This window comes from Vulpes vulpes, chromosome 8 (assembly GCF_048418805.1).
Source record: "Vulpes vulpes isolate BD-2025 chromosome 8, VulVul3, whole genome shotgun sequence".
Classification (NCBI taxonomy): domain Eukaryota; kingdom Metazoa; phylum Chordata; class Mammalia; order Carnivora; family Canidae; genus Vulpes; species Vulpes vulpes.
Genome location: NC_132787.1, coordinates 71,981,604 through 72,550,561, shown reverse-complemented (window position 1 = coordinate 72,550,561; position 568,958 = coordinate 71,981,604). Strand labels below are relative to the sequence as shown.

Genomic DNA, 568,958 nt, shown 5'->3' with positions numbered 1-568,958 from the left:
AGCAGCAACAGAAGCAAAGAATGCATTTCAGCTCCTTAGGACCAAGAGCCCTCTTAACTACAAGCCTGTTGTTCTCCCCTGCTGGTCTGAGAGCTTCTGGGGTATATTCACTGTGTCCCCGGCTCCTAGAGGAGTGTGTATCTCTAGTGAGGGCATCATAAGCATCTCATGTATATGTGGAAAACCTACAAACGTTGTCTTGTCCACCCGCTACATCCTCAGCTTCTACAACAGAGTGTGGGACATGCAATAAACATTCACTGAGTGAGTGCATAAGTCACCCAAGCCTGTCTCCGAGCCCCTCCCCTCCAATCCCCCAAAGGAACAGAAGCTGTGGCCAAAAACTTGCAAGACATTTTATTCTCCTGCCAGGGGACGACACTGCAAGGAGCTAGCTGAGAGAAACTAGAGGGTCCGTCCTGGATTTAGGAAGGCAGGAGCTGGCTGTGCTTGCTGGAGACTCTGGGCTTCTCTCCAGGGTGCAGTAAGGTCCCAGCTCCTGGGACACCTGGAGTGGGGAGGAGAAACAGCTGTGGCAGTTGTGGGGTCCCTGCAAAAGTGCACTAGAGCCACCTGCCCCTGCTGATCACACCCAGAGTTACATCCTGGAACCCAGTCAGGAGCCTGAGGGGGTTTGGGGTTCTGGAGATGGAAATCAAAGGCTCCAATGACAGGAAGTGGTGGGGACCTCGCATTACGAGGTGACCCCAGATCTGCCAGCATCAAGTCCCAAAGCCTCAGTCAAGGCAAGACTGGCTGCCAGAGCCACTCAGGGGCCCTTCCCTGCCCCCGGTCCCGCCGCCCTGGCCTGATCTGTGGGCGCAGCCTGGGCAGCCCTGGAGGGAGAGGCTGCAGAGCCCTCCGTGCCAGCGGGGTTCCCCAGCCCAGCTCTCGGGCCCCGGGTGTCCTGGCCTAGGTGGTGCCTGGTTCCTGTTCCCAGGAACCGCTGCTGGGCTGGGGACAGGAGTCAGTTAGGGCTCTGTCGTCTATGCATAGCCCAGTCTGAGGCCACTTCCTTGGTGGTAACCTCCTTACGCATAATCATCTCACTCAAGCCTTACTCAAAGAAGAAATCAGGATTATTATCGCCTTCACAGGTAGGGATGCTCAAGTTCACAGGCGTGAAGCTCCTTGCTCAAGTGCATGCTGACCAGAGATGGAGCCCTGATGTCACCCAGGGTTGCCTGGGAGAAAACCCCAATCCCTTGGGGCGCCTGGCTGGCTCAGTGTGTCACCTGGGCCTCTGGCTCTAGGGTTGTGAGTTGAAACCGCACGATGGATGGAGAGATTGATTAATGTTTTTACTAAAAATTTTTAAAGCCCTGATTCTTCATGAGTATTTCGCAACCATTCATGTTACAGCCCACCTGCCCAGCTTCTCCAGACTTCCACACAGTGGGGGCAGGAACGTGTCACAACAAAGGCGCTAGGAGGGACATGTATGAGTTGCTTATGAACTTGTCTATGACAGATGTATTTCCATGTTTTTACACCATGTTGCATATAATTAGGGATGAGATCTGGACCTTCCAGGAAGGGGTCCCTGCTGTTACCTCTGTACTCACCTACTTGAGGTCTGCACAACCTGAAGGTCACACAGATATCCCTGGAGGGATCACTATTCAGGAAAAACTGGGCAACCCTACACAAAACTCTGGTGAGGATATCTTTGCAGATTTTTTCCACCGCTGGAATCGTTGAGCACACCGCTGTTGTAGTCTTCTCAATGGCTCCCTGAAGCAGCAACAGCACCATGCCAGGAGACAAGAATTAGCTGTGCTCTACCCCAACCACCCCCACAGATCCCAGCAGCTCCTGGCCCTGGGACCCTCTGACAGTGGGCATGCTGGGAGGAGGACCTGGTGCCAGGTGACCATGGAAGCAGAGGCTGGAGAGACCTGGATCGGCCCTCATGCCCAGTCCCAAGGCCCTGATCCGGGCCTGGCCAGGAGGGGCTCAGGAGACAAGGACAGTTGGCTCTGTCCTGTGTCAGTCCCTGGTGCATCATCACCCCAGGCACAAGGTCTTGTATGTGGAGCACAGTGCCCCCTGCTGCTCCCCCACAATCAGGTTCTTCCTACAGAGCCTCCTGGGTCCCAGGGCTGGCAGGGCTCAGGTTCAGGTGGGTGGGGAAGGTGAGGGGAGAGAGAGTTTTGAGCCATGGCACCTTCCATTTTGTAGTATCGTCTACTGCCATCACAGGGGAGAAGGCTACAGCTGAGTGCCCTGGGCTGAGGGTGGGCCCTGCAGCACCCAGAAGCTGAGCAGGGTCAGGGTACAGAGGAGAAGGAGGGAGGGAGGGTGAAAGGAGGTTTCCTGGGAGGAACACATCCACTTGTTCAGCACTTGCTCAGGACCAGATGGGGAACTCAGCTCATCCCACCCCTCAGCTCCTTCCAAAGGATTAAGGAAGTGGTTGGGGGATTAATATCTATCCCATTGCACAGAGAAGGAAACTGAGACTCAGAAAGCATTAGCACTTGGCCCAGCCATGCAGCTAGAGGTGACAGATCTGGGGTTCATCAACCCTGACCCAGATGCCCTTGGATCCAGCCTCATAGGCTCTCCCGTGGGCACATGCAGTACGACCACAGGGGAAAGGTTCCGACCTCTCCTGGCTACAAGTTTTCTTTGACAATGAAAGAGAAAACATCCTTACCTGCTCCCAGAGCATCCCAATTTCAAATGGTTCTTTGTAGTCCCTCCCCAGACACAGGAGGGGACCTCAGATACCCTGTTGAGAAGGTCTGACCCAAACAGGGATCAGCTTCTCCTCAGGGTCCTGCCCCCAGCCCCTACTATGACCCTGGATGGACGTTCAGATGGTTCCGCAAATCTGAAGATCACCTGAATCTGGGACGGTCCCACGCAAGTCCTCAGCCAAGTCATTATCATTCGACAAATCTCACATTGGTTGAACTGCGGGTCGCCCTGTCAGAAAAAGAAGATCCCCAAAGTGCTCTCTCAGAAACCCCTAGAATCCGGAGCAGAGATTCAGAAAGGAGCCTTTGCATCCTCCTAGGCCAGCAGGATGACAATGATCTTCCTGTCCTTTAGGGCCTAGGACCAGCTAGCTGACTAGCCCGAGCTCACCTTCTTGGTGGCTTAGCGGAGGGACGCACCCAGAACCCCTCGCCCACACCCACTGCACCTTCTATATTCCAACACCTGCCCCCCTTGTGTTCTCTGCTCAGACCCCAGAGGGGCCTCTCAGGGGAGGGCCCAGACAGACCAAGGTAGCCCCCCTGAGCCAGGCACAAGTGCACACAAGAGCAGCGTCTTTAGCCCACTGCTCTGTCCCCCTCCCCACCGAAAGACATGTGCAGCTATGGCCTGGTGCTCCCTGGATGCAGAAAACGAGGAGGGGCTCGGGAGGTGAGCAGGGAGCCAGCAAAGAACCTGGGCAGCCTCCTGGGCCAGTCTCCTGAAGAACTGCTCTTCCTGACAAATGTCGGCCGTGGACAGGTCATCATGGTCCTCAGCGATCAGACCAGAATAGGTCAGACCTGGGGAAGAAACAGCATCAGCATCTGTCCACACGTGGAAGAGGAGGGGAAGTCAGAACTCCTGGCTGCTGGGGAGCCCAGGAGGTGGCCAGAGCCCCGGACAGGGGTGGGGCTTGGAGAGGGACCCAGGAGGCCTGTCCTCACACTGCCCTGGGGCTGCCTTAACCCAGGCTCTGTGAAAAGACATGCTTTTAAGATCTTTCTGGAAACGGGAAGAGAAGATAGTATCTCTCCAACATTACCATCTGTACAAACCTTTCTGTCTACCAGAGCCTCTATCTCTATTCTCTCTCTCCCTCTCTCAAAACACACAAACACACACAGACAAACTCACACACACACAAACACGCGTGTAATTTTCAGTTGCACTAAAATGAAAAAAATCTCCTCCCTTCCCAAGCTTGTCTTTCTTTCCCTCTTGCCTTCCGCAAAGACTTCATATTAGGTGATCATTTCCAAATCACTCTCCAGAACTGTCCCTACCCACAGTTAAAGAGGAGCTGCCAGGATCACATGGGGAATGTCCTTACCTGGGGTGGCCAGGAGCACTGAGGCGAGGAGCAGGAGGGCCCAGGAGGTCATGGCAAGGCAGCTGCTGACACACCCTCACACCCCCTTTATGCAGGCGGGACACCTCGCATCTGACCTTGCCGGCTCCTGCTCCTCTTGTAGGCCACCTCCCCAGGTCCCTGGTTTACCACAAACACCACCAGTTTGTGGAGAAGTGGGGGGAGGAGAGGCTTCACACTATCTCTCTTCCCCTCCCCCCACACAGAGCTTTCCTAGCTGAGTGCAAGGTGGCTGGAGGGCACAGCTGCCATGATGCCCCCACCCTGCCCCAGATGTGGACATGGAAGAGACATCCTTGCACCTGAGAGCTCAGGGAGGCACCTAGGCCAGGAGCATCCCATCCTCCACCCCTTCCCCACCTCCCAGGGCTCTGTGCAGGTGTCCCTCCCCCAGCCATCCCCCTTTCCCTCCTCTCCCCCAGCCATTTCAGCCCAGTAGCTCTAGCAGACTCCACCAGATTTAAAGACAGGTGCTCGGGGCAGATGCTGACAGCCCCTCCCAGCCCTGCCTTCTCGGGTGGGGGACACCCAGCATGAGCTCAAGGACTCCCTGTGTCCCCAGCCCCTCACCAGCCTGCTGGCCAGCATCGTGGAGGCAGGCTCTTCCCTCAGAGCCACCCTCAACCCCGCCTGTCAGGGCCCTGGGCCACAGGGGGACACAGCCCATGGGAAGGAGGTGAGTTCTGGCCAGGGGTCTAGGCCCAGGTCCCGGGCCCCTGACTCCCCATCTGTGCACCACGGTTATGGCCCTTATCCGTAATAACCGCGGCGGTTGCCCACTTAACAGCCAGTATCAGATCAGTAAGAGACCATCATTTAGGGAAAGTCGGTCCCAGACATTGCGCAGAACATCCTCCTGCTACAGCATGTGCCCTCCTTACCTGACACCTATATTCAACTGGGCATCCCCTCATTTGTCTGGTGCCATCACCCACCTACTTCATGCCTCAGACCAGCACACTGGGTGCAGATAGCAGGGGACCTGACCTCTGCCACCAGGCTTGCAGGGCCACTGCGAGCACCAGAACGCGCCTCCTACCTCCTATTGGGTCTTTCCCCACCAGCTGCCGAGATGGCACAGCCACCCAGGCAGGACCAGCTGACAGGGTCCCCTCACACCCCCAGCCCCGCATCCCCCTCAGTGTGGCTCTGACGACTGCACCCCTTCTACCTCCCCGGGAATCCCATCATGGGCCTACAGCCTTGTTCTCTAAATCACTCTACTTTCTTGATCCTATTCAGAGCCCTGCTCTCCACTCAGCCTCTGCTGAGAAGGGAAGAGGGTGGGGTCCCAGGCAAGCAGGCCTCTGACAAGCTGGGGGCTCTAGAGCAAGGGGCACCGTCTCTTGGAGCTTCAGTTCTTTTTGTATCAAATGGATATAGTGTCTCCTGTTCATAGGGCTCCCATGTTACACGTCTTTGTGCATGTGCATGTGGAAGCTTTACAGCCTGTGCTGTACTGGCAGAGGGAGGCTGGTGTTAGGGCATCCTTCCCCAAGGTGGCTTCTGTGAGTGCTGCCCCTGTGGGAGGGTATCTGGTGCTGTGCCGGGGAGTGGAAAGTGAGATTTCTGTGCTCAGGAGGAAATGCCAGGCTCAGAAAGTGCCAAGGCCTCCTCCCCATGGGACTCCTTAGCACCCTCAACATGGTAATGTGTCTTACTCTATTTTAGCTTCAGAAACACAAAAATGAACATTATGACCGTTCTTACGGGGAAGATAACTTTTATATTATGGACAATTGTATGCCAATAAATTAGAGAACTTACATTGAAATGGACACATCCTTAGAAGGATACAAACTACTGAAACTGGATGAAAAGAATACAAAATTCAAATAGACCTACAATAAGGAAAGAGATGGATTTGTAATGCAAACTCTACCCACAAAGAAAAGCTCCAGGCCAGATATCTTCACAGATGAATTCTACCAAAAATTGAGCAAAGAATTAGTACCAGTTCTTCCCACACTCCTCCAAAAAGACATGCCCTATGTTAATACAAAAAAGAAAACTCAAAAACACAAAGACCAATATTTCCCAGGGTCCTGGATCCAGCCCCTCTTTGAACTCCACACTCAGGTGGGAGTCTGTTTGAAGAATCTCTCCCTCCCTCTCTGCCCCTTCTCAGCTTGTCTGCTCTTCAGTGCGCTCGTGCTCTCTCTCTCTCTCTCTCTCTCTCTCATGAATAAAGAAATAAATCTTTTAAAAATAAAGCATGGGCAGAAGATGTGCATAGACACTTTTCCAAGGAAGACATCCTTGGAAAGGATGAAAGAACACTCAACACCACTCCTATTCAGGGAGATACAAACCAAAACCACAAGGAGATATCACCTCACACCAGTCAGAATGGCTAAAATTAGCAACACAGGAACCCACAGGTGTTGGAGAGGATGCAGAGAAAGGGGAACCCTCTTGCAAACTAGGTGGGAATGAAAACTGGTGCAGTCACTCTGGAAAACACCATGGAGGTTCCTCAAAAGGTTAAAACTAGAACTTCCCTACAACCAGCAATTGCACTAGTAGGTGTTTACCCAAAGAACACGAAAACACAGATTGGAAGGGGTACATGCACCCCAATGTTCATAGCAGCATTATCAACAAATAGACAACCTATGGGAAGAGCCCAAATGTACATTGACAGATGAATGGATAAAGAAGATGTGGTATAGGGGCACCTGGGTGGCTACTGGTGGAGTGACCCCTTTGGTTCAGATCCTGGTCCTGGAGTCCTGAGATCAAAAGTCCCATTAGGCTCCCTGCAGGGAGCCTGATCCTCCCTCTGCTTGGTTTCCCTCTGCCTGTGTCTCTGCCTCCTTCTGGAGTCTCTTATGAACAAATAAATAAAATCTACTAAACAACAAAAAAAGGAAGATGTCATAGATATACACGATGTAATATTACTCACTCATTAAAAATCTGAGTAATTCACAACCATGTGGATGGAACTAGAGGGTATTATGCTAAGTGAAATAAGTCAGTCAGGGAAAGACAAATACCATATGATTTCAGTCGTATGTGAGATTTAAGAAACAAAGAGATGAACAGAAGGGGGAAGGAAGATAAAGGAGAAATGGATAAAAACGATAGAAAAAAAAAGAAATAAACCATAGGAGGCTATTACAAATAGAGATAAAAATGACAAGAGATAGAGGAAGGTGGGTGGGGGATGGGCTAGATGGGTGTTGTTATTAAAGAGGGCACTTGCTGTGATGAGCACTGGGTATTAAATGTAAGTGATGAATCACGGAATTCTACTCCTGAAACCAGCATTGCACTGGTTCTGGTAACTATCTAGAGCGTAGATAAAAATTTGGGGGAAAGGGTATCATTCCCTTTCCACTCATAAGAACATCTAAACATGTGGACCACTTTGGAGAAACTTTGCCCTCCTGCTAACTGTCTTCTACAATACCATATGTAAGAAGGTGTTCACTAAAGGAATCGACATTCTTCAGCAACTGGTGCTGGGAAAACTGGAGAACCCATACTAAAGATTGAAAGGAGACCATTACCTTCCACCATACATGAAAAGTCAATAGAACTGGATTAAACATTTACATGGAAGACCAAAAATTATAATATCATTAGACTAAAGCATTAGGGGAAGCCGCATGACATTGGACTTGGCAATGATTTCTTCGGTATGACTTCAAGAAATGCACCAAAATGCCCAAAACTTTCATCAAACGTAAGAATTTGAGGTTTCCAGTGACATAGTCAGAAGGGAAAGGCGATTTATGGAAGGGTAAAAATATTTACAAATCATTCCCTAATAATGGGTTAATACCCAGAACACACAAAGAACTGTTAAAACTCAACAACAAATTGCTCAAGTAATAAGTGACAAAGGACTTTGAATAGACGCTCTGCCTACAAGATATACAAATGACTAACAAGCATATGAAAAGATGCTCCTCATCAATAATTGTTAGGGAAATGCAAGGCAAAACCACAATGAGGTAGCACAGCTTTCCCTGTAACCTGGCTCTTATCAAAAAACAGAAAATTACAAGTGTTAGTGAAGATGTGGAGAAAGTGTGCACTGTTGTTGTAAAATCATGAAACCACTATGTAAAGCAATATGGGGGTTCCTCAAAATATTAAAGGTAAAACCACCACATGAGCCAGAAAACCCACTTAAGGTATTTATACAAAAGAATGAAGCAGGGTCATGAAAAGGTTTTCCGCGTCCATGTTCTTAGTAGCACTATCCACAATAGCCAGGAGGTGAAAGCCCCCAAATGTCCATGGACAGAGGAACGGATAAATAAAAGGTAACAGAAGTATATATATGTTATTAACCTTAAAAAGATAAAATCCTGGGGATCCCTGGGTGGCTCAGCGGTTTGGCACCTGCCTTAGGCCCAGAGCATGATCCTGGAGTCCCGGGATCGAGTCCCACATCGGGTTCCCTGCATGGAGCCTGCTTCACCCTCAGCCTTTGTCTCTCCTTCTCTCTCATGAATAAAAAAATAAAATATTTAAAAAAGAAAAAAGATAAAGCCCTGTTGAATGTCAGAACATGGATAGACTATGAGGGCATTAACCTGAGTGAAATTAGCCAAATACAAATAGGCAAATAGTGTATGATTTCACTTATCTGAGATGTCTAGGTAATCAAATTATTAGAAACATCAAATAGAATGTTGGTTCCCAGGCTATGGGTCATGGAAACGGAGAGGCGTGGCTTAACAATGAGTATGGAGCCTCAGCTCTGTGGATAAAAACTCCTAGATGTCTGCGTTACAAGAGTGAGAATATACTCAACACTGCTGCGTGGACATTTAAACATCATGAAAATTGTAAATTTTGTGTAATGTGTTTTTTACACTGTAAAGAATAGTGATCCCTGATAAAGGAGGTAGTTGGGCTCACGACTCAGCTACCCGAGCACTTTACCTTGATGTAAGCAACAGACCTTTCTGTGCAACACGAGTGTCTATCCATACTTCCTATCTCATCTCACAAAACACAATAAAGACATGTATTCATCCGATAACAATTAAATTGATAATTTTTTCTTCTTGTACAAACAGAGGGATGTAGGGTGCTAGACATCTTCATGTGATATTACTAGTATTTGGTAGATTGCCAGTTGCTTGAGGGAAGTGTCTTCCTTCAGCTGTTCCCTATCCTGACACCAGGATGTAACACAGAGCTGGGACTCTGTCCAGAGGCCTGTGAGAAGCGACTGGAAGGTGAGGACATGTGGCTTGTAGGTTGGAAAGAGCCCGGGGCTGCCCTGTACAGAAGGGACCTAGGAGCAAAGGCAGAAGGACGTCTGAAGACGCCCAAGGAGATGGTTGCAGAGCCTGGCCAGGGCTAAGCTGGTTTGCACTAGGATGAGGCTACTCCAAATTCCCAGGAGTGGGGGGTCATTATTCGCCCCGCAGCTGGGGTCAGGGAACTAGGAAGTGGCCAGGAGGGAGGGATGTCACATGACGCCAGCTGGAAGCCTGGGTTGCCCAAGTGGGTCACAGAGGAAAAGTTAGAGAACTGAGAAGGGCCTGGAGGAGAGAGGGTACCCCAGAGGAGTCTGTATTAGGACTCAAGTGCACGCATGCTCCTCCTGACAGGTGACCAGAGCTGGCTTGTGCCCTGCCCTTTACTAGCTGTTACCCCTAAGACTGAGGCCACCTTCTTCAGCTGCCACCTTTAGAAGTCCCTGCTAACCCTCCATCGTGCCCTGGACCCTTCTTCTCCCTCCCCAAGGCCTCCCCTGTGGCTGTTCCTCGGGTCTCTCCTACACTGTGGGCCTCGGACCTCTCCCGGGACCATTGTCATCCACGTGGACACACACCATACACACAGACCCCACCTCTACTCTCACATGGCCTGCAGCTATGCCCCACTTGGCTCCAACTGTTGACATGAACCCCCTCCTAAGGACATCCCCACCTGCTGACATCACACCCTTCAATCCCAGTGCACACGGCTGTTGTGCACTGAAACCATCTGACTAAGGTCCCCAAGGCCCAAAAGCACCCAAATCCAGGGACCGAATTTCCTCTGTCTTCTTCTTTCTTACTATCCCAGTGTCCCTGGACAAGCTCAGCCATTCCCTAAAGCCTGAAACATTTGTTTCTCTTGACTCCTTAGCCCCAAGTCTGTTTCCCCTGTGCCACTGGCTGCCTCTCCACAATCTCCTTGGTGCTTTGCTCCTCCTCCACCACCACCAGCCGCCACAGGTTGACTAGCCCCTCCTGTCCTCAGACAGGAATGTTCTCCTTCTGCACTGTCTCCCTGCCCTTCACACCCAGTTCAAGGACTTCAAATTGGGCTTGGCCCAGAAACCTCCTTCCCATCCACCGACCTGCATACGGAATAGACACAGTCTTAGGGTCAAAGCAGAACCCTTCCTCATTCTCTCCAAGTCCACCCATCTAAGTGTCTTTCCCCCTTAGTACATGTCACACCACCCATCCAGGTGCTAAAGCCAAATTACTACAAGTCTTTTCTCTTTATTTTTAAATCATGTCAGATTGAGGGAAAGGTGTAAGACTAGATCAAACAGCTCTCGTTCACCTTAACCAGATTCCCCCACTGGAAACATTTTACTACATGTATGTGCTGGGCTGTCTTGTCCTGATGTTTCTGAGTGTACATGTTACCATTCTTCTAACTCACTGGCAGTGCATTGCAGACGTGATGCCCCACGACCCCCTAATACTTTAGCTTGTGTTTCCTTACAAGAAGGACGCTGTCATTCATAGGGTGGCACTGCCATCCACATCAGGACGCTACCATTGGCACAATATTATCATCCCAGGCTGCAGTGAATTTCCCAGATTACACCAACCGTGTCTTTTGTAGTCTTGATACACGCCAGGCTCATGTGTTACAATTACATCAAGCATCTTCCTAGTTTTCTTTGAATCGGAATTGATGCTCCATCCCTTCTCCTCTTTCATGATCTTGGCATTTTGAAGAGTACAGACCAGCTGCTGTGTGGAAAGTCACTGTGGGTTTGTCTGATGTTCCTCAGGATTAGTGCATGGGCAGGGGAGGGGGCAGAAAACATTAATCACCTGTCTGCCATGTCTCCACTGTCACCCTCCCTAATGCCATTTAGTAAGTAATTCCCATCTAGTAAATCTTTGTGGAAATACAGTTTGCGACTTTGTCTACATTTATTATCTGGTATTTTGAGGTAACACTTGCCTTTTTCCCTTATTGATTATTATTATTTATATCTATATGGTTCATGGATTCTACGTTACACAATGAGTGACAACCTACTGTTGTCCTTACCCATTTTAATACTCCACTTGCCCCAGATTTCACCATTGAGAGTCTCCTTGAACTGCTGTTGGGTGAATCTTGGTGGATGCACCATTGCTTTTGGTGATGGCCAATATCACTCCCTCTCTAGTCACCATCCCTTTCCAGGTACCATGTCCATTCTCCATTGAGTGACTGAGAAGCAAAAACCCCGCTTCCGCACCAGGGGTGTGTCCTGACTTGGCTCATGCTATCCTGTCGCCCGTGCCCTTGGAACCGAGGGATGGATTCCAAATAGGTGCCTGGCCTACTCCAGTCAGTGTGAACAGAGATGTCTAATGGGGCTTCGGGAAAAGAAGCCTCCATTCTCCTCACTGGGAGCAGGTAAAACATAGAATCAACAAACACTCTCTTTCTGTCTGGATGACACAGTATAAAATGACAAGTGTGGACATGATGAGGCCATTGCTGCTGCCCAGATGGAAGCCAGCCTGAGATCAATCTCACTATACAGAGGTGGGAGGAATGTAGACAATAGCAGAGATAACAGGGCTGAAGCCTGGTGACACTACTCATTTCTGGATCATCCTGTGCCTGAAGCCAGCTATGGACGGCATAAGGATTTCATCCAATAAACTGCCTTATTCATTTAAGCCTGAAGGACCAAAGATTTCTATTGCTTCCCAAGCAAAACAATCCTAAATATTAAACTTCCCAAAGCAGCAACAGAAGCAAAGAATGCATTTCAGCTCCTTAGGGCCAAGAGCCCTCTTAACTACAAGCCTGTTGTTCTCCCCCGCTGGTCTGAGAGCTTCTGGGGTATATTCACTGTGTCCCCGGCTCCTAGAGGCGTGTGTATCGCTAGTGAGGGCATCATAAGCATCTCATGTATATGTGGAAAACCTGCAAACGTTGTCTTGTCCACCCGCTACATCCTCAGCTTCTAGAACAGAGTGTGGGACATGCAATAAACATTCACTGAGTGAGTGCATAAGTCACCCAAGCCTGTCTCCGAGCCCCTCCCCTCCAATCCCCCAAAGGAACAGAAGCTGTGGCCAAAAACTTGCAAGACATTTTATTCTCCTGCCAGGGGACGACACGGCAAGGAGCTAGCTGAGAGAAACTGGAGGGTCCGTCCTGGATTTAGGAAGGCAGGAGCTGGCGGTGCTTGCTGGAGACTCTGGGCTTCTCCCCAGGGTGCAGTAAGGTCCCAGCTCCTGGGACACCTGGAGTGGGGAGGAGAAACAGCTGTGACAGGTGTGGGGTCCCTGCAAAAGTGCACTAGAGCCACCTGCCCCTGCTGATCACACCCAGAGTTACATCCTGGAACCCAGTCAGGAGCCTGAGGGGGTTTGGGGTTCTGGAGATGGAAATCAAAGGCTCCAATGACAGGAAGTGGTAGGGACCTCGCATTACAAGGTGACCCCAGATCTGCCAGCATCAAGTCCCAAAGCCTCAGTCAAGGCAAGACTGGCTGCCAGAGCCACTCAGGAGCCCTTCCCTGCCCCCGATCCCGCCGCCCTGGCCTGATCTGTGGGCACAGCCTGGGCAGCCCTGGAGGGAGAGGCTGCAGAGCCCTCCGTGCCAGCGGGGTTCCCGAGCCCAGCTCTCGGGCCCCGGGTGTCCTGGGCTAGGTGGTGCCTGGTTCCTGTTCCCCAGGAACTGCTGCTGGGCTGGGGACGGGAGTCAGTCAGGACTCTGACGTCTATGATAACCCAGTCTGAGGCCACTTCCTTGGTGGTAACCTCCTTACGCATAATCATCTCACTCAAGCCTTACTCAAAGAAGAAATCAGGATTATTATCGCCTTCACAGGTAGGGATGCTCAAGTTCACAGGCGTGAAGCTCCTTGCTCAAGTGCATGCTGACCAGAGATGGAGCCCTGATGTCACCCAGGGTTGCCTGGGAGAAAACCCCAATCCCTTGGGGCACCTGGCTGACTCAGTGAGTCACCTGGGCCTCTGGCTCTAGGGTTGTGAGTTGAAACCGCACGATGGATGGAGAGATTAATTAATGTTTTTACTAAAAATTTTAAAAGCCCTGATTCTTCATGAGTATTTCGCAACCATTCTTGTTACAGCCCACCTGCCCAGCTTCTCCAGACTTCCACACAGTGGGGGGAGGAACGTGTCACAACAAAGGCGCTAAGAGGGACATATATGAGTTGCTTATGAACTTGTCTATGACAGATGTATTTCCATGTTTTTACACCATGTTGCATATAATTGGGGATGAGATCTGGACCCTCCAGGAAGGGGTCCCTGCTGTTACCTCTGTACTCACCTACTTGAGGTCTGCACAACCTGAAGGTCACACAGATATCCCTGGAGGGATTACTATTCAGGAAAAACTTGGCAACACTCCACAAAACTCTGGTGAGGATATCTTTGCAGATTTTTTCCACCGCTGGAATCGTTGAGCACACCGCTGTTGTAGTCTTCTCAATGGCTCCCTGAAGCAGCAACAGCACCATGCCAGGAGACAAGAATTAGCTGTGCTCTACCCCAACCACCCCCACAGATCCCAGCAGCTCCTGGCCCTGGGACCCTCTGACAGTGGGCATGCTGGGAGGAGGACCTGGTGCCAGGTGACCATGGAAGCAGAGGCTGGAGAGACCTGGATCGGCCCTCATGCCCAGTCCCAAGGCCCTGATCCGGGCCTGGCCAGGAGGGGCTCAGGAGACAAGGACAGTTGGCTCTGTCCTGTGTCAGTCCCTGGTGCATCATCACCCCAGGCACAAGGTCTTGTATGTGGAGCACAGTGCCCCCTGCTGCTCCCCCACAATCAGGTTCTTCCTACAGAGCCTCCTGGGTCCCAGGGCTGGCAGGGCTCAGGTTCAGGTGGGTGGGGAAGGTGAGGGGAGAGAGAGTTTTGAGCCATGGCACCTTCCATTTTGTAGTATCGTCTACTGCCATCACAGGGGAGAAGGCTACAGCTGAGTGCCCTGGGCTGAGGGTGGGCCCTGCAGCACCCAGAAGCTGAGCAGGGTCAGGGTACAGAGGAGAAGGAGGGAGGGAGGGTGAAAGGAGGTTTCCTGGGAGGAACACATCCACTTGTTCAGCACTTGCTCAGGACCAGATGGGGAACTCAGCTCATCCCACCCCTCAGCTCCTTCCAAAGGATTAAGGAAGTGGTTGGGGGATTAATATCTATCCCATTGCACAGAGAAGGAAACTGAGACTCAGAAAGCATTAGCACTTGGCCCAGCCATGCAGCTAGAGGTGACAGATCTGGGGTTCATCAACCCTGACCCAGATGCCCTTGGATCCAGCCTCATAGGCTCTCCCGTGGGCACATGCAGTACGACCACAGGGGAAAGGTTCCGACCTCTCCTGGCTACAAGTTTTCTTTGACAATGAAAGAGAAAACATCCTTACCTGCTCCCAGAGCATCCCAATTTCAAATGGTTCTTTGTAGTCCCTCCCCAGACACAGGAGGGGACCTCAGATACCCTGTTGAGAAGGTCTGACCCAAACAGGGATCAGCTTCTCCTCTGGGCCCTGCCCCCAGCCCCTACTATGACCCTGGATGGACGTTCAGATGGTTCCGCAAATCTGAAGATCACCTGAATCTGGGACGGTCCCACGCAAGTCCTCAGCCAAGTCATTATCATTCGACAAATCTCACATTGGTTGAACTGCGGGTCGCCCTGTCAGAAAAAGAAGATCCTCAAAGTGCTCTCTCAGAAACCCCTAGAATCCGGAGCAGAGATTCAGAAAGGAGCCCTTGCATCCTCCTAGGCCAGCAGGATGACCAATGATCTTCCTGTCCTTTAGGGCCTAGGACCAGCGAGCTGACTGGCCCGAGCTCACCTTCCTGGTGGGCTTGGCGGAGTGACGCACCCAGAACCCCTCGCCCACACCCACTGCACCTTCTCCATTCCAACACCTTCCCCCCATTGTGTTCTCTGCTCAGACCCTAGAGGGGCCTCTCAGGGGAGGGCCCAGACAGACCAAGGTAGCCCCCCTGAGCCAGGCACAAGTGCACACAAGAGCAGCGTCTTCAGCCCACTGCTCTGTCCCCCCTCCCCACCGAAAGACATGTGCAGCTATGGCCTGGTGCTCCCTGGATGCAGAAAACGAGGAGGAGCTCGGGAGGTGAGCAGGGAGCCAGCAAAGAACCTGGGCAGCCTCCTGGGCCAGTCTCCTGAAGAACTGCTCTTCCTGACAAATGTCGGCCGTGGACAGGTCATCATGGTCCTCAGCGATCAGACCAGAATAGGTCAGACCTGGGGAAGAAACAGCATCAGCATCTGTCCACACGTGGAAGAGGAGGGGAAGTCAGAACTCCTGGCTGCTGGGGAGCCCAGGAGGTGGCCAGAGCCGCGGACAGGGGTGGGGCTTGGAGAGGGACCCAGGAGGCCTGTCCTCACACTGCCCTGGGGCTGCCTTAACCCAGGCTCTGTGAAAAGACATGCTTTTAAGATCTTTCTGGAAACGGGAAGAGAAGATAGTATCTCTCCAACATTACCATCTGTACAAACCTTTCTGTCTACCAGAGCCTCTATCTCTATTCTCTCTCTCCCTCTCTCAAAACACACAAACACACACAGACAAACACACACACACACAAACACGCGTGTAATTTTCAGTTGCACTAAAATGAAAAAAATCTCCTCCCTTCCCAAGCTTGTCTTTCTTTCCCTCTTGACTTCCGCAAAGACTTCATATTAGGTGATCATTTCCAAATCACTCTCCAGAACTGTCCCTACCCTCAGCTAAAGAGGAGCTGCCAGGATCACATGGGGAATGTCCTTACCTGGGGTGGCCAGGAGCACTGAGGCGAGGAGCAGGAGGGCCCAGGAGGTCATGGCAAGGCAGCTGCTGAGACACCCTCACACCCCCTTTATGCAGGCGGGACACCTCGCATCTGACCTTGCCGGCTCCTGCTCCTCTTGTAGGCCACCTCCCCAGGTCCCTGGTTTACCACAAACACCACCAGTTTGTGGAGAAGTGGGGGGAGGAGAGGCTTCACACTATCTCTCTTCCCCTCCCCCCACACAGAGCTTTCCTAGCTGAGTGCAAGGTGGCTGGAGGGCACAGCTGCCATGATGCCCCCACCCTGCCCCAGATGTGGACATGGAAGAGACATCCTTGCACCTGAGAGCTCGGGGAGGCACCTAGGCCATGAGCATCCCATCCCCCACCCCATCCCCCACCCTCCAGGGGTCTGTGCAGGTGTCCCTCCCCCAGCCATCCCCATTTCCCTTCCCCCCCCCCAGCCATTTCAGCCCAGTAGCTCTAGCAGACTCCACCAGATTTAAAGACAGGTGCTCGGGGCAGATGCTGACAGCCCCTCCCAGCCCTGCCTTCTCGGGTGGGGGACACCCAGCATGAGCTCAAGGACTCCCTGTGTCCCCAGCCCCTCACCAGCCTGCTGGCCAGCATCGTGAAGGCAGGCTCTTCCCTCAGAGCCACCCTCAACCCCGCCTGTCAGGGCCCTGGGCCACAGGGAGACACAGCCCATGGGAAGGAGGTGAGTCTTGGCCAGGGGTCTAGGCCCAGCTCCCGGGCCCCTGACTCCCCATCTGTGCACCAACGTCCCGGCCCTTATCCGTAATAACCGTGGCGGCTGCCCACTTAACAGCCAGTATCAGATAAGTAAGAGACCATCGTTTAGGGTAAGTCGGTCCCAGACATTGCGCAGAACATCCTCCTGCTACAGCACGTGCCCTCCTTACCTGACACCCACATTCAACTGGACATCCCCTCATTTGTCTGGTGCCTTCAGTCACCTCCTTCATGCCTCAGACCAGGACACTGGGTGCAGATAGCAGGGGAAGTGACCTCTGCCACCAGGCTTGCGGGGGTACTGCGGGCACCAGAGCGCACCTCCCACCTCCTATTGGGTCTTTTCCCCCCAGCTGCTGAGATGGCACAGCCACCCAGGCAGGACCAGCTGACAGTGTCCCTTAACACCCCCAGCCCTGCATCCTCCTCAGTGTGTCTCTGAGGACTGCACCCCCTGCCACCTGCCTGCGAATCCCATCGTGGGCCTACAGCCTTGTTCTCTAAATCACTCTACTTTCCTGAGCCTATTCAGAGCCCTGCTCTCCACTCAGCTTCTGCTGAGAAGGAAAGAGGGTGGGGTCTCAAGTAAGCAGGCCTCTGACAATCTGGGAGCCCTATAGCAATGGTATCTGTTCTTGAAACTTCATTTCCTTTTCTATCAAATGGATATAGTGTCTCCTTTGCATAGGGCTCCCATGTGGCATGTCTTTGTACATGAAGAGCCCATTAGCTTGTGCTGTGCTAGCAGAGGGAAGCTGCTGGCTGGGATAGCCAAGGTGGCTTCTGTGACTGCTGCTCCTGTGGGAGGGTAACTTGGCTGTGCCAGGGTGAGTGGAGGGAGCAGGTTATGTGCTCAGGAGGAAATGCCAGGCTCAGCAAGTGCCACAGGCCTCCTCCCCATGGGACTCCTCAGCACCCTCAACATGGTAACATATCTTATCCTATTATAAGCTTCAGAAACACAAAAATGAACATTATGACCATTCTTTTGGGGAATATAACTCTTTTATTACGGATAATTGTATGCCAATAAATTAAAGAATTTACATTGAAATGGACACATCCCTAGAAGGATACAAACTACTGAAACAGAAGGAAAAGAATGCAAAATTCAAAAGGACCTATAATAAGAAAAGAGATGGAGTTGTTGTTGTTGTTGTTTTTTGTTGTTGTTGTTGTTGTTTTTAAGATTTTATTTATTTAATTATTTATTTATTTATTTATTTATTTATTTATTTATTTATTCATGAGAGACACACACAGAGAGAGAGAGAGAGAGGCAGAGATACAGGCAAAAGGAGAAGCAGGCTCCATGCAGGGAGCCTGACGTGGGACTTGTACCCGGGTCTCCAGGATCATGCCCTGGGCTAAAGGTGGCACTAAACCGCTGAGCCACCAAGGCTGCCCAAGAGATGGATTTGTAATGAAAACTCTACCCACAAAGAAAAGCTCCAGGCCAGATATCTTCACAGATGAATTCTACCAAAAATTGTGCAAAGAATTAGTACCAGTTCTTCCCACACTCCTCCAAAAAGACATGCCCTATGTTAATACAAAAAAGAAAACTCAAAAACACAAAGACCAATATTTCCCAGGGTCCTGGATCCAGCCCCTCTTTGAACTCCACACTCAGGTGGGAGTCTGTTTGAAGAATCTCTCCCTCCCTCTCTGCCCCTTCCCAGCTTGTTTGCTCTTCAGTGCGCTCGAGCTCTCTCTCCCTCTCTCTCTCTCTCTCTCTCTCTCTCTCTCTCATGAATAAAGAAATAAATCTTTTAAAAATAAAGCATGGGCAGAAGATGTGCATAGACACTTTTCCAAGGAAGACATCCTTGGAAAGGATGAAAGAACACTCAACACCACTCCTATTCAGGGAGATACAAACCAAAACCACAAGGAGATATCACCTCACACCAGTCAGAATGGCTAAAATTAGCAACACAGGAACCCACAGGTGTTGGAGAGGATGCAGAGAAAGGGGAACCCTCTTGCAAACTAGGTGGGAATGAAAACTGGTGCAGTCACTCTGGAAAACACCATGGAGGTTCCTCAAAAGGTTAAAACTAGAACTTCCCTACAACCAGCAATTGCACTAGTAGGTGTTTACCCAAAGAACACGAAAACACAGATTGGAAGGGGTACATGCACCCCAATGTTCATAGCAGCATTATCAACAAATAGACAACCTATGGGAAGAGCCCAAATGTACATTGAGAGATGAATGGGTAAAGAAGATGTGGTATAGGGGCACCTGGGTGGCTACTGGTGGAGTGACCCCTTTGGTTCAGATCCTGGTCCTGGAGTCCTGAGATCAAAAGTCCCATTAGGCTCCCTGCAGGGAGCCTGATTCTCCCTCTGCCTATGTCTCTGCCTCAGTCTGTGTGTCTCTCATGAACAAATGAAAAAAATCTACTAAACAAAAAAAAAAAAAAAAAAGGAAGATGTGATAGATACACACGATGGAATATTACTCAGTCATTAAAAGACTGAGTAATTCACAACCATGTGGATGGAGCTAGAGGGTATTATGCTAAGTGAAATAAGTCAGTCAGGGAAAGACAAATACCATATGATTTCAGTCATATGTGAGATTTAAGAAACAAACAAATGAACAAAGGCCGGAAGAAGGAAGATAAAAGAGAAATGGAAACAAACTAAAGGAAAAAAAAAAGACACAAAACATAGGAGACTATTAAATGCAGATATCTCTATTTACCTCTATTAAATAGAGATAAAAATGACAAGAGATAGAGGAAGGTGGGTGGGGGATGGGCTAGATGGGTGTTGTGTATTAAAGAGGGCACTTGTTGTGATGAGCACTGGGTATTAAATGTAAGTGATGAATCACGGAATTCTACTCCTGAAACCAGCATTGCACTGGTTCTGGTAACTATCTAGAGCGTAGATAAAAATTTGAGGGAAAGGGTATCATTCCCTTTCCACTCATAAGAACATCTAAACATGTGGACCACTTTGGAGAAACTTTGCCCTCCTGCTAACTGTCTTCTACAATACCATATGTAAGAAGGTGTTCACTAAAGGAATCGACATTCTTCAGCAACTGATGCTGGGAAAACTGGAGAACCCATACTAAAGATTGAAAGGAGACCATTACCTTCCACCATACATGAAAAGTCAATAGAACTGGATTAAACATTTACATGGAAGACCATAAATTATAATATCATTAGACTAAAGCATTAGGGGAAGCCGCATGACATTGGACTTGGCAATGATTTCTTCGGTATGACTTCAAGAAATGCACCAAAATGCCCAAAACTTTCATCAAACGTAAGAATTTGAGGTTTCCAGTGACATAGTCAGAAGGGAAAGGCGATTTATGGAAGGGTAAAAATATTTACAAATCATTCCCTAATAATGGGTTAATACCCAGAACACACAAAGAACTGTTAAAACTCAACAACAAATTGCTCAAGTAATAAGTGACAAAGGACTTTGAATAGACGCTCTGCCTACAAGATATACAAATGACTAACAAGCATATGAAAAGATGCTCCTCATCAATAATTGTTAGGGAAATGCAAGGCAAAACCACAATGAGGTAGCACAGCTTTCCCTGTAACCTGGCTCTTATCAAAAAACAGAAAATTACAAGTGTTAGTGAAGATGTGGAGAAAGTGTGCACTGTTGTTGTAAAATCATGAAACCACTATGTAAAGCAATATGGGGGTTCCTCAAAATATTAAAGGTAAAACCACCACATGAGCCAGAAAACCCACTTAAGGTATTTATACAAAAGAATGAAGCAGGGTCATGAAAAGGTTTTCCGCGTCCATGTTCTTAGTAGCACTATCCACAATAGCCAGGAGGTGAAAGCCCCCAAATGTCCATGGACAGAGGAACGGATAAATAAAAGGTAACAGAAGTATATATATGTTATTAACCTTAAAAAGATAAAATCCTGGGGATCCCTGGGTGGCTCAGCGGTTTGGCACCTGCCTTAGGCCCAGAGCATGATCCTGGAGTCCCGGGATCGAGTCCCACATCGGGTTCCCTGCATGGAGCCTGCTTCACCCTCAGCCTTTGTCTCTCCTTCTCTCTCATGAATAAAAAAATAAAATATTTAAAAAAGAAAAAAGATAAAGCCCTGTTGAATGTCAGAACATGGATAGACTATGAGGGCATTAACCTGAGTGAAATTAGCCAAATACAAATAGGCAAATAGTGTATGATTTCACTTATCTGAGATGTCTAGGTAATCAAATTATTAGAAACATCAAATAGAATGTTGGTTCCCAGGCTATGGGTCATGGAAACGGAGAGGCGTGGCTTAACAATGAGTATGGAGCCTCAGCTCTGTGGATAAAAACTCCTAGATGTCTGCGTTACAAGAGTGAGAATATACTCAACACTGCTGCGTGGACATTTAAACATCATGAAAATTGTAAATTTTGTGTAATGTGTTTTTTACACTGTAAAGAATAGTGATCCCTGATAAAGGAGGTAGTTGGGCTAACGACTCAGTCACCCAAGCACTTTACCTTGATGAAAGCAGCAGACCTCTCTGTGCAACACAAGTGTCCACACATACTTCCTACCTCATCACCCAAAACACAATGAAGACATGTATTCATGCGATAACATTTAATAGAATTGATAAATTTTCCTTCTTGTACAAACAGAGGGGATTTAGGGTGCTAGACTTATTTCATGTGACATTACTAGTATTTGGTAGATTGCCAGTTGCTTGAGGGAAGTGTCTTCCTTCAGCTGTTCCCTATCCTGACACCAGGATGTAACACAGAGCTGGGACTCTGTCCAGAGGCCTGTGAGAAGCGACTGGAAGGTGAGGAGATGTGGCTTGTAGGTTGGAAAGAGCCCGGGGCTGCCCTGTACAGAAGGGACCTAGGAGCAAAGGCAGAAGGACGTCTGAAGACGCCCAAGGAGATGGTTGCAGAGCCTGGCCAGGGCTAGGCTGGTTTGCACTAGGATGAGGCTACTCCAAATTCCCAGGAGTGGGGGGTCATTATTCGCCCCGCAGCTGGGGTCAGGGAACTAGGAAGTGGCCAGGAAGGAGGGATGTCACATGACGCCAGCTGGAAGCCTGGGTTGCCCAGGTGGGTCACAGAGGAAAAGTTAGAGAACTGAGAAGGGCCTGGGGGAGAGAGGGTACCCCAGAGGAGTCTGTATTAGGACTCAAGTGCACGCATGCTCCTCCTGACAGGTGACCAGAGCTGGCTTGCGCCCTGCCCTTTACTAGCTGTTACCCCTAAGACTGAGGCCACCTTCTTCAGCTGCCACCTTTAGAAGTCCCTGCTAACCCTCCATCGTGCCCTGGACCCTTCCTCTCCCTCCACAAGGCCTCTCCTGTGGCTGTTCCTCGGGTCTCTCCTACACTGTGGGCCTCGGACCTCTCCCAGGATCAGTTTCATCCACGTGGACACACACCTTACACACAGACCCCACCTCTACTCTCACATGGCCTGCAGCTATGCCCCACTTGGCTCCAACTCTTGACACGAACCCCCTCCTAAGGACATCCCCACCTGCTGACATCACACCCTTCAATCCCAGTGCACACGGCTGTTGTGCACTGAAACCATCTGACTAAGGTCCCCAAGGCCCAAAAGCACCCAAATCCAGGGACCGAATTTCCTCTGTCTTCTTTCTTACTATCCCAGTGACCCTGGACACGCTCAGCCATTCCCTAAAACTTGAAACATTTGTTTCTCTTGACTCCTTAGCCCCAAGTCTGTTTCCCCTGTGCCACTGGCTGCCTCTCCACAATCTCCTTGGCGCTTTGCTCCTCCTCCACCACCACCAGCCGCCACAGGTTGACTAGCCCCTCCTGTCCTCAGACAGGAATGTTCTCCTTCTGCACTGTCTCCCTGCCCTTCACACCCAGTTCAAGGACTTCAAATTGGGCTTGGCCCAGAAACCTCCTCCCCATCCACCGACCTGCATATGGAATAGACACAGTCTTAGGGTCAAAGCAGAACCCTTCCTCATTCTCTCCAAGTCCACCCATCTAAGTGTCTTTCCCCGTTAGTACATGTCACACCACCCATCCAGGTGCTAAAGCCAAATTACTACAAGTCTTTTCTCTTTATTTTTAAATCATGTCAGATTGAGGGAAAGGTGTAAGACTAGAACAAACAGCTCTCGTTCACCTTAACCAGATTCCCCCACTGGAAACATTTTACTACATGTATGTGCTGTGCTGTCTTGTCCTGGTGTTTCTGAGTGTACATGTTACCATTCTTCTAACTCACTGGCAGTGCATTGCAGACGTGATGCCCCACGACCCCCTGATAATTCAGTGTGTGTTTCCTTACAAGAAGGACGCCGTCATTCATAGGGTGGCACTGCCATCCACATAAGGACGCTACCATTGGCACAATATTATCATCCCAGGCTGCAGTGAGTTTCCCAGATTACACCAACCGTGTCTTTTGTAGTCTTGATACACGCCAGGCTCATGTGTTACAATTACATCAAGCATCTTCCTAGTTTTCTTTGAATCGGAATTGATGCTCCATCCCATCTCCTCTTTCATGATCTTGGCATTTTGAAGAGTACAGACCAGCTGCTGTGTGGAAAGTCACTGTGGGTTTGTCTGATGTTCCTCAGGATTAGTGCAAGGTCAGGGGAGGGGGCAGAAAACATTAATCACCTGTCTGCCATGTCTCCACTGTCACCCTCCCTAATGCCATTTAGTAAGTAATTCCCATCTAGTAAATCTTTGTGGAAATACAGTTTGCAACTTTGTCTACATTTATTATCTGGTATTTTGAGGTAACACTTGCCTTTTTCCCTTATTAATTATTATTATTTATATCTATATGGTTCATGGATTCTACGTTACACAATGAGTGACAACCTACTGTTGTCCTTACCCATTTTAATACTCCACTTGCCCCAGATTTCACCATTGAGAGTCTCCTTGAACTGCTGTTGGGTGAATCTTGGTGGATGCACCATTGCTTTTGGTGATGGCCAATATTCACTCCCTCTCTAGTCACCATCCCTTTCCAGGTACCATATCCATTCTCCCCTGAGTGACTGAGGAGGATAAACCCCGCTTCCGCACCAGGGGTGTGTCCTGACTTGGCTCATGCTATCCTGTCGCCCGTGTCCTTGGAACCGAGGGATGGATTCCAAATAGGTACCTGGCCTACTCCAGTCAGTGCGAACAGAGATGTCTAATGGGGCTTCGGGAAAAGAAGCCTCCATTCTCCTCACTGGGAGCAGGTAAAACATAGAATCAACAAACACTCTCTTTCTGTCTGGATGACACAGTATAAAATGACAAGTGTGGACCTGATGAGGCCATTGCTGCTGCCCAGATGGAAGCTAGCCTGAGATCAATCTCACTATACAGAGGTGGGAGGAATGTAGACAATAGCAGAGATAACAGGGCTGAAGCCTGGTGACACTACTCATTTCTGGATCATCCTGTGCCTGAAGCCAGCTATGGACTGCATAAGGATTTCATCCAATAAACTGCATTATTCATTTCAGCCTGAAGGACCAAAGATTTCTATTGCTTCCCAAGCAAAACAATCCTAAATATTAAACTTCCCAAAGCAGCAACAGAAGCAAAGAATGCATTTCAGCTCCTTAGGGCCAAGAGCCCTCTTAACTACAAGCCTGTTGTTCTCCCCCGCTGGTCTGAGAGCTTCTGGGGTATATTCACTGTGTCCCCGGCTCCTAGAGGCGTGTGTATCTCTAGTGAGGGCATCATAAGCATCTCATGTATATGTGGAAAACCTGCAAACGTTGTCTTGTCCACCCGCTACATCCTCAGCTTCTAGAACAGAGTGTGGGACATGCAATAAACATTCACTGAGTGAGTGCATAAGTCACCCAAGCCTGTCTCCGAGCCCCTCCCCTCCAATCCCCCAAAGGAACAGAAGCTGTGGCCAAAAACTTGCAAGACATTTTATTCTCCTGCCAGGGGACGACACGGCAAGGAGCTAGCTGAGAGAAACTGGAGGGTCCGTCCTGGATTTAGGAAGGCAGGAGCTGGCGGTGCTTGCTGGAGACTCTGGGCTTCTCCCCAGGGTGCAGTAAGGTCCCAGCTCCTGGGACACCTGGAGTGGGGAGGAGAAACAGCTGTGACAGGTGTGGGGTCCCTGCAAAAGTGCACTAGAGCCACCTGCCCCTGCTGATCACACCCAGAGTTACATCCTGGAACCCAGTCAGGAGCCTGAGGGGGTTTGGGGTTCTGGAGATGGAAATCAAAGGCTCCAATGACAGGAAGTGGTAGGGACCTCGCATTACAAGGTGACCCCAGATCTGCCAGCATCAAGTCCCAAAGCCTCAGTCAAGGCAAGACTGGCTGCCAGAGCCACTCAGGAGCCCTTCCCTGCCCCCGATCCCGCCGCCCTGGCCTGATCTGTGGGCACAGCCTGGGCAGCCCTGGAGGGAGAGGCTGCAGAGCCCTCCGTGCCAGCGGGGTTCCTGAGCCCAGCTCTCGGGCCCCGGGTGTCCTGGGCCAGGTGGTGCCTGGTTCCTGTTCCCAGGAACCGCTGCTGGGCTGGGGACAGGAGTCAGTTAGGGCTCTGTCGTCTATGCATAGCCCAGTCTGAGGCCACTTCCTTGGTGGTAACCTCCTTACGCATAATCATCTCACTCAAGCCTTACTCAAAGAAGAAATCAGGATTATTATCGCCTTCACAGGTAGGGATGCTCAAGTTCACAGGCGTGAAGCTCCTTGCTCAAGTGCATGCTGACCAGAGATGGAGCCCTGATGTCACCCAGGGTTGCCTGGGAGAAAACCCCAATCCCTTGGGGCACCTGGCTGACTCAGTGAGTCACCTGGGCCTCTGGCTCTAGGGTTGTGAGTTGAAACCGCACGATGGATGGAGAGATTAATTAATGTTTTTACTAAAAATTTTAAAAGCCCTGATTCTTCATGAGTATTTCGCAACCATTCTTGTTACAGCCCACCTGCCCAGCTTCTCCAGACTTCCACACAGTGGGGGGAGGAACGTGTCACAACAAAGGCGCTAAGAGGGACATGTATGAGTTGCTTATGAACTTGTCTATGACAGATGTATTTCCATGTTTTTACACCATGTTGCATATAATTGGGGATGAGATCTGGACCCTCCAGGAAGGGGTCCCTGCTGTTACCTCTGTACTCACCTACTTGAGGTCTGCACAACCTGAAGGTCACACAGATATCCCTGGAGGGATTACTATTCAGGAAAAACTTGGCAACACTCCACAAAACTCTGGTGAGGATATCTTTGCAGATTTTTTCCACCGCTGGAATCGTTGAGCACACCGCTGTTGTAGTCTTCTCAATGGCTCCCTGAAGCAGCAACAGCACCATGACAGGAGACAAGAATTAGCTGTGCTCTACCCCAACCACCCCCACAGATCCCAGCAGCTCCTGGCCCTGGGACCCTCTGACAGTGGGCATGCTGGGAGGAGGACCTGGTGCCAGGTGACCATGGAAGCAGAGGCTGGAGAGACCTGGATCGGCCCTCATGCCCAGTCCCAAGGCCCTGATCCGGGCCTGGCCAGGAGGGGCTCAGGAGACAAGGACAGTTGGCTCTGTCCTGTGTCAGTCCCTGGTGCATCATCACCCCAGGCACAAGGTCTTGTATGTGGAGCACAGTGCCCCCTGCTGCTACCCCACAATCAGGTTCTTCCTACAGAGCCTCCTGGGTCCCAGGGCTGGCAGGGCTCAGGTTCAGGTGGGTGGGGAAGGTGAGGGGAGAGAGAGCTTTGAGCCATGGCACGTTCCATTTTGCAGTATCGTCTACTGCCATCACAGGGGAGAAGGCTACAGCTGAGTGCCCTGGGCTGAGGGTGGGCCCTGCAGTACCCAGAAGCTGAGCAGGGTCAGGGTACAGAGGAGAAGGAGGGAGGGAGGGTGAAAGGAGGCTTCCTGGGAGGAACACATCCACTTGTTCAGCACTTGCTCAGGACCAGATGGGGAACTCAGCTCATCCCACCCCTCAGCTCCTTCCAAAGGATTAAGGAAGTGGTTGGGGGATTAATATCTATCCCATTGCACAGAGAAGGAAACTGAGACTCAGAAAGCATTAGCACTTGGCCCAGCCATGCAGCTAGAGGTGACAGATCTGGGGTTCATCAACCCTGACCCAGATGCCCTTGGATCCAGCCTCATAGGCTCTCCCGTGGGCACATGCAGTACGACCACAGGGGAAAGGTTCCGACCTCTCCTGGCTAAAAGTTTTCTTTGACAATGAAAGAGAAAACATCCTTACCTGCTCCCAGAGCATCCCAATTTCAAATGGTTCTTTGTAGTCCCTCCCCAGACACAGGAGGGGACCTCAGATACCCTGTTGAGAAGGTCTGACCCAAACAGGAATCAGCTCCTCCTCAGGGTCCTGTCCCCAGCCCCTACTATGACCCTGGATGGACGTTCAGATGGTTCCGCAAATCTGAAGATCACCTGAATCTGGGACGGTCCCACGCAAGTCCTCAGCCAAGTCATTATCATTCGACAAATCTCACATTGGTTGAACTGCGGGTCGCCCTGTCAGAAAAAGAAGATCCCCAAAGTGCTCTCTCAGAAACCCCTAGAATCCGGAGCAGAGATTCAGAAAGGAGCCCTTGCATCCTCCTAGGCCAGCAGGATGACCAATGATCCTCCTGTCCTTTAGGGCCTAGGACCAGCTAGCTGACTGGCCCGAGCTCACCTTCCTGGTGGGCTTGGCGGAGTGACGCACCTAGAACCCCTCGCCCACACCCACTGCACCTTCTATATTCCAACACCTGCCCCCCTTGTGTTCTCTGCTCAGACCCCAGAGGGGCCTCTCAGGGGAGGGCCCAGACAGACCAAGGTAGCCCCCCTGAGCCAGGCACAAGTGCACACAAGAGCAGCGTCTTCAGCCCACTGCTCTGTCCCCCCTCCCCACCGAAAGACATGTGCAGCTATGGCCTGGTGCTCCCTGGATGCAGAAAACGAGGAGGAGCTCGGGAGGTGAGCAGGGAGCCAGCAAAGAACCTGGGCAGCCTCCTGGGCCAGTCTCCTGAAGAACTGCTCTTCCTGACAAATGTCGGCCGTGGACAGGTCATCATGGTCCTCAGCGATCAGACCAGAATAGGTCAGACCTGGGGAAGAAACAGCATCAGCATCTGTCCACACGTGGAAGAGGAGGGGAAGTCAGAACTCCTGGCTGCTGGGGAGCCCAGGAGGTGGCCAGAGCCGCGGACAGGGGTGGGGCTTGGAGAGGGACCCAGGAGGCCTGTCCTCACACTGCCCTGGGGCTGCCTTAACCCAGGCTCTGTGAAAAGACATGCTTTTAAGATCTTTCTGGAAACGGGAAGAGAAGATAGTATCTCTCCAACATTACCATCTGTACAAACCTTTCTGTCTACCAGAGCCTCTATCTCTATTCTCTCTCTCCCTCTCTCAAAACACACAAACACACACAGACAAACACACACACACACAAACACGCGTGTAATTTTCAGTTGCACTAAAATGAAAAAAATCTCCTCCCTTCCCAAGCTTGTCTTTCTTTCCCTCTTGCCTTCCGCAAAGACTTCATATTAGGTGATCATTTCCAAATCACTCTCCAGAACTGTCCCTACCCTCAGCTAAAGAGGAGCTGCCAGGATCACATGGGGAATGTCCTTACCTGGGGTGGCCAGGAGCACTGAGGCGAGGAGCAGGAGGGCCCAGGAAGTCATGGCAAGGCAGCTGCTGAGACACCCTCACACCCCCTTTATGCAGGCGGGACACCTCGAATCTGACCTTGCCGGCTCCTGCTCCTCTTGTAGGCCACCTCCCCAGGTCCCTGGTTTACCACAAACACCACCAGTTTGTGGAGAAGTGGGGGGAGGAGAGGCTTCACACTATCTCTCTTCCCCTCCCCCCACACAGAGCTTTCCTAGCTGAGTGCAAGGTGGCTGGAGGGCACAGCTGCCATGATGCCCCCACCCTGCCCCAGATGTGGACATGGAAGAGACATCCTTGCACCTGAGAGCTCAGGGAGGCACCTAGGCCAGGAGCATCCCATCCCCCACCCCATCCCCCACCCTCCAGGGGTCTGTGCAGGTGTCCCTCCCCCAGCCATCCCCATTTCCCTCCTCTCCCCCAGCCATTTCAGCCCAGTAGCTCTAGCAGACTCCACCAGATTTAAAGACAGGTGCTCGGGGCAGATGCTGACAGCCCCTCCCAGCCCTGCCTTCTCGGGTGGGGGACACCCAGCATGAGCTCAAGGACTCCCTGTGTCCCCAGCCCCTCACCAGCCTGCTGGCCAGCATCGTGGAGGCAGGCTCTTCCCTCAGAGCCACCCTCAACCCCGCCTGTCAGGGCCCTGGGCCACAGGGGGACACAGCCCATGGGAAGGAGGTGAGTCCTGGCCAGGGGTCTAGGCCCAGGTCCCGGGCCCCTGACTCCCCATCTGTGCACCACGGTTATGGCCCTTATCCGTAATAACCGTGGCGGTTGCCCACTTAACAGCCAGTATCAGATCAGTAAGAGACCATCATTTAGGGAAAGTCGGTCCCAGACATTGCGCAGAACATCCTCCTGCTACAGCATGTGCCCTCCTTACCTGACACCTATATTCAACTGGGCATCCCCTCATTTGTCTGGTGCCATCACCCACCTACTTCATGCCTCAGACCAGGACACTGGGTGCAGATAGCAGGGGACCTGACCTCTGCCACCAGGCTTGCAGGGCCACTGCGAGCACCAGAACGCGCCTCCTACCTCCTATTGGGTCTTTCCCCACCAGCTGCTGAGATGGCACAGCCACCCAGGCAGGACCAGCTGACAGGGTCCCCTCACACCCCAAGCCCCGCATCCCCCTCAGTGTGGCTCTGACGACTGCACCCCTTCTACCTCCCCGGGAATCCCATCATGGGCCTACAGCCTTGTTCTCTAAATCACTCTACTCTCCTGATCCTATTCAGAGCCCTGCTCTCCACTCAGCCTCTGCTGAGAAGGGAAGAGGGTGGGGTCCCAGGCAAGCAGGCCTCTGACAAGCTGGGGGCTCTAGAGCAAGGGGCACCGTCTCTTGGAGCTTCAGTTCTTTTTGTATCAAATGGATATAGTGTCTCCTGTTCATAGGGCTCCCATGTTACACGTCTTTGTGCATGTGCATGTGGAAGCTTTACAGCCTGTGCTGTACTGGCAGAGGGAGGCTGGTGTTAGGGCATCCTTCCCCAAGGTGGCTTCTGTGAGTGCTGCCCCTGTGGGAGGGTATCTGGTGCTGTGCCGGGGAGTGGAAAGTGAGATTTCTGTGCTCAGGAGGAAATGCCAGGCTCAGAAAGTGCCAAGGCCTCCTCCCCATGGGACTCCTTAGCACCCTCAACATGGTAATGTGTCTTACTCTATTTTAGCTTCAGAAACACAAAAATGAACATTATGACCGTTCTTACGGGGAAGATAACTTTTATATTATGGACAATTGTATGCCAATAAATTAGAGAACTTACATTGAAATGGACACATCCTTAGAAGGATACAAACTACTGAAACTGGATGAAAAGAATACAAAATTCAAATAGACCTACAATAAGGAAAGAGATGGATTTGTAATGCAAACTCTACCCACAAAGAAAAGCTCCAGGCCAGATATCTTCACAGATGAATTCTACCAAAAATTGAGCAAAGAATTAGTACCAGTTCTTCCCACACTCCTCCAAAAAGACATGCCCTATGTTAATACAAAAAAGAAAACTCAAAAACACAAAGACCAATATTTCCCAGGGTCCTGGATCCAGCCCCTCTTTGAACTCCACACTCAGGTGGGAGTCTGTTTGAAGAATCTCTCCCTCCCTCTCTGCCCCTTCTCAGCTTGTTTGCTCTTCAGTGCGCTCGTGCTCTCTCTCTCTCTCTCTCTCTCTCTCTCATGAATAAAGAAATAAATCTTTTAAAAATAAAGCATGGGCAGAAGATGTGCATAGACACTTTTCCAAGGAAGACATCCTTGGAAAGGATGAAAGAACACTCAACACCACTCCTATTCAGGGAGATACAAACCAAAACCACAAGGAGATATCACCTCACACCAGTCAGAATGGCTAAAATTAGCAACACAGGAACCCACAGGTGTTGGAGAGGATGCAGAGAAAGGGGAACCCTCTTGCAAACTAGGTGGGAATGAAAACTGGTGCAGTCACTCTGGAAAACACCATGGAGGTTCCTCAAAAGGTTAAAACTAGAACTTCCCTACAACCAGCAATTGCACTAGTAGGTGTTTACCCAAAGAACACGAAAACACAGATTGGAAGGGGTACATGCACCCCAATGTTCATAGCAGCATTATCAACAAATAGACAACCTATGGGAAGAGCCCAAATGTACATTGAGAGATGAATGGGTAAAGAAGATGTGGTATAGGGGCACCTGGGTGGCTACTGGTGGAGTGACCCCTTTGGTTCAGATCCTGGTCCTGGAGTCCTGAGATCAAAAGTCCCATTAGGCTCCCTGCAGGGAGCCTGATCCTCCCTCTGCTTGGTTTCCCTCTGCCTGTGTCTCTGCCTCCTTCTGGAGTCTCTTATGAACAAATAAATAAAATCTACTAAACAACAAAAAAAGGAAGATGTCATAGATATACACGATGTAATATTACTCACTCATTAAAAATCTGAGTAATTCACAACCATGTGGATGGAGCTAGAGGGTATTATGCTAAGTGAAATAAGTCAGTCAGGGAAAGACAAATACCATATGATTTCAGTCGTATGTGAGATTTAAGAAACAAAGAGATGAACAGAAGGGGGGAAGGAAGATAAAGGAGAAATGGATAAAAACGATAGAAAAAAAAAGAAATAAACCATAGGAGGCTATTACAAATAGAGATAAAAATGACAAGACATAGAGGAAGGTGGGTGGGGGATGGGCTAGATGGGTGTTGTGTATTAAAGAGGGCACTTGTTGTGATGAGCACTGGGTATTAAATGTAAGTGATGAATCACGGAATTCTACTCCTGAAACCAGCATTGCACTGGTTCTGGTAACTATCTAGAGCGTAGATAAAAATTTGGGGGAAAGGGTATCATTCCCTTTCCACTCATAAGAACATCTAAACATGTGGACCACTTTGGAGAAACTTTGCCCTCCTGCTAACTGTCTTCTACAATACCATATGTAAGAAGGTGTTCACTAAAGGAATCGACATTCTTCAGCAACTGGTGCTGGGAAAACTGGAGAACCCATACTAAAGATTGAAAGGAGACCATTACCTTCCACCATACATGAAAAGTCAATAGAACTGGATTAAACATTTACATGGAAGACCATAAATTATAATATCATTAGACTAAAGCATTAGGGGAAGCCGCATGACATTGGACTTGGCAATGATTTCTTCGGTATGACTTCAAGAAATGCACCAAAATGCCCAAAACTTTCATCAAACGTAAGAATTTGAGGTTTCCAGTGACATAGTCAGAAGGGAAAGGCGATTTATGGAAGGGTAAAAATATTTACAAATCATTCCCTAATAATGGGTTAATACCCAGAACACACAAAGAACTGTTAAAACTCAACAACAAATTGCTCAAGTAATAAGTGACAAAGGACTTTGAATAGACGCTCTGCCTACAAGATATACAAATGACTAACAAGCATATGAAAAGATGCTCCTCATCAATAATTGTTAGGGAAATGCAAGGCAAAACCACAATGAGGTAGCACAGCTTTCCCTGTAACCTGGCTCTTATCAAAAAACAGAAAATTACAAGTGTTAGTGAAGATGTGGAGAAAGTGTGCACTGTTGTTGTAAAATCATGAAACCACTATGTAAAGCAATATGGGGGTTCCTCAAAATATTAAAGGTAAAACCACCACATGAGCCAGAAAACCCACTTAAGGTATTTATACAAAAGATTGAAAGCAGGGTCATGAAAAGGTATTTGCACGTCCATGTTCATAGTAGCACTATCCACAATAGCCAGGAGGTGAAAGCCCCAAATATTCATGGACAGAAGAATGGATAAATAAAGGTAATGTAAGTATGTATATGCTGTTAACCTTAAAAAGACAAAATCCTGTTGAATGTCAGAACATGGATATGCTTTGAGGGCATTAAGCTGAGTGAAATAATCCAGTTACAAATGGGCAAATAGTGTATGATTTCACTTATATGAGATGTCTAGGTAGTCTAATTAATGGAAACATCAAATAGAATGTTGGTTCCCAGATATCGGGTCAAGGAAAAAGGAGAGTCACAGCTTAAAAACGAGTTTGGAGTCTCAGCTCTGTGAATAAAACACCTAGATGTCTGTGTCACAAGAGTGAGAATATATTCAACACTGCTGAGTGGACATTTAAAAATCGTTAAACTGTAAATTTGAGTTAGATGGGCTCACAACTCAGCTACCCGAGCACTTTACCTTGATGTAAGCAACAGACCTTTCTGTGCAACACGAGTGTCTATCCATACTTCCTATCTCATCTCACAAAACACAATAAAGACATGTATTCATCCGATAACAATTAAATTGATAATTTTTTCTTCTTGTACAAACAGAGGGATGTAGGGTGCTAGACATCTTCATGTGATATTACTAGTATTTGGTAGATTGCCAGTTGCTTGAGGGAAGTGTCTTCCTTCAGGTGTTCCCTATCCTGCCTCCAGGATGTAACAACACAGAGCTGGGACTCTGTCCAGAGGTCTGGAGGAAGCTACCGGAAGGTGAGGAGATGTGGTTTGTAGTTTGGAAAGAGCCCGGGGCTGCCCTGTACAGAAGGGACCTAGGAGCATAGGCAGAAGGACGTCTGAAGACGCCCAAGGGGATGGTTGCAGAGCTTGGCCAGGGCTAAGCTGGTTTGCACTAGGATGAGGCTACTCCAAATTCACAGGAGGGGGGGGGGGTCATTATTCGCCGCAGCTGGGGTCAGGGAACTAGGAAGTGGCCAGGAGGGAGGGATGTCACATGACGCCAGCTGGAAGCCTGGGTTGCCCAGGTGGGTCACAGAGGAAATGTTAGAGAACTGAGAAGGGCCTGGGGGAGAGAGGGTACCCCAGAGGAGTCTGTATTAGGACTCAAGTGCACGCATGCTCCTCCTGACAGGTGACCAGAGCTGGCTTGCGCCCTGCCCTTTACTAGCTGTTACCCCTAAGACTGAGGCCACCTTCTTCAGCTGTCACCTTTAGAAGTCCCTGCTAACCCTCCATCGTGCCCTGGACCCTTCCTCTCCCTCCCCAAGGCCTCCCCTGTGGCTGTTCCTCGGGTCTCTCCTACACTGTGGGTCTCGGACCTCTCCCGGGACCATTGTCATCCACGTGGACACACACCTTACACACAGACCCCACCTCTACTCTCACATGGCCTGCAGCTCTGCCCCACTTGGCTCCAACTCTTGACACGAACCCCCTCCTAAGGACATCCCCACCTGCTGACATCACACCCTTCAATCCCAGTGCACACGGCTGTTGTGCACTGAAACCATCTGACTAAGGTCCCCAAGGCCCAAAAGCACCCACATCCAGGGACCGAATTTCCTCTGTCTTCTTCTTTCTTACTATCCCAGGGTCCCTGGACAAGCTCAGCCATTCCCTAAAGCTTGAAACATTTGTTTCTCTTGACTCCTTAGCCCCAAGTCTGGTTTCCCCTGCGCCACTGGCTGCCTCTCCACAATCTCCTTGGTGCTTTGCTCCTCCTCCACCACCACCAGCCGCCACAGGTTGACTAGCCCCTCCTGTCCTCAGACAGGAATGTTCTCCTTCTGCACTGTCTCCCTGCCCTTCACACCCAGTTCAAGGACTTCAAATTGGGCTTTGCCAAGATACCACTCCCCATCCACCGACCGGCATGTGGAATAGACACAGTCTTAGGGTCAAAGCAGAACCCTTCCTCATTCTCTCCAAGTCCACCCATCTAAGTGTCTTTCCCCGTTAGTACATGTGACACCACCCATCCAGGTGCTAAAGCCAAATTACTACAAGTCTTTTCTCTTTATTTTTAAATCATGTCAGATTGAGGGAAAGCTTGTAAGACTAGATCAAACAGCTCTCGTTCACCTTAACCAGATTCCCCCACTGGAAACATTTTACTACATGTATGTGCTGTGCTGTCTTGTCCTGGTGTTTCTGAGTGTACATGTTACCATTCTTCTAACTCACTGGCAGTGCATTGCAGACGTGATGCCCCACGACCCCCTAATACTTTAGCTTGTGTTTCCTTACAAGTAGGACGCTGTCATTCATAGGGTGGCACTGCCATCCACATCAGGACGCTACCATTGGCACAATATTATCATCCCAGGCTGCAGTGAATTTCCCAGATTACATCAACCGTGTCTTTTGCAGTCTTGATACACGCCAGGCTCATGTGTTACAATTACATCAAGCATCTTCCTAGTTTTCTTTGAATCGGAATTGATGCTCCATCCCTTCTCTTTCATGATCTTGGCATTTTGAAGAGTACAGACCAGCTGCTGTGTGGAAAGTCACTGTGGGTTTGTCTGATGTTCCTCAGGATTAGTGCATGGGCAGGGGAGGGGGCAGAAAACATTAATCACCTGTCTGCCATGTCTCCACTGTCACCCTACCTAATGCCATTTAGTAAGTAATTCCCATCTAGTAAATCTTTGTGGAAATGCAGTTTGCGACTTTGTCTACATTTATTATCTGGTATTTTGAGGTAACACTTGCCTTTTTCCCTTATTAATTATTATTATTTATATCTATATGGTTCATGGATTCTACGTTACACAATGAGTGACAACCTACTGTTGTCCTTACCCATTTTAATACTCCACTTGCCCCAGATTTCACCATTGAGAGTCTCCTTGAACTGCTGTTGGGTGAATCTTGGTGGATGCATCATTGCTTTTGGTGATGGCCAATATTCACTCCCTCTCTAGTCACCATCCCTTTCCAGGTACCATGTCCATTCTCCCTTGAGTGACTGAGGAGCATAAACCCCGCTTCCGCACCAGGGGTGTGTCCTGACTTGGCTCATGCTATCCTGTCGCCCGTGCCCTTGGAACCGAGGGATGGATTCCAAATAGGTGCCTGGCCTACTCCAGTCAGTGCGAACAGAGATGTCTAATGGGGCTTCGGGAAAAGAAGCCTGCATTCTCCTCACTGGGAGCAGGTAAAACATAGAATCAACAAACACTCTCTTTCTGTCTGGATGACACAGTATAAAATGACAAGTGTGGACCTGATGAGGCCATTGCTGCTGCCCAGATGGAAGCTAGCCTGAGATCAATCTCACTATACAGAGGTGGGAGGAATGTAGACAATAGCAGAGATAACAGGGCTGAAGCCTGGTGACACTACTCATTTCTGGATCATCCTGTGCCTGAAGCCAGCTATGGACTGCATAAGGATTTCATCCAATAAACTGCCTTATTCATTTAAGCCTGAAGGACCAAAGATTTCTATTGCTTCCAAGGCAAAACAATCCTAAATATTAAACTTCCCAAAGCAGCAACAGAAGCAAAGAATGCATTTCAGCTCCTTAGGACCAAGAGCCCTCTTAACTACAAGCCTGTTGTTCTCCCCCGCTGGTCTGAGAGCTTCTGGGGTATATTCCCTGTGTCCCCGGCTCCTAGAGGAGTGTGTATCTCTAGTGAGGGCATCATAAGCATCTCATGTATATGTGGAAAACCTGCAAACGTTGTCTTGTCCACCCGCTACATCCTCAGCTTCTACAACAGAGTGTGGGACATGCAATAAACATTCACTGAGTGAGTGCATAAGTCACCCAAGCCTGTCTCCGAGCCCCTCCCCTCCAATCCCCCAAAGGAACAAACGCTGTGGCCAAAAACTTGCAAGACATTTTATTCTCCTGCCAGGGGACGACACGGCAAGGAGCTAGCTGAGAGAAACTGGAGGGTCCGTCCTGGATTTAGGAAGGCAGGAGCTGGCGGTGCTTGCTGGAGACTCTGGGCTTCTCCCCAGGGTGCAGTAAGGTCCCAGCTCCTGGGACACCTGGAGTGGGGAGGAGAAACAGCTGTGGCAGGTGTGGGGTCCCTGCAAATGTGCACTACAGCCACCTGCCCCTGCTGAACACACCCAGAGTTACATCCTGGAACCCAGTCAGGAGCCTGAGGGGGTTTGGGGTTCTGGAGATGGAAATCAAAGGCTCCAATGACAGGAAGTGGTGGGGACCTCGCATTACGAGGTGACCCCAGATCTGCCAGCATCAAGTCCCAAAGCCTCAGTCAAGGCAAGACTGGCTGCCAGAGCCACTCAGGGGCCCTTCCCTGCCCCGGGGTCCCACCACCCTGGCCTGATCTGTGGGCGCAGCCTGGGCAGCCCTGGAGGGAGAGGCTGCAGAGCCCTCCGTGCCAGAGGGGTTCCCGAGCCCAGCTCTCGGGCCCCGGGTGTCCTGGGCTAGGTGGTGCCTGGTTCCTGTTCCCAGGAACCTCTGCAGGGCTGGGTACAGGAGTCAGTTAGGGCTCTGTCGTCTATGCATAGCCCAGTCTGAGGCCACTTCCTTGGTGGTAACCGCCTTAAGCATAATCATCTCACTCAAGCCTTACTCAAAGAAGAAATCAGGATTATTATCGCCTTCACAGGTAAGGACGCTCAAGTTCACAGGCGTGAAGCTCCTTGCTCAAGTGCATGCTGACCAGAGATGGAGCCCTGATGTCACCCAGGGTTGCCTGGAGAGAACCCCAATCCCTTGGGGCACCTGGCTGGCTCAGTGAGTCACCTGGGCCTCTGGCTCTAGGGTTGTGAGTTGAAACCCCACGATGGATGGAGAGATTAATTAATTTTTTTACTAAAAATTTTAAAAGCCCTGATTCTTCATGAGTATTTCGCAACCATTCTTGTTACAGCCCACCTGCCCAGCTTCTCCAGACTTCCACACAGTGGGGGGAGGAACGTGTCACAACAAAGGCCCTAGGAGGGACATGTATGAGTTGCTTATGAACTTGTCTATGACAGATGTATTTCCATGTTTTTACACCATGTTGCATATAATTGGGGATGAGATCTGGACCCTCCAGGAAGGGGTCCCTGCTGTTACCTCTGTACTCACCTACTTGAGGTCTGCACAACCTGAAGGTCACACATATATCCCTGGAGGGATCACTATTCAGGAAAAACTTGGCAACACTCCACAAAACTCTGGTGAGGATATCTTTGCAGATTTTTTCCACCGCTGGAATCGTTGAGCACACCGCTGTTGTAGTCTTCTTAATGGCTCTCTGAAGCAGCAATAGCACCATGACAGGAGACAAGAATTAGCTGTGCTCTACCCCAACCACCCCCACAGATCCCAGCAGCTCCTGGCCCTGGGACCCTCTGACATTGGGCATGCTGGGAGGAGGACCTGGTGCCAGGTGACCATGGAAGCAGAGGCTGGAGAGACCTGGATCGGCCCTCATGCCCAGTCCCAAGGCCCTGATCCGGGCCTGGCCAGGAGGGGCTCAGGAGACAAGGACAGTTGGCTCTGTCCTGTGTCAGTCCCTGGTGCATCATCTCCCCAGGCACAAGGTCTTGTATGTGGAGCACAGTGCCCCCTGCTGCTACCCCACAATCAGGTTCTTCCTACAGAGCCTCCTGGGTCCCAGGGCTGGCAGGGCTCAGGTTCAGGTGGGTGGGGAAGGTTAGGGGAGAGAGAGCTTTGAGCCATGGCACGTTCCATTTTGTAGTATCGTCTACTGCCATCACAGGGGAGAAGGCTACAGCTGAGTGCCCTGGGCTGAGGGTGGGCCCTGCAGTACCCAGAAGCTGAGCAGGGTCAGGGTACAGAGGAGAAGGAGGGAGGGAGGGTGAAAGGAGGCTTCCTGGGAGGAACACATCCACTTGTTCAGCACTTGCTCAGGACCAGATGGGGAACTCAGCTCATCCCACCCCTCAGCTCCTTCCAAAGGATTAAGGAAGTGGTTGGGGGATTAATATCTATCCCATTGCACAGAGAAGGAAACTGAGACTCAGAAAGCATTAGCACTTGGCCCAGCCATGCAGCTAGAGGTGACAGATCTGGGGTTCATCAACCCTGACCCAGATGCCCTTGGATCCAGCCTCATAGGCTCTCCCGTGGGCACATGCAGTACCACCACAGGGGAAAGGTTCCGACCTCTCCTGGCTAAAAGTTTTCTCTGACAATGAAACAGAAAACATCCTTACCTGCTCCCAGAGCCTCCCAATTTCAAATGGTTCTTTGTAGTCCCTCCCCAGACACAGGAGGGGACCTCAGATACCCTGTTGAGAAGGTCTGACCCAAACAGGGATCAGCTTCTCCTCTGGGCCCTGCCCCCAGCCCCTACTATGACCCTGGATGGACGTTCAGATGGTTCCGCAAATCTGAAGATCACCTGAATCTGGGACGGTCTCACGCAAGTCCTCAGCCAAGTCATTATCATTCGACAAATCTCACATTGGTTGAACTGCGGGTCGCCCTGTCAGAAAAAGAAGATCCTCAAAGTGCTCTCTCAGAAACCCCTAGAATCCGGAGCAGAGATTCAGAAAGGAGCCCTTGCATCCTCCTAGGCCAGCAGGATGACCAATGATCTTCCTGTCCTTTAGGGCCTAGGACCAGCGAGCTGACTGGCCCGAGCTCACCTTCCTGGTGGGCTTGGCGGAGTGACGCACCCAGAACCCCTCGCCCACACCCACTGCACCTTCTCCATTCCAACACCTTCCCCCCCTTGTGTTCTCTGCTCAGACCCCAGAGGGGGCTCTCAGGGGAGGGCCCAGACAGACCAAGGTAGCCCCCCTGAGCCAGGCACAAGTGCACACAAGAGCAGCGTCTTCAGCCCACTGCTCTGTCCCCCCTCCCCACCGAAAGACATGTGCAGCTATGGCCTGGTGATCCGGGGATGCAGAAAATGAGGAGGGGCTCGGGAGGTGAGCAGGGAGCCAGCAAAGAACCTGGGCAGCCTCCTGGGCCAGTCTCCTGAAGAACTGCTCTTCCTGACAAATGTCGGCCGTGGACAGGTCATCATGGTCCTCAGCGATCAGACCAGAATAGGTCAGACCTGGGGAAGAAACAGCATCAGCATCTGTCCACACGTGGAAGAGGAGGGGAAGTCAGAACTCCTGGCTGCTGGGGAGCCCAGGAGGTGGCCAGAGCCCCGGACAGGGGTGGGGCTTGGAGAGGGACCCAGGAGGCCTGTCCTCACACTGCCCTGGGGCTGCCTTAACCCAGACTCTGTGAAAAGACATGCTTTTAAGATCTTTCTGGAAACGGGAAGAGAAGATAGTATCTCTCCAACATTACCATCTGTACAAACCTTTCTGTCTACCAGCGCCTCTATCTCTATTCTCTCTCTCCCTCTCTCAAAACACACAAACACACACAGACAAACACACACACACACAAACACGCGTGTAATTTTCAGTTGCACTAAAATGAAAAAAATCTCCTCCCCTCCCAAGCTTGTCTTTCTTTCCCTCTTGCCTTCCGCAAAGACTTCATATTAGGTGATCAAGTCCAAATCACTCTCCGAACTGTCCCTACCCTCAGCTAAAGAGGAGCTGCCAGGATCACATGGGGAATGTCCTTACCTGGGGTGGCCAGGAGCACTGAGGCGAGGAGCAGGAGGGCCCAGGAGGTCATGGCGAGGCAGCTGCTGAGACACCCTCACACCCCCTTTATGCAGGCGGGACACCTCGCATCTGACCTTGCCGGCTCCTGCTCCTCTTGTAGGCCACCTCCCCAGGTCCCTGGTTTACCACAAACACCACCAGTTTGTGGAGAAGTGGGGGGAGGAGAGGCTCCACACTATCTCTCTTCCCCTCCCCCCACACAGAGCTTTCCTAGCTGAGTGCAAGGTGGCTGGAGGGCACAGCAGCCATGATGCCCCCACCCTGCCCCGGATGTGGACATGGAAGAGACATCCTTGCACCTGAGAGCTCAGGGAGGCACCTAGGCCAGGAGCATCCCATCCCCCACCCCTTCCCCCACCTCCCAGGGCTCTGTGCAGGTGTCCCTCCCCCAGCCATCCCCATTTCCCTGCTCTCCCCCAGCCATTTCAGCCCAGTAGCTCTAGCAGACTCCACCAGATTTAAAGACAGGTGCTCGGGGCAGATGCTGACAGCCCCTCCCAGCCCTGCCTTCTCGGGTGGGGGACACCCAGCATGAGCTCAAGGACTCCCTGTGTCCCCAGCCCCTCACCAGCCTGCTGGCCAGCATCATGGAGGCAGGCTCTTCCCTCAGAGCCACCCTCAACCCCGCCTGTCAGGGCCCTGGGCCACAGGGAGACACAGCCCATGGGAAGGAGGTGAGTCCTGGCCAGGGGTCTAGGCCCAGCTCCCAGGCCCCTTACTCCCCATCTGTGCACCAACGTCCCGGCCCTTATCCGTAATAACCGTGGCGGCTGCCCACTTAACAGCCAGTATCAGATAAGTAAGAGACCATCGTTTAGGGTAAGTCGGTCCCAGACATTGTGCAGAACAATCTCCTGCTACAGCACGTGCCCTCCTTACCTGACACACACATTCAACTGGGCATCCCCTCATTTGTCTGGTGCCTTCACCCACCTACTTCATGCCTCAGACCAGGACACTGGGTGCAGATAGCAGGGGACCTGACCTCTGCCACCAGGCTTGCGGGGGACACTGCGAGCACCAGAACGCACCTCCCACCTCCTATTGGGTCTTTCCCCACCAGCTGCCGAGATGGCACAGCCACCCAGGCAGGACCAGCTGACAGGGTCCCCTCACACCCCCAGCCCCGCATCCCCCTCAGTGTGGCTCTGACGACTGCACCCCCTTCTACCTCCCCGGGAATCCCATCATGGGCCTACAGCCTTGTTCTCTAAATCACTCTACTTTCCTGAGCCTATTCAGAGCCCTGCTCTCCACTCAGCCTCTGCTGAGAAGGGAAGAGGGTGTGGTCCCAGGCAAGCAGGCCTCTGACAAGCTGGGGGCTCTAGAGCAAGGGGCACAGACTCTTGGAGCTCCAGTTCTTTTTTTTATCAAATGGATATAGTTTCTCCTGTTCATAGGGCTCCCATGTTACACGTCTTTGTGCATGTGCATGTGGAAGCTTTACAGCCTGTGCTGTGCTGCCAGAGGGAGGCTGGTGTTAGGGCATCCTTCCCCAAGGTGGCTTCTGTGAGTGCTGCTCCTCTGGGAGGGTAACTGGTGCTGTGCCGGGGAGTGGAAAGCGAGATTTCTGTGCTCAGGAGGAAATGCCAGGCTCAGAAAGTGCCAAGGCCTCCTCCCCATGGGACTCCTTAGCACCCTCAACATGGTAATGTGTCTTACTCTATTTTAGCTTCAGAAACACAAAAATGAACATTATGACCGTTCTTACGGGGAAGATAACTTTTATATTATGGACAATTGTATGCCAATAAATTAGAGAACTTACATTGAAATGGACACATCCTTAGAAGGATACAAACTACTGAAACTGGATGAAAAGAATACAAAATTCAAATAGACCTACAATAAGGAAAGAGATGGATTTGTAATGCAAACTCTACCCACAAAGAAAAGCTCCAGGCCAGATATCTTCACAGATGAATTCTACCAAAAATTGAGCAAAGAATTAGTACCAGTTCTTCCCACACTCCTCCAAAAAGACATGCCCTATGTTAATACAAAAAAGAAAACTCAAAAACACAAAGACCAATATTTCCCAGGGTCCTGGATCCAGCCCCTCTTTGAACTCCACACTCAGGTGGGAGTCTGTTTGAAGAATCTCTCCCTCCCTCTCTGCCCCTTCTCAGCTTGTCTGCTCTTCAGTGCGCTCGTGCTCTCTCTCTCTCTCTCTCTCTCTCATGAATAAAGAAATAAATCTTTTAAAAATAAAGCATGGGCAGAAGATGTGCATAGACACTTTTCCAAGGAAGACATCCTTGGAAAGGATGAAAGAACACTCAACACCACTCCTATTCAGGGAGATACAAACCAAAACCACAAGGAGATATCACCTCACACCAGTCAGAATGGCTAAAATTAGCAACACAGGAACCCACAGGTGTTGGAGAGGATGCAGAGAAAGGGGAACCCTCTTGCAAACTAGGTGGGAATGAAAACTGGTGCAGTCACTCTGGAAAACACCATGGAGGTTCCTCAAAAGGTTAAAACTAGAACTTCCCTACAACCAGCAATTGCACTAGTAGGTGTTTACCCAAAGAACACGAAAACACAGATTGGAAGGGGTACATGCACCCCAATGTTCATAGCAGCATTATCAACAAATAGACAACCTATGGGAAGAGCCCAAATGTACATTGACAGATGAATGGATAAAGAAGATGTGGTATAGGGGCACCTGGGTGGCTACTGGTGGAGTGACCCCTTTGGTTCAGATCCTGGTCCTGGAGTCCTGAGATCAAAAGTCCCATTAGGCTCCCTGCAGGGAGCCTGATCCTCCCTCTGCTTGGTTTCCCTCTGCCTGTGTCTCTGCCTCCTTCTGGAGTCTCTTATGAACAAATAAATAAAATCTACTAAACAACAAAAAAAGGAAGATGTCATAGATATACACGATGTAATATTACTCACTCATTAAAAATCTGAGTAATTCACAACCATGTGGATGGAACTAGAGGGTATTATGCTAAGTGAAATAAGTCAGTCAGGGAAAGACAAATACCATATGATTTCAGTCGTATGTGAGATTTAAGAAACAAAGAGATGAACAGAAGGGGGAAGGAAGATAAAGGAGAAATGGATAAAAACGATAGAAAAAAAAAGAAATAAACCATAGGAGGCTATTACAAATAGAGATAAAAATGACAAGAGATAGAGGAAGGTGGGTGGGGGATGGGCTAGATGGGTGTTGTTATTAAAGAGGGCACTTGCTGTGATGAGCACTGGGTATTAAATGTAAGTGATGAATCACGGAATTCTACTCCTGAAACCAGCATTGCACTGGTTCTGGTAACTATCTAGAGCGTAGATAAAAATTTGGGGGAAAGGGTATCATTCCCTTTCCACTCATAAGAACATCTAAACATGTGGACCACTTTGGAGAAACTTTGCCCTCCTGCTAACTGTCTTCTACAATACCATATGTAAGAAGGTGTTCACTAAAGGAATCGACATTCTTCAGCAACTGGTGCTGGGAAAACTGGAGAACCCATACTAAAGATTGAAAGGAGACCATTACCTTCCACCATACATGAAAAGTCAATAGAACTGGATTAAACATTTACATGGAAGACCATAAATTATAATATCATTAGACTAAAGCATTAGGGGAAGCCGCATGACATTGGACTTGGCAATGATTTCTTCGGTATGACTTCAAGAAATGCACCAAAATGCCCAAAACTTTCATCAAACGTAAGAATTTGAGGTTTCCAGTGACATAGTCAGAAGGGAAAGGCGATTTATGGAAGGGTAAAAATATTTACAAATCATTCCCTAATAATGGGTTAATACCCAGAACACACAAAGAACTGTTAAAACTCAACAACAAATTGCTCAAGTAATAAGTGACAAAGGACTTTGAATAGACGCTCTGCCTACAAGATATACAAATGACTAACAAGCATATGAAAAGATGCTCCTCATCAATAATTGTTAGGGAAATGCAAGGCAAAACCACAATGAGGTAGCACAGCTTTCCCTGTAACCTGGCTCTTATCAAAAAACAGAAAATTACAAGTGTTAGTGAAGATGTGGAGAAAGTGTGCACTGTTGTTGTAAAATCATGAAACCACTATGTAAAGCAATATGGGGGTTCCTCAAAATATTAAAGGTAAAACCACCACATGAGCCAGAAAACCCACTTAAGGTATTTATACAAAAGAATGAAGCAGGGTCATGAAAAGGTTTTCCGCCTCCATGTTCTTAGTAGCACTATCCACAATAGCCAGGAGGTGAAAGCCCCCAAATGTCCATGGACAGAGGAACGGATAAATAAAAGGTAACAGAAGTATATATATGTTATTAACCTTAAAAAGATAAAATCCTGGGGATCCCTGGGTGGCTCAGCGGTTTGGCACCTGCCTTAGGCCCAGAGCATGATCCTGGAGTCCCGGGATCGAGTCCCACATCGGGTTCCCTGCATGGAGCCTGCTTCACCCTCAGCCTTTGTCTCTCCTTCTCTCTCATGAATAAAAAAATAAAATATTTAAAAAAGAAAAAAGATAAAGCCCTGTTGAATGTCAGAACATGGATAGACTATGAGGGCATTAACCTGAGTGAAATTAGCCAAATACAAATAGGCAAATAGTGTATGATTTCACTTATCTGAGATGTCTAGGTAATCAAATTATTAGAAACATCAAATAGAATGTTGGTTCCCAGGCTATGGGTCATGGAAACGGAGAGGCGTGGCTTAACAATGAGTATGGAGCCTCAGCTCTGTGGATAAAAACTCCTAGATGTCTGCGTTACAAGAGTGAGAATATACTCAACACTGCTGCGTGGACATTTAAACATCATGAAAATTGTAAATTTTGTGTAATGTGTTTTTTACACTGTAAAGAATAGTGATCCCTGATAAAGGAGGTAGTTGGGCTAACGACTCAGTCACCCAAGCACTTTACCTTGATGAAAGCAGCAGACCTCTCTGTGCAACACAAGTGTCCACACATACTTCCTACCTCATCACCCAAAACACAATGAAGACATGTATTCATGCGATAACATTTAATAGAATTGATAAATTTTCCTTCTTGTACAAACAGAGGGGATTTAGGGTGCTAGACTTATTTCATGTGACATTACTAGTATTTGGTAGATTGCCAGTTGCTTGAGGGAAGTGTCTTCCTTCAGCTGTTCCCTATCCTGACACCAGGATGTAACACAGAGCTGGGACTCTGTCCAGAGGCCTGTGAGAAGCGACTGGAAGGTGAGGAGATGTGGCTTGTAGGTTGGAAAGAGCCCGGGGCTGCCCTGTACAGAAGGGACCTAGGAGCAAAGGCAGAAGGACGTCTGAAGACGCCCAAGGAGATGGTTGCAGAGCCTGGCCAGGGCTAGGCTGGTTTGCACTAGGATGAGGCTACTCCAAATTCCCAGGAGTGGGGGGTCATTATTCGCCCCGCAGCTGGGGTCAGGGAACTAGGAAGTGGCCAGGAAGGAGGGATGTCACATGACGCCAGCTGGAAGCCTGGGTTGCCCAGGTGGGTCACAGAGGAAAAGTTAGAGAACTGAGAAGGGCCTGGGGGAGAGAGGGTACCCCAGAGGAGTCTGTATTAGGACTCAAGTGCACGCATGCTCCTCCTGACAGGTGACCAGAGCTGGCTTGCGCCCTGCCCTTTACTAGCTGTTACCCCTAAGACTGAGGCCACCTTCTTCAGCTGCCACCTTTAGAAGTCCCTGCTAACCCTCCATCGTGCCCTGGACCCTTCCTCTCCCTCCACAAGGCCTCTCCTGTGGCTGTTCCTCGGGTCTCTCCTACACTGTGGGCCTCGGACCTCTCCCAGGATCAGTTTCATCCACGTGGACACACACCTTACACACAGACCCCACCTCTACTCTCACATGGCCTGCAGCTATGCCCCACTTGGCTCCAACTCTTGACACGAACCCCCTCCTAAGGACATCCCCACCTGCTGACATCACACCCTTCAATCCCAGTGCACACGGCTGTTGTGCACTGAAACCATCTGACTAAGGTCCCCAAGGCCCAAAAGCACCCAAATCCAGGGACCGAATTTCCTCTGTCTTCTTTCTTACTATCCCAGTGACCCTGGACACGCTCAGCCATTCCCTAAAACTTGAAACATTTGTTTCTCTTGACTCCTTAGCCCCAAGTCTGTTTCCCCTGTGCCACTGGCTGCCTCTCCACAATCTCCTTGGCGCTTTGCTCCTCCTCCACCACCACCAGCCGCCACAGGTTGACTAGCCCCTCCTGTCCTCAGACAGGAATGTTCTCCTTCTGCACTGTCTCCCTGCCCTTCACACCCAGTTCAAGGACTTCAAATTGGGCTTGGCCCAGAAACCTCCTCCCCATCCACCGACCTGCATATGGAATAGACACAGTCTTAGGGTCAAAGCAGAACCCTTCCTCATTCTCTCCAAGTCCACCCATCTAAGTGTCTTTCCCCGTTAGTACATGTCACACCACCCATCCAGGTGCTAAAGCCAAATTACTACAAGTCTTTTCTCTTTATTTTTAAATCATGTCAGATTGAGGGAAAGGTGTAAGACTAGAACAAACAGCTCTCGTTCACCTTAACCAGATTCCCCCACTGGAAACATTTTACTACATGTATGTGCTGTGCTGTCTTGTCCTGGTGTTTCTGAGTGTACATGTTACCATTCTTCTAACTCACTGGCAGTGCATTGCAGACGTGATGCCCCACGACCCCCTGATAATTCAGTGTGTGTTTCCTTACAAGAAGGACGCCGTCATTCATAGGGTGGCACTGCCATCCACATAAGGACGCTACCATTGGCACAATATTATCATCCCAGGCTGCAGTGAGTTTCCCAGATTACACCAACCGTGTCTTTTGTAGTCTTGATACACGCCAGGCTCATGTGTTACAATTACATCAAGCATCTTCCTAGTTTTCTTTGAATCGGAATTGATGCTCCATCCCATCTCCTCTTTCATGATCTTGGCATTTTGAAGAGTACAGACCAGCTGCTGTGTGGAAAGTCACTGTGGGTTTGTCTGATGTTCCTCAGGATTAGTGCAAGGTCAGGGGAGGGGGCAGAAAACATTAATCACCTGTCTGCCATGTCTCCACTGTCACCCTCCCTAATGCCATTTAGTAAGTAATTCCCATCTAGTAAATCTTTGTGGAAATACAGTTTGCAACTTTGTCTACATTTATTATCTGGTATTTTGAGGTAACACTTGCCTTTTTCCCTTATTAATTATTATTATTTATATCTATATGGTTCATGGATTCTACGTTACACAATGAGTGACAACCTACTGTTGTCCTTACCCATTTTAATACTCCACTTGCCCCAGATTTCACCATTGAGAGTCTCCTTGAACTGCTGTTGGGTGAATCTTGGTGGATGCACCATTGCTTTTGGTGATGGCCAATATTCACTCCCTCTCTAGTCACCATCCCTTTCCAGGTACCATATCCATTCTCCCCTGAGTGACTGAGGAGGATAAACCCCGCTTCCGCACCAGGGGTGTGTCCTGACTTGGCTCATGCTATCCTGTCGCCCGTGTCCTTGGAACCGAGGGATGGATTCCAAATAGGTACCTGGCCTACTCCAGTCAGTGCGAACAGAGATGTCTAATGGGGCTTCGGGAAAAGAAGCCTCCATTCTCCTCACTGGGAGCAGGTAAAACATAGAATCAACAAACACTCTCTTTCTGTCTGGATGACACAGTATAAAATGACAAGTGTGGACCTGATGAGGCCATTGCTGCTGCCCAGATGGAAGCTAGCCTGAGATCAATCTCACTATACAGAGGTGGGAGGAATGTAGACAATAGCAGAGATAACAGGGCTGAAGCCTGGTGACACTACTCATTTCTGGATCATCCTGTGCCTGAAGCCAGCTATGGACTGCATAAGGATTTCATCCAATAAACTGCATTATTCATTTCAGCCTGAAGGACCAAAGATTTCTATTGCTTCCCAAGCAAAACAATCCTAAATATTAAACTTCCCAAAGCAGCAACAGAAGCAAAGAATGCATTTCAGCTCCTTAGGGCCAAGAGCCCTCTTAACTACAAGCCTGTTGTTCTCCCCCGCTGGTCTGAGAGCTTCTGGGGTATATTCACTGTGTCCCCGGCTCCTAGAGGCGTGTGTATCTCTAGTGAGGGCATCATAAGCATCTCATGTATATGTGGAAAACCTGCAAACGTTGTCTTGTCCACCCGCTACATCCTCAGCTTCTAGAACAGAGTGTGGGACATGCAATAAACATTCACTGAGTGAGTGCATAAGTCACCCAAGCCTGTCTCCGAGCCCCTCCCCTCCAATCCCCCAAAGGAACAGAAGCTGTGGCCAAAAACTTGCAAGACATTTTATTCTCCTGCCAGGGGACGACACGGCAAGGAGCTAGCTGAGAGAAACTGGAGGGTCCGTCCTGGATTTAGGAAGGCAGGAGCTGGCGGTGCTTGCTGGAGACTCTGGGCTTCTCCCCAGGGTGCAGTAAGGTCCCAGCTCCTGGGACACCTGGAGTGGGGAGGAGAAACAGCTGTGACAGGTGTGGGGTCCCTGCAAAAGTGCACTAGAGCCACCTGCCCCTGCTGATCACACCCAGAGTTACATCCTGGAACCCAGTCAGGAGCCTGAGGGGGTTTGGGGTTCTGGAGATGGAAATCAAAGGCTCCAATGACAGGAAGTGGTAGGGACCTCGCATTACAAGGTGACCCCAGATCTGCCAGCATCAAGTCCCAAAGCCTCAGTCAAGGCAAGACTGGCTGCCAGAGCCACTCAGGAGCCCTTCCCTGCCCCCGATCCCGCCGCCCTGGCCTGATCTGTGGGCACAGCCTGGGCAGCCCTGGAGGGAGAGGCTGCAGAGCCCTCCGTGCCAGCGGGGTTCCTGAGCCCAGCTCTCGGGCCCCGGGTGTCCTGGGCCAGGTGGTGCCTGGTTCCTGTTCCCAGGAACCGCTGCTGGGCTGGGGACAGGAGTCAGTTAGGGCTCTGTCGTCTATGCATAGCCCAGTCTGAGGCCACTTCCTTGGTGGTAACCTCCTTACGCATAATCATCTCACTCAAGCCTTACTCAAAGAAGAAATCAGGATTATTATCGCCTTCACAGGTAGGGATGCTCAAGTTCACAGGCGTGAAGCTCCTTGCTCAAGTGCATGCTGACCAGAGATGGAGCCCTGATGTCACCCAGGGTTGCCTGGGAGAAAACCCCAATCCCTTGGGGCACCTGGCTGACTCAGTGAGTCACCTGGGCCTCTGGCTCTAGGGTTGTGAGTTGAAACCGCACGATGGATGGAGAGATTAATTAATGTTTTTACTAAAAATTTTAAAAGCCCTGATTCTTCATGAGTATTTCGCAACCATTCTTGTTACAGCCCACCTGCCCAGCTTCTCCAGACTTCCACACAGTGGGGGGAGGAACGTGTCACAACAAAGGCGCTAAGAGGGACATGTATGAGTTGCTTATGAACTTGTCTATGACAGATGTATTTCCATGTTTTTACACCATGTTGCATATAATTGGGGATGAGATCTGGACCCTCCAGGAAGGGGTCCCTGCTGTTACCTCTGTACTCACCTACTTGAGGTCTGCACAACCTGAAGGTCACACAGATATCCCTGGAGGGATTACTATTCAGGAAAAACTTGGCAACACTCCACAAAACTCTGGTGAGGATATCTTTGCAGATTTTTTCCACCGCTGGAATCGTTGAGCACACCGCTGTTGTAGTCTTCTCAATGGCTCCCTGAAGCAGCAACAGCACCATGCCAGGAGACAAGAATTAGCTGTGCTCTACCCCAACCACCCCCACAGATCCCAGCAGCTCCTGGCCCTGGGACCCTCTGACAGTGGGCATGCTGGGAGGAGGACCTGGTGCCAGGTGACCATGGAAGCAGAGGCTGGAGAGACCTGGATCGGCCCTCATGCCCAGTCCCAAGGCCCTGATCCGGGCCTGGCCAGGAGGGGCTCAGGAGACAAGGACAGTTGGCTCTGTCCTGTGTCAGTCCCTGGTGCATCATCACCCCAGGCACAAGGTCTTGTATGTGGAGCACAGTGCCCCCTGCTGCTCCCCCACAATCAGGTTCTTCCTACAGAGCCTCCTGGGTCCCAGGGCTGGCAGGGCTCAGGTTCAGGTGGGTGGGGAAGGTGAGGGGAGAGAGAGTTTTGAGCCATGGCACCTTCCATTTTGTAGTATCGTCTACTGCCATCACAGGGGAGAAGGCTACAGCTGAGTGCCCTGGGCTGAGGGTGGGCCCTGCAGCACCCAGAAGCTGAGCAGGGTCAGGGTACAGAGGAGAAGGAGGGAGGGAGGGTGAAAGGAGGTTTCCTGGGAGGAACACATCCACTTGTTCAGCACTTGCTCAGGACCAGATGGGGAACTCAGCTCATCCCACCCCTCAGCTCCTTCCAAAGGATTAAGGAAGTGGTTGGGGGATTAATATCTATCCCATTGCACAGAGAAGGAAACTGAGACTCAGAAAGCATTAGCACTTGGCCCAGCCATGCAGCTAGAGGTGACAGATCTGGGGTTCATCAACCCTGACCCAGATGCCCTTGGATCCAGCCTCATAGGCTCTCCCGTGGGCACATGCAGTACGACCACAGGGGAAAGGTTCCGACCTCTCCTGGCTACAAGTTTTCTTTGACAATGAAAGAGAAAACATCCTTACCTGCTCCCAGAGCATCCCAATTTCAAATGGTTCTTTGTAGTCCCTCCCCAGACACAGGAGGGGACCTCAGATACCCTGTTGAGAAGGTCTGACCCAAACAGGGATCAGCTTCTCCTCTGGGCCCTGCCCCCAGCCCCTACTATGACCCTGGATGGACGTTCAGATGGTTCCGCAAATCTGAAGATCACCTGAATCTGGGACGGTCCCACGCAAGTCCTCAGCCAAGTCATTATCATTCGACAAATCTCACATTGGTTGAACTGCGGGTCGCCCTGTCAGAAAAAGAAGATCCTCAAAGTGCTCTCTCAGAAACCCCTAGAATCCGGAGCAGAGATTCAGAAAGGAGCCCTTGCATCCTCCTAGGCCAGCAGGATGACCAATGATCTTCCTGTCCTTTAGGGCCTAGGACCAGCGAGCTGACTGGCCCGAGCTCACCTTCCTGGTGGGCTTGGCGGAGTGACGCACCCAGAACCCCTCGCCCACACCCACTGCACCTTCTCCATTCCAACACCTTCCCCCCATTGTGTTCTCTGCTCAGACCCTAGAGGGGCCTCTCAGGGGAGGGCCCAGACAGACCAAGGTAGCCCCCCTGAGCCAGGCACAAGTGCACACAAGAGCAGCGTCTTCAGCCCACTGCTCTGTCCCCCCTCCCCACCGAAAGACATGTGCAGCTATGGCCTGGTGCTCCCTGGATGCAGAAAACGAGGAGGAGCTCGGGAGGTGAGCAGGGAGCCAGCAAAGAACCTGGGCAGCCTCCTGGGCCAGTCTCCTGAAGAACTGCTCTTCCTGACAAATGTCGGCCGTGGACAGGTCATCATGGTCCTCAGCGATCAGACCAGAATAGGTCAGACCTGGGGAAGAAACAGCATCAGCATCTGTCCACACGTGGAAGAGGAGGGGAAGTCAGAACTCCTGGCTGCTGGGGAGCCCAGGAGGTGGCCAGAGCCCCGGACAGGGGTGGGGCTTGGAGAGGGACCCAGGAGGCCTGTCCTCACACTGCCCTGGGGCTGCCTTAACCCAGGCTCTGTGAAAAGACATGCTTTTAAGATCTTTCTGGAAACGGGAAGAGAAGATAGTATCTCTCCAACATTACCATCTGTACAAACCTTTCTGTCTACCAGAGCCTCTATCTCTATTCTCTCTCTCCCTCTCTCAAAACACACAAACACACACAGACAAACACACACACACACAAACACGCGTGTAATTTTCAGTTGCACTAAAATGAAAAAAATCTCCTCCCTTCCCAAGCTTGTCTTTCTTTCCCTCTTGCCTTCCGCAAAGACTTCATATTAGGTGATCATTTCCAAATCACTCTCCAGAACTGTCCCTACCCTCAGCTAAAGAGGAGCTGCCAGGATCACATGGGGAATGTCCTTACCTGGGGTGGCCAGGAGCACTGAGGCGAGGAGCAGGAGGGCCCAGGAGGTCATGGCAAGGCAGCTGCTGAGACACCCTCACACCCCCTTTATGCAGGCGGGACACCTCGCATCTGACCTTGCCGGCTCCTGCTCCTCTTGTAGGCCACCTCCCCAGGTCCCTGGTTTACCACAAACACCACCAGTTTGTGGAGAAGTGGGGGGAGGAGAGGCTTCACACTATCTCTCTTCCCCTCCCCCCACACAGAGCTTTCCTAGCTGAGTGCAAGGTGGCTGGAGGGCACAGCTGCCATGATGCCCCCACCCTGCCCCAGATGTGGACATGGAAGAGACATCCTTGCACCTGAGAGCTCGGGGAGGCACCTAGGCCATGAGCATCCCATCCCCCACCCCATCCCCCACCCTCCAGGGGTCTGTGCAGGTGTCCCTCCCCCAGCCATCCCCATTTCCCTTCCCCCCCCCCAGCCATTTCAGCCCAGTAGCTCTAGCAGACTCCACCAGATTTAAAGACAGGTGCTCGGGGCAGATGCTGACAGCCCCTCCCAGCCCTGCCTTCTCGGGTGGGGGACACCCAGCATGAGCTCAAGGACTCCCTGTGTCCCCAGCCCCTCACCAGCCTGCTGGCCAGCATCGTGAAGGCAGGCTCTTCCCTCAGAGCCACCCTCAACCCCGCCTGTCAGGGCCCTGGGCCACAGGGAGACACAGCCCATGGGAAGGAGGTGAGTCTTGGCCAGGGGTCTAGGCCCAGCTCCCGGGCCCCTGACTCCCCATCTGTGCACCAACGTCCCGGCCCTTATCCGTAATAACCGTGGCGGCTGCCCACTTAACAGCCAGTATCAGATAAGTAAGAGACCATCGTTTAGGGTAAGTCGGTCCCAGACATTGCGCAGAACATCCTCCTGCTACAGCACGTGCCCTCCTTACCTGACACCCACATTCAACTGGACATCCCCTCATTTGTCTGGTGCCTTCAGTCACCTCCTTCATGCCTCAGACCAGGACACTGGGTGCAGATAGCAGGGGAAGTGACCTCTGCCACCAGGCTTGCGGGGGTACTGCGGGCACCAGAGCGCACCTCCCACCTCCTATTGGGTCTTTTCCCCCCAGCTGCTGAGATGGCACAGCCACCCAGGCAGGACCAGCTGACAGTGTCCCTTAACACCCCCAGCCCTGCATCCTCCTCAGTGTGTCTCTGAGGACTGCACCCCCTGCCACCTGCCTGCGAATCCCATCGTGGGCCTACAGCCTTGTTCTCTAAATCACTCTACTTTCCTGAGCCTATTCAGAGCCCTGCTCTCCACTCAGCTTCTGCTGAGAAGGAAAGAGGGTGGGGTCTCAAGTAAGCAGGCCTCTGACAATCTGGGAGCCCTATAGCAATGGTATCTGTTCTTGAAACTTCATTTCCTTTTCTATCAAATGGATATAGTGTCTCCTTTGCATAGGGCTCCCATGTGGCATGTCTTTGTACATGAAGAGCCCATTAGCTTGTGCTGTGCTAGCAGAGGGAAGCTGCTGGCTGGGATAGCCAAGGTGGCTTCTGTGACTGCTGCTCCTGTGGGAGGGTAACTTGGCTGTGCCAGGGTGAGTGGAGGGAGCAGGTTATGTGCTCAGGAGGAAATGCCAGGCTCAGCAAGTGCCACAGGCCTCCTCCCCATGGGACTCCTCAGCACCCTCAACATGGTAACATATCTTATCCTATTATAAGCTTCAGAAACACAAAAATGAACATTATGACCATTCTTTTGGGGAATATAACTCTTTTATTACGGATAATTGTATGCCAATAAATTAAAGAATTTACATTGAAATGGACACATCCCTAGAAGGATACAAACTACTGAAACAGAAGGAAAAGAATGCAAAATTCAAAAGGACCTATAATAAGAAAAGAGATGGAAGTTGTTGTTGTTGTTGTTTTTTGTTGTTGTTGTTGTTGTTTTTAAGATTTTATTTATTTAATTATTTATTTATTTATTTATTTATTTATTTATTTATTTATTTATTCATGAGAGACACACAGAGAGAGAGAGAGAGAGAGGTAGAGACACAGGCAAAAGGAGAAGCAGGCTCCATGCAGGGAGCCTGACGTGGGACTTGTACCCGGGTCTCCAGGATCATGCCCTGGGCTAAAGGTGGCACTAAACCGCTGAGCCACCAAGGCTGCCCAAGAGATGGATTTGTAATGAAAACTCTACCCACAAAGAAAAGCTCCAGGCCAGATATCTTCACAGATGAATTCTACCAAAAATTGTGCAAAGAATTAGTACCAGTTCTTCCCACACTCCTCCAAAAAGACATGCCCTATGTTAATACAAAAAAGAAAACTCAAAAACACAAAGACCAATATTTCCCAGGGTCCTGGATCCAGCCCCTCTTTGAACTCCACACTCAGGTGGGAGTCTGTTTGAAGAATCTCTCCCTCCCTCTCTGCCCCTTCCCAGCTTGTTTGCTCTTCAGTGCGCTCGAGCTCTCTCTCCCTCTCTCTCTCTCTCTCTCTCTCTCTCTCTCTCATGAATAAAGAAATAAATCTTTTAAAAATAAAGCATGGGCAGAAGATGTGCATAGACACTTTTCCAAGGAAGACATCCTTGGAAAGGATGAAAGAACACTCAACACCACTCCTATTCAGGGAGATACAAACCAAAACCACAAGGAGATATCACCTCACACCAGTCAGAATGGCTAAAATTAGCAACACAGGAACCCACAGGTGTTGGAGAGGATGCAGAGAAAGGGGAACCCTCTTGCAAACTAGGTGGGAATGAAAACTGGTGCAGTCACTCTGGAAAACACCATGGAGGTTCCTCAAAAGGTTAAAACTAGAACTTCCCTACAACCAGCAATTGCACTAGTAGGTGTTTACCCAAAGAACACGAAAACACAGATTGGAAGGGGTACATGCACCCCAATGTTCATAGCAGCATTATCAACAAATAGACAACCTATGGGAAGAGCCCAAATGTACATTGACAGATGAATGGGTAAAGAAGATGTGGTATAGGGGCACCTGGGTGGCTACTGGTGGAGTGACCCCTTTGGTTCAGATCCTGGTCCTGGAGTCCTGAGATCAAAAGTCCCATTAGGCTCCCTGCAGGGAGCCTGATTCTCCCTCTGCCTATGTCTCTGCCTCAGTCTGTGTGTCTCTCATGAACAAATGAAAAAAATCTACTAAACAAAAAAAAAAAAAAAAAAGGAAGATGTGATAGATACACACGATGGAATATTACTCAGTCATTAAAAGACTGAGTAATTCACAACCATGTGGATGGAGCTAGAGGGTATTATGCTAAGTGAAATAAGTCAGTCAGGGAAAGACAAATACCATATGATTTCAGTCATATGTGAGATTTAAGAAACAAACAAATGAACAAAGGCCGGAAGAAGGAAGATAAAAGAGAAATGGAAACAAACTAAAGGAAAAAAAAAAGACACAAAACATAGGAGACTATTAAATGCAGATATCTCTATTTACCTCTATTAAATAGAGATAAAAATGACAAGAGATAGAGGAAGGTGGGTGGGGGATGGGCTAGATGGGTGTTGTGTATTAAAGAGGGCACTTGTTGTGATGAGCACTGGGTATTAAATGTAAGTGATGAATCACGGAATTCTACTCCTGAAACCAGCATTGCACTGGTTCTGGTAACTATCTAGAGCGTAGATAAAAATTTGAGGGAAAGGGTATCATTCCCTTTCCACTCATAAGAACATCTAAACATGTGGACCACTTTGGAGAAACTTTGCCCTCCTGCTAACTGTCTTCTACAATACCATATGTAAGAAGGTGTTCACTAAAGGAATCGACATTCTTCAGCAACTGGTGCTGGGAAAACTGGAGAACCCATACTAAAGATTGAAAGGAGACCATTACCTTCCACCATACATGAAAAGTCAATAGAACTGGATTAAACATTTACATGGAAGACCATAAATTATAATATCATTAGACTAAAGCATTAGGGGAAGCCGCATGACATTGGACTTGGCAATGATTTCTTCGGTATGACTTCAAGAAATGCACCAAAATGCCCAAAACTTTCATCAAACGTAAGAATTTGAGGTTTCCAGTGACATAGTCAGAAGGGAAAGGCGATTTATGGAAGGGTAAAAATATTTACAAATCATTCCCTAATAATGGGTTAATACCCAGAACACACAAAGAACTGTTAAAACTCAACAACAAATTGCTCAAGTAAAAAGTGACAAAGGACTTTGAATAGACGCTCTGCCTAGATATACAAATGACTAACAAGCATATGAAAAGATGCTCCTCATCAATAATTGTTAGGGAAATGCAAGGCAAAACCACAATGAGGTAGCACAGCTTTCCCTGTAACCTGACTCTTATCAAAAAACAGAAAATTACAAGTGTTAGTGAAGATGTGGAGAAAGTGTGCACTGTTGTTGTAAAATCATGAAACCACTATGTAAAGCAATATGGGGGTTCCTCAAAATATTAAAGGTAAAACCACCACATGAGCCAGAAAACCCACTTAAGGTATTTATACAAAAGAATGAAAGCAGGGTCATGAAAAGGTATTTGCACGTCCATGTTCATAGTAGCACTATCCACAATAGCCAGGAGGTGAAAGCCCCAAATATTCATGGACAGAAGAATGGATAAATAAAGGTAATGTAAGTATGTATATGCTGTTAACCTTAAAAAGACAAAATCCTGTTGAATGTCAGAACATGGATATGCTTTGAGGGCATTAAGCTGAGTGAAATAATCCAGTTACAAATGGGCAAATAGTGTATGATTTCACTTATATGAGATGTCTAGGTAGTCAAATTAATGGAAACATCAAATAGAATGCTGGTTCCCAGACTTCGGGTCAAGGAAAAAGGAGAGTCACAGCTTAAAAACGAGTATGGAGTCTCAGCTCTGTGAATAAAACACCTAGATGTCTGTGTCACAAGAGTGAGAATATATTCAACACTGCTGAGTGGACATTTAAAAATCGTTAAATTGTAAATTTGAGTTAGATGGGCTCACAACTCAGCTACCCGAGCACTTTACCTTGATGTAAGCAACAGACCTTTCTGTGCAACACGAGTGTCTATCCATACTTCCTATCTCATCTCACAAAACACAATAAAGACATGTATTCATCCAATAACACTTAATTAAATTGATAATTTTTTCTTCTTGTACAAACAGAGGGGATGTAGGGTGCTAGACATCTTCATGTGATATTACTAGTATTTGGTAGATTGCCAGTTGCTTGAGGGAAGTGTCTTCCTTCAGGTGTTCCCTATCCTGACACCAGGATGTAACAACACAGAGCTGGGACTCTGTCCAGAGGTCTGGAGGAAGCTACCGGAAGGTGAGGAGATGTGGTTTGTAGTTTGGAAAGAGCCCGGGGCTGCCCTGTACAGAAGGGACCTAGGAGCATAGGCAGAAGGACGTCTGAAGACGCCCAAGGGGATGGTTGCAGAGCTTGGCCAGGGCTAAGCTGGTTTGCACTAGGATGAGGCTACTCCAAATTCACAGGAGGGGGGGGGGGTCATTATTCGCCGCAGCTGGGGTCAGGGAACTAGGAAGTGGCCAGGAGGGAGGGATGTCACATGACGCCAGCTGGAAGCCTGGGTTGCCCAGGTGGGTCACAGAGGAAATGTTAGAGAACTGAGAAGGGCCTGGGGGAGAGAGGGTACCCCAGAGGAGTCTGTATTAGGACTCAAGTGCACGCATGCTCCTCCTGACAGGTGACCAGAGCTGGCTTGCGCCCTGCCCTTTACTAGCTGTTACCCCTAAGACTGAGGCCACCTTCTTCAGCTGTCACCTTTAGAAGTCCCTGCTAACCCTCCATCGTGCCCTGGACCCTTCCTCTCCCTCCCCAAGGCCTCCCCTGTGGCTGTTCCTCGGGTCTCTCCTACACTGTGGGTCTCGGACCTCTCCCGGGACCATTGTCATCCACGTGGACACACACCTTACACACAGACCCCACCTCTACTCTCACATGGCCTGCAGCTCTGCCCCACTTGGCTCCAACTCTTGACACGAACCCCCTCCTAAGGACATCCCCACCTGCTGACATCACACCCTTCAATCCCAGTGCACACGGCTGTTGTGCACTGAAACCATCTGACTAAGGTCCCCAAGGCCCAAAAGCACCCACATCCAGGGACCGAATTTCCTCTGTCTTCTTCTTTCTTACTATCCCAGGGTCCCTGGACAAGCTCAGCCATTCCCTAAAGCTTGAAACATTTGTTTCTCTTGACTCCTTAGCCCCAAGTCTGGTTTCCCCTGCGCCACTGGCTGCCTCTCCACAATCTCCTTGGTGCTTTGCTCCTCCTCCACCACCACCAGCCGCCACAGGTTGACTAGCCCCTCCTGTCCTCAGACAGGAATGTTCTCCTTCTGCACTGTCTCCCTGCCCTTCACACCCAGTTCAAGGACTTCAAATTGGGCTTTGCCAAGATACCACTCCCCATCCACCGACCTGCATATGGAATAGACACAGTCTTAGGGTCAAAGCAGAACCCTTCCTCATTCTCTCCAAGTCCACCCATCTAAGTGTCTTTCCCCGTTCGTACATGTCACACCACCCATCCAGGTGCTAAGGCCAAATTACCATAAGTCTTTTCTCTTTATTTTTGAATCATGTCAGATTTAGGGAAAGCTTGTAAGACTAGATCAAACAGCTCTCGTTCACCTTAACCAGATTCCCCCACTGGTAACATTTTATTACATGTATGTGCTGTGCTGTCTTGTCCTGGTGTTTCTGAGTGTACATGTTACCATTCTTCTAACTCACTGGCAGTGCATTGCAGACGTGATGCCCCACGACCCCCTAATACTTTCGTAAGTAAGGGAGCATGTGTTTCCTTACCCGAAGGACGCTGTCATTCTTAAGGTGGCACTGCCATACACATCAGGACACTGCCATTGGCACAACATTATCATCTCAGGCTGAAGAGAGAGTCCCAGATTACACCAACCATGTCCCTTGCAGTCTGGATACACACCAGCCTCATCTGTTACAATCACACCCAGTATCTGCTTAGTTTCCTTCTATCTGGAACAGATCCTTCATCTCTTCTTGTCTTTCATAATCTTGCATTTTGAAGAGTACCGACCAGCTCCTGTGCTGAAAGTCAATTTGCATTTCTCCGATGTTCCTCAGGATTTGTGTATTTGGGTCAGGAGGAGTAAAAAACACTCACCACCTATCTGCCAGGTCTCTCTACTGTCATCTTAACTAATCACATATTTTAGTAATTAATTCCAGCGTGGTATTTGTGGGAATATAGATTGCAATTGTGTCTACATTCATATTTGGCAATGCACAGTAATATAACACCTTCCCCTTTCCCTTATTTTCTTTTTAAAGTTTTATTTATTTATTCACAAGACACACAGAGAAAGAGGCAGATACATAGGCAGAGGGAGAAGCAGGCTCCATGCAGGGAGCCCGATGCCGGACTCGATCCCGGACTCCAGGATCATGCCCTGGACCAAAGGCAGATGCTCAACCGCTGAGCCACCCAGGTAACCCCCTTTCCCTTATTGATTTATTTATCTCTACATGATTCACAGATTCTACTTTACACAATAGATGAGAATCTACTACTGTCTTATCCATTTTAATACTCCACTTGCCCCAGATTTCACCACTGAGCATCTCTTTGAACTGTTTATTAGGTTGAATCCTGGTGGATGCACCAGTGCTCTTGGTGATGGCGAGCATGAATTCCCCTCTTTTCAGTAACAATCTCCTCCCAGATTTTCATGTCCACTCTTACCCAAGTGATTATAAGATATAAATTCGGCCTCAGCACGTGGGATGTGCTCTAAATGGCTCAGGCTAACCTGCGTATCTCATGCCCATAGAACAAAAGATTGATTGCAGTAGGGCACCTGCCTATTCAGGTCATAAAAACACAATTAATGTTTGATGAAGTTTCTTAGGAAAGAAGTTTCCATTCATCTTCAAGGGAGGTGATGGAAGAGAGGCCACCAAAGAACTCTCTTTCCCTCTAGATGACATAGTATAAAATGTCAAGAATGGGCCTGATGGGGCCATTGCTGCTGCCCAGATGGATGCCTGAAAAGGAAGCTAGCCGGAGATCAATCTCACTATACAGCTGTGGGAGGACCTGAGAGAATGGCAGAGAAACAGGACTGGAGCTCTGGTGACAGTACTCATTTCTGGATAATTCTGTGCCTGAAGCTATCTATGGACTGTTTAATGATTTCATCCAAAAAATTGCCTTATTCATTTAGGCCAGAATGACCTAAGATTTCTGTTGCTTCTAAGCAAAACAATCTTAAATAATACACTCCCCAAAATACCAACAGAAGCAAAAGATTGGTTTCTGCTCCTTAGGAACAAGAGCACTCTTTTTTTTTTTTTTAAGATTTATTTATTTATTTGAGACAGAGAGAGAGAGAGAGAGAGAGGCAGAGACAAAGACAGTGGGAGAAGCAGGCTCCATGCAGGGATCCCGATATGGGACTCGATCCTGGGTCTCCAGGATCAGGCTGTGGGCTGAAGGCAGCGCTAAACCACTGAGCCGCCCGGGCTGCCCAACCAAGAGCCCTCTTAACTACAACTCTGTTGTTCTTCCCCGCTGGTCTGAGCTCCTGGGGTATATTCACTGTGTACTCCCGGCTCTTAGAAGATTGTGTGTCTCTAGTGAGGGCTTCATAGGCATTTCATGACTTTATGTGGAAGAGCTGCTAATGTTGTCTTGTCCACTACATCCCCAGCTTCTACAAAAGAGTGTGGGACATACAATAAACACTCATTGAGTGAGTGCATAAGTCACCCAAGCCTGTCTCTGAGCCCCTCCACTCAAATCCCCCAAAAGGAACAGGAGCTGTGGCCAAAAGCTTGCAAGACATTTTATTCTCCTGCCAGGGGACAGCACTGCAGGGAGCTAGCTGAGAGAAACTGGAGGGTCCGTCCTGGATTTAGGAAGGCAGGAGCTGGCGGTGCCTGCTGGAGACTCTGTGCTTCTCCCCGGGGTGGAGTAAGGTCCCAGTTTCTTGGTCACCTGGAGTGGGGAAGAGAAACAGCTGTGGCAGGTGTGGGGTCCCTGCAAATGTGCACTAGAGCCACCTGCCCCTGCTGATCACACCCAGAGTTACATCCTGGAACCCAATCAGGAGCCTGAGGGAGTGTGGGGTTGGAAATGGAAACCACAGGCTTCAATGAGAAGAAATGGTGGGGACCACGCACTACAAGGTGACTCCAGATCTGCCAGCATCAAGTCCCAAAGCCTCAGTCAAGGCAAGACTGGCTGCCAGAGCCACTCAGGGGCCCTTCCTTGCCCCGGGTTCCGCCGCCCTGGCCTGTCTGTGGGCACAGTCTGGGCAGCCCTTGAGGGAGAGGCTGCAGAGCCCTCCCTGCCAGCAGGGTTCCCGAGCCCAGCTCTCTGGCCCTAGGTGTCCTGGGCTAGATGGTGCCTGGTTCCTGTTCCCAGGAACCGCTGCTGGGCTGGGGACGGGAGTCAGTCAGGGCTCTGACGTCTATGATAACCCAGTCTGAGGCCACTTCCTTGGTGGTAACCTCCTTACGCATAATCATCTCACTCAAGCGTTACTCAAAGAAGAAATCAGGATTATTATCGCCTTCACAGGTAGGGATGCTCAAGTTCACGGGCGTTAAGCTACTTGCTCAAGTGCATGCTGACCTGAGATGGAGCCCTGATGTCACCCCGGGTTGCCTGGGACATAAGCCCAGGCTCTTTGTGAGTATTTCTCAGCCATGTCTAGCTACAGCTCACCTGCCCAACTCCTGCTCAATTTCCACACAGTTGGGGAGGAATGTGTCTCGATAAGGGGACCTGGAGGGACAAGTATGAGGTATTGCTGACATCTCTATGACAGACAAATATCTCTGTTTTTTTTTTTTAACGATGTTGCACCTGCTTGTGGATATGACCTGCACACTCTAGGAATGACTCTCTGCTTCACCTCTGTACTCACCTGCCAAGGGGAGCATATGCTGAATATCACACAGATTCGCTTCGCAGGTTCAACATTCACAATGCAGTAGGTGATTTCCCCCAGAAATTTGCGGATGGTTTCTTTGCAATGATTTTCCACGAACGGAAACTTTGAGCATACCAGTGATGCAACTTTTTCAAAGGCTTTCTGCAAGAGCAACACCACCATAACCAGGGACAGGAATTAGCTGAGCTCTGCCCCGCACAGATCCCTGAAGCCCCCAGCTGCTCCTGGGCCCTGGGCCCCTCTGACTGTGGGCATGCTGGGAGGAGGCTCTGGTATCAGATGGCCATGGAAGCAGAGGCTGGAGAGACCGGGATCGGCCCTCATGCCCAGTCCCAAGGCCCTGATCCGGGCCTGGACAGGAGGGGCTCAGGAGACAAGGACAGTTGGCTCTGTCCTGTGTCAGTCCCTGGTGCATCATCACCCCAGGCCCACTGTCTTGTGTGTGGAGCACAGTGCCCCCTGCTGCTAGACCCACAGTCAAGTTCTGCCTACCGAGCCCCCTGGGTCCCAGGCCTGGTAGGGCTCAGGCTCAGGTGGGGTGGGGAAGGTTAGGAGACAGACCTTGGAGCCTTGGCACGTTCCATTTTGCAGTATCGTCTACTGCCATCACAGGGGAGAAGCCTACAGCTGAGTGCCCAGGGCTCAGGGTGGGCCCTGCAGCACCCAGAAGCTGAGCAGGGTCAGGGAACAGAGGACAGAGAGGGAGGGAGGGAGGGAGGGAAGGTGAAACGAGGCTTCCTGGGAGGAACACATCCACTTGTTCAGCACTTGCTCAGGGCCAGATGGGGAGCTCAGCTTGTCCCACCCCTCAGCTCCTTCAAAAGGCTTAAGGAAGTGGTTGGGGAATTGATATCCATCCCATTGCACAGAGAAGGAAACTGAGGCTCTGAAAGCATTAGCACTTGGCCCAGCCATGCACCTAGGAATTGGCAGATCTGAGGTTGGTCAGCTCTGACCCAGGTCTGCCTAGACCCAGCCTGGAAAGCTTTGCCTAGATATACCCAGTGAGGATAGAGCGATAGATTCCCACTTTCCAGGAACAATTTTCCTTCAACAATGTATTGGAAACCATGCACACTCTTCTTACTACTTATCTGTGTTCTCGGAGCACACAATTCAGGGAATTCTCAGAAGTCAATCCCCAGATAAACCAGGGCCCCACACATCCCCTGCTGAGAAGCTCTGGCCCAACAAGGGATCATTCCCTCCCCCAGCTCCCCAACCCCGTTGTGCCCCACTCTATTGACCAACCAGCAAGTTGTTCCCCAAACCATAAAGTCTCACCTGAATTAGGTTACCACGTAGGCAATTCTTCAGCCAGTTAACTATCAATTTACATAAATCGCATTGGTTGAACTGAGGGTCACCCTGTAGAAAAGGAAGAACCCCAAGGGTGATTGCTCAGAAACCCCAAGAGCACCTGAGAGACTCATGAAGGGACTCTTGGAGCCTCCTAGGACAACAGGATTATCTATGGACTTCCTATCCTTTAGGATTCAAGCAGGTTGGCTGGCATCTGCCCACCCTCCTGCTAGTCCCAGCGGGCTGATGCACCCCGGAACCTGCCCCATACTCACAGCACCTTACCCACCCCAGCACCTGCCACTCTTCTGGTCTATGGTCAGACCCCAGAGGAGCCTCTTAGAGTGGGAAAGGGGAGCTGCCACCCAGACCAAGGTACTCCCCTCCCTCAGCTAGATACAGGCCAGACACAAGCATCTTCAGCCCACAGCCCTGCCTTCCCTCCAGCTGATGGAGACGTGCAGCTCCCAGGGCAGAGAAAATGGGAAGGGGCTGTGGGAAGTAAACAGAGGGCCAACAGTGAACCTTGGCTGCCAACTGGGCCAGGACCTCGAAGAAGTGCTCTTCCTGACACATGTCAGCGGTGAATAGGTCCTCATGGTCCTCAGGAGTCAGACCAGAAAAGGTCAGACCTGGGGAAGAAACAGCATCAGCAGCCCTCCACAGGTGGAAGAGGATGGAAAGTCAGAACTCCTGGCTGGTGGGGAGCCCAGGAGGTGGCCAGAGCCCCGGACAGGCGTGGGGCTTGGTGAGGGGTCCAGGAGACCTGTCCTCACACTGCCCTGAGGCTGCCCTCACCCAGGCTCTGTGCAAAAGTCACACTCTCAATTTCTTTCTGGAAAGCAAGTGGAAAGGTTATACAGCACCACAACCATTCAAGCAACCCCTTCTCTCTCTCTCTGTCCCCCTATGTCTCTTTCTCACACAAATGCACACACGCACAGATTTGACCTAAAAAGAACCTTTTCTCAACTCCTCTCTTAGGTCTTTCCTGTCTCTTGTTTTCCCCTAGAGAATCAACACAGGGTCCAGCCCAACTCACTCTCCAAAACTGTCCCTGCCTTCAGCTAAGGTGGAGCTGCCAGGATCACGTGGGGAATGTCCTTACCTGGGGTGGCCAGGAGCACAAGGCAAGGAGCAGGAGGGCCCAGGAGGTCATGGCGAGGCAGCTGCTGACACACCCTCACACCCCCTTTATGCAGGCTGGACACCTCGCATCTGACCTTGCCAGCTCCTGCTCCTCCTGTAGGTCACCTCTCAGGTCCCTGGGTTTACCACAAACACCACCAGTTTGTGGAGAAGTGGGGGGAGGAGAGGCTCCACACTATCTCTCTTCCCCTCCCCCCACACAGAGCTTTCCTAGCTGAGTGCAAGGTGGCTGGAGGGCACAGCTGCCATGATGCCCCCACCCTGCCCGGATGTGGACATGGAAGAGCCATCCTTGCACCTGAGAGCTCAGGGAGGCACCTAGGCCACGAGCATCCCATCCCCCACCCCTTCCCCCACCTCCCAGGGCTCTGTGCAGGTGTCCCTCCCCCAACCATCCCCATTTCCCTGCTCTCCCCCAGCCATTTCAGCCCAGTAGCTCTAGCAGACTCCACCAGATTTAAAGACAGGTGTTCGGGGCAGATGCTGACAGCTCCTCCCAGCCCTGCCTTCTCGGGTGGGGGACACCCAGCAAGAGCTCAAGGATCCCTGTGTCCCCAGCCCCTCACCAGCCTGCTGGCCAGCATCATGGAGGCAGGCTCTTCCCTCAGAGCCACCTTCAGCCCCGCCTGTCAGGGCCCTGGGCCACAGGGAGACACAGCCCATGGGAAGGAGGTGAGTCCTGGCCAGGGGTCTAGGCCCAGCTCCCAGGCCCCTGACTCCCCATCTGTGCACCAGGGTCACGGCCCTCATCCGTAATAACCGTGGCGGCTGCCCACTTAACAGCCAGTATCAGATAAGTAAGAGACCATCGTTTAGGGTAAGTCGGTCCCAGACATTGCGCAGAACATCCTCCTGCTACAGCGCGTGCCCTCCTTACCTGACACCCACATTCAACTGGGCATCCCCTCATTTGTCTGGTGCCTTCACCCACCTCCTTCATGCTTCAGGCCAGGACACTGGGTACAGATAGCAGGGGACCTGACCTCTGCCACCAGGCCTGCAGGGGACACTGCGGGCACCAGAACGCACCTCCCACCTCCTATTGGGTCTTTCCCCACCAGCTGATGGCTGGTGGCACAGCCACCCAGGCAGGACCAGCTGACAGGGTCCCCTCACACCCCCAGCCCTGCATCCCCTTTAATGTGTCTCTGACGACTGCACCCCTGCCACCTGCCCGGGAACCCCATCGTGGGCTGACAGCCTTGTTCTCTAAATCACTCTACTTTCCTGAGGTTATTCAGAACCCTGCTCTCCACTTAGCCTCTGCTGAGAAGGGATGAGGGTGGGGTCCCAGGCAAGCCAGCCCTTGACAAGCTGGGGGCTCTAGAGCAAGGGTCACCGTCTCTTGGAGCCTCAGTTCCCTTTCTTTCAAATGGGTATAGTGTCTCCTGTTCATAGTGCTCCCATGTGACATGTCTTTGTGCATGTGGAAGCTTTACAGCCTGTGCTGTGCTGGCAGAGGGAGGCTGGTGTTAGGGCATCCTTCCCCAAGGTGGCTTCTGTGAGTGCTGCCCCTGTGGGAGGGTAACTGGTGCTATGCAAGGGAGTGGAAGGTTTGGGTTCTGTGCTCAGGAGGAAATACCAGGCTCAGAAGGTGCCACAGGCCTCCTCCCCATGGGACTCCTCAGCACCCTCAACACGGTAACATGTCTTACCCTATTATTAGCATCAGAAACGCAAAAATGAACATTATGACCATTCTTACAGGGAAGATAACTCTTATATTACGAACAATTGTATGCCAATAAATTAGAGAACTTACATTGAAATGGACACATCCCTAGAAGGATACAAACTGCTGAAACAGAATGAAAAGAGTGCAAAATTCAAAAGACCTATATATAATAAGTAAAGTAATAGAATTAGTAATGCCATGTATACCCAGGAAGAAGACCCTAGGCCCTGGGGTAGATAGATGAATCCTATCAAACATTAAAAAAAGAATTAATACTAATTCTTCTCAAACTCTTCCAAAATATAGAAGAGGTTGCCCTGATGTCAATACTAGAAAAATACAACAGGAAAATTACAACTGGGAAAAGTACAGACCAGTATTTCCTATGAATATAGATGCAATATTCCTCTACAAAACCCTAGCAAACTGGATCCAGTAACATATCAAAGAATTCTATACCATGACCAACTAGAATTTATCCAGTAATGCAAAGTGATTTAACACCTAAAACTCATTTATGTGATTCATTATAGCAATAGAATAAACAATATAAAGTGCATGATCCTCTCCATGAACACAGAAACATCACTTGATAAAACTCAACCTCCATCCACATTAAGACACTCACCAACTAGAAATGCAAGGAAGCCCTGCACTTAATAAATTGCATCTATATAATCCCCTAGCTGACTTCATACTTCATGATGAAAAACAAAATACTTTCTCCCAAAGGTCAGGAGCAAGACATGGATGTCTGCTCTCAGTACATCTATTTAGTGTTGCACTCATGACACTAACTATAAAATTAAGAAAGAATGGGCAGCTTGGGTGGCTCAGTGGTTTAGTGCCACCATCAACCTAAGGTGTGATCCTGGAGCCCCAGGATCGAGTCCCATGTCAGGCTCCCAGCATGGAGCCTGCTTCTCCCTCTGCCTGTGTCTCTCCCTCTTTTTCTCTCTGTGTCTCTCATGAATAAATAAATAAAATCTTTAAAAATAAAATAAATAAAATTAAGAAATAAAATGAAAAAAATCCATCTGTTAGAAAAGAGGATGTATGGTTATCTCTAGTTGCAGATGACATCTCCTGTACATAGAAATACTGAAAAATTCCACAAAATGAATCAACACTGAGATATGTCTAGACCTGCATTTTCAAGTGATTCAGACTGCCCAGCACAACTTTCATAGATTAAAATTAATTCATGGTAGTGTTAGGCCTCTAAGTGTATTTTATGTAAATTGATTAATCTGAGTTGGAGATTGTTCTTGTATAATTATTTTAAAATCTCTATAAAAGCATGCTAACAGGCTGCACTTAAAAAGTGTCATACCCTTTCCACTCCTAAGAACATCCAAACATGGGCAGCCCGAGTGGCTCAGCAGTTTAGTACTGCCTTCAACCCAGGGCCTGATCCTGGGGACCTGGAATCGAGTCCCATGTCGGGCTCCCTGCGTGGAGCCTGCTTCTCCCTCTGCCTGTGTCTCTGCCTCTCTCTTTCTCTCTGTATGTCTCTCATGAATGAATAAATAAAAATCTTTAATAAAAAAAAGAACATCCAAACATGTGGGCCACTTTTTAGAGACTTTGCCTTCACGCTAACCATCTTTTATAAGATTATATATGTAAGAAGGTACTCACTAAAGGAAATTAAGATTTTCAATACATGGTGCTCAGAAAACTGGAAAACCCATGGAAAAGAATGAACTTTTCACCACATACAAAATGTCATTAGAAATGCATTAAAGGGGGCAACCCGGGTGGCTCAGCAGTTTAGCGTTGCCTTCAGCCCAGGGTGTGATCCTGGAGACCCAGGATCAAGTCCCACGTTGGGCTCCCTGCACGGAGCCTGCTTCTCCCTCTGCCTGTGTCTCTGCCTCTCTCTCTCTCTCTCTCTCTCTCTCTATTGAGTAAATAAATAAATAAATCTTAAAAAAAAAGAAAGAAAAAGAAAAAAGAAAGAAAGAAAAGAAAAAGAGAAAGAAAGAAAGAAAGAAAGAAAGAAAGAAAGAAAGAAAGAAAGAAAGAAAGAAAGAAAGGCATTAAAGGGCAGCCTGGGTGGCTCAGCGGTTTAGCACCGCCTTCATCCCAGGGCGTGATCCTGGAGACCCAGGATCGAGTCCCATGTCAGGCTCCCTGCATGGAGCCTGCTTCTCCCTCTGCCTCTCTCTGCCTCTCTCTATCTCTCTCTCTCCCTCTCTCTCTTTCTCTGTGTCTCATGAATAAATAAATAAAATCTTTTTTTAAAAAAATCTTATTAAAAAAAGGAATGGACTAAACACTTAAGACTCAAGACTATAAAATTTCTAGAAGAAAACCCAAGGTGAAAGCTACATGACATTGAACTTGGCAATGGTTTCTTGGATATGATACTGAAAGCACAGCAAAATGGGCAAATACCATTTTATCAAACATAAAAACTTTGTGTGTCAAATGGCACAATTGACAAAGTAAAAGGGCGATTTATGGAATGAGAGCAAACATTTGCAAATCACATTTCTTATACTGGACTAACATCCAGAGTATACAAAGAACTGTTGAAACGCAACAACAAAACATCAAAACACTCAATTTTATACATTTCTTTTTTTTTTTAAGTAGACTCCTACCCAACATGAGGCTCATACTCATGACCCCAAGAAAAGAGACACATACTCTACCCACTAAGCCAGCCAAGTGCCCCTCAAATCACTCAATTTTGAAAAGGGCAAAAACACTTTGAATAGGCAGACTCCCCACAAGATATAGCAATAGCTAAGAAGTATATGAAATGATGCTCATCATCAATAATCATTAGGAAAATGCGAGGCAAAACCATAATGAGATAGCATCCCAAACCCAATAACCTGGCTCTTACCAAAAACCGAAAATTACAAGAGTTGCTGAAGATGTGCAGAAAGTATGCACTGTTGTTGTAAAATCGTAAAACCACTATGTAAAGTAATAAGTAAATAATAAATGATAAATAAATAATAAAACCACTTCTGGATATTTATTCACAAACTAAGAATCTCAAAGAGGTATTCACACACCCATCTTCATACCAGTACTATTCACAATAGCCAAGAGGTGAAAGCAACCTGAATGTCCATGGACAGATGATAGATAAATACAATGCAATATAAATAATTATGTGTGTGCTATTCAATCATAAAAAGATCAAATCCTGTCGAATGCCGGAACTTGTATGGACTTTGAGGACATTAAACTGAGTGAAATAAGCCAGTCACAAATAGGCAAATACTGTATGATTCCATTTCAATGAGTAGTCTAGAGATGTCAAATTAATGGAAACATCAAAAAGAATGGTGGTTTCCAGGCTTTGGGTCAAGGGAAAAAGAGAGTCATGGCTTAACAATGAGTATGGAGTCCCGGTACTGTAGGATAAAAACTCCTAGATGTCTGTGTCACAACAGTGAGAATATACTCAACACTGCTGAGTGGACATTTAAATATTATTAAAATTGTAAATTTTGTGTTGTGTATTTTTTACAATGTAAAGAATAGCGATCCCTGAAAAAGGAGTTAGTTGGTTTCACAACTCAATCACACAAGCACTTTTCCTTAATTAAGATAAGCAACAGACCTCTCTGTGCAACACAACTGTCTATGCATATTCCTATCTCGTCATGCAGAACACCATGAAGACATGCATTCATGCGATAACATTTAATAAAATTGATAATTTTTCCTTCTTGTACAAACAGAGGGGATTTAGGATGCTAGACTTATTTCATGTGACATTACTAGTATTTGGTAGATTGCCAGTTGCTTGAGGGAAGTGTCTTCCTTCAGGTGTTCCCTATCCTGATACCAGGATGTAACACAGAGCTGGGACTTTGTCCAGAGGCCTGTGAGAAGCCACTGGAAGGTGAGGAGATGTGGTTTGTAAGTTGGAAAGAGCCCGGGGCTGCCCTGTACAGAAGGGACCTAGGAGCAAAGGCAGAAGGACGTCTGAAGACGCCAAGGAGATGGTTGCAGAGCCTGGCCAGGGCTAAGCTGGTTTGCACTAGGATGAGGCTACTCCAAATTGCCAGGACGGAGGGGTCATCATTCGCTCCAGCTGGGGTCAGGGAACTAGGAAGTGGCCAGGAGGGAGGGATGTCACATGACATCAGCTGGAAGCCTGGGTTGCCCAGGTGGGTCACAGAGGAAATGTTAGAGAACTGAGAAGGTCCTGGGGGAGAGAGGGTACCTCAGAGGAGTCTGTATTAGGACTCAAGTGCACACATGCTCCTCCTGACAGGTGACCAGAGCTGGCTTGCGCCCTGCCCTTTACTAGCTGTTACCCCTAAGACTGAGGCCTCCTTCTTCTGCTGCCACCTTTAGAAGTCCCTGCTAACCCTCCATCGTGCCCTGGACCCTACCTCTCCCTCCCCAAGGCCTCCCCTGTGGCTGTTCCTCGGGTCTGTCCTACACTGTGGGCCTCGGACCTTTTCCGGGACCATTGTCATCCACGCGGACACACACCTTACACACAGACCTCATCTCACATGGCCTGCAGCTCTGCCCCACTGGCTCCAGTTCTTGACATGAACCCCCTCCTAAAGCCACCCCCGCCTGCCAACATCACACATATCAATCAATACGTGTTTTGTGGGAACGTATTTTGCAGCTATGTCTACTTATATAAGTTGGCATCTATACTAAAGTAATCCTTCTCCTTTTCCCTTATTTTATTATTTATTATTTAAATCTCTATGAATTCATGGATTCTAATTTAATCAGTGCGTTATAATCTGATATTGCCCTTATCTGTTTTGATACTCATATGGTTCCAGATTTCATCACTGGGAGTCTTGAATTGCTCTTATGATCAAGTTCAGACCAATGCACCATTGCTTTTTATGCTGGCCATGATGCCTTTCCCTGCCCCAGCAATTATCTCCACCCAGGTATTTGTGTCCATTCCCTCTCAAGTGATTAGGTAACAGAGTTGTGCCTGACTTGGCTCACACTAATCTATATATCCATTGCACTTGGAACCTATTGATTATTCCCATAGGGCAACTGGCCCATTAGACTAATGAGAACATTGGAGATATCTGATTGGGCTACAGGGAAAGAAGTTCCATTCTTTTCTAAGGGAGCTGCTGGAAGAGACGCTACCAAAGAATTATCTTTCTTTCTAGAAGACATAGCATAAAAAGTCAAGTTTGGATCTGATATAGTTATTGCTGCTACCCAGAAGGAATCAATCCCAGTATGCAGTTGTGAGAGGACTTGAGAAAATGGCAGAGAAACAGGACTGGAGCTCTAGTGACACCACAAATTTCTGGATCATTGTGTGCCTAATGGTATATATGGACTCCTTAATGATTTGAGCCAATAAATTGTCTTATTCACTAAAGCGAGAATGACCTTGTTGTTTCCAAGCAAAATAATCCTGTATAATACACTCCCCAAAGAACAGCAAAGGTTGCCGGCAGACAGAAGTGAGTATGGGTTTCTGTTTTTTAGGACAAAGAGCATTCTTACCTACAACCCTATTGTTCTTCCCCACTGATCTGAGAGCTTCTAGAGGTATATTTACTGTGTCCCCGGCTCTTAGGGAAGTGTGTATCTCTAGTGAGGGCTTCATAAGCATCTCATGACTATATATGGAGGAGCTGCTAGCAAAGTCTTGTTCACCACTACATCCCCAGCTTCTAGAACAGTGTGTGGGACATACAATAAACATTCATTGAGTGAGTGCATAAGTCACCCAAGCCTGTCTCCGAGCCCCTCCCCTCAAATCCAACAAAGGAACAGAAGCTCTGGCTAAAAGCTTGCATGATATTTTATCTCCTGCCAGGGGACAGCACTGCAAGGAGCTAGCTGAGAGAAACTGGAGGGTCCCTCCTGGATTTAGGAAGGCAGGAGCTGGCGGTGCCTGCTGGAGACTCTGTGCTTCTCCCCAGAGGTCACAGGGCTCAGAGGCTCAGACACCTGGAGTGGAGAAGAGCCAGCTGTGGCAGGTGTGGGGTCCCTGCAAATGTGCACTACAGCCACCTGCCCCTGCTGATCACACCCAGAGTTACATCCTGGAACCCAGTCAGGAGCCTGAGGGGGTTTGGGGTTCTGGAGATGGAAATCACAGGCTCCAATGACAGGAAGTTGTGGGGACCTCACATTACGAGGTGACCCCAGATCTGCCAGCATCAAGTCCCAAAGCCTCAGTCAAGGCAAGACTGGCTGCCAGAGCCACTCAGGGGCCCTTCTCTGCCCCGGGTCCCGAACCCTGGCCTGTCTGTGGGCACAGCCTGGGCAGCCCTGGAGGGAGAGGTTGCAGAGCTTCCCTGCCAGCGGGGTTCTGGAGCCCAGCTCTCGGGCCCCGGGTGTTCTGGGCTAGATGGTGCCTGGTTCCTGTTCCCGGGAACCGCTCTTGGGCTGGGGACAGGAGTCAGTCAGGGCTCTGACATCTATGCATAGCCCAGTCTGAGGCCACTTCCTTGGTGGTAACCTCCTTACGCATAATCATCTCACTCAAGCGTTACTCAAAGAAGAAATCAGGATTATTATCGCCTTCACAGGTAGGGACACTCAAGTTCACAGGTGTTAAGCTACTTGCTCAAGTGCATGCTGACCAGAGATGGAGCCCTGATGTCACCCAGGGTTGCCTGGGACATAAGCCCAGGCTCTTAGTGAGTATTTCTCAGCCATGTCTAGCTACAGCTCACCTGCCCAACTCCTGCTCAATTTCCCCACAGTTCGGGCAGGTATGTATCTCGATAAGGGAGCCTGGAGGGATAAGTATGAGCTGCTAATGACTTTCTCTATAACAGATGTATTTCCAAGTTGTTATACCATGTTGCACATGCTTGGGGACATGACCTGGGCCCTCCAGGAATGAGTCTCTGCTGTCACCTGTGTACTCACCTATATCAGGTCTGCACATCCCGAGTTTCACACAGATTGCCTGAGGGGATTTGTCATTCAGGATACGCAGGGTGATGTCACTAAGATATTTAGTGATTATTTTGTGGCATAAATGGGTCAACACAAATGTCTCCTCGCACAGGAGAGATGCAGCATGCTTAATGGCTTCCTGGAGGGGCAGAACCACAGAAAAACAGGAATCCGGTAAGTTCTGCCCTGCCCACACTCCTGAAGCCCCCAGCAGCTCCTGGCCATGGGCATGCTGGGAGGAGGCCCTGGATTGTGGGCATGCTGGGAGGAGGCCCTTGTGCCAGGTGGCCATGGAAGCAGACGCTGGAGAGACCGGGATGGGCCCTCATGCCCAGTCCCAAGGCCCTGATCCAGGCCTGGACAGGAGGGGCTCAGGAGACAAGGACAGTTATCTCTGTCCTGTGTCAGTCCCTGGTGCATCATCACCCCAGGCCCACTGTCTTGTGTGTGGAGCACAGTGCCCCCTGCTGCTAGACCCACAGTCAAGTTCTGCCTGCCGAGCCCCCTGGGTCCCAGGCCTGGCAAGGCTCAAGCTCAGGTGGGGTGGGGAAGGTTAGGAGAGAGAGTTTGGAGCCTTGGCACGTTCCATTTTGCAGTATCATCAACTGCCATCGCAGGGGAGAGGCTACAGCTGAGTGCCCAGGGCTGAGGGTGGGCCCTGCAGCACCCAGAAGCTGAGCAGCGTCAGGGAACAGAGGAGAGGGAGGGAGGGAGGGAAGGTGAAAGGAGGCTTCCTGGGAGGAACACATCCACTTGTTCAGCACTTGCTCAGGGCCAGGTGAGGAGCTCAGCACATCCCACCCCTCAGCTCCTTCAAAAAGATTAAGGAAGTGGTTGGGGGATTAATATCCATCCCATTGCACAGAGAAGGAAACTGAGGCTCAGAAAGCATTAGCACTTGGCCCAGCCATGCAGCTAGAAGTGACAGATCTGGGGTTGGTCAGCCCTGACCCAGGTCCCTCCTGGCCTCACAGAGCTTTCCCGTGGAAACGTGCGGTAGGGCTACCGGGGAGAGGGTCCTACCTTCTCAATGAATAAGTTTCCTTTAACAATGCGTTGGAAACCATGCACACTCTTCTTCATCATCCATGCTCCCAAAGCTTCAAGATTTCATGGGATCCTCTGAATTCCCTCCCCAGAGAGGGGAGTGGGGCCCACAGATCCCCTGCTGAGAAGCTCTGGCCCAACCAGGGATCAACCCCTCCCTCAGAGCTGCCCCCCCACCAAATCCCCACTCATGCCCTTGACCACCCTCAGATGGATCCCCAACCATAAGGCCTCACCTCTGTGATATACTCTCCCAGGTATTTCATCAGCAACCTGATTATAATCTTACAAGGTATACAGGTGAAGATCATCTGGTCATCCTGTCAGAAAATGATGCCCCCTGAGGTGATCTCTCAACACCCCCCATAACCCATGGCAGGGCCCCAAGAAGGGGCTCCTCAGTGCCGTTTAGGCCAGGAAGATCACCTATGATCTTTTGGTCCATTAGGGCCTGAACCCGCTGGCTGGCACCAGCCCACCATCCTGCTAGTCTTGGAGGGGCTGACACCCCAGAACCTGTCCCATACCCATAGCACTGTACCCACCCCAGCACCTGCCCCTCTACTGGTCTCTGGTCAGATGCAGAGGAGCCACCTGGTGGGAGGGAGCAGTCAGCCAAACCAAGGTACCCCCCCCCCTGCCTCCGGCAGGAGTATCCACAAAATCAGTATTTTGAACCCACACCCCTACCTCCCCTCCCACCAGCACAGGGGTGCTGCCCTGCCTAGTGCTCCTATGGAGGAGACACTGGCCCCGGGGGGGGGGGGGGGGGGGGTGAAAGGGGTTGCCGAGGGATGTGAGCAGGGAGCCAGCTGCCTACCTTGGATGCCTCCTGAGCCGGGACCTCAAAGAAGTGCTCTTCCTGACACATGTCAACCGTGGACAGATCATCATGGTCCTCAGGAGTCAGACCAGAAAAGGTCAGACCTGGGGAAGAAACAGCATCAGCATCTGTCCACAGATGGAAGAGGGGGGAAAGTCAGGACTCCTGGCTGCTGGGGAGCCCAGGAGGTTGCCAGAGCCCCAGACAGGGATGGGGCTTGGTGAGGAATGAAGACGGCCTGTCCTCACACTGCCCTGGGGCTGCCCTGATCTAGGCTCTGTGCAAAAGGCACGCTCTCAAGTTCTTTCTGGAAACAAAAAGAAAAGATTAGCCCCCCATCACCTGTGAACCTCTTTTCTGCTCGGATTTCTCTCTTCTGCTTGTCTTTGTTCTTTCTCTCTTTAAACACACACACATACACAGATTTGCAGACTGCTCTGAAAGGCTACTACCCTTTATCTACTTTCAAAGGATGTCTTCCTTTGTCTCTCACATTCTCCAAAGAATTCAAGTCAGGTGCCCAGGCAACCCACTCTCCAGAACTGTCCTTACCCTCAGCTAAGGAGGAGCTGCCAGGATCACGTGGGAAATGTCCTTACCTGGGGTGGCCAGGAGCACCGAGGCGAGGAGCAGGAGGGCCCAGGAGGTCATGGCGAGGCAGCTGCTCACACCCCCTTTATGCAGGCTGGACACCTCACATCTGACCTTGCCGGCTCCTGCTCCTCTTGTAGGCCACCTCCCAGGTCCCTGGGTTTACCATAAACACCATCAATTTGTAGAGAAATGGGGGGAGGAGAAGTTTCACACTACCTATCTTCTCCCTCCCCCACACACACTGCTAGAGCTTTGTGAGCTGATTGGCTGGGATAGGAGGGCAGTAGCTGCTATCAGCCTCCCTGCCTCACAGGATGTGGTGGTGGCTGTTCTGGAGCAGCCTTCCCCAGGCAGCTTGTAAGCACTGCTCTGATGCGAGGGTAACAGGTGCTGTGGAGGGGAGGGGGGGGTGGGGGGTTCCTGTCCTCAAGATTAAATCCCAGGCTAGGACGGTGCCACAAGCCTCCTCCGCATGGACTCCTCAGCACCCTTAACACACCAGCGTCTCCTCTGTAGCCCCCAATTTCTCACCCTTTCCTAACCTCATTGGTCACACAATTTTCTGGTTCAGGAGCTATTAGAGGGATTGAGAGACACTAGCTGACCTCGTCACTGGCTTGGGATGTGTGTGCATGAGGCCTGCTGGCCTGGCAGCCTGTGGAGCCTGAGGGACAGCTGACATGGAGACTTCTCACAGACACCCAGACACAGTCCCCTGCCCCAGACTGTCAGATGAGGTCCTCCTTATACTCACTTTCTTTCTACTCCAAGTGGGCAGAGTGGAGAGTGGACAAAGCAGCTCTCTCTTTGCTTTGCATCTCTCTGAAGATGCAAAACATCTTCTCATCTCCTATGTCCAACTCCACACCGCGGACTCACAAGCACCCACAACCCATCCTTCTGGTTCTTTCTTTGACTCCACTTGGATCCCCACTTCATGACCTATAGCTGGAGAGGCCCTTCTCTGCTCTATCATCAACAAATTGCGATTTAAATTTTTGGCCTATATTTATGAATAGCATAAGGATATTTCTAAATTGCTTTACTTACAAAAAGCAGAAGGACACAGATATAACGGCCCCCACCTGCCCGCCTCCCCCCAGTTCTCCACTATTCCATAGTCTCAATCCTCAGGAAAAACTGTTAAAACTTGCTTTTTTATCTTTCTGAACAAGCCTAGTATATATGCATTGCTCCACTCTTAGTTACAAAATGTAAAACATATTCAGGGATGTGCACAAAGCAAAATGGACAGCTCGGTTGCTGCCTCTGAATGAAGCACCCATGTCAACACAACCCAGGGTAAGAACCCTGCCAGCGCCCCAGAAGCCCACTTACCTCCCCTCTCCTCCCCAAAGATGACACTAGCCTGGCCTTAATGATACTCACCTCCTTACTTGTCTCTGTAGAAATCATCTGAGCACATGCTCTTAAACACTGTAGTCCCATTTGCTCTACTGTTACAATGTAAGTAAATGGAACTAGACATGCTACATTCTCTGTGTCTGGCTGACTGTGATTAGCATTAATGTGTGAGAGATTCATGCATGTTGTTGGGTGCAGGAGGCATTTGTTCCTTTCGTTTGTGGGGCAACTATGCCACTGTGTTAAGTTTCCTTAATTAATTGATTCTCCTACTGATGGAGGTTTTGAGCTGGTATCAGTTTTGACCGTCTGATGCACACTCATTATCTTTCTTTTTTACACCTTTATTAAGATATGGTTAAAGTACACTCACCTGCATGCATTGATAGTGTACAACCTTGACTATCAATGACACTATGGTATCAGTCAAGAAGGTGGACATGTTCATCACTTCCTTGTGTCCTTTTGATAAATGAATCGATACATGGTGGATGGATGGACAGATGATGGATGGATAGATAGATAAAGGGAAGGATTAATAGTGGGTAGATGGATGGATGAAGTTGGTGCAGAATGAAGAAGTGAAGGAAGGAGACCTGAATGATACATGGATTGCTTGGATGCATGGATGGATGGATGACTGGAAAGAGCTCCACATGATATAGCTTCCTCTCACTTTTTGGATGCACCTCCCTGGATACCTTCTAAACTACTTGTTACAGGTACACTTCATGCATCAACTGACCCCAGGGGCTCCTTCCAGTGCCAGGATAGCCTGCTGACGCTGGAACCTGACTGGTGGTTGAGAGCTGATGGGCATACCTGCTTTGTGTTTTGGATAGAAGCTCCTGAATGCAGCACTCTGGACAACTGAACAGATCAGATGGGGAGAACTGACTCACAAACCTCTCATTGATGTTCCCGATCAAAGCTGAGGTCAGACTCCTGACCACAAGGCTGCCACCACTTGAGTGATACCTCAGATAATGACACAGAGGAGAGATCAGAAGTTTCTCAAAGTCTTAGAAAACATCATCAGAACTACCCAAGACCAGTGTCTCAAGTTCCCAGGCCACAAGATGGGCCCAGCTTCACCAAGGCTTTTGTTCTCAGACGTTACTGTTTTTATTTCACATTCTCTCCCCGTATCTACCTTGTGCTTGATGCTCAGTGAAATAAGCCAAACACAAAACAATTACTATGTGACTCCACTCATAGGAGTCACGGAGGGTAGGTAAATCATAGAGATGGGATGTACAGTGGTAGTTGCCAGGGGCTGGGAGGTTAGGGAGTCATTGGTTTCTTTTTCCCTCTTTTTTTTTTCTTTTTTGATTAGAAGTTTTTATTTAAATTCTCCTTAGATAACATGTATGGGAAAATTGGTTTCAAGGGAGGTATTTGTTTTTGATGAATACAGACTTTATTTTGAAAGACCAACAAGTTCTGGAGATGAATGATCATGATGGTTACACAATAACGTGATTGGACTCAACACCACTGAACTGGACACTTAAGAATGGTTATGATGAGGGCAGCCCGGGGGGTGCTCAGCGGTTTAGCACCACCTTCAGCCCAGGGCATGATCCTGGAGACCCTGGATCAAGTCCCGCCTCCGGCTCCCTGCATCCCTGCATGGAGCTTGCTACTCCCTCTGCCTGTGTCTCTGTCTCTTTCTCTGTCTCTCTCTCTCTCTCTCTCATGAATAAATAAATAAAATCTTAAAAAAAAAAAAAAGAATGCTTATGATGGAAAACCTTCACAGGTACATTTTGCGATTCAGAAAGAATGGCTCACAATCCAGGGAGAAGAAAGACACCCACTCCTTCATGAGAGTAAAGGTCAAAAGGACATCTTTGAAGAGCTATTTTACACTGGCCTTTCAAAACTGTAAAATAGGGGCAGCCCCGGTGGCTCAGCAGTTTGTGCCGCCTTCAGCCCAAGGTGTGATCCTAGAGACCCGGGATCGAGTCGTCAGGCTTCCTGCATGGAGCCTGCTTCTCCCTCTGCCTGTGTCTCTGCCTCTCTCTCTCTCTTTCTCTCTCTCTCTCTCTCTGTCTCTCATGAATAAATAAAATCTTTTAAAAAACTGTAAAATAAACACAATAGACATCCTTTCAGTCAGTCTTAGACTGAACCTAGTTTTAAAAAGTCCTAACAAAAAAAAAAAAAAAGTCCTAACAAGCCCACAAACACAGATGTGAAGGGGATTCTTTGAAACATTGTTCCTCTTCCAAACACTTGAAAGTAATCCATCACTGGGGCAGTGAGTACACAGACTATGGTAGGTCACAAAATGAAACATTATGCAGACGGAGAAGAGTTAAAGCCCTGTTCTCTAACTCCGAAAAGAGCAACAGGCATAGGAGAGTCTCTGTTTTAGGAAAAGATGGCTCCCTATTTCATTAGTGTTCTATTGCCATCGACCAGATCACAAACTGGCTGGAAACAACACCCACTTAGGACCTCACAGTTCTAAGACCAGAAACCTGAGTGGGCAACAAGGCCCAGCCTGGACTCACCTCTGGAGGCAGAGAGGGACCTACTTCCAAGTTAGCAGAGCCTGCTCTGAATTTGGGGGCCCTGGGGCCTTCCCCATCTAACGTGCCCACTGCTCATGGATTTCCTGCAGGAACCCTGTCACATGGTTCTCAGGTTTCCTCCCACTATCTGCTCCCCTATCCATGTCACTGCCAAACTTTCAGGACTCTGACCCTCCCTGTTTTCACCCATCTGAAGGGAGAGATTCCACCTGTGGACAGCAGGTCAGTGTATCCCACCGCCCTGCCACACGCATGGGCTCGAGGATGGGCCTCCACCCCAGTTTGAACAATGAGATATGAGGTGTCTGCTGTGGCTTCAGGGAAGAAAGGCTCCCTCTGGCCATCAGCAGGGCTACCAGAGGAGCTCCCATCCTGCCTCGACAGAGCCGGGTGGAGCTGTGACATCTGGACTGGCTAACACAAGTCACTCCTATGGGGAGAGAGACACAGCTGCAGGAAAAAACCCTACAAAGCAGAGGACAGCAACTGAGAGAAGCCTGATCTTGGTGTCAGAATGGGAACCTATGCATCAAGCTTTGCCAACAACTACTTGATCTATTTCTGACTCTTTCTGGTATAAGTAGTCAGAACCAATTTTGCTCTTGTTTTTTTTTTTTTTCTTTTAATTTATGATAGTCACACAGAGAGAGAGAGAGAGAGAGGCAGAGACATACGCAGAGGGAGAAGCAGGCTCCATGCACCGGGACCCGACGTGGGATTCGATCCCGGGTCTCCAGGATCGCGCCCTGGGCCAAAGGCAGGCGCCAAACAGCTGCGCCACCCAGGGATCCCCTTGCTCTTGTTCTTTAAAAAAAAAGTAATACTAATCCTGATATACATATTTTTGCAAACAGAAATTCATTAATGAACACAAGGTAAGGGAAATGTTCCCCAAAGTCAAACTGTCTCTTGCTACTCTGACATCCTAGCCTCTCCCAACCGTGTTAGGGGGATATGTCTCTACTCTCTCCTTTCCTACCACTCGGCCTCAGTCCGGGGGGCAGGGCTGGGCCGAGGAGTGGCCAACACCTTGGGAGCTCAGGTCCCCACACCTCTCGTCGGGATTCTGAGGCTTTGTCAGAGGGTCAAGTCTGGCTGGCTGACTCCCTCATCCCTCAGGGAGAAGAGTCTCCCAGAGGCTCCCCAGACCTCTGCTCTGTTCATCCCAGGGCTACCATCCCAGGACAAGGGCAGGACAGAGTGTGTGTAGAACCCAGGAGGGTCATTCTGAGGCTCAAGCTGTGGCCCCCAAGCCAAAGTTCGTGCAACTGCGCCAGTGCTGAGACATGTCACTAAGGACAGATGTCCATGGGGGCAAGAGGACGGGAGATGGACTCCACCAGGGACAAACTGGGAGACCTCCTTTGAGGATATGGAATTTAATCTACATTGAAAGGATGGAAAGAATCCACTGACTTCCTTCTTCCCTTGCTTCCTCCCGACTCCCTTCTTCCCTGGCTTCTGCCTTTGGCTAAGATGATTTGGGCTGCACACAAGAAAATATCTGACTAGAAATTGTATAAGCAGTAAAAAGAGCCCGGAAGTGTAAATGGGCACCTCAGCCAGGTCAGGCTTCTGAACTGCTTCTCTGGGCTTCTCGTGTTTCTCCCTTCTTGGGACACAATGGCTACATCACATCCTTGCACGGGAATGTCCAAAAGGAGATAGGGACATCTGTCCCCATCGGTCTCCTAACCAGGAGGACACATTGCCGAGACATGCACCCACCCCTGCAGCCCCCAAGCAGGCTTCTGCTGGACCAGAACCTGAACACATACTTACTCCAAAGTAATTACTGGCAAAGGCCAATGGCGTGGCCTAACCTTGGAGCGTCCACAGAGCTGGCGCCTACACTCAGCTCTCCTAACACCTAGACTCTGTGCTCTTCTCAAAGGCCTCTTCCACCATCAGACCCTTGGTCACCAGAAACAACAACGCTGATGGCAGCATTGACCAGTAGGGTGCCTCCTTGTACGTGGCAGCTCTTAATTCAGATCTGCAAAGTATGGGCATAGGCTGCTGGTGTAGGGACGGAGAAACGGAACACGTTGTATATGGTGGGCAACTGGAGTGCTTTGGTAGAGCCCCTTACTCATTACCAAACTGAGGGACTTAAAACGAAAGAAATGGATTCCCTCTCCGGGCTGGAGGCTCAGAGGCCATCCATTACCCCACACTGAGGACCCCCATCCTGAAGTCACTACTGGGAAGGGGGCCTCAGGTGCCTCCTCCATCAAGCAGGAGCCAATAACCCCAGTGCTCTCCCTCTTGGGTCTCTGCAGGAGCCACTCCCTCCACCCACAGCACCTACCCAATCTCAGCCTTCAAAAACTGCCCAACTGCTAGACTCCCTGAAATCCCTGCCCAGCTGTCCTGTGCCCACCTCGCCCCCCAGATCCCCCCTCTCCCACCCGAACCCCCAGATCTCCACTCTTCCTGGGCAATGTCCCGCTCTGGAGGGTGGCAAGGCAACCTTCTGGTTGCTTGGTCTGTTTGTTTTTAATTTCATTTATGTGTTTTGAGAGACAGAACAAGTGGCAGAAAGGGCAAGGGAGAAGAACAAGCAGATTCCCTGCTGAGTGTGGAGAGACACTCAGGACTCCTTCCCAGGACCCAGAGACCATGACTTGAGTGGAACTCAGTTAGAGGCTTAACAGAATGAGCCACTCAGGCATGTGTGAAGCCACTTTCCTGCTGCGGGCAGGCAAGAACAGACTGGCCCCATGGGGACCGAGGCCAGCTGCGGACACGCTGCTAGGCAGGAAGCAGAGTGGAAAGAGCATGGGCAGGAGAGACTGTTCCGCAGAACTATCCACCTTCCACGCACCCGTAGGGGAGCCATCGCATCAACAAACTCAAGTTCACCAAGCTCCAGACCTTGGGAAGGCCAACAGTGTTTGCGTTGGTTGCTTGGGTGCTTGCTTGCTTGCTTGCTTGCTTGCTTGCTTGCTTGCTTGCTTGGTTTTTCCCAGAATAACTCTTTCTTCATTTACAGTGAGAAATAGATGTGCCAGCAGGTCAGGAGACAGATCTGTGCCGGCTCTCTCAATGTCCATGTCCCTTGAAAAGCCCAACTTTGCTCAGAGTTCGTGGTGACAGTTGTGTTTCAAGCGATGGGAACCAGAGACCCATCCGGGGACCACGAAGCTGAATTCTTCCTTTGCCTCCAGCGCCAGGGCTCTCTGGAATGGCTGGCTGGCTCTCTGGGTTTCTTTAGTTTATGCTCTTGGATGACACAGCTCAGCAGTGGGGAGAAGCCGACCCCTCTTCGAGGATTTGATGGGAGCCACAGAGCCGCTATCCAGGAAACCCCAGGAAACACACAGCTCTGTGTTGGCTGGGCTGGATGGAAGAGAATGCCCTGTGTCCTACTCCATTCCCCTTCCCCCGGGGACACGGGAACGCTACATCTGCCAGCCTGCCATGGGGGTCAGCAGAAACCTGGACCTGGTTCTGGACAGGTCCTCCCTCTCCAGCTGATGGCACAGATGAAGGACACCCCTCCCAGGATCAGCCCTCGAACCTCCCAGCAGGAACCTGGACCTGGTTCTGGACAGTGAGCTGATGGCACAGATGAAGGACACCCCTCCCGGGATCGGCCCTCGAACCTCCCTCCTATCTTCCAGGCGTCCTCTCTGTGCCCTGCTGGCCAGCGACAGAGGATCCAGGGCAGGGCTCCAGCCCTGGGGGATGGCAGGCAGGCAGAGGGAGGAGCCCAGGCCCCTGAGGGACCTTATGAACCCCAGCCTGTCTGCCCTGGGACAGGGCAACCCGTCTGCCCTGGGATGGGAGTGAGACATGTCTCATGGGAAGCCACGGGCCTCGAGGGATCTGTGTTACAGCTGTGAGGCTACCTTGACCAGTGTACCCAGGGGCCAGCCGTCCACAGACCCTGCTCTGCTGCTCCCTCACCGCTGTCTGTATCCAAACCAGGGGCATCCAGCCGGCTCAGTTGTTGCACACTTAGTAAACCTTTAGCACATTCCAGTTCCAGCTTCCTGATCGGACCCAGTCGCCCTGCTCCTAGGCTTTGCTCCCACATTGACACAGGCTCCCCTCATGGCAACTGACTTTCTCATACTGACAAGCTCTTGAGCCAACAGACTACACGAATCGCTGGGTGCCCTCCAGCATGTCACCAGACCAGCCTGTGTGCAGGGGCACTAACTCCCGCCCTGCCATCGCCATGAGTATCAGGGGAGCTTCCTGGAGCACAGATGCTGGCAGCCTCCACTCAGTCAGCAGATACACTGATCCCCAGGTGGTGACAAGGAGCTAAGGCTCTACTCCTTGCACAGTAGAGAAGTGTCTGCCCCTTGGTGAGTGTGAGCTTGTCCCCAGGTGTGCCCTGCCAGTGGGACCCCACCCTGCAGCCTCTACCCCTGCCAAGGACACATTCTTCCTCCTAAACCTCCAGCTGTGCTCCACCCTTACCCTGGATGGGGTGTTGAGGTGCCACAAGCAGCATGGCTGGTCTGGGCTACTCAGGAGCCACTCTGGAAATCGTGTCCCCACATTCTTGTCCCAGACTCTTGGGCACTTGTGGGGTTGGTTGGTTGGTTGGTTGGTTTCATGGAAAGGTTCCCCTGAGGAATGACAATCACGTGTCCATAGAATCAGAGGAGTTCTCTGGGGAAAGGGGAAGGAGAGGGTGGCAGGTAGGAGGTCCAGAAGTATCCCAGGATTGCCCCTCCAGGGCTTGCCCTGGGTCAAGAGCAGGGCAGGAAGCTCTTAAGTGCATTGCTCAAGAGTGGAGGAGGCTTAGGGGCTGGGGAGGCAGGGGAGGGGGCTCATTCTGGCTACCCTGAGCTGCCTTTCTTTCCACCCCCACAGCCCAGAGACATGGGGTCAGATGTGGACACTCCAAACCCCCCTGCTTACAGGCCGCCAGGAGACCATGCCCATGGACTGACAGCAGGAAGAGAGAGGCAGCAGGAACCAGGCAGCAGGCAGGAGATGGTGGGTGGGCTGGGAGAGCGTCACTGCTCAGAAGAGGTAGGAATCAAAGCACCTGGAGGGCTCTCCAGGACAAAGGCAAACACTGAGGTCCCTGGGCCTCCCATACACCTTGCCCCCACACATCCCTGGTCAGGTATAAGGGCCCCCACCCAAGCAAGGTATCCAAGCTGTGGAGGTGACATGGCCGAGTCACACCTGCTGCTGTGGCTGCTGCTGCTCCCCACACTGTGTGGCCTGGGTGCTGGTGAGTCTCCCCAGCCTCTCCTCACCTCCCTCTCACCTGGGTCCAGGTGTGGAGGAGACTTCCCGTCCATCTCCAGGTTTTCTGAGCTCTGGCTCTGAGCCAACAATTATCCCTACTTTGTACAATATCCTCATTTCAAGATGAGGAAGCTGAGGCGCAGAGAGGCTACTGGGCTTGTCCAAGGCCATTGAGAACATAGAAAACCTGAGTTTACCTGACAAAGTTATGCCACCTCTTATGAAAGGGATGGGAGGGGTAGAATTTCAAGTGTTTATTCAACTCACAAGATAAGCCAATGATTACCCATTCTATTGTATCATTACTCAGATTTGTGTTGGCAACAGTGCAGGGTCTAGTTCACTGCATCAGAGGAGGGAGGAAATGATTAGCTTGGTCCATTTCTTTGTTTTTCTGTCCCAAACCATTTCCCTCTGTATCAGAGCCTTCTGGTCTTGCTGTCCCTGAAGGACACGTGCTTCGCTTACTCACTGTGATGGACATTTACCCTAAGTTACAAGGTGTTAAAAAACAAAATTTAACCAAGTAAGTTTTAAAGATCTTAATTAGCTTTATTCAACAATTCATGAGTGACACAGCAGCAGCCCAGCTAGCATACAGTAAGGAGATCCGTAGTGATGTACAATATAAAAGACTTTTTATAGTTAGAAGGAGACAGCAGTAGCAAAGAGTGGATTGGTTTAGGCAAGGTCACATTCCTTTGGGAGATGGCAGAGGTCTGTGAGGCAGACGCCTTCTGTAGTGCTGACCAGCTAATGCCAGATTGACTGGTTGAAGTTTCCACTCCTGGGAGAGTTTGAAACTGGAATTAAGTTAGGTATTAAGTCTTGGTTTGGTGACGTGGGCCTGCTGTCTCTTTTTTAACAAATGGAACCCAAACCCCTAACCCTTGAAGAAAGGCAGGATTGTGTGGAGGTACAGACCTAATTGCCTAGGTTCAAATCTCGAATCTGTCAAGGCTATGGAACCTTCCACATGTCCTTTCATCTCTCCATGCTTCAACCTCCACATCGTAAAACTGGCTTCCAGGTCAATATGTGGGAAGCAACTAGAATTGGCATCCAAAATTAGAAAAGTAGTTACCCATATAACTAATCTGGACCTTGCCATGCATCAGGCCATTAAACACTAAGCAACCAACTGAAGCTGTATGGCCTGCCCTCTATGGTTTATCTGCATTTACACTTGTCAAAAGAAAACTTTCAAGGCAGTTTCACTCACATCTGGCACAACAGCGTAAGATGCTCTGTGGATTCAGCCTCAGAGAAACCAGTGAAAATTGTTTTTAAAACAACCACCCAAATTCTCTGGAATCTGACTAAGTGCATAGAGCAAATAGAGAAAGGTTTATTCAAGAAAATCTACTAAAACTCAGGAAGAACTACATGGAGTCTGTGGTATTTGAACCAGGACCCTCACGGACTCCCTCCCCTTGCAGCTCAGCATGATGGAAACTCCACTCTTGTCTGGTACAGACAAGAACTCAGGGTTCTCTCTTCTCCCAGATCCCAGCATAAGGTTATTTTCCTGGCAGAGACAAACTCAAAATCTTGCCATCTTGCCCCCAGCTACCTGTTGCTGAGTCGAAGTCCCTTGTGAGGGTAGCTAAGAGGTGGGAACTGTCTTCTCAGATCCTACTGGTGGGACAGATGCTCTGTTGCACATGGCAGGGCTGAGAATACGGGACCCACTTTCCTCTTGGATAGCTCATGGACAAGGAATTCCCACCAGGACAGGCAAGCTGAGGTGACCTGGGGCTGCTGCCTCCTGATCCACTGAGCATTCAGCTGCTGCAGTCGGGGCGTGACTCACTGAGAAGCAGCCCATCATTGTCATCATCCCCAACACCAGAGCTTTGGTCCTGGATTTCCCCCAGGAGGGAGAACAGGCCACAAAGAGAGGCCATCAACTCCCCTCTAAGGGAACTGACTTCATTTGCAACAGAATAGAGAGAGATGCAAGCTTCAGGGAGCTCTCAGAAATGGTGGATTTCTGGTGGAAGACATTTCTTAGTAGATTGACAGACCCATTGACAGACCCTCTGGGACAGACCCATAAGCCACACTGTAGATGGGCTTACTTGCTGGAGTGAAACAGGTAAAGACACAAGTGAATGGACTTCCCTGGGTTGGACAAAATCTCAAACACTGACCTCAGGCACTATCCCTACAAAGAAACTTGGATTTGATTGGATTCCACTGTAAAGCAATCTGTTCCCTGAGGAATTGCTGAAAACAATAGAGTAATCAGCCTTGAATTTGTGCAGCTTAACAACTGGGTGTTGTTAGAGAAAGAGACTGAGAGCCCTGCCCAAACATCTGTCAGCACAAAGGTGGCATCCTCAAGGCTGCTCCCCCTCCAGGTGTAACAGCAGAAGTATGGAGGTACTTTACTAGCATAATTCTGCAGCCACTAAACAACTAAACAAGCAAATAACAATAACAAGCCTGAGGTGAGGGTGGGTGGTTAACCACTAGTCAGATTTGCTAAAATATATTATCTAAAATACCCAATTTTCAACAACAACAAAATATAATACATAAAAGAATAGGAAAGAATGACCCCCACTAGGGGGCAAAACAAAACAAAACCCCAGAAACAGAAACAGAAACTGCTTGTGAAAACAACCAGATATCATCATATTTAACAAAGACTTCAAAGTAACCTTTGTAAGTATATTTAAAAAACTAGAGAAAACCATGATTAAGGAAAGGAAGGAAGGCATGATGAGTGTCACATCAAATAGAAATATTAATTAAGAGATAAAATGATTTACAAAATCAGTTGGAAATTCTGGACTTGAAAAAGACAGTAACTAAAATTAAAAATCAATAGTAAGGGATCCCTGGGTGGCGCAGCGGTTTGGCGCCTGCCTTTGGCCCAGGACGCGATCCTGGAGACCTGGGATCGAGTCCCGCATCGGGCTCCCGGTGCGTGGAGCCTGCTTCTTCCTCCGCCTGTGTCTCTGCCTCTCTCTCTCTCTGTGACTATCATAAATAAATAAAAATTTTAAAAAATTAAAAAAAAATCAATAGTAAATGTGAATAAGTGGAAGAAGGAATTAGCACACTCGATGATAGATCAATAGGAACTATGAAATCCAAAGAATGGAAAGTAATTAGAATGAAAAAAAAAAAAGTGAACAGAGCCTCAGAGAACAATGGGATCTCCTAAGTGCAACAGCTCATGCATAATAGAAGTACTAGTAGATGAGAGAGAAAGTAGCAGAAAAACATTTGAAGAAAAATGACTGAAAATTTTTCAAAATTTGTTGACAAACAATCCACACATCCAAGAAGCTCAGGAAACACAAAACAGGATACATACAAACAGATCCACAAATCCACATATCATATTCAAAATGCTGAATGCCAAAGACAAGGAGAAAATTATGAAAGCAGGAAGAGAAAAACAATTTCAAGAGAATCCAAATAATATTCACAGCTGACACCACATCATAAACAGTGGAGACCAGGTTACAGTGAAATGAAAACATCCAAAGGGATCACAGAAAACAACTGTCAACCAAAAGTTCTATAGCCAGTAAAGCTGTCTTACAAAAATGAAGGCAAAGTAAAGACATTCTCAGATAAACAAAAAACAGAGAATTGTTGCTAGCACACCCACCTTACAAGAAATACTAAAACATGTTCTTCGGGCTGAAAGCAAGTACACATTCACATGAAACAATAATGAGACAAGATAATTAAGTAATTATGAAAGATAGTTTAAATGCACATTTCCTCTCACCTCCTAACTGATTTAAAAAAAAATTGTTGGAGCTCCTGGGTGGTACAGTTGGTTAAGCATCCAACTGTTGCCTTTGGCTTAGGTCATGATATATATATAATATATATAATCACAAAAAGGGATAAAAATAGAAAATAGCTGCACAGGAGTAACATTTCTACATCTAGGGGATCCCCGGGTGGCTCAGCGGTTTAGTACCTGCCTTCGGCTCAGGGTGTGATCCTAGAGTCCCGGGATCGAGTCCCACATCAGGCTCCCTGCATGGAGCCTGCTTCTTCCTCTGCCTGTGTCTCTGCTTCTCTCTCTCTCTCTCTCTCTCTCTCTCTCTCTCTCTCTCCCTCTCTCTCTCTGTCTCTCATCAATAAATAAATAAAATCTTTAAAAAAATTTTTTCTACATCCCACTGGAGTTGAGGTCACATAAGTCTGAAGCTGTTTCTGATAAGGTAAGATATAAAGGCTAACACCTAGAACAACACTCAGAAAATAACTCAAAGAAACGAATAGTGAGAAAATCATTAAGGAAATTAAAAAGTTACATTGGGAAATACTTATCTGATGCAAAAAGAAAGCAGTAAAGGAGGGGTAGAAGGAAAACAACATGAGACATGTAGAAAACAAAAAGTAAAGTGACAGATGTAAATTCATCAATATCAATAGTAACATTAAATGTATTAAACAATCCAATTAAAGGCAAGGATGGTCAGAATAGATTAGGGAAAAGCAAAACAGGAACCAACTATATATAGAGGGAGATATATTTTAGATTTAAACAGAAGAATATAAAAAAATAAAAAATGAAAAAATAAACAGAAGAATAGGTTGGAAGTATGAAGATGGATAATGACACAACACACAAGCCTCAAGAAAGTGGGACTGTACCAATAAAAGACAAAATGGAACTGAAAAGAAGAATTTTACTAGAGATTTTTAAAAGGACATCTTCTAAGATAAAAGGGTCAATCCATCAGGAAGATACAGCAAGTGTAAACATAGATGCATCTAAACACAGAGCACCAATATACATGAAATGAAAGGTGACAGACAGAAGGGAGAAATAGAGGATTCAACAGTAATAGTCAAGGACTTCAATATCCAAGCTTCAATAATGGATAGAACAATGAGGCAAAAAAGACAATGAGGAAACAGAAGATCTGAACAACACCATAAACCAACTAGACTCAGCAGACATCTATAGAACACAATAACCACCAACAAGCAGAGTGGGTATTCTTCTTAACCACACATGGAACATTCTCCAGAACAGACTACAAGCCAGTCCATTAAAAACCTTTAATCAGTTTAAAATGATAGAAATTACACAAGGTATATTTTCCAAACAACAGAATAAAATTAAAAATCAAGGGCACCTGAATGGTGCAGTAGGTTAAGTATCTGACTCTTGATTTTGGCTCAGGTCATGGTCTTGGGGTTGTGAGATCAAGCCATGTTTCAGGCTCTACACAGAGTCTGCTTAGGATTCTCTCTCTCTCTCTCTGCCCCTCCTTCCTGCTCTCTCTCTCACTCTCGCTGTCTCTCACAAAGAAATAAAATCTTTAAAGAAATCAAGTGGAAAATTAGAAAGTACTTTGAAAGAATAAAAATAAAGACACAGGGGAGCTTGGGTGGCTCAGTCAGTTAAGCAGCTGCTCTGGTCATGATCCAGGGTCCTGGGATTGAGCCCCACATCGGGCTCCCTGCTCAATGAGCAGCCTACTTCTCCCTCTCCACTGCTTGTGCTCTCTCTCTCTCTCTCTCTCTCTCTCTCTCTCTGTTTCTCTCTCAAATAAGTAAAATCTCAAAAAAAAAAAAAAAGACACAACAGATGAAAACTAAGGGAAGCTCTAAAGCAGCACTGATGGGGAAATCCTGGAGTTTATATAATATAAAGGCCTATACTAAAACAGAAGATCTCAAAGCAGAAGGAAGGAAATAATAAAGATAGACTAGAAATGAATTAAACCAGGGATAGAGAAAAGAAGACCAATGAACCCCAACTCTGGTTCCTTGAAAAAAAAATCAGTGAAAGTGACCATTTTTGTTAAATTTGCTATAAAGAAGAGAGAGAAGACCCAAATAATTATGTTCAGAAATAAAAGAGGGATGTTATGCCTAGCCTTACAAAGAGAAAAATGATTATCCTATAAACAATTGTATGTCATTAAAGTAGACAACTTAAAATGGACACATCTCCATAAAGATACCATCCGCTGAAGCGCAGTGTTCAGCACTAGATTTTACAGCATCAAAATTAAATCACAACTCTCTGGGCTCAGACCTAGTTTGTGGCAACATGGCTAAACACATCAGGGAGGTCAGAATTGTTGGTAAACACAGGACCCCTGGTGATGCCTCCCTCAGCAAAATGGTAGAGAAGATTGAAATATGCCAACATACCAAGTATACTTGCTCATTCTGTGGCAAAACCAAGATGAAAAGATGAGCTGTGGGGGTCTGGCCTTATGGTTCCTGCATGAAAATGGGGATAACTGGGGATGCCTGACCCACAGTAACTTCTGCCGTCACAGTAACATTGGCCATCAGAAGACTGAAACACCAGTAGAAGCTCCACCATTTGAAACATCGCTAGCCTATAATAAACGGGTTAGTTTATGTAACAAAAACAAAACAAAACAAAATTAGGTCATAGCTGAAACTAGGTCTTTCATTGTATTTTATGTGAGTAAAGTTGACTAAGTTATTTGAAGACAGTTTTTGTGTAATTAACATAATATCTATATAAACAGAATGCTAAGAGCTCAGTCCTTTAAGCACCCGACTCTTGGATTCGGCTCAGGTCGTGATCTGAGGCTTGTGAGATGGAGACCCACTTCAGGCTCCGTGCTAGGTATGGAACCTGCTTAAGATTCTCTCTCTCCCTTCCCGCCTCCCCATCCCCCGACTCACATGTACACGCACTCTCTCTCTCTGTCTCTCTCAAAAGGACAAAAGAAACTCATGCTAACAGGCTGCACATCAATATTACAGTAGCCCTTCTACTCATATGAATGCCCAACTATGTGGATGAGTTTTGGGAAACTCTGCCTCCCTGCTAACCATCCTGCAAGACCATATGAAGAAAGTGTTCATAAAAGGGGATTTAAGCATCTTCACCAAATAGTGCTGGGAAAACTGGAGAGCCACATGGAGAAGAATAAAGGTAGACCCTTATTACCTTCCACCATATACTAAAAGTCACTAGAAGGGGATTAAAGGCCTAAGTGGAATACCCAAACCTACATAAACTATAAAGCTGCATGACAGTGGATTTGGCAATGATTTCTTGGATGGCACCAAAAAATGCAACAAAATGCAATAGAACAAGTGAGACTTCATCAACCTTAAGAACTTTTTTTCTATTAGATTTTATTTATTTATTCATGAGAGACACACAGGAAGAGAGGCAGAGACACAGGCAGTGGGAGAAGCAGGCTCTATGCAGGGAGCCCGATGTGGCACTAGATTCCAGGACTCCGGAATCACGCCTTGAGCCAAAGGCAGGCACTCAACCAATGAGCCACCCAAGATCCCAAATTTAAGAACTTTTTGCATCAAGCGATACAATTGACAAAACTGAAAAGGCAATTTGTACGATGGGAGAAAATGTTTGCAAATCATCTATCTGATAATGGACAAATATCCAGAATATATATTTTTTTTAATTTTTATTTTATTTATTTATGATAGGCACACAGTGAGAGAGATAGAGAGAGAGAGGCAGAGACATAGGCAGAGGGAGAAGCAGGCTCCATGCACCGGGAGCCCGACGTGGGATTCGATCCCCGGTCTCCAGGATCGCGCCCTGGGCCAAAGGCAGGCGCTAAACCGCTGCACCACCCAGGGATCCTCCAGAATATATTTTTTAAAACCACTATAACTTGGTAATAAAAAATCAAATAACTCAAATTTTTAAAAATATTTATTTATTCATGAGAAACAGAGAGAGAGAGAAAGAGAGAAAGAGAAGCAGCGATGTAGGCAGAGGGAGAAGCAGGCTCTTTGCAGGAGCCTGATGCGGGACTCAATCCCGGATCCCTGGATCACAACCTGAGTCGAAAGCAGCCACCCAACCGCAGAGCCACTTTTGGGTGTCCCCAAATAACTCAATTTTAAAATGGCCAAGGACTTGAATACACACTTCTCCAAAGAAATGTACAAATGGCTAACAAGCATATGAAGAGATGCTCAACATCAGTGATCATTAGAGAAATGCAAGGCAGAGCCACACTGAAAGATCACCCCATACCCATTACAATGGCTGTTAGCAAATAAACAGAAAATAGTAAGTGTTGGTGAGATTATGGAGGGGTGTGTAAAGTGCTGTAAAATCATAAAACCACCTGCAAAGCAGCAAGGTAGTCCCTCAAAAATTGAAAGTAGAACTACCAAATGATCCAGCAATCCCACTTCTAGGTATTCATCCAGAAGAACTGAGAGCAGGATCCCATATGTTTGCATTCCCATTCACGGCAACACTATTCGCAATAGTCCAGGGGTAAGCAATTAAATGTCCATAGACAAATGAATAAATAAATAAAATAGCACGCACGCACCCATCCAGCTTTACAAAGGAAATAAATCCTGTCAAATGCCAGAACATGGAGGAACTTTGAGGGCATTATGCTGAGTGAAGTAACCCAAATAGGCAAATACTGTTTCACTTCATTTATATGAGATGTCTAAGGTGGTCAAATTAACAGAAACATCGACTAGAATGGTGGTTTCCAGGCTTTGGAACAGGGGAAAGGAGAGTCACGGCTTAACAATGAGTATGGACTGTCAGGTCTGTAAAATAAAAAGTACTGAATGTCTGTGGCACAACAATGAGAATATACTCAACACTGCTGAGTAGACATTTAAACATCATTAACAGGGGCAGCCCAGGGGGCTCAGCGGTTTAGCACTGCCTTCAGCCCAGGGCATGATCCTGGAGACCCAGGATTGAGTCCCATGTCGGACTCCCTGCATGGAGCCTGCTTCTCTCTCTGCCTGTGCCTCTCTCTCTCTCTCTCTCTCTCTCTCTCTCTGCGTGTCTCTCATGAATAAATAAATAAAATCTTTTAAAAAAAAAAAAAGTAAAAATCATTAAGACTGTAAATTTTGTGTTGTGTGTTTTTTACAATGTAAAGAATAGCGATCCCTGATAAAGGAGGTAGTAGAGCTCACAACTCAATCACACAAGTGCTTTTCCTTGAGATAAGCAACAAACCTCTCTGTGCAACACAAGTGTCTACACATACTTCCTACCTCGTCATGCAGAACACCATGAAGACATGTATTCATGCAATAACATTTAATAAAATTGACAATTTTTGCTTATTGTACAGAGGGGATTTAGGGTGCTAGACATATTTCATGTGATATTACTAGCATTTGGTAGATTGGCAGTTGCTTGAGGGAAGTGTCTTCCTTCAGGTGTTCCCTATCCTGACACCAGGATGTAACAACACAGAGCTGGGACTCTGCCCAGAGGTCTGTGAAGTGCCACTGGAAGGTGAGGAGATGTGGTTTGTAGTTTGGAAAGAGCCCGGGGCTGCCCTGTACAGAAGGGACCTAGGAGCAAAGGACGTCTGAGACGCCCAAGGAGATGGTTGCAGAGCTGGTTTGCACTAGGATGAGGCTACTCCAAATTCACAGGAGGGGGGGGGGGTCATCATTCGCCCCAGCTGGGGTCAGGGAACTAGGAAGTGGCCAGGAGGGAGGGATGTCACATGACACCAGCTGGAAGCCTGGGTTGCCCAGGTGGGTCACAGAGGAAAAGTTAGTGAACTGAGAAGGGCCTGGGGGAGAGAGGGTACCCCAGAGGAGTCTGTATTAGGACTCAAGTGCACGCATGCTCCTCCTGACAGGTGACCAGAGCTGGCTTGCACCCTGCCCTTTACTAGCTATTACCCCTAAGACTGAGGCCACCTTCTTCTGCTGCCACCTTTAGAAGTCCCTGCTCACCCCCCATCATGCCCTGGACCCTTCCTCTCCCTCCCCAAGGCCTCCCCTGTGGTTGTTCCTCGGGTCTCTCCTACACTGTGGGCCTCGGACCTTTTCCAGGACCATTGTCATCCACGCAGACACACACCTTACACACAGACCCCACCTCTACTCTCACATGGCCTGCAGCTCTGCCCCACTTGGCTCCAACTCTTGACGTGAACCCCTTCATAGAACTGTCGATACCTGCTGACGTCACACGTATCAAATGAGTATATGTTCTGTGAGAAAATATCTTGCAGCTACGTCTACTTGTATGAGTGGCGTCTACAGTAGGTAACACTTTCTTTTCTCCGTTTTTTGACTATTAATTTGTTATTTAAATATCTGTGAATTCATGGATTTTAATTTACTCAATGGCTTATAATCTGATATTGCCTTACCTATTTTGATGCACTCAGCCCTTCTCAAATGGCTCCAGGTTTCATCACTGGGAGTCCTTGAACTACTTTTATGATTGAGCCTGGACAAAAGTCCCACTGCTCCTGTTGATGGCCACCATGCCTTTCCCTCTCCATGCAATGATCTCCAGTCAGGTATTCATGTCCATTCTCACTCATGTGGTTTGGAACTGCAACCCCTCCCTACTGGAGAGCTGCGTCCTGACTTGACTCATGCTGATCAGGGTAGCCCAAGCTGCTGGAACATACTGCTTGGTTCCACATGGCATCTGCTCCATTCTGCTAATGAGAACAAGGAGATATCTGATGGGGCTTCTAGGAAAGAAGTTTCCATCTTCTTCCAAAGGAGCCACTGGAACAGAGGATACCAAAGAACTCTCTTTTCCTCCTGATGACATAGTGCAAAATGTAAAGGGTCGACCTGATGCAGCCCCTGCTGCTTCCCAGAAAGAAGCTATCCTGAGAACAATCTCAGTATGCAGGGGTGGGAGGAATGGAGAGAAAGACAGAGATACAGGACTGAAGCTCTGGTGACACCACAAATTTCTGCAGTCTTCCATGCCTAATGCTCTCATTGGCCTGGTTACCTATTTGAGCCAATAAATTACCTTTTTAATTTAAACCAGAGTGAAGTTTCTGTAGCTAACAAAAGAATCCTAAATAACACACGACTTCAAAACTAGAAAAAAAAAATTGACTCCCTGCAGAGAGAAGCAGAGGCTGGGTTTCTGCTCCTAAGGACCAAGAGCCCTCTTATTTACAACCCTGTTGTTCTCCCCCACTGGTCTGGGAGCTTCTAGAGGTATATTCACTGTATCCCCAGGCTTTGATGGAGTGTGTGTCTCTAGTGAGGGCATCATAAGCATCTCATGTATATGTGGAAAACCTACAAACGTTGTCTTGTCCACCCACTACATCCTCAGCTTCTACAACAGAGTGTGGGACATGCAATAAATATTCATTGAGTGAGTGCATAAGTCACCCAAGCCTGTCTCTGAGCCCCTCCCCTCCAATACCCCAAAAGGAACAGAAGCTGTGGCCAAAAGCTTGCAAGACATTTTATTCTCCTGCCAGGGGACGACACTGCAGGGAGCTAGCTGAGAGAAACTGGAAGGTCCCTCCTGGATTTAGGAAGGCAGGAGCTGGCGGTGCCTGCTGGAGACTCTGTGCTTCTCCCCAGGGTGGAGTAAGGTCCCAGCTCCTTGGTCACCTGGAGTGGGGAGAAGAAACAGCTGTGGCAGGTGTGGGGTCCCTGCAAATGTGCACTAGAGCCACCTGCCCCTGCTGATCACACCCAGAGTTACATCCTGGAACCCAGTCAGGAGCCTGAGGGGGTTTGGAGTTCTGGAGATGGAAACCACAGGCTCCAATGACAGGAAGTGGTGGGGACCTCGCATTACGAGGTGACCCCAGATCTGCCAGCATCAAGTCCCAAAGCCTCAGTTAAGGCAAGACTGGCTGCCAGAGCCACTCAGGGGCCCTTCCCTGCCCCGGGGTCCCACCACCCTGGCCTGATCTGTGGGCGCAGCCTGGGCAGCCCTGGAGGGAGAGGCTGCAGAGCCCTCCCTGCCAGCGGGGTTCCCAAGCTCAGCTCTCGGGCCCCGGGTGTCCTGGGCTAGGTGGTGCCTGGTTCCTGTTCCCCAGGAACTGCTGCTGGGCTGGGGACGGGAGTCAGTCAGGACTCTGACGTCTATGATAACCCAGTCTGAGGCCACTTCCTTGGTGGTAACCTCCTTACGCATAATCATCTCACTCAAGCGTTACTCAAAGAAGAAATCAGGATTATTATCCCCTTCATAGGTAGGGACGCTCAACGTCACAGGTGTTAAGCTACTTGCTCAAGTGCATGCTGACCAGAGATGGAGCCCTGATGTCACCCAGGGTTGCCTGGAACATAAGCCCAGGCTCTTCGTGAGTATTTCTCAGCCATGTCAAGCTACAGCTCACCTGCCCAACTCCTGCTCAATTTCCACACAGTTGGGGCAGGAATGTGTCTCGTTAAGGGAGCCTGGAGGGATAAGTATGAGCTGCTAATGACTTTCTCTATAACAGATGTATTTCCAAGTTGTTATACCATGTTGCACATGCTTGGGGACATGACCTGGGCCCTCCAGGAATGAGTCTCTGCTGTCACCTCTGTACTCACCTATCTCACGTCTGCACATCCTGATTTTCACACAGATTTCCTGAGGGGATTTGTCATTCACGATACCCCGGGTGATGTCATTAAGATATTTATTAAATAATGTGTTGCATAACTCGGTGAACACACGCGTCTGGTGACACACCAGGGATGCAGCCTGCTTGATTGCTTCCTGGAGGGGCAGCACCACAGAAAGACAGGAATCCGGTAAGCTCTGCCCCACCCAGACCTCTGAAGCCCCCAGCTGCTCCTGGCCATGGGCACCATGGACTGTGCCACGCTGGAAGGAGGCCCTGGTGCCAGGTGGCCATGGAAGCAGAGGCTGGAGAGACCTGGATCGGCCCTCATGCCCAGTCCCAAACCCAGATCCAGGCCTGGCCAGGAGGGGCTCAGGAGACAAGGACAGTTGCCTCTGTCCTGTGTCAGTCCCTGGTGCATCATCACCCCAGGCCCACTGTCTTGTGTGTGGAGCACAGTGCCCCCTGCTGCTAGACCCACAGTCAAGTTCTGCCTACCGAGCCCCCTGGGTCCCAGGCCTGGCAGGGCTCAGGCTCAGGTGGGGTGGGAAGGTTAGGAGAGAGAGCTGGGAGCCTTGGCACATTCCATTTTGCAGTATCCTCTACTGCCATCGCAGGGGAGAGGCTACAGCTGAGTGCCCAGGGCTGAGGGTGGGCCCTGCAGCACCCAGAAGCTGAGCAGGGTCAGGGAACAAAGGAGAGGGAAGGAGGGAGGGAGGGAGGGAGGGAAGGTGAAACGAGGCTTCCTGGAAGGAACACATCCACTTGTTCAGCACTTGCTCAGGGCCAGGTGAGGAGCTCAGCACATCCCACCCCTCAGCTCCTTCAAAAAGATTAAGGAAGTGGTTGGGGGATTAATATCCATCCCATTGCACAGAGAAGGAAACTGAGGCTCAGAAAGCATTAGCACTTGGCCCACCCATGCAGCTAGAAGTGACAGATCTGGGGTTGGTCAGCCCTGACCCAGGTCCCTCCTGGCCTCACAGAGCTTTCCCGTGGAAATGTTTGGTGGGGCTACCGGGGAGAGGGTCCTACCTTCTCAAGGGATAAGTTTCCTTTAACAATGGGTTGGAAACCATGCACATGTCATTCTACATTCATGCTCCCTTTTCAGGAGATCCCCTGAAGTCCCTCCCCAGACACAGACCCACAGATCCCCTGCTGAGAAGCTCTGGCCCAACCAGAGATCAGCCCCTCCCTCAGAGCTGCCCCCCCCCCCAAATCCCTAGTCATGCCCTTGACCACATTCTGGTGGATCCCCAACCATAAGGCCTCACCTGTGAGATATCTTGTCCCAGGACTTTTCTCAGTATCTTGATTATAAACTTACAGGGCTTACAGGTCAAGATCATCTGGTCATCCTGTCAGAAAATGACACCCCCTGAGGTGATCTCTCAGCACCTTCAACAGCCCCTGGCAGGGCTCCAGGAAGGGGCTCCTCAGTGCCTCCTGGGCCAGGAGGATCACCTATGATCTTTCTGTCCTTTAGAGCCTGAAGCCAGCTGGCTGGCCCCAGCCCACCGTCCTGCAAGACTTAACGGGGCTGACACTGCAGAACCTGCCCCACACCCACAGCACCTTACCCACCCCAGCACCTGCTCCTCTACTGGACTCTGGTCAGATGCAGAGGAGCCACCTGGTGGGAAGGAGCAGCCAGCCAGACCAAGGTACCCCCCACCCAACCAAGGAAGGAGTATCCACAAAATCGGCATCTTCAGCCCACACTCCTACCTCCCCTCCCACCAGCACAGGGTGCTGCCCTGCCTAATGCTCCTAGGGAGGAGACACTGGCCCCAGGGGCAGAGGGGCAGGGAGGGGGGAGAGGTTGCTCAGGGAAATGAGCAGGGAACCAGCTGCTTACCTTGGATGCCTCATGGGCCAGGGCCTCAAAGAAGTGCTCTTCCTGATACATGTCAGTGGTGAATAAGTCATCATGGTCCTCAGGAGTCAGACCAGAAAAGGTCAGACCTGGGGAAGAAACAGCATCAGCATCTGTCCACAGGTGGAAGAGGAGGGAAAGTCAGGACTCCTGGCTGCTGGGGAGCCCAGAAGGTGGCCAGAGCCCCAGACAGGGGTGGGGCTTGGTGAGGAGTCCAGGAGGCCTGTCCTCACACTGCCCTGAGGCTTCCCTGACCCAGGCTCTGTGCAAAAGAGATGCTCTCAAGATCTTTCTGGAAACAAGGGGAAAGGTTATACACCAACACAACCATTCATGCAACCCCTTCTTTATCTCTGTCCCCCTATGTCTCTCTCTCTCTCTCTCTCTCTCTCTCTCTCTCTCTCACACACACACACACACACACACACACACACACACACACAAATTTGACCTTTTCTCAACTCCTCTCTGAGATCTTTCCCTTGTTTTACCCTAGAGATTCAACACAGGTGTCCAGCCGAATCCACTCTCCAAAACCGTCCCTACCCTCAGCTAAGGCGGAGTTGCCAGGATCACGTGGGGAATGTCCTTACCTGGGGTGGCCAGGAGCACTGAGGCGAGGAGCAGGAGGGCCCAGGAGGTCATGGCGAGGCAGCTGCTGACACACCGTCACACCCCCTTTATGCAGGCGGGACACCTCGCGTCTGACCTTGCCGGCTCCTGCTCCTCTTGTAGGCCACCTCCCAGGTCCCTGGGTTTACCACAAATGCCACTAGTTTGTGGAGAAGGGGGGGGAGGAGGAGAGGCTCCACACTATCTTCCACCTCCAACCACACACATGCTAGAGCTTTAGATCTGAGTGTGAGGTGGCTGGAGAGCACAGCTGCCATGATGCCCCCACCCTGCCCCGGATATGGTCATGGAAGAGCCATCCTTGCACCTGAGAGCTGAAGGAGGCACCTCGGCCATGAGCATCCTATCCCCCACCCCTTCCCCTACCTCCCAGGGGTCTGTGCAGGTGTCCCTCCCCCAGCCACCCCCATTTCCCTGCTCTCCCCCAGCCATTTCAGCCCAGTAGCTCTAGCAGACTCCACCAGATTTAGAGACAGGTGGGCTCGGGCTAGATGCTAACAGCTCCTCCCAGGCTGCCTTCTCGGGTGGGGGACACCCAGCATGAGCTCAAGGACTCCCTGTGTCCCCAGCCCCTCACCAGCCTGCTGGCCAGCATCGTGGAGGCAGGCTCTTCCCTCAGAGCCACCTTCAGCCCCGCCTGTCAGGGTCCTGGGCCACAGGGAGACACAACCCATGGGAAGGAGGTGAGTCCTGGCCAGGGGTCTAGGCCCAGCTCCCGGGCCCCTGACTCCCCATCTGTGCACCACGGTTATGGCCCTTATCCGTAATAACCGTGGCGGCTGCCCACTTAACAGCCAGTATCAGATAAGTAAGAGACCATCGTTTAGGGTAAGTCGGTCCCAGACATTGCGCAGAACATCCTCCTGCTATAGCGCGTGCCCTCCTTACCTGACACCCACATTCAACTGGGCATCCCCTCATTTGTCTGGTGCCTTCACCCACCTCCTTCATGCTTCAGGCCAGGACACTGGGTACAGATAGCAGGGGACCTGACCTCTGCCACCAGGCCTGCAGGGGACACTGCGGGCACCAGAACACACCTCCCACCTCCTATTGGGTCTTTCCCCACCAGCTGCTGAGATGGCACAGCCACCCAGGCAGGACCAGCTGACAGGGTCCCCTCACACCCCTAGTGTGGCTGCATCCCCCTCAGTGTGGCTCTGACGACTGCACCCCCTGCCACCCCGGGTATGTCATCATGGGCCAACAGCCTTGTTCTCTAAATCACTCTACATTCCTGAGCCTATTCAGAGCCCTGCTCTCCACTCAGCTTCTGCTGAGAAGAGAAGAGTGTGGGGTCCCAGGCAAGCAGGCTTCTGACAAGCTGGGGGCTCTAGAGCAGGGGTCTCTGTCTTGGCACCTGTGTGGCTCAGTGGTTGAGCATCTGCCTTTGGTTCAGGTCATGATCCTGGAGTCCTAGGATCAAGTTCTACATCAGACTCCCCACATGGAGCCTGCTTGTCCCTCTGCCTATGTCTCTGCCTTTCTCTCTGTGTCTCTCCTGAATAAATAAATACTTAAAAAAAAAAAAAAAGAAGTATTCTCCATCTCTTGGAGCCTCAGTTCTCTTATCTGTTAAATGAGTATAGTGTCATCTGTTCATAGGGCTCCCATGTGACACGACTTTGTGCATGAGGAAGCTTTACAGACTGTGCTGTGCTGGCAGAGGGAGGCTGGGGTCTGGGACAGCCTTCTGCAAGGTGGCTTCTGTGAGAGCTGATCCTGTGGGAGGGTAATAGGTGCAGAGTAGGAGAGTATGGCGTTTCCTGTCCTCAGGACAAAATCCCAGGCTAGGACGGTGCCACAGGCCTCCTCCACATGGACTCCTCAGCACCCTTAACACACCAGCGTCTCCTCTGTAGCCCCCAATTTCTCACCCTTTCCTAACCTCATTGGTCACAAAATTTTCAGGTTCAGGAGCTATTAGAGGGATTGAGAGACACTAGCTGACCTCGTCACTGGCTTGGGATGTGTGTGCATGAGGCCTGCTGGCCTGGCAGCCTGTGGAGCCTGAGGGGCAGCTGACATGGAGACTTCTCACAGACACCCAGACACAGTCCCCTGCCCCAGACCATCAGATGAGGTCCTCCTCATACTCTCTTTCTACTCTAAGGGGTCAGAGTGGAGAGCGGGCAAAGCAGCTTGGCTGCACCCCATGCTGGGTCAGCTGAGCCAAGGAAGTGGGGGCCCCTGACCTCTCCCCAACCCCAGGAGGTCTGATGCACCCACACACTTGCCACACACACACTCACATCACAGGCTTTACACACTCACAGTGACTCACTCTGCAAAGCACTAAGTCACAGACCACACACACACGTGCACACTCATTGACCCTAGACACACATACTCCCAAACACTTGCACACGTGCACAGATACCCGCATACCGTCTTTATTCCTGCCCTTTCTGGATGCCACCCACACCAGACTGAGGAGCATGGAATTTCAGCATTTTAAGTGCTTTTGTTTCCAATGTACTTTTTGTGAAAAATGTTTTAATCAGATAAAAGATACAAATACAACCACCTATCGGTTTATCAATCCGATATAATAAGCCTGTCGAAGATTTACAAGGATATCCACTTACACTTTTAAATGGATAGTTTTCAAAGTAAGTGTAATTTTATGTATAATTATATACCATAAAATACCTATTTTTAAACTACTTTTTTATCTCAACTAAATATCATGAATATCCTTCCATGTCAACCTATGTCGAGCTCCTTCATCACTACCACTGGTTGCTTAATGTTCTACTTTAGGGATGAGCTATAACTGGAGTCCTTTGATTCTGGGACTTCTATGTCCACATGAGGCTTTCCCTGGCACAGCGCATGCTGGGAAAAGCCCTCTGACGGCTCCTGCAGTAGCCTATGTGAGCAACAGAAATGCCTTCTTCAGATAGGGTGCCTCATGATGAAAGATGGCTGCTGTAGCTCCTCTAGGGCTCAGGGCCTCATCCCAGGTGGGAAAATGGAAAGAGTGAAGCAGGATGGGGTGGTACCTATTTAAGAAAAGCACATTTTCCCAGAAACCTTCAGCTTCCATCTCATGCATAAGCTTCAGTTGCTCCCCGCAGCCACCAAGGGCTATGAGGTAGAAAGCCTCTTGCTGGCCTTTTGTTGTCACTTTGAACAAAACTGGGCTTTTCAGGAAGGATGAGAAGGAATGGGAATCGGGCAGGCCACAGCGGTATGAGCTGCAGGAGGACTTCTTGCTGAAAGGCGTTTGGTAGGAGGACTTGATGGACTTTGTAGCTAATCGGACACAAGAAATAGAGGGGAGAGGAGGCCAAAGTTTTACAATATTTTGGGCCTGGGAGGCCAAGAGCCTGTTGTGAAGCAGGAACAGTAGGAAAAGGAGCTTGTCTGTGAAAAATTACGTTGAGGTGTTGCATTGGGTGCCACTATCTGTGGACCATTCCAGGGCAGGGTTGCCTGTCCTGAACCCGGGCTTGGCTGACTCCAAAGTCTGAGGTTTACCCCAACCTGCACTGTCGCTCCATCTACATGTGCAGAGTGGAGCTGTCACCCCTCCCCCAGCCAGCCCCAGCATTGCCTCTCCCTGCTCTCAGCAAGCCCCTGTGCTCTACCACGTGGAGAGACCTTGGTCTAATGTGTGAAGACCACATTAATGAAGAGGAAAATCCTCTGGAGGCTGACTCATATCTGCTTTATTGTGGGGATGTGGTAAGACCAGATATTCCAGTAAGTTCTTGCTTGGGGAGCTGAAGGGTTATACGATGAGGTTCCTGGAGTCAGTCACAGCCTCCACCCAGGTTTCTAAGGTCCCAGTGAAGAGTACCTGGGCAGGTCCTACCTTCTTCCTACTCGTAGAATCCCATGGATGGCGAGTCAAGCCCAGGCCCTCCAGGATTTCCTGTCTGAAGCCTACTGCTTTTTATATCTTGAAGAAGGTCTTGGCTTTCTCTAAGGCCATGAAGGAAATCTCTTGTTTTCTTCTAGTTTTATAGTTTTTAACTTTGATATTTAGGCCTATGATTCATCTCAAGTGAGCTAGGTTGAGGTTCCCTAGGTTCAGATCAGAAAAAAAGATTTTCCTTTTCCCACTGAATTGCTCTGGCACACTTTGAACTGGGGGGAGGAGGTGGGGGAGGAGGTACAGAAGCAAACACCAAATATTGGTGAGGATGTGCAGCAACCACTGCTTCTGACATTGTTGGTGGGAATATAAAATGGTCAATCACTTTGAAACTTGGAGTGATGGCTTTTCATAGAGTTAAGCCTTACTTGCCCTATGACACACCGATGCCATGTCTACATTTTTACCCGCACTAAATGAAAACATGTACATACAAAGGTTACACTAGAATGTTCATAGATATATGACCCAGAAATTACACTCCTAGATATATACTCAAAAGAATTGAAAACAGGGATTCAGACAGATATTTGCACATCAGTGTAGGAGCATCATTCGCAATAGCCAAGTGGAAATAATCCAGCTGTCCATCGACAGATTAATGGATAATGAAATGTGGTATATACATGCAATAAAATATTATTCAGCCATAAAAAGAAACAAAGTTCTGACGCATGCTACACATGGATGAAACTGGAAAGCATTATTCTAGGTGAAAAAAGCCAAACATAAAAAGATAAATACTGTGTTATGCCACTTACATGAAATATCTAGAATAGACAAATTCATAGGGACATAGGGACAGGAAGTAGATTAGCGTTACCAGGGGCTGCGGTAGGGGAAATGAGGGAGTTATTGTTTAATAACTACAGTTTCCATTTGGAGTGATGAAAATTTTTTTGCAAATAAATAGTGGTAATGGTCGTACTACATTTTAAATGTAATCATTGGCAATGAATTGTACGTTTACAATGGCTAAAATGGCAAATTTTGTTATACATATCTTACCACAAGAAAAAAATTCCATTAAAAGAGTATGTTCACAGAAACTTTTATAAAGCTAAAAATTATAAGTACCTCAAAGGCCCATCAACAAGGAAATAACTAAACAAATTAAGGTATAGCCATACTATATAATACTACAGGACAATAAAAAGAAATACATTACTGTCCTATGCAAAAAAACAGATGTATCTGAAACACTGAGCAAAAAGACTACATTCTGTATGACACCTTTTATTAGTATGAAGTTCTAGAACAGGCAAAATTCACCTGTGTTGTCAGCAGACAGAACAAGGGGAGGAGGCCAGTGGAGGGGGCAGGCATCTGGGAAGGGGCACAGGGTCGGGGTGGGGGTCACATGCCTAGGTGATGACAACGTTTGTGTCTTGTTCAGGCTGGGAATTGCCTGCGGGGTGCGCATCTAGCAAATCTCCTCCAACTCTACAGTGGCCGCTTTTGCATTGCCCTCTATGGACGACAGACCATGAGCTTATCTCACAAATCTCCAGTTATAAACAATTTCATGGCTCCTAATGAACGTGATCAAATATTTTCCAAATGGATTGTATCAGCTCACACCCCCACTCCAGTACCAGTTCCCTGCACTCTCACCAGCATTATCAGTCTTTATTTTGCAAATGCCAGGAAAGAAATGAGCAACCATTTTTAATTTTCACTTACAACTGCAAATTAAGTTCATTATTTTCCTATGTGTTCGTTCACTATTAAATTTATTTGGGAGGGGGATCCCTGGGTGGCGCAGTGGTTTAGCGCCTGCCTTTGGCTCAAGGCGCGATCCTGGAGATCCGGGATCGAATTCCACGTCGGGCTCCCAGTGCATGGAGCCTGCTTCTCCCTCTGCCTATGTCTCTGCCTCTCTCTCTCTCTCTCTCTCTGTGACTATCGTAAATAAATTTTAAAAAAAAATTTAAAAAAATTTATTTGGGAGGAAGTGTCTTCTTATGTCCTTTATCCTATATCTATCAGACTCTACTTTTTTTTTCCAATTTGTAGAAATTCTTTAAGGAATAAATATATTAATGGTATGATATATTAGTTTCAAATACCCTATGATCTCACTTACATGTGGAAGCTGAAAAAACAAAACCAATGAATAAACAAATGAAAGGCAGAATCAGATCTACAAATACAGGGAACAAACCTCACTGTTGCCATAGGGGAGCAATCCGGGGAGATGGGCAAAATGATTAAAGGGGAGTGGGAGGTCCAGGCTTCCAGGTATGGAATGAATAAGTCTCAGGAATAAAAGGCACAGCATAGGGAATGTGGTCAGTGGTGTTGTAATAGCGTTCTATGGTGACACTTGGCAGCTACATTTGTGGGGAGGAGCTTGGCATAACCTATAGACTTGTCAAATCACTATGCTGTACACCTGAAACTAACGTAACATAGTGTATCAACTAAACTTAAGAAAAGTAAATAAATAAATATATAAAACTGTACATTTCAGATATTTTATATACTCTTATAATTTATATACCAAAAGTACATATAAAGCATACTTTATAAACTAAATATATACTAACTACAAAGGTAAAACCCATGCCTTTGAAATTATGTCACTAACTAAATATCACTTGGTAATTCTCATTTTAAATTTTGTGGGAACTAAAAATTCATAGGAAAAAGTTGATGCCTTTATAGTTGCTTTTCTAAACATGAGCATAGCATGAACTTCTGTTCTTCCAAGTCATCTTTTGATCTCTCAAAAATGTTATGGGAAGAACTTTCAAGCACAGGAACCACACTCAAGCAGTATGAACTGCCCCCAGTGTCTCCCAGGCCAGGCCACAGAGCAGACTTGCCTTCCAAGGAAGGCCCAGCTGCTATAGAAAACCTACCCCATCCCGCACTGGGGGACCTACTGCTTTCGTCATGTGGCCTTTAGCTATAACAAAACAAAGCCAGGGAACCAGAAGAAAGATAATTACAGGCAGAAAAAAGGACGTAAAATTGGAAGATCGTGAGCAGAAAGACCCAGCAGAGAAAGCAGAGGATGGTTCCATTTGTCATCTGGAAATGCTACTTTGTTCCACTTACAGTTCATGATCTTGAGCAAATTGAAAAGCCTATATGAATAATAATTTGTGAATGATTTGATAAATTAGTTTTAACCTTAACACTGATCAAAACTTAAAACTACACTAGGAATCCATTGTAAAATTGGGAAAGAATGATGACTTGACACATACAAAAAATGAACTCAGCTGAAGGTTTCCGACCCTCTACACTTCATACTTTTTCAAAATGTGTTTGTGGGGCTATAATACTCTTTATTAAACTGTGTTTTCTTTTACAAACAAAATAATTCTAGGAAAAGTGTTAAGACCTGCCTGGGAACACTATATTACCATTGTTAATTTGAAATTAACACATCAGGGAAATGAGTTAACACCTAGCCATACTGATGTTTGTGCTACCCAAAAAACTACTCCATGCAAGCTTTATGTAATATGAGATTCACTGCTAATGTTACGAGGCAAACTTAAAGAAACATTTTTATCAAGAAAACAAAAACAAACACAAGAATTTTCCATGGCAGCTTACATCTAAAATATAAACGAGAGAAGAAAAGCAAAACCCAAAGACCTATAGGTGGCTACTGTGGTTAGACTCACTCACCCTTCATGTTTCCCTCCTCCGGCTAAAGAGCTTGAAAAGTTGCACTCACGCTTCCCAGCATTCATTGCAACCTGGGTCTGAGATGCACCCAGGGGGGGTTGGGAGGCTGGCCCCAGGACCACCTGTCTGTCCCCTTTTAACTGTTTCTCGGCTGGTAAGCAAAGTCCAGGAAATGTGAGGTTTGGGAGCAGGAGCCATGCCAGGGCCAAGAGACTTCTTAAGGTGGCTTTCCAATCCCTTCATGGCAGCTCTGGCTGTGTGTCCTTGAACTCCGAGCTTCAGGGACAACCGAAGAGACAACTATGTGGGCAAGTGCTTACTGCCCTGGGCTGTCCTTGAGGCCCAGGCAGTACCAGCTCCTCTAGCTGCCCTACTTACAGTTTTTCAGGACTTGCTTCCTTCTTTTAGATCCCTTCCTCTTGAAATCTTCAGGCTTTTTGGCACTGACTGACTGAGACAGCTTTCACGGTCCTGGTCTTCCTCCAGTAAAACAAGGAAGAAGTGGCAGGGAGTCTAATTCACTCTACCAAAAATGAGCATCTCTGTCCTTGCACTGTGCTCTGTGTATCTTTGGGGTACCTTTGGAGCCTGGCAGACACACACACACATGCACACACATTTGTGCTGTTAACCCCATGGTCAAAACCACCAGGGCTGTGGTCAGCAGGCTGTCGCTGTATCTCTGAGTAGATCAGTGTTCAAGGTGACTCAGATTGTCCTGGGAAGCCAAATGTCAGCCTTTCCCACCACTCCCTGTATCCAGCTGGCGTTGGGGCAATAATGCAGCCTCTCAGTGTCCTTCTAGAATTTCTCTCCATTTTAGTCCCAGGAGACCCTGAACCATAGAGCGTTGTCTCCTCTAAGGACCCCTTAGGCAGAAGGGAGAAGAAATGGGTAGGAAATATCAGAAAGGGAGACAGAACATGAAGACCCCTAACTCTGGGAAACGAACTAGGGGTGGTGGAAGGAGAGGAGGGCCGGGGGTGGGGTTGAATGGGTGACAGGCACTGAGGGGGGCCCTTGATGGGATGAGCACTGGGTGTTATTCTGTATGTTGGCAAATTGAACACCAATAAAAAATAAATTTATTATTTAAAGAAAAAGGACCCCTTAGGCAGTAGGGTGATAAACCACTTCCGTTGCCCACATCAGCCCATGGCTCTATTGCTTTTCTCTGGCTGCTGTAGCAATGACCATAAACAGAGAGGCTTAACACAACACCCGTTTAGTGCCTGGCAGTTCTGTAGGTCTCAGGTCTAGGTGGGCTCAACCTGTTCCTCTGCTCGGGGTCTCATAAGACCAAATCAACGTGGTGGCTGCTCACACTCTTTGGGAATAATCTACTTCCAAGGTCACTCAGGTTGTTGGCAGAACTCAGTTTCACGTGCCTGTAGGGCTGAGTTCCCCTAGACTTACTGGCTGTCAGCTGAGGGTCATTCTCAGCATCAAGAGGCTGCTAACATTCCTCGGCTCATGATCCCTCCAGCCTTAAAGCCAGCAAGAGTGGATCAATCTCTCCTTGCTTTGCATCCTCTGAAGATGCAAAGCATCTTCTCATCTCCTATGTCCAACTCCACACATGCGGACTCACAAGCACCCACAACCCATCCTTCTGGTTCTTTCTCCGACTCTCCTTGGATTCCCCACTTCATGACCTATAGCTGGAGAGGCCCTTCTCTGCTCTGTCATCAACAAATTGTGATTTAAATTTTTTACCTATATTTATGAATAGCATGAGGAAATTTTTGTTTTACTTGCAAAAAACACAAGAACACAAATATAACAGCCCCCACCTGCCTGCCTCCCCCCATTTCTCCACTATTCCAAGGTCTCAATCCTCGGGGGAAACTACTATTAAAACTTGCTTTTTTTATCTTTCCATACAAGCATAGTATATGTGCATTGCTCCACTCTTAATTACAAAATGTAAAACATATTCAGGGATGTGCACAAAACAAAATGCACAGCTCAGTTGCAGCCTCTGAATGAAGCAACCCAGGCTAAGAACCCTGCCAGCACCCCAGAAGCAGGAGTGGGACCTTGAGATACTGGTCTTGGGGGAGGTCTCTTACCTCCCCTCTCCTCCCCGAAGATGACACAAGCCTGGACTTAATGATACTCACCTTGTCTCTGTAGAAATCATCTGAGCACATGCTCTTAAACACTGTAGTACCATTTGCTCTACTGTTGCAATGTAAGTAAATGGAACTAGACATGCTACATTCTCTGTGTCTGGCTGACTGTGATTAGCATTAATGTGTGAGAGATTCATGCATGTTGTTGGGTGCAGGAGGCGTTTGTTCCTTTCGTGTTCCTGGGGTTGCCTGTGGGGCAACTATGCCACTGTGTTAAGTTTCCTTAATTAATTGATTCTCCTACTGACGGATGTTTTGAGCTGGTATCAGTTTTGACCGTCTGATGCACACTCATTATCTTTCTTTTTTTACACCTTTATTAAGATATGGTTAAAGTACACTCACCTGCATGCATTGTACATGCATGCATGTACAACCTTGACTATCAATGACACTACGGTATCAGTCAAGAAGGTGGACATGTTCATCACTTCCTTGTGTCCTTTTGATAAATGAATCGATACATGGTGGATGGATGGACAGATGATGGATGGATAGATAGATAAAGGGAAGGATTAATAGTGGGTAGATGGATGGATGAAGTTGGTGCAGAATGAAGAAGTGAAGGAAGGAGACCTGAATGATACATGGATTGCTTGGATGCATGGATGGATGGATGACTGGAAAGAGCTCCACATGATATAGCTTCCTCTCACTTTTTGGATGCACCTCCCTGGATACCTTCTAAACTACTTGTTACAGGTACACTTCATGCATCAACTGACCCCAGGGGCTCCTTCCAGTGCCAGGATAGCCTGCTGACGCTGGAACCTGACTGGTGGTTGAGAACTGATGGGCAAACCTGCTTTGTGTTTTGGATAGAAGCTCCTGAATGCAGCACTCTGGACAACTGAACAGATCAGATGGGGAGAACTGACTCACAAACCTCTCATTGATGTTCCCGATCAAAGCTGAGGTCAGACTCCTGACCACAAGGCTGCCACCACTTGAGTGATACCTCAGATAATGACACAGAGGAGAGATCAGAAGTTTCTCAAAGTCTTAGAAAACATCATCAGAACTACCCAAGACCAGTGTCTCATGTTCCCAGGCCACAAGACGGGCCCAGCTCCACCAAGGCTTTTGTTCTCAGACGTTACTGTTTTTATTTCACATTCTCTCCCCGTATCTACCTTGTGCTCGATGCTCAGTGAAATAAGCCAAACACAAAACAATTACTATGTGACTCCACTCATAGGAGTCACGGAGGGTAGGTAAATCATAGAGATGGGATGTACAGTGGTAGTTGCCAGGGGCTGGGAGGTAGGGAGTCATTGGTTTCTTTTTCCCTCTTTTTTTTTTTTTCTCTTTTGATTAGAAGTTTTTATTTAAATTCTACTTAGCTGGGATCCCTGGGTGGCGCAGCGGTTTGGCGCCTGCCTTTGGCCCAGGGCGCGATCCTGGAGACCCGGGATCGAATCCCACATCGGGCTCGCGGTGCATGGAGCCTGCTTCTCCCTCTGCCTATGTCTCTGCCTTGTGTCTGCCTCTCTCTCTCTCTGTATGACTATCATAAATAAATAATATTAAAAAAAAAGATTTAAAAAAAAAAAAAAAGATTAAATTCTACTTAGCTAACATGTATGGGAAAATTGGTTTCAAGGGAGGTATTTGTTTTTGATGAATACAGACTTTATTTTGAAAGACCAACAAATTCTGGAGCTGGATGGTCGTGATGGTTGCACATAATGTGATTGGACTCGACACCACTGAACTGGACACTTAAGAATGGTTGTGATGGCAAACCTTCTCAGTGCATTTTACAATTCAGAAAGAATGGCTCACAATTCCAGGGAGAAGAAAGACACCCTCTCCTTCATGAGACCAAAGGTCAACAGGACATTTTTGGAGATATTTTAAGTGTAAGTATGCTGGCCTTTCAAAACTGTAAAATATACACAATAGACATCCTTTCAGCCAGTCTTAGACTGAACCTAGCTTAATAAAAGACCCAGCAAGCCCACAAACACACATGTGAAGGGGATTCCTTGAGACGTTGTTCCTCATCCCAAACACTTGAAAGTAATCCATCACTGGGGCAATGAGTACAGACTATGGTAGTACATAAAATGAAACATTATGCAGACAGGGAAGAGTTAAAGTCCTGTTCTCTAACTCGAAAAAATGTTCGAGGTGAACTAAGTGGGGAGCAAGGTAAGAGCAGCAGGCATAGGACAGTCTCTTTTTAAGAAAAGATGGCTCCCTATTTCATTAGTGTTCGATGCCATCAACCAGATCACAAACTCAGTGGCTGGAAACAACACCCACTTAGGACCTCTCAGTTCTAGAGACCAGAAACCTGAGTGGGCCACAGGGCCAAACTGAGGGTGCAGCCCAGCCTGGACTCACCTCTGGAGGCTGAGAGGGATCCATTCCCAAGTTAACAGAGCCCTGCCTGAAATTGGGGCCCTAGGGAGGTTCACACTCTCACTTGCCCGCTGCTCATGGGTGTCCCCCAGGGAAACCAGTGTTTCCTTGATTCTCAGTGTTTCTTCCCTCTGTCTTCTCCCACTTCGAGGTATTGTGAAGATTTCAGGGCACTGACCCTCCCTCTTTTCAGCCATCTGAAGGGAGAGATTCCACCTGTGGACAGCCAGTCAGCCTATCCCACCGCCCTGCCCTGCCACACGCATGGGCTCGAGGATGGGCCTCCACCCCAGTTTGAACAATGAGATATGAGGTGTCTGCTGTGGCTTCAGGGAAGAAAGGCTCCCTCTGGCCATCAGCAGGGCTACCAGAGGAGCTCCCATCCTGCCTCGACAGAGCCGGGTGGAGCTGTGACATCTGGACTGGCTAACACAAGTCACTCCTATGGGGAGAGAGACACAGCTGCAGGAAAAAACCCTACAAAGCAGAGGACAGCAACTGAGAGAAGCCTGATCTTGGTGTCAGAATGGGAACCTATGCATCAAGCTTTGCCAACAACTACTTGATCTATTTCTGACTCTTTCTGGTATAAGTAGTCAGAACCAATTTTGCTCTTGTTCTTTAAAAAAAAAGTAATACTAATCCTGATATACATATTTTTGCAAACAGAAATTCATTAATGAACACAAGGTAAGGGAAATGTTCCCCAAAGTCAAACTGTCTCTTGCTACTCTGACATCCTAGCCTCTCCCAACCGTGTTAGGGGGATATGTCTCTACTCTCTCCTTTCCTACCACTCGGCCTCAGTCCGGGGGGCAGGGCTGGGCCGAGGAGTGGCCAACACCTTGGGAGCTCAGGTCCCCACACCTCTCGTCAGGATTCTGAGGCTTTGTCAGAGGGTCAAGTCTGGCTGGCTGACTCCCTCATCCCTCAGGGAGAAGAGTCTCCCAGAGGCTCCCCAGACCTCTGCTCTGTTCATCCCAGGGCTACCATCCCAGGACAAGGGCAGGACAGAGTGTGTGTGGAACCCAGGAGGGTCATTCTGAGGCTCAAGCTGTGGCCCCCAAGCCAAAGTTCGTGCAACTGCGCCAGTGCTGAGACATGTCACTAAGGACAGATGTCCATGGGGGCAAGAGGACGGGAGATAGACTCCACCAGGGACAAACTGGGAGACCTCCTTTGAGGATATGGAATTTAATCTACATTGAAAGGATGGAAAGAATCCACTGACTTCCTTCTTCCCTTGCTTCCTCCCGACTCCCTTCTTCCCTGGCTTCTGCCTTTGGCTAAGATGATTTGGGCTGCACACAAGAAAATATCTGACTAGAAATTGTATAAGCAGTAAAAAGAGCCCGGAAGTGTAAATGGGCACCTCAGCCAGGTCAGGCTTCTGAACTGCTTCTCTGGGCTTCTCGTGTTTCTCCCTTCTTGGGACACAATGGCTACATCACATCCTTGCACGGGAATGTCCAAAAGGAGATAGGGACATCTGTCCCCATCGGTCTCCTAACCAGGAGGACACATTGCCGAGACATGCACCCACCCCTGCAGCCCCCAAGCAGGCTTCTGCTGGACCAGAACCTGAACACATACTTACTCCAAAGTAATTACTGGCAAAGGCCAATGGCGTGGCCTAACCTTGGAGCGTCCACAGAGCTGGCGCCTACACTCAGCTCTCCTAACACCTAGACTCTGTGCTCTTCTCAAAGGCCTCTTCCACCATCAGACCCTTGGTCACCAGAAACAACAACGCTGATGGCAGCATTGACCAGTAGGGTGCCTCCTTGTACGTGGCAGCTCTTAATTCAGATCTGCAAAGTATGGGCATAGGCTGCTGGTGTAGGGACGGAGAAACGGAACACGTTGTATATGGTGGGCAACTGGAGTGCTTTGGTAGAGCCCCTTACTCATTACCAAACTGAGGGACTTAAAACGAAAGAAATGGATTCCCTCTCCGGGCTGGAGGCTCAGAGGCCATCCATTACCCCACACTGAGGACCCCCATCCTGAAGTCACTACTGGGAAGGGGGCCTCAGGTGCCTCCTCCATCAAGCAGGAGCCAATAACCCCAGTGCTCTCCCTCTTGGGTCTCTGCAGGAGCCACTCCCTCCACCCACAGCACCTACCCAATCTCAGCCTTCAAAAACTGCCCAACTGCTAGACTCCCTGAAATCCCTGCCCAGCTGTCCTGTGCCCACCTCGCCCCCCAGATCCCCCCTCTCCCACCCGAACCCCCAGATCTCCCCTCTTCCAGGGCAATGCCCCGCTCTGGTTACCGGTCTGTGCTCCCAAGGCACATGAAGTCCACCAGGGCAGTGAGCCCTGTGCTCCCACCTCCCAACTACTCACTGGTATTGGGTCAAATGAGTGCATGGGTGAGAGCTAAACTCCAAGCTTCCCTACACTCCCCACCCGCACCCAGGGGAAAAGAGCAGTGCCTGGAAGGGCTCCCATGAGGCCTCCCAAGTTGCCATTTGCCAGGCATTCCCTGGGTTTTACCGCCAAGCCCCACACTTCAGTGGAGAGTGTCAAGCCCAGAGCAGAGATTGGCTTGGTCATGGGCCTGGGGAGGGAGGGCAGTCTTAGGCCCTTGGGGAGCAGTCCCAGGAGGATGTCCAGAGACACAGCCCAGACCCAGAGGAGTGACTAGGAAGAGGGCTCTTCACCCACACCACTCCAAGGAGACCCCGGAGATCTCCACGCTGACCCCTGACAACACCCCTGACCCCTGTCCCAGCCCCCCAGTCCCCTCCACCCAGAATCTGCCAGTCTCTCTCCACAGTCACACAGACAAACAAGTTTGGCAACTCCACTGCAGTAAGAAATGAATCCATTTACAAAAGAAAGGAGAAAAAACTTTGCCCCACCCCACCTGGCTTCTTTATCCCTTCTCTCTCTCTCTCTCTCTCTCTCTCTCTGTCTCCTTCCGGCCCTCCATTCTTCAAAATTAAATATACACAAACACTATTTTTACAATTTGTAAGTACATCACTCAGTGGCCGGAGGTACACTGAGGACTTTCTGAAGAACTGTTTTGCACATACTGCTTTTCCAGCCAATGTGCCTCCTCCCCTTCCCACCAGTAATGCACTGGGGTGGGGGTGGGGGTGGGGGGCGTTCTCCACATCCCCACCAACACTTGGCTGTGACTGCTTTTTCCTAAGCCATCCTTGAGCCTGGGAAGAGTGGCTTTTTTGCTCCAGGCCACTGAGCTCAGGAGTCCAGCATCCTGTCGCATGCACCATGAATTGACCACTCTTCACACCTTTGCTTCTCTGCTGCCCCAGGAATGCAGCTCTGATCTCCCAATTCAAACTCCAGTTGTCTCCACCACGTCTGTGGATTGATTCACTTTGGGGTAGATGTCACCCTGGACCCAGGGGTCGAGTGAGGGGGTCCTGGGGCCTTCTAATGCCAGGAGGGTGGCAAGGCAACCTTCTGGTTGCTTGGTCTGTTTGTTTTTAATTTCATTTATGTGTTTTGAGAGACAGAACAAGTGGCAGAAAGGGCAAGGGAGAAGAACAAGCAGATTCCCTGCTGAGTGTGGAGAGACACTCAGGACTCCTTCCCAGGACCCAGAGACCATGACTTGAGTGGAACTCAGATAGAGGCTTAACAGAATGAGCCACTCAGGCATGTGTGAAGCCACTTTCCTGCTGCGGGCAGGCAAGAACAGACTGGCCCCATGGGGACCGAGGCCAGCTGCGGACACGCTGCTAGGCAGGAAGCATGAGTGGAAAGAGCATGGGCAGGAGAGACTGTTCCGCAGAACTATCCACCATCCACGCACCCGTAGGGGAGCCATCGCATCAACAAACTCAAGTTCACCAAGCTCCAGACCTTGGGAAGGCCAACAGTGTTTGCGTTGGTTGCTTGGGTGCTTGCTTGCTTGCTTGGTTGGGTGGTTGGTTGGTTGGTTTTTCCAGAATACCTCTTTCTTCATTTACAGTGAGAAATAGATGTGCCAGCAGGTCAGGAGACAGATCTGTGCCGGCTCTCTCAATGTCCATGTCCCTTGAAAAGCCCAACTTTGCTCAGAGTTCGTGGTGACAGTTGTGTTTGGAGCGATGGGAACCAGAGACCCATCCAGGGACCACGAGGCTGAATTCCTCCTTTGCCTCCAGCGCCAGGGCTCTCTGGGATGGCTGGCTGGCTCTCTGGGTTTCTTTATGCTCTTGGATGACACAGCTCAGCAGTGGGGAGAAGCCGACCCCTCTTCGAGGATTTGATGGGAGCCACAGAGCCGCTATCCAGGAAACCCCAGGAAACACACAGCTCTGTGTTGGCTGGGCTGGATGGAAGAGCATGCCCTGTGTCCTACTCCATTTCCCTTCCCCCGGGGACACGGGAACGCTACATCTGCCAGCCTGCCATGGGGGTCAGCAGGAACCTGGACCTGGTTCTGGACAGGTCCTCCCTCTCCAGCTGATGGCACAGATGAAGGACACCCCTCCTGGGATCAGCCATCGAACCTCCCAGCAGGAACCTGGACCTGGTTCTGGACAGTGAGCTGATGGCACAGATGAAGGACACCCCTCCCGGGATCGGCCCTCGAACCTCCCTCCTATCTTCCAGGCGTCCTCTCTGTGCCCTGCTGGCCAGCGACAGAGGATCCAGGGCAGGGCTCCAGCCCTGGGGGATGGCAGGCAGGCAGAGGGAGGAGCCCAGGCCCCTGAGGGACCTTATGAACCCCAGCCTGTCTGCCCTGGGACAGGGCAACCCGTCTGCCCTGGGATGGGAGTGAGACATGTCTCATGGGAAGCCACGGGCCTCGAGGGATCTGTGTTACAGCTGTGAGGCTACCTTGACCAGTGTACCCAGGGGCCAGCCGTCCACAGACCCTGCTCTGCTGCTCCCTCACCGCTGTCTGTATCCAAACCAGGGGCATCCAGCCGGCTCAGTTGTTGCACACTTAGTAAACCTTTAGCACATTCCAGTTCCAGCTTCCTGATCGGACCCAGTCGCCCTGCTCCTAGGCTTTGCTCCCACATTGACACAGGCTCCCCTCATGGCAACTGACTTTCTCATACTGACAAGCTCTTGAGCCAACAGACTACACGAATCGCTGGGTGCCCTCCAGCATGTCACCAGACCAGCCTGTGTGCAGGGGCACTAACTCCCGCCCTGCCATCGCCATGAGTATCAGGGGAGCTTCCTGGAGCACAGATGCTGGCAGCCTCCACTCAGTCAGCAGATACACTGATCCCCAGGTGGTGACAAGGAGCTAAGGCTCTACTCCTTGCACAGTAGAGAAGCGTCTGCCCCTGGGTGAGTGTGAGCTTGTCCCCAGGTGTGCCCTGCCAGTGGGACCCCACCCTGCAGCCTCTACCCCTGCCAAGGACACATTCTTCCTCCTAAACCTCCAGCTGTGCTCCACCCCTACCCTGGATGGGGTGTTGAGGTGCCACAAGCAGCATGGCTGGTCTGGGCTACTCAGGAGCCACTCTGGAAATCGTGTCCCCACATTCTTGTCCCAGACTCTTGGGCACTTGTGGGGTTGGTTGGTTTCATGGAAAGGTTCCTCTGAGGAATGACAATCACGTGTCCATAGAATCAGAAGAGTTCTCTGGGGAAAGGGGAAGGAGAGGGTGGCAGGTAGGAGGTCCAGCAGTATCCCGGGATTGCCCCTCCAGGGCTTGCCCTGGGTCAAGAGCAGGGCAGGAAGCTCTTAAGTGCATTGCTCAAGAGTGGAGGAGGCTTAGGGGCTGGGGAGGCAGGGGAGGGGGCTCATTCTGGCTACCCTGAGCTGCCTCTCTTTCCACCCCCCAGCCCAGAGACATGGGGTCAGATGTGGACACTCCAAAGCCCCCTGCTTACAGGCCGCCAGGAGACCATGCCCATGGACTGACAGCAGGAAGAGAGAGGCAGCAGGAACCAGGCAGCAGGCAGGAGATGGTGGGTGGGCTGGGAGAGCGTCACTGCTCAGAAGAGGTAGGAATCAAAGCCCCTGGAGGGCTCTCCAGGACAAAGGCAAACACTGAGGTCCCTGGGCCTCCCATACACCCTGCCCCCACACACCAGGTATAAGGTATAAGGGTCCCCACCCAAGCAAGGTATCCAGGCTGTGCAGGTGACATGGCCGAGTCACACCTGCTGCTGTGGCTGCTGCTGCTCCCCACACTGTGTGGCCTGGGTGCTGGTGAGTCTCCCCATCCTCTCCTCACCTCCCCCTCACCTGGGTCCAGGTGTGGAGGAGACTTCCCGTCCATCTCCAGGTTTCCTGGGCTCTGGCTCTGAGCCAACCATTATCCCTACTTTGTGCAATATCCTCATTTCAAGATGAGGAAGCTGAGGTTCAGAGAGACTACTGGGCTTGTCTAAGGCCACACAGCTCCCAGGCACTGGTGCATGTGGAACCCTGCTGCCTCTGACTCCCGCACGTTTAAGGGCAGGTGCTCCTCGTAAAATTAGAATTGGGGTTTGGGTGAAGTCAGAGTGCCAGGAGTGGCTAAAGTTCCAAGGATGCTCTGCCCCAAACTGCAGCTGACTGGAGTGCCCCATCCCTGGCTTGTGCCCGGGGCCCCGCATTCTGGTGCCAAAACCTGGAGCAAGCACTGCAGTGCAGAGCCCTGGGTCACTGCCTACAGGAAGTCTGGGGCAATGCAAGAGCTGTGAGTACCACCCGTGGGTGCACTGGGACTGAAGGTCTGGTATAGAGGGTGTTGGGCAATCCTGACGGAATAAGCCCCCTTTAGGGAATGCGATGTGATGGATGATAAGAAAGGATGGGATGGGATGGGATGGGATGGGATGGGATGGGATGGGATGGGTTGGGATGGGATGGGATGGGCTAGGATAAGATGACATGGATGGGATGGGGTGGGATGGAGGCAGTTGCCTGTGCCTTGGAGCACTCTATCAGCCTCACACACTAGAGCTGGGAGCACACCCCCCATCCCACTCAAGTGCCCCACCTTGGGGCCCCCTCCCCAGGATGACCTCTGCCAGGAATGTCAGGACATCGTCCGCATCCTCACCAAGATGACCAAGGAGGCCATCTTCCAGGTAATGCCCAGATAATGGATGAAGTTTGGGGGCCAGGAGGTGGGGGACAGAATAGGGCACAGAGGTTAGCCCCATAAAGAGACCATCTCCAGGCCAAGAGTGAGGCCTGGATTTGCCTGGAGACTCCAGGAACCTCCCAGCTAGAAGAGGATCCTGGGAATGAGCTCAGCAACACAGCCAGAGATGGTCTCTCCCAACGGGGAGGATCCTCCCTATAGCCTACTGCTTCACTCCTTGGCGTTCTCTGAACTCTGGTGTCCTGGGAGAGGGTGGCCAGTCTGTCTGGTGGTAGCCATGCATCCAGGGACTCAGGCGGGATAGACCTCAGAGAGGCCAGCCTGACTGTCCCTTCTACAACCTCATTGTCTCCTCACTGTCTCCTAGGACATGGTGCGGAAGTTCCTGGAGCATGAGTGTGACGTTCTCCCCTTGAAGCTGCTCACGCCCCAGTGCCATCACATGCTTGGCACCTACTTCCCAGTGGTGGTCGACTACTTCCAAAGCCAGATTGTGAGGGCCCAGCAACCTCGCCTCCAAGCTGCCTCCCTGCACAGCCCCCATGTCCACCCACACCAGAGTTACCCCCACACAGCCCGACACACACACACACACACACACACACACCCCTACCCGTGACCAGTCCAGGAAGCACAGTGGCCCACAGCCAGGTGCCCCACAGCCCTACCTGCTCAGCTATACAGAGACGGCCCACACATGGGCTTACAAAACACCCGCCACACACCCCCACACCCTTCATATCGCATACACTCATTCACATACTCATACCACACACTCAGTCTCATGAAGAACCTACACCATCCCACACTCACATACAAACACACTCTCATACCCATGCTTGCTCTCATCCATTCTCACAGACATACATGCCTGTGCTCATTCACACACATTCCCAGACACCTGCCCAAAGACCCCATGGGGCTCCACCTCTGCCTTTTGGCTGCCCCCACCCTACCCTCACCACAGAACCCCAAATCACAGCCCCCATCTAGCCTGTTGCCCCCCATTCCAGGCCCAGAGCCGGTGGCTTTAGGGCAAGCCTTTGAGCCAGGCTAGGCAGGAATGGGTTCCCTCCCACATCCTGACCACCCCCTCACCCTGCATTGTGCCCTAGAACCCAAAGATCATCTGTAAGCACCTGGGCCTGTGCAGGCCTGGGCTTCCAGAGCCAGAGCAAGAGTCAGAGCTGTCAGATCCGCTGCTGGACAAGCTGATCCTCCCTGAGCTGCCTGGAGCCCTTCAGGTGACTGGACCTCATACACAGGTGACAGAGGTCCCCTGCCCCACTAGCCCCTCATACCCAAGAGAGGTGGGACTCCAAGACAGCTCAGGCCACTGCCAAGACCCATAGGCACCTACCCCAGAAAGGGCAGACCCAGAAAGGGGATAAGAAGCTCTAAGCAGGGCCTAAGGCAGGAAGGGTAAAAGGGAAGAGGAGGCAGGAGAGGCAGAGCCTGGAGGATGCCTTCTCCCAGTGCTCAGCCTGGCCTCACCTAAGGGGTGATTCTCTCCCTCAGGATCTCTCTGAGCAGCAGTTGCCCATCCCCCTCCCGTACTGCTGGCTCTGCAGGACTCTGATCAAGCGGATCCAAGCTATGATTCCCAAGGTGAGACATCCAGGAATAATGGAGCTCAGCAGGGACTTCCACAGTTCCACCCTCCCCTCCCCTTCCTCAAACCTCTGTCAGGGGCCAACTGGCTGCCCAAAATAGGAAGGAAGCCATCTGTGCATTGCCCCCACACAAGGGACCCTGGAGCTCAGGCTCAGGCCCCATGGGTGCCAGGCCTAGAGTTTATTCAACCATCATAAAGTCCTCACTATTAAATGCCAGGCATTGTGCCAGGCTCAAAGAACAAAAATGAACAAGACTTGGGTCTTGTCCACCGGCAGCTCATCATCAGATGGCACAGAATCCCAGTTGTCTCTTTAGAAAAGGTGCTTTAGTTTGTCAAAAGGAGAATTTCTGCAGATAGATTCCCCACCCCTGCCTGCACCAAACTTGGGAGTCTTTCAGACCTGTAGTGACCATTGCCCCAGACTCCCCTGAGCCCAAGGCTGCCCTGCCTTGACATGGGATACAACGTGGGGAGGCCCTGCCCCATCAGCCCTTCCATCTGGGGAGGCCACCCAGCCTCTCAGATGCCACCCAGCCCCTTGCAGGCCACCCAGCACTGAGAGCTCACAGCAGCAATGTCCTCACTTTCTGGAGTTGGTATTGTGGGGGGAGAGGGTTTTTTCACTGATAAGTTCAGAGCAGAGAATTAAAACAGCCAGTAAGAGGGTTGAGCTGGTTGGTCAAGGAGAGTCTCTGGGGAGTGGGGATTCAGAGGATGACGCCCTGGTGGACAAAGGACCATGATCAAGATGGGGCATGGCAAGCCTAAGGAACGGAGAGCCAGAGTGGCCGCGGCAGGCTGGCCAGGGCAGAGCGGTCAGAGCAGGGGACCGAGGGGCAGACACTGCCTGGCCATACAGAAATGTCTAAGCCAAGTTAGGAAACACTGGCTTCTATTCATTTAAGATTTTGTTTGTTTGTTTGTTTGTTTGTTTGTTTGTTTGTTTGTTTATTTATTTATTTATTTGTTTATTTATTTATTTATTTGAAAGAGAGCAGAGCGAGAGAGAGCATGAGCAGGAGTGACAGAGGGAGAAGCAGACTCCCTGCTGAGGAGAGAGCCTGATGCAGGGGCTCGATCCCAGGACCCTGAGGTCATGACCTGAGCCAAAATCAAGAGTTGGACACTCAACCAACTGAGCCACCGGGGCACCCCAACAAGGGAGGCTTTTAATGACAGAAGCCATCTTAGCATGTTTATATGCCGATGAGACTGGCCAGCAGATGGGAGAAGCAGTGAGGTGGGGAGAGAGGATAATGCAGGGAAGAGTACTTGAGAGGGTGGCGGCAGGGTTCCAGTGCATGAGTAGGCAGGCGGGCCTTGGACAGAGCAGGGACCACTCCTCTGTCATTGAAGCGGGCAGGTGACGCTGAGTGTGGGTTCTGACACAAGCAGGTGCAAGCATTTGGGGGATGTACCCATTTAGAAGGTAATGTGCCCCAGAGACAGACAGTTCACCATGTCCTACTCCCACCTCCACCTTCCCAGCACTGGGGGACAGCGGGGCCACAAGCAGGACTGGAGCCAAGGCCAGCCTATGGCATGCAGGTGCTTTAGACGTGTGGGTTGGATGAGTGAGGGAGTGAGCAAGAGTGCTTGCCACCTCTGCCTCTGTCCTTGTCCTTTAGCTTGGAGGTTAAGTTTGGAATCAGGGTAGCCTGGGGAAACTTCTCACTTCCCTCAAAGGCTCCTGAAACCAGGGACATGTTGGCTCCAGGAGCCACAGATGAAAGCCAACCCACCTTCAGGGAAATGTGGCAAGCCCTAGGTCTGCAGGGAGAAGACACAGGTCTGGTTCCACCTCTGCCCCAGGCCACTATGTGGCCTCGGTGATGCTCACCTTTGTGGTCTGGCTATGCTCCTTTCGGCAATTCCAGAGCCTTCGGACTTAGAGTTGGGATGGCAGCCTGGCTCCTGCACTCACTTAGTGACTCTGGCCAGGCCCCTCGGACTCTCTGATGCCCAGTGTCCTCATCTCTAAACAGCATAATCATTCTCCCTCCCAGAAGGGAACAGGGCAAAACTACAAACGCCTGCCAGTGCCGGGCACACAGTAGATCTTGCCAGGGAAGGTCCCACTCTGCCCTCTCTCCATACCCCCATCCCCAGGGTGTGCTGGCTGTGGCTGTGGGCCAGGTGTGCCACGTCGTACCCCTGGTGGTGGGCGGCATCTGCCAGTGTCTGGCCGAGCGCTACACTGTCCTGCTGCTGGACGCGCTGCTGGGCCGCATGCTGCCCCAGCTGGTCTGCGGCCTCGTCCTCCGGTGCTCCCACGAGGACAGCGCTGGGCCAGGTGAGCCTCCCGCACCCACCCCCCTCCACTACCCGCTCTCATCTGCCCCTCCCCCTGGCCTTGCACTGCCCTCTCCCTCTCCTGTCCCCCTGCACTGCACCAGTTTGGACAGACAAGAACTGGATACCTCTGCGGGGGAAGTCTTGACAGTTTTCTCTCTATTCCTCACAGCTCTGGCGTCTCTGCCCAGTGAATGGTCACCCCAAGAGTCCAAGTGCCAGCTCTGCATGTTTGTAACCACCCAAGCAGGGAACCACAGTGAGCAGGCCACGCCACAGGCAATACGCCAGGCCTGCCTCAGCTCCTGGCTGGACAGACAGAAGGTGAACCTGGGCAGGCACATGGGGAACCTGGGACACTGGGCCTGCCCACGGTGGAGGGCGGAGCCCAGGAAAGTCTTCCAGGTCAGAGACACACAGAGTGGTCTGACCCCTTGCCCATGGGGAACTCAAACAGACAAGACACAAACCAAAAAACATGGAACAATAACACAGGGTGAAACCTGCTAAGGTCAGGGGTCACCTTTGGACAAGAGCACGGGCTCCAGAGGACCTTCAGGCCTCCCTCACAACCAAAAAATAAAGCCCAGTTATCTATGAGGACACGAATAACACCAGGCCCACTGGAACTAGGGAGCGCCTGGCCTTCTCTCCAGGGTCCCCATCCTGTCTTCGCCCCATCCCTCCTCTCAATGTCACTCCTGGGGACAAATCCATCCATGGACAGGGCTGGCTTGAAGGTCCTAGGGTCCCAGGACTCAGGGGCCCTACAGTGAATTCCCTCCACAAAGCCCTGAGGCAAGCCACTGATGTCCTGCCCAGGAGGCAGCTTTCTGCATGGTACTCCCCAGCTCAATGACGTTTAGGGCTCCCCGGTGACTGCCACATCAGGTTACCAAGGCCAGATGAGTTTAAGATTTCTAGAACTGAAATTTGAGGAGAATGAGAAGGTGGAGGCTAAGATTTGGCCCATGCACCTGAGTTCCAATACCCTCCATCTCTGTTGTCTCTGGCTTTCCCAACAGAAACCCTCCACTTCAGCCTCTGCCAGCTGATTCACAGCCAGAGCTGCTCCGTGGGGGCGAGGGCTGGACCTCCCCCCGGTCAGGAGGGGGTGCTGGGGAGGGGCCGGGGTGGGTAGGTGGCAGAGTCCTGCAGCGGCCAGTGCCACCTCACGTGGTCTTTCTCCTTCCTCAGTGCGAGCAGTTTGTGGAGCAGCACATGCCTCGGCTGCAGACCCTAGCATCCGGGGGCAGGGATGCCCACACCACCTGCCAGGTACTCTCGCCCCCATAGCAGTGCTAGGACTTTCCTCAGCTCCCCAAGCCCCCACCCTTTCTGGTGCATGATCATCAGAGGCCCTGCTCCTCTGGTCCAGGGCAACCCCAGAGGTGCAGGCCCAGGATGGCAAGGGTCCTCTGATTCTACTTAACATGGGTCAGGGAAAAGCCACAAAAGAATGATCAAGGAGACATAAAGGAAAGTAGGGGGCAGTTTTAAGGAGTGTGGTTTGATGCTCATTATGGAATGGGGCTTGTTCATTGAGCAGCATGTGCTGCAAAGTGGGTGTTCTGGAGTGAGCCTCCTGCCTCCTTGGGCTCTGAACCTAGAAGGCCCATAGCTCAGGAGTGCCTCAGGAGGTCTACAAGGTCACACCAAGAGTACCCATCAGGTGGCAGGTGAGGTGAAAGCAGCCCCTTCCAGCAGAAGCTTCCTGTCTGCCCTCTGAGCTGGGAATGGGGAACAGGGTGCGAGGCCTCAGGCCTTAATGCTGTCCTTATGGCAGGCCTTGGGGGCGTGTAGGACCACGTTCAGTCCTCTCCAGTGTATCCACATTCCTCACTTCTGACAAGGACTCAAAGCCATGCCAGGTGAGTCTAGGCTCCCAGTTGAGGGGAATAAGAGGTGGATGGGTCCTGCACCAACACCAACAGGGGGCCCTGTGTTCCCCAAGCAAGAAGAGGTCATCACTGCTGCTAGCTATCCCATCTTCCCCCATAGGCCACAACTCAAAGCTCCTGGGATCCTGACAGCACCATCTCAAGAATGGCCTCTCTCACTCCCTCTCCTCAGAATCCCGCCACCCCCCACCCCACCCCCACCCCTGTGCTAGGCCCAGCTCCCACCTCCCTTGCCCTGCCCCCAGCCTCAGGGGGATCTCAGCTGATCTTCAGGATTTGATGTACCCAGGCCAACCTGTCCTGAAGTTCGGGGGAGACCAGACTTTGCTGCACAATGATGCTGTCCCCTTGGAAGCCAGGAACCCCAACATCATCTGACTCCTTCTTCCTGAGACACATTTCTCTCTTCCTGGCTGTCATCGTCTAAGTCAGAAATAGTACCTTAGGATGGAGCAGTAGTCAGATGCAGCCTCTGTGACCAGCGGCCTCGGGGCAGGGAAACAACCCTGAGAGGAACAGACATAGCAATTGTGGGCCAGAAGAATCCCTGAAAGCAAACTTGGCCCACTTCACCATTTGCTCAGAGCCATCTCCTAACATGGTGGTCACATTCATCCTGTTCACTCATTTTTTTAAAATGTAGTGGGTACCTATGGAATGGCCACGTTTTAGGGGCAAGGTCTATTAACAGCTGTGAATAAAACAATGAACCCCGTGCCCCCCTGGAGCTCAGGCCCCAGGTCCAACTCTTCTACCTGAGTGGGGAAGCCCAGGCCTGCTCCTGAATCTCCCTAGAATTGCAAGCCCCTGTGGGAGGCAGTCAGGGGGGAAGTGTCCGCCCTCAGACCTATCCCACAGGGACCAAATTAACACTTTCCCTCTACCCTGATGACAGCTAGGGGAACCCAGGGGCTGGGGAGCTGCCCAGGAGACCAAGGCAGTCTCCTTTCCCCAGCTCCTAGGGCTTCCAGCACCAGAAGATCTGGGCCTTCCATCCCTGTTGAAACAGGAAAAGCAATGGATTGGCCCAGAAGGCCCGGGCTCTGGTTCCAACTCTGTCATCAACTGACCATGGGTCCCCAGCCAAGATAATGTTGCCCCCTCTCTGGCTCTCATTCTCCTCAGCAGCAAAGTGGGGATCAAATACGGTGGTTTCTGGGATTCTTGGCATCTTTCACATGACAAGTCTCCTCCTCAAGCTCCCTTGCCCTCTGCCCACACTGGGAAGAAGCCTTCACTCCCACGGTCACCTTTCCCACCTCCTTCAAGCTGATGGGCCACAAGCCCAGAGGTTGTAACCTCATTCCTGTTATTATTCTCACCCCTCCTATCTCTAACCACAGCCCAAACCAGAGCCACTTCCTTGTGAGGTGCAGCCAAGGCAGCACCCTCTGGAGGAGATCCGCAAAAGGGGACTTCCGGCCTGATAACTTCCGGCCAGAACTCACACCCAACTGGAGCCAGCCCAGCTCCCGTTAACCCCCCAGGGCTGGGTCTAGGGAACTAACTCATCAGCCACATGGCCATTCCCTGGCTTGACTCACTTTCATCTCCACGTGCATAAGACATTAGCTTTTACAGTTATTTTGCTAATACTTTCATAAAACTTAAATTCAGGAGAATAAAAAACGGGACCATGAAATACCGTAGAAGATAGATATATGAAGGCAAACTTTTCTTTAAAAAAATCAGGACATGCCTGACGTGTCAAGAACAGACACAGCAGGGCTCAAGCAGGGTCAGGAGATGATTGGACAAACTTTCACATCTGAAATGTTCTGCTGCGTATAAGCTATCACTTTAAGATGTAAAAAAGGGTTTTCTTTTTATCTTTTTATAAGGCGAGCTTCCAAGTTTTGGTCGAAATTCCATGTGATTCCATTTCTGCTATAGCTTATCTCTTCAAAATTCAGTTGGGGCACACACTAAAAATTAGTTCCTGTGTAATCCAATGCCTGTAACAATACTAATAAAAACCCATTGCTTCATAATAAAAGGAAAAAAGGCAATCATTTAAAATGTCCCTGAACTCATGGCTGGACCAGGCAGGAACATCACTCTCCTCCTTAGGAGAAAAGTAGGCACCCCCATTGCCTCTCCCTCTGATAACTGCTTCTGGCACAGCCCCTGCCTCTCACCCTCCCCTCTCCCAAAGAGCCCATTCACTGTGATGAGATGAGGTGGTTAGGGTACCAAAAAAATCAAAATATACAATGAAAACAACAACAACAAAATTAAATAAACCTTTAACTTTAAAGACTGCAGTGCCTGGAAATGTCCCTTTATTTACAAAAGAACTTTTGTTTACTATATGTCTTATTATGAAAGAAATACGTGTTTATTACAGAAAATTCAGAAACTGCAGATCAAAAAGAAGAGGAAATCACCCACAATCCTACCAATCTCAGGAGAGGACTAGAGCACACTTTGGCATTGAGCTACAGACATTTCCAATCCATTTCCCCACATCTCCACCATTCAAGCTCCAGGGGGATACTTTCTATACAACGTGCTCTTGCAGAAAGGATGTTGTACACAAATCCTTAGCCTCTGCATTTGAACATTTAAGTGGATTTTTGTAAATCTATAGCAGACTCTTGTCTTGGAAACCATTATTTCGGGATCCCTGGGTGGCGCAGCGGTTTGGCGCCTGCCTTTGGCCCAGGGCGCGATCCTGGAGACCCGGGATCGAATCCCACATCAGGCTCCCGGTGCATGGAGCCTGCTTCTCCCTCCGCCTGTGTCTCTGCCTCTCTCTCTCTCTCTGTGACTATCATAAATAAATAAAAAAAAAAAAAAAAGGAAACCATTATTTCAATTGTAAGATCAAAATCCCTGAGAGAAAAGTGTTTTAAATTTTTTAAAAACTTGGGGAGCCTTGGTGGCTTAGTGGTTGAGCATCTGTCTTTGGGGTTCATATTGGACTCCGCACGGGGAGCCTGCTTCTCCCTCTGCCTATGTCTCTGCCTCTCTCTGTGTTTCTCATGAATAAATAAATAAAACCCTTTTTTAAAAAATTTTTGTTTTCACTTGGCTGGGAAAATGACGAGACAGAGCCTGGGGTGAGGCAAGCATGGAGATGAGTTCCTGAGGATGGAAGAGAAGCTTTCATTCAACAGGAGTCAAGAAGGGACCAGCTGGTGTGACGAGAGAACTGCAGGAAGTGGCTATGGCTGACACTCAGGGGGTCCCTGAGACATGCCCAGCATGGTGGAAAGGAAAAGCCCCAGGAGGTGTGACGGCCTAAGAGCAGAGAGGACTTATTCTTCACTTTTCAGGGCATGAGGAGAATACAAGTCCCTTAGAGATGGCAGCATGACATCAGAAAGAGTGCAAAAAATAGCCTTAACAAGGGACTTAGCAGACAGGCCTGGGGACAGCCTCAGAGAGTGCCCCCTGCATGATGCAGAAGAGCAACCACACCCTCATGGCCCAAGAGGCCATCAGAATCAGCTCTGGACAAAACGATGGGCCTGTAAAAGCCCATGCCTGGGGACAAAGCACTGACAGATTTCATGGATCTTGAGAGAAGCAGAAGTCAGACATGATAGCCCATCCCGGCACAAGGAGATGGTACACCTGGAGGACCACGGAGAGCACAGTCACCAATACCTCTCCTCATGATGGGGCACTTTGTAAATTAATCCCAGAGAAAAAGGAAGTAGGATCCAGTTGTTAGTAACCCAAGGAGGGCTGAGTATGAAAAGAAGGGGCTGGGTACCTGGGTGGCTCAGTCAGTTGAGCAATCAACTCTTGGTTTCAGCTCAGGTCATGATCTCAAGGTCCTGAGATCAAGCCCCAAGTCAGGCTCCGTGCTGGGCAGGGAGCCTGCCTGGGATTCTCTCTCTCTCTCTTTCATAAATAAATAAAATGTTTTTTAAAAAATAAAAATAAAATGTTTTTGAAAAATAAATTAAAAATATAAACAAAAAAGGGCTCACTTTCAAATGGAAGAACTGTATTTGAGGGCTTAAGAGCCAAAATGAGTTCAATTATAAAACAATAGAGACAGTTATTTTCATGTCCCCCTGATTAATGACTGAGATTTAAAATTCACAACACAGGGAATCCCTGGGTGGCTCAGCGGTTTCATGCCTGGCTTTGGCCCAGGGCATGATCCTGGAGTCCTGGGATCGAGTCCCACATTGGGCTCCCTGCACAGAACCTGCTTCTCTCTTTCTCTGTCTTTCATGAATAAATAAATAAAAGCTTTTAAAAAATAAAAAAAATTTCACAACACAATCATTATAACATTTTTTTTAAAAGATTTATTTATTTATTCATTCAGAGAGAGAGACAGGCAGAGACACAGGCAGAGGGAGAAGCGGGCTCCACGCAGGGAGCCCGACATGGGACTCGATCCAGTGTCTCCAGGATCACGCCCTGGGCTGCAGGCAGCACTAAACCGCTGTGCCACTGGGGCTGCCCTTTTATAACATTTTATTACAGATAATTCTAAACTTTTTCTGCACATATACAAAAATAAATATAACAGGGGTTTTTCTTTACATTCTATTTATCTATTCAAAAGAGAGAGGGGCCAAGGGAGAGAGCAGGATCCCCTCTGAGCAGGGATCCTGATGGGGGTGCTCAATCCACGACCCTGGAATCATGACCTGAGCTGAAGGCAGATGCTTAACTGATTGAATCACCCAGGCGCCCTTAGATGTAACAGATTTATAAAAATGGAAAAATCCTATACATGCTGCTTTGTAAATTGAACAACTGCTTTGTTCATTTAAAAATAATCTTCCCGGGATCCCTGGGTGGCGCAGTGGTTTGGTGCCTGCCTTTGGCCCAGGGCACGATCCTGGGGACCCGGGATCGAATCCCGCGTCGGGCTCCCGGTGCATGGAGCCTGCTTCTCCCTCTGCCTGTGCCTGTGTCTCTGCCTCTCTCTCTCTGTGACTATCATAAAAAAATAAAATAAAATAAAATAAATAAAAATAATAAAAATAAAAATAATCTTCCCAAGGGTGCCTGGGTGGCTCAGCTGAGTGGCGGGCTATTGATTTCAATTCAGGTGGTGATCTCATGGGTTCTGGGATCAAGCCCCATCTCTCTGAACTCAGGGAGTCTGCTTCGGATTTCTTCTTTCCCTCTCCCTCTGCCCTTCACCCTGCTTTTCCTGCTTGCTGAAGGCAGATGCTTAACCAACTGAGCCACCCTGGCATCCTGAGGTATTATTTTTCTTACCAGTAAAAATACATTAGTTATATTCATTTCTTTACTGTCCTGTATATTGCAAAATTCATCGTCATATGTCTTTTACCTTTAGGTTGTGCTTTCCATGTATCTGTTTTTTCCTTTGTGATATCTGGCTAAAAAAAAAAAACATTAATTTCACTTCTTTTTCATGTGTGGGTCAGATCAGCCGAAGCTCAGTGCTCCAAAAGCAGAAGCATATACTGAGATCACAGCCATAGCGACACATGACCCCAGTTCAGACAGCAGTGGTGGAAGCAAGCCACATGTCACCCACAAAGGTCCTAAAGCTTCTGCACACATGACAGGCAGCTCTGAGCAATGTACCCAACCGTTCAGACAATAGTATCTATTGTCAACATCTTGAGCATGTTTAAAGAGACAAAATTGGGATGCCTTGGTGGCTCAGTCAGTTAAACATCTGTCTTCAGCTCAGGTCATGAACTAAGGGTCCTGGGATGGAGCCCCATGTCGGGCTCCCCTGCTTCTCCCACTCCCTCTGCCTCTCCCCTGCCCTTGCTAATGTTCTCTCTCTCAAATAAATAAAATCTTAAAAAGAAAAAAAAGGGCAGACAAAAATCATGTGTGCAAAAGGACACAGAGAACACAGAGTTAGCACTATATCATTTGCTCAATGAGCATTAGCAACTGACTCTTAAGTGCCAAGCATTTTCCTAAGGTTAGGACCAAAACAAACAGTTTCTATCTGCCCTTTTGAAACTTATAGTTGGGAAGACAAGCATTAATCATAGAATCACAGAGGGGAAAAAAAGAATACCTCAGGTGTGGTACATGCTATCACTCAGAGACACACATGGTACTGAGGTATGAGAGGTCAGAGGGGTGAAAGAAGAGCAAGTTAAAGGGGAGAGAGCATCCCTAGCAGAGGAAGCAGATAGCACAAAGGCCTGCATCTTGTGGCACATCCAAGCAATGGAACGAAGGACAGTGGGCCTGGGATTGAGGACCAGTAGAAACTTCCCAGAATGTGAGGCTGAGAAGCTAAGGGATTTCCATCTAAGCCAAGAATGAGGAGATCCCTGGGTGGCGCAGCGGTTTGGCGCCTGCCTTTGGCCCAGGGCGCGATCCTGGAGACCGGGATCGAATCCTACGTCGGGCTCCCGGTGCATGGAGCCTGCTTCTCCCTCTGCCTATGTCTCTGCCTCTCTCTCTCTGTGTGACTATCATAAATAAATAAAAATTTAAAAAAAAAGAGCCAAGAAAGTGTCTTTAGTGGGAGACTGGGGTGTGAGGGAGAAATAACTTGGTTAGGTGTGTATTTTAATGGATTGGTCTGGCCAAAGTGTGAATGGATTGGAGGAAAGAGTCAAGGGACAGGGAGAGGAGACCTGTCAGGAGACCACTAAACAGAAATCAGTAACAGCTTAGACTAGAATGACAGTGGCAGAGGGTCTGTGCAGAAATCACATGGATTCTGGAGAACTTCAGACTATCATAAACTCAATCAGATGGTGACTCCAACTGAAGCTGTTGTCCCAGATGTAATGTCTTTACTGATAATAACAGCAAGGCCCTGGTCCTTGGCATGCAGCTTTAGCTTCTTTTTCTCCAAACCAATTGATACAAATCACCAGAAATAGTTTGCTTTTATCTGGCAGGGCCAACAGCACACTGTCACACTGTTGCCTCACAATGACATCAACTCTCCTCTGCCATAATACCATTCACACATCTTGATCATCTTGACATTCCATTAAACATCACACTAGTCCTCTACACTGATGACATTATGATGATACTATCCAATGAGCAGGAAGTGACAAGTACTTTTTTTTTTAAGATGTTATTTATTTGAGAGAGAGGAGAGAGTGTGTGAGCAAAGGGAGGAGCAGGAGGAAGGACAGGAACAGGCAGACTTCCTGAAGACCATGGAGCCTGATGTGGGGTTCTACCCCAGGTCCCCAAGATCACAACCCAAGCCCAAAGGCCAGATAGTCAACCGACTGAGCCACCCAGGCACTCTGTCACAAGTACTTTAGATGTCTTAGTAAGACAAACAAGAGGGTAGAATTTAACCCTAAAACAATTCAGGAGCCTGCCACCTTAGAAGTTTCTGGGGGTCTACAGTGTAGTCTACAGTTATGTCAAGATATCTGTGAAAAACAAGCTACTGTACCTCATATCACCTACCACCCCACCACCACCACCACCACCACCACCACCCTACCATCTCCCCCACCTGCTTGGGCAGGTCCAAAGAAAAAAGGCACAACATACAATAGGCTTTTTTGGCTTTGGAGACAACATATACCACATTTGAGTGTGCTGCTTTAACCCAACTAGAGACAGCTATAGAGCTACTACTTTCAAAGGGAGGCAAGGACAAGAAGTTTCCATAGATGTTTAAGCAGCAGAATAGATTGCTCTTCCACTTGCACCTGATGATCCAGGATGGCCAAGATTTTGAAGTGTCCTTAGCAAATAGGAACACTGCATGGAACCTCTGGCAAGAACCAACAGGAGAATCACAGTGCAGAATTTCAGGATTCTGGAACAAGCCGACGCCCTCATCTTCTTTTTTTTTTTTTTTTTTTTTAATATTTATTTATTCAGAGAGAGAGAGAGAGAGAGAGGCAGAGGGAGAAGCAGGCTCCATGCAGGGAGCCCAACGTGGGACTCGATCCTGAGTCTCCAGGATCACACCCCTGGGCTGTAGGCGGCACTACACCGCTGTGCCACTGGGGCTGCCCTCATCTTCTGCAGATACCTATTCTTCTGAGAAATAGCTTCTGGTTGGCTAGTGGGCCATAGCAGACTGACCATCTAAACGTAAGCTATCCGGTGACTATGCAAACTGAATCTCCACTCATGAACCTGCTATTGTCTGACTCAACTAGCCATAAAGTTGGCCATGTGCGGCTGCAAGCTATCATTAAATGGGTAGTGTATTGGGCCAATCTCAGGTCTAAAAGGCACAATAAGTTACATGAGCAGGTGGCTCACATTCCTCGACACCAACTCCAGTTGTGTTGCTTCCTAGGGAGTTCCTTCAGACCAGTTGACCAAGAAGACAAAACTCAGGCTGAGTTATAGATATATTTGCATAAAATGCAGGTACACCCTGCAAGTGGACAGCTGTAGCACTTTATCCTCACTCAGAGTGACACTGAAGACAGTAGAAAAGGAAAATCCTCTAGTGGGCCTAACTGCAAACAGTTAGGCAATAGACAACAGTCTATTGGGTTGTTTACTGTATTTGGAGTGTGAGATGGCCAGAAGTACAGATTTCAACTAATTCATGGGCAGTTGCCAATGGTTTGGCTGGATGGTCAGGGATTCAGAATGAACAGGATTGTAAAACTAGTGAAAAGGAAGTCTGGGCACGAGATATAAGGAAAACTCTAGAACAGAATGGAATAGAATAGAATAGAATAGAATAGAATAGAATAGAATAGAATAGAATAGAAGAATAAATATAAATGTATATAATATGCTACACTATATCCTACATATATACTACATATATCATAGAAATAAAATATATATACTATGAAAATAATTATTTTGCATATGAATGCCCCCCAAAAGTCATCTGCTGCAGAGGCGACTCTTAATAAGGTTTACACAAATGACGTGACCTATGGAATGTCAGCCAGCAGCCTCTTTCTCCAGTGCTTACTCAATGAGCTCATGAGCCATGGTGGCAGCAATCGAGGCTATGCATGGGCTCCACAACCCAGGCTTTGCCATCTTGATCTGAGTAGAACTTCTGCCAAATATCTAATTTACTGACAGCAGGAATTAACAGTTAGTCCCCACTACTCCTTATGGGCAGCAGCCAGCTACCTGGTGCAGGCTGATTATATCTTCTATTACGGAGGCAGAGATCTGTCCTCAGAGGAATAGAAACACATTCTGGATATGCATTTGCCTTCCCTACCCATGTTTCTAGCAGCACCACCAACCGTGGATTCTCAGAATGCCTTATCAACTATCATGGCATTCCATGCCGCATTGCATCTGGTGAGGCAACACTTTTCACAGCAAAGGAAGTGCAGCAATGAGCTCATGCTCATAGATTTCACTGGTCTTAACACATACACCATCACCTGGAAGGAGCTAGTCTCACTAAAAGGTAGAAAGGCTTACTGAAAACTCAGTTACAGTACCAGTTGGTGCTCATTTTATAGGCTACAGTATGCTCTGAATCGGAGAACATTATATGTGCTTTCTCTCCTATTACAATACATGGGTCTAAAAAAACGAGTGGATATTGATGTGACTTTTATTACACTTAGTAACTTTGCAGAATTTTGACTTCTGTTCTAGCAACCTTAACCTTTGCTTGTTTAGAGGTCTTAGTTCCCAAGAGTGAAGGTTTCCACCCAGGAAACATGGTTCCACTCAATTAGACTACCACATGGACATTTTGGGCTCCTTATGCTACTAAATCAAGAGGGCGGGGGTGGGTGGGTAGTAGGGTATGGAGTGTCATCTACTTGACAGAGTAATGCTGATTATCAGCATTGAAATTGGGTCGCTGTTATAAATAAATGCAGGCAAGATGGACTATATCCAGTAGTAAAGGTTAATGGAAAACTATAGCAACACAAGGAGGGTGGGGAGTAGGATTAAGGAGTTAGGTCTTTAGGGATTGAAGATTTGGGTTACCCTACCAGGTATAGAACCGCAACTAGCTGAAGCTCTAACTAAGGGCAGACTAAACCCAGAAGGGGCAGCAGAAGAAGCACAGACATCAGTTGCAGCCTTTTGCCCTATCACAGAAATATGGATTGTATTCTCTACTTGCTTATTACATATAATGATAATTTGTGTATGTTTGTGCTTACACGGCCGCCCAGGAGATGGGCTGGGGGCTGCATCACCGCTCAAGGACCCCTCGGAGGGACCCCAGCCTCCCTGGGGGCAGTGTGGGCACTCTGGCTTCCTCTGGGCTGCTTGGGGTCTCACCAGCAGGAGTGCAGGCGGGCAGGCCAGTCATCCCAGCACCTCAGCCCCGAGCCCCGGGAGCCCCGGTCTACATGTGCTTTCACTCCCTCAGCCTGCAAGGGTCAGATTTGCCATCAAAACAACAACCTCTACTGTTTTCTTTTGTATTTTGATAAACACTGAAGAAGCTGGAACTGTTCAACTTTATCTTGGGGAAGTTCTCAGAACTGGTTTATTTGGTGTCGTGGAACCTCTTACTGCTTTCAATACACGATTAGTAATCAAAAAAAAAAAAAATGTTATGTTAAGCATTTTTCTCTCTCTTCTTCCTACTTTCACTTTATATAGAACTCGTTGGAAGTTCACTTTACAACTTAGTCTTTAGATGATAGAATATTCAGTGGGACTAAGTGGATTTGAGAAGTAATCAACACAGCCATCAGTGGATACAGGACTCTTGGGACATGTCATTTTGGGAAAGGTTGAAAAGGTGTTCACTTGTAAGAAGGGTAGCAAGCTTCTTGTTAGGCAGAAATACAGAGCTATTTTCTTTGTTGCTGTTGTACAGAATTCAAATAAATGTGCAGAAGAGTGTCTATGGAAGCTGAGTCATCAAGGGATGGTCTGTGCCTCACAACTCCACAAATTATCCTTTCCACCTGCTCTGGGAAAATGGATTTGGGTCCTTTAGATTTTTCTTTGCCAGCTGCCATGGAGGCTTTGTCCAAAGAGGGTGCTGGAGACACACTGCAGGAAGACAGGGCTTCTTCGCATCCAGTTCCCTGTGCTCACTTGAAGGAAACATGCAGCTTTCTCTGGCGCCAGGCTCCTACATGCCTCACAGATTCCCCGGTGCCTGGTTCCTGCAGAGCTTACAGATGCTCTGGGGGCTCCTCTCCTCCCCAGGCAGTTTGGAAGCAAAGATAACTCCCCATAAACAGCGTTTCCTGACACATTAGAGACCACGGATGGGTTTCAGGGGTCAGACTTTCAGCGAGGTCTGGATCTCAGCCTTAGACACCATCTCAGCCCTAGGGGTGATAGCTGTTCCTTACACCTGCTGTTCCTACAATTCTTTCGAGTTCTTTTATACCAGTCAATCCCTTGTGACTCCAATCCTGTTACAGTTAATAATTCTTGAAATTAAGTTTTCCCTGATCAAATTACTGTATGGTTTCTCTTTTAACTGGACCTGGACTAGGCTGGCACTAGCTTAGCCTAGACAATGGGAGGGGATTAAAGTATGGAGATTCAAGAGACACTTAAAATGTGAAATTGACAGGACTTGGTAATAGATTAGATGAGGGAAGTGGGGGTGGGGAAAGAAGGATTCTGGCATAAATTTCCAAATTATTAACAGGATGAAGGTGGAACCCTACACCTCTATAGAAACCACTGGAAAAGGGCCAAGTTTGAGAAGAAAATTCACAAGCTCAGTTTTGAACAATGTTGGGTTTGAACTGAGTTTAAGACACCCAAAATATATTAAATAGGCAGCTGGCTCTAAAGTTCAAGAACGTAGAGAAGTCTAGGATCCAGACAGAAGCCATCTCCCTCAAGGGGACAGGTGAAGCCATGGACATATTTTAAATGGCCCAAGGAGGAAGCACACTGAGGAGAGGGCCTAGCAGTCCTGAGGAATCTCAAGCTTTAACAGCTGGAGAGGAAGAGGGGTCAGCAAAGGACATACTGAAGCTGTCAAAGAGGTAAAGGAAAATAGGGATGCCCCAGGGACAGCACTGACTCCCAGAAGTAAGGGTGGCAGCCACAGACATGCAGGGCTCCTACCTTTAGGAGAACTTGCTGTGGTTGACTGGCTGCCACCAGCCACTATATCCAGATATCTCACATTTTCAGCTCTGCTACAGTGCTTGGGCTGAGGTCATACTTTCTCCAGGCCGGTCTTAATATCAAGGACTGAACTTGAAGAAAGCCATTTCTGTTTGACTCTTCTGACTGGCAACCTTTGCTCTGGGCTCCCTGCTGGCCGGGCTGAGACTTTCTCAGAACTGTGCTGTAGTCAGATGTCCCTCCTGCTTATCTTCCCTCCCTTTTCCCTCACAGAGTCCTGCACCTAAGGCTGAAATAGCCCATCTTCGCACTTCTAGTTAAGCACAGGAATGTATTGCTTTAGTCAGATATTTTGTTACCAATAGAGACAAAATACATCCCAAATGACACACCACCCACATGCTGACAATAGCCTAAGGGAAGGATATAAAACAAGAGGCTGTTTAAAAACAGGAAAACATTTAATCCATTCCAAAAAACACAGCAGGAAATGAAGAGAGCCACACCAAAAAATTTCTATGATGGCAGAAGAATATTACTGGATTCCTAGAATCCTGAGGCTGTGATGTGCAGAAGACATTATCTTGTCCTTTGGATATTTCCAGATGCCCAGAAAAAAATTACACACATATGTAAAAGAGTTCTGGCCTGCTAAAACTAGAGGGGAGCTAGATACGAAGGAGAAGGGGGCATCAGTCTATAATCAACGGATCAAAGAACAGCTGGGGGACAGTGCAGACCCATCCTAGGCAGGTGGGCCCCTCTGATGTCCTGGTGTGAACCCAAATCCACAAAACAGGCTGGCTCCAGGAATGTGCCAATCAGCCTATGTTCAGCTACAGCCTTGGTATTATTACATCTTCAGCCAAAGCCACTGGGAGCAAAGCCCTAAACTTCTCCTTCAAGCCCCCTGCTGGTTGGTTTCATCATTATCTCGCCTCTTCCAAATCTGTAAGAAATGAATACAACAGGCAGGTAGGAGCTGGCATTCAACCCACACACATTTATCAAATACCTCTTCCACCCTAGGCGAGGGACAGCCTGTCACTCCACATCCATATTTGCATGTCCTCCGAAACTAACTCAATCATCTTTCAGAAAATTCTCTTTTGCTTTTTATTTTTCTACCCATCCCCCTTCTCTTTACTTTCCATGCCAAACTCACTTTCTAAAAAAGAACTCATAGTTAAGCTTATTCTCATAGACAAAGTCACTAAAGAAAAAGCTATCTTGGGATGCCTGGTGGCTCAGCAGCTAAGTGTCTGCCTCTGGCTCAGGGCATGATCCCGGGATCGAGTTCCACATCGAGCTCCCTGCATGGAGCCTGCTTCTCCCTCTGCCTTTGTCTCTGACTCCCTCTCTCTGTGTCTCTCATGAATAAATAAACAAAATCTTTAAAAAAAAAAAAAAAAAAGGAGATTTTATTTAATCCATTAAGCAGATGTAAAACAGAACATTTTTAAGAGGTGCAGTCTCTTTGAAAAATGGATCAAACTTAAATTCAACATATTCAGAATGTCTGTAAACAAACTTATTGCATGACAAGACAAAACAAAGCAATAGCTTTTTCTTAGTCTCTGTCTTCCTTGTTTGCCAGGTACCAGACAGTTATAAAAAGTAGAGATACTCTGTTCCATGAGCTCTCGATAGAGAAGATATTAAAATAATAAGGTTGGTACTCTGGTAAAGACATGCAGAAAATGCTGTGGGGTCATAAAGAGTGCTAACTTGGCCTGGGATGCTGGGGAAAGCTTCAGAGTCAACTTTTAGCTAGGGTCCTGATAAGCCTAGACTCTTCCTCCTTGAAACCAGACCACATACCTCTGCAAAACTAACCTGGCCACACACATAACCTCCTCGCTCATCCACAAATCTCCCACGCTTCCCTGCCCTTCTCTTTTCTAACAATCATTCCTAGGTTCACAGGGCTATATAATCTGGCCTCCTCTTGCCAGATGCACTCCTCAGTGCATCCCAACAGGTACCCAGCCTAACCAAGGCTTTAACTCAATATCACTTCTTGCCTTCACTCATATCATTCCTCTCACTGGCCCCACACCCTATCTGTTCAGCACATAGCAAGTTCGTGGCCAACGCACCTGAATATAAGCCTCCGAGAGCGTGATCATCTGGGGAAGGATGTCAGTCACCTGCAAGTCTTGTAATTCATACCATTTGCCCGTCCCCTGCAAAAAGTATTAAGGGATAGGTTAGTCTCCTCCCTAAAACCAAAAGGTACAGAAGGAAAGGACTGCAGAAAAAAAGTGAGGAAAATCAGAATAGCCACTAGACCATCTCTCAGCAAGAATCATAATTAAGAGGGTGTATGACTTCTGCTTGGCATTATTCAATTTAAAGAGCTTTTGGAGTGCTGATCTTGGCAAACTCAACCCCTGCCGAGGATTCCTTGAAGTACAATGGAGTCTCCCAAGACTTTTAAGAAGAATTTAGGTAAGAGGTAGCCCTCTACTCCTCATCTAAGATAACTCCCTGCTGTTCAAAAATGACAGACTAGGGATGCCTGCATCTGCCTTCGGCTCCAGGCGTGATCCTGGGGTCCAGGGATTGAGTCCCACATCAGGCTCCCTGTGAGGAGCCTGCTTCTTTCTCCCTCTGCCTATGTCTCTACCTCTCTCTGTGTCTCTCATGAATAGATAATTGAAATCTTAAAAAAAAAAAAAAAAAAAAGACAGACTACACACACTGAGCAGGTGCAGTGTTAACTACTGGGAAAGCCTAAAAGTAGACATCCCCACACCCCATCCCAGAGAACACAGCAAGAGCCAAGAAAAGTGTCCTTCATGGACACAGTTCAAAATACTAACCTGTTTCCTTTGGTCCATAAAATCAGTGCTGCAAATACAGCAAACCTACCTTACTTCATGATGCCATACATAAGGGGGAAAAAGAGGCTTCTGGATTATGGCAGGGGCACTGCTGGACCTGCCTCATCCATCCAAACTTCAAAGAAATGCCAAAGACAGATACTACAGACTATAGATATTCCAGATAGTCCAATAGTTCAGAATACAGGAAACATAAGAAATGCTCAGGATCACATAATCAAGCCCCTATTCCTGTATTGAGAACTGGTTAAGAACCTGGTGAAACCAAGGGCGCCTGGGTGGCTCAATCAGTGAAGTGGCCAACTCTCGATTTTGGCTCAGGTCATGATCTCAGGGTCCTGGGATCAAGCCCCATATTAGGCTCCACACTCATCAGGGAGCCTGCTTGAGGATTCTCTCTCCTCCCTCTGCCCTACTCCTGCTCACACATGCACTCTCCCTCTTTCTCTCTCTATAAAATAAATAAATAAACCTTAAAGAAAAAAAAGTAAGTATCAGGGTTCAAATCCCAAATCTACCAACTTCAGGTAAATTACTCAAACTCTGAAGCTAGGTTTCTTTGGTTGATTTAAAAAAAAAAGAAAAGAAAAAAAAAGGTACTGGGGCCCCTGAGTGGCTCAATCAATTCAATGTCCAACTCTTGATTTGGCTCAGGTCATGATCTCGTCCTGAGATTAGGTCCTGCATCAGGCTCCCTCTGCAGGGAGTCTGCTTGAGATTCTTTCTCCCTCTCTCTCCATCCCTCCCCTGACTTGTGGTTTTCTCTCCCGCTCTCAATTTTTAAAAAAAGGAAAAAAAAAAAAAAAAGGTATTAATGCCTGTCTTAGAGGTTGTATTAAAGATATAAGTCAGGGGCCCCTGGGTGTCACAGTCAGTTAATTATCCGACTCTTGGTTTCCACTCAGTTCATGTTCTCCGAGCTATGCAATCCAGACACAATCCAGCCCCATATGGGGCTCTGCACTTAGCACAGAGCCTGCTTAAGATTCTCTCTGCACTCCTCTCCCTCTTAAATAATAAACACTCACACTTTTTAGCACACAGTAAAATCTTTGATAAACAGAGCTACTTATTTTCCCCCTATTCCCAGAAGGCTAATCAAACTAAAACAATCTATGCTAATCATCCATGTGATACCAAACATATCTTAAGTACATATTTCATCCATTTTTAGGTTGAGACAAATTCAAAACAGTTTTTTTAGCTGAAAGGAACCTTTAGACCAGTGCTTCATTAGACTGTAATTACATACCAGAGAGTCTTGTCAAAATGCAGATTCTGACTCCGTAGGTTTGCATGGGGCCTAAGATTCTGCATTTCTAGCCAGTTCTCATATGATGTCAGTGCTACTAGTTCAAGGATTCCACTTCAGAGGGTAAGGCTCTAGTCTAGGATAGTGGTGCTCAACCTTGGCTGCACAATGGAATCTCCTGGATAAATTTAACACCATGACACCTGGTTCCCACCTCCACATAATCTAATAGTATCTTAACTGACATTTCGAGCCAGATAATTCTTTGTTATGGGAGCTTCCTGTGCACTACAGCATATTTAGCAACAGCCCTGGTCTCTATTCCAGGTGAAAAAACAATTTGTTGTAATATAACTGGCTTTGAGTGTCCCAGGCATCAATCAGGATTTTAAAATCTCCCCAGGTGAGTCCAACATGCAGCCACAACTGAGACCCACTGCCTGGAACTAATCACTGACAGCTCTATTAGTTGCAGAATGCCAAGGCCAAGACAGGGCGAGGTGAAGAGAGCAGGCCACTGAAATGCCAAAGGAACAGCCACCATTTTTGCCACTCACGTGATGAAGCACGTGGATCCGGTAGGAGCCCTCCGAGGGCTTGCCGTCGTGTACAATGTTGGCAATGAGGTCATAGGTAGTATTCTTGTGCACTGCTTGTACTTCTTCAGACAAGTATTCTCTCAGATCCACATTTCTAGTGATGATGAAAATAAATCCAAGTATCAGACAAAGGCTATGGAGGTCAGGGAAACTGTCCATCCTAGAGAGCTACTGACCCCTACTTTAGGGCCCTGGATCTAGGTATACTTGCAGAACCATGAAATCCAGCTTGCTGGAAATTCACATACTTTGCCACAAAAATGAGTCAAACGAGCAAGATGGGCTCTACGGGGAAAGCACACTGTAAAAGCAGGCCTCGCCATCAAAACTGCACAGCCTCGTGTCATTCACATTAGAAATGGAATGAGGGCTCTGCTACTTCAGAGGTATGTAGGCATTTGAGCAGGTTGAGCCTAAAGCTCTTCTCAGATATGAAAAGGAGCGGCCCCATCTCCTCGGAGATGGTGAGGGTTAAGGGAGACCACAGGAGTAACACATCACCCCCCTGCTCTCTCTGGGAATCCCACAGGTGCAGTGTTCCGTTGACAGCCTCTGGCTAGGGAAGGCCTGACCACATGATTCTGCGAGTCACCACTGTAGAGAATCATCTGAACAATTCTACTAAGGCTAACCAGGCAAACCAGTAGCTTCAACACAAAAGGGGAATTTACTCAAGGTAAAGCAGAAATGTTGCCAAAACTAGGACTTAAAGAAGAAGCAAAATCCAAGGGGGCCATTTGCCCTCTTTTCTGCTTCTGACATCCGCGTTGTTCTTCTCCCTCCTTTGGCAGCCCGGCTTTCTCTTCTTTATGTATCCACCCTGGCTACTCCACAGCGTCCGAATTCCTCAGTTCTGGTTGCCAGAAGAAGCTGTCCCTTCAACTGGGACTTGGATATATCTATTTTATTTTGGGTATCTGAATATTCACTTTCAAGTATAGAGAAGCATTCTTGAGTCTGGAATAAAATCTCCTTTTGCGTTTTATTTGTTGGATTCTAACCATCAGTTGAAGCATAAATGTATACACCAGTTATTGCAGTCAATGTTATGATAATTGTCAACTGTGAAGATGGGACAAAGACAATTGTGAAGAACTTCCCTATAGTTCAACAGGGAAACTGTGACCAGTAACATAAATAAGAGAGACTATATCATATTCCTAATCTCTATAGAACTGGTGTGCTGCCTGATGACATACTACCACTCAAAATATGAAATCCAGTAACATCATAAGTGAAGGATTCATGGAAAATGCTAACAGTGGTCATGTCTGTGGTCACTTCCAGATGTGTATCTGCCTCTGAATTATAGACTGTGTATATATTACCTGCCCAAAAATTCAAAAATTTTTCTATGTAAACCATGTAGTAATAAACATGCAACTTTGTTCCAATAGCATTCTACATGTTAGTAACAGCTATCCTTTTCTATAGACTAATAGTGTACAGTGTAGATTGCAACATTTATTGTTGAAGATAATTTAGATATGAGTTGAAAGAAATCCATGAAAGCTCTAGAGAGCCAAATGCCTGCTGGCTGCAAAGAGCTATCTTCTAGTGCTAGCGATCCTCAGCTTTAAAAACAGCTGTCCTGGGCAGCTGTGGTGGCTCAGCGATTTAGCGCCGCCTTCAGCCCAGGGCATGATCCTAGAGACCCGGGATCAAGTCTGTGTTGGGCTCCCTGCATGGACCCTGCTTCTCCCTCTGCCTGTGTCTCTGCCTCTCTCTTTCTCTCTCTCTGTATCTCTCATGAATAAATAAAATCTTAAAAAAAAAACAAAAAAACATAAAAACAGCTGTCCAGACATGTCTGTCTTAAGAATCCTAGAGAATCTTCAGAAGTATAAATACTTCAGTTTTCATGACTGAATCAAAACTGTTAAGTGACAAGGGAATGAAAACATGTTAAATCATTTTGTTTTGGGATGCCTGGGTGGCTCAGTGGTTGAGCATCTACTTTCAGGGTCCTGGGATCAAGTCTCACATCCAGCTTCCCAGAGGAGGCCTACACCTCCCTCTGCCTATGTCTCCACCTCTCTGTGTTTCTCTCATGAATAAATAAATAAAATCTTTTTTAAAAAATCATTTTGTTTTAGAAAATAGCCAAAGGAGCCCACCACATTCCTCTCCTAATCAAAACAGCTCAATTCAGAGAACACCTAATTAGCTGGAAGTACAGCTTTAATCCTGTGCTCCAAAACCCTATCCCCAAACCAGCAGAGGGCACCTAATCATTGCAAGTCTGCTCAATCTCTGGTAAAAAGATGTGTTATGAATAAAACACAGGAGAAAAATTAGGTATGAAAAGAGACTTTTGCAAAAGTAGAGACTTTAGGGGCACCTGGGTGGCTCAGTTAGTTAAACGTCTGACTCTTGGTTTTGGCTCAGCTTATGATCTCATGGGTCATGAAACTGAGCCCCACATTTAGCTCTTCCCTCAGCATGGAGTCTGCTTGGGATTCTTTCCTCTTCCTCTCCCTTCCCCTCTGCCCTTCCTGCCACTTGCACGAGCTTGCTCTCTTGCTCTTTCTCGGTCTTGTGTGTGTGTACACTCTTTCTCTAAAATAAATAATTCTTTAAAAAGAGTGTAGGCTTTAGCTAATCTAGAACATTACATCAAAAGTAATTATAGTGCATAATGCATTTAAAGTGCAGATTTCCAGAATTAGTCTCTGAAAGGCTGACTAGGTAAGAATTTATCTTTTTCTTGGGTGCCTGCACCCAGGCACTTAACTAACTCAGTCAGTTAAGCGCCTGCCTTTGGCTCAGGTCATGATCCCAAGGTCCTGGGATGGAGCCCACATCAGGCTTCCTGCTCAGCGGGAAGTCTGTTTATCCCTCTCCTTCTGCCCCTCCCCTGTTCGTGCGCTCTCTCTCCAATAAATAAATAAAACCTAAAAGAAATAAAGGATTTAACTTTTTCTCAAATTCTCCAAAGTAAGCTTTCCAAGGACAAACTACTGAAGTCAGTTACCAAAAACCTAAATGCAGGGATCCCTGGGTGGCGCAGCGGTTTAGCGCCTGCCTTTGGCCCCCAGGGCGCGATCCTGGAGACCCGGGATCGAATCCCACATCAGGCTCCCAGTGCATGGAGCCTGCTTCTCCCTCTGCCTGTGTCTCTGCCTCTCTCTCTCTCTCTCTCTCTCTCTCTCTCTGTGTGTGACTACCATAAATAAAAAAAAATAAAAAAAATAAAAAAAAAAACAAAAACCTAAATGCAGCTGGTAGCCAAATAAACATAATCCAAGTGCAATGTAAAAGAAACCAACAGAGTAAGGACACTTCTGTGGTGACTGAGCAGGAACTATTATCAATACACAGTCGGCCTTCCTCTGGAACTGTCCTAGAGTCCAGAGCACTCCCTCCTACCAGGAACACACTGGTGACTGTGACAATTCACAAGAGTCCAGTTCTGAAAGAAAACCTCACTACATGGACTTACAGAGAAAGGTTCTCTACTGTCTCACTCAAGATAGCAGAGAGCTGGCTTCCATATCCAATTTCACTCTATCTGTCACACAGACAAGATGCTAGTGAAGAACATGACAAAGAGTGTGGTTTTGAAAAGCGAAGAGATTTTCCTGTAATACTAACTACAGAGGTTTTCTCTCCTCATCCCCGCAATTGTTCTCAGATTCCTGGTGATTGTGGAACTAGGAAAAATAAAACGTTATTTTTGGAAGGATTCCTAGGGTTCACCTAGTCCAAGCTCTCATTTTATCCATGTATGAATAACTCCAGTATATATGCAAATAACCTGCCCAAAGTCACACAGCTAGAATGGCACAGCACTGAAGCCTCTTCACTTTCAGGTACTACCGTCTTAAAAACACTACACAGAAGTAAGACCTAGGACCATTTTCAAAGGAGAAAATTGGCAGTCTTGGTGTAATTTAGGCAACTGAGAAACTGAGAGGGATGGAGAGAGAAAGAAAGGAAGGAAGGGATGAGTATTTATAAATCACAGCTCCCAAACTACTCTATGAAGGTTTGGGGGAAAAAAAAAACACAAAAAACAACCCTACTGAGCTAAACATCAAGTTAATCCTGTCATATATACACCCAAATCCTTTTTGACCAAAAACTACTTTAGGGCTCCATTCTTATCTTTTCTAAATGCCAGCAAAGAGACCCACACTTCCTCCTGCCAGTCCTACCACCAGGTTTCTCCATGTTCTCAAAGATATTTTGTTCAGAGTATGAAAAACCACGTCTCGGGATCCCTGGGTGGCGCAGCGGTTTGGCGCTTGCCTTTGGCCCAGGGCGCGATCCTGGAGATCCGGGATCGAATCCCACATCAGGCTCCCGGTGCATGGAGCCTGCTTCTCCCTCTGCCTGTGTCTCTGCCTCTCTCTTTCTCTCTCTCTGTGTGACTATCATAAATAAATAAAAATTAAAAAAAAAAAAAAAAAGATTTCGTTTTAAAAAAAAAAAAAAAAAAACCACGTCTCCTGAGAACTGGAAACCAACTATCTACCTCCAAAAGGATCTTGCAGGAACTTTCTGAGTTAGAAAGTACAGCAAAATGAAAGCATCTTGTACAACTCCTCCCAATTTGCATTAAAATACTCAAATGGGGGATCCCTGGGTGGCGCAGCGGTTTGGCGCCTGCCTTTGGCCCAGGGCGCGATCCTGGAGACCCAGGATTGAATCCCACATCGGGCTCCCGGTGCATGGAGCCTGCTTCTCCCTCTGCCTGTGTCTCTGCCTCTCTCTCGCTCTCTGTGTGACTATCATAAATAAATAAAAATTTAAAAAAAATAAAAAAAATAAAAAATAAATAAATAAAATAAAATAGTCAAATGGGCAGCCCGGGTGGCTCAGTGGTTTAGCGCCGCCTTTGGTCCAGGGCATGATCCTGGAGACCCGGGATCCAGTCCCATGTCGGGCTCCCTGCGTGAAGTCTGCTTCTCCCCCTGCCTCTGTCTCTGCCTCTCTCTCTCTCTCTCTCTCTCTCTCTCTCTCTCTCTGTGTCTCTCACGAATAAATAGATAAAATCTTTAATAATAATAATAATAATAATAATAATAAAATACTCATAAATGTTAGTAAAAAGACAACTGCATGATAAACTAAAAATAAGACCATACATCAAAATTTATCTTTCTTGCCACTAGGGAGAAATTAAATGCAATCTAGATTTTACCTTCTGGGGAAAAAATTAAGACAGAAGGACCCAAAGATGACAAGACAAATGTGGAACCATCACCACTATCCATGCCTACCTACAATATGCAAGAAGATGCAATGACCACCAAGATAGTCAGACTCCAACTGCCCGAGAGCATCTTCATGGCCAGGCAGCATCCTACCTGTCCTGCCCTACTTTCATCAACTATTTTTCCCTACATTGAAAGACTACACACTTCCCAGCAAGCAAGAGGACAAGAGGAGAAAAGGTGAAAGGAAGACCGCCTCGAGGTAAACATCTATCTTTGAAGTCCCTGAAATATTTGTATCTTTCCAACAAGAACCCTTAACTTACGCAGTGTCTGTAGGCTCTGTTCCCAGCAATCTCCAAGACAGTCCCAAATTAATGGTACAAAAATATGAAAAGAGATTCAGGCTCACTACCCCTAAGAGGAAGTGAAACAGAATACTCACGTAATAGGGAAGTTGACAATAGTTGGATTCTTCTCCACAAAGAAATTGTTTTTAGTGAATCTCTTAATACAAAAGATGAGATATGGAGGGAGCTTGGTGAGCTGGAAGCGCTTTAGAAAGTTTTCCTTGTAGGTCTTATATTCCTAGAAAGAGTAAGAGGGAAATTATCAAATCAGTGCTGGAATACTGGGCCAGGGAGTAAGTTTTGTTTTGGCTTGGCTTGTTAAAATCTTTTTTAAGATTTTATTTATTTATTTATGAGAAACAGAGAGAGAGAGAGAGGCAGAGACATAGGTAGTGGGAGAAGCAGGCTCCCTGAGGGGAACCTGATGCAGGACTCAATCCCAGGACCCTGAGATCACAACCAGACACTCAACCACTGAGCCACCCAGGTCCCCTTGTTTGATTTTTAAATATAATCCTACCTTGCGCTTAAGAATTCAGAAGACACCTGATTCCAGAAGCCACATAAAGGGTCTGGGACAGCAATGCAGCTAAGGTTGCCTAAAATACAACTGCGGGCCATGTTTACACCAGCACATGAGCATGCTGCTGAACTCCACCCATGGCAATGTGGGTGTGTGTTTTTACAATAAAAACAAAAATGTCAGATGAAAAACAAGATTTGTTAAAAGCTGCAGAATTAAAACGACAAAAGTCTCACTGAATTCAAAATAAAGAAGCACCTCCTGACCAGAGAGGCATACACCCACTGAACAAGTACTTTTGAAGCAGTGAGGGGCTGCTTATCATTGAGAGTATCCTAGCAGATCTAAGAACTAAAACCACAAAAGTCTTAGAAGAAAACATAAGGGTAAATTTTCCAGGCCTGGGATTTAACAATGGATTCTTACATATGAAACCAAAAGCACACACTTCAAAAGAACGCCTAGACAGAATTTCATCGAAACTTAAATCGCTATGCTTCAAACAATACTATCAAGAGGGTGAAGATGCACTCTACAAAAGAGGAGAAAATGTCTGCAAAATCAGATATTTGATAAAGGACTGGAATCCAGATGATATAAAGCATTACAACTCAATAATAAATAGATAACCCAATTAAAAAATATACAAAGGATCTAAAGAGACAGTTCTCCAAAGATGATACACAAAGGGCCTAGGACCACATGAAAAGACACTTAACAGCATTAGTCATCACGGAAATACAACTCAAAACCATAATGAGCTACCACTTCACACCTATTAGGTAGGATGTCTCTAACTCAGAAGATGAACAATAACAACTGTTAGATGAAGGTGAAGATGTAGACAAACTGGAACACTCCTACACTACTGACAGAAATACAACACAGTGTAGCCACTTCAGGAAATAGTCTGGCAGCTCCTCAAACGGCTAAACAAGTTACCAGAAAGCCTAACAATTTCGCTTAATTACCACCCAAGAGAAATGAAAACACGTTCACAGGACAACTTGTAGACTAATATTTATGGCAGCATTATTGACAGTAGCCGAAAGGTAGAAACAATCCCAAATGTCCATTGACTGCTGTATGGATAAACAAGATATGGTATATTCACACAATGAGATATTATTTGGCCACAAAAAGGAATGAAGTAGTGACACGTACTACAATATGGATGAACCTTGAAAGCATTACACTAAGTGAAAGAAGCAAATCATAGAAGACCACATATTATAGAATTCTACTTACAAGAAATGTCCAGAATAGGCAAATCCAGAGAGAGAAAGTAGATTAGAAGTTGCCTATGGGGGGCACCTGGATGGCTCTATTGTTAAGCATCTGCCTTTGACTCAGGTCATGATCCCGGGGTCCTGGGATGGAGCCCCACATCGCATTGGGCTCCCTGCTTAGTGGGAAGCCACCCTCCCCCTTTGCCTGCCACTTCCCCTGCTTATCTCTTTCTGTCAAATAAATTCTTAAAAATCTTGAAAAAGAAAATAAAAAGGCTGCCTATAGCTAGGGGAGAGGAGAAGGTTGAGATGGTAACTGAAGAGTGATGAAAACACAAATGATGAAAATGTTCTATAACTGTGGTGATAGCAAATCTGTGGATATAGTAAAAACCATTCAATTATAAACTTCATTTTTTTAAAGATTTTATTCATTTATTCACATGAGACAGAGGGAGAAGCAGGTTCCCTAAGGAAGAAGGAGCCCAACAAAGGGCTTGATCCTAGGACCTCGAGATCATGAGCTGAGCCAAAGGGTGACACTTGACCAACTGAGCCACCCAGGTGCCCTAAGTTATAAACCTTAAATGGGTTCACTGTATGGTATGTGAATTATATATATCTCAATAAAGCTGTGTGTTGTTTTTTTTTTAAATCAAGTTCCCTGTCACATGATGAGTAACCTGAGAACACTGGAGAAATAAGCTTTCCATCTCTGGTACACACACCATAGGCACACTTCTGACAAATTTTTGATCATCTACAGATATAAACACTACTGGAAAAAATATTTTTTTGTTGGTATCAAGTAACTTCTGTGTGGTTGAAATAACATACTGTGTTAAAAGCCAAAAAAAAAAAGAAAAATTAAAGTTTGGGTTTTTTTTTATTATTTTTTTAATTTACTCATTTGAGAGAGAGACAGAGCATGCGTGCCTGTGTGAGAACAGAGTGAGCGAGAGCACAAGCAGGAGCGGGGGAGGGGAAAAGGTCTGAGGGAGAAGCAGACTCCTCGCTAAGCAGAGAACCCAATGCAGAGCTTAATCCCAAGACCCCAAGATCATGACCTGAGCTGAAGGCAGACACTACACCAACTGAGCCACCCAGGTGCCCCAAAGGTTTTTAAGTAATCTCTACACCCAATGTGGGGCTTGAATTTACAACCCCAAGATCAAAAGTTACAGGGATCCCTGGGTGGCGCAGCGGTTTGGCGCCTGCCTTTGGCCCAGGGCGCGATCCTGGAGACCCGGGATCGAATCCCACATCGGGCTCCCGGTGCATGGAGCCTGCTTCTCCCTCTGCCTGTGTCTCTGCTTCTCTCTCTCTGTGTGTGTGACTATCATAAATAAATTAAAAAAAAAATTTAAAAAAAAAAAAAAAGTTACATGCTCCCCCGACTGAGCCAGTCAGGTGCCCCCCACCAAAAAAATTTTTTAATCAGGTAAATGCTAAGAGATTTCACTGTTATATCTAAATCTATGAACAAGTAGACCTCAAGAAGCATTCTTTTTAATTATCTCAGACTTGGGAAAGATTTAACACTTAAATGATATCATAGCCTCAAAGTTTTCTCAGGAGTTCCTGAGAAAATGGTGGGGCAGGGGACAGCAAACCACATTCATATAGCAAGGAATAATTTAGCTGTAACTACACATCATATTGTAATAGCACCATTAATCAATTTTATTAGTTTCAAAGTTTTGTCTGCGTAACTTTTTTTTTTTTAAACATTTTATTTATTTATTTATGAGAGACACAGAGACAGAGAGGCAGAGACAAGGCAGGCTCTATGCAGGGAGCCCAATGTGGGACTTGATCCTGGGACTCCACGATCACACCCTGGGCCAAAGGCAGGCGCTAAACTGCTGAGCCATCCAGGGATCCCCCTCTGCATAACTTATAAACGTGTATAATTTCATGCTTGCTTAAAAGCTATAGGTATAATGAGCTTATACCGAAGTTTATATTTATACTAACTAAAGTATTATTATAGTAAAAATCAATTTAAATCGATACTGAGGGTTCATGGGAATCTCAAAATTACTTAAGTTTGAACAAACAGTGATAACAGGGACCAAGAGTGGCATGGCTGAAAAAGTCAGATGAAAAATCTGAGTTTAGACTCCCAGTTCTGTCACTTAAAATCATGAAATAAAGAAATTGAGCTACACAAACCCTAAAGTGTCTCTTTCACCTCCCCAAAATGAAACGAGTCTAAAACACAGGTTAGACATCTTAGGTATCATTGTTACCAATCTGTGTGTGTGCGTGTATGTGAGAGACATGGGCAGCTGCCACTATACATGACATCAAGAGACTGTTTTGCTTACTAAACTTCCTAACAGTACCTGACAACGGACTTGGGCACTGGACAGAAACAGTGATGGAGGTCAGGGGAGGTGTGTTTTGGAGTTCTGGGGTGCCTGTCAAGCTCACAATTCAGCCTTTTCAAAGGAAGGCCCCTAGTCACAGGGTCCTTGAACAGAATGGACACCTGATTCAAACAGGCCTTTCAACTCCATCCAGGGAACCTGGAGCAGAGGCAGGGCCTTGGAGATAAGGTAATGGCAACCTGTACAAGGGACAATCAACAGACCGCCACTTCTGACAACACCTGCGCTCTCGTTTCATCCTTCCAAGTCCTGCTCAGTTCAAGTCTCCCTAAGATCCTAAAGAGATAGATGCCTTTCAATACAGTTTCTCTTTTAGTGAACTTTTTATGGGTATTTAATATCTGAAAACAAAAGAACCTTAGCTAATGAAAAGGCAGAAACAGTATGGAATGAGACATTAAGTTAAAAAAATTCTGGGACGCCTGGGTGGTTCAGTGGTTGAGCAACTGCCTTCGGCTCAGGGTGTGATCCCGGAGTTCTGGGATCAAGTCCCACATTGGGCTTCCTGCATGGAGCCTGCTTCTCCCTCTGCCTGTGTCTCTGCCCCTCTCTCTGTGTCTCTCATGAATAAATAAATAAAATCTTTAAAAAAAATTCTTCCAGTAAAGAACCAAAAGGATTAAATCTGTCTAGCATGAAAAAGGGAATGAAACCAAGAAACAGTTAATCCAATAGATAAGATACTTTTAACTTCATAAAAAGTAGTATCATAGAGGTGCCTAGCTGGTCCATCAGTTAAACATTCAACTCTTGATTTTGGCTCAGGTCATGATCTCAGGGCCCTGGGATCGATCCCTGCATTGCATCCGGTCTGCACCCAGCAGGAAGTCTACTTCAGGATTCTCTCTCCCTCTGCTCCTCCCCTCCCCTGCTCATGCACATGTGCGCATGCTCTCTCTCTCAAGTAAGTCAATCTTAAAAAAAAAAAAAAAAAGTAATGTGACAGAATAAGTTATTTCACTTTATTTATATTTTGGTTCTGTTTTTTTCCACTTTAATATTGACACTACATTTTTTAAAAGATGGGAGTTTTTCCTACTTTTCTGAGCGTCTACTGTCCTAAATATCCCCTTCTTTCTCCAACCTACCCAGAGGCAGATGGATTAAAGGAACATATGAGAAGTACAAGAAAGGGCACAGCAAATCAAGTTAAGAGTTGGGGTAATCCGCTAGAAACAGCATGGAGTCTGGGAGCCTCAATACAGATAATACGTTTTATGATAAATGCATTCCACACATATGGTGACCTCAAAGTATAAAAAGAAACTGGGGGCAGCCTGGGTGGCTCATTGGTTTAGCGCTGCCTTCAGCCCAGGGCCTGATCCTAGAGACCCGGGATCGTGTCCCACATCGGGCTCCAGCATGAAGCCTGCTTCTCCCTCTGCCTGTGTCTCTGCCTCTCTCTCTCTCTCTCTCTCTCTCATGAATAAATAAAAATAATTTTTAAAATGTTTAAAAAATAAAAAGAAACTGAAAAAATCAACCGAGAAAGGGGCATCAGCAGGCAGCTGTGCAAATGGGCTACCTTCTCAGTGATACCGTTGAACTTGGCCAGGATGTTGAAGAGCGGCACCTGAGGGATAATGAGCTGCTCCTTCTCATCCTTGTAGAGGGGAGCAGTAGGGAGATCGAGTGTCAGGTACATGAAGGTGGACTCCACCATTGTCTCCTGGTATTCATCATTATGCAGCAGCTGCTCTTTTTCTTCTGCTGGCTAGAAATGAAGGAGAAGATAAAGGAGGGAAGGAGAATGAGCAATAGAGACCATCACACGAAAAGAAAATGTTTTTGTTACGTTTACTTCCTTTTGTTTGTAAGTGAATGAAAAGGGTACCCAAGAGACTGCGCATTTCATGGGCAGCACCACCTGGTTAGGGTAATGCAAAAACTGATGGACTTCCATCTCCAAAGACATTTAACTTAAATATCGGACTTTTTAAAATATTTCCAAATGGTTTAGAAAGCTCATCTGACCTTTCTGAAAAACCACGCCAGCACCACCCAGTGGCTAACTTCCAAACTTAATGAACACACCGGTGTGACAGGAATCTAAGGAACTGTCTCTCGGGCAGGGTTGTATAGAACCTCATCCTGGGGCAACGGGCCTTGATAGCTAAGACTCTCTTTGTCAACCCTAAATCCTCTCAGGCAAGATAAATCAGGCCAAGAGTCAGGTTGAGGTTCAACTCACCAGATCAGGATGAGGAAGCTTTTTAGTGAAGATCCTCATAGACCCCTGGAAAACATCAGTCACAATAGCTGTACAAATGGAAATCAAAATGCAAATTCTGTCAGGTTGGAAAGCATTTCCAAAATATAGTCCTAACTTCTAAATTTATGAAATAAACCAGCATCTTCTAGCATAAGACCTAAAGCTCTCACTAAACACAGAAGTACCTATGTAACATATACCACCATAGTACCTTACATTATTTGTGCAAGTAATTATTTTATGTCTGTCTTCTCCACAAGATGCCCCTTGACCCTCCAGCACAGGGTCTGGCCCATAAGAGAAAAATTAAGTGTGTTTGAAATGAATGAATGATTTATAAGGCCTAGAGACTTATCACAAAAAAATTCATAAGCAAAATAAGATAGATCCAAAGAATTTCCCATAACCATACGCTGTATGCAAAGGAAGACAGGAGTCCACCTTGCGCTAGACATAAAAGAAATGCAGAGGGGATCCCTGGGTGGCTTAGCAGTTTAGCAACTGCCTTCGGCCCAGGGCATGGTCCTGGAGTCCTGGGATCGAGTCCCCCATCGGGTTCCCTGCGTGGAGCCTGCTTCTCCCTCTGCCTGTGTCTCTGACTCTCTCTCTCTCTCCTGAATAAATAAATAAAATCTAAATAAATGAATGAATGAATGAATGAATGAATGAAATGCAGACTAAGGGACAGGACAGAGAAGAGAACCAAAGCAATGAGAGAGAAAGAACAACAGGGTTCTAGAATCCTGATAGGACACAAGTTACAGAATTCATCAGAGGATGTGCACAGGCTGAAGACATCCAGCAGAGGTGGCACGGCAACCTAGTAGAAAGAACGCCAGCCCACAATTCCACATCAATATAAACATCAACACCAGCAGAACCGAAAAAAGGACAAGAAAAAAAATGCATTAGGTCTCCAAAATTATTCATCTAGCTCAGCAGTCTCTAAGCTAATGGTTAATTTTGGCATTCATGGAAACCGTCTAGTTGTAATGCCAACATGGATATTAAGGATAGAGGACTTGAAGACTGAGAATCTTTTTGGAAGACAGCCTCATTTCTCCAAGTACAGGCTCAGGGGGAGGAACTAGCTTTTACTCTGCTTTACCAATTTAGAAGCCACGCAAACACCTCAGTGAGCCCTCCTCACATTAACTCTTGCACTACCAGACTACCAGTTGACAAAATGCTGCCAGCCCCTCAGCAGAGAACTGGATCAGGATTTCTAGAGTGCAATTGTATCCATTTCCATGTATTAACTAAGCATGCCATCAGATAATAACCATATCCTAATTTTTTTTAAATGGAGAGGAGCCTGTTCAGGAATAAAGCTTAGTTCACGTGTACATAGACACTACCCTGACACAAAAAAATAAACAGTTAAGAAAAGGATAGGAAATTGCAAAGTGCCGTAAAAACAAGCAAACAGGGATCCCTGGGTGGCTCAGCATTGAGCGTCAGGGCATGATCCTGGGATCAAGTCCCGCATCAGGTTCCCTGCATGAAGACTGCTTCTCCCTCTGCCTATGTCTCTGCCTCTCTCTGTGTTTCTCGTGAATAAATGAATAAAATCTTAAAAAAAAAAGTAAACAGAAAAGAGCTCTTACAAAAGAAAATGACTTACTCTTCTTTTTCTTCTTTGTACCCCCCAGAGCTGAGTGCAGAGCATTCAGAAACCAGGACAGGAAGTCAACTCCATCCCCTGGAAAAGAAGGAAGGGTGGGACACGTCAAAGCTGGAAATTAGTATAACACAAACCATGCACTGGCTGGCATGATGTCACATTCCTGGTTTTCCTTTCCTTCTAGGCCTCACCATTCCTTCCCCTGGCTGCCTCTTCTATTTGGTCAGTAAATGCTGGCACTCCTCAAGGTCAAGCTCTTAGTCTTCCAGTCTTCACTCTCTCCTTGGGCTCTCTGACCCAACTAGTACCTTCGATTATCATCTCTACTTCAAACTTGTATCTCACCACCCACCAAAAGCCAGTATTAAATTTCCCCTCTAAATCACTCTTCAGCCTGTATCATGTTTTTAAAACTTAAGTCTGATGTCACATCTTGGCCTAAAGGCCTTCACTAACTCCCCACTGCTGTCAGGGTATAACCCAAGCTCCTCTTTGTGGCACCTAAACCGGATGATCTAGTCCCTCCCTCCCACCTCAGCTCTCACACTGTCCCTTGGACTCTAGGCACCTGGCTACTGGCAGCCTTCCATCTGTTCCGGGCATGTCCACGCTGTTGGAAGCATCCTCGCTACCTGGAATGCCCAGCCCTGACCTATCTCCACTGTGCCTAGAACTCAGCTAGCTCTTCCTCCACTCTGACCCTGGCCAACTTCCCAGGTGCCCAGCTGGGGCTCCTTGCTTCATGCCCCCTCCCAAAGCATACTTCACTTCATCTATCATAGCACTTACACCCTTGAGTCAGCTTTTTACACAACTATCTTCCCCACTAGAATAGGAGCTCCTGGAAGAAAAAAACTGTGCAGCTTATCCCTGTTGCTCTAAAACCTACTAGCAGCACGGAAGGATGGTGAATAAATAGACACGAGACGAGAGGATGCTGTATGAGATCCAAGTGCTAAGAGCTACAGAGTGTCCTCTCTACTCACATGGCAATAACTAGTTGTACTTAGGAGGGATGAAAAGAGTCAAAATAGGTCATTGGAGTATCTAGTCTGCAGAATGACAAAATGAGAAGCAAACATGGCAAGTGCTTCAGGGCTGGTGCCTTTCTCAAAGCCTCCTCATCTTCCCCTCAGCCATACAGTTTAGTTTACCAAATAAGACAGACTTTCTATCCAGATGAAGTCACAGGATTCTGAGCAGGGCAGACTGATGAAAGGAATGAGGAACCCAATCATGCTATCAACTAGAAGCACACCCAGTTATAACAAGGTTCACTTCAAGTGCAAGTAAGTTTGCTCATCAAACTGGTTTTGTTGCCCTTCCATTAGAAAAGATGAAGGACTCGTTCCTTACCTTGCTTGGTGATCTGAAAAGTCTTCTTGCTGCAAAGGACAACAGCTTGAAGCATCTCATGGGGAGAGACATGCGCCTTGAAATTTCGAGGGTTCCAGAGCTTTCTCATCAGCTCTCCAAAACGCTGGACCAACAAGAACATGATATCCCCCGGAGGACGCTTGATGTTCTTATAATTATCTTCTTCCAAGAAGTAGTTCCGTAGAGGAGGAACATTAGATAAAGCCTAGAAGTAGAACATTCCAATTAATCCAGAACCCCCATGCAGGGCCCTGCACACAACCCCGGAAACAAGCTCTTCTACTAGAATTGGGCCTGTGATGGCCCTCAAGAGGCAGAAGGAAATGCTCAGGTTTAAAGTTCATGTTATAGAAACAACTCTGTACTATTTCACATAAAGTCCAGTTCTGTAGACACTTAACTGACATAGACATAATGAAGAAGTTTTGTTACAATTTTAATTTTTTTTTAAGCAATGTCTATTCCCAAAATGGGGCTTGAACTCACAATCCCAAGTCAAGGGTCACATGCTCCACCAACTAAGCCAGCCAAGTGCCCCAAAGAAATTTAAAAAAAAAAAAAAAGGTATTTAAGTCCCTATTCACTGACTTTTTTTTTTTTAAGATTTTATTCTCAGATGCTTACTGGTTGAGCCACCCAGATGCCCCCACTGACCAGCTTTTTAAAATAATTTCCTTTATTTACTCTAATTAGGCCTGTGATTATCTTTGGATTCATAAGGAATTGAGAGCTAGAAATCTAAATACTCCATCTGGCTAGGGTACAGATTACTACCTGGAGGCCAAAGATCCCACATCTCTTCATTGTACATAAAAATAATATGGGGATACCCAGGTGGCTCAGTGGTTGAGCACCTGCCTTCAGCTCAGGACATGATCCTGGAGTCCCAGGATTGAGTCCCACACTGGGCTCCCCAGAGGGAGCCTGCTTCTCCCTCTGCCTATGTCTCTGCCTTTCTGTATCTCATGAATAAATAAAATCTTTTAAAAAAATAAAATAAAATGAAATAACATGTAAATTATCTTAAAATCCGGTGTTTTTCCCAAATGTGGTATTTACTGAGAGAGTGGTAATAAATATAAACAAAATGAAATAAAAATGAATTCTATAGAAACATGACATAAAATGAACATATACATAAAAGAGACTGATGCTGTTAGGATTGAAACGGTCGGGATCCCTGGGTGGCGCAGCGGTTTGGCGCCTGCCTTTGGCCCAGGGCGCGATACTGGAGACCCGGGATTGAGTCCCACGTCGGGCTCCTGGTGCATGGAGCCTGCTTCTCCCTCTGCCTATGTCTCTGCCTCTGTGTGTGTGTGTGTGTGACTATCATAAATAAATGAATAAACATTTAAAAAAAATAGGATTGAAATGGTCAAAAGATTTAGGAAAACAAAAATACATTTTACCTCATGAGGCACAACGATCAATACTAGCCATGTGGGTTCAGGAAGAAATACATGCTCACTAGTATGAGCTACAAAACTGGGAGGGAGACCACAGAAGAGACCTTAAATAGACACAGTCTCCCCACAGTCCCCTCCTAATTGGTTTGTGAATCCTTACCAGTACTGTGCTTACTATGGGCACAACTTTTTTGGCAAGGTAATTCATTTAGAAAGGAGGACAGGTTTCTGCTGGACACAATAAACCCAGGTGTCTTAGCGGAAGACAACTCAGGACAACTCCAGACACAGGGAGTACCGTAACAACAGACATGATCAGGAAAGCCCCTGCAAACTGAGCTCAGCTAAACAAGAACTTCATGCTTAGAGAATAATTACCAAAAAATGAGTTACTATCTAAAGGAAAGCAATCTGGATAAAGTTCATCCTAGTTCTCAGTTCTCCAAGCTCTGGAGGAAGCCTGCTCAGGGGCTTCAGCAACAATACAAAAAGTAAGTGTCAGAAACTATTCAGCCTCCAGCTGGAGTATTTCATCCATTCAATCCCATTCTAGCAGCAATAATATCACAAAGGGTTTGTTCATCTCATTTTATAAATAAAAACTTCCCATGGGAACTAAAACCCATCACAAAGCCAAGGTTAATGCCAGGCTTCAAATCCTTTGTTCATCTTGCAAGTCTTCACAAAGCCATGAAAGACCATAAGAGAAGCAAAGTCTCTCTCTACCTAAGAATTTGACCTTTCCAGGGTCTAAAGCATGACATCAGTCACACACACCAAAACTAACAAAAACTTCATAATTTTTTACCCAAATTCTTTATGCAAAAATACCATAAGCAAAGTTTAAAGGCCTAAGAACTGGAAGGAAATGTTTATAACATATACAATAGGATGCCTGGGTGTCTCGCCAGTTGAGCGTTTGTTTGCCTTCTGCTCAGGGCGTGATCTCAGAGTCCCGGGATCATGTCCCACATCGGGCTCTCTGCATGGAGCCTGCTTCTCCCTCTGCCTGTGTCTGTGTCTCTGCCTCTCTCTCTCTCTCTCTCTCTCTCTCTCTCTCGCTGTCTCTCATGAATAAACAAAATCTTTAAAAAAAAAAAAAAATATATATATATATATATATGCTACCAAAAAAGGCTAATATATATCTCTTAAAGCTCAGTGAAATAAACCACCAATAGAAAAATGAGTACAGGGATCCCTGGGTGGCGCAGCGGTTTGGCGCCTGCCTTTGGCCCAGGGCGCGATCCTGGAGACCCGGGATCGAATCCCACATCGGGCTCCCGGTGCATGGAGCCTGCTTCTCCCTCTGCCTGTGTCTCTGCCTCTCTCTCTCTGTGACTATCATAAATAAAAATTAAAAAAAAAAAAAAAAAAAAAGAACTTTAAAAAAAAAAAAAAAGAAAAATGAGTACATACATCCCAACATCACATTAAAAAATGAAAATAATCGGGATCCCTGGGTGGCGCAGCGGTTTGGCGCCTGCCTTTGGCCCAGGGCGCGATCCTGGAGACCCGGGATCGAATCCCATGTCAGGCTCCCGGTGCATGGAGCCTGCTTCTCCCTCTGCCTGTATCTCTGCCTCTCTCTCTCTCTCTGTGTGACTATCATAAATCAATAAAGATTAAAAAAAAAAAAATTAAAAAAAAAATGAAAATAATCAATTTTAGAAGCTAATGAGGAAAGGTACATTAAATGTATCAAAATGGGGAGTAAAGTGTGACAATGCAAGATGAATCCTCTTTTGTGTTGTTGATGGGTATGGGAATTGCTACAAACATCCTATAGCCCAGTCTCCCCACTGTCCCCTCCTAGGCCTTAAATACACTAACACAGAGGTGATGATTAAGCTTTAATTCATCCACAAAATGGATTAACATATAATTATTAAAGATGCTGCACAAGAATACGTACAAGCCTATTTCAGAGGTATCACAGGTTCAGTTTCAAACCATCACAATACATAATACTACAATAAAGAGAGTCAAATGAACTTTTGGGGTTTCCCAAGGCATCCTAAAGGTTATGTTTACACTACACTGTAATCTTTAAGTATGCAATAGCTTCTATCTATAAAAACAACATACAAAAAATTAAAACAACATATATACCTTAATTTAAAAATACTTTATTGCTAAAATATGCTAACCATCCGGGCACCTGGGTGGCTCAGTGGGTTAACCATCCTACTCTTGATTTTGGCTCAGGTCATGACCTTAGGATTGTGAGACTGAGCCCCATGTCAAGCTCCCCAAGGGGCATGGAGCCTGTTTAGGATTCTGTCTCTTCCCCACCCTCAGTCCCTCCTCTCACCCGACTCATGCTCACACTCTCTAACGAAAAAAATTGCTAACCATGACCTGAGCTTTCAGTGAGTCACTCTCTTTTTGCTGGTGGAAGGTCTTGCCTCCATGCTGATGGCTACTGACTGATCAGGTTGCTGAAGGCTAGGGTGACTGTGGCAGTTTATTAAAATAAGGTAACAACTGAATCTTCCTTTCATAAACAATTTCTCTATGGCATGTAATGCTGTTGGATGGCATCCTACCCACGGCACCACTTACAAAATTAGAGTCAATCCTTTACAACCTTGCTACTGCTTCATCAGCTAAGTTTATGTAATACTCCAAATCCTTTGTGGTCATTTCCACAATCCTCACAGCATCTTCACCAGTAGATTCCACCTCAAGAAACCACTTTCTTCACTCATTCGTAAGAAACAACTCCTCATTCACTAAAGTTTTATCATGAGATTGCAGTGATGCAAATATAATAAAAAACCTGAAGTACTGCAAGAATTCTCAAAATGTGAGAGTCAAGAAGCGAGCAAATGCTACTGGAAAATTGGTGTTGAAAGACTTCCTCCGGATGCTTGGGTGGCTCAGCAGCTGAGCGTCTGTCTGCCTTCAGCCCAGGGCATGATCCCAGAGTTCCTTGATCGAGTCCTGCATCAGGCTCCCTGCTTGGACCCTGCTTCTCCCTCTGCCTGTGTCTCTGCCTCTCTCTCTGGGTCTCTCATGAACAAATAAAATCTTTAAAAAAAAAAGATTTCCTCAACACAGGGTTGCCACAAACCTTCAATTTGTTTTTTTTGTTTTTTTTGTTTTTTTAATTTTTTTTAATTTTTATTTACTTATGATAGTCACACAGAGAGAGAGAGAGAGGCAGAGACACAGGCAGAGGGAGAAGCAGGCTCCATGCACCGGGAGCCCGACGTGGGATTCGATCCCGGGTCTCCAGGATCGCGCCCTGGGCCAAAGGCAGGCGCCAAACCGCTGCGCCACCCAGGGATCCCCAAACCTTCAATTTGTAAAAAGAACAACATCTGAGAGGTATAAAAAGCAAAGTGCAATAAAATGAAGTATCCCAGTAATGATTTCATAATATACCTTTTTCTTAAATTTTTCTTTATTTTAGAGAAAGAAAGAAAGAAAGAGTATGTGAAAGCACATGAGCAGGGGAAAGGACAGAGGAAGAGAGAATCTCAAGCACACTCAGCGCTGAGGAGGGAGCCTAAGGCAGGACTCACTCTCACAACCCTGAGATCATGATCTAAATCAAAATCAAGAATCAGATGCTCAAACAACTGAACCACCCAGATGCCTCTTTCAAAATTTGCTTTTAAACCAGTCCATAATGGACTACTAGAGAAAGGGAAGAATGAAGACTTCACTTTAAACTTTCTATATCTTCTACCCCCAAAAAGATATTTTTTTTTAAGTAATTTTGGTCAATTAAGCAAAATTATTAATTTTCTTGTGTTTATCAACATCTTCTAACCATCCTACAATGCATAATATTACTCAGTTTTTTAAAAAAAAAACTTTTTTTGAAGAATTTATTTATTTATTTGACAGAGAATAGGAGAGCACAAGCAGCGGGAGTGGCAGGCAGAGGGAAAGGGAGAAACAGGCTCCTCGCTCAGCAGGGAGACAGATGCAGGGCTCCATTCCAGGACCCAGGGATCATGACCTGAGCCAAAGGCAGATGTTTAACTTACTGAGCCACCCAGGCGCCTCTACATAAACAAACCTTAATTGCAAATAAGACAACTCTGGTTTTCTGCATTCCTCAGTTCAAGCCTTAAGCTTAAGAGCAGGATCAAGACATCAGACAACTAGCACAGGAACATCTGCACTATTTCACACACACACACACACACACACACACACACACACACACACACACCATCTTGCACATATGTTTCTTATTTGGTACTCCCAAGCCATACACACATTCTATCCTTCATTCCTTGAAAACTCCAGAGGCCACTGACTCCAGAGGCTAGAAGAGGCCTCACCATCTGGCAGCAGCCCTTTGAGCTGACACAGAAATGTTCTGTTTGATATAGAACACTCAAGTACAGGGGCGCCTCAGTGGCTCAGCTGGTTAAGCGTGGGCCTTCAGCTAAGGTCATAATCCCAGAGACCTGGGATCCAGTCTGGTGTTAGGCTCCCTGCTCAGCCGAAAGTCTCCTTCTCCCTCTGCCCCTCCCTTCTCCCACTCATTCTTTCCCTCTCTCTCTCTAATAAATAAATAAAATCTTAAAAAAAAAAAAAAAAAAAAAGAATAGTCACGTACAGTCCTCAGCAAGACTTGATGTCTTCAAGAACCAATGATCATAACAGAAGGGAGTCATTTCTTGGCTAAACTTCATGGTATTCCCAGGTTACCTCTCTCCCTCCCCCACTGTTCCCATCCTGATCCTACCTGAAGGACAGCGTTGGCGTAGTCGTTGGCCTTTATGTTATTCAGGCCCACAATACCTGGCAGGTAAGTAGTACCATCATATGCCCGGGAGAGTTTGGCTTGCTTGTCCAAGTTTGCAATCTGCTGCTTTGTGAAAGTGGGCTTCAAAACATACTGCAAAGCAAAAGAAAATTCCAAGCTGTTGCAGGACTGCTACAGAGTTCACAAGATATATCTGAAATAGCAATTTCTGCCAGAAACAAGAAACACTTTGGTTGTGAATGCCTCACCACACACCCAAAGGGCTCCCAACAATAGGTATAAAGGCTGAGGTAATATGGAACAGGCCCTCTCCACATTATTAATGTAGAAAGGGATCTCTGTGTTTAACCCAAAATCACTGAATCCTAGGTCTTTCCTCAAGCCCCAGGTCTGGCCAACTCCATGATAAATGACTGTCAGAAGCTGGAGGACACTCAAATTTCTGCAAGCAGCAGGAGGAGTCTCACATAGGACTTCACACAGAGCCAGTATAGGCCCAGCACAGAAGCAGGAATGCAAACCTGAGACCTCATGAATTCTCTGTGATTAGAGGGGCAGGAACAGAACCTTCCCCAGTCCCAGAGTTACAAGGGTCGTTATGTAAAGGGCTGAACAAAGGTCTTCTACTAACTCATTTTAAAACCTTGCATTTATTTGTTTCTCTTTCTCCAAGTATTAGAACTACTTTAACCTCGATTATTAATAGGCCTATAAAACTTATAAAAGCAGCATAGTTTCAAAACTCTGAACACCAAGCTTTCCTTAAAAATGAACAGAGCAGTCAACATGTGTATGTAAACACTTGCTTAAAAGGAAAATAATAATCAACAGTTCCAACATTAATCAAACCCAAGAAGACTTTCCATGCTCTCCACTTAAGTACAGTGACTCTTGGGGCACCTGGATGGCTCAGTGGTTGAGGGTCTGCCTTTGGCCCAGGTTGTGATCCCAGGGTCCTGGGATTGAATCCTGTATCAGGCTCCCTGCAGGGAACTTGCTTCTCCCTCTGCCTAGGTGTCTGGCCCTGTCTCTGTGTCTCTCATGAGTAAGTAAATCTTAAAAATCTTTAAAAAGGAAAAAAAAAAAAAAAAAAAAAAAAAATACAGGGACTCTTGGCACAGATCCACACCAGAGCCCACATATGGGATACACTGGCCATTCTGGCCGCATCATATCAAAAGTAGCCAGGATAAAAAAAAAATAAAAAAAAAATAAAAAAATAAAAAAAATAAAAAATAAATAAATAAAATAAAAAAATAAAAAAAAAAAAAAAAAAAAAAAAAAGTAGCCAGGAGCTGGTATGCAGCTTGATATCCACTGTCCTCCTACACCAGGCCCAATTCATATCCCTATTCCAAAGTGTGAAAGCTTAATATAGTTCACAAAGTAGCCATATTTCTTTAGTCCTAAAGTTAGAAAGTAGCCATATTTCTTTAGTCCTAAAGTTAGAAAGTAGCCATATTTCTTTAGTCCTAACTCTCAACATTAAATGCAGAAATAACAGCTAGGCTACAGATCAGACCACAATTATGAATCCTGACCTTCTTACTAGTCTCCCTGGTTCCTCCCAAAGAAAAAGAAGCCTCTCCAAGCCCAAGGGATTGAGATTCTTCCCTAACCTCAGGTGGGGCAGATCCCCAGGAGCCCTAGGATGGCTCCCAAGAGAACTAGTTCCAAATCAACCCTCATGGACACATACTGTGATATCCTCCAGGGAAGAATCGATGATCTCATAGTTGTCTGGAAGGCAGTAAAACTTGAGAGTGTGGAGGTTGAGGAAGACATGATGGCTAAACTGGACACTGTGAATATAGGCATGAGACTTCAAACCTCGGCCTGTAAAGAAGGATGAAAGGCTGTAAGAGTAGGACAGATGCCAGAGAGACACAAATCAGATTTGATTTTCCTTTCATAACTTTGTACTGGAACACACTAATACCAGCAAAAACTAAGTACTATACCATTTGGGCAGTGAATCTCTTACATGAACTTGTCCCATCACAAAAAAGAGGAAAAAAGAATAGCACATTAGTACTTTATTCCCTGGATGGCATAAAACATTGGTTAGAGAAACTAATTTCATACACATAAATGTGAAATGTGTGTGTGCATGCAGTTGTGTATGAGCTAGTTCCACTTTATCTAAAAGTAAGACTACCTACGCATAGATTATATATAATATATGCACAGACATACATAGATATGCATATATACATGTACAAATACAAATATCCATCATCATTCAGTCCTGCATTTCCAAACACCCACATTCAGGACAATCCTGTACCTATGTAACTTTGTTCAGAATGCCACTCTTTTCTAGAGTCTCTCTACCTTAACCCATTCAATCCTCTATGTCCTACCAGTTCAAGTCCCACATTGACCTCCTCCATGAATTAAACACAAATGCTCCAGCTAATATTGATCTCTACGTATTTTAACTCCCATAGTCCTTATCCATACTCACTGCCACAGTCCAGCAGTAATCCTTATGATCTTATAGTTTGCTTATTGTTTTATGTGTTAACCTTGACTATGAGCTCTTTATAAGAGCAAGGAATGTAGTTTATGTTTCTTTTGAATCCTCCAGCATACTGTACATAGCATGTGCTTGGTCTGAATGAATTGACTAGTTCCAGAAAAGAAAAGGATGAAAAAGCCCTCAGAGCAAAAGGATTTTCAAAAAAAGATAAAAAATAAAAAATAAGACATGAGTACAGAAAACATGAGAGATTCAAAAACCCACAGCCTTTAAGACCTCCTACAAAGCCTCAACTAGTTCTTCTTCTCTTTCATACATATACAGGTTCTGACCGAAGAACCTCCTATTGATTTCCTAGGAGTATCCCAATTGCCTGGGAATAAAGATAGATATTCTCAGATGTGACTCCTGGCAGCAGCTTACCTTCTTTAAAAGAAAGTAAAAAACCTCTCTGGAGCAGACCTGTAGCTAGCACTGAAAACTTAGCAAGTTTATAATATACAGCATTTACTTACCCTGAAAGTACTTGCCACACACCAGACAGGCATATGCATTGATATGTGAGAGGGAGATGGAACATAGTTTCTCAAAGTCAAAGTCCAGCACACTCCTAAAAGAGCCAAACAAAAGAAGAAAAAAAAAAAAAAACAATTAATAGGGAGAGATGTCTAGGAAAGCCCCCAAGTGAAGCAGCATTGGCTCCACATTCCACAACATCACATAGCATCCTTCAGAGATAGTTCAACGACCATATGTAAACTGTGAGGAACATTATTCCTCCCCTAGACATTTAATATAGCACCCCTACATACCAATTCCCAAAGCAATGTCAAGGTATCTCTACCAAACATACAATGCCAATGATCCTCTTTCTTTTTCAAATTTACAACCAGTAGAAAACCTTCTATTGCAGTTACTTTCTCTGGAGGAAAAGCTAAAAAAAGTAGGACTAAAGCAACAAGGCCCCAACAACATTCCAAATTAAAAGACTAGGGATGGGACAGTCCCACTTACGCAGTGGCTTAGCGCCACCTGCAGCCTGAGGTGTGATCCTGGAGACCCGGGATCGAGTCCCATGTTGAGCTCCCTGCATGGAGCCTGCTTCTCCCTCTGCCTGTGTCTCTGCCTCTCTTTCTCTCTGTGTCTCTCATGAATAAATAAAATCTTTTTAAAAAATAAATAAACACTAAATAAATAAATAAATACATACATACATACATAAATAAAAGACTACGGATGGGGGCACCTGGTTGGCTCAGTCAGTTAAATGTCCCAACTCTTGATTTCAGCTCAGGTCATAATTCAGGGTTGTGAGATCTAACCCCACATAGGCTCTGTGCTGGGTGTGGAACCTGTTCAAGATTCTCTCCCTCTTCCTCTGCCCACCCCCTTCTCTAGGGAAAAAAAAAGAAGGAGAGAGGCAGTGAAAAGACATCGAGTGAACAAATCCTTTTATAAAAGAAAAATCTATTTTTGTCCATAAAAATAAATGGGAAGCCTGAATACTAGAATACCTACAAATAGATGTACTTAATTAACTGCAAAGTAATGTTATATGAGTACACGGCAGGTTAAGGGACAAAAAAACTTTTACTTCCACTGAATCCACAGGTGACAAAGAAATTTCTCCTCAAATGTTAACTCTAATTAATTGGTAATGGTCCCAGTAAAGTGGCACTGTCCATTAAAGGAGGCAATAGCCACAAGTGAATATTTACATTTAAATTTAAAATAATTAGGGACACCTGGGTGGCTTAGCCGGTTGAGCATCTGCCTTTGGCTTAGGGCGTGATCCCCGATACGGAATCGAGTCCCGTATTGGGCTCCTTGCAGGAAGCCTGCTTCTCCCTCTGCCTATGTCTCTGCCCTTCTCTCTGTGTCTCTCTCATGAATAAATAAATTTAAAATCTTTAAAAAAGTAAAGAGGGGACCCCTGGGTGGCTCAGCGGTTTGGTGCCTGCCTTTGGCCCAGGGCACGATCCTGGAGTTCCAGGATCAAGTCCCGCGTCGGGCTCCCGGCATGGAGCCTGCTTCTCCCTCTGCCTGTGTTTCTCCCTCTGTCTATCATAAATAAATAAGTAATTTTTAAATAAATAAATAAATTAACTAATTAATTAAAAATAATTAAAATTTGAAACTGGGTTCCTCAAGTCATGTTTCAAGTCCTCTCTAGCCATAAATGGCTTGCACCTGCCACAATAAATAGCCCTTATAAAGAGTCATTTCATTACGGAGAGAAGTTCTTATCTAATCTATATACTAAACAGTACTATCTTAAGGCATGAATTTAAAAACATCTTAAGATGCCATCTGGGATCAGAGAAATGAAACAAGGATAAAGTAACCACTTCTGCTTTAGGACATATTTTTATCTGTTTTCTCTACTAAATTCCAGCCATCTAAAGTAGTACTTAGCATGTAGTAAGTACTCAAAAAAATATTTAAATTTGCCACTGTCATTTTAAGGACACCATATATATTCCATCAAACAGATTCAAAATAAACTAAAAGCTTTTTATGTACATGCACCTCCTAAAAAAAAAAAAAATGCCCTCTGACACTTTATATTAAAAGGTAAGGATTGGGGACACCTGGGTGGCTCCGTAGTTGAGCATCTGCCTTCGGCTCAGGGCATGATCCCAAGGTCCTGGGATGGAGTCCCACATCGGGTCGCCCACAGGGAGCCTGCTTCTCTATGTCTCTGTCTCTCTCTGTGTGTCTCTCATGAATAAATAAATAAAATCTTTTTAAATAAATAAATAAAAGGTAACAATTAATAAACATCGCAGGAGGCACAATTTTCTGGGCAGAAAGCTTTAAAAGGGATAAAATTTGTGAATGTGTTTTTGATGTACAGTTCAAAGAATTTTCTGCATAGATTCCAATGTTTTGTGCTGCTCTCAGCATCCCTGTCCTACCAACCTGTTAATGGTATCCAAGTACGGGCAATGGCGGCTCCTCCGATCCTCAGAATCCACACGGCCATTCTTTGCTGAAAGGGAAATCATCACAGGCTGTGAAAATGGGAAACTCGTACTCAGGGTCAACTACGAGTACAAACCAAAAAATGAGAAAAACTAAACAGTATGAACTCATACACAGGTAACCCAGGAATACACCAAAAAGCCCACTAATAGAACAAGCACCAAACTGGGAGAATATATTTGAAACCCATATAACCAGCAAAGGACTCATTTGCAGATTACATAAAGAAATCTGGTGAAGCAATAAGAAAACGACAACCCAACAGAAAATGAGGAATATAACCCTCGTTAACAATCAAGAAAATGCCAATTTCCTTGTGCAATGATATACCACTTCACACCTACCAGAAAGGAAAAAATAAAATCAGAAAATTCCCAGTGTGGGCAAATACAAATAGCAATAGAAATGCTCATGTACTGCTGGTGAAGTGTAAACTGTTACAACCTCCTGGAAACAGTACAGCAAGATCAAGCTGAGAACCTTTGACCCAGCAATCTCTACTTATAAACCTTAGAGAAACTTTTGCATTTGTACACCGGAAGTGCTTTACCAAAAATATTTATGGCAGCAGTATCTGAAAGGGCCCAAACTGGAAACAAATCAAATATCCACCACAAATAAAACAGATAAACATATTTTGGTGTATCATCAATATAACACTATGTAGCCGGGATCCCTGGGTGGCGCAGCGGTTTAGCGCCTGCCTTTGGCCCAGGGCGCGATCCTGGAGACCCGGGATCGAATCCCACATCGGGCTCCTGGTGCATGGAGCCTGCTTCTCCCTCTGTCTCTGCCTCTCTCTCTCTCTCTCTCTGTGACTATAATACATAAGTAAATAAAAAAATTAAAAAAAAAACACTATGTAGCCATAAACACCAATTTGGATGAACCTCAAAAATATGGCTAGTAAAAAAAGGCAAATCAGAAGACCACATATAGTATGATTCCATTTATATCAAATACAAAGTAAAACTAGTAGTATTTAGGGATATACAACTAAAAATAGAAATTAAAAAATAAAAATTCAGAACAGTCAATTCCTAAGCAAGTAAAGAAGGTAGATACAATTGAGAAGGGGCATATGGGAGCTTCTAAGGTATTGGTTATGTACCACTTCTAATGGTGAATAGCATTAGGAGACAATTGTCCATGGGTCTCTCATGTTTCTGTCCATATTGTGACCAGAGGCACTATCTGCCTTCAGACTACCTTGTTAAGGAGATGTATAGTAAACAACATTGGAAGACAGACACAGGGATCTCCCCACAGAGCAAATAGGAGGCAAGTTCACAAACCACTATAAAAAATTCTGTAAGCCCAGAGTTCCACTGTGAGTATAAGTTCCCTTCAAGGGTAGCCCGGGTGGCTCAGCGGCTGAGCGTCTGCCTTCAGCCCAGGGCCTGATCCTGGAGACCCAGGATGGAGTCCCATGTCGGGCTCCCTGCATGGAGCCTGCTTCTCCCTCTGCCTGTGTCTCTGCCTCTCTCTATGTCTCTTATGAATAAATAAGTAAAATCTTAAAAAAAAAAAAAAAAAAACTGCACTGTGGAGAATGACACTACGAACTCCACGGTCTTCATTAGCATCCAGAAAACTGTGGCAGGCTACCTAGGCAGCTTGCAAATAAAATCTCAAATCCTTCACAGTTCTTGACAAATGGCAAATTTAAAGATGTATGTTTCCACTCTCCTTTAAACCATACTTGTGCATTATATTCGGTCCATCTTAGTGCCTGTGATCTATTTCATCATAAAAATAAAAAGGGAAAGACAAAACAAAAACAAAAAGACGAACCAGAAGAACAAATGGGATTCTAGTGTGTCCCAGAAAAAAACAATCTTATCACAACTATACAAGATACCGAAGAAACAACGTCTCTTCCAAAGAAAGGGAAACATGAAGCTGACAAGGCACTTAAAAAAAAAAAAAACAAAGAATATCCTGAAATTAATTATTCAACGAATATTTTTATCAAGCACTCTATGAGCAAGGTGCTATTCCGGACTCTATAAGTAATGCAAATATAGTTCAAACAGAGGATTCTTTTTTTTTCTTCAAGATTTTATTTACTTGTTACGGGGAGGGGGGGGACACAGGCAGAGGGAGAAGCAGGCTCCACGCAGGGAGCCCGACGTGGGACTGGATCCCGGGTCTCCAGGATCACGCCCTGGGCTAAAGACGGCGCTAAACCGCTGAGCCACCGGGGCTGCCCCAAACAGAGGATTCTAAGCAAGAAGTTTAAGAGCTACTATTAAAGTATAATCATATACAGATATCCAGGACCGGAAGGCAAAATTACAGTCTTAGACAACTAGTACGGTCCTCACCACAATGCAGTCGAGTCCGGTCGCGGACACCAGGGAGTGTGAATTCCCCACTCACCCCCACCCCCAGGGAAAGTTGGAAATGGAAAAAGGAGAAAGCGAGAGTGGAGCCCGCGCCCAGCCGAGCCCCGCGCACCTCGCACCTCCCGCTCAGGCTCAGAGTCCTCGTCCACCTCGCGCTCCCGCTTCACCCGCACAGCCGGGACGACTGGCGTCGGAGCCTCGCGCGCGCTCACCGGCTCGACCTCCCGCTTCACACGCACTGGACTGCCCCGGGAGCTCGGCGCCTCGGCTTCCCGCTCCCGCTCCCGCTTGACGCGGCCCGAGCTGCCCCGCGACTCGGACTCGCGCTTCCCGCGGGTAGAACCACGAGATTCACGCTTGGATCGCCCAGACATCTCCTCTGCCGGCCCGGTCTCTCTGCGCAGGCTCCAGGCACGCCGTAGCGCGCGGCAGGGAGCCAATCAGAAGCCGCGCTGGTATCGTGCCCAGGGCTCTCTACGAGTCGCGGTGCAGGACACATCCTGCCGCGAGAAATTCTCTGGGAAGTACTGCGCCTCCTGTGGCCTCTGAGCTTCTGCGTGCGCCCCTGAGAAAAGCCTGCGGGCCTACTGCCGCCTTACCCATAATTTTCTGGATTAAAAAAAAAAAAAAAAAAAAGGTGTCATTGGGCTCCGGATTTCTTCGAGCTTCTTTGTGCCCGGGAGGTGGTCTCCACAGTCGCTGCTCACCAGAGAACTAGGCGACCTCCCCAAATCATCCCCTTCCTGCAGCAACCTAGCTACTCCAACTCCGCACTTGGAGGATTGTTCTCGGCGTCCCAGGAAAATGCAAACCGCAGGCAGAGAGAGACGGCCTTGATCAAGCTAAGAAAGCTCAAACTTCAGGGCCTGTGGCCTTCACGATCCCCTCCACGGCCCTGATCGAGTTTGTCCAGCTTTACGGAGATGGAATGGGCATGCAATCAAATGCATGTTTAAAGTGTGCAGTTTGCTAAATACTGATGGATGGGTGTATACACACTCTGAGACCATCACCACGATTAAGATAAGAAACCTACCCACCAGCTCCAAAATTGTCCTTCCCCAAACATCTGCTTTGTCACTACGGGGAGTAGCTTTATGTAAATGGAAGCCCAGGGCGTGTCCTCTCTTTGGCCGGGCCCTATTAGCTAGGAGAATTTATTTTGAGATTCCTCCACGCCTTTTCCTGTACCAACAGCTTGTTCCTTTTGATTGCTCAGTGGTGTTCTATGTGTGGATGTACCAGTGTGTCGCTATGCTAATCACAAATTCCCAATTTTGTCCTTTTCTAAGTTATTCATGAGAGACAGAGAAGACAGGCAGAGCCCTAGGAGAGGGAGAAGCAGGCTCCCTGCCGGAAGCTCCCTGTGGGACTCGATTCCCGCACCCCGGGACCACGCCCCGAGCCGAAGGCGGAAGCTCAACCCGAGCCACCCAGGTGCCCCTCTCCATTTTTAAAGAGGACTCCAAAACTATATGCAAATTTTGAACAGCGCTGGGTCCTCCCGCGGGGACAGTTAAGCCATACCCACGGGTGGACCCGGGCGCTGGGCGGGCTGGAGGGGCTGCGCAGCAGGCGTGCCGCTGGGTGACCCGCCTGAATACTCGCGTCCTCACAACCTCTCTTTGACGTACTTGCGCTGTGTTCTCGTTTACAAATGAGGAAACCCGCGGCGTTCAATAGTCAGCCGAGGTCAGGCAACTGGTGATGGGAGTTACACAGCATTTTGTCCCCACAAAAGGAAAGGAAGATTCCACACACCGATCGCTGAGTGGTGTAATGGGTGCTTTGTGTTTTTCTGAATTTTCTGATGTGTCAGCAGTCAGCCTAAGTCCTCTTTCGTATTGCTAATGTCACAAAGAAAATCCCCGAAGAGGCGTGGAAGCCGCGCATGCCCCGAGGCAGCACCCGCGCCGGGAACTCTGCGCGGGGCGACGCTCGGCCCGGCAGGCGCTTTCGGGGCGGGACCTCAGGGCGCGGGGCCGGAAGTCCGGCGAGGCTGCGGCGCGGATCTCCCCCGGCGGGACCGCGGCCGTTGGGGCCGTTGAGTCGGCGGCGGCTCCGAGCGCAGGGCTCCAGATGGAAGCAGCTCCAGAGCCCGGACAGGGGGTCTGCTGCAAGCCTGGCGGGCGGCTGGACATGAGCCACGGCTTTGTGCACCACATCCGACGGAACCAGCTGGCCCGGTACCGCCCCGCCCCGCCGCCGCCCCCAGCCTAGCTCTGCCCGGCCGTCCCTGACTCCCGCTCGGCTCCCCGCAGGGACGACTATGACAAGAAGGTGAAGCAGGCGGCCAAGGAGAAGGCGAGGAGGCGGCACACGCCCGCGCCGACGCGGCCCCGCAAACCCGACCTGCAGGTGTACCTGCCGCGACACCGAGGTGAGGCCGCCCGCCCCGCCTGCCTACTCCAGCCCGCGCGCCCTTCCGGCCCCCAGCCCCCTGTCTCTTTGCGCTCTTTTCTCTACATGGAAAAAACCCGCTTTTGAACCCGCAGGGCTCAGTTCATGTCGTCCCTTCCCGGAACCCTCACCTCGACGCTCCCCTTTCTCCACTCACATTCTCCCTGAGAACAGAGAAGGTTCGTGCCCCCTCCCCCCCCAGTGAAGCATCACGATTAACGGGAATTATCTGGGAACCAGCAAGTCGTTGTTTACTGGTTTGCCCACCATGCTGTCGTGCTTTAGGCCTGACAGAGTTTGGCACACCTGTAGTTGACCAGGACATGGGTGTGGAATGAAACTCAGACTAAGTATTCTAAATGGCCTTTTCTCCAGCTTCCCCGGGACCTAGAGATCACAATAGCTAACTATTGGGGCACTAAATTTGTTTAGCGTTACCTAAAAGTGTTTTTAGATCTTGGGTACGTTGATTCACTTAGTTTTCCCAAGATCCCCTAGGATGGAAACTACTATCATTTCTGTTTCACAGTTAGGAGACAGGCACAGAGAGATTAACTTGCCCAAGGTCTCACAGCTAATAAATGGCAGAGCCTGAATTTAAACCCACGTAGGACTCTGGCCATCTCTGCACTACCTTCCAACGTTATTCACTAGATGAAGATGCATTGTGATTGTGTACCTACTACGTGATAGAACTGTGCTGGCCCCAGAGCAGGGATACAAAGGTAAATGAAACTATCGATTGGCACCACACTTAACATATAACACACGCACAAAGTCCATAAGAAGATTGGGACTTCATTTACAGTATGTTTTCATGTGTTATCCATGTGGGCAGGGGCTCCAGCAGCCTTCCCCTCTTCCCTCTCATTGTGATTCATCCTTCCAGATGGCTCTACCCACCCAAGCAACCCAGACTGTGAGGAGTCCGGTGAAAGCAGCAGTAGTGGCAGCTCTGAGCCAGAACCTTCTGGCCATCAGCTCTTCTGTTTAGAATACGAGGCAGACAGCGGAGAGGTCACCTCAGTTATTGTGTATCAGGTATGCCTCATGGAAACAGCTGCAGCCTGAAGGTCCTTGGCCATGCTAGAAATCAATGCCAGAGCCTGAGCCGCTATTTTCCTCGGGGCCAGTGGGAAGTGTCGGCTCCACATGGGAGCATAGACTGTTGGGCGATGCTTTTGAGCACAACTCACGCCTGCCACACAGTGATTCTCAGCAGGAACCAGGGAGGGCTCATGGCCTCCAGCTGAAAATCACTATTACAGGGGCACCTGGGAAATGACAGGCACTGGCAAGAAGCTGTGAGTCAAATGAAGTTCTGTGAGAATGTTGTCTAGGGACAGGGCAGGTCGCCTTTTCAGAAGAGGCCAGGCCCTGAGCTTCCTGACTCTTCCTCCACGTAGGATGATGATCCAGGAAGGGTGAGTGAAGAGGTGTCAGCACACACGCCTCTGGATCCACCCATGCGAGAGGCCCTCAAGTTGCGCATCCAGGAAGAGATTGCAAAGCGCCAGAGCCGACATTGACCAGGCTGAAGGCTTTCTCACCAGGCTGGATTCACTGCCCAGGGAGCTCACTCCTAGTTTGGGGGTGCCAGGACCAGTCTGAGCTAATCTTGAGACACACACACACACACACACACACACACACCCCTGAGCTACACACATCCACAGGAACAGTGTTGCAGGGACAAGCCTAATCCTCTCCTTTGCAGCCATTCTTTCTTGTATGTTGGCCCATTTGACCAGCTTAGTATTCTGGGATTTGAGAATTTTGTTTGGCTAGCTTGGTGTTCTAGAAGCAGAGACTCCAGGGACAGCTGAGGTGTATGAAACCTTATGCCAACGTGCTGCTTTCTTACTGAAGTCCTATGCAATGGGACATCTAGTCACTGCTGCTCTACCCAGCTCAATGAACTGTGTTTGTTGTTCTATGGTTCCTTTGTTCCTTGCTTCTGCTCACTTCTGTCCATATTTTCTAGACCTTTTTTTCAGCCATTTCCTTGTTCTTTCCATTCCCTCATCTTTGTCTCAGAATCCATCAGTTCCACCCCACCTCCCAATGTGACTTCACCTCCCAGCTGCTCAGGACTTTGAAGGTGGGGAGTTCGGGGGCGGGGGGTGGCTACCTTCCTGATAAGCTCTCCCAGTAATTCCAATACCAATAAAGTGGGAGATCTTCATTTTTGAGACTGACTTGCAAGCATGTATCCCACCCCTTCCATGGCTTTTGCAAGTTTCGCTTATAACGCACTGTTTGGCACTGTCTAGATAAAGAGACCTAGGAGGATGATGCCAGAACTCAACTGCAAGGATTTCTTGCAGCAAAACCTGCCTTGGTTAGAGCTATGGGATTCCAGTTTTCAGCCTCATCCCTGGCTGTGAACAGACCATCCTCTGCTCAGGCTAAGGGGGAATTATCAAAACAAGCTTGAAGCTGACTCTCCAAATGTGATTTAACAGTCCTGAATGTACATACAAAGGGAAATTCAACATGAGCAATAATTGCCTATTTGGATCCCTAGTTGCAAAAAAAAAAAAAAAAGCCCAAACAATGGGCAGCGAAATGAGCCTCTCTCATCTGCCCTTCCCCTGTCCCATTCTTTCTCCTTTCCTATTTCCCAAGAGTATATAAACGGAGATCCTTAGGATAAAAATCCTAGGAATATCACTGCTTTCACCTCAGTGAACGTTTTCCCTAACACAGGGTTAGGCTAAGGTCTGAGAAGTTCATAAGACATCCTATGCACTGCAGTTCCAAGCCACTTCAGATTTCCAGCAATTGACCTAACCTCAGTGACTGGAAGTATGGGGTTTAAGTGAGCCCATAAACACTAAGACTTCTTGAAACCAAAGTCCCCATGCCCCAGGGGTTTCTCTACATCTGGGTCTCAAGATCTGCCTGGCTGTTCCATCTCAGCAGCTTTTCTCTTAAAGGACACCTAAGGGCACTGTTGGTTTGTGCCCTACACCCCTGAAAATCTAACACCTCAGAAACGGGGCAAGGCAACTACTTAAACTAACTGCATCATTAGAATCCAGTAAGCCACAGCTTGCAGTGCCAGAGAAATTCTGGGAAGGTGAGTGAGGTAGATAAGTTAGATGGGCCTGGTTGTGAAGGGAGCCAGGGACCAGAGTGTTCCTGACCCACAGAGCTGGCCCAAGGTTAAATACCTTAAACTTGCCAGTCCTGGGCTCAGTTCTACTTTCAGGGGAGAAAATCTGCCTGCTGCTTATTCAGCCAGGCTAGAAGTGCCTTTTGACTTACAATGTTGACTACCCTCTAGAGCCTCTAAGTCAAGGAGGCCATGCCATACTCTATGCCCAATCTTCCCTGCAGCTTTGAGGACTGGGGATTTTAGTCTTCCAGCTTTTCAACTGATCTTCTGACTTGGAAATAGGATTTCACTGGAACTCTTAGGCTTCCTAGTCTGGAAATACTTCTTGGGTCTGTCTTCTCACAACTGGATGGCCTATTTCACGGATTTATTAAAGAATTTAGAAACAAGACCAGAAGAAGAAGCCAGAGGCATGGCACCTGAAATTCTAGCCTCCATTCCTGTTTGTGAGAAGGGAAGTGTGTACCTAATGTGACCTTTTATGTGTCTGTCATGTAATCCTCACACTCTCAGGTAAGAGATTGATGAAAACTCCTTGTTTGTGAATTTATTTTCTTAAGGCATTTTGCGTATCAAGTTCATGTAGAATGTTTTCCACCCAAGAAAGCATCCTAATTCTTAATTTAAGCAGTAGAACTATAGAAAGCATTAGGCCTGGTACTTAAATGAGAGGTTGTCCTTTAAGGGAGGCCTGTTGGTAGTGATGCTGCCACTGCTCCAGGTATGCCTAAAGCACTTCTCTGGTGATATAGCCCTCAGCCAGTTGACAGATTTACCGCTCAGGCTCATTGCTTATTGCCACCCCTCAGTCTGGGGTCCAGGATGGTACTGGTACTATGCAGTTGATTCACCAGACTGGCCTCCAAATATCTTCTAGCTGTTTTCAAAAATCAGTGCTTTGCCATCAAGGAGCATGTACAGAGCATTTCCCACAGGTTCTAGGGATGTCACAAAGAAGACTGCCCCATACTTTGGTACAGTGGCAACAGTGTCAGATTAACTGGAGCTCTTAGGCAGGCTGCTTCAGAATAAACACTCATTTGACTAGACACATTCTTGGCTGTCTTAAAAAAAAAAAAAAAAAGTCTGGTAGCCTCTTTGATGTATCTCATGTCCATGAATGTTCTCCACTTACTGAGGGTAGGTCTTGGATTTTAAGGCTTTCTGTTTCCTGGGCCACCATGGATGATATAATAAATAGAAGGAATCTGGGGTTCTTAGGGGCTTTGGGCTGCATAAGAGTAAATACTAAAGTTTGAGTTCTAGCCAGTTGGCAAGCATAGAAGTCTTTGAAGAATGTAACACAAGAAGGGAAAACAAGAATGTAAAGCTTTTTGTACTGAGAGTAGGAGTCTGGCACTTGGCCAGCCAGTAGGACCAATGTGGGCAATAACATGCTTCTCCCTATGTATGAGTCTCTGAAAGGGGCATTTCACCTCCATGGTCCACTCTGAAGGGCACTGCCAACTAGAGATTTAGCCCATGGGACTGGAAGAAAACACCTTGAGGTAATGCGTATCCAACCTGCTATGCATTTGCCAGGATGCATGGATAGTAGGGTAGAGGATCCCCAGCTGGTTTACAAGTATACATGAGACCTTTGCATATAGAAAGAGGAATGGGGAAAGATTATTTTCCTACCTCTTGGGAAAATCAGCAGAGATTGTTAACAATTATCTGAAACATTTTAAGCTCCCTTGTTGAATTCCTATTATTTAGGACTCAGATGGTAGAAACCATAGGCACCCACCCCAAATTTCTCCAGTAGTTAGTGACACTAAAAGTAAAAACCTTCTGAATATTTGGCTCCTTTTCCTTCTCAGAGCCTCCAGGATGAGGGGTTGGTTGCACTGGTCAAGTTGTGTTAAATGCGTAACAAGCCATATATTATTCTGTTTTCTCATTTTCAATGTTTCTGCTCTGTGAATGAAGTGTGCAATTATTTGAAAATCTTGGAAGGAAGGTACTTTTCAAAAACAGTATTCTTTTTAAGCAATAAACTATTTTTACAGCACTGTTTTTGCCAAGAGTTTTGAAATCACTTGTGTACATAAGGGAAGTGAAGATTAAATGCCTGCCCTAAAGTCATTCAGCACCACAGAATCAGCACTTGAAATCTCATCTCTTGCTTTGCCTTGACTATTTTAAGAACTGCCCAGGTTGGAGCATAACAAGAGTCACGTAGCATTAGAGTTGGAAGGGACTATTAAAGATGTCTGGACCCATTTCTTAAATGATAAGTGACTCCCCCCCTACCAACTCTCCATGAAAAGCCCTTCTGTCATAGGGAGTCCCATCTTGGAGTAATTCTACTTTAGGGACTGCTGAGATTATCCTATTAGGCCAAAATTTGCTTCTTTGTCCCGGTTCTAGAGTGCTTGTCTTACTCCCATTGTATGTTAGAATAGCCAGTTTAGGACCTAAGTAGTTTTTTCAAGTCTTTCCCCCATAACAGTTGGACAGACACTCAAACCCAGGATTTATATATCAGCAGGATATAGTAAATGTTGACTAAGATTTGCAAAGCTTCCAATGAGGTAGGAAATGCTGAGGGTTCACAGTACCATTGGGCAGGTGAGGAAAAGGTGCCTGCTCCAATGGTGACACACTTGGGCAGGAAGATGGTGCTTCTCTGTGTATTAAGAAGCAACACCTCTGTGTCCTGGAGCACAGCATGGCCAGCAAAAAGTGGACTGGATGTTAAACCCCACTGATCCATTCAGCCAGGTATTGTACAGTGATCACTCTGCACAACCATACTTCTTGGGCCTTCCTTAACTACTTGTCCTGATGCAATTCAGAAAAGCACTCTCCCAACAGATTTCCTGTTTCCATTTTTACTTTCCATTGGGTCCAAAAAAGGTTGCTGCTTCAGGTCCTTGTCTAGTTTATTTTTTCCCCCACAGTACAGGGGCCCGTTTCTGCACATTACCTTTGCCAGATCTAAGCTTCCCCTGCTCCTGGCAGCCTAGGCCCGTGGTCTGTCAGCCCTGGTGTCTCATAGAGGTTCCAGCACATGCTGGGATTCTTAGTGTGTGAGACACACTTGGTATGTGAAAAGTATGTCCAAGAAGGCAACTTTGGCCTGTACATTTTGGTGAAACCAATGGTAATTTATTCCCACACTATCCTGTTCACTCTTCCCAAATTGCTCTGGGCCTCTAGCCTGCCTTATCTCTCTTGGTTACCAACACCTGGCCACGTGTGACCATGAATATCTTGTGGCCTTGTTTCAAGTAAGTGTTCCTCACCCTGGAAACATGTTTTGGACACTGACTTCTTACAGTACTCTATTCTTGGACCCTTGAAAATAAGTCTTGAAAGTAGCCCTCAAGAGTTTGCTGAGCCGAGGGAAGCACAAGTCAGATCCAGGGCTCTTGAATTTAAGTAACAGCCAAGACTTCGCGCTCGCTTCTTCGCACAGCCGCCTCGCCCAGGACAGAGGCAGGCGCGGGGCGCCATGGTTAGAGACGCTTCCTCCAGCCTTGCGCGCAATGCCAATCACAGCGGTGCGGCCCCGGGGGCTTCCCGCCTCCCGAAGCTTCCAAAGCAGCCCCAGGGCACGCGGGACTATGGGCATCTCGGAGTCGAAGCCTCTGCTCGAGTTCCACGCCACAGCCCTCGGCGCTCAGGCCCCCCCCGAAGGCGGGGCGCCGCCCACGCTTCCACCGCCAAGCGGGCGCGGGGGCTCGGGAGTTGTAGTCTCCCGGCGGGAGCGGCCGCGGGGGCCGGAGCGGCGCGGACTCCACGTCCCGTCGGGCGGCGCGGCGCGGCCGGGGCGCCAGGGGCGGGGCCGCTCGGCCCTTTAAACCTTCCAGGGCTGCTCGGAGGGCCGCAGCCAGAGACGGCGCCACGCGGGGCCGAGCAGGGCGCGGCGCTCCGGGGAGGTGCGTACTGGGCCCCTTCATGTCCGCGGCCTCGGAGGACATGCTGGGGAGACTCGCGTCCCCGGCTCCGGGGGGGGAGAGGAGGGCCCCGTGCCCCCACACGGGGGGGAGGGGCGGGCGAGGTGGGCTTCCTGCGCTAACCTGCCTCCCCCCTCGGGGCGCCAGCGGTCAGGTGGTTCCCTGCGCGCCGCCGCCGCTCGGCCCGGGCCCGCACCTGCCCGCAGGTTCTTGGCGCAGCCCCCTGGACAGTCCTAACTGCAGCCCCTCCCCCTGCCCGGTCCCTCGGGCGTGGGAGCGGGATTCCCTCCCCAGAAGTTAGAGCCCCGCCTGAGCTTCTGGGCGCACCGGTGGCATTGGGCTGGAATGCGGAGGCCCCCGGTGTAAGCCAGGTGTCCACGTTCTGGCGTGGGCTCAGCCCAAAACGTGGGCATTGAGAATTGAGTGTTGACCACCTTCTCCCCCCACCGACTTCGGCCAGGCACTGGACCCTGGACTTTGACCTGTCTCTCTCCACCAGGCCTGGGCCGCTGATGGTTTTGGCGAAGTACCTTAAGGTAGCTGGGCCGGCCCCCTCTTTCCCACCTACCTCTTGTCCTTCCCCCCACATCACCACCACCCTGGCTCCCCTCCCTCATGACCGCCTGGATCCTCCTTCCTGTCAGCTTGTCAGCATTCTCCATCACTGGCCTATGGACTGTGTGAGTAAAGAGGGGGAGGGGGACGGCAACTACGGGACAAAATGGGCCCCAGCCTAGAAGGGATAGGGACTCCCAGGACCCAACGGGAGCTCGATGGCACACACACAGCCCCTTGTCCTGCTGTAGGCTCCAGGGTAGTACCCAGGACCACTAGCTGTCTCCAAAACCTGGCCCTGCCCTGTGCCTGGGCACACAGTCCCCTCGGACGTTGGCACCACTGCTGTCCAGTAGGGTGACCCAGACAGACCTACTTCTAGCCAGGGTTACTTCCACAGGTCCTCTTGTTTGGGGCCATGCTGTAGGTTCTCCTGTGGTGTCAAGCTTCAGGATCACCTCAACACGAGTTCCCAGCAAGGACAAAGGCTGACTGGGGCCAGAGTCAAGGCAGAAGAGTCAGTAGGGGAGAGCCGGGCTGGGAGGGTCGTGGGTGTGGGGTGACGGTTGTGTTCCCGCAGGTATGCCATGGCCGTGATGAACCGCCACGCATGCCCTGTGGAGAACTGGTATGGTGTACTCTGCAGACAGCCTCCCTCTAAAGCTCCCTTCATCTCTGTTCCCTCTTGGGTCGGGGCTGCTGCGAGCCAGACGGAGACTCTGAGCCTGACTGCTTTTATCTGACATTGGCAACGCCTGTCCCTCCCCAGGCATGGCTTTGTGCCCATCTACCTGTTTCCCACCATCCCTTCACCCCTTTGGCTTCTCTCAGGCCAGTTCTGGGAAGTGGGCTCTTCTGTCCCTGCCAAGGGAAGTCTGGGAGGGTGATCCCTGAGAGGCCTGAGACTATAGGCCGAGAACCTAGGGGAACCACTTTTCCCCCAGACTACCCTCTGTCCTGCCTACCAGGTCCTACAACGAATCCTGCTCTCCTGACCCTGCTGAACAAGGGGGCCCCAAGACCTGCTGCACCCTGGATGATATCCCCCTCATCAGGTAAGGCCTGGAAACTGGGCAGGTCAGGGAGACCCAAGCCCCTCAGACAAGGACCTGTCTTTCAGTCTCAGGAATAATGAGTGTATTAAGAGTACTTGATAACAATTTTCCATGCCAGTCACCGTGTGCTGAATGCTCTACATGCATAGGGCCATTTAATCCCAGTACCAGCACTGGGGCAGCTACTGTTTTCACCGTCTTATAGGCAAGAAAACAGACTGAGGGATGTCATCTGTCCAGGTCACACAGCTAGTAAGTGGAGGCACCTGGACTTAAGTTCAAGCCCTCTGATTGCCTAGCCCCAGTTCTGGCACAAGGAAAGCCAGACTGGCTGCAGGCCTTGACAGCCACAGCGAGTCCAAGGAGTCTCAGCCTCTGCCAAGCAATCCTGGGTACTCCCTTACCCATCACACACATGAGCTCTGCTTTGGGGGAGGGCCCAGCCTGGGGCGGGTTGTTTGTGATACACAACTGGCCCTTCTCATAATTCAGTGGCCTGCCTAAGGACAGGCACAGATAAAGCAAGAGACAGATGGGCCAGAATGGGGGTGCTAGTGCTCCTGCCCCTCTCTCACTCTGTCCTTGCCCCCCACCCCCAGCAAGTGTGGCACATATCCCCCAGAGAGCTGCCTCTTCAGCCTCATTGGCAACATGGGTGCTTTCATGGGTGAGTTGTGCCCTCAGCCCCACTAGCCAGCCCAGTCCAACCCATACCCCCATCCCCCTCCCAGAAAGGCCCAGGAAGCCCTTGCTTAGTGTAGCCCCCTCCCACCAAGGGCTAAAAAGCAAGAGGGGCTACTTCTCTCCTCTTCAACAAGGGCCAAAGTCTCCTGCACAGCCACCCTGCTGGCCAGAGCCTGAGGAAACCCAGTACACCACCTGCCCTTCTATTCCCTTTCAGCCTTCAGTGTCTGGATGGGGGTGGGGGTGTCGGTGGGCTGGCTGGGCTGGGCCAGTCTGGGAGGAGGGCACCAGAGCTGGCCCTACCTGTGCTCTCTTCCTCCAGTGGTCCTGATTTGCCTGCTGCTCTATGGGCAGCTCCTGGAGCAGAGTCGTCATTCCTGGGTTAATACCACAACGCTCATCACAGGCTGCACCAATGCTGCGGGCCTCGTGGTGGTCGGCAACTTCCAGGTGGGCCCACCTGCCTGCCTCTTGAACTTTAACTAATGGGTCCTGGCTGTCTGCAGGTGCCAGGCTGACCCAAGTTGCAGAGATGGCCCTTCAAGGCTGAGGGAGGAGACAGAAGGGTCTGGGAGGGAAGGGAGATAGAGGTGGGGAAGAGGGGTGGTGGAGGTAGGGCTGCTTCACAGATCAGCCCTTCTCTCTGGGCCCAGGTGGATCATGCAAAGTCTCTGCACTACATCGGAACTGGTGTGGCCTTCCCTGCTGGCCTGCTCTTTGTCTGCCTGCACTGTGCTCTCTCCTACCATGGGGCCACTGCCCCCCAAGACCTGGCTATGGCCTACCTGCGGATTGTGCTGGCAGCCATCGCCTTTGTCACCCTAATCCTCAGTATCCTTCCAGGACAGGGCAGCCAGGAGCGCATCCTCAAGCCCAGCCTTTCCCCACCCAAGATGCTGGGGGGTAGGTGGTGGGGAGTGGGTGAGAGCTTGGCACACATATATCCAGAAAATACTGCCCAGGGTGTTTTCCTTCTTCCCCTCCCAGGTGGAGAGACCAGGCTCTTTGGCCCAGCTTAGTTATCTATCTGGGAAGGTAGGAGTGTCACCACATCCCACGTGTCCTACTGAACGCTTCCTTAGCCCCATTCCAGGTGGTGTCTTCTTTATGCATGAGAGCTCTCAGCTGCAGCACGGGGCAGCCCTGTGCGAGTGGGTGTTTGTGATCGACATCCTCATTTTCTACGGCACCTTCAGCTATGAGTTTGGGGCAGTTTCCTCAGAGACACTGGTGGCTGCCCTGCAGCCTGCCCCTGGCCGGGCCTGCAAGTCCTCCGGAAGCAGTAGCACTTCCACTCACCTCAACTGTGCTCCGGAAAGCATCGCCATGATCTGAGGCCTGGGGAGGGTGGCTGGCCCAGCCTCAGCAGCTCCCCACCTCATAACTTTGCATTTATTTTGTACCAAAAACAATTTTGAGAAAGTATTTTGTTGGGATATGGGTTTCCTTGCTGCTGGAGGAACGGCCATCCCATACCCACCTGTGCTATAGAAGAGCAGGCCTGGCTGCTGCCTGGGCCACACGCAACCTACTGCTTGACTCTGCAGTGTTTTATGTTTAAAGGTCACATATCCTCACTCACCCAGCCAGCCCTTCAGGTGCCTTCTACTCCCCAGTGCCAAGGCAACACCACTGGGGTTTCCCGCTGCAGGAATTGGGGGCTGGAAACAGCAGGAGGGATAGAAGTCAGGGAATAGAAGGGGGAGCACTCCTTAGTCTGTGGGAAGGCCCACTTTTGGGCCCACTGAGCTGCACTGGGATTCTTCACCCGGCCCCTTACTTTCAGGCAAATAACATAGCAGAACCACGTGGGTATTTTAATACTTTTTTTTTTTTAATCTATTAAAAGAATTCTAATTTGCATGTTTGTAGTCTGTTCTAAACAATCAGGAGAGGGCCTGACCCAGGTCGGCTTTCCCTAGGCAAAGGGTGGGAGGAATCCCCTGCCCTCAGGGAGAGTGCCCACTGCTCTTTGAAAGCAGGGCTGCCAAGAATAAAGGCTGCCTGGTGCTATCCAAATATCCTTCAAGAGGTTGAAACCCTTTCTAGGCGTTAAAAACAGTCTAAAGAACTGACCTGATCCTTCCCCAATTCCATGTGAAGTTTGCTTCTCTAGTAAGGGATATGGGGGCGGGGGAAGGAGGTCATCCAGAGAGCAACTTTGAAACGCTAGAAACAGTTTTCACAATGAAAAAAAGCCCGTGGGATTCCAAGGTTGACTAAAAATTGCAGGGGAGAGAGACAGAGGCTAGATTTTGTTTACCATACGTAAGTAGCTATTGGATGCCAGACCCTGACACATTTTGCTTTCCAACGATGAACACCTAGGCCCAGTCACTGGCTGCTCTAGTGGCCAGGTTCTTGACCTGGGTTCCACTGCTCTCAGGCCAGTAGGCTTGGCAGGAAGGGACATGCAGCCTGGTACTTTCTGTGGTTCCCCCAACCACAGTAGGGACCTCATGGAGGATACAGAACCCCTGCCCAGGCTTGTGAGCAATGCAGTGCAGGGTGGGTAAAGAAATCTTTAATGAGGATTCAAGGTGCAGGAGGAAGATATTGTGGAGGACGAGTGCTCAACCCCAGGCACCTCATGTATACATGGCTCCGTGGAGGTTCTCAAGCCGGTGCTTTTGCTGCTGCTTGCGAGCCTAAAGGAAAGAGGAAACACTGGGCATGGGTCATACCTGAAGCCCTGTGGGGGAAGCGATGGGACAGCGATCACTGTTTTCAGGCCCCAAGCTTGTGCATTGCCAAGGCTCTTGTCCCTCACCAAAGTCACCAGGAAGACGACCAGAGTCAGTGACTCTGAGGCCTAACCAAGCCTAAGGTAGGGAATGAGAACACTGAGGACAGCGACTAAGGGGTCCGCATTACCACCCTCTTCACTTACCACCAGCCCTTACCTTATCTCGTCTGTGCTCCTCATAAGCGTCATCATCAGTGGGCAGCTCATGGCGGCATAGGGGGCAGGAATTTGTCTGAGAAAAGGAGGGCAGTGTTCCAGCCCAAGTCTGGTCTTCATAAGCTAACATCTGCCCCTTGCTCCCAGTTCCCACCTGTACCCTCTCCCTTCTCTGATCCCCTAACAGTCCATAAACAGAAAGAGGCTTGAGAATTGGGCCCAGGGCAGGGTAAGGGCTGAGAGAAAGGAAGCAGTACCTTGCTTAGCCAGGGTAGAATGCAGTTGGAATGGAAGAGGTGACGGCAAGGCATCTCAATGGCAGTCTCCTCCTCCTCAAATTCCAAAAGACACACGGGGCACTTGAGCTCTTTAGGAGGGAGTGCTGATCAGGAGAGCTGCTACAGACCCTGCCTCCCGGCTCCCACTCCTGAAAGACATTCTTGCCCCAACCTGACCTGGAAAACTGAAGGGCTAGACCAGTCTAGCTTGGGAGCAGGTGCGTCTGGCAAACCTGCCCCAAATAGTAAGAATTAGTGTTCTCACCAGCCTGAGAGCTCCTGATGACTGTCCTGGGAAGGTTCTCAACCACAGCCTTGGCAGCAGGTGGAGGCAGATGATGATCCCAATCTACTACCAACCCCAAGTCTTCAAAGTCCATCCTATTGAAAAGTGACCTGGGAGGAACGATGCATGATCAGAACCGAAGAAAACCGTACTTTCTTTTTGCCCCCACAATCCAGTAGGCATTAACAGATAAATACTCTGTCGAGCTAGTACCAACAGCTAGCCCCCAAAAGTGTTCACTAGATAAAAAGCACAATGGAAAATGGTTTACAGTTGCTATAAGACAACCCCAAGCATGCAAGCTATTTAGTCCCATTTTATTATTTTTTAAAGATTTTATTTATTCAGGAGAGAGACAGAGAAGCAGAGACACAGGCAGAGGGAGAAGCAGGCTCCATGCAGGGAGCCCAACGTCGGACTCGATCCCGAGTCTTCAGGATCACGCCCTGGACCGAAGGCGGCGCTAAACCGCTGAGCCACCGGGGCTGTCCTAGTCCCATTTTACACATGAGGCAACAGGCTCAGCGAAATTACTCAGGCCATGTAGACATGACCTGGTAAAGCCAGATTCCAAGTGGCAATGGTGGTTTCCGTGCTTGTTGTTCCTAACGAAGGTACCTACTCACACCCACACGGCCCCTCCCCTGCTAGAACCGACTGCCCTGCCGCCCCCCACTCCCCCCTATTCGCCAGCTCCCGTCTTTCCTACCATCCCCGGCCCGCCCACGGATGGTCCAAATTATCGATCTTCCTCGAATCTCGTCTCTGGACTAACTCTCCATCATAAGATTCATCCGTCCTCCCCAGACTCTCTGCCCTCTATAATCCGCCTTGTCCAGCCAGCCCCAGCCCAGATACCTGCTACCCGAGCCCCCACCTCCCAGCTCCGTGCACCCACCTTGCGAGCTCCAGCAACATATTGGTTCGGGCCTCCTGCTCGGAATCCAGCGGCTCGCAATCGTGCTCATCGAAATAGGACGCCATGGCGGCGGGGCTGTCTGACACAGCCCTCGAAGACCGCCGGACTGTGGCCCCACGGCGCTGGCCAATAAGCTGCGGACCTGAGCCAGGAAGACCAATCAGAGCATCCGAAAGGCGGGCACAGAGGCTCGTTAGGCGCATGAAAGCGGAAGTATTAATTCTGCTGCTTCTCGTTGGCTCGGACAAGTCAGGTGACCAAAGGCTACAGCCAATGGCAGGGGCTTGGGCCGGTCGGAAAAAACAGCTGTTTGGGGCTCCGAACCTGGGGGAGGGTATCTGCGAATGACGTGTGGGTCGCGTGCTCGGCGCCCTGAAAAGCCAAGTGTCGGGGCTGTAGGGCCTTCGGTTCGCTCTGCGGCTCAGAGGGCCTAGGACGTGCAGGTGCTAGAGGCCCTCCAGAGAGCGAGGCGGTGGCGCAGGGGGTCAGGGTCCTGCGAACCTGGAAGGACGACGTTCCCCGCTGCTCTGCCCGGTCCCCGCCCAGTGCTTCTGCACCTGCTGCACTCTGGGTAGTTCAGGAGTTGGCCCTTGATTACCCTCTCAACCCGCAAAACAAAAATGTCCTGATTATTTTTTGTTAGACACAATCAAGGGTGGGGTAAAAGTCCCCCAACGAGAGAGGGAAGATCCTTGCCAGGGAATCTAGGGCCTTACCCGCTCACAGAACTAGATGTGTGACCTTCAGCCCACTGCTCAGCCTCTCCGCTAGCTTCTGTAAAATTAGTGGCTTGATTTCAAGGAGTTTGCATCCCTGGCTACCCATGGCTATCCTGGAGATGGAACCAGGGGTTGCAGCTTTAGGGGGAAATAACCCTGCGTCAGATACTTCCCCTCAAAGATTCTGATAGAACTGATCCAGGCCCTATACGAAAGCTGTGTAGGCCAGCGGCTAATGTGTGTGTCCAGGCATCCTGCACACTTGGATTTAAATCTTAGCTCTGATACTAACTAATCTAGGCCTGGGGGTGATAGTTTTAGAAGTTCTACAGGTGATTCTGATGTGAGGCAGGCTTGAGAACTGCACTAAATGAAATGGATGACAGCTACTTTTTATTTGGCATCTAGAACCATTACACTGATGGATATGTTACACACAATATAAATAATCCTCACAATTGTTCTGGGAGTTAAATATCCCTTTTTTCGTATGTAAACCCCAAGTCTCAAGTGACTTGCCCAAATCCACACGGCCTCTAAGTGGTGTTACCGACCAACTACACAGCCAAGCAGTTTTCTCCATCTTTCCCAGAAAAAGATGGTAATGAGCCCAGTGGAAGCAAAAAGCTCTGTGAGGGGTAAAGCTCCACACAACTCTCAGGTTTGTTCTTGTTTCTCTGTCAGTAGCCCTCACTTCACCTAACAAGGAACTGCTTCTGTTACACACTTGACCCTGAATTCCTCTTCCACATTTGAGTTTGCGGTGCAGTCAAGTAGCCCAGGCAGAGACTGCCCAGCTTCCATGGCCCTGGTAGGGCTTTCTTTCCTTCTTCCATAGCCTTTACCCAATCATCTTTCCTGTGACCCTAAGGCCCTGCCAGCTTGGCCCTGTATGGCCTTGGAGCTTTGAAGAGGCTGAATTATTTCCTACAGGACAAAGTCTAGGCCATCCTTTGTGACTGTCCATTACAGCACCAGAAAAGCCCTTCCCATTTTCTTTAAGGTTTTATTGATTGATTGATGAGAGAGAGAGAGAGAGGTGGAGACACAGGCAAAGGGAGAAGCAGGCTCCATGCAGGGAGCCCGACGTGGGACTCGATCCCAGGTCTCCAGGATCACGTCCTGGGCTGAAGGCAGTGCTAAACCGCTGAGCACCCAGGGATCTCCCCATTTTCACTGCGATCTGCCTCATCTGTAATCAGGTGTAAAGCTTGAGGAAGAACGCCCAGGAGAAAAATTGTGGAGGACAGGGTGTCCAGAGAGGAAAAAAAATCTATCCAAAAGTGAAAGCCTCGTGAGATAAAAATCTTTGAGGTGCCTTCTTCTGGAGTCCAATTCTGAGCATCTTCAAGACATCAGAAAAAGGGGCGCCTGGGTGGCTCAGTGGTTGAGTATCTGCCTTTGGCTCAGGGCATGATCCCGGGGTTCCAGGATCAAGTCCCACATTGGGCTCCCTGCATGGAGCCTGCTTCTCCTCCCTCTGCCTGTGTCTCTGCCTCTCTTTCTGGGTTTCTCATGAATAAATAAATAAAATCTTAATTTAAAAAAAGACATCAGAAAAAAAAATATTTCATTCTGAGGTAAACAGGCTCAGAGGGCACTAGTTGAAGGTTCTGGTTTGGGAGCCACTCTCTCTTTGCACCTGCACCCCAGAAGTTTCTGTCCAGGTAGGATTGGATCACATACAAGGAAGGAAGAGTATAGGGGCCACCTCCCAAGGGTGAAGTCCTTCTACCAACTTTCTAAACAACCCCAGGAGTGGAGGCCAAGAAGGATGAACCAACTTGGAGGACTTCACACACACATACAAACACCAGCTTTTAACCAAACAGCAGCTTTTACTGAGCTCCAGGTAGGGCTGGCCTGGCACAGCTAATGCAGAAGGCTGCCCTCAAGGGCCAGTCTGTGGCGTGATAGGAGATGCAAAGGTGCACACATCAGAGTTGCTCTTCAGTGCTCAGTTGGGTGGCTCAGATGGGAGCAAACGCCAGGGTTCTCTGGAGACCAGAACCAGCCAGTGCGGCCCCTCGGCCTATCCTCAAGGCCCAGCTGGGTCAGCCCCCAGGCCCTGAGGCAGCGCCGGCATCCTGGGCATGTGGAGCACTGTTGTCCCCACTGCTCCAAGGGAGAAAGATGACCAGTAGCACAATCAGGATGATGAGCAGGCCAATGCCCACCACCAGCCCCAAGTAGATCCGGCAACGGACATTCTCCCAGCGCTTCTTCTGGGCCAGGTTTTTGGTTGTCTTGCTGAAGGCTGAGCTCTGTGGACATCCCCAGACACAGGTTGGGAGTTAGTGGCTCCCCCCCAAGCCCCAGGGCCAGGTTCTCCCAACCACCCCCTCACGCCCCTCACAAGACCTAACCTCCTCCTGCATCTTCCCAACCTGTCTGCTCCCCGTTTCCACAGAGCCTGCCCCGGGACCCTCCCAGCCTGACTGCTGGTCTGACACTGATGGAGCCCTTGACTCGCACTCCTCCAAGGCTCACACCCAGTCAACAATAACAGCCCTCAACCTGTAGGAGGGTCAAACCAAGGACTTGTTATTTCATGAGGCCTACCTGGAGCTAGCTTATTGAGGCTATAGGCACCTCCACAAACCCACAGGCCCCCCGGGCGCTCAGGCAAGCCTCAGGCCCCCCAGTGCCTGGAGACCCTGAGCACAACCTGAGGACTCCTCCTGGCCCTCCCCCGTCCCTGCTCCCCCATGCCTCACACCATGTCCAGCAGTTGGTCTGAACGCAGCTCCAGCTCGGCCAGTTTCCCATCGCGCTCCAGGACCTTGTCGAAGTTGTTGAGCATGATTTCTGTCACCTCATCCGCCTGCCGCTGGCATCGTTCCAACTCTTTCCCTGCCTGGGCACCAAGCCCAAGGTCAGAACTGCATGAGGCCCCCACCCGGCCCTCATCTGATCCTGAGACCTAGTGGCCTCCTTGTCCCACCCCCGACCCCATGTGTGTGTTGTGTGTGGGGGGGTGTACAGGTAGGGGAAATAGCATCTTTCATGTGAGGGTATGGCATGTACAGAGTGAAGGACTGGTCTCCTGAATGTGTATGACCTGCCTCTGACCTCACAGTTTCCTCTCCTTGCCCATCAAGGCAGATCCTTGGCTACAGCATCTCAGCTTCCTCCAAGATGCCTCAGGATGGAAACTTCCCAGTATCTCACTCTCCCACAGAGCAGATACTTTGCTCACCTGCCCTAGGATGGCCTCTACCGAATGTGCACCTGCCCTGTGGCTTCCTATTGGCCTAAAGCAGCAGTAAAGAAGAGGGAACCAAGCTACATGGCTAGAAGCCAGACAGAGCAGATACCGACCCCATATGACTAGAAAGGTAATTGTGGACCACCACGCATCATAACCTTTGCCTAACCCTACAGACACACAGACAGAAACAAACTGAGATCAGACCTCCCTCTGACTGGCCAGGCCAGGCCAGTTCTGCCTCCTACATCAGTGCTCAAAATTGATTCTCTGTCTGCCTGGAAACCTCACCAACCCTGGCCTCTGGCCTCAGCCTTCCAGCTACCCAAGAATCTTCACTGAGGTCCAACTCACAGAGAAAAGACCAACTCTTTGACTTCTCGGCTTGAGCAGCAACCACACCTGACAAAAGAACCCAGCTCATTTCAGAGGACTAAGAAGGGAGGGGCAGGGACCAAGTGTGGCAGGGTGGGGAGTGCTGAGAGAACAGGGGAGAGGAAGAGAGAGTGTGCATCACAAGCAAGAAAGAGATCAGGCTTTGGACACATGCAACTGAGACAGACCTAGGGCAAAGGCCCCCACCCCTACCCCCACCCCCGTGAGAGCTGGAAATTCAGGAGCAGGTCCAGGGATGCATCAGGGAGCTCAATCCCAGCATATCCACAAACCACAGAAGCTCCATCCTCCCCGCCTAGTCCCCCACAGCCCATCCTTGTTCTCATCTCCTGCCCACAGAGCCCTGGCCAAGCTCCCTTTCCTGCCAGACCACATTGCCCATTGTCTACAGCAGACATTTTGGCACTTGACTGAATTCCACTTAAAACCAGAGAAAGGGGAAGGATCTGGTGGTCAGAGGGCCACTCCTACTCAGGCAAGAATCCACATTCAGGATCCTTGCAGCTGCCTTGTACACAGCCTCCGAGCATTCCCAGTTTATGAGTCCTATCTCCCCAAGTGGACCACAAGCCCCAGAGGGAGAGGCTACATTTGTCTGCTCCCATCCTGGTGGCCCCAAGGGGGCCAATGTAGTGCTGACCATTATAAGGACTCAGTGAGTGGGTCAATCACACTGCAGTCTCTCCAAAAGCAACTCTTATTTTCAAGAGATGTTATCCCAGTATGTTTATCCAGCCCAGCAGGAGTTTCAAGGGGCAGGCATCTGAAACCCAAGTAGGTCAATATTTACCCATGAGCTAGAAAAGCAACCTACTTGGAGAGGGGACAGGCAAACCATGCCAGAGGGGTGCACTCCCAGGCTGGGGGAGCAGTGACTGGGGAGCAAGGAGCAATAATGCAGAGCGCAGGGAAGCTGCACTCATCTGGTCAACGTCATCACCGCTATTGTTACTACAATGGTGGTCAACAAATTCACACAGCCTACCTTCACAGAGTCCAAGGCAACCCCACATTCCTAATAGCCTAAGGCAAAAACTTGAGAAGGAACAAAGATTGAAAATAACAATCATCGCTAGAGGTTGGTGGGATGCTGAATATTGGTTTTTCCGCTATGAAAACCACAGCTGTTGTTCTTGGATTCTCCAATGTGGGGTGACATTGGGTCCCATTCTCCAGGAGAGCTGGCTGTGCTTCCCACTGCGAGCTGCAGCCTCCTCCCCACACTGCGAAGCCAGGCCTATCTGGGGGCCAGGGTGGGACCAGGCCTAAATGAACACATTCGCTCCAGGGTACAGAGAGGCCTCAGGCTTAACCCCCGGGCCCTTCTTGGCCCTCCCTGCACCAGAGGGAAAAGGATCCTATAGGCCCAGGTCTCCAGTGGCATAGGGAGAAATAAAGCACTACAGGATGTGGAAGGAGGTAAGGGACCAGAGGACGGGGCCATGCTCCCTCTCCTGCCACAGTGAACCCAGCATAGTGCCTGGCACACAGTGGACAAGGGAAAAACATCTCTGAATGCCTATTTGTAAGACGCTCACTATAGGCTGGGAGAAAGAGACATGCATGGCACAAGTAGAGAAGAGTGAAGGGTTGCGCTGTGAAGGACAAACACTAAGTGCTGGAGCCACCCTCAGAGAGTGGATTCCTGTGAACAGAGACAGCCCCGGGTGGATGAGCCCTTGCAGGATGGGGTGGAGCTGGGGCATTCCGGCAGAGGCAGACCAGGCAGAGGGCAAGGGCGGAGGGGCAGGGTGGAGCCCACGAATGCACAGAGTAAAAGTCCAAATAGAGGACATTCACTTGCAGAGAGGGCTGAGCAAGACCTAGTGTGGATTTGTGAGCCAAGGAGGACACTGGAGAGAGGCTTCAGAATAATTTCTCTATTCGTGGTAGACTGGCATAGATGGCAGTGACAAAATTTTGGGCAGGGAGGCCATCCAGAAGGAGTGGAAAAGTGCCCCCAGCAAGGCTGTGAGGAGTTGCCAAGTTCGTGGGGAGCAGAGAGTGTAGAGGGAAAATGTGGGTGACTGGGTCATTTCCCAGCTCTGCCTGACGTCTGCAGGGCCGAGGGGGGGCCGTGGAGTGGGGAGCAGCAGCACGGATGGCAGACAGGGGGTGGCAGTTACACAGGAAATGTTCTCAACAGACCGTTACCCTCTGTACAGAATATCTGCCTTCAACCCTCAAATATCTCAGGTTTTTCCAAGCCAAATAGCCTTGGTTCTTCATTCCTTTTTTTTTCTTTTAAGATTTTATTTATTTATTCATGAGAGACAGAGAGAGAGAGGCAGAGACATAGGCAGAGGGAGAGCCTGATGAGAGAGCCCACGGGGAGCCTGATGCTGGACTCAATTCCAGGACCCCGGGGTCACAACAACATGAGCCAAAGGCAGATGCTCATCCACTGAGCCACCCAGGCACCCCACCCTTGGTTCTTCTGAAAACAAAGCTCTCTGCCCTAACTCTTCTGTCTCCCTTCTCTCTGGGAGAGAGACAAACCCTATTCCAGCTGTCACCACTGTCCTAGTCAAAGAACTGGGGATGGGGGGGGGTGCTGTGTATGCAGCGGGCAGGCAGTGAAGGGGTGTATCAGTTCCTTGCTAGGTCAGCATTCACCTGAGCTCAGAGCCAAGGGCCGGGGCTCTGCACTGCAGCCCCGGGTTCCCTCAAATCTTGCCTCTGCCACTCACCCACTATGCAAACTTTCTGACCCTCCACTTCCTCATCTGTAAAGTGGTGACAAGAATGATACCTACATGATGTTAACTAAGGCATATGACGTGTCACGAACAAAGTGCTTATCACAATACCTGACAATACTGAATGCTCAATGAGTAAGAGCTATTATTATGGACAGAGCCCAAGCTCCCCGGCTGATTACTTTTTAAGCAGTCAGATCTCAAGAATTATACAATACAAATGGTCAATAAAACCTCTTAGATAATTTTACAAAATACACAGCCAAGCAAGCTCTCCTTATTGCAAACTCGTGCACTTGTCTCTAACCTAAACACAGAACGTCACCTGGGCCTTTGATAACTGGCATAGAGTTTATTTCCATCAAGCACTGCAGGCTGTTGAGAAGGTTTTAAGTCTTGAAGGTGATAACAGCCACCATTCAATGGGCACGTACTCTGAGCTAAGCACCATGCTGCTGGCTGTTTGTTCACCTGATCTGATTTAATCCTCACAACAATCCATTGAAGGCATGTTATCATCCCAATTTTATAAGAAACTGAGACTCAGAGGGGTTAAATCATCAAGGTTGTACAGTCAGTAAGCAGGCGATCCAGGAGTGGAACCAATAGACTCCAAGAATCACATTCTTCACCACGGTGCTAAAATGAATGCGGGGGGGGGGGGGGGGGCAAATATTTTAGCTGGCTGCTAAAGACTTCCCAGACCTTTTAATGCTGCCAAGCCAACCCTTGTGCATATGAGGGAAGCCGGTGGCTCAAAACTCACATTCACTGGACACTGCACAAGAGAAGACCACCTATAGGATGAATGAATTCAAGCCCTTACCCATCACTATTTGTTCCTGTTCTATCCCCATACCTGTCACCACATCCGGCATGGAGGAAATGCCCAAGAAATGTTTGTTGATTGAATGAATCAGAGGAGAGGACAAGGAAGAAAGACCAGGTAGCAAAGGGAGTGGGGAGAAGGGAAAGAGTTGGGGCCAGGGACAGGGGCAGGTGTGAAACAGAGGGATGGGACTAGGAGATGGGAAGGGAGAAAGATCAGTGTACCCTTCCCAGGCTCTGATCCACTGCTGGCCTCAGATGAACCTGTGAGAGTGTCAGAGTTTTCCAGTATCCACCAATAAATTATCCTGGCCTCAGCCTTCATTTAGGAGTTTCCTCTTCTCCCCCACGTGCTCAAGGCCAACTGGAAGCCCACCCCTGGCCCTGCCAGATCCCTTGCCCTGTATGCTGGGAAGTGGGCTCAGAGCTTTGTCCCATTCTTGTAGCCTCCCTTGGTTTCCTGGCGAGGCCTTAGAGCTCAGTACAACCTTCCTGTCCCGCTTCCTCTTCCTGCCTCTGGTTCCCTAGAGATGAGGCCATCCCGGCATCCCGACCTCCAACCAGGCCACATCCATCACACCTCTGTCAGCTCCTCCAGGGCAGAAGCTTAACGTACCAAGCCTGCTTCCTGCCCAGCCCATCTTCCAGGAGTCCGGAGGATGGAGGAAAGCTACTGCCACCACCTGTTCGCAGCTGACACCTTTGTCTTAGAGATGGCAAGTGGGGACACAGGCCAGAGTTTGCAGCAGGAGTAGGGGATGACTCACCTCAAGAATGTGTCCCTGGGTAGAGGTTAGGAGACAGGCCTGTGCCATAGTCTGATAACTTCAATGGAACTTGTATAGTTAACATGTACGTTTATCTTTACCTAGGGTCAGAAGAATGCCCTCCAACACCCTGCCATGCGGCTGGCTACCACCCCATCTGCTCGGGTTTCCAACTCCCGGCCACACTGCTCTGTCTTCTCACAGCTCCAGGAAGGGCTGAAGAGGTCACCACACTACCTACACTGCTCAGGAGCACCAGGCTCCTAAGGAGCACCCTTAACCTCCCAAGTACCCAGTAAGGCAGGTAATGCTGACCCCACTTCATAGATGCGGAAAGAAAGTTCAAGAAGGTTAAGTGACTTGCTCCGGGTCACAGCGCCGGTAAGTGGCCACCACCAGGCTCTCAGCCCGGAGTCCGACTGGAAGCCTGACTCCGAAGCCCCGAAACCCGAAGCCACGGCTTGTAACCCCTTGGCTCGGGGAAGGGGGAAGCCAGAGCCCTGCTCACTGCGCACGGCGGCCTGCGCGCCCCCGGTGGAGGCTCTGGCCCAGCCGGCTCCGGGCGGCCGCCACTCTCGGGGGGACCGGAGAAGGCCCCCACCCTCGGACTTCAGACTCGGGCCTCGCACCCCCACGGCGCCCTCCGCCCCCGGCCCGCCGGCCCCGCTCCACTCCGCCCCGCCCGGCGCTCACCATAGCTGCAGCCGCCGCCTCGCCAGCCAGCCGGGGCTCCTGTGTCGCCGCGGGCCGCGGTGCCAGATACCCGGGAGGAAGCGGAGGGGCGGGGCCGGCGGGGGCGGGGGCGGGGGGGCGCCTGCCCGGGAGCCCGGACCTAGGGAGGCAAAGCGAAAGCTGCAGGCACCCGCCCGGCTGCGCACGGTGCCGGCCTCCGGAGCCGGGACCTCCCGCCTGGGCAGCCCCGCCCGCTCGGCCCGCGGCCACGCGGCCACACGTCGGGGCCCGTCGGGGACCCAGTCTCTGAAGCGGGCGGCGTGGAGCGGGCTCTGGGGCCCAGGTCTCCCTCGTCCACAAGCATCTGTATCCCTGCCACCGTCGGGCCCTGTGCTAGCGACGCCTGGAATAGCTAGCGCGTGTGAAGTGCAGTCGCTGGTAACCAGACGCCGCGAAAAGTTTCAAAATGAAAGAGACTTTATTCACCATCAACATTGTGAATGCACCACCTGCCGCTGAATTGTGAATTTCAGAGTGGTACCACTGTATGTTACAATTGTGTGTCCACTTACACAATGTAGGTTGTGTGAATTTCACCTCAATAAAGAAAACAGACCCCCAGGGAGAAGTTACTAGTTCTAGCTTTTCGGTGTTTCCCTCTTCACCACAAGGCCAGCTGCAGCCCTGCCCTCATATAACCCTGCTCCTCCAAGGGAGGATGGGCGAGGCCCCTCCTCCAGAGCCTGACTCCTTGCTCATCTCCCCCAGTGGCTGTGGCCACCCCACCCCCTGCCTCCCCCACCACCTCAACTGTGGCTCCTCTTGGGGAAGGGGGTTGAGGGCTTCCGTCCTAGCATTGAGCCTGCCTGAGCACAGCCCACATTCCTACCCTGGGCAGTCTGGGTCCCAAGGAAGTGGTTTCACCCCAGTTCTGTGGACTTTGAGTCCAGGAATGAGGGACGTGAGGAGAGAGGATGACCATGGTCTGAGATAGGAGGACACAGGAGGACAAAGATTGCCCTGAGGGCTTTTCTATGCTTTTTTTTTTTTTCCCCTCCCTGGTTCTCCTAATATGATTCCAGAACCTGACTTGCCAGGAGGAGTCCCAAATCCTGTCTTCCAACCCTGTCCCTTCCACACTCCCCCCCACCCCCAAAACAGATTGTTTTCAATACCGGAAAGCCCATGGGAGAAACAGGGACAGAGATGGCAAGAACCCTTTCCCCAAACCAAGACAGGAAAGAGTGACAATGAGGTGGAACCTGGCAGGGAGAAGGGAAGACCGAAGACAAAGAAGCCCATTGTACATGGAGGGGAAGGAGGGCCATAGGCCCTGTCCTGTGACACTGACTGAGCCCAGCCACAAGATATGGTGAGAGATGTTCACCCTCTCAGCTGAGACCCGGAGGCCCTGCTAAGTCCCAAAAGGGCAGACAAAAGACAAATAGAACTTTGAGAACCAGGGGTGCCTGGCTGGCTCAGTCAGAAGAGCATGTGACTCTTGAATTCAGGGTCATGAGTTCAAGCCCCATATTGGGTAAAGAGATTACTTAAATTAAAAAAATAAACAAAAGAACTTTGCAGAACCAAAAAGAAGGAAAAGTGGCCCAGTTCCTCTAGCGCCTTGTTCTAGACTACACCAGGGCCATAGAAAAGAGATGAAAGGAGGTCCTCAGCCTGTCTTGGCTAACACTTCTAGTAGAAAAGTAATAAAGGCACATGGCAAGGTTCAAGGCCTTAGGAGTCTTGTGTACCACCCTAAAATGGTTTTGAATTTTCCATATGTGGAAACCCTCAGAAAACTCTGGTTCTTGAGACGTGTCACAATGAATGGAAAATAGAGAAGGATGGGGAGACTTTCTTCTCCAAACATACACTTTCTACCCCTCCAACAATGGGGCCTCAAATAGGAGAATCTCAGCCAGAAGCTGTCCCCAGGGAGAATAGAAATAGAAGGACCAAAGGCAAAAATGGAAGGGGACAAATTACCTCACATGTGAAGGGATACTGAAAGGTCTTTATTGCCCACCGGCCACCATCAGTGTCCTAGCCCCATGCTGGGCCTTCTGGATATCTCTCCAACCAACTCTGAGGGCCCATGAAACAGCCACAGTCCAACTCTCTCCTTCTGGGGGACCAAGGTGCCTGGGGCAGACAGTGTGGCAGAGGGGCCTCAGAGTGAGGGGCAAGAGGACGCAGCAGCACTTCCTGCAGACAAGGATGGAAGAGAGGGCCCTTCTTGGCACCTGCTATGGAGGGTTGCCCTAAGAAGAGGGCGGGGTGGGAGGAGGGGCTCCCTATGTGGGAATGGCATGGGTGGCGAAAAGCACGATGAAGAGGATGATGATAAAAACAATCACGCAGATGAGGACAATCATCTTCACGTTCTTCCACCAGAACTTCCGAGCCACCTTCTGTGATGTGGTCTTGAAGTGCTCCGACTGTTGAGGACAAGGCAGAGTGAACCAGTGCCTCCTCCCACCAGAACAAGAAGACAGAGGCCCACATGCTATACATCTAAATGTTGAAGTGAGCAGTTGAGGGAACAGACCATTACACAAAAAATGTTCTGTCCTCCTACCCTGACAAATATACCTTCATGATAATCTGATGGGCCAGACTCAAATTTAGAATTCTAAATTCTTGCCTCCCCTCCTCTCTTCTTACCCATGTACCGTCATGTACACTGAGGGGCCTTTTACATATGCTCACACCCAGAGGTGCAACACTGTCTGCACAATTCGCCTTTGGGAGAGCACACACTGGGGCGAATGGGTGCAAGCTCCAGGTGAGCACATCTCTCTGGGACTATGACTCCGTGCCCTATGGGGACCTCGGCGGCTGGAGGGCAGACCAGGGCAGTACAGACGTCAGAGGTAAGAGAAACTGCTCTTCCTCCTCAACTGGAATTGTAGAAATTAACTTTCCCTGGGCCATGCTCCCCAGATTAGGCTGCGGAAAGAAACACTAAGTCCCAGGGAAACTAGACCCAAGCTTATGCACAAGACTTGGAAAGCCACAGCCAGTCTCTCCCTGTGGACAAAGAACCTTAGGCCCCAACCTTTGCTGGAGTATTTTGTTAGAGTTACTCCATCCCTGAGCAGCTGGCTTCAGCCCATGGCTGGAGAGAGAAAGGAATGAGGTCTAGCAAGATATGTGGGAGATATTATTCTAGCCTTCAGCTAGCAGAGGACCCCCTGATCAAAGAATTTCACTGCTCTTCCCAGCTTCTTTTTAAAGCAGACTCAGCAAAACTCTAGCAGTTTTCCACCCCCTGCCTAGTGACTCCTCAAGAAGGCCAAAGACCCTAGGAGGATTTTCCGGAGCCAATATTTTTGGCTTAGGGAGGTCAAGTCCAAATGATTGTCAAGGGCAATCTTCAAAGGGAAACATCAGTTTCATGGGAGGGAAGCCTAAGAATGTGAGGGCTGACTGGGCCATCTACCTTTCTGTCTCAGAAAAGGCCTCCAAGAATCAGCCCCACCCACTCACCCAGTCACTGGAGCCATTTCCTGGACCCCAGTACCAATTAGTGGAGTAGAGCAGAATCAAAACAGGGGGCTCACTTCTCAATTCCCAAAACAAGTGAAAAGGCAGACTTCCCTCCTATTCATTTTGCCCCCAACACCACCAATTCCCCAAGCCCCAGCAATTCTCCCTCCTTCTCTTCCTCTACTGCCCAGCTCCCAGCCGCCCTGCTCCCAACCCCTGTGGGTTCCCCATCTCACTGTGGCTTCCAGATCCTCTGTCTTGTTGCGGAGATGGTCCAGGTTTTCTCCTCGGGCCAAGATCCGCTCCACATTCTGGGTCATAATATTCTTGACTCCCTCCACCTCACTCTGCAGGTTCCGCACTCGATCATTTCCAACACCTCCACTGGCCTCCTCCTGGGCAGCAACGCAGGGGTTAATTAAGCAAAGTGGTGGAGGAACTGAGACTCAGCCTCAGAGGCCAGGGGAGGGGAAGGCCTAAGGTGGACTTTAGCTTTTTTTTAATGCTTGAACTGTTTACAAAGAATGTTTTCATGTATTACTCATGTGATCAAAAACAAATGCACTTTTAAGCCCCAGAAGGTGAGTGCTGATGCTAGACAGACTAGATCGAGTTTCTCTTCAGGTTCTCAGGGCCCCTGAGGAGGAAAAGAAACACAGACCCTAAATCCCACTCCACTGTTGCCTTGCTCCTCAGATGGGGGGCAGAGAACTGCTGAGCTGGCATCTCACAAGGGAGAAACCCACCAGCATTAACCAAAGGATCCTCATTAAAAATATCTGTGCTGGCCAGGAGAACACCCTCAGCTGGCACAACACCCCCCTCACTGCTGGACAGCAGCTGGAGAGCTGCTCCCGCCCCAGACCTCCCCAGACCACCAGAGCTGCCTAATTGCTGTGACCCAGAGCAACAGCCACCGGGTTCCAAGGCCCTGACCAGGCCCCGTGCGGGAGAGCCATTGCACCATAAACTTCTGCTTTCCCCCAACACACTGCCCCGTGTGCCGGCACCAAGCTGCCACTGCCTGCTTAAGCAGATATTAAATAAAAACAGCAGTCTGGCTGTTGAGGGAAATGGAGGGCAAGTCCTCCCTGGCTGATAAAGTTTTTGAACAGGGAGGGCAAACCATTATTAGGCTCCTCCCTCCCTGACCCACTAGACCTCCGAAACAGGCCAGGAGCGCCGGTCCAAACTAGACGGATTGTCACGGAGAACCAACTTCTGGTTCTTTTACAAACCCTTCGCCTCCTTCTCCGTGTTTAAAGAGAGGGGGCCGATTCCTTAGGCCGGGCAGAGAGACACGGATTCTTGGAGTTTCTCGACAGGGATAAAGGGAAGGGCCGACGGGGAGGGCTCCCGCCGCTGGGCTGGAATCCGCCCTGGGAACTTCGGAGGCGCTGCCCAAGGGGGGTCACCGGGCTCGGCGCCCGCGGGCCGGAGGAGGCCAGGAAGGGCCTCTCAGCGGCTCCCGGCCTGGAATTCGGGGCCTCCACCCCCACCGGAGCCCCGCTGCGGGCCAGCTCCGAGGGCAGGGGAGGGAGAAGGCGCAGGAGCAGCCGCCCGGGCGGCCAAGTTGTCAAAGGAGAGCGGCCCCCGGCTGCACCGGGCGAGCCCTCGGACTCGGCCAGCGGCCCTGCGACCCCCCGCCCCCCGGCTCGCCTTTCGCTCAGCCCCTCGCGAGCTCCCAGCGCGCTCACCATGTCTCCAAGCGGCTCGGGCCTGTCGGCGGCGAGACTCGCCTCGTCTGTTTCCTCCCGGGCGGCCCTCGCTTCACTTCCTGCTCGCTCCAACTTTCAGCCTGCCCCGCCCGCCGGCATCCCGAGCCGCTCCGGCCTCACCTAGCGCGGGGCGGCAGGTAGGCGGGCGCCCTCCGCAGCCCTCCCAGTCTCCTCCCGAACCTGGGCTCGGGCTTAAAGCAACAGGGCTCCGATCACCAGAGATCTTCTAACGCATCAGAACCAGAAAAAAACAAACAAACAAACAAAAAAAAGATCAAGCAGCCCTCCTAGGTTTCCTGAGGCTGGACCTCCTGATATAGATAGGGAAGCTGGCTCCCCCCCCCCCCTTTTTTTTTAATGTCCTGAATATCTGACTCCAAATCTTAAAGACTGAAGTCAACTCTAAGTACACCACCAGGGGTAGTTCACATGGAAACAGAACACAGATATGAAAGTTTCTTGCTGGCAACCCCTGTTCCCATGTTCAGGGGTGGACAGAAAGTATTAAAATCCCCCAAAGTCTGGAGTGCTGTAATCCTAGGCTGTGGTGTCAGAAAGCTCCGGATTACTAGTGTGACCCTGAGTGAAATTCTTCACCTCTCTGGTTTTGGCAGGTGCTAATACGGACCTCAGAGGATGGTGGGGACGTATAACAGGATAGCGCACTCAGTGTGCCTGCCACAGTTTCTGAAAGGAAGACCTGTCCACTGTTGGGATGAGGGAATGATGGTTTACCGATCCCTTCTTCCCTTCCAGAGTTCAACATTTCCTTCAGGAGCCGCTTTGAGGGGTTGGTGAGCCTAGTCAGAAATGGTCAGAGGCCTGCCCTATGGACAAGAGAAGGGCCCCAGGCAAAGGATTTTTCCACCACCTGGTTCCAGGCCACAGAATATCTAGTCTTCCCAGATGGTATTTATCAAGACAGAACAAAACAAGGACAGGCAAAAGAGAACAAACATTCCTGCCCCATCCCAGAAGTATTATTAGTTCTAAGAGAGAAATGTCAGTTTCTCTAACACATATTTTGTTAAAGGAAATGACAATTTCTGGACCTCTGTTTTGAGATACTTTATTCTACTTTATAATGAAATCTTATCTCCAATTAAATAAGATTATTATATTTTGCAAATCTGAAATTTGATGGACAGTACCAGCCTACTTTCACAGAGAATGTGGCTGTCTCACTTCTCATCATCCTTAGAAAATCTATAAAGAGGTCAAGTGGAGATGGGTCAGAATCTTTGATCTGTACTTATGCTGTCCATTACCATAGCCACTGACCATATGTGGCTGCTGAGCACTTAAACTGTGGCTAGTCTGAATTGAGAAGTGATGTAAGAGTACACACAGTATTTCTTTTTTTTTTTTTTTTTAAGATTTATCTATTTATTCATTTGAGAGAGAGAGCACAGGCACACACACATCAGGAGGGGAAGGGCAGAGGCAGAAGGAGAGATAATCTCAAGCAGACTCCTCTCTGAGTATGGAACCCTACACTGGGCTCAGTCTCAAAACCCTGAGATCAGTGATCTGAGCTGAAATCAAGAGTGGGATGCTCAACCCACTGAGCCATCCAGGAACCCCAAGTATTTCAAAGACTTTTTTTTTTTTAATGTACTTACTTGAGAGAAAGAGCATGAGGCAGGGGAAAGGGCAGAGGGAAAGGGAGAAGCTGGGAGCACAATCCAGGCTCAATCCCAGGCCCCCAGGATCATGCCCTGAGCTGAAGGCAGACACTTAACTGATACTGATAACATGTTGAAATAATGTTGTGGATTTATTGAGTTAAATTTTAAAAATTGTTAATGCTCATTTCACTTGTTTCTTTTAATTTGATGAGCAGAAAATTGAAAATTACAAATGTGGCTCAAATTATATTTCTATTATAAGACACACTGATCTATGCCTTAATATTCATGTGACCTTGGACAGACTGATGTGACATCTATAAACCTCAGTTACCTCACCATCTATGCCTGGCACTGAAACAACCCTCAGTAAATGGTGGCTATTATGATTACTATTATTAATGATTCCAGATGCTAAGTGCAGTGGTGGGTAGGGACATAGGATAGGTGCCAAGAAACAAAGGGCCAAAGTAGGATGTCTGAGGAGAGCATGAAGACATGGAGGAGGATTTCCAGAATAGAAATTAGGGTTACAGGGACGCCTGGGTGGCTCAGCGGTTGAGCGTCTGCCCTCAGCTGAGGGTGTGATCCTGGGCTCTGGAATCTAGTTCCACATTGGGCTCCCTGCAGGAAGCCTGCTTTTCCCTCTGCCTATTTTTCTGCCTCTCTCTCTGTATTTCTCATGGATAAATAAATAACATCTTGAAAAGAAAAAAAAGAAAGAAAGAAATCAGGGTTACAGGATTTGAGGAGTGACCAGGCTCTAGCATGCTGCTGGCAGCTTTGGACATACATTGGTGTCCCTGGGGGAGCTGACCCTTGGCCTAGGCCCAGAAACCATTGGGGAGATTTTCCAGCACCCACAGTTGGGACTGCAGCGTGCTCCCCCTCCTCTTCACCATGCAGAGCCCCTGCAGTCTTGGCCTCTCCTGTAGGAACATCACAATTCTATCCTTTGTCAAAAGACCACCTTGATAATGCCCTCAGAAGATGAGACATTCAGTAAGGTACCAAACAATGCACTGTGAACAGAAATGGTACTATGGGGACGGGGGATGGTGCATGGCTGGCTCGGTTAGAAGAGCATGTAACTCTTGATCTTGGTGTGGTGAATTCAAGCCATGTTTGGCCTAGAACTTACTTTAAAAAAAAGAAAGAGGGGATCCCTGAGTGGCTCAGTGGTTTAGCATCTGCCTTTGGCCCAGAGCGTGATCCTGGAGTCCCGGGATCGAGTCCTGCGTCGGGCTCCCAGTATGGAGCCTGCTCTGCTTCTCCCTCCTGTGTCTCTGCCTCTCTCTCTCTCTATGTCTATCATAAACCAATCAATCAATCAATCTGAAAGAAAGAAAGAAAAAGAAAGAAAGAAAGAAAGAAAGAAAGAAAGAAAGGAAGGAAGGAAGGAAGAAAGAAAGAAATGGTACTATGGGCAGGGTACGAGAAGAGAAATAAGTCATCGATTCCTTTGCAGTCAAGGAAGGCTCTATCCCAGGAGAAATGGAGTAGCAGTCACTTTGCAAAGAAAAATGCTAGATAATAAGAGTTGTACTAAAGAAGCAATCATGATGTGATGAAGAGTGTTCTCAGTGCCTGTGTGATCAGAAGATTTGGGTATCAGCTCCACTATTCCCTGGCTATATAGACTTGGGCAGGCCACTTCCCTCTAGGAGCTCCAGTATTCTCATCTGCAAAATGGGAAGAAGAATGAAAGCTGCTTTGCAGGGTTATTATTAGGGTTAAATAATACAGATATATATATTTCTATATTCCTGCTAAAGCACTTTACAAGTGAAAAAAGAGACTGATAGAGAAAATAAGATTAGACAATAGTGGAAGAGGAATATTAACAGCCTGCAAAGCAACCAGGCAAACTTTGAGAGTGCATTGACCTCGATGCTAGTCTTCTTATTTATGGCATAAGTGGGGAGTTTGCTTCTATAGCTCTCTGGGGAAAGGCTGGAAAACAAGGAAAAGGAGCATTCAGGAGGCACACCTGGAATTGGTCCCTGAAGGATCAGAAAGCTCTCACCACTGCCAAGGCCTCTTTTGCCTCCAAACCCCTTTATTAACTGTTATACTGCTGGTTATCCCATCGGGGACAGTCACACTCCACCCCCCCACCCCCAATCATTCCCAATGTCTCATTCTCTTTCTGACTGTGCTTTTAGAACCAGAAGCTTCCACCTGTGACCATCTTCACTTTAGACTCTGCACTCTCCCAGAGCAACAGTCTTCTATGAGGCTGATTTTGCCCTCCAAGGGACATTTGACAACAGAGATATTTTCGGTTACCACAACTTGCAGGGGGGGGGGTGTGCTCCTGGAATCCAGTAGGTAGAAGCCGAGGATGCTAAGTTTCCTACGTGCAAAAGACAGCCCTCTCACAACAAAGTATTATACAGACCAAATGTTAATAATGCTGAGGTTGAAACCCTGATCTCCCTAGGGAAGTGCAACGCTTTATGGTTTCAGCAGCCATTTATGGGTGATCCCCAAATCTGTATCTCCAGCCCTGACCTTGTTCTCAATTGCCATCGCTGCCTCTCCAGTGCCCTCTCCACAGGCACCTCCAACAGCCAAACCAAACCCTTTATGTTTTCCCCATGTTCCTCCTGCAGGGTGGTACTCCCATTCTACCAGTTTCCCAAGCTAGCTTATCCCTAAACACATTTTATCTTTTTTTTTTTAACATTTTATTTATTTATTCATGAGAGACACACACACAGCGGGAGAGACAGAGGCAGAAGGAGAAGCAGGCTCCATGCAGAGAGCCCAATGCGGGACTCGATCCCGGGACTCCAGGACCACACCCTGGGCTGAAGGGAGGTGCCAAATTGCTGAGCCACCCAGGGATCCCACATTTTATCTTTTATAGAATCCATAATATACTTTGCCATTTGTGGCATACACATTTGACTCCTCCGAGACTCTAACTTTTGTGAAGTCGGAGGCTATGTCTTTATTTTGGTACCCCTTGTTGAAAATAACATACATCATGCAAGAGTAGTCACTCAGTAAATGTTTCAGGTATTGAACCAAAAGATCTGACAGAGAGCTTCTTTTTTTGCAGTGCAGGTAAAAATACAATTTTTATTAGAAAAGACCCATGCATTGGGGCATGGGACACCTGAGTGGTTTGATTGGTTGAGTTGTGTCTGTCTTTGGCTCAGGTCATAATCTCAGGGTCCTGGTATAGAGCCCCACATCGGGCTCCACACTCAGTGGGGAATCTGCTTATCCCTCCCCCTCTGGCCCTCACCCCCTGCCCCCAACATGCACTCTCTTTCTCTCAAATAAATAAATAAATAAAATATTTTTAAAAAGAAGGAGAAGAAGAAGAAGAAGAAGAAGAAGAGCCCATGAAGAAATCTCTTTCCTAAATTTTGGACCATTTTATGAATAAATGAATACTAAATGGCATGAGTCTGTATACTGATCCTGAAAGGATAAACTGGATCCAACAAAAAACAAGTCATGGGGTAGAGAGGTACTGAGTTATCACAGCTGTACTTCTCTTACCCAGAATGCTCTCTGGTCACCCAAGAACATACCAAAAACTTTTGAATTCCTTCTCTCCTCTTAAAATGATATTCATCCTTCAAAGCCCAGCTCCAAGTTTTCAGAAAACTTTCCTGAGTTCTCTAGTCGTGATTCATTTCCTCCGCAGTACTCCCGCAGCACTTTGAACCTCATGTAATACTTAGGATTTTGTATATTCTATTGTCATTATTCTATTATTTCTTTTATTTCCTTATCCTTTAACTCCTATAGGACAAAGGCCACAGCTTAATAATCTGTTTCTTTCTCTGTAACTAGTCCAGTTCTTGGCACATAACAGAATATAAATGCTGAGTTTGATGGAACCATCTAATTTTGAATGGTCTTCGAAGAGCTAGCCCAGGGGATCCCTGGGTGGCGCAGCGGTTTGGCGCCTGCCTTTGGCCCAGGGCGCGATCCTGGAGACCCGGGATCGAATCCCACGTCGGGCTCCCGGTGCATGGAGCCTGCTTCTCCCTCTGCCTGTGTCTCTGCCTCTCTCTCTCTCTCTCTCTGTGACTATCATAAATAAATAAAACATTTAAAAAAAAAAAAAAAGAAGAGCTAGCCCAGACTTTCTGACCCACACTGAATTCATTTGAACTGGGGTTTTACAGTAGATCAAGAGATTCATCCCCTAAATAGATCTATGGCTTCCAAGGTGACTTGTCTTGTTAGGATGACCTGGAAGTGGGCCAGACCCTCGCCAGCAGGAACACTGTTAGCCCCATGATTCTACCTGCCAAACGCATCTGTCCCTAGTAATCTCTACTTTTACATATACTCCAGATGTTCCTTTCCTTTAGGATAGTGGTTCTCAACACATGGTCCAAGAACCCCTGGACTCTTCAAAGTCAAAACTACTTCTATATTAATACTGATACGTTATTTGTCCTTTTAACTATGTTGCCATTTGTGCTGATGATACAAAAGCAATTGGGAGTTATGAAACTGTTGGCAACTTAGCAGGAAAGAGCCAGTGGCACCAAATTGTAGTAGTATTCAATGCATTTATTCCCCCTTGCACAGTTGCATTTTCAAAAAATGCCATTTTCAATGTCTCTAATGAAGCAGTATGAATTATTAATTTTATTAATTCTTGACACTGGAGTATACATCCTTAACTATTTTGTGTGAAGAAATGTGAAATACACAACACTTTGCATACCCAAGTATGATGGCTGTCTCACAGTTGTTCCTAGAAAAAGCACTTGTGAGCTGTGAGCTGAAGTAATGTTTTTAAATTAACAGAACTTTTTTTTTTTTTAGTAGCATAGACAGTTCCCACACACCCCTTAGCACTCTCCCATTTTTCTCTCATTAGTAACATCTTGCACTAGTATGGTATATTTGCTTTACAATTGATGAGCTAATATTGATAATCTTATGATTATTAAGAGAATCCATAGTTTATGTTAGGGTTCACATTCCATGGGTTTTGGCAAATGTATGCCCCATGATACCATTACACTATCATACAGAATAGTTTCAGTTCTCTAAAAATCCCCTGTGCTCCACCTGTTCATTCCTCCCTCCTTTACCCCAGTTCCTGGCAACCACTGATCTTTTGCATTAAAACCAGTTTTGCCATTTCCAGTATATCAGTTTGGATTATACGTACAGTATGTAACCTTTCCAGATTGGTTTCTTTTACTTAGGGATTTGAATTTAAGGGTCCGCCTCATCCTTTTGTGTTTTGATAGCTCATTTCATTTTACCACTGAATATTCCACTGTATGAATTTGCTGGTTTGTTTATCCATTCACCGATTGAAGGACATCTTGGTTGCTTCTGAGCTTGGGCAATTATGAATAATGCTGCTATGCATTTGTGTACAGCTTTTGTGTGGGCATAATTTTTCAAATCATTTGGGTAAATAGAAGGAGCACAATTGCTGGATCATATGGTAAAAGCATGTTTACTTTTATAAGAAACTGCCAAACTTTTTTCCAAAGTGGTTGTACCATTTTGTATTCCTACCAACAATGAAGTGAAGTTCCTGTTGCTCCACATCTTCACCAGCATTTGTTATCGGTGATGCTTTGGATTGCAACCATTTTAATGATTATCTCACTGTTGTTTTAATTTGCAATTCCCTAATAAAAGACGTTGAGTACCTTTGTTGTTTTTTCTTTTTTTAAAAAAATGAAACATCATTTTACTTGTGGATATTAGATAAACTATGGTTATTCAAATTGGCACATTTGGCAGATATTTTTTCAAAAAATGAAAGGCGTTTCCTTCAGGGAAAACAATAGACAGTATTTGTCGCCAATGATAAAATTTGAGCTTTCAAATAAAATTTTGAATTTTGGAAAACCCATATCTGCCACTCTGAACCTGGCAGCTTCCTAACACAGTTAAGAGACTCTGCATTTGGCAGCCCGGGTGGCTCAGCGGTTTAGTGCCGCCTTCAGCCCAGGGCGTGATCCTGGGGACCCCAGCCCATGTCAGGCTCTCTGCATGGAGCCTGCTTCTCCCTCTGCCTGTCTGTGCCTCTCTCTGTGTGTGTTTCTCATGAATAAATAAATAAATAAAAATCTTTAATAAATTAAGAAAAAGAGAGAGCGACTCCACATTTGGAAGAGCAGCGTAACTCAGTGAACCAATGTTTTCCAAATAACAATTGTATGATTTTGTAAAAGGTTCATTCAAAGTGCAAGATATACCAATGATTTTAATGTGACAGAGCATAAGGTTCATTGATATGGTTTCAGATTCCATATCCAACTAAAAAACTACCACTTTTTATAAAGTTTAGGTGTGGTATCAGAGGATACCCACAATTACCTAAAAAGGTCATTAAAATACCTTTCCTTTTTCCAAATAAGTATCTGTGAGGCCAGATTTCCTTCATGTACTTTAATGAACACCAGATCAAATGCAGAAGCAGATAGGAGAATCCAGCTGTTCCAATTAAGCCAGACATTAGCTTTTTATTTTATTTATTTATTTATTTATTTATTTATTTATTTATTTATTTATTTATGATAGTCACAGAGAGAGAGAGAGAGGCAGAGACACAGGCGGAGGGAGAAGCAGGCTCCATGCACCGGGAGCCTGATGTGGGATTCGATCCCGGGTCTCCAGGATCACGCCCTGGGCCAAAGGCAGGCGCCAAACCGCTGCGCCACCCAGGGATCCCAGACATTAGCTTTTTAGAAAAGATTTTATTTATTTATTTGAGCGAGAGTACAAGCAGGAAGAGCAGCAGAGGGAGAGGGAGAAGCAGGCTCTCCGCTGAGTAGGGAGCCAGATGAAAGGCTCGATCCCAGGACCCCAGTATCATGACCTGAGTAGAAGGCAGCCGCTTAACGGAGGGAACCACGTAGGCGCCCCCAGATATTAGATATGCATGTAAAACAATATAGTACTACTTGTGCAATTTTTGTGGAAAATATACCTTTTCCACAAAAGTTATTTATGTATACATGTAATGGGTTCATTACTGTTTTAAGTAAATCAATACATATCCTTTTTTTAAAGATTTTATTTATTTATTCATGAGAGACAGAGACAGAGAGAGAGAGAGGCAGAAGCAGGCTCCATGCACGGAGCCCGACGTAGGACTCGATTCCTGGTCTCCAGGATCACGCCCTGGGCTGAAGGCGGCGCTGAACCGCTGAGCCACCCGGGCTGCCCTATAATCAACATATATCTTAAACATTTATCAGTGTAAATTTCCAATATGGTAAATGCGGGAAAATATAACCCACATAAATAAAAGCTCTTTAGGGTTCTCAATAATGTGTAGCAGCGTAAAAGTGTCCTTGACACCAAGAAAATGTGAGAACCGCTATTCCAGGATGCCTTCCTGTGATCCTGCTGGCCAATTCCGGGGCAGAAAAGTAGATACCGCAGTGCTGTTCAAGCCTCACCTCTAGGAATCCTCCCCGATCGACTACACACTCTGCGCTCCGCCCCTCTGCAGCGGCGGCGTCCCGGTTTCCCCAGCTGATTTCAAGCCCCTGGTTCGCGGCTGGTACTGGAAGAGAGAATAAAGGAGAACTCGCACCCCCTCCCTACGCCAGGACAGCGCTTGCAGCTGCGTCCTCAACTCGGAGGCCAGCGTGTCTGAAGAAGAGCTGGACATTTACCCCCGCTTCGCTCACGTCTGGGAGCACTCACTGCAGGGACACTACAATTTGGAGAGACCTCATGGGGCGAGAGGGGCCCAGGGAAATAGTCAGAACTCAGACTTTTTAGGGCTGAAAGCGTCAGGCTTTGGGACGCTGCGGGGTAAGACTGATCTGACTGCTGAAGACATGCGGATCAGGGAGTATCCTCCCTCCTCCCGGGTCACCCCGTGAGGCGAGAGCAGCCCGCGCCCCTCGGCTCCCCCTCGCTTCGCCCCCTGCCGCCAAGCAGGGAGCGGGCGCCGCCGGCGAGAGCCCTTCACGACAGTCCCGGCGCTTTCCGGCCGGCCGCGCGCGGGCTGATGTGTCGGGGAGGCGGGGCTTAGGGCAGCGATTCGTCGCGACGCGACGCGACGCGACACGACGCTCCCTGCTTGGGCGCTCGTGCGGTGGCCGTCTTCCCTCCGCGGACCCATGGCGGCGTCGGCCCGGTCCGCGCGGGGCCCGCCGGACTCACGTAGGCTCAGAGTCCTCCCGTGCGACGGAGAGAGGGGCGCTGTCTCAAAGGGGCGGGGGCGGGGGCGGTAGGATGCCCTGTGGGGCCTCGGGGAGGGGGTTGTAGAGCAAGCTTGCAGTCCCACTCGGGGGGCTGTGCGGGGAGGGGACTGTGGTCTGAGAGGGGTTCTGGGACACTGGCAGATCCAGGAGAGGCTGCACGGCAAGGGTGTTTCCAGTAGTCAGAAATCAGTGGGAGAACCCTGGTAGGCAGAAACCCTGGGGCTGTTGGGGCCGTATTTTCTGTGATTTGGGGAGGAGCCGATTTTATTTATTTATTTTTTTAAGATTTTTATTTATTTATTCCTGAGAGAGAGGAAGAGAGAGAGGCAGAGACACAGGCAGAGGGAGAAGCAGGCTCCATGTAGGGAGCCCAAGGTGGGACTCGATCCCGGGTCCCCAGGATCACGCCCTGGGCTGAAGGCAGGCCCTAAACCGCTGAGGCACCCAGGTGTCCCTATGGGGCGGAGCCAGTTTTAAAGCACTTCCATCCCCACAGTTGCACACACACTTTGTTTGTTGCTTGCAGATAAAGTACAGAAAGACAAGGCTGGACAGTCTAAAGGGCCCAGTCAGGGCAGCGGAATGGGGAAGCTCTTGGGGTTTGAGTGGACAGATGTTTCCAGCTGGGGAAGACTGGTAACCCTGCTGAATCGACCAACGGATCCTGCCAGCCTGGCCGTCTTCCGTTTTCTCTTTGGTAAATCGAGTTTCTGGGAGGGGCCAGTGTGGTGGTGGGTGGGAGAATAACCATCGTCCCTTGTGCGTTTCTGGGTTACTTACTTAGTGACTTGCCTCCCTTTTCCCCAGACCTGTAGATATCCTGGAAGAGATCTTTGTGGAGTTTAGGATCAAATCCAGCATTGTCACCTCTGATTAGGGCTTGGAGGCTACAAATGGCCTTGATCTGAGGCCATAGGGAATACAGAGGCAGAGGAACAGAGACCCATCTTGCTTGTAGCCTGAAGTTGCCCAGTAACTACTCAGGACTAGACCTCAGAGAAATAGCAGGTGTGACAGGGCAGACATTTTGGCTGTGACTCCTTAATCCAGAGTTTCCTAACTCAGGCCACAGCATGTATGCTTGGAATAGGTGACAGATGTGGTGAGATCTTAGTCCCCGTAGCTCAGTGGTTCTCAACTGGTGGCAGTTTTGCTCTCCAGGGGACATTTAGCAATATTTGTAGACATTTTTATTTGTCACAGATTGGGGGAAGGGAAATTGGCTACTGGTATCTGCTTAGGAGCCAGGGATGTTGCTAAGTGACCTGCAATGCACAGGATAGTCCCTCCTGGCAAATAATTAACCAGCCCAAAATGTGAGTAGTCCTGAGGTTGAGAAACCCTGCCTTAACTGGAACTGGCTTCTTGACCTGAGTAGCCCCTTCTGTTTACTCTAGTGTGGTAAGCCAAATACTGTTTTCTGGGTGTGCTGGGAAGTGGAGAAGGTTGAAATACACCACCTTAGAACACTTTTTCTGGGCTGGTAGGACAGACCTTAAATTATCAAATCCTAAAAAAAAAAAAATCAAATCCTGAACAGCGTTTTTAGCATTCTGTGCACTTTTCTCACTTAATTATCCTGGTAACCCTGTAGAATATTATGAGTCCCTTTTTCACATAGGGAATGAGGAATTGGCTCAGTGAGGTACAGTGGCCATCTGAGATCACAAAACTGGCATAATGCCTAGCACAGACTAGGCACTCAGTAATTATTATAAATTGAATGAATAAATGGCAGAGCCAGGGTTAGGTAAAAAGTCTGACCCTGGAGTTGAGTGCATCCAGCAGTATTCCAGTATATTCTCCTGCTTCCTTTGCTGAGGCCTAACAGCCCCTCCCTAACTGCCTTCTCAGGGCTGATGATGGTGTTGGACATTCCCCAAGAGCGGGGACTTAGTTCCCTGGACCGAAGATACCTGGATGGGCTGGATGTGTGCCGCTTCCCCTTGCTGAATGCCCTGCAACCACTACCACTTGACTGGATGTATCTTGTCTATACCATCATGTTTCTGGGTGAGGGAAAGTGTGGGAGAGATGGGAAAATTGACTGGCCTCCCTAAAGCCCAGAAATACAAAGCATGCTGGTGAATGACCAAAGTCTTGGGTTCATTATTTCCCTTCTGCTGTGACTCATAATTTCATCCTACTGACCTGTGTGTCATCTGAGTTGTGACCTCATAAGTCTTTTTTAAAGTATTAAAATAACATTTGATTTTCATTTGGTTTAACAATTATAAAATGTCCAATGATTTTTCTTAATCCCACCCACAGCCTGTCCTGGGGGAGCTGGGCCTGTGGTGACCCTTTGACCTCTTAATCCTCTCCCTCACAAATCCCAGGGGCACTGGGCATGATGCTGGGCCTGTGCTACCGGATAAGCTGTGTGTTATTCCTGCTGCCATACTGGTATGTGTTTCTCCTGGACAAGACGTCATGGAACAACCACTCCTATCTGTATGGTTTGTTGGCCTTTCAGCTGACATTCATGGATGCAAACCACTACTGGTATGAATCTAGGGGAAAGGGGGAGGGGTTGGCTGGGTCAGGATGGTGACCAGTGGTAGGAGCCCGGTGAGGTCCTAGAATATGCCCCAGCAAGCATATTTTCAACCATGCTTTGTAAAGTGTGGTTACAGGGTCACACTTTGGATGAATTTGGGAGGGGGAAGGGTCAGTGAGGTTGGGGCACATGGGATGACAAAAAGCAAAATGGCTCCATTCCCACCCCCTTTACTCTTTCCATATCTCCCTAGGTGCCCTGATCTATCCACTTCCTGTAACCCATTTAGAAGAAGAGAAGACTAAAGCCAGACATAGATGTTTTCAGATACTTCAAGGGTGGTCATGTGGAAGAGGGAGCAGACTTCCTCTGTGTGAGCCCAGAGGGGCAGAGTTAGAGCCAAGAGTAGAAGTTGCTGTGAGGCAGAGTCATGTCAGAAGGAGAGGGCCCACCAGGGCTGCTCAGCAGTGCTGTCCTGGGAGGAGGTAACCCTCCCCAACCTCTGGCTTAGGTGACCATCTCTCAGGGGAGGTGGTGGAGTTATTTGGAGATAGGGTAGCAGAGCAGATGACCTCTAGGGATTCTTCCTATTAAGTGAAAAACACATATGCAAATATGACATGTTAGTAAGATGAGTATAGGAGAAAAATCTCAAACGTTGACTTTGTTAGTGATTTATCAGTCATTAATTATGCCTATAGATACCCCTTTTGTAGACCTTTGTTTGTTTATTTAGATTTTATTTATTTATTCATGAGAGACACGCAGAGAGAGAGGGAGAGACAGGCAGAGGGAGAAGCAGGCTTCAGGCAGGGGGCCCGACACGGGACTTGATCCTGGATCTCCAGGATCTCCAGGATCACACCCTGGGCTGAAGGTGGCACTAGACCACTGAGCCACCCGAGCTGCCTTTTTGTAAACCTTTAAACTTGTTCAGAATGCCCAACTCTGATAATATAAAATTAAGAGACAGTTTTGACAGAATACTTCTGAAAAATTTCATTTTTATAATTTTTCCACAATTTGAAAAAATACTTTTCCCTTACTGAGGGCTTTCCATTTGGTCAGGCACAATACTAAACACTTAAAATTTTTCCTCATTACAATGCCATGAGGCCCATAGTGCTGCTCTATTTATAGAAGTGGAAGCTTAGGCCTAGGGAAAGTACAGGATTTGCTTAAGGTCACCTATGAGGGTAAGAGACACAAGTGAGAATCCAGGTCTCCTTGACCATAGATTCCAGTGCTCTTAACCATAAGTGTAAGCTGCTCCTTCGCCAACTTCTCTGCTCGATCATTGTCTTGAAACCTGCTTTGCTTCTGCCTCCCCAGAATGTGTCTAGTCTTAGTATCTTGGGCTTATCAGTTCTCTCAAGGTAAGCTATTAGCAGGTACTTTCCAGCACTAGATCCTGGCATCTAGGTCTATAAAAAGTTTGCCTTAGATAATTTTTTTTTCTTAAATGCACTATATATTTCCATACACCTTTACCTTTTTAAACACTCCCTCAAATTCATTATTTTTCAAATTCAATCATATTCTAGCATATTCTAGTAATCCTTTTCCTGATTTGTTCCATGAAGACAAATTAATTTACTAACTAACTAATGGTAAACATGGAACTGTTTGTTGTTATAACTCACTAGTAATCTTTCTGTTACAACTTAAAATGATCACTGTTAAATTTGCTCATATGATTCTCAAGAGCCTCAGAATAGCCCAGAGGTCGAGACAGGATATGGGAGATATCCCGGGATAGAAAATTACACTTAAAAAAGAAAAGTAGAAATGTACTGGGCGAAGAAGTTCTCCTTAATCTTTACTTCCCTTGGTGCAGGTCTGTGGACGGCCTGCTGAATGCTCGTAAGCGGAATGCCCATGTGCCCCTTTGGAACTATGCCATGCTACGTGGCCAGGTATGGAATTTTAGGAAAGAGGGGAGTGTTCTTTGACAGCCACTGTCAGCATGGCCCTCCTGGTACCAGACTGTACTGTACTCTACTCCACCTCCCTGGATCTTCCCTTTCTTCCCCTTTGCTGGAAAGCAAGGCTGACTGTTTCCAGTCCCCTAGTCTTTGGGTTCTCTCATCGCATCATGGAAGGAGAGAACTTTATCCCTGCTAGATTAGCATCATTATGAGAGATCCAGGCTTCATGACTTTCCCTGGTACCTAATATTGTGCCTGGCATTGGTAGAATGTCAATAAATACTTGTTGGATGAGTGAATTGAATGAATCTAATCTTCCATAGGACCTGAACTCTGATCAGAACGCATGTTATTTTTGATACTCTGTTAGAAAACAAGGTTCTTTTTGGTTTGAACGTTCATTTTGCATTTTGTGTTGGCAGATCTTCATTGTGTACTTCATTGCGGGTGTGAAAAAGCTGGACGCAGACTGGGTTGAAGGCTATTCTATGGAGTATCTGTCCCGGCACTGGCTCTTCAGTCCCTTCAAGTGAGTGGCAGTCATGGCGGAGTTCTCACTGGGGCACAGGTGCACAGTGGGGGCCTCGCCTCCCTCGGGTCTGTGGTAATGGCTGCTGTTCCTGCTTTACCGGGATTTGCCACAGGCTTTCCTCTGTCCATTCATCTTTCTATTCAGCAGAAGGCATAGTCAGTGATACCAAAACATCTAGGTCCTCCCAGCCCCTGGGAGATGTATGGTATGGGCAAGAACGAAGGGAAAAAAAACTAAAAGAGGAAAGGAAAATCAGAATAAGGTGACTTGGTGAATGAGTTGGTTTCTAAGCAGCCACCAAGGGTGGTGCCTGTGCCTTGTGTGGCCACCCTAGCCTCTTGCCAGGATACCTTGGCCAGCGTACTGTCCATCTTCTAAGACAGGCGGGGCACCTGGGTGGCTCAAGGGTTGAGAGCCTTTGGCTCAGGTTGTGATCTTGGGGTCCTGGGATTGAGTTCCATATCGGGCTCCTTACAAGGAGCCTGCTTCTCCCTCTGCCTATGTCTCCTCCTCTTTCTGTGTCTCTCATGAATAAATAAATAAAATCTTATTTAAAAAAAAAGGACGGTCAGCATCCTAGTCCTGACAAACCCGTTGTTGCCAACTCTGTAGAAAACAGAGGTTTGCCTCTCGATTTCTGCCTTCCTCCCATTTTTTCTTTCCTCATATTTTACTTTCTTTTTTCCTCTTCCCTGTTATTTCCTAGTTCCAAACATTTGACTTTACTATATTAATTAGACATTTACCTTTTAAAGTTTTTTCTTTTATAACCTCCGTGAAGAATTGAAGAATCCACGCTCCACCCCCAAACACTAATTCTCAGTCAGATTTGCTCTAGGAAATCTGCCCTTGGTTATCACATATGGTATATTGAAAAAAATAGAACACCTAAAGTGTGTGGAAATGAAAGGTTCTTGGAAACTCTCCCATAGGTGTCTTCATGTGGAGTTCCTCTATCTGCCTACTGGGGTACTTCCTCTGGTGAGGACAGGGTGGCAGAGGTACCTTTGCTGTGAATGTGCTGGAAATTCTGGGTTCCCCAGTGGGCTGGTGCCTGACCTTTGATCTTTGTATCTGGTGTCTGCAGACTAGTATTGTCCGAGGAGATGACCAGTCTACTAGTGGTACACTGGTGTGGATTGCTGCTCGACCTCGCAGCTGGTTTCCTGCTCTTTTTTGATGCCTCGAGGTCCATTGGTCTCCTCTTCGTGTCCTACTTCCACTGCATGAATTCCCAGCTTTTTAGCATCGGTCAGTACCTGTGGTCTGGTAGGAGGTGGGAAGCTACAGGTGTGCAGGTGTGGACAGTGGGAGACGGGGATGCAGTCCCTGAAATGGCAATAAACAGGCGATGAGAACCGGGGCCTCTGGGCTCAGCTAGAATGCTGCCAAGTAAGGAATCTCGGGGAACTCAGACTACTCTAGCTAATAGCTTCTTTCATCACAAGTGGAATACCTGGGAAAGGTTTCTCAAAGGAGAGGGGGTTGAGGGGACTACCCATGTTCACCCCGCTGAACCCAGCATCTGAAACACTTATTTTCTCCCTGTTCTTTCCTAGGCATGTTCCCCTACGTCATGCTGGCCAGCAGCCCTCTCTTCTGCTCCCCTGAGTGGCCCCGGAAGCTAGTATCTCGATTCCCCGAAAGGCTGCAGGAGCTGCTGCCCCTCAAAGCTGCCCCTCAGCCCAGTATGTCCTGCGTGTATAAGAGGAGCCGGGCCAAAGGTGGCCAGAAGCCAGGGCTGCGCCATCGGCTCGGTGCTGCCTTCACCCTGCTCTACCTCCTGGAGCAGCTCTTCCTGCCCTATTCCCATTTCCTCACCCAGGTATGTGTGGGCTGGGGGTTAGCTGGGGAAGTGGCAGAGGGCAGAGCAGTAGGGGAAGTGTGGGAGCTGGTTTGCAAGCGCTGCATTGGTTGAGGATGGAGTTAAATAGGAGAACTGTCGGGCTGATTGCTGCTGCCCCACCTTCTCAGGGCTATAACAACTGGACAAATGGGCTGTATGGCTATTCGTGGGACATGATGGTGCACTCACGCTCCCACCAGCATGTGAAGATCACCTACCGGGACGGCCGCACTGGCGAGCTGGGCTACCTTAACCCTGGGGTAAGATGTGTGATGCTGACCACTTACAGTTCTTCAGAGCTCCCTGGAGTGTCGGGGTCTGATTCCCTCCGAAACATAATGATAAAACACATTTGGATCCACTCCGCCCTTTCTCAGGAGCCAGGTTGACCCTTCTTTTGTAGAAGTTGAAATAGGGCAGTGCCGTTCATTTCCTTTGAATTGAAATTAGATTTAGGAAAGGTAAGTATAAAAAGCCTAGTAGTGAAAAATTCTTCCCCAAAGACAAGTTCAGGGGGGCTGGGATGCATTTGTGTGTGTGTGTGTGTGTGTGTGTGTGTGTGTGTGTGTGTGTGTTTCCTGCTCAAAACAGGCACTAGGCAGGGATCTCTTAGTGCTGTTGGCAGTGCATTGCATGACCTATCCGAGAGGTGGATAATGATGAGGTGGGACTAATGTGGGGGTTTGGGGCAGGTATTCACGCAGAGCCGGCGATGGAAGGATCATGCAGACATGCTGAAGCAATATGCCACTTGCCTGAGCCACCTGCTTCCCAAGTACAATGTCACTGAGCCCCAGATCTACTTTGATATTTGGGTCTCCATCAATGACCGCTTCCAGCAGAGGTGGGCAAGGGGGACAGAGAAGGGGGAAATGGAAGTCCCACTCCTTTTGCCGAGACGAATAGCCCATGCTCCCCAGTGCTGTCTTGCTTGAAAGGCTGTCCTCTGGTGCATGTCCCTGTTCGCCTGGTTGTGGGCATAGCTGATTGCTTCCAGCAGGGGGCACCATCAACCAGAAGGAAAGGTAACTGACTTTTTTTTTTTTTTTTTTGGTAAGATGCTGTTAACACAATTCTCAGGTGGCTACTAACTTTGATTCTTCCCTATGCTCCAGAATCTTTCTTCTTTCTCTGCCCTCAGACATGGTGACATAAGCCATTTCTTCTATCTGGAAACCCTGTTCCCTCTGTGTGGGAATAGTGATGAAAGGAACAGAACCAGAAATTCTGGTGAGTAGGTAGCTGTGGTCTCCTTAGAACATGGTTTTCTTTCCTAAGGATTTTTGACCCTCGTGTGGACATTGTGCAGGCCGCCTGGTCCCCCTTCCAGCGTACACCTTGGCTGCAGCCACTGTTGATGGACCTGTCTCCCTGGAGGACCAAGTTACAGGAAATCAAGAGTAGCCTGGACAACCACACAGAGGTGGTCTTCATTGCAGATTTCCCTGGTATGGAGGAAAGCAAAGAAAGCTTTTCTGCCTTTCTTTGTGGATTCCTTGGCTGAGGACACTGCATGTGGCGAGGGGGATAGGGCATTCCTGGTGGGAGGAAGGTTCTTAAAACCTGACTGGTGGCAGCAGTAAAGGTGTGATGTCTCCGTTCTGGCTGGGAGTGATTTTGTCTTCCATAAGATGGGATGGGGAACTTTGTTGCCCCTGGCAGGGCTGCACCTGGAGAATTTTGTGAGTGAAGACCTAGGCAACACTAGTATTCAGCTGCTGCAAGGGGAGGTGACTGTAGAGCTGGTGGCAGAACAGAAGAATCAGACTCTTCACGAGGGAGAAAAAATGCAGGTATTTCGCTGCAGTTAACAATGGCAGAAAAATTTAGATAAATGGAGTTAATTTATTATAGGCTTAAAAGGGAGATGAAAATGCAAGGGTCTGTGGGGCTGTGAACCTCCTCATCCAGGATTCCAGAAGTCAGTTCCTTTGGACTCTAAAACACAGAAGAGAGATGCCTTGGCGGGGTGGGGTGGGAGTGGATTGGGGTACAGTGGGTATTGTAGGAAGCCCGTAGGCTGCCGAGGGAAAGATCAGAGAGTGAAATATATCCATTTCTTCCCGTTTGTCAGCTGCCTGCTGGGGAGTACCATAAGGTGTATACGATATCACCCAGTCCTTCCTGCTACATGTACATCTATGTCAATACTACAGAGCTTGCACTGGAGCAAGACCTGGCATATCTGCAAGAATTAAAAGAGAAGGTGGAGAATGGAACTGGTGAGTATATAAAGAGTTGGGCTGGGAAAGCTCCTGGTTATGAGAAATCAGGGTTGTGATTGAGGATCTAGCCATCAGAGAATGAACTTGAAGCTTCTGGCTGGTGAAAGGAGAATTCTAAAACAGTGTGATCTCAGTGATCTCTCTTTTTGCCATCTTCTGGGCAGAAACGGGGCCTTTACCTCCAGAGCTGCAGCCTCTGCTGGAAGGGGAAGTGCAAGGGGGCCCTGAGCCAACACCTCTGGTTCAGACCTTTCTTAGACGCCAGAGAAGGCTCCAAGAGCTTGAACGCCGGAGAAATACCCCATTCCATGAGCGGCTCTCCCGCTTCTTGCTACGGAAGCTCTATATCTTTCGCCGCAGGTAAGTTTTACCCACAGCAGTACTGGTCATTATCATCAAGATGTTGGTAAGTTGGGTAACTTTTCTCTGGTAAAGGTAATGGGACCAGGGGTAGGGGGATGGGACAGGACACACACTCCCAGGAAAGGACAGTCTTTTCACTGGGGAAAATCTTTTTCCCCCTCTCCAGTTTCCTTTCCCTGGTTTAATGGAAAGAGTAAGTGACCTTTGTCTGATGGCCTGCTGTCTTGTTTTGCCTCATCCTGTCACCAACCTCCCATGGATTATTCCTATTCCACTGTTGAATCCTTTACCAGACCATATTAAAGAGTGGGATGCCCTTCCAGCTGGGATGGGTGGGTCACTGTGGAGATATTTCCACTTAATGCCTAAAATGAGAGGATGTAGGACCAGGGAATCCTAAGGGCTTTGGCAGGAATTCCTACATAGAAGCAGGAGTTTGGACTGTGTGGCCTTTTTCCTCTTTTTCAGCTTCCTGATGACTTGTATCTCACTTCGAAATCTGGCATTAGGTCGCCCTTCCCTGGAGCAGCTGGCCCAAGAGGTGACTTATGCAAACTTGCGACCCTTTGAGCCAGTTGGAGAGTCGGGTCATTCAAACACAGATTCTTCAAATTCTAATCCTTCTGAGCCGAATTCTGACCCTGTCCACTCAGAGTTCTGACTGGGGCAGATGTTGGATACAGATGTGGGAGCAACCAGTCATAGGACCATTAACCTATGCAGTGGAAATGTGAAGAAATGGATATTTTAGACATTTTTCCTCCTTGTTTATAGTTCTTTTAAATTCAGAGAAGATAGAGTAGCCAAGGAAGTGAAGCAAGGATAAGATTTATCACATCAAGGTTGAGGGGTTAGGAGGGGTTTAAAATCAATATGAGAATGCCCTTCTAGGATAAGAAGGGGTAAGAGTCAGGTTTAAAGTGACTGGCTCCTTAGGGAAAAAGATTTAATGTACCATGATGACAATAGTGCCTGTTCTCAAGTTATTTGTTATATGCTAGACACTGTGTGACGTATTTTGCCTGTGTTACTGCATTTAGTCTTTACTGGCCATTAGCCCTATTTTACAGTTGGAAGAAGTGAGGCTCAGAGATAAATTTGCTCAAAGACAACACCTAATAAGAGATGTATTGATGGTTTGAATTTTGTCTGTTTGACTTAAGGTCCCATACCCTGCCTCTTGCAATTTGCAGAATCACTGACAATAATTATGAAATAGTGTAGACTAAAATTTGTCTTAGTTACAGGTAAGATTAAGATGGTGATTAAGTTCTAAATGCAGAGAGTAATTTTCTCTTCTCTCCTTCATTGTGCTTATTATGGGGACAGCCAGTTTTTCACTAGCAGCAATGAGAATAGGACAAAGATAAACTAATAAGGAAATTTAGATGATTGGTAGTAGTAGCTCTCTCAAGCTTAGTGTTAATTTAGCATTATTCTAGCCTTTGGTGAGAAGAAAGTGATGATGTAAGAATTAACCAAACTTGGTGATGGATTAGAACATGTTTGAAGTTATTTTGTAGGTTTGGATGTACAGGGTGATTGAGGAAGCACCTCAATTCCTTGGGCATCGGGCTAGCAAGTGAGAAATGCGTAGAGAAAAAAGGAAAACCCAAAGGTTCCTATTTTGGGTGCTCATGGCCTCATAGCAAAGACTAGCAGTAAATTGGCAGTCCCAGTAATTTTGATAAAGAATTGCATCTCTGTTTTCAGGTTTCTCATGCCCCACCCCACGCCCACCTCTTCAGATAGTGGTTCTTTACTAGGCAGCTCCCTTCTCACTATACACACTTGAGGATGATTATGCTGCTGCTTAGCTTGCTTCCTTGTGCCATGTACCTATAGACCTAACTAGCTCCACTTGGGGATCTCACAAAGCTTTCACTCTGTCCTAGACAGAACTTCTGTTCATCCCCAATTCAGACCTGCATCTCCTTTACTAGTGAATGGCAACTGCATTTTTTTTTTTGTCATCTGAATTTTCAGCCTTGATTCATCCTTTTTTATCACCTTTCTTTCTTAAATTCCAAGTTGTATCAATTCTACCTCTTCAATCTATTCATCTCTACTACCTCTATGTTCTTTCAGCCTTTATACTGGAATTTAGTTAAAAGGCCAGATCAGATGCAATTTGCAGGTTGGGCCTGACCTGATTCCTACAAGGCATTTTGTGGGTTAGCTAGCCAGTAGCTGTGCCACAGGTTGGTAAGAGCAATGTGAGGGAAACTGTTTTTTTTGTTTTGTTGATCTCAGTGACACAATATACTTTGGCACAATGTCCTTTGCCAGTGAGTTCAGCTCTATTTTGTTCCCCTGCACTTGACCCCCAACTCTTCCACCCATTTATTACTTGACTGGTATGAAAAGTAGTTCATTAGAGGAAGGGACTCCTACACAAATAGTTTTAATATAGGCAAGGATGCTATCCCCAAACCGTTAGTATGCCATCTTTTCTCCAATGAAAGTGTTGGGGTGGGATGCAGCAGAAAGGTGGTTATCTTCATACATTTAAGAAAAGCTCAAAGGAATAAAGGAGTTCATTTCAGGAGAAATCAGGTCCTTTGCAGTTCTAGGAATGGGCCATCAACGTCCTTTTAGCCAGGCTTTAGTATTCCATCCCAGCATTTGGATCTTTTATCCTTTGTCAAGTCATCCCTTCAAAACTTCATAGGTCGTATTTCCTTCTAACCCAAACAGTTTAGGTTTATTCCATAACGTTGCATACTTTGATATTCAACCATTTGCAGTCACCATCACCTTGACACCTTGGTTGCTCTTCTCGGGGTTGGTTACTATTTATTCAGCCTTTTTTTGTTTTTTGTTACACAGAAGACAGGCCTTTACAAAGATCCTTCTTAGTTTATAGCTCCTCAAGGTCTGGCATCTTCCTAGCAAATATTGAACCTAACCTTAATTTCTCTGGTGCTATCCCACCAGCCAATGGGCAGCCAGCTCATCCCCAATTCCGTTTGGCCAGCCATGTTGCTATTTGACAGCAACACATTGTTCTCTAAAAAAAATTTTGAGACTTTCACTCAAGATTTAAGTTTGCCTCTTCTCCCAACATAGTACTTGATTTCATACATGCCAGTGTAAACATGTGCCAAGTGGCTGTACTTTGGTTTCTAGGCTTAAAAAAGGATGGTTCAAGGTCTTGTGTAGTAAACCTGTACAAGAATAAAGGCTTTAGAAACGTATAGCATCTTCACTAATTTGATGTTCAAATTTTCACTTTATGTAACATAAAATGGATTAGTTTTGTAAGCCCCTCACCACTCTTCAAAAATTTTGCCAACTGTGTGTCACCTGCAGCCTTTAACGTGTTTATAATAAAAGGATTAATACTTAAGGCACAAAAACTCATTTTTTTTCCCCCACATTGGAAAGCTCAAAAGGAATGGGTTTAAGATTGAACATTCCCATTCCATGTTTTAGGTCCTTAATCAGGCAATTTTAAGACATTGGCAGCTCAGTGGCTGCTGCAATAAGCACACATGGATTTTGACCACTGCATCAGCCAAAATAGCAATGATGGATGAACACCTCAAATTTCGGGCATTTTTCTTAGTGCTAGGTATGGATTTACAAACCTGTTAAAATGTTTGCAAGTAATGGATGAAAGGGGTTGAGGTAATTTCCCTGAACCAGGCAAAAGATTACAATTATTCAGGGATAAGATGTTCTTAGAGCATATGCATACCAAAACACTTTTAAAGAATAATGGACACAGTTAAGGTAGAACCTAGCATTTTATTTAGATCTTCATTAAACTGTTGGAATTGAGAACCAGACATACGTAATAAACCTCCAAAAATAGATCCTGAAAGGCACTTTCTGCTTAGGGCAAGCAGTCATGGAATAAGCATGTAAACAAGCTGGCTTCTCTGTACCACACCAGCCAAGTCAGCTTTCTCCATGGCCAGCCGCACCAGCTCTGCCCTCCCTTCTGTTAACACCAGCCAGACCCCCTGTAGGTCTAACCCAAGGTTTTTCTGTAGGACACCTTGGCCTACCTGGGAATGCTGGAAAACATGTTGTTAAAGGAATCATGGTGTTGAGGAAAAAAAAAAATCTTTTAAAAGCTGCCATCTGAGGTGATGGCTTCTCTGTACTTACGCCATACCCCAGAATACAATAAATAAGCAATTAGAAAATGTTCAAGTATGAAGGGATTTCCTCCTCCCCGCCAAAAGCACTGCTCTCTGAAGGAAGCTGGTTTCTCTGTAGCTACACCAGCTGTTCAGAAAGCTCATTGGACCTGGTTTTGAAAATAAAACAAAGTTAAAACCCTGGGAGGAATTATTGTGCAGTGTGGAGTACTCAGTCTTTCTTATAAAGAAAAAAAAAAAAAGTTATCTGGTACCAAAGTGTGCAACCTACAGACCCTCAGGTACTGCCCTGTGACTTCTCTGTATGACATCACAAGGGTGCCAAGTGCCTGTTTTTCTAGAGCTAGGAGTTGGTGGTTTGGCTAGTGCTGAAACCATGCATAGGATTGGTTTACTAAGTAAAAACCTTATTACGTACGTCCTCCAAAAGACAGCTGGAAAGTGGAGAGATTTTGATTTGGTGCTATTTAAGAGATGGCAATTAAGAGCATAAGCACCAGGGAGATGGTTTAATGGTAACTGCCTTTTTTTTTTTTTTTTTAATGTCAGGCTAGAGCTCCAACTGGAACTTGCGTTACATGCAAGAATGATTGGATAGGGAACACTCCCTGACAAAGAGCTACATAATTAGAAATGGATCAAGTTATAGGGAGGATAAGGGAAGGCTTCACATTCATAATAGAGCTCAAGACATTACAAATTCATGCTGACAGGGCTATGGCATTGCCAGACAGAGGCTATAATGGAACTACAAGTACTTTACGTGCACATTACAGGACATTTTCAGCATTTGGTGGGGAAGTCAATGCAATTAGGATTTTAGAAGGTTGGGTGATAGGGCACAAAGGTTCAATTTCAAAAAGCATTATTTACTACAGTGTTGTTGGTTTGTTTCTAGGCAGTTACATGGATCACCTATGCTCACTAAATTCATTATAATGGTGAACAAAACACCTAGGGACAGAATAGCAAGCCCAACTTACAGTCCCCCACACAAGCTAAAATTCATGTCATTGACTAGAGTGACTGCAACTGATCAGGAGCTGAAAGAGGACAGGAAAATTTAGGAAGAAGGGCCCTTTCCCTCAGAGCTTGAAGGCTTCTCTGTAGCCTACGCCAACAAGTCTGGGGAAAAAAGGCTAACACTTTCAATATTTAAGCTTTTTGGGTACTTCCCATGGGAAGCTGTCCCTACCAAAGTGGCCATAGGCTGCAGTCCTCTGATAAATTGGCTTCTTCAGATCCAGATCCCTGGAATATACAAGTCCGTAACTTAATATGTAGCATTCAATTAAAATAAAGCAAAACAATCAGCAAGACTCATTTTCAAGAGTTCTGGCAAATGAGTTCAGTTCTCTGGGGTTTGCTAGGAAAAAAGTTTGTGGCAGAAATGTTTGTTACTTCCCTGGTGTCCAAACTCCTCGCACAGTCCTTATTAGTAACTATAGTTCTTGTTTTTCCATCCTTGGCTCAACAAATATGAAAACTTGTCATTATTCTGAGAAATTCCAAGTATCAAAAGCTCATCTGAGATTATGGCATACTTACCAAGGTCCCATGCCCACACCCTGTTTAGTTTTATAGCAGCCTCGATATCCCACTTAACTGTACACTAATTTCTTTTAGGTAAAATACACATTCTTAAATAACACAAGCACAAATCCCCGTATCATATGTGGAAGACTGTCTTTTTAGGGTGGTTAGTCTAAGCCATGGAACACTGTTAATTTTAGATTTTTCTTAATATAAGCCTTTACTAAAGGCAATTTAAAGATAACATCAACAGTTCTAGGAATTAAAACATTTCCCCACTTGAGTCTTCACACCTTCACCTTCTTGGATTTGAATATATCTCCTATATACACACGCACCCACACCCTCATTTTTCACTAGCAATAGGCTTTACCATCTTTACCTGACAATGACCCCAGGGCGGAGGTCAAAATTCTTCTTCACAATCTCTAATAACTCTCTCTCACTCTTCTGAGAGGTGCCATAATGGAAAATGGAGATAGACAATGGATGAGAAACTCCAATAGCATAAGAGACCTAAAAGGATTCAAATGTCATAAGAGTCAGTGATTAAAAGACCCACACAGTTATGTAATATGCTGGCATTTAAAAAAGAAATACTACGCTAAATGCCCTCCCACTTGCATGCCTTTCTAGTCACTCCCAGTTATATAAAAGAGTATATACCTGAACAAGAACCCTTCTGCACAGACCTCCTTTAACGAGGGATTTTGCCACCCAACGAGCAGCGTAAGCAGCTGAACGGTCCACCTTGGTATAATCCTTTCCTGAAAAGGCACCACCTCCATGAGCTCCCCAACCGCCATAAGTGTCCACAATGATCTTCCGGCCAGTCAAACCAGCATCACCCTGAAATTACAGGATTTAAGTCACTTTATACCTAGTGCTTTCCCACAAATGGTTCTAGGTCGGGTTTGTTAAACACCTATTCTCTGTCACTCAAATATCCTCAGAAGATTCACATGCAGACTTATAAAAATCCAGAAAAAGGTGATAGTAGCCAAATCTGCAAGTAACCATTACAGAACTCAAAAAAAGTAAATGGAATTGTATTATAAAGCCTTACCTGAGGCCCACCAATAACAAATCTGCCACTTGGCTGTAGATGATAGATTGTATCCTCATCAAGATATTTTGCAGGTACAACAGCTTTGATGACTTTTTCCTTTAGGGCATCCCTCATCTCATCAAGACAAACCTCTTCATCATGCTGAACAGATATAACAATTGTATGAACTCTGATGGGAAGCACAGCACCTCGATCCTGCATGTACTGCACAGTCACCTTGAAGGCAAAGCACATGACCAGAACATCAATTTATTAGGACAGAGAACCAAGACTAAGCTAAGTTATAATACAAAGGATAAATATTGTCTTTTCTCAGCTTTAAACAACTTTACTGACGTTCTGGGCCAATGCAATCCAGGTTTATAATCATCACTTACTTGAGTTTTAGAATCTGGGCGTAACCAAGGCAAAGTACCATTGCGGCGTAGTTCAGCCAGTTTTGCATTAAGCTTGTGTGCTAAGACAATAGTTAAAGGCATACATTCCTCAGTTTCATCAGTGGCATAACCAAACATCAAACCCTAAAAAAGGAAAAAGTCACCAATGTGATCAGTCCAAGCTTCAGAATTTAATGATAGAAGAAGAGATGCAGACAGACTCTATACCAAGGTACCTGGTCCCCTGCACCAATGTCTTCCTCGTTCCGGTCAAGATGAACACCTTGAGCAATATCTGGTGACTGTTGCTCCAAGGCTACCAGCACATTACAGGTCTTGTAGTCAAACCCTAAAAACAAAACAATGCCTTAAAAAGAAAAAAAAAGGACCCATGGCAATACCTATGCCTTCTATTTACAAGTATCTGGAATTTTAACTACTACTAAAGAAATCAAATACAGATACCCCCTCCCCCCCACACACTTTTCAATAGTGTTTCGCTCATTTTAACAAAAAGACCTACCCTAGTACTTGTTTTCATTAACTGAAAAAAAAAATCTGCAGGATTTTTGCTTTTATGAAAGAACTATGTACTAACAACGTATGTCTATTGTAAAAAAGTGAAGCCTTGCTTTGCATTGTTTCGGCCTACAAATTTCTTAAGAAATGTCCTATTTTTGGATGAGTGGAAACCTGTACCAACACTTAGAACTTTAGGAGAACAGGGCTGGAACAAAAGGGATAATAACACTGTACAACTGGAATTACAGGTTAGCAGGAACTAAGAGCTAAAGAGGGTTGAAAATATTTGGGAAAATGAGCTTAGAAAAGCCAACTCCTTAAAACACACCTTTAGAAGAATCATCATATCCAATGTGTTTAATGGTTTCACGAACCACTTTCTGGTAGTCAACAGCAGCTCTGGACGTAATTTCCCCAGCAAGAAGGATCATTCCAGTTTTAGCAACAGTTTCTAATAAAAGATAAGTTCACACTCAGATGTCACTCTTACAAAGTAGTTTTCTTGATGTTACCTTGATAAGCAGTGTTTAGAACCTACCACAAGCCACTTTGGCATCAGGGTCCTGCTGAAGGTGGGCATCAAGGACAGCATCACTGATCTGGTCACAAATCTTATCTGGGGAAAAAAAAAATTCCTGGCTCAATCTCTTTATCTTATCAATGGAAGTAGGTCATGCCGTCTTATAATTACTGCTGTACGGATCTTTGGGAGAGCTTTTAAAAATTGTGGTAAAACCTACAGAATGTAAGGTTTACCAATTTAACCATTTTCAATCGTACAATTCAATGGCATTTCAAGTACGGAGATCTTAACTGCTGTCTAATCAAAGCAGAGCTTTACCAGAAACCATTTGCCTTAAGAATAAACGCTGGATATAATGCTGCATATTACTTGAAAACTTGACACCAGTCTTAATATAGATGCACCACAAGCTCACCAACTCAGATTAGCCAGAACGCCCAGCACGTTTAATACACTTAACCTGTGAGGGGATCCCTGCGTGGCGCAGCGGTTTGGCGCCTGCCTTTGGCCCAGGGCGCGATCCTGGAGACCCGGGATCGAATCCCACGTCAGGCTCCCGGTGCATGGAGCCTGCTTCTCCCTCTGCCTGTGTCTCTGCCTCTCTCTCTCTCTCTTTCCCCCCGTGTGTGACTATCATAAAAAAAAAAAAAAAAATTAAAAAAAAATACACTTAACCTGTGATACATGCACCTTAACCCTTTGAAGGACTTCATCCCATCTCTAAAGTATTTCAAACATTTTGAAAAATTAAGTTCCCAGGCAATACAATTTCCACTGTTAACTAAGTACAGGCACATAATTGAAATTAATCAAATTAAAGCAGAATAGTTTATATTCAAATCCAAAAGCAAAGCTGGGAAACATTTCACTCTACAGTATTATTCTTCAACGACAATTATACTTACATTTTATCCCCCAAATTTAAAGTCTTCATTATAAATCTAACCAACCAGAAAGTTGAACTTTTTTTTCCTTGTTATCAATTTCTCCCTGATCCTAAGGAACACTAATCAGAGCAACAAAAGATAATGTCAATTGAAGAGTTAAAAACAATGGAAGGACACTTTACAAACAGAAGGAATAAAATTTATTTTGCCAGAGGTATAGTCCAGGAACATGAGCTGAACAAACTGAAAAATATCCAAATGTATTTTGAATCCTTCTTTCCCCACTGTATTGCCATTAAAAAGTGAGAGAACAGAAATACCTCCCCCTGAGCTACCACTTTCCTGAATTTTCTACAACCATCCGTAACTAAAGCAAAATGTTTATCGCACTCAAGTGAGAAGGTCAAGGCTTATTTTATGAACTGCTATAAATGCCTGTGACTTAAGTGATTATATTAATAAAAGGTGGGTCAAATATGTGTGAAGTTCTCAACACTGAGGGAAGGTGGGTAACCCACACCAGAACACGTGACCTTCCCTAATCAGGATCTTGATGTCTGTCCTCTCCTACACCACTAGGTTGATGCTTGTGGGATTTCATCAGAGGCACAGTAGACTTAGTATACAGAAATGGATCCTTAAAACCATTAGACTAGATAACTATGTCATCCTGGTTATCCTAAGAAAAGGCAGAACCAATAGAGCTAAATAGTGATCTTCATCAGATGATGTTTTCAGGCTGAGATTCAAAGTTCCTTGAAATAGCTTCACTCGTTCACGTGTAAATTGATCTCCATAATGGCGGACTAGTGGACAAAGCCCGGAGAAGGAACTGTTCGGTAAAACCTTGCCTAACGGTAAAGCACCAAAGACTTTAAAGGGAAATCCAACGCAAGGATAGCTTACGCTTAATTCATGCTTCCTATCCTCTTCAAACGCGGTCCAAATAAGGAAAGGCCTTCCCCAACCTGCGCTATATTTAGTTGGAGGCTGTCACCTTGACGGCAAGGCCATATATTGCCGAAGGGCACGGCCACCGTCTTCTGGAGCCGTAATGGCCCAAAACAAGGAATTAACGGAAACGGGAGCCATCCGGTGGCCTGGGCCCCCTCGTCCGCACACCCGAGCGCGCCGGTAGCCAGACGGCTCCCCCTAGCCCAGATGCCACATGCGGCAAACACGTGGTTGCGGCTGCAATGCGGGGCGCGCGCTCCCGAGGCCCGGACGCGAGCACTCGGGGCCGGCTGCCCACTCGAGGGCTTTCAGACAGCAGGGCGGAGATGAGGAAATAGTGCCCTCCCCGAGTGGAGCACAGCTGCCCCGGCCCCCGCCCTTCTCGTTTTCTGGAATCTTCCGCATGCCGAGGCGCGCGGCCGGATGGGAGGAGAGGAGAGGAGAGAGGAAGGGGGAGGGGAGCGGCGGCCACGCGCTCGGCACCGGCGGCGCCACGAGGAAAGCGCGCGGCCGCCGCTCTTCCCACCGCCCGCCGGGCGAGGGCAACCAGCGTGGGCACTGCCACCTGCGGGGCCCGGCCGGCCCGGCCCTGCCCTGCCCACGCCCCGCCCCTCACTTCGCTCCAGGGCCCGTCACCTCACCTGGGTGGCCTTCCCCCACAGACTCTGAAGTGAAGAGGAATGTGCCCTCCTCGATGAACGCCTCGTGAAAGCCGTTGAGCTGCCCGTTCATGTTGGTGTTCGTAGCGGTGAGTGTAAGTGGCGTTGAGAAAAAAGGGAGCGGCGAGGCGACGACTGCGAAATGCACAAGCAGAAGACGGCGTCCTACCTAGCTCGGGCGGGCGGCGCGGAGCAAACGAGGCGGCGGGCGATGCGGCCCAGTATTTATACACAGCGCCCGCGCGCGCCCGGCCCGGACCCCGCCCCCCGGCGCCGCGCGCCAATGCGCCACTCGCGCGGGGGTAGGCAGAAGGGGCGGGGCGCGGCAGGGGAGCCCGGGCTGAACCACCCTGCGGGGCAGGGGGAGCGAGCGGAGGCAACGCGACCCTCCTGCGGGTATTTAGTTACCCTGAGCACTTCCTACAAGGGGCTAAGTGGACAGGCGAGTGGGTGGGGCCCCTGTACCCTTCCGATCCGAAGTGGGAGGAAAAGCGCGGAGGACTTAATGGGCCCGTTCCCCTTGCTGGGACATGGCACCTCCCTTCCGACCGTTGATCGGGCTATCTGTCCGCGAGGCCGCGTCCCCCGGTGGTGGCGGCGAGAATCGGCCGAGGTTTTGTCCTCAGGCTCTGCCGGGAGGGTCTTTCCGGGCGCCCCGCCTTTAGCTGTCCTGGCGGCGGGGAGCCAGGGGCCCTCGGCCCTGAGAGAGTGGCCATCTTGGCTGGGCAGCGCGCCTTACCTCGCACGGCCTTACTCCTGCTGGCGGCTGGAAGTCCTGAGGGTTGCTACGGATTTCTTGCTTAATGCCTCGATGGTGAAAAATGGCCGAAAAGCAGAATAACCAGAGCCTGCCACCGATGTAAACGACTGCCCTCGTACTTCCACCCCAGCGCTAAAGTTTCCGAGAGAGGCCCTTGCCCTTTGTTGCCCGGGCAGCGAGGCCCGCGCTCCGGCCCCTTCAGCCCCCGCCTTCTCGGTCCAAGAAAGGAGGCCCTTTGCGAGGCTGACCTTGCACTTGCAGACTTTCCTGTGTCTGTAAGGGGTAGTAATCCATGTGGAGGGTGTCCTTTCAATCCTCTGTTCAGGAGACTTTTTACTTGAGGGGAAAAGCCTTATGTTCGCCTTTGTAAGGGATTAAGCAAATGTCCTGCTAAGGTGAAATGGTGCCTTTCGTGAAGCTTTCACTTTAAAATATCCGCCTGCGTTTGTCCCAGTTCTGCCCATGAAGGGAATTATAGGGAGAGAAGAAAAAAAAAAAAAAGAAGAAGAAGAAGAACACAACAACACTTGAGCCCACAAGGAGTAGGGAGTCAGGAAGGGATTTCATGGAGTCTGCGTTTGGAAGGAGCCCGCAAGTGGAAAGGAGGGCAGGTGTCACCGTGTCACCTGCTCTGGTCCAGGGGCTGAGACTGGGCCACGTCTGACAGGGGCTGCTGTTCTAGTGGTCCCGAGTGCATCGACATCGACTTGAATGATACTAGGGAACGATCTGCTGCCCTGATAGGATGCACGTTACCCTGGGGAGATGAATGAGACACACACACACACACACACACACACACACACACACACATCCTTGGAGCAGCTTCCAGCAGCTTTAACGCTCAGAGAATTAGCTAAATTCTGAAGAACAATCCTGTCGGCAGTGGGAGGAAAGGTGGGAGTTTGCCATTGGGAAACAATGGCAGCACTTGGGCTGTGCTAGGGGCTTTGACAAAGAAGGTTAAGAAAGGACTCATGAGCTCTAGACTTTCGGACCACATCCATGGTCACTCAAAGCAGGCAGCAAGGTTAAATCTCAAAAGAGACAACATGTATGCTTTTATTTGTTGTTGTTGATTCTTAAAATAACCACGGAAAAGCAACTGTATAAGACTATTTCATAATTTTTCTTGTTTTAATGTATTTCACCTTTTTTTTTTTTTTAAGCAGAATGCAAATTTATTAACTCACAATGAGTAATAAAATTGCCAACCGGAACAAATTGCATGTGTAGGCTGGTCAGTGCATTATCTCCCAGCAGAAAAATCTATATGGGAAGCCAGAATATAATTAGAAGGTTATTTGATTAATATAGAGTCAGAACAAGGGGATTAGTTAAATTTAATGATTAGCTAATTAAACCCTGATACCCCTATGCTACCAACTCCACAGCGGGGCTGTTTCTGCCAAGGAGATTAGAATCAGCTGTTCATACTTGCTTAGCTACGTCTTTCTTGCTCGTAGCATGTGTAATATAGTGGTTACGAATAAGGGGTTTTGGAGTCAAGCCTCTGCCACTTCTTAACAGTGTTGAGCAAACAGCCTCTGCATTTCCGTGTCCTCAGTCTATAATATTGGCATATTAATAGTACTATCATAGGATTACTTCAAGGATTAAATGAAATCATGCAAATAGTCTTTAGCTTTAGAACGTAATAGATTTTTTTTAAAAAAACATCAGTTGTAAAAAATAACCCTTCAGTGACTTCTAATTGCTGTTAAGATATAGACTAAAATACCTACGTATCTTGAGTGTGATTTGGCTGCTCATCTTATGTCACTTTCTCCTGTTTTTTGTTTTTTGTTTTTTTTTAGTTTGAATTTCTCTTGATTAGTAACAGTTACATTATTGATTAATTTCAAAGTAAAGCAGACACATTTTCATTGATTGTATGTTTTTCGCATTGTTTCTTACTCCCACAAATATTTATGAGCACTCCTGGTAGGCAGACCTGGGGACTGGGGCTATGGTAGTCCTGGTCTCTGCCCACCCTGGAGCTCTAAATGGGAGGAGATGCCTAGCTAACTCCTACTCATCCTTCCACTTCAGCTCAGCTGCCACTTCCTGGATGAAGCCTTCACCTACACTGATTTCTCACAGGGTCATGTGTTTCCTACTAAGTGCTGTTTGAAATTACAGCACTTATTGCTGTAATTTGTAAGTTCCATGACAATGAGAAGGTGTTCTGTTTTGCTCAAGCTTTGTTAGTGTCTGATACACAGAAGCTGATTAGGAATGTTTGAGGAGAGGGGGAGAGAAGAGCAAGACAAAAAATAGGAAACATAAAGAAGGAATAAATATTGGGAATGGCAGAAGAAAATAGGGAAATGAGAAATCCTGGGGATCATGTAAAATCCTTGGGATCAATGAAAAGAGCTACAGTTTTGTTTTAATTGCAAGCATCATAATAAAATTGAGGACCTTTTACTGACAGGGAAGTTCATTGCCATCCTGGTCTGAGAAGAGATTTCTGATTCCATACATTAGTGCCTTTAAGGGTAAAATAAACCAGGAGAAATTATTGGTTTATTTCATATTTAATATTAATGAGATTTGTTGAATGTGAAATGTTGTAAAGCACAAAGAAAAAATCACTGCTTAAAGGATTCAGATTTCTCAACATGAAGAATATTAATATGTCAGTAGTCTATGAAAGTGGCAAGGTTGGGATTGGATAAACTAGTGTTTGTAACTCACATAGCAAATATAATAACTCCAGGTCTTATCAGTTTGCTGGTGAAGAAAAGAGTTCCAGTAACTAAGAGAAAGCATTTAGCATGCAAAGAGTTGTTGATGGGGCTGGAGAAAAGAGGAAGATAACAGTAGGTATTTCAAAGAGCAATAGAGAAGGTGTGGAGATATGAGAAGAAAGCTGCTAGGCTGTGAATCTTAAGAGTATCTTCTATGTGATGACAGGCCAAGAAGAAGGAAATCTAGACCAGATGTCTACACAATTGGTCTAGTCCTTTAGGGCCAAAGCTCAGACATCTCAGATGGCCTCAGATACAAGCTAGCTCTAGTGGGATCTGAAACATATACAATGTGAATTCCCTCATTTTTAGGCTTCTTGAAATTTGTTTTTGTTTCTCTTTTCCCCCCCTAATTCTTAATCAAACCTTTTGACAATCCCAATAAAACTCATGAGGGAGAGAAGAATGGATAGAGTATAATGAAAACACCAAAAGAGGCAATAATATGATGACAATATAATTTATTGTGGCCGTCACTGTTCTAATATCTATGCCCCACGACAGTTCTAACAGAGCAGTTACTACCTCTTTTCCTGCCTTACAAATGAAGATGCTATCACGTGAGTCATCCAGCTCAAACATCAATTCGGTAGTGGAGCTGGGACTTGAGCTTAGGTCTGAGCTCTAAATTCCTGCTATTTCTTACAAGTCAAGTAATAAATACTTCACACTACCCGAGATAACTAATAATTTTAGTTTATATCTGGGGTGCGCGGCTGGCTTAGTCAGTGGAGCATGCAACTCTTGATCTCAGGGTTGTGAACTTGAACCCCATGTTGGGTATAGAGATTACATTAAACAAAATTTTTACCAGAAAAATTTAGTTTGGGGACCCCTGGGTCGCTCAGCGGTTGAGTGGTTGAGCATCTGCCTTTGACTCAGGGTATGATCCCGGAATTCTGGGATCGAGTCCCACATTGGGCTCCCAGTGTGGAGCCTACTTCTCCCTCTGCCTGTGTCTCTGCCTCTCTCTCTGCATCTCTCATGAATAATAAAAAAAAAAATTGGGGGATCCCTGGGTGGCGCAGCGGTTTGGCGCCTGCCTTTGGCCAAGGGCGCGATCCTGGAGACTCGGGATCGAATCCCACATCGGGCTCCCGGTGCATGGAGCCTGCTTCTCCCTCTGCCTGTGTCTCTGCCTCTCTCTCTCTCTCACTGTGTGCCTATCATAAAAAAAAAAAAAAAAAAAAATTAGTTTGTATCCTTTCATACCTTTTTCTATTAACATGCACACACACAAATACACACTTTACATGAAACTTGGATTTTTCTCTTAAAATTTTTCATGGCCATTTCTCCAGGACACTGGAAATAAGTCATTCATTTTTTTTTCTTTTTCTTATTGTAGTAAAATAAACATATAATTTTAGCCAAATATAATTTTAACCACTTTTAAGTGCACAATCTGTGGCGTTAAGTTCTGCAAAATCATTCTGTTAATAACAGTAGAATATACTATATAGTTTGACTCTGCCATACAATTCATTCAGCTTATGCCTTACTGGTTGACATTCAAGTTGTTTCCCATTTTTGCCCTATACACAATGCTGATGAACCTATTTGTTCATTTGTTTTACAATTTTTTCCCCAGATTTCATTTATTTATTAGAAGGAGAGAGAGAAAGAGAGAGCACAAGCAGGGTGAGGGGCAGGCAGAGGGAGAAGGAGAAGCACACTCCCCTCTGAGTGGAGAGCCCAATGTGGGGCTGAATCCCAGGACTCTGGGATCATGACCTGAGCTGAAGGCAGATGCCCAACCAACTGAGCCACCCAAGCGCCCCAAACCTAACATATTTGTACATACACTTTTGTGAACCAGTTTTTTTTATTTTTGTAGAAAAGATGTCCCAAAGTGGGACATCTTGCTAAAAGAAAGGAAATGTACATTTTTACATGTCATTAGTTATAGCCAGATTACTTTCCAAATTGGCTGTCAAAATTCACATTCCTTACTAGTAGGGTATGACAATACCATTTCCCAACTCTTCCCACCAATGCTGAGTTGTTATCATTTTTAAATTTTTGTTAGTATGACAAATGAAAAATGTTGAGAATATTTTTATACCCTTGGGAGACCTTTTCAAGAAAGACAGAATATCCAAAAGTCACAAAGGAAAAGATTGAGAAATTAACTACATTAAAAATGAAAAATTACTGTATCAGTAAACTCCAGACAATAGGAGAAAACATTTGCAATGCATATTACAAAGGGTTAGTACCAATTGATAAGAAAATGACAAACAGTCCAATGCAACCAAGGAAAAAGAATGTAATTCATCAAGGAGAAAATGCAAATTGTCTATATATGTGAAAAGATACTCAACCTCACTGATAGGTAAATGAGTTCATAAGTTGAGTTTGGGAAAAAGAAGGTACAGAGAGGAAGGAAGGGCAGAAGGAGGAATCTAAATACTAGGATCTTCAGTCTTTAGCTCCCCTATTAGTTTGGCCTCTGGTGAAGATTTCATGATTTTGATGATGCTTTCCAGAATTTCTAATGGTGCCATTCATGGAGGTGCACAGGAACCAAGCACTAGAATTCAAATCTCTCTCCCACCCAAATATGGATGGGGTTCTCAGGATTATCCCAGTCTACCTGCTGCCAAAGGCTATACAGCTCATCAATCAGGGACTCCTGTAAGGATTTATTCTCACCATTTCTGTTGCTGCTTAGCCCAGCCACTTGGCTGTTGTTTACAGTGATGTCTACTTGACTCATCAGTATCTTTATTGGGACAGATTGAGATTGTTTTCAATACCTTGTAGATGTATCATTGGCCATCCTCAGCTTTTCTCTGAAAGTCAATGCTGTTTCCCATAGATAAGGTATTATTTGGGGACTTACCTCTTTAGACCCCACCCCAACGCTTCAGGAAGGTGCATACTCATCTCTTGGGACTGGTCCTAGTTTAGACTTGCCCTGAATTCAGGGCCAAGTGAGCCCCTGGATGAATGCCAACTTTTTCCTATTCATACACCTACTTGCTTTTGCTTCTAGCTTTATTTGCTTGCTAATACCTGGGCCTCTCTGATCTGCCTTCTCATGTCTTTATCCCTCTACTTTTTGTTTGTTTGTTTGTTTTTTGCTTATTGTTTTTGACTCGACCTCCCACTATATCTCATATATCTCATTTGGGCTCAGGGTCCTTCTTGTAAACTGCCTCCACAGGCAGCCAAAGGAAGAATCTGCCCCATGCCCCTGGATAACTAAGGATGTTGAGGGTAGAAGTAGGAAAGAACTCCTGTATCCTCTGTCACCCAGCTCTGTTCTTTGGGAGGACACAGCTACCCCCAGGACTGAGAAGGCAGGTGTGTCAGGGCAACTGGGAGCACTTGGTCCTGTCCTCAGTGGTGTTGCCTTCACAATTCACAGAGACTTTATACACTTGCTGAGGTTTTTGCCATCCTTTGATAACTTTTCAGTCCTTCAAGCTACCCAGTTCTCTAGGAAGCCTGAATAGTTGATGTTCTCACAATCCCATTTAGCGGAAAAAGGCAATCCACAAACGAGAAATGTAAAAAGACTTTCGTTAAACTGTATTCTGTGATTAAAGGCCTGACAGAGAAAGAGAGTACAAAGCAGGCCCTGGTCAGGATCAATGAGGTTGAGATCTTCCTAGATGCTAGGAAGCAGAGTTCTGGTCTTTGCCCCCAGATGTTATGTTTGCCCCAGAGTGATGTTACCCTTTATATACACTCTCAGAGAGTTCATGGCACCTATCACAAGGAAGATGGTCTGGCAGAGTGATCATCCTGTGCATTCTGCTGGGATGGTGCTTTCCTCTGTAAAGGTTCTCCGTATCTTGCTTTCAGGCTTCCAGCCGGAAGACATCAACCCAACAGTCATGGATTAGGTTATATGCAGATTAGAACTAGCAGGATCTGTTTCTGGAGTCCTTTGGCAACTGCAACAGCTGGGATTCAGAATAATGGGCAACATTTCTCAAATAGATAATTTAAAGAAACAGTGTTGTGGTTTCATCCCTGGCTACACTTTAGTATCAACTGGAACACTTTAAATCAAGTGATGCCTAGACCTGTAGATTATTAAATCAGAGTCTCTTGACCTGGGACAGGGCACAGGTGGGTTTTTAATTTTTATTTATTTATTTATTTATTTATTTATTTATTTATTTATTTATGATAGGCACACAGTGAGAGAGAGAGAGGCAGAGACACAGGCAGAGGGAGAAGCAGGCTCCATGCACCGGGAGCCCGACGTGGGATTCGATCCCGGGTCTCCAGGATCGCGCCCTGGGCCAAAGGCAGGCGCCAAACCGCTGCGCCACCCAGGGATCCCCACAGGTGGGTTTTTAAAACAAAAGATGATTCTAGTGAACAATCAGGCTTGAAAATTATTGGGCTAGCCAATTGTTGGTTGAATCAATGGTAATGACCTTACATCTTCAAGAAGCCTGCAAGATCCATATTATATATATATGATAAAAGTGTTATTCTTCAGGACCACAGACACCTTTGTGGGAAGCCGTGGGTTCTCAAACTTTAATGTGCATACATATCACCTGTTAAAATGCACATTTTAGCAAGATGCTACATTTCTACAAGTTCCTAGGTGGTGCTGATCCTGCTGGACTGTGAACCACAATGAATAGCGAGAATCTAGACCAGCAGTCTGCAAATGGGGATAGGGTCCCCCTGAGACTACATGAAGCTTCCCAAAGTCTATCTAGACACTGGTAGTTTTTTAAAAAATTTATTTGTTTATTCATGTTAAACACAGAGGCAGAGGGAGAAGCAGGCTCCCTGCAGGGAGCCTGATGCAGGACTGGATCCCAGGACCGTGGGATCATGACCTGGACCAAACACAGATCCTCAACCACTGAGCCACCCAGGCATCCCAAAACTGTTAGTTTTAATTGATGAATTTCCAGATCCCTAACTTCCATCTCAGCTATTTTCTAAAACTGATCTGCCGGAGAACAAAGTTTTTGTTTTGTTCTTAATTTTAGATAGAGCAAGAGAGCAAGAGAGCAGGGAGACCTAGAAGGGGAGGGAGAGGGAGAATGAATCTGAAGCAGACTCTGAGCTGACTGCAGAGCCTGACCTCACAACTGAGAGATCATGACTGAAAGATCACAACCGGAGCTGAAACCAAGAGTTGGACACTTAACCAGCAGAGCTGCCCAGGCACCCCTGATTTGCCAGAGAATAGACCTGAGATGAAAGAGTGGGTTCCCATCTCCTAAGTCCCCTTTCACAGCTGCCCTTCTATTAAGTGCTTTAAAAAAAAAGGGAGGCCTCTCACCCAGCTGAGTCCCATGCTGGGGTGCTAAACAAGGGAACACACTGAAATATTGGTGGAGGTAGGTATTGAGAAAATGAGTGATTCTGAGAACTAGCAAATCTTTTTGCAGATTAAATCTTATTTAATCCTTGTTTTCTACACAACTGGATGACTTAATGGCATTGTTAACTAATAGGTATTACACATAATTTTGGATGATAGATCATTATATGATTTTGTTTGGATTTGGGTTTTTTTTTGGCATTTAGAAGGAATTAAAAACATTTAGTATAATTGCTCTAACAAAACTATTTACATGAACAAGGGTCCTTAGTGCTTATACCTTAATGAAAAATAGGATTTGAATCAATAATGAGCCCTGTCTCTTTCTAGCAATAGTAATATTCTTCTATAATTGAGGGAGAAAAAGACCCATCCACTTCATCACACACATCCACACTTATGTATTTTTCCTCTTTTGATTGATGATTATAAAAGATTATAAAAAATAAAAAAGATTATAAACATTTGTGATTTTGATGAATTGTATACTTATTATATTGATAAGTCAAGCCAAAGGAAATCTGACGAATTCTCAGAGACTTACAATGAACATTTTCTAATATATTTCAATTTATATGCATATTTTGGAACAGAATAGGTGATAGGGCAACCAATAAAAGGCTTTGAAGATAAAATATAAAATAAGCACAAAATTATGTTGGGAAGGTAGATTGGGGTTCACAAAGAAAGAGGAACAATACAAATTTTTGCACTTTAAAAGAGGAATTTGTTCATATATTTTAATTTTTATTTATTATCTTTTGTTCATGTAGTTTTTATTTATTTATTTTTTTGTTCATGTAGTTTTTATTTTTTTTTAATTTTTATTTATTTATGATAGTCACAGAGAGATAGAGAGAGAGGCAGAGACACAGGCAGAGACACAGGCAGAGGGAGAAGCAGGCTCCATGCACCGGGAGCCCGATGTGGGATTCGATCCTGGGTCTCCAGGATCGCGCCCTGGGCCAAAGGCAGGCGCCAAACCGCTGCGCCACCCAGGGATCCCAAGTTTTTAAAATGAATGATGGTGGATATTAACTCTATGGGATTTAGATTCCACTGGACATATTTAAGAGTAAGGGTTTATTATATTTTAAACGCCAATATTTACAATATGCTGAAAGTTACAGCCTTTCGAATATACTTATGATGAAAAACTTCAGATATCTACTTAAAAATATACTGGTAGCAGGGGTGCCTGGTTGGCTCAGTCAGTTGAGCATCTGACTCTTGGTTTTGGCTTAGGTCATGATCTCAGGCTCCTGGGATCAAGCAGAGCTCACTATTGGGCCCTGCACTCAGCGTGGAGTCTACTTGTCCCTCTCCCTCCCCCTCTGCTCCTTCCCACCTCAAATAAATAAGCAAATAAAATCTTTTTTTAAAAATATGCTGGTAGCATATACCTTTAAAGCATTATTTTGAGTTAAAAAGCCACAAAAGGGGGGATCCCTGGGTGGTGCAGCAGTTTAGCACCTGCCTTTGGCCCAGGGTGCGATCCTGGAGACCCAGGATGGAGTCCCACGTCGGGTCCTGGTGCATGGAGCCTGCTTCTCCCTCTGCCTATGTCTCTGCCTCTCTCTGTGTGTGTGTGTGTGTGTGTGACTATCATAAATAAATTTTTTTTAAAAAGCCACAAAAGTTGGAAGAGTATCTAGGATACTCCAAGAATTGAACCTCCAAGAACTGTTCAGAGCTTATGTAAAAGTAATTGTAAAAGAAACAACTCAGGATGGTCCAGGAAGAAACTTTTTGTGAGCCAGATCCAAGTAGCATGCAGAAATATTAGTAAAAGTGTGATCACCCTCTGGTCCAAAATAGTATGCAGGTGCTTTGAATCAGATATTTTGCAGGGTTTCTCCTACTTTTGCAGTATTGACATTTTGTGCTGGATAATTCTTTGTTACGAAGAACTATTCTGTGCATTACAGAATGTGTAGCATATCCCTGGCCTCTAGCCATTAGATGCCAGTAGCACCTGCCCCCCACCCAAGTTGTGACAATTGAAAATTTGCTCCCCACTTAAGAACTACTGAGCTACAGCCATTAGAAACGACAAATACCCACCATTTGCTTCGACGTGAATGGAACTGGAGGGTATTATGCTGAGTGAAATAAGTCAATCAGAGAAGGACAAACATTATATGGTCTCATTCATTTGGGGAATATAAAAAATAGTGAAAGGGAATAAAGGGGAAAGGAGAAAAAAATGAGTGGGAAATATCAGAAAGAGAGACAGAACATGAGAGACTCCTAACTCTGGGAAATGAACTAGAGGTGGTAGAAAGGGAGGTGGGTGAGGAGTGGGGGTGACTGGGTGACGGGCACTGAGGGGGGCACTTGATGGGATGAGCACTGGGTGTTATTCTATATGTTGGCAAATTGAACACCAATAAAAAATAAATTTATAGATATATATACAAAAAAAAAAGAACTACTGAGCTATTAGAAACATTGAAAGGTTATTGATAATGCTAGAGTTCATAAGTCAGGGTCCAAATTCTTTGTACCCTGTCTGGAAGTCAGCCGTGCTTTCATTCTCTTTGAGGATTAGAATGAAATTTTAAGTCCCTAAGAGTCATACTTGATGGAGCCCACTGGCTAGAAGGCCCTCTCTGTGGACTACTATAGATTTAAATCTCTGACTCTGACAGGGAATAGTCTCACTTGGCTGGGTTTATGGATACTGGGCGTGGGAGCAACATGGGCAAAGAGGGGTGGTGAAGCAGACTGAGGCTGGCTACAGACCTCAATGTCCAGAGGTAAGGTAGAGGCAGTGTGGAGATGGCTTCCCAATCTGGGAGCCAAGAACTCCAGTTGACCACGCATACTGGGCCCTGTAAAAAATGAAGGCACATGATTGTGTGTCTGTGGTGCCTCACTTTTACTTCTCTAGGGGCAAAACATACTAGCGAATGTACTATCTACTCTCCTTGCAGGTGGTTTTGGACTTGAACAGCAAGTGACCTGACCCTTGCTGAACAAGTATTTATTTGAGAAAATTACTCAAGACCTACAAATTTCACTACTCATGGTCCAGAGCCACAGGGAAATGCCAACTCCCTGTGGCTCAGTGGTATCTCTATCTCAGAAATACTGCCCTAGTTATTCCTTTGGGTTGAAAATTTTACTTGGAAACTGGACTACATTCATGGTGTCTGAACTCTGGCAGGGTCCTGAGAATCATCTGTCATAAAGTACCCTTTGGATAGCACTTGTAGGTGTGGCCTGATACATGGAGAATCTGCCCTCTCCTTGGACTCTTGCCCATGCCCAGGTCCACTGCTGCCACCAGTGAGCTGCTAGGCTCTGACCCCCTCCCCTTGGACTCTTGCCATGCTTCTATCCTGAAGTTCCTTCAGATACACTTGGCAGCACATGAAATGGGGGAAGTGGGTGTTGAAGAAGACTCTTGTACCACACTCAATTTTTGCTCTTGTTCTAAGCAACCATATCCCCAAAGATAATTTTTAGTAGTAAATGGATCCCATGTAGGTTTTCCTCTTGGGAACTAAACAATGAATATAGATATCCCTTCCTCTTTACAGTTATTTGTTTAGGCTTATTTTAGGTGTACATATAAAAGTAATAAAACACATTAAAGAAAGTTTGGAGGAATTGGATTGAGAATTCAGAAATGAACGCAAGGTGCCAAGACCATTCAATGAGGGAAAGAATAGTCTTTTCCACAAATGGTGCTAGAACAACTGGATGGCCAAATGCACTATCCACTATCTACAAAAATTAAAATAAATTAAAGATCTAAATGTGAGAGCTAAAACTATACAACTTGTAGAGGAAAATGTAGGAGTATCTCTTCGTGATCTTGGACTAGACAATGGTTTCTTGTATATGACACCAAAAGTATAAACAACCAAATTAAAAATATATAAATCGGACTTCCTCAAAATTAAAAACTTTTCTGTATTAAGGGAAACTATCAACAAAATGAAAATACAACCCACAGAGTGGAGAAATATTTATAAATCATATATCTGGCAAATATCTAGTATCTAGAATATATAAATAACTCTTACAACTCAACAATAAAAAGATAAGAAATAGAACTTAAAATGGGCAAAGGATTTGAATAGACATTCCCTGAAGAAGATATACAAATGTCCAATAAGCACATGAAAAGATGCTCATATCATTAATCATTGGAGAAATGCAAATCAAAACCATAGTGAGATACCACTTCACACCCACTATCATGGCTATAATAGAAAATATAATAACAAGTGTTGGGAAGAAGGTGGAGGAATTGGAACACTGATAAATTGCTGGTGGAAATGGAAAATAGAAAACAGTTTGGTAGTTTCTCACAGAGTTAAATATAGAGTTACCATATGACCTAAGAATTTTACTCCTAAGGATAGGTCCAAGAGAGTTGAAACATATTCACACAAAAACGTGTACATAAATGTTCATAGCAGTTTTTTCATGATAGCCAAAACGTGGAAACAAACTGAATGTCCATCAACAGATAGATAGATAGACAATATGTGGCATGGCTATACAATGGAATATTATTTGGCCATAATGAAATTCTGATATGTACTACAACATGGATGAACATTGAAAGCATTATGCTAAGTGAAAGAACCCAGTCATAAAGGATTATGATATCCATTTATAAGAAATGTCCAGGGTAGGCAAATGTACAGGGACAGAAATTAGATTAGTAGAGGCCAGGGACTGAGAGGAAAAGGGAATGAAGAGTGATTGCTAATGAGTATGGGGTTTCTTTTTGGGACAATGGTTGTACAAGGAGTAGGGTGTGGTCAGCTGATTGGGCCAAGCATCAGTGGACAGAAAGCTCCAGGAAAATCCCTTATTTGAACTTTCAGGGGCCACTCAATCCTCTGATTGCTTGAGGCTCATACTTGGGCAAAGGTAAAATTCATGAAATTCTATCAGTATATTAACTTTCTGGGGAGACTAGACAATGGGTCAAATACCCAGACTCACAAACTGACTACCAAACAGGCAGAGGTTATGAACAGTCTACAAGATACATCTGAAACTAAGTATGTAAAAGGTAAAAAAATAAATAAAAAAAAAAAGAAACACAAATGGCTAGTAGATACATGAAAAGTATTCAACCTCTCTCATAGCTTAAAAAAAAGTATCACAAAACAACGATATTCCATTTGTCTTCTATCAACTCAGCAAACAAATAAAAGTTTAATAATGCCCAATGTTCACAAGATTATGGGGAAATAGGTGCCCTTATATACTGTTCCTTGGAGTGTAAACAAATTCAACTTTCCTGGAGGGCAATTTAGCAATGTCTGTCAACATTTTGAACGCTCATTCTCATTGACTCAGCAATTCTACCCCCAGGAATTTGCCCTAGGGATAAACTGGCAAAATTATGCCAAAATCATGTGCAAAATCATGTTCACTGCAACATTGTTTATAATAACAAAAAAACTGTGGAACATTTAGACATCCATCAGCAGGGGACCAGTTAAACACAGCCATGTAATGGAAAAGTATGCAATCATTAAAACATGAGGTAGAACATGGAAAGGTCTTCTAAATGTGTTCTGCTTTTTTAAACAAAACAGTGTGTGCAGCAATATGATCTCATTTGTGTTCAATTATAAAATACATACAGGTAGCTGCAGACTTTTTTTCAGGAAGTATATATAAGAGGTGTTGGTAACTTTTGGAGAGTGGTACCAGGGGGTTGGAAGCAGGAAAAAAATAACTTTGGCTTTATAATTAATGCTTTTCTATAATATTTGTTTATACCACATGAATGTAAGACTTTTCTTAAAATAAATATTTTAAAAGCAGGGGAGGAACATGGATAAGGAAGAATTAGAAGAGGGATCCCTTAGGTAGGAAACTGTGGCTTGTCCTGACACAGAACTGCCTTGTTTTAGCTGCATTGTGACCAGATCATTGGAGGTTTGGGAAGACCACCAGGGCAGCAGCTTGGAGGATGGAAGGGAGATGTGAGACTAGAGTCAGGGCGACTGGTCAGAGGTCTTTGCTACAGCGCAGGGCTCAAATTTAGGAGTGATGGTAGGGGTGGAGAATGCCTTAAATAGAATTATTAAAAAGGACAACGGACAGCCATGGTGCCTGATTGGATGAGGAGGCCCAGCCATCTGTTTCCGGCAGCTGAGTGGGTGGGTGGCAATGCTGCCCAAGGAAACACACAAAAGGAAGGAGAGGAATAGAGACCAGAAGAAGCTGGGGAAGAAAATAATGAGTTCAATTCTGTTCAATGAAAACATTGAATTTGATTATGTTGAGTAGAAGCAGAAGTATGGAGCTCAGCAAATTCTGAGTTGGAGATAGAACACATCAGATCCAGTAGCAGTGGAAACAGAATATAAAGAAGTTGTGTGACAAAAAAAACAAACAAACAAACCAAAGAACAAAAAACCCAGGCCTGGTTCAAGGTGGCACTCTTCAGATCACCCATTTCTGAGTGTTAGAGTCAGGGAAGAAGACCCAGGGTGAGGCTGAGTGAGGAGTGTGGAATCAGAGCTGTGCGAGGAATAGGAGGGCTTGGGGTCACAGAGGACCATTCCCTGCTCCTGGCTGGACACTGGCTGAGTTTTTAAGCGACTCCCTCACCAGGACCAACTGCCTTTCTTTTGTCATATCCCAACCCTGGATTTTCTGGGTTTGCTCCTGAGAAAGACTACCTAGCCAGTGAGAATGACCCCGCTCCCTAGTGTATGGTTTATACCTCTGCTTGGGCTCTCTCTCTGCCACCTATGCACTTATTTTTACTCACCTTTGGTTGGCTCTGGCTCTCGTTCCCCTTATTCTAAATTAGCATCATGTTCCCTTCTCACACCTTACTTCTACTCTCATCTTTGTGAACTCTCTTGTCTTCTTACTTCAGGGAACAAGCAAAGGCCTTCAGGATGAGTGTCTGTATGTCTCAGCCTTTTCTCTGGAAATATATCTAAAACAACATTTGCCTTCTTTTCCAAGTACTCAGCCTCCAAGGATGAGGTTCAGTTCCTGTTCAGTGCCAGGATCCCTCAAGGCAGCCTCACTGACCCTGTTCCATCCCTGAGCCTTTACTATCTCTCCTTCTTCTGTCTAGATCGCTGTATCACATTATACATTTTTCTTCATGGATCTGCCCTGCTGCACTAAAGTTACCTCACTGTCTCCTCCAATTACCTTAATCCTATACATATTTTTCCTCTTCACTTCTTATGGATAAAACAACATCTGAGCAGAAAAATGCACACATTGTAAATGTGTGGCTCACAGAAATTTCACCAACTAAACATGATCATGCAATCAACACCCAGATGAAGAAACCAAGCATTACAGCACCCTCAGGCCCTCCGTGTGCTCTCTTACACTCTCTTTCCCTCCGCAAGGTAACCACTATCTAGTCTTTCAAAAACATAGATTAATTGTGGTTGTTTTTGCAAATTAAAAAAAAAAAAAAGAAAAAACCAGCCCAAAATGTTATGTACTGTTGTGAGTCTGGCTTTTAATCAATATCATGTTTTTGAGTCACCCATATTGTTGCGTGCAGAGTTCATTTCTATTGCCCTATAATATTCCATGGTGTGAACGGGCCACGATTCATTGATCCATCCAGGTGTGATTATAAGTAGCCCTGTTTGGGACTATTGCAACTAGCAGGCACTATGTTTTATTCATCTTCATATCTTCAGGCTTCCACACATGCCTGCATAATTGTTTGTGCATTAACAGGTGAGAAAATTCAAGGAGTACTTTTCCACTGTATTCTTGGATGATAAGATGATACCTGAAATTTTAGATTCAATCCTTAGTACCATGATTAAAGTGTTTCAAAAGGGCCATTTATAACCTGAATTGTCATTAGAGGACAACGATGGTGCTGTATCTAGAAGCTGTGTGGTATCAGGTATGCTGGAAAATACTAAAAATGTTTATTATAGAAATGGAAACAGAGAAGATCCGGCATGGACCAATTTGCTTTAGAAGAGAACACTGGGCCTGGGCCAATGTCTACATATTTGGGGGAGGCAGCTTTCTGCTCGATAATACTCATGATACTGGCTTGTATTTAGAGAGCACTTAACCATACACCAGGCCCTGATGTGTGCTTAAGGCTTGGTGTCCATTAATTCAATACGACAATGCCTTTTTTAATGACTGAGACTTGAACATGAGCTGCCTGGTGAAACTATGATCAATCACTTCATGGCTGCAGACACTGGTGACTACAAGCCCTGGGAAGTGACATTAATAGGCTCATGGTTTGTCTGAAAAGCCTTCCTCTGACTCAGCTCCCTATGCCGCTCCCCTCCTAGTAGAACTGCCCTCTTGCCTGAGAGCAGCCTCCTGCAGCACCTCCCTGGATCCCATCCACAGCAAGCAAAGTATAAAGTGTTTCTGTCAGGAGCTTCCTTCCGCTCTGGGCCTATCCGTCCTGGCTGGGACTGTCTCCTCTCTACTCCAGGACACCTGTCCAGAGCTGCTCTCTCTTTCCAGTGACTGAAAAAACATTCACCTGCCAGGATGTTGGATGAAGAGTCCGACTGGGTTTGTGGTCACAGCAGACTTGACTCTTCAGGTAGCCAAGGGTGGCTTGGGTTATCCTTGAATTTGTTTGTTTGTTTGTTTGACAGAAAAAGTGAAACTTAGCAAGTGCCTGGAAAAAAAAATAAAGCTGGAGAAATCCTTCTCTAGATGTATCTATCCAGCATAGGCCTCAGAAAGAAGAAAAGCCCAGACAAATACATCTGGGTTTCTGCATGCAAAAGGCATTTGTTAGAAGCAGCAGAAATGCTGTCATCCTCACAGGATACGCTGTGCTGCTGGCCCCGGGACAAGATGCTTTATCTTGCCACTGGCGCCTGAAGCCAAGGCCTGGCGGCTGCAGAACCACCAAAAAAACAGTGCCCTGAGTTAGACAAGCAGGCGTTGTGAAGTGCTGGCAGCCTGCGTCCCCACCCCTGTCTGTCCTCCCTCTTACTTTCTCTATTCCATTTGCTGCCCCAGACCCTGCTCTCACTTCACTCTTGTTTCTCCTCAATGCTTTGATATTTTTTTCTTTTGGAAGGGACCAAAGAGAGTCCAAGATTTAGGAAGCTGGACAGCAGATGGGCAGATCCCAGAAGCCTCGTTCTCCCCACCCACAGCAGCCCCAGTTAACATCCTCTCTTTCTTCTCTTCTGCCAGACAAAACCCAACACACACTAACAGTGTTAACATGATAAATATCAGCAGTCCTGACCTTTGTCTGTGGGTCCTGGAGTCACCCTGACTCCCAAGCTCTGACTTGCCTGTGCTTAAAGTGGATTAGCACTTACGGTAGGCTGTGGGGCCCTGTGCTGGGGCTTGGTGGGAATCAAAATAGAGATTACCTAATTTGACTTAAAAAAAAAATTTCCACTTGAAAGATAGAATCCCCCAGAGAAATATACTGGGGCTTACACATACACAACTTTAAATTGGATTTTAAAAATAGTTTGCCAGCTGTTTGCTAGGTCGTGCCTTAGGTTCTTGTCCTTGATTGATGTTGGGTCCATTTGGGAAATGAGGCCAAGAGGGGACAGAAGGACTGCCAAAGTCACAGGGTCCTAGATGCCTGGGGATTTTCCCAGGAGCCCTGGCAGTTGTTGCCATGGGCCTTTAGAAACCCTTGGAGACCTGGCACCAGGGTCTGTGTTTTGCCCAGAGCTTGAACCACTTCCCCCAGACCTCACCTCATCCCTACATTGCTTCTTCTAGGCCAAGATTGGAAAGAGAGAAGAGGGGGCAGAGAAAGAAAGAAAGAAAGAAAGAAAGAAAGAAAGAAAGAAAGAAAGAAAGAAAGAAAGAAAGAAGAAAGAAAAAGACTGTTCTCAGTTGGATGGCTCTTTCACATTTTTTGTGGTTAAATATTTATTTTAGCTCCTTTTAACACCTTCAAGTGATGCATACATGGGCCCTCTGCCCAGAACCCCTGTTGCCCTCTTCTGTACTGGCCTCTGTACTGGCCCTCCCATCTCTCAGGTCTCAGCTAGAATACCACTTTCTTAGGAAAGCATGAGAGGCAGCAGAGTGCAGTGCTTAAGAACACCAGGATGCCTGGGGTTTGAGTCCTGGCTCAGCACTTCCTAGCTGTGTGACCCTGGGCTAGTCACTCAAGCCCTCTGTGCTTCAGTTTCCTCAGCTGTAAAATGAGGATAATGATAGCACCTACCTCATTAGGGTTGTTGTGAAGATTCAGTGAGTTACTGTACCGTGTGCAGAATATGTAAAGCGCTTAGAACATGGCCTGACACACAGTAAGCCTGTCTTATTACTCTCTAAAGTACATCTCCCCAGGCTCGGTGGTCAGCAGCTGCCCTGTGCTCCCCTAGCTGCCTGTACTTCTGTGCACCACCTGTCCTCATTTATCTGTAATGCTTAATTAGCTGCCTTCTTCTTAGGGGCAGGAACCAATGTCGTCTTGCTCTCCACTATCCCATTCTCACAACTTCCTCCAGGCCTTGCTCTCAGGAGATACTCAAGAAATGTTTTTGAGTGCAATCATAAGTGAAATATAAAAAAGAAGAAATGTTAAAGGCAAATGCAGTCCAGAAGGCAGAGAAACCCCGGGGCCCTCGGGTCACACTGCTCCATCTATATTTGCTCCATATATATATACTTGGCCTTTTCGTTTTGTTTGTGTGATAGTTAAACAGAGACAGAATTGATGAGTTTCGAGTTCCGGGATTATGAGGATAAGGCTTTGTAATCACATCTTTGGCAGGAGACTTCCGCCCCATCTAGGTTTTCAAAATCTAACCAAATATTAAGTGCATATGAAAGAATAAATCACATGAGCAAAATATAAAAAAACAAACATCTAACTACCTACAGCATGGCTTGCATAGAGGTTATAGCCCATACCACCGAAGCCCCACTGTGTAACCCTCCCATCTGCCCATCCCCTCCTAGCCCCCTCCTAAATTCCTGTGGACTCTTCCCTTACTTTTCTTCATAATTTTACCCTAGAAATACCCCTCCTTGAACAACATGCTGGTTTTGCATGCTTTTGAACTTTATATGAAATAAATCATATATAGTACATGTTCTTTGATCTGCTTTTCTTGCTACTCAACATGCTGTTTGTGACATTTGTCCATGCTGTGGCACGCAGCTGTGTAACATTCTACTATGTGACTACCCTGCCATTCTCTTCTCCATTCCTCTCTCAATAGATGTTTGGATTGTCTGGTGTTTTTTGCTGTGGCCGACAGTGTCACTGGGAACATTCATGCAGGTTACTACTATAGGAGCCATGGCTGGGAGTTTCTCTGGGGTTATTTCTGGGTCCTAAGGTTTATACATTTTCACCTTTGTCTAGAGAATGCTGACTTGTTTTCCCAACGTGTTCCCAGCTTCCCACCTGGTCCCTAGCCTCATCCCTGCTATGTTCCTCTTCAGGTTCTATCATTCCTATGGGAAATGGGCTTTGAGGCCGGGCTGGAAAGAAACCTATCAGTTTGCACTGCCCTGGCTTCCACTTTGGGCACAAGAGGTGACAACCTGGCTTGGGAGACTTAGAATATCTTCCCATGTGGCCTGAGTGGGTTCTCTCCAGCTCACACACACCACTTAGCACCCCAGACAAGAGAGAACTCCGTTGATCCAAAGCCAAAAGCCCAGTGCAAACCAGATATCTGGAAACAGCATTCTGACCTATTTCTTTTCTTTTCAAGATAATAAAAGTTTTACTATTTCATCAACTCAGTGAAAGTGATATTAAAAAACACTTTTCTTGTTGTAAATAACTTGCTTTTGCACTCATAGCTTTTAAATCCCAAAGAGTCTTTTTTTTTTTTTTAAAGATTTTATTTATTTGAAAGAGAGAGATATAGCAAGAAAGCATGAGCATAAGGGAGAGGGAGAAGGAGACTCCCCTCTGAGTAGGGAGCCTGATGTAGGACTTGATCCCAGGACCCCAAGATTATGACCTGAACGGAAGGCAGATGCTTAACCGATGAGCCCCCCCAGGATCCCCTAAATCCCAAAGAGTCTTGATTGTAGTAGGCTTTCGATAAATATTGACTTTTATTTTTGGGCATTTAGTAGGATTATTCAGGGGTCTATATGCTAAAGTCAAAAATGGAAATCCTTTCTCCGTTTTCTCCACTCTTTTATATGGTTTTATGTTGCCCATATAAAAATAATTTTTAAAAAAGATGTACCACTGAAACCTGATGAATCCCTAAGGCCTGTTGTGACTTTCTCCTGGGAATCCTTACATGTTTGGTCACCATCAGCTCAATAGGGTGTCCTGGCCCAGCTTCTCATTCTACAAAGGAGCCCAGTTAGTTGGTTATTCAAACACCCTTTTGAGAAGACCCATTGATACTTCATGAAAATGCTCCTCTGGCAACTGTAAGTGGGGCAGTCTGTAAGCAAAGTCTGTTGCTAAAAGCAGTACGTTATAGACACAAGCCAGGACTGTGCATAAAGCTAGTTACGCTGGGCCTGCCTGAGGCCCCAGTCACTTTGACACATGACTACATTCTGTTCTCTCATCACACGCAATCTCCAATGCTTGCCAATTCATCTTTTATAATATTTCTCCTGCCCATTCCATCATCATGTTTGGTCCTTTTTCACTTCATGCCAGAGCCACAAGGGACAGAAATCATCTCCCTGCTTGAGTTTCTTCTTGTTCTAACCCATCACTGCTGGGTTAATCTTTAAACAGTAAAAACCTAACGGCAAAAACAACAAAAGCCCATAAGCAGAACTGTTCTCCCTGCCACCCCCTCTTTTTGGCCCCCAAATTCAAGGGCTTCCACAGAATAAAATCCAGAACCAAGACATGGCATGCAGAGATCTCCCCCAGCAGCTCTGACCTCTGTGGCCATCTCTGTAGAAGCCAGCACAAACAACTCTCCATTGTCAGCAGAGTTTCAGGACTCAGGACTCCTGAAGCCAGCCACAGAGCAGGGCTTCCAAGCCCCTGCCCTGGGACATGGGCCTGTCTTCTGAGAGTTATCACCCCTCGCACCCCAATACACACATCTCTTTGGTGTACTCCCAGCACCCACTCCTTCAGACAACAGCAGCCTGCATTGGCCCCCACAGCAGCTTTTCCTGACATTCCCCCATGACCAGAACCCCCAGCAGAACCTTCAGGGTCCTACCTCCTCCATACCTTCCCTGCCTTTCCTTTGACCTTTGCCTTACTCCAGATTTCTGTCCTACTCTAATATATATATATATCTTATTCCAGACAGACCACCCACCTAGACTGTAAACCCCAGAGGGCAGAAATCTTGACATTAATGTAGGTCTGCTTTGCAACCATTCTGCCAATATATGTTGCATCTTTTGGCATGATGGTGACCATGATAATGCGAGGAAGAAAATTAAAACTAAAAACAAAAGCATAGAGGCACCTGGGTGGCTTAGTGGTTGAGCATCTGCCTTCAGCTCAGGTCATGATTCCAGGGTACTGGGATCGAGTTCCCGTCGGGCTCCCCGCGGGGACCCTCCTTCTCCCTCTGCCTATGTCTCTGCCTCTCTCTGTGTGTCTCTCATGAATAAATAAAAAAAATTTTTTTTAAATAATAAAATAAATAAAAAACAAAAGCAGAATCCCCTCTTTCTCTATTTCATATTAGGCCTGCCCACCCCCTCCCCCATCAAATCTGCTAACCCCCCCCTCCCCAGGCCTGACTCCTTTATCCTGTCATATGTAAAATAAGGAAGTAAAATTCTAGGAATAGAGAATTGAAAAAGCAAACTAATACTTTTTTTTAATGACTCAAATAGCCTAGGAAAGATAAATAAACAACTTGGACCTGAGACAAAAGGTCATTGGCTCCTGAGAGAGGCAATCCAGGTGCTTCTGAGAGCCAACCTGAGCCCAACCACCAGAAGGCTTCAACTGCTGAGCCAAGTCTGCAGGGTGAGTGTATAATAAAGGAAAGCTGATTACAAAAAATAAAAGGTGCTGAATTGATCCTCAGTGGTCATCTCTGAAATACCAATGGGTTAATATTGTGTAAACCTCCTTTTTTAAAAAAATTTTGATTTTATTTTGCTTTTTTTTTTTTTTTTAAGATTTTATTTATTTATTCATGAGAGGCGCAGAGAGAGAGAGAAAGAGGCAGAGACACAGGCAGAGGGAGAAGCAGGCTCTATGCAGGGAGCCTGACGTGGGACTCAATCCCAGGTTTCCAGGATCACGGCCTGGGCTGAAGGTGACACTAAACCGCTGAGCCACCCTAGATGCCCTGAGCCACTGGAGCTGCCCAAACCTCCATTTTTTTAAATGCTTCACTTGAGTATGATGAGTGGAGAACTTGTGGTTGTAAATTTGCACAGCCTTCAGCAGAGTCCCCATCTGATATAGGACCTACAGGGCCATGACAGTCACCTCACAGTAGTGTAAACTTCTTGTGTTGAAGGGTAAATAAACTTCTTTTAAAGGGAAAAGAGGAGCACCTGGCGGGCTCAGTCTACCATAGAGAAAGCGATTCCCGCTCTCTGGGGTTTGAGCCCCACATTGGGTGTGGAGCCTACTTAGGAAAAAAAAAGAAAATGGAAAACACATATTCTGGGAAGGGCTTGTCTTTGACAGGAAGCAGAACCACCTATCCTAATTCATGGGTTATAGTGCAAATATTTAGGTTTCTTTAAAAGAGTGGGGGAAAAAAATCTGTCTTTTTTCCTATGGTCTCTCCATCATTTTATCCGGCCTATCTTTACAAAACCTAACTTCCTGAAACCCCATTATCACCCTCAGGACTCCTTGCTCAAAAATGTACAGTGGATTTCTGTTTCTTCATGTGTAGAATATAAATGTGATTCAAGCCTGGCTCTGCGACCCTAGAAATCTGGGCCCTTCTTACCTTCCTAAAGTCTCTTCCCCTCCGCACAGCCAGCCTCCTCCCTGCTAGGTGCCCATACAGTGCCCATACCCCCCCACCCCACCCCCACGCTCAGGCTCCCCTGGAGGCCCAGCTCTTCCTCCCAGCCTGACGTAGATACTCCAGTGTATCATGAGCTCAGAACATCCTGTGAACCGCACACTTTGGCAATTATAACCCCCTGTTAAATGACTTTCTGTGGGTCACACTTAGGTCTCTGGCTAAAGGATAAAGTCCTGGAGGGCAAGAGCTGGTCTTTTTCACCACTGCTGAACTCATTTCTGGGTCTGGACTGCAGCCAGCCTTGGGTGGCTAAAATCTCCTCAATGCTGGGTTAATCAGGACATCTGGCCCTCCTTCTGCCTTGTCCTCCACTGTCTTCCCCATGATCTAAGCCATTCCCCTCTGAGTCTCAAATCAGAGCAGCCTTCAGTGCCCCCACTTATCTTAATCAGATGAGAATAATGGGAGAGATGACGTATTTGAAGAAGCCTTGGGGGAACAATTGCAAATAGCCCAGGTTCATTTACAAAGGACTTTCGCTGTTATCTCACTTGCAAATAAGGGAGGCAACTCTCCCTCACCCCCCCCCCCCCCATTTTACAGATCTGATAAAAATGTCACAGGTTTAAGTGGTTTGGATAAAGGATTTGTCAGAATGGGGCTTAGGCCCCATCTTTTAAGTCTGATAGTATGCTTTTTCCTACACTAGGTTGCCTCTTGATATCCAATGAAGATAACAACGCTAGTTTTATTTATCCAAAATGGAAAACATGTTAATACTTATGCTTAGACTTTTTTCTAGTAAAATGCTAATCATCGCTACCTTGATGGGTGCAAAATATTAAAAATGGTTTTGTGTTACCTGTCTTCCTGAATGTGTGAGAGATTTTAGGATTAAAGTATTAGCTACCTAGTGTTTGTGTGTATCATGGTGAAATCCAGTTAGCCTTTGGGTACTCGACAAAAACCCATGCATATTTTACAAAAACTATTCGAAGCACCTGCTTACTGGTAGCAGTATCATGCCCTATAAAAGATAGTGGGTTATTTTTAGGCTTCCTGGAATTGTGAAACTTCGAAAGTGCTTTTATTTTGAAAACATGTTCGTTTCATGCTGTCCATTCATTTTAAACCCTAGGAATTCTCTACGGAACAAGTGTATAGGAACTGGCATTTTAATTTCCATTTTAAAGATGAGGAGACCAAGGCCAAGGTGCCTAAGTGGCTGTGACAGGGTCACCCAGTTCATTAGTGACTGCTGAAGTCAAGGTTCTGGCAGGAAACCAAGGCCACACTCTAACTGGATAATTTCAGCAGAATTCAGTACTTTTTACAAAAGTGGGGGCAGGGCATAGGGAAGCCACCAGGGATAGCACAGTGTTTTGAGGAGCTCCCTGGCCTTGACAAGGATAGAGGAGGGCATTGAGATCAGAACCTGGAGAAAGACCTGCAGTGAAATGAGCCAGCAGCAGCCTTCAGAGATCTAGGAAGAAGTCAAGGGAACTAACACCCAACCTGTCTCCTGCTGGAAGACCCTCACTGGCCTCTGTAAAACCAGAGGGCAAGGGAGCCTGTGGAAGTCTGTAGAGACCAGCCTCCTGGGGCATAAGCCAGGGCAGGGAAGAGTAGGGAGTGCCTCTGGGGTGGGTTAAGCAAACAAAAGATAACCAGAGCAGAGGTGAGCCATGGCTAAACCACAGACTTCCTGTCTCCTGTTCCTTCCTATGCACTTTTCATAACACTGGGGCTTAGACACACTGGGCCCTAGCAGAGAATTCCAGAGAAGATCCCTCCAGAGACCACTCTTAGGCCCACAACATCTCTCAGCATGCAACTTCAAGCTAGTTCTCTAAAACTTAACATAATGGGAGTATGGGAGTATTCACCTCTACATGAGGACAGACTACCAATCCAATGGGAGCTGCAAATTAGATGGAGTCAGGCAGCTGTTGCATAGACCAGGGCAAGATGGCGGGCTGGCAGGTTGAGAGCTCACTCTGAAGTCATCACTGGTTCTTGACCATCACCTCTTCCAGTGAGGCCGCAAGGCCTTTAATGTAGCTACAGTGGGCATTAGCCACAAGGCTGGTGAAGTTGTTTGTTTTTTTTTTTAAGATTTTATTTACTTACTCACGAGAGACAGAGACAGAGAGAGAGAGAGAGAGAGAGAGAGGCAGAGACACAGACAGAGGGAGAAGCAGGCTCCATGCAGGGAGCCCGACATGGGACTCGATTCTGGGTCTCCAGGATCAGGCCCTGGACCGAAGGTGGCGCTAAACCGCTGAGCCACCCGGGCTGCCCTAGGCTGGTGAAGTTTTAACAAGGAGAGAACCTACTATCTTTTTGCATCTGGCAATTAAAATATCTTGAAAGAAAAATAAAATAAAAATAAAATAAAATATCTTGAAAGAAAGACTTCATTTCACAGCATTGTCTATAATGATATAATTTGCACTTGGGTACTATGGCTTTATTTTCACGTAATGCCCCTGGCATGAAACTTCAGGTTTTATGAAAAGGAATCATCTTTGGGCACTGAGAGTGTTCTACCTTGGGTGAGTTCTTTATTCTCCTTTGTTTGATGGGAGTGAAAGTCATAAAAGAATCTGATGTTGGCCTCTTCCAATCCCAGGAGCTATAAGAGCAGTGTAATGAGAAGTGCAAACCAGTGTTCTCCCAGAACACAAACTCACTCAGAGATCATGGAGAAAGAATTTTCAGTTCCTGTCCTAGCTGAGCTGTTTCCAGAGAAATGAAGCTATAGTCACATGCAACTCTTATGCATGATCTTATGCTCTTAGTGATCACACTTCTCAAAGAAAGATAATAGCTAGAGTCTACAGTGACTTTGCTAGGAGTGTAATACAGCCAAATCACTCCCCCCACCTCTTATCCAAATAAGGCCCTATGCACTGTGCATTCCCCACCCCCCATCCCTCACGACTGAGGAAGGTTTTTCCCAGCTCCTCTATTAAGCATTGTCCCTGGTACCATTGGAATTGACCAAAGAGACACAGAGGCAAACCAATGGGTTCTCATGGCAATGGCTCTAGCACAGGAGTCTCCTTGCTGTTTCTGCCTCAGGCCTTTTGTATTCACTAATCCCTCTGTTTGGATTACTCTTGCCCCAGATTTTGGCATAGGGTGAGTATATCGTCTGATATGGATAAAATAAACATATGAAAAAGGTTAAAGACTCAGAGGAAGCTGGTGCCCAGAGCAATCCTTGCCTGGATGCACAGGTGTATGGGGCCTCTCCCAGTGCCTCTCCCCACGGCTGGAGCTTCAAGGCACCAAACGCCAGGAAACTCCAGAGGAATGCATGACCTTTCCATTCTTGTTGAGAGAGAAAAAGTCTTTACAGCTCATGTGATTTCATTTGGTTATTTTAAACTGTTTATTTTTCTGTCCCATCCCCAGGGAATTAACGTTTGCAGGCAAAAATTGGACTTGCCTTTGCTCAGCTATTTGTGTATAAATATGACTTGAACAAAGTCTCTAAAGGACGACCAATCCTGCCTACTCCATTCCCCTTCCCTCTAATTTCCTAGGAAAGACTTAATAAGTTTGTACCCAAGAGTGAAATGTTTCAGTGACACTTAAAGCCCTCTATGCATTTTTAAAATCTTTTCAAATCCATAAACAACGCACTAACAATATTCACAGACTGTTGGAACAAATCACTATAACCTAACAACCTTACCACACGGGGGGTTTTTTGTTTTGTTTTGTTTTGTTTTACCAATTGCCTTTCAGTTTTGCCCATTTGGATACAAAGTTTAGATTGTAGTATTTGGACCATAATACAACCTTGGATTCTACATTTTCCTCTCAACATCTGAGAACAAATACACATTTCCTCAAATGTGTTCTTTTAAAATATCACAATTCCATAAATCTGGGTCAAATCTATTGTGAATTGATTGCCCAGTGAGTGGGTCCTGGGCTGTATAGGCTAAAGAAAGATAAAAGTAGTCTCTGCCCTCAAGGAGTTTATATCCTCTTGGAGAGCTAGTAATCACATATATCAAACACCTTCATATAGTCGATAATCACATGGAAAAATGTGTGGGTCCAATGGTGATGCCTTGATGGTGAACAGGCATTCCAGGCAGTGAAGAGTTGGTCAGGGCTGGGGAACGGAGACAAGTCTGTCTCCCCTTGAAGATAAGAGAGTTGATTTATCCATGATGAGCAGCAGAGGCAGAGGGAAGGGAGGAAAGAGACAGTTCAGACAAGGAAAACTGGATGAAGACATGCATGTGCTGAACATCAGGCCACACAATCCGCTTGGGGTGGGGTGGAGCTCTGAGGAACTTGGCCCAATGGGTATAGAAGGTGGATTTGTTAGGGAGTGGTGGGGGCCGAACACAAGCAGGTGGTCGAAAGGGAGGGATTTGGAATTTCCCAAAAGCGAACAGAAGTACAAAGCTGATGTGACTGGTATGAGGAAGAGACATGGTGAAACCAGCACTCTAGTCCCATTGGCCCCGTAGGGGTGGGGTGCAGATTGTTGTCACCATTGTTGTTTTGAGATGAAGGGGATCTATGCATCTAGATATAGCTGGTGGACCAGGGGAGAGTTAAGATACTGGAGAGCAAGAGGTCGAAGGGAAGCAGGCCCCAGGTCTGGGGAAGGAATGGCACACCAGGAATCACCATGAAACACACTGGTTTGCTGCTCCATTCTTGCCTAGAAGAGTGCTTGGCATGGAGAGAGTCTTCATAATGAGTGAACTAAGTTTGCTTTTGCAAAATTCCTGTACAGAGTTCAGCAAACCTCTATTCTTTTTCCAAATCTCTGTGTCAACTCCCTAAGATAGGGTTATTTTTGTTTCAAGTGGGCCTCACAGTCATTTAGGGCCAAGTCAGGACAGGAAGCCATGTGAGTCTCAATAGCTAACAATCCTGAACCTCCCTAAGGCCTGTAAGGATTGGTGCATGAGATCCCAGTTAGTCATTCTGGCAGCTGCTTCCTGCCGCCCTTCCCTCTGTGCCTTCTGTTTGGGCCTCTTTGGAGTGGTAAGAGGATATTGTCTGGACTCATCAAGTATTACCATGGGAAGGAAGCTTGTACAGAAGCACGTGGCCCCTTGCCACATCACTAGACCAATGAACGCCATCAGGCCTGGGAGGGCAGGGGGCTGACCTGAACCACATGCTACTCACAGTCTAGCCTCATTCGGGTAGGAATTTAACAAAGTGTACTGAGCATTTGCAATGGTCAGGCACTGTTTCAGAACTGTAGATACAGACAAAACTGCTGAGGTAGGAAGATAATTCATTGAGATAAGTAAGGTGGATGGCAAGAGGTGCCAAGGAAAAAGCAGGCTAGTGAGGAATGGTGTGTGCTAGGGGTGTGCAGCTGTAGAGAGGGTGGTCAAAGGAGGTCAAGGCGGAGAAAGTGACATTAGAACAAAGGCCTCAACAGAAAGCCGGAGGGAGTACGAGACTATCTGGGTGAAGAGTGGTGCAAAGGCTCTGTGGTGGGAGTGGGCCTGGCATGTTCCAGGAACAGTGAAGAATGCTGTGAGAGGAGAGTAAGAAGAGGTGAGGCCTGAGAGATACAGCAAGGGCTGTGTGGGTTCTCGGAGTCCACTGTGGGAGGCTTTTGGCTTTTCCCACTCCCTGCTCATAGTCTAATTCATTATCCTTCCTTTTCCTGTTGACTCTCAAGGGTGCTGAGACTTCTGTGGGCAGAGGGGAGAATGGGGCAGCCAACAGGGTTCTTGAAAGCACGTAGCAGTGGTGTGGGCAGCTTTCTGGGCCTCCTGTGCTGGGCCTGCCCCATGCCCCTGCTCCAGAAGTCTTTCAGGCTGACAGAAAACTGTGACCTCCCATTTCAGGATAAGCAGAAAGAGCGCAGATGCAAAGTTAAGCCAAATTAATCAAGTACATAGAACCTACAAAAGGTCACAGGGGAGCAAGTTCATAGCTGAAGTAAGTGCAAAGGGCTGAGCCAAAGTCCAGCAGTGCCATGCCTTGGCCTTACAAAGAGCAGAAGCAGATGCATTTCTGTAGAAGTGCCTGGCAAACAGTGATGCCCTAATAGTGGTCCATTTTATTCTAATCTCCAGTGTCTTGTGTTCCCTGCCAGTGCTCTATGCCCACATGAACGAGGCCTCTGCTCCAAATGGTTTCCCAGGCACCAGTGTGGATGGCAGGTCATGGGTGGGCAGCTGAAGCAGTTGTGTTTATAGCGAGCTCTTACCTGCCAGGGCTCCCACTCCCCAGAAGGAACTGTTACATGTCCTGGGGCAGAGACAGGTGGGCAGATCCACTTCTCTGTGCATCTCAGCCTCTCCTGGTGACCAGGCCCTTCTGCTCTGTGGGTGGCCTGAAAGGGTGTGGGCAGAGCTGGAATTGAGGACCAGATCATTGTCAGAGTTTGGTCAAGCTGGTCTTGAACTCTGGCTCTGGCCATGATCTTCATCTGTGTGCCTTCTCTCTCTCCCCCAGGACAATCTAGTTCAGGAGTCAAGATCAAGTCAATTTCACAATCACTTATGAATTCCTAGCTGCCAGGCATTTTACCTATTGCAGGGAATACAAAGATTGATAAGGCATGAATCTTCCCTGCAGGGATATTGATGCTATTGTATGTATGGAATGCACGCATGCATGTATGTTCACATTAACTCACATACTGGTGGGAGGCAGCCAGGGACTTGAATAGGAAGAATCCTGAGTTACAATGAAATGGTTTTGTCCCAAGTCCCTGTGGGCCTTTGGGTCCACCACCGGTCTTCGCAAAGTCTTGACTTCCATCGTTATTCAACGGGGGAGAAGAAGCCAGCCTTGTCTGCATCTGGAGGGCCAGGTGGGCAAGGTCTGTAAGTGGCAAGGCACTCAGCACACACAGGGGCTGTACATTCATGAATGTTCATACCCCACATGCAAACACAGAAATGCAGTGATCAGCATGAGCCAATGAGAACAGTCTCAAATCAGAAAAGAGACCTCAATGGCGCAGGAGGAGAAATGTCTGAAAAGGATGCAGGATGTCATTCCAAATGCATCTGTGTGTGTGGGTGGACTGGTTGATGTAGGGCTGTGCATTGCCCAGACTCCTACAGCCCCAGCCCTCCAGAGTCCCCCTCAGCTCTCCAGCATGGCAAGAATGTCCCTCCCAACTCTCAGGAAGCTGCCTCCTTCCCAGGTGGGAGCCTCATTATCATCAACTGCAGACATTACTAAGTATGTGCTTAGGTGAGGAGATGACATTTATGAAGTACCCACAGCCATTAACAGGCATTTTACAGTCATTACCTCACTTTATTGTTGCCCATAACTCTGCAAGATAAGCATTATCTTCATTTTACAGAATAATAATAATAAATAATACTTGTTACATGCTTTAAAGGTGTTTAACCTATATTAATGTATTTAATCCTCATGATAGCCTTGTGAGGTTAAGTACTACTATTATTTATCCCTACTTTTTGGAGGTGGGATCTGAGACAATCTGAAGTTAAGTGACTTTCCCAAGGTCACACAACTGGTTTGTGGTTGTGGCCGACTGCCTGAGTTTGCTCAGATTAATTCTCTGCCTTTCCTAACCTCAATGCTGTATCGCAGAGGACTACATTTCCCAGTTCCTTTGGCCTCTGGCTTCCAGGTTGATTCAATCCAAAGGGAAGCAGTAGAGGAAGGCTGGAGAGAGGGAGGAGGAGAGAAAACAGAGTATTTCTCCCCAATACTCTCTCTTTGCTTCCTGTGGTGTCTCTGGCAACAACCGTCCCTTCTACCTACATCTGCTCTACAGGCTCTCACTCTGGTCCCAGTTTTTAGCAGGCCGCTTTCATGTATTTCTAGATGCCACCACATGGCTCCATCTCTGGGCCAGAGCAATATTACCACCTCCTCCTGTTGCACTCCCAGTAGAGTAGCTTCCTGTTCTTGCACTAGGCTCCTTAGTCCTTTCATCTTGGCTAACCAATTCCCCACATTAAATTTCTTCTTGAAAGAGCTAGAAGACTTTCCATTTTCCCGGATGGACTTTACTGATATCTAGACAAGTGAGTATAGAGCCCATGATCTTGATCTTTTCAGATGAGAAAACAGATTCAGACTTACTCTAGGTTGTAAAACTAATGAAGTATTTAAAAAAAAAAAAGCCAAGAAAAAATGGGAAAATAAAGAAAAATGAGAAGATATCCTTTTGGATATCACAACATACCTTGAAAATATAGTACTGAAAACAAGGCAGTGCAGACACAGAATCAGTGGAACAGATCAATAGAACAGAATATAAACCAGAAATAGCTATGGGAATAAAAGAATATTTTACTTGTAAATGGAGCATTTAAATAAATGGAGAAATAATACTAGAAGGATTAATTAACCCATACATTTGGGGAGAGACCCCCAGAATAAATTCATATAGATTGAAGAGCAAAACCAGGGACACCTGGATGGCTCTGTGGTTGAGCGTCTCCCTTTGGCTCAGGGCCTGATCCCAGATTCCTGGGATCGGGTCCCTCATCGGGCTCCTTGTGTGGAGCCTGCTTCTCCTCCCTCTGCCTGTGTCTCTCCCTCTTTCTCTGTGTGTCTCTCATGAATAAATAAATAAAATCTTAAAAAAAAAAAAGAGCAAAACCATATGAAAGTACTAGAAATAAATAGAGGTGAATTTCTTTTCTTTTTCTTTTTTTTTTTTATTTTATTTATTTATGATAGTCACAGAGAGAGAGAGGCAGAGACACAGGCAGAGGGAGAAGCAGGCTCCATGCACCGGGAGCCTGATGTGGGATTCGATCCCGGGTCTCTAGGATCGCGCCCCGGGCCAAAGGCAGGCGCCAAACCGCTGCACCACCCAGGGATCCCCTCTTTTTCTTTTTTTATTTTCTTTTTAAAAAATATTTATTTATTTATTCACAAGAGACACACAGAGAGAAATAGAGGAAGAGACACATGCAGAGGGAGAAGCAAAGCAGGCTCCATGCAGGGAGCCTGACATGGGACTTGATCCTGGGTCCCCAGGATCATGCCCTGGGCTGAAGGCAGCACTAAACCACTGAGCCACCTGGGCTGCCCTTTTTCTTTTTCTTTTAAATCTTGGGATTATGAAATCTCCTCCCAAGCAAGACCAAGAAAATGCAAAAATGATAAAAGGATAAAACTGATAGGTTTATAATATATATAATAATTTTAAATTTTAAATTTTTGTATATAAAAAGGAACTTAAAAGTTTTAAATATATTCTTGCCTAATTAGCTTTGTTTGGGATCTCTAAAGTGCTCTGAAAATGAGAAGGAAGACTGAGACTTGATATCTTGGGTGCTCTTCTTGTTCCTTGTTGGGAGAAATTGTACATTGTTAGCCCTTCACCCAGCTCAAGGCATAAGAAACCACTTCACAAAGGTGAGGCGATCCTGCCTGCTTCCTCATGGGTGTTTTTGTTGACTCTTTAAGCTGCAAAAATGAGGTAAGTTCAAACCAAAAGTATTTGGAAAGTGGAGATGAAGAGGGCAGAAATACTATTTTTTAAAAAGATTTGTTTATTTGAGAGAGAGTGAGAGAGCAAATGAGGGGTTGGGCAGAGGGAGAGAGAGAGACAGAGACAGAAAGACAGAGAGAGAGAGAGAGAATCTGAAGCAGAGTCCCTGCTGAGCGCAGAGCCCAATGAGGGGCTCAATTTCAGATCCTAAGATCACAAACTGAGCGGAAATCAGGAGTTGGAGCTTAGTCGACTTCACCACCCAAGGACCTACCCTTTCTAGGAAAGTTATCTACCTTGCCTGTGTATTTGCTCATAAATGCTTGGAAAAGAACAAGTGTGAATGCAGAAAGGGTTCTGAATAACCGAGGGGTGGGCATCTAAAGCAACACAGGACAGAAGGAGATAACCAGGGCAGGACAGCCTTGACAGAGCACTTTGTTCTTCATTCATTTTTATTAATGATTGTGGGGTTTTTTCCTCTTACAGAAAAGTTTAGCACAAAATGGCTTTAATTATTTTATGGCATAAACTGGGTCTTTACATTATTCACATTATTTTGTTTCTAGTGTATTTTTTTCACACAAATTTTTTTCCTGAATTGGATTTTTTTCTTTTTTTTAAAAATTTTTTTATTTTTTAATGATAGTCACACACAGAAACAGAGAGAGAGAGGCAGAGACATAGGCAGAGGGAGAAGCAGGCTCCATGCACCGGGAGCCCGACGTGGGATTCGATTCCGGGTCTCCAGGATCGCGCCCTGGGCCAAAGGCAGGCGCTAAACCGCTGCGCCACCCAGGGATCCTGGATTTTTTTCTTTATGTTATTTAAATACATAGAGTAAAATAAGTTTAAATATTAGGGCGTTCTGGTTCAATCACTGGACATTTTGCCCCAACTCAGAACGCTAGACTTTTTTTTTTTTTTTTAAGATTTTATTTTTAAGTAATCTCTACACACGACATGGGACTTGAACTTACAACCCTGAGATCCAGAGTTACATGCTTTATGGGCTGAACCAGTGAGGTGCCCCCGAACATTAGGCTTTTTGTCCAAATGTGCTTTGTTCTGAGGTTTGTTACTCTTGCGGACTTATTTAATGAAACCATTCAAATAAATGAGACTTATTTTTATGAGACTTGTTTTTGTTACAAAAAAATTGAAAAAAAAAATGTGGCAGATCCATTCATCTATGATGAAAATCATCTATGATGATTTTACCAAAGGAAGGAAAGAAGGAAGAAAGAAAGGAAAGAAGGAAGAAAAAAAGAAGATAGCAAGTTCTAGGACATAGGTATAATAATATGGACTTTTCTGGGCAGCCCCCCTGGCTCAGCGGTTTAAGCGCCGCCTTCAGTCCAGGGCGTGATCCTGCAGACCGGGGATAGAGTCCCACATCGGGCTCCCTGCATGTTTGGAGCCTGCTTCTCCCTCTGCCTGTGTCTCTGCCTCTGTCTCTCTCTGTGTCTCTCATGAATAAATAAACAAAATCTTAAAAAAAATAATATGGTCTCTTCTTATAACAAGTAGAAAAATTGGGATCCCTGGGTGGCGCAGCGGTTTGGCGCCTGCCTTTGGCCCAGGGCGCGATCCTGGAGACCCAGGATCGAATCCCACATCGGGCTCCCGGTGCATGGAGCCTGCTTCTCCCTCTGCCTGTGTCTCTGCCTCTCTCTCTCTGTGTGTGACTATCATAAATAAATAAAAATTAAAAAAAAAAAAGCAAGTAGAAAAATTAAAAGAAACTTACACATGTATGTGTGTACGAAAAGGTCTGGAAGTCCAAGGTGGTTACCCCCCAGGGAGTGGGAATGAAGAGAGCAAGGGGAAGAAGCTCTTTTTGCCTTATGCATGCCCTATTCTTTTTTCTTCAAGAAGCATATGCTAGGGCAGCCCCGGTGGCGCAGTGGGTTAGCACCGCCTGCAGCCCGGGGTGTGATCCTGGAGACCCCGGATTGAGTCCCACATCGGGCTTTCTGCATGGAGCCTGCTTCTCCCTCTGCCTGTGTCTCTGCCTCTCTCTCGCTCTCTCTGAATGAATAAATAAATAAATCTTAAAAAAAAAGAAGAAGCATATGCTACTATGTGATTTTTTTTTATTCCAATGAAAAAATGTAAACCAAGCTAGTGAGATAGAGTTCAAGGTTTGAATCCAAGCTGCCCCCTGACCTCAGGTCATCTGGTGGGGAAGACAGCACACACATCTGCAGAGAAGAGCCACAGCCCAAGGTCACTGAGCAAGGACAGTGTCAGAAGATCATCACAGGAGTCTGGGGATGGGAATGACCACTGAGCCATGGGGCAGGTCGATAAGGAGGATGATGACCTCCCAGGCAAGGGGACTTTGAGGGAGAGAACAAAGCCCTGAAGGGTATGAGAGACAAACCCTGGGCTAGAGGCCTCAGGCAGGAGAGTGCTAGGGGATTAGTGGAGATGAGAGGAGGACGCAGCCACAAGGACAAGGGACCAAAACTTGATGCTGAGGAATTGGGCAGCTGGGGCTTTAAGCAGAATAATCTAGTTGACAGTTCCCAAAGTGTGGTTCGGGGACCCCCATGGGTCTTTAAGATCATTCTAGGGGGTCTGTGTGTTTAAAACTATTTTCATGGTAATGCTAAGGTATATTTGCCTTCTCTACTCTCATGCTGAGTGTGCAGTGGAGTTTTCCAGAGGCTACATGATGCGTGATGGTATCACCACTCTGATGTTAACATATAATGGGTTTTATTTTATTTTGGGGCTATTTCTTTTAATGAATTAATACATATTTTTACAATTCCCCACATTAATATCAAATACAGTAAGTAAATAACGATAGATATGACTCATATAAACAAAACTCTTTGGGCTCCTCAATAACTGTAGCGTGTGCCAATATACAATTCTGTGTGCACCATGCAGTGTCTGTGTGCACATGTGTGTGCGGGCACATGACTATGTATGTCAGTGAATAAATGTGTTTTTTTCTGGAATGGGAATCCAAAGTGCTCGTTCAGTTCTCTAAGTAATGATACACCAAATGCAAAAGTGGTAAATCATTGGCTTGAAGGAGCAGAAAAATCAAACACCGTGACTGAGCAACAGTCCACCAGGAGGTGGGTTTTGAGGGAAATGACATGACTTTAGACGAGTAACACAATCCCTTTGTTTGTCTCTAATTTGGGAATAATAATATTAGTCTATCGACCTTAGCAAGAAACTATATGTGAAAACACTTTGCACATCAGAGATGACTCAGAGACCATCAAAATCTATGCCAGTGTTAGTTTCTAAAATCCATGGAATTCATCTTTCTCAGACCTTTGCACCCTGACCTCTACCCTTGCTGCAGTGAAGTGAGAAAATGTGAAGTCTTTGGCTGGTGTTCGCAGCTTCCCTTCCAATCACACTCTGGATAGTGGAATGCAGAGAGAAGACAGGATCTGGGCTCATCTCTTGATTGGGGTAATACCTGCACGTTCACGCATCACTTGTTCTTGCATTATTTGGCTGAGGGCCTGCCTGGCAGCTTGACTAGACTCCTGCCTAGAAGTGGGATGAAATGAGAATAGGCCAGGACTTGTTACTCCCGATGGAGTCATTCCCAGAGACTTAACTTCCCCCTCTCCCATAGGTAGCTTGCACAATTACTTCAATATCCTTCCTATGGGAAATGATAATCTTATTTTCCTATGCTTCTTTCACAGGCCTTGGAGTATTGAATATTTAGCAGGGACTCTGTACCCAAGCCAGGCCAGGTGCAGGAAGGGGCTGGGATCAGGCCTCAGGCTTCCCCTGGGCAACGATTTCAGGCAAGAAAGGTAAGAATGATGAATGCCCAGTGGCCCATGATACCTGGAGCCCTCCTCCTATAAAGTTTGCAGTTGAGTGCTAGAAAACCATAAAGATCTCTATTTTAAAGAAAACATCCTCTTTATTGATAACAAGCTTAGGAAGATTTAGGTGAGCAAATTCCTAACAATACTTCCTCCAACGTCTAAGCCAGCTTTTGTCCTCAAATACCAGGTGTGAATTTCTCAATGTTGTATCTTCATGAAACACAGCAAGTTTAAACATAACCATCCTACGACTGCCCACCTCTGAATTCTGTTTTATGTTCTGCAAACGGCTAAGACCTTTCCAAAGGTGTTAATTAATCTTTCAATAGCTTTCTATTTAACAGCCAGAAACTTGACCAAGCTATGTGATCCTTATAAAACCTTAGACTATTTGGGAGCCAGTAAGAAGATGAAGTCCAAGAGATGTGGGTTTGGATTAGCTGGTGACCTAATAGTTGGTAAGCTATTTAACATCTCTAAGCCTTGGTGTCCTCACTTGTAAAAGCAGACTCAAAGTTTATTCAATAAATACATTATTGAATGTTTAATGCTTGCCAGGCCCTCTTGGGGGGATGCCAGGCATACAAGGGCAAACAAGACAGACATGCCCCCTGCTCTCATTGAACTTATCACAGGACCTGGATACTAAACAGAGATCACATATCTAAGTCATTAATTCCAATCTCAATAACAGCATCCACCTCTGAAGATGTTGTGGGGTTAAAAGAGGCAACCCCAAAACTCATGTCCTAATACTATTTATTAGTTTTATTAATAGTCCTAATCCATATAAATATATGTTGTGCATTGGTTCCTCCCTTATTTTTTTTTTAAAGATTTTATTTATTTATTCATGAGAGACACAGAAAGAGAGAGAGGCAGAGACACAGGCAGAGGGAGAAGCAGGCTCCAGGCAGAAAGCCTGAGGTGGGACTCGATCCCGGGTCTCCAGGATCATACCCTGGGCTGAAGACGGCGCTAAAACGCTGAGCCACCCAGGCTGCCCTCTTCCCTTATTTTTTGCACATATTTAAGTGGTTAGAAGCAACAGCAGGCATGTGACTTCAATGTGTGTCCCTTACAGCAGATGGGAAGGCAAGCATTTCTCCTGTGTTGGGGACATGGGCTTAACCTAAGGAAAGAAGCTGAATTTGTTGCTCATTGCTGGCAAAAACAGTTTAGCATTAACATTAACTGGACTGGCAGTGCTTCTCCTGTGAGTCCCGAGCCACAGGGGAGTGGAAGATGCGGGCGCAGAGTTTTGCAGAGGGTCTCTGAATTCTGACGTGCATCAGGTTTTCACTTTTCCACAGAGCGAAAGCATATTTTACCCACATATGGACCTCATTATAATCTATGTGGATGCTGATGTGATTAATGCAGTATAGATTCCTTTAAATAAATTGTTGAAGTCTTACCAGCGTTTTTTAATTACATGCTTTCTCAATAAAGTCTTATCCTGTCTCTTCCTGGCTTAAATCCTTTAACAGCCTTCATTGCTCAGGATAAAGTCCAAATTCCCTCCCAGGCACAGCCTGATTCCGCTGACCTCTCTCGGCATGTGCACCACCCCTGCCCTTGTGGATCCACCAAGTTCTAACACGAAGGCTCTTTCGGTCTATGGCTTTCAACACTCACAGCTCAACTCAATATTTGTTCTAGCCTGAACAGATCTAGAGCTCTTGAGTGGGCAAAAACATCCACCCTTCCTGCAGGCATCATGCCATTTGAAGTGGGCATGGGTCCGCTTGGGCACCTGCTGAAGCAGGTCTCACCTCGGGCTGGTCACTGTCCACCTAGACCACCTGTCCCCTAGACTCCTGTGCACTCTCTCTCTCCCCTTCTCTTTCTGGGAGTTACTGAGGCCCAGGCAAAGGTCAAGTCCCCTAGCTTCTTCCTCCGTCACCAGTGCAGCAACCCTGCCTTACTGCCCCTCCAAACGAGTACAGAAGCCATTTTCTGAATCAAAGCCATTTTCCTTTCAAGGATTTCCAAAAGAAACAATTTCAGAAATCACAAACTTCTTGATGTCAGTTTTCTACAAACTCTCTTTCTTTAATGTTACATGGAAACCCAAGCTTCATAATGGCCCATGTCTTTACACGTGTTTGGGCATAAGAATTATTCAAATCCCCAGTGAAAGAGTTGCTGATAGAGATGGGGAGAGCCATTATACTCCTCTCCCACCCTAAAACCCTCCAAAGGATGAAAAAGAGAAACAACCCCATCTTTTAAAAGATGAGAGGGGCACCTGGGTGGCTCAGTCAGTTAAACATCTGCCTTTGGCTCAGGTCATGATCCCAGGGCCCTGGGATCCAGTCCTGTATTGGGCTCCCTGCTCAGTGGGGAGTCCCTTCTCCCTCTGCCTGCCACGCCCCCTGCTTGTGCTCTCTGTTACTCTCTCTCTCTCTGTGTCAAATAAATAAATGAAACCTTAAAAAAAAAAGATGAGAAAAAAGGGAGCAATAACTCCATTTTTTTATTATGAAATTTAATGCTAACAAAGAATGTTCTCAACATATATGAAAAATTTAACTAATCACAGTAAAATGAACACATGTACCTATCAACCTGTTTTTAAAAAATTTGGTTTAAGTAGTGCCTTAGAAGGTCCTGTGTGTACTTGTCCTGACACACCCCTTCCTCTCCCTCTGAGTAATAACTTCTATCCTGAATTTTGACTTAATCATTCCCTTCTTTTTCTTCAGAGATTTGTTCTTCATGTATATTTTCCTACACAATATATTTTAGGTTGAGAGTTTTTTCATTTATGGAAATACATATTTCCATTTTCCATATATACATTTATGGAGTATATATTCTGTGACTTTTCACTCAACTGTATGTTTTAAAGAACCACCTATGCTGCTATGTGCAGCTATATAGTTCACTCTTTTTTTTTTATGTTTATTTATTTAAGTAATCTTTACACCCAACATGGGGCTTGAGCTCATGACCCCGAGATCAAGAGTCACACACTCTTCCAACTGAATCAGCCAGGTGCTCCTAGTTCACTCATTTTTATTGATTAATTGCATTCCATTGTATGAATATGTGACCCTGTATTTACCTGCTGTCCTGGTAGCTGTCATTTGTTTCCAGCTTTTTGTAATTACAGAGTGTGTTGAACATTCTTGTACCTGTCTCCAACTTCAATGACACAAAGAAGCTGTAGACTGCCAAGGGCACTGTTCTGGAAAGGCCTTTTTTTTTTTTTTTTTTTTTTTTTGCTTTTAAAAAAATCTATTTATTTGAGAGAGAGAGCACAAGCAGGAGGGGCAGAGGGAGAGAGAGAGAGAGAGAATCTCAAGCAGACTCCACGGTGAGTGCAGAGCCTGACACAGAGCTCGATATCATGACTCTGAGATCACAACCGGAGCCAAAACCAAGAGTCGATGCTTAATTGACTGTGCCACCCGTTGCCCCTAGAAAGCCCTTTTTTAAAAAAAGATTTTATTTATTTATTAATGAGAGACACACAGAGAGAGGCAGAGACATAGGCAGAGGGAGAAGCAGGCTCCCTCTGGGGAGTCTGATGCAGGATTCGATCCTAGGATTCCTGGATCACGACCTGAGCCAAAGTCAGACGCTCAACCACTGAACCACCCAGTCATCCCTGGAAAGCCCATCTTAATGGTTCATTGTTTGGAACCGTAAGACAAGCACCTGGAATTACTCCAAAGAAGTACCCTACCCTTCTGGATGTAGGCAATAGGGAAGTGGAAGTAATGGAGAAGCCAGGTATAAGTGCCATATTCATTATCCCCGTCCCAGCCTTCTACATGAAGGAATCTGCTGTGGGTGAGGAGAGAGAAGGGGGGGAAATATTTGTGTCCCCTCAAAATTTCTATGTTGAAACCTAATCCCTAAATTGATAATATTTGGAGGTGGAGCCTTTGGGAGGTGATGAGGTCATGAGAGTGAAGCCCTCATGAATGGGATTAGTGCCCTTTTAAAAGAGACCTCAGAGAACTCTCACACCCTTTATAGCATGTATAGATACAGCGCAAAGATGTCTATCTACGAACCAGGTGGGGTCTTTCCAGATACCAAATCTATGGGTGCCTCCATCTTGGACTTCCCAGGCTCCAGAACTGTGAGAAAGAAATGTTTAAGCACCCAGTTTGTGGTGTTTTTTTTTTTTTTTAAAGCAGCCCAAACAGACTAAGACAAAGCCTATCTTAGGGAGTATTACCACACTGACTTCCTACATCCTAAAAACTGGGGCAATATGGCCCCAGACAAAGGCAAAAGCAGATTTGGTGACAGTGTTCAAGGAAAATGACAATTTAAAACTGTGGTCTGTTCAGACCACTGGCCTCATCTTTCTCCAAACTGATTTTTAACAAAACTGGTCTCTTTCAAAGATGAGCAATAATCAGAAAGACTTATGCATGCATAATTAGTGCAACTTCTAGGTAAACAAGCCAATATTTATAGCCTCTCCTTCCCCAAACCCTAGTAAAATGACAGTGAAGAAAATATAAAATGGCCTAGTCCCTGAAGGAGCAAGAGGCAAGTAAATCAGCAAAGTGGAGGAAGATATGGCTTATGGTATCTGAGGACCACGTGAAGGCACCAGATACTGTGTAAAGTGGGAGCATAGGGTGAAAATAGCTATTAGATCTCAGGCCTTTTCTTCCACCCCTTAAAGCAAAAGTGACCGCCAGCCCAAATAGGAAACTGTAGATTCAGGCTCCGTAGGAACTAATCTGAAAGGCTCTTGGGGTCGCCTGGGTGGCTCAGTGGTTGAACATCTGCCTTTGGCTCAGGTCATGATCCTGGGGTCCTAGGATCAAGTCACGCATTGGGCTCCCAGAGAGGAGCCTGCTTCTCCCTCTGCCTATGTCTCTGCCTCTCTCTCTCTGTGTCGCTCATGAATAAATTAAAAAAAAAATCTTAATAACTAAACAAATAAATAAATCAGAAAAGCTCTCTATTTGGGGACACATGTTGTGAGGGATTGGTGATGTCATGTACAATCAGAAACACAGGGATCGAGATTAAATCTATGTTATCATATGACCCAGCAATGTCATAGTGGGAAAACACCTACATGAATAAAAAATATAGGTCCACCAAAACTTATATGTAAATGTTCATAGTAGCTTTTTCATCATAGCCAACATGTGTAAACAACCCAAATGTCCCCTGACTGATGAACAGATAAGCAAAATGTTGTGCATCCATACAATGAAATATTACTTGGCCATAAAAAGGAATAAAGGACTGGCAAGTACTACGACATGAGCCAACCTTAAAAGCATTATGCTAAGTGAAAGGAGCCAATCACAAAGGAGGACTTATTATATAATTACATTTACATGAAATGTCTATAATAGGCAAATCCAGAGACAGGAAGTAGATTAGAGGTTGGCAGGAGCTAGGAAAGGGGAGTGGGGATGACTGCTAATGGATCTGGACGCAGATAGCACTGATGGTTGCACTACTCTGAATATACTAAAGACCAGTGAGCTGTATGCTTCAAAAAGGTAGATTTTTTTTTTAAAGATTTATTTATTTATTTATGATAGACACAGAGAGAGAGAGAGGCAGAGACACAGGCAGAGGAAGAGGCGGGCTCCATGCCAGGAGCCCGACGCGGGACTGGATCCCGGGACTCCGGGACCATGCCCCCGGGCCAAAGGCAGGCACCAAACCATTGAGCCACCCAGGGATCCCCCAAAAAGGTAGATTTAATTATATGTGAATTATATCTCACTAAAGAGAGGGAAGGGAAAAGTGAAAACCTATAAGATCCTCCACAACTTTAGCTTTTAGTCCAGAGAGTCAAATTAAGAGATTTTAAATTACGCCTCAGTTGAATTATAATAGTAAATTACTGGAAACAGTGGAAATGTTTGCCAAGAGATTGGGTTAAAAATATGCTATATCATGCCAATGGAATGCAATGCAGCTACTTAAATAGTGTGGGAGAGATATATTTAGTGACATAAAAATACATATGACATATAGGACATGAAGGAAACAGATTGCAAAATAGAATGTATATTGTCATCTTATATTGGAAGGGAAAATTATGTATGTATCTCTCTGGAAGTATAGATACCAAAATGTTAGCCATGGGGCAAAAGAAAAGAAAAGAGTAAATATGTCTCCTGAATGGTGGAACCTCTAGCCTTTTTCTCTCACTCTGCTCCTAGAGCATAAATGGCCTTCATCTCCCCCTCAAAAAGAAGAGAGACACATAAGCAAAAAACGGATGAAAAACATACATCAGAAGAGGGATTGCTTCAGGGAACAGAGTCCAACAAATAATTCTCCGTGATCTTAAAGAACGTGAGATGAAACAATCTCTCTTTGACAAGAGAGCTCAAAGAAAAGATGCAAGAGTGCAAAAAAGAGATTTCAAGGCCACAGAAAGAGATGAAAAGTTGGCTGGCCTAGTTCAGAAAGAAAGTAAGAAAAAATAGCAATGTTATAGAGATACATACATCAGTAGAAACAATAAGAACTGGAATAAATACAGCTGAAAAAGTTTTCTGAATGAATACAATTGAGAACACAAATGAAAAGAATATGAAACAGAAAGAAAGCATTGTAAAAACATTTAGAGGAAAGATGATTGAGGAAGACATGTATGAAGGATACAAATACAGATACAGAGGTTAAAATAAAAAAGATATACAGAGCACAAAAGATGTATACGTGGCAGTCCTAAAGTATAAAATACAATAAATGGAACAGAAAAAAATAGTCACGGATGTTCTAGAAGATTTCCTGAAATAAATATTTGAATCTACAGATTGAAAAGACAGGCCATACCCCAGGAAAAAAACAATACAGATTGATCATAGAAAAATTTGCTTTTCTCCAGTGTTTATTCTCCATTTTTCTATTATAGTGGAATGTTTTTAGCTGGATATATAGTCACCCAGAATGAAGACTGTATTTCCCAGTATTCCTGCAGTCAGGGAGGGTCATATGACCATGTTCCATCCAATGGGGTGTGAGCAAAAGATTACTGTGTGCAACTTTTGGATATATCCCTAAAGGGAAGGAACGTGATCTCTTTCCTCTTTCTTACTGGCTAGAGTATACATCTCAGTCTATGGACAAGGTCAACACCCTAGGGATGGTGGTAAAGCAACAAAATAGAAAAAGCCTGAACCCCTGACGATTTCATTATAATTGCTACTGTATTGGTTTATATCATTAAATGAGGAACAAATACATTCCTTTCTCTTAGAGCCACTGTTATTTTGGGTTTTTGTCTGAATCTATGCCCTAAACAATACACTGATTAAGGTATATATTGGAGAAATTGCTGAATTTCAGAGCTAAAGAAAGAATCTTAAGTATATCCAAAGAGAAGAAGCAAGTCATGTACTAGGAATAAAAGGCATTTATTTAGCCTTCGACTTCCCTCAAAGCAACACTCAATGCCAGAAGACAGAGGAGCAATGTCTGGAAAGATCTAAAGGAAAGAATAACCCAAGAATTTTTATTCAGTTTGCCCTTTAAGTATAATGACACAGTCCCTTTGAAGCATGCAAGAATCCATGAGACCTGTATGAAAGCAGACTACTTGATGACAAAACCCCACCAATGAAGGGATGATTCCAAACATAGGAATGGAGAAGCCATGGAAAAAGAACAATAACAATTGTGTTCCAATTATACACAGAGCCAACCAGACAACTGTGGGAGTTGTGGTAAAAGAATGGAATGTAAATATCATTAACCTTTTCTATGTGAAAATGATACAACCAACAAAATTAGGAGGAGACAAGGGAAGAGGAAATGGGGGGAAAGTAGAAGTGTATTAATTTCCTCATATTTGTTGGCTGGAAGTCAATTGACATTGTCTAAAGGTGAAATATGCTTTTTAAAATGACTCAAAACTCTTAATGTTATCATTTTCCTTAATTCAAAGGGCCGTTTTTAGGAACCAGTATTTTTCGTGTCAAAAATATTTTCTGAAGTTCATGAATTCCTTTAAGTTTTTCCTCCTGACAAACGACTTTTGTTTAAAAAAAAAATGTGATCCCATTTTTTTGGTAGTGCTATTGTGGGTATTTCCATTCTCTGTAAAATTATGTCTTTTTTTCACCTGTGCAAACACACACACTTTCTTTTATCCTCATACTTATCTGTGTATTTGCAGGTAGAAACATCTGGAATGATGGTCCCTACATGCCAACAGTTAATTGTCTCTGAGTGGTAGAATTGAGACCAAATTTATTTTTGTTTTTTACTTTTCTTTTGACAATTTTTGGCATGCTTCAAATTTTTGTAATACAGTAAAAGTTCAATAACCAAGCATAGATCCAACTTGGAACATGCCAGGTAATTAGAAATTCTGGATTGCTAATTTCCTGGGTATTTGTCTATTGCTATTCCAAGGTACAATTTCACAAATATATTTGTAATGTACTTCATTACGGTTTTTTCACCTTAAAAGTATAATGATTTAAGTAACCTGTATACTAAAATAGTATATTTTATATACTATTAATATATATATTACAAATATAATTGGCCATAGTAAAAACACACTAATAATTCAATCCCTGAAAATACAATAAACATTGTAGATTATAATTAAGTATATTACAGTAGATGCACTACCTGAGTGAAGTTGAAGCCTCTATCTTTGAAGAGGTATATTTATAAATAATTCAGAAAAGCAATTGTATCTGTAACTTAAACTGAAATTTCTTTTTATTATTTTTTCTTTTTTAAAAAACAGATTTATTTATTTATCTGAGTGGGGGTGCAGAGTGAGAGGGAGAGAGAGAATCCCTAGCAGACTTCATGCTGAGTATGGAGCCTGAGGCGGGCTGGATCCCACAACCCCAAGATGATGACCTGAGCCGAAACCAATAGTTGGATGCTTAACAGACTGAGCCACTAAGGCGCTCCTGAAATTTCCTTTTATTATCAAGACTTTTTGCAGCATACACAAAAATTTAGCTTAAAAACTTGTATTGTTCAAAACTTAACCAAAATTGCTCCATTATAAAAAGAAAATTCAAGGCCTGACTGGCTCTGTCAGTAGATCATGCAACTCTTGATCTCTAGGTTGTAAGTTTGAGCCCCGCATTAGGTGTAGTAATTACTTAAAAATAAAACCTTAAAAAAAAAATGATGGGCACCTGGGTGGCTCAGTCAGGTACGTGTCTGCCTTCGGCTCAGGTCACAATCCCATGATCCCATGATTGAGTCCTGCATCTGGTTCCTTGCTCCCCTGGGAGCCTGCTTCTCCCTCACCCTCTCCCTCTGCCTGCCACTCCCCCTGCTTGTGCTCTCTCTGTCAAGTAAATAAAGAAACTCCTTAAAAAAGAAAAAAAATGACCACAATGGATGTTAATGGCTGAACAGAATTCATCAGATGATTTTACTTGGTAAATTCTTAATTGTTAGACAATAAGGTCATTTCCAATTTTTTTGCTAATATAAACAGTTTATTTGCATCCTTAACTCTTTCTCTGAGATAGATTCCTAGAAGAATCACTGGATCAAGAGAATGTATATTCCCAAAGTATTTTATATTTACTGCCAAGTTCTTCCAGAAAGTCCTTGCTAGTTAGGCATCCCCACCTGCACTTCAGGAAAGAAAGTTCTCCCTTCCCACACCCCCACTGTCATGGGGTATTATTCTAGGCGAGAAGAACTCTAAAGTTTCTTCTCAGGTGCCTGGGGAAATGCCCCCACTAACTAAAGACTTGGACTCTAATGTATGCCCCTAGAGACTGGCCAGTGGGGGCAGGACATTGGGCCGGCTACTGCAGTCTCGGTGCAACCCAGTGTCCAAATGGCTACGCCCAATGGACAGACCTAGCCCTGATTCCCTTGCCTTGCTCCTCCTCCATCTCTGATTTTCCCCACACTGCTCTTCATTTTTTTTTTTTTTTCCCCACACTGCTCTTCAGAAGCCACCTCCACATGGACCTGCTTGTGCTTGGCACCACATCGTGTTTAAATTGCTCAGTGAATTGGTACCCCTCCCTCCCAGACAGGAGTTCCCAGAGGGCAGGAAGCACATCTGCCTTGGCCACCGGAGAATTTCCACTTCAGGGAGCAGCGCCAGGCACCTTGTTTAATGAAGGGATAGAAGAGGCTGGGAATCAGAAGCCATTGACGGATTAACTAGACACTGCAGTCTTCTAGGCCTCTCTGCCTCTCCTCACTCTCCTTATAACCTGTGACAAGCCAACTTTTGTTCCTCAAAACCATTCCCTCCCCCAAATGCATGTGCTACCCTGCCTCCTTAGGGCAAATCACTTCAACAATTAGCTTGCCCCTTAGCTGGTCTCCTTGCTTCCCACGCCCTCCTGTCTTAGCTCATTAATTCTCACATTCCATGGTTCTTTTTTGAAACATAAAGATCTGACCCCAAGATCTCCCTGCTTATAAACCTTCAGGGCTTCCCATTCCCTCTAGAATCCTTTCAGTGGAAATTTTTGGCCATTTACCACTCTGTTTTGACCTTATCTTCCACCAGGACTCTGATGACCCTATTTTAAAGAATACAAAATGAGTCAACCGCCCCCCCCCCACCACCACCGCCAAGAATCCACCTGTATTGATGCTCTTCTTTGTGTATCTAGAATGCTTTCTCCTCTCTAAATTTCTCTTCTGCCAAAGGCCCAGCTCTATTGTCACCTTCTCTATGAGTCTTTCCCTGTCTCTCTAGACAATTCACTGCTACTTTATTCTCTTCCCAAAATTCTTTGTTCACATCTTCACAGAATGTTTTTTTTCTAATGATAGAATATTCAATTGATTATTAGCATTTTCCAAAAATTTCTGAATTCCTTAGGGACTAGAACTGTGTTGTCTTTGTATTTCTTGAGCCTAGAAGCACCTGCCACATAGTGTCTGTAGTAGAGACGGCTTGTTGCCTACCCCAGCATTCATTAGTGATCTCATTTGGGGTGGTAATCCGCCCAGCTAAAAGGCATTTTCTAGATTCTTTTGTAGCCAGGTGTGCCCATGTGATTAAATTCATTATGTTAAAATGTTAGTGGGGGGCAGCCAGGGTGGCTCAGCAGTTTAGCATCGCCTTCAGCCCAGAGCGTGATCCTGGAGACCTGGGATAGAGTCCCACATCGGGCTCCCTGAATGGAGTGTGTGTGTCTCTCATGAATAATAAATAATATTTAAAAAATAATAAAATAAAATATTAGTGAAAGTATTTCTGGGACTTTCTGGAAGTGTCCTTAAAATAGAAGAGAAATACCCTTCTCACTCTTCATCTTTCCTTCTTCCTCGAAGGCAGTTGTGATAGCTGTGACTTGAGCCATACTGAATAGTAAGGGATCTTGGTTTCCCAATGATCAGAAAGACACCATACTATACCTGATTTCCCTACTTCCAGACTTCCTTTACTGTCAAAAGAAACATACAGCTATTAGCTTTCTTCCTCTTATGTGTAGCCAAACATTAACTAGACTGATTCAGTATTCAATAAATGGTTTTTGAATGCAGAGTAACTCCCAAATTATATAATTTTTATTTTGTCTTACCTGCTAATGAACTTGGAACAAGATTTAGCACTTCATTATATCAATGCATCATCACATTTTCCTTGAAACGTTCATTTCTCTAAACTTTTTAAAACTTGAGTGTAGGTCTGTCTTCATTTTTTTAATTGTCTTCGCCTATATTTTATTAATTTTGTAAAGTTGGTTCAAATTTGTCTAAAATGTAAATGGGATAAATAAGTCAACTTGCAAGTTGAAGTGTAGATGATCAGGGTGCCTGGACAGCTCAGTCATTTAAACATCTGCTTAGGTCGTGATCCTGGAATCCCAGGATAGAGCCCCCTCATTGGGCTTCCTGCTCAACAGGGAGTCTGCTTCTCCCTCTGCCCCTCACCCTGTTCCTGCTCACTCTCTCTCTCTCAATTAAATAAATAAAATCTTAAAAAAATAAAGTGTAGATGACCAAAGCTGAAAGTCCAGGATTGGGGAGCAGCAGAATCACACCTAAAAAGTTGGTTCTGCTCTACTCTGGCCCTTCCCCAGGGATTGCCTCAGCAGGCTGTCTTCCAGCAGAGTTTGTCAGCATCCTTCACTGTGACACAATGTGGGCCAGGGCACACCCCCAAAGGAAGTTTAGTTTTGCTAAGTGGGTGTGACAATAGAAAGGCTGAGTCGGAGGAAAGAAGATGAAGAAGGTTGACCAATTGAAAGGTGCATAGAATCAAAGAATAAGACCTTGTTATATGGGTGGGGAGCCCCAGGCCCAGGGATAGAAGTGACAGGCAGAGATCATGTGGTTAATGTTTTAGTTTTAAGCAATCAAAAACAACTCTGACAAATTTAATCACAAAAAGAAGTATTTATTAGAAACCCAGTCAGGGGATCCCTGGGTGGTGCAGCGGTTTAGCACCTGCCTTTGGCCCAGGGCACAATCCTGGAGACCCGGGATCGAATCCCACGTCGGGCTCCCGATGCATGGAGCCTGCTTCTCCCTCTTCCTATGTCTCTGCCTCTCTCTCTCTCTGTGTGACTATCATAAATTTAAAAAACAAAAAACAAAAAACAGTCAGGTTGCCCCTGGCACCCATGGAAGAATTTCAAGTGCTGGGTAAGGACTTCTTACCATGGAGGGTGAGGACTGATTTTCCACAGACCACACCCTGTCACCCCCTCACACCACCCCCAAGCCCTTCATCATCCCAGTGGATTATGTTCCCCTTCCTTCACAATTCTATTTTCCCCAGAGTAACTGAATGTCTTGTTTTTTCATTTGCCTGGTTTTCTACATACTTCTTATTAATTCAATCTCAATAATACTTTCCCTCAGGCAAATAGAAGTGTGGGACTTGAGTTACCAGTCTGCAGCCACCAAATCATATAATAATTCTATTTTTAATATTTTGAGAAACCATGACACTGCTCTCCATGGTGGCTGCACCATTTCACATTCCCACCAATAGTGTACAAAGGTTCCAATTTCTCCATACTCTTGCCACATTTATTTTCTGTTTTGTTTTGTTTTGAACTTTTAAAAAAGATTATATTTGATAGAAAGAGAGAGCACAAGCAGGGGGAGTGGGAGGCAGAGGGAGAGGGAGACACAGGCTTCCCGCAGAGCAGGGAGCTGGATGTAGGCCTCGATCCCAGGACTCTGGGATCTGCCCTTCCCTATGTCCGTGACCATGGGAACTGCCATGGCAGTCCCCCTAGGAAAGCGACTCTAGAAAGATAGTCCCTGAGGATCTATGACAGCTAGGAAACAGAATATTGAAATCTGAGGCTCTTTTTGTTCTCCCCATCCTGTTGGTCATCATAATGAGGACAGAAACAAGAGGGAAGGGACAGGAAAAGGGAGCCATCACAGCTCCTGGGGTAGGAGCTGATGTCCGCAGGAAATCTCTGAGTCTCTGCTGCTATTGGATTAGATAAGGGAGGAGATAGTCTACACACAGAAGCTGGAACAGGCAGAGGGACAATGGGGAAGTCTCTAAGAGGGCACAGGATGGGAAAGCCATGGGAGAAACACTCACTTGAGGAGACAGTTGGTCTGCCAAGAGCTCATCAATAATTTCTGGGAGTCTTTCAGGGGCGGCTCACAGGGACTTAGGAATATACGGGCCCTTCTCTGGCATGAGGGCTGCCCCAAATCTCCCACCAGTTATCTTCTGAGCAACACTAGGTTCAGGGAGATACTGGCATTTTGTGATGCCAACATGGTACGTTCATGAGAGACTTGGAGAGAGAGGCAGAGACATAGACAGAAGCAGAAGCAGGCTCCCTCCAGGGAGCTGGATGCAAGACTCAATCCCAGGACCGAGGGATCACACCCTGAACCGAAGAGAGATGCTCAACCACTGAGCCACCTAGGCGTCCCAAGAAGAATGAGATCTTGTGATATGTTAAGGTTATATGAAATTTAAGTTTCAGTGTCTATAATAAAGTCTTACTAGAGCATAGCCATACAGTTTCCTTTATGCGTTGCATATGGCTGCTTCCACTAGCCACACAATGTTTGTCACAACTAGTTGTGCAAAGTCTAACATATTTACTATCTGATTCTTTGCAGAAAGAATATGCTGCTCCCTGGCTTAAGCCATTAAAAAAAAAAATCTTACTTAAGAAATCTGAGAATAGGCATTTCCGGGGTTTAGTTCAGCAGTTCCACAAAGTTCAGATGCTGAATTGGCATCTCTAAAATTCTCCATCTGGCCTCATAGTCACAAGATGGCTGCATCAGTTTGAAGCATCATAGCTATGGCTATGGCCACGTGGTGAATTAGTGGCAGTGATGTGAGACCCAGTTGTGCCCATCTCTTCTCTACCCCTCATTTAGTGATATCACATTGGTAGTTGGAAGTTGATTGAGATTGAACATGGCGGGAGTATTGATGCCACAGAAGTCGGTAAATAATATAAATCAAGTGTTTTTTTCAGCGCACCACTAATTAGGGATGATTTTTATTGGCTTATATTTTCCCAGGTTTTCTACAATGAACATGAATTAACTTTATAATCAGAAAAAAATATTTTTAAAACAAAAGAGGCCTTACCTTACATTATATAAAAAATTAACATGGGGCAGCCCCAGTGGCTCAGTGGTTGGGTGTCTGCCTTCAGCCCAGGGTGTGATCCTGGAGACCCAGGATCGAGTCCCACATCGGGCTCCCTGCATGAAGCCTGCTTCTCCCTCTGCCTGTGTCTCTGCCCCCCTCTCTCTCTGTCTCTCTCATGAATAAATAAAAATCTTTAAAAAAATTAACATGGATGAAAGATGTAAACATAAGAGCTAAAGCTGTAAGACTCTTCGAAGTAAACACAGGGTAAAGGCTTAATGACATTGGATTTGGTAATGATTTCCTTACATGTGACACTGAATGCATGAACAGAAGTAAAAATATATAAATTAGACTACATCAAAATGAAATTTTCTGTCATCAGAGGATATCACAGACTGAAAAGGCAAACTATGAAATGGGAAAAAATATGTGCAAAACGTATTAAGGGATTAGGATCTTAAAGAACTAGGATTTGACAACAAAAAGTAAAACGAATGACTCCATTAAAAAATGAGTGAAGGACTTGAATAGATGTTTTTCCCAAGAAGATACACAAATGGCCAATAAACACACGAAAAGATGTTCAATATTTCAGTATCAGTAATCATTAGGGAAATTAAATCAAAATCGCAGTGAGATACCACCTCACATCCATGAGGGTGGCTGCCATAGAAACAGAAAGAATGCCTGGGTGGCTCAGTTGGTTAAGCCAGAGTCCTGGGATCGAGGCCTACATCCAGCTCCCTGCTCTGTGGGAAGCCTGTGTCTCCCTCTCCCTCTGCCTCCCACTCCCCCTGCTTGTGCTCTCTCTTTCTATCAAATATAATCTTTTTTAAAAGTTCAAAACAAAACAAAAACAGAAAATAAATGTGGCAAGAGTATGGAGAAATTGGAACCTTTGTACACTATTGGTGGGAATGTGAAATGGTGCAGCCACCATGGAGAGCAGTGTCATGGTTTCTCAAAATATTAAAAATAGAATTATTATATGATTTGGTGGCTGCAGACTGGTAACTCAAGTCCCACACTTCTATTTGCCTGAGGGAAAGTATTATATAATCAATATATATGATCATATTATATTATATGATCCACCTCTGGGTATATATCCAAAAGAATTGAAAACAGAGTCTTGAAGAGATATTCATACACCTATGTTCATAGCAGCATTATTTATAAAGGATGAAAGGTGGAAGCAACCTCTGTGTCCATCGATAGATAAGTGGATAAACAAAATAAGGTATATACATTCATGAAATGAAATATTGTTCAGCTTTTAAAAGGAGGGGCATTCTGACACATGCCACGACGTGGTTGAAACTTGAACACCTTATGCTAAGTGAAACAAGTCAGTCACAAAAAGACAATGCATGATTCCAATTATATGAGGTCCCTAGACTCACCAAATTCACAGACAGAGAGTTGAATGGTGGTTGCCAGGAGCTGGGGGGTGTGAGGGGAAAATGAGGAGTTATTATTTAATGGATACAGAATTTCAATTTTGCAAAATGAAAACAATTCTAGAAACTGGTTACACGACAATGTGGCTATACTTAACATTACTCAATCATACACTTATAAATGGCTAAGATGGGGGTACGTGGGTGGCTCACTGGTTGAGCATCTGTCTTTGGCTCAGGGCATGATCCTGGGGTCCTGGGATCGAGTCCCATATCCGGCTCCCTAGTGGGAGCCTGTTTCTCCCTCTGTGTCTCTCGTGAATAAATAAATAAAATTTTTTTTTAAAATGGCTGAGATGGTAAATTTTATGTTACATGTATTTTACTACAACTAAAACTTTTTAAAAATTTTCTGGAGACAGCGTCTAGAGGCATTTAGAATGCCCCAGAGTCTGACATACAATAGCAGGCTGTCCTACGACACCACCTCTGACAAAAGTAGGCTGTCCTGAACCCCTGATAATAGAATTGTTTATCTTTATACCAAGAAGATTAGGAAAGCACCAAATGTGTGTGTGGTGTGTACCCAGACTGACATCGAGAGGAGAGACCTCACTTTCCTATGAAGTTGTCTCAAACGAACAAACATGTCAGCAGGGCCTTTGGTGGTTCCCTGTCTGCTCAATGTGTCTGGGACGGGACCAAGTGTGCTTTCCTTACCAAGGAGCAGAAGTATGAAAGTGTTGAAACAGAACACAAGCACAGAGTCAGAAAGCCAAATCTAAAAGGGAAGCTTTTTTTAGTAATTTTATTTCATGGGATCCCTGAGTGGCTCAGCAGTTTGGCACCTGCCTTTGGCCCAGGGCGCGATCCTGGAGTCCTGGGATCGAGTCCCACGTCGGGCTCCCGGCATGGAGCCTGCTTCTCCCTCCTCCTGTGTCTCTGCCTCTCTCTCTCTCTTTCTATGTCTATCATAAATAAATAAATAAATCTTTTTTTAAAAAAGTAATTTTATTTCATTTTATTTTTTATAAAAGTTCATTTAAGCCTGAGGTGGAAAGTGGGGTTAAACAAAATATTTTGAGGGACACCTGGGTGGATCAGTGGTTGAGAGTCTACCTTTGGCTCAGGGTGTGATCCCGTGGTCACAGGATCGAGTCCCACATTGGGCTGTCTGCATGGAGCCTGTTTCTCCCTCTGCCTATGTCTCTGCCTCTCTCTGTGTGTGTTTCTCATGAATAAATAAATAAAAATTTAAAAATACATATTTTGAGTCTAGGTGAATCCAAACTCCAGGACAGATTAACTTCCAAGGTAGCTGATCACATCAGCTGGTAACTTGGACTGGACAGTGAAATCTCTAAAGACCACAGGAGCTGGACTTCTGGGCCATTTGGGTTAGAAGCAGAAGCAAAGGTCCTGCCCCCTTCTCATCTAGGGGTCTCCTTTCTGAAACAGTGAAAAATACCTGCTAGGATTACCACATCGTGGTCTATTTTAATGTTTACCTGTAAATAATACTTTCACAGAAAAGATACAATAAAATATAATTGTACTTCACAGAATTTTAAAGAAATAGGAGTCCCTTGTGCATTACACATAGGAAGGCCAGTCACTACGCCACACTGTGTCTTTTTTGTCATTTCTCTCACAGCTCTTCTGTGAGTGTATATATCATCCTATTGGGAAATAACATCAAGACTCCACATTTGAGGGCAGCCCGGGTGGCTCAGCGGTTTAGTGCTGCCTTCAGCCCAGGGTGTGATCCTGGAGACTCGCGATCGAGTCCCAAATCGGGCTCCCTGCATAGAGCCTGCTTCTCCCTCTGCCTGTGTCTCTGTCTCTGTCTCTCTCTCTCTCTCTCATGAATAAATAAATAAAATGTTTTTTTAAAAAGACTCTACATTGAGACCTGTTATAGAAGGGAGACCAGAGCCTGCTTGCCTTCCTGCCAGCCGCACAATACCCACCTCCATGATTGGACTCAGAAGGAAGCCATTTGGGGCCTGAGAGAGAACACAGTCTGTTTGAGAGGCCTGGTCAGACTGACCCAGTCCTCAGAATTGATTTGGGCTTTATGGGTGGACAGCCATGCTCCCCAATGTCTGATCCTCAGTCTTCTCTTTCATCTCTACACAGATTCAGCAATTTCATGGGTGTCTCTAAGCGTTCACTTCGGCATGCCTTATCTGGTAACTCCAGTCCCATGCTTCCACCTGCTCAAGGGAAAGGTCCACTTTGCTGCCTGACCAACGCTGGCCCCAAAGCTCAATGCTCCAAACTGACCTCATCATTCTACCTCCCAGACCTGAAGCCCGGAATGATTTTCAGCTCCCACCTCTCCCTTGGCACAGAGACCCAGCTCATCACCATGCACAGTCACCCACTGCTGGTAATGGCTTTCATCCCATTGTAAATGGCTGTGAGATTGGTGTGGGTGTATAACCTGTCAGGCAGATTGGGCGTAATGGGACCCCGCCTGGGATAGGCTGGCGTCAGTCTGGAAATCTGTCACCAACAGCAAAATTGGTGTGTAACAGGAGCAATGGGGTGATGGGATGAGATAAGGAGATGTGGTCAAGGTCAATGCCAGATTCCCAGGCTAGGAGGGGTCAGACAGGCAGGGCAAGTATAAGAATTGAAGTCATGAGCCAGAGCAGACCTGGGAGCTGAGCTGGTTTGGGCTTGTAGGACACAGAATGGGCACTTTGGCTTCTAGGGACAGAGTTTTGCTTTGTGGGGTGGCAGTGGGTCCCCCTTGGGAAAATGAGGCCTCTGCTTTCTTAGCTATGTTGTGGCCAGGCCCCAAGGAACTCTGTCCCCTTAACACCTTCCCTCTTTTCCACCCTCCTACCTCACCCCAGCCCAGAGTGACTCTTTAATTGCCTTGACTTTGAGAAACATATCTCTACCTGGGAGATCATTATGCATACAACCCCGCAGCCTCTGGAGAGGGAGCAGCTAACATCTATTGCACACATGCTAAGGCACTTTGTGTATTTTATCACATTCATCCTGGCAACAACACATGAGATAGATGGGGACAGCTGACATTCATTCCATGACTTTGGTTTTTATATTATTTTCACAAACACTAACTCATCTGACCCTGTGAAGTGGTCAGAACCCTATTTGGCAGATGAGAATATTGGGTCCAGAGGGATTAAAGTGACTACCCAAAGTCACCCAGGTCCTCGTTCCTCCATGTGTAGTCCATCAGTATCACCTGAAAGTTGGTGGAAACACAGGATCTTGCACTCTCCCCAGGCCACCGAACCAGCCTCTGCATCCGAACCAGAACCCTTAAAGGGTACGTTAAAGCTGGCCTGGGGGGACGCCTGGGTGGCTCAGCGGTTGAGTGTCTGCCTTCAGCTCAGGGCGTGATCCCAGGGTCTGGGATCGAGTCCCACATTGGGCTCCTTGCGGGGAGCCTGCTTCTCCCTCAGCCTGCTTCTCTGCCTCTCTCTCTGTGTACCTCTAATGAATAAATAAAATCTTAAAAAAAAAAAAAAAAAGCTGGCCTGGGTAGTTGTTGGGGGGAATGTGTCCTAGGAAGGAAACTTACAGGGCTAAGTTGGCTCCAATCAACAGTGGTGGACACAAAGACCCCAGGTTAAACCTGCAGCTCAGAGTCAAGCTCGACCTCTGGCCATTGGTGGGGTGAAGCTGACAGAGCCAGGGATTGAATGAGGAGAGAAGAGAAAGGGAAGTCAAGACAAGGTGTATTTGTGGAACTTCTGCTGGGTGCCTGCTGCTGTGGCTCTAGGCAAATATAGCAAGGAGGCCTGGGAGCTGAGGGTGTGTTTGAGGAATAAGACCTGGGAGCCCGCCAGCGAGGACTATGACCCAGCACGTGGAGGCAAGCTAAGTGGAGAAGACACTGGTCCATCGGCAGTGGAGGGCCTCCCTGAGTGGAGGCATAAGGAAGGCAGGAGGAGGCCAGTAGGCCCCAGGTGTGGTGGGCCCTCCAGACCAGGCAAGTGAGAGCAGGTCCAGTCCACCGGGCAGCATCGCCACAGGGTCTGGGCTGGAGAACGTCCTGGTGCCTACTTCTCTACCCTTTGTTCCCCTCACCTGTCTCCTCTTCTCAGGGGAACATCTGTTTATGACATTGCAGCTTGTAGAACTGCTCTCCACCCATTCTTAACAACCAGAACTGAGTCCACAGGCTCCCTTCCCTCTTTCTGAGTCTTGACACTAACTGGCTCTGCCACTCACCTTGGCAGTGATCTCTGACTCCTCCCCTTCTTATGACCTTCACATTCAGTTCAGTAGTCTTTGTATGAGTTATCTCTGATAAGAACCGTTTATCTCGCAATGTCTCCCTACTTCTCTTATCTCCACCCCTCACGCAGGAATCTTTGGAGGCTTCCTTTGTTGAGTTCAAATTCCACAGCCTCAGCTACTGTTCTCAGCTCCCCATCCCTTCCTCCCACTTGACCGTGCCTCTTACTTTCCCCAGCGTTCCAGCTGAGACAGCCATCCCCATCACCTCCACCTCCCCTCCCACAGATCCTTCTTGTCCATTCCTGCCTGTCCACCCCCACCTTGGGGAGACCTCCTGTCCTTGTGTCCTCTAGCCAAAGCCTGCTTATTTTTCTATGTCCATTATATACCTTTGCTCCTCTTTTGTTGGGATTAGAACCAAGGATTTGTGGCCCAGATTATAATGATGATCCTTATCATGAGCAAATGTCACAGAAAAGACTGGAATAAGAGAGTGATAGAGTGACCATGGTAGTCTCTGGGTTCTGGGCAGTTGGTCATCTTTTTCTTCCTACTTAAAAAAAAATATTCTCCTATTTTCTAGGAGAAACCTGAGCTATGCTATAATTAAACAAAAAACATAAACTATTATGTTTTCTAGAGCATGGATTGCAGTGAGAAAGAGGCTGAAGGGCAGGCTACCGTTCAGGAAGGCCACAGTTGGGCGGGCCCAGGTAGTTGGCATCGGGAGGATGGGGAGGTGGAAAGCACAGTAGTTAATTCAGATCTGGATTTGAATCTCAGCTCTGCACCTCACTCTATAACCCTGGGCAAGTTAGTTAACCCTCTGAGTTTCTACATATGCTAGTTGTATGGCCTTGGGGAACGAATTTAGCTAAGTCTGATGATTCATTCAACAACTTTAATAACTATGGAACTATGTGCCAGGAACGATTCTGGATACTGCAGTCTTGCTATACCCAATTCATACAAAGTCTCCACCCTCATGGAGTTTCTAGAGGGAGAGGCAGATAATAAACAACCAAGAAAGATGTAATATCTTATGCTTATATGTGCACACACGTACACAAACACATATATGATATCCAAGGTCATGATTAAGTGCTATGAAGAGAATACAAAGGGTCTAGAGGTTGGAGTGTGGAGGGGTTTGCTATCTTAAATGGGATAGTAGTTCAGGGAGGTCTCACTGAAGAGGTGACATCTAAGCAGACATCCAAAGAAATGAGAGGGCCAGCTCTGTGAGTGCCGGGGGAGAGAATTTCAACCCAGAAGGACAGCAAGCAGTGCCAAGGCCTCCAGGCAGGAGTGGGCTGCAGGTATGAGGAGCAGCCACAAGCCCAGTATGGCAGGAGCCAAGGAGGGGGAGTGGCAGGAGATGAAGGCCGGGAGGGGTGGTGGGCCAGAGGATGCAGAACCAGGTAGGCCATGGTCAAGACTTCTGTGGCTAAGAATAGTGTACCAAGAGGAGCAGTGGTGGAGGTATCTTGAAGGCAGAGGCAACGGGATTTGCTGATATACTGACTGTGGAGTGTGAGTAAAAGAAACGTCAAGGAAGAGTCCTTGAACCAAGTCTGGTCTGAGCACTGGAAGAATGAAGGTGCCATGCAGCTATTTACTGAGATTGGGAAGTGTCATGTGCCTGTTTCAGCCTCTCAGTAAGCAACGCCATGATGGGACTGGCCCTGTAGTTCTTATAATGATTGCAACACACCTTTCAGCAGTAACTGTCAGGACACTTTTTTTTTTTTTTTTTTTTTTTTTTAACGAGGGTTTATTACTTACAGGACCTGGAAATTACATGGCATGCTTGGGGCCACAGAGTGAGATCACAGGAAGAGAGAGAGAAAGGGAAAGAGAATGCACATGCAGGCCTGGGGTGAAGGGCAGAGGCCTAGGTTTTCACAGACTCACTCTGTGTAGGTGAATTTAAAACATAAGAGTGAGAATTTAAAGCACAAGAAAAGAAAAAGCAAGGGACCCAAATGATCAGTTATCAAAGTCAACCAAAATCTGTAAAACAAAGGAGCCTCAGTCCAGGGAGTGGCCTGGTTCTTGGTCTAGTCCTGTAGCTGGCAATGTGAAGTGGATGCCTCTTGGAAGTGATACCTTAGCCCTCTGAGCTTAATTCAGGCACTTGCATTACAAAAGAAGAAGAAGGGATCCCTGGGTGGCGCAGCGGTTTGGTGCCTGCCTTTGGCCCAGGGCGCGATCCTGGAGACCCGGGATCGAATCCCACGTCGGGCTCCTGGTGCATGGAGCCTGCTTCTCCCTCTGTCTATGTCTCTGCCTCTCTCTCTCTCTCTCTCTCTCTCTCTGTGACTATCATAAATAAATAAAAATTAAAAAAAAAAAAAAGAAGAAAAGAAAGAAGAAAGAAAAAGAAGAAATTCAATGGCCAGAGTTTCCACTACAGGAAGGCTGTGGAAGGAGCAGGCTGAGGGGCCCAATAAATTTTTGATTTTGGATAGTGTGTTGGCCATGTCTATTAGATGTCCAGGTCAAGGCACTGAGTAGACAGTTGGGTACTCAAACTGGGAGTTTAGGGGACAGGCCAAGGCTGGAGATGTAAACATAGTTGCTGTCAGCACAGAGACATGGACCTCCTTCCCTGACCCTGGATAAGGTCATCTAATGTGAGCAGGGACAGAAAAAAAAGAATGACAGAGTCCTGGGGCCCTCCAATGTTAGATATCAGGGAGATGACAAGGAATTAGAAAAATATATAGAGAAGGAGGAGCCCATAAAATAAAGGGGAACCGGGAAGGAGTGAAGGCCCAGAGGCCAGGTGAGATTGTGTTCACTAACCATGAACCGTTGTGTTGTTGTTGCTAGTATTGGTGGGCTGACTTCAGGCTCTATGTGGGTGATACTATCATTACTTTATCAACAATTTTTCTAGAGGAATGCTATCTATTATGGCTATATTAAAGAAAGGCCACCATTTTCAATGGTCAATGGTTCAACAAACCAATTCCAACCAATTTAATGCAACAGTAATTCTGCTCTCCAAATTATGTTTATCCTGACCCCACACAGCCACCTGTGATGGAAATCCAGTGGGGGCAGGGCAGAGCAGGGCTTGAGAGGAGGTTGCATTTGGAATCCTTGGAAAGCAGATGGGGGCCTGAGATCCCACAAGAGAGCTTTGGTCTCAGGGGAGGCTGGTGAGAGTTAGGTGAAGTCCTGGACCCAGACCAGGTGTTCTGGTCATCACGATGGTGACACCTTGAGCAGAATGAGGAAGTGGGCAGAGGAGCCATGTTGTTGGAACAGACAAGTTCTTCTGTGAGTACATTGGATCTCTGGCATCTGGTGGAGCTTCCAGCTTCCTTCTGTGATCTCTGACCGGCTGCATCTTAGATTTGCCATTCCCTCACCCTTTTCCACACTCAGGTCTCTCCCTTTCTGATTGTAGCCCCCAACTGCCACCTGTTCTGGCCCCCCAGCAGCACAGCCTCTGATCCTCTGGTCATGGTCACAGGCCTTCCTTCTAGGGGCCCCTTACCCCACTAGCGTCCTCACTCCCATGGCAGCATGGAGACTGAATTCACACAGCAGCCACGGCAGATACTTTCTGTTCTCTAAAGAAATAAAGTCTCCCTCTTGTTCCTGCTGCATCACTAAACAGGCACAGCTCATACTTTTCAAAGCCACTGTCCCTTCTTATGACCCTGTTTCCTCAGAGCCTAATCACTCTGGGCACATTGTAACCTTCAAAGAGATCTGCTTTACTGAAGCGCACCTTTACACACAGGAGGGAACAAGAGGGCTCACCAGGGCTCGCCCCAGACAAATCCTGAGGCTCACAGAGGTGGGGGTGGGGTGGGGAAGAACAGAGAGGAGAAGGGGATCACAAGGGAGGCCACCACTTCAGCTGGACAACTGTGTACTTTGCATTTCAAGGAGGGGAAAATCTCTTTTTGTCACCCAGTTGTAATTTGCAACACTCTATATAGTTCATGGGCAAGGAACAGAATGTCTCACCACAGGATGATTCTACCCCTGAGGAGCCAACCCACGGCCTTGGCCTCCTCAGCATTAGCTGAGCCAACTATGCAAGACAACAACTAAGAATGCACAGGCCTGTGGGTCAGTGAGTCTGGTGGTTGGGGATGTGCGTGTGTCCAGGTAGCAAACCTCATGGCCTTGGGAGGCCCCCGGAAGAACAGCACACCCCTTGCTTCTCTCATTGGGTCTGGCCAGCATTGTTTACCGCTTCTGTGGGGCTGCTGCCCCCCCCCCCCCCCACTTAGAGTCCCGCCTGGAGGCAGTACCAGAAGGCGATCCCCGACCCTGCTCTTGCAACGTTCATAGTCAACAAGAACTCAAGGTCATGTAGAAGGCGAAGGGAGGATATTAGGGAAGTGGAGTCATGGTATGGGAAAACCAGGGTGCCCCAGGTTGAAGTGTGAGTCCTCGAGTCTCCTTCACATCCTGGCTCCTCAGCTTCGCTGTCTGAGAAAGGAGGCCAACACCATTTGTTCTTCATTTGTTCTTCGCTCTTGCCTCGGGCATCCAGCGAAGTAACAGGTGGAGGAGGGTGGTGAAGGGGAGAGAACTGGAACGTGGGCCTGCTGTGGGAAGTTAATCTCTGGTGGCTTCCTGGCCATTCTCAGGGAGTGCTCAAAGCAGGGGAGTTTATCCTTCCTCATCCCAAGCAGAAAAGCTAAGCAAGATGTGACCTCGCTATGCCAGCTCTGATAATCAAAAATCCCATGGCTAATCTAGCCTGTCTCTGAAAAGATACATAAGAAACTGGTAACCCTGCTTTTCTCTGGGGAGGAGAGCAGGGCAGCTAAGCAAAATGTATGGGAGGGATCCTGTCTTTCTCTGTGTTGTACTCTTATGCCTTTTAAATTTAATACCATGGGATTAGACTATCTCATAAAAAAATAAATATAATTCCAACCTAAAAGTGGTTCCAGGAGCTGGTTTGAGGTTAGGACAGAGGCAGGAGCTGGCTTTGCCCAGGGTGCTCTCCCTTAGAGACACCTTCTCTAACGGTGAGCGGTCGGGGATTGCTGGGAGAGTAGACCAAAGGGCTTGCGCCGCCCTGCCGGCGGTCCTGGGGTGGCCCCTGGAGCCGGCGTGTTCTCTGAGTCCTAACGAGAAAGGCACACCTGCCTTTCCCTTCGCCTCCAGCTCCAGCACAGCGCTTTCTGCCAGGCCTGTCAGCGAGGGTGGGCGGGCGCAATTGGCACAGGCCGTACTGTCCAGTGCAGAGCACTGTGTGCTCACCTGCCCGCGGGCCTGGCCGGCCTGAGCTCACGGGGCTCGAGGGTTGCGTCAGCAACAAGCGGTGCTGGGAGGGTGCGCAAGGCCACCCAGATGAGTGCACGGGCCCCCAGAGAGGCTCAGGCACAGCTGAGGGCAAAGGGCAGACCCAAGTAGGATGGGGCAGATGACAAGGAAGGCCTCATTCAGCCCTGGCATCGACAGGGAGGCCAGCAGGGCCACTGTCACTGGTCCCAAGCTGTGACAGTCCTGAAGCTGGCTTCAACCCCCAGACACCAACCCCAACCCAGCTGGTGGCAGCCTGAGGGTGTCATACCCCATGAGCCTTTGTCTGAAGGAGGAACTGACACACAGGAGCTGCCACTTCAGGGCTCCGAGTGTCCTTCTCCCCCCATCTCTGTGCTCCCAGAATGTCTCCAGGTCTTCCCAGACAGGCTCGGCTCCCAGTGTACCTCCACCCCAAATCCACAACTCGTTCTGCTAGCCTCCTCCACCTGGTCCCCAGGGCCCCTGAGAAAAGTTCCTCTGTTTCACCTGGGTCCCAGTGACAAGCAAGCCTGTCACTGTCACGAAGGCAGACTGAGGATGCGGGAAACCTTATGGGCATGACTTCTGGTTCTGCCCCTTTACCCTCTCTGGCTTTAGCTGCTTCCTCTGGGGCTTCCCTGCCTCCTGATATCTCCCTCGGAGCATGAGTTAATCATGAAAGCACTTTGTAAAAGGTGGCACACATCATCCATGTTCTGTTAGTACACATCATGTTATCATCCCCAGCCTGAGGGCTAACGGGTGCCCAGAATCTCCCTGAACAAGTCCCTGGAAGCAGAGCTCTGGGTCCCTGCTCTGTTCACAGGCTGCAGGTGTGGGGGAGCTGGGCTGACTCAGAAATACCCAGTGCTACACTGGCTCCCAGCAGCACCTGTTCCCACATCTTTTCCTGAGGGGACCCTGCTCTGTTTCCAGAAGGAATGGAGATAGAGACCTAGGAGGGCTAAGGCAATGGGGAATGAATGGGTATGTTTTCCAGAGCATGCAGGGGTACAAGAAGCTCCCCATACCAGAGACTGTCTGAGCTCACCCACCTCTGGCCTTGCATCAGCTGCAGAGCTGGCTGCCAGGCCCTGGGAATTGGGCAGGAGGCTCCCAGGAGCCTCCTGGCCTTGCCTCTTGCTCTCAGGAGAGATTGGCCAGGAGGAGCCCGCAGTCCTGGCGCTCGCCTTGGGCTGTTTCCAGGTCAGCCAGCTGCCCCAACTCCCAGCTTTCCGGGCAGCATATGGTGTATGTGATCAAGGACAGGCACAGCTGAGGACCTTGGGAGGTCATCTGGCCTGGCCCAAGGTCTTCTTGCTGGAAACCTTCCTAAAGTTAGTGGTGTCTCCCAGGTAAATTCGGGGACTTTGGAGCTGGTTTCTCTCTGGCTCCTGACCTCACCTCTTTAAAAATTACCCTCTACCAACAGCAGCAGGTGCTACAGATGTGGACAGGATGTGTATCACGGAGACTTCTAATGTGGCCTTTCATCACACTTGACTTATTAATGATTCACCTCAGGGCTGGATGTGACAGGAGGTTCGTGGAGGGGATTTTCTCCCCAGTGTTTGGGATTTATGGAATCCATGAGAATTACCTGGCACCTCCTCTCTCCCTGGATCCTTTTGGGATACAAAAGTGCATGTTCGTCAGGGAGAGGAGTCTATTTTAAATGTAAGTGCAAAGCCAGCTCCTCTTCATCTCTCCTCTTCCTGGAGCTTCGCAAAGGGCCGTGCAGAGTTTTTGAGCACTCTGGAGGGCACCTATCAGCCCTCCTCACTCTCTGGCCAGTGATCTCTTATCAGCCTCCTCCTGCTGCAAACCCATTGGGGCGACTGTCTGTGATGTCCTGAGAGCTGAGCTGAGGGCAGTGGGCAAAGGAAAGGAAAGCCCAGAGGGCCAGAGCAGAGAGGGCAGGTGAGGGGGCAGGGACACAAGGGCTCATGGCTCATGGGGAGCCTGAGTCATCCCTAACCTAGCACTTCTGGCCTCTCCTGGACTCAGTTTCCAAGTCTCCCTCACTTCCTCTCCATCTCTAGGCCTTACCCCTAGTGGAGGTGGTGCTAGAGAAGAAAATGGACCCCACTCCCCCAGTCACAGACTCCTCTTTCTTCCTTGGGCCTTAATTTCCTCATCTGCAACAGGAGGAGACAGGACAAGATGGCTCCAGAGCTGTAGGAGTCCATGATAGCATTCTTCTGCTAGAACTTTTTCTTTCAATATTCTCCCCATGCCCCCCATGCAGACCCTGCCTTGGTGTTTGTTCTTGAGATTTTGCTCCTGGTCTCTGACCTTCTGCCTTAACTTCCAGGCTTTTATGGAGCCTGGGCTGATCCACTCATTATCTCAGGGCAAACATTAGGCTATTCCAAACCTACGTTTGCCTTTTATAAGCTGTATCTCCTGGGTTTTCATTTACTCTAAAGTGCACTGTGAAGGGGGCACTTCTCTGCAAGGAGCACAGAAGGCCAACTCAGCCCGAGAGGGCAAACCACATAGGGCTGAGCAGGGTGGGCTGCAGGGGATGAGGTCAGAAGCAGAGAGCGCTGGGGGAAGCAGGCCAGCGCCTTTGTCTATGAGAGACAAAGTTCCAGGCAGCATGCAATGAGCCCCAGGCCCTGAAGATCTTGGGTTACGGAGGTTGGAAAGGCCCTTAGAAGTTACCTAAGCCAAGCACCCTGCCCCTCCTATTCCATTTTAGCACCGCCTGCAACCCAGGGTGTGATCCTGGAGACCCGGGATCGAGCCCCACGTTAGGCTCCCTGAATGGAGCCTGCTTCTCCCTCTGCCTGTGTCTCTGCCTCTCTCTCTCTCTCTGTGTCTCTCATGAATAAATAAATAAAGTCTTAAAAAGGGGGGGAAGCGGGGACGACTGGGTGGCTCAGCGGTTGAGCATCTGCCTTTGGTTCAGAGCATGATCCCAGGGTTCTGGGATCGAGTCCCACATCTGGCTCCCTGCATGGAGCCTACTTCTCCCTCTGCCTGTGTCTCTGCCTTTCTCTATGTGTCTCTAATGAATAAATAAGATCTTAAAAAAAAAAAAATTAAAAAATAAATAAATAAAAATAAAAATGAGGCCCAGTACAAGAAAGTGACCTAAAAGAAAGTATAATTTGTATTCCCCCTATCCTGGTGGAAAGGGCTGTTTCTTACATCCTCTGATTTGCAGGTCCTTAGAGATTGAGAGTGTAGGTGGAGGGGAGTCCTAAAGTAGGTGTGGAGGGGGAACAGGATTCTAGTTCAGGGCTTGGCACATAATATGAATTCAGTAAATAAGTAAATAGTTGTGATTGATGTGTGGGATGTAGTGTAGTTTATAGTAGATCTAGAGCCAGTCAGACAAGTCTAAACTCTGGTTCTACCACTAACTGCTCTGTGCTTCAGAAAAATCCCTGATGCCCCCGCCAAACCTCAAACACACAAGTACCTGTGGTGGGCAGGAGTCTTCTTTACAAATATCGGAAGGTATACTCCCGCTAGCTTAAACCAAAAACAAAATTTCTAGCTCATAAGATGGGAAAGGCCCTATAGCAAAATCTGTGGCCTTGGGGCAAGACCCAGTGTCTCCAAGATTCTTGCTCCTTATCTTTGCCTAACTTTTGCAGATAGGCTCTGTCCATGTGATGGGAAAGGTGGCCATTTGCAGCCCAAACTCAGGCTTGGAGAGATGGCTTCTCTCTCTTAACATCAATATATCCATCTCAGAGAAGCCTTTGATTGGGCCTGCTTTGGCCCCAGCAAGACCTAGGTCTCATGCCTGGTCCTGTGGTCGGGGGAAGTGGATGGTATCACCAGGAGGAGGGGGATGGAAAAGCCAGGTGGGCAGACAAGACAATAATCACAGTACCTACAGTATGTAAAGATTGAGTACACACCCATGCATGCATGTCTGTGTGTGTTGGGGAGACTGAAGGCAGAAAGAGCCCCTGCAAAAGGAGCATGGAGGTGGGACCAAAACCAAGCTTGGCCTATTTATAGGATTATCATTAGGTACCAATCATTTGGCTCCACTCTATGTCAGGTTCCACATTAGGCTAAGTATGTTACATAAATCATTTCCCATTCTGACAATAACCCTAAGAAGTAAGTATCATTAGCCCCATTTTAGAAGTAAAGAGAGTTGCTGGAAGGGAGGTGGGTGGGGGATGGGGTAATGGGGTGATGGGCATTAAGTAGGGCACTAGATGTAATTGATGCACTGTGTATCACATGCAACTGACAAATCATTAAATTCTACCCTGGAAACTAAGGATAGAGTATATGTTAACTAAACTGAATTTAAATAAAGAATCTTGTAAAAAAAAAAAAAGAGAGAGACAGACAGACAGACAGACTTTAAGGACACACAGGCAGTGAGTAAACTGAGCCAGATTCAAACGTGGGTCCTTCAGACTCCAGAGCCCGTTTTTGCCCAAGGTCAGGCTGTTTGCTTTAGAAACCAAAGCTGAAAGTGTGCGGGATGGTTGCAGAGAGCACTCTCTGAGCCCCAGCAGGTTGGTCTTGCCAGGGTGGGTAGCCACAACTTTCATGTATTTCCCGGCTGCATACTTCCTCTGCTCTGCATCCTACAGGCCCTTCTTGGCAAATGGAGAGAGGCAAACCACTTGTGGCAATACATGGGCTTCTTCACCAAATGGCATTTCTTCCAGACTTGATCCCCCAACTGTGTGTGACCCTGCCTGGAGTTTTCTAGAGTCTGGCCTGTTAGGTGAGAGGAAATGAGGCTGGGGTGTTTGGAGGGACACTGGCATGGCAAAAAATCAAAGGAGGTCATCTCTCACCTAAATCATGGAAATATCTGCAGCCTCTAATTGTTCTCCCTGTCTCTGTGCTGTCTCTCCAACCCACTAGCACATTGCAGCTAGAGAGACCCTCCTAAAATATGTTTCTTCCTGCACTTACCCCTGCTCTGAGCCTCAATGGCTCCCCTTTGCCCACACTCATTATGGAGCAGCTTCCCAGGCTGCTCCGGATGTAGTGCCCACCCCCCAACTTCTCCAGATTTCTCTTTTACCACTACCCCTCACCCTTGGGAGTGCAAAAGACTTGGAACAGTAGGATGGCAACAAACCATATGTGGCGACTTTAATTTAATTAAATTGTAATGAAAAATTCAGTTCCTCAATTACACTAGTCACATTTCAAGGGCTCAATAACCTCTTGTGCTAGTGGCTACTGTACTGGACAATGAAGATATAGAATGTTCCTGTCATCACATAAATTTCTAAGTTGGACTTTTCTCTTACAAAGAAAGCTCTGATCAAGGAATGTTAACAGCTTTAGAGGAATCCAGGGTAGATCTGACTTATTCCATAACTTTTTTCTTTTTCTTTTTTTATGCAGTGGTTCTTTTGACAAATATTTGGCACCTACTGTATTCCTGAATACACAATAGTGGGCAGTAGTAGCTTGGTTCCTTCTTAGGAGTGAAAAGACAGTTGCTAGAAGGTGTCCCAAGTTTGGGGTGTCCAGGTTTGGGGATCTGGGAAGGCTTCCTGGAAGAGGACATCTGTGACTAGACTAAACTGAGTGGCTCTCTAGATCAAGCCTTTTAGGCCCTCAGAGGCCCTTACCACAGGCTGTTCCCACTGCCTGGACCGCTCTTCCTCCCTTTTTCCCAGGGAGAGAAGGACTGAGGCCAGTTCCTTAAAGACAGCCCTCCAGCAAGGACCAAGCAGAGTGTTCTGCCACTGACTAAGATCTCTGTGCTGTGACCTCTGCTCCCCTCGCAGGCCAGCCGGCTTTGGGGCTACACAAATTCAGGGCTAGGAAAAGTGGGCTCTGGGGTAGAAGGTTCAAGGAGAAGTCAAAGCTGAAAATCTGGTGGGAGATGAGAGACTAAGACTGTACCCGGAGGCCAACACAAAGGATGGGCTCTCCAGGCTCTCCAGACCCCGAGTCCTGGCCTGGGTCAGGCTGGGGCAAGTGTGGAGGGGACAGGCCACGCCCACCTGGGGGCGGAGGGAGGCCGCCGGGGCTCGCCCATCCCGACCCCGCAGCTCGGCCAGAGCCCCAGCCGCTCACCCCTCTCCACATCTCACAGCTCTGCCCGCGCTGGCCTGGCCCGGCGCCACCTGCCCCATGCTGCTCTTCTCCCCGGTGGCCTGGCCTGAAACTACACCCCTGCTGGGACGTGGACGTGGCAGGCATGGACCCCAATTCCCGGGCGCTGGTCTGGGAGAGGGCGCTGGCGAGGCCTCCCCGAAGCCTCCTCCCCCTGGGACAATTGCGGGGGGGCCAGGATCTCCGCTCTTCTCACGGAAATTAGGGCGAGGGGAGAGGGTAGTGTCAGGCCGGCAGCGCCCGGCACGGCGCCAACGCCCCACCGCCCGGCCTGGGCCCGCGCCGCAGCCCTCGCCGCGTCCCGCGCGCTCCCGTCGGGGCCTCCGCACCCTCCGGCGGCTCCCTGCTACCCAGAGCCCGGGCCGGCGGGAGGCGGGAGGCGGGAGGCGGGGCCGGGGGGGCAGGGCTGGAGGCAGGGGGTCCGGCTCCCCGGGCCAGCCCGAGCGCCCGGCGGTCGCAGAGACGCCCTTTGTTTGGCGGCGCTCGCTCGGGGCTTCTGCGCAGTCACGGTCACATGGCGCTTCCGGCACGGGGTGTTCCGGGCGCCGCGCCAGGGCCTGGGGACGCCCCCGCCCCCCTCCGCGCGCCCCTCCCGCCCGCGCGCCCCCTCCGCGCGCCCCCTCCGCGCGCCCCCTCCGCGCGCCCCTCCCCGCGCCCTCCCGCCCGCGCGCCCCCGCCGGCCGCCCGCGGACCTCGGACCCCCGGCGCCCGGAGGCGGGCTGGACCTTCGTCGCCGCGGCCCGCCGGCAGCTCTGCTCCATGGCCTCTTGTCTTCCCTGAGCTCCACCCTTGGGCCCTCTGTAGCTTTTCATCTTAGGACTGGCGTGTCCAACACCCAGCTGCCGCCTGGGGTCCGCCTGTCTCCCCTACTCTGGACAACACCACGTGAGCAAGGCCTGGCTCACCCCTCCGCGGGGCAACACGATACGGCAAATGGGTGGGGGCAAGTACTTAATTTTAAGTCAGTTCTCACCATTGAGTGGGGCGGTGGAGGCAGCGCCAAGCCTTTCCCACCCTTCCCCCACCCCGACCCCCCACAAACAAAATAAAACAAAACCCTGCCGCCCCAGGCTGGCCTCCACCCAATCAGGGACAGAAATGGGGCTGGCCCTTCCTGCCCTGGCCTGGCCCCCACCGCTCCATCACTCCCAGACCCAGTCTGTACCCTGGGACACCTAAGGAGCTTCAGGAAGGCCTGACTGGGGCCATCTCTGCCTCGCTCAGCAGATTCAAGAATTCATTCAACAAGCATTTATTGAAAGCACACTGTGTACATCGCAACCCAAAATGCCAGCCCTGTGCTAAGCCCACAAGAGAATGTGAAAGGGTTTACTTTGTGTCCAAGCAGTACCCCTGGCTGGCCTCCTGAGGAGGCTCAGCTTCCTGGAGGAGGCCCTTATCCAGAGCAGCTTGGGAGGCCCTAGTAAAGAGGGCAACACAGCCATGAGTGGGGCCTGGGAATGGGGGCCTTGCCTGATCCCGGCTTCCTAGCCTTGGAGATACAGCAGGGAGGGGCAGTGAATATGGGGTGGAGGCTCAGGGGTTCTTTCTGCTTCTGGATAACCGTTCCCAAAGCCTCTCATCCAGGCCTGCAGGGACTGGGGCAAGGGAAGGGGAAGGCCTGGAGGGGTGGAGACCTGGGAGCGGTGAGGGGGAGACAGCCCAAGGTGGCGAGGGCAAAGAGCAGACTATGGGCCCAGAGGTGGGTGTGTATAATCTGCTGGAGCATCAGGGCGTGGTGGGGAAGAGCAGGCAGGTGAGCTGCCGGCTGCCGCTGTGTCTGTCCACAAGAGGCAGGGGGTGCTGTGAGTAGTGCTGGACCATGGCAGCCACAGAGGGGAAGAGCTGGACAGGACAGAGGACATCGTTGAGCTCCCCCCTCCCAGAGCTTCAGGCTGGGGGAAACTTCCTGAAGGAACTGTGGGACTCTGGGGAGGGGGCTTGCTGATATTTGGAAGTTCCATTGCCATTTTGTGCCCCATTCCAGGCCTCATGCAACTTTCTTGCAACTGCACCTGAGGGCGTGCTGTTAGCCAGGCTTCTATTTCCGAGGCCTGGTAGAAATAACTCTAGGGCTCTGTGTCTACCCGGGTCCTCCAGCATGGTCACCTCAGCCAGTATCAGGCACAAAGTCGAGTCTTTGGCACAGACAGGAGTCTGGACTTTCTGGGCCCTGCTCTCCTCCTAACTGGGTTCATGGCAGGCACAAATGCCTGCCCCCCACCCCCACCCCCCACCCCCAACCACCACCCCTGCCTATTCCTGGGCAGACTGAGCCCTGCAGAGGGAGTGTCTCCCCTACAGGAGAACCAACCTCGGGGAAGTAATTTAAGTCACTGGGCTCTGTCATTTCTACCCAGTCAAGAAAAAAAGTGCAAAATGTGATTTTTCTCCTGGGCAAATGCACCTGGCTGGACCCAGCACCCAGCTCTGCTGTGCCCTCTTGGCTGCTAGTCTCCATCTTCCTCCAGCACCTACCTCCTCATGGTTCCTGCCCTCCCGACCCAGGGCATAGTGGCTCCCGCCATCCAGCCGACGGATGGGAATGTTGAAAACCCGGCCATGCAGAAGCACTGCCAAGGTAAGGGGCTGGGAGCCCTGAGGCTCCGAGCTGGGGCGCACCGTGTAGGCCCCATCCTGTGGAGGAGACCCCATCCATTGACCTCATTCCCAACTGTATCCCTGCAGCCCTGACCCACAATGGCCAGCACGTCCCACTGCCCTCCCCACTCCAGCTGCTCAGTCAGCTGGAGCCCCTGAGCAAAATGGTTTCCGAAGAGGCCTGGGGAGGGGCTGCAGTTGCCCACCTTTCGGAATCGGAGCAGGGCACTCTCAACAGCATGGCGGTCACGGGTTCCTGAGTACCAGGGCTGACCCAGCAGGCTGCCGTCCTGAACATACACACACAGCTATTCAGAGACGTGCCAGGGCACTGGAGGGGGGCTGGGGAACACAGAACCCTGGACGGCAGTTATTTGTGGTCACATCTGCCTTCCCCAGACTGGGTCTGCGCAAGCAGAACAAAGATGCGGCTGTGCCTGGTGCCCAGCATGGTGCTGCACACACACGCTCATGTGTTCCTAGCCAATGGTGGACTCCAGCACAAGAGGGTTCCCTGTAGGCCTCCTCCCAGCCCTCTCCCTGCCCCTCCTCACCTCAGCAGCTGGGGTGCTCCAGGTGGGTGCTCTAGAGGAAAGAGAGGATCTCCTTCCTGCCAGAAGAAGCAGATTACAGAGTGGAGGCTGGGGGTGGTGGGGTGGGATTAGGCAAAGAAGGCTTTGGGCCCAGCTGCAAAGGGGGGAGAGGTTAGAGGGTGATGCAGGTAGGCCTGAAGCCCAGAGCAGGGCCTAGCGCTTTACCCCTTCTCTCCAGGTCTCAGGCTCTGATGGAACCTACTAGCTAGGTCACATGTGACCTCCAGGTGGGGGATGATCTTGAGGTACAGGCTGGGAGTTTCCTACTTTGGTGTGGACCCTAAAATTGCCCAGTGAGATCCCCTCAGGCCTGCTCTCAGCTGAAGTCAGAGCTGCAAGGAATCCCACAGGAAAGTGGAGAATGAAGGGCTGGGGGTAGGGGGAGTCTGTGGCCTATAGGGCTGTGGCCAGGGCAGGCTGCCAGGACGACCTGGAGTCCACGCTCAAGATGCCTGTACTTACCTTTAGAGGTGGCAATCGCTGCTCCCTGGGACATAGGAAGGCTGGTCAGAAGAGACTCGGTCCCATAGGCCCAACCCTGGGCCCATATTCCCTCCCTGAGCCTCCTACCCCCCACCCCAGGTCACTTCTCCCCTGGCTGCTAGCCTCTTACATTCCGAGCTTCCTGGGGGGCTACAGTGGGCCTGTGGGGGCAAGTTGGGAAAGAGAGCTCAGATTTTACCTCCTTTAAGAGAAAGAGCCCAGTGAACCCAGAGATCGCAGGGTCAGAGCTGGGAAAGACAGACAGACAGACACACACACACCCTGGTGGGCACTCACTTGGGCACCGCTGATATCCTTGGCAGTGAGATTGGCGGCATCAGGACTTGGGAGCTCGGAGTCTGAGTCAGGGCCAGGACTAAAACAGTGAGGGCAGGCTGGGCTGGGCTGCGCACCAGGCAGGGACATCCATGCTGACCAGGGAGGGGTGCAGATGCCTGCAGGGCCTGCTGCTTCTCAGCAGCCTGGGCTCTCGGGGAGTCCTTCTAACCAGAAGGAGTGCTGTCCTGCCAGAACAGCTGGGAAGCCCCATACAGCCCTTGCTTTAAGTGGTCCCCCCTACTGTGCACAGTGGCGGTCAACCTGGACCAAAGGCTAAAGGGTGTCTGAAGGCAAATGTGTATTGGTGGAGTAGGAGAGAAGCCAAGGGAAGAAGATAGAACCAGAATGTGTCCTGTTTTGAGCAGCCGAGGGCCTCAGGGCAGGAGGGATCTGGGATTGAGGGAGGTGTTCACCTGGACTGGGCTCACACTCCAGGTAGAGATCCTCATCAGATTTCTTTGGAAGACCTGGCACCTAAGGGTTTGATCAGTGAGTAGGAGGGAGGATGAAGCCATCACCGGTGTGTGTGGGGAGGGGAGGTGGGATGTGGGGGGACAACTCCCACCCCCCTCACAAGGTGGACCTTTTTCTGAGAGCTAGCTAGAATGATTGAAGTTACTCCTTTGTCTGGGAAGGAGCACCCATAGGCAGCTTCCCCTTCAGAGGTGCCTGTGGGCCCTGGCTCTCCTAGAATGTGGGTGTCCAGGAGGAGCTCTGGGCAAACTCCTTCCCCAGGAGCACTGGGCAGCACAGGACAGCTGGCTTACACCCTGTCAGGGGCCTCGGGCAAACAGGAAGCTACTGACTCTGCTCTGAGCCTTTTTCCTTGGTTTCATGGATATTTCCTGGCCCTCCCAGGCCCCCTACCCTAATACTGCCAACTTCCTAGCCAGAACTCTAGAGGGTGAATGGGGATGGAGAGGCCACTCACCACTCTGGCAGGTGCAGCCAGCTCTGGAAGGAAAAGGAGAAACCACCAGTCATAAGCACAGGGAGAAAGGAATTCAATGAAACTCAGGCTGGAAGAGTGGAGTGTCCTCCGGACTTGTCTGAGAGGATCCTCAGAGCCAGCTTTGAAGCTCCAGGAGAAAGCCACCCTGAGCTCCGACCACCCCCTACTTCTCACAACCCCCGGGGTGTTGCTCAGCTTGACTTCCTGAATGATTTGCCAGGCTTGCTCCAAATGACTTTGGACTGTTTCAAAAATCAAAACCACCCTCGAGGTCATGAAGGTTTACCAACCACTGAGCACAGTAAACATGAAAGTGCCTCAGGTTAGCTGTCTGACCTTAGAGAGAGATTGTCCTTCCTGGGCCATTTTCAGATGAAAACATGCTGGCTGAGGCCCCTCACTATCCCGACATCCCAGGGTTCTGGGTTCACAGGCCTCAGGGCCCTCTGCACAGGCAGTCTCTGGACAGTGATAGCAATCATGACATGATGGAAACCGAGATTCGTGGCCAAAGGGCCTCTTTGGGGATGACACTCAGATGGGCTTCAATAGTGAGGGTCCTCCAGGCGGGCAAGGCTGCCCTTCAGATCTCCTCATCCCGGAGCACCCCTTGCCTGGCACTGGGATAGCAGCAGACGCAGAAGAGGAGCTGGGATTCGGGGACTCTGCTTCTTTGTGATCTTAGGCAAAGCATTTCTGGGCTCCTGTCCTCAGTCTCCTCCTGAACTGCCTGCCTTAGCGGGCATGGGGACTCAGCAGGTAAAAATGAGGACCCACAGGGGGTGGGGGGCAGTGCAGGACCAGGCAAAGTGGGAAACCAAGTAACCTGAGCTCAAGTCTACCCGCAGGGGGCCAGGATTCCTCACCTCAGGGGGGAGACAGAGCAGGCCTCTGAAAGAGGCAGGACATCCTTCTCACCTGGCTTCCCGAAGGGGAAGGGCTGTCCCTGCTTCCTCACCTCCCACTGACTCTGTGCTGCCTTCAGCTGTGGGCACAAGGGGGCGAAGAAGGAGGACAGGGTTGGCGGTGGGGGTAGGGAGGGGAACTGAGGCAGGGGAAGGGCGAGGATGGCGGGCTGGGGTGCAGCGAGTTGTATTTATCTGTGTCGCCTGAAACCACTACAGCAAAGAGCTAATGGACAGAGGTAACTCGTTGCCTCTCTTCTTCAGCTCTTCCTTTGTTGTGAATCTCTGCCTGTTTTTCTTTTTATTCCAATAAAATCTATGATGAAAGTGGTAACTTCCGAGACAGTAAGCTTTTCTCAGCACAGCAGGCCTTTCGAGCTGGCACTGATGGCAGCACAGTGAGGGATTTCTTCACTCTCTAGGGAGGGGTCCCCAGGCTCCAGGGAGCGATGGCTGAGCCTGTCCGGCCTTCTCCAGCTCCAGAGGAGGGGTGAGTCCTGGGGGACGCTGACATGCAGGGGTGGGAGGCAGGGAGGGCCAGCCAGGCAGGTGGGAGCCACAGGGGCTAACAGGGCTCCACTTCTGACACATATAATTTTGGGGGGGCCTCTTGATTGCAGATATGGGGGAATCTTGTAAATGAGATGCTTCTTCGATTTACTCCTTGGGAAATGGTGGCCGGGGTGGGTTGAGTGGGGAAGGAGGGACTTGGGGGGGTTGCTGTTCACCATTGTGGCCTGGGACTTCGGTGGCGGTGACTTGCACAGGCCCAGGGGTCCAGGGTGATCTGGAAAAGGCCCCAAGAATCATGAGTCGGTGGATTCCTCCCACATAGGTTCCAATCTCCCCCCTCCCCCCCACCTAGCCTGTTTCCTCCTCCCCCCTTCCCCTCACTGGCTTCCCCACAGCCCCGTCTCCATGGCAACTGGAGCAGGCCAGTGCTCCTGCCCCCACCTGGCCTAGCGGAGGAGCCCTGGGGGTGGGATGCTAGCAGCAGCCAGGCTCTCCTGGCATCCCTGCCCTTGCTTGAAGAAGTGAGCGATCTCAGAGGAGGCCCCAGGGACCCTGTGGGGCCTCCTGCTTTCCCACTGTTGCCTTGGTGACAGTGCCCCTCTCCCCTTCCCTCTCTTCCTCCTGCCTTTCTCCCTCCTCCCTCTGCCTCTCCTTCATCTCTCTCTCTCTCTCTCTCTCTCTCTCTCTCTCTCTCTCTGCCCAGCCCAGAAGCTTCCACAGCTGACAGCTGAGGCCTCCCCTTGCCGCCCCAGTACAGACAAAGGGAGAAGTGGCAAGGCCTGCGCCCTGCCCTCTTTCCTTGCGGGGATCCTCTGTCCCGCCTCACGAGTCAGCTCCCTGCTTCACCTCCCCAGGCCTCACCCAAGTACAAAGAGTCCTCCTTGGTGCCGGGAAGGTGGGCAGGAGCAAAACTGAACGGCAGAGCCTCACAGGGGGGCGGCTCATATTTATCTTCCTCCTCCTCCTCCTCCTCCTCCTGAGCTTTCTGGAAGGAATAGGAGAGGGGCAGGCACAGTGGTAGCCACGTGGCCCGCCTCCCTCCACCCTAGGCTCAGCAGCAGCACTTACCTCACATCTCCAGGTCCCTGGCGCAGGCAGAGGAGAGGGGATGGGGGCGTCTTTGTTCCAAGGTGGGGAATCTGGACAGGGGAGTGATGAGACTGGCCTCCCCTTCCAGCGCCCTCCAGCCCCCAGTGACGTACTCACTTTCCCCAGTATGAAAAACCATCTGCACTTTTACAGTGGGCCTCACTGCTTCATCCAACTCAAAGGAATTATTCGTGATGAGCCTTTCCAGCACTGTAGCAGGGCCAGTGAGGTAGGCATTTTGAAAACAAAGGGGCCTCCCAGCTAAGGGCCTGTTCCACCTATGACAGGCCACCCCACCACGTGCACCGCAAATTCTGAGCAAGACAGGTGGAAGAGCTAGGCCCTGGTGACTTAGCAGTATCTGGGCTCTGATGGACAGGAGAGGTCCAGAACCACATGGAGGAGACTTTATGTGCAGGGGACCCCATTCTTCTGGGCCCCTCTTGCCCACTATCACTTACCTACACATCTGGGGGGTGGAAGGGGTGGCCCCAACCTGCAACCAGACTCTAGTCAACTCTGTGCAAGAGGCCTTAGAGTTTGTGTCAGCCAGACACTACACAACTCCCAGGACATCCACATCCATGACTATGTGAATGGCACCCCCCCCCCCCCCCCTGCTCGGGGGAGTTGTGTGGCAGTCACCTGGGACCAGGGCAGCAGGAAGAACAGTCTGGAGGCAGAGCTAGTACCTGGTGGGTACACAGCTGGAGGAGTTGGTGCCCTAACAAATCTGGTAGTGGGGGAGCACTAGTGCTCCCAGTGGAGCAGAGGTATGTGAAGGTCTCACTGGGCCAGTAGGGGTGTACCCAGGAAAGGGGCAGTGAAGTAGAGACAAGAGAGGAGGCAGAGGAAAGAGAGGAACCTGAGTACTCACCGGAGCTTGCTTCCCCTGAGCTTGTCCTGGAAAGAATCAGGAAGGGGCATTAAGGGGTAGTCAATGCAGATAGGATACCTCTCCCTGGGAAGAGTCCCGGGCCCCCAAGGGTGGGCAGGTCTGTGCACCCCCGGGCTGCCCCAGAACCAACTCTCACCATGACCAAGCTGAAGGAGGTATGATTCCTATGAGCCTAGGCTCTACCACAAATAGCCTGGGGACAGAGGCCCTATTATTCTCATCATTTGCATCTCACAAGCACCAGGAAGATGGGTCTGCTATGGCCTCTAACCTCAGACCAAGTTGCCCCAGGAGGTTCCTGTAACCTCCCCCACACTGCCTTCCACAGCTGTGGTCCCAGTCTCCAGCCCCTCTGATCCACTGAAGGAAGAGCTCTCCCCTCTACTCCAGGGCCTCAGGCCCACAAGGCTGGGCCAGTGCTCAGAGGCTTCCTGCAGCTCTCTGATCAGTGCTTCCTCCTCCAGGGACTCCAACTCACTCCAGGATCAGCCAGCCTGTCCTTTCCCAACTCACAGTTGGGAATTGACATTAATGGGCAAATCTAGTTGAAAATGAGAGACATTATTTTCTAGTTGAAAATGAGAGATTCTCCTTGCACTTTTCTTAAATGCTTTATGCTTGCTATCTTTCCCTGGTGAACGATGATCAAAGAAATAGAAGTTAGTGAAAAGCTCAGAAATATGCATATGTATTTAGTTCGACAGGTTCCTTTTTTCCTTTTGATGTATTTATTCATTGAGTAAATATTTATCAAACATCCTCTATATGCCAGGCACTGTTCCAGGTGCTGAAGATGTTGTAGAAAAACCAAAGAAGGAAGTATGTGTATTTCCTGCTGGATTCTCACAATAGCCTCATGATGCAAATGCCAGTTTTATCCTTGCTTTTCAGATGAGAGAACTAAGTGTATTAGATTAGGCTACCGTCACAGAATACCACAGGATGGGATGGCTTGAACAACAGAAATTTATTTTCTCACTGTTCTGGAGGCTAGAAGCCCAAGATCAGTATGCCATCAGGGTGAGTTTCTGGGGAGAAGTCTCTTCCTGGCTTGCAGACAGTCAGCTCCTTGCTGTATCCTCACATGGCCTATGCTCTGTGCATAAATGGAGAGAGACACTCTCATCTCTTCTTAAAAGAATACCAGTCTTATTGAATCAGGGCTCCACCTTTATGACCTCATTTAACCTTAATTACCTCCCTAAAGATCCTGTTTTCAAATTCAGTCACACTGGGGATTAGAGCTTCATATGAGTGGAGGATGGGCACAATTCAGTCCAGAGGTTAGAGGCTTTGAGGAATTGAATGACTTTCCCAAGGTCAGACAATTAGTAAGTATTAGAGGTGTGCCCATCCCAGAGCCTGTGCACTGACCAGTGGACAATCCTGTATCTCATCTAGGGTTGAGTCCTTACCCTTCTTTCCTGTGATGGAATTAGACACAGCAGTAAACATGACCTCCATAAGGAGCCCATCCATGACTTCCAGGTGTTCTATTACTTGAGTGAATTTTGGGACTGTAATATCTGAGAAGTTTGGGGGTAAAAAAAAAAAAAGGCCTGGTGTCTGACTTTGTTTAAACCAAGGATTGATGGGGCACTTGGGTGGCTCAGTCAGTTAGGTGGCTGCCTCAGACTCAGGTCATGATCCCACGGTCCTGGGATGGAGCTTCACATCAGGCTCCCTGCTCAGTGGGAAGCCTGCCTCTCCTTCTCCCTCTGCCTGCTGCTCCCCCAGCTTGTGCTAGTATGCTCTTTTGCTCTCTCTTTCTGTCAAATAAATAAAATCTTTTTAAAAATAATAATAATAAAAAATAAACCAGGGACTGAGGAAACAGAGATGAGGATCGTGAACATAAGATGGAACTTTCTTATGTTTGTTATTTTGGTGATGTCTTGGCTGTTGGCAGAAAGGAGAAGTGAAGTCCATCTTTGAAGACCATGGGGCTAGGACTCTAGGGAGAGAGTGCCAGGGTTGGAGCTGGCCACAGTCTTCAGAGAGAAAGGACCGGATGATTCCTGGGACTTGCAAGCCAACATGCATTTAAGAAGCTATGAAAAAGGGATCCCTGGGTGGCGCAGCGGTTTGGCGCCTGCCTTTGGCCCAGGGCGCGATCCTGGATCCAGGATCGAATCCCACGTCGGGCTCCCGGTGCATGGAGCCTGCTTCTCCCTCTGCCTGTGTCTTTGTCTCTCTCTCTGTGTGTGTGTGTGACTATCATAAAAAAAAAAAAAAAAAAAAAGCTATGAAAAATCACTGGGGTTCCTAAACAGGGAGCCCATGTGGTAGAGTGGGAAAAACTGAGAAAAACGAAAACAAAGAATCCAGGCCTGGCTCAGGGACTGGAGTCTCCTCCCTTACCACCGCTCCCCATTTGACCTTTGTTCCATGTTTGGACCCTAATGCAGAGGGCAGGCTCCCTTACCGAGGGGTCCCCCTCTTGGTCAGGGTCAGCAGGTCAAAGTCAGCAGGAAACTCTAGACACCACCCCACTGAAAACCCAAACTGAGTGGGTTTCCTATCAGTATTGCCCCCTGCCCCCCGCCCCACCTTCAGGGCTTTGCATAGGCAAATTCTAGGACCTGGGTGAGTGAAATGGGCCCCGGGCACAGAGGATGGAATTGTGCCATCTGGGTGGGGGCACTGGCCTGGACAGATCCAGGAGCAGGGGGTGAAGGAGGCCTGCTTCATGGCTTCATCTGGCTATCTGTCTGTGGGGTGAGGACTATGCCTCTTACTAATTACACAGGCAGATTTGGACAACCTCTTTCTCCTCTGGCACAGGATTGCTCTGTGCGTAACCATAGCTATTCCCTCAGGATGAATTCCTAGAAGTGGAATTGCTGGAAGCTCACATTTTGGTTGCGAGGCTCCATTGTCAGCAGCCGAGAGCCTATTTTAGGGCCCTTTCATGGCGCTTAGTGATTCTCCCCATTTTCAGGGCCCTAGCTACTGATCTCCAATGAGAACAGGCTGTAATTTGCAGGCCCAGGATAGTCTAAATCCACCCTAAGAAAACAGCTCTCTACAGCAGTGTTCCCCCTATTTGCATGATCACAACAATCGCTGGAGAGCTTGTTAAAAGACCTTGTTTCCAGACCTTCCCTCTGATCTTAAGGATTGGCTGCTCTAGGAGGGAATTGAGACTCTGTATTATTACTATTATCATTTTAAAGATTTATTTATTTGAGAGAGAGAGAAAGAGCATACACGTGCAAGCAGTGCAGAGGAGCAGAGGGAGAGAAGCAGACTCTGCCCTGAGTGCGGAGCCTATCGCAGGGCTTGATTTCATGACCCTTGAGATCATGACCTGAGCCGAAACCAAGAGTGGGATGCTTAACTGGCTGAGCCATCCAGGTGCCCCCAGGACTCTGTATTACTTTTAACAAACATCCTAGATCAATTTTATGATCGGTTTTGGGAAATGCTGTTCTACAGAAAACAGTCTGAGAACATGTGACTTCCAGGACATTTTTAGAGTCACATATTGGGGGTACCTGGATGGCTCGATTGGTTAAGTGTCTGCCTCGGTCTCAGGTCATGACCCTGGGTTCTGGGATGGAGCCTTATTTAGGGCTCCCAGCTCAGGGGGGGGGCTGCTTCTCCCTCTCCCTGTGCTCCTCCCTCTGTCTTACCCCCGCCTTTCCCCCTGCTCCTGTGTGCTCTCTCAAATCGATAAATAAAAGTCTTAAAAAAAAAAAAAAGAATCACATATGAACTTTTGCTTGTTCAGAACACAGGAGTCCCCAGCAGAGGAAGAACATGACACAGACTTTGCCCTCAAAGGGCCCTACTGAGTGATGGAGAGGGCACACCCAGGGAGATGTTCAATCTCTGAGTTTCGGTTTCCTCTTGAGTAAACTGGCCATGTCAGTAGGCATTCCTTTCGTGGAGGAGCTCCTGAGGGTCAAATGTGGTGATGGAACAAGGAACACACAGCACCCACATGATAAATATCCCTGAGACAGTGGTGCCGTGTTTGATGTGGTTGTTGCCAGCAGACAGGGCAGGTGGTGAGATCTAGCCAGGATCCATGGTGTAGCGAAGTGGGCAGCACTCTGAGGAGGAAGGGGGTGGCTTTCGAGGACCCGGAGGAAGACAGTAAGCAGGCTGTGGCCAGAGGTCTCAGGGGTGAGGGAGTGCAGCATGTGGCGCAGGAGCTGCTGAGATGGGGGTGGCAGGACTCCTGGAGCATGCAAGGGGACATGTGCCATTCTTTCCAGCTGGTGAGCATGTCCTGCATTTGGGGTATTCTCCATCTTACGAATCCTGATTCCATCCAGAGGAGCCCCATGAGGCCTTCCCAGCGTCCCTTGCAGCTGGAGTGCAGGTGTTTGGCCAGTCACACGCCCCCATGTCAGACTTCGTATCTGAAGCAGGTACCAAGAAGAACCCGCTCTGAGGAGGGGATGACAGCTCTATCCTATCTCCAGAAGCTAGAGGTTGAGACCCTAGTGGCACCCCAGGGACCAGGGTAGCAGTGTTGGCAAACACTGGTGTCTGCATCAAGAGGTGCCTCCACTAGGCCAACTTGGCCGTGACCTTTGGGACACTGCTCCTGGGTGTTTCTCTGGTCCTCCTGGAGATGCTGTGAGCTGCAAAATATTATTTATTTATTTATTTATTTATTTATTTATTTATTTATTTATGTATTATTTTTTTCGCAGAATATTTTTAATAAATTATTTTCCAGCGGGGATCCCTGGGTGGCGCAGCGGTTTAGCGCCTGCCTTTGGCTCAGGGCACGATCCTGGAGGCCCGGGGTCGAGTCCCACATCGGGCTTCCGGCGCATGGAGCCTGCTTCCCTGCTTCTCCCTCTGCCTGTGTTTCTGCATCTCTCTCTCTCTCTGTGTGTGACTATCATAAATAAATTTAAAAAAATTTTTTTTCTAAATTATTTTTCAGCCTAAACTAGCTAGGGTGGATTTGTCTTACCTTCACTTAAGAACTCTATGAGTTGGGGGCACCTGGGTGGCTCAGTGGTTGAGCATCTGCTTTGGGTCAGGTCATGATTCCGGGGTCCTGGGATCGAGGCCCCACATCAGGCTCCCTACATGGAGCCTATTCTCCTTCTGCCTATGTCTCTGCCTCTCTCTGTGTGTCTCTCGTAAATAAATAAATAAAATATTTAAAAAAAGAACTCTTAAGAGTTGAGACTATTGAAGACCAAACTGTGAAGCCAGATATGGGTGTCTCCTAGAAAGGTGAAACCAAGTAGAAAGAAGTGTCTTAGCTTTATCTTTCCATCTTCTTGAGATTGTTTTTATGACAAGTATTAATTTTTTTATCATTAAAAAGATCAGCCAATACAAATGCAAACAACAATAGAAGAATGAAGGGAGGGAAGTGGGGGAGGAGTGACCAGGATTTCAAATGTCAGGAGGTATTTGGGGGAAAGAAGCACTTGGGAAAGGCAGGGCCCTGGGGGTGGCCAAGGGGAGGTTGTTTGGGTATGGTGTCACCTCAGGACAGTCAGCTTTCCCTTAGCCAGGAAAGTACTGGGAAATGTGGAAAAAACCCAAAAGGTGTTGATAACGTAGGAATTCTTCTCCCAAGGAAATGGGAATCCATAGGGGCAAGCAGAAGCAGGGGGGGTGGGGGGGGTGAGTAGATAGTAGAACTTTCTGAACATTGGGTAGGGCCAAGTCTGTGGCGTGGGATGGCCAAACATGCAGGGCTGGGAAGGGGAGACCTGGAAGTCATAAACAAGGTCCTGTGAGGGGTCAGGGAGAATGAGTCCTCATGATATTTTTACCTGAGCAGATGGAGCCTGAGGCCAGTGGAACTCTGTGGTTGGGTTAGAGCAAATGTCAGGGACCTCGCCCTCTCCCTAAAAGTGATACCAAATCGGGTGTGTAGGAGGATGTCTCTGTGTTTTCCTGGAGGCCCAGAACACTAGCTGCCCTCAGATTTTCCAAGGGTTAGGGTGGGGGCTGACAATTGACGCCAGCTTTCTTGGTCCCTGGGGTAAGGAGCACAAGCTGGGACCACCCTGTTTCTGCTTGGCCCTGGTGGGCCTGTCCCACACCCCCTGTCCTTCCCTCTTCCGGAACCTTTGCTCAAGCAGATGTTGTCATGCCACAGCTCTGCCTAAAACCCATGAGTGACTCCCCCTGGCTCCTCGAATGAAGACCAAATGCTTCTGGTTGCCCTGTAAGTTCAGGCACGTACCTGTTTCCATTCTCCCCACAGACTCACTTGCCCTCTCTCTGAGGTTACACACCATGAGGAGTGTTGCCCCTCTGCACCCTGTTGACTTAAGGAAATTTCAGTTGGAAGAAATTTAGATCTTTACTCAGTCCTTAGAGAATGCATAGTGAAACACAGTAAAAAGGACTCTTCTCAATGTGTGTAATACTTCCGAAAAATTTTACCCCGCCCCCCCATCCACTTTCTTCAGCTCTGCAAATGGCAACACTGTCTTCACAGATGGTGGAGGCACATGCTCCTTCCCTAAACCGCAGCCCTCTCCCCTCCACCAAGGCCTGATTATGCAAATCATCATAACTTCTTAAGCTATCTTTAAACTTGATCCATTAGCCCACTGCCCAGATTCTAGAAGGAGCACCTGCATAGGGAGCCCAGGAGGTGTCCCAGGATTTGAGAAGCCTGGGTAAAGTGGAGGTGGGAGGCAGGATGGTTGCAAACATAATGTTACATTGCTTTTTTCATCCCTTTCTGGCCTCAAACGGGCTCCTTTTCTGGAAGCTGCACATTTGCCATTCTTTTGCTGGAACACTCTGGCCCCTTTCTTCCTCTTTCCCCATATAAGCCACAGCTTATATGACCCTCAGCAGGGGTCCCAGACCAGGGCACTCTGTCTCCCCCAACGACACATTCTCTCTTGTGGCTCCCACATAATATTTCAGAGCTAGACTATAGACTCCCACTCGACTGTAAGCACTCTAAATGGGGAGCGACTATGTCTGTTCAGTCCAAGGCCCAATTCCAAGTGCCCAGCCCACAGCTTGGCACACAGCAGGCTCTTAACAAATATTTGTTGTAGGTACATATTTAAATCTCACTCAAAGGCTGCCTTTCTGTGAGCACCTACTACGTGCTAGGCACTGGCCCCAACATTGGAAATACTGCACGGAATGGCAGAAAAAACAAAATCTCTGCCTGTTGGAGCCTACATTCTATCAGGAGAGACAATAAATAAGAATTAAAAAAAAAAAATGTGTCTCTGCAAACATCTTTGGTGTCCCTCTCCTTAAAGGCCATAGCTTGTTTCTTTACTGCCCAGCAGATACCAGCCACTAGGTCTAGACCGAGCGCCTGAGGCCTGCAGACAACTCCCCTCCCTAAATGCAGATGGGTTGCCCAGAGGACTCTTCTCTGGGTATCTGTGACTGATGGTGCCCTTACCCTACTGGGTCCTTTCTTCTGAGTGTGTGTGGAGGTATCTACCCCCCCGCCCCCAGCTTCTCATTCCTCCACCCCCACCCCTCTGGACAGATGAAATATGGCCCCACTTAGGTCTCCCTCTTCAGCTCTGAGCCAGAGCCAGGTATCTGCTATTCCCAGAACGTCCTTGTTCCTTCTCGGTGAGCCGAGAGATTATGGAGAACCGGCCTGGCTTTTTACCTCCCTCTCGGAGACTCCAGGCACTGCCGCTAGCCGGAAGTGTCTCCATCCCCACATCCTTCCTTGATGGGCGTGGAGGGCCCAGAGGCCACCCTCCCCATCTTTACCAACGGAAAAATTGAGACTCAAACAGAAATGGACGCTGGGCCTTGGGCCAGGGCCATGCACTGCTATACGCAGGACTAGAGTCCTCGTCCCGTCACCCGGTCGGGTCCGCTACAGGACCACAGCAGTAGTTCTACGGGGAAGGGCGACCCCTGGTGGTGAGGAGAAGCGTGGCTGCCTGACCTCTCCGGGACTGGCCCACGGAGGAAGGGGCGTGGCCCGCAGGACCGCGGACTAAGGTCTACCACCTGCTGTTGATGCGAGGACCTTGCTTTGAAACTGGGCAGAAATCTGTGAAGCCCTCTACAAATGCAAGATTTTAAAAGTATGTACGAATAAGATGGAAGGTGTTATTAGAACAAGGAGTTTCTGGGGCACCTGGTGGCTCAGGTGGTTAAGTGTCTGCCTTTGGCTCAGGTCATGATCCCAGGGTCCTGGGATAGAGGCTCCCTGCTCAGCGGAGTCTGCTTCTCCCTCTGCCTCTGCCCCTTTCCCCGGCTTACGTGCTCTCTGTCTCTCTCAAATAAATAAAAACTTAAAAAAAAAAACAATGAGTTTGTTTATGATTTTTTTAAGTAGTCTCTACACTCAACGCTGGGCTGGAACTTAGCCCCAAGATCAAGAGTCATATGCTCTACTAACTGAGCCAGCCAGCTACCCCTCTGTTTATTGTTTTAAATGATGGTTTTAACCATCTTTTACTTAAAACATTCACGTGCCAAGGATAACTCTGTCAAAATATGAATCTTGCAGTTGCTTTGAGATGTGTAACCAGGATAAGTATGGGTACTTTCATGTATAAAATACGTATGGTCCTGAGTCGCTCCCATGGCCCTGAAGGGGGAAGAACCCAACCTTGGGTGCCCCTTACACTTAGCCACATTCCCTATAATGATCTAGTTAACACTGTCCTGGACATTACCTGTACCCAGTCAGCTGGATCTCAGGAAGTAGGGATAGGCATTAAATAGCTTTTGGTACATCATAGCCAAGTGACACAGGCTCTGATTCAAGAGTCCAGTGCTCAGCCTCGGAATGCAGAAATCGCTGTTACAGGAGAGAATGGGCTCTTATTAGAGAATCCAGGGACTGGGGCAAGGCTGTCTCCAAATTTCTTTTTTTTTTTTCTTTTTAAGATTTTATTTATTATTTATTCATGAGAGACACGCACAGAGATAGAGAGAGAGAGGCACAGGCAGAGGGAGAAGCAGGCTCCACGCAGGGAGCCCCATGCAGAACTTGATCCTGGGACCCCAGGATCATGCCCTGGGCCTAAGGCGGTGCTAAACTGCTGAGCCAGCTGGGCTGCCCTGTCTCCAAGTTTCTTTCTTTCTTTCTTTTTTTAATTTATGATAGTCACACACAGAGAGAGAGAGAGAGAGAGAGAGAGACAGAGACATAGGCAGAGGGAGAGGGAGAGGGAGAAGCAGTCTCCATGCACTGGGAGCCCGACGTGGGATTCGATCCTGGGTCTCCAGGATCGGGCCCTGGGCTAAAGGCAGGCGCTAAACCGCTGCGCCACCCAGGGATCCCTGTCTCCAAGTTTCTATCTATCTCTCCTCTCTAGGCCTAGAGGGACGACTCAACAAAAGGCTGGTTGTCTTAACGAGAGTACTTGGATGGGATGCCTAGGTGGCTCAGCAGTTGAGCGGTTGATCACGCCTTGAGCTCAGGACATGATCCCAGAATGCCTGGATGGAATCCCATATTGGGCTTCCAGCATGGAGCCTGCTTCTCCCTCTGCCTATGTCTCTGCCTATGTCTCTGCCTCGTGTGTGTGTGTGTGTGTGTGTCTCATGAAGAAATAAATAAAATCTTAAAAAAAAAAAAAAAAGTACTTGGAAAATCAGGCCTATGAGAACTTCCCAGACAGAAATGGGTATGCTTAAAGACCACCTAACTAAATAGTTAATATGCCCCCCCACCCCTGCTACCAAGGGAACCTGGGTGATCTACTTTGAATATCATTTCTGAAGTTGTTTCTAATTGTTCCAAAACTAAATGGAATATTTCTAGGAAACAGCTGGTCTCGACCTAACCACAGAAGAATACAATCTCACTGACATTACAGAGTCATGGCTATACCTTCATAAACTAGGTATTTTCCTATCAACCTCTTTGATCAGGGACACAGCAGTACATGATCAGATCAAAAAAGCTGAAAATAGGGTTGGAGACAGAAAGTCCAATATGTTGCTGGCCACTGTGGTGTCACTGCTCCCGATAAGGTGTAACCTGAATCCCCACTTGGGAGCCAGAAATCAGCTGAGAAGAGAGGCCTCTGGAGAGAGACTGCCGTGGCCCAGGCGGGTGGATGAAGTGGGGCCTCCGCACAGCTCATCCACTGAGCAGACTGACTGAGCTCCCGACTTGTACTGAAGGGATTGGGTAAGTTTCTTCTGTAACGCCTCGGAGGATCCTTGGGTAACCTGAAAGTTAGGACAAGAGTCTGGCGCTTGCCCCCAGCTGTGAGCAGAGCATTTTGAGGGAGAGCATACTGAAAGAGAATGCCCTGCTTATAACTTCCCGACAGCCTCTCAGCCTTACCAGGCTCTGTCATGTAAATCTGATGCCTGGGCGCAGGGCACCGACAGCGGTCCTACACCGCGTTGGGGACATCGGGGCACACATTCCAGGCGCCGGGGAACCCAGGCCTTCCTCCAGCTTCTCCAGGAGACCCGTAGGCCACACAAGGCCCCTAACAGGCAGGCGTAGTCCCGCCCCAGGGTAGGGGCTGCTCCTCCCTCCTGGGAAAGGGAGCTCCTGCAGGCGAAGGAAGGAAGGTCAGGGAGGCGCACTCAGCACCCCTCCACCCGAGGGGCCGAGCCCCCACCCACCATCCCCTTCCTCCAGCAGCCCAGGCTGGCGGGGGCGGGGGGGCGGGGCGAGCCAGAGAAGGAGGTGAGCGGAGCAGGAGGGCTCGGACCGGCGCCCCACGGTCGAGCCGGGCGTGCAGGGCCAAGGAGCCCGGCTGGCGGGGACAGAAGTGCCGCCTCTCCGGAGGAGGGGAGCCCCGCTCCGCGGGGGGCATCCCACCGGGCGGGCCACTCTTCCCGGCCTGAGCGCCCGGGTCTCCGAGACCGCCCCTCAGCCCACTGCTTGCTGGGACTTGTAGTTCCTGGGGGGCGGGGCTCGCACGGCCTGTGCGCGGGTGTGTCTGCGTGTCCCGAGAGCCGCTGTTGCGACCCGGTCCTGGTGACCGCATGCCCGAGGGCCCGCTGGACCTGGGGGTGGCACTGAGGTCTCGAACCACAGCTCCTGAGGCCCCGCCCCGTGGCCCCCTCCTACTGGGACTTGCACCTGGGGGGCACAGGGCCTGGCGGGGGTGGGGGTGGGGGTGGGGGTGGGTCCCACCAGAGCGGAGCCCAGCATTGTGCCATCCTTTTTCCTCGTTGGCCTGGATCAGGGCGGTAGGCCTGGCACCGGACTCGCAGCTCCGGCCCGGCTTCCTGTTGCTCTTTTTGCAGTGGGCCCACTGCCTCAGCAGAACCTGCAAGACCAGCCTCCAGATGGGTAAACTGAGGCACGAAAAACTGCGTACTCTGGCTGCAGTTTGCCCTGGTGTCAGGCCAGCCAGGCCTTGGTGTAAACGTGGGAGAGGAAAGGCCAGAGTGAGGACTTGGCCCGGGGAGGCCCAGCCCAGGCCTGTGGGCCACCCTGGGCAAGAGGAGGGTCCAGGGCCCTTTTAGTTTTTAAAAGAGTCTGTAATCAGTGCTGTCTCAAAAATGATGAACAGACTCGCCCAGGACTGGCTGAGCACGTTAGAGCTGACTCCCTCATAGGATTGACAGATAAGATTTTATTTGCCAAATTTGGCAACCCTGTAGAGGGAGCTCAGGAAGGGAGGAAGTTTCTAGTGAGGAAGAAAACCAGAAAATGGGGCAACCCTGGCCCATAGATTTGCTTTGAGGATTACATAAGCAGAGTAGTATATTCACAGACTTGTGCAACTATTACCACAATCTAATCTTAGAACATTTTCATCACCCCAAAAGGAAACTGGTGTCTATTAGCAACCAACCCCTGAACCCCACCCTCTTATCCCCTCTAGCCCTAGGCAACCATTAATTTACTATTTATTTCTACAGATTTGCCTGTTCTGGACATTTCATGGAATCATATAATATGTGATCTTTTGTGATGGGATTCTTTCATTTAGCATAATGTTTTAAAAATGCATCCAGGTTGTAGCATGTATCAATATTCTATACTATTTTTTGCAACTTCTTGCAAGACTATAATTATTTTGAGATACTTTTTTTTTTTTAAGATTTATTCTCATGTTTATTCACGAGAGACACAGAGGGGCAGAGACCAGGCAGAGGGAGAAGCAGACTCCCTATAAGGAGCCCAGTGTGGGACTTGATCCCAGGATCCCGGGATGCCAAAGGCAGATGCTCAAACACTGAGCCACCCAGGCGTCCCCCAAATTCTTTTCTTTAAAGCAAAGTATCTAGAGGGTGAACAGAGGTAGTTTGTTACAAGTGAAAGGACTGCCAACTGGCACTAGCATTTGATGCTGAGACCAGGATGGGCCCTGGGAAAGGAGGAAGGAGTGCAGGCCTGGTGGGGAGGAGGTGGGAGTGTCTGACACAGCCCAGCTCCACCTCAGGAGGCTGTATGCTGTGAGGGTTGGGAGGATCTCACTACCAGGCTCCCAATCCACCTTTTGCCACTAACTAAAGGGATTCTGGAGCAAGTTTTTTTGTTTTGTTTTGTTTTACCTTACTTGGCCTCCATTTCCTCATCTGGAAATGTAAAATGTAAATGTAAAAGGGAGATAATAATAAAATGATCTACTTTAGAGAATAAATGAGAGGATTAAAGAAGAAAATCATATAAAGGGACAGCATCTGGATAGTGCCAGCACTCAAGATTGTTAGCTCTTATCATGAGCTTACAATGGTGTTGAGGACCCAGTGTGACCCTGGCTTTGAGGGGATAAACCAGCCCTTCCTCCTGCCCCAACCACCTAGTGCCCTTCTTGTCACCACAATGCTCCACTGGAGCTCCTCCTGGCCTGCTCATTTATACTGTACTGGATGAGTCACACTTTCCAAGGAGTCACCAAGAAATTCCAGCAAGTCATGCCCAGAATGTCTCTGAGCACCCAACAGCTTTATTCAGAAAATATGGTGGTCCAGACTCCTGGCCAATCCTTGGAGCTGGTTGAAAGGATCTAGGAAGATTCATTACAGATCAAATTTAAAGGCTAGATGCATTCTGAATCAATGTCTTCAAAGGAATATTTTGGGGAATTTTGATGCTGGAATTTTTAAGTGTTGCAACGGATCCCTTCCAGTTTCCCAGGATGAGAAAATACAACTGCTCAGCCTGAGCTGTGCCTCTGGATTGAAGTCAGAAGACCCAGAAGGGACTTTTTGTCTGGTGTCTGCATTTTACAGATGGGAAACAGACTCAGAGAGGACCATATGGCAGGGTAGTTAGAAGCCAGGTTGGGAACTCAATTAGGGAGAATCTTTTGTAATTCCAAGAAATTCTTAACCCTGAAGATCAATCCATAAGCCCGGGTCCATGGACAGAGAAGCAGAGAGCTGGCCATCTTGGATGGCTCCAGACCTTGGCCAGAGCAAAAATAGCCAAATCCAGAAGTCAGTGTCAGATGCCTCTCTCTCCTGGTTTTTTCAACCAGATGTTTGTCCTAGAAGTGATTTATTATTATTAATAATAATAGTAGCACCTAACATGTGTCCAGGCCTTTATTTTTTTCAAAGAGTTTCCCATGGGTCATCTCACTGGATACCCACAATTCCCCAAGATAGGATGACGGTTTTATTTTCCTCCCTTCACAGGTGAGGAACCTGTGGCTCAAAAGGTTTAAGTGACTTTCCCTAGGTGACAAAGTACCTTGAGGCCACACTAGAATGTAGGGATTTTGCTCTCTAGACTGCTAATTAGTATAAAAATTTAGTTAAAAAAAATTTTTTTTGAGTGTCTGTACCTGCTATGTGCTCTGCTGGGTGCTGGTGTCTGGGGAGCAGGTATTTCTTGGTCCCTTCAAGGTCCTTCTAGATAGACTAAGAATCAAATTGACATGAGACAGATTAACAGGAGAAAATGAATAGTGTACATATGGGGAGCCCACACAGACATGGAAATTCCAGAGCCAGCCAGGCAAAATGAGATCTAGATGCCATTCTGAGTTAAGGAGAAGGAGGTAGGGTTTTGGGATTTCAAAGGGAAAGAATGCAACTCACAGGCAGATGAAAAAGAGTAAAGGTTTGATAAACAAATGTTTCCTAGGCCACTCACAAACAAGGGGACAAAGAGGACTTTGATCAGAGATGAGTTGGCTAGGTTCCTAACCGTCTACCACACCTAGTTCATAGGATAATGTAGTTGTTGATGGTGATAGCTGTCTTCCTGGAACAGGTCCCTATTTAAAACTTTTTAGGCATTTGCTGGGGAAAAGGGGTAAAGAGCTTTTTCTGGATCTGCTGGGTTTTGATTGCTTTTTAACTCAATATGGTCTTCATGCCAAAGTGGCCCATCTTGTCATGGCCTGCCTTTGGACTCTTCATTTCACAAGGATAACCTAATGTAGCTTCTGGACTGGAGGAGCCAACAGTGTGGTGGGAGAGGCACATGTATAGCAGATAATAAAAAGGGATGATGGCAAGGGAACTTTCTAGGGGGGTGGAAGTGTTTTGTATCTTGGTAGGATATAGGTTTATATGGGTGTTTGCATGTGCCAAAACTCATTATGCTTATGATTTGTGCGTTTCACTGTAAATTTTACCTAAAAATGTAGAAAATGAGAATGCTCTGGAAAGACTGTGTCTAGCTGGGCATTGGCAGGGCACAACCATTGGGAAGTGAGCCAGGGCAACTAGGTTTTCCGTAGATACAATTCCACTTTTCCTAGTGGGGCGTGGTTGAAAAGCTTTCCCATGGAGGCTGTAGACCCAGGTGGCCTAGTAGCCTTGATGCTCAGAGCACCTGGAGACTACAGTGGAGGGAGGCAGAGATCCCTGTTTCAGGGGACAGATATTTCAGCTGAGTCTGCAGGGTGAGCAGTTGACTAGAGGAGGGTGGACAGGGGGAGGGTCGTTTCTTTTTTTTTCTTTTTTAAAGATTTTATTTATTTATTCATGAGAGACACGGGGGTGGAGGGCAGGAGAAAGAGAGCGAGAGAGGCAGAGACACAGGCACAGGGAGAAGCAGGCTCCATGCAGGGAGCCCGACGTGGGACTTGATCCCGGGACTCCAGGATCATGCCCTGGGCCGAAGGCAGGCACTTAACCACTGAGCCACCCAGGGATCCCCCGGGAGGGTAGTTTCTAAGCGCTGCTCAGTGAAGTGTCATTGCCCAGCACAGTCCAGATGGAAAGGGGTAGAACCAAGCTTTTAACTGCTTCCCTTATCCCAACCTGTGTTAGTAGGCCTCTGAGAAATTCAGGCTGGTTGGAAAATCTTTTTACAAATATATTTTAAAATAATTATAATAATAATAATAAAATAAATTTTATTGGGGCACTGGGTGGTGCAGTAAGTTGAGCATCCAACTCTTGGTTTCAGCTCAGGTCATGATCTTGGTGTCCTGGGATCGAGCCCTAGAGCCTCAGGTTGGGCACCCTCAACATGGGGTCTGCTTGGGATTTTTTTCTCCCGCTCCCTCTGCCCCTCCCTCTGCTTGTGCTCTCTCTCTCTCTCTCTCTCTCTCTCTCAGATGAATAAATAAAATAAAATCCCTATTTACTAATTATCTGGGAGAGAGAGTGCACAAGAGTGGGGAGGGGCAGAAGGAGAGAATCTCAAGCAGACTCCCCTCTGAGCATGGAGTGCAACTGAGGACTCAATTTTGCGACCCATGAGATCATGACCCGAGCTTAAACCAAGAGTCAGACACTCAATTGACTGAGCCACCTCAGCTCCCTTAGTTGCAAGTTTTAAAGCTGCTTCCTGGCACCTGGGTGGCTCAGTGGTTGAGTGTCGGTCTTTGGCTCAGGTGGCAATCCTGGGGTCCTAGGATTGAGTCCCACATCTGGCTCCCCGTGGGGAGCCTGCTTCTCCCTCTGCTTATGTCTCTGCCCCTCTCAGTGTCTCTCATTAATGAATGAATGAAGAATAAATAAATAAATAAATAAATAAATAAATAAATAAATAATAAAAACAAGCTGCTTCCCAAGAAAGGAAAACAGTGTCCTGTTACCACTGTGTCAGGAGGCCAGGTCCATAGCCTGATCCCAATGCCTTTTGGCAGCTGATATCTTTTGGGGTTTGCCTGCCACTCATTGCTCTCCACTCAGGATCCAAGGTGGAAGAGTGGCCCACGTGCTGCTTGACTCACTTTCTGGAGGGCCTGGCTGTCTGGGGCAGACACTGGCTGGCCTGTCTTCCTCTGAATAGAGAGAAGGGGGAGGAGGTACTGCGGGCCTAGCCCGGGCTTTGAGGTCAGACCAGCCCTGGCTAGGATCCTGGTTCTGCTGCTGAACTGGCAGTGAGACCCTGGACAAGTCATCCCCTCTGAGCCTCCTTGACACTTGTCCGTCCATTAGACGGCAGAAGGTCTGCCTGGAAAGCACCAGTACATAGCAGGCACGGAGGGGACAGCCGCAGTTAGCGTGACTGCGGCCACCGATCTACCAATCGCCGGGGCTGTGGCCGGGGCAATCTCCGGCGGACTTCCCCGCGCGGCTTGGCAGGGGTTAGCCTCCCTAACGCCGCTTGGATTCTAGGTCCACGTGGGCGCCCGGGTCCCGGGGAGCGGCAGGGGCGGCGGGCGGCTCAGCAGCGCCCCCAGCCGGGCTCCGGCCCGCGGGCGCTCCCTCTGCCTGCTCTGGGCGCGGGGGCCGCGGAGGCAGCCGCCCCGAGCTACCCCGCGAGGCGCACGCAGGCCGGCGGCGCTCTGGGGTCCCGGCGCCCGCGCCCGGCCCCGCTGTGGGCGTCGAGGGGCTCGGCGGCCCGGGACGCCTCCTCGGGGAGCTAGCTCCACCCTCCCCTCTCGGGCACACCCGCTCGCCTTCCGTGTGGCCCCGCTTCCCGAAAGGAGGGGCGGGAAAGGGCGGGTCCTTGCTAAAGAAATGCTTTCTTTTACTCCGTCTGTGAATGTGAGTCTGGCTTAAAAAGCAAAAAAACCAAACCAAACAAACAAAACAAAAAACAAAAAACAAAACCCAAACCAAAAAACAAGTTGTAGAGTCCGGTTGCCAGATAGGTTTTAGCGTGCTTTGAGTGCTAAGGCGCTCGGATTCCCCAGCTGAGTGACCTACCTGCTCTTTTGTTTTGCTGTTAACTCAGGAAACTTTATTTTTGTGGTGATGGGGCCACGTTTCACCAAGCGAGGCTCAAATGTAGAGAACAGTGACTCCCATTCATCCTGTGTCCTGGGTAATGCAGAGTCCAGAATCTAAGAGTCCCCCCAGTTACCCCTGGGTATAGCCTTGCTAGGGTGGAAGTAAGGGGAGGGGGCAAGAGGCAGTGAGGTGTGGTATAATTTTCCATCCCCCTGCCAGCTACACCAAGCTTGTGGTTGGAGGGTGCAGGGGCATTAATTTCCTGAGGCAGCCGGCATGTGTGCTGGGGTTAACCTAGTAAACCCTCTTTTTTGGGAAGAAAAAGAAGTCTAGGTTTATCTATTTAGCATCTATTTGCTAATTAGTTTTATGATCTCATTTAATCTTCGCCTTTCTCTTTCCGCTCGTTTTACAGATTGGGCTTGGGGAGGCTCCAGATTAAACATAGCGAGTAAGTAGTCAAACTGTTCAGCTCATCCCACTCTGCCAGATGATCTGTCCAGCCTCCGGTTCTCGTGGGGACAATGCTCTTGCTGGTACTACAGCCCAGACTATGCTGCGCTTAAGTTTAAGCTCCAGCAGTTTAAGCATGGAGACACTCAGATGCCAGCTAGTCTGCATTCTCCAAAGAGAATTTACTGCCTTGTTCTGGTCCAGAAATTTTAACATGTGGATTGACTTAGTTCTGCTGCCCAAATTGCTGCCTCCTGGGTGGGGCCGTAGACCAGACCTAGGCCAGGGCAGGCCTGTGTGCTGAACAGGCAGGCCAGAGTCCTGATGGAGGAGCCACACATGTGGTTAAGTAACTGGGTGCCCACTTGCTCCTGGAGCACACACAAACTCTGCTTCATCCCTCTGCATGGATTCAGAAAGAAATAGAAGCTTCCCTTATACTGCCTCTGTCAGCCATTCATTCCTGGATGACCTTGAGTCTGGACACACAGGACCGTGGGCCAGACATTTGTGTTCTCAGGGCCTCAGCATCCTCCTCTAGAAAGTGTGCAAGCAAGTTGGCCAGACTAGCTCTGGGGTCCTACAATGTGATGTAGGCGAGATGGCCCCCTGGATAAGCCAGAACCACTCTCTCTCTCTCTCTCTCTCTTTTTTTTTTTTTTTTTAAAAGTAGACTCTACACCCAATGTGGGGCTCAAACTCACAGCCCTAAGGTTATGAGTCACATGCTCTACCCACTGAGCCAGCCAGGCACCTGGAACCACCCTTCCTTCTATTGCTGTCTCTCGGAGTGCCCAGTGCCAAGACTGTGTGTAAACATCTGGTGAACAAAAGAAGATGACCGAGGGTAGACTCGAGGCATTTGACATACAGGACACAGCGAAGAATGTGTCCCAGACCCCAGACACTCCCTCCTTAGTGAGCTTTAAAAATCAATCAATCAGTCAATCAAATGTATGCATCCAGGGCAAGGAGAAAGACAAGTCTGGGGAGGAGGAAAAAGTCACTGCGGAAGCAGTGACCCCTCCCAGGAAATGTGACTAACCCAGCTGTGGCCGAGGAGGGCAGACGTGTCCCCCGGGGCTGGCAAGCGTGGTGGCCTTCGTGGGGCTCTCCTCGCGGGGCCCAGACTCCGCTAGGAGCCTAGCCCGCAGCCAGCAGCGGGGCGGGGTGGGCCTCAGCCTCCCCGGGGGCGGCGGCGAGGAGCAGCCCAGCGCTTCCCCTGCGGGCCCTCCGCCGCGCCCTCCTCCCTCCAGGCGGCCGCCCCTCACACTGTCCCCGAGCCGGAGGGGACCGCACGGGCGGGCGGAGCCAGGGGCCGGGGGGCGGGACAGCCCCACCTCGGGAAGCGAGAAGCTGGGTGCGGCGCGCGGAAAAGCAGAAGTGCGAGCCGGAGAGCCGCGGAAAGGTGCGAGTGGCAGGGCGACCCCCGGGACCCTAACACGGGCAGGTGAGGGCTGGCTGCCAGCTCTGGAGACAGAGACCCACGCTTCTGGAGGCCGCTCTGCCCAGGACCGGTGTCCAGCTTGGTGCCAGGCTCCAGGTACATTTATCGTCGGGCTGGAGCCCCAGGGTTGTGCCCAGGATCCTGATGAGCAATTCCTGGGTCCGGCGGTGTCCTGGCTGGCGGGAGAGGTGGTGCGGACCTCCTGACAAGTTTGGGGATGCCCGTTCCTAAGACAGGGCCAGGTGACTGTAGACAGGTGGGCTGCAGTGGGGGGGGCGGGGAAGGGGACAGAGCATGGGAATTCAAACTGTAGCACACCCATTCTTCTGCAAATCCATCAAGACCTCAGCTCTGAGTATAGTCCTGGGCCTGGGGGGTAGGGGAAGGGGAGGAGGAGGGAGGTGACGGTGGAGGAGGGAAGGTGGGGAGCCCCACTTAGTATCAGGGGAAAGAGGACTAGCCAGAGTCCCCAGGCAAGGGCTCAGGACCCATCTCTCCCGGCCCGGGGAATGCCCACATCCCAGGCTGGGAGGACTTGCTGTCATTTCTAGCGTCAACGTTCACGCCTCCACTCTTTCTTGGGGAGAGGGGGAGGGGCTGTTGCATTTCTCTAGGGGCCAGTGGACCGTGAAGTGAAGAGATCTAGAGTCAGAGTCTGAAGAGGGCAGAGAAAGCACTGGAGGGCAGGCAGGGGCAGTTGTCCTGACAGTTGTCAAGCATTGCCTTAAAGGTATGCATCACAGGGACACCTCCCCCTGCCCCCAAGTCCCCCAGGGTGTCCTCAAAGGCAGGTTCCTTCCCAAGTCTGGGCCCTGGAATGGTCAGCACGGTGTGCATCCTCCCCCACCCTTGGCATCCTGACAGTCTCACTGGATTCCTCAACCTCTGCTTTCTGCCTCGGGGCTGCTACAACCTGTCCCAGCCTGTGAATTCCCACGCTCTCCCTCACGCTCTGGCTGCTCCAGGAATCATGGCCCCACAAGTCCTGAGTATCCAACACACCCTCTGAGCACCTGCAGGGTGCCAGGCACAGGGTGGGGTTTGTAGTGGCAGAAAAGCTTCCCCTTCCTCCCTTCTAGTTTCTTTGGCTGGTCTATTAAATCAGTATACAACAGATTAGCAGGAGAAAAAACGGAAAGTTTAATAACACGGATACCTCCTGTATACTTGGGAGAGATCCAGGAAAACTTGAAATGGTCAAAGCCATCACCTTAAATACCGTCTTAGGCTAAAGACAAAAGATGTTGGGGGTCAGTTATGGGAGGTTACTAGGAAAAGCCTACTTACTGAACAAGGGTAAGGTTGTTATGCAGATTTAAGTGGCTGCTTTCTTCTTTGATAAGTTGCTACAGTCACCCCCTCCTCCCTTCCTGATACAGTAAGGAGACACCCTGACAGTGGGAGACTTCCCTTATAAGTGTAAATGTCTCTTACAAAGGGCAACTTCTACTTGGTTTTCTGAATGTCACCAATGTCTGCTGCTTCTTAAAAATAGCCAATTTAGGGCACCTGGGTGGCTCAGTTGGTTAAGTGTCTGCCTTTGGCTCAGGTCATGACCCCAGGGTCCTGGAATTGAGTCCTGTATTGGGTTCCCTGCTCAGCGGGCAGTCTGCTTCTCCTTTCCCCTCTGCTGCTACCCCTGCTTGTGCTCTCTCTCTCAAATAAATAAACAAAATCCTTCTTTAAAAATAGCCAGTTTAAAATAATCAACATGCCAAAATGGCTTATTTTGGGGTGGTATATTTTGCTCCCCTTCAGGTTCTAGCTAAGAGAGGCAAAATACACTACCCGCCCAAAAGGCCTTTATGGTCTAGTAGGGCAGGTGGGCAAATCCGTAACTCAGTGGACTATGGCAGAGTGAGAAGAAACAAAGGTTTTAATGGAAGAGGTATGTATATATGGAGGCTGTCTTGTGAGGTGGTAAGTTCTCCATCACCAGAAGTATTCAAGAGGAGGATGCTGAGGGATGCTATAGAAGGAGTTCCTGCGCTGTGTGCAAACGGGCATGCGTTGGGAGGCAGATGCAGAGCAGGATAAGATAAGCATTGAGGCTCCTTTTAACCCTGACTATCTGTGATTCTGTGACATTCCTCACTTGGGAAAGTTTGTCTGTGGCCCCACTGCTTTGTGATGGCTCCTTACTTCTCTCTCCAGTTAGACCATGAGACATGGGTTATTCTTTCTCATTTCTGTGCCTGCACCATTGCTCTGCCCAGTGCCAAGATCCCAATGTAGACTTTGTATGGAATTGCATAGACCCTGGTGTGGGCCACTTGAGGAATGCAGGAGTGTCAAGTGAGTCTGCTGCTCTGATTGAGACATGAAGCTGTCAGGTCATGCAAGTAGAGACTGACAACTGTGCTCCCAAGTGAGAGGGCTGGGGGAACTCCCAGAGAAGTCTGAGGCTACCGAGTGTCCTGGAAGTCTCCGTGGACAGCTGGGGTGGTATGGGCCTGGAGAGTTGTGGGGCTTCATTTTACGTGAGGGTTGGTATGCATACTGGGAAAGCTCAAGTTGCTGTGGGTTTGGGCAGAACAGCTGGACGGGAGAGGTGTCATATGGCCTCTTACCTGTGAGAGCCTGGAGCAGAAGGCCAATGTGCAGAGGTCTGATGGGACAGCATGAATTTTGGCCCTGACCTGAGCTTTAGAGTCACCTGGGACTTCTCAAACATGCTATCCAGGCTCCACCCCAGAGGCTCTGATTTTAACTGTTCTAGTATGTGGCCTGGACATTGGGATTTTTTTGAGCTTGATGATCCTAATGTACAAGCAGGTGCAAGATGCCATTCTGGACAGTTAACTGGCAGCACAGAATTGCATGGAACATGTGTTCAAAATGCAGATGCACAGGCCCCACTCCACACTCTAATCAGAATCTCCAGGCCTTGGGCTGGGGCATCTGTGTTTTTATAAGATTCCAAGGTAATTTTAACAGGCAGCCGGGGTGTTGAAGAAGCAGGTGGCCAAACCCCTTTCATCAAAACCCTGCAGTGGCTCTTCTCCAAGAGAAGCCTGTGGTCTCGAGGGTCGGCCGCTGGCTTCTGAGTTATGGCCCAAGCTTACAGATCAGTAACACAGAAGGAAAAATAGTGAAGCTAACAATTGACTCTCTTGTTCACAGCATCTCTCCCTGCTGGCTTGGGCGTGGGGCAGTTGCCCCACTACTTCAAACCTGAGTCACAGGCTGAGTAGCCTGTGGTGGGGGATGTGGGCAAGCATGTGACCTTCTGTGGAATGGAGAAACATTAAAGTTTCCCTCCCCCAACCTTCCGCCTCACCACCTCCTGCTTCAGGAAAAAGTGGTTTCAAAAAATGCCTTCAGCTATGCTGTGAGTTAGGAATGGAAAAGAAGTCATGATTCACGTGGTATTTCACATCCATTACCGCTGCTCCTGTTTATCCCTCTGTTTTCTACTGAGACCCAACACCCTCTGCTCTCCTGCCCATCCCCTAAAGATTGGCCCTTCCTGCTTCCCCAGGCCCCAAGAAGCTCCCCATGGCACCAGATTTCGTCTTCACCCTGAAATTCCCCAGGCCCTTACCCTGTGTCACAGATGCTCACCTTACAAAAATGCTGTTCACCTGCACAGGCAGGATTGTGCTGAATTGTGTTACGTTGCTTGATAATGTGGGCTGTGTATTTGAAGCCAAAAAAAGAAAAAAAGAAAGAAACTGTGTAGTAATCAGAACCTAGGAAAGAGACCGTGAATGAAAAATAATATATATATTTAAAATACTTGCCTTTACTATTTTTCCCCTGAGTAACTTGTCCAAAAAAGATTGCTCTCGCTGACCTATAGAATAACATGATATTTGAGGTTTGGGGAGGAAAATTTTCCTCTGTCCCTCAAGGTCCTTCTAGCTGGGGTAACAATCAAATTGACAGGAGACAGATTAACAAGAGAAAAATTAAATGTAATAGCATACATATGGAGAATCCACACAGACATGGGAATTCCAAAGATGGTGAAGCAACAAGACTCTTACAGGAGCTAAGGAGAGAGGTGAGATAATAAATAAATAAATAAATACTCTTGAAAAGAGAGTTTTATTTGAGCCCAAGTTAGGGCAGCTGCCACAAAAAATATGCTCTTCACAGGGAAGAAGGTGCTCCAGAGAATAAACAGTTTTTACAGGGTTATCTACTTTTCTACATCTTGCAGAAGCTCCAGAGATTATAGATTAGCATATAAGTAAGAACCGTGAGTTTTTTTTTAAAAGATCTTATTTACTCATGAGAGATACAGAGAGAGAGGCAGAGACATAGGCAGTGGGAGAAGCAGGCTCCCTGCAGGGAGCCCAATGTGAGACTCAATCCCAGGACCCCAGGATCACCCCCTGAGCGGAAGGCAGATGCTCAACCACTGAGCCACCCAGGCGTCCCAAGAACCATGAGTTTTAATGTCAAGGAATACAGGAAGTGGGAACATTGGTCAGTATCTTAAGAACAAGATGATTTCCTTCAGGCCACTCGTTTTCAAGGCAGGTGTACAACGTATGTTTACATATGTGGGACATAAATCAGGCTTTTGGTTTAAACAAAATTTATTTACAGTCATGCCGACTTAGAAATCTAAAATGGCTTCCTTTTAGGTGTTCTTTTTCATGTGTATATAATATGTTAATAAGGTGGGTCACATTGATTTTTGGATGTTAAACTAACTTTGCATTTTTGGGATAAATGTCATTTAGTCGTGGCATTTTATCTTTTTTGTATATTATTGAGTTCCATATGCTAAAATTTTGATAATATTTTTTGTGTCTATGTTCACGAGGGATGTTGGTCTCATTTTCTTTTTTCTTTTTTTTAGATTTTATTTATTTATTTGAGAGAACAAGAGAGAGGGAGCATGGGGATTAGGGGCAATAGGAGGGGGAGAGAGAGAATCCCAAGCAGACTCCCATCTTTAGGCTCAATCGCACAATTCTGAGATTCTGACCTGAGCCAAAATCAAGAGTCACACATTCAACCAATTGAGCCACCCAAGCACACCCTAATTTTCTTTTTTATAGTATATTTATCTGGTTTGTTACATCAGGATAATGCTGGTGGCATAGAATGAATTGGGAAGTATTCTCTCCTATTTTCTGGAAAAGTTTGCATAGAATTAGTATTATGTCTTTCTTAAATTTTTGGTAGAATGTACCATGACTGGAGGATGCCTCAGTGGCCCAATCAGTTGAGCATCCGACTCTTCATTTCAGCTCAGGTCATGATCTCAGGGTCCTGGGATCAAGCCCCAGATGGGACTCCCTGCTCAGTGGGGGGAGTCTGCTTCTCCCCCACCTCTGCACCTACCTCTCCTCCTCCCACCTTATGCTTTCTCTTTCTCTCTTAAATAAATAAATAAATAAATAAATAAATAAATAGTCTTAAAAAAAGAATGTACCATGACTTGGAATTGGAGGGGGCAGGGTTGGTTTATGTATAAATTCAGTTTCTTTAATAGATTTGAGAATTATTTAGGTAATCTATTTTTCTTGAGTGAGCTTTCATAATCTGTATCCTTCAAGGAAATTGCCCATTTCATATATGTTGTGGAATATATTGGTATAAGTATTGTAATAGTCTCTTTATCCTTTTAATATTTGTAGAATCTGTAGTGAATCATCTATTTCTGAATTAGAAATTTGTGTCTTTTCCTTTTCCTAATCAGTATGTCTAAAGGTTCATCAATTTTATTGATTTTCTTTTCAAAAACCAGCTTCATTGATTTCTCTCTCTCTCTATATATATTTATTTCTATTCATTTCTGCTCTTATTTTTATTATTTTTTTTCTTCTGATTATTTTGGATTTAATCTGCTTTTCCTTCTTTGGTGTGTTTGTGGTAGAAACTTAAGTTATTGATTTTCGGCTTTTCTAATATAGGCAGTTATTGCTTAAAGAGCTGTATGTCAGCCTTGTGCAATGCCCAGTGTTAAGGGTCTGGAAGCAGAAGAGAGGTATGGCTGAGAGGTCACAGCAAGGGGAAGACCCTGGCCCAGGAGTCAGAAACCTAGTTTTCACTAGCCACTCACAAGCTTTGTGACTTTGGGGTTAGACTTTCTGTGCCTCATTTTCTTTGCATAATGGAGCCAGGGTGATCTCGGGCTCTTGGAGATGAGGTAGTTAATGAAGATGATAGCATTTGACACCCGGAAGGGCCCCCGCAGGCCAATGTGAAGGGGGGTTGTCATAACATTTGTAATCATGTTGGCTTCTTATGTCTTTCCAGAACCGGAAACAGCATGTACACCTCCCTCCCCCAGAGGTAAGCTGTGTGCCCCCCTTTCATCCCTCCCCTTCTTCACCCCCAGGGCTGCCCCCCTCACCCCTTCCCTCATCCCCAGGCCACTGTCCCCCGCCCGCCCGGTCTGCCCAGGGGTCTGCTGGGGTCCACTCCTCATGGGCCCGGGCCACCACCGCCAACCCTCTTCCCTCCGGCAGTGGTTCTCCGTTCCCAGGCTCGGTGCAGGATCCCGGCCTGCATGTGTGGCGGGTGGAGAAGCTGAAGCCAGTGCCGGTAGCACGTGAGAACCAGGGCGTCTTCTTCTCTGGGGACTCCTACCTAGTGCTGCACAATGGTCCGGAGGAGCTCTCCCACCTGCACCTCTGGATAGGTAAGGGGGCTGGGGGGCGAGTTGGGGGCATGGCCCAGGCGGGGGGCGGGGTCTCAGGGGCCGGCGCCTCCCCCCCCCCAGGCCAGCAGTCTTCCCGGGATGAGCAGGGGGCCTGTGCCGTGCTGGCCGTGCACCTCAACACGCTGCTTGGGGAGCGGCCGGTGCAGCACCGCGAGGTGCAGGGCAACGAGTCCGACCTCTTCATGAGCTACTTCCCGCGTGGCCTCAAGTACCAGGTCAGAGCCCACCTCCCAGCGCCCCCCACACCCGCGGCTGCTCTCCCCGCTGCTCCTCCTTCCCGCCAGTTCTCACCCTGCGAAGGGCTCAGGCGCCTTCGGGCCTGGGCCCCCTCCCCATCTTTCTGCCCATCTCCTGCCGGGACAGGGTAGGGAGGGCTACGGGGGTGGGGGGCCGTCCCCCACTCAGGTTGGCGTCTGGGCTGCAGGAAGGTGGAGTGGAGTCAGCATTTCACAAGACCTCCCCAGGGGCCACGGCGGCCCCCATCAAGAAGCTGTACCAGGTGAAGGGGAAGAAGAACATCCGCGCCACGGAGCGGGCGCTGAGCTGGGACAGCTTCAACACCGGGGACTGCTTCATCCTGGACCTGGGCCCGGTGAGTCGCAGGCCCTTTAAGCCGGCAGGGACCGGGAGGCCGGCGAGGGGCAAGAGGCCACTCCAGCCATTAGAAGACATCTCCTATCCCGAAAGACAGAAGCCCCTCCGCCATCCAGGCCCTCTCCCAGCCTTGTAGCTCTGGCCAGCCGCCGGCCCTGCCGTGAATTTGTCCGCTGGGCGGTTCACTCGGGGAGTCTCTGATGCCCACTCCGAGTCGGCTCGGGAACCACAAGGCCCGTTGCTGTGTGGCACGGTGGCATGTGATGAGGACTGTCGAGAGGCAGGGCCTGTGCCAGGGGCTTGGGCCAGGCAGGGGTCCCTCTAGCAGGCGCTGAAGCCAGTCCCAGGAAGGTGCCTGGCGCTGGGGGTGGGGGGGATATGATGCTTTAACAGCCCCAGCGGCAGGTGAGCTGGAGCAGGTGAGCTGGGGCAGCGGAAGGGGGTGAGGTGCAGACACACATGCTGACGGCAGGGAAGGGACTGGCTTGATGGATCCCTGGGTGTGGACAGGAGCGGAGGGAACGAAAAGGGTTCTGGAGCCTGAGACCTAGGTCTGGAGACTGGTTGAGGAGTCTGGATTGCATCTGGTGCTGAAGGTTCCAGGCAGGAAACCAACCCAGAGCAGTTTATTTTTTTAATTTTTAATTTTAAAATATTTATTTATTCATAAGAGACACAGAGGGGGAGAGGCAGAGACACAGGCTGAGGGAGAAGCAGGCTCCATGCAGGGGGCCCGATGTGGGACTCTCCCGGGATTCCAGGATCACGCCCCTAGCTGAAGGCAGACGCTCAACCCCTGAGCCACCTGGGCGTCCCCAGGAGCAGTTTAGAAGGAGGGCTAGCAGCAGTGAGCTGGAGACAGGTGATGAGCTCAGCAGGGGGCGAGTAGCCGTGTGAGATACGGGGCACCAGGATGGCATTCGCCCAGTCACTCATTCATTCATTATTTAATATGTGCCTAAATTTGTGCCATCTCTGTTTTAGTACTGGGCACGCAGCTGTGAACAAAGCAAAGCAAAACACAACCCTCATGCCCTAATGAAAATTTCTAGTCAGGGGACATAGATTACAAACCAGATAAAGACCTTTAAGTCTATTTGGATAAAGCCATGTGGAGAAACAAAGCAGGAGGTAGATGGGGCTGGCCAGAGAAACACTTGCAAAGATTGCTGTGTTGTCTTAGATGGTCTTGCCTCCCGGGGCAGTTCTTCAGGAACACCCCCCCAACCCCCGTCACACACATATACAGTCAACAAGCTGGATGCAGGGATCTGAGCCTCCCCACTTCCCTCCAGAACATCTTCACCTGGTGTGGTGGAAAGTCCAACATCCTGGAGCGCAACAAGGCACGGGACCTGGCTCTGGCCATCCGGGACAGTGAGCGACAGGGCAAGGCCCAGGTGGAGATTGTCACTGACGGAGAAGAGCCTGCAGAGATGATCCAGGTTGGGGGATATTGGGTGGGCAGCCGGGAGAAGCTGGGGGAGGGGTTGAGGGTGGTCAGATGAGGGTGGCAGGGATGGGGGTGGGTGGTCTGTGTATAGCTTAGGGCTGTGGGCTAAGATCATAAGGGATCATAGGATGCCTTCGTGTGATTCAGAGTAAAGTTGCCTTTTGGGCAGATGGACCAGTGGCCTGGCAGGTGGACTGGGCTGGACCCAGCTCTCACCCCCTTGTGCGGGACACAATTTACCTCCCTCAGATATGATAGCCTTGGGCATGATGGCTTGGGAAGGTCTGGGACAGGTGCCCAGGAATGCCTGGAAATCTGGCCTGCCCTGGCCCCTCTAGGTCCTGGGCCCCAAGCCTGCTCTGAAGGAGGGCAACCCTGAGGAAGACCTCACAGCGGACCGGACAAACGCCCAGGCCGCAGCTCTGTATAAGGTAGGTGCTCCGGGCCTGCCCTGGGTCCAGGCAGGGGTGCTTTAGTGACCGGAGAAAGACCAGGGAAGATTGGGTGGGGCAGCACAGTGGTTTATCCAGGGCTCCAAGTGAGGGGAGGATGGGAAATGGATGGATGTCTGGCCCCCTGAGGAGATATTGACACTTCACTTCCAGCCCATTCTTGGAGAAGGAGATGTGAAGCTGATGCTGAGCTTTACTTTTTTGGATTCTTTGCATTTATTTGTGATTTGAAATCTACTTAATTTCTGCAGTGGTTCCAGTCTCCTCTCTGCTCCTTGGGCTGGGGCCGTGAGCAGGGGCCCTGGGGGCCATGGCATATGGGCGGAGGTTAGGGCTGTGTGTTGGGGGCAGGGGGTGGCATCTGGCATTGCCCATCCTCCCCCAGGTCTCTGATGCCACTGGACAGATGAACCTGACCAAGGTGGCCGACTCCAGTCCCTTTGCCCTTGAGCTGCTGCTGTCTGATGACTGCTTCGTGCTGGACAATGGGCTCTGTGGCAAGATCTACATTTGGAAAGGTACGTGGGGGTTTCTCCATTCTAGCCTGAGGCCCCTGCAGCTGCTCTGACCTGGGCACACTTCCCACTAGAGGGCTCAGCCTGCCTGACTGCTTTCAAAAACAGCCTCAGGGAGCTGCTGAGCAGTTTCTCTTTGCTGTTCCCACCCCCTAAATTCCAGGCAAAGGTTCTGAAATGTCAGCAAGCCTTAGAATCACCAGAGGGCCTGTTAGAACAGAAGGCTGGACTCCCCCTCCCCCCGCCCCCAGCCAAAGATTTTGCATATCTAATTGGTTTAAGCCTTGATGCCGGCCCAGGATTACCGTCAAGCATTGCTGTCCTAGAGCACTCCTACCCTTCTGGGCTGCTGGGACCCCAATCTTGCTATTCTACCTTGGGGTGTGACAGAGCAATTTTACATAAATTAAATCTCACTTTGTGTCCTCAGTAAAGAACTAGTAGAACTTGTTTTTCCAAGAAATTGTACTGGCTGGAGATAGAAACACTGTCATGTATAAGCTTGTTCTCTTGGTTTAACTCCAAAAATGTTGAAATAAAGCTCTGAGTCTCTGACTGGCCCCGGGAACCTCCTTACTTCTCCATGCCTGTCTTTTCTCGAGCATGTCTTACCTTCCGGACCGGATTATAAATTTCCCAAAAGCAGGAACCATATCATCTCTGGTGTCTTGATGAAATAGCATTTTGCTCAATAAATATTTGTGGGGGCAACCAAATTCAAGAGAAACCCGCAGCCCTAGCCTGGCCAGGAAGGATTGGGCATTCTCAGGATAGCGGCTACTGGCCAGGAGTACTCTAGGCTCGGGGAAGGGCCAGAGCAGCAGGCAGCGTGGAGCCTTCTAGGAGTTGGGGTGAGGGCAATCGGAAATTGCGCACTGGGGCTGCCCTTCCCTTCCTGCCACAGAGTATCTTTCCCATGAACCATTTCCAAGCTTGAGGGGTTCCCGGATGCCCACGGAATGGAATTTAACCCCAAGCAAAGAACCGAACCATTTTTGAAAGAGAAACCAGAGGAAAAAGAAAATTGGGAGCCGGGAAGAGAAGGCTCTTGCTTTAAACTGAGCACATCTTGCACGAAAGATTGCCCACAGGAGGGAAAGGATAACTTATGGTCGTCCTTTTTACAGGCTCTTAGGTGGCAGACCTGATGGCAGAGCCATAAGGCCAGTTTCAGCTGTTGGGCATTATGGTAGTAAGATGATGATAAATAACACCCTTTTGTCCCGTTTAGTGTTACACAAAAGGCTTGATACTTGTTGATACTTGTCAACAGCACAGTTGACAGACTCCAGAGGCAGGTGTCCCGGGTGGGACTCTAGATTTAGAGTCTCAGGCCACAGGGAATGTTAGTTCTGAATATCCGTGGGGCCCTGGTCCGAGCAGAGGGTTTTGATTAGAGCAGATAGGAGGAACAGTTTTCATCCCACTTGGGGCTGCCGGGTTGGGAGAAGTCTCAAGGGGCTGACCTCACACCTCCAAACAGCTCCTCAGCATCTTAGCACCTCCTGGTCCAGCTGTTCTATGGAATCCCACCTTAAGTTCCCTTGAGAAAATGGGATGTGGGCTAGAGAGGGTCCCTGCTTTTAAAAAATCAATCAATCAATCAATCAATCAATCCCCTTCCTATTGATCCAGGGCGAAAAGCTAATGAGAAGGAGCGGCAGGCGGCTCTCCAAGTGGCCGAGGACTTCATCTCCCGCATGCGCTATGCCCCCAACACTCAGGTGAGGAGACGCCTTGTGTCTTACCCCCCCCACCCCTCGCTGGGGTCTCTTCCTGTGGCCTCTTGCCCCACAGACTGGACAAGAAGGGCAGGAAACCCTTGGGCACAGTCAGGAACTGTCAAGCCTCCCTACTGGTCCCCTCCAGTGGGAAAGCCCTTTTTAATCCTTCAACATTTAAAAGTACATGGTGTTTTCTTTTGCTTAAAAAAATTTTTTTAGGGGGATCCCTGGGTGGCTTAGCGGTTTAGCACCTGCCTTCAGCCCAGGGCATGATCCTGGAGTCCCGGGATCGAGTCCCACGTCAGGCTCCCTGCATGGAGCCTGCTTCTCCCTGTGCCTGTGTCTCTGCCTCTCTCTCTCTCTCTCTCATGAATAAATAAAATCTTAAAAAAAAATTTTAGAAAGAGCTCTCAAGTACGAGATGGGGGAGGGGCAGGGGGAGGAGGAGAGCTGAGCACAGGGCTTGATCTTAAGACCCTGAGGTCATGACCCAAGCTGAAACCAAGAGTGGATGCTCAACTGACTGAGCCACCCAGGGGCCCCAAAAGTACATGGTGTTTGCTAAGAGGATGTTGGGCATCTCTCCTCTGGCAGCCCGAGGGTGGAACCTTGAGGGCCAGACTTCTCCCTCTTTCTGCCCTGCAGGTGGAGATTCTGCCCCAGGGCCGCGAGAGCCCCATCTTCAAGCAATTCTTCAAGGACTGGAAATGAGGGTGGGCGCCTCCCTGCCCCCCACCTCCTGCCCGCTTTCTCCTCTGGCTGCCTGGCCAGTGCTGAGGTGCCCCTGAGGCTGTTGAATAAAGGTGACAAGTGCTTTCCCAACTCTGCCCCGCGGCCTGCCCTGAGCTAGTCCTCGCTTCCCCACTACCCACCTGAGCTCATCCACGTGCTGGGCAGAGGAGGGCCCAGGGACAACCCCCTGCTCCGCTCTGGGGCTGGAGCTGACGTTGCAGGATGGAGGCAGCCGAGCCGGGAGGTCCCAGAGGGCTGGCAGGTACTGCTGTGGACCCGCTGGGGAGGAGGCACAGCACCAGGCCTCAGAATGGCTTTAGCCGGGGCTTCAGTTCACACGCTGGCTCCCGAATGACATGCTTGCCGTCCGAGGACAACTTCTCGCTCCTGTACACAAGTCTGGCTTGTCACCTTCTAGGCACACTGCATCATGTTGGGCTGATGAGCATGGGGCCACTGTAGGGCTGGGGGAAAGCCCCAGACTAGTGTTGAGAGTCATGAATTCTGGCTCTGATTTTACCCTGCCTCCGTGTCAGGCTGGGCAAGTTGCCTTTCCTTGTCTAGGCCTTAGTTCGTTCTCTCGTATAATGGGGTGGTGGCTGGAGTATCAGAGAGGCCAGGTAGCTAAATAGGAGAACGGAGTAGCCCCCAGTGCTCCCACCTAGAGAGCAGGATCCAGGGGCAGGAGCAAGGCTGAGGAAGTCTGGCAATTCATGAGGCAGGGAGAGCAGTGGCTGTCCTGACCCACTCCCGTGCCAGCACCCCAAGGGCAGCACCCCAAGCTACGGCTGTCCTGACCCACTTCTGTGCCAGCACCCCAAGGGCTTCTGAGCTCTGATGGGCTGGATTCTCCCATCCCAAATTAATTCCAAGTTCATCTTGATTTTGTGCAAAGCAGCACGGGAACATGCCCTCCTCTACATATCCCCCAGGCCGTCTCTGCAGAGCTGTCCAGTGGCCTATGTGACAGCCTAGAGACAGCATGTGCCACGGATGGTTTGTAAAGGAGAGTAAGGGCTGCACCACATCCATAGTTCTGACTTTTTTAGGGTTGTGAAGCATTTTACATCTCCCGTGGAAGGCCTAGGTAGGCCCTTCCTAAGACAAATGTACAGGTTAAGATTTTTGCATCTACTTTCAAAGGGTTTTGGCTCCCCTCCCCCTTCCCCAACAGAACCAACGTCATCCATGGATTGAATTGTTGGTTATTCCCAAGATCTCAAGCTGAGCACTCTGGAGACATTACGTGGGAGTGACTTGGTTCAAAAGGGCTCTTGCAGAGGCCACTGGCCTCCCCTCCAGCTAGAAGCCCGCATGGACGGGTCCCTGGCCATGATGCAGGCTGGGCATTCACCGTCAGGTCTTCTGAGTTAGCCTTCTGGCCCAAGAGCAAGCAGAGGGAATCTGCAGGAGAGGAACTATGGAACTGATGCTCCGAAGTGGAGGCTGAGCTGTAGCCTTTCTGCATTCCAGCCCCACCAAGCTCAGTAAGCAATTGGCCACCCTTGCAGGCCCTCTAAGCACCCAGACTGGAGGTGAAGCAAACAAAGGATTGGTTCAGGTTGGGCCAAGATGGCACAAGGCAAATTGGTCTGCTACCAGTCCCGCCCTTGAGGCATCTTGCTAGCCGTGGCAGGGTGTACTCTGCCAACCTGGGTGGCTGGCTGCCATTTCCACCCCTGTGATGCACCCCAGCTCCAGTGGGTTAGATTTGGAGAAACGTGCAGGGGTGAGACCGTGGTCTTCCATGGGTCTCCTTGAGGGAGTACGGACAGGAGAGCAGTGTTATGGGGTCTCACCTGCCCCGTGCTCCCCAGCTCAGGATACCCTGGCCTGGAGGAATGGAGAACAGAGCTACTAGCTTCTCCTGAAGAGAATGTAGGAAAAACATGTGGAGGTCGCACAGCAATGTTAACAAGAGCTCGGGCCATCCTGCCCCCTGGCTCAAGTGTGCAAGGAGTCTCTAGGCCTCTAAGTACAGGATGGACACCATATACGCTCAGTGGAGTCTGGCCAGGGCAGAGAAACCTTCTCTCCTGGAGCCCCTGGCTCTCACCAGGGCCTGGAACAGGACCGCAGGAAGGTGCAAGGCTTGTCTTGGAGGAAAACACTTGGGGCCCTTGGCCTAGAACAATTCTTTTATTCAAAAACTGCTGGTGTGTGAATTTCCTCCTTCCTTCAGCCAGGCCAGCAAACCATCCCTGTCAGGAGCTGGCACACCTCCACAGGGTGGGTGCTGTGTAGTAGGGGGGTGCCCAGCTGGGAGGCAGCTGGGAGGGGTGCCAGTGGAGACACCTACCAGAAAGCTGGTGCTGTATCATAAACAGCGGACAGTTGCGGAGAGGTGAGGGTGGGTAAGTCAAGACCAGAATCCCCAGAAGGGCCTGGATACCAGCCTGGCAGAGGATGGAGAGAAGGCCTCTTGCCCTGGTTCATGCTGCCTCCTGTTGGCTGCTGCCGCTGCTACATTCTCCCTTCAAATTCTAGCTACAGGGTCCCTATCCCATGGACACTCAAGGTCTGAGAGCCCTGTTGCCCAGGGAGTCAGAATTCTGGCACCTCCGCATGGGATACCGTTCAGTGTGGGGATACATGGAACATCCAGGCAGGGTTTTCCCACCTCATGATCCATTCACTCACTGAGATTTCCTCAGTGAAATCTCCACTAGCTCATCTCCAGTTATGGCAAATTCTTGCTCTGGAGGCAGGTCTGTGGGGAGTGGGGTGAGTCTAACTATCCCTACTATCTCACGTGGGTGAGGGCCCTTGGCTTCCCTGGCCGGGCCCACTGGGGTATGCTTGGCATAATGCGCCACATACCCTCCCAAAGCCCCTGTGGCCCAGCCTTCAAATCTGTCAGCCTTGGGTTGGTCAGATCAGCCATGTGCCTTCAGATGAATGTGGTGGCAGGTCACACACTCCTGTGAAGGTGAGATCCTTGGAGTGAGGGGCTTGTGTCCCACAGGACTTCTGTGGTCCCAACAATGAGGCCTGTCCCTTTGACACACCAGCCAGGTAGATTTCCAGGGTCTTGAGTAGCCGCCTTGGGCTCTTCTTGGCCAACACTTCCAAGTCTGGAACAGAGGATTGGAGAACAAAAGGCTTGAAGGGGCTTTGGACTGCATACCAGTCCAGGCCCAGCAGCTCTAGGGAGCACCCCCAACCCAGACTCTGTGGAAAGAAGGGTGAAGGTGTCTTCTAAGGTAGAGAGCTCACCAGAGAAGGAAGATGAACCAGATAAAGCCACAGCAACCACACATTCTACATTGACCAGAACAATCTCAACTTTGAATGGTCAGTCCAACTGTTGGACCCAGTTTTTGATTCAGAAAACATGGCCACCAAAGCTCTGAGGCCAGTAAAGAGAGGTAGCAGAGAAAGGAGAACTAGCAGACGCCAGAGGGTGGGCTGATGGAGACTCTGAGAATCTGGAGCTTGAGGAAGTAGGAGTAGGGGGTTTGGAGGAAGGGAATTGCAGCCTAAATGAGTCTAGCAACCACCTTAGTGTCCCTGAACCTGGGAACACTAGTTCAGGCCTCCCCAGAAGAGCACACCTTTGAGGACAAATCCAGAGTCAGCAATGGTCTTCTGCTGTGTCCTCCAGATGTGTGCGAGGCGGAGGAAGGTGGCGGCATAGAAGCTATTCACCACTGGGATCACCTTTTGCTGCCGGTTACACTCCCTACAGCACAAGGGGGGTGGTGCACTCAGAAGGGAACAAAGGCTGACAGCTGGGTGCCTCTGCCAGCCCAATTCCCCCAGGGAGCCATGCCCCAGGCAGCCTTCACCTCCGAGGCAGGGTTGTGAGACCGGTGCACGGGCTTCCCGGGGAGCTGCAGGTCTCTGGAGAGAGTTGCGAGAATAGGGCAAGGGTGGGAGGGAACCAGGCTCTGCTGGGTCAGCTAGCCTGCAGCCGGATGTGAACAGTGTGGGGACTCACCTGGAGAGGCACTCCTCCCTTAATGCCTGGATTGCGATGCGGGTGATATTCACAGACATCAAACAGAAGGGGAATTGCTGGAATGGAGCAGGCACAGGGTCAGTGGCAGCCCAGGCTCTGGCCCTCTGGGGCCCGTCATCCACAACTCAGCAGGGCTGCTGGCAGCAGTGGCTGCCACGGCCCAGAGGCAGCAGCTGACATCTGATGCTTATACTTTTTTTTAAAAAGATTTTATTTATTTATTCATGAGAGACACGGAGAGAGAGAGGTAGAGACACAGGCAGAGGGAGCAGACTCCATGCGGGGAGCCCGATGTGGGACTCGATCCCGGGTCTCCAGGATCACACCCCGGGCTGCAGGTGGCGTCAAACTGCTGCGCCACCAGGGCTGCCCTGCTTATACTTGATTTTTGTAATAATCCTGCCATTTCACAGATGAGGAAGCTGGGACTCAGTGACCTGAAATGACCTTCCTGAGGCACTGGAACCAGGATTCCAACTAAGGATAATTCACCTGTGTGCCAGCAGGCATAATCTGTGTGCTAGCTCTCCAGCCTCTTCACCTCCCGACCCACAGGTTCTCCTTGTTCTTCATTCACCAGACCCACCACGGTGCTGCCCAAGGACTACACCACCCCCTGGGGTCAGATTGAACACAGGAGGGATGAGGCTCAGTTATCTAACTGTACAGTCTCCTACAATCTCTTCTCTTTTCTAGGCTTCTTTTTTTTTATTTTTGTTAGTCTTCTTATTTGACTGCTCATAAGCACTTGATTCAAAAGTAGAGACAGCAAAGGTAGAAAGTAGGTAGAAAGTCAGCCTGACTTGCTGGCACACCCCATTTGTCAATAACAGGCCTGAGAACTAGCTGTGCAGATCACAGAGGGGACAGCATGGGGTTCGGCAGGGCTGCTTCAACTAGGAGGGGCCTCAGAATCCCCTGTGGGGTCTACCTTAATGCTTTATTTTTGGAGAGACAAGCTCCTTTACTTTTTTTTTTTTTTTTTAAAGTAGGCTCCATGCCCAGTGTGGAGCCCAATTCAGGGCTCGAACTCACCACCCTGAGATCAAGACCGGAGCTGAGACCAACAGTCAGATGCTAAACCAACCGAGCCACCCAGGTGCTCCATCCTTCCTATTCTTTAATAACAAAAAAACTAAGAAAATGAAAACGGGTTTTTTTCCCCCAGGGTATTTCCATATATTACATGTTAGTTTCCCAAGCACATACCCAAGCACAGTCACTGAGAGGGACACACAGATCAGTGCACTCATTAGTTTAGAACAAGAGCCAAAGTCTGTTTATCTCACATGCTTCCCCTAGGAAGAAAAAGCTATTACGTTATGATGCTGAACTACGCTGTCCAGTATGATAGCAAGTAGCCGCATAGAACTATTGAAGTTTAAATTTATTAAAAAGTAAACAACACTAGGGTATCTGGGTGGCTCAGTTAGTTAAGCATCTGCCTTTGGCTTAGGTCATGATTCTGAGGTCCTGGGATGAAGTCCATTGTCAGGCTCAGTGGAGAGTCTGCTTCTCTCTCTCTCTTTGTCCCTTCCCTACCTACCTCCAGTTGTGCTCCCTCTCTTAAATAAATAAATAAATAAATAAATAAATAAATAAATAAATATTAAACAAAATTAAAAATTCAATTCCAAGTTGAAAAAAATCTCAAGTCCTTAGTCCTATTAGCCATATTTCTTTTTTTTTTTTTTTTTTTTTATGATAGTCACAGAGAGAGAAAGAGAGGCAGAGACACAGGCGGAGGGAGAAGCAGGCTCCATGCACCGGGAGCCTGATGTGGGATTCGATCCCGGGTCTCCAGGATCGCGCCCTGGGCCAAAGGCAGGCGCCAAACCGCTGCGCCACCCAGGGATCCCCTATTAGCCATATTTCAAGTGCTCAATAGCCACATGTACTTAGTAGCTACTGTACTGAACAGGACTGATATATTACATTGTCTTCATTGCAAAGTTCTGTCTGACAGCACTGAACCATCCAGGGTCTTCTGGCTCCACAAAGATTTTTTTCCTGGTCTTCCGTGACATCTGGGTTCCAGATCTTGGCCTGGCCACCTACTGGGTTTGTATCCTTAGGACAGCTACCTGAACTCTATGAGACTTAGCTTTCCTGTTTCTTGAAACCAAAAAGGAAGTATCTTTGAGTGCTGTGCAGGGAAGAGTTAACGCACAGGCCTGAGACTGCTGTCCTTAGAAATGTCTGCTTGCAAGGGTGGCCTTTTGCTGGTAGCTGGGAACCTGGATTTTGAGAGGATTCCTACCATTTCATCAGAATGACTCATGTGCCTAAGCTGTTTGTACAAACAATATGGTTTATGCTGAATACCTCTGCTTTTTCTCCGTGATTCTGGAATTTTGGTATGTGCTACACAGATGGTGTCTGCACGGCTGGCCCCCATAAAAACCTTGGGGACTGAATCTCTCTATAGCAAGCTCCCCTGGTTGGCAACATTTCCCATGCTGCACAATTCCATGCTAGGGGAATTAAGTGTGCTCTGTGTGACTCTACTGGGAGAGGACTCTTGGAAGGAAGCCTATTCCTGATTTCCTATGGATTTGTCCCATCCACTCCTTCCCTTTGCTGGTTTTGCTTTTGCTGGACTAAATCATAGCTTTGAGTATGACTATAGGCCAAATCCCATGAGTCCTCCCAGTGAATCATCAACCTGGGGGTGGTCCTGGGGACCCTGACACAAGTGCCATGCTGGGTGGAGGCAAGTCACTAGCATCATAAACACTCTACAAGTGAGGTTTTATTACCTACAGTCCACATTTTCTCTTATCTCAGGACCCACTCACAGAGTAACTGTCAGAAATCATTTAGATCGCAAATGCAAGATACTAAGGCCAGTGCTGGCCCAAGGAGGTGCTAACAACTGTTACCATCATTATTCTTGCCTCAACATGAGTGGCTGAGGTCAGCAGCAACACATTTACACCTTCACGGTCTGCCTACATACCACTTATCCCTTGTATAAGATTGCCCCCTCTGTTGCCTTTTTTCAGTCTAAAAATAAATATGGGAACAAGAATATGGTAGCGACATAATTAACAGAAGATCTAAACCTAGCGTTTGCTCGTTCTCGGGCACATCTTTACCAAGCCCACTTACTAAAAAGCAGTGAAAAACTGGAATTCAGATTTACATGTCTCCTTTTCTTCAGCAGGTCCCTTGGCCCTGAAAAGTGTTGCGGGGAACTGAAATACCCTCTGGAGGTTGTGTTTAGGGAACTGACCAAGGGACAGCAGAGGACACCAGACCCGGACAGTTCTGACTTTCCATTTTTCTTCATCCCTCACATTCAGGCTTAACCATCTTTGAACTCTGAAGCAAGGAAGACTGGATCCTCTTTCATAGTGGTTGCTGACCTTTCCCCCGCCAGTCTTTGGAGGTTCAACCCAGTGGAGGGGGCGGGGGCATCTGCATCCCCTCAGGGGACTCTGAAGTCGGTTGCTGGCTGACAACCACTGCTGTGAGGAGCCCACTGCGAGGCCAGCTGTCAGAACGTGGGTCCCAGGCCTAGCTACTCACTAGCTGTATAACTCTGACCCTCACATAACTTTGCTGGAAAACAGATTTAAAGGGTCATTGCTGCTTTATGTCTTTGCCAGCCTGCCACGTTGGTGGAATGAAACAATGGATGGAAACTGCACAGAAGGCTATAGAATTGTGAATATGAGTAAGGTGCTTCCTCGCCTGCCAGCAAGGAGCCTGATGTGTCCTGCACCTGTGTCTGTGTTACGACACCACTTCTCAGCATGGCATAGGCTAAGCACTTCCCCATTGCTGGCATTTGTGGCAGTCTGCTCTGGCAATCATATTTTTTGGCCTTTAGCTACCACAGGGGCCTAGAACTTTTAGTTCTCCCCTTAGGAGAGAACAGGACTGGTTGCTGGCAGGGCTGTATCCCCCAGCTGCTACTCTGACGTCAGACAAGCCTCCTGGAAAATGGTGCTTTCAAGATTCATAAGGGCTTGAGGTCAAGTTTGCTTTAAAATCTTGGAATTGCTTATAGTTCAAGGAACTATAAAATAAATCTGGAAGGGATCTTAGAGTTGTTTAGGCCAAGTCCTTATTTCATGTAAGAGCAAACTAAGGCCCAGAGAGGGTAAGTGACTTGTCTCAAATTATAGCTCTATAATAATACTGCACATGGAACTTACATCTAGCTTCCTGATGCCTGTGCCAACCCTCTTACTTTATTAGGTTAAGCTGCTATTCCATCTTATTGTCCGACATGCATGTTGTGAAGTAAATATAAATCCCCAGTAAATCCCACAGAGGCCAGCAGGTGAAGGGATGAGAAACAGACTGGTCAAAGTAGTCAGTCTGGGTCTCTGCCCATCAGGTTCCCAGGTTCTCTCATCCTGCTGCTCCCTATGTCTGGGATGCTCCTTGATGTCTGAATGGCCTACTCCCTCCCCTCATTCAAGCCTGTTCTTGAAAACAAATGAGGAATTCTGAGTTGGTAATAATCCTCTACCCTGGCTTCCATATTTCTGTAGGAAACTCTTATTAGAGAGCCTTCATAAATCACAAGAAGGGAGACACTGAGGTCAGAGATGACCTATAGGAAATACCGGTTAGCTGTGGGATCTTCGACAAGTCATTTTCCTTCTCTAGGCCTCTATCTAAAATAGAGGGGCTGGGGACACCTCGGGGGCTCAGTTGGGGAAGCGTCTGATTTCAGCTCAGATCACGATCTCAGGGTCCTGGGGTGCCAGCCCAAAGCCCCTAGTGGGCTCTGGTTCAGCAGGTGGTCTGCTTCCCCCATTCATGCCCATGCTCATGCTCTCCCTCTCTCTCTCAAATAAATAAATAAAATCTAAAAAAAAAAAAAAAAAAAAAAAAGAAAGAAAAGAAAAGAAAATGAGGGGCTGGATTGTTGAGGTACTCCTCAACTTCTGGGAGTCTGTTATAATGAAGCAGTGCTGCTGCAAGAGACTGCATCATTGCAGAGGCTAACAGGTACAGTTCTCAAACCTAACCCAGACATCTCTGCATCGTGAAGACCACAGAATATGCCCACATTCTCAACTTGTGGGGACCCAATATATCTTAAGACCAGATGCTCATGAAGTCCTATTCTTGCCTCCTCCAGTGTTTTCTGGAATAGATAGGTGAAGTAAATCCTTAAGATTTATTTATTTTTCTTATTTTTAAATTTTTATTTTTATTTTTTTTATTTTTTATTTATTTTTTTAATTTATGATAGTCACACAGAGAGAGAGAGAGAGGCAGAGACATAGGCAGAGGGAGAAGCAGGCTTCATGCACCGGAAGCCCGACGTGGGATTCGATCCTGGGTCTCTAGAATCGCGCCCTGGGCCAAAGGCAGGCGCTAAACCGCTGCGCCACCCAGGGATCCCCTTATTTTTAAAATTTTAAAAAAAGATTTTACTTATTTTAGAGAGACAGCATAAGCAGGGGGAGGAGTAGAGGGAGAGAGAGAAGTAGGCTCTGTGCTAGCCCAGAGCCTGATGCAGGGCTTGATCTCATGACCCTGAGATCGTGACCTGAACTGAAACCAAAAGTCAGATGATTAACCGACTGAGCCACTTAGGTGCCCCAAGCCTTAAGATTTAATGGGTGCTTTACCCATTTTTTACCCAAAAAGATACAAAGATACTGAGTAGACTTTAGAAATGAAAAAGTGCCTCAGTGGCAGGATCTGTATGACTATTTGTTTTGTATTCCATTAGTTTTAGATTAAAAAAGAGATCTACCTAAGGTACACACACATACACACACACACAAATAAATAAAAAGTTAAAATAAGGCAACTACCTTACTAATGGTTGTGTCATGTGTGTGCTGTATTTTTACTACTGGAAATCAAAAATTACTTTCATAACTGACACTCACCAAAGGACTAATGCATTTGGCACTTCACATCGTTTATCTCCAATGTAGAATAATTCTGCTGGGTTGAAATTATTTTCCCATGTTACAAAGAAAGAAATGGACATTCTGAGAACTACATAACACGGCCTACGACACCATTACTGCAACAGTTTGTTTTGGGAACTCAGGCCTGACCAGCTCCAGCCCTCTCAGGTAAAATGACCTGATTAAAATGCTACAGATGTAACCTGCAGCCACTTATTCTTGGGCCCCTCTGCCTTAGGCAGTATCTAGGCACACCACCTTCCTGTTGTGTGTGAGGTGCTGCTGGGGCCAGGGCTGGCAAGCCCACCACGACAGACCTCTCCTATTAGAGCTGGGAGTGAGTGAAATCAAAAGTCCTTATCATAGCTTACCAGGCCCTCTGTCACCTGCTCCCTGTTAGCTGTAGGACCTCCCTTCCGACTGCTCTGCTGTGCTCCTTTGGTTCCAGCAGGTTCCCTCCTACCCCTTCATGTGCCAGATGCACTCCTTCCTCAGGACCTTTGCTTTAGCTGCTTCCTCATGTGGAATGCTCTCCCCCAGGTGCCAACTGGGCCAACATCTTTACCTCCTTCAAGGTCTGGTTTAACACACTCTCGCATGAGAACGCCCCATAAAATACTTCCCATATTCTCCTAACCTTATACCCTACTTGTTTTTTCTCCTTAGCACTTACCACTTTTGAACTCTATAATTTATGTGTTAGCCTCACTGCCTTGTCTTCTCTGCTAGAAGGATCTTTGCGGGGCAGCTGGGTGGCTCAGTGGTTTGGTGCCACCTTCAGTCCAGGGCCTGATCCTGGAGACCCAGGATCAAGTCCCACATTGGGCTTCCTACATGGAGCCTGCTTCTGCCTTTCTCTCTTTCTCTCTCTCTCTCTCTCTCATGAATAAATGAATAAAAAAAAATAGAAGGGTCTTTCCTTTGTTCACTGATATATCCTCAAGCACTAAGCACAATAACTAGCATAGGGAATAATGAATAGAAATTTGTTTAGTGGATGAATTCCAGGTCCAATACATGTGGCATAGGTGAATGGCAGGAAACAGGGCAGATGTATTTTTCTAAAATGGTGGGACTACCAACTTTTACTACCTGGGAAAACCATTAAACCCAACCCCAGAAAAGGCTTGGACAGACCGAGGGCTACAGAAGCCAATTCTGGCCTGTCAGTAATACCATGGGTCATTTTTGACCCTCATAGGCACGTAAAAGCTAACTCTCCTTGAGGGTTAGGAGAACTTACTAGTACTGTTCAAGGGATATTCTCAGGGGGGACAGTGAGTTGACACATTAACATCACATCTGTGCCTACTGCTTTTGTACACATCTCATTTAATTTTCCTAATTGTTCAGCTGAACAGTCCATGATTTCCATTCTACAGATGAAAAAACCAGGGCTCTGAGGAGTTGAAGCACTTGCTTGAGACCGAGGCTAACGAGTGGTAGAGCTCAGATTCCAGTGCAGGTCAGGCTAGCGGAGGAAGCCTGGTCCTGGTTTGCCTCAGTTGTCCTGAGAGCCCTGAGCAACTAGAGACAGCCCCCTGTGAGGCCCTCCTGGTTTCTCAGGAGCACCCTGCACCCACCGTGGTTCCACAGCCCTCTCTTCTGGCTTTCCAGCAAAACCTCACCTGGATATGGTGACGAGACAGGCGGAAAATTTCCTGGGCCATCAGCAAGGTCTTTGAGTCCATCACCAGGTACAGCAGGTGCAGGAGGGCAAGGAAGCCTGCTCCCCTCAGGTCTGTGGCTGGATTTGCTCCTGTAACCGAAATGAGGAACTGGAGAGTAAGCAATGCCAGAGTTATAGGCAGAATAATGGCCCCTCCAAAGACATCCTTGTCTTAATTCTTAGAACCTATGAGTATATTTTGTTGCATAGCAAGGGGAAATTAAGATCATAGGTAGAGGGGCACCTGGGTGGTTCAGTTGTTCAGTGTCTGCCTTTGGTTCAGGTCATGATTCTCCAGGGTCTTGGGATTGAGCCCTGCATGCTGAGCAGGGAGCCGGCTTCTCCTTTTTCCTGTACCCCTCTACCCTGCTCATGCTCTCTCTTGTTATCTCTCTCAAATAAATAAAAATCTTAAAAAAAAATCATAGGTAGAATTAAGGTTGTCAATCAGCAGATAGAGAGATCATCCTGGATTCCCTGGGTGGCCCCAATATCATCAGAAGAGTCCTTAAAAGTGAGAGGAGGCAGACACACAGAATCAGAGAAGGAGACAACAGAACCAGGCTCAGGGAGATGCTATGTTCCTGGCTTTGGAGGAGGAGGAGTGGAGGCAGCCTCTAGAAAGTAGAAAAGGCTAGGAAATGGAGTCTTTCCTAGAGTCTCCAAAAAGGAATGCAGCCCTGCTGCTACACTGATCTTACTCCAGTGAGACCTGTGTCAGGCTCCTGAGGCACAGAGCTATATGATAATAAGTTTGTGTTGTGTGGTGCCTGGCTGACTCAGTCTAGAAGCACATGTGATGCTTGATCTCGGGGTTATGAGTTTGAGCTCCATGTTGGGTGCAGAGATTACCTGAATAAATAAGTTAACTTTAATAAGTTTGTGTTGTTTCAAGCTATGCCAAATTTGTGCTAATTTGTTGCAGCAACAATAGAAAACTATTAGAGCAGTTATCATAAAAATACCTTTGATAAATAGTTTGAAAAAAATGAAAAAATAGAACATCAGTAAAGAAATATCAGATTTAAGGAACAAAATAAAAAACTTAACAACTGAAAAATATAAATAAAATTAAAAACTCACTCGATGGGCTCAACAGCAGGACAGAAACAACAGAGGAAAGAATCAGTGAAATTGAAGATGGAACAACAAAAATCATCCAATCTGTTGAACATCAGAGAGAAAACAAAACAACAAAACGAACAGAGCCTTAGGGATCTAGGAGTTACAGAACAGAGATCCAAAGAAATGAATACAGCTTCTCACCTGTGGAACAGCACAGATCTAGCATCTGTGTCATCAGAGTCCCACAGAGAAGAACAAGTATGGGGCTGAGAAAAGTACATGAAGTATTCACTCATATGTGGAATTTAAGAAACAAACCAAATGGACAAAGGGGAAAAAAAGAGACAAACCAAAAAACAGATTCTTAGCTATAGAGAACAGATGGTTACCAGAGGAGAGGCGGGATGGGTGGATGGGGAATAGGTAAAGAGCTAAGAGTACACTTATCCTGATGAGCAATAGGAGATGTATGGGATTACTGAATCACTACATAACCATGTGACACTAATTTAACATTGTATGCTAACTACACTGGAATTAAGGTAAAAAAGGTAATAGAAGAACAGCTGAAAATGGACCATAGTTGGCAAAAGATCTAAACCTACAGATTCAAGAAGCTAAGCAAACCCAACAGGATAAGCCCAAAGAAATCCACACTAAGACATAGCACAGTCAAACTAAAAGGATCTGAAAAGCAGAGATGGAGAAACAACTCATTGCCTTTCAGGGAGAAAGAAGTCAACTGGCAGTAACTTTCTCACAGAAGCTAGAAGCAAGTAGCAGTGCTGCAGGGAAAGAATGGTCAACCTGGAATTCTCTGTTCAGAGAAACGACCCTTGACGAGTGGAGGGGAGATCAAGACATTCTCAGAGCAAAACTAAAAGAATTAATCACCAGTAGAACTACTTCAAAAAACAGTTAAAGGAAGTTCTTGAAAATGAAAGGAGATGATAAAAGAAGACATCTCAGAGTATCAAAAAAAGAAAACAGATCAAAGGAAAGAGAAAGCATGTGGGTAAATGCTTTGCTCTTCCTTTTTTATTTTTTTAATTTTTTTAATTTTTATTTATTTATGATAGGCACACAGTGAGAGAGAGAGGCAGAGACATAGGCAGAGGGAGAAGCAGGCTCCATGCACCGGGAGCCCGACGTGGGATTCGATCCCGGGTCTCCAGGATCGCGCCCTGGGCCAAAGGCAGGCACTAAACCGCTGCGCCACCCAGGGATCCCTGCTTTGCTCTTCCTCTTGAGTTTTTAAAATTGGTGGATGAAATAAAAATCATAATCTTGACATGATTTTCACTGCATATGGAACAAATATTTAAGATAATTATATTACAGATGGGGGGGGAATGAAGGGACTTAAACATGCTGTCAATACAAATGGACTAATTAATCAATCACAGGTACATGAAATTTCCTTTCTAAATGAGGACATTTTCCTATTCCATATAAATGTAACTTGATATGATTTTGAAAAAAGAGTAGCATAATCCCAAAACAGCTGAAATGGCTTTGTTTCACTCAAAAAATAAAATAGCATAAAGTAAAATTTTCATCTGTCTTAAAAGGAATGAGGAAAAAGAAAAAGCCAGATTCCAAATCCTATCACTCTGATGCTTTCCATCTCCCTTAGAGTAAATGCCCTACAACTGCCTATAAGGCCACAAGGGACCTTTCCTTTTTTTTTTTTTTTTTTTTTTTTTTACAAGGGACCTTTCCACTTCAGCTACACTCCTTGCTATTTCTCAAGCACAGTAAAGATGCTCACCTTAGGGCCTTTGCATTTCCTCTTCCCCTCTTCCCCTGGATGTCCTGCCTTGGGGGTGCTGGCATGACAGGAAGAGGACTATCTGTGCTCTTCCTCTAGTCCTGGATTCAGATGTCAAGGAAGGAAGATGAACCATTCCTCTTACCCTGAAAGCCCAGATCTTCCCAGTGGTCTCCATAGAGGGCACAGTCAAACTTGGAGCCAGTCAGCTTCTTATAGATGGTCTGAAGGACTCGGCCATGCATTGGGTCTTGGCTGTCCAGGCCACCTGTTCAAAAACACAACCCCAACTCTGTCAGATTGTCCGTTTCCCTGGGTGGGGGGGTGCACTGTGAGTTTCTTAGAGAATGGTTCAGACAGGATAGATCTGGACTGTACTCAAGAGACTGTGTTACACTTCCACACTTTCACCCCACAGTTCCCGCTCTCCCCACCAACACAGTACATGCAAGACCTCTGGCTTAGCCTCAGCAACGGGTGGGCAAACAGTGCTCTTTGCTTGACCACATATGCAGCACCTGCCTGATGGCAGCACCTGTGCACTCACACTGAGCAATGGTCAGGACCAAGTCCCTTTCTTCACGGAGGCCCTGGTGGAGCTTCGGAGGCCCGAAGAGGCAGTGCCGGAGGGCAGCGAGCCCAGTCCTTCGAATAGTTGGTCGGATTCTTTTCTGGGGAGGAAGTTGCAGGCAATGGGCGGAGGGCTGAGTTCACCTGCTTTAATAAACTTACCATCAGGACCAGTAAAGGGACTGTTCTAGTAGAAAGAAGAAGCTCCCCAAACTAATTGGCTGGTCTCTGGGCCAGGGAAAGGGGGTAAAAATCCTGAAGCACCTGCTCAATCTCTAGAGACAGGCTCTTCTGTCTCCCAGGATTCTTCTAAGTAGAAAACAGATGTCACCAAGGATGGGCATTATTAGCCTGTTGTTGGCATTTGCTCCTTTGGGCTTCTCCAGAGCTACCTATTCCACTGACTGCCAAGGAGGCTAGAGATGGCTGGCGTAGGGACCCCCACTTTGGTCTGACAAAAGCCAGGCCAGGTTTCCCAGCAGGGCTGCTTTACCTTTTGTAGGTCCGTCTCTCTCTGCAAAGGACATAAATTATAGAGCCTAGCAGTCCTCTTAACTTCCAGGATGAGAGAGCTAATGGACAGGGGAGTTTAGTGGGGACTTTTTTGGAGCTGGATACCTGATGGGTTGCTGGAGCATTCTGTCCATACCACAACCAGTACCTTCTAAACCAGGTCCTGCTGACTTAATTGCACAAGGGCCACTGCTGCAGGTCTTAGAATATTATGATTTTGGGACCCTCTGGCTCTTTGGGTCCTATAAGCCAACTTGATTTTTACCTTTTCAGCCTCTCTTGAACCAGGTTTTAGGTTGAAGATCTGAAATCATAATCCTCTAAAACTATTCCTCGTCACTCAAGATGCTCCAGAGAGCCTGCCAGCTTTTATTCTCCTCAACGTTTCATCTTTTTTCCAACTTTACAATTCCCCAATAACTTCTGGTTCCCTGAAGGAATGGATGATTTTCCTATAATGGCCATGCATTACTCAGCTTTCTAGACAGAATGCCTTGCTTCTCTAAGGAACTATCTAGCACTGGATTCCAAACCTCCTCATCCCTAGGAGGGAAAAGGAGGGAGCAGCAACATAGCCCTCTGTGTGACAGGACCACAAGAGCTCTGGGGGCACAGTCCCCAAAGGCCATTGGGGTCCTGCATGATGCATGAGTCCTTGGCTACCCCTGATTCTGTGCTCCAAGATTTCTTAGGTGAGGTAGGGTCCTCAGCTGGAAGCTTCTACCTTGCTTGCCCAGTGCCCTAACCTGGTGGTATAGAAACCTGGCTCTTAGGACCCCAAACCTCCCTACTTTCATACCTTGAAGGAAGAGAGGTCCACAGTCTGGAAATGCTGCAGGGCCTCACTGAAGGAGATAAGCTGCCCAGGCTGGTCTGTGCTGGCCTGGCTCCCTGTGGCAAAAGAGAGGACACCCTCAGGTTCATAATGGTGGTCATCCTGTCAGCAAACATTTACTCAGGGCCTTCTGGCTGTCGCTCTAAGCCAAACCCGGCTTTCAGTTGCAGACATCAGGTATCTACAACTAAAACCAATCCTCCAACCAACTAAAACCTTCAGGGGGCTGGCATTATCTGCTGGACTGGTCCCCCCTTTAGACCGGGCTGTTCAGAGGCTTGCTAGGCCCACCTCAGGAGTGAGTAGGGACAGATCTGCTGGGCAGGGGCAGGGGGAGGGCCCATTCCACTCTTCTGTGAGGAAGCAAGTCACTGCCTGGAGTAGGTACCCACACAGGAGCATACCAAGGTGTTTACGTGCCCTTCCTAACTTCCACTTCGCCCTTTCTCACATCCTGCATACGAATGACCCCCTCTCCATCAGTTAGCAATGTTGGGGATGACTGACACAGCCCACCGTAATGACTTTCCACGTGCTCAAGGAGAGCTCGAGCTAGATATGGGTCTGAGTTCTACCTTCCTATAGCTCCACCCAAACACGTTAGAAAAGGAAGTGAGAGAGATAATTTTTACCCAGTCCTCAGAGCCTTTCAGAAGATGGCTTCAGAGCTTCCAACAGATGGCCCCTATCTCCAGAGACTTCTTTGTATAGTGAACAACCTGCTCACCCTTGGACAGGGAACCTGGCTGCCTGCCTCCATCCTTCAACCTAACCTCATCACCCTACAGAGGCTGACCCTGGCTCAAGTCCTCCCTGTCTTTTCTCGGGTCTGAGTAGATGGCAGCCTTTTCCCCATGGCATTCATTCCCATTTCCCCCAGAGGTAGAATGTCATCATCTTTGGCTTTGGAAAGGTATTTTATTCTATGTCAGGGAGCTAAAATGAGAACTCTCAGGAATTGTTTCCTAATCCCATGGTCACAGAAACGTTACTCGCATATGTGCACGGTGTCTTTATTAGCAGCCGGGCTGTGTGGAGTCAGCGCCATCCTTGTGGTTACCTGTCTCTGCCTGGATGTTGTCCACAGCTTCCCATTCTTCCTGGGCTCTGAGCACCTCTGTACTCACAACTGCAATAGTGAGAAAAGGAGAGCCTCTGAGAACTACATACATCTGGGTTGCCACTGCAGCCCCACACTTGTCTGCCCATCTTGGGTCCCACTGCCCTCAGATACCTGCTCCACACAGCTGCCAGTGATTATTCGGAAAGGCAGATCTGATGTCATCCCTTGCTCTAAACCCTCCAGGGATTCTCCATAACTCTCCAGACAAATCCAAACACAGGCAGCCCGGGTAGCTCAGCAGTTTAGCGCGGCCTTCAGCCCAGGGTGTGATCCTGTAGACCTGGGATTGAGTCCCACAACAGGCTCCCCGCATGGAGCCTGCTTCTCCCTCTGCCTGTATCTCTGCCTCTCTTTCTGTGTCTCTCATGAATAAATAAAATCTTTAAAAAAAAAAAACAACCCCAAAACCCAAACTCTCCAGCACAACCTCTAGATACTTTCCCAGTTTGGATCTTTCTTATGTTTGTAGCTGTGCCCTAGGGCACCCAGACTCCCTGAACTAACTCAGCAGCCCCACTTCTGTGCCTTTGCTCACACTGCTCTCTCCCGCAGTCATCTCAGGTACCCTTACTTTCAGTCAGAACCCTTTGTGCTGTCATTCCTTCTCATCTGTCAGTGACCTCAGCCATCATCCCTCCCCCAGATGTCTTCCCTGACTTCCTTAGGTCTGCAGTGGGAGCCCCTGACACCCAGGCTCATCAGTGTTGTAAGCATCTCTCCTACCACGTTGGAAGCTATAGAGGGACGGGGTTCTCCAGAACCTGACGAGGTGCCTGCCACAGGGTAGATGTTCAACACATTTCTGCTGGATGAATGAAAGCACCAGAAAAGGGGGAAAGCAGGAGAGAAAAAGCAGCAAGATGGGTTCTCTAGAGCCACCACACAGCCCTTTCTCCAAACCACAGCTGTCAATGGCTAGCTCTGTGACACTCCTGTTGCTGGCTTTTCCCGTTTGCTAGAGAGGAGATCAGACATCATGAAAAAAACAGGGAGACTTCAGTCTAAGACCCCAAATCGTGACCCCTAGTCTCCAGCCCCAGTAGTGAGAGAGTAGCTCTCTGGGCCATGCAGTCTTGACTAGGCTATTACAGGGCAATAAACTGTTTTGAAAGTATACTTGGAAATCCAATCCAATCCAATCCTACCAGAAACTCAAAAGACTAACAGAAACTGAAGGCAGAGAAAGTTGCTGGGAAGCCATAGAGGGCTGTTGCTGAGAGCACACTCCAGAGCCAAATGCTGGCAAGCACTTCCTATCTGCGTTCCCCAGCTGCACTCCCATGAGCAAGGTACATAACCCTGTGTCATCACTTACATAACTGCTGGAAGATGATGTAACTCTTCAGCTTCTGGGGATGGGGTGAGGGGAAGCGAGGAGCAGGTACATGACCCTCAGTACGTGTTAGGTAGTGGCATAGACACAGTCCTGGGTTTGGGTCCAGCAGAGCACTGGGTAATGGCAGGAGGTGACATGGGTCTGGACTTCTGGGGAATTCAATCTTGCCAGCTCCAGTCTGGGGTGGACCGAGACCCGAGCCTCAGGGTTCAAACTAGATAACTTTACCAGGATACAGACTGCTTGACTTTAGATGGTGAAGAAAATAAAACTTCCTTCCAGTGGGGAGATGAAAAGGAGGGAGAAAGCAGCTGAATAAAGAGAAGAGTGGAACAGCAGCAGGGAGACTGCTCATTATGGCCCTGAGGAGGGCTGCATCACCCCTCACCCTCACTGAGGCCTGGCTTCACGGACTCTTCACCCTGCAGGTCCTCATTTTAAGCTACTTGGTCAAACTTTTCTTTTCCTTTCTTTTCTTTTTTTTTTAAGATTTTATTTCAGAGAGAGAGTGCACGAGCAGGGGGAGGGGCAGAGGGAGAGAGAGAAGCATACTGCCTGCTGAGTGTGGAGGCTGTTATAGGGTTCAATCCCAGGAAACAGAGATCATGACCTGAGCTGAAGTCAGATGCTTAGCCAAATGAGCCATCCAGAAGCCCCTCTTTCCTTTTTTAAATATTTGTTTATTTATTAGACAGATGGAATGAGAGCATAAGCAGGGGGTAGAGTGGGGGGTGGGGAGTGGCAGGGAGGAGAGGGAGAGAGAATCTCAAGCAGACTTCCTGCTGAGCATGGAGCTGGATGCAGGGCTTCATCTTATGACCTTGAGATCACGGCCTGAGCTGAAATCAAGAGTCAGCCACTTAACTGACTGAGCCACCCAGGCACCCTTTAACCTTTCACCTACAAACACCTTGGCTGAAGGCTGTGAGCTGTGAGCAGAAACCTCATCAGCATCTGGGAATCTGCTGTGACTATAGGTTAGTCAACATAAGTACAAGGTCTTAACTAGCAGTTGTATTCTGGTACCTAAAAACTAGAGACAAATGCCCAAGGCATAGCAAGAGCACTTCTTCCCTTCCCTCTTGGAACCAGGGAGACTCATCTGAAGATGATCCCGACATAAATACTAATTTCCCCCAACAGAAAAAAGTGGAGGCAAAACAAATCTTCAGGATAGCAAATGCAGCTCACATTAGCACAGTTCTTTACTTTTCTTCCTTTTTCAACTGTCTCCTTTATTTGGCCTCTCTTCTACTTATCTATAGAAAAAACAGCATTACTGAGTTAGTAAGCCTGCCTGTCTATCCACTTACCTACCTACCTCTCTCTATATACATACTTATTTTTTTAAATATTTTTTAAAATTTTATTTATTTATTTATTTATGATAGTCACAGAGAGAGAGAGAGAGAGAGAGAGGCAGAGACACAGGCAGATGGAGAAGCAGGCTCCATGCACCAGGAACCCGACGTGGGATTCGATCCCGGGTCTCCAGGATCGCGCCCTGGGCCGAAGGCAGGCGCTAAACCACTGCATCACCCAGGGATCTGATACATATTTATTTTATTTTTTAAATATTTATTTATTTGAGGGGAGAGAGGCAAGGAGAGAGGATAGGATAGTCTTAAGCAGACTCCATGCAGAGCACAGGGCCCAATGTGTGTCAGATCTCACAACCCTGAGATCACAACCTGGGCAGAGGGATCCCTGGGTGGCGCAGCGGTTTAGCGCCTGCCTTTGGCCCAGGGCGCGATCCTGGAGACCCGGGACTGAATCCCACGTTGGGCTCCTGGTGCATGGAGCCTGCTTCTCCCTCTGCCTGTGTCTCTGCCTCTCTCTCTCTGTGACTATCATAAATAAAAAAAACCAACCTGGGCAGAAACTAAGAGCCCAATATTCAACTCACCACACCACCCAGAAAACCTATTTATTGTTTTTTTTATTTTATTTTATTTATTTATTTGAGAGTGAGAGAGAGAAAGAGAGCTAGCTCAGGCAGCAGGGAGGGGCAGAGGGAAAAGGAGAAGTAAATTCCCCATGGAGCACAGAGCCCATCGCAGGGCTTGATCCCAGGACCCTGAGATCATGACCTGAGCCAAAGGCAGATGTGTAACCAAATGAGCCACCCAAGTACTCCTCTTTTCTTTTTTAAAGATTTATTTATTTACTTGAGAGAGAGAGGAGATAGCATGAGCAGGGGGAGAACAGGGAGAGGGAGAGAGGGAATCTCAAGCACACTCCCTGCTGAGCACAGAGCTCAATGTGGGGCTCAATCCCAGGACCCCGAGATCATGATCTCAGCCAAAGGCAGACACTTAACTGACTGAGTCACGTAGGTGTCTGTTTCAAAGATTTTATTTTTTTAAAGATTTTATTTATTTATTCATGAGAGACACAAACAGAGAGAGAGGCAGAGACACAGGCTGAGGGAGAAGCAGGCTCTACTCAGGGAGCCTGATGTGGGACTCGATCCTGGGACTCCAGGATCACACCCCAGGCCAAAGGCAGGTGCTAAACTGCTGAGACACCCAGGGATCCCAAGATTTTATTTTTTTAAAAAGTAATCTTGGGATGCCTGGGTGGCTCAGTGGTTGGGCACCTGCCTAGGGCTTGGGTCATGATCCTAGGATCCAGGATCAAGTCCCACATCGGGCTCCTTGCATGGAGCCTGCATCTCCCTCTGCCTATGTCTCTGTCTCTCATAAATAAATAAATAAATCTTTAAAAAAACAATAATCTCTACACCTAACATGGGGCTTGAACTCACAACCCCAAATCAAGAGTTGTATGCTCCATCAACTGAGCCAGCCAGGTGCCTCACAAGCCCATCCATTTAAATGAGCTGAGAGCAACGTGGAAGAAAACTCTAATTGTTTAATATAATTAAAAATATGTGGCATAGGGACATCTGGGTGGCTCAGTGGGTTAAGCATCTCACTTTGGCTCAGGTGATGATCTCAGGTGGTGATACTGAGCCCTGCATGGGCTCAGCAAGCACTCATCTTGGAGTCTGCTTGAGATTCTCTTCCTCTCCCTCTGCCCCTCACCCCTGCATGCTCACTTGCTTGCTCTCTCTCTCTCTCTCTCTCTCAAATAAATAAATAAATCTTAAAAAGAATATCTGGCACATAAATGCTAGCTGTACTGAAATATAAAATATTTTGGCATTTAAGGCAAAATCTCTAATAAATGTTAGGTTTGTCACCACACAGCAAAGATCAAATTCTATTAGAAGAAACTTCATAGATCTCCAAATAATTTTTCTACATTAGAATATTTTTACAAAAAAAAAAAAAGAATATTTTTACCAAGCCCCATATTTGTGGAGATTACATTTTCAGTTTGCAGAATTTAAAGATAACAATACATAGCAATGAGCACTCACTACAGATTACAGTCTGTGTGCTAAACACTTTATCTTAGCTCATTTAATTCTTACACAATTCCCATCGCACAGGTTCTGACATATTTTCTGTTTTATAGATGAAGTAAGTAAGTGTTAGAAGGCCAAGAAACTTGCTCAAGTTAGTGGGTCAGAGAGGCAGGACTTAAAAACCAGAGATATAGGACTCTAGAACTGGTGCTTCTCACCTGTGAAGTGGGCCTTTCTGTGTCATAAATCAGCAAGTGAAATGAGCTTTATATACAGTATATGAAAGAATCATGTAGAGCAGATAAAATAGGATACTTTTTCAAAGCCTCTTCCCATACACTGTCTCATTTCATTGTTATAGTATGCCTTTGAGGATAGAGAAGGCATTGATATCTCCACTGTAGACACAGAGATATGATTTGCCCAAGGGCACATAATAAACAAGTGTCTCACAGGACTAGATTAGGATTCGAGTCTTTTGACTTCTAATTCACTGTTGATTCTAATTTTCCTTGAAGAATGATAAATTTGTAAAATTCTATAGGATAAGTGGTGAGAGAAATTCAAATGATGAAAAGGAGACCATGGGGAGCTCTGGCTTGGGTCCCACCCCGACTCCAAGGGCTCTGAAGAGGACCTTACCACCTGGCTCCCATCCTTTTACTTCTGCTGTCAGGGCCTGGAGGACGCCATGGTTCTTCAACTCTGAGATCTGTAGGGGCAGGCGACCTTCAGCGTGAGGGCAAATCTATACCCTCCCATCCACACAAACATGCCCCACCCACTGTACAGAATGTTCTTGGAACTGGTCAGAAGGATGGGTTGACTAAAACCAGTGTTAAAGACAGGCACATTGAAAACTCCAACTCTGATGTACAAGTTGGGTGACATGGGGAAAAGCATATGCTCTCCCTGAAGAATAAACAAAAATTCACACAACTCAATTAAGACTGTGGTGTGGTGTGCCTTCGGTATTCCCACTGCACTTTATATTCTGCTTCGTTACCGCAATTATCTTACTAGCTGGAGGTTGTTTTGCAAGTTTGTGACCCCCCAACTCCACCCCTAAGTGTGAGCTCCTAGAGGCAGGGTCAGTGCCATCCTGAGTCCTTGGTGCAGAGCATCATGCAACGAAAGCTTGCATTGGCAGGAGGTACTGGGGTGTGGGTGATACATACAGGAATTCCTCTGAAAGCCCGAAGAGCACTGTTGTCCTTGTCATATGGTGGAGGACACCCAGCACACACACTTTCCACCTATAAGACAAAGCAGGGTCAGCTTCTTGGGCACAGATCAGTCCTCTGACATGGACAGCTTAAATGTCACACCTTTTCCTTTTCCCAAAGCCACACACACACAAAAACATGAAATCTCAAGAACTCAACTATAAGGAATACTGTGAGTGAAAACTTGTTTAATCTAGTCATAAGGAAAACTGCAAAAAGCTTAGTTAATGTTATCTCATATTTCTTGGCTCTGTGAAAGGTCTCAGGAGCTGAGTCAGTAAAGTTTAGTGAGGCAGTTTCCTTACTTTTGGCCTTTCTTTTCAGCTATACCCTTGCCCATTATGCTTTTAAAAACCACTTGACCAACTTTAAAAAACAAACAAAACAAAACAAAAAACAAAAAACACCTGATCAACTTCACAACTTAGATTATCAATACAGAACTAACTTTCCTAAGATGTTGAAAAAAAAATCCTAGAAGTCAGGAAAAGAAACTCAACCCAGTAGAAAAACAGGCATGTATGGATTTGGACAGCTGACAGAAGAGGAAACATGCACTGCTCAGAAACAAATAAAAAATGCTCAACCTTACTTATAGTAAGAGACATGTCAAATAAAACGACTCTGAGATAATAGTCTTTACTTATTATATGAGCAAATATCAAGAAGTGTGCTAACATGCTGTGTTGGCTAGAAAACCAAGTGTTGTAACACACTGAAATATAAACTGTTCCCATCTCTACAACTTGACAATATCTGATAAAATTATATACCCTTTGCCCATTTTGGGCCTGCAATTGCATTCTAGGAATTTATCCAATTTATCATTTGTGGTAGGACTGCTGTCATAGCAGCAAAAGGCTAAAAAAAAACCTGAATGCCCGCTAATGGACTAATTACACAAAAGCATATTAACTCAATGAGCTTCAACATAGCCATAAAGAATAAGAAAGTGTTTTTTTTTTAAAGATATTTTATTTATTTATTTGAGAGATAGACAGAGATAATGACAGTACAAGACAGGAGGGGAGGGAGAAGCAGCCTTCTCACTTAGTAGGGAGCCCAATGTGGGGCTCAACTTGAGCTGAAGGCAGATGCTTAACCAACTGAGTCACCTAGGTGCCCCAAGAAAGTGTTTTATGGACAATATGGAATAATCCATATGATATATTAAGTGGAAAAAGCAAAGGGCAGAGTATATACACTATTTCACCACTTACATACAGGGAGCCCGATGTGGGACTCAATCCCAGGACCCCAGGATCACACCCTGAGCTGAAGACAGACACTCAACCACTGAGCCACCCAGGCACCCCAAATAAAAATCTTCTAAAAAAAGAAAAGGAGATAAACTACTAGCAAAGGCAACTGACTCAGAGGTGAATCAATAGAAACTTCTCCTAATAGAACAAAAGCATTATAAGGAGGGTTTTCTCAAAACATTTTAAAGTTCCACATTCTCTTGATGTATCCTCTGTGTTATTACTAATAATAATATATCTCAAACACTTTCCTTCTCAAATAGAAGTGCTTGCTTACCTGTACATCTCTTAATTCTCTCTCATTATGGAAAGAGCAAGAGTTTTCATTCATGACTCAAGGTCATTTATTCAAGTGAGCTTCATCCTTGGGCTCAGAAAGGAGTTTAATATGTTCTGAGATTAGAAGTATGGGGAGAGCCAGAGGTCCGATTGCTCTACCTTTGCCTTCTTCCTTGGCAGTCATTCAGGCTAAGAGTAAGTAAACAGTCCCTATGTGCCATCACCAGGGTGTGTCGGAGGTTTCTGAGTACTAAATGGAATCCCTGAGGTCTCTGAAGTCTCAGCCCTGTAAAAAAAAACAAAACAAAACAAAAAACAAAACAAAACAAAAAACAACACACACAGACACACAGTACAAATGAAAACTAGTTTCATCATTCAGTTAAGCCTCTGTTAAGAAAAACTGACTTTAAAAATCTTTAAGTAGGGGCACCTTGGTGGCTCAGTAGGTTGAGCATCCAGATCTTGATTTCAGCTCAGGTCATGATCTCAGGTTCCTGAGATGGAGCCCCCCAGTCAAGTAGGGCTCCGTGTTCTGCTTATCTCCCTCCCTCTACCTCTCCCCCTGCTCACGTGCTCTATCTAAAAATAAATAAATAAATCGTGAAAATAAATAAAAATCTTTAAGCAGCTGTAAATTTATTCTGAATAAATCAGCTGCTTTAGTCAAATGCCTAACTCTTACTACCCATGCCACTGGATGGAAAGAAGGGGAATCCTCTTAGGGTTGGATTCTCAATGTCCAGAAGACAGTGGCACCACTGTTAAGTGGTGAGGTCTGGTTCTGACAATGAAGTCACTGGGATCTAGGGGCAGCTTATCAAAGGTATGAAGCTAATGGGCGGCATCCTGATGGGTGGTCTTAGCTGAAGTGCTCAGGCTTTGCTTAGGCATCAGACACAGATTGGGTCTGGGCTTATAATACTAGGCCTGGTTCCTAGGATGATAGAAAATAAAAAATGCAACACATTGCTTAGCCTTCCTCACAGTGAACGCCAATATTGCACAAGTTGCAGCTGTTTAGCCAGTTTGGCTAACTCTAAGACAGTCATCAATATGAGGCCACTTTGGGAGGAGGGCTGGACAAGTCCCTAACTTATCATGTACATCATGGATACCTGTTATAACGAGTCTGGATCATAAGCAGGTAAACAGCCCATACACAACTGACCATCATGTTTCACAGACTTGGGTAACTTAGGGAGGAGAGTGGCCTATCTTTGGAGTTAGGCTACAACGGTGGGAACATGATCTGGATTCCTTAAGAACTGGCTGCCAGTAACAAACTGGAATCTTTGTCAGGTGGCAGGATGCAGTGATTCCTAGCACCCAGAATGGGAATATTTCCTGGCTATTGGGCTGGACATTTGGGTCAGTAATTTAGTGGGGAGGACGGTGCTCCTTGGTCATGGTACCTCAGGAACAAGCTCTCTCTCACTGTGTCCTCTGGAGCCTCAGCATCTGGTTCCCTTTTCTTTCCTTCCTCCTTGACCTTCATAACAAAACATTCACACATCAGCCAACCTTGGGAAGGTGACAACAGGCAGGTATGGCGCCAGTGATCTCAGGAAGCCTCTTCTGTTTCTGCGTATAAAATAAATCAAGCAGTGTAGTAGCATGACCAGCTTTACACACCTGCTAGTGCCTCAGTTCCTGGCACTACTGGAGCTCTGGGGACTTCAACAGGAACACTTCCTATCTGTATCAGAGAAAGAAAAGAGCAAAAAACTCATCGAATAAGCCAGTAATGGAAGTTATAAAGTCACTTCCCCCATTAGGCAAGTTCCTTGTAGTCGGGCCCAAAGAAATGGCCTTCCCATAAAGGATGGGTCCTTTTCAAATGAAGTATTCAGGCAAGGAGCTACAGTATAAGGGGTATGATTTTCAAACCTCTTGCTGGAGCTCAACTCACCGAACAGTCATTCTCCAGAAACTGGGTCCCTAGTTTAAATACGAATGCCCTCAGAGACCTGACAGTCCTTCTCTGACCCTTCCATCAGGCCTGTCGCGGGGCGGCTCCCTGTCCCCACTGCCCTCGCCTCGGCGAGGGGCCATGGGGACCCAGCCGGAGGTTCGGGGGCGCCGCCAGGACCCTCCCCGCCCTCCCGCAGGCAGCGCCATCCCGGGCGGGCGCCGTGGCCGCGGGCGAAAGGACTGGCCCCCGGGGGCGGGGGGCGCACAGGGCCCGGTGCTGGCCGGCCGCGACGCGCGGGTCTCAGGAACCTCACTCCGTCGAGGGGCCCCGCCAGACTGGGGCTGTGTGGATTCCGGGCGGAAAACGCCTCACCACCTGGGGCGGAAAACAGGTAAGCAACTTGCCTCGGGTCACGGGGCGAGCCACGGCAGCGCGCGGACCAGAAGCCAGGCCTCCCGGGCCCCGGGCGGGATCCTCTCTCTAGCTTGGAGCTTCCGGCCTCGCCTCAGCCCGGGGCGACCATCTCCACGTAACGCCCGCTCGGAGCGGGCGCCCCGCCAGCCTCGGCCCAGAACTCCCCGGCCCAGCGTCGGGCTCAGGCCGCCGCCGCGCCTCCCCGCGCGTGCGCACCGCGTCCCCGCGCCTCCTCCCGCCCCGCAGCGCCCCCTCCCGGCCGCCCGGCAAGCTCCGAGGACGGGGCGGGGCGGGGCGGGGCGGGGCGGGGCGGGCCGCCGGGAGGGTCAGGCTGCGCGGAGCCGCTGGCTTCCGGGCTCAAAGGTTCTGGCTCATCGGTGGTCGAGGCGGCCTCCGCCTTCCCCATGCCCCGCCGGGAAGGGCACTGAGGCGCGGCGGAGTCCTGGCCGCAGAGGCTGGGCACGGTGGCCGCGGAACCCGCCATGTGGCTTTGGCTGCTGCTGGCCGTTCCGCTGCTGCTGTTCTTCTGCAAAAGGCACCTGCCGCTGTCCGCAGGCAGAGCCCCGAACCCCTTCTCCGAGGACGTCAGGCGGCCCCCCGCGCCGCTGGTAACCGACAAGGGGGCCAGGAAGAAGGTCCTCAAGCGAGGTCTGTGGGAAGGGACCTAGGCTCCAGGGCTGCACTCGCGGGCTTGCATTCCCATCCCTGCCGGGCGAGCCACTGCCCACCTGGGCCTCAGTTTCCCCATATGTGAAGTGCTGGGAGGGCTTCCTTGCACGGGGAGGCGCCCCGCTTTATTGTCTGTTACCTGTGAGCGTCTACGCCCTGGCGACCTCGGACCATAATGGCCGCCCCACTCGCGAGGTTCCGCCCTGGGTATCCCAGGGTCATGATATAGCCAAGAACAGGTCCACAACCTGCAGAAGAGACAAGAGATCTTCTCCTATTTGGTTACAGAACCTTAACTACCCTCCACCATGGTTCAGGGGCATGGAGGAGCTGCACCTTTCTTCCAATCTTTTTTTTTTTTTTTTTCCTTTCTTCCAATCTGTGTGGGAAATTGTATTTTGTCAATTAGAAATGATTTGACTGGTTATGCCTCCTCCCAAATCATGTGGTTGAACCTTGGTTCTAAAACTTTGGGAGAGCTTCAACAGGATGCCTCAGGCTCAGAGCTGCTCCTTGGTCAACTAGAGTATATCCACTGTCAGCTTGAGGACATATTCTGGGGTTCCTCCTAAGGTTTAAAGGAAGAGTTCTGCTGCTTTAAAAAAAATTAGGGGCACCTGGGTGGTTCAGTCAGTTAAACGTCTGCTTTGGGCTGGGGTCATGATCCTGGGATCCAGCCCCATATCCAGCTTTCTGCTCAGCGGGAGAGCCGATTCTCCCTCTTCCTTCTGCTGTTCCCCCTGCTTGTGCTCTCTGGCTTGTTTTCTGTTAAAAAAAAAAAAAAATCTTAAAAAAATTAGATTTCCTCTTTGATCTCCAAGGTCCCTCCCACTTGTAAATCTTAGAATTCTGTATGACACATCTTGTGACAGAGGCAGAGACTATACTGTTTTAAGTGGAAAGACTGTATAGTCTGAACTTCTGAGATCAAGGTTTTAGCTTGGACTCTGTCACTAATTTACTCTATAACCAATTAGCAAGTCACTCCACGTATCTGGGGTTGGTCTAAAACTGAGATGACTAGTTAAGTGTTTTTCAAACTAGGCTGTGACCTATTACTAGTGGTTCCCGGCCATAATGAAATCAATTTAGTGGGTTGCATTTCAAAATGTGGTAGAATAGAAAATATCAGAGTCATCATACTCGTTCTGGCAACGAGTTCTGGCAAGTATTTGTATTGTGAAACTTCTATTTCATGTGTTTATATTATATACTTACGTATATCCTGGGTTGTGATATAAAATGTGCTTTTCTAGAAATGTCTGAAAAGTTAAGTTTTCCAAGTTCCTTTGCGGCTTGAAAAACTCCACATTTCAGTTCTTCAGGAGTGATCTTTATTTATTTATTAATATATTTTTTAAAAATTTATTTACTCATGATAGAGATAGAGACACAGGCAGAGGGAGAGCAGGATCCATGCAGGGAGCCCGATGTGGGACTCGATCCTGGGTCTCCAGGATCATGCCCTGGGCTGAAGGCGGCGCTAAACCGCTGAGCCACCCGGGCCGTCCAGGAGTGATCTTTAAAGAACAAATGTTGTGTTGGAAATGCCCTTGTAGTGCCATGTGCTGTCCAGGTTTATCTTGCTTAGGTGCTGGATCCTTAGTTCTTCCTCTAGACTTCCCAGATATGAAGAGGTGGTGCTATGATTTCTCATCTCTGTTCTGCTCAAGCCTCTGCTTCAGGGTTTTGAAGAACCATCATAGGACCAGGTTGATCCCCTGGTGCCAACAGAACCTGTAATTTCCAAAGAGAACAACCTTGTGAATGGACAGTTCCATGAGCCGGCAGCCTCCCCACAACACTGTCTTCCGTCCTTCATCTCCTTGGTTTCTTTCTTTCCTAGCTCTCCATTTGCACTTAAGTTTCTCATGTCGTATTATTGTCAGCTTTCTGGCTAGTGGTTTGCCGATGACTGCTTTCTTTGATACTAGGTTAAAAATCCCCAGGTTCATATTGGTTTTGAGTAAATCAATCCAGAGTAAATCATATCACTGTCTTTAGTCTGTCTGGCTGGTCCTGAGTATTTTCCAGGCTAATTGTTTGAGTTAGTTGCTCCATGCCAAACTCTCTAGAGTTTTCTTGCAGTGTATGAGCTAGTGGAGTCTTCCTTGGTTTCCATCTCTTTGCTCTCTTGCTGCCCTTGCCCGAGAAGCTCACTTTCTGTTTTTTCCCTCTGGGGTAGCTTTCTCAGCCAGTCGAGTGCCAGAGAAGCTGGATGCAGTGGTGATTGGCAGTGGCTTTGGGGGCCTGGCTGCAGCTGCGATTCTGGCCAAAGCTGGCAAGCGAGTTCTGGTGCTTGAACAACATACCAAGGCAGGAGGCTGCTGTCATACTTTCAGACAGAATGGCCTTGAATTTGATACAGGTAAGGTTTATGTGGGAAGGGGTTGGGGGGAGCATGGCTGTATCTTCAGGAGGCTTAGGGTAGCCATTGTGGGATGATATTGGACATTTCTGTTGTTTCGGAGGTACCACCTTCTTTGACAGCTAGAAGCACTGGGAACCAAATTGGACAGAGATGTGATAGTTTCTGTTGCGACTCCTCCCCACAGAAAGGGTGGGTAGCCTCCTCTAGTCATGGACTCAGCCCTGCAGGACTACCACTTTCACCTTGGTTCCTTATCCACCTTTCCAGGGGTCAGTCCCCTTATCCCTATGACACCTTGTTTTTCTGTTTCCCAATAGGAATCCATTATGTTGGGTCCATGCAAGAGGGCAACATTGGCCGTTTTGCCTTGGACCAGATCACTGAGGGGCAGCTGGACTGGGCTGCCTTGTCCTCTCCCTTTGACATCATGGTACTAGAAAGGCCCAATGGCCGAAAGGAGTTCCCCATGTACAGTGGGAAGAAAGCTTACATCCAGGGCCTCAAGGAGAAGTTTCCCCAAGAAGAAGCTGCCATTGACAAATATGTAAAGCTGGTTAAGGTAACGGGGACATGCCGAGGACCCCCTGTTTATCCCTCACAAGGCTGACCTTCTTCATTAGTGGAGTGACTGGTGGGTGAGGCAGGAGAGGAGGAACAGTGAAGTCTGCCCTGAGTTCAACCCCTACCCTTAGTTGGCTTCTGTGGCCAGCTAGTCCCTGTCTTTGGAGCCTGGACCCGGTGGCTGCCACTCTCACTCTGGCCTCTGGGGGGCACTCTGTTCTCCTTTTTGACAAGGCTGCCTTCTATGTATGCGGTTAGATCACACCCTTTTTTAACTTCTAAGATCAGATGTGATTTTTCAAAAAGAATTTGAGCAGGAAAACGAAGAGCAGAAAATGACTCATCTGAATGTGGAATTCAGGAACAATTCACAGAGTACAGATTTTTAAACATCCAAGTTCAGCCAGGGCTAAGTAGCCCTGGGCAGTGGTGCTGGGCCCTGGTGCCGGGCTGGTATAGGTTATAGAATGGGGATTCTGTTACAGGGGTCCTAGAGATGGGACCGGTTCTCACTGCTCGTTTTTTTCCCTCAGGTGGTGTCCTGTGGAGTCATCCATGCCATCTTGTTGAAGATGCTCCCGTTGCGCATAGCTCAGCTCCTTGGCAAGTGTGGGCTGCTCACTCGGTTCTCTCCTTTCCTTCGTGCATCCACCCAGAGCCTGGCTGAGGTCCTGCAGCAGCTGCCAGCCTCCCTGGAGCTCCAGGCGGTGCTCAGCTACATCTTCCTCACTTATGGTGGGTACTGGCCTTGGGTCCTAGGCAGCCCCTGGAGGAGGCACAGCTCTCTTGGCTCTCAATATTTCTTCTTGAACCTGCTTGACTGACTGAAATGGAGCAGGATATACCCAAGGCCCTCTGGAGCTTATGGATGAGAAGTCTTTCCAACCTACTGCCGGACTCCTTGGTAAAAATTTCCTTCATCCATGTCCTGGATAGCTTTCCTTTTCAACCAACAATGTCCTCCCTCATCTTGGCAGCATGGAACTTTGCAGGGAGGACATTCCCCCTGGCTCCAGAATCTGTAAGGTACCCTATGTTTGGATAGAAACAGGCCTCTGGCTGCCCTAAGCCCTGGGGCTCATTTGGGTCCGAGAGATGGGTAGACTTAGGCTGTGGGCTTTTTGGCAGGAATGTGTGTTTCTTTCTAAATGGTGCTGCCCCCTGCCTTTGTCTCATCACCCCTTCCTTCCTTCTGTAGGTGTGACTCCCAGCCACAGTGCCTTTTCCATGCATGCTCTGGTGGTTGACCACTACATAGAAGGGGCCTTTTATCCTCGAGGGGGTGCCAGTGAAATCGCTTTCCACACCATCCCTGTGATTCAGCGGGCCGGGGGCGAGGTCCTGACGGGTGCCACTGTGAGGAGTATCTTACTAGACTCAGCTGGGAAAGCTTGTGGTGAGAGCCCTGCATCATACTTCATGGTCCCTGGGCTGGCATGGGACAGAACTGGGGTATGGAGAGAAACAAGCACTTGAGGGCACGAGGTGTGAGAAGAACAGTCCTCACTAGGAGTTCAAGCCCGAAACTACCCAGAGCAGGGGCTCTGGGAGAGGGATGAATCTGGAGGTAGAAAGGATGCAGGAAGGATAGAAGATTGCCCCAAAGAACAGTATATAATCATTTAGTCACTAGGTAAAAATAGTTACCCAGTAATCCATGACTTCCTTGAATATAGGGGCTGTGTCTCTGTAATTGTTATGTCTGTAGATCCTAGCACATAATGGAGACTCAATACGTGTTTGTTCAGTGATGGATGGAATCAATAAGTACCCTGGGCACTCAAAAGGGCAGTGTAGGCCAGCAAGATGTTCTGCCCTCAATCTCTAAATGGCAGGTGGAGCCAAGAATCTCATTATCCTGGCTCAGGTCTTTATTTATTTATTTTTTTAAAAGATTTTATTTATTCATTCATGAGAGACACACACAGAGAGAGAGAGAGAGAGAGAGAGAGAGAGAGAGAGAATGAGAGAGAGAGAGAGGCAGAGACACAGGCAGAGAGAGAAGCAGGCTCCATGCAGGGAGCCTGATGTGGGACTCGATCTCGGGACTTCAGGATCATGCCCTGGGCCAAAGACAGGTGCTCAACTGCTGAGCCACCCAGGCGCCCCTGGCTCAGGTCTTTATTGCTACCTCACAGTCAAAATCTACTGTGGATGAATGCTGTGAGGAGAGGGTGTATGAAGGGAAGGACTCCAGTAGAAAGAATGGACAGGCCATCCATGACTAGAGACAGGCCAGAGAGGACAGGACTGATGTGACAGTGAACTCACCAGAGGAATCTTGCAAGGAGAAGGATGTGAAGGAATGGTCCAGAATACAAAAAAACTAAGGGAGAAAAGGCCAGCAGCGATCTCTGAGAATGCATTTGTAGAAGAGACCAGGAAGTTGCCAGGTGATAAGGGAAAGGGAGCTGTCAGTTGTGGGAGATTTTCTCTGATGTCCAGAGCAAGTTCTCCTTCAGGCCAGAAGAGGTCCATGAGGCAAGGTGGATTAATCAGTTTAATTAGTTCAGAATATTACTTGTATTTTTCAGGTGCGAGGTGATAAAAGATGGAGATAAAAACATAAGATGGCTACAAAGAAAATCTGCAACTCAAGAAGTTTCTAGCCTCATAGGGAGGATCACTGAGATATAAAGTGTCATGTAGAGAAATATAAAGAGTGAGAAGCTAGCCCAAGGTTTTGGGCTGTTACTACAGGCAAAGGGAACAATATATAAAGGTATAGCTGTATGAAAGAACTGAGTATTTTTAGACATCCAGAAGTAGTAGTTTGAACCCTAAGAAACTGCCTTTTTTAAAAAAAAGTAGGCTCCAAGCCTGGCGTAGAATGCCCAACGTGGGGCTCAAACTCACAACCCTGAGATCAAGATCTGAGCTGAAATCAAGAGTCAGATGCTTAACCAACTGAGCCACCCAGGTGCCCAAGAAACTGCTGTTTTTATAGATCAAAATGGTTAAATAGCAGCTGTTTCATATGGTGCCACCTAATCGTTTAGTGAGTGTGGCTGGAGTCTAGGCTGGAGACCTAGAAGGGCCCAGACCTTAGAAGGCTGGTACAAGACTTTGGAGTTTATCTTACAGAGGTTGTGGTGTCATCAGAGGCTTTCAGAGTGTTTTGGAAATGAAAATATGGCAGCAGGGAAAAAGGTCCTGAGATTCCAGTGAAAGGGCTTCAGCCCAGGAGCTTTGTCAGTGTTAGTATGGAGGTTGTCAGGTTAGGCTAAAGGGCGCCCACATGGGATGAGGAGAGAGCCAGGGAAGGAAAGTGCAGAAGTGACTTGGGATAAGTGGAGAGTGCTCAAAGATGTCCCACTCGCTTTGCAGTTTTGCCTGGAGCATGCCTACTTGGCCCTAGTTGGGCTGAATGCCCAGGTCTGAGAAAATGCAGCATAGGTGGGGAGAGATCTGTGCAAACTCTGGGCCTTTCTCTTCCTCCTGGAGTGCCCAGAACCTCAGCCAAGCTCTTGTGCCTGCAGGTGTCACTGTGAAGAAGAATCAGGAGCTGGTGAACATCTTTTGCCCTATTGTGATCTCCAGTGCAGGACTCTTCAATACCTATAACTACCTGCTGCCAGAGAATGCCCGCTGTCTTCCAGGTAACAGATTGGGCTGTGTTGCTCTTCCTAGCTCCCAACAGTGCCCCTCTGGGACTAGCCTGCCCAGCCAGGCTGGTGCTCTTGCTCTTCTTGACTGTCCTGTGACCGTCTCTAAGAGAGCAGATGAGCATGAGCATGCTGTATCCAGCATCTATCTGGTTGCTTGCTGGTTCCCAGCAAGGCCTCTGTGTTTGGGGCTTGAGAAGCATCCTCAGTCTTGTATCACCCCCAGAGACCCCTTGGTCCTTATGTCTCATTCCATTCTTGGCATATTTACTCTCTTTCCCCCCATAACTTCACCCACTTTGCCCTCTGGCTTTCAAGTCTTCGTTCTAGGGTGCCTGATTTCAGTTTCCTCAGATCTTAAATCATCTAATAGTTCTTGATGGTGGGTAGCATCCTAAAGGAATATTTCTTGGGTTTTCACTAAGTTTGTGGTATGAATCTTACTTTTTTCCTTAATTTCCCACTTATTTTGAGTGGGAAAGCCTGGTCTGACATTATCAGTAAGGGAAGCTAAGGCCGACATGGAGAAGAAAGTCTTGCTATAATTGTTGGTCTCAAATAAAGGGAACCAGTTCCTTATTGGGGCTGAGGCTACAGGAGTACCCTTTAGGCTTTCTTCTGTCCCTTGAGCTCTGGAATTCTGCTTGAAATCTGACAGGAATAACACTCAATGCAGTCATCTCTTCTGATAGGCTGTGTCAAAAATATAGAAGCCTGATTTTTGGGGTGAGAGGGCAGTAGGCATATCTGTAGGTGAGCCCTTCCTTGGTGAAATCTTTGTGGGAGGCTTTACCTTTGTCATTGCACATGATCCTCATTGCCACCCAGGAGAGAGGTGTCATCATCCTAATGTTTATGCAGGAGGCGAAGTGAAGTGACTTCCCAAGGCCACCCAGGCGAAAGTAACAAAGCTAAGGTGAAAACATTGGTTTGTTTGACTTGAAATCCTGGGTTCTTGGCCCCTTCTGGACTAAGGAACGTGGAGCTCCCAGAGAAAAGTCCTCACTAAAAGGGGCAGAAGAGCTGGCCAGCCTACATAGAACAGAGTAGCCGAGCCAGAGTCAAGTAAGAGGTTAGCACTTTGAAATGGACTTTAGGTTATCACGTAACTAGAAGCTTCTGGTATGATCTGAGGACAGGCCAGCTGGCTGGGAGGGGACTCATAGTCCAGGAGGGTGAGAAGGTTCTAGATAATAGCCTCTGGCTAGAGTGGGAGGTGGAGAGTGAGGAACAGCTCATTATATGGCTGGGGTGGAAACCAGGAACTTTAGTGATGCGTGGTGGAGCCCAGAGAGCCACAGGAGGGAGCTCTCCAACTCTAGAGGGTGGGCCTGTGGCTGCTCAGGGAAGAGATGCTGGGGAAGGTGGGCAGCAGAGTGGGTTCCGTATGAAAGTGACGTCCCAGGTTTCCTCGCTGGGGAGAGGGTGGGTGGCAGTTGCGATGGTCTCTAAGGTATGAAATTCATATGACCAAAACCAGCCTTCTCATCGCTTTGCCTTACTTAGCTGGGCCTGAGCCAACATCCGCTGCCAGCTAAGGTCTCCCATCCCTCACACTGTGTGAGCTGAGTGGAGTGAGGCAGATTGGCCAGTGACAGGGCAGCTGGGCAGGACTGTACGGCTGACAGACTTTGCCTTTGGTACTCCCTGCCTCCCTATCTCCTCGGACCTATGAACCCTGGCCCTGTCCTCTAATGGGTCCTGGTACCCTCCCCCGCTCTGTGCCTCCTTCCCCTGGCAGCCATGTTACCCTGCTTTCTGATCCAGTTAGTTACAAAGTTTACTGCTTTTATGTATCTTATCTAATGGCAGCAGCCCTGTGTGGCTGAAAAACCAATTGCCCACTTGGGTGGGGAGTTGGATGCTGCCTCCGTGAATCCCAGTTTGAGAACATTTCAGGCAGTGACAGTGATGAGGCTTAACCAAGGAGACCCCAGGTGCTGGGACCTTTTGTTTCCAGCTGCTTTGGGGGTGGAGTTTTCATGGGTCTGTCTCCTTCTTGGGAGACAAATGAGAACCAGGTATCTGGTGGCCTCTGGGGTAGGCAGTGCCTGTTGGCATCAAGCGTGGAGGTGGGGTGGTCAGGCAGAGGGAGCCTGTGTGAATGGGAGCACTTTTCTTAATTCCACAGCTGAGCCTCGAGGAGTCTCCTGGGGGATGGTCTGAAGCGGAAGTGTTTGAATGGGGAAGACTGGGCTGACAGTATCAGTAAGGGAAGCTAAGGCTAGCATGGAGAAAAAGTGCCTTGAAATGATCATTGTGTGCCTTATTTGGGACCCAAGGTTCTAATTTTCTGCTAGGTGTGCGGTTCCTGTAGCACATCCTTCTATTGGAGAAAAAGGGGAAGGAGGGGCTAGGTGCTATTCTAAGGGCCTCTAAAGCCCTAGAGGGTTCACTCCAGGGCCTCCCCCCTTCATCTTCTCCATGACCACCCCCACCCCAGCTGGAGAGGGGGAGCAGGCAGTGAGATTAACCCTGGAGGCTGGGACGTAGGCCACGAGATGCTCTTGCAGCTCCAGGGCAGCACCCCTCCTTCCCTCATAAGTATGCTCCACAGCCGGCTGCTCCCCACCCCACCCATTCCCTCTAAGTGTGCTCCACAGCCACTCCCCACCTCCTCCCCTGTAAAGGCACTCAGCAGCCACTCACCTGTGGATCTTCCACTTCCAGTCCTAGTGCAACCTCGTTTTACTCCCAGAAGTTGCCTGTTTTGCAGGATAAATTCTGTGGTTACCCTACACATAGCACTTTCTTTATAGCCTCTATGAGGAAAGCCAGCTTTTCAGGAAAGGTGCTTTTCTGGTAGACAGGCATGATAGCTGATCCCTTTCGCGTCCCCAAGGCCTGTAGAGGATTATGCATATTTTAGGTCCTCAACAAATACTTGTTAAACAAATGAGACAGAGCAGCCAGTGGCCCAGTCACCCTTCAGGCAGGTAATGGTCCTGGGAATGAGAACGAAGGATAAGACTTTGTAGGAGAAGCCACTTCCAGAAGATTGGTCTGGGGTCATTTGTTGAGAGGTGGGGAAGCACAGCCGCTTAGGACCAGGGGACATCAGATGGCTCTCAGAGAGGCTGTCCCCTTCCTATTCTTCCTCCTCCCCTACCTGAATCCTAAAGTGCCAGTAATGCTGTGTGCATTTATTCATCCACATCACTTACCATTTTGAGGTCTTGTACTCACATTAGGAATTATGCATATTTATTCATTAGATGGCTTGTATTAAATGTAACACAGAAATCAGGCTTATAGCAAACTACTGTTCGTATGCGTGGTATGTATGGTGGGGAGAGCCCAGGAATCCGCTCCTAACTTAAAGCCATCAGGGGAAGAGGGGAGGCAGCGAGCCTGAGACTGTCCTGCAGAACAGCCAGCTTAGGGAAGCTGGGCCTCCCTGGGTTCTAAGGGTGCTTAGAGCAGAGGTGGGAGGAGACAGAAGAGTAGGTACCTGAGGTGTTCTTCTCAGGCAGGAGACCAAAGAGCAGACCCCGGCCAAGTCAGTGTTGTAGCAGTTGTAAAAATGGCCCCAGATGCTAGGCTGGCCACTGAGGGTAAGGCTGCACATGAAGTGAGCAGGCGTCAGCAAGTTCTGGGAGTGGCCACCTCAGCCACAGTTCACGCAGCCCTGACACTTTGGCAGGTGTGAAGCAGCAGCTGGAGATGGTGCGGCCTGGCGTGGGGGCCTTCTCCATTTTTATCGGCCTACGAGGTACCAAGGAGGACTTGGGTCTGCAGTCCACCAACTACTTTGTCTGCTTTGACACAGACCTCGACAAGGCGTAAGGCGTGTGTGCATATAGGGGGAGGAAGGGTCAGCAGTAGGGCTCTTGCTTCCTCCCTTGACGCTGGAGCCTCAGCAGCAGGATATGAAATAGGCCTCGGCTTCATCCCTCTGGGGGAGGGAGTGCTCCCTGGGGGTAACCTATCCTCGGGGCAGTGCCAGCGAGTGAGGCATGGGGATGGACAGCCATGCTCATCACCCCCAGGATGGAGCACTATCTGTCGATGCCCAGGGAAAAGGCTGCAGCACACATGCCCATCCTCTTTATTTCTTCTTCATCAGCCAAAGATCCCACTTGGGAGGACCGGTTCCCAGGTGAGGCTTTCGGTCCTGGAGGTGGGGGCTGGAGCAGGGACGGGGCCTGGCAGTAGTAAACTTGGCTATGTGTCCCCAGACCGGTCCACAATGACTGTGCTGGTGCCCACCTGTTATGAGTGGTTTGAAGAGTGGCAGGAGGAAGCAAAAGGAAAGCGGAGCAGCGACTATGAGACCCTCAAACACTCCTTTGTTGAAGCCTCTCTGTCAGTCATCATGAGATTGTTCCCACAGCTGGAGGGCAAGGTAGGAGGGCAGACTATGTGGTAGTGGCAACAAACCTTTTGGTGACATTTCTTTTTCTTTGGGGGAAGGAAATAAAGCCCTGCTCCATGGAAGGGCAGGGAACCCATGCAGACAGGCAGTTTGGTCAGGGAGATCAGAAAAGGGAGGAGAGGAGGATCTCACAAGGCCCCACTCCCACCCTTTGGCTGCCTTTTTGTCTTCTCAGGTGGACAGTGTGGTCGGAGGGTCTCCACTGACCTACCAGTTTTATCTGGCTGCTCCCCGGGGTGCCTGCTATGGGGCAGACCATGACCTGGACCGTCTACATCCTCATGTGATAGCCTCCCTGAGGGCCCAAAGCCCCATTCCCAACCTCTACCTGACAGGTACACTGACTGCCTCATTTCTCCAGGGCCTGAGACCCTAGGGTTCCCTGTCACACAAAGTACTCTGTTCTGGCCTCAGGTCTGTCCCCTACAGTCTTCCAAACAGGGATGGGCTGCTCCAGCAGGCTATGGACCCCAGTCCTGATCTAAAGTCATCTTGGTCTAATGAACATGAGAGCCCTTGTTGCCTGCCCCCTCTTTGGGAAGATGCTCATAGGCTCCTGTTGTTGTCTCCTAGGCCAGGATATCTTCACCTGTGGGTTGATGGGGGCCTTGCAAGGGGCCCTGCTATGCAGCAGTGCCATCCTGAAGCGGAACTTGTACTTAGACCTTAAGAAGCTCGACTCAAGGATCCAGGCACAGAAGAAGAAAAAATAGTTCAGTAAGCAACGAATCTGAGGACTCTGGCTAACACTATGGCACAACCCTTGACATAGCCATAATGTCTTTCTGTACTGGTTCCTTCCTCACATAAAGCACTCTGATTTGTTTTTGATTTCTGAATAGAGGTCTGACACACAGGTCACAGTTCTCAAGCTGCAGTTCTTCCAGCTGGGCAGGTGATGAGCTCCCATACCTCTCTAATGTGCTATCTGTACTAAAAGGCCTGGTGTGGGCCAGTGACTTGGGCAGCCTGTCTTGTCAAGCAATGCTTTGCATACCACACTCCCATACCTCACAACTCTAAGTAGTCAGAAGTCAAGTGTTCTTTGGTCAGATGGACCGAGCCCTCAAAAGTGTTGGCCAGCTGAAGCAACTTGATCCAGTTGTCCCGAGGTTCCTTCTCTTCTATTCTATGTGCTGTGCTGCAGGAGTTCCACATTACTGAGGATAAGAGGTACCTAAAGAGATTTTTATCAAAACCTGGGCATGGTTTTGGTTGCAGTTCCATAGGTTCAGAGGCCCCCTGATCCCATTTTTGCTGGTTCCAATGGCTCTTTCAGAGGGTGGGGAAATGCCTAGGACAGGTTCACTCTGGTTGTGGACATGGGGATAAAGACATTACTTAGCAGGGTGTATGTTAGAATATCCAGTTCTTATACAGCCAAGCCCTCAGTTTGTCTTCCTTATTTTCAAGTTGACAACAGGTCTTCATCGGGCCAACACCAAGATACCCTCGTGCAGCTCACTACCTGAGCCTCAAGGTTTATCTTCCAAAAATCAACAGCAAAGGGTGACGTTAGTAGTTAGGGCACAGGACTGGAAAGTGGACTCCACTGTGGTTGAAGCAGGCTGGAAGAGCAGTCCAGGTCACGGGTATAGCAGATGACAATCACAGAGGTAACTGGAAGACAAGCCATCTACATGCTAGACATAGAACATGGCTACCTGGTAGGGAGGAATGGGGCTGGAAATCAGACAGGATCAGAATGTAGAAAGCTACAGAATGTGTGCAAGGGGATTGGATGGGAAGGTGAACAAAGGCTGAAAAAACAAAGTGGCCTTTCACTTCTATTAGGCCTTATTTCTATCAGTTTTATTACCATTTTAATAAATTTAATGATATTAGAGCTTTAATATTTGAAATTTATTTTGGTTTCTGTGCAATGATACAAAACTACATTGAAATGGCATTCAAAGCAGCTCAGTAAAACATTATGTACTGAAAAATATTTATCATTAGACCAAATAAGCTTTAAAAAAATAAAATTAAGTAATTATGTAGTTAAATTAAAGCTGAAAATATAAAACACTGCAAAAACAGTGGCACTCTAATTGGGTAAACAAAAAAGGGAAACAACTTCAATAATCATTTAACATGAGAAACTTCTGAATTAAAGGAACATCAAAGAGTGTGAGGAAGCTGGCTTTGTTGGCAGCTTGAAACTACACAGCTCAGACCCAACACTGTTACAGAGGAGTTTCTCAACTGGGACATATTAAGGAAATTCATGTGTGACTTGTGGGACTAGCTGAGGTGAGATTCAGTCTTTCTCTGGATGAACAGTTAAATGGAACCTGGAAATCTCTTTCTGGGATTATTCCATAAGCAAGGCAGTGTCAAAGGCAACCCTCCCAGCAAGACTTCAGAAAACAGCTGGCAGAACTACAGGATCTGGTGTCTGGTGTGTAAAATACTCTCCTCCCTGTTCAAATGCTTCAGAACATGTGCAAAGTGTGCTAGCTTTCATCACATATACATAACAGCATTATGTATCAAGTTACCCTGTTAAAACAAGGAGCAGGCTTCCTCTTTTTGACTTAAATGACATGAAGTGAGAAAAAAATGAGAATAACCACCAAGGGAATTATAGAGGTTTATGATTCTATCACCAACTATTTCAATAAAAGCCATCACGGGAAAAGAAATGTCAGCATATATATAGTTACTTGTCAGAGCTTTCCGAGTTATTATAGCCTTTCTAGATAGACTGGCTTTCACTACCCCCGAGTCCAGAAGTGGATTCTTTCAATAATTTACTCAGTAACCTGTAGCAAGAAAACCAACACCTCTAATGACATCCATGACTGAAGCCTAGACTCCTATTAGAAATCACCCTTCAACCAAAAGGGGTGATTTCCTGGGGCAGGAAAGCCCATAGCTGTATAGATATAGGGGTGCCTCTCATGGCTCCATGTGCTTCACTGCCTACCTCTACCCTTCTCCCTGGTTGGAGAGGCCTTAGCCAACTTCTCCTCCTATACACCATCTCTAGAAAAACATGCTTCTGATTGTTTATTTTCAAAAGAACAACTATTGAGAAAACAATTTTTTTTTTTTTAATCTTAAAGATTTTATTTATTTATTCATGAGAGACCGAGAGAGAGGCAGAGACACAGGGAGATGGAGAAGCAGGCTCCTTGCACAGAGCCCGATGCAGGACTTGATCCCGGGACTCCAGGATCACGCCCTGGGCTGAAGGCAGGCGCTAAACCATTCAGTGTAATTTCTAAAGTGAAACTTAAATTCTATAGTCTTCTTTTAACACAATACTATTCAGATGCTCAAAAAATGGAACTATGTGGACTCCACAGAATACTTATTTTGCATCCACTTAGTGCCAACCTTGGTTTCGGAAACCAATCTCTCTGCTCTCCTCAAAAGCAAAATCCATCAAAAAGGGATGGCAAACAGTAGCCAGTAAGAGCTATATGAGACCTCAGTTCAGTCACATGCAGACTTCCTGAACAAAGAAGATGTCTCCTTTGCAAGACCCTGAACTAAGAGTATCTAGGGAATGTCACTACACTGTATGCAGATATGCAGATCGTGCCAAAGGCACACCTGCAAGTAGCTGCACTTTGGGGAAACAATCAGATATAGACATCAGATAACATCTGCCCTCTGTTTTTTTTTTTTTTCTTTTTTTTCTGGAGTTCCAAAATTTGTGATTGGCATTAGTACTTTTTAGAATAGAATGGAAAGAGCAAATCCTGTGAAGTGGGAGCAGTTAAGAAGGTGCATGGGAGAACCTGAGGTGGGCCCTGAAGGAACATTTGGAGAGGCAAGCAAAAGAAGAGAAGGGAGTGTACCCTAACCAAAGAACAGCTGCGGGAAGCCAGGAAATGGAGGACACAGTAAGAGCAAAAAGCCTAGATGGGCCTGACAAGAGGAGCCTTTGGCCTAGACAAAGGTAGATGTCCTACATCTACCTTTCGAAAGGTATGAAAGTGCAGATCTACAGAGTCCTGAACACTAGGGTCTATAAAAGCTTGATTCTCTAAGTCACAAGAGGTAGATAATAGCTTTAGATCAGGGTAAGGATTTTGGAAAGATGTATCTGGTCTCATTATGCACACAAGAGAAGGTAGATAATTTATGATGGCTCTGGGTGGGTGTAGGGGGAGGTGGAGAAATTCAGGAGAGAAGTGAAATAGTGGGGGGTGTGTGGCAGGAAAGTAAGGAAAATGGAAAGAAAGACTATATGGGAGACATTTTGTTTTAAATGGATAGGTCTTTTATAACAATAAAAATGATAAAAGACTATAGGCTGGAGCTGAGACAATTAAAGAAAATGGGCAGCTTGGGATGCCTGAGTGGCTCAGTGGTTGAGCATCTGCCTTTGGCTCAAGGCATGATCCCGGATTCCTGGGATTGAGTCCAGCATTGGGATTCCCTCAGGGAGCCTCCTTCTCCCTCTGCCTATGTCTCTGCCTGTGTCTCTCATGAATAAATAAATATTTTTTTAAAAATGGGCAGTGTAGTAGGTAGAAGAGAGAACTTTAGTTTTAGTGCCAATAGAACAAGCGAGCTGAAATATTTAGCACACCACAGGATTTGGTTCTTTGGGAACTAGGCCAAGGATAAACACTTGGGAGTCACTCAGTTGGAGGATGAAGAATAGATGAATTTCTGACCAGATGAAGGAAGACAGAAACCTGCCTTTAAGGGCTCTGTCCTCCACCAGCACAGGGTAAAGCAAAGTTCTGAGAAACCAGGTCAGTCAGAGAAACCAAAAGAAGGGGATTTCAATCCCCAAAGAAGGGGATGATCAATAGTGTCCTTTTCTATCAAGGTCAAGACTAAGCGGGCAGCCTAGGTGGCTCAGCGATTTAGCGCTGCCTTCAGCCCAGGGCGTGATCCTGGAGACCCAGGATCGAGTCCCACGTCAGGCTCACTACAGGGAGACTGCCTCTGCCTGTGCCTCTCTCTCTCTCTTGATTAAATAAATAAAATCTTTTTTAAAAAAATGGTCAAGACTAAGCTCTGAGAACAAGTCATTAGATTTGACAATCTGAACCTCTGGAAAAACACTACCGGTAGGAAGATAAGGACCAAAGTGAGTGTGTAAAGGTTATGAAAGGAAGGAGTAAGAAGTAGAATGGATGGCAGCAGGGAAAATCTAGGCATGCAGAAAGGTAGAAGGAAAAGTGCTAGTGTAGACAAGCAAACAGAAAACATTAGAAGGAGGAAAGGCAGGCAAAGGGGAACCATGGTTTTATGGAATGCTAGGAGAGCCTGAGAGAAGATTCCTTAGATAGAGGAAAGTATTATAAGGTTGGTGTACAGGTAGAGAGAATGATGCCAGGAGCATTCATTCATTCCTTGTCTCCACCAATCTCAACTCAAAGCCATGCTCTGTTTTAAGCAAAGTGCCAGATATTGTGGCAACAGGATGGTCCCTTCTGCAGACTTACTTCCTCAACAGCACAGAATTCATCCCACTGTCCTCATATCTCACATTCTTTGTATTTCCCTGAGATCAGCTATTTCCATTTTTTCTTTACAGAAACAACTCTCTTTAATAGGTTAACACAACTAGACCAGATTTAAGGAAAACTTCAAACCACAGCATGATCTGAGACACTAACCTCAGTTACCGCAGAGGAATTCTGAATTTCTTAAATTTTAATAACCACTGACATGGGTTGGAAGGAAAATTTTTACTAATTACCCTTGGCATTTTATATCAGATGAGAGAACCATTAACTAGATTAAGGTGGAAGAGAGTACAGTTGGATTCTGATTACAAGTCTATTTTTTCTACTTTAGGCAACAAAGGCAAAACAGAGTTTATGGGAAACCATTCATGAAAGCCTTTTGAAAATAATGTAGATCAAATCCAAAACGCAAAGCATGAGCTTACCCTATTTTAAAAAATTTCTGTGACGATTGTTGAGTATAGAAGAACACAGCATTGTAATAATCGTAACTGTATTTTAAAAATCTCTGATGGGAACCATGGCTTTACAGCTCTACTCCCAGAATCCCCAAGTTCAGTCAGTACAACCAAATGGAAAATGACTTTGTCTTAAGTGATATGAAAATATTGGAAAAATGTGAAGAACTTTTTAGTCTTCTTTAAGAAGAAGACTAAAAGACTAAAGAACTTCTTTAGTCTCTTTAAGAGTCTGGACTCTTTAGTCTAGTTTAGTCCACTAGACAGGTTGGACTTGCAGGCAAAAAGCACTTTTTAAAAGCTGTTTTGGTTTGCTGCTGGAGCCTTTAAAAAGAGTCATGTGTTCCAGGTAGCCATTTACCTGTCAGCATTCACCTCATCTTTTGTAGGGCACATCTCCCCAAAGTAAAAGGGCTTGGTACAAGAGCACCTCAACCTGCAGAGTGTTCTCCTAGGTCTGCCAACATAAATAGTGGTGGACACAATGCTATTTTCGAAGGTAACACTAAATGGCCCAGGTCCAAGGGAAGGCAGCCAGTGGCAGTAGCCTGCCTGGGGCTGAGATCTCCCTTTAGTCACAACTGGCTTCCCACATGCTTGCTCTACTCACACTCAGAGGAGGAAAGGATGGAAGACACCAGCATAGATAATGGGGACACAGGAGTACAAGGTTACCAAAGTGCAGGTGCAAAAATCAAAGCAATCCCCCCACCTCTGCCAGCCCAGACTTGCCACCAAACCCTAGAGGAGGGGGTGTCTCTTAGGTCACAGTATTTTTTTCTTCATTTCTCTTGATTTAAAAACAAATCAGCAGGGAGGACACGGTTCTCAAGAATGGGAAAATCAAATCTGAAATGAGAGCAACACAATTCACTGGCAACATTAATCTCCTAGAGGAATATACCTCACTGCTATGATTCTAGGGGGAAAAAAGAACTTATCAGAGTTGCAGTTCGGGAAGAAATTCAGAATTAAGACAAGCTGCCCTCCAACATACAAAAAGCAATTGATAAAATAAAAGCACATAAAATTATTTTAAAAATCAGTTTGAAATTGGGGTGCCTGGGTGGCTCAGTCTTTTAAGTGTCTGCCAGGGTTCTGGGATCAAGACCTGTGTCAGGCTTCCTGCTGAGCCTCCCTCTCCCTCTGCCCCCCGCTCATATGCTTAAATTAAAATAAAAAAAATTATGAAATCAAACATACTAAAACATGCACACTTGGTGAAAGGAATATGGGAATCTTAGTTTCTGTTTTGTATGATTCTACATTGTTTTGAATTGTTTACACGTGTATTTTTTTTAATTAGAAAAAAAGTGAAAGGGAAATAAATCCTTAAAGTCCATTATCGGGAAAGGTACTACGCCAGGGCTAAACTGTGAAGCTGACCTACTGGGCTAGTTAGCAAAGGTGTTCTGAGCTGAGTGGCTTATTTCTTGCCAGTGTGAGCTATACACATGAACGGTGTTCCCCGTAGGAAGTCCTAGAAATATTCACAGTTGAGTCACCAACTACTTTTTACCAATGTCCTGACTGTCCCTACACAGAAGGCAAAAGGAGGAGGTGCATGCCGGCAGCAAGGCAGTGGAAGTACCCTGTTCCCACTTAGACAGGATGCCCTTTGGGGAGAGCCTTGCTCCGATCCTGCACTGTGAGGTGGAAGCAGGCTCCACTTTCTGGTAGGCCTGCGTTGGCCCCACTCAGGAAATCTAGTCCACAGTACTTGATAGAGCCAATCTGGGGAGTTGGAGGCCTTTATGTTTCTGGACTCACTTGTGTTCAGGAAGTATAGTCTAATGCTTTGCTACCTAAAGCCTGGTTCCTCAGCATTTGGCGTCACCTACAAACTTCCTAGAAATGTAGAAGCACAGATTTCACCCTATATGTAATGAATCAGATTTTGCTTTTTCATCACAATTCCCAGGGTGATTAACATGTCTACTAAAATTTGTGAAGTGCTGGTTCAGTGCAAAAAGTATAGGATAGGTGTCTATGGAGTTGCCATCAGGTCTTGATTTTGGCACAAACTTGTAGGAGGAACTTTGGGGAAAATCTTGTTTCTGGGCCTCAGTTTCCTCCTCTGTCAAGAGATGGAGCTGATGTAGAACACATGAAGGCTTCTTCTAGTTCTCATATTGCAGACATGCATACATATGGATGTCTCTGCTTTGTGGTCCACAAAGGGCAGGGCAATGGCAGTGGCACCCAGAATCAGCTGCCACCACCAGTGCAAATCAAGTGCACTGCTGGGCCTACCTGAGACTGCATATCCCTCCCACACACCTGGGGCTCCCTTCCTTACCTTCTGGTCCAAACGCTGGTAATCACTGGCTTTTGGCCGCCGAGTGACTTTAGATCTTTTTCCTTCTAAGACAAAAGCAATAATCTGGGGAAAGGAAAAAGAAATTAACAGATGATTCTACAATGGCTTATTTCCGTCTCTGAAATCAGAGGTCATCACCTGGTAGTACATTTTTTTTTTTTTTTTTTTAGATTTTATTTATTTATTCATGAGAGGGAGGGGGTGGGTTGGGCAGAGAAGCAGGCAGAGGGAGAAGCAAGCTCCATGCAGGGAGCCCAACGTGTGACTCAATCCTGGTCTCCAGTATCACACCCTGGGCTGAAGGCGGTGTTAAACTGCCGAACCACCTGGGCTGCCCTGGTAGTACATTTGTTAATGACCCCCGCAGTGAAAGAGCCGCAAACTCACAAGAGGCATCTTTACATTTTAACAGTTTTCAGGAGGACAGGGCCTCCAGTTACGTCAGAATCTTTTATACTGCTAAACAGGAAATGACAGATGAAGGAAGACTATTCTGGCCTTTAGCCTGTGAGAGTCTGGATGATTTACTCAAGAGCACAAAGATGTGCCAGCTGTGCCCCACACAGCTCTAGGATCAGACATTCCTTTTCTCTCACAAGCAATAATTATTTCTTATCTGCAAATGTACTTTTCCTCCCCACACCTTGCTTCATTTTAACCTTACTGCTTTCACATCTAAGATTACTCTGTGGGATGAGCACTTGGATGTAGAATAAAGAACTATTTTTATTAAATATCTTCCCTCATTCCTCATAGGCATAGGCATACTGATATCATAAACTGAACTCTCCAATTTTAACCAGGCTATAGAAACTACTAAATTCTTAGAGCTAGGGGGATCCCTAGGTGGCTCAGCGGTTTAGTGCTGCCTTCACCCTGGGGCGTGATCCTGGAGTCCAGGGATGGATCCTGCTTTTCCCTTTGCCTGTATCTCTGCCTCTCTGTGTGTGTGTGTCTCTCATGAATAAATAAAATCTTTTTTTTTTTATTTTAATTTTTATTTATTTATGATAGTCACACAGAGAGCGAGAGAGAGGCAGAGACACAGGCAGAGGGAGAAGCAGGCTCCATGCACCGGGAGCCCGACGTGGGATTCGATCCTGGGTCTCCAGGATCGCGCCCTGGGCCAAAGGCAGGCGCCAAACCGCTGCGCCACCCAGGGATCCCAAAGATTTTTTTTTTTTTTTTTAAGATTTTCTTTATTTATTCATGATAGTCACAGAGAGAGAGAGAGAGAGGCAGAGACAGGCAGAGGGAGAAACAGGCTCCATGCACCGGGAGCCCGACGTGGGATTCGATCCCGGGTCTCCAGGATCGCGCCCAGGTCCAAAGGCAGGCGCCAAACCACTGCGCCACCCAGGGATCCCAAATAAAATCTTTAAAAAAATAAATTCTTAGAGCTCAGTAAGAAATGCAATCATTTTGTCATCAGAGTGGTTGCTAAGCAACAGATATTACTCCACACCAAATCTGCTGTAACAGTAAAAGACGATTGTATCCATGCAATTTTTGGTCATTCTTCTAATCAGAAACTCAACCGACTGTAGAAGATAGTCCCTGGGCTCTCTGCTGCTGATGTCAAAGACTATATAACCACTCTTTCTGCCATTGCAGATGCAAGATAAAAGTGTGGGAAAGGAAACTAGAAATGATGCACTATCTTCAGAGTGGAAATAGGAAGATAAGTACTCTACTTACAAACTGTCAGGTACTCAGATTCTCGGAGGCAGTAAAATGATCTAAATTTAAGATTGTGGGAGAAGACCCCAATTCAGGCCAGATCATAAAAATGTCCTCACTTGGCACCTAATACAGCAGCAGAGGGCACTCAAAAGAATCGGACATGAAAGAAAATGATTTATAAAATGAGAGAAAAGAGACCTAGCAGAATCTGAGGAAAAACTGAAGTTTGACTTGAAATCTCCAGTGCTCACAGGCAGATGAATGACAGATATTGGCCCACACACCAAGCTTTCAAGGTGGAAGAAATCTCATTCCTCAAGACAGTTCTTGACTTACCTTCCGTTTATTGTGATAGGCAATATAGAGGACAGCAACAAGAATGGCTGCAGTCACCAGATAAGCAAAGAAGTGGCTGCTCTCTGCACTAGCATTTCCAAGACTGTCCTTATAAAGGTCATCATTCTGCCTACCCACAGAATCCAAAAGTGTCCCTTCACGGTTCTCACTGGAGGCAAGGCCAGGCATTTCTTTCTCTCCTTGGAGTGGTGAACCTTCTTCAGGCTCCGTATCCCCTTCCTCAGCCTTCTTGGGTTCCACATCTTCGGTAAGCTCTATAGACTTGCCTTCTCCCTCCTGCTGTGAAGTGGGGTCAGAGTCCAGTAATACTCTCTCCTCAGATTCATTTTTATAAGCATTCAGAGTGGGATCTTTGTCGGCTGGTATGTTTAAGTGAGGCTTGGTGGGCTTCTTGTTATCAGAAGAGGGGTTAGAGAACAGCTTGTTGGAGTGGTCATTCAAGGACTGCATCTGGGACTTCACCTTGCTAGTGCCATCTCCTGTGGCCTGCGGCTTGGGCTTCTCATTGTCAGGGTCGTCTCCCGTGGAGTGTGGCTTGGGCTTGTCAGGGTCGTTTCCTGTGGCCTCAGGCTTGGGCTTCTTGTCAGGGTCTTCTCCTGTGGCCTCAAGCTTGGGCTTCTTGTCAGGGTTGTCTCCTGCGGCCTGAGGCTTGGGGATCTTGTCAGAGTCATCTCCCGTGGGCTGTGACTTGGGCTTGTCAGTGTTGTCTCCTGTGGCCTCAGGCTTGGGCTTCTTGTCAGGGTGGTCTCCTGCGGCCTGAAGCTTGGGGATCTTGTCAGAGTCATCTCCCGCGGACTGAGGCTTGGAGATCTTGTCAGAGTCATCTCCCGTGGGCTGTGACTTGGGCTTGTCAGGGTCGTCTCCTGTGGCCTCAGGCTTGGGCTTCTTGTCAGGGTGGTCTCCTGCGGCCTGAAGCTTGGGGATCTTGTCAGAGTCATCTCCCGCGGACTGAGGCTTGGAGATCTTGTCAGAGTCATCTCCCGTGGGCTGTGACTTGGGCTTGTCAGGGTCGTCTCCTGTGGCCTCAGGCTTGGGCTTCTTGTCAGGGTTGTCTCCCGGGGCCTGAGGATTGAGGGGCTTGGGCTTGTCAGGGTCGTCTCCTGTGGCGTCAGGCGTGGGCTTCTTGCTAGGGCCGTCGTCTTTGGGCTGTTGCTGCAGCTCGCTAGGCTCTCCTTGTGGTGGGGCCACTGAAATAGAGAAACCAGTTCGCTCTGAAGAGAGGAAGTCCGGGAGAAGGGAGCCCTCAGAGCTAGAAGAGACCGAGGCAACAGGCAAACGGGGGAGGTGGGTGATGGCAAGCGGAGGGGTGGCTCCGGCAAGGAAGAAGCGGGTTCAGAGAGCGACCCGGCCGCGGTGAGGACTGTGGACCTAGGGATGATAGTAGGATTATTGGGGGTGGGGTCTTACCCGCCACTGCGAGGCTCAGCAGGGCCAACGCAATCAGGAACCGCATCCTGCACTTACTACTCTTCCGCTCTCTACTGCTCTCGCGACATCCGCGCGCGCACTCTGGGCGCTCATAGCCCCGCCCCTTCCTGCGCTTGTCCTTCCGCCGCACGCCCAGGCGAGGGGAGGGGCCTCGGAAAGGGCGGGAGAGGACGGTGTTTCTACTCTAGCTGGGGCCGGCGCAGCGTCCCTCGGCGCAGGCAGCTTACACCTTCTCGCTTTCCCAGGTCCACCACAAGCGTCAGTCCCCTTTTCCTTCTTTGCCCTTGTATTTCCGAGACAATTTTGGCAGAGCCAGAGCTCCCTAGCCTGCGGAAGTCCCCGTGGGGACTGACGTCGCTGGGACCCGGCGCCTGGGCTTCAGACTGCTCACATTTCTAACTTCTCTCTTTTCTCATGGTTCTTTGCTCGTAGCACACAAACGTGTTGCGCTCAGGTCTCTCCCATCTGGAAACAGAAACTGATCCCGTCACCTTTGTAGCGGGAGCCTTCCCAGTCCAGTTCCTCTCTTTCCTGACCCCGCGAAACTGCTCTCCGAGGTCTCCCCAAAGGTACATCTTTTTTCTGGTCATGAAAGTTCTTCACAGTCATTATAGAAGATTTAGGGAGCGTATTTATAGAGATAGAAGACAAAATCTTTGTCCCATTCTTCCGGGATAATCACTATTATAGTTTTAGTGTGTTTTCTGCCTTGCAGACATTAAAAAAAAAAAAAAAAAGATTTTATCCATTCATGAGAGACAGAGAGAGAGAGAGAGAGGGGCAGAGACCTAGGTAGAGGGAGAAGCAGGCTCCTCACAGGTAGCGCGATGGGGGACTCAATCCCTCAACCCAGGATCACGCCCTGAGCCCTGAGCTGAAGGCAGAAGCTCAATTGCTGAGCCACCTAGGCGTCCCTGTTTTGCAAACATTTTAATATATTTGATTTGGTAATACATTCTAATGGTTCAGTAAAAAAAAAAGCTATACATGAGAAAGTTCTTGCTCCCTACCATTCTACAGTTACCACTTAGTTTATTGTGTTTCTATGTAGTGTTTTATTTTCTAGTGGCTTTTTTTTTTTTAACACTTACAGATGTACTTATTTTTTCCTCCGTCTTATATTGGTGTATTTTTTTGTTCTTTTCTATACATATTCATTTTCCTCCAAATTGGTATCATTGGGTAAATAGTTTTGTATCATACTGTTTTTTTAATTTTTTAAAAAAGATTTTATTTATTTATTCATGAGAGACACAGAGAGAGAAAGAGAGAGAGAGGCTGAGACACAGGCAGAGGAATAAGCAGAGAGCCTGATATGGAACTTGATCCTGGGTCTCCAGGATCATGCCCTGGGCCAGAGGTGGTGCTAAACCGCTGAGCCACCAAGGGATCCCCATATACTGTTTAAAGTACTGTTATGTTTATACATTAATGGCTGCTTGAAATCGTTTTATAATCATTTGCCAGGTTAGGTGCTTAGTAGAGAGTAGTTTTAAAAATGATAGATCCTAACTTAAGAGTGTAGATATCTCCCAGGTGAAGTTGAAGAGAAGAGGATGAGTTCTCCCTTCAGCATGTGCGAAGGCCTGGAAGCAGGTGGGAGCCTAATATTTTGTGGAAGTCTAAAGATGAGAACAAGATTGCTAGATAACAGAGAATAAGGAAAATGGCAAAGGATGGGGCTGGAGCAAAGCCAGATTTAGGAGCAAATGATCTGGCAGTTGTCCAGAACATAAGTCTTTGTGTGACAGAAAACTACATCAGAAAATATTCCAGTTAACTCAGGTCAAAATGTAATCCCACCAAAAAGGACTACAGCCACCAAGGGAAATACTACTCCTCTGTAGTCTGTTGAGTACAATATTTAGCTTACATGTCATGCAGGTCCAGTCAGTTGAAACTCTTCAGAATTTCAAGGAATGGGTACATGGCATAGAATGTTTTCAGGAGCAGGTACTTTGTTATTCACAAACCCTTCAATATACTTCCCAGTGTTCTTCTGTTGTAAGAAAATCTCACGCACACTCATTATTGAGGAGAGAATAAGAATCACATAGAAGTGGGGTCCCTGGGTGGTGCAGTGGGTTAAGCAACCAACTCTTGATTTCAGCTCAGGTTGTGATCTTAGGGTCCTAGGATCCAGCTCAGAGTCAGGCTCTATGCTCAGCAGGTAGTCTGCTCAAACTTCTCTCTCCCTCTGCCCCTTCCCTCTGCTTGTGTGCATGTGCGTGAGCTCTTTCTCTCTCAAATAATGTTAAAAAAAAAAGAATCAGAGAAATTTTTTATGAAATTATTTCAGAAATGTGACTCTGCTCTGGCTAAAGGATGTGAACTGGTAAATGAATCTGTTTCTAAAAGAAAATCTCTCCACCTCCCTTATATAAATATTTGGCTAACATGACAGGATATTGGCTTGGCATGTGTGTAAGGAAGGGAATGGAATTGTTCAGCTTGACCTGGCATCCATATTACTAGGCAGGAGAGTAGAGAAGTGTCCAAATCATGCAGTATATCTGGCATATAATTAAGACTCCCCAAAGTTATTGTTATATAATTAATTACATGTTTATTATATGAAATTTTTAAATATAAAGATAAATGAAAGTAAGAAAATAAAAATATCTTATAATCCAGAGCTATTGTCATGAATATTTTGTTGGTTTTCCCTTCTTTATAGGCATTTATGTGCATATGATAGATTATTAACTGAAAATAAAGCCAGTTACAAAACATACGTACAATTCTTACCTTACAGGTCCTCTTTATAGTTTTAGTGCTACAACCAGTCATGCCACTTATCTTCTGGGACACAATCATCTTGTTTCCCACTTTCTTTACTCAACATCCTTTGAGAGTACCCAGTTGTCCCAATTGTCATAGAACTGAGTGTTTCTTTCTTTTTTTTAAAAAAATATTTATTTATTTGAAAGAGAGCAAGCACACGTGCAAGAACATGAGCTGAGCAGGGAGCCTGATGTGGGGATCGATCCTAGTAACTTGGGACTATGACCTGAGCTGAAAGCAGATGCTTAAGCGACTGAACTACCCAGATGCCCCAACCTGAGTGTTTCTATGAGGAAAGTGAAATCAACAAAATAAAATACAGCATAGAGTTGAAGATAAGGAGTTAAAATTAGATTTTTTTTTTTTTTAAGATTTTATTTATTTATTCATGAGGGACACAGAGAGAGGCAGAGACACAGGCTGAAGGAGAAGCAGACTCCCGGTAGGGAGCCCTATGTGGGACTCAATCCCAGGACCCCAGGATCACGACCTGAGCTGAAGGCAGACGCTCATCCACTGAGCCACCCAGGTGCCCCAGAATTAGATATTTCAGTAGAATGTTGAGGGCAAACCTGGCTGCGATGGGTTAAGAAGTGAATGGAAGGTAAATTGTAACTACACTTTTCTGGAAGTTTGCATGTGAAACAGTTTCAAGTTATGTAAATTGACTGAAGGGAAGAGGTCATTTAGAGTGACCAAGATTACAAGGTACAGAGACGAAGGTTTAAGTCTAGGGTGCAGCAGTGCAGTTGACTTTGGTTTGAACCAAAGTCAAACAGGTTGACTTTGAGACCTGTGGAAAGGCAGTTAAAATGGTTAGAGGGTGAGTGGAGATGGAGGTGGGGATATGAGGGTTCAAAAAAAGAGTATTTCAGTTGGCCTCAATTTTCTTGATAGTCTAAGAAAGAGGCAATGCAGTCTTCAAGACTGGGAAGGTGGCGTTTGAGATGGTGACATGGAGTTGTTGAGGGGATTTGAAGAGCTGCTGACAAAGGCCAAGTGTCATAACCAATGAGTGGCACAGAAGGCCTGGCTGATCTTAGGCATCACAAATCAAGTGTGACACCAATCAAGTTATATGGTTCTTCTTCAGGCAGAGCTTCTAACTGGAATAGGATTAGAGAAGGCAGATTTCAGCACTAACCCCTAACGCACACCAATTTTAGTTTAAGAGAGTGGTAGCAGGGATTTTTAATAAATCTTAAATTTTCCTTGCACCCTTTCATGATAAAAACACAACAAACTAGGAAAAGAAGGGAACTTTCTTAACCTGAAAGAGGGCATTGTACAAAATCTCACAACTAACATTATACTTAATGGTAAAAGAATGGAAGCTTTCCCTTTAAGATAAAGAACAGTCATTTCTGCTCTTACCCAACTCTGTGCTAGAAGTAGCCAGGACAATTTGGCAAGAAAATGAAATAAAAAGTGTCCAGATTGGAAAAGAAGTAGTAAAACTATATTTGCAAATGATGTGATATAAAAATCCTGAGGATGGGCAGGTGGCTCAGCGATTTAGCGCCATCTTCAGCCCAGGGTGTGATCCTGGAGACCTGGGATTGAGTCCCACGTCAGGCTCCCTGATGGAGCCTGCTTCTCCCTCTGCCTATGTCTCTGCCTCTCTCTTTCTCTCTCTCTGTCTCTCATGAAAAAATAAAATCTTTAAAAAAATAAAATAAAAATCCTGAGGATTTTCTAAAAGTTTATTAAAATAAGTTTAGCAATAGGGTGCCTGACTGGCTTAGTTGGTAGGGCATGTGACTCTTGATATCAGGTTCATGAGTTCAAGTCCCATGTTGGACATGAAGCCTACTTAAACACACACACACACAAATTCAGCAAGGTTATAAATATGACCCCAATATACAAAACTCAATTTTATTTCAATACATTTGAAATAGGCAACCTAAAAATGGAAATTGTTTCAGAAGCAATTCCATTTACTATCAAAAAAAGAACAAAAGAAGTGCAAACTTGGGGCACCTGACTGGCTCAGTATGCAACTCTTGATCTCAGAGTTGTGAGTTCAAGCCCCATGTTGGGCATAGAGCTTACATTAAAATAAAAAAAATAAAAAATAAAAAAATAAAAAAAGTAAGATAATTTTTTTTTTTAATGCAAAACCTATACTCTGCAAACTATAAAACATGCTTTCCAACTTTAAAACTTACTACGAAGCTATAGTATTTAGGACAGTGTGGTACTGACATAAAGACATATAGATGAATTCTTTTTATAAGATTTTTTTTATTTATTCATGGCAGACACAGAGAGAGAGAGGCAGAGACACAGGCAGAGGGAGGAGCAGGCTCCATGCAGGGAGCCCGACGTGGGACTCGATCCCAGGTTTCCAGATCAAAACCCGGGCTGAAGGCGGCACTAAACCACTGGGGCCATCGGGGCTGCCCCATATAGATGAATTGAATAAAATTCAAATTCCAGAAATAAGCCTCTACATTTCTTTTAAAAAAAAAGGGCAGCCCTGGTGGCTAAGTGGTTTAGCACCGCCTTTTGTCCAGGGCGTGATCCTGGAGACCCGGGATTGAGTCCCACGTCAGGCTCCCTGCATGGAGCCTGCTTCTCCCTCTGCCTGTGTCTCCCCCCGCCCCCCCCCCCCCCCCGCCCCATGAATAAAGAAATAAAATCTTAAAAAAAAATAAGCCTCTACATTTATGGTCAGCTGATTTTCAACAAGGGTGCTAAGACCATTCACTGGGGGAAAGAATAGTCTTCTCAATATATAGTCTGGGACAACTGTCTAATAAGCATATGAAGAAATGCTCAACATCACTGGTGTTAGGTAAATACAAATCAAAATCACATTGAGGACCACTTTACACCTACCGGAATAAAAAACAGAAAAAAATGTGTTGGTGAGGATGTGGAGAAATTTGACCCTCACATGTTGCCAGCTGGAATGTAAAATGGTACAGCTGCTATGGAAAACAGTTTGGCAATTCCTCAGAAATTTAAAACAAATAATTACAATATGACCCAGCAATTTGACTCCTAGGTATATACCCCGAAGAATTGAGTACAGAAACTAAAACATTATACTTACATGTGACGTTCAAGGCACTATTATTCACAATAGCCAAAAGGTATAAGCAACCCATGTATTTATCAATAGATGAATGGATAAACAAAATGTGGTTTATATATACAATGGATTATTCAGTTATAAAAGGGAATGAAATTCTGACACATGCTACAATGTAGATGAACCTTGAAAGTATTATGCTGTGAAATAAGCCAAACACAAAAGGACACATACTGTAGGATTCTACTTATATGAAGGTAGCCAAAATAGGCAAATTCATAAATAGAAAGATTAGAGGGTCCTAAGGTGCATGGGGAGTTAATGTTTAACAGGTAGTTTGTTTGGGATGATGAAATCATTCTGGAAATTGACAGTAGTTAGGATTGCGTGATATTGTGAATGGACTGAATACCACTAGATTGTCCATTTTAAAATAGTTAAAACTCAATTTTATATTATGTACATTTTACCACAATAAAAAGAAGCCATGTCTGAGTAGGGTAAAAAAACAAACAAAAAACTGGCAAGTACTCATAAAAAGGCAAAGGAAGATTTAAGTATTTTATCAAGTCTTAAAAAAAAGCAATGAAATGCTAATCCATGCAAGAACATGTACGAACATGGAGAACAGTGGGCTAAGTCAAATAGGCCAGGCATAAAAGGACAGATGCTTTAGGATTTCACTTAAATGGACTCTTTGGAATAAGCAAGTTCATGGAAACAGCAAGGGGATGAGGTCACCGGCTGGAGGAAGTGGGACTGAGGGGGTTATGACTCCATGGTTATATAGAATCTGTTCAGGGGGGTTGAAAAGTTTTGGAAATGGTGGTGGTGATACAAGACTGTCAGTGGAATGAGTGCCACTGAGCTGTACATTTACAGAGAGTTAAGATGGCACATTTTATGTTACAGATATTTTACCATCAAAAATGAAAAAGGGGTGCCTGGGTGCTCAGTTGGTAAGCATCCGACTCTTGGTTTCAGTTCAGGCCTGATCTTTGGGTTGTGAGATTGAGCCCCACATGGGGCTCTGCCCTGGGCATGGAGCCTGCTAAGATTTTCTCTCCATCTCCCTCTGCACCCGCCTCTCCTCCCCATCTCCCTCTCTAAAAATAAATAAATAAAAAAGGGAATGAAATACTCATACATGCTACATCATGGGTGAAGCTTGAAAAGAGTACATTGAAAGAAGTCAGTGAGAAAGGACCACATATGGGGCACCTGACTGGTTCAGTCAGTAAAGCATGTGCCTCTCAATCTCAGGATCATGAGTTCAAGCACCACATTGGGCAAGGAGCCTACTAGTAACAAAAAACCCCCAATACACACACACAAACACACACGCACACAGAGGAAAAAGTACCATATGATGTATCATCCCATATTACTTTTTAAAAAGTTTTATTTATTTGTCATCTCTACACCCAACATGGGGCTTGAACTTACCACCCAGAGATCAGCAGTCGCATGCTCTTCTGACCCAGCGAGATAGGCAGCCCCTGCACGATCCCATTCAAATCATGTGTCCAGGAGAGACAAATCCAGAGACAGAAAACAGATAATGGTTGCTGGGATTGTGTAAGGGCAAGATAAGGGGGTGACTTCTAAAGGGTCTGGGTTCCTTTTTGAGGTGATTAAAATGTTCTAAGATTGTGATGATGGATACACAACTTTGTACATAAGAAAACCCATTGGGCAGCCTGGGTGGCTCAGTGGTTTAGCGCTGCCTTCCGCCCAGGGTGTGTGTGATCCTGGAGACCTGGGATCGAGTCCTACGTCAGGCTCCCTGCATGGAGCTTGCTTCTTCCTCTGTTTGTGTCTACCTTTCTATCTCTCACTCTGTGTCTCTCATGAATGAATGAATGAATGAATAAATAAATAAATAAATAAAATCTTAAAAAAAAAATACCTAATTGAATTGTACACTTTAAAAAATAAAAAGAATTGTACACTTTAAATGGATAAATTGCATGTTATGTGAATTATAGCTCAAAGAGGCTGTTTTAAAATTGCAGTGGTAGGGTGCCTGGGTGGCTTAGTGGTCGAGCGTCTGCCTTTGGCTCAGGATGTGATCCTGGGGTCCTGGAATTGAGTCCTGTATTGGGTTCCCTGCAGGGAGCCTGCTTCTCCCTCTGCCCATGTCTCTGCCTCTCTCTGTGTGTCTATCATGAATAAATAAGTAAAATATTAAGAAAAAAAAAAGAGTTGTGATGCTAGGTACCATGCAGAACAACCAAAGGATGCCCTTATCTCTTGGCAATTATGAGAAGACAAAGGAAAATAAAGATGACTGTCTTTAGATCTCAGTTACTAATACTGACTGGTCTGTACATTTCAGGCTGGAAGTTCAGCTGAATTTTTCTGTCAGGCATGTTTTTGTATTCTCCCCGCCAACCCCCTGCAAAAATCTAGCACAGGGCTTGCTATGAGGATGGGAGGCCTGATTCAACAAAAGAACTAAAATACTCTGGAAAGGTCTTGCAACTGCAATTTTATTTTCTTTTGTGAAAATAAACAACTGGAAGTTTAAAATGCTCCAAAAATTCCCCATAAAAACAAAAAGAAATACACACAGAAGAAGCATGTGAGGTGATGGGGGGAGGGAGGAGGGAGTTTAGACTTTTGGCGGATTGTTTTAGCACTGACCCAGGGGACGGGAGCCAGGCCGTGGGGCCAGGTCCCATCTGCCACTCTGGGACTGTGATGGGAGGTCTTGACTGGTGAGGGGGTGGCACAGAGACTTCTTCACCAAGGAAGTGGCAGGCACCTTGAATCCCTTTCAGTGTGGGGAAGAACCATTTCAGAGGACCTCTTTGCCCACCAAAAGCTGGAGGCTGTTGTGTTAGGGCCCGCTGAGGGGAAGGGGATGCTGGTGGAGACCAATCAGGCAAAAGGTGGCTTCTGACATGATGACAGTCTTACACTGGGCAGAGGACGAAGATGAAGGCAAGAACCGACGGAGTTGAGTGAAGGAGAAAAACTTGGCGAGGTAAAAGGGAATGTCCAGGAATGGGATCTAGGTGAAGAGGCAGCAGGCTAGAAGGCCAGCCATGGCCGACGTGTGGCCTTGGAAGGGGGCACGTGGGAGCCACGAGAAGAGGGAGCGGGGCAGAGAGCAAGAGAGGTAGAGAGAAAGGGGTCTTCTGCCCAGGTCCATCCACCACTGTACGTACAGGTAGAATAACACACTACTTTTCAGTCCTCTTTCTTGTAAAGTTTTTTTTTTGTTTGTTTTGTTTTGTTTTTTAAAAAAGCCTTAAGATCAGCTACTGGTTACATCTACAAAATGTAAAGTGCTGCTGTTACCAGTCACTTTACAGAACAGTCCAGAGGTCAAATATTGACCAATAAAGTTTCCTTTTTTTTTCTTCTGAATCATTACTACTCGACGAGTCACTTGACAGCCTGCATAGGTCGGGGCAGCTCAGTGGGCAGACTTGGTGACCAAGGAAAGAGGCTGGGCCTGGAGCACGGGGAGGGCCTGGTGGGCATGGAGTGTGGCTGGGAAGGAGGGGGGAGAGGTCAGCAGAGCTGTGGGCAGGGACCCGAGGGGCAGGGGCCGGGAGAGAAGGGGGGGCTGGCTGCCCATCTGGCCAGAGGAGGTGGCTGTTGCCTTAGCTGACAGGAAGGCAGCTGAGTGTAAAGCCAGCTGGGCCCGGCTCTCTGGCTTGGTGGTGAGGGAGAGGGGCTGGGCTTGCTCTGAGTGAGTTGCTGCGGGGGCAGCTGGTGATGCCAAGGCTGCGGAGGGAGTGGCCGGGGAATCCAGCATGCTGCCATGGGAAGAGGCAGGGCTGTCACAGGACTTCTCAGGGGGCAGGTACTGAACACATGGCTTCTTGCTTTTGGAGGCCAGAGCACCTACAGGGACAAAACACAAGAAAGACTCAGCAGCCAGTAGCCGTGGGTGAGGCGGAACTCAAGAACGCCTACTGGGAGGGAAGGGGTGCCTGAAATCTAGGCTTTCAAGATTAGGAAGCCGCATCGAGGCATACCTAGAGCATGGAGAAGGGGCAATGCCAAAATGGCAAAGACCGATTCAGTATCTGATAGGAGGGAAAAGAACTCAGGCTAGATCTTCTTATCATCACCTTTCTTGCCTAAATCTCACCACTTTTGGAGACAGATCTCCATTCAATCTGCTTAGCCACCAGGGCTGCCCTTTTTTTTTTTAAAGAAATGTAGAGGCTTATTTCTGGAATTTGAATTTTATTCAATTCATCTATATGGGGCAGCCCCGGTGGCCCAGTGGTTTAGCACCACGTTCAGCCCGGGGTGTGATCCTGGAGACCTGGGATCAAGTCCCTCATCGGGCTCCCTGCATGAAGCCTGTTTCTTCCTCTGCCTGTGTCTCTGCCTGTTATCACTGTACTCTACAGACACCTGGGAGCGGTGAGGGGGCCGCCCCCACTGTGATGGTGGGAAGAAGAGCCAGTGCCCTCCTCAGGACTCACCCTCTGCCTCTTGGACTTGCTGCTGGGACTGTGTCTGTGACAGCTGCTTTTCTCTCTTCCTCTTCTTTTTCTTACCCTGAAAGTTATGGCCAAAGAAAGGGTAACCAGAGTCAGAATAGTTGGCTTTTCAGGGGAACTCCCAGCTACGAAGTGGGGGAGACAGGATATTGCCCATACTGCCCTTGACCCTCCCTGAGTGAGGAAGCTGGGGGTGGAGGGCAGCCACTCAGGTCACCCTCCCCACAGAAGCCTCTGAGGAGCCAGAATGAGCTAGAATGAGCCTTCCTGGAACATGCCCTTGATTCTTCCCTCCAGCCCGGTGTCCTGGTTTTCTTAGAAGGCCTTATTCCTTCAGTGCCCTCAGGCTTATTTTTCCATTTCTCTCCCTGGAAGAGTGTGGTTCTTGATCTCTTGAGAGGCGACTCAGGCCCCACAGAAAATCTAAGAGCTCTGAAGTCTCTTACCAGAAAAAAAGGCAAATGAGGACATATAAAAATCTGCCTAGAGATTACTGGAAAGAGTTACTGGAAATGCCAGGTGAAGCTCATACATTGCTCGCTGAGCCCCTGATTCAGAACCCCTGGCCAGCAGCAGTCTCACCACCAGAGCCAGAACAGCTCCTCCTGCATCCTAAATTATGGAATCAAAGGCTGAGTCCACTCCAAATGACAGGGGTACAAATTTACATTGGTCCTTAGGACACCAGAGCCATGTTCTTGTTGGCCTCCTGAGCATTAAAATGCCTTCCTTATTTCTAAAGAAATACAGCCTCCTCCCTGGCCTCAGAAGTCCTCTGTCAATGTAACCACTTTTCCTTTCCTGCTTGGTGTCACCGACAGATGCCACTCTTGGGGCCTGAGGGCAGCACTTACATAGTTGTCCCGGGCTGACCAGGTTGGGTAGAGCTGGGAGTGAAGCTGCCGCTCCTTCCGGGCCAGTTCATAGTACTTGGCCTGTTCTTCTCGGGACAGGTTGTGCCACTGTGGAGAGAGGGTCAGAGATGACAGAGAATGTGGAACACAGGGGACATTGCCCCACACAGCCCGGGACGAGGGCAGATCTTACCTTTCTTCCCAGGATTTGGTTAATGGCTGCACTTTCCTTCAGGGTGCACTCAGCCACCACCTTGGCCCTCATCTCCTTCATATATAACATGAAGGCATTAAGAGGCTTCTTCACATGGGGTTTCTTTTCTTCCTCCTTTTTCACCGTGACTGGTGATTTCCTGGGGAGTCACAAAGCTGTAGGTTAGCACCCGTCGGTGGTCACCCAGCCCGCAATCCCTGCCTGTCGCGGAGGCTCGGGGGCCGACCGCCCCTGGGGAACAGGGATGAGCTGCTTGGGCGTTCATCCATTCAAGCTGCCATGGCTTCTTGCAGCACCTGAGCATCTTCCACAAGTAGTTCCCAGCCTTGGAATGAGCTGAGGCCATATCCTATGAAAGGCTAGCTTCCTGAGGAAGGAGTAGAGGGTGGTGGTGGTGGTGAGGGGTGCTGGCCCCAGGGACAGAGGCCAGGGGACTGGGCACTCTGGGCAGAAGAAAGGGGGTGGGTCTTCTCCACCAGGAGGCACTGACTTTGGCTTTCTCGCTGTTTTATGGCTCAGAGGACAAAACATGGGCCTTGGGGACACTCTCCACTCTGCCACCAACAGCCAATTGTGACCTGGAGAAAATCCTCCCTTCAGGGCTCATACTTTCATGTGTATGGGGAGGGGAAGCAAGTCAAAATCATTCTCAGGCTCTTTCAGCCTCCAAACCCTGATTGTAAGACTTTCCTTACTGTGAGAAAAGAAAGAGGTCTCTCTGAGAGGTTAGGAACACAGAGAGTCCAGGGAGAGAGAATATGGCTGAGGGAGGCTGCTGGCTGCCTGCTAAACGCCACCAGGAGAGAAAAATAAATGGCATGTGCTGCTCAGAAACTGGCTGCCGCCCATCCAGGCTGCCTGATACTCACGCGCTCACGGCTGGGCTCAGGCTGGGGGGCGCTGGCTCTTGCTTGACAATGGGGGAGACGATGGCGGGGTGGGGAATCCCTGAGGTGGGCAGACCAGGATGGGCGGGAGCCACCATGTGAGGAGAGAACCGACTGGAAACCAGGCTGTGTACCATGTGGAAACAAGCGACAACAGAGGGGTTCAGGCTGGTGCCTGTCACCTAGACATGGCAGGGCTGTGTAAATGCCTCTGCCATGGTGGACTTTGAGAGCTGGATGCCCATTCACAGACCTGACAGAACCAGGTTGGCAAACACCCAGCAATCCTCCCCTTCCCCCACAAATGCACGGGGTTCCTGTATCTGATGCTGGAAGCAGGTAGGATGAAACATGCAAAGGAAGGTATAACAGGCCAGAGGCCAGGGTACACAATGGGGAAATAAGGGCATATGCTGTGGGTTGCACTCCGTTGTCACCAGAGGTGTCATTGTCAGAAGGATCCAGCCCCTGGGACAGGAGGCCCCTTTACTGTTCCCTCTCCTGACATCATTTCAGGAGAAACTAGTCTTTTCCCAGTCTCTGGCTTCAGTGCGCAAAGCCTCGCATGTGGGGAGGATGTGGTGGGAGGCTAAGTGCTGGAGCCTTAAAATTCTTCCCTTAGGGTGATGGGAAGAGTGAGCCAAGTCTGTGGTCTCCATTCTGACCATGGGGCATGAGGGTGAGTGGGGAGGAAAGGTGGGCCTGTACCTCCTTGTTTAGGGCCAAGAGAAAGCTTTCAGTGGTCAGAAATGGCAAGGCCACTCGTAGAGGACCATTCCCTGCAAAGGCCGCTTCATGCTCACACCCTAGTCCTGGGACTCACCTGGACATTGAGGCGTTCATGGCGAGGGCAGGGTAGGGGTGCCGGAAACCACCAGGAGGAAGAGAGTACATGGGCTGTCCTTGCCTATAAGAGCCAGGAGCAAGGCAAACTAGTCAGCAGGCTAGTTTGGGACGGTTCAGAACAGGGAAGGAGAGAGGGCTGAGAAGAAAGGATGATAAAGGGAAGGAAGGCAGAAGTAAGAGGAAGCTATGGGCTTTGGTGAGAGGATGCCAATGTGGGGTTGGAGGTGCTGCATACAGAGCCCCCAGGGCTCACGGCAGGTACCGGAGGCAGAGCACAGCATACAGAAGGAAGGAGGGTGAGAAAGGCTATGAGTTTCCTTACTGTGGGACGAGCCAGCCAAGGGGATGGGGAATTTGTCCAACAGCTCCAGGAGACAGTGGGTAATATGGAGACAGCTCAGATGGGTGAGGAGGCCGAGGGATTCCTGCTTCAAAGAGACATGTGTCAGACTGCTTCCTGGCCCTACCACGTACCTGAAAATCACACCAAACCAGAAGTCCTTTCTTTCATTATCCTTGCCTGTCACCTCCCTAGCTCTGCTGGGGTCAAGGGCATATTTGGGGGAGGCAGGACTAACACGGCTTCTCTCTGGCTACATGGATCCCTCCTCTGTCATTAGGACTAATTTCCAGTTGCTTATACAGGAGTCATCCAAGAAAGGGACCAGAAATCCTAGACTGAGAGACCCAAGATATTCCCCAGAGTCATCTAACTATTCCCCTAGATAACCTGCCCCATTCATGGAGAAGTAAACTTTGGATTTCTATTCCATGTTTGTCCTCTTCGTTATCTGTTACTTATAGTAACTGTGATTTCTCTTAAGGGGGGTTCCAAAAATGCTTTGAGCCATGACAACTCTGGGAATTTGATGAGGCTGTGTCTCCCTGGGGTGGACAGTTCTGGTGAACAAGTTAAAAAAACAAACAAAAAAAAGCCAGCTCAGCCTTGCTGCTTTGTAGCTACACTTATAAGTCTGGCTAGACTGGTTACTCTATTTGAAAATGTTCAGTATATAAAAGGCAAAGGTCTTGGTTAAGGGAGGCACAGCCCGCAGCTGGGCTAGACTCAAGGTCAACGCAGACTTCCAGCTCATTGCACCGCCAAAGTATTAAGAGATTCTAAACTAGAGAAACAATGGCAGAGCAACACCACCTCCTTAGTGGGGAGCCAGGCCCTGGGCCTTGCCTCATATAATTTCCTCTTATCTTCACAATGCCTCTGTGATGTGAAAGGGACACACAGGGAAGCACGGATGAAAAATCAGAAAAGGCTAAGGTTAATGGGCAAGGTTATGGGCTCTCGGGAATTGGAGACATGACCTGCACCCAGGGCTGCCTGATTCCAGGGCCATTATGTTCCCCGAGAAGACAAACCTGCCCCATTGGAGTTCTGCATGGGGGCCAGCCTGAGCTTTGGATGACTCACCTGTCTTTGGATCGATCTCTGGGGAGAGGTGTGTGGGAGGGGAGCCAGGGGAAAAGTGGTCGTTGCTGTAGGTGATGAGGGGCGTCAACGGGTGCATGTGATGCGGGGGCTGAACAACAGGAACTTTATTAGACTGAAAGAGAGAGAAAAAGACTAGGCACAGTTGCCAAGGAGACAGAGAATACAATCTGCTGTTATTTACTGTGTTCAATATGTGCCAGGTATTTTCCAAGCACCAGCCCATCCAGCCTGGGAGAGAAAGGAGCAGTCTACACAGCAGGGAAAAAACCCACAGAATCAGAGGAGAGATTACACCCACCCTCCAACATACCCTCTTCCAAACAACATACATTCGATTCATGTATACCATGCAGCCCTAAATGCTATAGGCTGTTGAATTATTAACTATGCTCTGTGTAATCTCAGTGAGTTTTTTTTTTTTTTTTAAGATTTATTTATTTGAGAGAGTGCGAGCAGAGTGAGAGGGAGAAGCAGACTCTCTGCTGAGCAGAGTCACCTGATGGGGGACTTGACCCCAGGATCCCGGGATTGTGACCTGAGCCATAGGCAAATGCTTAACTGACTGAGCCACCCAGGTGCCCCTCAGTGAGGTTTAAAATATTCAACACACTCTTTCCAAATAAATATTTTTCATAGAAATAGGAGCTCACAAGTTCAAGTCTGAGACTGGGAACAGACCAGTGGGGAATTGTCACCATCAGACCTCATGGAACCAGCTGTCATGTTTAGTCTCTACAGACACAATCCAAGAGCACTTAAAACAGGTCTGTCTTCCTATAGCACTTCAAACACTGCTAACCTAATTACCACACTTCCTTTAAAACACCAGCAAATGTAAGAAGTACCGTTATTTTATAGAACTATTAAGAAGGAAAAAAATACACTGGCTTGCCATTGACACATTCTGACTTCAGAGATACTAAAATGGGAAAAACCTGTGTGTCCTAGAATTGGTAAACTGAATTGTTTTAATCTAGTCTGACTTAACAAGGAGTTTTATTATAAAAAATAAGATATGTAAAAAGTTTTTTTTTTAAGATTTTATTTATTTATTCATGAGAGGCACACAGAGAGAGAGAGAGTGAGCGAGCAGAGACACAGGCAGAGGGAGAAGCAGGTTCCATGCAGGGAGCCCGACGTGGGACTCGATCCCGGGACTCCAGGACCACGCCCTGGGCCAAAGGTGGGCACCAAACCACTGGGCCACCAGGGCTGCCCAAAATATACAGTTTTTAAAAAAGTTTTTATTTATTTGAGAAAGAGAGCAAGCTAGTGCACAATAGGGGTGGGGTGGGGAGGGACACAAGGAGGAGAAACAGCCTCCCTGCTGAGCAGAGAGCCCCGACGTGGGCTCCATCCCAGGACCCTGAGATCATGACCTGAGCCAAAGGCAGATGCTTAACCGACTGAGCCACCCAGGCACCCCAAAAAGAGCTACGCTTTATTGAGCACCCCACTAAAAGCAAAGCACTAGGCAATACATCAACTCCTTATTATAACTTAGCAAAGAGGGGGATCCCTGGGTGGCTCAGCAGTTTAGCGCCTGCCTTTGGCCCAGGGCGTGATCCTGGAGTCCCAGGATTGAGTCCCACATCGGGTTCCCCGCATGGAGCCCGCTTTTCCCTCTGCCTGTGTCTCTGCTTCTCTCTGTGTCTCTCATAAATAAATAAAAAATAAATAAATAACTTAGCGAAGAAGCCATGATCATCCCCATTTGAGGAGAAAACTAAGCTCGGAATGACTATGGCTCAGCCTAGGACCCAGAACTGGATTCGTATCAGCCCTTTATGGCTCTAACAAAGCAGAGTGTTTTCTCTGGTACTACCTGCCTCCCCAAGAGCCCAATCAAAATACATCTGTCAGGGAGAAAAGACTGACATTTTTCTGTATAATAAGGTAAATGCGTTTACAAGTGGAGAAGAGGTTTGCTCTAAAAAGAGGTCTGCAAAATGGATAATGGATTGGAGGCAGCTCAAGAGACGGAATACCGACCAAACTGCTGTCTTTCAATCTGAATTTTTTGTTTCATAGATTCTGGGAGCCATTTTTTCCTTTCTCATGGTGCCCATTTGGTGCTCATAATGCAAACTCCAATATTTATGTCTATGTATCCGTGCTGACAGTAGTCTTGCTCAATTTTCAGCAGGCTAAGCAGAGACCAGCATCAGGGTACTGGAGCAAGGTCCCCAACCAGGAGTCGTCCAGCTCCCAGACCCGCAGATGCAGAGAATTCAGACTGTTCCCAACCACAACCACTAGGTGGCGCTGGCACATGACGAGGCGCTGTAACCCCGCCGCCTGCAACAGCCCCCTATCACCTTCCAACCACAGTGGGCTTCTTTGACATTGTCTATAAATTCTAAAATTATTTCCTTTTCATTTTCTCACCGGTTCCCTTACTGGCTTTTGAAGATGTCTCCCTTTACACGAACATATCGCACAATCAAGAGTATAAAAATTATTTTAAGGTCAGATTTCTTGGAACCTAATGTACCTAAATGATGCATTAGGGTTTCCTGGAAACAGCTTTGTCCAAAGGATGATTTTTTAGTATCATAAAAGCAATAGAATTATTACTAAAGTGATAGTAAGTGATAAAAGAGTTACACAGAATGCGGGTTTTTTTTAAAAAAAGATTTTATCTGTGTGAGAGAGAGAGTGGGCAGGGAGAGGTGCTGAGTGCAGAGCCTGAGGTGGGGCTTGATCTCACAAACCTGAGATCATGACCTGAGCGCAAATCAAGAGTCAGTTGTTTAACTGATTGAGCCACATAGGCGCCCCCAGAATGATTACGATTTTTTAAAAAATACATAAATATTTATGTTTAGAAAAAAAAAAAAAGACTAGATGCTAACAACACCAAAAAAGACTAGAAGCACAACAAACTGTAAATAGTAGGTATGTCTGAGGGGTGGAACTATGGGTGATTTTGTTTTTCTTCTATTTCTATATTTTCCAATTTTAGTTATTGTTTATATTAAAAGTATACTTATGATGAATACAAAAGAAAGAAATACAAACTGTATTATAAAGCATTTAGAGAACACAATCAGGGCGCCTGGGATGGCTCAGTGGGTTAAGCGTCCCACTCTTGGTCTTGGCTCAGGTAGGTCATGATCTCCTGGTGGTGTGATGGAGCCCAGCTTCCGGCTCTGCTTGAGATTCTTCTCCTTCCCTGTCCCTCCTCCTTTGCTCTTCCCCCTGGCTCATACTCTCTCTCTCTAAAATAAATAAATAAGATCTTTAAAAAAAAAGAAAAACAGAAAAGACAATCATACTAGTCTAAACCAGCTCCTATTCTCACTTTGGTATATCTCTCTTCATTCCTACTTCTTGTAGATTTTTTTTTTTTAAAGATTTTATTAATGTATTCAGAGAGAGAGAGAGAGAGAGAGAGAGAGAGAGAGAGGGAGAAGCAGGCTCTACGCAGGGAGCCCAACGTGGGACTTGATCCTGGGTCTCCAGGATCACACCCCGGGCTGCAGGCAGCGCCAAACCGCTGCGCCACCGGGGCTGCCCTAGATCTGGTTTTTAAATTTATATTGATTTACATCATTTATAGCCATCTTTTAAAAAATGATTTTCCAGCTTTATTGAAGGATAATTGACAAATAAAATTGTAAAATAGTTGCAGTGTACAATGTGATTCTTTAATATATGTATATATAGCCATCTAAAAATATTTAATAGTATAATGAAATCCTGACTGCCCATGTGCTGTTGAGTCTGGCCTTATCAGAAGAAGATGGCAAACAGCACTGACTGGGTAGCAAAGTATAAAGCAGGGAAATATTGAGTTCTATTTAAAAGTGTATTATCCTTACTTAAATGCTCTATGAGTTATTATTGGTTCCCATTAGATGGCATCAATGTCCAGAGAATGGACTGGGAGGTGGTGGGTTTATAGAGAAAGGAGGGTAAACTTTTCCTTGCTCAGTCTGGGAAGACGTGGCCTCTGGGACGGATAATCGAGAATTGCTCTCTGGAGCTGACCTGAGGACGGCTCTCCTTGGAGTAATAGTCACAGCTCTTTTCTCTCCTCAGCTGCCCTCAGTAGCAGTAGCAGGATGTTAGTGGCATAAATTCAGGCCAAGGGGAGGCATGTTGGGAACCACCCTACCCATCCCAGTGGAAAACCCCAGCACCAAACAGCATGCCCAGGCAAAGGTAGGGGGTTCACTCAAGACAGGAGCTAAGTCCAGATTCATCTAAGAGCATCTCAGAGCCAGCTCGGACCTGAATCCTTCTGCAGTCATGCTGACCCAAGCTTCTCCAGTTCGAGTGTTTCTTGAATGTTGTGGTCTGCTTCTAGAGTTGCTCCAAGCCAAAGTTCTTTTAATTCCTTGTCCCCGAGGAAGCACTGCCTCCTCTCCCACTGTTTAGGATTTAAATTCAAGCCAAAGTAAAGCTAGTGCCACACAGCTCCAGCACAGCAGGACAAGCCACCTCCCTGCAAGTCCTCCCTCCACCAGGCCACTCTCTTCTAGCTGCTGGTCTCAGGAACTTGTAGAGGCATCCACAGAGCCTCCTGGTCCCCTCAGTTCATGCATTATTCTCTTTGCTTCCTGATCCTGATTTTGGGGATCAGGAGAAGGTTGTGTAGATTAAACACAGATGAGCTTTAACTTTGTGGTATCACTCAAGAAGTAGCCACAGATGCGCCAACACACTGCCCAGAAAAGATACAGAGAGTTCCTTCAGCTTGCTGCTATATCTGATTTTTTTTTAAGATTTTATTTATTCATGAGAGACACAGAGAGAAACAGAGAGGCAGAGACACAGGCAGAGGGAGAAGCAGGCTCCATGCAGGGAGCCGATGTGGGACTTGATCTTGGGTCTCCTGGATCACACCCTGGGCTGAAGGCGGTACTAAACCACTGAACCACCCGGGCTGCCTGACTGCATCTGATTTTATGCATTTAAGAACTCTCTTTTGTCTACATCCATTTGTCTGTTTAGTGATGGAGGTGACCTTCTCTGTGGGTGATCCTCTCAGAAGGGAACCTGATCCCCCCCAAGACAGGGCTACCTGGAGGGGGGGGGGTGTCTCCAAATCTTTTTTGACCATATAACTTAATCAATAAAAAGTGTCAGTTCTGCCGTGTTTGTTTGTTTGGTTGACTGGGGCTCTTAGTAGTAGCATTTCCAATCTAAGGATATCACAGGAATCTTTTGAAGCTACTTGTACATCTCCTTGTGGGTTAATTTAGTTAAAACTCAATAAGTTAAAAATGAGCCTGGGTGGCTCAGGGGTTGAGTGCTTGCCTTCACACCCAGGGCGTGATCCTGGGGTCCCAGGATCGAGTCCCACATTGAGCTCCCTGCATGGAGCCTGCTTCTCCCTCTGCCTGTGTCTCTGCACCCCCCCCCCCCCGCTGTGTCTCTCATGAATAAATGAAATCTTAAAAAACAAACAAACAAACAAACAAACTCAGTAAGGTGTAAATCCATGCAGATGGGCTCATGTGAACTGCATTATGCTGAAAATCAACAAGTACGTCAAGTCCCTGCTATCAATCCCCTCATATCTCGTACAGCAACGATGAACTTCTTCCTAATGATTTTAGATGAAGACATAAGGGATAGTGTTTTCACCCCCAACCAGTACCTCAATGGAACATCCTGTATCTGCACAACTTTTTGGAGATAACCAATTGAATTCACTGCCCAAGCTTGGACAGAGAACAACTTTCTTTACACGCATCCCACTGTAGGTCCTAGGAGATCTCTCTGTGCATTGGCATATCACTCAGATAAGTAGTTCCTCAACCTAATGAGAGCTCATCAAGTGTTGGAAGATAAATACCTTGTTCTCTGAGACCTTCTCTTTGCTTCCCTCATTCGCCATAGTCTCTGGACTCACTATTTTCTGGCCACCTGTCTCTAATTTACCCCCATGTCTTTCTTAAAATTAGTAAAATATTTCAGAAGGAGATGGCTGGTTGGTAGTGTAGAAAATAAGATTGAAAGATTTACATATGATAGAACCAGGGCCATATAGGAACTGAATTTAAGTTGGGGGGGGAAAGCCTCAATTCTCTTTCTCTGTACACACACACACATCACTCCGACAAATACTACTTGAAAGGCAAAATGTAACCTCTTTGGCACTCTATCATTGTATTCTATTAAGGAAAGGAAGTCTGAATGTATGTCTCCCATACAGAATTTTCCTCCACTGAGAGAAACGGCAATCCACATTTTCAGTTATTGGATGTTTATGGAGATTGTCTACACAGCAGGGACTGAGTTGGGCAGCCTAAGGGTTAGAGGTTGACAGAGCCGAAATGTAAAGAATCTGGACCTCTGATGACATAGATGAATTGGTGGACTAACTGGCCCTACAGAAAACACCAATCATAACAATAAGAGCAACGAGATAAATTCCTTTCTTGTTTCACTACAGGGGGTGGGGAGGGGGCAACAGGTATTTCTGTTGTATCTACTATATGCCAGGTACCGCTCCAGGTCTTGTGAATGCACTACAGACTCATCTATTTAGACAAAAATATCTATTCTCATGGTACTTATATTCTAATTGGAGATATAGAAAAGTAAGCAAAATTAAAAGGGAACGATAGATTAGATATTGGGAAATACTACGAAGAAACACTAAGTTGGGGCAAAGGGATAGGGGATTGTGACACAGGTTGAACAAGGGAAGTCTCGAGGATAAAATGACTTTTAAAAGATGCCTGAAGGAAGCAGGGAGCTGGACCTGTGGACAGGTGGGGGAAGAACATTTTGGTAGAAGGAACATCAGAGTGGTGTCTTTGAGATGGGTGGTCTGCTAGGCATGTTTGAAGAACCACAAGGAGGCCAGTGGACTGGAGCAGAGAGAAGAAAATGAGGACAGAGAGTCTATATTACCGTATTAAATGCTTTCTGAGCTCTTCACCTGTGGCAAGCCACGGAGGATGTAAAGACAAAGCAAGGCAATGGGTGAGAGATAATATTTAGGGAACTAGAATGGGTTTCAGGCCCTTCTAAGCAGTGTTACATCTTTGAGGTCCTTGCAAATAGGGCTGCGCATAAAATTCTTGGGATAAATCTTTCCTTATCAATACTCTCCTTGTCCCAGTGTTAGCTGGCATTGCAAGTGGCAAAAGTAAACCCTGATGTTACCTTTACTTTTGTTTCTTTGACACTGGCCCTTTTTTTTCCTGCATAAATGCTTGTAGAAAAAAAAGTTTAAATCCTCGCAATTCAAATCGGTACCAAGATGTACACAGGTGAATGTCAATTTTCATTTACTTTCTAGAATTCGGGTGAGCTCTTCCAACCTATAAATTCAAGTGCTTGTTTTTAAAGCCTAGTTTCCCTTTTATTTACTGCCTTTTATTGTTTTCATTGGCTTGGTCTCTCTCTCCCAGGAACACTACTTGTTGATTGGCTTCCTAGTTTCTCTCTTCTATCCGTTGCCACCTTTCCAGGAGTGATACCAATACAGAGATATCAATACAGAGATTGGACCTTCCACAATGTCCATTCTGCTCTACAGTAAGATTCATGAGTGGGAAGAGTAGGAAGTCTCCAAAAGTAAATTCTCAGTAGTGGAAACTAACGAGGGGATGGAGGTAGGTAATCAAAGTTTGATGAAAACAGGACACTTAGACAACTTCAAAGCCCCCCTGCCCCCGAGGACGCTTAGGAGTTACAAGCGGAAAAGAGCAACACCACAGTGGAGACACATGACAGACCACCTTATCCAAATGATCGAAGCTGACATCCCGATATGGGCACAAACAGGATATGGTAGGCCTCCCTCCCAATGGGGTCCTTCACCGAAAAGGATAGGGCATCAGTGCGGTAGCATTCTGGCCAAAAATACATGAGAGGAGTCTGACCACGAGGAAACAGACAAACCCAAATGGTCTATAAAACAGCTGCTCTGGACTTCTCAAATAACATCAAGGTCAGAAAGGACAATGGCTGAGGAACTCTGCTACATCCAAGGAGAGAAGGGGCAGGGCAAGTAAATGCCATGTGTGATCCTGGACTGAGCTCTCATTACATGGCTGTAATGGACATTATTGGGGACATTAGCCAAAATCATAATCTCTATTGTGGGTTAGAAAGTAATACGAAATGTTCATTTCTTGATTTTGATAAGTGTACTGTAGTCATTCTAAGTATCTCTGTTCTTAGGAAATATATCCAAAGTATTCAGGGAGTAGAGGGGCACAATAGCTCCAATTTACTTTCAAGTTGTTAAAAAAAAACCATAAATATATGTAGATGTATACATACACACACACACACACACACACACACACATACGCACACACACAGAGAAAGAGAGAGGGCAAAGCATGAGGCAACATTCCTGAATCTAGATAAAGAGAAGATGGGAGTTCCTTGTATTATTCTCATAATTTTTCTGCAAGTTTAAAATAATGTAAAAATAAAAAAGTTAATACTGTGTAATAAGAATTGAAATCAGTACTGGAGGCAGACCAGAGTGCCAAAGGGCTATGTGATGAGTTTTGAACTGTTTTGGGTCCCCAACAGGTGCTGTTGAGAAAATGGAGAAACCAGGTACATACATACATACATACATTTATTCATTCATTCATTCATTCATTCATTCATTCATTCATTCATGAGAGACAGAGAAAGGGGGGGTGCAGAGAGACACAGGCAGAGAGAGAAGCAGGCTTCATGCAGGGAGCCTAACGTGGGACTTGATCCCAGGTCTCCAGGATCATACCCTGGCGTGAAGGCAGCACTAAACCGCTGAGCCACCCGGGCTGCCCCAGGTACAGTTTTAAAAAGGAAACCTCAATAAATGTTTTCAATTGAGAAGTGGCATGCTAAGCAAAGCCAGACTAATAGGCCCAAAGGCAGAGCAACAAGGTGGCCATTCTTCAGAAAGGTTTCCAAGGCACTGGCTTGACAATCAGGCCTTGGACATGAGGCTAAGCAAGTTGCTTCTCAGAGTGGCCCAATATTTAACAGCAAAATGAGGTGTCTGCTATTTAAAGGAATCATTTTGGCCATCTTCTAGAAAGCACGTCACAGGGGCATGCACAAGCAGACAAATACAGAAGAGAATGAAGTTCCATATAACAAAACTGCAGGATTACAGGTCTTTTTCTGTGCGCATTGGCATCTTCCCAAGTGTTTTACTCAGCACAAACATTACTTTCACGATTTCAAAAAAGACTCAGAAAAAGTCCTGTATGAAAAGAGGGAATGGGATCCCTGGGTGGCGCAGCGGTTTGGCGCCTGCCTTTGGCCCAGGGCGCGATCCTGGAGACCCGGGATCGAATCCCACGTCGGGCTCCCGGTGCATGGAGCCTGCTTCTTCCTCCGCCTGTGTCTCTGCCTCTCTCTCTCTCTCTGTGACTATCATAAATAAATAAATAAATAAATAAATAAATAAATAAATAAACAAACTCTTAAAAAAAAAAAGAAAAAAAAAAAAGAAAAGAGGGAATGGAGCAATAGGGAGAGAAGGGTTTACAAGGGGTACCACCTTTCCCCTGATCAGTTAGGCTTCCATTCATTCACAGATGCTCTGTGAGCACCTACTCTGTACTAGGTGTTAGAACAGGTGCAGGAGGAACAAACATGAGTAAAATAGACGTTGATTCCTCTCTGAGTTGGTTATATTCTGGAAGTGCATGAATTGGTTTTGTGCGGTCGGCACAGTCCTCCAGGGACAGAGGAGGAAAAGACGGGGCCAGGCACATGGGGCCACAGTGAGGGGTCTGGGTAACAGTCTACATGCAAGGAGATTACAGTGATCAGATACGACAAGTTGTTACATAAAAAATATCACAGCGATTCAGTTTTTAGAGCTTGTTTTTAAAGCATAAAATCCAAGCAGTAATAACACTTAACTCCATCTCCACCCTGGCCCAGTTACGGCTTGTTTATACACATTTCCTTGACAGGCAGCTTTGACGTGACTCACTAAATCCCTGCCAAGTATGCAGGCTGTTTCCTTCATTTGCCCTTCTCCCAGGGCAAACCCCATCTTAAAATATTTCGCTCGTGATTCTAAATGAAACCCATAATTGAGTGTTTTCAATTTTCTAATAAAAACGCCAGGGTCCAAACCTTCAAGTCCTACTTATACCTCCAGCCCAGAGAAGGCAGCACCTGGTGAACTGCATTCTCATCTCTAGCTCCTTCTTCTCATTTGCCTCTGATTTACAATTAGGGCAAAGATTCTCCATTCTGGCTACCCCTTAGAATCTTTTAGGGGGCTTAAAAAAGAAGGATACCAACTCTACCCCAGACCAATTAAATCATATCCTTGGAAGAGTAGATGTGAGATTCTATAGGTTCATTATCTCTATTACCTTTGCGATCTGTCCACTTGAGCTGGCACCTAATGCAGGCCCTCATCACCTCAGTCTGCTAATTAAACAGTATTTTAATCGTTCTTTCCTTGTTTTAAAGAGTATTGGTGGTGGTGGTGGCAAACAGCAGAGAGCTGATAGTCATCGAGGACTCACCTCATACTGGGCATAATTCTAAAATCATTATAATGCATTGGCTTATTTGCACACAATTCTTGAGATCAAGTCCTCTTCTGATTCCCATTTTAGAGACAAGAAAACCAAAGCAATGCAAGATGAAGTAATTTGGCTAAAGTTGTACCAATAGGAAGAGGCAGGGTTGGATTCAAACCCATGGTGTTAAAACACCCTCTGACACATAGACGGTTCTCCTCGGTGTCAGGTTCTGCTCCTACACATACATATGTGTCTCGGAAGTCAGAATGAAATGCTCTGACATGAAAACTGAGAAGGGTGGTCTTCTCCCAATCTGTAGCAGCGCAAGCTAATGTTAAGGTCTTCTCCCATAAATATTTCTTAAGCTTTTGAGAGCTGTTTCTGCCCTTTAAAAAAAATTTTTTTAAAGTAATCTCTAATACCCAATGTGGGGCTCAAACTTATAACCCGATATCAGGAGTCACACACTCCACTGACTAAGCCAACCAGGTGCCCCCTGCTTTTCTATATTAGAATATAGAATGTGATCATACACGATTTACTAGAAAATTAGCCATTCTGTTATCTAGTGCAGTGTGTCAACTGTTCAAACTTCTCTGCTCTGACAAAATAGGGAGCCCCTGCTCCACCACCATGCTGAATTAGTGTCTGCAGAGCACGTATTTGCACTGGATGAATGACTGGCTGTTGGAGATACAGGCATGGAACCTTGAGAGTTTAGGGATTTCATATTTTACAGGAAATAGTAAGTGAGAATGAGTACCCTAATTTATCTAAAGAAAAGAGTCTATGGGGATCCTCGGGTGGCTCAGCAGTTTAGCACCTGCCTTCGGCCCAGGGCGTGATCCTGTAGTCCTGGGATCGAGTCCCGCATCGGGCTCCCTGCATGGAGCCTGCTTCACCCACTGCCAATCTCTCTCTCTCTCTCTGGTCTCTCATGAATGAATGAATGAATGAATGGGTGTCTCATGAATGAATGAATGAATGAATGAAAGAAAGAAAGAAAGAAAGAAAGAGAAAGAAAGAAAGAAAGAAAAGAAAGAAAGAAAGAAAGAAAAGTCTAGAAAGAATGGAAGCTTAGAGAAGGCAAAGAACTGTAAGTGTCTCAGAGTACAGGCTTCTGGAGCCATGAAAGGAGGAGTCCAGGAAGCAGAGGGCTGAAAACACTGTCTGATGCCACCTGTGTTGAGAAAAAGCAGGAGCAGTGCTTGGACTCAGGCATGAGATGGCAGTTGCCAAGCCAAGCCAGGCTGCAGGGGATTAGCAGGACAAATGATGTAGTGATGGAGGTGGGAGTCCTGCTCTTGTGGGAGAAACCAGGGATGAACACCACAAGGGAAATAAGATAATGCTTGTAGGAGGAGGAGGGCTGGACACAGGGCTTTTATTTTATTTTTCAGAGACGGATGGCTCTGTGCGATAGGATAGGAAGGATGGGAAGCTCAACAAGTAGCTGTGCTAGTTTTAAAGGGAACTTACTTCCTCTAACAGTAGATGGAGATTTCATTTCATTTATTTATTTTTAAAATATTTTATTTATTTATTCATGAGAGACACACACACACAGAGAGGCAGAGACGCAGGCAGAGGGAGAAGCAGGCTCCATGTAGGGAGCCCTACATGGGACTTGATCCCGGGTCTCCAGGATCACGCCCCGGGCTGCAGGAGGCGCCAAACTGCTGCGCCACCGGAGCTGCCCTCATTTTATTTTTAAAATCTATTTATTTGACAGAGAGAGAGAGAGAGAGTGAGTTGAGAGAGTGAGCACAAGCAGGCAGGACAGCAGACAGAGGGAGAGGGTGAAGCAGGCTCCCTGACGAGCAGGGAACCTGATGTGGGACTCGGTCCCAGGATCCCGGGATCATGAGTCAAGCAAAAGCAGATACCCAACTGACTGAGCCACCCAGGCACCCATAGAGATTTTAGACAACATGCAGAGAGACAGTTATGTGGAGGGAGGAGAAGAGGGAGGGCTGTGCTGTCTCAGGGTCCACTGGAGTGGGCTGGAAGATGCCACAGGATGGGTGGGAAGTGAACAAAGACTTGAAACAATTAAAGAGAGAGAGCTGTGCCAGGAGGGGACAGGCCAGGTTTGTGACAGAGTGGATGTGGGATGCCATGTCCTCCACCGTGACTGACCACTAGAGGGCATCAAGACCTCAGGCTGGGCCACGCCGAATGGGACTCTTGGGGACCAGAGAGATACCACCCCAGCCTGCTCCTTGGGCTGCTCAGGCCTTGGTGATTGACCACAGAGCCTCCCAGAGGCAGCCTGCACGGGACAGCTGCCTGGTCACTGTTCCCTACACCGTCACTAGTCTCTCCTCGAGACGGTGGGAGATGGTTCTCCCCACCTGTCTCACCAGTGGATGGCAGCGACAGTCACCTGAGAACTACACATGACATTATAAACTTCCAAGGGCTCTGCCTCCATAAGCTGCTCTCATAATTACTGGAAATCATATGGGCTCATCGAGCCTTTACTTATCTTCTATGTAGATCTTCTTTCTCAACTAGACTCTAAGCTTTTAATGAAAAAAGGCTGTCGGAGTATCTTAAAATGAGATGAAATAATATGTCTGGGATTAACTTTAAAGCAACCCAGGGTAGTAGGAGGGGGAGTGTGGGTAAAGGGATCAGGTGAAATTTTCCATAATATTTTAAACACCACCACATTGGAGCACCGGGGTGGCTCAGTCGGTTAAGCATCTGCCTTCGGCTTAGGTCGTGATCTCAGGGTCCTGGGATCAAGTCCCATGCTCCTCCCTCTGCCCTTCCTCCCTGCTCATGCTCTCTCTTTCTATCTCAAATAAACAGATAAAATAAATCTATCTATCTATCTATCTATCTATCTATCTATCTATCTATCTATCGCCATGTTTTCCCAGGTCTCCTTGTCTGTAGAATGTGTAGGTCATGCCAGTGGGGTTCCTTTTAGCTGCACCCTCTGTGATTCTGAGGCTCACCGTACAGTGTGTACCACCAGTTACTTTAGGGGTGTGTGGGTCTTAAAGCTAGGGATGAGAATGCCTGAGCTCCTAAGAAATGTCCTGGAAGATGGTCCTGGGACCATCTCATGGACTTCAGTCCACTCTAAGTCCTGAGGAGGGGAGACCTGCTCAGACCCCATTGCTTCCTGCCTCCCAGGACCAGCCAGATCTTCCTCCGGGGCTTAGCTGCTGCAGTGCTTGACACAAAGGCCTGAGCTGCCCTGAGCTACCCGGCTGGGGTTTTTGTTTGCACGTGTTTTAATTAATTATTTCCTATGACATCCTGTATAAAAGAGCCTCTTCAACTGCTGTTGCCTGTAGCTAGGAGGAGAAGTGGCAAGGCAGAAGGAGCTCAAGCAGAGAGAAAGGACACCACCGCTGCCCAGGTGGAGGGGCGGAGGGATTCTGAAGGCAGCGGGAAGGACCAGGGGCACCAGTCAGGGTCAGGCCAGGCGTTTCTAATCACACAGCATCCTGGTGGTACGTGTGTGTGTGTTCAGGTGGAAGGGGTGGAAGAGCACACAGGTAACACCACTACACCCCTGCCTGCTCAGCTCTTCACCCAAGGCACACCCCTGGGGCAACACTGCTAGACCCCATCGGCTTAGGGAAGGTGGAGGGGACACCTGGACACCGGGTGAGGCGAGGGAGAGTATCCCTCTGGCACTTGAAGGGGAAACAGACTTACCAAGTGTGCTGGGGATGGTGACCTGGTGTCCTTGACCGTGGCACTGGAGGGGACATCGAGGAGGGGCCATTTCATCTGCAGGTACTGCACAGGGGACAGAAGACACAAGGCATCTGGTGAGCTGAGGTCTCGCGAGCACCCCGAGAGGGCAGAGGAGGCCTCTGCAGTTACTACTATTGGTTTACTGCTCCTGCACACACTCCTTCCTGGGCAGCGCCCAAATGACCATCTCTGGGGAGGGCACATGCTTATAATTACCCCCCATCATTTTGTGGGGGACACTCACAACAGCTCACCAACCATTGTATCCCAAGAGCCCATCGGTAAGGTCAGGTTCCCCTTGCTCCAGTCATGGGACAAGCAGGGCTCATCAAGGGACCAAGAGCTCCCAGATGGTGATCTTGTCCCATTCCCATCGCTTCTAGCATCACACACAATACTACCTAAGAAATGGCCTCCAGGAGTAGCTGGGGGAGTGAATGGATAAAAACCACCTGCCCAACACTCGAAGAGTCATGAGTCATATCTATCCTTACTCAAAGATGCAGATTTAACTTCAAGCTACAGCGTTTCTTAACCTTGAAAAGATGACCCCGTACCTTACCCTGTATTATTGCAGAAAATCCAAACCAAACAGTAAACCCTCAACATTACACACACATGCAAACACACTTTCTTGGAATAAAACACCTCTCCTCAACCTTGGCGTGGCAGTCTTTGGCAAGGGCCTGGAAGAGAATGAGTTGGGAGGAAGTGAGGGGCCCTGGGTGAGCTCGTTTGGGGCCTGGAATCAAATGCTCATGGATGGGTTCAGGGTCTCACTATGTCCAATGGAGGCTGTGCAACCCTGTACAAGTGTCTTAACAACTCTGAGTCTCGGTTTCTTCATCTGTAAAGCAAGGCTAGGTCAATGACTTTACTTGTTGTGAGAAGGATTAGGGACAATGTCAAGTATGGAACACAGCGCTTCACACGTGGGAGACATTTGATAAACGGCAGCTATCATTTCCATAAGCAAACCATTAGTCTTTGCCAGGGGCTAAAGCACACATGTTGTCTTAGTGTCAACACTGATACAGTGCTTCTGGGCAGCAGACCAGCTATGCAGCCTCTTCACAGAATTCTTGAGGTTACTTTGAAAATTACACCTCCAATGAGAAATGATGGCTCCAGGAAGAGTTTCAGAGAGACAGAAGTAAGTCTCTGAGTTATCCCTTGCTCTGGTCATTCAATTTCAGGGAAAAAAGAAATTGTGATTTGGTCTGGAGCTACGTATGCAGGATTGGAAAAGTAGGATGGGCAGCGCCCCTTTGCTCTTCATCAGCCACAAAAAAATGGGCTGAGAGGCGCAGGCTCTGGGCTTTCAAAACAATGTCCACAGGCAAGGATAGTAGCCATAGGACACACCTACAGAAGGCCAGTGAGTCACACACACTGCAGGTGGGATGTGCCAAGTGGGCCTGGCTGTGGGAGGCATGGGAAGTGGGAACCCTATAAAGAACAGTCTCCACTCCGGGCCCTCGGGTATATACCCCTCTCCCCCTCCCCACTGCCATATTGACTACAATTCTGTTCCTGCCTCTGCTGACCCATTCCACCCCCACTCATCCCTTACCCTGCCCAGAGCCAACACTTCCTAGATGAATTAACTGGGATTTCAATGCCTTTGGCAAGTTGAAAGGACTGGGCAAACACTGGAATCATTAGTTAAAACTCATTTCCTCAGTGAATAACCTGTGTGCCACGCGAGCAGTTTCCAAAGCCTTTTCACATATGTAAACTGGTTTCATCTTCACAGCAACCCTGCTGTTACAAGTAGGGGTAACTGTCCCAAGTTTTCAGAGGAGCTAATGGAGGTAAACACAGGGTGACTAGCCCAACTTTATGGGAGAGCTGCCGCTGAGGTCCCTTGACTTCAAACCTCACACCGTTCACTGCAACATGAGTCAGAACGCTTCCCATAACATCACCTCTTGAAACCATGTCCCCACCCCAGCTTTTTCTTTGCTGGGATGGATTTTCCTCTCTCCCTTTCTGGCTTGCACAGGGCTGGCCACCTCAGAGCTGAATGAATATATACACATCAACATTCTCCTATAGGGATGTTTCTCTAGAAGCAACAACCTGCACATTTGTTTATTTTTGGAAGTTGAACTACAATCACGAATACCACATGCTCAAGAGAAGTGTTCCAAATCCACCCCCAACATGAAACAGAGTAGGAGGGTTCCCGAAACCCACCAACTCTACCAGCATCTGGTTTCCTAGTTGGGAGTCCTAAAGACACATGCTGAACATCTTCAGCCTTGTTGGCTTACCAGAGATGTTCTCAGATAAGAACCCATCTGAATCCTAGTTTGGGAAAGAACATTATCTGCTGACCTCTGGGGTCGTGAGCCAGAGCTGGCTTATGGAGTCTAGTGCAGGGTTTCTCAGCTGTGACACTACTGGCATTTTGGGCTGAGTATTGTGCGGGCTGTCCTGTGCACTGCAGGATGTGTGGTAGCTTCCCTAGCCTCTACCTACCAAATGCCAGTAGCTCCCATTCTCCTGCCCATTTGTGAAAACCAAAAATGTCCCCAGACTGCCAAACGTCCCTCAGTGAGAATCACTGCTCTAGAGGCTGGAGAGCTGGTACTCCTAGACTATGAGCTGCATGAGGGTTTGCCTTCAGACTGGGGCTCTTGAGGTGTAAACGTGCAGAGACACACATACTCAGAGCAAGTGCTTTTAGTAATAGCTACTTGTTTTTGATTGTCTATCACACACTTGGTGTCTGATCTACCCACTGCCTGGAATTCCAGTGGGTGGAAGAGACAACACTGTCCTCTTTTCTCTGTAGGGTTCCCTCTCACTCAATGACTTTAACTGAGACTTGGAAGCTTAGAGGTAGGTGAAAACCTTTAGCCTTATCCAGTACTGAAGCCTGGCTCCATAGAGATCTGTCAGACATTTGGAGAGAGCAGTTCTGGTCCAGAACTGTTCCTGCTGCAGCCAATGGGGGTGGGGTGGAGGGCACCAAGGTGCAGGTGTGCTTGTGCACAAGTAAGGATTCATTCTGGGAGGCGGGAAGATGAAGGATTGTCTCCTCCCTCTTTCTACTTTCCTGCCTTTTTAAGATTTTGAAACAAGTGATGAAGGGGGTTGGGGGTAGACCTATAAAAAGACATTGGAGCCCACTGTAGCTTAGCTATCAAAGGACTCTGGATCACAATTCTGAAGAAAGGAGCATTCAAAACAGATAGCTGAGCTTCCCAGAACCATGAATCCAGACAGCAGGAGCCAGCAGCACCCCTGTAATCCTCTCCCACCTCAGCACCAGAAATGTGGAGGTGGCTGGGCAATTCAGAATTCCTGGGTCGGGCCTAACCCAATGTTTAGTGGCAATAAAATTCTCTTTGCACTTTTTATCTGAAGCCAGCCCCACAAATTACCATGGGGCCAGCTATCAGTGGGATCATGTCCTTGGGGATTAAGAGAGGTGTAGTTAAGCCTAGTCTTCACATGGTAGTGCCATGTGGGCAAATTAAAAATTCAGGTTTCTCCAAGCTTAGTCTAGGTTCCATCCCACTGATTATACCTGGCTCCTGACCAGTGCATCATACTCAGGCTGCAGCATAGTGGAGATGGTCTGGCTACCTCCCTGCCTTATGTAAAATACGGAACCTGTGTGGCATCAATGCAACTGATGGCCAAGCAATAGCAATGGCTGGTGCTCATGAGATGCTGTCTATGAGATAAGTACTCTCTTCTGATGCTCAAAAACAGAAAGAAAAAACCAGTGCTCAGGCACCTGGGTGGTTCAGTCAGTTAAGTATCTGCCTTTGGCTCAGGCCATGATCCCAGGGTCCTGGGATCCAGCCTCCAATCAGGCTCTGCTCAGTGAAATCTTCTTCCTCTCACTCTGCCCCCCCCCCCCCAATCTCTGTCTCTCTCTCAAATAAATAAATAAAATCTTTTTTTTTAAAAAAAAGAAAGAAAGAGAGAAAGAAAGAACCAGATCCAAATGGTGAGTATTACCACTCTTGATTTACATATGCTGCTTATTATGCTACTGTATGTCATGACTGACACCGGACAGAGGCGCAGTTCCCTACTCTTATGGGATCTAGAAAACTCTTTCTGGGGATTGGCGTTCCATAGAACACAACTGGGGAGCTGATGCTATTGTAGTTCCCAGTTAAGTAGACTGAGGCTATGGTTTAGAACCTGTCTTTATTAAGGAAGGACGGTTCTGTTCATACTTTTAAATCGTTTTCCTTGAACAGTTGTTGAACTCTCCCAGAGCCACCAAAATGGTCATGTGCTTTCTCTTATTTGACTCAGCTGTAATGTGTATACAGTGATGGATTTTTCTTACACGAAAGCACTCTTGCATTTCCCAGGTAAACCTTGGTTTGGTGATGGTTGCCTGTTCATTCTTGCTCTGTATTGTGGAATGCTAACTACGAGTGTCTTAAGACTTTTACTTTTCCATTCATTCCTAAGGAAGAGTGAACAAAGGTTTTCCTTTTTGTGATATCTTTATCAAGTGTTGCTATCCGTGTTATCTTGGCTTTATGATTTATAAGGGGGGGCTGCACCTCTTTTCCTTCATGCTCTGGCTCCCTTTCTGCTTCTTGGCCCCTCTTCAGTGGCCTCCTTGGGGTGAATGCTTGGCCAGGTGGGCTATTTCCATTCAACTCGGGCCCAGGGAAGGGTGCCTCTGAAGGGTGCTCTAACCAGACAGCCAGAACCCCCTTTCCTGCAGGGAGGCGGAGAATCGTTCCTACAGGATCCTGCTTAGCTTGAAGACTCTGCAGCAGATTAATTGCAGCTGTGCCCTGGAATTTCCCCAACATACAAATCTTCATGATGTAAAACAGCTGGGAGGAAATCCCAGCATGCCCCGTACAGAGGCAGAACTGCCAATGAGCTACGGAGATTAACCCTCCACCTCCCAGAAGGCAGCAACGCCCCCCCCCCCCCCCCCCCCGCCCCGTCCCACCCACCCCTGGGCCAAATCTGCCCCTTCCAAGCTTGCAGTGGTACGGACAGGACTCTACAGGACTCTGGGTAACGCCCACATTCTCCCCATTCACATGTTCTCACAGAAAACCCTCTAGGCAGGGCCCAGGCAAGAGAGGAAGCAAAGCTTCATGTTACAGAATCAACAGCGGTGCTCCCAGAAGGGGTGCACTACATTTAGAAGGATGGAAACTAGTCATCTCCAAAAGCTTCCCAGGTGAGAACATCCCACCCCACAGAATTCCTTCCATTTCTTGGTGATAGTGACAGGCCAGCTCCACAAGGAAGGGCCTTTCCTCAAGCTTTCCTGTCCCCGCGGTTTCTGTGCTACCACAGCAGAAGCCTCTCAGTTTAGATGACCACTCTTTCCTGCCTCTCTGGTCCCCAGTGATAAACAGACACTCTGGAACCCCAAAGCCAGAGCCCCTCGAATAGAGAAGAGGGGTCCCCCAGACCTCCCTCTTAGGAAACCATACGGTGCGTGCAGCCACCCAGGAAGACAGGATAGAAACCCAAGCCCACAGGCAGACAGACAGCTATCCACCACACAGTGACAAGGACATTGGGCAAAATGCAATATTTTAACACAAAGAATCGTATTATAAATGAAAACTTACAAACCAGTGATCAGTTGCTCTTTACATTCTGCCGCAGTTGGGGATGTAATCATTCCTCATCGGGACTACTGCAAGGGCTCCCCAAATTCTCTAAGAGTTTAGCTTCTAAAAACTAACTCATGGGACACCTGGGTGGCTCAGTGGTTGAGCATCTGCCTTCGGCTCAGGGCGTGATCCTGGGTCCCGGGATCGAGTCCCATATCGAGCTCCCTGCAAGGAGCCTCCTTCTCCCTCTGCCTCTGTCCCTCTCTCTCTCTCTCTCTCTGGGTTTCTCATGAATAAAATCTTAAAAAAAAAATTAAAAATAATAAAAAACTAACTCATCAGGGGGTGCCTGGATGGCTCAGTCAGTAGAGCAAGCGATCCTTCATCTCAGGGTCATGAGTTTGAGTCCCACTTTGGGCATGAAGCCTGCTTAAACAAAACACCAAAACAAAATCCAACTAACTCATCAGATCTCCTCCTTGCTTAAAATCTTTTCCTGTTGGCTGCTGGGGGCCAAGGGATAAAGTCCTCAACTCCCCAGGAATTTGGGGCCAACCTATACCTTCTAGTTTCAACCCTCCCAGCTCCCCTATCCATCTACCCCTAGCACCCCCTCAACCTCCCCTCCCCCACCTCGACACCAACTGCACTTCAGTTTCTACTACTACACTCTGTGCCATTTGCTCGGCTGCTCTCCAGCCTGGAGTATCCTTTACTCAAAGGAAACTCTAACTCCTTCTTCAAAACCCTGTCCCAAGGTCACCTTCCCAGCTTCCCACAAAGTGCCAGTCACTCTCACCTCTGGGCTTCAGATGTCTTGGGTGTTCCCATGGCACTCGTCATGCTGTGTTGTTGTTATCCATTTACAAATGCTTTCTATCCTTTGGACCATAAGGTCCTCAAGGGTCACATCCACATCCCCACTTTCTCGCCGAGAAGACAGCATTCATGATGCATCCAGACCCTGTCCCATGTTAAACCTTAAGTACTTACCAACCTCCTAAGCCCTAGGTTCCACATCTCTAACACTGGGTTGTCCAGTCTTTTCTGAATCCTTTAGAGATGTGGAACACACATAACGGAGCTCCTTTCACTCTTGAGTGATTGGCTCTCCGGTTAATTGGCCTACTATCGCCAAGAATTTGTAAATGCAGCTTGGAGGCTGTGACACCCAACCCTGCCAGTTCCTGGAGGCCTGTTAAAGATCCTCTATCTTCTGTCGAAATGGACAGAAGTTGATCTAAATTTGAAAGTCTACCAACATTGAGCAATGGGCTCATTAGTGGGGAGACAGAAATGCTCTCCCAACTAAGAACAAATGTTTCGTTTCAGGAAATCACTGAAGATAAAGTGAAAGTATTTAGAACTGGTTTCCAAACATGATGAATTAGACAATGTTCTGGGAGCAGAAGTATAAAAAGCAAAGTTTATACTCTTATCCCTTATTTTCTTTGCTAAAGATGAGTAGTTTCTACACTCGCTTAGTTTTGTGGGTGGCACTAAATCCCAAACACACAATCACCTTCTTTGTTTTGCTCATGTGTAGAAGGTGGGGTTCCTTCTTAAGTTTTTGTTAATAGGTGAGTTGTTACAAATAAATCCAAAATGTCTTAATACAAGCTACTTTTTCATGTAATAAGACATATATAATTTTCCTTGGAAAAGTTATTTAGAACCACATTTCTGCAGTGTTTTAAACCAAAAAAATGACTTTTTTCTTTGAAGCACCTGTCACAGCATTTAGGTCAGCAAATATTTTTGGAGCCCCTCCTTTGCATTGGCAGTGGAGGGGCTCTAAAAATATTTCATGACTGAAGAGTAAACTCAAAAATAAGAGTGGATTGGTTAGGTTTCAGTGTTCCCATAAACACCTATTCCCTGCCCATTCTGTCAAATAATTCCCTTCTTTCCTGGATGGTCTTCAACTATTCTCTTCCTCTTCCAACTCGGAGAATCTGGCAATTCTGCAAACCAGACTTGACCAAAGGTTGGTTTTGCATTTGCCTTTGGCTCAGGTCATGACTCCAGGCTCCTAGGATGGAGTGCCTGTGGGGAGCCCGCTTCTCCCTCTGCCTATGTCTCTTTTATTTGAAAGAGAGAGCAAAAGCTCGGAGGGTGGGAGGTAGAGGGAGAGAATTTTCAAGCAGACTCCCTGGAGCCCAACACAGGGCTTGATCCCATGACCTGAGATCATGCCCTGAGCCAAGACCAAGAGTCAGATGCCCAACCGACTGACGCACCAGGGTGCCGCTTGATCATTTCACCTTTAAAATGGGGGTATTTTACTTCAGTGGCCTGCAGGCAGGGACCTGGACCAGATGGCCTCCCATGGAAGAAAAACATGAAATGTCTGTCTAAACCACAGTGGGTTCCCAAGAGTGGAGACTGCATGGAGGTACTCAAGAAACAGACTCTGGAGTCCTCACTGGCCTCTGCTCACAAGCTGGACCTTAGGAGGCTACCCATCTTTCAGCATCTCTGGTTTCTCATTTGTAACATGGGAATAATAGCAGCTACCATCTGGAAGAATTTTTTTATCTAGTGCAGAAGTCACTTGGGAAAGGACCAGGCACAGGGCTGAGCACCCGATGAGCTATCAGGAAATATGTGTGTACTCATTAAAATTTAAAGTTACTTTTCTCAAGGAGCCTATTACCTGCACTTTCCCCAGGGCCAGGGAAGAGCTAATTAAGAGAGCCGACCACTCACTCATCTCTGGGTGCTACATGTGGAGAAGTCCTGCTCAGTGGTTTGCTAGTGAATGTGTGATGACCAGCTCTCCAAGCAAAAACCCGAACACAAACCCCGCTCTGCAGCAGTTGCCGGTATCGCAGTGCAAATATTCCCACCACAGCTGATTCCAAGCTACCAAAGTGAGTCCCTGACAGCAGGGTTGGGGAGAGAAGCTGATGATTGGTGGGGTAGCAACTGGCTCTGGCACACATTGCCCGCAGGCAGGGGCTGAGGAGGGCTCTGGCTTGCTGGGGCTGTTGGCTCTGTTCACAGACCCTGGAAGGCCGATGCATGCATGGAAGGCCTTGGCTAACGTGGGCCTAAGGTCTGGATGCAGGGTTGGACCCTCTAGCCAGGCAGATCTCTCTGTGTGCTCCTTTCAGAAGGCACAGGGAAACTCTGCCCCTAGAGCACTGGGCATCCAAAACAAAGTCAAAGCTACACAAATCGCTACTGGGTCCTCATTTCTGAAGCTTAGAACTACAGGCCTCCTCCATCTAGGCAGCCTCTCACACTGGCTGTGATCTTGGGGTCGGCTAGGCCTGGGCAGTTTCTGTTCTCACTGCTGGACACATATGGTGACATAGTCACCATAGGGCAGCTTTGTAGGAAGTGGCCTTGGACACCTGGCCCTCCTTTCCCTCAGCTGAACCCAGCCTGCTCCCTCTTCCTCTCCCTTCTGCCTTGGGCCGTGTCATGGCCATGTCTGGTCTATACTGGCAACACTCTCCCCTTTTCAGGTAAGATCATCTATCCCGGCCCCCACTGTGGGCTCAGACTTGGCCGAAGAGCCTAGGCCCCTGCACAGAGCTTTGCGCCCTGTTCTCTGGCCTGCACATATGCACCCCCACCTTGCTCACCTAGCACCATACTAGAGCGGATTTATTCTGTGGAATGGCTCCATGGTATCCACTGTACAGAAATGCTGTAATCTATAAAACAGTCCATATTCACAGACATGTAAGTGCTTCCCAGTTTTTGCTGCAATGAATATCCTCGAACACTCATCATATGCTCACGTATTAACACAGCTGTAGATTACTTTCCCAGCTGGGAGGAGAGCTGCCAGGTCAAAGGTTGAGGTTTTGAGAAGTATTATCAAATTTCCCAGTCTACACTGTTACCAGTAACATAAAAAAGAGCTTATAGCCTTGCCCACAGGGTAATCAAACATACTGATCTTTGCCAAACTGACAGGTGAAAAACGGTAGCTCCTTATACCAATTTGCATTTCTCTTGCTGTGAGTGAGGCTGGGAATTGTCACATGTATAGGTAATGATCTGAAGGACAGGCAAAAGATGTATGTGGCCAAGAGGAAGTAGACTTACAACCTCCGGAGCAGGGGGGTGGGGAAGGAGGGAAGGTATGGCAACTGCCAGGGCAATGGCAGCCTTGGTGAGCTGTGCAGGAGAAGGATCTCCGTGGCTCCTCAAGAGTTACAAAGCATGGTGCAACCTCTACTGCATCTGCCCATCTGAAGAAGGGCTGATCTGAGGGCATAGCCTGTGGGGTGGAGGAGTGTGGAAGTGGGAGGCAGGAAGCTGCCACTGCTGCTTGGAGCTTAGTGGGCAGGGGAGCTGGTGCATGGCCATCTCCCTGCTTCCCTTCCAGTCCTTCTGCTGGTTGGCTGCTCCCCTTCCTCACCACCTTCCCATCCATGCCTCAGCACTCAGTGGTCTGGCTTTTGTTCCAGTCACTCATCTGTCTCTATCACTGCAAGGGCATTGAGGACTTAAGAAAGAGAGGTAGCTTTGTATCTACCAAAACGTGCAGGCCTCCTACAGACCCCATATTATTTGGCAGATCTAGGGGAACATGTTTCCCACCCAGAAGCCCTCCCCTCCCTTACCTCCTATGGTCTCGAGCTCTGTGTACCCTCAGGTTGATTCACCTGTATCGACCTGAATAAAAGTCTCCCATGAACTGTTCAGGGAGAAAAGCCAGTTAAAGAACCTGGAAGGACAGTTACCAAAATGTCATCACTGGGTTTTAGCATTTTGGGCAACTTCCTTACTTTCTTCTTTGCATTTTTCTTATCCCTTTGAAATTTTTACAATGACCATGTGCTGTATCATAGCAAGAGTAAGCAAAGCTACTAAAATGTGTCCTAGATTTAATTTTCTTTCCCCAGCACGTCTTCAAGTTTCCCCAACTACAAACCTCAAAATCTGCCTTCATGTCTTCGCTTCTCCACCTTCTGTTGGCCAACAGCTTCCATGGGTCCTAGACCTCTTTCTAGACTGTAGGGATTCAAGACCTCCTTATCTCATGGCTGGGCTACTGCGGCAGCCTTTTTTCTGCTTCTGGTATCCTGGCTCTGAGTCCGTTCTGCTCCAGACTCCATCTAGGGAGCACTAGGAGGTAGCCAGACAGTCTGAAGGGGGAGGTGGTGCACAAAGGTTACTATGCTCCAGACTGACACAATGTCCAGTGTCCAGCTCAAAGAATAGGGTGCTAGATCAACACCCTAATCCTCCTCCATAATGTCACTACTGCTTCTGTCTCCCCATCTCTAGTTCATCCATCACTTGCCCCTAGAGATATCTTTCTTCATTTTTTTTAAAAGATTTTATTTATTTAGTTGAGAGAGAGCATGCTCACAGAAGGAAGAGAAGCAGAGGCCCTGCTGAGCAGGGAGCCCAGTGTGGGGCTCCATCCCAGGACCCTGGGATCATGACCTGAGCTGAAGGCAGACACTTAACTGAGCCACCCAGGCACCCCTAGAAATACCTTTCTAAAATACAAAAACTAAGGTATTTAAAGGTGGCAGGTGGCTTCCTATTCTTATAGAACTGCCAACTTACACAACGGATTGCAATGGAGTGAAAGCTCTGCCCGGAGCACCCCATTAATATGATGTGGGCACCTCCTACAAAAGGTATCTGTTTCTGTACATGATATGCAATGGGAGATTTTTTTTTAAGTGCTTAAATAACTAGAATGTAAGTCAGCAAATGATAGGTTCATAGAAGAGAGGGGTTGTGGCAGACAGGATTCTCACAGAAAAACTGGAAAACTTCATGCAGGAGGTGGCACGAGAGCTGGGTCACATGGGCAAAATACACTTCTGTAATCATTTTAGTTTTTAAAGCATTTTATATTAATTATCTCATGACATTTTAATGACCTCTAGATAAAGATAAGGCAGGTATCATCAACCTCACTTAAAAAAAGGGGGAAAACGAGCCTACTGGAAGCTTCTGGATATAGAATTTCCTATGATCACAAACCAGTTGATGCCCAGTCGGCACTAAGAAACAGACCTTTGGACTTTTATGGTATGACTCAAAGGGTACAAGAGCATGCTTTTGGTCTTCTAGAAGCTCCAATCTCACCTTGGAATTTTGGGGTAGCAAATACAGAGCATGAAGGCTGCCCATGGTGGACATGGCTAACAGATCATGGCATTCTTCATTATATTTGTTATGTGAAGACCTCAGAATCCTTAACCTAATACACCAGGCAGCCACTAACAGTTGATTAAAGTTGATCTCGGAGGTGCATTCTATTTATTTGTTCTGACTTATGCTTGAAGGTAGATATAGATATTTTGACTATTACGAGGAGAGGGTAAGATCAGGCCTCAGGAATATTTGTCTCTAGGCTGGCATAATGAGGAAGAAAGTTTCCAGACAGAGGTGAAGGAGCCACAAAGAATGTGACCAGACAGTAAAAAGAATAATGGCTTGCATGAAGCCCATTGACCAAAAAGCAGGCCTGGGAATTCTGAAGTTTATGGATTTCCCCCCGTGGGAGGAGAAGCTGGAAAGCATCCCAGGTATTGAGGAGAAAGGAAGCAGGATCTGTGTATAATCAATGGGGAACAGGAAGTGCTTATCGAGGGCCAGTAAAATACACAACACAAAAGAACAGCCAGGCGGCCTGGAGCGGCCTGGAGCTGCCTCCCGGGGCACAGAGCTGTGAAAGCCTCCCTCCAGAACCCTTCTCCAGCACTCAGGCGGCCAGGGTTTGGGCTGGCCAAAGTCAACAACTCCAGAGCACCAGGAAGTGGGAAATGTCTGGGGAGGTCCCTCCATTGGTGAGCAGTTCTAGGAGAGCTCTCTGACCCCACAGGCAATAAAGGATGCTAAGAATAAGGCCACACCAATCACGTCGACACAGGGCCATCACTCCTGATAAGGGAGCCTGAGGTATAGGATCCTGTGTCCCATCCTTGTGTGCATGCGTGTGTGCAGCGTGTGGACACAGGTGGGTTAGTCACCTAGGGGGCACCACCCAGTGAATGTGCGGGTTGTCCTGAAGTGAGGGCAAAGAAACTAGGATAGGACAGTAGAAGGGCTATAGGAACATTTATTGTGGGTACTCTTTACATATAGATACTTTATACACACCATCACATCACCCACTCACACGTCTACTCCTCACTTCCCGAGATGTGTTTGCACCTCATTCTCAGTTCCCATTTCAATTCTATTAAATAACATCAATTTGTTAATCAACTTAAACTATTCATTTTAATAGGCATTCAAATACACGTATACTGTAGATGTAAAAAACGAAAAGTGATTTCTTGAATGCTTTTAACAAAGCTTTATTTACTTATAAATAAATAAATAAATAAATATTTTTTAAAAATTTATTTATGAGAGACACAGAGACATTGGCAGAGGGAGAAGCAGGCTCCCCGCAGGGAACCTAATATGGGATTCCATTCTGGGACCCCAGGGTCACAGCCTGAGCCAAAGGCAGATGCTCAGCCACCCAGGTGCCCAATGAAGCTCCTTTTTTTAAAAAAAAAGTGAGTCAACTCAGAGAAAAATATTAGGTAAATAATGTAGGTGCTATGTGGCCAAGATTATGCAGCTAGGTGCCATTACAGAAACACTGTCACAGAATCACCTGTTTATGGCCATCCAGAGGCTACAGCAAATTATGAGGATATCCTCAGGAACCAGAAAAGGTTTTGCACACGAACCCAAAAGTCAGTGTGTCCCAAGACACAACACTTTTTCCCAAATGCTTCTCACCCAGACCCACCACTCTCCAGTGCTCTCCCAAGTAAAGACCTTAGAAATCTTTCCCTTCACCTTCTCCCTCACTGTCTGCTGGCTAGTAAGGAGGGAGTCACTAAGTCCTGTCCACCAACTGCCACAGTATATTTTTCCCATTTCTAACACCCTTGATCTTGCAATGGTTTCCTAACCACCCCTTGCCTTGGCTCAGTCCCTCTTCCTGGTCATTCACACATGGTGCTGCGCCACTGACTTCCTAGCCCATAGCCAGACTCGTGGATCCTGCATCACCTCCACCTAAGCATTTTGGGCACAGGAATCAAAACTTATTTGTGTCTTGGATCCTCACAGCTTGTGGCACAGCACCTCATTTGTGTGAGCTGCTTGGTAACTATTGCACTGCATTTTAGAGTTAATTAGAGACACAACTGCTTCTACCTCCAAGTGTTGCTTCTCAGCCAGTTCCAGGGTAGAGGGTGGGGGAGGGGATATATTCAAAAGCCAAAGGCCATCTGTGACCATGCTCCTGGGGGTGTTGCCAGAAACCCTAATCTTGTTGGTCTAGGGTGAGGGTGGTGATAACCACAACCTTTTTGGGAAGACGACGGATTGGGTGAATGGCTGTCCATGCACCCTAGTGCACTGGCTAATCAAGACTCCATTTACTTAATACAGTAAGACTGATGAAATCAAACATTCACTGCAATCATATCTGCTTCCAATTGTTTTCATATGTACCTTCTTAATATATATGTTGATTATAAAACATAACGTGATATATCTTACCTCTTCTGTAGAGGGGGCCACAATGGTGGGAGTGTGTTGCTCAGTGCTGCTATGGGATATAATATTTCTGAAATCATATTGTCTGACACTAGTATCATTTCAGGTAAGCAGATAAGTAGGTGCAAGAGCCAAGGACACCAAACTGTCTGTGTAGAAGAGTAAACAGAGTTCTCTAAAGATAATATTTACTGACGAGTTAACTTGTGCCAGGCACTGTCCCAAGCTATTTCCATGTATTTCATTTGACCCTCTCAGCCTTATAAGTTGATGCCATTTTCCCCATTGAACAGGTGTAGAGACTAAGGTATCAAGAGTTTAATAAGTCCTGCCCAAGTCCTGTCTCATCCCCAAAGCCACATTCTTTTTTTTTAAAGATTCCATTTATTTATTCATGAGAGAAAGAGAGAGAGAGAGAGAGAGAGAGAGAGAGAGAGAGAGAGAGAGGCAGAGACACAGGCAGAGGGAGGAGCAGGCTCCATGAGGGAGCCTGATGTGGGACTCAATCCCAAGGCTCCAGGATCACACCCTGGGCTGAAGGCAGGAGCTAAACCGCTGAGCCACCCAGGGATCCCCGCAAAGCCATACTCTTAATAACTCTTTCATTTGTACTTGTGTTGGAAGAGGAAAAAAAAAAAAAAAACTACATCACCCTTCTAGCCCATCCTGGCATTTGTCAGATAAGGGCAGTCGGGCCACTGGCAGAGTTGGAATTAGAATAACCCAGGTTTGAGGGCTTTTATGGATCACGTTATTTTTCGCTGTATAAACTATGGGGTAAAATATAAAAATAATTAGGAGATAAAATATTACTCTAAGCAAATCAACATTATGATTGCCAACCAGCAGAAGTCATGTAACACAACAAAGGAATGACTGTTATTAAAGATTTCACTATGGAGAGTGTGGTCAAAGCTCCACACTGCCCCCTGGTGGCTCCCATGCAAACACCGGAAGCAGGCTGGAGCAATGAGTAGTGGGAGCAAAGGCTCTGGATAAGGATACCTGCCATACAGAGGGTGATAAAACATAAGAGACTCCTAACTCTGGGAAATGAACAAGGGGTAGTGGAAGGGGAGGTGGGCAGGGGGTTGGGGTGACTGGGTGACGGGCACTGAGGGGGGCACTTGGCGGGATGAGCACTGGGTGTTACGCTATATGTTGGCAAATTGAACTCCAATAAAAAAATTTTTTAAAATAAATAAAAGGTTTACAAAAAAAAAAAAAAAAAAAAAAAAAAGGATACCTGCCATATTGAAAACCACATCAGGGAAAGGCCTTGGGAAACCTAGTGTGTTGGACAAACAAGATCCTTCAGGGCCAGGCACGTATCCAAGCACTCAAGGAAAATCTCTGGGTTCCACTTCCATTCGTGTGCAGAATTTGAGATAAAGAAGTTATGAACTCACTAAGGAGTTAAATACTTTTAGTCTGTCAGATTGGCAAAGGCTTTTCTCCTTTTTAATTACCATGGGCACTTTTCAAACCTCGTTGGTGGGAGAGTAAATTAGTAAACCTTTCTTGTGCAATTTGGAGGCATGTATCAAGTCTTCCAAAGGCGTACCACCCGTAGGAATGTATCCTAAGGAAATAATTAAGGATGTGAGCAAAATGTAGCTGGGAGAAGGCTCGTTGAAGTGCTGTTTATCACAGCCCAAAGATATTAAGTACACTGTGTTGCAATGATGATATCTGAATTTATGAAGTAGATGAGTATTTACAGACATGGAGAGGTGTTTACTGTTAGGTGAAAGAGCAAGATACAGAACATGTATAGATCCTACTTTTAAAAAATATGTATCTTGATGTATGTGTTGAGAGATCTGGAGAGAGATACACTAAAGGGTGAATTGAACTCATCTCTGAACAAAATTATGGGTTATTTTTATTTTTCTCTCTCTCCTTTTCTAAGATTTTATTTATTTATTCATAAAAGACAGAGGCAGAGACATAGGCAGAGGGAGAAGCAGGCTCCCCATGGGGAGCCTGATGCAGGACTCAATCCCAGGACCCTGAGATCACGACCTGAGCCAAAGGCAGATGCTCAACCAGAGTCACCCAGGCGTCCCTTATTTTCTCTTTTGACTAAACATGTATTGCTTTTCAAATGCTAGAACAAATACATGCAACGAAAATAACTTTTTTTTTTGCGTAGAAATCTTAGATAAAACCAATCAGAAAAAAACAACAGTAGAATCTATACCCAAATCTCCAGTCTCACATTTCTGAACTAAGTGCTATTTTCCCTTCAATGGCATCCGGCCCCTGACAATTCTTTCTAACTATCCCCATTAAGGGCCTGAAAAAGGGTGATCTCAGCCACTTAGGAATCTCTGCCGGTCCCTGGACAAGATGTGCTGGGCTAGCGGTGCTGTGACCGCCAGCTGCACACGCCCTACTTTGGTTGGGGAAGGGTCCGCTCTGCAGGCCCTGTGCTTTGGCACTCTCCTCTTGCTCCTTCCCTTCCCAGGACATAGGAGGGGGCCCCAAAGGGGGAAGATCTGAGTGCCATTCTGCTCAGAGGAGAAGCACTGTAGAGCTGGTCTAGTGTACTGGAGAGTCTGGACCTTGCTGGGCATCAGAGCTGCTGGGAGGGGCACTGAAAAACTGATTCTTGTCCCTTGTCCCCATTATGGTCTAACTGTTCTTGGATAGGGCTTAAGCATCCATGTTTTTAAAAGTTCTCCAGGTGATGCTAATATGGGCTCTTTTCCAGATGCTAACAACCTCTCCTCCCCACCTCCCCAACAACTTTCTGTAGTTCTACACACTGTTTGGGCTTCTCTTCCAAAGATGGCCTTCATGGATCTGTGGTTCTGTCTCTTGTACATTCTCCTTATCCCCCAGAGCAAGCATCCACCCACCTACCCACTCAACGTTTTTTTGTGCCACTGTAATACCTGGTCTCACCCCTGCCTCCATCCTTGCGCAGAATACTATCTTTATTACAGAGGAACGATTACATGGATAAGGCTCAAAGTGGACGTTTCTGGTAAATATGGAGAATCCAAAATCCTCCTTTGCTTGGGAGGTTAGAGGGGAAATGCCCACAGCCATGATTCTTGCTGATTTTCTTACAGCAAATTCACTGTATTCCTTTAGCATTCCTGATGGCGTTAGCACATTACATGCCTCCTTTCTGGATTGGGAGAAGAACCGTGTCACATTCCCCAATCTCTCCAACCAAATTGAGGGCTTGGTCTTTATGGAATTTCAAATATCTGGGGTTGGGCTAGTTGGGTTGGGGAAGGGGGTACATTTCAGAGTACAGAAGCCCCTAAAACGTTTCTCAAATCTCATGTCATTTCCCAAGTGACTGGTACTACACCAAATCTAGGCACAGCCGGTGCATGAAGCTGCTTACAGAACTTGATTTTCTCGCAGCTGTTTGGGGAGCAGGGCTGGGAGGTGGTCAGGGCCTGCATCTGACGACCCCGAGATTTCACATCTCTGCCACTTCCTTCCTGAGGCCCTGCTCCCTATACACTGGCTCTGAAAGGCAAACACTAAACTGGGTGACAATGATATCTCTGTGTCCCAAGATCCATGGTGCATACGGAGCCAGGCTAGGTAAGTGTGGCTCATGCGAATGCTTTTTTCTAAGTTAATTGGCCAAATTCTCTAGCTGATCCATCTTGATTTTCTCTGTCACATTCTTAAATGTCCCACGCTACTTAACAATTCCTTGGAGTCAGGCAGACTCAGAGTCACTCAAACACATGCTGAATTAAACTCAGAGTTATGGTTTGAGTGGGTCATTAAATTTCTTCCTCCTCAATTTCCATTTGTCCTCCCAAAGAAGGAAAACCAGTGCAGGTGGCCAGAGTCCCACTACTGGGTAGTCCTCTGTGCTGCTGCTACCGCTCCCTGTAGTGTTTTTATAAAAACCAAAGACACATATTCTTGCCCCTTCCACTCCTGATGCCTTGACCCAGGGCAGTCTGACTTCTGTAACACTGACACTGTTCTTGTTAAGATTGCTGCTGTTAGCCTCCTAACTACCAAATCCAATGTCATTTCACATGTCTCATTCCTAACAAGCTCCTATCTTGTGGGACCCCTGCTTTCTGCTAGTTTTTACTCACCTCCTCCTACCGTTTTTAGGTGTCTTGGCCTAACCCTTCAAATGCTGGTGTTCTCAGACCTCACTGTGTCATCTCACGTATCCCCGGGCTGGCCAGCAGCCACATGGTGATCACGCTCATCTCTGTGGTTGCTCCCAACCTTTTGCCTGCACCCCTCACCCTTCATTTCCAGCTGCCCACTCTACATCTTCCCACAGGCAGCTTAATCCCACACATACTCATCAAAACCCAGCATTGATCCAGTTTCTAATATCCTACAAACCAGCCTTCTTTTTAAGTAAGGGGAAACATTTGTTTTTAAAACTTTATTTATTCATTCATGAGAGATACACACGGGGAGAGAGAGAGAGAGAGAGAGAGAGAGAGAGAGAGAGAGAGAGAGAGAGGCAGAGACACAGGCAGAGGGAGAAGCAGGCTCCAAGCAGGGAGCCCGATGTGGGACTCGATCCCGGGACTTCAGGATCACGCCCAGGCCCGAAGGCAGGCGCTAAACCACTGAGCCACCCAGGGATCCCCAGGGGGAACATTTCTAACCACTACATTGGATGGTTAATTTTAAGTGTCAACTTGACCGGGACATCCGCTTCCCAGATATTTGCCCAACATTATTCTGGGTATTTTGGGATACAGTTAACATTTTAATTGGTAGACTAAGTAGAGCAGATTGCCTTCCCTCAATTAGGCGGGCCCTATCCAATCAGTTGAAGGCCTGAATAGAACTAAAAGTCTGACCCTCCCCTGTATGAGATAAATCATTCCTGCCTCATGACCTGAAGTGAGACATGGGCTCTTTTTCCTTAAGATTTTTAAATTTATTCATTGAAGAGAGAAAGAGAGAGGGAGCATGTGCAAGAGCTAGAACACAAGCATAGGGAGAGAGAGAAGCCGATTCTGCTGAGCAGGGAGCCCGATATGGGACTTGATCCCAGGACCCCAAGATCATGACCTGAGCCAAAGGCAGACTTAACCACTTAGCCACCAAAGCATCCTGGGACATGGGCTTTCTTCCTGTGTTTGGACTCAAAATGTATTAGCTCTCCTTGGGTCTGGAGTCCATTGGTCTTTGGATGGAAACCACAGCCATGGCTCATCTGCTTCCCAGGTCTTTGGCCTCAGAATGGACTTAAACCATTGGCTTTCCCGGGTCTCTGTTGACTCACCCTGCAGATCTTGGGGCTCCAATCTCCATAATTGCATGTATGCATTTGCGTGCGCACACACACACACTTGTTTCTCTGGAGAACACTGACTGTTATACCAAACAACCAACATAGACCACAGATACAGTCACCCTGACCAATGTACAAACTTGGGCATAGTATTGGTTTCTTCTTTCCCTCCCTCACCCTCACATCCGATGGAGGACCAAGTCCTGTCATTCTAACTCTGGCTCATCTCTCAAATCATTCTCCTCCTGTATTCTCCTCTCTGCTGCTTCAAACTTTGGCAGAGACTCCTAACTGACCTCCTGCCTCAATCCTTCCTCAGACCAGCCCATTATTCATGCTGCTGATGGAGTCATCAAAAGCTCTGGTGACTCTCCAATGTTGCAAAACAAAATGCTCGGTGGGTATGAAGGCCCCAGTCTGCTCTTGGAATCTCCAGCTATTTGACCCCAGCCTCCAGGGATGTCCTACTTCCATGTTCTAGTTGCCACACATTATCTGATTCTCTGAGTGTCTTACTGTTCCTGGCCCTGAGCTTTTGGCAAAAAAGCTGCCCTGCTGTTAGTAGAGGCTGGACCACCATCCCGGGCATCTTTGGCGAGTGGCCCAAGTGCTGGTGAGGCAGTCCTAAGGGATCTATACTCTCCCCAGATGCATCTGAAGGATGTGCAGACAGACAGACAGACCCTTATAGTGGCCTCTGTTATTTCTGGAGATCCAGAGCAAAGCTAGGGCACAGCAGCAGCAAAGGATCAAGTTACTCCCCAGTTCCCGCCCTCAGCAGTAAGGCTCCCTCCTCAGTCCTCAAGTGGTATCCACAGGGACCTTGTTCGAGGGCTTGCTCAAGCGCAACCTCAGGCACCTCTCCACACTCTTTTTTTTTTTTTTTTTTTTTAACCTCTCCACACTCTTGCTCTCTGCCTCCTGAGGTCCTAGGAAACCAGAAGGTGGCCACACATCCCCCATACATGTTAATGGCTCATCCTTCTACTGTTTGTTCCCTTTCCCTTTTTTTAAAAAAAAAAAATTTATTTATTTGTGAGAGACAGAGGAAAAGGGAGAAGCTGGGTCCATACAGGGAGCCCAATGCGGGATTTGATCCCAGTACCCTGGGATCACAACCTGAGCCAAAGGCAAGTGCTCAACCACTGAGCCACCCAGGTGCTTCTGTTTTCTTTCCCTGTTGGCAACATCTTGGGGGAGACATCCTCCTGGGAGAGACTTCGAACCTAGACCTTTACCAAGTCCTTGAGGGAAGAGCCTGGAACCTGCCACATCTGTACTGGAGACCTCTGAGGCACACGATGGCTTCCAAGCTATAGCCCCTGACCTGCAGATCGCTTCATCCCTCACTGCATGTGGCCCTTCAGAGCTGCTCAGTAGAGGAAGCCCCAAGCCCACAGCACAGTCTTCGCAGCTTTAACAACTATTTCTACTGGCCCTGATCACTTAGGCTGGCTTCTGGTTACAGTGGAAGCCTATCTTCTGGTCCTTATGACCTCTGTCAAGACACACGGGTACAGGTGGAGTCATCTATCCCCCAATTCACCGCGTCCTCTCATGCCAATCAGGGAGGTGTCAACAGCAGACTCTTCAGTGGGTTGGTTCTGTGGCCCAAGCTCGTGTGCTCCATAATCACAAACCCACTGAAATGCCTGCAGTGAGTGGCCACTGGCATGGGGAATTCAGAGGTTTTGCCTGAGGGCATTCTAGTATTATTACAGTTAACTTTTATGGTGGGTTTTAGGGGCTTAAATAATTGTACTGATATTATTAAAAGTAAATTTTATAAGCTCTGGCTTTGGAACACACACACAAACATACACATACACCCCAGAAATAATTCTGTAAGTAGTTGGAAACCATAATAATACTCTTGAGTATATGTTCAACTACTACACAGTAACTGTAAACCACAAAAATACTGATTAGAAATGGCAGAAAGGTTGTTGGCAAGAAGGATCTCAGCAGACCTCTGTGGGGACTGTCACAGTAGATGTGATCATCAAGGGTGAGCAAATGTGAGGTGATTATAATAAAACCCCCAGAGGGGGGTAGATTACTTCTATATCCCAAAATGGAGGACAATCTGCCGTTTGGATGGACCTCTTCTACACTGGAAGGGTTGAGGTGATCCTAAGTTTCCTAAAGGCAAGAAAGATGACGATCATTTTTACTTTTGTATCCACAGAACAAACCATAGCACGGTGCTAAATGGCCACTGAAACATCTTGCAAACAGGTGTTAACAAACAGCTAAGAAGACTTCATCTGAACTTCACAAACAAGGTTTCTTTCTTTTCTCTTTCTTTCTTTCTTTTTTTTTTTTTTTTTTTTTAAGATTTTACTTATCTTAAAGAGAGAGAAGGTGAACACAAGCGAGGGGAGGGATGGGGAGAGGGAGAGAGAGAATCTCCAGCAGACTCTGAGCTGAGCACCAAGCCTGATGTCAGGCTCGATCCCACGACCCTGGGATCCTGACCTGAGTGGAAACCAAGAGTAAGAATGCTTAACCCGACTGCGCCTTCCAGGCGCCACTCCCCCAAGGTTTCTTTCAATGATGATCAGAAACATCAATCTCTTCCTCAGTTTAAATTCCAGCCTCCTTGGCCATGAGACAGGTGGCAACAGGGCCTAGGACAGCACCTGGCGGGGCTTAATGAAATGGGAAAATGCACTTGAAGTGCTGGTTCCTTGTAGGCACCGGGTAGCTGGCCATTCAGCATTACCAATCATTTCTTCCTGTGGGTGCCATTCTAGCGTGGGGGACAGAGCACAGTCTGTCTTAATGAACGAGGGGGAGTTTGCAAGGTGTGCCCTCTGGGGAGGTCTTAGTTCCAGGTGTAAGAACATGAGGTCCAGAATTGAAGCAGTGGGAGAACCCCAAGGTTTGGGCGAGCCCCGAGTGGTCTGCTGGGGGCCTGCGGGCCCTCCGTGAGCTCCAGGCCTGGTGTCTGGAGTCCCCGGCCTACGCTCAGGATCCCGTTGGCGCCTCCGATCCACCCACTCCTATTTCTCAGGTCTCCACTGGCCCTGCTTGTCCACTGAACTGTTCAAGGAAAAAAAAAAAAAAAAGCATCGGGTCATGGCTTGGGGCTCGAGTTCATCTTTAAAAAATTGTGTGGTTCTAAGGGTGTCCATTCAAGTTTTTTTCCAAAACACTATATTCCCCAAGGAAAAAAGAAAACAAAATGGCTAAGTCTCACAAATTTTTAGTCTCCATTATCCCACGGCTCTCTTTACTCCTCGAGACCCAGTTTTCAGTAGTAAACTGGGCTGAAGTTGGAGGGCAAGGCCTAGAGAAGCTGTTTAATTTCTACCACCAAAGACAAATTCGGATTCTTTCACAATTTCCCCTCAGGCTGGCTTCATGGGGCCAAACCACTGAAAGGATACATGAATGCAAAAAATTCGCCTCCCAGCAACAAACACTAAGATTTTCTACAGATGCAAACCCGCCCCAGAGATAATAAAAATGAGCGTTGGGTTTACTGGGCTTGTTAAGGGCTGGCTGCCTGATTTTCTTTAGGGTCTGAAAAGGTTTACATGGAAGGGCGGGGGGGGGGGGGGGGGGAAGGGGGGCTCTTACTGACACAGCAGTTTAGGAAAAATCAGCACAGGCCCACAGGACGCTAATTAGTCTGCAGTGAGCTCACCCCTCATTCCACAAATACTCCCGGTGCATCTAGTGCGCTCAAGCACTGCATGAGGTGATGTGGGGGGCAGAAAGCCAGTGCGCCTTGGGAGGCAGGCTTAACCCAGCAGGGAAGACTGGCCTGGTGTCTCAATTGATACATGCCACGGAATGTGTTGAGTGGAGTGAATGCTAAGATGTGGGATTTGACCTAGACCTTTGAAGATTGGAGAGTCCAAGGTGCCACCTGGACCATTTACACAGAGCAGGGCTCTGTTCTAGAACTAATGTTATTAATAAATAAGCAAAAGTTCTAAAGTAAAAGGATATAGGGCAATGGAGGAAGTCTCAGATGTCAGTGGTTGTCAGCCTCTGGAGAAGGAAGGGTTCACAGGGAGGCCTACCCCTACTATCTGTGGGGCCCAGGGCAAGAGTATAGACAAAAGCCCATATGCTAACAAATTTAAAAGTTATACCTTAAGCTAACAGATCATCAAAAACACTATACCTTCTTACTTTGTCTGATCTACCTTCCCAATGTATTTGAGCACCTAGTCTCAAATTCAGGATTCCTAGAGTTCTGAGTTCTGGACCAGAATGTGGTGCCAGTGGGAGAGTCTGACCTGGCACCCATTCTGTTCTCCCCCATCCCCAGTTCCATCCTGTGCCATGAGGTCTCGGGACCACACATGGGAACACCCAGGACACCTCGGCTTCCGTTTCTAAGGGTGTGCACACCAGGGGCTCACCCCACACACCCAGGAAGGTGGACCGGAAGGAGTCTCAGAAATCTTACTTCTTGGCTCCTGGGCTTCACGGCTGCTCTAGTCTGAAGAGAAGGTAGGGAATGAGGGTGAAAGAGCAGGCTTAGTAAAGAGAGGGTCCAAGGCAGAGGCCCCTCCAGCTCAAGCCTAACGGTGGCAGAGTCCTCTGTGGGCAGAGAAGGACTGGGTTTGCCAGACCATGATGCATAGTGTTGTGTGGTTTTGATTATGATGGGGCTGAAGGCTAACCTTTATCCCAGATAAGAATACAACATTAGATTCATTTCCACTTAATCCTCTCATTAAGCCTTGGAGTGCAGTATTGTTATTATTCCCATTTCACATGTGAGGAAACTGAGATTAGAGAGATTTTAATTTAACTAAGGCCACACAGCCAGAAGGGGTAGAGTCAGGATTTGAATGTTATTCTGAATGTTGTGGCTGAAAAATACTCAGGAAAATCATTTCCTTATCTTGAATCATGGAACCAGAGGCAGAAGGAGCCATGGAGATTCATTATGTCAAATCCTCCCAATGGTGATGTGCTGGTGGACACTGGCTGAGGAGGAGTCAGGGTCCTGTCTGCCTGCCTGCAGAGCCATCTCCACTGTGCAGGGAATGCAGGCTCCCGGGGTGGGGGTGGGGGTGTTATAGACAGAGAAGCTACTTGGGGTTGGGCATATGGCCAGGGCATGTGTGGCTGGGAAGGTGACCTCACTCCAAACGGCCCTGGGAGTATTTCCTAAAGCTGCCACCTTTGGTGTTTTCTTCAAGTCCCAAGAGCAAAGTGGTGGGCTATAGAGAGGAAGCCCCAGAATCTGGCTGAGTGCAACTTCATTCTGTTTCCAAACAATGGGGTAGGAGCTTAGACACCCACACCACTCAGAGCAATCAGAGATGTCCACAGCTATCTCTGGAAGGGGATTTTTTTTTTCTCTTTAAAAAAAAAAAAGGTTAAAAAAAAAAACCCTTTAGAATAGAGGTATAAAATTTATATAGGGAAATGAAAATATAGGACAAATCTTGTACACAGCTCAGTGAATTTTTATCAGGTACATATTATGTAACTACCACCCAGAGCAAGATAGAGATTTTTTTTTTTTAAAGCCTACACCCAGCACATGGGGCTCTACCTCATGACCAAGAGATCAGGAGTCCCCTGCTCTACCGACTGAGCCTTATAGCCAGGCGCCCCAAGATAGAGAATGTTTCCAAAATTGATTGTAAATTGAAGAAGTTAACACATGAACACATTCTCTTTGTAATGCACTAACACAGGACATGTGAGCTGACCTCTCTTCGGACCCCCCTACTAGCGACCCCCATACATACACAAGGCCCCACTGTTACAATTCAGTGTGTCCGGAAGCAGGGGCTTCCTCCCCAGCATTCCCAGGCCTTCAGGCATGGAAGCAGCCCAACCAAACAGGTTTGGGGTCTTTCTCCTCCAACATTGTCCTCTGCCCACCCCCTCCCCCGCACACAATTCCTACACCAGATAAAGAGCCCGTAGCTTCCCCTGCCACAGATAGTACCCTTCCTCCTGAGCAGTGGGGAAGGGTAGGGCTGCAGGAAGTTTTCCCCATCCTCCCAACCTAAGCTGTTGAATTCTCGCCCCCAGAGTTTGGCTGCCCAAATAAAGAGTGACCTTCTGGTGCCTGGGCTGCTGGGCCTACACAAGGTGGAGGGGCTGTGGGGACGCCCAGCTCCAAGAGGCAGGGGCACACTGAAGCCAGAAACTGCCCAAACTGGTTACATTCCAGCAAGATTAGCTAGCACAAGGCCTGGGCCTGCTCCCCAGCCCACCCCTCCCTCCTCTCCTGGACCATGAATAGGATTTTAACTATTTCCCTCCCACTTGCTGTCCAGCTTCACTTGCTGACAATGCTCCCCGCTGTTTGCACATTAACCTCCCATTTGCCAGGCAGCAGCTCAGGGGCTGTGGATTAACACCCACCAACCTGGACAATGGTCTCCAGGGAGCGATGCAAGGGGCTCAGACAAAAGCTCCAGGCGCCAGGCAGCCAGGCCCAGTCAATCACTGCGTGGTAAGCACTGCCCATAGGGGCAGGGGCTCCCAGACTCTGCCCTATGCGGGACCACAGAGGGCTCGGTGTGTTTCCCTAAGGAGGGCCTAAGAAATGGGGAAATGATCCTCTCCGGGTCCAATCTGGATGTTCTGGCCCTTAGGACTGCCTGCAGGGACCAGGGGTGGGTGCTGGGATGGGGAGCCCTTGGGCAGGCCTGGCCGACCCAGTCCCCCGTGTTATGTTTTCTCCTTTCTCAATGCAACCTTGATTTTCAGGAGCTACCTCAGGACAAAGATGACTCTGGTCCCACAGCCCAAGGCTTCCCAGGAGAGCTGACCATTCCCTTGGCAAGTCCTGACTGAAACAACTTGTAGATATATTATTTCATGTCAATGCCATTTTCTAAGCCTCTTGTATGCAGGTGTGCACGCACCAGCATGAATCTGGAAAGGCTGCAGCAGCAGGCAGAAGGGAGAGGAAGGGAAGAGAACCAGGGTATCAGGCATGGAGATGGTCCTTAAACATCCTACCGTACCAGTTTCTCAGCCCAGCTAGGCTGCAGGATAAAGGTCTGGCATAAGGATTTTAAAAACCTCCTCCAAGTGATTCTGATACAACTTTGTCAGAAGGCAGCAGAGCCTCTCAAAGCTAAAGTTCCTAGGAATCAGCCTGGATCTTGTTGAAATGCAGATTCTGGATCAAGAGGTCTGGGGTGATGCACCTCTAGCAAGCTCAGGGATGCTGCAGGGCTGCTGGTTGAGGATCACCTTTGTGCACAAGGCACTGAACCCAGCATGTTCACCAGAAGGCTGAACCCTCTCAGTACTCTTCCACCCAACACTTGTCTAGCTTCAGTGTCAACCCTTCCCCTCAAGGCAGCTGGTCCTACCTGTTCACAGCTCTGTTGGAGTCCTTCCTTATATTGATAAGACCACCCACTGACAATCCCTCTTCTTCCTCTTGGGCCCTCTTCTCTTGACCTGGAAGTTCTCATGAGCACACTTTCTGGGTTTGCCCTCCTGTTTTCCCCACATGTCTGGCTCCTAGTCTAGGCTGATACAACCATTTCGACCATTTCTCTGATCCTTATTCTGTTCAGAGTACTAATACCAAACGGGCAGTGGGGCAGGGTGCAGACTGGTGAAGCTCTTGGGGTAGGGGTGGGAAGACAGCCTCTAGTGGAAACAGAAACCAGAATTCAAGCCCTGAGGCAGTTAACATCCAAGAAACGTTAGGACAATTAAAAAAGCAACAACCACAATTAATATGGTTTACACAAGCAAAACTCATTAGTGTGGGTTGAGGTCTTAAGAGTTTACCTTTACTGGGCAAACCCTTTCCTTACAGATAGCACAAATTAATTGCCAACAAGAACTGCAAAGCTGGCGGGGTTGGGGGGTGGGCGCCTGGGCGGCTCAGTTGGTTAAGCAGTTGAGTTAGGCAGTTGAGTGGCTGACTCTTGGTTTCGGCTCAGGTCATGATCTCAGGATCATGGGATGAAGCCCAACTCATACCTGGGAGGGAGCCTGCTTGAGAGTCTCTCCCTCTGCCGCTCCCCCTGGGCACTCTCTCTCTCTCAAGTGCTCCCCCTGGGCACTCTCTCTCTCTCAAGTAAGTAAATATTAAAAAAAAAAAAAAAAAAAGACCTGCAATGGGGATACTTAAAAGGCTGTACACGATCTTTGAGCACTCCAGATGTAGGTGACAGACAATACAACGAACGTGTAATGGACACACACAGGTCCTTGATCAGGGAGCCTTGGCCAGCCTGGCTTTAATTCCTGGTGAAGTTCAGATGCAACCAACCTGAACTCCTTCAGGAGGTTTTTACAATTCAGAAGACTCCCACACTTAACAGACACATACCCTGAGTCTGAGTTAACTGTTTCCAGGCAGTCTCCAGGGCCTCTGTACCCTGCTCTCAGAATCACTTCGTGGTCATTGCTGCAGAGACTGGAGCAGGGCTCATGGTCTGCAGTGGCAGCAAGTCTACAAATGATTATCCCCCGTGAGATGATATAAGAGCAACCTCAAATCAAGCACTCATCTGGCTGCCCTGTTCTCAGCAGGGCTTTCTGCCCTTCCACAAGCTACATGCCACAAGCCCTTCACTGCCTAGGGCTTCTAAAGGCTAAATTGTCCAAAAGACCCAGGGTTCCTACTGTTGCTCCTGGTTCCTAACCGCTGTAAGGTCACAGATCATAGAGAGGGTCTGGCCAAGCTAGGATTGAATCCTGTCCACATCTCTGATTAGTTGTGTTACTCTGGTCTACAGTTACTCTTTTGGGGTGCTTGGCTGGCTCAGTCAATAGAGCATGTAAGTCTAATCTCACAGTGTTGAGTTCGAGTGCCATATTGGGCATGGAGCCTACCTCTTACCCTGAGTGTTGGCTCCTTCTTGCTAAAAAGGTATTAGTATCACTTAGGTTTAACTGAACTAATAATTAGCAAGGATAGGGCCTGGACTTGGTAAGCTCTTCCAGCGGTAACAAAAATAGGAATTTTCCTAAGGTAATAGAGATGGTCTAACACCTCCCCTCTTTGAGGCTCCAAAGCATCAGTCTTCTCTTGAGATGCTGACCTTTTTTCTGCTTGAAAGTTGGCTCAGCCACTAGTCTTGCTGCCCTGATATCTGCCTGGCAGATAGAAAGCTCTCGCATAAGATCACAGTCTTACTTATCTTCAAATCTCCTGTGATGCTCAACCCAATGCTTGTAAGCTGTAGGAACCTGGTTGGTACGAGCCCAGATTTTCCACGTGAACCAGCAAACATGGGACAAAGCATGGACGCCACCACCAGGTGGGTCCAGTGGCAGCACAAGCCAGGCCTCCCACCCATCGTAAGCAGGTTCCGTGTCTGGCCTTAGGAACAATGGTAAAACAGGAATTGCATTTCTGACCTGGTGCCAAACTCTTCATGAAAATGACCACCAACACCTTTTTTTTTTTTTTTAAATGAAACCCTACACGATATGTCTGCCACACAACAGGTAATCACAAACCTCTGTGGTTTCAGGAGCCTTCAGATTCTTCTCCAGAAACCCGATCCCCAAGGTTTATACTCAGTGTGACACAGGCTCAGACAACAGTCTTATTCCACCGTCCATATGTCCTACTTTGTTTTCAAGGAAATGGGTCATGAGGTCAGGGACCACCTCTTCCAGGCCATGACATACTTGGGTTGGACAGTATTGACCTCTTTTGGGGGTGGCGTAGGTCTAATTTCAGGCCTTCTACAAAATTGCTGTGCTGTTTCCCCAGGTTTCCTTTCCTATAGTTATGTAATGAAGATCAAGTTTTTCTGAGGTTTTAAAATCAGAAAGCACTGTTCCCTTGAGCTCTTATCTCTTGAACCCTAGAGGGTTAAGCCTGCACTTTGGGGCCTAGAGAGGGGTGGGACTAGCCCTGGGGAGATCCTCCCGGGGGAGCTGGGTACTAGTGGCTGAGTAGGGACTGGGGCTCCCCAGGTAGAGGTGGGTCTAGGCAGAGAGGCCCGGGGTCCTGGCAGAGCTTATGGTGTGGGCTGCTCAGAAGATGACACTGTGTATAGCTGTCTCTGGAAATCTTCTCCATTACACATAACACTCTTCTGTGGACTTTTCATCCTCTCTCTAGGTTCTGTTCAGCCTGTTCCTTCCTGCAACCAGGGACTCCCCAAACTCCCAGGAAACCACAGTGCTCAGCATGGGCCTCTTTAGGAGGGCTTGTGCCAAGGGGCCACACTCAGGCTCTGATCAGGGTGTAATGGGAAGTAGAATGATAACACACACTCATTTTGTGTTGCCTGCCTGGAGAGCTGCCTGCATGTTATAAAAAGGTGTAACTGCCTGCAATAGTGTATACAAATTATCTATAGAAGTCCTGACACTGCACAGGAGCCCGTCCCCATAGCTGCCAATTCAGGCCCATTGGCTATGGCCTCAACAGAAGGTGTAAGTGTTTCTCAGTTGAGAACCACTGGGAAACCACAGGTGCAGGGGAACCTGCGTATTTTGTCTCCTTTGGCCTTCCTGCTTTCCCCTCTCTTCTCCCCTCCTAACACATACACACTATCTCCAACAAGGGAGATGCTAGAGTCTCTCTCAACTGCAATCTGAACAAGAATCAGAAACAGTCAACTAGTTTAAGGCGCAAGCAGAACATAGCTCCTTATAACATTTTCTGAAACAGGCATCAGCCACATGGAGCAAGCAAGCAGCAGAGACTTCCAAGAGTGATCCTAGACGAGGGATGAGAAGCTAACACACACCTGCTCTCTGGTCCTCTCCTGCTTAGCCCTTCTGACCAGCTGGTCCCTTGTGGGGTGCTGAGGCCAGAGCCAGAGACGCAGCTTGCAGCTCACCCAATCAGCAGTGTGACCTTAGGCAGGTCCTGCCCCTCACTGAGTACAGCTGCTGGGAAAAGTCTTTACTGAAACAATTATGTATTGAGCACCCACTGTTTACACTATACACTATGTATAATAAAACTCAGAGACTTTTTATTTCTTTCCTACAAGCCTTCTCTTTGTGTGTACTGAGAACGGTACTGGTTATCACTCTAGACAATAATACTAGCCGGATATGGGTCATTAAGGGGGGCAGTGACCTACCCACTTGGTACACTGACCTATTCCTGGTTATTCCAAAACATTATTCAGGCAGCATGATAATTGCTTAATTTTTCTTTCCACTCCTAAATTGTTAAATTAGACCAAAACCCCAAAACAAACAAACCACACAAACCACCTTGATGCTAACATCTGTTTGACTCCTACAAAGGGGCTGGTGGAGCTCTCTCCCCCTACCGGTGGCCTCAGGCCATGTTCTCGGCCTTTGGCCCCTAACTTAACAGCTCTCAAGAATCAGGCTGTTAATTCTTTCCAAGGCTCCATCTGAACATCAAGTATCCTCTAGAGACTCTAGTCTCTCCTTTCCTTTTTCTGAAAACTGTTTCAAAGGTTCTTTTCCTGTCCCCCAGATGTCCCCTTAATTCCCCCTATTCAGGACCTCCCTTGGAGTGGACAACACAACTTGGGGAGTTACACAAAATTCTGTAATACAAAGTTACAAAGGCTTATTAAAAATCCCACTTTTGAACCAGTCTATGTTCAAGATCTTACCGTTGAGTTTTTAAAAAGGCCAAATTACCAGTTCCTATGTGAGGTGGAGGGAGAAGGCCAGGGGAGGTGAGAGCTGTCTGCTTTCTGCTATCACAGATGCCTCCTATCTGCCCACCACTACCACCACCACCACCACCCCGCCCCCCGCCTCCTGTTTGGGCAGGGCCAGCTGGGTCTGGTTCATGAGCACCTTCCTAATTTAGTGTGCAGGGCTGCCACCATAGCTTGAAATTGGTCATGTGCGAGTATTGACACCGTGGAAAATAAACACTACAAGTCAGGGCACCCTCCACCACATAAAAACACAGTAACATTGAATTTTGTCTGTCTGGCACTGCCCTGTCTTTCCATATGCAAACTCATTTAATCCTCATAACCAACAGTGTGGGTATTATCATCTCCTTTTCACTGATGAGGAAACTGAGGGCTCTTGCCCAACCCAGGAGTTTCCTACTGTCTCATAAAAAGGCCCGGGTGGAGGTGCACATGCAAAATACTCAAGAAAATGCTCCAGCAATGCTCAGACTCAGGAGCCAATCATTTCAGGGAGGCTTTGTTCCAGGCAAGGTTCTTGCAAGTGGCAACAGTTATGTAAGCTCTGAGGAGGGTTATGGAGACCCCCAGGGAACACTCAGTTGAGTGGCAGTTTGGGCCAGCTAGCAAAGAGGGGTTTTTGCATACAACAGGCTCCTTGTAACAAACCCCCTTCTCTTGGCACACTTTGTCAAGCCAGGGAAAACCCTTCCACTTCTGGAGGAGAGAAAAAGAAGGAGGCAGAGTATGCAATTCTGAGAACAAATGCATCCTTAGATTCTCAGAGCAGAACAACCAGGGAGAAACCCAACCCTTATAGCATCAAGAACCTGGGTGTCGCTGGAGCACATACCCAGAAGGCCTCGGCTCACTGTTGCAAGGGTAACACTGCACAAGAAACAGGCCCCACACCATCAGGGGACAGACCAGGGCCACTTTTTCCAGGCTGCCATTGCTGACTCAACAGCTGGTTCTCCCACTGGATTCCCAGTTGGAAACTCTGGAGGGAATAGCTTTCTGCCTTCAGCATCCAAAGAAAGAAACGGCAATTAATGAATAACAAAAATTTAATTTCTTAAGACGAAAATAGCCATATCCTGCAAACAATCAGACATTAGGCTGGGCCTTTCCTTAGGATACTTAGGAGAGTATCCTAAGTCCACTCCCCTTCTCCCTACTTCCTCTTTTTTTCTGCCCAGAGAATGAGTCAAGTCAGTCAACAAATATTTATGGAGCGCCCACAGGATTGCAGAGTCTGGGAGGAGACACGGGTTGCTGGATGAAGCCCAGGATAGTTCTCCCTTGAGACAGTGAAAGGAAATGTCAATCCTCAGGCCAGGTCTAAACAGGGCAGTAAGAATCGACTGCCACCCTGGGTGGGTTTATTCTGGGCTAATCACTCATTTCTGGCAGAGCGGCCTCTGTTATCCTAATGCCAAAGTGGGTGGATCCATCATGATCATGAACATTTTTGGAAAAATACAAGCTGCAATGCTAACAATCTTGATGGTTTTGGGGGTGGGAATTGGAGGTTGGCTGAGATGCTCTTCTTCCTTCAACTCCCAAAGGGCCCCAGAACAATCAAAATTGGTTAAACAAACGTCAGATGTTCACCATTTTCTCTTTTGCAAATGTAAATGTGTGTGAACTAGAAGGGGAGGCTAGGAAAACCTAGGACCAAGGCACCTGACCCTGATCTAGTTTGGAAACTGGATCCCATTGGCTTAGCACCAGAGCCTTGCTACTCAAAGTGTGCTCCACGGGCAAACGGCATCAGCGTCACCTGGTGTATGCTAGAAATGCAGAGTCTCAGGCCCTGTCCTGACCTATTATATCAGAACCTGCATTTCAGTACGCTCCTCAGGTCACTTCTATGCACCTGCAAGTTTGACAAGCAACAGTCCGGGAACCAGGCAACTGTTTGTTATTAAACCCCACAAAATCCCCCAAAGTCACATTTGGGGAACACCTGTCCTCCATATTGCAGGAGCCAGTTAGCAGGTTCCCAAGATTTTCTGTTCCCAAAAACCAAATATGACTAAAGCCTACAGATTTGTAACTGTATTATGATTCCTGGTTTAAAAATAAGTCACCTGGAAAGATCCAAGTCAATTACACATTCATTTAATCAACGGAGGAAGCCACATTGTTAGAGCCTAAAAGAACTGAATGCTATGTGCCACAAGGCGTCCTTCCATTTCCATTTCATTCAGCTAACTGCGCGCTGGCCTAGATTCTCTTCTGTTTTAAATAACCAAGTATGTTTGAATAACCTGTATGGTTACAATTAGGGTCAGCACATCTGGGGAAGTCACCGCAAACCCCCACACATAAATATGGTGATTTTAATAACAAATAACACATTTGGAGACTGGTATATAAGTATGCAGGCGAAGGGAGCCACTGAAGATGTTAATTTGCATGTTCACAAAGGAATAGAATCCAGCTGCAACATTAATGCTTAATTCTACAGAGCCATAGGACACATGAACAACCTCACCACGGGCTTGCTCTAAATTTGAAGCCGATTTTCAAACCCTCATGATTTTGGCTTAAACTTAAATTTAGCTGCTTGAAAAGGAGACTGGATCTTATTTTGTTTTACTTTTTCTGTGAATCCTGAAACAGTGAAATTGAAAAAGTCCATTTGTTTAAGTTTTTGCAAGTTAAATACAAAATATCTGAAGAGATTTGATGCAACGTTTCTCAAAATATCCATGTTGGCACAGAAAAAAAGATCTCATCATTGGAAGAGATTTCTTCGAATAAGACACTGGAATTTCAGGACTAAATTGGAGCTTAGCTGTTGGATTCTGGTGTTCTTTACAGGTTTCCAGTCTTAAGTAAAATGCACAGGTGTATTAGCTTTTAAAAAGATAAATCATCAGGGGGTGCCTGGGTGGCTCAGTAGGTTGAGTGTCTGATTCTTGATTTCAGTTCAGGGTGGTGAGATTGAGCCCAGGGTTGGGCTCCGGGCTGAGTGCAGAGTCGGCTTGGGTTTGTTTTCTCCCTCTCCCTTTGTCCCGCCTCTCTGTGTTCACACATGTGTGAGTGCGTTCTCTGTCTCTAATAAATAAACCTTTAAAACAGAATTAAAAAGAAATAAATCTTCTGAAATAGGGTATATAGGGAGCAAATGTGCGCATAGGAGGGAGGGGCTATTACTAACAGAGATCATATTACTATACTATGGTAATTTTCTTCTTATACTAGAATATATGTCATATACCATAATACTAACAGGTATTGTGTAAATTTGGCCATTCTGGGGGGAAACAAGATCCTAGGAAGCTTTGTTCACTTTTATAAGTTTCTCCAGGAATATGGAGCCTGTGGAACTGCTCACAGCATGTGTACTCACTCAAGCATCTGCATAAAGCCAGAAGAGGCCTCCTGCAGCGATACAAACCTGGTAGGGACAAACAAACAGAACTTGGTAATAGCATAATTAATCGTTCCAGTTATGAAGGCAACAGCTACAAAATCCTCCCACTCAAATGGCATATACCTCCTTGAACGTTGGTGGCATTTACACCTTACAGAGAATGGTGGGTAGCCAGGACCTATGGAGACGAGAGCCACTCTGGTCCTACAAGCGACCAAGAGGGAAGGAAGGTTGTTAGTCACCCTCACCCCCATGCTGATGCACATCAAACCCTTTTTGGGGGGGGGGTACGTATCAGATAATGACTACCCGGAATGATTTCACGAGATTAAAAAATGTCTTGAGAGTCACATGCTTGGGAGTCCTCAGAACCGCAATTCTGCAGAATCCTTGGCCCATCTGTTATTAATAAATGCCAGTGGCAATATCCGAGAATACACTTGCCAAGGGGGCTACTTCGTCATCCTCTCCCCCACCCAGCAATGGACAGACGAGGCAATCGGAAGGCCTGTGTCAACAGCCGGGTCCTGCCAGGGGCAATTCTGTCGCCTTGATAAAGCCTCACTTCATCGCCTTATTAAATAGCGGTGATTATACCAGCTTCACTTAATTCTTAGAACTATTTTGAGGCTCAAATGAGATAATGGGTGTCAATCCCCAGGTATGTCAATCAGCCAATAACCCAAGCATATGGGATGTAATCTGGGACATCCGTGGGCGAGGAGAGGCTGGGTGTGTTAGGGGCTGAGCTTTCCTCTTCCCTGTCATAAAAGGCATGTGACCATCCTCCTAGTACTTTCCTGTCTCTGGCCCCCAAACAAGCTTGCCTTTAAATTTTAACATATTTAGAATTCATTAAGCAATTAAATCCATTTTGATCTAATTGAGTTTCCTCTGAGAGCAGCTTAAGGTTCCTTTAAGCCTGTGAAGCTTATGAGTAATTGGAAGGTGGAGACCCCACCCTGCTCACTTGGATTGAGATGTCCATCATCATTTTTCTTCCAGTGTATGATTTAAGCTCCCTAGATGGCTCTGTTACATCTGGAGACCAGAACCAAGCCAGCCTCCACCTCAAGCGGCAGCAATAAATAACACCATTGCATCGAGTCAGCACTGGATGTGGATGGTTCTGCCCTAAGCCACTAGTCAGAAGGAACACCTGGCTGCCATTTAGATGCAGACTGTCCTGTGGGAAGGACAGCTGGCCAGTCATTTGATAACCACGCAGCGCATGGCCATCCTCTAACAGCTTCTATCGGAGAAACCACCTTCAGTATATGGACAACAGGGGGCCCTGGGCTTGATCTCAGAGCTCCAGGACACATTATATGGTTCCTGGTCCCCAGTCTGGGGCTCCATGTTTGCATTGTGGCCAGTGCAAGCTTCTTCACCCAGCTGCCCCACCAAAGATGGCAGAGGGAATGGAGGCTGAGGCCCATGAGGAAGATCTGCCCTCTGCTTTTCACTCTAGGGAGGAATTCCCTAGATCACACGCTCTGAAGCCAGTCCTGGGCCCGACTCAGCCTCACCATGGGAACATGCAGTACAGATTCCAAGGACTCTCCTGAGGCTCCTCAGTGGCCTGGCATGCCTGGAATTTTGGAGAGAAGCCTCCTTTGCCCAGTATCTGCCTTGACTCCCTGCTCTGGAATCCATCCTGCTACCCAGCAGAGTGTCAAGTCCATCTCAGGAACTCCATGGCCATAGCTCTTTTGAGGACAGCAATGACCTCCATTTATTAAAACTCCCACTTTACTTGGCTCTTCAGCAGTACCTGACTCAGGTGATCCCTCCCTCTTCCATCATACACTTTCTCTTCTTTGGATCCGGGTCTCTGAACCTGCTAGGTCCTCCTCCTACCTCTCTCTGGCTGCTCCTTCTCAATCTCCTTTGCCAGGTGCTGCTCTTCTCTCCCATGTGCGAAAGCTGCAGGGCCCAGGACTCGGCCCTGAATTACCAGGATTTCCTCCAGTTTCACGCTTTAGGTGCCATCGACATGCGAATGACCTTAAAGTCTCTCTCTCCAACCTGGACCCCTTCCCTGAAATCTAGACTCAATTACTCATTACTCCTCACCTTCCCCAATGGATGGCAAAAAACCTTAAATGCAACATGTCCTAAACAAAGCTCTGTTATTTCACCCCAAGATCTGCTTGTCCCAGTCTTCCCCATTTTAGTTAATGGCCTTTCCATCCTGCCCATTGCTCAGGAGATATTCTTGATTCTTTTCTTCCTCTTACATCCCATCAAGAAAATCTTGCCACTTCCCCTTCAAAATGGATCTAGAATCAGACATTTCTCACTCCCATTTCTTCAGCCACCATTTAAACTACATTGACACCCTATAACTAGACTCTGATTTTCTATGCTTGCCCCACCTCTAATCTACTTCTAAAAATATTTTTTTAATTTACTAAATCATGAGAGACACAGAGAGAGGCAGAGACAGAGGCAGAGGGAGAAGCAGGCCTGGTGCAGAACTCAATCCCAGGGCCCCAGGACCATGCCCTAAGCCAAAGGCAGATACTCAACCACTGAGCTACCTAGGCATCCCACCTCCAGTCTATTTTTATCACAGCAGTCTGAGAACTTTGTTAAGACCTAGGTGAGGGCAGCCTGGTGGCTCAGTGGTTTAGCGCCGCCTTCGGCCCAGGGCCTGATCCTGGAGACCCGGGATGGAGTCCCATGTCAGGCTCCCTGCATGGAACCTGCTTCTCCCTCTCCCTCTCCCTCTGCCTCTCTCTCTCTCTCTCTCTCTCTCTCTCTGTTTCTCATGAATAAATAAAATCTTAAAAAAAAAACCTAGGTGAGATCATGGCACCTCACTGCTTAAACCTCAAAAGCTTTGCATCTTGCTCAGAGTAAATGATCCAAGTCCTCACTGTGTTCTACAAAATCCCACAACTGCCCTTCTGTTCCCTTTCTGACTCTGCCTCCTTCAGTGCCCTCTCATCGACCTCTGCCCACTCTGCACCAGCCACACTGGTTCCCTTGCTTTCTCAAACAAATTCTGCCTGAGGACCTTCACACTTGCCATTCCCTCTGCCTGGAATGCTTTTCCCCCCTGTGTCTAGACAAGGGGCTCCTCTCTGTCTTTACTGAAAAGTCTTCCTCCAGCCCTCCAGTGAGGCCTTCAGTAAATATTTGTTAAATGAATGAATGAATAAACTGGTGGCTTCCCCCTGAACTCTCACTAGTGTGCTGGGACTCTAGTATGCCTCCTCTGCCCACCACATTGCACACTTCCAGGGGGTGCTTTTCACAGTGTGGCCCATGACTGGCCAGGGTCTGACACTGAAGGCCAACTCTGCTATCCTGCACTGTCCATGAGAACAGGCACCATGTATCTTATGTATCATGGGACACATATTTGGCTCCTCACACAGTGCAGGACACAGAGAAGAGGTGGCTCAATATGTACCTACTGGATGAATGAGTGACCCGAACCACGCCTCACCTTTCACACTAAACAAGAATCCAGTCCACTTAGACCCCTACACCTGTGCCCTGGACCTGCTTCTTTGGCAAAATAGCTCTCTTCTCCCTACCTCACATCCCAGGTATCTCATGACCTTCCTTTTCCTTGCTGACCTTTCAATGCCTCTTATGCTGTTCAGATGCAGACAGTGGCTTCACAGGAGAAATGGATTATCTCTCCATTTAGTTTCAAAAAACTGTGTCTGTAAATAATGCACACATACACACACAGATTACATATTCCCCATGTAGAGTCTTTGGGCATGTCCCCACAATTCTTTTCTCCTCAAACATAGTATAGAGGTAGGCATGATGTCACATAATGCCTCCCATGGATAAGGTACAAAATGGCCCTGTAGGGATTCAAACAAAGTGTGAAACCCCATCGGAGTTACTGAAAGCCTCCATTCAGCTTCACCATTCCTGTCAATAAGCTAACATAGCCCAATTTTCTGTTTTTACTACTGGGTGATAGCTAGGGATACCACAGTACTCCATCTCATCAAAATACTTAAGACAGCAAGGGAATCTCAAGCACTTAATGATGCCAATGAGTAGCCATAACACATTACAGAATTAGATCTTTTGAAATACCACACCAAATGATTATTAATAAGCTACAAAAATACTCTGAGGGTGGAGAAACTGCAGCTGAATGCATACCAATCTTGCACACATTATAACCAAGATACATGAGGTTCAGGTAGAAGCCAATTCAAGTAACTCATTATTGAATAACCACTACGTGCTGACACTTGGCTGCAGTGAGGTCTGTAAGACTTGTAGGAGGCTTCACCTGAGAGGTCTGTAATCCAAATGGTAAAAGGGGGAAAAATGCATGCCCTTTCACTAGAGTTAAAAAAAAAATTGCAGCAGCATACTAGGGAAGTCTGATGCAAAATAGCTGCTTCTAACAATAGGGAAGCAGAGAAAGAAGGGAGAGAGAAGTGTCAGGGGAGACTTCTTGAAGAAGACAGAAAACTAGAGATTTGCAAATAGAAGGAATGGAAAGAAGAAACACATTCTGCTCGGGAAAGGAGAAGACTGAGTAGAAGGGATCCTGCAAGCAAGAGGCTCACAGGAAAATGTATTCAAGTAGTGCGAGCCTGGGAACAAATGCTGCCCTTAATGCTTACCACAGACGGTCACAGTGGCCGCCCCCTAGAGGAAGAGTGGACATAGAGCCCACAGAGCGCAGCTTCTGAGGTCTTGAGAGACAGAGTTTGTCCTCATATTGTTATAATGGCCGTGGTCAGGTTTGGATGAGAAAGTGAAGCTGACAAAACCTCAAGGTGATGTAGGACCATTCTTGGCATTATTTGAGGTATCCCACAGAAAAAGAAGTGGAGGAAATTCTTGAGTGCCATGTGTTAACAAATGGACAAGTGTGGATCTGGTTGGATGTTAAAATTTTCTCAGGCTGGGGCTTTACCTAACATGGGCTCCATGTTGGCAACTGGTAGCCAAGGGCTAGCAGAAATGCCCTGGGGAAGCCAGCGGCCATAAGGCTTCCAGCCTCATGGTACCCATGGAAGAATTATGGGATCACAAATATCAGAGATGGGAGAGGCCTGCTGGGTGACATCTGCGTCTCCCTCCCGCTGGGGTCCTGTAGGTAAATGCATGGCTGGATTTGAAGTGATCCAGATAGAAGTTCTCATCAGCTTCTTAAAGCTCCATGTTTTTGGATTCTGTATAATTCAAAAACACCCTTCGCCATAAAAAAAGAAAGAAAGCAAAAAGAAACTTGAAAGGAATATTTACAGAGAAATAGAAACAAGCAACTCCTAGACCCATGCAGCTGTCTAGGTACTAAAGCACAAATAAAGTCCTCATAGAGACTTTTTGTTAAAATACTAAAAATAAACAGGGCCTGTGTTTAATTTCTTGTTAAAAGTTTCTAAGGGATCCAATTAATTAAAAATATCTTAATTATTTCACAGGAATGAGGACTCCTTAAAAATGCATCCTGTCTTCTGGGCCTGTTCCTCAAGTCACATTCTGTGAGTCGGTCAACAAACTTTTATCGCATGCTATCATGTAGAAGGCACTGAGGACTGAGCACTCGTAGAGTCCAACCAGAAAACCTAGTGTTCCAATTTCTGTTCCCACACTGAAAAATGCTGAGTTCAGAAAGGCATGCTGTATAAAAATGTTGAAAAGGAAGACAAACCCTTTAAAAGGGTGACCTTGGGCGTGCCCTTCCCAATGGAGTTAAATGTCACTGCTCTGAGAACTTGTACTTTCTGATTTCCTGATTTTGCAAAATCCAAAGCTAGCATAACGAATTTAAACCCTCCAGCTTCCTTCCTTTCTCCATTTCCTTAAAAACAAAAACAAAAGCCACAGACTTAATATTTCTGTTAAAATACAACAAAAAGCATCACAAATTTTTACTGTTGCCATGGTTTATAGAAAAAATACGTTTCCCCCCTCCTGTTTTTTGCTCCAAGATTACTTTTTCAAATTTCGGCGAGACACTAAATCCTGCCCCTGCATAATTTAGTCCATAAGCATACACACCATTTTAGGCCACTTATGGTTTTCTCAGTTTGTTTCTCAGTTATCTCTCTTAGTTGTAACATGGCAACTGTGAGAATCAGCAGGGAAATTCCCACAGGATCCTGAGTCTCCTTCTCAGGTTTACCCATCCACACCTTCAGAGGTGACAGCCTAAAGTTTATAACATCCTCCATGTCCACTGTCCCCTCAGGCTCCCTCTTGTTTGTATTCCAGAAGAAGAGAGGTGAAGGGACATTATCCCCTCTATCCCACCCCTGAGGAAGGGCAGGCTCCCAGAGCCCTCCTGTGTAGCCACACGTGGCTCAAGCTCTTCATCAAATGACTTGCTGTCCATGTTAAACATGCATCAAAAACATGATTAAAAAAAAAAAACAAAAAAACAAAAACATGATCAAAAACAAAAAACATGATCAAAAACAAAAAACATAAAAAAAGTGTTTTTATATTGATTATATGTTGAAATAATACTGTAGACAAACTGGGTTAAATAAATATATGATTAAAAATAATTTACTAGTTTCCTTCTAATTCTTTTTTAACGTGGCTCCTAGAAAATTTTAAATTACCTCTACAGCTCACGTTATGTTTTTGTCGGACAGCATTGCCCTACAGGGGTTGATGCGAAGTCATCTAGAGGGCCAGGGATAGACCTGGGCTAAATTCACTGCTCCTACTGCATTTGGGAGACACAGTTTTCCAGGGCTTGAGAAATGGGGGAGAGCTTTGCATGCAGATGAGAAACAGTCTTCGTTGTGCCCAGGAATGAGGGGAAGAATGCTGCCTGTCCAGCTGTGTACATGGCAGAGTGGGGCTCCAACCCTCATAGCAGCAGGGGGAAGAGGATACAGGGACCCCAAGGGGGAGCCAGGCTCCCACTACCTGCCTGGATGGGAGCCCGCACAGGAGTGGCAGGGGGTCCTCAGCCTGTCGGCTGGGCCAATGAAAGCGGTAGGGTGCCCATAACTTCCAAAGAGGCATCCTCTATGGACCCAAGTCCTTTTCCATCCTTCCAATCCTTTTCTTTCTTTTCTTTAAAGATTTTATTGATTTGTTCATGATAGACACAGAGAAAGGCAGAGACACAGGCAGAGAGAGAGAATCAGGCCCCCTGCAGGGATCCCAGGACCCTGGGATCATGACGTGAACTAAATGCAGACACCTAACTGACTGAGCCACCCAGGTGCCTCCTTCCTCCCTTTTCCACACAGTAGAGAATTATTTTAAAGTTTATATCAGGGCAGCCCGGGTGGCTCGGCGGTTTAGCACTGCCTTTGGCCCAGGGCGTGATCCTGGAGACCAGGGATTGAGTCCCACGTCGGGCTCCCTGCATGGAGCCTGCTTCTCCTTCTGCCTGTGTCTCTGCCTCTCTTTTTCTCTCTCTCTCTCCTGTGTATTCTCATGAATAAATAAAATCTTTTTTTAAAAAAAAAGTTTATATCAGATGAAGTCATATCCCCTGCTTAAAATCCTCCAATCAATTCCTCTGCACTTAGAATAACATCCAAACTCTCCAGTTTGACCCAGGCTCTACCCTCCTTTCTAACTCTATCCCCTATTCCCACCCCCATGGCCTGGCCTCTAGAGCTATTCCCTCTGCCAGGGACACCCTCAGCCCAGGAGCTCCTCCCAGCCGGTTCCTTGTCACTCCTGTCTCCCCCTCACCGGCCTCTGAGTCAGCCCACTTAATGTAGCCCCCGGACCACTAGCATGCCACCATCCAGTCATCTGCATAGCACATCGTCGCTGTCTGGGGCTGTTTAATCTGTTCACTGTCTCCACACAGTAGAAAGTGATGTCCCCTAGGCAGCCCCTGGACTGTCTGGTTTTCCGCCCGACCTCAGATCTGAGGACAGCGGCTGACTCACACGAGGCAATCTGTAGATGAGTGCTGAATGAAGGGTGAGCAAAGGAACCTGAGTGGCCACCTGGCGACCGAGGACCTACGATGTACACAGCATGCAGCTCTGAGAGCTCCCCCACCCTTGGAGCTGTCAAGGTTATCGGCATTTCAGAGGAAACGGAGGTGTCCAGTGCACACAGGGTCTGGCTCCAGAGCAGCTCTCATCCCTCTACTGTCCCCTTTTCTAGCTGGTTTGCCCTGGCCCCTCCCTCAGGACCTGGAAGACCTGCCCCAGCTGAGCCTCCTCAGCCTTCCTCCACAAGCCCTCAAGGGACACAGGTGTGGGCAGGAGTGGGGGGAGAGGCTGGAGTAAGCCTTTCTTCTCCACCTGCTTAGGGACTCTGTGAATAGGTCAAACAATGGAGTCTCCACGCCTGAGTCAAGGAGAGCCTCTCCTCATGTTGACCCCAGGAGTGCGGACCCTGTCCAGGGGAAAGAAGCTCTCATCTGGAATGCCACTCCCTGCCCCAGCCTTCCGGCATCACTTTCTTCTCATTCCTCCTTGCTTAGGTCAGGATGGCCCAGACCGTTCCCACTTTCCATCACTTGGCATCATCCCTACTTTTGTGACACCCTCTGCATGTGAAAAATTGGGGAGCCCGTGCACCCTCTATGGGTCCTGCTTGTGCCCACTCCTCCCCCACGCAACTCAGAATCCTGGAGGACGTCCATGGAGGCCCCCTGATTGGGTAGTCCCTGCACACAGCACCCCTCCCTCCTCCCCCATTATCCTTAGCTTCAGGCTGTCTCCCCCTGGACTGTTTACACAGCTGCAGATTGAAGGGACTTTCATTTCTCCCCCATCCCCCACCCCCCAACCCCAGCTCAGGGTTAATGTATGTGTATTTCCGGCTCCCTACAACTTGGGGCAATGAGAATGCTAACCCAACCCAATCTCCTGTAAATAGTCCATACACACTGATAATGTTACTTTCTGGGGATGGCAAAGCAGTGCTGAACTGCTTACTTACAGCAGACCGGCTCATGGGTGCCTACATGGGCTGCAGGGAGCCTTTCTGCAGTCCGAGGCAGGGCTGCTATTCCACACCATGGAGGCCCCACAATGTTAGGGACAGAGAGGTGGCCATACGGCAGGCCTCCAGGTGAACAGGTTCCAAACGGGAACCAGGAATGGGCATCCTTGAGTTGGGTATGGTAGAGTCCAAGACTTGACCAACTATGGTAGGCAAGTTGCAAGGGGGAGGAAAAGCGCCCCCTAGACAAGCTATCTAGTTCTTTTAAATATCTGAGAGCTGTAAAGACCCTGAGGGTCTTTTAGGCCTCTCCATCCTAAGAATGTCCCCAAATAATTACCTCCCCAACCACACTCCAGGCAAGATGGGAGAAACAACCAGACACGAAATGCATCACTTACTAGCCTCTGGCTAAAGGTGTAAGGGTGGTTTCCTCAACTACTGTGGATTAATACAAGATCTGAGTTCTAATACAAGAACTCAAAACAATGAATCAAGGTCTTAAGAATAACATATAGGATGAAGCTGGTGCTTTGATGCCCCCACAGTGGTCAATAGGTTTAGGGGATAGAGCATAGGGAAATCACAAGTCATTGCAACTGTCCCCTGCAGACCTTCTTCTCCTTCTGCTCCCACTCCCCGCCTCTATAATTCCTGGAAAATCATGGAGCTTTTGAGGCTTCTGTCTCTAAAGAAGGAATTGTCACTTGCACTCTAACCTTCTTCAAGGAACTCAGACTGGGCTGTTACCTCATGTTCCCATGCTCCCGCCAGGATGACACACTGTCCTATGGATAGATATCTACCACCAGCAGCCCCCAGTATAGGAATTCCAACTGTATGAACCGAAGGGCACTTACCTTTCCCACTTACAGAATGGAACATTTTCCTTTTCAAGAGACAACCTGACTTGTGGGGTAGCTTAGTCACAAACCTGACAAGCCCAGTACCTCCCTGTCTCTTGACACACTTTCTCCTGAAACATCACTCTTAGACTCTGGGCTCCAGGGACACAGCAGCATGTTTACACCATCCCATCGAGGCATCCAACCATACCTAGGAGAGGAGCCATCAGGGTCTGACACAGGTCAGAGGCCCCTCTCCAAGGACACCTGGGGCTGGCAAATCTGATTCTGTCTGTGATGTCTTCATGGGGTCCCGGATAACCATGATGACCCAAGTTAGCTCAGAGCAAAGTATGGAGCCCAAGAAAAATCTGCTTATATGCAGTGTCACAGGGACTAAAATACAGACGGGCCTGCGCTGTGTCACTTCAAGTCTGCTAAGTCATTTTGGCCTGACCCATCAGGTTGTTGTGTGACCAAGTTTTTGTGTTCATCACCACCAAAAAGGTGCATGGTTTACTTGCCCTTGAGATCCTAGTGCCTTCCTTGGCTAATGGAAAGCCTACGGTTGTGTAAGGCTTGAGTCACATCTTCTCAGCTGAGTTCCTCAAGGGTCTCGGTTGTGTGTAGAGCATTAGCTCTATTGTACAGATGAGGAAATCTGTCCACGGCCACAACACAGTGACTCCCTGTATAGGGACCTGCCTCCTTTCCACACTGCCTCTTAGGAACTAGACTTGTGGGCATCTCCAGAGAGTGATGATAAACTAATCCTGCCACACATGTTTGAGTTCTGCATTGTAGGGGAAGTAAAAAGCTTGGGGGAGAGTCGGGGGAGGATATAGACAGAATCTATAAGTAAATTAAAGTCATAATATCCAAGCACGTTGGACTAATATTGGTGTGTTATTTCTACTTAGTGTGGGTCCAGGCTTAAACTATAGGAAAATGAAAACAACTTTGACAGCCTTTTCCTTGCTTTCTTTCTCCACCCAAGAGGCACCAGTGGTTAACAGTATGGTGGCAACAAGTAGGTCAAAGGTCAGCCCCTCAGCCAGCACTGGTTTCCATGGAGACGGGGGCTATTCATCCAGCACACAGAGCCTCTTCACAGTCACTTACACACAATTGAGCTATTACTGAGAGCCCAGGAGAGCGGTGTCTGGAGCACAGTGCACTAGACAGGGCAGGGTTTAATGGAGCTGATTAAATGGTAGTTGGGGAATTATTCCAGAGCAGGATTTAGGAATGCCCTTCAGAAACAAGTTAAATCCCCAGGTCTCATCCCATTCCCAACACTCTTTCCTTGTACTAGAATAATGCCAATGTCTACACACTCTGGCTCACTTCACCCTTCTTCCCACATGTCCAAAGTTGAAGGGATAAACCCTCGTTCCCAGGTTCTTGGACTTTTGGCATCCATGTCATTTGCTCAGCACTGTGGTACATTTGTGACTTAAAAAGATTATCAACTCAAAAACAAAGAAGGAAAATTTAAGCACACAATCGATTTCAGGCATAAAATAAATTCCAGTGGAGGGTGAATGTGGTTTAAAACCAGTACCTCTTAGAGATGGATTCTTTGGCATCTGTTAGGGAATACTTGAAATCTCTCTCTTTTTTTAAAGAATAGACACATTCCTTCGAAAGTTGCATTGCCATCTGTAATTTATCAGACATTCTACTAAAATTCCTGCAGCCCTTAAAATCAGGGTAGAGCATGAGAGGTAAAAGTAAAATCAGTAGAGAAACAAAAAGTCTTATTAAAAAATTATTTTCTCGCATAAAAACTTCAGGTGAGTGTTTTATACATACCACCCCAAACTAGAAAGTATCCAAATGTCCTTCACAGGTGAGTGGATCAGCAAATACTGGCTCATCCATACAACAGAATAGTACCTGGTAATGAACAGGAGCTACTGATACAAGCAGGAAGGTGAATGAATCTCAAATACATCTTTTTAAAGATTTTATCTATTTATTTAAGAGGGTGTGGTGTGTGTGTGTGTGTGTGTGTGTGCGCGCGCGCGCGCGTGCACATGAGAACAAGCATGGGCTGGGGAGAGTGGCAGGCACAGAGTGAAAGGGAGAGACCCTCAAGCAGACTCCCTGCTAAGCATGAAGCAGGGACCCATCTCAGGACCCTGAGATCATGACCTAACCAAAGTCAAAAGTCAGATGTTTGACTGAGCCATCTAGGTACCCCTCAAATACATTTTACTATGTGAACGAAGCCAGACTCAAAAGGCTACACACTGTATGAATCCACTTATATGTCATTCCGGAAGAGGCAATACTATAGAGTCAGACATCAGATCAGGAGTTGCCAGAGTTTGAGACTAACTATAAGGACAGTGTTGACTGAATGGGGATGCCAATGGGGACTTAGGGGGTGAGGTGGACTTGCTCTAGATCATGAGTGTGGTGATACAGTTTGTTAAAGCCTATAGAAATGTGGGCAGCCCCGGTGGCTCAGCAGTTTAGCGTCGCCTTCAGCCCAGGGCGTGATCCTGGAGACCCGGGATTGAGTCCCACGTCAGGCTCCCTGCATGGAGCCTGCTTCTCCCTCTGCCTGTGTTGTGTCACTGCCTCTCTCTCTCTCTCTCTCTCTGTGTCTCTCATGAATAAATAAATAAAATATTTAAAAAAAAACCTATAGAAATGTACTCCACAAAGAGTGAATTTTATGGTATGTTAAAAAAAAAAAGTCTAAATTTAGTCCTTTAGAGAATAGGCAAGAAAACAGTGTGCTGATTCTGCAGGCCAGGATAAAATAATGAATCTGCTTAATTCCCTTAAATTACACCTGCCAAACTCTAAGTGCAACCCACTCTTAGTTAGATCTCTGTTGCTGTCATCTGTAACCAGGCTGAGGTAAAGATAAATATATTGAAGAACTGAAGCACCAGAGGGATGATGACAACTATTCTAATGACACCCATGAATGGGTGGGGAACATCAATATTTATCTTTTCTGAAATGTTGTTCTTTGTGAGTATGACAACAGAAGAAAAACCAGTGGAGATGTTCCTTAAAGAAGAGGAGAGAAAACAGTGTTAAGAAGGCTGAGAAGACAACAGTTATGATCTCAAGTGGGTTCATGACCATATGTTGAACAGGAGTGAGCAAATTCAAGGTCTTCATGCAAAGGATGAACGCAACCTCACAGAAGCCATCCAGACCTGGAGGCAGAGACATACAGATGCTATCTGTATCCCTGGAAATGACAGCTTCCCCCAGAAACTCAGATCACTCCTCTGGTCCATGTCCAGAACAACAAGGTGCCCATTGGAGGTGCATTCAGTACCAACTGAGTGATGAGTAAGTGAAGGCAGAAGCTCAGAGGAGAAAACCTGATTCAAGAGAAATGGCAAAGAATTACATGGAGGATTTATACAGATCACTTGGTCAAGCTCAGTATCATGAAGCATTCTGAGATTTAAAATAACATTTACAGAACCCACACACAAAAAGCAAAAAACAATAACAAAATAAACCTCAAAATAAAAGAGGGCAGGCTGGAAGGAATGGTGCGGGAGCCTTACTTCTCAGCTTTAGAGCTGCTCAAGCCCAGGTGCATGTGCCACATTGGCTGCTGATCTAGGAGGCTCCCTGATTGGCTTTAGAGGGAACACCGTAGAAACACCAAAGAATTTCAAAAGGGCGACAACGACAAATGTGAACTAACTTTTCTATTGTCTTTCGATGTCCAGGCACTGTTCTAGGTACTGTGCTAATATTAACTCAATCTTCACAACAGCCATTGCATGAGGAGGGGGTGGCGTTGGAGTACCACTGTAGGCATGAGAAAACAGGCACGGGGAAGCTATATGACTACCTCAGGGCGGATCTAAACCGACCAGGACCTAAGGGTCTGTGCACGTACCTCTATATGATTATGGAAAATACGGGGCAGGGATGCCTGAGTGGCTCAGCGGTTGAGTGCCTGCCTTTGGCTCAGGGTGTGATCCCACATTCCCAGGTTTGAGTCCCACATTGGGCTCCCTGCATGGAGCCTGCCTCTCCCTCTGCCTATGTCTCTGCCTCTCTCTCGGTGTATGTCTCTCATGAATTAATAAAATCTTAAAAAAAAAAAAAGAAAATATGGGGCAAACCCATGGCAACAGGAATTAACAGAGATGAAGTACAATAACCATAGATATCCTACCACTGCGGGCATGGAAGGCGGACACGACTGAACCAACAGCTACATATGTGACAATAATGCTGGGGGTGGGGACGGGTGTATGTGTGTCAATTCTGCCCCATGCATGCCTGAAACAGGAAGCTCCTTCAGTGGCTGACATCCTCCAATGGTGCCCAGGGAACGGTGTTCTGCTCTTGGATACACCCCCTTCCAGAAGGTCCAGACTGGAGCAGCGGGCTAAGGACATTCAAAACTAAGTTGTCTGGAGATGTTCAGTGTGCAGAGAAGACAACAGGAGAAGGCTATACCACGTGGATAAGGAGGAATTCAATTTGCTCTAGGCTGCCCCCATCACTGCAGGTGTCCAGGCAGAGGCCAGACAACAAATTGTTGGACCAGATAGCCCTGTGATCTCAGCCAGTGATTAATTATTCTCAGATGCGAAGTGATTCTCAGGTCTCCAAGAGCCATTTAGGAATGGAAAAACCCACTTCCAACTCAAAGAAGAAATACAAACAAGGCTGCCGGGAGGAAGCATCAGCTAGCGGAGAAGAGATGCTCTTCTGTGATTGGGCCAGGACTGCAGCCCTGGAGCCCAGGGCATCCTAACAGACCTGATTTCCCCAGGACACTGACCATCAGTTAACAGCAAGAGCTGTTCCTTCGAGTTAGCTTCGCAACCTCTTCTGTCAACAAGATTCCTGCAGGGTTTCAAAGTATTTTCAACATACCCTATAATGTTTCTGGGAACATTTATATGTTCTTCCCTCCCTGAAGAGAGCAATCCTGAGGGAACCGATATTTCAAAAGTCAAGGGATCTATCCAAGCTTAGACTGTGTTTTGGAAAGCTTAAGACTTTTGTTCCTTTACCACAAACTAACAGCTAATTAAAAGGCTATATCCACCCATCCCCTCAGGCTTTTCCTCTGGCAACACAATTAAGCCAACTTTACACTGTGTAGGGCCAAGGAAAAACAGTGAAAACTTGAAGCTATTTTTTTTTTAAGGACTCGTAATCCTCTTGACTCTGCATCACAAGAGTGCCTTGAAATGGGGTGCAGAAGGAATGGGTACTCTACAGTGACCCTAGGTCTAAACTGGTTCAGTACACTGCAAGGAAATTTGACAATGGAGAGTTTTTAAAATGTTCCAAGCTTTTTATGCAGTAAGCCCTAGGAATCCACTCTAGGGTAATAATCCTAAATTCAGAAAAGGCTTTGGAAATAATAGATGTACACTTCACTAATATTTGTGAGAGTAAAATGTCAGAAAAACCTGAATTTCCAAAAATAAGGGGATTGTTAAGTGTGCCAGTTGAAGATAATGCTTACAGTAGAATGTTGCATGAAAAAGGCAAAACTCCAAATAACACCTCAGTATGAAGACACTGATGTTTGAAAAGAAAGAAGTACAGGGATCCCTGGGTGGCGCAGTGGTTTGGCGCTTGCCTTTGGCCCAGGGCGCGATCCTGGAGACCCCGGATCGGATCCCACATCGGGCTCCCGGTGCATGGAGCCTGCTTCTCCCTCTGCCTATGTCTCTGCCTCTCTCTCTCTCTCTCTGTGACTATCATAAATAAATAAAAATTAAAAAAAAAAATAAACAAAATTTTTGTAAAAAAAAAAAAAAAAAAGAAAGAAGTACAAAACTTATACACCACCAGAAAGGTCTGCCAGGAATAGGACCAGTATATTTGAATGGCTATGTTTGGGTACAGGATTATTAAGTGACATTTAAAAAGGTGGGCAGGGGGGTGGATGGATGACGCAACAAGTTAAGTGTCCAACTCTTGGTTTCGGCTCAGGTTGTGATCTCAGGGCTATGGGATCGAGCCCTGAGTAGGGCTCCACGCTCAGCCTAAAGTCTTCTTGAGGGATGCCCGGGGGGCTCGGTGGTTGAGCATCTGCCTTTGGCCCATGGTGTGATCCCAGAGTCCCGGGATCGAGTACCACATTGGGCTCCCTGCATGGAACCTGCTTTTCCCTCTGCCTATGTCTTTCTCTCTGAGTCTCTCATGAATAAATAAATAAAATCTTTAAAAAAAGACAACCAAATATCTATTTATTGAGAAACTTCTCAATCAAGATAAATTCCAAGAACCCAAAACCTTTCAATAAGAATGGGAAATAAGACACGGATGCATTGAGAAATGTGGCAAACACCAGTGGTACCTGTCAAAATGGTAGAAATAAGGACTAAGAGGAAAGTTATTCCAAAAGCTAATAAGTTCACACAACTTTAAGGACTGTCCTGTACTTCTGGGTCAATTTCTTTTCTCTCTCCTTTTTTTGATTATTATTAAGATGTTCTTTTCAAAATGAAATTATGGAGATAGTACAGGGTAGTTTTTTCTATTAATATCTTTACTTGGTAATGATACAAACTGGTATTTTTCTGCTAATTCCTCTCCTTATCCAAGTTTTCTGAAATCCAAATGGTCCAAGAGACTCAGAAATAGGGTCCACATGGGCAATTGCTCTCGTAGTTTGTGGGAAGAATAAGATCCCCATTGCCTCAGAGGCGAGACACTCTTTGAGTTGAGTCCTAAGGATGGGTTTGACTTCATAAGCAGAGGGGAGACCAAACCAGTAATGAAAGCTGAAAGTACACTGGCATTGGGCCAAGAAGAATCCAAAGATGTTCAGTAGGCAAGTTTTTGTAGTTAGCTCTTATGGCAGATATTGAAAAATAGTAAAACCACTTAGGAGAGGAAATTCAGCGCAAATTCACTCCGAGACCAAAACACTTGTCTTGTCCCAGGCACTTTTTGCATATTTTTCCCCCACATCTGCCCATCTCAAAGCCCCTGTCTTGCAGAGGACACCATGCATTAGTCTCAGGGTAAGAAACTGGCAGAGGCAGTATTCGAACCCAAGCACCCTTTCTGCTCACCACCTTAGAAGTGAGACCCTGTGTTCATTCCAGTTGGTGCAGATGCTTTGGAGGTTCACCGGCAGGACAGTGATCTAAAGAAAGTAGTGCAGGAGTAGGTTTAAAACCAATGAGATAAAGAGAAAAGGGAATAGCTGGTGTCAGTTCTGATTGGAGGACGGTTTTAGAGACTCAGCAGGACCTGGGGACCAAATGATGATTACGGAACACAAGGGAAAGAGGAACCGAAGACACTGACATGGATGATCAGAAGGAGAACTGAAGTGCAATACAGAAGCTGGGAAGACAAACATTTATAGTCTTAGATTTCCACCAAAATATAGAAGTGGCACGGACATTAAGGAGGGTAGCAGGGGGCGCCTGGGTGGCTCAGTTTGTTAAGCATCTGCCTTCAGCTCAGGTCATGATCCCAGAGTCCTGAGATTAAGGAGCTTACTTCTCCCTCTCCTCCTGCTCGTGTTATTTCTCTCTCTTACTTGCTCACTCTCTCAAATAAATTAAAAAAAAATCTTTAAACGCCCCCCTCCCCCAGCCAAAAAAGGACAGTGGAGCACAGAGGTTAAGTAAGAACCCTGTCTCTAGGTCTGCCCAGTTTCAAATCCTGCCCTTGCCACCTAAGAATAGGCAACCTTGGGAAACTAAATTATCTGCACTTCAGTCACATCAAGTGTAAAACAGAGATAAAGACCAGCACACACCTCGCAGGGGGCCAACTTTGAGGACCAAAAGATATGTTAGTTGCAAAGAACTGGAAAAGCACAGGCCATGCGGTGTTAAGTTGCAATCTGCCATATTTCACTGTCAGTGGTCGTCCCCTGCGCACTTTCCCTGGGCTTAGCTTCCTTCTCCCGCCTTTAGATTCTCAGCACACCTACATCCAGTCTGAGCTGAGGAAGCCCACACCCTCACATCTGCTTCCTGGAGACCCTCCTGCAGCTCTCCTGACCAGGCCACTGATGCCCACTGGGCTCTTCTCACTTCTCCCTCCCCCTTAACTGGTCCTGAGGGGTCCTTCTTCAAACACTCAACGATCCAGCAAGAACTTCAACTCCTAACATGGATTATTCCAGGGGAATAAAAATGAGACATTTAAAACCTTTTATTTTGGTGATTTTCAAGCATATACAAAAGCAGAATAATACAGTGAACCTGGTTAAACCATCGCTCATGTTCCATGGCTAGCTCATGGCCTGGGTCACCTATCCCCCCAACCACGTCCTGACGACTCTACTCTGAACCCCAAACTATACAATATCATTTCATTGGTATGTGTGTATCTGTAGGAGACAGAAATTTTTTAAACTTCCAATAAAGTAAGTATCATGTTTTAAAGAGTTAACAATAATTCTCTAGTATTATGAAATACCTAGTTATGCCTTTATACTGTCCTGTTTGTCTTATAAATTATTTTTTTCCCTTACAGTTTATTTCAACCAGGATCCAAATGTAGCCCATGCTTTGTGATAGCTAAAGTATAGCTCTCTTTTTCTTAGCCTTTAATCTTTTTTTAGCCCTTTCATCTTTACAGGATCTCTCCTTTTCTTTCTTTCTTTCTTCCTTCCTTCTTTTCTCTCTCTCTCTCTCTCTCTCTCTCTCTCTCTCTCCCTTCCTTCCTTCCTCCCTCCCTCCCTCCCTCTCTCTCTCTCTCTCTCTTTCTTTCTTTCTTTCTTTCTTTCTTTCTTTCTTTCTTTCTTTATCACTTCTTGATCCTGTAGAGTTTTCTACAGTCTGGACTTTGCTATGCATACCCACATGTTGTCATTTAACATGTTTCCCTGAACCATGTATTTCTTGTAAACTAATAATTAGATCTAGAGGCTTGACCAAATTCAGGTGGAGTCTTGGTTTGTTCAGGGGAGAAGGAACAAGACTATTTCTTCTTTATTAGCTGGGATACTTCTGTAAAGAAAAACTTTCCTGATTACTACTTGGTGGTCCAGTGGCAAAGAACACATATCACAGGCAAAACAAATGTCTGATCCTTTCCCTTTACCGTTTTAAAATAAGGACTTAGTTCACTCTTCTCCAAAAGAGACCACCGTGTTGCTGTTTGTTTAGTTTGTTTATTCGAGAGTCATTGTGAACTTAAGGGTTTAAATAAATATGATGTTACTGATGCTCAAATTATTTCATCTTCTTCTTCAGGTTGGCTCCTGGGTCTTTTCAACCTAGTAGTCCTACCACCTGAATCCCTAACAGTGGACCAGGAAGCTCAAGTCTCTAGTGGTCTTTGACAGCTTTCACACTTTCTTACATAAAAACATGTTCAGGGTTCATCTTGCACAACAAATCATCTATTTCTTGTAGGGGCCATGTTTTAAGTGGGAAATGACAGTAAGATAACACAATCCGAGCACTAGAGTTGCTCACTGCTGATTGTTCGTAGGCCTTTTCAGTGGACAGAATGAAAGGTATTTTCTATATATAAATATGAAAATAGGAGTTTACATTGGTCCTTCCAATTTGCATTCAAAATTCTAAGATCTTTTCTTCACCTCCTTGATCTTTCATTAGTACCTCCTTTCCTCACACTGAAAATTCCTTTTCTCAGTAATACCAACATAATTACTCATTTACTCCTTACACAATACATACAGTACACAACAGACTCAGAATAACACCAACATCCTCCTCCTCATCATCATCATGGTTGATGAAACTGGTATAGGATTTTTGCTTTCTGGCACTTCTTTTGGTCTTTATTTTATACCCACTAGGGACAGACAAATAACTGTGTTTGTATAACTGGGTTCTGCCTACATCTGCTGATTTCCAGTCTGGCTCTGTCCTTGGGACTTAAGCCTGCCCAGCTTTTAGCTGAAGGTGTGACATCCTGCCTACTCATAAGCCAACTCTACCCCAGAGCTGGACCCAGTGCAAAGCAGAGAAGCCCAAACCACTGTAGAAATCTGACTATAGACTTTGTTTGCTCCTCTAGAATTCCATGCACTCAGACAGGCTTAGATCTGGGGTGGGGTAGAGCCTGAATGTGCTTTGCCTTTTTGACACTGATTTTGGTGAAAGGCTGTCCCTCCCATGGGGATCTGGTCTAAAGTTGACCAGTCTCCCTGCAGTCCTGTTTATTCCCAGCTGGTTCTGGGAACCTATAAAATAACACCCATGGGGACATCGGACAGGTGTGTATATCAGAGAGAAATATTTATTCAGAGAAGTATCTATATTCAAATATCTATTCATATCTTCCCATTTTAATTTTTTTAAAGATGTTATTTATTTATTTATTTATTTATTTATTTATTTATTTATTATTCATTCATTCATTCATTCATTCATTCATTCATTCATTCATGAGAGACAGAGAGAGGCAGAGACATAGGCAGAGGGAGAAGCAGGCTTCCTGCGGGGAGCCCAACGTGAGACTCGATCCCAGGACCCAGGGATCATGGCCTAAGCTGAAGGCAGACAGACGCTCAACTGCTGAGCCACCCAGGAGTCCCATATCTGACCATTTTTTAAACTGGACTGTTTACCTTGCAGTTGAGCCACAGGAATTATCAGATATATGTTTGTAAATATTTTCTCCCACTTAGTAAGTTGCCTTTCCATTTTGTTGGTTTATTTTGCAGTGCAGAAACTCTTTAGTATAAAATATCTATTTTATTTACTTACTTATTTTTGCTTTTGTTGCTTTTGCTTTGTCTGATGCAAAAAGTCATCACCAAGACCTGTGTCAAAGACCTTACTGCCTAGGTATTTTATGATTTCAGGTTTTACATTCAATCTTTGATCCACTTTGAGTTAATTTTTGTGCATGGTATAAGATAGCAATCCAGTTTCATTCTTTTGCATGTGGCTGTCCACTTTTCTGAACACCATTTATCAAAGAGAAAGCCTTTTCCCCCTGTAAATTCTTGGATCCTTTGTTATAGAATTGACCATATATACATGGTTTATTTCTGGGCTCTTTATTCTGTTCCATTGATCTATGTTTCTGTATTTATGCCATACCATGTTGTTTTAATTATAATAGCTTTGTAATATAGTTTGAAATCAGGGAGCATGATGTCTCCAGATCTTTCTCTTTGTTCTTTCTCAAGATTGCTTTAGCTACTTGGGGTTTATGGTGGTTCCATACAAATTCAAGGATTATTTGCTGTATTCCTAAAATGCCATTGGAATCTTCATAGAAATTGCACTGAATCTGTAGATGATTTTGGGTAGTGTGCACATTTTAAAAATATTGATTCTTCCAATTCATGTACAAAGAATATATTTCCATTTATTTGGGTCTTCAATTTCTTTCATTCATGTCTTATGGTTTTCAGCATACAGGTCCTTTCACCTCTTCGGTTAAATTTACTCAAATATTTTATTTTCTTTGATGCAACTGTGTATGAGATTTTTTTTAAAGATTTTTTTTAAAGATTTATTTATTTATTTATTCATAGAGACACACACAGAGAGAGAGAGAAAGGCAGAGACACAGACAGAGGGAGAAGCAGGCATCATGCAGAGAGCCTGACGTGGGACTCGATCCAGGGTCTCCAGGATCACACCCTAGGCTGCAGGCGGCGCTAAACCGCTGCACCAACAGGGCTGCCCTGTGTATGAGATTTAAAGCATTTTTTCTTTCTGATAGTTCATCATTGCTATTTAGAAATGCAAACAGATTTTTTGTGTTGATTTTATTGAATTTGTTTATTAGTTCTAACAGATTTTTAATGGAATTTTTAGGTTTTTTTTTTTAAGATTTTATTTATTTATTTATTCTTGAGAGACAGAGACATAAGCAGAGGGAGAAGCGGGCTCCCTGCAGGGAGCCCGGTGTGGGACTGGATCCCAGACCCCAGGATCACAGGACCTGTGTCAAAGGCAGATGCTCACCTTCTGATCTACCCAGGCACCTTAGGGGATTCTATATATAATGTCATTTGCAAACAGTGACAGTTTTACTTCTTCCTTTCCAATTTAGATTCCTTTTATTTCTCTACTCTTGGTTAGTTGCTCTAGCTAGATGTTCCATACTATGTTGAATAAATGTGATTAGAGTGGGCATTCTTGTCTTGCTCCTAATCAGTGGAAATGCTTTCAGCTTTTTGCCATTCAGTATAATGTTAGGTGTGGGGTTGTCGTATATGGCCTTTATTGTGTTGAGGTATGTTCCTCTATATCCAGAGAGGCTTTTTAAAAATCAAACATGGGGCAGCCCTGGTGGCTCAGCGGTTTACTGCTGCCTACAGCCCGGGGCGTGATCCTGGAGACCCCGGATTAAGTCCCACATCAGGTTCCCTGTATGGAGCCTGCTTCTCCCTCTGCCTGTGTCTCTGCCTCTATCTCTCTCTGTGTATTCTCATGAATAAATAAATAAAATCTTAAAATAAATAAATAAAAATCAAAAATGGATATTGAATTTTGACAAATGTTTTTTCTGTATTTATTGAGATAATCACATATGATTTTTATTCTTTCTTTTGTTAATGTAGTCTATTACACTGACTGATTTGCAAATATTGAACCACCCTTGCATTCCTGGAATAAATCCCACTTGACCCAGAGCGTATGACCCTTTTAATGTATCGCTGAATTTGGTTTTGCTAACATTTTGTTGAAGATTTCTGCATCTATGTTCATCAAGAATACGGGCCTGAAATTTTCTTCTCTTATGGCACCCTTGTCTGGTATCAGGGTTTTGGTACCAGTTATCTAACAATAATGTTTACTTATTTTATTTTTAAAAGATTTTATTTATTTATTCATGAGAGACACAGAGAGAGGGGCAGAGACATAGGCAGAGGGAGAAGCAAGCTCCCTGAGGGAAGCCTGATGCTGGACTCAATCCCAGGAACCGGGATCACGCCCTGAGCCAAAGGCAGACGCTCAACCACTGAGCCACCCAGGCATCCCTAACAGTAATTTTTAAAAATGAAACCAACTCTTCTACCTTCTTTTTTGTAGTTTTAAAAAACATTACTTTTAGTTATGGAACTATCTATAAATAAAACTATATTTAATGTAAAGAAACAAACAAGTAACACTAATATTGTCCAAACATGCTGGTTGGCATGCCTCTGCATTGTTTTAATACTTTAATTATGTATGTATTATCTATAATTTAAAGGCTCAATTTGGGTGTTTTCTCCAACTTCTTATTTTGAAAAACTCCAAATTTACAGGGAAGTTGTAGGAGTACAATGACAACCCATCCTTCCTTTAACCAGATTTACCATCATTAACAGGTTCTCAAATTTGCCCTAGGTTTTACCTCTCTCCTCTATATATGTACACATACACACACAATTTTATTTTGCTGAGCCAGTTTAATGTAATTTGTAGATACCACGACACCTTATCCTCCAACATACATTATCATGGATCTCCTAAGCACCAGGACATTCTCCTACATAGCCACAATATGATTATCATTCTTTTGTGAGTTTTAAACATTCATATAAATGGCACCACGATTTAAGTAAGCTTTAGCAACTTGCTTTTTACAGTTAACATTAGGCTTTGGACTTTGTGCTAGTATACGAAGATCTAGTTAATTCCCTGTATTCTACTATATGGCTGTGTTTACTTATCTATTTATTTTATGTATCGATGGCTACTATGTTCTAGTTTAAACTCCTACGTACAATGAACAGTGGCCGTTCTTATTTATGTCTCTTGCGCCACATGTGAGACGTCTGCTAGGTCATAAGATCTATGCATCTTCAATTTTACTAGATAGTACCAAGTCATTCCTCAAAGTATTTATACTAATCCAAGCATCATTTATTAATGTATATCCTCACTGGCACCTGCATTCTCCTATTTTAATATTTGCCATCTCATTATGGTTTTAATTTGCCTTTCTCTGATTCTGCCTCTTTCTTTAAATGGAAAGCAAAGAACAGATTTAACCTTTTCTGAACATCTTATATACCCTCATCACGGTCCTCCATTACAATATACCCTTCTGTATTATTACTCCAGTTTTTTCCTTTGCCTAGATGGTCAGCTGCCACTTAATCTGCAAATGATCAGGCTGTCCAAGAACCAAGTACTGTTCCTAAATCACGTCAGTAAACCCTAGATAAAGGTCCAGGGGCCCCTTCTACAGACAAAAGAGCAAGAACTATACAAAAGGACAAAATGACCAGTTTTCCAATGAAACTAAGCACTTCTTGGTTCTTGGTTATATAATAGATGTTTAACCCACTAACAGTGTAATATTTAGATGAGTAGCACAAACTCTCAACTCTGCGAATTAGCAAAAAATGAACAAGTCAGAGGTTAGAGATCTCATTGCCTCACCTCAGCAGAAAGGTGTGTAGCCTCCCAGCCAGAGGCAGTCAACAGCACATAACACAGAGCAGCCTCATTTCAATTACTCGGGGTGGGGGCGGGGGGCAGAGAGGAGAGATGGAAGGAGGTGTGGGATGATGGGAAATAACCCAGCTAGGAAGTAAGACATGGCTGCTGGCTCCAACTCATTTTCCTAGTCTGTAAAAGAAGATAAAATAGATGGCTTAAAGTTTTTGTTCTTGCAATTCAAACATTTAATGGGTTTACAATACCATAAAAGCCTGAGAAAAATTCATTTCACTTCAGCCTTCCACAAAACTGGGGTTCATAAAGCTGATCCTGAGTCATCGAAAACAAAACAAAATGCAACAGAAAAGATTCTCTCTTCATTCTTTTAGAAGTTAGAAAACTGTAGGATGTAGAATACTTTCACCAAAATCTTTAAAGTTAATTTTAGCGTTTTGACAAGAGAGCATTTGTTGCCTGGAAAACCAGATTTCTTAAGGGATAAAAGACATTTATGTGAAAATTTTACCCCATAAATATACACAGTAAACACCTCTCAGGTACTCTAATAGGCCTGGGAGAGAAGAACACTATTTTTTACCCCAAGGAATTCATTATCTAATGAAGGAGGCAAACAGGAAAACAACAGTTTTAATATAAACTGGTGCTAATATAATGTTAGTATAGGCTACTGGGGGAAAGGGTACAGAAGTCAATCATGGGCAAGGAATTTCTAAGTCAATGGTGAGCAGAGGTGTCAAGAAACTGTTCCAAGAATAAACGATGCCAACAGAACCCCAAGCACAGTGTCAGAGACTAATAAGGGGTGTTACATTGCAAGTCCATGTGGCTTCAGAGCATGATGCTCACCGGGACAAGCAGGGACACAGGCCAAGGAGCTCTGAAGCCCTGACACCAGTAGTGACATCAAGGGTGAACAGAAAATGGCTTCCCTCCTTTAGACCCATTCACTTTAAATGAGGATCTTGGAGGTGCACCTGGGTGGCTCAGTGGTTGAACATCTGCCTTTGGCTTAGGTTGCGATCCTGGGGTCCTGGGATCCTGGGATCCTGGGATCAAGTCCCACATTGGGCTCCCCAAGGGGAGCTTGCCTCTTTCTCTGCCTCTCTGTGTCGCTCATGAATAAATAAATCTTTGAAAAAAAAATGAGGATCTTGGAAATGAAGAGTATAGAACCCTTTCACTTTCCTTTCCCGTGAACAATTAGTTATGTGAAGATTAAATATCTCATGAACACAGCAGGTTAAGTTTTTCAAGTGAAAATCAGTATAATGCACCTGGTTTGTTTCAATCCTACCTATTTTGTAATGATCAAGAATAGTAAATTCATGGGGCACCCGGGTGGCTCAGTCATGATCCCAGGGTACTGGGATGGAGCCCCACATCTGGCTCCCTGCTCAGTGGAGAGTCTGCTTCTCCCTCTCCCTCTGCTCCTGTCCCTGCTCATGCTTTTTCTCTCTTTCTCTCAAATAAATAAATAAAATCTTAAAAAACGAAAAAAGAATACTAAGTTCAATGGGTGATTTGGTCAAGTCATTTATGAACATGTAGGCTGAGTGAAAATGCCCATAATGCAGAAGCATGCTCTAAGTTGAAGAAGTTAATATCTAGACACAATAACGGCAGGAGGTGTCTACACCATGAGTCATGCTCAACACACAAGCAATTCACCTTATGAATGGAAGATAGTTAGACTCTGAAAACTTGTGGTGAATCACCAGCATTCTAGGGACAATGGGGTCATGAAAAAGACATCTCTCTCCCCTCCCCAGGGAGCTTCCAGCCACTGGGCAGAGGGAAGGAAGGCTAGTGGGCCCCAGGCTGCTATGAAAGCCAGTGTTTGGTGTTCTCTTACAAAGCATGGCTCTGAATACCTCCTCACCAGGAACCTCCCCTCACTTCTCTAGGCTTGAGTATTTCTTTTTCAGGTATTCCAGGTAACATTCCACTCTGTTTAGCCGGCCGCTTGTCACCTGTATTGTAAAGACTGGTTTTCTCGTTTGTTCTCTGCATTTTAAGCTCCTGAGGGCCAGGACCCTATCATATTCTACTTGGTAACCACAGAAGGTGTTCAGTAATTGTTAAATGGATGGACGGATGCGTGCACACCAGGCATTCTTCCAAGGCAGGCAGGCAGGGAGGGAGGGAGGAAGGGGGTCAGTAATGTTGGCCTGATTCATTTCACAACATGTATGCATTCTAGAAGCAAAAGAAAGCATGGAAAATGTGGATTGGTAATGTTTGCTTTGCTTTGTTTTGAGGCAAAATGAAGAGGGTAGGATGAACTGAGTTCGCATCGCTAACCACTCCCTGAAAGTTGTTTGGAATCCATTATCTGGGAAGACTCTGAGCACAGCAGGGTGCGAAGTTCCCAGATGGCAAGAGGGGTGGTGGGTCCTCACAGACAACAACAAGGGGCAAATTGCATTTCCCAGAGTTACATACCTTCTCATCAGATCTCAACTATTATTTCCCCACCGGTCCAGTAATTCAGGGGTGGGAGTGGGAGACGATAAAAGGTGCCTGGAGCTTAGGGCCAGGAAAAGGCTGGGCACAGAGGGGCCAAACTTGCCCATACTTTGTGAGCTCCCTTTCATCCCGTTTGAATACAATCTGCATTCCTTTTCTCAGAGAAGGCAGCCCTGCTCCCCACCTAACAACCCTGAATGTGGTGGTAGACTCAGTGCCCCCCAAGCCAAGCTTCGCAAGGCAGCTGAACCCAGGCCAGCGTTAGCACAGAGGAGAAAGGGAGATTGTCCCCCTGGCCCAGCTCAAACATTTCATTCTCTTCCTAGGCCTCAAAACCCTAATTTGACCACAAAAACCTGGCCTCTGGTGTTTCTGTTATGAGTATCGGATTCCTTCGGCTGAACTTGGCTGTTCACTGCCTGAACAAATTACATTAACAATACAGAGAAATGTATACAGGGCCTTAAAAACACTGCTGAGCAGAGACCAAAACAAAGACGGTGGTGTCCTAGCAACAAACCTCACCCCCCAGCAGCCTCTGGCCCTGCCAGGGATTGTGAGCCATTGAGCTCCTCTCTTCTCTGCAAACAATTAGGGACAGAGAAGTCACAATTAGAGATGGGATTTACAGCCAGAGGAGCAATCTATAAATCACGGAGCTCCCACCCCCAGCCATTCCCAGCCAGATAATCAGAGCCAGATGTTCGCCACAGCTGCTTCGACGTGGGTACACTGTCGTCCAACTCGACCACGCTCCTACTCTGAGAACCAGCAGAGGCTCCAGCCAGAGAATCCTGCCAAGCCAGAGGGGGCCTCTGCACCCTGGAGCAGTCCCAACTGTAGGAAAAGTTGGGTCATGTGGGAAGTGTTTGGTGGAGCGACTACAGAGGTGTGCAGCATGGCTCCCGGAGCCCCTCCGGTCCCACACAATTCAGTGGCGCTGGCAGCATTAACTAGTCACTGATTTTTTGTGAAGTACTAAGCACTGAACTGAGTACTTTACAGCTACTCCTTTGCTGAAGAACACTTAGTTCACAGATGGAGAAATGGAACCTTCGAGGGGGGCAACAGTTTTCTAGAAAGTCCCTAATGCTACTGAGTAGCAGAGTCACAAGTTAAAGCTGGGTCAGCGTGACCGTGATGCCCCAATAACCTCAATAAACTGTGGGATGATGGAGAGACTAATTCAGGATGCAGGGCTGGCAGTTTCCAAGTCATTCTCCTGACTGTCAAACTTGGAAAGGGACCTGTTGCTATTTTATTTCTCCATAGGTGGCTGGTGTTTTCAATTTTGGGGCTGAACCACGCCAGATTTTTAGGAACCGAGGGCCATGAAACAGCAAATTCTAAGTGTGGTAAAAGCTAGACTATTCAAACGTCACCAGGGTGTTTCTCTTCACGGACCTCCTTCTTATGCACATACTTTTCTTCATATTTATTTAATTAATTGAGATGTACATGTAGTAATGTATGCACATCTTAAATATACAGCTTAATTTATTTTTCTCCATGTATAAGTAACATGTAACCACCCCCAGATGAAGATATGGAACCTTCTAGGATCCATTTTAGAAGGTTCTCTCACATGTCTGCCAGTCAACATTCCTCTGCCCCCTTAGAAGGTAGCCACTGTTCTAAGCTTTAACACCAAATAGAATTTTGCTGGTTTTCGAACCCATAGAATCACACACTGTGCCTCTGGTGTAAAGACAGGTCTTTTGTGGAGCTTTCGTTAGTCTTGGGGTCAAAGCAAGGTTCCCAATTCAAAATTCCCACCGATGAAAGCAGCGATAACACTACTAGCTCTGTCTGCTCCATAAGCTGTGTGAGAATATTCCATGACACTTGCAGCTAGCTCCTCCTCCCAGAATCCTGCTGGTGGTGGCTAAAACGCCCTGTCCTCCAGGGCTGCACAAGCCCCTGGCCATTGAGCTTTGAGCACCGTCGGTAACTGAATCTGGTAGTAACAAGCTGTGTTTACCCCACTTGTCACCCTCCCATCCTTTACACGCTGACAGCCACCACCTTTCATTCCTCAGGAAGGGCGGCAGGGCATGGAGGATGTGGCTGAGGCCCTTCCCGGGAGTGGAAGGATTAAATGGTCTGGAATGTCTGGGCTCCAAGTGCTCTCCAGGTTCGGGCTGCTGAGGCAAAGCGCTCCCCAGACACCCTCACACTGCTCAGCACCCCCGGGGAGCCTCAGGGGTGGCACTCGAGCAAGAAGAAGCCACCCATTCACCGTCCCCACACAAGAGGAGCCCCTGTCGGTTGGGCCTTTCACTGGGAAATCAGACAGAAAAGCTAGGTTTGGGGGTGGGGATGGGGAATGCATGAAGCTTCAGTTCAGAGGATGAAAACAGCCAGTACAACGGAAAAGAGATTCTGAGAAAGGCAGACAGCCCTGAGGGCTCAGGACTCTTCTCTTCTTGCCTTTCTCGCCACAGTCTTGACCACCTCCTGAAGCACAGTGCGCTCACCTCAACTCCTTGGCCTGGCCCCAATTTCACTTCCCAGGGTAGTTATTTTTAGCTGCATCGAGCACCTGTTTGTTTCCATGACTGCTTAAAATTCTAAATCTGTTGGTCTATTACGACATAGGACACTTCCCGAGGATCTAATACTATTAGCCGGAAGTGGCAGACTCTTAGGAATTCAAACTCTCATCCAAGTATTTATGGCTGACACATAAATACTGTGACCCTACCTACCAAATAAAACATCAGGGCATGGGATTTCACTAAGGATATTTTTGGAGGTGTCACTTGGATGTAGAAGTGGTAAAATCGCAGTATATTCTTGATTTATGGGGATTTGATTGTGAGGAAGACTGTTCGATAATTTCAGAACTGGAAATACGGGGGTATAGCTCAGTGGTAGAGCATTTGACTGCAGAACTGGAAATTGAGGTAGACAAAGGCTACTCCCAAATTCAGCATGTTGAAGCCCAAAGTGGGCTCCTATCGACGCTGCTAGGGTCCAAAAAGAGCTAGAGTGCATCCCCCACATCCAGCCCTACAAGCCCTCCCTTGACTCCCGCACACAGAACTCTCAGAGATTTTTCCATCCTTCTCTTTGTTCTCCTCTTCTTCTGGGCCACCCTTGGGTTGCCTTGTTTCCCCCCAACCCACCCCCATTTCATCCTGTACACCTCCCTTCCCCCGACTGCCTACTCCACCAACTTCCAGGACTCCTCCATTCAAAGTCTCTTCTGCTAGGGGGAATGAGTCGTATCTTGTTCTAGTCCCGGAGGGGGAGGAGGGTGGATTCTAAGGCTTCCTAGTCCTGTAACTGACCCAGGCAGGTCTTCTGACCCTCCGTATGACGCCATCTGGACCCCGCAGTGACCCTGACCATAGCCTGCTCAGCGGGTTGGTGCTCTAGTCTTGAGCACTGGGCATACCCAGCCTGGGAACAAGCACATCCTTCCTCAGGGGCTGAAGATACTGACCTGCACCCAGGCCCAAGCCTATTGCAGTTCATATGGAAACGCGAGAAAACACTCAACAGTCGTAAGAAGAGTGCATGCATCTGCCACCACTTCAGTAACGCACACTTTCCCATCTCCCAACTTTTATTCTTACAGGTCCCCCTGCCCTGTCTTCTCTCCTCCCCCTTCCAGTTCAGGCTCGTCAATCCACAGATCCTTGGAAAACACCATCAAGAACCCAGGCTTCGATGAGCCTTCCTTCCTCAGAACCACAGGTCAAACATGGGAAGCTTTTCCAGAGGCAGGTAGAGCATAGTCATGAAAATAACAGTAGCCACAATAGTAATCATCTGTGTACCAAAGGAGGTGGGCCCTATGCCTTTTCCATGGACTAACCCATTGAATCCTCACAACAAGACTAGGTGGGAGGCACCATCAATGCCTGAATGTACAGACAGGACAGGTAACCAGCTCAAGGTCATGCCCACTGCTAAGTGGTGGGGCCAGGGTTTGAGCTCAGCCCAGCCTTTAGCCCAGACAATGTGGCTCTGCTGGAGGGGTAGGCACAGCTCATCGGAGGGAATGCTGTTGGCTGGTACCATGCAGCAGCTTGCGCCCAGCATCACTACACCTGTGAGAACCCCTATACCTCTTTTGTTTTTTTCCAAGAGGTGCTGCATTTTTACATCACATTTTTTAACTTTGTAAGATCAGCGTTCCAGTTCTAAGCCACATCTGAAAGGAGATTGGGACAGTGGGCACAGGACATGCATGCACTCAAGAGTGCATCATGCATCTGACCAGGCATTGTAATGTGAGGTCTCTCCTTCCACACCTGGAATTAGGACTTAAATGTCTGTGGTTTCAGACAGCCCTTCCTACCTAAATTATAAGCTAATGGAAGACAGGGAGCAAGTCCTATGAGTCATCAGGTTTTGTGAAGCCCTTCAGAGCCTCATGTCCTCCTGGTAGAACAGGGAGACACTTACATACAAAGGAAGTCTTTGCAAAAACCCTACTATGTGCCAGCACTGTTCTAGACCCTTCCACGTACTGCTTCGTTCAAACCTCACAATGACCTGTTGAGTTCAGTACTATCGACCTGGCCTCTTCTTTTGAAATGAACGTAGATGGTGACATTCAGAGGGGTTTAGTCTCTTAAAGTCACAGACTTTAGTGGTAGCTCCTTGTACAACCCCTGCCAATTCATGAACAGCTGTAACTAACTGTCGATAGCTCTATCTCAGTGGTTCCGGGCAGGGAAATCAATCCCTAAATTAATTAATTAATGAAGGGACTGTTTATGTTTCAAAGGCTCTCAGAAAATAATAAAGCACTTGGATCCTTAGATAACTAAACTCTCTGAGCTCCTAGGGCCATACTGGCTGCTTTGAAGCCTGAACACTGCACTAGAAATACAGGTTTATTCAGCAATGTTTAGCAAATCCCAACTATGTGTAGGGGTTGTCCTTAAAATGAAGGAACAAAGCTGAGTCTGGGAGCAGACTCACCATGCTGTGTGGCAGGAGGCAGTACTGTGTGGGTAAAGCCTTGTGTAGAATCCTCGACCCTACAACTTCTCAGCCATGAGACTCTTGGCACAGTTTCCTCGCTTTTCCACACTTTGGTTTCCCTACCTAAAAATGGGGAAGATGAGGGTAGTAGTCACTAGTAGTCCCTGCCTCCCAGGGCTGGTGTGAGGATTACTTTTGTTGAGTTGTATGTTTAGAACCTAATCTGGTATATGGCAGGCCCTCCAGAAGTGATGTCATTGTGTAAGACCCCAAGGTAGTGCTCCTTTATCATCCACCATGGAAAGAAAAGGTCCTACTAGACATGGATAGGGGTCGGGAACAACCCGGATGAAGCCAGCCCTCCACACTGTCATCTGACACTTTCTTCAATGGCTTACCAAAAACTTTTCCTGCCTTGACTATGTCTCATTGTTTATGGCGGGTTTTTCCTTGATCCTCTAGGGTTTTCCAGGGAGACATTCTGCAAAGAGTGGTTGTTTTCTAATCTTTATTTTCTTCCCTACTGTACCAATGCAGCCCTGCTTTCTCCCCCCTAGCCCTTTGCACTTCTAGTCCATCTTGTCAACCTGACAATGACCCTGAGGCACTGCTAGAGATCCCTGCTGTCAGCAGAAATGTTAGGGTGCTGGCGAGGAACTGCAGCTGTGCTAGGCCCAAGGCTCCCCAGCAGAGCAGACAGTTCCCAGGAGAAGCTAGAATGATGATGGGGACACTCAGCATTGTGTGGGGAAGGGGCAGGTGGGAGAGGAGGCCCCGAGGTAAGGAGGGGGCGGGGTGGAGGTCACTATGAGCCAATAACGGCCATATCACAGGGAATGTCCTCCATGAGGCCTGATACAGGGCTGGAACTCAAGAAGAACTGGTGAAATCAACATGACCTGTGAAGATTATGTCCTGTCCCCATGGGTACAACCTAGGACAGGCCCTTCCATATCCCTTCAACCTCCAGGATCTCAGGTATATGGAGACCCAAATGCTGTCTTTTCTTAGCAAGAGCTATCCACATCTCAAAGACAGATCTCTTCAATGAAGGTAGACAGTTTTCTAATTCATGAACATTCTAACCGACTTCTGTGTCTGCTCAACTGGACTCCTTGGGAATGTGCGTGTAGGACACATTTTGTGGAAGAAGTCATCTTATAACTTGAAAATGCAGTATTTGCAGAACTAAGTTTCCAGGCAAAGATGTTGCTCCCCATTACCCGGACCAACTTCCTAAGTCAGCCCTCAGAGACAGTCCTTCAATGCAGCAGCTTGGGGTGAGGAGGTATGTGCATCTCCACAAGCACCCAGGAGAATTCTGAAGCAGAGGCCCAGAGACCATACTTTGAGAATCACTGTCCTGATGGTTCTGCAGGTTGGATGCCTCTGAGCATCCTTCCCATATCTCCCCCACTCCCTCTTCTGACCCAAGAAGCCCCTCCAGATATTCACGTAGATCCTTCTAGTACCACAGGCAATGGGCAGATCACAGAAAAAGAAGCAGGCCCACCAGCAACTCCTGGAATGGCAGCCTCCACCCTCAAACTATGGGAGATAGAACATCCAACAGGGCCCTCCTGTCTCATTCACATACTCAAACAGGACAAGTGCCAGTGGCCTCATAGTAACTGTGTTCACAGTCTTGAGCAAAGGGAGGTGAAGATGCCACCTGCATTTCCATGCCCCAGTAGGCTCTACATTAGACTCTCGAACCACCCCCAGGGCCTTACGGCCTTATTCACAATCTAGCCCTTTCCTGCTTGGCTCACCTGCTTTTTCATTAGATGCATACATTCATCTGTCCCACCTGGAGAAAACTCTCATAACTAGACACTGTTTTAAGGGGGTGCTTTTTAGATTAAGAGAAATATTTGACCCTGTTATTTAATGACTACTGTAAAATTCTATAAAAGATGTGGAGGAAAAAGAAATCAATGACCTGCAAAGCCCAGAATATTTTGAAAAGTAACCTTGCTCTTAATAAATTTCATATTGACTCCCAAGGGGAAAAAAGGGGGGAAAAAATCAGAATTTTATGATCCATCACTTCCTCAAGATAATAAAAAATGATAAAAAAAGATTAAAAAAAAAAAGTAGACCATAAACAGTTTTTTTCCCCCCTTTCTGGAACTATCTCTTCCACAAAAAAAAGGCAGCCCCTATCATTCCAGAGGCTCCCTCCCCACTGGACTGGAGTATTCAGCTTCAGACTTGTGGCAAAATTAAAACCGCTTGTGTGACAAGATAAACACATACCTAGAAATCACTCTGAAAACATGGAATGGTAAGAATTTAGCTTTTTGCAATGATTTGGATATGGCTCACTCCCTTACTCCCTTCATGTCTCTGCTCAAACCTCACTTCTGTGAGACCTTTCCTGACACCCACGTGCAAGGCATCCTGACCTTCACTCTCCATGTGCCTCCCTCTGCTTTATTTTCTTTATCACCACCTGACACACTGTGTATTTGTTCACTGTCTCTCCCCTCATCCAGAAAGTAAGCAAGTGGAGAACTGACATTTTATTCATTGCTACATGCCCAGTACCTTGAAAATGCCTGCCTCGTTATTTGCACTCAAGTGGCTGTTTGGGCAAGAAACCCATCCACCTGCCAATCAGCCCATCAGGCCGCCCATTCACCCAGATACCTACCCATTTAATAACTGCCAGCCATGATCTAGATGCCATGATGGATGTTCTGTAAATGGAAGTAGAGACTAGACATGGTTTTTGCTCTCGGAGAGACAGATAGGTGGCAGATGTGTATATACAAAATACCTGATAGATGGGTGTATGTTTGAGACAAGTGCTTGAGCAGAATAGGTAGGAGTTATAAGAAAGAAAAAGGTGAGAGCTATTTAAGATTAGGACTGCCAGGGAAGTCCTCCAGAGGAAGGGACATGGAGGCTGAGAGGGGGTTATCCAAATGAAGAATGGGGTGAACGGGAAGCACAAGGGAAGGTCCAAGGTGGGAAGAGCTTGGTGACTATGAGTGAGGAAGAAAATGGCAGAGGAGACAAGGAATCAGACCATACCTGGCCTCCTATCACCAAAGTGCTATGCACATGGCAGGCAGGCAGGTGGTAACCTGGACCTGCATCAACCAGTGATGATGGAGCATCAACTCTGCTTACTAGATTTACAGAAGCAAGGAATAAACAATCCTGAAATGTTTCTTCGCATACTAATTATAAAAGAGTACTAAAATTAATTTTAAAATACAGGTTGAAATCCCCATTTGTTTCTGCATCAGTGAGGATGCTTCTTAAATATCTGAGAAAAACCTTGGTATGAGTTATCAACGTAGCCAACGCATTTTTTTTTGGTGATAGAATACCGTGCAGCTCCTTCACACTGTCACTCCATGTGGGATTTCTTTTTTTTTTTTTTTAAAGACTTTATTTATTTATTCATGAGAGACACAGAGAGAGGGGCAGACACACAGGCAGAGGAAGAAGCAGGCTCCCTGCAGGGAGCCCTACGGTCAGACTCAATCCTGGGACTCCAGGATCACATCCAGGGCTGAAGGCGGCGCTAAACCGCTGAGCCACCCGGGCTGCCGCCATATGGCATTACTGACTGGAGAGCGGCACAATTGTTTATCGTCAGGAGACTGATTTAATGTATATTGTCATGAAGACAAATCTTTAAAAGTCTGTGTTTTCTTTTCTGCCAGAACAAAATATCTTACATCAGATTGTGTTCTGGGTTTATTTTCACCTACTAAAATTATAATACATGCAACCATTTTATGTTGTGTAAGATAAATGAAGGCCTCCTTACTGAATTATAAGCTCCTTGAAGTGAGGCATTATCTCTGGATCCCCAGCACCAAGAACAGTTCTCAGCTCATAAAGTTCCTTTAAAACAAGTTTAATGAGGGGATCCCTGGGTGGCTCAGAGGTTTAGCGCCTCCCTTCGGCCCGGGACATGATCCTGGGGTCCCTGGATCCAGTCCCACATCGGGCTCCCTGCATGGAGCCTCCTTCTCTCTCTAGGTCTCTACCTCTCTGTGTCTCTAATGAATAAATAAATAAAATCTTAAAAAAAAAATAAAACAAGTTTAATGAGATGAAAGGGCCTCAGTTGGCCGAGATTTTGCTAGTCTAATTTACCTTAAATCCTGCTCTCAATCCAATATCTGCCACATGCTAGCTGAAGGATTAAAGGCTCTGGAACTGACTTTTTCAGAAATTAAATGCAACAGTAACTTATGAAGAATACCCATGCAGAAGCCCAGGACTTGGCAGTTATTAAGTGCGTTGATCAGTAAGAGAGATTATTGTTTGGTCCCTAAAATGGAAGCAAAACCAAGATTGTTCATAGAGGTTTTGCATTAATACCTTAACCATCTTCTATCAGAATCTGAACTTGGCACAAAACCACTAACCCAATGACACATTCTGAGGTCACAGAGCCCACAGGGCCAAAGAGGACTGCAAAGCCTGTCTGGTCAAAAACAAACATAAAAGGTCTCAGGGATAAAAGGGCTACTAACAAGGCAGGTTCAGTGTTGTATGGCTAGAAGAAGGGCATGCATTGTGTGACTCCATTTATATGAAATGTTCAGAATTGGCAACTCCATGGAGACAAAAAGTAGATTAGTGGTCACCAGGGTTGGGGAAAGAAGATGAGAGAGAGGGAATGCTAACAGGTAAGAGTTTCTTTTGGGGATAATAAAAATGTTCTGGAGCGAAGTGGTGGTGAGGACTGCACAATTCTGTTGAGTGTACTAAAACCACTGAATCGTTCGCTTTCATAAAGGAGTGAATTTTATAATATGTGAATTATATCTCAATTAAATAAATAAATAGGATGCATTTTTTAAGCCATAACAGAAAGAAAGAAAAGGAAAAAATGAGCTGGCCCAGTATTTCTGGAAATAAAGCCTGAAATCTTTACATCTAACTGGCATACCCCAAACGATGGGTCCTAACCCTGGCTGCCCATTAGAAGAATCACTCAGAGAGAACTTTTAAAAACACAGTTAAAAAATAAATAAATAAAAAATAAAAACACAGTTGATGCTTGGGTGGTTCAGTCAGTGAACTGTCTGTCTTCAGCTCAGGTCATGATCCTGGGATTCTGAGATCAAGCCCCACATCGGGCTCACTGCTCAGTGGACAGCCTTCTTGTCCCTCTCCCTCTGCCTCTGCCTGCCACTCCCCCTGCCTCTCTCTCTCAAATAAATAAGTAGAATCTTTTTATTATTTTTATTTTTTATTTTATTTTTTTATTTTATGATAGTCAGAGAGAGAGAGAGGCAGAGACATAGGCAGAGGGAGAAGCAGGCTCCATGCACCGGGAGCCTGATGTGGGATTCGATCCTGGGTCTCCAGGATCGCGCCCTGGGCCAAAGGCAGGCGCCAAACTGCTGCGCCACCCAGGGATCCCAAATAAGTAGAATCTTAAAACACACACACACAAACACACACACACACAAAGTTGATGCTAATATGGAGCCAGAACTGAGAACTTCTGCCCTAGAATTTGAGCTTTTAAAAGGGTCCCTAGTATTGGTTTAGATATCTGTTATTTTATCCTTTCTCATAAACATGAGACAAAATTTTAAATGGCTTGCAGTTTCTGGCTGCTAGAACAGGGATTTTATTTTATTGTCTCACATTGAAAAAAAAAAAAAGAAAAGATCAGCAGGTTGCCATTTTATAGACCAAAAATTTGAAGTACAAAATGTCTAAGACACATACCAAGGTCACCAGAGTTGGGGTGGGGATCGGATTACAATTTTGTCCTTGGGACTCCAACTTGAACCAGTAGGAACAGCCACTGGGCACGGGTGGCAGGGACAGGCAGCAGGCAGCAGGAAGGCAGGGATGAAGCCTTAGTCTGGGAAAACTGCAAACCCTCAATGCCGCCGTCTTCACCTTCTGACTTGGTCAAATGGAATCACCCCTCTACGGCCCGCCACCTGGCCTCCCACAAACCTCTTCTCCTTCCGGGGCTGGAAAGAAGAGGTTCATTCCACCTCCTCATCTCAGGTAAGCTACCCCCAAGTGTTCACTTATCTGGAACACTGCTTATCTGATATTCATTATATTCCCAGAAGCTGGTGAACCCCCCATCAGGTCTGCATTAGGCTCCACACTCGTGTCGGGGCCCCAAAGCTGTTTCCAATTGGCAAAGTCATGGCCGGTGCGTGCTGTTCATTAGTATGTTTGTGGGAGGCTGTCGGGGGCCCCAACCCAGCACTGGCCGTGGGAACTTCTTCCTAGATCAGAGGATCCTCCAGCCTGAAAGCAGAAAAGAGGGAGCCACCTCCACCTCTCCTGGAGCTCGGGCTCGCAGCTCCTTCACTACCAGCCAGGAACACCCACAGATGGCGCTTGTTGGGGTTCTGATTTGGGGGAGTGACCCCTCTGTGCCATTCCCTGGCTTCTCCATCCCACTCTCCCTCTCCCAGCTGTTTTACGAGTGGAATTCTAATCTGAGTTTCTTCACAATGTCGCCTTTGACTACAAGCTAATAAAACCCCAAACGGGAAACTCAGGAGTAATAGGCCACGTGACTGTAACCTAAGGTTGCTGGTCAACTTGCTTTGGTTTTCAGGCTTGTACCCCATCTGGGGGTTTCAGCCCCCCACACACCTTGGTGGCAATAAAGAGGGTCTTTGTCTTTCATCACGCTGAACACGGGGCCCGAACTTTTCTGAGGAGTCCCATGGATGGCCTCACCTCGCGCCAGGACCTCTGCCCGCCACCCTGCACGTCGGCGACAGTGCCCCGTGCTCAAGCAGCACTTGCCTCTCCAAGGAGCCAGGGGGCCACCACCACCCCCCGCCCCCACCCGGCCACAGGCAGGCTCCCAAGCAGAGCCCTTACCTGCCACCTAACCTGCCAGGACTCACAAAGGGGGGCTGCTCAAACCCTCAGCAGAGGAAACTCTTGTACAAGCACACAAATCCTGAACATAAGAATCGGATAAGTCAACGAGAAGGACAAAGGTGTTTCGCAGCGCACCCTGAAATCCACAGCTGTAGAGAAGCGTTGTCTTGTAAAAGCCACATAATATTGTACTTTTTTACTGAATTTTGTATTTAATTGCAGAGAACTGGGAAAAATCTTGATTTCCACAGGTAAGTGGTAGCAAATGCTAGCAGGCTTTCAGGAGAATGCCTTGTGATCTTAGGAGAGTCTTTCGTTAAATCAGGGTTTCTCAACCTTTCCTTCATTATTGCCCCCACCTTGGTAGACATTTTTGTCTATTGTGCTCTCCTGCTCTGTGAAATTTTAATACCATAGATACACTGTGTATTTCTTTTTTTAAAAAAAATATTTTATTTGTTCATGAGAAACACACACACACACACACAGAGAGACAAAGAGAGAGAGAGAGGGAGAGGGAGAGAGGGAGAGGCAGAAACATAGGCAGAGGGAGAAGCAGGCTCCATGAAGGGAGCCTGATGTGGGACTCGATCCCAGGATTCTGGGATCATGCACTGAGCCAAAGGCAAACGCTCAACCACTGAGCCACCCAGGTGTCCCACACTGTGTATTTCTTTAAGTGCAGTGACCCTCTGGACGGCCGTGCACCACTACCATAGCTAGAATTTTTTGTCCCCTTGGAGGCAATATTAGTCTGGTTGAGAATGCATGAGTTCAATCTGTCCAAGGCTTGAAATAGTTGTAGACTATTTTGGTGTCAGAGGGCAATCATTAGAATGACAGCAAGACTAGAAACAACAGAAAATTCTTAGATGATAATTATTATTTGCTAGACACTGTTCTAAGCACTTTACCTGCACTTATATAAACTTGTGATATTATTATCATTTAATAGATGACAAAAAGGAGGCACAGAGAGGTTAGGTGACTTACCCAAGGCCACACAGGTAGCACGTGGTAGAGCTGGGAATCATGCCCAGGCTCCATACCCTGAACCTGCCTTGCTTGTTTCTTTATCACAAATACAGAAATCAAGATGCATCTAAAACCTGCAATGAAACCACCCATCATGAGACACTTCCACAAAGTGACACATCATATGTTATTAAACTGGCCACTGAGCTATGAAGACGCCCCAAGCCAGGCCCACCAAGAGCATGGGTGAGTACCTGCAAAAAGGCATGAGAGAAGACTACGCATGCCTGAATATTTAACACACCTGAGGTATCGCTACAAGCTTCCTAACCAATACCACACTTATTATAAGAATTCCAACACAGACATAGGCAGGGGACTTCTCTGCCCCAATGTGGGGTATTTTGGCAGCACATTAGTCTCTAGTATGTTGAAATGTGGGTTATTTAATCGGACATATTTTATTTTGGTTGCACATTTTCACACGGTGAAAAGAGAATTAAAAAAAAAAAATCAAGCTCAACATTTGAGAAACCCCCAAAGCACTGACCCAGGGCAGAGACTTGGAAATCACCTGATAACCTTCCAGGGCTCTCTGGCTGAGGGTGTCGGCTTGCACAAGCTGGGGCAGATTCAACCCAGCCCTGCACCCAGGTCCTGCTAGGGCATCCCACCTCACCTCCCTCTGACCTTCTAGCCCATGTCACTCAGCCCTACTGCCTGTCATTCCCCACTTTCAGAAGGTGACTCTAACTCTGAGCAAGATCACAGCCAACTAGTCCAAGCCCCTCACCTGCCTCTGAAAAACAGGTCACTTTCATATCTGTTCTTATGCCTTATCAGAGTGAGAGCAGGGAATTCTCTTGACTTTCCACCTGTGTGTGCACTGCTTTCTTCCCATTCATTCATCTCTAACTTATTGCATGCCAGCAACTGGGGAATCGAAACAGGCAAATACATCATCACACAGTGTTTCTAGCATTATGAAGGAAAAAGAACAGGGGGCCTCATTCAGCATGGGGGCAGGTGAGTGGAAATCATCTCAGGAGAGAGGGTAACAACAGGAACTGCCTTCCTGGCTGTGTAATACTGTCTCAGACCTGGTTTTCTATCAGTAAATTAGTAATAATCCTAATCCCTGTCCCAGATGGGGGTGTTGACTAAGTGCAGTTATCTTCTAGAGCAGGGGTTCTTGACCACGCCTGCACACTGAAATCACTTGGAGCCTTATGAAGTCCTGATGAATGAGGCCCATCACCAGGCCTGGCCCAGGCATCCCGATTGTCAAAGTTCCGATGGTGGCGATTGTGGGGCATGGCTGCAGCAGGAAGCACTGCACGAGTGGGGCAGGAAGCCAGGCACACTGGAAGAGCTAAAAAAATCTGAACTATTACCAAGGGTGGTGTCTCTGCTTCTCACTCCCATCCTCTTCAAAGATGCTCACGTTCTCAAATCAAAATCATCCCTTAGCCCTCCAGCAATCACTCCCATGTGGATGACTTTTGTGATAAAACTATAACAACTGCTTGACAGCCAAATTCATAAAGACACAAAGTAGAAAGGGAGTTGCCATGGGGAAGAGGAATAGGAAGCTGTTCACCAGGGAAAGAATTTCTGATTGGGAAGACGAAAAAAGTCCTGGAGACAGATGGTGGTGATGGCTACACATTGTAGGGCGGTATTTAACTACACACTTAAGAGAGGCTAAGAGAGTAAATTTTATGTTATGTGTATTTTACCACAACTTTTTTTTAAGACTTATTTCTTTATTCATGAGAGACACAGAGAGAGGTAGAGACACAGGCAGAGGGAGAAGCAGGTTCCCTGCAGGGAGCCTGATGTGGGACTTGATCCCTAAATTCTGGGATCACATCCCGAGCCAAAAGCAGATACTCAATCACTGAGCCACCCAGGTCTCCTTACCACAATTTTTACTTGTATTCAAAATGTCTTTTGATGTCCACAGAATGTAAGAAATGTTACCTTGAACAATAACGAAAAGAATACATGTATACTTTTTCATCTCTAAGAATCTATCCAACAGAAGAACCACTTTGCTGTCAAGATATATGTAACAAGTGTGTTCAGTGGGGCATGGTGGGATAGGGCAAGAAGCATCAACAGCCTACGAGTTCATCACTACAGGAGTGCAGGAGTAAGTCAAATCCATTTTGGGAATACTATACAACCATGAAAAAGACTGAGATGGTGGGTCTCCGTGTTCTCCAGCAGCTCAGGCCAATAATACACTATTCAGGGAGATGCTGGGCCCCTGGCATCTGAACCCCCCTCTCCATATCTAGGAATCCTTGCCCCCTTCAAGTCCTGGTGGGAGACAGGGTCCACCCCCCACAGCCTGGGGGCCACATGCCAGCACATTAACTGTAGCAGTGGCATCAGTCTGGTTTTGTGGCATAATGGTGGCCGTGGTCTGGGCTGCTGCCTGGTCTCCACAGACTGAGCCCATAGCCTCCTCAGCAAGTCTGGGAAGCACCCTGATGTCCTTGAAAGAAATTCCTTCTCCACTGCTCTCAGCCAGCTGAGAGCTGCTGCTTGTAACTAAGAACCCTAGTGATGAAAATAGAATAGGACTTGTTTTCTAACAACCACCAAAAAATAGGTCTTTATTATGTCAATAGATAAGGGCAGCGAACATTTCTCGAACACTTACTACATGCCAGGCCCTGTTCTAGATACCTTTCATGTGCCAACTCACTTAGTGTCCACAACACACCTATTTGGTCTGTATGATTAATCTCATTGTACAGATGAGGGAATGCCGGCTTCCATGAGGGTAGGTAACGTGCCCAAAGTTACAAAGTTTGTAGGTAGTGGAGTGGTTGTGTGAACCCAGGAAGTCTGGCTCCAGAGCCCATAAGCCCAGCCCTTCTGCAAACATGACACCGCAGAGATCTGAAGAGGGACCGTAAGGAGCTGTCCACACCTGTTACTTCTGGGATGGGACAGGGGTGGGGCTGGAGGAGGCCACTGGCATGTTCCTTCTGTTTGGTTTGAATCTTTTGCAACAAGAACCATTCGTGTGCTATTTTCAAATAAAGTAGCACTGTGGAGTGGATAAACTTGAAGTAGGGGAGTCTGCACACCGCCAGGCCTCACAACAGACTCCACAGGCTGCAACAGCTTCCTGCTGCCACCTGCATGGACCTAACGAGGATTCAGCCCCAAGTCTCATGCCAGGGGTTCCTCCTGTTCTGTGACAACCCACTCCCAAGGTGTCTACTTTGATGTGGCACTCCAGGAGATGCTAGTTGTGTAAATCACACAGGTTCTTTGCCCTGGGTTCAAGGGCACCTCGGAGCCCATATTCTACACCCCACCCTTCAAGTCTGACTAGTCTTAAAGCACCATGTGGTCCTAGGCACCCTTCTAGGATCTTCTCACCTACCCATCCACTACCCTGTCCATCAGAAAGAACCTGCCTGGTTCTCCTACAGTTTCACTCTCCAAGGCCCAAGTTAGAGCTAATTCTCCTATTCTCTGCCCACACCACTGCCCTCCGTTTCTGGTAGAAAGGTATCACGTTCGCAGGCCACTTCTTTCTCAGTTTATCCACCCTCTCCTCCTTTCCTCACTCAGATGGCCTTTCTCACTCCACTCCTAGGGGCCACCGTACCCCCACCCTTTCACACGAATGCCCTACTACCACGCAAGGGTTGGAGTCACTAGAGAAACATCATCTTGATCATGGGTCTATTTTGCAATGACTCGGGCACCCAAGTGCGATCATTTCACGTGAGCCCTAACCAGATGAGGGCTGGTTTGTTTGTTTGATGTAGGCTCTATGCCCAACGTGGAACTTGAACTCATGGCCCTGAGATCAGGAGTCTCATGCTCTACCATCTGAGCCAGCCAGGCACCCTGAGATGAGGTGTTTTTTGTTTTGTTTTGTTTTTTAAATAATTTTAGCCCTACTGACATGTTCGAGAGTAAAATGGATTCCATCCACTTAAATACCCCAAATGTTAACATTTAATCTGTCCTCTCTCTCTCCCCATGTAGTTTATTCTCTGAACATTTAAGACTAAGTTACACACAAGATACCTCCTTACCTCTAAATACTTCAGCGTACATCTCCTAAAAAAGACATTTTCTTACATTACCAGTTTATTTGCCTAATCAGGAAGTTCACATTGATAACAACACTATCATCTCATCTACATACTTTATTCAACTTTTGCTAATTGTCCAAATGATGTCCTTCAGAGACAGAGAGAGGGAAAAAAAGAAAAAGAAAGAAAAAACCCATGGTCTGGGATTCAGTCTGGGCTGAACACTGCTTAGAATGAACTTCCCAGTTTCTAGACATGTCCATCCAGATTGGACAAGTCACTGTCCCCCCCAGGCTCCACCCTCCATCACCCATGAGGATATAAGGGCAGAAAAACCAAGGCTATTGTAGCCCAACTGCTCTATATATATTGAAGGCGGCCAGCCAGTGGTGTCACAGCTACTGTAATAACCATCAGCTTCCCCCAGGCCTAGGCACAATCCATTCGACTGAAAAAACTGAACTCATTTCACTAAGTCTTTACTAGGTGTCAGAGCACTACATGTGTCATCTCAGCGAAGCCTCCCCATTTTTACAGTCATTCCCATTTTGCAGATGAAACAACCAAGTGTGCAGTGGTGGAGTCATTTGCTCAAGGTCTTTCCAAGGCTTACAGAATGAGAAACAAGGATGGCAGAAAACATGCCTTGTCCCTGGCAGTCTGACCCACCTTATCTAGGATGAAATAGTCCCATAGGTGCAAGGGAAGCAGAATCTCTGCAGAGAGACCACCAAGGCCTCAGCAGCAGGGCCCACACAGTTGCCTGGCAGTGGAACACTCCAGTCAAATGCAGCACACAGTCCCTGAGGCAGAGGAGAAAGGGGTCCTGGGACCACAGTAAAAAAACAAAACTATGCCAAGTTCCATGCTGCAAAATGATTTCTCTTGTGGCCTGGGGGTAAATCTTTGTCCCCTCCCTGTGCATGGCTTCGCCCTATGCAGTTGAATATGAAGTCTCCTCCCCTTGTAGGACATTGATCGTAGCCGGTGAAGAACTCAACTTCTGATGCTCACGACAGAAGAGCACCAAGCACACACTGCCTCAAGTGCTGACTATGCCTACAGGAGCACTATCCCATCTCATAGCCAGTCTGGTGACTCACCCCGGTCTGGTCTGAGCTAGCACGGAGCACTCGTCTCTGAGTCCTTATGTCGTGCCAGTGCTTTGCAGGAGAAGCTGTGGGGCCTGATGTCTTGAAGCTGGTATCATGTTAAGTGGAGCCACATCCTTCCATTCACCCTGGAGCAAATCAATTCCTTTCTCAGGAGGAAAGGCCATGCATTTGTCCCAGTGGGCTTGTGACCACCTCCCCAGGGGATGTGGGAAAGCTCTTTCCTTCCTGTCCTCAGCACAGATGCCACCACCCCTCCAGCTGCCAGCAGTTTGGAAAGTTTCTGGGTTGAAACATTTCCCCAGCTAAATTGTGAGGCTCTGAAAGCCTTGGTAGGATTTATATTTTTTTAATGCCATGGCTCAAATAAAGGTGTGTGCTTCCCTTTCTCCTCTTCTTTTTTTTTTTTAATTTAGTTTCTACTGGGGGAGCCTGAGTGGTTCAGTGGGTTAAGCGTCTGACTTGGCTTCAGCTCAGGTCATGATCTTGGGGTCCAGAGATCGAGCCCTGCATCAGGCTCTGTACTCAGAGAAAGCCGGCTTCCCCTCTTCCTCTCCCTCTGCCTCTCTCCCCACTCGTGCTCTTAGTTTTTACTAAGGTAGAAATTATGACAATCACTTGTTTCTCTGCACCAGAGTACTGCTTACCACAGCCCTCACCTTAACTGCTAAGAGCTGAGCCCTTGTCTCCACTGAATCTCTGCCACAAGCCTTAGGAAGCCACTTAATGTTTTTGACCCTCAGCTATTCCATCTGTAAATGGGAATAATAATCTGTTCTACCTCAAAGTGCTTAAAGCACTTTATGCATATATTTTTACAAGTGTGTGTGTATGTGCATGTGTGTATGTAAAACAGCTTAATAGCTTAAGTCAAATGAAGTATTACATAGAAAGCACTTAAGCCAGTAAACTCTCAACAAATGGAAGATTCTATTTCTTCTGTTCATACCACTACTGCTACTATGATCACCAAATACAACTTTGCAAAGCTGGGGAACACCAGGGCCCCTTGGCATTTTGGTCTGTGCTTTTCAATCCCCACTGCTCACAGTATGATCCCAGGGTGCCCGAGCCACAGGAAGGACACAAGCCAGAGCTGAAAGCCAGAGCTTTCCAGGGTGCTGGCTGCCAAATGGCACAAGCCACGGGGAGTCAATTAAGTCCATGCTCCCAAATCCGCATCTACCACCAACTAGTTCCAAGCCAGCCCAAGGTACTGCCCCTTCCTGCAAACCAGCCTCTGGTTGATCTTTCAGATTCCAGAGGCAGGTCCCTGGCCTCCTCAAGATCCTTCTCTATGGCCACTTGCCGCCTTGAAAATATTCTTTCGTCCCTTCAGGGTCTCAATTCTACTGTCCCTCCAAACCTGAGGCGACCCCAGTTGAGAAGACTGCCTGCACTGCAAGCAGTACAGCCTCTTCCAAGAACAGTAAAGTGCGTCTACATCTGTGCCCTCTCGGCCTACATGGAAGGAGCACCGACCCCGTTCACCCATCCAAGAAGCACTTCCTGAGAGCCTAGGGGACAGAGGACTGTGAATTAAAAAAAGGCAAGGTCTACATTCTCAAGCAGGGGGTCAGATGGATGATACACAAAGATAAAAGCTGAAGGTCAGAGCCAAAGATAAGCGTAAGCAGGTCCTTGCTGGCACATTCCTCCTTTGGTGCAAGGTATTCCCACCCCTCCCCTCCCAAGCCCCCGAGCACACAAAATGAATGTGCCCCAAATGGCTGTCCGGCGTCACCCCTCCGGGCTCACTCGCGGGCCCCGGGCTCCGCCGAACAATCGGGGCTTCTGGAGGCAGGCCGAGCAGGCGCATTCTCATGTGCAGAGCCCACAGCGCCCTTCTCAGCTGATTGTGTCCAAGCGGCCGGGGTCTCCGAGGCGCATGAATGCCCTTGAATGGACCCATTCAGACTGACAGACAGGAGCTGAAAGCTGCACACACACAAAAGCCACTGGGCAGCCGAGGACTCCAGCCCACTCCACAAAGAGCGGTGTGCAGACTTCTCTACAGTTTCAACGGCATCTCTGGGCACCAACTACACAGTACCCCTCTGACTCCAAGTGGGTGACAGCAGCCGACCGTGGCCGAGCATGGAGGAGGCCGAGGGGTAGAGGTAGAAATTAAAAGCCAACCAACAATAAATAAACAGAATACCCTTTTCTTGACCAGTGAGATGGGGCTCCGGGCCAGAGGAGCCGAAGGGCGCCTCCGTGTGCCTATCCTGTACTCTGGTTAGGGCTGCATTCCTGACACCCACAGTGACCTTTAAGGACTCCGGCTGACCTGAGATTGTTTAACATGTCACTAAGAAAAATGATCTCGAAAGGGCGCAGCCACTATTTAAATGACGATTGGAAAAACCTGGCCCCATTCTTGTGCCACTCGGTATTTTCCAGGGGGAGAAAAATCTCTGAACCGACATTTGTAGTTTGAAATAGGACTTGGAAGGGGAGAGAACCACCCACCTGGAATTCTTTTAATTGCTTCAAGGGGAGGGTAGCCTCTGCCAGTCAGAGGAGCAGAGAAGTCTGTTTACACTGTTGCGCACAAATATTGTACGTTCACAGTCAGGTGGCTACTCTTGGAAACGCTGATTCTCGGCTCCCAAGATCACATTACTTTAGAAACAACCCCCCAAAAAGATAATTAAAGATAGTTCCTCCTCATAATGCAATACTATAAAGAGCAATTAAAATTAAATTAACTTGTCATAGTAAAAAAGATGGATGATATTCTTAGGCTTCCCGACCCAGAGCTGGTAATTCATGGAGAGAAGGAAGAAGTCTATGAGTGAGTAGCAGTTTTACTACAGAAATATTAAATGTTCAGATAAATTCTGTGAACAAATCAAGATAACAGGAGACAGGTATGTACCCTGGCACAATTATTGGTTTTCTTACATTTATTTCATTTTTTAAATAAAGCAATAATTCAAACATATAAAAAGAAAAGACAGAGAAAAACCTAAAAACCAATAAACTCATCAACCCAAATTCACAAATGGTAACATTTTGTCCTATTTGCTGTTTTCCTGGGGTTTTTTTTTAAAGAAATAAAATGTTATAGAACCAGAAGCCACTTGCCCTCCTTCTGCAGAGGCAACACGTCCAGATTTTTATAGGTTTGCCATTATTGATGCAACATAAACAGACCATAACATTGTTTTTTTGAGTTTTTTTTTTAACTTTTCAGTGTGAAATAATTATAGACAGGAAACTGAAAAGAAATGAATAGGGAGTCCCACGCATTCTTCACCCCACACTCCCCTGATGTGAATACACTGCATAAATAACTATAGTACACTATCAAAACTAGGGTAGTGACACCGGCACGACCCACAAAGCTTATTCAAATTTTACTAGGTTTTTTTTTTTTCAGGTTTTATTTATTTATTGGAGGGGGGAATAGCAGGGGGAGGGGCAGAGGGACAAGCAGATTCCCTGTTGAGTGGGGAGCCCAACCCCAAAACCTCTAGATCATGACCTGAGCCAAAGTCAGAGGCTTAACCAAGCCACCCAGGCACCACAAGATTTTCTCAGTTTCACAAGCACTCACGTGTGTGGGAACCCATGCAACTTTATTACATGTGTAACTTTGTATAACCACCACAATCAAGACACTAAACTGTACTATCCCTACAGGACTCCCTTGTGCTACTCCCTCCTTCATGGGGAGGATGCCAATCACCTATCCCACCTCTAGCTCCTGACAACCACTAACCTGTTCCCATTTCTAATTTTATTATTTCAAGAATGTTATTTAAATGGAATAGTGCAGTATGTAGGCTTTGAAGATTGGCAGTTTTACATGGCATCATTTCCTTGAGGTCCATCCACATTGTTTCTGCATTGGTTATTTGTTCCCTTCTACTGCTAAGTAGTGTTCCATGGTGTAGATGCACTGGTTTCTTGAATCACTCATCATTGAAGGACATCTGGGTAGGTTCTAGTTTGTGGCTATTTTGAGTAATGGTGCTATGAACATTCATATATAAGTTTCTTTGTGAACATAATAGAAAGGCCCTAAAAGAGTATAAATAATTTTGAAAAAGAATAAAGGAATCTTTATTCCCAATGTGAATTACTATGTAGCTAGAGTAATTGTGACAGCATGGTAGTGGTAGAGGAATAAACACATAGGTCAATGGAACAGAACAGGAAACACACAATCAGCCCCCACACAAATATGTCCAGGTGACTTTTAATAACACTGCAATGAATTCATTGGGGAACGTATAGCCTTTTCAACAAACGGTGCTGGAGTGACTGGACATGAAATAACATCAACTTCAATTTCATACTATATACAAAAGGTAACTCAAAATGGATCACAGACTTAAACATAAAGTATTAAACTTTTACGGAAGAAAAACCAGGACACATGGAGATAACTCGAGTTCTGTTATTCACAGGATACCAGGAAGAACCTCTTAACACATCTCTGGTGTGTCCCAGATGACTGAAATTCCACTATTAGACAGTCATACCTTTTGCATAGGAGCTCATCCAGAAAATTCCTTTGGGAGAGATATGAGCTTTAAATCCTGAGGTGAATCAAATTTCAAGAACTCTCCAGCTAACAGCCAAGAGGACATTCTAAAAGGAAGTAAAATGAAAAAAAGCACTATATACTTGGGAGAAAATAGATGGTTAGAGAGGAGTCAGAGGGATAAAGATGACCTTCTGAAAAGTTCCACCTACTTGACAATGCCAAAGTCAGTTCTTCCAAAATCTCTCTCTGGTCCACAATCATTGGTGGTGGTGATGCTGGTGATGAGTTTCCACCAAACTAAATTTGCCCAACATGAGCAGATATTCATACAGGGTGTGCACCAACTTACACACAAAGAAGAGTGTGTACATAAGTGTAAAAGGATGGAGTTGCTGATGTTTCTTCAGTTTAGTATAAATCTAGCTCAAAATAAATAATTTCCATTCAAACAGGGGAATAATATGGAAGATCTATTTATTGCCTATCTAGCATCTTCCTTCCTGGGTTTCCTATTTCTTTTACATGGCTGTCTTATGGAATTACTCACGTAAATGCCTTGGGGGGCACTTGTTCCTGGAGTTTCCTAATTACAGATACATTGGACATATCACCAACTTCAAAAGAATCAAAAACAATCAAGAGCTTTTAACCCTACAACTCTGTAGAAGCAAAATTTTCACCTATGGTAATTTAGGAGGCACGACAGATGCCATATGGTCATGTAATCATATTTACCAAACCATAAATCTGTGTCATATAATCTGAGGGATAAGAATCCTAGAAACAACAGAAATGAAAATTTTAAATCCAGGAAATGTGGTCCCATGAGATCTCAGGCTACCGTTGCTTGTTTTTCCAGTCCACGCAGGAAGAGTGTTCAGAGAGGAGGCATCAAGTCTCCGCAGCGCCCCCTAGGGCAAGGAGGAGTCACAGCAGGCTGGAGCAAGCCCTCAGCTTTTCCATTTCACTTTGAAGGGGCCCTGAAAACATTTCCCCCCAACGGGGATCCTCTCCTGACTGGAGTAAACCCTTATCTCCCAGCCAGGCAGTTCGGAGAACATGACGCTCAAATTAAAATGAGCAGCAGAGCATACAAACAGACCAGGAGGCTTAGTCTATGAGCACCACACGGAAAATGAGGCCCTCTCAGTTCTGACCATGAGCTTTTCTACCAGTTAGCCACAAAGAGCCGCCACAGGCCAGGAGCTGCCACAGTCCTAGTGCAGCGGGGCACCTTGGGCTTGGATACAGTCATTCTCTTGCTCAAGGCAGTCTCTTGAGAAAACTCGTGAGCACAGACCATACAACCCTCATGGAACCAAAGGCCACCAGGAGCCAAGTGAGCTTCTGTGAGGTGCCTGTGCCGCCCTGGGGTTAAGCGTGAGGGCTCTAATGTCTGACTCCCGCTCAGGACTGGGCAACCCACCTAGCTTTCCTGTGCCTCAGCAGTCTCATCTGTTAACTGCTGTGGTGTGGATTCATGCGTCAATCCATGGGCCTGGCAGAGTAGGTCCTCAGCGCAGGCTGCTTATTATGACCTCACTTCTTGTTCCTAGAGCACACTCACCTAAAGCTGATTCCCCAGGCGTTCCTTAGGCCCTGCCTAGGCAGTCACGCAAAACTAAGAAGGATCCCGAAGGCTGGAATGAGCTCCAGATGTGGAGCCGGAGAACTGAGACACAGGCAGACCCTGTCACTCAACTTTGCTGTGACATCTTAGGGCAGGGCCTTGACCTCTCTGAGATGGTAAGAGTCTTCACCTTGCTGTGAGGATCAGAAGGGAGGGCTGCCGTGAGAGACCTCACACCTGGCCAGAACAGGAGCTCTTGAGCCGAATCAACTGGGAAAGGCCCGCTTCCTGCAGCAGAGGCTGGGCATTGAAACAGAGGGAAATACAGTCACTGAGAGCCTGCCTTGCCCTGGCCCACCCCCATACCAAGGGCAGGGAGCATCATCAGTGGGGCCACCCTCTCGGTCCACACACAATGGCATCTGCTGGGAGAAATCCAGTGCTGCAGCCTTGTGCTTGTACCTGGCAAGGATGGGCCAGGAGAGGGTGGACTGTTGATAGCATCCTCCACTGGGCTCTCCAGGTAAGAAGGCCCTTCATAATCACCATCACAAAGATGCCAGAACTACCAAAGACTAGAAGACCTTTCTCCTGCAAGTTGACTCTTATATGTATGTGCCCCTTGTCCCTTCATTCCCTCATCATCAAACTTTTTTTTAAGATTATATTTATTTATTCATGAGAGACACACACACACAGAGAGAGAGAGAGAGAGAGAGAGAGAGAGAGAGAGGCAGAAACACAGGCAGAGGGAGAAGCAGGCTCCATGCAGGGAGTCTGATGTGGGACTGGATCCTGGGTCTCCAGGATCACACCCTGGGCTGAAGGCGGCGCTAAACCGCTGAGCCACTGGGGCTGCCAATAAACTTCTAAAGTCACCTTCAGGGGACCTTTCCCCTTGAATATCCCACAGTCCTCAGCCAGACTCTACTTTCCATAACTGCCTGTCAGGCCTGGTCCAGCCCCTCTTCCTGGTTGTCAAAGCCACTGGGCCATTCCTTAGGCCCTTTCTTGTGCCCTACCCTACCCTCAGGGTCCCTCTGCTGACTGGAATGGCTCCCCCCCCCCCCATTTTTTCCAGATTCATTGAGATAGAATTGACATAATATGTCCTTAAGTTTAAGGTATACAACATAATGATTTGATTGTGTGTTTGCTGTGAAACCCTGTCCTCCTTCTATCTACCCAGGTCTTGCCTGGGTCCTCCCCTTGTCCTCCCCCTGGAACCACTTGTTATATAACACCCCTGCCCATGACTTGACAACATCATGGTGGCCAACATGCCCCATCACCTTCCACTTTCTCCAGACCTGGGCCTCTGTTTGTCTCACTATCACCTGTTTGTCTAAGACTTGCTAAAACTGCAGCTCCCAGAGCTAAGCCTGAAGCTCCAGAACTGGGGTTGAGCGGCAGTTTTTAGGGCCATTCTCTGCCTTGAGCTGAGCTCTCTCATTCAACCACTGGCCGACACACTTGCCATCCCCCCTTAACACTCACTTCTTTTATTTGGATTGCAATGGCCTCTATGACTAGGTAAGCTCACTGAAAATGGCCTGGAGGTGTGTCTTCTTGCATCCTCTAGAGTACGAGGCACAGGCAGGTATACAACTACCCACTGATTCACCCACTAATTTTACCCCAACTCAGGTCTGAACTAAATGACATGCCTATTCAACAGACTACCAAACACCTCTTGCCCTATACAAGTATAGGTCTGAGAGTCAGCAGGCAACAGAGATGAAGAAAGACACTGAGAAGGAGCCAGGAACAGCTAAAATAAAGTCCACCATGTACAATAATGAATTGACTACTGTTTGCAGTGTTTTCCCCAGGCCTGAGACAGAAGTTGGACTGGGGACACCATGGACCATCCATCACAAGAACCTGAGACTCAAGTGACTCAGATTTGTACTAACATGGAGAGACAAGTTGGAAATTCAATAATGAACTCTGTTAATGTTCTGCCTTCCAGAAAGGCCTTTGTACCATGAGTAAATACAAATCTTGGTTGATTTTGTCCACACGTTTGAAATGATTTCTGTAATCTATTATTTCAGGTGTAATCAGGATGCTTTTTAAAAAAGATTTTACTGGGATGCCTGTGTGGCTCAGTGGTTGAGCATCTGTCTTTGGCTCAGGGCATGATCACGGAGTCCCAGGATTGAGTCCCACATCGGGCTCCCTGTGGGGAGCCTGCTTCTGTCTCTACCTCTCTCTCTCATGAATAAATAATAAAATGTTTAAAAATAGAGAGAGAGGGATCCCTGGGTGGCTCAGCGGTTTAGTGCCTGCCTTCAGCCCAGAGGCGTGATCCTGGAGACCCGGGATTGAGTCCCACATCAGGCTCCCTGCATGAAGCCTGCTTCTCTCACTGCCTGTGTCTCTGCCTCTCACTCTCTCTCTCTGTGTCTCTCATAAATAAATAAAAAGAGAGAGAGAGAGAGAAAGCACGAGCAGCAGGAGGAAGAGAGGGACAAGCAGACTCCCCATTGAGCAGGGAGCCTGACCTGGGGCTCGATTCCAGGACTCTGAGGTCATGACCTGAGGTGAAGGCAGATGCTTAACCAACTGAGCCACCCAGGCATCCCCAGGATGCTTTTTAATCATGGCAAGACACCATCATTTTACTTTCGTCCTGGGACGACAAAAAAAACCTACATTTCTCAGGCTCTCTAGGGGTTTTAAGTGGAAGCACTTTGCCTGACTTCTGCTCTCTCATCCCTCCTCCCCCGACTAGATGTAGAAACTTCAGTGGAGAACCATGAAGCCCTAGAAGGGCTGTTTTCCAAATGCAATCCCCAGACTGGACCGGCGGCGGCAGCAGGTGGAACTTGTTAGAAATGCAGGCTCTGTGGGAATGGGCCCAGCAATCTGTCCTATTACGGTGATTCTGACACATACTCAAACTTGGGAACCACTGCTCCAAAAGATGGCAGAACCTTTATATGGAAAGATCTAGGTCCCAGAAGGAAGTGCAGGGCTACCGACTGCACTGGAGATAGAAATTAACTTGTCTTGGGCAGCCTGGGGGGCTCAGCGGTTTAGCGCCGCCTTCGGCCCACAGCTTGATCCTGGAGACCAGAGATCGAGTCCCACATGGGGCTCCCTGCATGGAGCCTGCTTCTCCCTCTGCCTGTGTCTTTGCCTCTCTCTGTGTCTCTCGTGAATAAATAAACAAAATCTTTTAAAAAAATAAAAGAAATTAACTTGTCTTGGTTAAGCCATTTGAGGGGGGCCCCTGGGTGGCGTAGTCGGTTAAGCGTCTGCCTTCAGCTCAGGTCGTGATCCCAGGATCCTGGGATCGGGCCCTGTTGTCTGGCTCTCTGCTCAAGTGGGGAGCCTGCCTCCCCTTCTCCCTCTGCCTGCTGCTCCCCCTACTCTCTCTGTCAAGTAAATAAATACAATCTTTAAAAAAAATTAATAAATGAGGGGTTGTTTTGTAAAATAGGTGTTCTATCCCAACAAAAACACCACTAATCACTGGGCTTCCACTCATTAGGGCCATTTCCCAGCTGGGGTTTCCCAATGTCAAAGGCTGGCAGGGCAAGCTCTCTGGAGAGCAGTGAGCTGGGGTTATTTTATCCCGGCTGTGATAGCCCACACAGGGACCCTTTCTACCCCCTCATTCATTCGTTCACAGTCGGGTTGGTATGTTAACAATGGGGAAAGCGGAAGTCACCCAGAGCCAGGATCAGATAGCAGCCAGCTGCTGGTGTTAACACATTCCTGCCACCCTCCAGCCCTCCTGCTGGCACCCCAGGCCAGCAGCAGCCCATTTTGTCTTCTCAGGGCATCCAGAGCCCGAATCTTGGGCCCCCCCCCCATTCACAGACGGCCAGTGTTGGGAAGCCCGTGCCGGCAGCGCCTGCAGGTGCCAGGCTGGCCTGAGACGCTTGGAGGTCCACCTTTCCATCCGTGACATTCAAGTTCATGTTTGAGAGCCTTGTCTCTCCTTGCCATCTTTGCCTTTCCTCTTCAAACGAAATCCCACTTAACCCCTCAAGCTCTGCCTCACATCCTGCCTCCTCCATGAGTCCATGGACTGACTGCTCCCTCCTCCTGTGTCCTTAGGCATTCTATGTCTGAGACTCTGGGTGTAGCCTGACATCACAGGGATCACCCAATGCCATATAACTGTGACACAGAGTTCTATGTCTCCCCAATAAAAGACAATTTTTGAGGGTAGGGGCTATGTTTGCATGCCTTCCCTGTATCCCCCAGTCCTGGCACCAGACAAAGGGCACTCATTACACTCATTAAATAAATGCCTGCTTAGTGATCAGTGACTGAGGTACTGGGGAGACCAGTGGCACCCAGGTGAGTGCCCTGAGGATACTGTACATAAAACCACAGGACCAATAAACCTAGATTTAAGATGCAGACCGGTGGCGGGGGTGGGGGGTGGGGGATGAGGTAGCTGGGTGATGGGTATTAAGGAGGGCCCTTAATGTAATGAGCCTGGGTGTTATATGCAACTGATGAATCACTAAACTCTAAACTCTACCACTGAAATAACAGTATATGTTAACTAAATTGAATTTAAATTAAAAATTAAAAATAAAAAAAAAGATGCAGACCAGTTTTCTTTGCTGGAGGTACATGCTGGCCTCAGGCTTTCTCTTCAAGCAGAGTCCCCTACCCTCTGCGCCAGCCAACCTCTTGCTCCTCTCTGATTATTCCATCACTAGAGAGTTAATGCTTCTCCTTGGTTCCAGGGGCTGCCCTGGATTCTCTCACTATGCTAAACTCTCTCCCTATCACATATTCTTTGCTCCCATGGGCTATCTGTTCCCTCTGCTGCCATTGGCAGCAAGCAGGGCCTGGGCCCAGCATGGACGCACACGTTCTTCTGAGAGCCTCCCAGAGCACTCTCTCTCTCTCTCCCTCTCTCTCTCTCTCTCTCTCGGCACTTTTAAGATTTTATTTATTTATTCATGAGAGATACACAGAGAGGGGCAGAGACACAGGTAGAGGGAGAAGCAAGCTCCTCGCAGGGAGCCCGATGTGGGACTCGATCCCGAGACCAGGATCACACCCTGAGCCAAAGGCAGACGCTCAACCGCTAAGCCACCCAGGCATCCCTCTCTAGGCACTTTTAAAGGATGTGGCTTCCTTACTTAATACTTCATTTTTGGCCACACACCAAACTGGACAAGGAATGCATTCCCTCCACACTTTCCCCGCCCCCAAGGCACGTTGGCCACTCCTGTTAGGCAGGTCTGCTCACCAGGTGATGTAGCCCTTTCACAGGTACCCCCTGCTCACCAGACTTCCATCTTTTCTAAGTCTCTTCCCCAGCCCCCTGAAAGGACCTCAAGCCAGGCGGGGCCCCAGGGCAGCTTGCCTCATAAATTTATGAAACCTGAATCTACCAGCCGCCCCCTCTCTTTTTCTATCAGGAGAAACAGTTGATGGCCCCAGTCCAGGGGTAGCTATTCTGTATTGAGCCCTTGGCAAAGTGGGACTTAGGGCCAGGCCTGGGAATCATGTGCTTCAGACCTGCAAGGGAGGAGGCAGTCTAACTACTTGTTTTTTGCTGGCCATGTGGCGTTAAGCAAGTCACAAAACGTCAGAGCACCTCGGCCTCCCTACCTGTAAAACGGGGCTAATAGGGCTGATAGGTACTAACCTCCTAAGGCTGTTATAAAGATTAAGTGAGGGAATAAACAGAGGCACCTGGAACAGTGCCGGATGCATAGGGAACACTCCAGAGAGGTCAGCTCTTAACTCTTAATATGGTTATTATTTCCTCAAGCCTCACCTTAGGAGGTCACTAACCTCTGAAGAATATGAAAGTCAAGGAGGAGAGACCCCTGTGAGCTCCATAAAGGCAAAGGGATGCTCAAGACCACAGAACCCTCTACAACCCATATCCTCCATAGAAGAGCATCCCAAAAAACTTCAGGATTATGATGCTAGATGCACCTCAATCCTTTTAAATCCCTTATCTAGGAGCTGAGTAATTGAGACCATTTAACTAAACATTAAACTCAACAGATTGATTTCAATTTTGTAGATTTGTTTTGGAAAAAAAATATGTGTATGTGTGCGTATATGTACTCATATACATAGATTTTTGAGCTTGAAAATATTCTCTCCTGATAAACACCGTGGAGGTGGGGAGAGGCACCTACATGCTATCAAGAACGTTACAGGGTGGGACGCCTGGGTGGCTCAGCAGTTGAGCATCTGCCTTCAGCCCAGGGTGTGATCCTGGGGTCCCGGGATTGAGTCTCACATCGGGCTCCCTGCATGGAGCCTACTTCTCCCTCTGCCTGTGTTTCTCATGAATAAATAATTAAAATCTTAAAAAAAAAAAAAAAAGTTACAGGGGGCACCTGTGTGGCTCAGTTAGTTAAGCATCCAACTTGTGATTTCCACTCAGGTCATGATCTCATAGGTCATGGGATGAAGCACCACATCGGGCTCCATGCTGAGCAGGGAGTCTGCTTGTCCCCCTCCCTCCCTCCCACTTGTACTCACTCTCTCTAAAATAATAAATAAGTTTAGAAAAAAAAAAAGGAATGCTACATTCTGAGAGAAACCCAAAGGACCTCTCTCTGTGGAAACACAGGAGAAAAGGTTGAGGATGTAATGGGCTGGCTTAAAGGGTCATCAATATCTAGCATAGGGCCTGCCATACTGTCACCATGCAACAAAAACAGGGGACTTGTGTAGCAGAAGAGGTAGAGGAGCGATCCACCTTGAGGAAGTGGTGTGAGCAAAGGCTGGGCAGAGTGAACACATGCAGTGTGTTTAAAGAGTAGGAAGGAGTCTGGCATGGCCACACTGCAGACGAGGAAGGCAGCAGGCGAGATCAAGGTAATCATGTCGGCAAATATCAGCACATGGACTCAGCAAACGTTTGTTGAGCCCCTACTGTGTGGCAGGCACTGGGTGGGGATCCAGTAGTGAACTTGACAGGCAGGCGTCCCTGCCATGTGTGGTGGACATTGTCCTATGGATGTTGGGCAGACCAACCAGCTGCCTGAACCCAGTGGATATTTCTGGGCCCCTCCCCCACAGATGCCAATTCACCAGGTCTCCCCAAACCCCAAGATACTGATTTTTTGTTTTTGTTTTTGTTTTTTTTTGCTTTCATCTGCATTTATTTTATGCAGAATTTACTTCCGGGCCTATGTTTTTGTTTCTCCAGTTTCTTCTAAGAGATCTTTTTCTTCCATGCAACCTCCTCTTCTGTTTTAGGAACAATGTGCTCTCTTTCAGTAAGAGTCATCCCAACATTGAAGGAAGAGCTTGCGTGTGCGTGAACCCATCTGTGAGCCTGTGAAGTTCTACGCCACGTCTTGGGGGTTTTATTCACCTGGATGTGCTCAATGACCAGAAAATCTACCTCAAAACTCTTAAGTTCAGGATTACTCTCTGCATTTTTAAGCATGTACAGTGAAAATTCAGCACTTTTTTTGGGCCACCGACCCTATGTCCAGCAGCACCATTGGCCTGTGCACTCCTACCAGCTCCACCATTGCAATGATGGAATGGCACACAAAGAGACATCCTCCAGAGTTGGTGCTTTTTGGATATGCATACCCCGGATGGCCTGGGCCGGTTCAAGTATGTTCTTAAAGTGACCTCGAAGATTTGAACCTCTTGATTTGCATGATTTTTGCAGGGTTTTCTGGGTCAAGTGAATAGCAACCATTTTCAGAGATCACCTCCAGCCACATACAGAAAGAGAAAGGATACTGAATATTTTGAAAGCAGAATTCTGATACACATTTGGGAAACACCCATCTGGATCCATCTAACTCTCAAGAGGGCTTGAATCCCCTCAACAACATCTCTCCCTGGACTTGAATCTCTCCAGAGAAGGGAAGGGAGCCTGCCACCTCCCATGTGAATGCTTTGCAAACTATTAGTGTCCCATAAAAAATATAAGCTATTATTATGATTGATGCTGGGTTGTAATTCCACCTTTGGACAGATCTGGCTTTCTAAAGAGCGAAATTTGCAGCCTGTGACACTCTTCAGCTGTCTGAAGCATAGCTCCCATCACCTCTTCTCTCTTCTTTCCCTCCAGAGCTCAGCAAGTGCCTTCTCCTCTGGTAAGACTCAGGACTTCATGGCACACTGACCACCACCACCACCCCTTACCACACCCAGGGCAAGCTCTAGTAGTTCTAGCTCCCTCTTAACATCTGAGTCATGGCAGTGACCCAACATTCACCCCAGTGCTCAGATAGGGCAGGAGAACACTCTGGCAGCCCCTTCAACAGGCCTCCTAGACACAGACCACGTTCCCCTCTCTGTTGTTTTCCATTTCCCTCCTTAACAGAGGTGAGATAGGCTTTGAGAAGCTCCTATTTTCTCTATCAAGATGACATTATGGGGGTGCCTGGCTGGCTCAGTCAGAAGAGCATGTGGCTCTTGATCTCAGGGTCAGGAGTTCAAGCCCCACATTGGGTGTAGAGATTACTAAAAAAAATAAACTTAAAAAAAATTTTTAAAAACAACACAAAAACCCTCAAGTTAACTTAAAAAAAAAAGATAACATGGATCCTAAGCATCGGGAACACTGACTTTCTACTTACTTAAAACGAAACTAAAAAGCCCATCTATTTTCTTCAGCAAAAGTTTCTCAAGCTCCAGCTCCTTCTGGAACCTCATCTTGTGGGCCTGGCCGTCAGCAGTCTGGGCCTGCCCTTCTAAGGTTTAGCATCTCAGAATGCTCCAAGGGGCCTGGAACAAGCACCATCAAAACCAGATGCTAGAAGTTCCCCAGGCCTCCTTAGCTGTCCCCAGGGAGAGCCGACTGCACGGCATGGAGTCTTTCTTAGCCAGCCTCCTTCAGTACTGGGCCCTTCTCCCTGGCTTTCTCCCACTGCCTGTGACATGGCCTCTTCCCCTGCCCCCTGCTGTGCCAATATCTCCTTCCCCCTCCTACTTGGGTCCAGAACAGCAAATCTTCTCACTGTGGGCTCTCCTCTAAGTCATCAGCTTGCCAAACATACTCCTTTCAGGAGCTGTTGTGACTGTCAAGGGCTTCACAAGCATCCTCGCTCTTACTCTGGCCAGACACAATGGGCCCAGATGGGAAAGCTCAGAAGCCAAGAAAATGAAAGTTTTCTCATGGGCCATGGGAAACTGTCAAGGGTTTGAGGGAGCAGCCTGGGCCCCAGCAGGCGATATGATGATATGGCAGTGGTAGGAAGAATGGACTGGGAAGGGGATAGCCCAGAGACAGGCTGGGAACTACTGTAATTGTCTAGCTGAGAAACAAGAGCAACCCGGTGGTGGCAGAAGCATTAACAGAAACAGTGACCTCGAGGTACCTGGATGGCTCGGTGGTTGAGCATCATGATCCCAGGGTCCTGGGATCGAATCCCACAACAAGCTCCACACAGAGTCTGCTTCTCCCTCTGCCTATGTCTCTGCCTCTTTCCCTGTGTCTATCATGAATAAAAAAAGAAAGAAAGAAAGAAAGAAAGAAAGAAAGAAAGAAAGAAAGAGACCTCAAGAGGGTAAGGAGTCACTGATACGAGGACCAAGGGGGAAGGAAGTGTGGACAACTGAGGATTCACCAGGATGGGGATTACAAGGCACACTTGAGGCAGATTATGACAAGGTGGGTCTGGCCACAGGAGGCTGAGATGGCCACAGGTCTCACAAGAGCACACACAGCCAGGTCCTTGGCTGACGTGTTGCTGGCCCAAAGTTAACCAAAAAAAGCACTTTGCAGATGGAGAGCCTCGCAACTCAAATCAGATTCCCAGCCCCACATCTCTCCTCCCCTGCCCCCCCACTGAGGTCTTCTCCTTGACCCTCTCTCCGGTGGGTGCCCCTCTGCCCCACCTGACCAATCACTTCAGCTTGGAGCTGGGTTGGAGCTGTGCCCGGAGCCTCACTGAGCTGCATCCTAGGCAGGAGAGTGAGACTCCCCCACATCCTTGAGACCCTTAAAAATTAACTCTAGAGGTCTCCTAGTGCTAAAGAAAGTCAGAGAATTTGTTTAGAAGAACAGAACATTAACTGCTTTTTCTTCATTCGGCAACTAACAATAGTTATGACTCAAGTGAAAGGTCATATTTCTTCCTTATGAAAAAGGATAAGAAATCTTTTTTATGCACTTACCATGGAAAATGCTTAGCTTGTCAAATTCCACATGCTGAAAGGAGGAGAGCCACACTGCACCAGAGCCCTCTCTGCACACCAGAGCAGCTCACTGAGCTCTGTCCTAATCCCTGCTTTGGGTGGCAGGTGATGAAGGGGTTCAGCCGGGAGCAGGGGTGGGTGAAGGGCAGGGCCAGGGGGACAGTTTAGCTCTGGGACTTAGCCAAAGTCTCAGAATTACTCTACACTGAACAGCAAATAAATCCTCTTTTAGAAAATGGCTCTCTACCACACTCACTGTGTTGGTTTTGTAGGAAAGGACTGGAGGTAAGAGATGCTCTAGTACAGAGGTTCTCAAAGGTCCAGATCCTGGACCATCAACATCATCCTCACTGGAGAACTTGTCAGAAATACAACTTCTCAAGGCCCCAGTCCAGACCTACAGAGTCACATACTCTGGGGGCAAGACCCAGTAACATGTCACAAGCCCTGCAGCTGATCTGGATGCCTTTGAGAACCATTATTCCAGCCTTTAGACTGGTTTCATTCCAAGGAAAGCCAGAAACTGTTCTGGACCCAACTGGGAGGAAACAAACTTCAGGTGTTCCCAATTTCATTGGAAAGGTCAACACCAGGTTGAGTTCAAGGTAAGTGGCTCTACTGATTTTAACATGGCAGGAAAGGCAACTACCGTTATAAAGTGAAAGAAGACAATGTCCACAGAACACAGGTGGCTCTGGAGGGAATGTAGCCCCAAAATGTCTGGCTAACATTAGTTCGACCTTCTGGGAGCCACACTCTTCTCAGCAGGGGACTCTGAAAGGCCTCACCACCATTAGTGGCCACTTTTTCTCATCTTGGGTTAACAACCCCTTTCTCCTCCTGCACACCCTCTTCTTGAATGGCCTCCTCCACCCACACTCCACTCATCCACATCAGGCTGCAGTCAGGAAGCCCACACCCCAGCAGGGCTGGCTGAGGCTCCACCATGACCCCCAACATGAGATACCTAAGACAATTGTGTTTTGAAATGCCACCCTGACTGGGTCTGTGATTCTCAAAACTCAAACAGGATAGGCGGCCACCACAGCTAAGCCAGAGCTTTAGTTGAGGCCATGCCAATCTTTGATTCTAGTGACTCAACTAGACCTCAATTTCCCTATATGTAAAATGGACAAAAACTATCTAGTAAGTGTTCATTAAATATCAGCATTTCTGGCCTGGACAGAGTGAGCCCTCAGAGAGGGTAGGTGGAAGCATCTAGATGTTGGGATTCCAGCACCCACTGCCCTCCTACATCCCCCCTCCCAACCACAACCCCTTCTGGAATCTTTAGTGCATAGCAGGAGCTCAATAAATGGAGTGAATTGAATGGTGAGAGGTGGAAGGAGAGACCCGTGAGTGTGTGACTTAGGCAAAGGCAGAATTGATCAGTGATGGTATTTGAGGGGGAAGGAAATTGCTAAACAAAACAGTGTTTACTACCATGAAAGGAAGCCAAAACAGTAACCAGCTAATATGAAACACAGGAAATTCTAGAAAGTATGTAAAAAGGGCACTGTTTTCTTTTTTCTTCTGAAAGATTAAAACAGTTTAAAAAGTTATTCCTTCCCGGTCTAAAGAGCTCATGGTCCTACACGTGGAGATGTTCCTGGGACACCAGAATGTGGTGCTACCTCCCATAGACTTCCCCTCCCACCAAGGTCTGGCCACAGGAGGCTGAGATGGGCACAGGGATAGGGGACACAACATCACTGATCTGTCCAGTCAGAACTAGTTAGTATCACTGGTTAATAAATTATTCTCTATCTGTTCCATAGAATGAGGTGCCGTCATCCCAATGCTTATTGTGACCAAAAGATGTTTGTGTTCTTCAGCCTTCCTAGGACTGTGGGGCAAACTGTTGTACTGTGAATGGAGAAACCACCAAAATCCTGTGTATATACTCTTGAGTATAACTATTAATATGGACTCATCAGAATAAAGACAAAGGAAACATTCAAAGAAGAACAGGTTTGTTAAGCGAGTGGATTATCACTGTTTTTCCTTCTTTATATAATGTGATGGATATTGACTTTGGACTTCAAATTTTTAAAAAAATATATGGTAAACATATATTTTGGAACATGTAACTTATAGAAAGTTGTTACTTTTGCCAGGGTGTGTAAAGGTAAGAAGGGCACAGCCACAAAAGGACCAGTTACTCTAAGGCTTGATAGCCAAGGATATAGAAGACAGAGACCTACCATGGGGGACTCTGGGAGCAGAATGGAGAAGATAATAGGTTAACGGAAGGTGGAAATCACCCCACAAATGGAGCTGTATAACGTGGGAAGAAATTGCCCAGCCCCATATCCCCTGACCATGCAGATTCGGGGGAGGGAGGTACTGAGCAATCATCCACCTGCAGGGACTGGTGGGCTCAGGTGCTTCCAGGTATCACTCTCTTACCACTATGTGCTTCAAGACAGGATGGGAGACTCGGACCTAGATCTTAAAACTCAGACTGCTACATCACAGCCTCCTATCCAGTTGTTGCGTCTTGGCCCCACAATGGGGTACGATACACCTGAAGCAGTCAGGAAGACCCTACTCCTAGTGCCTCTGAGGTTGGCCGCCTCCGCCAGCCTTTCCACCCACCCTAATAAGCCCTACAGATATCACCATTTTGCACCCTTGCTGACAGCACCTCTCATCACAGCCAAGAGGAAGAGATGGCTTCCTACCAAAGCTACTAAATATTTTATCAGAAGGAAGTTGACATTGTCCCTTCCAGTCTCTAACTCTGATTCTAAGAGATCCATCTGGTTCTTTTTCTTCAGGAACAATAGCCAAATAAGAAAGGGAAAAGAAGACTGACCTAATAAACATGTCTGATAACAGTGAAGCAGGGAGACAAGCCAACCAACACGAAAATGTGGAAGGCCAGCGCTGAGGTGGTCAGAAGTACCTGGTCACACTGCCATGTCCTGGCTCAGATTACAGCCAATGTTTGTTTACCAGGCCTACAGATTCTCTTCCTGGCCTTCCCAGCTTCCTATTTTAATTTTCTTCTTTCTCTGCAGAGAAGAATATCTCTCAGCAGACAATGAATACAGACAACTGAGAAGCAGTGAAAACACTCATCTGAGTTACCTGCTAATGTCAGATTACCTGATCCACTGGGAAAACAGAGAATGATAAGTCCAGTAAGAATGGGGCCCCACCTCATTGTTCCTGATTTCATTATCTCAAGTCACACCCCACCCCACCCCAAGCCAAACTGCAAATGCTCAGTTCTGTGACCAGGAGGAAGGAGAACAGGAGAGTCAGCAAAAGTTCCACTGAAGGGTGGCCGGGTACCAACTGTTATTCTGTGAAATATACATAGATAGACATGGTCAGAAAGAAAATGCACAGTTCAAGTTTTGACCAAACTTCAGGTTACTCTTCCGCTAGTTCAGCCATGCACTTTGAAGAATTCACAATGAGAGATTAAAGCAGGATTCAAAATGATTTAAACCCGATCCCTGCTCCAAAGACCATTATACAGCTGAGCAGGTGCCTCCATTCACACCTTCCACCTCTCGAGTTACATGGCAAAGGGCTCGTAACTCCCAGACACCAAAGCAGGCAGCATTCACAGAGAGCCCACTGTGAGTTGCTCTGGGCACACCCAGGGGGCGTTACATGACATTGTCTGTGCCATGCTGTAGTTATGGCTTGGTCGAGGCCGAAAGGCAAGATGACAACGTCAAAGAAGAAAATAATCACATGTAGAAACGAGAAAACACACATTTAAAGACAGGTAACAGTTCGAGGCAGTAATGTCAAAAGGGCCTGAGCAGCTGGTCTAATCTAAGGGGCCCGAGGAGGAGAGCTGGGGTCCAGACTAGGAACTAAAGTGGCTGCTGCAGAATCCGTTGGCCCAGCAAAGGAGAACACACAAGAAGCTGGGGGAGGCTGGAGGTGCTCATTAGGAGGCTGTGAAGAACCCAGCTGGGCAGGCATGGAAAATGGAAAGACACTGGGGAGGCAAATGAATTCAGATCTGACTCACACATTGAAGGAGAGGAACACTCTGGTCATCCTACCCACTGTACACCAGCACAGAAAGGCCACTGAAGTGGAGAAGGTCTACTTTTGGAGTGGACAACACCCAGCTAGATGAAATGTCTGTACCATAGTGGATCCTCATATCCATATGGGCAACACCACCTTGGTTTTATTTTTATTTTTTTAAATATTTAATTTATTTATTCATGAGAGGAAGAGGCAGAGACATAGGCAGAGGGAGAAGCAGGCTCCCTGCAGGGAGCATGATGCAGGACTCAATCCCAGGACCCCAGGATCACGCCCTGAGCTGAAGGCAGATGCTTAACCACTGAGCCACCCAGGAATCCCATCACCTTGGTCTTAGGAGCCAGTAAAGTCCATTCCGATCAAGCCTTTCATTACATTTCAAAACGGCTCAGTGGTAGCCAAACACTAAGAAAGACCCAAATGTTCAAAATGCAGCCTATCCATACAATGGAATATTATTCAGCCATAAAAAGGAATGAAGCACTGACGTAACTACATGAATGAACCTTGAAGACAGTATGCTAAGTGAAGGAAGTCAGTCACGATGATGCATATCGAATTATTCCACTTACATGAAATGTTAAAACACAGAGAAAGAATGCAGATTAATGGTTGCCAAGGGCTGGGGGGGAAAGGAAGAAGGGTGATGAAAACATCCTACACTTAGTGGTAATGGTCCCACAACTCTGTGACTATACTAAAATCCACTGAGTCGTACCCTTAAAAGGATGAATTCTATGGTATGAGATTTATATCTCAAAAAAGCTGTTATTTTAAAAACTGGCTTGACAGGACTCCTTCTAATCCCCTATCTTAATATACAGGCATATTTGATTCAATATAATCTTTATTAATAAGTCTAAGTCATTCTTTCAACGATCAGTCAATGGGCACCATGTGCTTTACTAAAAATAATATGCCCTCACCAAAGTGCTTCTCAAAATCCTTGGATGATGCCCCCTTTTTAGTTTCTGTCTCCTGCCTCCAATGTTCACTGTCAGGCTGTCAGCCAACACCTCACCGCTGTTGGAGCACCTCCTCCCCCTGCACCTCAGCTGTTGCAAGTGCAGGTTCGTGCTTGTGTCAATGTCGGAGCGGACCGTTTCAATCAGGCACCTGGGTGAGGCTCCCCTCTGCTGAGACTGAGCAGGAAAAGGCGCCAAGAAGATCACCTTGTTAGCTTCATTCTTTTATTTTTTTTTTAAGATTTTATTTATTTATTCATGAGATACACGGCGGGGGGGGGGGGGGGGGGCAGAGACACAGGCGGAGGGAGAAGTAGGCTCCCTGCAGGGAGCCCCACATGGGACTGGATCCCAGGTCTCCAGGATCACGCCCTGGGCTGAAGGCAGCGCTAAACCACTGAGCCACCCAGGCTGCGCTTCATTCTCCTTTTAAAATGGCAATTTATGTGATGAGTTTAATTTTTCTCTGGAAACAAGGTTTGTGTGAGAGTGGTAGGTGAGTCTGAATATTTTAAAATACCGCTGCTACTTATTTATCAAATATTATTTATCTGGGGGTGCCTAGGTGGCTCAGTCACTTAAGCATCTGCCTTCAACTCAGGTCATGATCCCAGAGTCCTAGTATCGAACCTCATGTCAGGCTCCTTGCTCAGGGGGGAGCCTGATTCTCCTTCTCCCTCTGCCTGCTGCTCCCCCTGCTTGTGCTCTTTCTCTATTTCTCTAATAAATAAATAAAATATTTTTTAAAAATTGTTTATTGAGCACCTACTCTGTACCCAGCACTGTTCAAGGTGGAGGAGGCCAAATGGTGGTAGATGTTAGGGCAGATAAAGCAGGGGAGGAAGAGAAAGAAGGCTGGTGGATGGGTACTGCAGTCTGAAAGAAGTGGTCAGGGAATTGTGGAGGTTACTATTACCAGAGCCACACAGTTATGGCAAAACATGTTCTTAGTGAAGGGAACACAAAACGGAGGCTCTGAGCAAGAAAGTGCCAAGCAGGTTGGGAACAAGAAGTATGGATCGAATAAAGAATGTGAAGGGGGGGGGGGTGCTCATGGTTACCTGAATGTCCCTTCATTACCAGAACATTGTCATTTGGTACCTGTCATACCACCCTACTGGGTGCACTGAGCTGGACATACACGGAATGTGACTTGAGGTGGGAAGTACCACGGTGGTCTCACAGTGGGTGACTAAAATCTGCCTTCTGGAGGGAACATCAAAGAGATGTTTCAAACAGGCCCTGAGGGATGGCACTGTCCATCTCACTGGACAGTCCAGAAGCCACAGGAGTGGTGAAGACCAAGAAACTAGTCTCCCCAAGGTGGCAGCAGGACTCAAACACCAACAAAGGATGTGTTTTAGAGCCAGAAGTGGGGGGCGGGGGGGGGGAGTTGGGGAAGTTATTCCAACAGGATAAAAACAGCAGTTACTGAGCAACATAGACACTTGACGTGTGTCATCTCCACACTTTATGATAATCAGGCAAAGGTGATATCACAGTCCCCTTCCTACAGATGACAAGATAGAGACTTGAAAAGCCACATGGCTTGGCCAAAGCTGCAAAGCTAGCAGACAGGAGAGCTCCATTATGACCCATGGGTCTTTCCACCAGTCCCAGCATATGGAACTGTTGTTTACCAACAATTTTTGAGCTAGAAGAATGGCTGTTTCCTGTGGATCAGACAGAGATGCCTGGCACTCTCAATATTTACCTACAACAGAAGCTCTGAAGGTTCCTGAGAGGGGCAGAACTTCTCATGAGTCTCCTGTAGGGCCCCATGAGTCGGAGCATACATTCGTAAGCTTTCCAAGCCTGGCTGTTGTCAGAATCCCCCTAGGAATCCTTAGATATCCCTAGTCCTGGCCTATCTGGATCAGAACATCCAAGGGTGAAGTCCAGGAATCTACATTTTTTCTTAAGATTTTATTTATTTATTCATGAGACACACACACACACACACACACACACAGAGAGAGAGAGAGAGAGGCAGAGACACAGGCAGAGGGAGAAGCGGGCTCCATGCAGGGAGCTCAATGTGGGACTTGATCCCGGGACTCCAGGATCATGCCCTGGGCTGAAGGCAGGCGCTAAACCGCTGAGCCATCCAGGGATCCCAGGAATCTACATTTTAAAACAGAATCCCCACCCCTCACCCTGCATCATTCTGACACAACCCTTTCCCAAAGTGTGAAAAACCACCGCCTTGCTATTCTTCTGGCCAAGTGCAAACAAAAAATTTCAAGGAGTGCATTTTCTGAGATATTTCATTGGGAAGACCCAAGGGAATTCTGCCCACAGGCTGCCTGCCCATCCTCCTGCTAAGGCTCCAGTCCGGAATCAACTACGGGGAGAGAAGAGAGAGTCCTTTCACACCTACTGGGGAGCTGGCTTCCTGAGCAGGTAGGAAAAACTAATTCTTAAAACTCCACTCTGTGTGAGGTTCCTGGGCCCTGTTTTTCTTTCTTGAGATGTTCAGTACTAAGATTTGTATGAGAGAGAAGCTGCTCAAATTAGCAGAGAGGTCAAGAAAAATCAGAGAGAACTCGAGTGCTTTACAATAAGGGAAGTCTTTGGATAGCAACAGGGAGGCAGTGGCAAAAATGACCAAGAAGGAGCTACTGAAAGTAACTGGAAAGTCTGGCTTGTCTTAGAGCAGTATTATGGCAGCCAGGAACGCCCCATGATTTGGTACTCTATACTATGAGCAGGGTTATTTTTTCCTTACAATTTTTTTATCTCTATTTTCCATATTGCTCAATTTTCTTTTGATGAAAATATAGGACGTGTCCCCTCCTGCCCCAACTGACTTAATCCTATAGGCAGAGATTGCTCACTTTGTTGAAAATGCCAGGCTTGATGCTTCTGAAAATGAGGCCCACCTAGGAACCACATGGTCTCTGCCCCAAACCTAAGATGGCACAGGACAGCAAAGTTAGCTCTTGTCTGCACGCTGTAGGGAAGGCCATATGGAGCATCTCCACTTGCTGGGCTGGGGGAGCCCTCCCACAGAGTTAGTGAGCTGTCGGTTGGCCCTTGGAACCTCATCTTTCTCCCAAGATACTTACCCCTTTCAAATCTACCTTGCCATGCACTAGACTCAAGTGTGCAGAAAGGTTTCAGCTACCTCAACTTTTAATTACAAGAAAATACTGTTCTTTTTTTTCAATTCTGATCTTTAACAGTTATCTCAAACTGAGTTTAACTATCTCATGCTCAAGCAGAACCAAGCCATTTGCTAAAATATCCTGATTGCCAGTCCCTTGCATTCCAGACTAGCGACTACCAAACAGGGAGCCTATAGTTATACATCCCAGTCTCCTTTGGAAGAGCCAATGGAATAAGAACCCAGACCAGAGCCATCTGGCACTTCATGATGGGAGTTGGCTGTATCCCTCTGTCAGCAAGCACGGATGGAGAATGCACACTGGGTTCCCAGGGCAAACCAAAACTATAGCACAGGGGCCCTGCCCTCCCCCTAGTTAGAGAGACAGCCGAAGCACAGAAACAACCAGAGATTCACTCATCCCATACAGATAAAACCAGAGATGTCATAAAGCAATACAATGACGTAACGTACAAACCAACTGTGTTGGACTTTGAGGTACATAGGAGGAAATGTGACAGCAGGCCAATCTGGACTTCAGGTCATCAAAGCCAATACTATTAGAAAAGGGGCCAAGGGCAGCCCAGTGGCTCAGCAGTTTAGTGCCACCTTCGGCCTAGGGCGTGATCCTGGAGACCCGGGATCGAGTCCCATGTCAGGTTCCCTGCATGGAGCCTGTATATCCCTCTGCCTGTGTCTCTGCCTCTCTCTCTGTGTCTCTCATGAATAAATAAATAAAATTAAAAAAAAAATTAAAAAGAAAAGGGACCAAATGTTGTGGGATAGCATCGGAAAGGGAAGGAGAAGCACGCTAATTGTGGAGAGGGGCTAGAGTTCATTTGGGACTGATTAGAAGTGAGATATGAAGGCAGCCTGGGTGGCTCAGAGGTTTAGCGCCGCCTTCAGCCCAGGGCATGATCCTGGGGACCTGGGATGGAGTCCCATGATGGGTTCCCTGCATGGAGCCCGCTTCTCCCTCTACCTGTGTCTCTGCCTCTCTCTCTCTCTCTCTCTCTCTGTCTCTCTCATGAATAAATAAATAAAATCTTAAAAAAAAAAAAAAAAAAGGAAGTGGGATATGAGAGGCCTGGAGAATCAGGCAGGGGTGTTCAGAGTCGGTATATATGAAGCCACTTTCCCAAAAATGAAGTCACAAAGTGATGGCATCTTTGGAAGATGATACTAATATGAATGGGCAGGGTAAGGTGAGTGAAGGAAACAAGAGACAGGATGTTATCTCAATTCGATTTCTGTCCCAGGAAAGTTGGCAACCTTGGCCTCCTGCCACAAGCTGTTTCAAAAAGTATGTTTAAGGCACCCCGAGTGGCTCAGATGTTGAGCGCCTGCCTTCGGCCCAGGGTGTGATCCTGGAGACCCAGGATCAAATCCCATGTCGGGCTCCCTGCATGGAGCCTGCTTCTCCCTCTGCCTGTGTCTCTGCCTGTGTCTCTGCCTCTCTCTCTCTCTCTCTCTGTGTCTCTCATGAATAAATAAATAAAATCTTAAAAAAAAAAAAAAGTATGTTTAGGGCAGCCTGGGTAGCTCAGTGGTTTAGCACCTGCCTTCAGCCTAGGGCATGATCCTGGAGATCCAGGATCAGGTCCCACGTTGGGCTCCCTGCATGGAGCCTGCGTTTCTCTCTGCCTGTGTCTCTGGCTCTCTCTCTCTCTCTCTCTCTGTGTCTCTCATGAGTAAATAAATAAAGTCTTTATTAAAAAAAAAAAAAAAACGGGATCCCTGGGTGGCACAGCAGTTGGGCGCCTGCCTTTGGCCCAGGGCGCGGTCCTGGAGACCCGGGATCGAGTCCCACGTCAGGCTCCCGGTGCATGGAGCCTGCTTCTCCCTCTGCCTGTGTCTCTGCCTCTCTCTCTCTCTGTATGACTATCATAAAAAACAATAAAAGATAATGTTGCTACACCTTTAAAATAAATAAATAAATAAATAAATAAATAAATAAATAAATAAATAAATAAATAAATAAATAATAAAAAATTTTAAAAAAACAGAAGTATTTTTACAGGGGCACCTGGGTGGCTCAGTCAGTTAAGCGTCCAACTCTTGATTTCAGCTCAGTCATGATCTCAGAGTCATGGGATCAAACCCTGAGTCAGGCTCTGTGCTCAGCACGGAGTCTGCTTAAAATTCTCTCTCTCTCCCCCGCCCCTCTTCTGCTTGTGTGTGCGTGCATGCATGCACTCTTTCTCTCTCTCTCTCTCAAATAAATAGATCTAAAAAAAATTTTTAAGTATATTTACAAATGGATTTGAGATCCACCTCTGCTAACCTGCCTGGGCCAGGGCCATAGCTCCTACACCTTACCTACACTCAGATAGTCAGTGGATGGTGCTCATACTTGGCAGCACTGGCCCATATCTACTTGGGTTCATGGAGTCCCAACAGTGACTAGGGGCCTACCTAACCACGCCATCCTTCCTCATACTGCTCTGTATCTTAGCCTAGTGACCCAACACTTGCTGAAGGGAGCTGGTCTTGTACCAGGTACTAGCTTTTAGTAATCCAACAACCCCACGTTGCTGGCATCAGCCAGATGATAAGGAGGGTGGGATGCATGACTACAGGTATGGAGCAGAGTGTTATCTCTAACTGTAAAGGTTAAGTAGTTAGCTGAAAACCTTAACCAAAGAAACTGGAAAAACCTGCAAACAAAAAAATAAAAACAGATACATGTGCACCAGCATCCCCAAATGGTTAAAACCATAAACCCAGATATGTAAAGCATTGTTACCCTATGTGGTTGGAGAATGGATGTCCTGGTAAATGGAGAGGTGCCAAAGAAACAATAAACACATGGCTTTGGGAGAAAGTTTCCACCTTAGTGTTGAGGGTGTGCTGGAATTTCTATCAACTATCCTCCCTTCTACCATGGTAATCAGACCTTACAACAGCACAGGCAGTGGAGCAACTATGATTCTTTTTTTTTTTTTTTTAAAGAAACACATCTTTATTTATTTTATTTTATTTTTTATTTATGATAGTCACAGAGAGAGAGAGAGAGAGAGAGGCAGAGACATAGGCAGAGGGAGAAGCAGGCTCCATGCACCGGGAGCCCGATGTGGGATTCGATCCCAGGTCTCCAGGATCGCGCCCTGGGCCAAAGGCAGGTGCCAAACCGCTGCGCCACCCAGGGATCCCTCTTTTTTTTTTTTTTAATAAAGATTTTATTTATTTATTCATGAGAGACACAGAGAGAGAGAGGCAGAGACATAGGCAGAGGGAAAAGCAGGCTCCATGCAGGAGCCTGATGCAGGACTCGATCCTGGGACTCCAGGATCACGCCCTGGGTAGAAGGCAACTAAACCACTGAGCCACCCAGGGATCCCCCGCAACTATGATTCTTGTCTTGCATCTGGAAGCTAGGCCCAGTAGTGCAGTCAACTCAGGGAAGCAAGGAAGGATGATCCAGGCCCCCAGGTTCCTCCATGCCCACCAAAATATGACCTTTCTCTACAACCCTCACCATGTCTGCCCAGGCCTAACCAGGGTGTCTCTTTATTCCCTAACTGTCCTCTCACCCCCCATGAGGCCCTGGAACCCCAAGAGTTGGACACTGCCCTTATTCCCTGACTCCTCTTTCTTGCTTTACCCTCATTCCTCAGCTCAGAGAGACACCCCAATCACAAACCTGGACCACAGAATGCTGTGCCTACAGAGCCCGAGCCCCACTGCCCCCTGGGACTCCTGCTGCATGGGCTCTGGGTCTAGACTGGACCTTGTAGATGGCAGACACACCTGGCATGAGGTCCAAATGCTATCCAGGCCTGGGGATGCATCAAATCACTACCTCCAGCCTCAAGGTTGATGGGCAGTGCTTTAACAAAACCAGCAATAAATCACTATATTGTGTGCCTCACAACTGAGTTTAAAAAATATGTTCCAGGGGCACTTGAGTGGCTCAGTCAGTTAAGTTTCTGCCTTCAACTCAGGTTATGGTCCCAGAGTCCTGGGATTGAGCCATGAGTCAGTTTCCCTGCTCAGTGGGGAGTCTGCTTCTCCCTCCCTGTTGGCCCTCCCCTGGCTTGTGCTCTCTCTCACACGCTCTCTCTAATAAATAAAATCTTAACAAAAAAAAATATGTTCTATGAATGGTTCTGTGCTATGATTGTGGTGGTGGCCATATAAACCCACGCATAGGATGAAACTGCACAGAATTAATACAAACACATGAATAAGTGAAGGCATGAGAAAAATGGTGAGTATTGATTAAGGCCTGTAACCAGTTAGTGGGAACCACAACATAACCATTGTCAATGACCTGGTTTTGATCTTGAGCTAGAGCTAGAGATGTCTCCACTAGGGGAACTTGGGGAAGACATCCCAGGACTCTTAGGTACTATTTTTATAACTGTTAGTCTAATTATTTCAAAAGGAAAGTAAAAAAAACAAAAGCCCACAAAAACCCCCATAAACCTAATCATCGATGATCAAATCATTTTTACACCTGCCAGGACCTGGAAGCCGACACCATCAACATTTTCCCAGGCCACCTGGAACTGGTTCTGTGAGCCCAGCTTTGATGTCCAGCATAGGCAGCTCAGGCAATGGTGTGATGCTTTTGCATTTCCAGAGTGACCAAGAAAAGCCCATCCCCAGCGCACTGGGCTCTGGGAGGAGTAAGTGGTTATTTTGCCAAAAGCCCCACTCAGCAGAGAATGGCAGAGACAGGGAGCAGCTTTCCCAAGCAGGACCCAACAGCACTGGAGGGCATATTTAAAGCTGGGCTTGTTCTAAAATGTTTACCTAATCCTTGTTGTCTTTGAAAAGAAGACAAGTTCAAATCCATGTGAGTGCACATGCACACACATACAAGCTCCGCTTAGCCCCAAGGAGCCAAAAAAAAAAAAAAAAAAAAAGGATACAAATATCAACTAAATCAGTGATCATCAAGATTGCAATCTAGAATTATCTCCATTTATAGGATTTACCTACCCACTGGGGACAGGAAGGGGTTATTGGGTTATTACAAACACAAACCAAGGCTTCTTAACCTCTTTAATGACACAGATACCACCCCCATCCCTACCCCTGCTTTGGGAGCCTGGGGAAGCCTGCAGATCTTCCACAGAATGGCATTAAACGCACAAATTAAATATACAGCATTACAAAAGAAGCCAATTACAGTAAATTGTAGTTATCAAAATATTTTAAAATTTTTGCTATGGTAATATTTAGTTTAGTTAACATATTAAGTAAGACCTAACTGTGAGTTTCATAACCACCTTAACTCTGAAGTAGTGATGAGGTGAACGATACTTAGAGACATTTATGTGAACTCCTAACGTATTGGAAAAAAATCTCTGTAGTTCCTACTGGTAGTAGTCAGAGGTGCTGCTAATGTCACTATGGTTCATTATCTCCATGCATAACTGAAGGAAATGCAAATTTTCAGTTGGTGAGAATGAACTATAATTTTTTTCCATCCAAGTGTTTGGAACCTCCCTGAATTCTGTCCGTGGTAGACTCCAACGAAGAAGGGCTTCTAGAATAAGCAGTTGATGTGTAACTTCCATAGGAATGAAACACTGCTTCACTCTTCACTCGTTTGTCACTCCCTAACCTGTTTACCAATGACAATGTATGTATATTCCGGAGCACTACCATCACCCAACACAAGTCCTGTCCTCCAGTCTAAATGCATCCACTCAAACTGATGTTTAATGTCCGCATGAGACTCTGACCTTGATCTTGAGTGGGGGAGGCCCACCCCTCATAGCTCACCTCTCCTTTCAGGCTCGCAGCTGCTCCTGCCACTGTGAGGAAATTAGAGGAATTCTATCCATCTCTGGGGTAGCCTGAACATAAACCATAATCCTCCAAGTGTTCCCAGAACCAGGAGAAGAGACGTCAGGATGTCAACAAGTTAGTGCTGAATGCTGATCATAAACCAGCCCTGGGCCTTGTGCTCTGAGCAATATGAGGGTATAAAGAAAAAAAGTATGTGGCTCTATCCATTAAAAAACATAGTTAAGGTAGAAAGCTTGGATGATAATAGTTATAAGTTGAATTGTTTATGTCTCCAAAAAGATACACTGAAGTCTTTACCATGCCCCCTACCCCCATTCCTCAGAATGTAACCTTAGATGGGTCTTCACTGAGGGAATCAGTGAAGTGAAAATGAAATCAGTAGGGTGGGCCCCAATCCAGTACGACTGGTAACCTTATAAAAGGGAGAAATTTAGACAGATACACACAGAGAGAAGACAATGTGAAGAGACAGAGAAGGTGGCCATCTGAGAGCCAAGCGGAGGGGCAGGAGCAGAACCTCCCCTCACGGCCTTCACAGGGAACTGGCCCTTGATTTCAGACTCCTAGTCTCCAGAACTGGGAGACAGAACATTTCTGTTGCCAGCCGCCCAGTTTGTGGCATTTTGTTATAGCAGCCCTAGCAAATTAATACTATATATGAAGTTAAATATACGGCCTGGGAAAAGAAGATCTTAATTCAGAGCCCAAAATGCCATGTCTCCTGATGTGTGCCACTAATCGGTTTAAAATAAGATTCTGCTCAGAGTCTGCTTCTGGTCCCTGGGAAAGAGGGGAAGGTCCAAGGCCAGGTATTTTAGAGGGTTAGGACTGGAGCAGGGAAGGGGGTTAGGAAAGCCAGGATTGCACCGTTGGTAACTCTACCACTAGCCCCGGACTTACTGGGGGGCCATCACCTCAGCAGGCAGGGATCTTTTTAATCCTTTCATTCAAATATTCTGTGAGGAGTTTTGGCCCAGGGCAGTGGTTTACAAACTTGGCTGCATATTAGAAGCCCCTGGGGAGCTTTAAGAAAATACCACGCAAGCTTGAGCCCCACCCCAGACCAACGGAATCAAAATCTCAGGGGGTGGGGGCTGGGCACAAACATTTTTTAAAAGCTCCCCAGATGATTCTAATGTGCAGCCAAGGTTGAGAGCCACTGGACCCTAATGACCTTTGAGGGCCTTTCCTTCTCAGAATTCGGCGAGAGTGCATTTTGTGTTTATCTTAGTGGTTCTCAGGAGCGTGCTGGGGCTGGCCTTGGGTCTGATTTCTTCCAGGTCCATCTATGGAGGCCTTTCGTGGGTGTAAGTGGAGGAGTAGTTCTGATAAACAGGGGGGATGGTGGCAGAGAGGGAAGGGAGTTTAAAATGCTTTTCATTAAAACATCAATTTAATAAGATTTGCTTAGGAAGTTCTTATGTGCCAGGAACTCAAAAAATGATCCAGAAACAAGCTGACTGCTATTAAAGTGAGAAGTACCACAACTGAGGTACATACGGGACCAGGGAGGCAAGCCACCCCCATGGCAAGAGAAATTGCCACCAGAGATCATTCTAAAGGAGAAACCCGAAAGTCTTCTGTGAGAACAAAAGAGAATGGGAAGGCTTGACCCATGGACTGAAATGATTTTGTTTAGCTAGAAAGAGAGGAGACAATACATCTGCAGAGACCAGGCAAACATGAAAATCGCTGGTTTGGGAATCTGGCATTTCACAAGGGGTAGCCCGGTTGAGGTAAGGCAGTGCCAGACTTTGCTGCTCTCTGACCTTCCTGCGGGGGCTGGCTTCCGTTTGGAACCACAGAAGAGCCCGCAGACCCCACCACTGCCCAAGGCAGAGGCTTTCAACCTAGCTATGCACCAACTTCTAAAGGGGAGCTTTACATAAATACAAGTTCCTGGGTCCCCTGAGCTAGAGATTCTAGGCAGAGGGGTCAGGCGTGTGCACTTTCAAAAAAAAAAGGGTGAGGGGGGCCTCCAAGGAATTCTGATGGACCAGTAACTCTCAACCTTTGGGGTACCTCACAGCTCTGATCTCCAAACTTCTGTTTCTTTTCTTTTCTTTTTTTTTTTTTTTTTTTAAGATTTTATTTACTTATTCATGAGACACACAGAGAGAGAAGCAGAGACAGGCAGAGGGAGAAGCAGGCTCCCTGCTGGGAGATGGGGGGGCGGGGAGGATTCAATCCTAGGACCTAGGGATCATGACCTGAGTTAAAGGCAGACGCTCAACCACTGAGGCACCCAGGTGCCCCAAACTTGTTTCTGAGGGCAGTCCACCAAGGCTGTGGTCCATCACTGCTGCATTGCAGGGCCTGCCTAGTGAGACCCCTGTCTCCCATGTGGGATTGCTCACCTGACTCCTAGCTCAACCTGGCCACCAGAGCTGGAGTTCCTGGAAGGATGCAGCCAGGCCCAGCCCTCCTTCCAGCTCTGGCTCCTACTCTCAGGCCAGGTCTTGACACCAACCTGGCTAAGGAGCCGCAAACCCTTGGTCCACCGTGTGGAAAATTGTTCTCACTCTTTCACATGGATTCAATCTGCATAAGAGTATCATAAGGGACTTCTTGTTATGGCCTCATGCTTCACGTGTTGACCTGGCTCCCCAGACTTAAGACCACCACCACAGGCAGTCATCCTCTGCTCACCGAAGTCATTCCCTTCCTCTGACATAAACCATCTGCTGCCAGGGGCAGGAAGGGCAACCCACCAGGCCCAAGGGAGGGCTTGGAGCTCAGAGGACCAGCCCCACCCACCCAGAGGCACCTCCCCTCTCTAAGAGCTCAGCTTTTCCCCAACCATAAAAAAACTACAGATCAAAAAAAAAAAAAAAAAAAAAACTACAGACCCACTTCTGTCCCCTTCCTACAAAGGCCAATCACTTCAAGTTCTGGCACTGAAAACCAAATACCCAAATCCCATTTTACAGACTTGATGTATGCTGAAAAATACCCTGAGTTCATTCAAGCCTCCAAACTATCTAAGATTCTGCAACTTTACCAGGATTTTAGGCACCTGCAACCTATCCCAGGACAATCTGTGAAGTCCACACTTCATTTAATGGAATAAGTCTCTCGTGAGGTGAAGCTGTTATAGTGCTCGGGGGACTTGGGCAGGCAGGGGTAGCAGATTTTTGTCTGAGCAAGGTAGATGGTAAACCCTTCGCTAGAAGGACACGGGCATGTTCCCCAAAGCAAGCCCAGCAAGGGCATTCCAGTGTGTGGGCTGATGGATCGTATGTCTGGTCCTAATTCTTGCATGCCAGCAAGGAGAGGCCAGACAGACCTCGACAGCCACCCCCGTCCTACACCAGTTCAACAGGAATGAGGTGTGGGTTCTCAAGGATGTTTGCGAATGATCCTCAGGAATGAAATTAAGCCTCTTAGCTTTTTTAAGATGTACCAAGACTTCAAAAATAAAAGATGGGCTCAAATCTACTGTCAAGAGTTTCCTATGTATGTTTTTTTCAACTCCTTTTTCTTCCTTGGGCAATCTCCAGCTTAGGGTTATTATTATTGACAGCATTCCTTTACACTTAGAATTCATCTGTGTCTTATCACACATAGTTTTGAAGCACTGGGCTAAAAGAAGTGTTTTGACTCTAAGCCGGAAAACAGAGGTGAAAGAGATAAAAAATGTCATGCTGTAGACTACACGGCTGAGGCAGGTGGGGAGGAGGGAGGCTAGGTTAGCACTGGCTTGTCCATCCTGAAGGAGCAATGGTAGGTGTCGAGGACAGTACAGTCAGGATAAAGTGCAAAGAAAGATGGGAGGCTTTCCAGAGCGTGGACTTGATGGTCATGTTTTTCTCTTATACCAGTAGGGACCAATGACATTTCTGGTAAGACGCCCATAACATAGCCAAAAAAATCTTTGGGAAGAGTGTTAGGACAACAGTCGCCAGTGTAAAGAGGGATAGGAGGGCAAACCCCAAAAGGGTAGCATGACGAGCTTTTAGGGATTTGCAACTGTAGTGGTGGCTATGAGTCTATATATGTTAAAATTCATAAAACAGTGAGCACCTGGGTGGCTCAGCCAGTTAAGTGTCTGTCTCTTGATCTCAGGGTCATGAGATCAAGCCCCCAAGTTGGGCTCTGCACTCAGCAGAGTCTGCTTGGGATCCTCTCTCTCCCTCTCCCTCTGCCCCTACCCATGCTCACACATGCTGTGCATGCTCCTTCTCTTTCAAATAAATAGATAAAAATCTGGGACACCTGGGTGGCTCCGTGGTTGAGCATCTGCCTTTGGCTCAGAGCATGATCCTGGAATCCCGGGATCAAGTCCCGCATCTGGCTCCCTGCATGGAGCCTGCTTCTCCCTCTGCCTGTGTCTCTGCCCCCTCTCTGTGTTTCTCATGAATAAATAAGTAAAATATTTTTAAAAATAGATAAAAATCCTTAAACAAAATTCATAAAAATATATACCGAAGAGTCAATTTTCCTGGACATTAATTTTTTTTATTTGAAAAGAAAACAAAACATAATCTTTAGAGGGAGGAAAGAGAGAGCAGAAGATTGGACATGCAGCTTCTTCCCTCATGTGACAGTGTCCCAGGGCTCCACCTGGTCACACATGCATGCTCCAGAAAGCTCTCTTCGAGCCGTGGGCTCTGAAACCCAGAAAACCAAGTGACCATCAGTCAAAGCACATGCGAAGAAGAGTGAGCAAAGCCAACCAGGGAGCAGGAGAGACACTTTGAGAGGAAACTGGGCCCCTATGCAACAGATGGAGAAACTCAGCCAAAAAGGACTTGGTAAGGGGCACAAGGAAAATTGGTAGGGCAAGGCAGGAGGTTGTCAGTACAGCCTGGCCAGCAGGACACTCAGTCTAGGGCCAGACATGCTGCCAGGGGGTAGACCAGATGTCACACTTCTCCTTAAGTATCCCCTTTATCAAGGCCTTGGGCCAAGAAGGCCTAAATATGATCTTTAATTTCTTCCAGGCTTCTCCCATCTCTGATGTCAAAAGGCCTACACACTCAAATCAGCCAGAGGGAGGTGCCTGGCTGGCTTAGTCAGAAGAGCATGCGACTCTTGATCTCAGAGTCGTGGGTTCACTCCACTGAGTGTACAGATTATTAAAAAAATATTTTTCATTAAAAGGAGAAAAAAAAACCTAGCCAGAGGGGAAGCAATGATACAGAAAACAGAAGGAATGCATGAACCTCCCCTCGTACCCCACCAGATATTCCAAAGTACAAACAGCCAGGTATGCCCTTCTTGGTCTCTAGGGCTCCTTCTGGAGAAAACATCCCTGACCAAAATGCAAGGAGTGAAGAAAACCCAAAGTGGGGCAGGCATCTCCCCAACTGGGTCTTGAGCAACCCGGAGCAGCCAATGGCTAACTCTACCAAGGCTACAATTGAGCCTTTCAAGAAGTAAAGCGCACCTCTTTGGACCATAAAGAGGGCACAAACTCCTGAAGGTCAGCAGTTGGTCCAGGGCACCTAGGGAGGCGGGGCAGCTCCAGAAGGACACCAGGCTCCAGGGCCGCCCAGAAGCCACAGGAAGGACGACAAGCCTAGGAGAAGCTGCAGAGGCTGCAGAAACACCAGGAAGAGAGTTTCCTGCCTCGAGCGCCAGTCTCTCTCGTTCCAGGAATCCCCTTTTCCTGAAGCTCACTTGCTGTTATTTATTTATACAAGGCTGAACCCCACCTTCCAGAGCTCCACAAAGCACTCCTCACCACAAAGCCCAATTGTGCTTCCACATCCTCACAGCCAATGCTGAGACAGAAACTTGCCTGAGGGAAGACGGTCTGTACCAGAGATGGAAATGCAGTCAGATTTAAAGGCGCGGTTTCTCCAATGACAGAGAGCTTTGTTGGGATGGAGAACAGCCTTCTAGCAGACAGCACGGCGTGGCGGGGGTGCCGGCCCATCCTAATGCCAGGAGGCCCTTCAGCAGGTGAGCTGTGGCTATTTGGTTTTGGACCATCTCCAAAGAACCAGGTCCCACCATGGGCTGACTTAGAAATTAGCATGCTACTCTGCTCGTTATCCACTTACAGAGAGGCACAGCCACATTTTATTAAAGCAGGACACACAGATGAAAGATACATCGATAACAGAAAACCCCAGAATGTTTTTTTCCCAAAAGGAGATAGGAAAACTATTGTCTCCCAAAATTATTCTGGCCCAAATGACAGTAATTTTGGCAATTCAAAACACAATGATTTTTCTTAGGGCTTGCAGTGTGGGTTTTCTCTCTGCCCCAAGCCTCTCAGTAAAAGGTTTGGTCAGAAATTATCCTTAAACAGGCTCATACCTCCTCACAACAAAATACATCCAGAAAGTACCAAAACAGCCCATGGGAAAGTTTGGATCTTGACCATCTTGGATCTTTTGGATCTTGACAGGTTACAGCTTCATACAGAGTCCTGTAGATGGTCTCCTGGACACCAAACCCAGAAGCACAGAGGGCTCCCAGAGGAGTGGATGGCCTATGTTTAATGCAGCCCTGCCGGAGGCGACAATGAAGGAAAATGAAATCTGTCCACTGGTCTGTTCCTCAGTGTGGCTACAGTACTAGGCCGAGGGGGGGCTCTGGGTGCTGTCACAGCTGGATCCCACTTCCTGCCAGCTCTTCCAGCCGCTGCCCACTCGGCCAGCGCATACACGGCTATGTGGCTGGGCCCTCACTTATATGTGGGAATATCTAAAGCTAACCTCCCTAGAGGGTAACTCTGTACCCCCCTTCCTTTCCATAAAATGTTCACTTTCCTCTGGGTCCTTGCAACATTCTGACAAGAGTTCCTCAGCCTCTCATCCCAGAAGGCACCTCTAAAGCCATGTTCCTGGTCTACAAAAACGAGGAGTAATTACCACTAATTACCCCTCCTGTCCTCCTAACCCCAGGACCTCCCCTGAGCAGAGAAGGAGGGAGAAAAGGAGGGAAAGGGCAGAAAGCCAATCAGGGTCTTCTTTCTCATCCTGGCCCACCGCGCTCCCCACCCACCCACCTCGCGGGGGTGCTGGTAGTCCTACTCTCCAGAGAGAGGTCTCCCCAGCACTGCTGGAGGTTCTACAGCTCAGGGCTTCTTAGAGACTAAGCTCTGGCACTTTGGCCATTATCAAACTGCAGCTTTAGAATGCAACCCCTGGAAGGAGCTGAGCTCCCCGGGTCACCCGGTCTTCACTGTTCATGCCACGTCCCTCAAGCCCACACAAGCCACCAGTGTGGCTCAGTGGGAGGTGGTGGCACTTAACAGAAGCAGGACAAATCTGGGTTCTAGGCCAGTGCCTGCCTCTGGAATGGTAGGTGGCTTCAGACAAGTCTGGTTTCCTCTAGAATAAAGCAGGAAAAACCACAGTCCCCACAGGGTCATTCTGAGGATTATATGAGTAAATGTGTGCAACACTTCTCTGGGACATGAAGAACCCTCAAAGAATAAAATTGTTATCACTGCACAAAGCACTGTTCAGACAAAAGAAAGACTCAAGGAGCAGTCCTGCTATGTTTCTCACTAGCTCCATGAGATCAGCAACTTTCTCCACCCCTCTGGGCCCAGCTTCCTTCCTTTCCTTTTCCTTCTTTCCTTCTTTCCTTCTTTCCTTCCTTCCTTCCTTTCCTTCTTTTCCTTCTTTTCTTCTTTCCTTTTCCTTTCTTTCAGATTTTATTTATTTATTTGTGAGAGACAGAGAGAGGCAGAGACATAGACAGGACAAGCAGGCTCCCTGCATGGAGCCTGATGCAGGACTCAATCCCAGGACTCCAGGATCACAACATGAGCCATAGGTTGATGCTCAACCACTGAGCCACCCAGGTGTCCGGTTTCTTTCAACTGTAACTAAAATCCAACTAGTATCTCCAAGGTCCCTTCTTAAAACACACACACAGACACAGTCACACAGTTTATTTCACACGTGTATGTAGCATGGGTTGTTTATCAGAGTTTCTCAACTACAGCACAATGGACATTGGAACCACATGATCTGTTGTGAGGACCCATCCACACTATATTTTAAGAGGTTTAGCAGCAACCCTGTCCTCTACCCGCTAGATGGTAATAGTTCCCCCCACCCAGTCGTAACAATGAAAAATGTCTCCTGACCTCGCCAACTGTCCCCTGGGGGGCAAAACTGCCCCAGTGGAGAACTAGTCACATAGACACAAACACACACAGGTACACATGCACACGTGCACGCACACGGAATAATATGATGTCTACTTTGACAGTGAAGAGCTGAGCGGGGAGAGAAGAGAGGAACCACATTTCCAGGTACAGAGTCCTTGCACTGTGCTCAAGGCAACTTTACAGAGACTGAGACCACAAATATACAGTTCTCGTGAGTGTCTTTGCATCTATAAAACAGTTACTGTGCTCATAAAGACTGCCTGCAGACTTAATTTGGCTCGCACATACAGAGCCCTATTTAGTGCATAAACTTGCCAGGCCAAGCTCCCCTGGCCCAGTCCAAAGTGCGCTCAGGAACTTGGCCTGCAGGAGAAGAACACAGGGGGTTCTGTGTGCTGCCTCCCTGCACACTCACCTCGAGATACTTGAGGAAAAGGAAGCCGCCTTGAGGCACCAGGCGGTGGTGGGTTATTCTTAAGGAAGAGGGCAGCTTGCCACGTTTGTGCTTCCCTTTGACTTGACGTGTTAGTGGATTTGACGAAACTTCAATTTTCCCAGTTCAGAAGAGCTAGTGGCTTGGTAGACAAGGCTTGTGTATTCACAGACACGAGACCATGTGTACACACTCACCCGCTAATCGAAGGAAAAATGAACAATGATCATAAAGATGGAACATAAAGGTAAATGGAGGAGGGGAGGTGAACATCTACCTTAAAAAGAGGTCTGTTTATCCCCTTAAAAACAAGAATCCTGAACTTCCTTCCTACCTTATTATGACTTATTTGATATTTATTTTGGGGGTACCTGGGTGGTTCAGTCCATTAAGCATCTGCCTTCAGCTCAGGTCATGATCCCTGGGTCCTGGGATCAAGCCCTACATCGGGCTCCCGACTTAGCAGAGTCTGCTTCTCCCTCTGCTCTCTCTCCCTCTGCACACCCCACACCGTCCCCTTCCCCCTCCTGCTCATGCTCTCTCTCTCAAATACATAAATAAAATCTTAACAACAACAACAAAACATTTGTTTTTAATTTACCCAAGATCATAATCTTCACTGAGGACCACATATAAGCCAAACTTGAGCTTGAGAACCAAGCTGGACCTCTGTTCTGCCTGCATGAATTAGTGTACAAAGAGGCATCTGATTTCTCCCTCCCCTAACAATCTGAGACACTAGTCCCTATGTATATAAGTAACCCTGGTAGAATGGGCTGCAGCCAGGCCTGCACGTAATGGGCCCTAAGATAGGCCTCAGAAAACTAAGGCTCTAATCCTGGGCTGATTCACTTGTTTGCCACAGAGACAAGTTATTTCAAGTACTGAGCCTCCTCTTTAAATACACTGACAGCTCCCTGCTAGCTGGATTCATGGAGTAAATTAAGTAGAATTATGAAGAGCTACAGATTTCTAATTATTCACACTGAAAATTAGATGGTAGCACTGACCCATCCATGGCTCCCAAAGTGGGTTTTAGTGGAGCACCAGTCCCATGAGATGCCACTTGGAAATAAAGCATTCTGTGGTTGCTTCATTCATCCAATAAATACTTACTAGGGGCCTTCTAGATACCTGGTGCTATAAATACAATAGAGAACAAAACAGACCCATTCCCTGACTTCTTTAGTAAGTTTAAGATCCAGAGACAAGTATCAGACAATTACTAGGCCACCTCTTTCCCAATAGTAAAGAGAGTTCATAGGGCAGCCTGGGTGGCTCAGCGGTTTAGCACCACCTTTAGCCCAGGGCATGATCCTGGGATCCCGGGATCAAGTTCTGCATCGGGCTCCCTGCATGGAGCCTGCTTCTCCCTCTGCCTGGGTCTCTAACCGCCCCCCCCCCTCTCTGTCTGTCTTTCATAAATAAATAAATAAATAAATAAATAAATAAATAAATAAATAAAATCTTTAAAAAGAAAGAGAGAGGTTGCTCCTATGGGGAGCTGAGAAGACGTAGCAAAGGAACCACATCTGAGGCTGGGAGGTGGAAAGCAGGAGGGGAGACTTCTGCTGAGCCGGAGGAATTCTGCACAATGTACTCCCCTATAAGAGATTCATGGTACACTGGCATGTGAAAGCCAAGAAGTCCTGCAGAAATAGAGCTGAACACATCCTACCTATTAACATCCCAAGGATGTTACTCTGGGAAATGCTGATAGAGGCATTATTGTTCTCATAGCCTACAAGAACCTTCCGTATGAAACAAAAGCTCTTGTTCGTATAACTGGAAAACTATGTGTCCTCTTAGAACAGCCAAAATATCTTGGAGTTGCTAATGTAATTCTAAAGTATTTTCCTTGGCACAGACCTATAAAAACATATGGCTTCCACAACTGCTGACAGATGAAGGAAAATTCGCAGCTACAAACCAGTGGGCCAGAATCAAAGGTCTACCTCCAGCACAGGCATCTGCTTTATTTTTGAAAAGATGTAAGTACAGCCTAGGGGTACCTGGGTGGCTCAGTTTGTTAAGCATCTGACTCCTGATTTTGGCTTAGGTCAGGTTCTCAGGGTTGTGAGATGAAGCCCCCCATGGGGCTCCATGCTGGGCAGGGAACCTGCTTAAGATTCTCTCTCTCGGGCAGCCCCGGTGGCTCAGCGGTTTAGCACCGCCTGCAGCCCAGGGCATGATCCTGGAGACCCTGGATCGAGTCCCACATCAGGCTCTCTGTATGATGCCTGCTTCTGTCTCTGCCTGTGTCTCTGCCTCTCTCCCTCTGTCTCTATGAATAAATAAAATCTTTAAAAAAAAAAAAAAAGATTCTCTCTCTCTCTCCCTCTCCCTTTGCCCCTCCCCACTCAAAAAAAATATATATATATACTAGGAAGAACTGAGAAAACTTTCAAAAAAGTAAAACTAAGATGATCAGTCACCAATGATCAACTTATCAAAGATTATACCCTGAAACATACCAGAAGTGAACAATGATTGCCCTTGCTGGCCTAAAATATCCAGGAGGAAGATACATTTTGCTGTTTATTTTATATGACACAAAAAGAAGAAAATGTAAATAAATAACAAATATACATGTGCAGATTTTGTGTATAAAGCACTGTGCTAGGGGTGACAGTGATCAAAAGGGACAGATGACAGCCAGAGTCCTTAAGAATATGGGTTCTAGGGATCCCTGGGTGGCACAGCGGTTTAGCGCCTGCCTTTGGCCCAGGGCGCAATCCTGGAGACCCGGGATCGAATCCCACGTCGGGTTCCCAGTGCATGGAGCCTGCTTCTCCCTCTGCCTGTGTCTCTGCCTCTCTCTCTCTGTGTGACTATCATAAATATATATATATATATATATATATATATATATATATATATATATATGGGTTCTAGAAAAGTAGCAATCCAAAACTGAGTATCAATAAGTGCCCAGGGAATGGTACACTATAAAGACTGGGGAGGTCCTGAAAATCCAGGACTGCTAATGCTGATAAAGAGTTTCCTTAACCATGCTATACTGTACCAGACATTGTTCTCCATGTTTGGGTACAACCTTATTTAATCTTTGTGACTATGAAAGAGGTCCTAGAAATATATCTAAATATGGCCTTGGCCTCAGCATTCAATAGAAATCTATTATTCAGCTTTGGTTTCAACCTTCCGAAGGCCTGAATTTCTGCCTGAACAATGATCGTGTGGTCAGAGGGTGACCAAAATATTTAATTAATGTAACAATGTGAGAAATATGGAAATGAAGCATGTTTGGATTCATCATCATTATCCGAACATGCCCCTTCAAAAACAGGAAAGCATTTTATATGTAAAGTTTTTTTTTTTTTAAAGATTTTATTTATTTATTCATGAGACACAGAGAGAGGCAGAGACACAGGCAGAGGGAGAAGCAGGCTCCATGCAGGGAGCCCGATGCGGGACTCGATCCCGGGACCCTGGGATCACGCCCTGGACCAAAGGCAGACGCTCAACCGCTCAGCCACCCAGGAGTCCCACATGTAAAGCTTAGTGGAAATCTCCTTATGAGCTTTATCTCTTGAAATGTTAGCAGTTGGCAGTAATATGTTATTTTTTATTGGAAGGATAAAACATAAGCACGAAACATTAATCTTATATAGAAAACTATAATGTACAAATACAATTATTAAATAGATTAATTGCATTAATATTACAAGTACATTGAAAAAGAACAGTATATATTTTTTGAGCAAGCATTTATCAATGTTTTTAAACTATAATAGGCAGACTATATTCTACTTCTAAACTTTATAGAATCGCATGGCATGCTCATAACTTTAAATAGAATAAGCTTTGGAAATAATATATGCACCCTTAGCATTCAGACTATGGTCTCTAAATAACGTATTTCACTAAAAGGAATCAGAGCTCCTTCTAGAAATAGCTGGTCTGGGAGAGGAAAAGCACGAGATAAGCCTGGAACATCCTACCATAACAGTAAGCAGGGAAACATCAAAGACCACTAGGATTATGTCAAAAGAACTCAGGAGCCACCTTGAAGAGGCTTCCACTAGCCAGAGATGGAATAATTAAAGTAGCAATAAGAATATATTCGTCAGAGCACCTGGGTGGCTCAGGTGGTTAAGTGTCTACCTTCAGCTCATGTCATGTTCCTGGGGTCCTGGAGATCGAGCTACACATTGGGCCCCTGGCTCAGCAGCGAGCCTGCTTCTCCCTCTCCCCACTACTCTCTCTCTTACTCTCTCTCTCTCTCAAATAAATAATATAAATAGGGGGATCCCTGGGTGGCTCAGCAGTTTGGCGCCTGCCTTTGGCCCGGGGAGTGATCTTGGAGTCCCGGGATCGAGTCCCACGTCGGGCTCCCTGCGTGGAGCCTGCTTCTCCCCCTGCCTGTGTCTCTACCTCTCTCTCTCTATGTCTATCATGAATGGATAAATAAAATCTTTAAAAAATAAAAAATAAAAATAAAAACAAAAAATAAATAATATAAATAAATAAAATAAAAAAGAATAATACTTGCAAATGAACTAAAACATATGAATAGGTTGGAATTCATAATATTTTAAAACATAATTTCACTGGTTACCTTTGCAGGTTATAAGAAACCAAATGGGGGATCCCTGGGTGGCGCAGCGGTTTAGCGCCTGCCTTTGGCCCAGGGCGTGATCCTGGAGACCCAGGATCAAATCCCGCGTCAGGCTCCCTGCATGGAGCCTGCTTCTCCCTCTGCCTCTCTCTCTCTCTCTCTCTCTCTCTCTCTCTCTGTGACTATCATGAATAAATAAATAAAATCTTTAAAAAAAAAAAAAAGAAACCAAATGGAAAACTAGTAAATAAAGAGAAAGAATCAAGCACTTAAATTGCTCTCCCCCATATGATCTACAGGAGTCAGCACGCTTTTTCTATAATGGGCCTGATCCTTCCAGTTCTGTGGGCCAAATATAGTCTCAATGGCAATACTCACCTCAGCCCTTGTATTGTAAAAGCAGCCAGAGACAATATGCAAACGAATGAACATGGCTGTGTTCTGGTGAAACTTTATTTACAAAAGTAAGTAGCAGGCTGGATTTAGCCTGTGAACCTTAGTTTGCTGACCTTTGATCTAAGGTAACTAATAGTTCATAAGGGACTTTCTCTTTTAAAAAGTAGTATAGACTAGGGGCCCTTGGGTGGCTCCACTGGTTAAACATCTAACTCTGAATTTCAGCTCAGGTCATAATCCCAGGGTCCTGGGATTGAGCCCGGCTTTGGCCTCTGCATTCAGCAGTGTCGGCTTGAGGATTCTCTCTCTCTCCCTCACCCCCTCTCCCCATTCATGTGCACGTCCTTTCTCTCTAAAATAAATAAATAAATCTTAAAAAAAAAAAATAGGGGATCCCTGGGTGGCGCAGTGGTTTGGCGCCTGCCTTTGACCCAGGGCATGATCCTGGAGGCCGGGGATCGAATCCCACGTCGGGCTCCCAGTGCATGGAGCCTGCTTCTCCCTCTGCCTATGTCTCTGCCTCTCTCTCTGTGTGTGTATGACTATCATAAATAAATAAAAATTAAAAAAAAATAGTATAGCTCAGCACCTGGGTAGCTCACTTGGTTGTGTCTGCCTTCGGCTCATGTCATGATCCCAGGGTCCTTGGATGAGTCCTACCATCTGACTCCCTGCTCAGTGGAGAGTCTGCTCCTCTCTCTCCTCTGCCCTACCCCTGACTTGTGCTCTCTCCTCTCTCCCTCACTCTCTCTCTCTCAAATAAATAAATCTTTATTTAATATTTAAAAAAGTATAGCTGATAAATAAAGGAGGAATGACATAAGTTATCACCATTTTGAAACTGCTAATGTAGTAATGAATGTGAGCGATGATCATTGGTGGCTCTAATTTCAGAGACAATCAGAGCTTAAGTGTCTCATGATATAAGGACAACATCTATGAAAGAGAATTGCAAAAATAAGTTAAAAGGTAGAGAGAAAAAGAGAGAGAGAACCCTGAGGCTTGATCAAGAATCTAAATCCAGGGAATTCCCCTCTACTTGTTGGATGGGATGCCTGAATCATAAATCACTTAATAAAGCCAATTAGATTTTCAAATTAAGAGAGAAAGAAAAGAATAAGAAATGAAATGAAATGAAATGAAATGAAATGAAATGAAATGAAATGAAAAAAGAAAAAAAATCTAAATCCAGCTAACCATCTTCAGGAACTATAAGGGACAGAAAAACATGTTACAGGACATCTTAAGGTTGCATTTAACAAAACCCAGACTGTGATAAACTCCACAGGAGTCATCAGATAAAAACCTAAAAACGAATTAGGAAGTTCTTTACATCCTATGAAGAATGCAAAGCAGGATGTCAACTTTGCTACCTCAGTATTTCAGAAGATTTCAAAATCATGTACTACACTTTCTTGATAAATTACCTATAATCCAGGTATAATAAAGATGATGAAAACTATGAAAAGAAGAAACTGTCATTAAAAAAAAAAAAAAAACACTCATCTTACTTAGTATTCACAAAGATGCCATAGAGCATCACAGAAACAATCTAGGTGCTGACAGATTGTGAAATTATTCTTCTTGCACTACAATGTCAAACTTTCAAAACATGACCATCAATTTGGCCACCACAGAGTAATAATCGTTTCTGGCAAGAAACATCAATGGATACTAAAAACAATGGGTGAAAGTTTGATAAGAAATGGGTTTTTTGGGATCCCTGGGTGGCGCAGCGGTTTGGCGCCTGCCTTTGGCCCAGGGCGCGATCCTGGAGATCCGGGATCGAATCCCACGTCGGGCTCCCGGTGCATGGAGCCTGCTTCTCCCTCTGCCTGTGTCTGCCTCTCTCTCTTTCTCTCTCTCTGTGTGACTATCATAAAAAAAATTAAAAAAAAGAAATGGGTTTTTTCCTAGTCACAAAGTATCTTCCCACAAGATACTAATTACAAAGAGGAAAGATAGTAACTTCCTTGGAGAAACCTGGCAGATGTAATTTTTACCAAGTGACCAAAATTAACATCAACTGTAATGGGAAAAATAAATGGTGCTTCCTGAGAAGCAGAGAAGAACATGGTAGCAATAACATCTATGTGGTGTTCATGCCTAAAACATAGAACCTGAATCTATTCATGAAGAAACATCTGGGGAAAAAGCAAACTTCAGCTCCTCTTCAGTCCTTCTACAAAATAAATGGCTTGTAATCTTCAAAATTCAAGAACACAAGAAACACAAGCCAAACTGAAGAGCTGTTCTAGACTGAAGGAGACTAAAGAAAAGTGTAACACATGACCTTGGCTCATCTTGGACACCTCTCCAAAAAAAATTTTTTTTGAGATTATAAGTAATCTATACAACCAATGTAGGACTTAAATTCACAACCCTGAGATCAAGAGTCAAAGGCTCCATGGAGTGAGCCAGGCAGGTGCCTCCCAAATTCTTTTAAATGTTTTCTTTTGCCACAAAAGACAGTGGGAAGACAAGTGGCAACATTTGAACAAGGTCTATAAATTAGGCAATACTAATGTCTCTATGTTAATTTCTTTTTTTTTTTTAATAAAGATTTTATTTATCCATTCATGAGAGACATAGAGAGAGAGGCAGACATAGGCAGAGGGAGAAGCAGGCTCCCTGCAGGGAGCCTAATGCGAGACTCTCGATCCTAGGACCCCAGGATCACAACCTGAGCCCCTAAGACAGATGCTCAACCACTGAGCCACGCAGGTGCCCCTCTTGTTAATTTCCTGATTTGATAACTACATTGTAGTGATGGTCTTTGGTTTTAGGACATACATGTGAAGTTACCTGGGAGTAAGGGAGTACTGTATTTGCAACTTACTCTCAAATGGCTCAAAAATAAAGTTATGAAGAAACAGAAAGATAAAGAAAATACAGCTAATGGGACACCTGGGTGGCTCAGTCAGTTAAGCAGCTGCCTTCAGTTCAGGTCATGATCCCAGAGTCCCAAGATTGAGCCCCACATTGGGCTCCCTGCTCAGCGGGAGTCTGCTTCTCCCTCTACCCCTCACCCAGCTCTCATGATCTCTCTTTCTCTCTCTCTCTCTCTCTCTCTCTCTCTCTCTCTCTCTCTCACTCTCTCAAATAGATAAGTAAAATCTTAAAAAAAAAAAAAACCCAGAATATATAGCAAATATTAATGTTTAGAAAAATCTAGAGGAAAATACATGGGAATTCTTTGTACTATTTTGTACTTCTGTGTCTGAAATTATCTCAAAGTAAAAGCTTAATATTATTTAACATATATATTCCATATATTTGAACTAACAGTATATGTATCATTCTACTGACAGCTATTTGATTAAGAATTCACACAAACTGGCAATTCTGTTACAGTGATACGTTACTCTTTCCAAAGGTAACTGATAACCATATAAATTCAAAACCTTCACTAAGTACTAAAAGCTGATGTGCTAATTACATTTGTTGAAGCATTTCTGGTTCTCCTATATCATTTAATCATTTCCTATAAAAATATTTTCTAATTCTGCAAGGAAACATTCGCTTATTAAGGTATTGGTTAAAATTTTTGGCCACTAAACATCTTAATAAAGTTGTAATAATACTATAAATTATTTTAATGACATTTCTCACTTCTTTTTACATCCCAGAGATTCATTCTATGATGCAGTTAGTCTTAGCCTCGTGCAAATCCTGGTTTTAAAATGCAGTCTATTCAGCTAAAATGTTAATTCAGTAACCTTCAAATACACCATTATCCCCATTTTGCTGAAGAGTGCCCTGGGGCACCAAGGCACAGAGCCAGACCAACGCTGGGCTGGGATTCAAAGCAGAGACCAATCATGGCCAAACTCAAGTCCCAGACCCCTTCCTCCATACTGCCTCCCCAAGGGAAAGGAGTGGCCTGTCAGTGGGGTGTGCTCCTCTATTCCCTCAGACCTTGGGCTTCTCTCCACACAGTTCCTCTCTTCTCCTTCAGTGTCAGATACAAGCAACTGCTAATTTAAGGGCTCTCCCCAACTCCAGATGCTCTCAGCATCCCAGCCCCTCCCTACATTAACTCTTCATACAAGGGCCCTGTCATTGTGATCCATTTCCCTGTCCAGGAGTCAGCGCCTGAGTCTCCCACCCTGACAAGCATTTTATAACAGAAAAGCTTATGTTGCAAAGTGTTTTTGTGTCATGCAGGCCTCACAGAAAACAGTCAGATAATATAATGGATAAGCAGAGACCATATCCATTTTACAAAGAAAATAGTATTCAGGGGCGCCTGAATGGCTCAGTGAATGGAGCATTCAACTAAGGGTTGTGGGTTCGAGCCCAATGCTGGGTGTAGAAATTGTTGGAAAATACATTTTTTTTCTTTTTTAAAGATTTATTTATATATTCATGAGAGAGACAGAGAGAGAGAGGGGCAGAGACATAGGCAGAAGGAGAAGCAGTCTCCCCGTAGGGAGCCCAATGTGGGACTCAATCCTGGATCCTGGGATCATGCCCTGAGCCAAAAGCAGACGCCCAACCCCTGAGCCACCCAGGCGTCCCTGGAAAATAAAATCTTAAACAAAGAAAAAGAAAAGAATATTCATGCATGTACAAGCAAACAGGACTGGTCAGGAGTAGGAAGAAGGCAATAGATCAAATCAACAGATGCACGTGACAATATTTTATATCATGGTATCTAAGGAAACAAGTTTACCACCTCAAGATATGAGAAGAAAAACACAAGGGAAATTGGAGGAAACAGATTAAATGGAGCTGCAGAGCACAGAAAAGCAAAGAAAGATCAGGACGCAATGAACACTGTCTCTGAAACTGTAGAGAGACCAGCCATTCAAGCTATGCCCACCCCAGCCAGTAGCAGCAATTCAAAGTGCCTCCTATGGGAAAGAATTGGAGATGCCACCAAAATGAATAAATAGAGATGTTACGCCTCACTCCTCTTTTACTTGTACACATCATTTCTTTGTGCCTTGTTCCAAAGGTAATTGTCACATTAATTTGGTTGTCAACTCTCAGAGAGACACTCTAGCACTGTGGCTGGAATGATGGCTCTACCACTTTCCAGAAAGAGGACTCTCTGGGTCCCTCACTTCCACTGTCTCAGCTTCCTCCAGGATAAAACAGATCATGATATAAGACGTGCAAGCATTCAGTGTGGTCACAGTTGTAAACAGTGTGATATACAGTGCCCTGGAACAGTGCAGGTGCCCACAGGGCTGTTTTTTTTTAAATGCTGATGTTTAAATATTCATGCTATCAAACATTCAACAAATGTCTGTGAGTCACTCATTTTAAGTCTAGTGTTATGTTGTTGTTTTTTTTTAAGATTTTATTTATTTATTCATAGAGACGCAGAGAGAGAAGCAGGCTCCATGCAGAGAGCCCGACATGGGACTCGATCCAGGGTCTCCAGGATCACGCCCTGGGCTGCAGGCGGTGCTAAACCACTGCGCCACCAGGGCTGCCCTAGTGTTATGGTTTAAAAAAGAAGTATTTTGAGGTGCACTTTCTCTGCAACACTGCTTTCTGCAGGGCTCATGGTAGATCCCCTTGAGTAGTAGAGACAGTAAAGCCCAGTGATGCAACTGAGCCCTACTCCTGTTTCAACCCTCATAACTGATCCTGGCAAGCTCACAATCTCCCTGAACTTGTGCTCTTGAGGCTCCTCACAGGTGAGGTGGGCTGGATGCTCCCTTCCAGCTCAGAGGGCTACAAGGTGCCCAAGCAGGGTCCTTACAGAAGAATCGCGGGGAGGAATACCCAACTGACCCCTAGCAGGTATGTGTTATAAATCCATCAGACCTTAGCAACCCCGATTAATCCTTTTTTGGGATTTATGAAGGATGTAGTCCCAAACATCAAAAATCATTACTGCCAACACATCTGGACTTCTAAACTGATCAGCTTTTCCTACCGCTTATTCCTACTTTTGTTTTTCTTCCTCATTGTTAAAATTCATCCTTTTTTCTTTTAAAGTAAGCTCTATGCCCAACATAGAACTTGAACTCATAACCCTGAGATCATACTCCACTGATTGAGCCAACCGGGTGTCCCTAGATCATGTATCTTTTTAATGATAGTTACCTTTCATATCTAAGTCTTTTTGTTTTCCACACTTTTTTTTTATAGATGTTCCTGTAAATAATGGCCCCATTCACCGTATGACATATAAGACATTTATCTCACAAGATCTGGTCTCTTGTAATACCCAGATCTCCAGAAGGACTTAGCTAGGACCCCAAGTGCCTCCCCCAACTTCTATAAACCATACTCAGAAGCCCTTCCTCTTGGGATTCCTGGGGGGCTCAGCAGCTGAGTGTCTGCCTTTGGCTCAGGGTGTGATCACAGGTGCAGGGATCGAGTCCCACACTGGGTTCCCGGCATGGAGCCTGCTTCTCCCTCCTCCTGTGTCTCTGCCTCTCTCTATGTTGATCATAAAATAAACAAATCTTTAAAAAAAAATTAAAAAAAATATGGTATGCCTGGGGTGGCTCAGTGGTTGAGTATCTGCCTTCAGCTCAGGTCATGATCCCAGGGTCCAGGGATTGAGTCCTGCATGGGGCTGCCCACAGGGAGCCTGATTCTCCCTCTGCCTATGTCTCTGCCTCTCTGTCTCTCTCATGAATAAATAAATAAAATATTTTTTAAAAAATCTTCAGGGCAGCCCGGGTGGCTCAGCAGTTTAGTGCCACCTTCAGCCCAGGGCCTGATCCTGGAGACCCAGGATCGAGTCCCACGTCAGGCTCCCTGCATGAAGCCTGCTTCTCCCTCTGCCTGTGTCTCTGCCTCTCTCTCTCTCTCTCTCTTCTCTCTCTTCTGTGTCTCATGAATAAATAAATAAATAAATAAATAAATAAATAAATAAATAAATAAAATCTTTTCTTAAAAAATCTTCAAAATAAATAAATAATTTTTAAAAGAAAATAAAAATAAAAATAAAAAAGAAGCCCTTCCTATTAATCTTTCGACCATGCAATTGTTTTCAGAAAGAGACCACCTGAAAGGCAATTTGTGAAGTAAAAGAAAAAGCACTGAATTACCTGAATCCTAATTTCAAAACATCTTACACACACACACACACACACACGCAAAAAAAGGGGGAATAAGAGACTAACACATTCTCTGCAATTCCTAAAATAATTCTGTGTGTAAATGTTCAGTATTTATTTCTTTAATAGTCAACTTACTGAAATAGTTATAAATGACTGGTACTGATTTTTAACTTAGCTTTAAAAAGGCCACTTATTTATACAATATTTTATAAAATAAACAATAAGGACATAATATTTGCACACTTGGTTCGCCAGAGCTTGGTTTATTAACCAAACTATGTTGTAATACAAATTGCAGGGGTAGCAAGCAAGTTTACTCGTCCCATCTTCCTCTACACCAAAGACACACTTATGTATTTCTCCAGCCCTCCCCAATTTTAACAAGGAAAAACCGCCCCCAAATTCAAAAAAATTCTGTTAGTAGATAACCACTTTTTTTCTCCAAGGAGGTTACTGTGTGGTGGTGAAGTTCTGTGGGCCGCCCACTAAAGGTTATTTAAGTCCTCTGGAGTTGAGTCCTGGTAGGATAACTTAAACCCTAGCCATGCACTTAGACAACTGTTTATTTGGGAAGGTGCATTCCCAGGTCCAATTTGCAAAGTCGGAACAAACCGACCCACTCTCCACCCCAACTGATAACTCACATCAGAATTTCTGAACAGAGAAACAAAGGTCAGCTGTCCTCCCAATAGGAGGAGGAGCTAGTTACATCAGGCATGTGAGTAGTCACAAGGGTGGAATGGGAAGACCTAGACTTTAAACTCACAATCAAGTTCAAATCTTTGCACTGTCAATTACCAGAAGTGTGACCTTGAACGTGATACTTGACCTCTACTAATCTGCCTGCACAGTAGCAAAATGGGAATAACAAATAACTACTTCCAAGCAGGTTAGAAGCTATGAGAAATATTAAGGTTTTAACAGCTACTGCCAAGTGCTTTCCAAATAGGGTGGAGCTATTTACACCCTTCAGGAGCAACAAATGAAAGCACCTTTACCATACATTTGCCATCATTTAAGTCTTATTTAGACAACCCTGGGGGCACCTGAGTGGCTGAGTCAGTTAAGCATCTGCCTTCAGCTCAGGTCATGATCCCAGGGTCCTGGGTTGGAGCCCCACATCCAGCTCTCTGCTCAGTGCAGAGCCTGCTTCTCCCTTTCCTCCCAACTCATGCTCTCACTATCTCTGTCACTTTCTCTTTCTCCAATAAAATAAATAAATCTTAAAAAAAAAAAAAAAGGACAAAATCTCTGGTAATTTGGTGGAGAAAAGAAAAAGATTTTCATTATTTGCATTTTTTGACTACCTGGGAGACTAGACTGAACATTAGTTTCACATATGTGGTTGTTATTTGTAGTTTCTTCTTTTGGGAATTTTTTGTCTATCTTATGGTTACTCTCTACAATTATGGTGAACACTTGGGGCCTTGTTCCTCTTGAATGAAGCAGATTTCTTTCTTTTTATTTTTTCAAGATTTATTTGAGAGAGTGCATGCATGTGCACACACATGCCTGGGGAGAGGGGCAGAAGGAGAGAATCCTGAAGCAGACTCTCTGCTGACATTTAAAAAATGCTACAGCAGCACAGTTTGAGAGTCCGAGTGTGAGTTCATTGCCTGTCCAGAGGATTCTAGGTAACTAGAGTTATCACCCCTTATCACTTTCACAAAAGCTCCTGCAAAGGGCCATGTTTAGGAAAACACTTTTATGGTTGTACTTTCAAAGTCTGAAATGTATTTCTAACCTGTTTACTTTCCCATGAAAATCTGTAGGCTATATAATGAAAAGATCTAAGATTCTGAAATTTATTTAGAACCTTAAAGGTATGTCAATTGAGGTAACTCAGAGCATCTCTGACACCTTATGAGTCTAAGAAAGCAAGTCTACATTACCCAGAGTGGTTCAATGAGCAGCACATACAGTACAGAAGAGAAAAGGCGAGTCTCCTTCACTTCCCTAGTGTTCCCTTCATTCCTGAATGCCAGGGTTTTGGCAACTGCAATTTATTTCATTGTCCCTGAAATCCAATCCAGTTTGAGAGAAGAGAAGACAATAAACATAGGACATATAAAAACCTCCTCTAAAAATATATGATCAGGTTAGCCTATTTGGACATTTTCTACACTCTTTTAAGCGGCCAGCCTCCTTTCCCATCCCAATTATCACATCCCAGTATCTGCCCCTGACAGCAAATGAGTTGTGTTTTTTGTTTTTGTTTTTGTTTTTTTTTTGAGTTGTGTTTTGATTCCCATCTTTGCCCTCCTTCAAATAAGCCAGCTGCAGACATTTAAAAAAAGAGGAAACATTTCCCAGGTGTGCCCTATCTTTCGATCAGTGCACTTTGTTTCATTATTTAAATGTAGCTAAAAGGTTCCCAAAGTTTTTGAGTTTTCTAATGGGGTACAGACGAGCAGCTTGCACTACCAAAATGTCCAGGACTCTCACCCTAGCCAACTGGCCCTTGGTTTGAGAACACCAAAGCTATCTAGCCATCCAATGCACTTGCCCCTCAATTTCTGCCAACTTCACCTCTGCATTTTTCCACATTCTCATCTTCAACTCTTGGTCTACTCTGTAAAATTGGGAGAACATCTACTGCTGAGTGTCCTTCCATCAATGAAATAAGACTGCCTTCTGGGATCCCTGGGTGGCTCAGCAGTTAAGCAACTGCCTTTGGCCCGTGGTGTGATCCTGGAGTTCCAGGATCGAGTCCCACGTCGGGCTCCCTGCATGGAGCCTGCTTCTCCCTCTGCCTGTGTCTTTGCCTCTCTCTGTGTCTCTCATGGATAAATAAATAAAATATTTAAAAAATAATAATAATAAGACTGCCTTCTTCCCAGTTCTAGCCCCATTGCCTCCTCCTGTCTTCTCCCCCATTCATCTTCCACCCTACCCTCCTGCCCTACAAACAAGCTCCCACTCCAGTATCCCAAATATACTTTGCTCCATGGCCTTGGCTCTTCCTTCCCCCTTGCCACGGCCAAACTTCTTAAATAGGTTGTCCAGAGTCTGGTTTTCAATATCTCCCAGGTTACGGTAGACAGAGGCAGACAGGAGAGGCAGCTTGCCACTGGGGGCATCTGGTGTCAGGTTCTGGCTCAGTGAGGAACCGACCACTCTCTGGGACCAATCCACAGCACAGCATCTGGGTGCCCAAACTAGGAAGTGCTGAGCTAGTATCTCTGCCTCCCTATCTTTATCAACCCCACTCACCTGGATTACTTGTTTTACTGGACACCAGTAACTTCCTAATTGCTAAATTCCCAAAGCTCCTCTTCACTCCACCATCTTCTTGTCCCCTCTCTTTGTGGCATCTGACATTGAGGACTAGCTTCCAGGATGTCACAGGACCTAGGCACTCCTCTTACCTTGGCAAAGGCTCCTTTCCATGCTGCCTCAGTGACTTCTTTCTCTGCTCTGAGCATCCTGTCCTGGCTCCCTTGCATCACCTACCTGCTGCAATTTCAACTATCCACTCATCATCCCCTCAAAACCTATGCATCTCCAATGAACCTTAGCAGTTCCTCCACACGAAAGCCCCTCACAGCCTGTGTGAATTCTGTAATTGCAGAATTAGTTTGTGAGTATCTGTCCGGCATGGGGCAGGCAAAGATGACACACCGGGGCCCCACCTGGAAGAAATCATTTATTTCCCCCCGGGTCACCAAGGCTCAGACAGCAAGGGTCAATTGCAACATCAGTCACTTTCTGCCTCCAGTTACTACCCTTTCCCACATAAACTCAAGCAACCATTCCAGTCTTTCCCATCCTATCCTTCCTTTCCATTCAGACACTTGTGGGCACTTTTCACCCCACCCCAGACTCCTATGAGTCTCCTAATCCTCGCAGCTGCTTCCAGGTCCTCTCCCTCCAATCACTATGATCTAAGTACACATACCAGTCACATCACTTGCCAGCATAACTTTCAATTGTCCTCTGCTGCTTCTTGATTAAGACGGGATTCTTGGAGTGACGTTGAAGGCCTCCCATGCCCTGGCCTCTCATCTTTCCAGGCAAATGGAGTAACCTGTATTACCCCAAACAGCCCTGAACTTTTGGTCTCCCAGTACTGGCTTCTACCTCATGATTGCGGTGCAAGATGACTATACTGTTTACATTTTTTATAATTAACAAGAATCACTTTGAACTAATGAATGACTAAGTTTGGGGACTAGTTTGGGTTCTTTGGGTTTTTTTATTTTTATTTTTAAGTAATCACTACACCCAGTGTGGAACTCGAACTCACGACCTTGGGATCAGGAGTCACATGCTTAATAAACTGAGCCAGCCAGGCACCTCAGAGACTCATTTGAAACAACCTCCTCTCCCAATGTTCCTTTTTCATGCTAGCCCAGAACAACTTTTCTATTTTCTTTGCTCTGAAAATTGTTTTCTGGACTTTACGGACTCTTAACATAGACTTTCTATTAGAGTGGTCTGGGTTAACACCACTTCAATTTTTAAGACTGTAGAGCAAAGCTGGGTTTACTTCATCCTATTTCCCACTGCCCATGGCAGATCCTCCATAAATATCAGATGAAGTTGAGGAGTTATGAATTCATCTTAAAGGATGCCAATCTTAATTTCCCCAGTTGGAAAAGTTCAGTCGACTCTAAATTGGAATATCTAAGTAGGGCAGCTGCATATTTGGATTATTGCATCTTTCAAAGAGTTACTCATCGAAATTATTTTTTAGGTCCCAATTTTTTTGGCAACTTTGCACATCACTGTAAAGCCAGGAACACTACATTAAAGGTTAGATTTTTGTCTCCTAGCCTACCTTCTCAAGAATCCCAAGATGTGGGGCACCTGAGTGGCTCAGTGGCTGAGTGTCTGCCTTTGGCTCAGGTTGTGATCCAGGGATCCTGGGACAGAGTCCCACATCAAGCTCCCAAGAGCCTGCTTCTCCCTCTACCTATGTCTCTGCCTCTCTCAATCTCTCATGGATAAGTAAATAAAATCTTAAAAAAAAAAAAAAATCCCAAGATGTGAAATCAATGAAGAATGAGTCGAACCTGTAACTTTCTAAAAGTATCTACCCAATGGAAAAAGCCTGATAGCGTTCAAGCACCCACCCCAGAGTTTGTCACCCGTTGTCACCCTAGGAATCCGAGTGCCAAAACTGTAACAACTCAGGCAGGGCCCCTGCAAAAGCTTATTCCATGTAAAAAGCCCTCATTAAACCCTGAGTTAGGGCAGCCCGGGTGGCTCAGCTGTTTAGCGCTGCCTTCAGCCCAGGGCCTGATCCTGGAGACCTGGGATGAGTCCCATGTCAGGCTCCCAGCATGGAGCCTGCTTCTCCCTCTGCCTGTGTCTCTGCCTATGTGTGTGTGTATGTGTGTGTGTGTGTGTGTGTGTGTGTGTGTGTGTCATGAATAAATAAATAAAATCTTTAAAAAAAATAGAATCTTTAAAAAAAAAAACAACAACAACAACAAAAAAAAACCCTGAGTTATATTTAGGGGGAAAAAAAGACAAGTTATATTTAGACGAAATGGCTTTACAGAATTTTACCAAAAGCAGCATGTTTATACTGACCTTCCAAAAGAAAAGGATTTACTTATTCGCTTTTACACACAATTCCTAAAGGCAGACAACTTCTCTATCTGTACACAAGGATTTCTGCTGGGGTTCCTTTGTGTCAGGAAGAAAACAGGAGCATCCGGGATACCCGCAAGACTTGCCATGGGCAGCAGTGGGATACGAAGGACTTAAAACAAGCATACATTTGGAGAACAGAACCATCTCCTACAGAAACCTGAGTTGAGCTGGTCAGAAGAAGGCACCAGCAAGTGATGCTTGAGCTACAAGGGAGTAGCTCTTAAATGTAGAAACTGGACCCAAACACCACAGACTCCCTTGGCAATTCTACCCAGAACTGTTCTTTCCCAAAATGTCGTCAGTGCTCATGTCATGGTCAAACTACTCTCTACCAGGTCATAGTTAAGTCGCCAAACCACATTCAGCATTTTCGGGTGGACTCTTACTAATTAGTCTTACACTATTTTTGACACCCACTTTCTTCTGGGTTGGCTTACATTTTCCTAACAAAAAACTAGTCAACAGCACCAAGGTGGTTTAATAAATTTGTGAAGTCTTTTCATGAATGAATATATAATTTCAGGGTGGCTATTTGAAGGAGTGAAAGTCGGTTTGTGGCGGTTATTCATCTCTTCATAGGCCACAGGGTCCCCAGGGCTCCAGAGGAGAATGAATCATGGCTTGGAGGCTTGGCACACACCCCAGACTAAGGGGACCTCTTCTCTAAAGAGCCTCAGGAAGAGGCCACTTCCCAGCCTCCCAGCCAAGCCAGAGTGCAGGGCAAAGGTAATGCATGGGGAAGAGATGGCCAGCCCCCAGTCATCCCAGCAGGAATGATGCCAGGGGATAAGGGTGTTGCAGCCCTGCCGCTTGCTATTCCGAGGGTCAATTAACACCCTGAGAACACTCCAGCCAATCCTACTTTTGCTTGTGGCTTGGTATTTCCAGAAAGTGTGAGAGCAGCGGAGAAGTGAAGTCACCCAATTTTATACTACTTACAGGCTTTAGACGAGCAACGCCTAAGGTCGTGAAATTTATTAGTAAAACAGAAAAAGACCCGGGATGCCAAAGACGAGCAGATCATGTATTCTAGGCACCCCCTCCCCCACTTCAGTACCTCCCCCACCCATCCCCAACCCCCTATCTATCTTACATTCACTTTACCAGGCTTGGACCCCAACAGAGGGCCACTTTGTCAGCACCTACTGTTTGCCTACTGTGAGAACCACATTAATTACAACAATATAATCATCCACAGGAAAAGCATCATCTCAACCTTACAGTCCAGACAATCAAGTGCTTAAGTGTTTCCTCACTTGCTTTCCTAAAAACCCACGATGCTCAAGGATAGGGTCAAAATTAGCAGGTTCTACGGGGCTCATCTAACTGCAGGATACTTTCCCAGTACATCCATGAACTTTGTAACCAGACAGGCCTAACGTAGCTCAAGGCAGACACATAAGGGGCTCAGAAACAACAGGAAATTGAAACTACTTCTGTCAGGCAGTTCACCAGGGAGACATGATTTCCTACAGGAGTGGGACAGGGCAGACTAAGTCCCTGAGGAAAGGCTGCCGGCTAGAGACTCCAGTGTCCCTGGAGGCTTCAAAGGAAGACGGTGACATGGGCCAGGGCAGGGAACAGCTGCAGGAACGAGCAGGGACTGTCAGAGACAGGCAGAAAAAGGTTGGGTTCCCCAAGGAGGGCTCCAACATTCCCAGGCAGCCCTGGATTTGGGAAATCTGGAATCCCCAGCGCCAGGGAGAACTGGCCTGTGAGAGTTCTTAGGCAAAAGAACATGTAAGGTGAAAGCAGGAAGGCAGGGCAGTAGAAGATGGTAGAAAGAAGGGATCGGAAACACACGCAGAAAACCTGTCCCCTGGGGTGGGGGTGGGGAGCAAGCAATGAAGCCAGGCAGTTGTTAGAGTCGCCAGAGTCGCCACTCAAAGAGGAAGAATCAAAACACCCTATGGAGAACTGGATAGGTGGAAGGAATATCCTGCTTGAGGGAAATTATTGGTCATATTTGGGACATTTCTGGTGACTTTATCTGTACCACCTGGACAGATGGACCTGGATCAGTGCTGACTCACAGACCTTAATGCCTCCCAGGCTCCTCTTTCCAGATGTACATCTAATGGCAAATGGAAAAATGGGACTTTGTCAGTACCACCCTCTCACACACAAAGTTCCAGGGACCCTAGCAAAACGGCTTTCAAAACCCTTTGGGAACTGAGCTACGTCGGCCCACAGGAAAAAGAATCAGTGAAAACCTAAACAAAGTAGCTGGAGCTTGTTTTGCTCGACTTTTACTTTAACCACTTTCAATATGAATAAGAAAAGGCACCAGTCAGATGCCCAGATCCAGCTTATATTCAGGACTGCCTGGGGTGCTCTGAAGCAGGGACAAAGCTGCTGGGCTTTCCCTGCTGGAAAGGTGAAGGTGTGTGGTCCCCCGCCCCTCTCCCCAGGTAGGAGCGCCCTACCTCCCCTCTCACATCCCTTCCGGCCAGGAGAGCGCCTTCGCTGACCCCACAGCGGGGCCTCCGCTCTCCACCGACCCTGTACCAGGACAGCAGGCAGCGCCCACTCAGCACCAAGCCCTTCTCAGCCGGCCCTTTCATTGTGATCATTATTTAGGCATAAACTGAGTCTGTCGGGCCTGCTCCTGAGGCGCCAACACCTCCCGCCCCCCACATCAAGAACGAACTGGTGGGCACCGGGAAGCAAAGAGAACCACGGCGGTGCGCGTGGCGCCCAAGGGACAGCGAGTCAGAGGCTGACACGCAGTCCCCGTAGATGGGAGCTCTGCCATGGAACCCAGCACCTGGGCAGCCGACCCTGGGACGGGGAGAGGTGGTGCCTCGCGGGCACACAAAGGCCTCGCCGGCCCAGGGCTGCGCCCCTCGCGACGCGGGGGGCTCCAGTTTAGGGCCAGGGAGGGGGCGATGGAATCCACCCTCATTTGCACGTCGTCTGGGGCCCGGTCAATTTGCTTAATCACGGCTCTAAATGCCAGCGCGCACCACACAATGCGCGCCCATTAACAGGTTTAAAGTGTCGCTGCGCTCGCTTTAAATGAGAAAAGCCGGCAACAAAGGGGGAAAAAGCCAAGTTCCTCAACTTGAAGAATGCCTCGGGTCACCCTCGAAATCATCTAGGCCAGTTTAAAATCCCAAGCTCCGCAGAACAGTTGAGGCCCAGCCCGAAGGCTGGGGGTGGGGAGGGGAGGGGAGTGGAGGGGAGGGGAGGGGGGGGTGTGAATAATCCGCCGCGAACACTGGGTTTCTTAGGAACCGACTCACCGCCGCGCAGTGAAACTGAGGTCGGGGGCTACGTCGCCAACCCAGCTCCCCCGGCCCGCTGCCCAACTGCCAGGGGAGAGCTGACGGATTTCCAAGGAGGAAAGCGAGACGCCCCCCGCCCCCACCACCACCACCAAAAAAAAAAAAAAAAGCCGGCCCAAATCCAAGTTTTCCTTTACTGCCGGCAAAGAATTTTGGAGGCCAGGGAACACCCCCAGAAGTGGACCCCAAAACGTCTGCCCCGCAAACAGGGAAACGCGAAGGAACTTTGCTTTCATCCCGACACTGACCGGCGCAGCCGAACCCTGGGCCGCCGCAGGACAGTTCAACTCCCAACTCCGCAAACACTTTCCGCCCAGGATCCTCCCGGGACGCCCCATCCCCCACCCCATCGCCGAGCCCGGGGCGCATCCCGCGGGCGCCCCCCCGCCGCGGCGCAGCCCCGCGGGCACTCACCGTGCGCGCTCCTCCGGGAGACAAGGGTCCGTTGGAGAGGTACGGACTGCTCAAGTCCGGGATCATCAGGAACGGGTACCCGGGGTACGGGGGGCCCTTAAAGAACGCGCCGTCCTGGGGCCTTCTCACTGCGGGCAAGACCGAGGCGGGGGTGAGGCCTGGGCCCCGGGACGGCGCGGCGGCAGGGCCCCCGGGCGGGGACCGCGCTCCAGGACGGCCGCGGCCGCGGGGGGCGCACAGCGGGGGTGAGGCCGCGGGGCCAGGGGAACCGGGGGCGGCCCGAGGTCAGGCGCCCGGCGCGGCGGGGCCCGGGCCCGGGGGCCGCCCCGACCCGCACGTACCTTCGGCGAAATAGTCCCGCGGCTTCTGGAAGGCGTCCCGGGCGGGCTGCGGGCGCCTCTCCGCCTGCGGAGGAGACACAAAGGCGAGGGCGGGTGAGCGGGCGCGGGGCCGGGGTCCCCCGAGGTCGGCCGCGGGAGCCCCCTTACCTCCGAGTCCGAGCTGCTGCTCTGGTTCTCCGACTCGTTGACCAGGGACGACTTGACCTCGTCCAGGTCCCGCTGCGCGGAGGCACTGTCGCTGCTCGGCTCCTGCTCCTCGCCCCCCTCGTCTTGGAAGGGGATCAGCTCGTCGTTCGCCCCGAGGTCGTCCCCTCCGCCGGCCGCCCCGGCGCCCGAGCCGCCGCCGCCGCCGCCCCCGCCCCCGCCGCCCCCGCCGCCGCCGCCGCCGCCGCCGAGCTGGGGCATGGTGGGGCCGCCGCTCTCCGAGCCCCTCGCCGCCCGCGCCCGGCCCGGCCCGGCCCGGCGCCCGCCCCTCCCTCGCTCCCTCCGGCTCGCCGGCCCGCTCGGCTCGCCGCCGCGGCGGCCGCAGCAACAAAGTTTGACAGGGCGTGGCCCGGCGGGAAGCGGGCCCGCGCGGCCGGGCCGGGGCGGGGGCGGGGGCGGGGGCGGGGGCGGCTGCGCTCGGGCCCCTCCGGCAGCGCCCAGCCCAGGGCTCCCCAAGTCGCCGCCGCCGCCGCCGCCGCCGCCGCCGCCTGCTCGGCCGGGGCGTCCCAGCGCCTGGTCCGCCGGGGAGGGGCGAGCGGCGGAGGAAGGAGGGATCGCCGGTCTGGGCAGGGGGGCGGAGGGAGGAGCCCCGGCTGCAAGCTGACACCCGCGCGCCTCGCCTCGCCTCGCCTCGCCTCGCGGAACCCGGAGAGCCCCGGCGCGCACGCCCTCGCTCGCACTCACTCGCACTCCGCTCGTCACACCTTCCGGGGGCTGCGCCTCCCGCCGCGCGGACCGCCCTCGCCCCCCGCCTCGCCCCGACCCGCGCCGCTGCGCCCGCCGCCCCGCCCCCGCCCCCGCCCGGCATCCCCTAACTTTCTTGCGAAGAGCCCCCAGGACTCCGCACCGCTTCCACACCCCCTCCCACCGCTTCGGCGCGCTGGCGGGCGGCACTGCCCCCTGCGGGAGAGCTGCGGACGCGCAGACCCGCGGCGGCGGCCCCGGAGCTCGGGACCCCGCCAGCCGGCTCGGCCTCCGGGGTGCGCAGGACGCAGGGTCGGGCAACTTGGCGGCTCCCTGGAAGATCCCGGGCGGCCTTCCGCTCCTCAACCGGTGGGGTTCCAGCGCGTCCCCCCCTAGCCTGGGGTTTTTACCTTGCTCAGGTGTCTAAAGTCACTGGCCACAGAAATCCCAAAGATCGCCTTCGCCCCATAGTCCCGGACCCGGTGCGTAAACCACTAACTCACAGTCTCGGTTTCAGAAACCATTCGGATTTGGTTCGTTGAGAAGGAAAACTGTGTGCCTGTGACCTCAGAAGCCATTCACAAAGCTGCCTCGGAAGCCAAGGAGCATATATAAAAAATAACCCAGCCAGGGCAGCCCCGGTGGCGCAGCGGTTTAGTGTAGCCTGCAGCCCGGCTGTGATCCTGGAGACCCGGGATCAAGTCCCACATCGGGCTCCCTGCATGGAGCCTGCTTCTGTCTCTGCCCCCCCCCCTTTCTCTCTGTGTTTCTATGAATAAATAAATAAAATCTTTAAAAAAAAAGGAAAGAAAACCCAACCAGCCTCATGCTTGGTTGCCTCTTATAATTACATTAACATAGCATCCCTCTCCAGCCAGTTTGGGAAAGTTTTAAAAACTGGATCTCGGGGATCCACAGTGAGGAAGTGTTGGCGAAAGCATCCATTTTAAAAGCAAACTGAGAGGCAGTATGGGAATACCTAAAACTATTTTCAGCACAACTGGCCAGGGGTCTTTTCTCTAGAGATTCCGTCCCCCCCACCCCCCACCCCCCCCCCCCCCACACACACACACGAACAAAGTCAGAGATACAAGTACAAGAAGTTCAAAGCAGGGAGGTTGAAAGGATGAGTTCTGGGTCTCACAGTCAGTGTATGTGCAGCACCCGGCTCATCAGAATGAGGCCCCTGCACATGTGGATCCTAGAATGATTTTGGAGAAACATTAAATGAAAGTATATATGACATCCACTCTTTCATTTTGTTCTTTAAAAATTAAATATATATGTTTCGGTACAGAAAGAAGTCTGCGAAGATACACACCAAGTTATCAAATACATCTGAGAAAGGGGATAGAAGAGAGCCTGTTTTGTTCCGTTTTCTACATACTTTACTGTTTATCACAACCAAGGATGCCTTACCTCTTTTTACACAATTGATACATGAACAGTCTCAAAACTTCCAAGCAATATCCATGGATCTTGAATAGTATCTTGAGTAAAAAGTAAAAGTCCTTCTGTCCCGGTTTGCTGTACCTCACTCTGGTTAGACACTGTTACTGGTTGGGTGTATCCTTCCAGACATTTTCCCAGGCACATGTAAACACATATACAAACATTCAGATTTACTTTCACATAAATAGAATTATACTGTTCCTATTATTGTGTGATATTTCATTTTTACAGGTTTCTAAAAGAAAGCTTTTCATGTGGCCCATAAACATGAAAACCCTACTGTATTAGTTTTCCATAATTGCTGTAACAAATTACCACAAATTTGGTGGCTTAAAACACTGGAAATGCATTCTCTTGCTGTGGTGGAGGCCGGAAGTCCAAAATGAGTTTCACTAAATCAAAATCAAGGTGTTGGCAGGACCAAATTCCCTCCTGGGGCTGTAGGGAGAGTAGCATGTTCCTTGCCCCTTTCAGCTTTTAGTGGCTGCCTGCATTCTGTGAGATCTCTTCGCTCCAGTACCTGCCTCTGTGGCCACACTCTCTCTCTGTCAAATTTCTCTCTGCTTCCTTCTTATTAGGAAGGACACTTGTGATCTCATGTAGGGCCCACCCAGATAATCTTGGATAATCTCCTCACTCAAGCTCCTTAATTTAATCACATCTGCAAAGACCCCTTTTCCTTATAAGGTAACATGCACAGGTTCTGGGATTAATACAGGAACGGATCTTTGGGAGGAAGCCATTATCAGCCAGCTGCACCTATCGACCTTGGAGAGATCCAAACTGAAAGAGCACAGAGATAACACGTTTTTCTTCTATCAGATTGGCCAAGGCAGAAAACAGTAACACCCAGCACTGGTCCCTCTGCCGGGAAACACACAGCTGCTGGGCATGACCGTGTGTAACATTTCTGAAGGGAAGTTTGGCAATAGCTATGAAAAACCTTTAAATGCGTATACCTTTGACTCATCTATATACTTCTAGGATTTTACACCAAGAAAGTAACCAGGTGCACGGGTAAACCCTTACAAGTGTGTTCATCACAGAAAAAATGGAAGCAACCTCATTGTTCCCAAATAGGGAATTGTTAAATAAAATCATGATACATTCATTGGATGGAATGCTATGACATTATGGAAATATGTTTGTCAATGTGGAAAGAGGCTCATCATAGTGAAAGTAGCAGATTAAAATGAATGTATGTAGGGATCCCTGGGTGGTGCAGCTGTTTGGCGCCTGCCTTTGGCCCAGGGCACGATCCTGGAGACCTGGGATCGAATTCCACGTTGGGGTCCCGGTGCATGGAGCCTGCTTCTCCCTCTGCCTATTTCTCTGCCTCTCTCTCTCTCTGTGTGTGTGTGTGACTATCATAAATTAAAAAAAAAAAAAAAAAAAAAAAGAATGTATATAGATTTCATGGGTGCCTAGGTGGCTCAGTTTGTTAAGTACCAGATTCTTGATCTCAGAGTCCTGAGTTCAAGTCCCACATTGAGCTCTATGTTGGGTGTGGCACCTACTTTAAAAAAATTAAATTAAAAAAAATGTAAACAGACTTCTGCTTTCCATTCTAATGGAACATTAATGTCAGACTGGCTTCTCCATCAAGAACCACTGTAAATGCTGGTTAAAATACTAAAGTAAAACAAAAACAAACAAAACCCAGCTGATTCCAAGGCATCAGAGTCAATCAATTCAGCCAGGACTTAAGGAGTCAAAATACCAAAGAGAAGCGAAGTTCATTGAAGTTTATATTTACTCTTTTATCCCTTGAGAGCATTTGGTAATTTGCAAATAATGCAAAGAAGCCAAACAAAAATCAACTGTCTACAGCAGGCATGCTGTATCTTCCTGCTTGGTCCATAGGGTCTGTGTGCTAAGAATGATTTTTACATTTTTTTAATGGTTCCCCACATAAATCAAAGAAGGATAATAGTTTGTGACATGAAAATTATATCAAATTCAAATTTCCATGTTGGCAAATAAAATTTTAATAGAACATAGCCATACTAAGTTACATATTGCCTATGGCTGATTACAAACTAAAATGTCAGAGTTTAGTATTGCAGCAGAGACTGCGTGGTGTTCTCATTGTTTTACACCACCACTTTCTACACTACGAAATAGAGATGAAGTGTTTCAAGTGCCATGTACATCACTCAGACCAATTTACAAAACTTGTGGAAAAATAAGGTGTTTATAGCCTGTAGTATTATATTATTCGCCAGCAAGTACTTTGCAGAAAATATTTACTTTCTGCTTTTGGATTCCTTTTACAAAGCATTCATTACCTGAAGAAATTTTTCCCCAGATTGTATTTTTTGGTTTACTATTTCTGGAGGAATGAATATTCCTTCCAGGTGGTCCAAAAGTTGCCTGGCATCTAACACCAGCTTAATATAGAAGTATGTGTTTGAGCACTGTTCATATTGTTACAGTCTGTTCATGATGTATCTGCTGTGGTTCATAATGAATTTTCCCAGCTATGTCATTTAGTCTTTTTGCAAATAAGGAGTTATATCATTTTACGGATGAGTTAATATTTGAGCAAGAGGACATACCCTACTCATTCCATGAGTTTTAAGAATTTTCCCATGTATTAAAAATCCCACTGAATCATCCTAATAAATGGTTATGAAGCATTCTTTGGATTTAAAAATTAAATTTGTGCAAGAAACCCATAGTCCCCGCTGTTCTTAAGATGGAGAACTATGCAAAATCCAAAGTCATGAGGATTTTGGTTTGCATTCAGGTTCTGCTCATTACTATGTGACTCTGGAAAGGTCAAGTTCACATCCTGAAGCCTTGATTTCCTCATCTATGAATCAGGGAAACAGAGCCACGGGTTGCCCTGTCTACTCTTGATTTTACAGCCAAATCAGCTGTCAAGGACACTTTTGGCCTAATTTCCAATTGGGGAGATGTGAAATATGAGGTAGAGGAGAGGTGACAATCTATCAGCATAAGTTTTATGCTTCCATGTCTTCCTCTACCAAGTTCACTTTCCTTTTCAATTTACTATGGACTTCCCAGCTATTGATCACTTTGAGTTATTGTTCTCAGCAAAATTACATATGCTTTATTTTCCTTTTCTCTCTGATTTTGAAAGAGGAGGTGGCACTCTAGTACCTTCCTTTTTTTTTTTTTTAAGATTTATTTATTTATTTATTCAGAGAGAGCGAAAGAGAGGCAGAGACACAGGCAGAGAGAGAAGCAAGCTCCATACAGGGAGCCCGACGTGGGACTCGATCCCAGGTCTCCAGGATCACACCCCGGGCTGCAGGCGGCACTAAACCGCTGTGCCACCAGGGCTGCCCCTAGTACCTTCCTTTAGTAGCAGCTTCAAAAATATTCCACTATTGGGGCACCTGGCTACATCAGTTGGTGAAGTGTGCCACTCTTGATCTCAGGATTATGAATTTGAGTCCCTCACTGGTGTAGAGATTACTTAAAAATAAAATCTTTTTTTTTTTTTTTAAAGATTCATTTATATTTTAGAGAGAGAGCAGCAGGGAGGGGCAGAGGGAGAGGGAGAGAGTGTCCCAAGCACACTCCGTGCTGTGTGAGGAGCCCAATGCAGGGCTTCCTCTCATGACCCCAAGATCATGACTTGAGCAAACCAAGAGTCAGACACTTAACCAACCAACTGCGCCACCCAGGCACCTCCAAAATAAAAAATTTTTTTTTCAAAATAAAATTTTTAAAAAGAAAAGTATTCCAGTATCTCAAAGTGGGACATATCCAGTTTTGATAAAGGGAGTTAATTTTTGCTACCATAGCCCTATGATTAACCAAATTCCAATATAAACCTTCCAATCCCAATTCTTGTCATCTTTTGGATTATTCTTTTCTTTATTTCTTTAAAGGAGGCTCCACACTCAACATGGGACTCAAACTCACAAACCTGAGATCAAGGGTCATATGTTCTACCAACTAAGCCAGCCAGGTGTTTTTGGGGTTTTGGGGGGTTTTTAAATAGTGTTTATTACTATTTTTCCAAATTATGAAAGAAATTTTGGTGCCACCAAAAATCTGAAATGATAGTTACCAAGCAGTAAGCAGTGCTATTTTCTGGAGGTAAACTGATAGGGCACTTTTTACCTTCTACATTTTGTGCATGTATGTATGTGTACATGTGTGTATACATGTATTAGGTTCATAAAATATATATATATATATATTGAAAAAATTCTGCTTTATTACAGAAAATGGACAATTCACAAAATGTTGAAAGCATGGTGAAAGAGAAAAGGATGCAAAAGTGTGTTGCAGAATTGATGTAGACAAGACACATTTGCCATGGCTGGCACTGTACACCAGTTTCCATCTCACACATTGCTGGTCTTTTTTTTTTTTTTAAGATTTTATTTATTTATTCATGAGACACAGAGAGAGAGAGAGAGAGAGAGAGAGAGAGGCAGAGACACAGATAAGACAAAGAGAGAAGCAGGCTCCATACAGGGAGCTGGATACAGGACCTGATCCTGGGACTCCAGCATCACACCCTGGGCCGAAGGCAGATGCTCAGCCATTGAGCCACACAGGCGTCCCGTATTGCTGGTCTTATACACTGGCTGGTGCTGCTGCCCTGCTGCCCTACTCCCCAGGGGAGCACCACCAGGCTGCAACCACCAATGCACCAAAAAGCAAGTGCCATGATTCTCCTTCTTTGCATTATTAATCTCTGATTCAAGGGTGATTCAAGGTGAATGTATCTGTTTGTCAAAGTCTAGATCATATATCCTATGGCACGGCTGCAAGGAAGAGTAGGAAAATGAGAGCTAGAAGAGCAGTTTTAGGTCAGGTTGTCAGGAACCAGAATCTGATAAGATTTGTGCTCAGATTTATTGGGGAATGATCTCAGGAACACTATCTGCAAGTGAGGGAGTGAGGCGGGATTAAGCTCAATGGAAAAGTTGAACTGCAAAGCAGTCACAACAGAGAACTCAGTCAATCCCACAGAGAGCTCTAGAGCTGGAATATTCTTTTAGACTTACCCCAAATTGAGGCAAGAGGCCAGACCTTTGTTCTCTTGCACTGAGTAGTTATTGAATATGGGCTACCACCAGAATGGGGCCATACTCTTCGGCAAGCCAACTCTCCTTCACCCAGAGCAATTTCTAGGGAAAGATTCAGCGGTGAGCCAATGGGAGCCAATACTGCTGGTGGCTGAGGAAGTGAGCATCTCAGTCCTTAAAGGGGGAATTCTATGTGGCACACCACAGCTTCCACTACAGCCTATCCCTTGCACCATTTGGATCTTCTTCCTTTCTTTAGTCCGTTCACTTCATCTGGGAACAGCTTAATGGTTCTGAATGGTTTCATTTCCTGGGAAAACTTTTGTGAGAAAAGTTAGCAGGATAAACTACAGCCCTCACTGCTTTAGCTCATCTCATGTCACAGTCTCCCTCCCTAATACACATTCCAGTCTAGAATTCTCACCTTCAATCTAGATGGCTTATCTGATGGATGGCCTAGACCCTCAGTACTGGAGTGGCCTGAGCGCATCATCAACCGTACTTTTCTTAGACTGCAGCTGCTTCCTTTGTCTATTTACCATAAACATTAAGCAAGGAAAAAAATATTAAGCAAGGAGTAGAAAGATTTTTCAGTGAACCACTCGGGTGCAAAATGCATTCTTTCCTACCTGGATTGAGTAACAGCAATCCTATCTCCTCATGATCACAATCAATTAATTACCCATGACAAGATAGTTATTTCTTTTCTTTCTTGCTAAGACTCATGTCATGAGAAACCCAAAGTGACTGGGCAGTAGCTTTAGGGAACTTTTACTCCATCCCCTAGAGGAAGCAATTTCCTCTGGGAAACAGGAGCTCCAGAACTAAACATTGAGGGGACCGAGGGCTCAAATTTCCCAAGTTGGTCAGTGGAAGTGATGAAAGTGGAGTCATGTAGTTTGTCTGTTTGGACAATACACCATATAATGGTTATTGATTTAAGGTGTGTATTGCATCCTGGAGGATGATGTCCCATTCTTATTGAGCATCATCTCTCATATGGTACCTCAGCCATACCTTCCAAAGACTATTCCATCACTTTATTAGTCCAGAAGCTTTTGGGTGACCTGGTATATGATAGGACCTGTGATCTCTTTATCATATGATCATTGCCCCATCTTCCTTCCTGTAAATTGAGTTTCTTGGGCCAGAAGTGATGTTATGCAGAATTAATTCCCTACTGGTAGATCATTTCATAAGTCCTCAGATAGGTTATTCCCCAAGGCACTGTAGACAGAAAAGCAAGCAAGACTAAACCCACGACATGTATTACTTCTAGTCAAAGGGAAGGAAGCAACACTCCTTTCAGAGGGGCCCAATAATCAGCTTGGCACCAAGTGGCTATTTGGTTTCCTTGAGGAATGGCGCTACAGTGGGGACCCAGCATTATTGGCCTCTGTTGCTGGCAGGTTTGGGCACTGCATAGCAGTAGTAGCTAGATCAGCCTCAACGGGTGGAAGCTCCTTCTTATGTGCCCATTCCTTGTCTCCAAACATGCCACGATGACTATTCCACTCCTGAGCCAACTGTGTCAGCAGTGGGGCAGATTACAGAGTTTGGCTGACGGTAACCTGCCTGAATCACTTGCCTGTTTAGTTGTCTGGTGGCTCTTCTGTGGGTGGATGCTCTTTTATGGTCAGTGAAATGCAATACAAAAATATTCACACTTTTTGCCCACTTCCTTAGGTCTCTCCATATGAGGCACTGGCAAACTTAAAGCCCACAGACCAAATCCACCCAGGGCCTGTTTGTAAATAAAGTTTTATGGGAACAAAGCCATGATCGTTTATTTACATATTGTTGTTTAGGGCTGCTTTTGCCCTACAGCAGAACAGAAGAATTGTTTCAACAGCTATGATATGGCCTATAAGTCTAAAACAATTGCTCTGATCCTTTACATAAAAACTTTTGCAGACTACTGATCTACTTGTTTCTTTCCAAGACCTTGTCCCCAATTTCCTTTCAGGTTTTTGATAAATTAAGCCATTTGACACTGCCTTCAACTCTGTGTATATTTTTATCTTTGGTCACTTCTCTTTCTACACAGAGTAGATGACTAGATGTATCACCCAAAGCTCTCACAATTGAAAGGACCTCCCCCAGATATTTTTTCAGGGTCACTCCTGAGTAAGACAGTAGTGTATCAGCAGTCTGCTTTTGGCTTATACCCACATATCAAGGCAATTCACCCAAGAATCAACCTCAATCCTTTGCTTCTGTCAGCTTGTAATCTCAGGAAGAGGCATCAGGTCATCAGGGCATCAAGGGAGGATGAAACCATGGTCTATTTGCTTGAGTAGCTTACTTTGGCCTCTGGCCCCACTTGATCTGTACTACTTAAATTTTATAATGGATTGCTGTTAGGTTCACTCAGCCTTATGACTTAGCAAGTCTGAGAGACCAGCTCATGATGGGCAGTTCTGGCCACATGGTCACTTGATGTCTCAGAGTCATTATGTCCCATCTTTGTTATGGTCCACAAGTATTCCAGGAGCTGTTTATAGTCTTGGACTTGCCATATACTCCTCATAGGTCTTCTTTCTCCATAGAAACCTCTACCATCACAAAGTCTCCTGGATTACATGATCCAAGTGGCAGGATTGCTTATGATGTCATGTGAATCAGGTGTAGAGACTTTTTTTGCCTTGGGCTCCACTTGATGTTGTCAGCCTTCCATGTGATCCAATAAATAGGTTGGAGTAGTTCTCCCCAGTATGAAACATTCTATCTCCAGAACTCAAAGAGGCTAGCAAAGTGTTGTGTCTCCTCATCAGTGGACCCCTAAACCCTTTATTAATGTGGTAGGCCCTAGAATCTAGCTAGGATTTAAACCCCCTTCTTTGGAGAGCATGGACAACAGACTTGCCATTTCTTCCTCACATGGTCCAATTAACATGATATGTTGTCATAGTGGACCAAAGTCATGTTCTTCAGGATGTTCAGATAGTCTAGATCTATTGGGACTATATTATGATGGTGTGCTGAATTTAAAATATGTTCACAAACTCAGTAGAGCACACAACTCTTGATCTTGGGGTTGTAAGTTTGAGGCCCATATTAGGTGTAGAGATTACTTGAAAATAAAATCTTAAAAAATAAATAAATAAAATAAAATTTGTCCTTCATACTCCTTGCTTCAGGAGGTAGAGCCTAATTTCTGTCCCCTCGTAGATCACCTGTTCTCAGATGGTCCCACAGAATCAAGCATTAATTACCTATTGTGGTGGTCAGTTCATCAATGCATCCTTGTACTGGCTTTCTCTGTTTCTCTGTTTCTCTCTTTTATTTTTAATTAAAAAAATTTTTTTAATTTAGTAAACTCTACATCCTGTGGGGTTTAAACTACACCCCTGAGATCAAGAGTCATGTGCTCTCACCCTGGGTCCAGGGACCCAGGTACCCTTCCCTGTCTCTGTTTCTTTCTTTCTTTTTCTTCTTCCTTTTCTTTTTTTTCTATTCTTTCTTTCTTTTTCTTTTTCTTTCTTTGTTTCTTTCTTTCTTTTTTTTTGTTTAAAGATTTTATGTATTTGAGAGGGGGAGAGAGAGAAGGAAAAAGAGAGAGAGAGAGAGCATTAGTGGGGAGAGGGGCAGAGGGAGAGAGAGAAGCATACTTCCTGCTGAGCAGGGAGCCTGACATGGGCTCCATCCCAGGACCCCGGGATCATGACCTGAGCCCAAGGCAGATGCTTAACCGACTGAGCCACCCAGGTGCCCCCCCATTTCTTACTTCTCTTGTTCCCTGGGCTCACTTTCCCCAAAAAACTATCTGCACACAATCTTTTGTCTACTTTAAGGAAGACCTACAAGATAATATAAAAAAGGGGCATGCTGAGGAGGAACAGATGTTGACCCGGCGGCCTCAGCTCCGGCATATCGGTGGCTCCCATGCTCTGCCTCTCCCCCGGTGAAGATGCGACCATGGCACTCCAGGTCACCAGGAACACCAAAGTTAATGTTGAAAATAAGACGAAGATCGGTTGGCAGGGGCAAAGTGGGTGCCTCTGGCCTCTGCTGCAGCCTCCAAGCCTGGCCTGAGGCCAAGAACTGCCCTGGGAGACATTGGTAACAAAGTCAGTGAACAACCAAACCACAGGCCAAACTGCCTCTTAAAAAGGAAGCAAAAACTTCAGTTCCTGGCTAAGTCATCGCTAAAAAAAATACCAAAGCCTCTGGAGAAGGCACCCAAGCCTGTCCCTGTACCTGTGCCAGAACCAGAGCCGGAACCTGAGCCGGTTAAAGAAGAAAAACTTGGGGGATCCCTGGGTGACTCAGTGGTTTAGCGCCTGCCTTCAGCCCAGGGGCATGATCCTGGAGACCCAGGATTGAGTCCCACATCAGGCTCCCTGCATGAAGCCTGCTTCTCCTTCTCTCTCTCTCTCTCTCATAAATAAATAAATAAATAAATAAATAAATAAATAAATAAATAAATAAATAAATAAAATCTTAAAAAAAAAAAAGAAGAAAAACTTGCCCAAGCCTGTTTTGGTTGATACTCCCTCTCTAAGCCGGATGGAAACATCTAGATGTGCCCCTGCAGAAGAATATCTGTGTCAGGCTTTCTCTGATGTAATTTTTTAAAAATTATTTATTTATTTATTCATGAGAGACATGCATGCACAGAGAGAGAGAGAGGCAGAGACACAGGCAGAGGGAGAAGCAGGCTCCATGCAGGGAGCCCAATGCGGGACCGATCATGGGTCTCCAGGATCACACCCTAGGCTGAAGGCGGCGCTAAACCCCTGAGCCACCCGGGCTGCCCACTCTCTGATGTAATTCTTGCGGTGAATGATGTAGATGCAGAAGATGGAGATGATCCAAACCTTTGTAGTGAATATGTGAAAGATATTTATGCTTATCTGAGACAACTTGAGGAAGAACAAGCAGTCAAACCAAAATACCTACTGGGTGGTGAAGTCACTGGAAACACGATTGCCATCCTAATTGACTGGCTAGTACAGGTTCAAATGAAATTCAGGTTACTGCAGACCATGTACATGACTGTTTCCATTATTGATCGGCTCATGCAGAATAACTGTGTGCCCAAGAAGATGCTGCAGCTGGTTGGTGTCACTGCCATGTTTATTGCAAGCAAATATGAGGAAATGTACCCTCCAGAAATTGGTGACTTTGTCTTTGTGACTGACAACATTTACACTAAACACCAAATCAGACAGATGGAAATGAAGATTCTAAGATCTTTATTTGTAAAATGGTCTGGGCTGCCCTCTACCCCCTGCATTTCCTTCGGAGAGCATCTAAGATTGGAGAAGTTGATGTTGAGCAACATACTCTGGCCAAATACCTGATGGAACTATCTATGTTGGACTACGATATGGTGCACTTTCCTCCTTCTCAGATTGCAGCAGGAGCTTTTTGCTTAGCGCTGAAAATTCTTGATAATGGTGAATGGACACCAACTCTACAGCATTATCTGTCATACACTGAAGAATCCCTTCTAAACGTTATGCAACACCTGGCTAAGAATATAGTCACAGTGAATCGTGGGCTTACAAAG

The 568,958-nt window shown here is 47.3% G+C and overlaps 17 protein-coding genes, 6 long non-coding RNA genes, 1 other non-coding gene and 1 pseudogene across 61 annotated transcripts; 8 read left to right on the top strand and 17 right to left on the bottom strand.

The window, feature by feature from the left end:
- Positions 1-1,626: 1,626 nt before the first annotated feature.
- LOC140599843 (uncharacterized) lies at positions 1,627-3,512 on the bottom strand. Its single transcript, XR_012002826.1, has 3 exons — positions 3,400-3,512; positions 2,848-2,931; positions 1,627-1,734 (listed from the first exon to the last, which is right to left on the bottom strand). It is a non-coding gene; the product is annotated as an uncharacterized lncRNA (long non-coding RNA).
- Positions 3,513-12,387: 8,875 nt separating this feature from the next.
- Positions 12,388-15,533, bottom strand: LOC140599842 (uncharacterized). The gene is made up of 4 exons (XR_012002825.1): positions 15,421-15,533; positions 14,865-14,948; positions 13,583-13,751; positions 12,388-12,525 (listed from the first exon to the last, which is right to left on the bottom strand). It is a non-coding gene; the product is annotated as an uncharacterized lncRNA (long non-coding RNA).
- A 9,189-nt stretch (positions 15,534-24,722) lies between these two features.
- Positions 24,723-27,867, bottom strand: LOC140599841 (uncharacterized). The gene is made up of 4 exons (XR_012002824.1): positions 27,755-27,867; positions 27,200-27,283; positions 25,918-26,086; positions 24,723-24,860 (listed from the first exon to the last, which is right to left on the bottom strand). It is a non-coding gene; the product is annotated as an uncharacterized lncRNA (long non-coding RNA).
- A 20,674-nt stretch (positions 27,868-48,541) lies between these two features.
- LOC140599840 (uncharacterized) lies at positions 48,542-51,687 on the bottom strand. The gene is made up of 4 exons (XR_012002823.1): positions 51,575-51,687; positions 51,019-51,102; positions 49,737-49,905; positions 48,542-48,679 (listed from the first exon to the last, which is right to left on the bottom strand). It is a non-coding gene; the product is annotated as an uncharacterized lncRNA (long non-coding RNA).
- Positions 51,688-61,041: 9,354 nt separating this feature from the next.
- Positions 61,042-75,790, bottom strand: LOC140599839 (uncharacterized). The gene is made up of 8 exons (XM_072765106.1): positions 75,654-75,790; positions 75,052-75,158; positions 74,468-74,551; positions 73,155-73,323; positions 63,998-64,104; positions 63,455-63,538; positions 62,144-62,311; positions 61,042-61,209 (listed from the first exon to the last, which is right to left on the bottom strand). The coding sequence occupies exons 1-8, from the start codon at positions 75,703-75,705 to the stop codon at positions 61,093-61,095; spliced, it is 888 nt and encodes a 295-aa protein (XP_072621207.1). The 5' UTR covers positions 75,706-75,790; the 3' UTR covers positions 61,042-61,092.
- A 20,157-nt stretch (positions 75,791-95,947) lies between these two features.
- LOC112916812 (antimicrobial peptide NK-lysin-like) lies at positions 95,948-99,654 on the bottom strand. The gene is made up of 5 exons (XM_025994673.2): positions 99,542-99,654; positions 98,931-99,037; positions 98,347-98,430; positions 97,056-97,224; positions 95,948-96,119 (listed from the first exon to the last, which is right to left on the bottom strand). The coding sequence occupies exons 1-5, from the start codon at positions 99,591-99,593 to the stop codon at positions 96,037-96,039; spliced, it is 495 nt and encodes a 164-aa protein (XP_025850458.2). The 5' UTR covers positions 99,594-99,654; the 3' UTR covers positions 95,948-96,036.
- Positions 99,655-117,196: 17,542 nt separating this feature from the next.
- Positions 117,197-127,461, top strand: SFTPB (surfactant protein B). 12 transcript variants are annotated; one of them, XM_072767065.1, is made up of 11 exons: positions 117,197-117,750; positions 118,095-118,222; positions 118,545-118,616; positions 119,001-119,126; positions 119,749-119,898; positions 120,152-120,241; positions 122,361-122,544; positions 122,716-122,867; positions 123,741-123,821; positions 124,330-124,414; positions 124,734-126,704. In XM_072767065.1, the coding sequence occupies exons 1-10, from the start codon at positions 117,687-117,689 to the stop codon at positions 124,390-124,392; spliced, it is 1,110 nt and encodes a 369-aa protein (XP_072623166.1). In that variant the 5' UTR covers positions 117,197-117,686; the 3' UTR covers positions 124,393-124,414; positions 124,734-126,704. The 12 variants fall into 12 exon arrangements, with proteins under 12 accessions (XP_072623166.1, XP_072623167.1, XP_072623169.1 ...); XM_072767066.1 differs by having other exon boundaries at positions 117,312-117,750; positions 124,545-126,704; XM_072767068.1 differs by having other exon boundaries at positions 117,465-117,750; positions 119,749-119,877; positions 124,545-126,704.
- Positions 127,462-136,793: 9,332 nt separating this feature from the next.
- Positions 136,794-171,673, bottom strand: USP39 (ubiquitin specific peptidase 39). 2 transcript variants are annotated; one of them, XM_025994410.2, is made up of 13 exons: positions 169,981-171,673; positions 167,458-167,527; positions 165,051-165,145; positions 163,753-163,889; positions 162,033-162,185; positions 155,895-156,120; positions 154,539-154,616; positions 152,894-152,961; positions 152,228-152,416; positions 146,653-146,795; positions 141,007-141,142; positions 138,451-138,537; positions 136,794-137,300 (listed from the first exon to the last, which is right to left on the bottom strand). In XM_025994410.2, the coding sequence occupies exons 1-13, from the start codon at positions 170,240-170,242 to the stop codon at positions 137,253-137,255; spliced, it is 1,692 nt and encodes a 563-aa protein (XP_025850195.1). In that variant the 5' UTR covers positions 170,243-171,673; the 3' UTR covers positions 136,794-137,252. The 2 variants fall into 2 exon arrangements, with proteins under 2 accessions (XP_025850195.1, XP_072623164.1); XM_072767063.1 differs by having other exon boundaries at positions 152,276-152,416.
- Positions 171,674-171,766: 93 nt separating this feature from the next.
- Positions 171,767-177,403, top strand: C8H2orf68 (chromosome 8 C2orf68 homolog). Of its 2 annotated transcripts, XM_025994415.2 has the most exons (5): positions 171,767-172,054; positions 172,130-172,248; positions 172,364-172,447; positions 173,158-173,309; positions 173,675-177,403. In XM_025994415.2, exons 1-5 carry the CDS (start codon positions 171,948-171,950, stop codon positions 173,795-173,797), a joined length of 585 nt encoding a protein of 194 aa, XP_025850200.1. In that variant the 5' UTR covers positions 171,767-171,947; the 3' UTR covers positions 173,798-177,403. The 2 variants fall into 2 exon arrangements, with proteins under 2 accessions (XP_025850200.1, XP_025850202.1); XM_025994417.2 differs by lacking the exon at positions 172,364-172,447 and having other exon boundaries at positions 171,827-172,054.
- On the top strand, positions 175,764-183,451 carry TMEM150A (transmembrane protein 150A). 3 transcript variants are annotated; one of them, XM_072767077.1, is made up of 8 exons: positions 175,764-175,902; positions 179,794-179,974; positions 180,430-180,477; positions 180,818-180,904; positions 181,504-181,571; positions 181,911-182,038; positions 182,242-182,419; positions 182,682-183,451. In XM_072767077.1, the coding sequence occupies exons 2-8, from the start codon at positions 179,910-179,912 to the stop codon at positions 182,921-182,923; spliced, it is 816 nt and encodes a 271-aa protein (XP_072623178.1). In that variant the 5' UTR covers positions 175,764-175,902; positions 179,794-179,909; the 3' UTR covers positions 182,924-183,451. The 3 variants fall into 3 exon arrangements, with proteins under 3 accessions (XP_072623178.1, XP_025850196.1, XP_025850197.1); XM_025994411.2 differs by lacking the exon at positions 175,764-175,902 and adding an exon at positions 179,141-179,276; XM_025994412.2 differs by lacking the exons at positions 175,764-175,902; positions 180,430-180,477 and adding an exon at positions 179,141-179,276.
- Positions 183,402-187,760, bottom strand: RNF181 (ring finger protein 181). Of its 2 annotated transcripts, none has more exons than XM_025994413.2 (5): positions 185,953-187,760; positions 185,034-185,164; positions 184,748-184,857; positions 184,492-184,566; positions 183,402-184,236 (listed from the first exon to the last, which is right to left on the bottom strand). In XM_025994413.2, the coding sequence occupies exons 1-5, from the start codon at positions 186,174-186,176 to the stop codon at positions 184,177-184,179; spliced, it is 600 nt and encodes a 199-aa protein (XP_025850198.2). In that variant the 5' UTR covers positions 186,177-187,760; the 3' UTR covers positions 183,402-184,176. The 2 variants fall into 2 exon arrangements, with proteins under 2 accessions (XP_025850198.2, XP_072623179.1); XM_072767078.1 differs by having other exon boundaries at positions 183,402-184,410; positions 185,953-186,275.
- A 750-nt stretch (positions 187,761-188,510) lies between these two features.
- Positions 188,511-195,412, bottom strand: VAMP5 (vesicle associated membrane protein 5). Its single transcript, XM_072767079.1, has 3 exons — positions 195,284-195,412; positions 189,412-189,549; positions 188,511-188,956 (listed from the first exon to the last, which is right to left on the bottom strand). Exons 1-3 carry the CDS (start codon positions 195,284-195,286, stop codon positions 188,747-188,749), a joined length of 351 nt encoding a protein of 116 aa, XP_072623180.1. The 5' UTR covers positions 195,287-195,412; the 3' UTR covers positions 188,511-188,746.
- A 309-nt stretch (positions 195,413-195,721) lies between these two features.
- Positions 195,722-209,649, bottom strand: VAMP8 (vesicle associated membrane protein 8). 2 transcript variants are annotated; one of them, XM_072767080.1, is made up of 5 exons: positions 209,513-209,649; positions 203,987-204,053; positions 200,452-200,698; positions 198,991-199,149; positions 195,722-197,703 (listed from the first exon to the last, which is right to left on the bottom strand). In XM_072767080.1, the coding sequence occupies exons 3-5, from the start codon at positions 200,452-200,454 to the stop codon at positions 197,560-197,562; spliced, it is 306 nt and encodes a 101-aa protein (XP_072623181.1). In that variant the 5' UTR covers positions 200,455-200,698; positions 203,987-204,053; positions 209,513-209,649; the 3' UTR covers positions 195,722-197,559. The 2 variants fall into 2 exon arrangements, with proteins under 2 accessions (XP_072623181.1, XP_072623182.1); XM_072767081.1 differs by having other exon boundaries at positions 200,452-200,695.
- On the top strand, positions 209,538-223,021 carry GGCX (gamma-glutamyl carboxylase). Of its 4 annotated transcripts, none has more exons than XM_072767062.1 (16): positions 209,749-209,873; positions 210,795-210,965; positions 212,123-212,281; positions 212,608-212,773; positions 213,022-213,253; positions 214,606-214,684; positions 215,119-215,225; positions 216,316-216,479; positions 216,788-217,053; positions 217,203-217,334; positions 217,767-217,918; positions 218,353-218,522; positions 218,737-218,867; positions 219,149-219,296; positions 219,464-219,659; positions 220,131-223,021. In XM_072767062.1, the coding sequence occupies exons 4-16, from the start codon at positions 212,758-212,760 to the stop codon at positions 220,321-220,323; spliced, it is 1,986 nt and encodes a 661-aa protein (XP_072623163.1). In that variant the 5' UTR covers positions 209,749-209,873; positions 210,795-210,965; positions 212,123-212,281; positions 212,608-212,757; the 3' UTR covers positions 220,324-223,021. The 4 variants fall into 4 exon arrangements, with proteins under 4 accessions (XP_072623161.1, XP_072623163.1, XP_072623162.1 ...); XM_072767061.1 differs by lacking the exon at positions 209,749-209,873 and adding an exon at positions 209,957-210,227; XM_072767060.1 differs by lacking the exon at positions 213,022-213,253 and having other exon boundaries at positions 209,538-209,873.
- A 371-nt stretch (positions 223,022-223,392) lies between these two features.
- Positions 223,393-230,567, bottom strand: MAT2A (methionine adenosyltransferase 2A). The gene is made up of 9 exons (XM_025994422.2): positions 230,278-230,567; positions 227,811-227,888; positions 227,601-227,723; positions 226,987-227,099; positions 226,751-226,894; positions 226,371-226,589; positions 225,971-226,153; positions 225,687-225,820; positions 223,393-225,022 (listed from the first exon to the last, which is right to left on the bottom strand). The coding sequence occupies exons 1-9, from the start codon at positions 230,366-230,368 to the stop codon at positions 224,920-224,922; spliced, it is 1,188 nt and encodes a 395-aa protein (XP_025850207.1). The 5' UTR covers positions 230,369-230,567; the 3' UTR covers positions 223,393-224,919.
- A 48,941-nt stretch (positions 230,568-279,508) lies between these two features.
- On the bottom strand, positions 279,509-299,610 carry LOC140599994 (uncharacterized). Its single transcript, XR_012003132.1, has 3 exons — positions 299,376-299,610; positions 283,129-284,093; positions 279,509-279,699 (listed from the first exon to the last, which is right to left on the bottom strand). It is a non-coding gene; the product is annotated as an uncharacterized lncRNA (long non-coding RNA).
- Positions 299,611-299,919: 309 nt separating this feature from the next.
- SH2D6 (SH2 domain containing 6) lies at positions 299,920-326,008 on the bottom strand. The gene is made up of 19 exons (XM_072718822.1): positions 325,800-326,008; positions 323,589-323,748; positions 323,061-323,111; positions 318,104-318,239; positions 317,587-318,049; positions 317,428-317,512; positions 306,138-306,302; positions 305,931-306,054; positions 305,285-305,343; positions 304,570-304,636; positions 303,631-303,932; positions 303,113-303,173; positions 302,658-302,736; positions 302,491-302,521; positions 302,340-302,364; positions 301,839-301,894; positions 301,491-301,574; positions 301,162-301,320; positions 299,920-300,528 (listed from the first exon to the last, which is right to left on the bottom strand). The coding sequence occupies exons 1-19, from the start codon at positions 326,006-326,008 to the stop codon at positions 300,412-300,414; spliced, it is 2,433 nt and encodes an 810-aa protein (XP_072574923.1). The 3' UTR covers positions 299,920-300,411.
- On the top strand, positions 325,662-338,091 carry CAPG (capping actin protein, gelsolin like). 2 transcript variants are annotated; one of them, XM_025994432.2, is made up of 10 exons: positions 325,662-325,867; positions 332,126-332,161; positions 332,338-332,510; positions 332,592-332,746; positions 332,956-333,123; positions 334,421-334,570; positions 334,917-335,009; positions 335,416-335,548; positions 337,181-337,269; positions 337,915-338,091. In XM_025994432.2, exons 2-10 carry the CDS (start codon positions 332,139-332,141, stop codon positions 337,978-337,980), a joined length of 1,050 nt encoding a protein of 349 aa, XP_025850217.1. In that variant the 5' UTR covers positions 325,662-325,867; positions 332,126-332,138; the 3' UTR covers positions 337,981-338,091. The 2 variants fall into 2 exon arrangements, with proteins under 2 accessions (XP_025850217.1, XP_025850216.1); XM_025994431.2 differs by having other exon boundaries at positions 325,798-326,002.
- Positions 338,092-340,121: 2,030 nt separating this feature from the next.
- On the bottom strand, positions 340,122-365,443 carry ELMOD3 (ELMO domain containing 3). Of its 11 annotated transcripts, none has more exons than XM_025994428.2 (13): positions 365,192-365,443; positions 364,508-364,571; positions 362,871-363,158; positions 361,284-361,361; positions 360,748-360,817; positions 355,334-355,402; positions 354,238-354,329; positions 352,903-353,026; positions 352,501-352,623; positions 349,479-349,609; positions 341,942-342,018; positions 341,556-341,683; positions 340,122-341,075 (listed from the first exon to the last, which is right to left on the bottom strand). In XM_025994428.2, exons 3-13 carry the CDS (start codon positions 362,922-362,924, stop codon positions 340,873-340,875), a joined length of 1,149 nt encoding a protein of 382 aa, XP_025850213.1. In that variant the 5' UTR covers positions 362,925-363,158; positions 364,508-364,571; positions 365,192-365,443; the 3' UTR covers positions 340,122-340,872. The 11 variants fall into 11 exon arrangements, with proteins under 11 accessions (XP_025850213.1, XP_072623156.1, XP_072623153.1 ...); XM_072767055.1 differs by having other exon boundaries at positions 364,288-364,571; positions 365,192-365,418; XM_072767052.1 differs by lacking the exon at positions 364,508-364,571 and adding an exon at positions 364,288-364,456 and having other exon boundaries at positions 365,192-365,415.
- Positions 365,444-365,492: 49 nt separating this feature from the next.
- RETSAT (retinol saturase) lies at positions 365,493-378,635 on the top strand. Its single transcript, XM_025994433.2, has 11 exons — positions 365,493-365,849; positions 368,056-368,238; positions 368,559-368,800; positions 369,336-369,537; positions 370,001-370,198; positions 372,282-372,401; positions 376,051-376,189; positions 376,397-376,506; positions 376,586-376,752; positions 376,958-377,117; positions 377,356-378,635. The coding sequence occupies exons 1-11, from the start codon at positions 365,684-365,686 to the stop codon at positions 377,493-377,495; spliced, it is 1,827 nt and encodes a 608-aa protein (XP_025850218.1). The 5' UTR covers positions 365,493-365,683; the 3' UTR covers positions 377,496-378,635.
- On the bottom strand, positions 367,187-388,580 carry TGOLN2 (trans-golgi network protein 2). 5 transcript variants are annotated; one of them, XR_012003131.1, is made up of 6 exons: positions 388,446-388,580; positions 387,018-388,225; positions 384,978-385,061; positions 375,859-378,402; positions 375,057-375,251; positions 367,187-368,369 (listed from the first exon to the last, which is right to left on the bottom strand). XR_012003131.1 is itself a non-coding variant. In XM_072767048.1 (4 exons), the coding sequence occupies exons 1-4, from the start codon at positions 388,489-388,491 to the stop codon at positions 367,539-367,541; spliced, it is 1,407 nt and encodes a 468-aa protein (XP_072623149.1). In that variant the 5' UTR covers positions 388,492-388,575; the 3' UTR covers positions 367,187-367,538. The 5 variants fall into 5 exon arrangements, 3 of the variants coding, with proteins under 3 accessions (XP_072623149.1, XP_072623150.1, XP_025850219.2); XR_012003130.1 differs by having other exon boundaries at positions 367,187-367,607; XM_072767048.1 differs by lacking the exons at positions 375,057-375,251; positions 375,859-378,402 and having other exon boundaries at positions 367,187-367,607; positions 388,446-388,575.
- Positions 388,581-396,761: 8,181 nt separating this feature from the next.
- On the bottom strand, positions 396,762-556,575 carry TCF7L1 (transcription factor 7 like 1). Of its 2 annotated transcripts, none has more exons than XM_025994435.2 (12): positions 556,236-556,575; positions 556,089-556,152; positions 555,748-555,875; positions 417,152-417,235; positions 402,987-403,119; positions 401,883-401,988; positions 401,538-401,621; positions 400,697-400,840; positions 399,807-399,966; positions 399,614-399,721; positions 398,742-398,817; positions 396,762-398,148 (listed from the first exon to the last, which is right to left on the bottom strand). In XM_025994435.2, the coding sequence occupies exons 1-12, from the start codon at positions 556,491-556,493 to the stop codon at positions 397,715-397,717; spliced, it is 1,779 nt and encodes a 592-aa protein (XP_025850220.2). In that variant the 5' UTR covers positions 556,494-556,575; the 3' UTR covers positions 396,762-397,714. The 2 variants fall into 2 exon arrangements, with proteins under 2 accessions (XP_025850220.2, XP_072623148.1); XM_072767047.1 differs by having other exon boundaries at positions 401,883-401,985; positions 556,236-556,540.
- Positions 488,656-503,985, top strand: LOC140599993 (uncharacterized). 2 transcript variants are annotated; one of them, XR_012003129.1, is made up of 3 exons: positions 488,656-488,894; positions 490,826-490,958; positions 497,234-503,985. It is a non-coding gene; the product is annotated as an uncharacterized lncRNA (long non-coding RNA). The 2 variants fall into 2 exon arrangements; XR_012003128.1 differs by lacking the exon at positions 497,234-503,985 and adding an exon at positions 495,753-496,283.
- TRNAR-CCU (transfer RNA arginine (anticodon CCU)) lies at positions 494,516-494,588 on the bottom strand. The gene has a single exon. It is a non-coding gene; the product is annotated as a tRNA-Arg (tRNA).
- A 10,786-nt stretch (positions 556,576-567,361) lies between the features above and the next one.
- The window catches only part of LOC112916814 (G2/mitotic-specific cyclin-B1-like), a 1,711-nt pseudogene continuing 114 nt past the window's right edge, over positions 567,362-568,958 (top strand).

Coding starts and splice junctions, on each gene's coding strand:
- TCF7L1 (XM_025994435.2), bottom strand. CDS start 556,493: ATGCCCCAGCTCGGCGGCGGCGGCGGCGGCGGCGGGGGCGGCGGGGGC. Junction 399,967..400,696: donor CTGAGCCCAGCCGTGAGCGC/GTGAGTATCAGG, acceptor GTGACTCCCCAG/GAAATCACCAGTCACGGTGA. Junction 399,722..399,806: donor ACCAAATCCTGGGAAGAAAG/GTAAGATCTGCC, acceptor CTCTCTCCACAG/TGGCACAACCTGTCCCGAGA.
- SFTPB (XM_025994718.2), top strand. CDS start 117,687: ATGGCCGAGTCACACCTGCTGCTGTGGCTGCTGCTGCTCCCCACACTG. Junction 122,868..123,740: donor CCTGGCTGGACAGACAGAAG/GTGAACCTGGGC, acceptor CTCCTTCCTCAG/TGCGAGCAGTTTGTGGAGCA. Junction 123,822..124,329: donor ATGCCCACACCACCTGCCAG/GTACTCTCGCCC, acceptor TCCTTATGGCAG/GCCTTGGGGGCGTGTAGGAC.
- VAMP5 (XM_072767079.1), bottom strand. Junction 188,957..189,411: donor CAGACCAACTGCTGGACATG/GTGTGAGGCATG, acceptor GGATGTCCACAG/AGCTCAGCCTTCAGCAAGAC.
- ELMOD3 (XM_072767050.1), bottom strand. CDS start 355,763: ATGAGAGACACAGAAAGAGAGGCAGAGATACAGGCAGAGGGAGAAGCA. Junction 355,403..355,507: donor CTGGCAGCTGTGTGGAGCAG/GTATCTGAGGGC, acceptor TCACTATTGCAG/TTGTGAGTACAGAGGTGCTC. Junction 352,624..352,902: donor GGTCCTGACCATTGCTCAGT/GTGAGTGCACAG, acceptor GTTTTTGAACAG/GTGGCCTGGACAGCCAAGAC.
- USP39 (XM_025994410.2), bottom strand. CDS start 170,242: ATGTCTGGGCGATCCAAGCGTGAATCTCGTGGTTCTACCCGCGGGAAG. Junction 167,528..169,980: donor GCCTGAGCGGGAGGTGCGAG/GTGCGCGGGGCT, acceptor TTTCCCTTTCAG/CAAAGAATGGCCGTGTGGAT. Junction 152,417..152,893: donor AGCTTCCTCATCCTGATCTG/GTGAGTTGAACC, acceptor CTTCATTTCTAG/CCAGCAGAAGAAAAAGAGCA.
- LOC112916812 (XM_025994673.2), bottom strand. CDS start 99,593: ATGACCTCCTGGGCCCTCCTGCTCCTCGCCTCAGTGCTCCTGGCCACC. Junction 99,038..99,541: donor AGTGCTCCTGGCCACCCCAG/GTAAGGACATTC, acceptor TTTCTTCCCCAG/GTCTGACCTTTTCTGGTCTG. Junction 98,431..98,930: donor TGGCCCATGAGGCATCCAAG/GTAAGCAGCTGG, acceptor ATTTTCTGACAG/GATGACCAGATGATCTTGAC.
- C8H2orf68 (XM_025994415.2), top strand. CDS start 171,948: ATGGAAGCAGCTCCAGAGCCCGGACAGGGGGTCTGCTGCAAGCCTGGC. Junction 172,249..172,363: donor GTACCTGCCGCGACACCGAG/GTGAGGCCGCCC, acceptor TTGAACCCGCAG/GGCTCAGTTCATGTCGTCCC. Junction 173,310..173,674: donor CCTCAGTTATTGTGTATCAG/GTATGCCTCATG, acceptor TCCTCCACGTAG/GATGATGATCCAGGAAGGGT.
- GGCX (XM_025994419.2), top strand. CDS start 210,185: ATGGCGGCGTCGGCCCGGTCCGCGCGGGGCCCGCCGGACTCAC. Junction 210,228..210,794: donor GCGGGGCCCGCCGGACTCAC/GTAGGCTCAGAG, acceptor TGTTGCTTGCAG/ATAAAGTACAGAAAGACAAG. Junction 216,480..216,787: donor TTCCCAGCTTTTTAGCATCG/GTCAGTACCTGT, acceptor GTTCTTTCCTAG/GCATGTTCCCCTACGTCATG.
- RNF181 (XM_072767078.1), bottom strand. CDS start 186,176: ATGCGCCTAACGAGCCTCTGTGCCCGCCTTTCGGATGCTCTGATTGGT. Junction 185,165..185,952: donor ATGTTGCTGGAGCTCGCAAG/GTGGGTGCACGG, acceptor CGTTCCTCCCAG/GTCACTTTTCAATAGGATGG. Junction 184,567..184,747: donor TTCTACCCTGGCTAAGCAAG/GTACTGCTTCCT, acceptor TCCTTTTCTCAG/ACAAATTCCTGCCCCCTATG.
- RETSAT (XM_025994433.2), top strand. CDS start 365,684: ATGTGGCTTTGGCTGCTGCTGGCCGTTCCGCTGCTGCTGTTCTTCTGC. Junction 376,190..376,396: donor GACACAGACCTCGACAAGGC/GTAAGGCGTGTG, acceptor CATCACCCCCAG/GATGGAGCACTATCTGTCGA. Junction 377,118..377,355: donor TCCCAACCTCTACCTGACAG/GTACACTGACTG, acceptor GTTGTCTCCTAG/GCCAGGATATCTTCACCTGT.
- TGOLN2 (XM_072767048.1), bottom strand. CDS start 388,491: ATGCGGTTCCTGATTGCGTTGGCCCTGCTGAGCCTCGCAGTGGCGG. Junction 388,226..388,445: donor GCTGAGCCTCGCAGTGGCGG/GTAAGACCCCAC, acceptor TCTCTATTTCAG/TGGCCCCACCACAAGGAGAG. Junction 385,062..387,017: donor CCTATCACAATAAACGGAAG/GTAAGTCAAGAA, acceptor TCCTTTCCCCAG/ATTATTGCTTTTGTCTTAGA.
- SH2D6 (XM_072718822.1), bottom strand. CDS start 326,008: ATGTACCTGGAGCCTGGCACCAAGCTGGACACCGGTCCTGGGCAGAGC. Junction 323,749..325,799: donor CCAGCTTCTCGCTTCCCGAG/GTGGGGCTGTCC, acceptor CCTTTCGGGAAG/CGGGGCCACACGGAAGGCGA. Junction 323,112..323,588: donor GCCTGCGTGCGCCTCGCGGG/GTAGCTCGGGGC, acceptor CTCTCTATTCAG/AGGAAGACAGGCCAGCCAGT.
- VAMP8 (XM_072767080.1), bottom strand. Junction 197,704..198,990: donor CAGAGGATCTGGAAGCCACA/GTGAGATGGGGA, acceptor TGTCCTCAACAG/TCGGAGCACTTCAAGACCAC.
- LOC140599839 (XM_072765106.1), bottom strand. CDS start 75,705: ATGACCTCCTGGGCCCTCCTGCTCCTCGCCTCGGTGCTCCTGGCCACC. Junction 74,552..75,051: donor CGGCTCAGGAGGCATCCAAG/GTAGGCAGCTGG, acceptor ATTTTCTGACAG/GATGACCAGATGATCTTCAC. Junction 73,324..74,467: donor TGGGAGAGTATATCACAGAG/GTGAGGCCTTAT, acceptor CTGCCCCTCCAG/GAAGCCATTAAGCATGCTGC.
- MAT2A (XM_025994422.2), bottom strand. CDS start 230,368: ATGAACGGGCAGCTCAACGGCTTTCACGAGGCGTTCATCGAGGAGGGC. Junction 225,821..225,970: donor GCAGAAGGGTTCTTGTTCAG/GTATATACTCTT, acceptor GAATCCTTTTAG/GTCTCTTATGCTATTGGAGT. Junction 225,023..225,686: donor CGCCCTGGGGTCATTGTCAG/GTAAAGATGGTA, acceptor TGTATATTCCAG/GGATCTGGATCTGAAGAAGC.
- CAPG (XM_025994432.2), top strand. CDS start 332,139: ATGTACACCTCCCTCCCCCAGAG. Junction 332,162..332,337: donor TACACCTCCCTCCCCCAGAG/GTAAGCTGTGTG, acceptor TCCCTCCGGCAG/TGGTTCTCCGTTCCCAGGCT. Junction 335,010..335,415: donor AGGCCGCAGCTCTGTATAAG/GTAGGTGCTCCG, acceptor ATCCTCCCCCAG/GTCTCTGATGCCACTGGACA.
- TMEM150A (XM_072767077.1), top strand. CDS start 179,910: ATGACCGCCTGGATCCTCCTTCCTGTCAGCTTGTCAGCATTCTCCATC. Junction 180,478..180,817: donor GCATGCCCTGTGGAGAACTG/GTATGGTGTACT, acceptor CCTGCCTACCAG/GTCCTACAACGAATCCTGCT. Junction 181,572..181,910: donor CAACATGGGTGCTTTCATGG/GTGAGTTGTGCC, acceptor CTCTTCCTCCAG/TGGTCCTGATTTGCCTGCTG.